The 507,351-nt window shown below is 41.7% G+C and overlaps 4 protein-coding genes across 16 annotated transcripts; 2 read left to right on the forward strand and 2 right to left on the reverse strand.

The window, feature by feature from the left end:
• Positions 1-9,124: 9,124 nt before the first annotated feature.
• Positions 9,125-150,268, forward strand: LOC140205111 (anoctamin-9-like). 12 transcript variants are annotated; one of them, XM_072272305.1, is made up of 24 exons: positions 9,125-9,349; positions 11,210-11,278; positions 17,096-17,209; positions 46,407-46,543; positions 47,673-47,722; positions 48,646-48,704; positions 53,256-53,344; positions 54,779-54,913; positions 55,341-55,437; positions 66,307-66,367; positions 66,830-66,912; positions 69,512-69,616; positions 75,514-75,678; positions 91,455-91,491; positions 103,815-103,926; positions 105,345-105,402; positions 107,219-107,316; positions 112,440-112,576; positions 121,341-121,493; positions 130,787-130,934; positions 141,504-141,623; positions 144,881-144,974; positions 147,524-147,636; positions 148,886-150,268. In XM_072272305.1, exons 1-24 carry the CDS (start codon positions 9,134-9,136, stop codon positions 148,950-148,952), a joined length of 2,517 nt encoding a protein of 838 aa, XP_072128406.1. In that variant the 5' UTR covers positions 9,125-9,133; the 3' UTR covers positions 148,953-150,268. The 12 variants fall into 12 exon arrangements, with proteins under 12 accessions (XP_072128406.1, XP_072128408.1, XP_072128409.1 ...); XM_072272311.1 differs by having other exon boundaries at positions 9,289-9,353; XM_072272307.1 differs by lacking the exon at positions 147,524-147,636.
• A 5,296-nt stretch (positions 150,269-155,564) lies between these two features.
• sigirr (single immunoglobulin and toll-interleukin 1 receptor (TIR) domain) lies at positions 155,565-193,430 on the forward strand. Its single transcript, XM_072272318.1, has 9 exons — positions 155,565-156,238; positions 172,537-172,744; positions 178,450-178,574; positions 179,248-179,394; positions 180,889-181,032; positions 181,665-181,767; positions 186,712-186,862; positions 191,223-191,397; positions 192,501-193,430. Exons 1-9 carry the CDS (start codon positions 156,064-156,066, stop codon positions 192,692-192,694), a joined length of 1,422 nt encoding a protein of 473 aa, XP_072128419.1. The 5' UTR covers positions 155,565-156,063; the 3' UTR covers positions 192,695-193,430.
• A 1,859-nt stretch (positions 193,431-195,289) lies between these two features.
• On the reverse strand, positions 195,290-278,287 carry cd81a (CD81 molecule a). Its single transcript, XM_072272319.1, has 8 exons — positions 278,117-278,287; positions 270,770-270,884; positions 220,801-220,898; positions 208,518-208,592; positions 206,376-206,492; positions 206,150-206,236; positions 198,924-199,010; positions 195,290-197,544 (listed from the first exon to the last, which is right to left on the reverse strand). The coding sequence occupies exons 1-8, from the start codon at positions 278,180-278,182 to the stop codon at positions 197,482-197,484; spliced, it is 708 nt and encodes a 235-aa protein (XP_072128420.1). The 5' UTR covers positions 278,183-278,287; the 3' UTR covers positions 195,290-197,481.
• Positions 278,288-284,098: 5,811 nt separating this feature from the next.
• On the reverse strand, positions 284,099-362,337 carry LOC140205115 (tetraspanin-32-like). Of its 2 annotated transcripts, XM_072272320.1 has the most exons (8): positions 362,145-362,335; positions 358,460-358,574; positions 337,604-337,701; positions 320,907-320,981; positions 310,379-310,480; positions 302,638-302,724; positions 300,138-300,221; positions 284,100-296,075 (listed from the first exon to the last, which is right to left on the reverse strand). In XM_072272320.1, exons 1-8 carry the CDS (start codon positions 362,208-362,210, stop codon positions 295,977-295,979), a joined length of 726 nt encoding a protein of 241 aa, XP_072128421.1. In that variant the 5' UTR covers positions 362,211-362,335; the 3' UTR covers positions 284,100-295,976. The 2 variants fall into 2 exon arrangements, with proteins under 2 accessions (XP_072128423.1, XP_072128421.1); XM_072272322.1 differs by lacking the exon at positions 300,138-300,221 and having other exon boundaries at positions 284,099-296,075; positions 362,145-362,337.
• Positions 362,338-507,351: the final 145,014 nt, after the last annotated feature.

Genomic DNA, 507,351 nt, shown 5'->3' on the forward strand with positions numbered 1-507,351 from the left:
CTTCATTTATCAGTTCTTGGTCATGGGATGCCAAAACCTCTTCAACATCATCTTCATCAACTTCCACAAGCCAAACTCACTTTGTCCTTACTTCATTCACCACGATCGAAACACTGAATTATGTCTAGTTTTATGCTGTGTAACACCCTTACGAGCTCTTCTAGGCTTTTCCGAGACCATAGAACTCATCTTGCTAACGGCTGCTCACAGGCACGTGTTTAAGCAATGCCGGCTAGAATGCAGTTCCGGGGAGGAGCTTGGCTGCTCGGGGCACGCGCTGCCTTTTTTCGTAACAGTGAAAACACCTCCTGTTAGCGAAAACAGGTAACTAATGTGGGTCTTTAGTAACAGCGAGGTTTCGTAAAGCGAACGTTCCAAAAGCGGGGGACACCTGTATATGAAATAAGGCAGATAATCTTGCAGCAATTAGGAATAGCAGGTATGACATTGTGGGCATCACTGAACTGTGGCTGAAGAAGGTTCCAGTTGGGAGCTTAACATCCAAGGATACACATTGTTTTGAAAAGACAGGGTGGTGGACAAAGGAGTAGGGATGGCTATGTTGTTAAAAAAATTAAATCAAATCCATAGAAAGAAGTGGCATAGGATCAGAAGATGTGGAATCTTTATGGGGAAGAGTTGAGAAACTGCAAAGGTAAAGATATCAGACAGCTGGAAAGTGACATTGGAGAGGTAGTAACGGGGAACAAAGGAATGGCAGACAAACTCAATGAGTATTTTGCACCAGTCTTCACTTTGGTAGACACTAGCAGATTGCCAGAAATGTCAGGGGCAGAAGTGAATTATTGCTATTACTAAGGAGAAGGCATTTGAGAAGCTGAAATGTCTGAAAGTAGATAAGTCACTTGGACCAGATGCACAGGGTTCTAAAAGAGGTAGCTGAAGAGATTATGGAGGCATTAGTAGTGATCTCTTATGAATCACTAGATTCTGGAATGGTCCTGAGGACTGCAAAATTGCAAATATCCCTTCATCTTTAAGTAGTAGGAGAGGCAGAAGGCAAGAATTCATAGGCCAGTTAGCCTGACTTCAGTGGTTGTTGGAAAGATGATTAAGAATGAGGTTTTGAGTTCTTGGAGACATATGATAAAATATGCCAAAGTCAGCCTGGTTCCCTTCAGGGGAAATCTTACCTGCTAAATTTGTTGGAATTCTTTAAGGAAGGTACAGCAGGATAGACAAAGGAGAGTCAGTGGATGTTGTTTATTTGGATTTTCAGGGCCTTTGACAAGGTATCACACATCAGGCTGCTAGACAAGAAAGTGATGCTGGAGGTAGTAATAGGGGACAAAGAAATGGCAGATGAACTCAGTAAGTATTTTGCTTTAGTTTTGCAAATGAGGATAAGGGAACATGCGGAGGACAGTTGTTTTTATTTCATTAATTCTCCTTACATACCCCTGATCCTCAGGTACCCTTGGCTGGTCAAGCATCACTCATCTGTGAACTGCGAGGAAGGGAGAATCATCACATGTTCAAGTCTTTGCAGGAGACAATGTTTTTGGTTTGCTGTTCCAACCCCCAGATTCTCCCAAAGCCAGTGGCTGATGAGGAGGCAGACTTTTGCTCGGGGTAACCTGAAGCCTTTGGGAGACCAAATCCCGCCTCGAAGGGCAGACAAGCCTGCTCCAGTCAACAGGACCGTGCGAGTCCCGACCTTGTCTAGTTGGGGGTGCATTGGAATAGGAAAGAACGGGACTCCAGTTCAGGAGAAAGCCAAGAAACCCACCAAAGAGGTGCCTAAGAATTCTGGAGCCCCAGCAGCCAAGCCTAAGGGATCCAGTTGCCAGATCCAGTCTAAGGGAAAGGCACCTAAATGCAGAACCATGGAGTCTCATCCCAAGAGAACAAAGACTATTTGTAGTACCACTTTGCCATTGTCCGAGGATACGAATAAAGATTTAGACTCTGATCTGGACTCTGTTTCGACAAAAGACTCTTGTGAACCGATGGAGAAGACTCTCAGGTCTGCTGAATTATCCCCATGGCCCAAGGAGCTTCAGGAATTGTCCTCAGAGGGAAGTTCAGGGGTAGTTGCAACAGTCAAGCCAGCCGAAATCCCCTCCGTCTTCAGCAAGGGAAATGCCTCGACTCTTCCATTGTACTGACACTACAAGTGTGCAATAGGTCTACTGCCTGGTACTTCTCAACAGGGTTTATTATAGGCGCTCTGAGGCCTGGAGAGAAGTGCTATGGAAGAGGACATAAAGGAAGTTCTTGGAATGGGATTCATTCAACCCTCCGCCTCACAGCCCAGCGCAGGCTTCTTTGTACAGAAAAAGGATGGAAGCCTGTGGCACCACATTGATTATAGAGGGCTGAATTGCGCAACGGCCAAGAATTGTCAACTCCTTCCACTCATGAACACTGCCTTTGAGGTTCTCGAAGGGACAAGAGAACTTCAGCATGTAGAAGTTCAATTTTGTTTCCCAAACTCTTGTTGACTTTGAGCTAAAATTCAACCACAGTGTCCAAACGATCAAAGAAATGTTTAAAGCAGCAGCATTTTGACATTCAACACACTCAGTGTGAAGAAGCAAGTGTTCAAACTCTTCGTCATTACCTTGGCATAACTGATAAAATATTCTGCTATTTAATGGCTGAGCTTTAAAATTGTTGATAGCAGATATTACAACAGTCATGCTTGAAAAAAGTTGCTAGTTGAGGTGTTTGGCTGTGAGATGCTGACAATGAATTACACAATGGATTTCAAACAGACTTTCTTTTTTTATAAATGCCACTAAATCAGCATGGCAACTTGTCATGCTGCTCCTCCTATTGCACAAGAAATCATGCTCCTAATCAGTATACCCTTATCCTCAATATACATTTTGAGCTCGTTGTAGATCGATTTGCCATTGATATTTGTTTTTAACTTTTACAAAAGAGTATCTCTTTAAATTTTTCTATTTTTGATAAACTGTGCATAGGCCACTAGAAATGCCTCATTGTCTTGCAGTTGACTCATCCAGTTGTATTTCAAATTCTGTTTTATATAGCTCTGTGCATAATTTATACTCAATGTCTTCACTTATTTCGTCAATATGATGAGTTATAGAGTTATTATTCAAAGGAACTGATTTTAAAATACTGGTATCCATTTTGCGAACAGTGGTGAGCATTTCTGATACACAAGGCATTATTAATCTTTCACCAATTGAAAGAGATTTTCCCACACTTTGCTAGCATTTTGGAAATATTATAAGTAGCAATGAGACCACTATCAAGGTCATTTTTAGCTTTCTGGGCAAATGACTCAAGTGTGCAACACTTCTCAAATGGTTCTTTTATCTTCTAGAATACTGGAATGGCTAGAGTGGATGCAGAGAGGATATTTTCAATAGTGGGAGAATCGAGGACTAGAGGGCACAGCCTCTGAATACAAGGACATCCCTTTAGAACAGAGATGAGGAGAAATTTCTTTAGCCAAAGGGTGGTGAATCTGTGTAATGCATTGCCATAGATGGCTGTGGAGGCCAAGTCATTGGGTATATTTAAAGCAGAGGCTGGTTGATTCTTGATTGGTAAGAGTGCCAAAGGTTACAGGGAGAAGACAGGAGAATGGGATTGAGAGGGATAAAAGATCAGTCAGGATCAAATGGTGGAGCAAAACCAATTGGCTAAATAGCCTAATTCTGCTCCTATATCTATGTGCCAATGAACTAGCAGGAGTGTTCAAAGACATTTTCAATCTCTCATTGCTACAGTTGGAAGTTCCAACCTGATTCAAAAGGTCAACAATTACACAAGAAGAGCAGGTTGAGCTGCCTTAATGACTATAATCCAGTAACACTCTCATCTATGGTGATGAAATGTTTTGAGAGGTTGGTTATGGCTAGGATCAACTCCTGCCTCAGCACGGATCTGGACCCACTGCAATTTGCCTATGGCACAGTAGGTCTAGGGCGATTGTGATCTCATTGGCTCTCCACACAGCCTTAGATTACCTGAACAATACACATACCCATGTCAGGATGCTGTTTATTAACTATAGCCCAGCTTTAACATCATTATTCCTACAGTTCTGATCGAAAAGCCTCCAGAACCTGGGCCTCTGTACCTCGCTCTGCAACTAGATCTCCGACTTCCTAACCAGAAGACCACAATCTGTGTGGATTGGAAAAAGACACTTTGCATCTTGAGGGGTGGAGCTATGATAGCACTTAACAGCAACTCGTTCAAGCTTATCTGCGGAAACAGCTTAATTTCTACCTCTGATGTCTCTCTTTTTCTTGTTCAGTGTGGATGGGGTTCAGCTGAAGATCCCGACCTGGAGTTGCACTTAGAATTCAGTTCTTTGTGGTGGTGGGACCTGCCCCCAGGGGCTCATGACCAGACACTTTTTGGAACCCCTAGAATGCAGCCTAAAAGACAGATGTGCATTCGGGGTTATGAGGCTTTGGGACCCTGTGGACTAGTTGACTCTATGCTGGTGCTGCCGACTGAAGTGTTGTGGGAGAAAACAGAACATCGGGAACAATGGATCAGCTGTGTAAAACTCTGTATTCAGTGACTATCAACGTCTCCCCCCTCCCTCCCCCTCAGGAGAATTTTGCTAATTCTTGAGTAGGAGAAAGCGACATGACAGATATTATCATCACTAATCAGCAAGTTGCTTTGTTTTGTCTCCCCCTCGCTGTGAAAGGGCGACACCTCTCTTTCCCTTTATTAGGGAGAGAGAGAGAGCCTGTGGTATGTTGAATTGTCTGGAGAACAATTTGTTTTTATTGTACTGCAGATCATGGTCTTCCTTCAGGCTTCGCAATTGCTTGCTTGGTGGGTCGAGAGTGCTGTTGCTTTTTTGCGGAAGTAAGTAGTAGTAGGGGAGGATTGTTGCTTTGCTGCTGCTTGGGCGTGGGAGGGGATCTTTGAGGTTCTAACATTTTTCACTCATTCTTCGGGACACTCTTCTGTTCTTGTGGATGTCTGCGAAAAACCAGAACTTCAGGATGTATATTGCATTCATTTTTTGGACATTAAATGGAACTATTGAAACTATTCAAAACATCTCAAGCTCCCTGACAATCAACACCGGTGCACCTCAAATATGTGCGCTTAGCCCACTGCTCAACTGTCTCTGCACTCACGATTGTGTGGCTAGGCACAGCTCAAATACCATCTATAAATCTAGTGACAATACCACCATTGTTGGCAGAACCTCAGATGGTGACAAGAGGGTGTACTGGAGCGAGATATACCAACTAGCTGAGTAGTTTTGCAGCAACAATCTTGCACTCAGTGCAAGACCAAAGAACTGATTATGGATTTCTGAAAGGGTAAGGCAAGGGAACACACACCAGTCCTGGAAGGGATCAGAAGTGGAAAAAGTGAGCAACTTCAAGTTCCTGGGTGTCAATATCTGTGAGGACCTAACCTGGACCCAACTTTAAAGAAGGCAAAGACGGTGGTTATATTTCATTAGGAGTTTGAGGAGATTTGGTACGTCATCAAACACTCGCAAGTTTCTACAGATGTACTGTGGAGAGCATTCTAACTTGCTGCATCACTGTCTGGTATTGGGTGGGGGGGCGGGCTACAGCACAGGCTCGAAGCTGCAGCAAGTGCAGAGAGTGGCAAAGTTGGTCAGCTCCATCATGGGCACTAGCCTCCATAGTATTCAGAACATCTTCAAGGAGCTGTGCCTCTAAAAGATGGTGCCCATCATTAAGGACGTCCATCACCCAGGGCATGTTGTTTTCTCATTGCTACAATCAAGAAGGAGGTACAAAGGTCTGAAGGCACAAACTCAATGGTCCAGGAACAGCTTCTTCCCCTCTACAATCCATTGAACCCATTAACACTACCTCAGTATCTTATTATTTCTATATTTTTGCACTACTTAATTTCATTACTTAATATATATACTTCCTGTAATTCAGTTTTTTTGTATTGCATTGTACTGCTGTTGCAAAGTTAACAAATTTCACGACATATGTCGGTGACATTAAATCTGATTCTGATTATGGTCTTACCTTCATCGATCTCCTTTATTAGCTCCTTAAAAAACATCAAGTTAGTAAGACATAATGTGCCCTACACAAAACCATGTTGACTGTCCTTAAGTAGGACATGTTTTTCTAATTGCTATTACCAAGAAACCTTTCCAGCCCAGCGTCCCTAACACTGATGTGAGACACACTGGTATTGTTTCCAGAATTATTCGTATTTTCTTTATTGAATGACAGAACAATAATATCTACATGCCAGTCCTCCAGGTCACCAGAGAGGACAAAGATTTTGGCCAAGACCTCAGAATATCTCATCACTCGCCTCTCTCAATAATCTGGGGTGTACTCCATCCATCATGCTCTGGGGACTTATCCACCTTAACATTCTTTAACAGATCCAATATGATCTCTTTATCTCAAAATGCCCTCACATATTAGCATGCTTCACACTGATCTCACAATCCTCCACATTCTTTCCCTTGGTAAATAAGTTCTCATTTAAGACTTTGCCCACATCCTCTGCCTCCAAGCATATGTTTTCTCCTTTATGCTTGACAGGTCCTCTTGCACTTGGTGTATATAGTATATAGAACGTATAGGCATTCTCTTTAGTCCTACTTACCAAGGACTTATCATGGCACCTTCTGTCTATCATAACCTGCAGAGAGAGTAACACTAGCCAGTCCATCACAGGCCCCACATATCCTTCCTTCCAGTCTACCTTCACAGTGCATTACATCAGGAAGCCTACCAGCCTGCCCATTTCCTTTATTCTCTTCTAGTCTCTAGAAGATACAAGAGTTCAAAAGTCCAGTCAAGCAGACTTTTTAAACCACTCAACAGGAATTCTGCAGATGCTGGAAATTCAAGCAACACACATCAAAGTTGCTGGTGAATGCAGCAGGCCAGGCAGCATCTCTAGGAAGAGTTAGTTCTGACAAAGGGTCTCTGCCTGAAACGTCGACTGTACCTCTTCCTAGAGATGCTACCTGGCCTGCTGCGTTCACCAGCAACTTTGATGTGTTTTTTTTAAACCAATCACCTCCTTCACATCCCTTTCCAAGTGGCGCTACCACATTCTTGAAGCCTAATTCTATTTCATTATTGCCATTTCAGTAATCTTTAGCACTACTATACTTTACATCATTCCACTAAATTTGTGCTCATTGCTGTATTTATTCGTTGTATTTATTATTATCATCATATATACTGCTTATTTTGAACACTTTATGCATGACTATAAACCAATCTGAATCTAATCCTGAGCCAGAAGAAAAATATACTATAATACTGGCTGATGTCAAGAACATTAAAAAGTTAAAGTCTGTCCCGAGCCTTGTGGCCCATCAGGCCAGTGCTTGTGCTGGTTTCTGTGGCGTAAAGCAACTGACAGTATGAGACTCCCCCCGCCCCCCGATAGGACGCCAGTCTATCACAAGGTTAACCCCCAGCATTTGCTGGTAGAGGAAAGGAGACATCCTATGGAACGAAGTCATAATTTTTAGATCAGCGAGGTTACTGGAGGTAATTAGAAGTTGATATTCAGTAAAATCAAAATTGCATGTACACTGGACCAACATTGTCTCATCCAAATATAAAAATATCACATGACTGAAATTATTTTAATCTTAAAACAGATAGTAGAAATCAGTTCTCAATCTAATTTTGAAAGATTGGGTGGACTTGAACTGCAACTTCTGGATTACCAGTATTTCATTCTCAGGAATTTACCTTCTGATTTCTATGTAAATAACAGAAAGCAGTGTTATACTATAGCAAAATCCAGGTCATAATCTTTCTCACTTATGTATTTCTACAAATTCTTAGCATTAGGGACTGCCTCGCTGTTGGAGGTAGGCAGCACTGAGGACTCTCACACTAACCCAAACAGAATCATCAGCGCTGCACTCTACTGCTGCTCACACACATCCAGTGACCTCTGGCATTCAAATTTTCTGGATCCGGTGGCATCAACAGTTCCAGGGAGTGCTGGTGTCTGGCTTCAGAAAGTTGCTTTCTTGGAATGAAGGGATAGCTACATGTTGTAACATGCAGCGTTCCTAGATGGTAAGGTGACTGGAGGAAAGTTTAGGGAGGGAGGTGATGTCAGAGGTAGGTGAATGTACACAGAAGAGTGGTGGGTGCCTGGAACATCCTGCAGGGATGGTGCTAGAGGCATACAGTATACCATAGGGACATTTAAGAGACCCCTAGAGGCACATGGATGTAAGGAAAATAGAGGATTATGGGCTGTGTATGAGGAAAGTGTTAGATTAATCAGGGAGTGTAGGTTTATATCGGTCACATAACACTGTGGGTTGAAGGCACTCTACTGTGCTGTGCTGTTTTATGTTATAGAAATAGATTGATTGCTTACATTATACTCAGAGTCATATCCAGCTGTTTCCCTAATTCCAGTCATTCAAAATACTCCAATGAATTGAACCATCCCTTTCAACTGCTAAAATTCTATATGTGCACCATCAGGGGACTGCTTTGATTCCGGATGAAGACATGGTACATTTTGAACCTATGTAGTACACTACAGGTGATATCCAAGGAAAGGCTGATGATCATACCTACCGTCTTCTACCAACAAAAGTGATACCAAAGCACTTGGCCTTCAAACTGCACTGTTGGGATTCAACTGTGGAAAACTGAGTCTTTGTATAATTTTCTCCACGTGGCAAGCCTATTATTTTTCTACTTTTCTTTCACCACCCCTGAATCCCAACTCTCATTCTGCCCCTTTCTATCTTACCTTATCCTATTCTCTCTCCCACATGCATCTCTCACACCCTTTTCTCCTTGTCCCTCTATTTCAGCAATCTAGCCCATATCCACTCCCTTCACCCTCCTCCTCTAAATTCTTCCCATCGCCTCGGCAAATTCTCCATCTAACATCCATCTCATTCCCTCTTTGACATTCCTCTTCTACATCCCACCCACCCCCATCGCATCGGTGTCCTCCCCAAATCCTATTTTATCTCTCTCCTCATCCTCCATCCCCAACTCCGCGTTGCGCGCGCTCCTCCAACCCGTCGGCGTCGGGACTTAAGTTCGCTCCCGCCGCGCCCGAGCGGGGCCGTAAGCAACGCGTGCTCGCCGTGAGCAAGTGACGCGCATGCGCGGCGGGCTGAGGGTGGCGCACGGCAGTCGGGAGGATGCTTTCGGATGAGGGACATTGCCTTGAGGAGGGGTTGGAGCAAAGCTCCCCGGAAAGACCGGGAACCAGTCTTCAGCCAGCACTTCGAACACAGTTCAAGTTCAGAGTTAAGAGGGGGACCGCGGCCGCTTTCAGAAAGGCCAGGAGGCTCAACAAGATAGCTCAGCAGAAGGTGGAGACGATTAAAAGGCGGGCAAAGGAAAAGAACACCGTAGTGTGTATACGGATCAGTTTTGCTATCGTATCAATCCTTACGATTTGTTAAGTATGACCAAAGTTAAAACATGGTGACAGACTTGTCAGCCGAGGAGGAAAAATACAAAGTTGTTTCCTTCAACTACGCGTTAAGTGTTCGCGGATGGCAGCTGGCTGCAAAATTGAATTAGGAGCTCCAAAGTTGAACAGTTGTACTGGGGAAATCTATATTGCCGAGGGAATAATCGTTCGACTTGCCACTCCAATGGAGTGGTGGCTGGATCGACGAATGGTTGCTTCGCTTACCGGCGATGTAGGTCCATTGCCGAGCGGATCGCCATCTCCCCTTATCCACCGCAATTGGGTCTCTTGTCGCCTCAGTCTACGCCGTGAGTTAACGGCGCACTGATTAGGGGTTAGATCATGGGTGGGGTGTGTGTTGGAGAAAATGTCTTTCACGTGAGAGTTACTTGATTTTTTTTGCAATTGCACGAAAACTAATAATAATAGGCGAATACCGTATATTGTTGCAGGTATCTCTAGTAATAAGAGTTTTACCTTTTGGAAACGTTCTCTGTGCTGTTATTTTTTTCTCCGGCTAAGGAAATAATGACTGGTAAAGTTGGAGTTTTCAGTTTTGCTATTTCACTAGAAATTCCATCTTCTTCCTTCATTTTCCATTGCATGAAAGTTGTTCTTTGAAAGTGACGCTTTTCTTAAATTATCTGTTACTTTTTTTTTAAGAGGGAAGTAGGTGAACTATAGAAGAATATTGGCACGTCCTGAATCTTGTTTCCATTTTACAGTAATTCTATTCAATGTTGACAGTGTTGGCTGCGGACCAAATATTTCCCAGTCTCTCCTTGCGTTGAAGCCGCTTAATCTCAGTGGCACAGTGGAGGTATTCTTCGAGAGCTGCGCAGTCCCCTCTTTGACAGTCCTACTCCAGCTTTCCCTATCTTTTAATTTCTTCCATCCAATCAGGTTAATGTGGCACTTCCTCAGCTGGCTCTTGATATTATCCGTGAGCCGCTTTTCTGCTCGGGAGTGCGCTTTGCATCCTTGAGTTGGCCGAACAGGAGTTCTTTGGGGGGGGGGGGGCGGGAGTCAGGTATATGGATGATGCTGAGTCACGATTGTGGCTAGGGAACTCCAAAATGCTGGAGTTAGTACGCCTGTTCTTCCAGCTCTCAGAATCTTTGAGGCACTTTTGATGGTAAGTTTCTAGGGATTTTGTGTGCCTGCTGTATGTTGTCCATGATTCCACTCCATGCAGCAAGGAGAGGAGGACTATAGAATCATAGACCGGAAGCTTTGTTGGTCTTGATATCGCAATGCACTTATCACACAGCACATAAAACAAAATATTACCACAAATGATTTAATAAAACATAATTCAAAATGCACGTTTAGTATGTAGCACAGGCAAACAGTACAGTGAACAGCTCACTGCCCTTAATGATGAGATATAGCGGTGGCTAGTCTCACACCCTGGGGAAGAAGCTGTTAACCAGTCTGGCAGACCTAATCTTGATGCTTATGTATCTCCTTTCTGACAGTGATGGGTCAAAGAGATCGTGAGATTGATAGTAGGGATTTTCAACAATGCTTCAGGCTCTTTCTATATAATGCTACCGGTATATGTCACAAGTGGTATTGTCAATTCACAGTATTAAGTGGACCCCACCAATTAGGTGTTGGCCTCCTTAACAGACAACCTTCAGTTAAAATGTTGCTTGATACAACTTTCTACTTTAATTACCTGCCTGCCCTGTTCTTTTTGGTGGGCTTGCCATTTGTCCATGTGGTTTATCTAAATGGTTTATATGATGGTGTCATTTTTAGAGTATAATGTAACTAATGAATTCCTTTATTACAGAATGTTCACATTTTTCATGTAACTGACAATGAAGAAGATTATCTAATGCCTGAAGATGCAAATGCTCTGGTAATGTCATTTTATTAGTTTGTTCTCTGATTCCACAAATTCTATGGTGGGTTAATCACCCATTTAAAACTTTGTTTTGGGAAAGGTATTTGTTTGAAATTCTGCATTAAGTAATTTCAGGTGTGTATGTTAAAACAGAAAAAAAATGTATGTTCTACATGAGAAGAAAGTCTGTAGATGTGGGAAATCCATTAGATACTTGGTCCTTCTTTGACATCTATCTCCCATTTCTCAATCTGTCTCCATCTCTGGAGACAAGCTGTCAACTGATATCTTTTATAAACCTACTGATTCCCATGGTTATCTTAACTATACCTCTTCCCACTCTCTCTCTTGTATTAAAATGCTATTCCCTTTTCACAGATTCTTTGCCTCCATTGCATCTGTTCCCAGGACACAGCATTCTGTTCCAGGACTCCTCCTTTAAAGAACAGGGTTTCTCCCTCTCTACTGTTGATGCTGCCCTCACCTGTATCTCCTCCATTGTCTATACATCTGCACTCACCCCATTTTCCCTCCACCTTAATAGTGATAGTGTCTCTTGTCCCTGGCTACCACCCCATCAGCCTCTGCAAACAACATGTTATCCTCCACCACATCCCCAAAAGAACCCTACCACTAAACACCTCTTTATCTACCCCCACCACTCTTTTCCACCAGGATCGCTCCATCCACCATTCCCTTGACCATTTGTCTCTCCCTACTAATATCTCTCCAGGCACTTATCCTTGCAAGCAGCGTAAGTGCTACATCGATATCTCCTGATTACCAAATTCTTCTCCCCCACCCCCTCCCCCTCATTCCCCACTCTGACCTTTTGCTTCTTTTAATCTGCCTCTTACTTCCCCAGGGTCCCCCCCCTTCCCTTTCTCCTTTGGTCCGCTATCCTTTCCGATCAGATTCTTTCTTCTCCAGCCCTTGACCTTTCCCACCCATTTTGCTTCACTTATCACCTTCCAGCTTGCCTCTTTCCCTTCCCTCATCTCTTTATTCTGGCATTTTCCCCTTCTTAGTCCAGAAGAAGGGTTTTGCCTGAAATGACAATTGTTTATTCATTTCCATGGATGCTGCCTGACCTGCAGAGTTCCGCCAATGTTTTGTGTGCATGTGCTTCTTCTTGTTTATTTTTAACTAAACTTTTCCAGATTGGGTGTGACTTGGACCAAGCTGAAAACTATCTCTTGTTGCTCTATTCAGTAGAAATAGGGTAAAAGATAGTTCATCAAAGTTGTCATCTGTTTGCAAAAATGTTTGTGATTCCCAAAAGGTATCTACATACGCTGTGGACTTTATTATTATAAATGAATAAAAAATTTGTTATCTAAATAGATTAAACCACTTGTTCCAGATATTATTTTAGTAGAAGTGAATTTCCTCAACTAAAGAACATTGGTGATAGAATGGCAAACGTTTTTTCTTTAATTAGAATGTTTGGTTCCAATGGTTTATTGTGTGATTTTACAATCTTTATTTGTAATTTCTCTGGGTCTTTAAAAACTAATAGTTTGCCTGCGAGTTCTCCAATTGGCTGATTAATTTCTGTAATTTATCAGCTAGTGGAGTTGTATGTGCAGCAAGTTAACAGTTTATAGTACATTATGCAGATGGTATAGCATCTGTTGCCAGCAGGTAAGAGTTGAAAACAGTGAATCATTCTTGCATGCTATTGCTTGTATTGGACCTGAGCACTGGCTGATGGATAAAGTTCATTTTTCTGTGTGATTAAATGGGATGCTGATAGTTGAGGAATAACAGAAATAGGTAAAAGATCACCTCAGAAGGCAAGTAACTGGGCCTGAAAACAGGATGCAAGGATCTTTCCAAAATAAACCTTGATATTAGATAAAAATCCAAAGAAAGTCTCCACTCTCTGTACTGACTATGATGGTATTGACAGATGAAAGTTTTTACTGCTTCAGATATTGTATTTAGTACAGAGGATTGTGTGCATGTGAGCCAGAATATGACATGAAGATCCAAATTCAGGTTTTAATGCTCTTTACAGCGCAATGCATTTCAAATTTTGGTATAGCCTTGAGTCTGCAGAGCTTATCTACTCTCTGGGTTTTGGATTCCTGAGGTACAGATTGTCATTATTGGCATTGCATTGCGGTGAAGGAATGCATGGAATATCCATCCTTCTATGACAATATTAAAAGGCCATACTATGCCTGTGCATGATATGTATTTGTCCTTAATATTCAGGAAGCTTGGACACAAAACCTATTCTAGGCAATTTCTTTAAATTGGATTAGATTAGATGTAGCGCAGTGTAATTTCATAAAGACATGGAAAACCTGCAGCACAATACAGGCCCTTCAGCCCACAATGCTGTGCGGAACATGTACTTTAGAAATTACCTAGGGTTACCCATGGCCCTCTGTTTTTCTAAGCTCCATATACCTATCCAAGAGGCTCTTAAAAGACCCTATTGTATCCACCTCCACCACAGTTGGTGGTAGCCCATTAAATGCATTCACCACACACTGTGTAAACAATAAAAAAACTTACCCCGGCATCAACTCTCATCCTCTGTCGCTCCGAGGAGAAAAGGCCATTCCACCATAAGAGTATAAGGTATTCAGCCCATCGAGTCTGCTCTGCCAATCAATCATGGGCTGATCCAATACTTCCAGTCTTCCCCACTCCCGTGTCTTCACCTCATACCCTTTGATGCCCTGGCTAATCTCTGCCTATCTCTGCCTTAAACCCAATGACGCGGCATCCACAGCCACTCATGGCAACAAACTCCCCAGACTAATGACTAAAGTAATTTCTCTGCACCTCAGTTCTTAATGGACGTCCGTCAATCCAGGCAACATCCTTGTAAATCTCCTCTGCACCCTTTCTATAGTTTCCACATCCTCCCTGTGGTGAGGTAACCAGAACTGAGCACAGTACTCCAAGTGGGGTCTAACCAGGGTTCTATACAGCTGTAATATTACCTTTTGGCTCCGGAACTCAGTCCCAAGTTTGATGAAGGCCAATGAACCATACGCCTTCTTAACCACAGAGTCAACCTGTGCAGCAGCTTTGAGTGTCCTATGGACACAACCCCAAGATCGCTTTGATCCTCCACACTGCCAAGAGTCTTACCATTAATACTATATTCTGCCATCATATTTGACTTACCAAAATGAACCACTTCACACTTTATTGAATTCCATCTGCCACTTCTCAGCGCAGTTTTGCATCAATGTCCCACTGTAACCTCTGACAGCCCTCCACACTGTCCACAACACCTCCAGTCTTCGTGTCATCAGGAAATTTACTAACGCATCCCTCCACTTCCTCATCCAGATCATTTACAAAAATTACGAGGAGAAAAGGTCCCAGAACAGATCCCTGAGGCACACCACTGGTCACTAAACTCCATGCAGAATACAACCACTTTTTGCCTTCTGTGGGCAAGCCAATTCTGGATCCACAAAGCAAGGTCCCCTTGGATCCCATGCCTCCTTACTTTCTCAATAAGCCTCACATGGGGTACCTTATCAAATGCCTTGCTAAAATCCATATACACTACATCTACTGCTCTACCTTCATCAATGTGTTTAGTCACATCCTCAAAAAATCAGGCTTGTAAGGCACGGCGGCCTGCCTTTGATAAACCATGCTGACTATTCCTAATCATATTATGCCTCTCCAAATGTTCATAAATCCTGTCTCTCAGGGTGTTCTCCATCAACTTTCCAACCACTGAAGTAAGACACACAGGTCTATAATTTCCTGGACTATTCCCTTTTTTGCATAAGGGAACAACATCAGCAACTCTCCAATCCTCCGGAACCTCTCCTGTCCCCATTGATGATGCAAAGATCATTGCCAGAGGCTCAATAATCTCCTCCCTTGCCTCCCACAGTAGCCTGGGATATATCTTGTCCAGTCCCAGCAACTTATCCAACTTAATGCTTTCCAATAGCTCCAGCACGTCCTCTTTCTTAATGTCTATTTGCTCAAGCTTTTCAGTCTGCTACAGGTCATCCCTACAATCGCCAAGGTCCTTTTCCGTAGTGAATACTGAAGCAAAGTATTCATTAAGTACCTCCACTATCTCCTCAGGTTCCATATACACGTTTCCACTGTCACACTTGATTGGTCCTATTCTCTCATGTCTTCTTGCTCTTCACATACTTGTAGAATGCTTTGGGGTTTTCCTTAGTCCTGCTCGCCAAGGCCTTCTCATGGCCCCTTCTGGCTGTCCTAATTTCATTCTTAAGCTCCTTCCTGTTAGCCTTATAATTCTAGATCTCTATCATTACCTAGTTTTTTGAACCTTTCATAAGCTTTTCTTCTTGACTAGATTTTCAACAGCCTTTGTACACCATGGTTCCTGTACCCTACCATCCTTTTCCTGTCTCATTGGAATGTACCTATGCAGAACACCACACCAATATCCCCTGAACATTTGCCACATTTCTGCTGTACAATTCCCTGAGAATGTCTGTTCCCAATTTATGCTTCCAAGTTCCTGCCTGATAGCCTCATATTTCACCTTACTCCAATTATATGCTTTCCTAACTTGTCTGTTCCTATCCCCCTCTAATGCTCTGGTAAAGCGATAGAATTGTGATCACTATCTCCAGAATGCTCTCCCACTGAGAGACCTGACACCTGACCAGGTTCATTTCCCAATACCAAATCAAGTATATCCTCTCCTCTTGTAGGCTTATATACATATTGTGTCAGGAAACTTTCCTGAACACACCTAACAAACTCCACCCCATCTAAACCTCTTGCTCTAGGGAGATGCCAATCAATATTAGGGAAATTAAAATCTTCCATCACGACAACCCTGTTATTATTGCATCTTTCCAGAATCTGTCTTCCTATCTGCTCCTCGATGTCCCTGTTACTATTGGGTGGTCTATAAAAAACATCCAGTGGAATTATTGACCCCTTGCTGTTCCTGAATTCCACCCACTGAGACTCAGTAAACAATCTCTCCACGACTTCCTCCTTTTCTGCAGCCGTGACACTATCTCCGATCAGCAGTGCTACGCCCCCACCTCTTTTGCCTCCCTCCCTGTCCTTTCCGAAACATCTAAAGCCTGGCATTCTAAATAGCCATTCCTGCCCCTGAGCCATCCAAGTCTCTGTAATGGCCACAGCATCATAGCTCCAAGTACTGATCCACACTCTAAGCTCATCCACTAAGTGGTTCTGTCAGGTGCTGGACAGGTTAGAAAGAAAGTCATCTGTGTTGTTCAAACTTGCATCAAAAAACAAATATTATTGAAAAATCAGCAGCCCCTGCTGTAGATGTTCTAAAATCAGGTTTGAACAGAAATGATTCTTAAAAACTTTCTCTTTTTTATCAGATCATAAACGAGAAAATCTACAGATGCTGGAAATCCAAGCAACACACACAAAATTCTGGAGGAGGCGAGAGAGAAACACAAGGCAATAGGTGACACCGGGGGGGGGGAGAGATGAAGTAAAGAGCTAGTAAGTTGATTGGTGAAAGAGATACAGGGCTGGAGAAGGGAGAATTTTACAGGAGAGGACAGAAGGCCATGGAAGGAAGAAAAGGGGAGAAGAGCACCAGAGGGAGTTGATGTGCAGACAAGGAGATAAGGTGAGAGAGGGGACAAGGTATGGGGAATGGTGAGTTCCTCCAACATTTTGTGTGTGTTGCTTATTTTTAATCAGATTCTGCTGGGTAATACAGATGTGTCACTAAGTTCTTTCCCATTGTTTCTCCTTACGACACCCAAGGTATATAAGGCTTGTATTAAGGTGAATTTTAGTCCTGCAGGAAGAAATGTTTTATGTTCAATGGACATTCTCCATTTAGTGGATGTCTTTGTCTTTCAGGTTAAAGTTGAATTTGTTTTAGTGACGAGAAAATGTGACGTTGGTATTGGTAAAAGTGAACTGGATAGGAGGCTTTACCTGAATAGGTTGCGAGAGATTGGCCTCAATATAATGGTAAGTAGAATAAGTCAAGTGCCACAAACTGGAACTGAGCTTTTACAAATAGTTACACCATTGTTTGTTAAATATTAATTCACTTGGAATCTTGTTGCTGTAACTCGATTAGCTCCTGACAGATTTTGACAGCTTGTACAATAAAACTCTATCTTTAATCTGTGTGCAGTTATGTTGTATGACATCATGCTTGTGTGTGGTGAGGGGATGCTTTTTGGACATTGCAGAGCAGTCTGTTCACTCTCTTTATTCCTCCCCCCCCCCCCCCCCCAAATCTTGCCAGTTTATTTCCTTCATGAGTGTCCAGTTTCATTTTGAAATAGTCTCTACGTTCACCATCCTTATTGGCAGTAAGTTCCAGCTCATTACTATTTGCTGTTTTTAAAGAGTTAATTTTTGCATCCGTTTTTACTTGCCTAAAAACTTAATATTGTTCCTCATTAGGCAATGTACTACTGGTCAATGGGAACAGTTTTTCTTGGGTTGTTTACTACACTTCTGTGAAACCTCCCCTAATCTTCCTTTGCTTCAGGGGAAATCATTTCAGTTTTTCCAACTTGTAGATAAAGATTGCTCATCCTAAGAACCAATATTTTTCCTGGGCCATTCTGTTAAACCTTCCCTACATCCTGTCAAACAACTTCATATCCTTCGTGAAGTTTGATCAAAATTAGATATAGTACTGTAAGTGCAAACAACAGGAATTCTGCAGATGCTGGAAATTCAAGCAACACACATCAAAGTTGCTGGTGAACGCAGCAGGCCAGGCAGCATCTCTACGAAGGGTCCTGACGAAGAGTCTCGGCCTGAAACGTGGACTGTACCTCTTCCTAGAGATGCTGCCTGGCCTGCTGCGTTCACCAGTAACTTTGATGTGTGTTGATAGTACTGTTAACTCGTTGGTTTTATAACAGTTTAGCAATATTTCCATGTTTTGTGCCTAACTTTATTTACAAAGCTCAGTATCCTCTGTATTGTAACTACTTTCTCAATATGTCCTATCTTCAAAAGAAAACTACACTTTAAAAAAAAAAATGCATTGCCTCACATTTAGACCATAAGATATAGAAGCAGGTTTAGGCCATTCTGCCCATCAAGTCTGTTCTGCCATTTCATCATGGCTGATCCAATTTTCCTATCAACCCCAATTTCCTGCCTTCTCCCCGTATCTCTTGATGCCCTGACCAATCAAGACTCAATCAACTTCTGCCTTGAATATACATAAAGACTTGGCCTCCACAGCTGCCTGTAGCAAAGAATTCCACAGATTCACCACTCTCTGGCTAAAGAAATTACTTTTTTTTAAATTTTATTTTTATTTGGATAAGGAATTCACAAATATCATGTACTTTTTTCACACACATAACCTTTTCCATTTTTTTATATGTATAAAACTACAATTATTTATACATTCTTAAGTACACATTGAGATGATATAAAAGGAAAATAAACATTTAAAAAGATAATTATGTACTGTGGTAAATCTAACCTATTAGGCTAAGTAATGAAATTAGTTGTTAAGAAAAATGGTAATAATAGTTTCCACACAACCCTTCTGGACCATTTCCACTGGTCCAAAATGTTGTATACAAGCCTATATACCAACCATTGCAGGTGTTTATATCCTAATTTGTTCATGCTTGCTCCTGCCCGCAGACATAATTATCCAATCCCTATGTACTTATTTACTTAATTTTTTCATTTTTTTAATCCCTTTCCCAAATCTTTCCCTTTACTTAATTAATTTACTTAATTCTCTATTTTCCAAAAAAAACCCAAACATTTAGACTAGGGGTGCTTACGTTAGCAATATTACTGTGTTGATGAGAAGAGCAATATAAATCATTAGGAGAGTCATCTAAAGTCTGCTCGCATTGGGGTTATATATTCAATCCATTTATTCCAGATTTGATAAAATTTTTCTTTTTGAGTTCTCAGGGAGTAAGTCAACTTTTCCATTTTAAATATTTCCAAGATAATTTCGTACCAATCTTCTAATGTAGGTGGTATTGGATTTAGCCATTTTCTAGTGATTGATTTCTTACTTGCCGCTAAGAGGGCCTGCAGCAACTTTATATCTTCCTTCTGTTCAAGGAACAATACATGCCCCAAATAGAGCATCTCAAAGTTCAGAGGTATCTGGGACCTAAGTACCTTAACTAATGTTCTATGAATACCTTCCCAAAATAGACTTAATTTAGGGCAATCCCAGAAAATATGAAAATGATTTGCCTCCTTGGAGCCGCACCTTCTCCAACACGTCACGTTTGTATCTTTATATTTTTCCTGATATGGGGTCTTGAAGTACCTTATAATGTTTTTCCAACAATGTTCTCTCCAAGTCAAAGAATTAGTCGAGGACCATTGAAAGCTGCAGATTTTCCCCCAAGCCTCCTCTGAAAGTACCAACCCCGCTTCTTTCTCCCACTTCTCTTTAATATACAGTGTATTTACATTTTTAGCATGGGAGAGTGCATTATATAGGCGAGAAACTGATTTACTAGGTATTGAACTGCAAGCCAAATTCAGAATCTTGAAAAATTCTAATTCTACTGTTGATAGGTCTGTATATCTACAACTCTGGTTAACATAGTTTCGTATTTGAAGGTACCTAAAAAAGTTATTATGTTCTAGGCCATGTTTGTCCTGCAGGATTTGGAAACTTTGTAATACTCTTTTATCTATAAATGAGAGGTAGGTTGTAAGACCTTTCTTTATCCATAGCTCAAATCTTTTATCTTCTCTGTTGGGAAGGAATTCGGTATCATATGCACACCATCTAAAGAGTTTTAACATGTTGTTAATTCCACATGAATTAACCACCTTCTGCCATACTTTTAATGTAAGATTTATCCAAGCGTTATTAAATTTTTCCAACTGGGCCATCAATCCTTTGTCAGCTATTGAGGCCTGAAGAGGAAAACTGTCAACTAATCCAAATTCTATTTCCTTCCATCTAGCCTTATATTCCCTATTACACCAATATAACAGAGGGGTTATCTGTGAGGCATAAAAATAATTTCTCAGGCAAGGAAGAACCATACCTCCTCCTTCCTTCCCTAACTGTAAGGTGTTATATCTAATTCTAGGTTTCCTTCCTTGCCAAATGAAGCGGGAAATCCATTTGTCCCATTCCCTGAATTGATTATCATCCACCTCCACCGGTAAAGTACGGAAAAGATACAATAACCGAGGAAGAATATTCATTTTTATAGTATTTATCCTTGAATTTAAACTTAAAAAGGGGATAAGATTCCATCTATGCATATCTGCTTTTATCTCTGAGATTAATGGCCCATAATTTACCTGTGACAGTGTTGAAAGATCCTTCGGCAGGGTTATTCCTAAATATTTTAATGATTTAGCTTCCCACTTAAGATCGTATGTATCCTGCAATTTTTTGGATAGTGTATAATTTAGGGACATAACCTGCGTTTTCTTTACATTTATTTTATAACCTGATATTTTCCCAAAGTCATCCAACAGTGTAAACAATCCTATAAATGATTTTTCTGGTTCACTCAGATAGACCAAAACATCATCTGCGAATAACGCCACTTTCTGTTCAATCCCTGCCACCTTGATACCTTTTACGATTTCGCTCTGGCTTATTAGTTGGGCCAGTGGTTCAATATATAGCGCAAAAAGGAGAGGAGAAATTGGGCATCCCTGTCTAGTGCCTCTCTCTAAGATGAAGGAGTCAGAGAGGTCCCCATTTATCGTAATTCGGGCTGTAGGGCTGTCATATAGAGTCTGAATTACTTTAATAAACTTTTCTTGAAAGCCGAATCTTTCTAACACTCTGTATAGGAATGCCCAATAAACGGAATCAAAAGCTTTCTCAGCGTCCAATCCTACTACCATTGTCTCTGTCTCGTTCTTATTAACCTGTTCTAATATGTGCAGAGTTCTCCTTATGTTGTCCTGTGTTTGTCTTTGTTGAATAAATCCAGTCTGGTCTAAATGGATTAGGCCAGGTAAAAGCTTTTCCAATCTGCGCGCTAATATAGATGTAAATAGTTCGTAATCTAAATTAAGAACACTAATTGGCCGATAATTGCCACATTCTAGTTTATCTTTACCCTCTTTAGGAATAACTGAAATAATCACTTCTCTCCAGGAAGGTGGAGTTTCTCCTCTCTGCAAGATCCAATTAAAGGTGTTAAGTAGTAATGGGGCTAACTGTGTCTTCAGGGACTTGTACCACTCTGATGTAAACCCATCAGAACCCGGGGACTTTCCAGCCTTTAACCTAGAGATGGCCATGTTCAGTTCTTTGACAGTTACTGGTTCTAATAAACTTTAATTTTGTAAATCTGTAAGTTTAGGTAGATCTAAAAAATTCAATACACTGTCTATATAGGGCTCATTGGGGGCCCGGGGTTGGGAGTGCAGCTCTCGATAATATGTTTCAAAACTCTCTTGAATTTTCCCTATTGTACTCTCCACAAGCTTTGTCTTTGGATTCTTTATTTTATGAATTGTATTGTCTGCTTGTTGTTTTCGTAATTTATATGCTAATAATCTAGCTGATTTACCTCCTACTTCATAATTCTTTTGTCTCAGGTAAAGAAAATTTCTTTGAGTTTCCAACGTATAAATATCGTCAATTTCACTTTGCAATTTCCTAATTTCCTGTTTTAAATTTGAATTACTTTTGTTGCTATCTACAACTTGAAGTTGTTTTAATTTTCCTTGAAGGTCTGCTAATTTTTGTGCATTGATTTTTTTCATGTGAGTGGTAATGGAAATAATTTTCCCTCTCAGTACTGCTTTCAATGTATCCCATAAAATCACTGGTGATGTTTCTCCCGTGTCACTAAGGTCTAGATATTCTTTGATTTCTCCCCTTAATCTCTCCATTACTTTCGGGTTATTGAGTATATGTGAGTTTAACCTCCATAGTGTTTTCCTCATTTTCCTTTCCAGGATTAGAGACATAGAGACTGGGCTATGATCCGACAGATCAATTGTTGCAATATTACAGTTCTTTATCCTGAGTCTATCTGTATTAAAGATAAAGAAATAGTCTATCCTTGAATAGGCTGAATGAGGGAAAGAATAATATGTATAATCTTTACTAGTAGGGTGTAATTCCCTCCAGACATCTATAATTCCCAACTCCTCCATCAATGAATTCACTTTCCGAGTCAGAGGTTTATTCTGAGTAACTATTCTTGAAGAATCCAATATAGGATTTAATCTAATATTAAAATCCCCTCCACAAATTACTACCCCTTGAGAACTGACCATTAGGTCAAAAATGTGCCTATAAAATGACAATTCACAACCTGGAGGAGCATAAACATTCAGCAATGTTATTTCTGTACCTTCTATTCTTCCTGTGATTCTTACAAACCGTCCTTCTTTGTCTCTAGTCTCTGAAATATGTTCATAATTAAGAGTACTTGATATTAAAGTAGCTACCCCTCTTTTGTGACTCAATTTATATGATGAATAAAATACATGCTCAAAGCCCATTCTTTTTAATTTTCCATGTTCAGATTGGCTCATATGTGTTTCCTGGAGGAAAGCTATTTGTGCCCTCTCTTTTTTCAATTTAGACATAATCTTATTTCTTTTAATTGGATTCAAAACCCCATTAACATTATAGGAAATTATTTTTACCAATTCAGTTTGCATTTTTCTCTAGTAGAAAAAAAACACACTCCTTTTCTAACCAAACAGTAAGCAATCCCTTCTCAACAGTAAACCAAGACATATAACCACACCCTAGACATTTTTGAACGTGTAACATTTGAAAATTTTTCCCGACTTCCCACAGTGAGGCCTGAGCACTGACCCGCCTCAGTTCAGAGGGATAACCTCTATCTTCACCCTGTGTTAGAGGGCCCTCAGCAGTTTGAATAATCATAGAGAATTTTCTCCTATTTATGTCTCGACCAAATTGCTATCATTGAAGTTATTCCGCCTAGTTTATTTTCAGTTACCAGTTTTCATTTTACTTTTAAGTCCGATTTACTCTTTTCAGTCATTTCTCTTAATTAATCTGTATTCTCTGTACATTCGCGTCTGAATATTTGCAGCTTTTCCTTGTAGTTTGACACTCTGGTTCGAGTGGAGCGTCCTCGCCCCACTAACTGCCACGACTTCTGCCGAATCCTCTCCAGTAGCGACTCCGGTTGGGTGATAACTTTAATAGGTAGTCCCCGGTCCGCCAGGTCCAACGTTGCCTCCTCCACCGTAGCGTAAGTTTTTGTCCCTTCGTCATAAAAGACTCTCAGCCGAGCTGGATACAGGGTCTGGAATCTGATGTTGTTTTCCTTCAGGACTCTTCGTGTTTCCGTATATTCCTTCCGTCTGGCAAGAATCCCCGGTGCGTAGTCGTGGTCTAAACTGATTTTACAGTTGTTCCACATGAAACCTTTATTTTGCCATGCCCTTTTAAGCACCTCTTCCTTCGTTCTGTAGCTGAGAAATCTGACCAGAATCAATCTGGTCTGGGCGCCTGCCAGGGGCTGTGGTGCCAACGCGCGGTGAGCTCTTTCTATCTGTAGGTCTTTTGCGGCCGGTATATCAAGATTCTCTCTAAGCAGCTTCTCCACGAAGGGAATCATCAATCCGGGTTTACCTTCGGTTCCTTCGGGAACTCCGTAAATCCTCACATTTTCCCTTCTCGAGCGGCCTTCTTGATCTATTAGTTTCTACTGGAGCTGGTCTTGTAGCTTCAGCATTTCTGCTATCACCTCCTCTGCGTTTTGTAGCTTCTCTTCAATTCCAACAATCCTCGCTTCGGCTTCATCTATCCGCGAGTTAGTTTTTACTATTTCTCCTTTAATATCTTCCAGCTGTTTGCTGTTATGTTGTCGGAACTCGCGAATCTCTCCGAGAATCAAAGACAGAGTCACCGATTCCCCCTCATTATCTCCGTCCTGGCTTGCCGTGGGGAGCTAGGCCCGTCGCCTTGCTGCATCTCTTTATGTTTATCAGCCTTCGGAGCGGACTTCTTAATCTTGTTCTTAGACATCATCCTTGCCTCTTTTATTAATATAGTTATGCAATATTAAGTATTTGTCTAAATTCGATTTTGGGGCAGTTTACCTTCTTTTTTGTCGAGAGACCTTTTCCTTACGTCGCCATTCCCTTGATGACCCGGAAGTCTCAGAAATTACTTTTCATCTTTGTACTAAAAGAACACCTCTCTATACTAGGGCTGTGTCCTCTGGTCTTGGATTCTGCCACCATAGGAAACATCCTCTCCATATCTATTTTATCAATACCTTTCACGATTCGACAAGTTTCAATGAGGTCACCCCTCATTCTTTTGAATTCTAGTGAATACAGGCCAAGAGCCATCAAACACTGTTCGTATGACAAGCCATTCAATCCTGGAATCATTTCCATGAGCCTCCTTTGAACCCTCTCCAATTTCAGCATGTCCTTTCTAAGATAAGGGGCCCAAACCTGTTCACAATACTCCAAATGAGGCTTTACCAGTGCTTTATAAGTCTCAACATTACATCCTTGCTTTTATATTCTAGCCCTCTTGAAATGAATGGTAACATTGCATTTGCCGTCCTCACTACAGACTCAACCTGCATACTAACTTTTAAGGACTCCCAAAAGTCCCTTTGCACCTCAGTTCTTTGTGTAATTTTTCTCCATTTAGAAAACAGTGAACCCTTTCTTTTCTACAAAAGAACATGACCGTACGCTTACTGACACTGCATTCCATCTGCTATTTCTTTGCCCATTCTCCTAATCATAACTCTTTTCATAGCTTCTCTACTTCCTCAACTACCTGCCCCTCCACGTATCTTCATATCGTATGTAAACTTTGCAACAAACAGCAATGTCATCATTCAAATCATTGACTTATAATGTAAAAAGATTGGTCCCAATACAGACCCCTGTGGAACACCACTAGCCACCAGCAGCCAAGCAAAAAAGGCCCTCTTTATTCCCACTATTTGCCCCCTGCCAATCAGCCACTGATATATCCATGTTAGAATCTCCCCTGTAATACCATGGGCTTGTAGCTTGTAAAGCAGCCTTAAGTTGGCACTTTCTCAAAAGTCCTTCTGAAAATCCAGGTACGCAACATCATCTGATTCTCCTTTGTCTATCCTGCTTGTTATTTCTTCATAGAATTCCAACAGATTTGTTAGGCAAGATCTCCCCTTGATGAAACCATACTGCGGCTTATTTTATCATGTGCCTCCAAGTACCCTGAGACCTCAGACTTTATAATCGACTCCAACATCTTCCCAACCACTGAGGTCAGACTAACTGGCCTGTAGTTTCCTTTCTACTGCCTTGTCCTTGAAGAATGGAATGACATTTGCAATTTTTCCAGTCTTCCGGAACCATTCCAGAATCTAATGATTCTTGAAAGGACATTACTAATTCTTCCTCCATCTCTTCAGAAACTTTTTTAGAACCTTGGGCTGTACACCATCTGGTCAAGGGGACTTATCTACCTTCAGATCTCTGTTTCCCAAGAACCTTCTCTCTAGAACATAGAAATCTACAGCATGTTGTGCTGACCATGTAACCTACTCTAGAAACTGACTGGAATTTTCCTACCACATAGCCCTCTATTTTTCTAAGCTCCACGTACTATATCTAAGAGTCTCTTAAAAGACCCTATTGTATCCGCCTCTATCATTGCTGGCAGTGCATTCCATGCATCCACCACTCTGTGTGGGAAAAGCTTGCCACTGACAATCCCCCCTGTACCTGTTCCCAAGCACCTTAAAACTATACCCCTTTGTGTTAGCCATTTCAACCCTGGGAAGAAGTCTCTCATCATCTTATACACCTCTATCATGTCACCCTTCATCCTCTGTCACTCCAAGGAGAAAAGGCCAAGTTCATTCAACTTATTCTCATAAGACATTCTCTCCAATCCAGGCAACATCCTTGTAAATCTTCTCTGCACTCTCTATGGTATCCACATCCTCTTGTAGTGAGGTGACCAGAACTGAACACAGTCAAGTGTAGGCTAACTAAGGTCTTGTATAGCTGTAACATTACGTCATGGTTCTTGAATTCAATTCATCAGTTGATGAAGGCCAACACACCATATACCTTAACAACACTGTCAACCTGCGCAGCAGCTTTGACTATCCTACGGGCAAGGACCCCAAGATCTTGCTGATCATCCACACTGCCAAGAGTCCTTAACATTGATCTTATATTCTGTCTTCAAATTTGACCTACCGAAATGAACCACCACACCTGTCAGGGTTGAGCTCCATCTGCCACTTCTCAGCCCAGTTTTGCATCCTATCGATGTCACGCTGTAACCTCTGACAACCGTCCAGACTATCCAAAACACCAACTTTTGTGTCATCAGCAAATGTACTAATCCAGCCTTCTACTTCCTCATCCAGATCATTTATAAAAATCACAAAGAGGAGGGGTCCCAGAACAGATTCCTGCAGAACACCACTGGTCAACGTCCTCCATGCAGAATACAAACCATCTACAACCACTCCTTGCCTTCTCTGGGCAAACTAATTCTTGATCCACAAAACAAGGTGTCCTTGGATCCCATGCCTCATTACTTTCTGAATGAGCCTAACTGAAATCCATATACACTACATCTGCTGCACTATCTTCATCAATGTGTTTTGTTACATCCTCAAAGAATTCAATTAGGTTCGTAAGGCATGACCTGCCCTTGACAAAGCCATGCTGACTATCCCGAATCAGATTCTGTCTCTCCAAATGCTCATAAATCCTGCCTCTCAGGATCTTCTCCAAAAACTTGCCCACCACTGAAGTAAGACTCACTGGTCTATAACTCCCTGGTTTATCTCTACTTCCTTTGTTGAACAAGGGAGCAACATTTGCAACCTTCCAATCCTCTGGCACTTCTCCCGTCCCTATTGATGATGCAAAGATTATTGCCAGTAGCTCAGCAATCTCCTCCCTCGATTCCCACAGTAGCCTTGGATATATCTCGCCTGGTCCCAGCAACTTATCTAACTTAATACCTTTCAAAAGCTCCAGCACATCCTCTTTCTTCGTGTCTATACACTCAAGCGTTTCAGTCTGCTGCAAGTCATCCCCACAATTGCTAAGGTCCTTTTCACTGGTGAATACTGAAGCAAAGTATTCATTAAGTACCTCCGCTACCTGCTCCGGCTCCATGCACATATTTCCACTATTGCTCCTGATTGGTCCTGTTCTCACACGGCTCATCCTGTTGCTCTTCACATACTTGTAGAACACCTTCTCATGACCCCTTCTAGCTCTCATAATTTCATTCTTGAGCTTCTTCCTGGCACCCTTGTAATTTTTCAGAGCTCTAACAGTACCTAGTTTCTTGAACCTTTCGTAAGCTTTTCTTCTTTACTAGATTTTCTACATCCTTTGTAGTGTGGTAACTTCACACATTTTATGACCCCCGATGCCTGGAACTTCCACTGTACTGCTAGTGTCTTCCACAGTGAAGATTGACTCAAAATACTTATTCAGTTCATCAGCCATTTCGTTGTACCTCATTACTACCTCTCCAGCTTCATCTTCCAGTGGTCTGATATCCACTCTTTTACACTTTGTATCTGAAGAAATTTTCAGTATTTTTAATATTATTGGCCAGTTTACTTCCATATTCCATCTTTACCTTCATGACTTTTTTGGTTGCTTTCTGTTGGTTTTTAAAAGCTTCCCAATCCTCTAACTTCCACTAACTTTTGCTCTATTATATCCCCTCTCTTTGGCTTTTGTGCTGGCTTTGACTTATCTTGTTAGCCACAGTTGTGTCATCATCCTCTTTAGGATACTGTGCCTTCCAAATTGCTTCCAGAAATTCCAGCCATTGCTGCTCTGCCGTATTCCCTGCCAGTGTTCTCTTTCAGTCAATTTATGGCCAACTCCTCTCTCATGCCTCTGTAATTCACTTTACTCTACTGTAGTACTGATACTTCCGACCTGAGTTTTTAAAATCTCAGGGTGAATTTGATCATATTATGATGACTTTCCCCTAAGGTTCTTTTATCTTAAGCACTCTAATCAATTCTGGTTCATTGCACAACACCCAATCCAGAATAGCTAATCCCCTAGTGGGCTCAACCACGAGCTGCTCTAAAAAGCCATCTCATAGGCACTGTACTCCCACAGATTGATTTGTGCTATCAAATTTCTTTTGCAATTTGTTTGCACATTTTACTTGTCAGTCTGTGTCACTTTGCTGTCGTTTGTCATAATCCTTGCTGTTTGCCACACCTCCAGACCTGGTGTAATCAGCAAACTCCAAAATATTACTTTGTATTGCAATATTTAAATCACATTGGTCCTAACACTTATCATTGGCTAACATCACTGTTGATGTTACCTCATTCTGGAAGAACAACTATTTAGTATGATCTGCTGTTTTACTTTCTAAATCAGGTGATTCTGAAATGGGATCTAAAAATAAATTTTAGATCTTTGTTCACTTGGTAAATCTAGGAGCATATCACAGCAAGGAATTGTATAAGAACTAAATGGTCCTGCTGGAATATAATGTTTATTTTCATCTACTCTGCTCCCACAGATTGATTAACAAGTGAAGACCGATACCATTGACCAAGATTGCAGCGTTTAGACATGATATGTGGCTGCAAGCAATGCTCTGGTGTGCCATAAAACACTTCCCCCATCATGATTTCTTCTTTGAATTTGTTCTTCTCCTCTTTCAATTTCTTCTCACACACTTTCTCACACCACTCATTCCAAGGCATTCTATATTCCTGTCATGGAGAGAGCTACATAAATTGTGACATGCTTCCATGTAGCTGCGCATGAATGAATCAACAGCTGCAAGCTCAGGCAGCAGCATACAAATGCATATATTGATTTCTAACACTAATAAATGCAAAAGGAAATCATAATAGCATTTGATGTGAGGAAGAATGTCCTAATTTAAGCAATTTTTTTTGTTAGATCCACTTCGCAATTAAAGCAAAAAAGTGGACCAAACATGGGTGTGGAGGACTATCTAGGCGAAAGGTTACAAGTGGAATTTGGATTTCAGTTGCCAAGAAAATATACTTTGGCTTTGTGCTTCCTGTGTGATGTAGCTCAGATGGTAGTTCTTTTTCTGTAAGAGTTAGAGAATGACTTTCAAATTCTATCCAAGGGGCTTGACTACAGAACTCAAGGCTGATATTGTGGGAAAGTGTTGCATTGTTGGACCTGCTGTTCCATGGATGAAACATGAAATCAAACCATACATGTCATCTTGGATGGATATAAATGATTTTGAAGAAAAGTAGAGCTGTTTATCCCTAAATCAGCTTCACATGTTATTTGGTTATCACATTCCTGTTTCTAAGAGCTTGTGTTGCATTATTTGCCTGTTGTTGCCTCCTTAGTTTGTTTTATTGGTTATAATCTAAAATCTAAAGCCAGACTTTGAAAAATAACTGGGAAATATGATAGAAATTTGAAACTCATCTTTACAAGTATTGATTTATCAATTAAATCTGAAATTAAATTTTTTTGTTCACTGACATAATGTAAGAATTCAAGTACATAGAGATGAATCACAGATTAATTAAGTTGTCATTGAATGACTGAACAGGCTTAAATGGTTAAATACCTAATCCCTGTTTCTATATTACCATATAATTTAAGATATTCTAAATTGAAGGATGGATATATAAAGTTTCTTCTTGTATTGCTGGAGCAATAAAGAGACAAGAAAGGACTGTTGTCCCTAAGAAGGGGAGGAAGAAACCTGCTCTTTGTACTGAGAAGCATACTTGAGCTGATTAGCATTGAACATAGTATCAAGCTGCTTAATAGAGTAAAAGAAAAAAGTGCCAAAATATGCTACTAAAATGCCTTTCTTATGGAGATACCACTTGTGATTGAGTTACTTTGATGTGCAAGATCACAAGTTCAAAGATCATGGCAGTAGTTACATTTCTTCTGTCAGGGCAAACAAAAAATAATATTCTGAGGACTTGCAAAAGTAGCACCTCTTGGAGGACACCTTGAGTAATTTGTCACCTCCCAGCCAATAGGAATTGGTGTGTCTGTATGGATTGCTGTGAAATCCACCTAGTCCGTGAGCCAGAACCCCAAATTTGGGCCACCGGTACCATCTGGGGGGAATAATTCTTATAGTGATTTCTGGCAAGGTATACACTCCTAGTGCTAGAAAATATGTGATAGCATTGCAGTGGTGGTAGCTTTCTGTGAGAGGGACTGGGAGTTGCACCTCCATGCTATAAGAACCATGATCCCATGGTGCTTTGCCTATAAGATGAATTATGCCAGATACCAGTCCCCTTACTTTGCTCAGATGATGAACCTCCCAGAGAAGAATCCTTCTGTGTATGAGGCCTTCAAGACAGGCCAATTCTCAATGCAGCTGTCAAGTAAAACAACGCCTTTGGGCAGATCCCTGTGGACCAGGCTGTTGAAGCCACAGCGAACAAAGATATACGGACTCCTGGAGGCAAATCATGGTTCAGCCTGAATGCTGGAGCTATCAAGCGTTAGTATATTAACAGCTGAGCACCGCAGTTAAGGGAGATAGTGCAAGGCAACAAATCAGAGCTTTGTCATACGGAGCTACAGCGGCTAAGAATCCAGAAAGATGAGGAAGCAGTTTCAGCAGTGGTTAGCCTCATACATGAATGGGTCAACCCATTTGCAGAGAAACAGGACCTCATTAGCATCTCTACGGCAAAGGCAGCCCCCAAGGACATTGCCTTCGACCTGATGAAGGCATATGAGATTGGTGAGCAATGCTATGCAACCTTGAAGAATGAGAGACTAGAGGAAGACCCAGCAGCAAAGAAATTCCATGACCCAATGAAAACCAACAAGCTGAAAACATTATGACATGTGTAAAGAGAGAAGTGAAATCAAATGGGAGGGCGATCATCTTGAAAGCAGACAGGTCTTTGTTTGGACGCATCATGGTGATGGCACAAGGGCGCAGTCTACATATGGAGGATATCCTTTTTCATCCCCTTGTACCATTGCCCTGGGCCCTGTCCACACCAGAAAGATTGCTGAGAAAGACAAATAAAGCTACTTTAGCCACAACCTTGCAGAAAAATGTTCCAGTAGAAGAGCAACTCCCAGGAAACTCTGCCTCAGTAGTTGATGGAATGAACTTGGTCCAAAGAGTGAAAGGTGATCAAGTTACTTTCAGGGATGTTGCCACAACAATTCTGGCTCTGAGGGAAGGCAGTCAGAGTAGCAGAATAGATGTTGTGTTCCACACATACAAGGAAAACTCTTATCAAGAATAGTGAAAGATCCCTACAGGGTGAAGAGACTGGTCATGAGTTGCAAGGTATCACAGGCACACAGATGGTTAGGCAGTGGAGGAGCTTCCTGACCAAAGTCAGTAACAAAAATAGTCTCATTAGCTTCATAGTCCATGAATGGAGGAAGGCGGAGTACAGAGCAAAGCTACAGGAGAAGATTCTGTATGCAACTGTGAATAACAAATGTTACAGAATCACATCTCAAGACAGTGAGGAGGTGTCAGCTCTTCAGTATCAACAAGAAGAAGCAGATGGCTGCCTACTTCTCCATGCTGCTCATGCCACAAGAGAGGGGTACCAATCAATAGTGATCTGCTCAGAAGACACAGATATCTTTATCATTTTGTGACAAGATTGAGGCCCCATTGTTCCAGAAGTGTGGCACTAGAACCTGTACAAGGCTTGTAGACATCAGGAAGGTTGCTGCCACTGTTGGCATAGAGGTTTGTAGGGCTCTCATCAGGTTGCATACATATACAGGATGTGACTCTGTAAGCGCTTTTGCAGGCATAGGGAAGACAAGTGCCCTAAAACTTCTGATCAGCAACGGGGAAACTCGGGACACATTCTTAGAGTTGGGTCAGGAATGGGACCTCTCCCCAGAACTGATGGACAAATTGGAAGCATTTACATGTCTCCTGTATGCCCCAAAAGCATTGACCACCAAGGTCAATGAGCTCAGGTATCACCTTTTCTGTGCCAAAAAGGGTGAAATCGAAAGTCATCAACTCCAACCATGCAAGGACTGCTTAACAAAACATGCACAGCGAGCCAACTACCAGGCTGGTATATGGAGAAGATGTTTGGAGAAGGACCCACAAGTGCCAAGCCCTGTTGGTAGAGGATAGAAGATGGAGAGATAAGAGGAAGCTGAACAGTTAGTGGTGCACTGGATGGAAGGCCAGCCAGCACCTGATACGGTCCTGGATCTACTGGCCTGTAACTGTCCAAAAAAAATGTTCACTTCTAAGATGTGTTTGTGTTGCAAATGGCCTCAGGTGTACTGACATGTGTAGACTGGCAAACTGTGAGAACCAGGCATCCACCTCAGGGAGTGTGGAAAGTTCAGATGAAGATTTGGAAGACTTGGAAAATTATTATGATTATTAATAGGTTATGAAAGTATGGAAAGCAGTCTTTGATTAAATATATTCATTTTACAACCAAATGGGGCCTAGATTACGGCTGTGTGGAACCCCACATTTGAATTATTGTACTGTAATACTATATGCTATGACAAAAGCTTACAATTGTTTTGATTTGATACAACAATATGAAAAATATGACATTGATAAAGCTCCAGAAATCTCTCCAAATGAGGTTTTTTACCTGGAGGGGGGGTAACATTTTCTGCTGTACTGAGGTTAATATGGGATATATACAAAAAGTGATCACTTATTTGAATTCCTGAATAAATTCTCTACAAATCCATGTGATTATATGTGTCCTAGGGTTTTTATTGACTTTTCCAAAATAAACAACAGACATATTTTTCTAAAAATGAAATGATTCACTGCTTAAATTGGGCACTGTACTGCGAGTGCCATCAATGACATAGTTTTCAATGTAGAATTTTATAACAACATTTGATGAAAAGTGCTTGAACTCAGCTATCATTGTGACAAATTTCAATGTTGAGGGATCGCTGATGACAAAATACCACTAGGTTGAATATATATGTTGTACTTTATATGGGCTACTTTTCAGAAATGCTTATTTTAGGCTAGTGTTATAAAATGCATGATTTAAAAAAAAGCTACCACTGGTGCAATGCTATCACATATTTTCTAACTCTAGAGGTGCATACCTTGCCAAAAATCACTATGAGCATTATTCCCCTCAGATGGTACAACCAATCCTACTGGCTCACAGACTAACTATAACACCTACAAAAGGGCTCTTGATTTCTCTACCAACCACATCAATGCTGGCTGTTAGGTATCCATCAATAATAATCTCATATACCAGTACTTGGTCTGCAGCTCTAGTAATCCAGTTACTCGTGATACTAAGTTGTTGTACCTGAATTAACCTACCTCTGCCACCTCCCTTCAGGCAGAGGTTTCCTGATTCCAGCCACCTGGATGGAATAATTATTCCTTGGATCCCCTCGAAACATCTTGCTCCTTACCCCAAACTCCTGCCCTCTGGTTATAGACATCTCCTCTATGGGGGGAAATCTTTCCTCCTACCTACCTTATCGGTGCACCCTATCTAATTTTGTATATCTTTATATGCTGCAGGGAAAAGAAATCAGGCATGTCCAGCCTCTCATAATGGAAACATACTATCCCAGGCTTCAGCATGGTATATTTCCTTTGCACCTTCTGCAGTGCAGTTGCATCTTACTTATTGTGTGGCAACCAGAACTGGACACTTCAGCCATGGCCCAACCAAGGTTTTGTAAAGTTATACTGTGATTTTCATGTTCTTATATTCTGTGAAAGTATCCCATTAGCCTCTTTCATAACCTTAAATACATCTTAGCCATCTTTAGGGGTCTATGGACTTATACAGTAAGGTCCCACTTCTTGACCCAAAACCTTCACTGTCCATTTTCCTCCATAGTTGATACCTGAACACTTGAGTTCCTCCAGCATCTTGTGGTTTGCTCAGGTTCCCTCCTTTCTTTGGTATTCCCTAGGACCTTTGCATCTTTGAAATCTTGGATCCAGTTTGCTAAGTTCCCTTGGCTCTTAAGGGCTGTGACCTGTCCAACCAGCCATCCATATGCATCTTTGACAAAGCCCATGTAGGCTGCATGAACCTCCCTGCTTTCAGCAGTATATTTTGTAAGTATTTTAAAACAACTTAATCAAATTAGTTGAGCAGAATTATCCATCAATGAGGCCAAGCTGATCATCCTTCATCTTTGCTTTTCAAAATGAGATTAATCCTGCTCCTCAGAATTTTTTGAATACTTTCTTTTCCACTCACATTCTGCAGTGACCAGGTCTCTGTCACTGAGTCTGTCTCTGTGGTACAGAAGGGATGAGGAGGAAAGGTGGTGTGAAGTAGTGAACAGCCGAAAGTCATGGTATATATTGGTACCAACTACAAAGGTCGGAAAAGGGAGGAGGTCCTGAACAAAAAATATAGGGAGTTAGGCTGAAAGCTGAAATGCAGGACTTCCAAATGAACTACACTCCAGGGTTCTGAAAGGCAGTTGAAGAGATTGTGGAGGTATTAGTAATGATCTTTCAAGAATCGCTAGATTAAGAAAATTGCAAATGTCACTCCACTCTTTAAGAAGGGAGAGAGGCAGAAGGAAAACAATTATAGGCCAGTTAGTTCAACTTCACTGGATGGAACGTATTTGAGGTTGAGGTTTCGAGGTACTTGGAGGCAAATGATAAAAAAAAAAGGCCAAAGTCAGCATCATTTTCTAAGGAGAAATATTGCTTGACAAATCTGTTGGAATTCTTTGAGGAAGTAACAAGCAGGATAGACAAAGGAGCGTTGGTGGATTTTGTTTATTTGGATTTTCAGAAGGCCTTTGATAAGGTTCTGCATGTGAGGCTGCTTAACAAAATAAGGAGCACATGGTATTACAGGAAAGGTACTAGAGTGGATAAAAGATTGACTGGCAGGAGACAAAGAATAGGAGCAAAAGGGGGCCTTTTTCTGATTAGCTGCTCGTGACAAATGGTATGTCACGGGGGTCGGTGTTGGGACTGCTTCTTTTCACTTTCTAAGTCAGTGATTTGGATGAAGGAATTGATAGCTTTGTGGCCAAATTTGCAGATGATACAAAGACAGGGCAAGAACAGATAGTGTTGAGGAAGTAGGGTATGTACAGAAGGACATAGATTGGGAGAATGGGTGAAGATGTGGCAGATGGAATATGATGTAGGGAAGTGCATGGTCATGCATTTTGGCAGAAGGAATAAAGATACATATTGTTTAGTAAATGGGAAGAAAATTCAAAAATCGGTGGTGCAGAGGAATTCGAGTCCTCGTGCAGGATTTCCTAAAAGTTAACTTGCAGGTTGAGTGGGTGGTAAGGAAGGCAAATGCAATGTTAGCATTCATTTTGATGTAATGCAAAAGCAAGGACGTAATACTGAGGCTTTGTAAGGCATTAATCAGATCACACTTGGAGTATTGTGAGTAGTTTTGGGCCCCATATCTAAGAAGATATGTGCTGACATTGGAGAGGGTTCACGGAATGATTCTGGGAATGGAAAGCTTAATGTATGAGGAGCGTTTAATAGCTCTGGGTCTGTACTCACTGAAGTTTAAAAGAATGAGGGGGAATCTCATTGAAACATATCGAACATTGAAAGCTATGGATAGAGTGGATGTGGAAAGGCTGTTTTCTATAGTGGGGTAGTCTAGGACCAGAGGCCACAGCCTCTGAATTGAGGGATATACATTTAGAACAGATGAAGAGAAACTTCTTTAGCCAGAGGGTGGCGAGTCCTTGGAATTCATTGCCACAGATAGCTGTACAGGCCAAGTCATTGTGTATATTTAAGACAGAGATTGATATTTTCTTGATTAATCATGGCATCAAAGGTTACAAGGAAAAGGCAGAAGAATGGAGTTGAAAAGGATGATAAATCAGTCACCATAGAATGGCAGAGCAGACTAGATGGTCTAAGTCTGCTCCTAGGTCTTGTGGTCTTATTAGATTTGCTGGCCTGTAATTGTCTGGCTTATCTCTGTTGTTGTATTTGAATAAAGGCACATTTTTTGTCTAAATATCTAGTGTCTTTCTTCCAGCCAATGAAGACTTAAAGATTTTTATGCAGAGAACCGCAGCAATCTCCTTGCTTCCCATAGCAGCTTGAAATACATCTGCCTTTATGCCCACTAAGTCATCCAATTCATCCTTTTTTTTGCTAACATTTATGTATTTATCTGTCAAAAAATCTTTTCTTCCCTCTATCAAACCTTTGATATACCTTGACATCCAGGAGTTCCTGAAACTTCCTTCCTTGCCTTTAACCCTTACAAGACCATGTTGGCCCCGACCTTTCCTTATTTCACGTTCAAAGGGCTCCACTCATCTGACGTAGGCCTACTGTGTACTTGCTACTCTTACCATTTTTGACATTGCCAGCTCCACCATCCTCAACTCAATTCAGGATCTTAATTTCCAGACCAGCCTTATCCCTTTCATTTCTACCATGAATGGTCATTCCCTCCAAATTCTCACATCAGGCACTTGTACTACTTACCAAGTTTCAATGTCTAAGATTGGGTCTTGTACTTATCTTTTGGAAGTAAGACTATTAACATGTTGACTCGAAAAACCTTTACTGGATGCGTTTCAGAAATTCTAGTTCTAGGAACCAACTAGAGAGCAGGCTATTCTGGACTGGGTTTTGAGCAATGAGGAAGGGTTAATTAGCAATCTTGTCGTGAGAGGCCCCTTGGGTAAGAGTGACCATAATATGGTGGAATTCTTCATTAAGATGGAGAGTGACATAGTTAATTCAGAAACAAAGGTTCTGAACTTAAAGAGGGGTAACTTTGAAGGTATGAGATGTGAATTAGCTAAGATAGACTGGCAAATGACACTTAAAGGATTGACGGTGGATATGCAATGGCAAGCATTTAAAGGTTGCATGGATGAACTACAACAATTGTTCATCCCAGTTTGGCAAAAGAATAAATCAAGGAAGGTAGTGCACCCGTGGCTGACAAGAGAAATTAGGGATAGTATCAATTCCAAAGAAGAAGCATACAAATTAGCCAGAGAAAGTGGCTCACCTGAGGACTGGGAGAAATTCAGAGTTCAGCAGAGGAGGACAAAGGGCTTAATTAGGAAGGGAAAAAAAGATTATGAGAGAAAACTGGCAGGAAACATAAAAACAGACTGTAAAAGCTTTTATAGATATGTAAAAAGGAAAAGACTGGTAAAGACAAATGTAGGTCCCCTGCAGACAGAAACAGGTGAATTGATTATGGGGAGCAAGGACATGGCAGACCAATTGAATAATTACTTTGGTTCTGTCTTCACTAAGGAGGACATAAATAATCTTCCAGAAATAGTAGGGGACAGAGGGTCCAGTGAGATGGAGGAACTGAGCGAAATACATGTTAGTAGGGAAGTGGTGTTAGGTAAATTGAAGGGATTGAAGGCAGATAAATCCCCAGGGCCAGATGGTCTGCATCCCAGGGTGCTTAAGGAAGTAGCCCAAGAAATAGTGGATGCATTAGTGATAATTTTTCAAAACTCGTTAGATTCTGGACTAGTTCCTGAAGATTGGAGGGTGGCTAATGTAACTCCACTTTTTAAAAAAGGAGGGAGAGAGAAACCGGGGAATTATAGACCGGTTAGCCTAACGTCGGTGGTGGGGAAACTGCTGGAGTCAGTTATCAAGGATGTGATAACAGCACATTTGGAAAGCGGTGAAATGATCGGACAAAGTCAGCATGGATTTGTGAAAGGAAAATCATGTCTGACGAATCTCATAGAATTTTTTGAGGATGTAACTAGTAGAGTGGATAGGGGAGAACCAGTGGATGTGGTATATTTGGATTTTCAGAAGGCTTTTGACAAGGTCCCACACAGGAGATTAGTGTGCAAACTTAAAGCACATGGTATTGGGGGTAAGGTATTGGTGTGGGTGGAGAGTTGGTTAGCAGACAGGAAGCAAAGAGTGGGAATAAACGGGACCTTTTCAGAATGGCAGGCGGTGACTAGTGGGTTACCGCAAGGCTCAGTGCTGGGACCCCAGTTGTTTACAATATATATTAATGACTTGGATGAGGGAATTAAATGCAGCATCTCCAAGTTTGCAGATGACATGAAGCTGGGTGGCAATGTTAGCTGTGAGGAGGATGCTAAGAGGATGCAGGGTGACTTGGATAGGTTGGGTGAGTGGGCAAATTCATGGCAGATGCAATTTAATGTGGATAAATGTGAAGTTATCCACTTTGGTGGCAAAAATAGGAAAACAGATTATTATCTGAATGGTGTCCGATTAGGAAAAGGGGAGGTGCAACGAGACCTGGGTGTCATTATACACCAGTCATTGAAAGTGGGCATGCAGGTACAGCAGGCGGTGAAAAAGGCGAATGGTATGCTGGCATTTATAGCGAGAGGATTCGAGTACAGGAGCAGGGAGGTACTACTGCAGTTGTACAAGGCCTTGGTGAGGCCACTCCTGGAGTATTGTGTGCAGTTTTGGTCCCCTAACCTGAGGAAAGACATCCTTGCCATAGAGGGAGTACAAAGAAGGTTCACCAGATTGATTCCTGGGATGGCAGGACTTTCATATGAAGAAAGACTGGATGAACTGGGCTTGTACTCGTTGGAATTTAGAAGATTGAGGGGGGATCTGATTGAAACGTATAAGATCCTAAAGGGATTGGACAGGCTAGATGCAGGAAGATTGTTCCCGATGTTGGAGAAGTCCAGAACGAGGGGCCACAGTTTGAGGATAGAGGGGAAGCCTTTTAGGACCGAGATTAGGAAAAACTTCTTCACACAGAGAGTGGTGAATCTGTGGAATTCTCTGCCACAGGAAACAGTTGAGGCCAGTTCATTGGCTATATTTAAGAGGGAGTTAGATATGGCCCTTGTGGCTATGGGGGTCAGGGGGTATGGAGGGAAGGCTGGGGCGGGGTTCTGAGTTGGATGATCAGCCATGATCATAATAAATGGCGGTGCAGGCTCGAAGGGCCGAATGGCCTACTCCTGCACCTATTTTCTATGTTTCTAAACCTTTAACAATGAAACAATCACAGTTAATATTGGGGAAGTAGCTGTCCTCTATTATTACAATCCTATTGCTTTTGCACTTTTTGGGATTGGTTTGATGAGAATGACCAGGAAGGGGGTCTAGGAGCTGGTTAAACTGCTAATGCAAGATGTTACTGAATTTAAAGAATGAGTGTTATTCAGTTAATGAATAATTCTTCAAACATCTAAAAGTCGAGCAAAAACAGGAGGATATCCCACCTGCAAACATGAGGAAATCTGCAGATGCTGGAATTTCAAGCGTCCTGACGAAGGGTCTCAACCTGAAACGTCAACTGTACCTCTTCCTGGAGATGCTGCCTGGCCTGCTGCATTCACCAGCAACTTTTATGTATGTTGGTTGGATATCCCACCCGCGTTGTGCATTCGTGACCAGGTTTCCTTATTTCTGCCGTGGAAAGATGTTATGTGGTTGATTTGTGAATTACTGTTCAAACCCTCAATTTGCCTACCTGCTAAAATTCATCTCTTCCTTGCATCATAGAAAAATACATCATAAATAGTTCCTTACAGCTCAAGAAGTGTTATATTGTGGGCAGAGGATGTTCTCAAAGCATCCCACTGACTGCTGAGAATCTCTGGCATGTTGTGCTCAAAGCAGTGAAAGATTTCAGGATGATATTGAGATATCTTAATATTCTGTATCAGGCATACACTTGCAGAGAAATGGACTAACTCACATATTACCTACTCACTTACCCCATTGATTATCAACCAGTGCATCCATAGAGAGTCTACAGTATTGACCTTGTTAGCTATCTCAGAGCCCAGAAAATCAGAGTGGAAGTAGATCACATTTCGTCCTGTAGAACTTCTAGAGAAGAAGAAAACAGGAAGAGGGAAAAAGTAGAATATATGTAACAATGCTTGAATGCACTTTCAAACTCCCACAACAAATCTGATGAACCCAGTGATCTTATATACTGTACTGCTAATCCTATCATTATGCTTACATGAGACCACTGGGAATATTCATGGAATTGTAGTCTTTTTCAACCAATTAACTATTCAGGCCATTACATCTGTGTTTGTTTTCTGAAAGGTACACCAATGGTTCATTTTCCCTCGTGTTTTCTCATAATTTTTTTTTACATTTGACCACTTACATTTTTAAAGCAGTTATGAATTTACCTCCACTGTTGTTCCTTGTAAGATTTACCATATATTAGCAGTGTTGTCTCAAACATAATGTTTCCTTCGATCCCCTTAGTTAGTTCTGAAACTCAGAGAGACATCTGTATAATCCTTCAGTTTTGCAGCTGTTAATTTTCATTGCTATGGCAATAGTACCTTTAGATGTAAGATTTTGTTTTTCTTAGCCTTTTGGTTGGTCCGTTTAAAAACCCATCTCTGAACATTTCTGATCTTAAAGTCTTTGTGATTATGGTTTTAATTTTTGACTGCATAACGATGCTATGTAAATGTATGTTTTTGTTACTTTATTCTTTGTCAAAATATTTGGTAGTTCCATATAATTTTAACATCATTTGTTATAATTTCCCTCGTATTAAAACTTGTGTGCAGTTTGAACCCCCTTATAAGGGGTAATTCACTACTTTTATTGGATGTAGAGCTTTGGATCATATGAAAAGCATTTTATAAATGCAACACCTATTGTTCTTTTGTCTGGGTTAGGGTATCCAATTAGACTAGTTAATCTTTTAACAATAACTTGGGGAACAGAGCAATGAATAATGAACACATTTTTGTTTAGGATGGTTCTTTGTCTTGAGATGAGTGACCAGTGATGTTCCACTGGGATCACTGTTGGAGTCTCTGTTTTTAGATGGGCTGAGTAATAAGTTTGCAGAAGATGCAAACTTATTACTCAACAAAAAATGGAGTTGTATATACTGAAGAAGTTTGTCAAAGGATACAGATCAGTTGGAGATAGAGGCAAAATCATCTCATGGGCGAAGTGCCAATTCTGGACTAAACTTGAATCAATGAAGGTTGCTCAACTACTGTGGCAGGGTTTGAATGCTATTACCTCTTACAAAATAGAATTAAGTGACATAGGGGGCAACAGGGCTTCACTTCCAGATGAGCCCAATGCCTCCTATGTGCAATTTGACCGTCAAAACATGGAGGATTCTTCACAGACTCCTACAGTTCCCAATGACCCTGTGATTTCAGGCTCTGCGGATGATGTGAAAGCATCTGGAGGGTGAACCCACAGAAAGCATCTGGCCCAGATGTGGTACCTAGTGGAGTACAAGAGACCTGCGCTGATCTGGCTGGAATGATCACCGATATCTTTAACCTCTCGCTTCAGTAGTCTGAGGTACCCACCTGCTTCAAGCAGACCTCAATCATGCTTGTGCCTAAGGAGACCGTGGTGACCTGCCTCAATGACCATCGTCCAGTAGCACCTACATCCACTGTGATGGTGTTTTGGGAGGTTGGTGATGAAATGCATCAACTCCTGCCTGAGGAGTGACTTGGATCCACTCCAATTTACCCACCAGCAAAACAGGTCCAGAGCAAATGCCATTTCGTTAGTTCTTCACTCCTGGAACATCTGGACAGCAAAGATGCATACATCAGGATGCTCTATCGACTACAACTCGGCATTCAATACTACCATACCTCAAAACTAATCAATAAGCTTCAAGACCTTGGCCTCAATACCTTCTTGTGCAATTGGAACCTCACGTTCCTCACTTGCAGACCCCAAACAGTTCAGATTGGCAACAACATATCCATGACCTCCATCAGCACAGGTGCACCATAAGGCTGTGTTCTTAGCCCCCTGCTCTACTTACTTCACACAGAGAACTGTATGACTAATGCCATATTTGAGTTTGTTGATGACACCCCTGTTGTTTGCTGAATCAAAGATGGTGTTGAATCAGCATGTAAGAAGGTGATTGAAAATCTGGCTGAGTGGTGCCACAACACGAACCTCTCACTCAGTGTCAGCAAGATCAAAGATATGATTATTGACTTCAGGAGAAGGAAACCAGAGGTCCATAGCTAGTCCTCATGGGGGATTAAATCCCTCAGTGTTATCATTTAAGAGGGCTTGTCCTGGGCCCAGCATCCAAGTGTAATTACAAAGAAAGTACGACGCCGCCTTTGCTTCCTTAGAAGTTTGTGAAGATTCATCATGACTTTTAATACTTTAGGAAACGTGTGGTGGAGTGTATGTTGACTGGTTGCTTCACAGCCTGGTATGGAAATACCAATGTTCTTGAACAGAAAATCCTACAAAAAAAATAGTGGAAATGACCCTTTTATGCGGCACATTATCGAACGCCTTCTGAAAATCCAAGCAAATAATGTCCATCTGTTTCCCTGTATCCACTGCACTCGTTATAACCTCAAATAATTCCAGAATGTTTGTCAGACAGAACCTGCCTTTACTGAATCCATGCTGCTTCTGCCTGATGGATCCATCTCTTTCCAGATGCCTTGCTGTTTCTTCTTTAATGATAGCCTCAAGCATTTTCCCAACTACAGATGTTAAACTAACTGGTTTATAGTTACCTGTTTTTTTTTGCCTTTTTTGAACAGTGGCCTGACATTTGCCATCTTCCAAACCGCCAGGACCTGCCCAGGGTCCAGAGAATTTTGGTAAATTATCACCAAAATCTCTACTATAACTTTTGCCATTTCTTTCAGTACCCTGGGATGCATTCCATCAGGACCAGGGGACTTAGCTAACTTCAGGTCCACAAGTTTGCTCAGTACTACTTCTTTAATGATAGATATTTTTTAGAGATCCTCACCTCCCATCGCATCTCTCATGACATGTTCCCCCATTACAAACTTATGGGAATTTGTAAAATGCCTACAATATGGCACCTTAGAGCAGCTTGTGATTAAGCCCACTAGGGGAAAGGCAATTCGGATTGGCCTTTGTGTAATGAACCAGATTTAATTAGGGAGCTTAAGGTAAAGAAACCCTTAGAAGGCAGTCGTCATAATATGTTGGAATTCACCCTGCAGTTTCAGAGTGAGAAGATAAAGTCAGATGTATCAGTACTAAAGTGGAGTAAAAGGAGTTACAGAGGTATGAGAGAGGAGTTGGCCAAAGTTGATTGAAAGGGGATACTAGCAGGGATGATGCAGGACTGCAAAGGCTGGAGTTTCTGGTGCACTTCAGAAGGTGCATTATAGATGCATCCCAAAGATGAAGAAGTATTCTAAAGGCAAGATGAGGCATCCATGACTGAAGGGAAGTCAAAGGCAGAAAGCAAAAGAGACAGCATATAATATAGCAAAAATTAGTGGGAGGTTAGACGTTTGGGAAGCTTTTAAAAATCAGCAGAAGGTACCTAAAAATAAACATTGGAGAGAAAAAATGAAATATGAAGGTAAGCTAGCCAATAATATCAATGAGGATACCAGAAGTTCTTTCAGATATATAAAGAATAAAAGAGAGAAGAGAGTGGATATTGGACTGCTGGAAAATGGCACTGGAGGGTAATGGGGGACAAAGAAATGGTGGATAAACAAATATTTTGCCTCAGTCTTATGGAAGGCACTAGCAGTGTGCCAGAAATTCGAGTGTGTCTGGCAGAAGTGAGTGTAGTTGCTCATTACTAAGAAGGTTCTTGGGAAACTGAAAGGTTTGAAGGTAGATAAGTCACATGGACCAGGTGGACAACACCCCAGGGTTTGGAAGGAGGTAGCTGAAGAGATTGTGGAGGCATTAGTAATGATCTTTCAAAAATCACTTGGTCCTGGAGGACGGCAAAGTGATAAATTTCACTCCACTCTTTCTGAAAGGAGGGAAGCAGAAAAACGGAAAGTATAGGCCAGTTAGCCTGACTTCAATGGCTGGGAAGATGTTGGAATCTATTATTAAGGATGAGTTTTGGGGTACTTGGAGGCACATGATAAAACAGGCCAAAGTCAGCATGGTTTCTTTAAGAGGAAATCTTGCCGGACAAACCTATTGAAGTTCTTTGAGGAAATAGCAGGCAGGATAGGCAAAAGAGTTAGTAGAGGCTGTTTACTTTGATTTTCAGAAGGCCTTTGACAAAGTACCGCACATGAGGCTGCTTAACAAGATAAGAGCCTATGCTATTACAGGAAAGCTACTAACATCCAAGATTGGATGACTGGTATAGAGGCAAAGAGCGCAAATAAAGGGCCTATTCCGGTTGGCTGTTGGTGACTAGTGGTGTTCCACAGGGGTCTGTATTGAGACCACTCCTTTTCACGGTCTACATTAAAGATTCAGATGTCGCAGTTGATAGCTTTGTGGTCAAGTTTGCAGATGATACAAGGATACATGCAGGTGCAGGTAGTGTTGAGGAAGCAGGGAGTGCAGAAGCACTTAGACATATTGGAAGAATGGGAAAAGAAGTGCAGATGGAAGTGTATGGTCGTGCACTTAGGTCGAATAAAGGCATGGACTATTTTCTAAGTGGGGAGAAAATGCAAAAATCAAGATGCAAAGGGACTTGAGAGTCTTTGTGCAAGTTTCCCTAAACATTAACTTGCAGGTTGAGTAAGTGGCAGTGAAGACAAATACAATTTCAAAATCATTTCAAGAAGATTAGAATATAATAGTAAAGATGGGATGCTGGGGCCTTATTAGGCACTGGTAAAACAGCACATGGAGTGTTGTGACCAGTTTTGGGCCCCATATCTAAGATAAGATATGCTGGCATTAGAGAGGGTCCAAAGGAGGTTAACAAGAATGATTCCAGAAATGAAAGGGTTGACATATGAGGTGCGTTTGATGGCTCTGGGTCTGTACTTGCTGCAGTTTGAATGAATGTGACAAGATCTCATTGAAACCTATCAAATATTGAAAGGCCTAGATTGTGAGGATCAGGAGAGGATGTTTCTTATAGTGGGTGAGTTTAGGACCAGAGAGCACACCCTCAGAATAAAGGGGCATCCATTTAGAATAGAGATGAGAAGGAATTTCTTTAGCCAGAGAGTGGTAAATCTGGAATTCATTGCCATGAACGGTTGTGGGGGCCAAATCATTGAGTATATTTAAAGTGGAGTTTGATAGGTTCTTGGTTAGACAGGATATCAAAGGTTATGGGGAGAAGGTGGGAGAATGGGACTGAGAGAGATAATAAACCAGCCATGATGGAATGGCAGAGCAGACTTGATGGGCCATGTGGCCTAATTCTGCTCTTATGACTTATTAGCCAGAGCTACACATATAATGAATTTCTGAGGATGAAGTAATATCTATTCTGTACCTTTTGTTACACTCTACTTGTAAATTCAGAACGGATGTATGGCTAAGCAGCAACCACACCAACAAATCTGATTTCCTTACAATGAGCCTAAATAATGCATACTATATTGTATGACTTTTTTCTGCTGTATTGCAGTATCCTCTATTTTGCTAATGCACAAAAGACAATGGGAAATTTGCATAACATGATTAACCACCTATGAACATTATGGTAAGGAAATACAATTGGACAGTTTTCCTGTTAAAGTGAAAGCAAAATGTTTGTGGATTGATAGTTTCATTGTGAGGCATGGAAGTCATCCCTAGAATGCTGGAAATAATTTTACAGTGCAAAACTGTTTATAAACCAATTTATTGAGTATATTTGGTATTATAGAAAGAGAGCCATATAAAATCAATAGAGTGAAAGGCAGCCAGGGAGGATGCACTATTACCAGTCTAAAGCAGCAGAAAAGATGATCAATGATTTGGATTGAATAAAAAAACTAGTGAGAAGAGACATGCATTTGCTACTCAATTGAACTATTTGAGGAACATACAAGGAAAGACTAAAGTTGACATTAGCTGTTAATCTCCTCAAGTCTTCATAGGCTGTCCCCTGGGATCAAAGAGAACTTTCACTCCATTAGCAGATGCAGTACGAGGTATTTGCTGGGCGTGTAATGGTTTGGAGGTTGGGTGCTGTTGCAGTTTCTGCAGTCAGAACCAGCATAAATAGAAAAATATGTTAAAGCTTTTAATGTAACAATGGATGTCTTAAATGGTTTGCTGCAATACTTAAGAATGAGGAAAGATTGATAATGCGGAATGCAGTAATGGTTTCCCCTATGAATGCGTGGGTTTCCTCTGGATGCTCCAGTTTCTCCCCACTATCGAAAGACGTACTGGTCAGTCGGTTACTTGGTCACTAAATTGTCCTGTGATTAGGCTAGGGTTAAATAGCTGGGTTGCCTGGTGGTGCAGCTTGTTGGGCTGGAAGAGCCTGTGCTGTGCTGTATCTAAATAAAATATATAAAATAATTAATTTGAAAACAAAATATCACAAATGAGAGTTGTTTTCTTTTTCCTCAGAAAAAAACTGGCGAGTTTGATATATTCTTTGGAATTCAAGCCCCTGAGAAATTATTTGAAAAATATATACATCTTCTGGATATTTCTGAAAGGACATGCAGCAATACTGGGCTGGATACAGTCTCAAAGTCAACCAGGTATCACTGTTATCCAAGTAGAAAGCATTATTGTGAATGTATATTTGCTAAATTATAAAAAAAATCTCCACACCACCCTTTGATGAGAAGCTAATTAAATTCACTTAGGCATTTTGAATTCAGTGGGCCACAAGAGTCAAAAATGGTAAAAATCTTCATCATCTAAACTTCTATCATCTAAATATGAATTTGAATGTTCATATATTTGAATGCTTCTCCATATATATTATTCATGAGTAAGACTAAAATGGATTGCACCACCAGGAACCTTGGCTGCTTTTGAGAGTCTTATTTACTTAGATCTGTATTTGTTAACATTATCAAAGGGTAATATGGCAGAGTTGCACAAATTAATGGTGCTATTGTATGGATATTCCCACAGTAAGCATGAATTTTCGTACCCTACATGCAAAATAGTGTCTTTGAATAATATCCTCCCCCATGCATCTGTAGAATGGAGAAATGCCTCTTTTCTAATATTTTCATATCCATAATTATCCTGTTAAGTTTCGCAGAGGATCAACTGCAGATGAAAGTGCTGACATAGGATAGCATCTTGATGGCCCCTAAAGATTTGACAAATAGAACTGAGTACAGTCAGACAGATTGGGAACTCTCATTTCCCACAATTCTGCTCTTTTGGTCTTGCTATTACTCTCCTCCCACATTTTCCCACCACCAGACAGAACAGGGATTGAGTTCCCCTTTCCTCATCATTTACCCCACCAGCCTACGAATTTCAGCATATTACATTTTGCAACTTCCACTAGCTCCAATATGATTTTCCCTCCCCCCACCCCCATCTGCCACATCTTCTCCCCACTCCTTTATGCTTTCTTCAGGGATCATTCTGTGACTCACTAGTCCACTTATCCGTCCTCATCCATCTCTCTCCCTCTCCAGGCACTTATCCTTGTTACCATAGCAGGTGCAACACCTGTCCCCACACCACCTTCCCCATCACCATCCAGTGCCTAACAGCTCTTCCAGGTGAGCCAGTCATTAACCTGCAAATCATCCAACCATGTTAGGAGCACTGAATGCATTAAACGTTTCTCCACACACTGTAGAGCAATTAACAATCAACTTAAATGACTGAAGATAATAGATTTTTATTTGCTCATTTCAGAATCCGAATTATAAATTTTATTCTCAGAAACACATCCATCCCAGGCATTGGTAAGGACTGAATTTATACAGTGTATTCTACTTAACAAAATCTGTTTCATTAGTTTTACTGGAATCAAATTTCTGAAGTAAATTACAAGAAGCTTAGGGGAGCAGACAGGAGATTCTATGGACAGTAATGAGATAGGCAGACAATATGTTGCCTGCCAGGTGCCAAGGTCAGGAACATCTCAGATTGAGTCTGTGGCATTCTTCAGAGGGAGCATAAGCAGCCAAAGGTTGTGGTCCATTTCGGTTCCAATGACATAGATCCTGCAAAGTGAATTTAGTGAGTTAGGTGCTGAGTTGAAGGATAGGACACTCAGGATGGCAATCTAAGGGTTTCTACCTGTGTCACATGTTATGGAGGGTAGAAATAGGAAGATATTATTGGTTAATATGTGGCTAAGTAGATGGTGCAGTAGGGAGGGCTTCAGAGTTTTGGATCATTGGGCTATCTTCCAAGTAAAGTGAGATTTGTACAAACAGGATAGTTTGCACCCAAACTAGAGGAGAACCAATATCCTTGCAGGAAGGTTTGCTAGTGCTGCTTTGCTGTTTTAAACTAGAATTACAGGGGGGTGGGAACCAGAGTGCCAGGGCAGTGTGTGGAGTGGTTGTGCGGAAAATAGATGTTACATCTACATGCAAGAATGGGGACTGAAATTGTGAACATGGTGGGACTAATGTTCTGAATTACATCAATTTCAGTGCAAGGACTATTGTATGTAAGGCAGATGAGCTTAAGGCATGAATCAACACTTTGAATTATGATATTATAGTCATTAGTTAGCTTAAATTGCAGGAGGGTTAGGACTGGCTGCACAATGTTCCAGGGTTCTGTTGTTTTAGACATGATAGAGGGGAGGTATTAAAATTAGAATGACATCCATTTGCTTTCATGTACATAATGTTTTTGTACCTTTTTAAAATAGGTGGCCTTCGTGAGTTACTGAGAAACAAGTCGTTTCATTCAGCTTTCCCACTTCATGAGGTAAATTTTACTCCTTAGATTGATTCTTTATTGCTTTTACCAAAATATCTAAAGCACAAAAGCTAAACGCTGAGGTATGGAAAAGAGATATCATTTTGCTACCATTAATATTTCTAATTTCACATTAACAATTTCATACAATCAAAATATCATACTGAAAAAGCAAGTTTTGTAGTAGTCACACAGGTAATTACTGTACCCGATCTGAAATTGAGTTTTTACTCATATCCCATACTGAATATATTAAGTTACTAATGAAAGAGTAAGAATACTTGCGAGAACTTGCAAATTTATCATGAATTTAGGTGCTAAAAGAAATTGTTGGTTGTTCCTTGAGTTTCATTTCAGATGTTTATTTCCTTCAGCTTTGTTGACCTTCTGGCCTTGATTAATAAAATATTCTGTATATCACCTTAACTACTTTTGTCTCTGTCCTGTGGGCTGCCCATATCTGTGGATTTGAATTCTAATGTGTCTCTGTTCCTCTGCATTTCGCAGTATCCTATTATTCATTGTATATTCCCTTTACTTGTTTGACCCCAAATGCATTACAACACATGCCACTAAATTAATTTTCATTTGCTTCTTTTCTGCTAGTCTGCTCAGTCCAGTGATAATTTCCTGATTCTATAGCTTTCTTCCTCCCCGAAGGCTTTTATTTTTGTAACATTTGCAAATATCATAATAGGACTCCTACCTCTATGAAAGTAATTAATATACAAGGCCCTACCTCAAATGCAGGAGAATCTTGAAAACGTCTGAATTGCAAGCAGAATGTACAAACAAAGGAAAATATTCTTGAATTATCAGCAATAATTTACAAAGATCAGTAGACCTCATTTCAGGGGTGAATGATGAGCTAAACAACACTTACAATTTCTTCAAAAATGATTATATATACTAAAATTATATAACATGATGATTCCTGTTGAGAACAAAATATTGCCCTTCATCAGATATCATTCTTCCTTAAAGACAGGGAGTAAGTAGGTAGCACTGATACTTTGGAGTGGGGATGCTGATTCACTTCCTCTTGTACCTGGCCAAGTTACTGGGTATATTTAAGACAGAGTTAATAGACTATTGGTTAGTAAGAGTGTCAAAGTTTACAGGGAAAAGGCAGGAGAAAAGGGTTAAGAGGGAAATAGATCAGCCATGATCGAATGGCAGAGCAGAATCAATGGACCAAATGGCCAAATTCTGCTCTTATGTCTAAGGCATGACTTCAGCACTCAGCCCAATACAGTTCTGGGAACAGATCACTAGCTGGTGAAGTTTCCAGATAAATGGAGACAGATGGACCAAATTGCAAAACACAAAGGATTCTTCAGATGCTGGAAACTCAGAGTAACGCACAAAATAGCGGGGCAAACTCAGTAGGTCAGGCAGCATCTATGGAGAGGAACAAGGAGTTGATGTTTTGGGTTGAGACCCTTCATCAGAAGCCAGAATAAGAAGGTAAGGGGAGGGGAAGTAATAGACACTGGAAGGAGATAAGTGAAGCCAAGACGGGGAAGCTAGGTGAGTGGGGGAGGGGATGAAGTGAGAAACTGGGAGCTAGTAGGTGGAAGAAGATAACCTGATCCAGAAATTTGCAGCGGAAGCCTAATTTGAGGCATCTGTAAGATTATAATTTAGATAGCATTGTATTAATATATATCCTAAAAAAAAACAAGGGACCTCATGCCTGCCTGTAGAATCTCCACCTTACTGCAGCTTAGCTTTGAGTCAGACTTGGATCTAACTTGCCACTTTCTCTTACTCCCCATGAGCATTCACTTTACTGATTAGGCATAAGATAAACTGCTAGAAGAATTTAGCAGCTTAAGCAGCTGGAAGCAAAGGGATGATCATCAATGTTCTGGATTGAGATTGAGAATGTATAGAGAAGATGGCCAATAAATAGAAGTGAGAGGGAGTAGTTATACAGAGGCTGGAATGTGATGGGTGAAACTAGAAAAGGGTGGGAAGATTAACATATAAAATTAGGTGGGAAGGGATAGGAAAGGAGAATTAAGGGAGAAGGGATTCAGATAGATGTGTGGGTGATGAAAAATGGAATGCTGGTGGTGGGGGGGACAGTAGGTTAGAAAAAAGGGAGAGAGATTTTGGATGGACTGATGGGGGTGGGAAAAGAACAAGAAATGTGGGTTATTTGAAACTCAAATTCAATCTTTATACCAACGCACCATATGCCACCCAAGTGGAATATGAGATGATATTCTTCTAATGTGTGCAACACACATCAAAGTTGCTGGTGAACACAGCAGGCCAGGCAGCATCTCTAGGAAGAGGTGCAGTCGACGTTTCAGGCCGAGACCCTTCGTCAGGACTAACTGAAGGAAGAGTGAGGAAGGGATTTGAAAGTTGGGAGGGGGAGGGGGAGATCCAAAATGATAGGAGAAGATAGGAGGGGGAGGGATGGAGCCAAGAGCTGGACAGGTGATTGGCAAAAGGGGATATGAAAGGATCATGGGACAGGAGGTCCGGGAAGAAAGACGGGGGGGGGGGGACCCAGAGGATGGGCAAGAGGTATATTCAGAGGGACAGAGGGAGAAAAAGGAGAGTGAGAGAAAGAATGTGTGCATATAAATAAGTAACAGATGGGGTACGAGGGGGAGGTGGGGCCTAGCGGAAGTTAGAGAAGTCGATGTTCATGCCATCAGGTTGGAGGCTACCCAGACGGAATATAAGGTGTTGTTCCTCCAACCTGAGTGTGGCTTCATCTTTACAGTAGAGGAGGCCGTGGATAGACATGTCAGAATGGGAATGGGATGTGGAATTAAAATGTGTGGCCACTGGGAGATCCTGCTTTCTCTGGCGGACAGAGCGTAGATGTTCAGCAAAGCGGTCTCCCAGTCTGCGTCGGGTCTCGTCAATATATAAGAGGCCACATCGGGAGCACCGGACGCAGTATATCACCCCAGTCGACTCACAGGTGAAGTGTTGCCTCACCTGGAAGGAGTGTTTGGGGCCCTGAATGGTGGTAAGGGAGGAAGTGTAAGGGCATGTGTAGCACTTGTTCCGCTTACACGGATAAGTGCCAGGAGGGAGATCAGTGGGGAGGGATGGGGGGGACGAATGGACAAGGGAGTTGTGTAGGGAGCGATCCCTGTGGAATGCAGAGAGAGGGGTCCTCTCCCATGATCCTCTCGTAACCCCTTTTGCCAATCACCTGTCCAGCTCTTGGCTCCATCCCTCCCCCTCCTGCCTTCTCCTATCATTTTGGATCTCCCCCTCCCCCTCCAACTTTCAAATCCCTTCCTCACTCTTCCTTCAGTTAGTCCTGACGAAGGGTCTCGGCCTGAAACGTCGACTGCACCTCTTCCTAGAGATGCTGCCTGGCCTGCTGCGTTCACCAGCAACTTTGATGTGTGTTGCTTGAATTTCCAGCATCTGCAGAAGTCCTGTTGTTTCTTCTAATGTGTGTTTGGCCTCACTGCAGAATCAGAATCAGGTTTAATATCACTGGCATCTGTTGTGAAATTTGTTGTTTTGTGGCAGCGGTACAGTACATAACAAAAAAACTAAATTACAATAAGAAATATATGTGTATATGTATAAAAACTAAATTAAATAAGTTGTGCAAAAAGAGAGCAAAAAATAGTGAGGTAATGTTCATGGGTTGATTCATTGTCCGTTCTGAAATCTAACAGTGGTGAGGAAGAAGCTGTTCCTAAAGTATTGAGTCTGTGTCTTCAGGTTTCTGTACCTCCTCCCAGATGGTAGCAATGAGAAGAGGGCATATTCTACGTGATGGGAGCCATTCATGATAGTTTCTACCATTTTAAGGCATCACCTTTTGAAGATGTCCTCAATGCTAGGGAGGCTATTGCCCATGATGGAGATGGCTGAATTTGCAACCACCTGCATCTTTTTCAGATCCTCTGCAGTGGCGCCTCGATATCAGACAGTGATGCAATCAGTTAGAATGCACTTCATGGTACATTTGTAGAAACTTGTGAGTGTCTTTAGTGAAAAATGATATCTTTTCAAACTTCTAACGAAATATAGCTGCTGTAGTGCCTTCTTTGTAATTGCATCAATATGTTGGGTCCAGGACAGTTCCTCAGAATTGTTGACACCCAGGAACATGAAACTGCTCACCCTTTCCATTCCTGATTCCTCAATGAGAACTGGTGTGTATTTCCTTGACTTTCCCTTCCTGAAGTCCACAATCATTTCCTTACTCTTACTGTTGTTAAATGCAGCAGTGAAGGCAGACAAATGGGTGGATGGAGGACAACTGCTATGTAAAACAGTTGTCTCCAATATAGAAAATGCCACTGCAAATACTGAATGCAGCAGACCACCATGTCATATGCCTTACACACATCCCTGGAGACATGATGTTACCTCAAGATATTTATTCAAATTAGTTAGGTGTGACCTTCCCATAATAAACCATGCTAACTGTTGTTTTCCAGTCAAACTTTTAGTAACGTATGACAAGTGATCAAAAATGATTTTAAGAAATTAATTTAGTAAAAACTAAACATGCAAGAAAGAATACAAGCAAAGATTTGTTCTATTTCATTTTGTTTCATTTAGGCAAACATTTGGAAGAAAGAACATATACTTCAAAATCAGTGGGCTAATTGGAAAAGCATATTTACCAAACAACCAATCAACCACATAAGGTGACTAATGAACTAATGGATCATTGCTTTCAAATTGCAGCACGTGATTTTTGCTAGAATCTTGAGGATAAGATCAAGTTGAATATCCAAGAACCAAGTTCTTTGAAATGGTAAAGAGAAGTGTTTCTAAAGGCAGGGATCTTCAAACATTTTGTTTCCAAGATGGGGAAAAAGAACTTACAAGAGCCAACCTAGTGAGCCTCTTGAGAAAATAAACTAGTTTTAAGTTGCAGAAAGAATAGTGGAGGGATGGAACGGCCAAGGGAATATTTCTGATAGTGTGAGGCCAGGGTTGCTGCTACGATATGCTGCTTTTGAAGTTATCTGTTTTTTTTAGATTAATAAGAGTAGTCAAAGAAAAAACAAACAAGAACATGTGAATGCCATGAAGTGCAGCTCAGAGTTCTTTCTGGGAACTGAAACTGAAGGATCAGACAGATGCTGGAGAGAGAGAAAAAAAATCAGTGTAACACCCTGGAAAAGGTTTCACTGCTAATGTAATGGTCTTTCTGTAGAAGCAGTGTTTGGGTTATGGTTAGAGATAACGGGTGCTTTGGAACGTGAGCCATCCAATCAGGGGAGCAGGTTTTTGTGTTGTGTGCCTGATACTTGTGTGAGCTGGGGTCCTTTGTTCAGCGGGAGATGAAGAGAGAAGACACTGGAGAGAACTGCTCATAGGATTCAATGCAGTGGGGGACCATGATTCGATGGAGCAAGGTGCCGAAGTCTGTTGAGGATTGGTGAATATGACTTTTGGAAGAGTTAAGCTCCAACTTACGCACATTTAAATGTTTAATTATAATGGGCCCTTTTTGTTTTTTACTTTACTAACCACTTAGTTAAGTTAAGATTCATAAATATAATTCATTTAATCATATACAGTGTGCTGTCTGTTATTTCTTGGCACTGAGTTGTAACAGGGTAGCAAGGTACACAGCATCCACACAAACCAGAGTTTGGGGTGGGAGAGCCATCCCAATCTCATGGGATTGGCAGGACCTGAGTGTGTATTTCCTAGTCTTACACAGCCCAGGGAAACTGGGGGGGGGGGGGTTCATCAGTATTAATATTATAGATGGAATAGAAGTCAGAAAGGAGCTAGCAGAGGCGACAACTATATTTTAAAAATCTATCTTGTAGGAGGTAACTTCTGTCACAATAAAAGAAATAAGCCAGGTAATTAAAGTTAGCATAAGGTCATTTGTGGCAAGCTAGTGAGCTTTTAGAATTGTTTCAGATAAAGACCAGGACAGCATGGATTTTAAATTGACTTAGACTTCAAATGATATGCTTCTGGATTTTTGCTGTGATAAGGCACTATTTCAATACTTATTGCATTAAATGTTTAAAAAATCTAGCATTTGGTAGGGAAAGATCAGTATGTTTAAATCCTTTTGTATTTTGAATAACTTGCATTTTTCCGGTTTTTTATAGGCTCTACTTTGGAGAGCGCCTTGCCTTGTACTATGCCTGGCTTGGTTGGTACACTATGATGCTGATTCCTGCAGCAGTGTGTGGCACTGTCGTCTTTGTGTATGGATTAATCACCTTTGGAAATAATCAAGTGAGGTACTGCTTTTTGGAATATTTATACCATAGATACAATAATTATATAAATGCAATATTATAGATGTAATTGTATTCAATTGAAGCTCATATCCTTGCATTGTAATACTAAATTACGTGAGAATAGTGACTTGAATTTTGGCAATATTTCACAGTGGTGTGGATAATCCATAACATATAAACGGCTGAAGGTCATCAGCAAAGCAAATAGACTTTGCCCAATAACAATGTGAACTATATAGTGTAGTTGAGATGTAGTATATGTAAGAGAAAATAGACAAATAGTGTTATTTCAGTGGCTTAGCATTGAAATATTGATTTGAATTCTGACCTATTGACTCTAATTTCTGAAGATTCTCCATTCTTCAGGAATATTACCTCAGAAATGCAATGAAAAGTTTTATCTGTTTTATCCCCATTGGACCTACAGTAAGGAGATCTGTGATGCCCACACAACTATCATGTGCCCACAGTGTGATCAAAGGTGTTCATTTTGGAGGCTTTCCGATACATGTGCCTATTCAAAGGTAGAGTAAAAAAAAATTTAAAGTAATGAAATTATTTTGTGAAAGCTAAAATAATGTTAATGGGAAATTTTTATTATTAATTTTCTGATATTTTCAAAGGCAATTGGACTGGTGGGTACTTAATGTCATTGTTTTTATGAACAACTGAAAACTAATAGTTAACCCAGGGCAATTATATAGTTTCTCAAAATTGATCCAGGAATTTTGGTCACACCACAGACTAGGCCAGGCTAGTCTTGTGTACAGTATTTCGCAAATAGAGGACTGAGAGATGAATTGATTGAGCTATGAAAGGTCCTCAGGTGGCTGGAATCTTGACAGAATGCAATAGGCATTGGATATTTCCTCTTGTGGGAAAATTTAGAACCAAGGGAGTACTTTTTAAATTAATGAGTCTCCCATTTAAGTTTGTGATCTGGTGAATTTAATTTTCTTACCTTTGGAATCTTCCTGTTAGGATAGTGGAAGTAGAGTCTTTGCTTTTTATTTAGCTGTAGATAGAACCTCGATGAGCAAGTGGCTGAGAGGTTACTGGGAGGCAAGTGACTGAAACAGAGGTTTCATCAGATCTGGCCTGAACAGTCCAGAAACCTGTCTCTGCTCCTAATTTGTATGAATACAGGTTTCCCCCACCATCCGAAGGTAAAGCGTTCCTATGAAACGGTTCGTAAGCCGAAATGTCGTAAAGCGAAGAAGCAATTACCATTTATCTATATAGGAAAATTTTGTGAGCATTCGCAGACCCAAAAATAACCTACCAAATCATGCCAAATAACACATAAAATCTAAAATAACAGTAACATATAGTAAAAGCAGGAATGATATGATTAATGCACAGCCGATATAAAGTAGAAATAATGTATGTACAGTGTAGTATCACTTACTGGAATCAGGAAGACAGCTTGCCGATGGTGTGTTAGACTGAGTCGTCGCAGGTTGGGTGGTGCAGTGGCCCCCACCCTCCAGGCCGCCGACCGATACATTGCCGCGAGGCACGCAGGAGTTCAGCGGTAGCCAGGAGGCACACAGCACATATTTAAGAAAAAAACTGAAATAAACATGCTAATTAATTAGGTGCTGCCCGACACGTAATTGTCGGCTCAGATCAGTGCTGATTGCCGATTGCATCGCCTCTGATCTGAGCCGACATTTACATATGGGGCGGTACCTAATTAATTAGAATGTTTATTTTGGCTTTTTTCTTAAAGATGCGCAGTGTGTCTCCCGGCTACTGCTGCGTTCTCTGCGAATCGGTACTGTATCTGTCCGCGGCCTGGGTGTTGGGGTGGTGGGACACTGGGGTATCATCTCGTCATCTGTTTCCATTAGAGCAGGCAGCTCATCTTCTCCTATGACTGCCCGCCTCGATGTCAGGAGGTCAAGGTTCGTCGTCTGCTGTGGCTGATGTGGAAGGCTTGCTTGACTGCTGAGACTCGTGCATTTTTCTATCATACAGTTCTTTGTAAGCCACTGAAACCATCTTGCAAAATCCCCTAAACCGACGTACCCTTTCAAAATTAAAGTCGTACTTTATCATTGCAGCCAAAATCTCACGCGGTGGCTTCAAGTTCATTTCGCTACTGCATTCGGTTTCGATTGTTATCCTTTCCTCTTGAAATTGCATCAGCTCTTCATCTATCAGTTCTTGGTCATGGGACGCCAAAACCTCTTCAACATCATCTTCGTCAGCTTCCACAAGTCAAACTCACTTTGTCCTTACTTGGTTCACCACGATCAAAACGCTTAATTATGTCTAGTTTTACGCTAAGTGTAACACCCTTACGAGCTCTTTCAGGCTTTTCTGATACCTTAGAACTCATCTTGCAAGTGGCTGCTCAATACAACGTGTTAAAGCAATGTCGTTCCGAATCTGGGGGAGAGCGGCTGCTCGGGGCGCGCGCAGCTTTTTATCGCGCGTTGATTTTTTCACGCGCTGATTTTTTTATCGCATGCTGATTTTTTTCGTAACAGTGAAAACACCTTCTGAAAGCGAAAACAGGGTACTAATGTAGGTCTTTCGTAACAGTGAGGTTTCGTAAAGCGAACGTCCAAAAAGTGAGGGGACACCTGTAGATCTGGATTTATACTCCAATTTGAGATGGTCCTGCGAAAGCCGGCGACAACTTATTGGTGGTTCTCAAACCAAGAATTACAAATGAATAATTTATTAATAATGTTTTTTCTTAAAAAAAATTGTTGTAAACAATCACCCCAAGCAATGAAGAAGTGAGCAAAAGTGAGGCTGAATCGAGGGTTGAGGTGCGAACAAGGTCGAGGCATGTTTGAGAAGAAGTGGTTGGAGCTATGTTGAGGCATGTTCAAGAAGAAGTGGTCAGAGATGGAGTTAGCGTGAGCAGAGAAGTTTTGGAGTCTGTCTACCTAAACTGCTAGCGAGGTTTGATCGATCTAAGTGGTGGGCCGATTTGGAAAGGTTGAGTGTGGGCCGGAATGTGCCGGCGGGGTCCAGGCCCAGAGCATATCGATGTGACAGGACCTAGGTCTTTGGACAAGGAATGAGATCATAAGACCATAAGACAAAGGAGCAGAAGTCGGCCATTAGGCACATCGAGTCTGCTCCGCCATTTTATCATGAGCTGATCCATTCTCCCATTTAGTCCCACACCCCCACCTTCTCACCATAACCTTTGATGCCCTGGCTACTCAGATACCTATCAATCTCTGCCTTAAATACACCCAATGACTTGGCCTCCACTGCTGCCCGTGGCAACAAATTCCATAGATTCACCACACTCTGACTAAAAAAATTTCTTCGCATTTCTGTTCTGAATGGGCACCCTTCAATCCTTAAGTCATGCCCTCTTGTACTAGACTCCCCCATCATGGGAAACAACTTTGCCACATCCACTCTGTCCATGCCTTTCAACATTGGAAATGTTTCTATGAGGTCTCCCCTCATTCTTCTAAACTCCAAGGAATACAGTCTAAGAGCGGACAAGCGTTCTTCATATGTTAACCCTCTCATTCCCGGAATCATTCTAGTGAATCTTCTCTGTACCCTCTCCAACGTCAGCACATCCTTTCTTAAATAAGGAGACCAAAACTGCCCACAGTACTCCAAGTGAGATCTCACCAGCGCCTTATATAGCCTTAACATCACATCCCTGCTCCTATACTCTATTCCTGTAGAAATGAATGCCAACATTGCATTCGCCTTCTTCACTACTGACTCAACCTGGAGGTTAACCTTAAGGGTATCCTGTTCGAGGATTCCCAAGTCCCGTTGCATCTCCGAACTTTGAATTCTCTCCCCATTTAAATAATAGTCTGCCCGTTTATTATTTCTGCCAAAGTGCATAACCATACGCTTTCCAACATTATACTTCATTTGCCACTTCTCTGCCCATTCTTCCAATCTATCCAAGTCTCTCTGCAGACTCTCCGTTTCCTCAGCACTACCGGCCCTTCCACCTATCTTCATATCGTCAGCAAACTTAGCCACAAAGCCATCATGAGAGCAATACAGAGGGACCTGAAAGCCAGGATCAGGGAGGCTAAAGATAGGTACAGGAGGAAGCTTGAGTGGAAACTCCAGCAGAACAACATGAGAGAAGTCTGGAGGGGGATGAGGACCATCACTGGGTTCCGGCAAACTAGCAACAGAGGAGCTGAGGGCAGTGTGGACAGGGCCAACGAACTTAACCTGTCCTTTAACAGATTTGACATTGTGACGCCTGCCCATCCCCCACATGAGCCATCTGTTGTCGGCCCCCAATCATCACATGTTCCACTCTCCCCTCCTGCCCCTCCTCACAGTCCCCCACCTGCTCTCATGACTATACCCCTCCCCCACACAAAACCACCATGGTGGGCTTCACGGCTGAACAGGTGAGAAGACAGCTGAAACGTCTCAACCCAAGCAAGGCTGCAGGACCGGATGTTGTCAGTACCAGGGTGCTCAAAGCCTGTGCCCTTCAGCTATGTGGAGTACTTCGCCATGTATTCAACCTGAGCCTGAGGCTCCGGAGGGTTCCTGTACCGTGGAAAATGTCCTGCCTCGTCCCTGTGCCGAAGATGCCGCGCCCCAGCAGCCTCAATGACTACAGACCGGTGGCATTGACCTCCCACATCATGAAGACCCTGGAGGGACTTGTTCTGGAGCTGCTCCGGCCTATGGTCAGGCCACACTTAGATCCCCTGCAGTTCATCTACCAGCCCCGACTAGGAGTTGAGGATGCCATTGTTTACCTGCTGAATCATGTCTACGCCCACCTGGACAAGTCAGCGAGCACTGTGAGGGTCATGTTTTTTGACTTCTCCAGTGCGTTCAACACCATCTGCCCTGCTCTGCTGGGGGAGGAACTGACAGCGATGCAGGTGGATGCTCCCCTGGTGTCATGGATTCTTGATTACCTGACTGGCAGACCACAGTACATGTGCTTGCAACACTATGTGTCCGACAGAGTGATCAGCAGCACTGGGGCTCCACAGGGGACTGTCTTGTCTCCCTTTCTCTTCACCATTTACACCTCGGACTTCAACTACTGCACAGAGTCTTGTCATTGTCAGAAGTTTTCGGATGACCCTGCCATAGTTGGATGCATCAGCAAGGGAGATGAAGTTGCGTACAGGGCTACTGTAGGAAACTTTGTCACATGGTGTGAGCGGAATTATCTGCAGCTTAATGTGAAAAAGACTAAGAAGCTGGTGGTAGACCTGAGGAGAGCTAAGGTATCGGTGACCCCTGTTTCCATTCAGTGTGGACATGGTGGAGGATTACAAATGCCTGGGGATACGAATTGACAATAAACTGGACTGGTCAAAGAACACTGAGGCTGTCTACAAGAAGGGTCAGAACCGTCTCTACTTCCTGAGGAGACTGAGGTCCTTTAACATCTGCCAGACGATGCTGAGGATGTTCTACAAGTCTGTGGTGGCCAGTGCTATCATGTTTGCTGTTGTATGCTGGAGCAGCAGGCTGAGGGTAGCAGACACCAACAGAATCAACAAACTTATTCGTAAGGCCAGTGATGTTTTGGGGATGGAACTGGACTGTCTCATGGAGGTGTCTGAAAAGAGGATGCTGTCTAAGTTGCATACCATCTTGGTCAATGTCTCTCATCCACTACATAATGTACTAGGTGGGCACAGGAGTACATTCAGCCAGAGATTCATTCCTCCAAGATGCAGCAAAGAGCGTCATAGGATGTCATTCCTGCCTGTGGCCATCAAACTTTACAACTCCTCCCTTGGAGGGTCAGACATCCTGTACCGATAGGCTGGTCCTGGACTTATTTCATAATTTCCTGGCATAATTTACATATTACTATTTAACTATTTATGGTTCTATGACTTTTTATTATTTATGGTGCAACTGTAACGAAAACCAATTTCCCCCGGGATCAATAAAGTATGACTATGACTATAACTATGACTATCTATTCCATAATCCAAATCGTTGATGTACAATGTAAAAAGAAGCGGCCCCAACACGGACCTCTGTGGAACACCACTGGTAACCAGCAGCCAACCAGAATTGGATCCCTTTATTCCCACTCTCTGTTTCCTGCCAATCAGCCAACACTCTATCCACTTATGTAACTTTCCTGTAATTCCATGGGCTCTTATCTTGTTAAGTAGCCTCATGTGTGGCACCTTGTCAAAGGCCTTCTGAAAATCCAAATATACAACATCCACTGCATCTTCCTTGTCTAGCCTACTGGTAATTTCCTCAAAAAATTGTAGTAGGTTTGTCAGGCAGGATTTTCCTTTAAGGAATCCATACTGAGTTCTGCCTATCTTGTCATATGCCTCCAGGTACTCTGTAACCTCATCCTTGACAATCGACTCCAACAACTTCCCAACCACTGATGTCAAGCTAACAGGTCTATAATTTCCTTTTTGCTTCCTTGCCCCCTTCTTAAATAGCGGAGTGACATTTGCAATCTTCCGGTCCTCCAGAACCATGCCAGAAACTGTCGACTTTTGAAAGATCATCACTAATGCCGCCGCAATCTCCACAGCTACTTCCTTCAGAACACGCAGGTGCATTCCATCTGGTCCGGGAGATTTATCTACCTTTAGACTATTCAGCTTCCTGAGTACTTTCTCTGTTGTAATTGTGACTGCGCAGACTTCGCTTCCCTGCCACCCTTGAGTGTCCGGTATACTGCTGATGTCTTCCTCAGTGAAGACTGATGCAAAATACTCGTTCAGTTCCTCTGCCATCTCCTTATCTCCCATTACAATTTCTCCAGCATCATTTTCTATCGGTCCTATATCTACTCTCACCTGTCTTTTACTCTTTATATACTTGAAAAAGCTTTTAGTATCCTCTTTGATATTATTTGCTAGCTTCCTTTCATAGTTAATCTTTTCCCTCTTAATGACTTTCTTGGTTTCCTTTTGTAAGGTTTTAAAAACTTCCCAATCCTCTGTCTTCCCACTAATTTTTGCTTCCTTGTATGCCCTCTCCTTTGCTTTAACTTTGCCTTTGACTTCTCTTGTCAACCACGGTTGCATCCTTTTTCCATTCGAAAATTTCTTCTTTTTTGGAATATACTTGTCTTGCACCTTCCTCACTTCTCGCAAAAACTCCAGCCACTGCTGCTCTGTCGTCTTTCCCGCCAGTGTCCCTTTCCAGTCAACTTTGGCCAGTTCCTCTCTCATGCCACTGTAATTTCCTTCACTGAAATACCGACACATCACATTTCGGCTTCTCTTTTTCAAATTTCACAATGAATTCAATCATGTTATGATCACTGCCTCCTAAGGGTTCCTTCACCTCAATCTTTCTAATCACCTCTGGTTCATTACACAATACCCAATCCAGTACAGCTGATCCCCTAGTGGATCAACAACAACAAGCTGTTCTAAAAAGCCATCTCGCAGACATTCTGCAAATTCTCTCTCTTGAGATCCAGTGCCTACCTGATTTTCCCAATCCTCTCGCATGTTAAAATCCCCCACAATTATCAATACACTGCCCTTCTGACAAGCCTTTTCTATTTCCTGTTGTAATTTGTAGTTCACATCACTACAGCTGTTTGGAGGCCTATAAATAACTGCCATCAGGGTTCTTTTACCCCTGCGATTTCTTAGCTCAATCCATAAAGATTCTGCACCTTCCGATCCTATATCACCTCTTTCTAATGATTTAATATCATTTCTTACCAATAAAGCCTCGCCTCCCCCTCTGTCTACCTTCCTATCCTTCCGATACACCGTGTATCCTTGGACGTTCAGCTCCCAGAGACATGCATCCTTTAGCCAGGTCTCAGTGATGGCCACAATATCATACCTGCCAATCTGTAGCTGTACAACAGGATCATCCACCTTATTTCTTATGCTGCGTGCATTTAAGTATAACACCTTAAGACCAGTATTTGGTACTTTTCGCTTTGACTTCACTGCAACTTTATTGCACTGCAACTCATCCCAATGGCTACAAATTTGCCCCATCACTTGCCTGTCTTTCCTGACATCTTTACTGCTCACTATCTTAGATTTATTACTGTTTTCCCCTTCCTCCGCTCTGTCATTCTGGTTCCCATCCCCCTGCCAAATTAGTTTAAACCCTCCCTAACAGCTCTATTAAACTTTCCTGCCAGGATATTGGTCCCCTTCGGGTTCAAGTGTAACCTGTCCTTTTTGAACAGGTCATACTTCCCCCAGAAGAGATTCTTGTCCAATTATCCAAGAATCTGAAGCCCTGCCCCCTGCACCAGTCTCTCAGCCACGCATTCATCTGCCTGATCCTACTATTCTTGCCCTCGCTAGCACGTGGCACAGGTAGCAATCCTGAGATTACTACCCTGGAGGTCCTGCTTCTCAGTTTCCTTCCTAACTCCCAGAAATCTCTCTTCAGGACCTCCTCCTTTGTCCTATCTATGTCATTGGTACCAACATGTACCAAGACAACTGGCTGCTCATCCTCCCCCTTCAGAATATTCTGGACCCATCCGAGACATCCAGTACTCTGGCACCTGGGAGGCAACACACCATGCGGGTATCTCTATCAGGCTCACAGAATCTCCTGTCCGTTCCCCTGACTATGGGATCCCCTATGACTACCGCATTTCTCTTCTCCCTCCTTCTCTCCTGCACAACAGCGCCAGGCTCAGTGCCAGAGAACCAGTCACCATGGCCGTCCCCTGTCAGGTAATCCCCCTCAACAGCATCCAGAACAAGATATTTATTGCTGAGGGGGACAGCCACAGTTGTGCTCTCCACTATCCGGGCATTTCCCTCCCCTCTCTTGACAGTGACCCAGTTTTCTGACCCCTGTAGCCTAGGGATGACTACCTCCCTGTAGCTCCTGTCTATCACCTCGTCACTTTCCCTGATAAGCAGTAGGTCATCAAGCTGCAGCTCCAGATCCCTAACACGGTCTCTGAGGAGCTGCATCTCGGTGCACCTGGGGCAGATGTGGCCATCAGGGAGGCTGGAGGTCTCCCAGGATTCCCACACTGACACGCTGAACAAAGCACTAACCCTGTAGGCATGCTATCTAATTCTACAGGAATGAAACAGGAAAAGTAAATCTACTCACCCACTTACCTCGCTAAACAGACGAACTTTTTAAACCATTAGCTCGTACTGTTAGCTGTAAGAGCCCTGCTGTTCCTGTCTGTCCGGGCCGATTCGCGAAAGGGAGAATGATCCAATGTTTGAATCGTATAAGCGCTGTGCCAGTTGGATTGAAAAAGCAGGGTGTGAGAACCAGAGGTGAGGGTTGGGCCAGTTCTGCTTGCTGCTCCGCTGTTCGCTGCGCTGAGGCTGTGAGCCTGCTTCGCTGCTTCAGACGTCTTGTCTCTGGGCTCTGTGACGTTTTGCTCTGATGTGTGTTGAACTGTGATAGTGGGCTTGCTTCTGCTGCTCCAGGCTTCATGTCTCTGGATTCACTTTCATTCTGAATCCTATTTGCTTGCTTTTATTGTTTGCACGATTTGTTTTATTTTCTCTCTGCACATTGGGTGTTTGCACTTTTTTAATCGGTTCTTTTGGGTTTCTTGTTTTTTAGCTGCCTGTAAGGAGAGAAATCTCAAGGTTATATAATGTATATGTACTTTGGATCCAACCAACTCTTGGACTTGTCCTTTCCCCTGACAAATACAGAATGGATCTGTACATGGAATATCCCAGGTGTTTGAATTCTAGAAGTGTTGGGGAAGGTGTAATGAGATCCAGGCATGCTTTGACAGAACATATTGCTGGGGATGGAACTTCATCTTATGTAAAATCTGTTGGAGTACTTAACACCCTTAAATATCTCTAAGAATCAAAGTTATTTAAAAACTACTTAAATTCATATAGCAAATTTAAGGAAAGGAAATAATTCTCTAAAAATTAAATTAAAAATATACAGAATCAAATACGTATTGATTAAAACATTGAAGTTAAAATAAAGTGCATATCCTGCAGCTGAGAATCCCCATTCTAATCCTATGCATTATTTAATCTGGTGTAGGAATGGGGAGATAGTTTCCCTAATATGCTGAAGAATCTCAGCAAGGCTCCGTGACTAGACTCCACAGTGATATCTGCTTCTCAGTAAGTCCCAAACTAATTGTGAAGCTGTACAAGTTTAGGATTGACTTCCCTTAGAAACTGTTAATTATAAGGCCATAAGACATAGGAACAGAAGTAGACCATTCAGCCCATCAAGCCCACTTTGCCATTTCAACATGGCTGATCCTGGATCCCATTGAACCCCATACACCTGCCCTTTCACCATATCCCTTGATACCCTGATCAATCAGGAATCTATCAACTTCTGCTTTGAATATACCCACGGAGCTGGCCTCCATTGCAGTCTGTGGCAGATAATTCCACAGATTCACCAACCTTTGGCTAAAAAATTCCTCCTTACTTCTGTTCTTAAAGGTCGCCCCTCAATTTTGCTGTGCTCTCTAGTTCTGGATACACCCACCAGAAGAAGCATCCTCTACACATTCACCTTATCTAGTCCTTTCAACATTCAGTAGGTTTCAATAAGATACCCATGCATTCTTCTAAATTCCAGTGAGTAAAGGCCCAAAGCTGCCAAATGCCTCTCATATGTTAACCCCTTCATTTCCAGAATCATCTCCTCTGGACTGTCTCCAAGAACAATACTTCCTTTCTGAGATATGGGGCCCAAAGGTGTTAAGAATACTCCAATTGCAGCCTGAGTGGTGCCTTATGGCCAGAACAATTTGGTCCTTTATCTTTGCATTACAAACATACTAACTGATTTATTCCCTGCTTATGTCCTAACTCACTTTTAGCAAGTAAAAACAGTTTTAGTTATTGCCAATTCTCTGGCACATTTTTCTTTCCTAATGTAATAATTTTTCTTCCTTTTTAATATGCTGAACTAATGCATCTGGATCATGAATGTTATTGCTTCTCTTTGATTAGTTTCTCATTTATTTCCCCCATTCAGTTTTATATGCTTTAATCGCAAACAACAGGAATTCTGCAGATGCTGGAAATTCAAGCAACACACATCAAAGTTGCTGGTGAACGCAGCAGGCCAGGCAGCATCTTTAATGGCCCTTTCTTCTGCTGTGAACAACAATGAATATTTTTTATGATCCATAATATCTAAGTTGCTTGAATACCTTTGGTAGGCTGGTCAAAGGAGAATTATACTCTTCTAGCACTTCTCTGGATCGATCTTTAGGCAATTAAGTATTCTAGCTTAGATCTGTTGTCATTGAACTAAAATGATAACATCGCCAATTAATTGATTCTCAGTGTGGAAGTTTTGGCGGATGAGCAAATTCAGTTATCATCTCATGTCAATGATGTTACAATAGGTATGTGGTGTTTTAGACTTTTTAAACCAGGTGCAAACAGAAAAATTACAGTTACAATTCAGAATCATGAGTGACCAGTGCTAATAAGCAAATTCTTATTTTTCTACAGATTACAGAACTCTTTGATCAGGAAATAACAATTTTATTTTCAATGTTCATGGGAATCTGGGGTACGTACACTTCCTTTGACATAGCAATGGCTATTTATTTTTCTGTTGGCAAGGCAAAACCAAGCATTGATTTGAGTGATTTCCATGATGACATCACAGTGAACCTGATTCAGTATGTACCAACATCCAGAAATTTAAACATTTAGGTGTGTGCAGGCAACACAAATCATTAGAAAAGCCAAGCTTGATCTTTTTTGGTTTTGAAGCCAAGAATGTCCTTTCTCTTATTAATCCCACAGATGAGATCAAATAACTCAATGTGAGGTTGTAATTTCCTAGTCTGTGATTTGCTCTCACAGCACCTTCCATCCCAGAGATCTATCCATTTTGGTAATAGCAAATTATACCACAAAATATTACCTGTTCCTACATAACGTTTACTCTTACAATGATCTTTTAGTATTATCATAGAATACTGAACATCGGTAACTTCAACAAATATTTTTTTCTCTCAAAATGTAGCCACTATATTTCTGGAGTTGTGGAAACGAGCCAGAGCAAGAGTCATCAGTGACTGGGATTTGTTTCATTGGGATGAGGATGAGGTAATCTGTGCTGATATACCTGCTGATAGCTGTGCACAATTTCACTAAATTGAAGTTGGAAATTATGCATAATTGCTTAATTGAAAGCAAGCTGTTTGGCTCCAAGATTAACCTGTATATTCTTTCTTCCCTTATAAGTATTACATCCCTTTTTCATACATAATCTTTGCACCCACTAATTCCCTCAAAGGAAATCAGAATTGTGCTACAAAGTGTGATTTATCAAAACTTCAGTATCATTCAGCATTGTTTTTCAATTCAAATTCCTCTAGAACTAATATGGTAGTGCATTTCCATCCTTAATAATTTGTAATGTGACTCAGTGATTTGCATATTTATTATTTCCTTTGCTTATTTACCCTTTTTAGATTCATATTTTCCAGGTAAATTATTTTTTCCAAGGTGCTATTTTTAACTCCTTTAAAAATATTTCCCAGTTATATATGCTTTGGTGATTTTGTTTGTAATTTGTCGTAGACTTCCTTAATATTAATATATTCATGAATATGTTCAATGCACAAATTTAGAAATTGATTTTGTTTCCAAATTTAAATCATTATGTACGGATTTCCTTAGTTAACGTTCCCTTAGTTATATCTCTGGATATTAATACAGCCTTCAGAGATTACGGGTTATGCATAATATTGCAGTATCCAAACAGCATGCTCTGCATGAATTTAAAAATACAAAAGAAATTTGATTTTTAATTTTAATTTAAACTGAAAATAGGAATTTCTTACAAATGAGGAGTGCCTTAAAAAGAATTAAATGAAAAACTTTGTAAGTTACAATGCACAATGTTATCTGTATGTAGCTACTGAAAATTATGAATTTCATTTTGCTTGAATTACTTGAATTTCATTTCAAACTGAAAACGAAAGAAAAGAAACTATTAATTTCTTGAGTTTCAGTTTGTTGCATATGTTTGGCCAAATTGACAAGAGTTAAAAACCTGTGCTGATCAACTGGCAGGAGTGTTCACTGAGATCTTTAAGCTCTTGCTTTTGCAGACTGAGGTACTGACCTGCTTAAACTGCCTTCAATTGTACCGGTGCCCAAGAAGAATGTGATGATCTGCCTCAACAATTATTGTCTAGTAGTACTTACAGTGATGAAGTGTTTTGAGATGTTGGTGCTGAAACATATCAAATCCTGCCTAAGAAGCAACTTAGGCAGGATTTGCCTACTGGTGCAACAGGTCCACAGCAGATGCCATTTTATTGGCTCTTCACTCAACCCTGGAACATCTGGACAGCAAAGATGCACACATCAGGATGTTCTTTATCGACTACCGCTCAGTATTCAGTACCATCATCCTTTTAAAACTGATCAATGAGCTCCCAGACCTTGGCCTCAAAACCTTCTTGTGCAATTGGATCCTCCATTTCTTCACTTGCAAAACCGAGTTAGTTCATAATGACAACATCTCCTCCACAATCTCCACCAGCACAGCTGCTCTACAAGGTTGTGTGTTTAGCTCCCTGCTGTACCCACTTTACATTTATGACTGTGTGGCTAAGCAGAACTCCAATGCCGTATACAAGTTTGCCTGTGACACCACTGTCATAGCTGGAATCAAAGATGGTGATGAATCACTGTATAGTAGGGAGATTGAAAATCTGGCTGAGTGGTGCCATAACAACAATCTCTTACTCAATATTAGCAAGACCAAGGAGCTGAGTTTCGACTTCAGGAGTAGGAAATCAGAGGTCGCCGAACCAGTCCTCATCGGAGGATCAGAGAAGGAGTGGGTCAGCAACTTTAAATTCCTCAGTATTATTATTTCGGAGGACCTGTTTCAGGCCCAGCATGAAGGTGCAATTCAGAAGAAAGCACGCCATGCCTCTACTTCTTAAGGAGTTTATGAAGATTTGACACAACATCTAAAACTTTGTCAAACTTCTATTGATGTGTAGTCACGAGTATATTGGAATATATTGACTGGCTACATCACAACCTGGTATGGAAACACTAATACTCTTGAATGGAAAGTCCTACAAAAAGTTGTAGATACAGCCCAGTCCCCACCATTGAGCACATCTACATGAAACGCTGTCACAGGAAAGCAGTATCTATGATCAATGGCCCCCACTACTCAGAACATGGACTCTTCTCGCTGCTGCCATCAGGAAGAAGGTACAGTAGCCTCAGCACTCACACCACTGCGTTCATAAACAGTTACTACTCTTGAACCATCAGACTCTTGAACAAAAGGGGATAACTTCACTTACCCATCATTGAAATGTTACCACAACCGATGGACTCATTTTCAAGGACTCCTTATGCCATGTTCTTGATATTTATTTATCTATCTATTTATTTATTGTATTTGCACAGTTCATTGTCTTTTGGGCAATAGTTGAACAGCCAAGTTGTTGTGATCCTTCATTGATTCTGTTAAGGTTATTATGCTGTGGATTTATTAAATATGCCTGTAAGAAAATTATTCTCAAGGTTGTACATGGTGCCAAATATGTACTGTGATTATAAATTTACTTTGAATTTTTGAACATTGAGCTTTATTTTTTTGAACCTACCTTCTTTAAAACTTTAATGGACTAGAAGAAAAACCCATTATAAAATGATTTATTTTATACAGGAGGAACTTGCTCTTGGGCTAATATACAATCCTGAAGTACCACCGGTAGAATATCACTATTTATTTGTGCAAAAAGCAGTAGTCTTGTTCTTGACATTTGTTCTGGTAAGTGAACACCGTATAATAAATTTCTAAGTTTGCTGACACATATTAAGTCAATTAATGCCATGTTAAGTTTTCTGAAAGTCTGGCTATGTGAAAATGAACCAGTGTTACAATTCACCTTAGAAATTACACCTTCACTCACAGCTCAACTGGAAGCCATTGAGTTGTAACAGTAAAAATATCCTGATGAAAGAGGCTGACCACTATAGACAGAATAGTATACAGCTCTAGACCTTTCTCTTGCTACCTTTGCAAAGAGGTAGCATGAGAATGCAGGAGTCCAACACCATGGATCTTGTCATAACCAGTTAAATATGGTCATTCAACTTCTGTGTGCTAAAATAAGTTGTTGTGCTTCCACCTGAAGACATGCTCATACCTTTACTGTTGCTCCATTAGTTGTATGCTTTTCACCTTACTCACATCTGCAGCTCTTCAACAGGACAGGAAAACACTCACTAACACATTTTTCTCTCTGCCAGGAGAAATAGCTCATAACAGACATTTGCAATAGCAAATTCTCTGCCACTAAACATCCTCTGATTAGTGAAGGATCAGATACCATTGCAGATGATCACGGGCTTATATGCAACTTGTGTTATAATATTCCACCTGTCTTCACTACATGATAATAACATGTTTCACATGCACCACTTTTACCCAGCCTTTGTTTCTGAGGACCAGGCTCAATTCAAAATTATGGGAAGGACAATCTGCTTACTACTTCTGCAAATGTGCTGCTAGATTCAGGCAAGGAAGATGAGGAAAATATATTGCCACGTCATAGGTCATTTCCAAGTATCAGTTCAGATCTTACAACCCACAAAAAGTAGCATACGTTTTACATGGTCAGACAGATACCAGCCTATTCAGGGGAAAATCATCAGACAATCTACTGGATCAACTCAGTAGGCCAAGCAACATCTGCAGGAGGAAATTGTCAGCATTTTAGGTTGAATTCTGCATCAGGGCTTTGGCTTCTACTCCAACTGCAGGGTTTCAACCTGAATGCCAATAATTCTTACCTTCCACAGATGCTGTCCAACCGGCTGATTTTTTTCCAGCAGATTGTTGCTCTAGATTCCAGCATTTGCTATCCTTGTGTCTCCAGGGAAAAGCAGGAGAAATATGGCAATTTCTGGAAAGACAAAATGTCCATCAGCTTTGCTCCAGCTAGCTCATACAAGAACTTTTGGAAGCTAGCCTATTGGAAAAGAATTTTGCACAAGCATATAGAATAATTTGGTGAATTGCCAGGAAGCCTGTAGTAGACATCAAGGAGTACAGAGGAGTTCGGCATTAACCTCTGAATGTTCTTTGAGTGATACCTGGATATCATTTTTCCTATCAGTAGGTCATGACACCTCCTCATAAACAGTGAGGACCCAACCACCGGTCACCAGGGGAAGAGCAACACTCACAACACGCTGGAGGAACTCAACAGGTCGGGCAGCATCCGTGGAAACGATCAGTCAATGTTTCGGGCCGGAACCCTTCGTCAGGACTGTAGAGGGAAGGGGCAGTTGGAGAATTCTATGTTCATACCAAGGGATTGGAGACTACCTAGATGGTATATGAGGTGTTGCTCCTCCAACCTGAGTTTAGCCTCATCATGGCAGTAGAGGAGGCCATGTATGGACATATCTGAATGGGAGTGGGAAGCAGAGTTGAAGTGGGTGGCTACTGGGAGATCTTGTCTGTTGTGGCGGACGGAGCAGAGGTGCTCCAACTTCCGGAAATTCCCTCCCCCTCCCTTCCTCTATCCCTATGTCACTCTGCCCCCTCCCCCAGCTGCCTATCATCTCCGTCATGCTTCCGCCTCCTTCTACTACCCATTGTGTTTTCCCCTATTCCTTCTTCACCTTTCCTGCCTAACACCTCCCGGCTTCCCCTCCCCCACCTTTTTATCTTTCCCCTTACTGGTTTTTCACCTGGAACCTACCATCCTTCTCCTTCCCACCTTCCCCCACCTTCTTTATAGGGCCTCTGCCCCTTCCCTCTACAGTCCTGACGAAGGGTTCTGGCCCGAAACGTTGACTGATCGTTTCCATGGATGCTGCCCGACCTGCTGAGTTCCTCCAGCGTGTTGTGAGTGTTGCTTTGACCCCAGCATCTGCAGATTATTTTGTGTTTACGGTCACCAGGAAGACTGTGATCTCATCTGATTGCAGCAAATATGATTGCCATCCAATGTTACAGTGAAATTTTTCACTGTCCACTGATGATTGCAGACTGCTGTAATCATGAGCAGACTGGACTTCACTTTTGGGGGGACATGGGAAGTTTTAATGGCATTTGTGTAATTCGCTTTCAGCCAATTGCAGGTCATCTGCATTGAAACCTAGTTTCTATGTAATAATAGTGGGTCAAAAGAGTAATGATCTTTCTTAGGTAATGTCATTTGTGCTCCCATCAGTATCTTTTTAGCAGTGCTTTTTAGCAGCCGGATATTGAAATTAGTCCAGACTGTTCCCGTTCATACAAAGATAATGCACTTTCAAGCTGTGCTATTGTAAAGCTGTACGGGGTCACTATTTAATATTAAATCATAGCAAATTTGTACAAAAGCCATTTAGCCCATTGTATCCATAAAGAAAGTAGTCCCAACTCCAGATATTAGGCCAATAATCCTGCAGGTTACAGGAGTTTAATATATACATCCATTTCTACTGTTTGAGTGTGGGGAAAGAATTCCTCTTCCTTCTAATTGCTAAACTCAAACAACTTATACCACTAACTATATTGAATGAGCATACTCAAGTAGAGAAGCTGTGCAGTATTTTAAAGCCTTAGCTTTTGGCTTTTGAACCCTCTGTTAAGAGAAATAGATTTATCCTAATTATCCATCTCCCATATACATCTACATAACACCATTATATATTTCTTCAATGTCCATTTTCCCAAAGAAAGCAATCCTACTTATTCAACCTCGTCATAATTTTCCAGCCTGGTAAAGACTTTTCAAATCTCCTATAAGCCCTATCTAGTGCAATCAATGGTTCACTTAATATCACAGAATGTATACATTCTGAATGCATACAACTAGAAATTCATACTCTTCGCAGACCCCCACAAAACAAGAACCTCATAGAATGAATCAAAGAAACATCGAAGCCCTGATGCCCCTCTCTTCCCTTCACATGAGCAATAGAAAAAGCGTTGACCCCCCCCAATTTGCACTAGCAGAAACACCGAGCCTCCCCCCCCCCCACCTTGCAACCAACAGCAGAAACTTTCCAAAGTGACCTTGATCCTGAGACCCTCAAAACTACAGTCCATAAGCCAGCACTTTGGTATCTCAGACAGGCTTTCTGTGGGGTCGCTCCTGCAACAACGAGAGTGAACACCAGCAACTTGCTGTTTCGATGTTACAATCTCCTGCATTGCTTCTCCAAACCCGTCTTGAGGACTGACAGGCTCTCACTCTCCATCAAGAGAGAGATTGCTCAAGTAGAGAGGCTTATCTCCAACAGCAGCCAGAGATTAGCAAACACACCACCTACTGTCTTAGGGTTCCAGTTTCGATGTTTAAGTTTCCCATGATGCCTCAGTCAGCAAGGAACCAGAGGGCTCCTCCGTGACTTCTGACCTCCCAGTCCTGAGAGCGAACATCTTCCAGGCTGTTCCTGGAGATAGCAAAGTGCTAGGCTGCAGGGTTGGTCCAAAAACTCACTGCTAAGAACCATAGTTCACAGATTATAGATCACAGACTCTGACAGAACCCTAACCACCTTGAAAAGAAAAGAAAGACATAAAAGGAGAAAAATAAGCTGTTTTGTGGACGAACTAGAAGAAAGAGCCTGGATCTACAAAATCCACTGGCACCATCATATCTTGTTTGCAATTGTTGTAACAGAATTGTAGCACTACTTACATCATGGCTTAACTGGCCTAGAAGAGCATACAAGGGCACTTGGAAGATGGATGAATAATGCTAAAATTGTGAAGTTATTGAATTAAGGTTGATTTAGTGAAGTTATTAATCATTTTCTTTTTCACATTTTTGACTTAAGTATTATGATTGCGAGGCGCTTGAGCTGAAGTATAAATTTCAAAATAAGTGTATTGTCGAAGTACGTATAGGTTACTATATAGTACCTTGAGATTCATTTTCTTTCAAGCAATTACAAGAAAAAAAGGAAATACAATAACATTTACAGATAACTATATGTGCAAAAGAAGACAAACTGCAAATAAAGTAACGAGTATAAGTGTTAATCTGGTTCTTGTGACATAATTATAGAATGTGCACCAGTGCATGGAATCACTTTCCAAGTGATGAATTAAGAGAGTTATCCAAGTACTGTTGTATTGATATGCTTGCAGCTACATGCTTAGCAACCCATCAAGAATAACCAAGTGCCCAGCTGAAACAGTTTGAGGCTTACCCAGAAGATGGAAAAAAAACTTCTGCAACCATTTCTCATTCATTTGAAAAGCCTTAGCACACAACATATTCTTTGAAGCAATGGCTACAGAGACTCAAGGGGCTATTTGGCCTTTTGATGGACTATTATCGTGTAGTCTGTATCTGTTGTTGCAGATACACTAGCCTTAGACACCTCTAAGGTCCAGGAAGAAGATGGTGAATTGACCACTCTTGCTCGAAAACGGCTTCTTGTAGTGATATTGAATTACTGAGCTCATTCATCAGAAGATCTGTTCCAAAATTCTCTTCCTTTCTTTCACCTCGACCATTTATTCAACTACATGTGATGCACTCTTCAGTTTCTACTCCCTCGTTCTCCTACGGTCACTGCATTGTCTCCTGAAATCCATCCTCAATATGCCTGTAGCCATCAGTTACTATTAAGCAATTTGTCAATTAAGAGTGAGATACCTTCTCTTCAGTCATGCATATGCACATTTTTGAGTGGTTTCAAAGATCTGTTGCTAATATATTACTTCTTGCAGGAGAAGAATAAAAAAATAGCTTCAAGCAACTGGCTGCTAATCAAAGAAGTAAAGCATGCCTGCACATTATGTTATCTCCTTCACTTTGGCTGCTGAATGCTGATTATGCTCTGGATTATTAGGAAGAGATGACCATTTTGATGGTGAACAGTCAGACAACTTGTCCTTTGCAAACACCTTTTCTGAAATTAGTGCCTTGTACTTCGAAGCCAAATTAGAAATATGAGCTTCACGTGACAAATCACTGGGAGTGTGTAGTAATAGGGGGAGGGGGATAGAATGCTTCAGGTATCAATTTACCAGTGAATGAAATAACATTCTGCTATGGAGAACTTAGAACAAAAATACAGGATTCTGGAGGTTGTTGGGCATTCAAAGAAAAATGGTAGATCTATTAGGCAGCAGTGGTATGACATAACTCTGTAATGGAGAGTACAAATTTGGATATCCCTTCACCTATTGCAAAGCTACAAAGCTCCTCTGTCTCCATATGTTTATTCAATATGCTTTTGGCAATAAGTTGTTTGAGTTATCTAGGCAGCCACCAAAATAATGAAAGGATCATACAACGATTTCTTGCATCTTCATAATTTAAAATATTTATCTTGTGCACTCTGAGAACCTACAGCAAAGCCCAAAGCAGTGCTTGTCTAGCCCAACTGATCATCTCAGCTGCCCATCATATTGTTGCCTCAATGCATCTTATATACCTATAAATATGCACAGTGCAATTGCATTTTAGTTAATTTCATTCCCCTGGATTTTCTACTTAATGGGCTCACTCTGTCTACTCTGCATAATCCTACCTTCCTTACATTTGTCCTCATTTTACATTTTTTTTTGTGTATTGTGTTTAATATTGCAGGAACTGATAAGCTGCTGTATCTATTCAAGTAATACTATATTGGTATTCTATATCCCCGCTGCAACTACCTCAATATTGTTCATGTTTGCTGATAACTCTATCTTCTGTTATTTTACAGATCGTTATTATAACCTGTATTGCGTTTGGCATTGTTGTATTTCGAATTACTGTTACTGTCTCACTATTGAGAGCACCATTGGCTGTAGTGCGTGAAGGTGCTCAATTCTTGGCTGTGATGATTAGTGCTGTTTTGCATTTCATCACAGTTCTAATCATGACCAAGGTAGGATTGAGATAAATTAGTTTGTATTGTCTTGAATTTAATTTTAAGCTTTTGACTATTTCCATCATTAGACTTAAAAAATAGACTTCAATATTCAGTTGGCATCTGAAGGTTTCTGTCAGCAGACACATATGTCTAAATTTGGAATTTTTTTGTGTCTTGAAAGCAAGCTGGAATGGCAAATACAACCATCTGCCATTTGGGGAAGGGTTACTAGTCACCCAGTTATTTAAAATTCCAAAGGCACAATGAAGAAATTTCACAGTAGAAAAGCAATGCCATAATATGTAACCAAAAGACAAAGGAGACCATGTTAACTGAAAATAATACACATTACTAGAAGTAATTATTAGGCATTCGATTGGGATCAAATATCCTGGACCTCATATCCTGCATTTAAAGTTCTAAAGAGAAGCAGATAGTAATCTTTGATTGTAATCTTTCAAAATTCTTTAGATTCTGGAAAAATAACAACAGTGCATGTCAATAATAACAATTGCATGTCAATAAGGAAGGAGAAAATATGTAAGGAACAACAGAACAATTAGCCTGCTGTGAGTTATTGTTATACAGCACAGAACAGGCCCTTTGGCTCAGATTGTCCATGCTTATCAAGCTGCCAACCTAAGCTAGTCTAATTTGCCCGTGTTAGCCTATATCCCTTCAAATCTTCCACAGTCATAGAAAGGTACAGCACAGAAATAGGCCCTTCGGCCTATCTAGTCCATGCCCAAACCATTTGAACTGCCTACTCCTGTCGACCTGCACCCAGATCATAGCGCTCCATACCACTACTATTGGTGAACCTATCCAAATTCTCTTAAACATTAAAGTTGAGCTCACATACACTGCTTATGCTAGCAGCTCATTCTACTCTCAAGACTCTCTGAGTGAAGAAGTTTCCTTCATGTTCGCCTTAAACTTCTTATCCTTCACCCTTAACCCATGATCTCTGGTTGCAATCCCACTCAACCTCAGTGGAAAAAGCCTGCTTGCATTTACCTTATCTATACCCCTCATAATTTTGCATACCTCTTATCAAATCTCCTCTCAATCTTCTAGGTTTCAAGGCCCTAACTTATTCAGTCTTCCCTTATAACTTAGATCCTCCAGACGTGGCAACATCCTTGTAAATTTTCTCTGCACTCTTCCACCTTAAACTAGGCCTCATCAACATCTTATACAACTTCAACATAACATTCCCATTCCCATTCCGATATGTCCATCCATGGCCATATCCATCCTCTACTGTCACAATGAGGCCACACTCAGGTTGGAGGAACAACACCTTTTATTCTGTCTGGGTAACCTCCAACCTGATAGCATGAACATCGATTTCTTGAACTTCCAGTCATGGCCTCCCCTCTTTCACCATTCCCCATTCCCCTTTTCTTTCTCTCTTATCTTCTTGCCTGCCCATCACCTCCTTCTGGTGCTCCTCACCACTTTTCTTTCTTACATGGCCTTCTGTCCTCTCGTATTAGATTCCCCCTTCTCCAGCTCTGTATCTTTTTCACCAATCGACTTAGCAGCTTTTTGTTTCACCTATCACCTTGTGATTCTCCCTCCCCTCAGCTTTTAACTCTACACCTCATCTTTTTTTCTCCAGTCCTGCTGAAGGGTTTTGGCCCAAAGGGTCAGTTGTACTCTTTTCCATAGATGCTGCCTGGCCTGCTGAGTTCCTCCAGCATTTTGTTTGTGTTGCTTGGATTTCCAGCATCTGTAGATTCTCTCTCGTATGCCTTCTCTTGTACTCAATATATTGATTTATGAAGGGCAATGTTCCAAAAGTTTTCTTTACGATCCTATCTACCTGCGACACCACTTTCAATGAATTATGAACCAGCATTCCCAGATCTCTTTGTTCTACCACACTGCTCTGTGCCCTACCATTCACTATGGAATTAAAATGGGCAGCCACTGGAAGACCCCGCTTTTACTGGTGGACAGAGCGTAGGTGCTCAATGAAGTCGTCTCCCAATCTACGTAGGGTCTCATCGATATACAATGTCGCACCATTCTAGAAGTTAATTCAATATCTTCTGTTGGAATACCACTATTGCAGTATATTTCTGTGATAAAAGCCCATTGGCATCGAACATTTAGTACCCTGCTCTGCTGTGCTCCACTCCTCTTGGGGTTTTAAATGCCATTCAATGAGAGTGGACACTTAACTGCTGATGTTTCCCGAATCCATAGTGATGTTTTATGCTCAGTGGAAGCAAGCAGCCTTCTCAGGGCGTTATTGATCACATGTTGGGACAACAGGATCCCTAAGACATTCATCTCTCTGTTAGATAGGATCACTCTGGTACCCTGCCCCCCCATCCCATATTCTCAAAAACCATGAGGCCAAAGTCTCCCCAGCCTTCTGGCTGTACCTATCACCTAAACTCGTTAATTCCTTAGTAGAGAATTCTCTGAACTCTGTTGTGTTGAAGTTGTCCATTATACTATTCCCCACACATTCCTGAGCTTCCTTCCCCTATCCCTCTTGAGAGGAAGAAGCTGCTGGCTGATACCCCTGCACAGTGCGTGTGGGAATGCGTAATCACTGGCCTGGCCTGTGCTGTTTTGGATACACAAAGGAGAGAGTGATCATCTCGTGGATTAAACCGAGACATCCACGCTACTCTCTCTTACTCATTTTCATCATCCAGCCAGATATCCCCATCTCCCAGCACAACAGTAGGATCATCACCCCATCTCAACATAGCTCAAACCTTAATGGGATCAGTAGGCCCTTCGAGCTGCCTTTAAATTCTTTACAGTATTCTCATTAGCCAACAGGCTTTCTGCATATTCATCTCTTCTAACTTTGTAACCCTACTCTGCGCCATCAATAATGATTCACTCAGAAAAATACAGCACTGACTGAGATCTTCCAAGTCATTCTTAAGACTCGCTGTTGTTTTATACCGATGGCTTACAATTGCGTCAAAGAGCCAGAAAACATCCCACGGTTATCTTTTCTTTTGGGAAAACCCAATGATTTAAGTATAGAAACAATCTGAAGTCCTGTTTCAACCCCAGTGAAGTCTAACTGTTTGACCAATCTTCCGGCATCCCATAACCCATCAGTAAGCTAGCAAGACTTCCAAAGCCTGCACTATTATCTGTCCACCCTGGGACTCTGCATCTCTCATACTGATGTTCCTGTCTTTTAAATAATCTCTTAAAAATGCATTTCAGCTCAAAAAGCCATACCCTGCTTGCAGCACCAAATATAATGTTAAATCAGGTTGATGGGTCTGGCAAGTGATACAGAAAACACTCTCAGCGAATAGGTATAATAATCATTTATTTACAAACATTAAAGATATGATTAAACATTCATGTTCCCCAAGTCACAGACACTACAAAGCTGAATATTCAACAGACATACTTAGTTAAAAGTGCACGTAGAGAATACCTTCTCAATCATAATGTGCATCCTTGCCTTAAACAAAGGAAGAAGAGAGCAAGCCCCTTCCATGTGTTATTTTATATACCCAGGATGTTTGAAACTATCTAACCCATCCATCCAATGGGAAAAGCAGCTGTAGTTTCTAAACTAACCAATCACAACTGAAGTGACTTTCGACAATCAGAATAAGGCACGTCCCCACATGACACCATTGTGCTTCTACAGAAGTTTGTCGAAGTTTGTCAAAGTTTTGGCTGACATGTTGAATCTACACAAACTGCTGAGAAAGTTGTCATGCCTTCTTTGTGAAGACACTTGCTTACTGGTCTTAGGGCAGAACCTCTGATGTGTTCACATCGGGGGAATAGATTTAGGATGGAGATGAGGAGGAACTGCTTTTCCCAGAGGGTGGTGAATCTGTGGAATTCTTTGCAGTGAAGCAGTGGAGGTTACCTCAGGGAATTTATTTAAGACAGGGTTGGATAGATTTTTGCATAGTAGGGGAATGCAGGAAAGGCAGGTAGGTTGAGATGAGTCCATGGCCAGATCAGCCATGATCTTATTCAATGGTGAAGCAGGCTCAATGGGCCAGATGGTCTATTTCTACTCCTATTTCTTATGTTAATGCCAAGGAATTTAAAGCTGCTGACAATTTCCACCTCCATTTAGTTGAAGCTACCTTCTGATCCTTGCAGTGGATGAAGCCCTCAAGCTGGAGCACTCTTGTCAGTAGATGGGGAAAACAATGTCTCTGTGAATCAGTGTATAGCAGTCTCTTGTGTCTCTTTAATATAGCAATCTGAGTGAGAGGTCTTCTGTCTTATTTTCTAATGATTGCACATTGGCCAGGAGGATGTTTCTCAAGCCCTGACACTTCAGTCTTACCTGAAGTCTTCCTTAGCATTCATGTTTTTGGGTCAATGGAGTGTTCCCTGATGATTCCAGTTGCTGTTCTCACCTTCTTGGTGGTTTGCTCTGCCAAATCTGAGAGGCCTGTCTTACAACTGTAAGATCACAAATCTTTTTAAATGGCTTAAGACATTGTTCTATACTGCAGATTTCAGTTTTCAAAGCTAAGAGTTGAAATATTGTACCGTGGAAGTTGACCATAAAATGTCACCACTCTTTCTACCTGCGTTGTCCCTTTCAGGTAACTTTGTACTTTTATCCTTGGTCTCACTCTTCAGCAGCACTCCCCAGGGCCATGCCATTTACCATGTATGTCATGCAGTTGTTTAATTTCTAAAAATACATCACTTTGCACTTACCCAAGTTAAATTCTATTTGCCCACTTTCCCATTTGATTAAATCTTTTTATAAGCTAAGGTAACTTCTTTCTGTGTTCACTATACTACCAATTTCATTGTCATTCTCAAACTTACTAATCATGTCAATCTCATTCACAATCAAATCCTCAGTGTATATGATAATTATCAGAAGACTCAGCACCAATCCCTGTGGCATACCACTGTTCACAAAGTTCCAGTCTGAAAGCCAACCCTCCACTACCACTCTCTAACACCTAGTAAGCCAACTTTCTACCTCGTTGGCTAACTTACTCTGAACCCCTGTGATTTAACTTTATGGAGCAGCCTACCATTCAGGAGTTTGTCAAAGGCCTTACTAAAGTCCATAAAGACAACGTCTACTGCCCTGCCATCATCAATCCTCTTGGTCACCTTTCAAAGTAAAAATCAAATTCATGAGGCACCATATCCCACTCACAAAGCCCTGTTGACTATCACTAATTAATCCTTACATTTCCAAATGCAGAGGAAGTCTGTCTCTCAGAATCCCCTCCAATAGCTTTCTTACTACTAGTGATAGGTTCACTGGCCTGTAGGCTCACTGTCTTATTCTTGCAGACCGAATTAAATAAAGGTACAACATAGCCACTGGCTAGTTTTCTGGTTTATCATCCATGAGTATCAAATGTACAAAATTCTCTGCCAGAACTCTGGCATTTTCTACAGTTGTTATCCACATCAACTTAGGATGCACCTTTTATGGAATTCAATACTGTGAACACCTGTCTTGTAACGTTGACATGCTTCAGAAAATTTCTTCCCTGAACATACTAGTTTACCTATCCTTCTCCATAGTAAACACAAAGAAGAGGTATGTTTGAAGACCTCATCCAGCCCCCATGGCTCCAAATATAGTCAATCATACCGATCATTAAGGGGACCTATTCTTAGTTACTTTTTGTTCTTAATATACTTATAGAATCTTTTAGGATTCTCCTTCATCTGCCAGGGATTTCTAGCTGCCTACACTTGATATGAACCTCCTTTTTCTTGATTAGAGCATCAATAACATTGTCAGCTAAGGCAAATCTTCTGCTAGCCTTGCCATTCATCTTTCTGGAAAATTCTCACAATGTTTTTTAAAAGCCTCCCTGACATCTTCTTATCTGCTTACTGCCTTTCCTAATCATTTGTTGCAAGTCCTTATTTAATGCCATCAAAATTTGCTTCTGCTCACTTCCCCCGCCCCCCAATTTAGGATTTTAGTTTGTGGACCATTACTATATCATGAGTATTTTAAAACTAATAGAATTATGGTCAGTGGTCATAAAGTGCTCACCCCCTGACGCATCAGCCACTTGCCCAGCCTCATTACCTGAGGGGAGATCGAGTGTAGTTCCTTCTCTGGTAGGTCCATATATGTGCTACTTCAGAAAGCTTTTCTGATGCACTTGGCAAACTTTGTCCCATTTAAACCCTTACCACCATGGCAGTCCTCATTAATATTACGGAAGTTAAAATCATCTATTTCTACCAATTTCCCTAACTATTTACTCATAAGTTCTGCTGACCCGAGAGTATAATTCCATAAAATGATCATTCCTTCTTATTTCTGGGTTCTACCCATTGACCCTCACTAGAAATTCATCTTATAATATCCTACCATGATATTCATCATGATCAATAATGCAATTCCCTCTTCACTCTAACATCCACCTGCATCGTTCTTTTGGCATCTGTACCCAGAACACTGAGCTGCCAATCTTGCCCATCTCCCAGCCGTGTTTCTGTAATAGTCGGAACCTGCAATCCCATGAAACAAGTTCACCGTCTTACTTGTCAGACTTGTTACATTAAAACAATGCAGATTACCCTCTTAGATCAGCTATTCTTCTCTTTCTGCCTTGCTCCCGCCCATCCTACTTGTAGTACTTGTTTGTTTTATCTTCTATATTTGTTTCGGCTTTCTCATTGTCTATACTACTATTTTGGCTCCTAACCTTTTGCAGCACTAGTTTAACCCGCCCCCCCCCCCCCCCCCCACCACCACCAAGTAGCTAATCTTTCTCTGACAGGATATTGCTCCACTTTCAGTTCAGGTGCAATCCTCTCCTCTTGTACACATTTTGTCTGCCCCAGACAGGATCCTAATGGTCCAAGACCCTGAATTCCTCCTTCCTGTAACAACTCCTAAGCCACACATTAATTTGCCTCCTATTCCTAATCTCACTAGGGTAAGAATAGGAGACAAATGAATGTGAGGTTCATTGTTGTCAGTTTATGGGCAACCTACTATAGGAAAGATATTATTAAACTGGAAAGACTACAGAAAAGATTTACAAGGATATTGCCAGGACTTGAGGGAGAGTTTAGGCCAGGAGTTTATTCCCTGAGGCATAGGACACTGAGAGACTATCTTATGGAGGTGTATAAAACAATGAGTTTGTCACCAAATTCATCAAGACCTGTGTGGATGACTGTGTGCGTTTGAAAACATACCATACTTACCTAAACTAAAAGCCATGGATGAACAGGAGATTCATAGTCTGCTGAGGGCTAGATCTGTGATATTCAAGAACAGTGATTCAGAACTTTACAAGGCTCAGGCAGGACCTACGGAAGGCTGTTTTGATTCCAAGATGGAATCAGGAGCGTGTCAGCTCTGGCAGGCCATTACTTCCTACAATCACCCAAGACATACAGGTGTCCCCCGCTTTTCGAACGTTTGCTTTACGAAACCTCACTGTTATGAAAGACCTACATTAGTACCCTGTTTTCGCTAACAGAAGATGTTTTCACTTTTTTGAAAAAAATCAGCGCGCGATAAAAATTAGCGCGTGCCCCGAGCAACTGCTCTCCCCCAGATTTGGAACGGCATTCTCGCCGGCATTACTTAAACACATGCCTGTGAGCAGCCGTTAGCAAGATGAGTCCTAAGGTAAGAGAAAAGCCTCAAAGAGCTCGTAAGGGTGTTACACTTAGCGTAAAACTAGACATAATTAAGCGTCTCAATCGTGGTGAACGAAGTAAGGACAACGTGAGTTTGGCTTGTGTAAGCTAACAGAGATGATGTTGAAGAGGTTTTGGCATCACATGACCAAGAACTGATAGATGAAGAGCTGATGCAATTGGAAGAGGAAAGGATAACAATCGAAACTGAATGCAGTAGCGTAAGTGAAGCAACTGCGTGAGATTTTCGCTGCAATGATAAAGTACGACTTTAATTTTGAAAGGGTACATAGGTTTAGGGGATAATTGCAGGATGGTTTGAGTGCTTACAAAGAACTGTATGATAGGAAAATGCGCGAGGCTCAGCAGTCAAGCAAGCCTTCCACATCAACCACAGCAGACGACGAACCTCGACCTTTGACATTGAGGCAGGCAGTCATAGGAGAAGATGAGCTGCCTGCTCTAATGGAAACAGATGACACCCCAGTGTCCCACCACCCCAACCCTCAGGCTGCAGACAGATACCGATTTGCAGAGAATGCAGCAGTAGTTGGGAGGCACACAGCACATCTTTAAGAAAAAAGCCGGAATAAACATGCTAATTAATTAGGTGTCGTAATTGCACGTAATTGTCGGCCCAGATCAGAGGTGATGCAATCGGCAATCGCCTCTGATCTGGGCCGACATTTATGTGCCGGGCAGCACCTAATTAATTAGCATGTTTATTTTGGCTTTTTTCTTAAAGATGTGCTGTGCGCCTCCCGGCTACCGCTGTACACCCTGCATGCTTTGCGGACCGGTATCGGGTCGCTGCCCGGAGGGTGGGGGCCAATGCACCACCCAACTTGCGACGACTCAGCCTAACACGCCATCATCAGTGTGCTTGGCGCTGTCCCAATTCCCGTAAGTGATACTACACTGTACATACATTATTTCTACTTTATATAGGCTGTGCATTTTTACGTGTTATTTGGTATGATTTGGCAGCTTCATAGCTTAAAAGTTACTGGAGAAAGTGTTTTTGCCAACAGCGCTTGCGTGAGATTTTCGCTACGGAGATCTGTGCAGACAATCGTTGTAGAGAAGTATTTCTACTTTATATAGACTGTGTATTTATCATATCAGTCCTGCTTTTACTATATGTTACTGTTATTTTAGGTTTTATGTGTTATTTGGCATGATTTGGTAGGTTATTTTTGGGTCTGCGAATGCTCGCAAAATTTTTCCATATAAATAAATGGTAATTGCTTCTTCGCTTTACGACATTCCGGCTTACGAACCGTTTCGTAGGAACGCTGTACCTTTGGATGGCGGGGGAAACCTGTTCATATATATATTTGTAGTGTGGCGCGTAGCCAAGTGGTTAGGGCATTGGACTAGCGATCTGAAGGTCATGGGTTCGAGCCTCGGCCGGGTCACCTTGAGCAAGATACTTAACCACACAATGCTCCAGTCTACCCAGCTGAGAATGGGTACCGGCAAAAAATGCTGGGGGTTAACCTCGCGATGGACTGGCGTCCTGTCCGGAGCACGGGGAGTCTCGTACTCTCAGTCGCTTCACGCCACGGAAACCGGCATAAGCACCGGCCTGATGGGCCACAAGGCTCGTGACAGACTTTAAAAAAAAATATATATATATATATACACACACACATATATATAAGTTAAATTAGTAGTGTAATATATACATATATATAACACATACATATATAATTGTGTGGCATGCAAAAGTTTGGGCACCCCGGTCAAAATTTCTGTTACTGTGAATAGCTAAACAAGTAAAAGATGACTTGATTTCCAAAAGGCATATTTCTTGAATATTTTAAGCAAGATTGCTTTTTTATTTCCATCTTTTACAGTTTCAAAATAACAAAAAAGGAAAAGGGCCGGAAGCAAAAATTTGGGCACTCTGCATGGTCAGTACTTTGTAACACCCCCTTTGGCAAGTATAACAGCTTGTGAACGCTTTCTGTAGCCAGCTAAGAGTCTTCCAATTCTTGTTTGAGGGATTTTCGTCCATTCTTCCTTGCAAAAGGCTTCTAGTTCTGTGAGATTCTTGGGCCGTCTTGCATGCATTGCTCTTTTGAGGTCTATCCACAGATTTTCGATGATGTTTAGGTCGGGGGACCGTGAGGGCCATGGCAAAACCTTCAGCTTGCGCCTTTTGAGGTAGTCCATTGTGGATTTTGAGGTGTGTTTAGGATCATTATCCTGTTGTAGAAGCCATCCTCTTTTCATCTTCAGCTTTTTTACAGACAGTGTGATGTTTGCTTCCAGAATTTGCTGGTATTTAATTGAATTCATTCTTCCCTCTACCAGTGAAATGTTTCCCGTGCCACTGGCTGCAACACAAGCCCAAAGCATGATCGATCCACCCCCGTGCTTAACAGTTGGAGAGGTGGAAATTCTGCACCCTTTTTTCTCCAAACATACCTTTGCTCATTGCGGCCAAAAATTTCTATTTTAACTTCATCAGTCCACAGGACTTGTTTCCAAAATGCATCAGGCTTGTTTAGATGTTCTTTGCAAATTCCTGATGCTGAATTTTGCAGTGAGGACACTGGAAAGGCTTTCTTCTGATGACTCTTCCACGAAGGTCATATTTGTGCTGGTGTTACTGCACAGTAGAACAGTGCACCACCACTCCAGAGTCTGCTAAATCTTCCTGAAGATCTTTTGCAGTCAAACGGGGGTTTTGATTTGCCTTTCTAGCAATCCTATGAGCAGTTCTCTCGGAAAGTTTTCTTGGTCTTCCGGACCTCAACTTGACCTCCACCATTCCTGTTAACTGCCATTTCTTAATTATATTATGAACTGAGGAAACGGCTACCTGAAAATGCTTTGCTATCTTCTTATAGCCTTCTCCTGCTTTGTGGGCATCATTTATTTTAATTTTCAGAGTGCTAGGCAGCTGCTTAGAGGAGCCCATGGCTGCTGATTGTTGGGACAAGGTTTGAGGAGTCAGGGTATTTATAAAGCTTTGAAATTTGCATCACCTGGCCTTTTCTAACGATGACGTGAACAAGCCATAGCCCTAACAAGCTAATTAAGGCCAGAGACCCTGGTAAAAGTTATCTGAGAGCTCAAATCTCTTGGGGTGCCCAAACGTTTGCATGGTCCTTTTTTTTTCACTCTAAAATTGTAAACAAAAATAATACACTAATCTTGCTTAAAATGTTGAAAATAATGTTTCATCTTTAACTTTATGACTTTTGCAGATCAGTTCATCTTCTACTCACTTAACTATTCACAGTAACAGAAATTTTGACTGGGGTGCCCAAACTTTTGCATGCCACTGTATATATATTTTTGTGTGTGTTGTATATGTATTATTGTAATTTATAGTTTTTATGATGTATTGCTATTTACCACTGTCATAGAATCTCCTGTCTGCCCCCTAATGTTTTTTCTCGATTAAAAAAAAACCTATCTCTGACATCTCCCCTAAACTTTCCTCTATTCACTTTAAAAAGGATGTCGTCATCTGGTATTGGCCTCTTAGAAAATCCATAGCTCATTCAGCCTTTCCAAATAAGACATGTTCTCTAATCCAGGCAAATCTTGGTAAACCTCCTCTGCATGCTCTCTAAAGCTTCCACATCCTTCCTATAATGAGGCCATTAGAATTGAACACAGTAATACAAGTATGGTCTAACTAGAGTTTTATGTCGCAGCTCTTGAACTCAGTCCCCCAACAAATGCAGACCAATACACCATCGGCCTTCTTAAACATCATGTCAACTTTCGAAACAACTTTCAGGGATCTATGGACTTGGACCTCAAGATCCTTCTATTCCTCGACACTGCTAAGAATCCTGTCATTAACCTTGTACTCTACCTTCAATCTTTTCCAGATTGAACTCCCTCTGGCGCTTCTCTGCCCAGCTCTGCATCTTGTCTATATCCCATTGTAACCTGCAACAACCTTCTACACTATCCACAACACCACAGGCCTTCGTGCCATCTGAAAACTTACAAACCCACCCTTTCATTTCCTCATCCAAGTCATTTATGAAATTCACACAGTAAGTGTTCCAGAACAAATCCCTGTGGAACACCAATAGTCACTGATTTTGAGACAAGTTACACTACACAAACTGCCACAATCTATCTTCTGTGGGCAAGCCAATTTCAAATCCATGCATCCAAGTTTCCATGAATCCCATGCCTCGTGACTTTCTGGATGAGCCAACTACGGGCAACCTTGTCAAATGCCTTACTAAAATCCATATACATGCTGCTGTACCTTCACCAATTTGTTTTGTCACTTCCTTGAATGACTTAATCAGGCTTCTGAGGCATAACGTGCAGATGCTGGAAATCCAAGCAACACACTTAAAATGCTGGAGGAACTCGGAAAGCCAGGCTGCATCTGGGGAAAAAAGTAAACAGTCAACATTTTAGAGCAAGACCCTTCATCAGGGCTGGCAAAAAAGATGACAAGTTAGAGCAAGAAGGTGGGCAGAGGTGAGGAAGAAGTTAAGGTGGTATGTGATAGGTGAAAACGGTAGAGAGGGAGGGGTGAAGTAAGGAGCTGGGAAGTTGATAAATGAAAGAGAGAAAGGGCTGGAAAAGGGGAAACCTGATAGGAGAGGGGTAGAAAACCAAGGAAGAAAAGGAAGGGGGAAGACACCAGAGGGAGGTGATGGACAAGTAAGGAGATGAAGTGAGAGATGAAATAGGAGGTGGCAATTACTAAAAGATCGAACATTGATTTCACAAACTTCCAGTAATTCCCCTCCCTTCATCTTCCCCATTCCTGTTTTTCTCTCTCACCTTATCTCCTTACCTGCACATCACCTCTCTCTGGTGTTCTTCCCCTTTCCCTTTCTTCCATGGTCTTCTACCCTCTCCTATCAGAATACCCCTTTTCCAACCTTTTATCTCTTTCACCTATCAACTTTCCAGCTCTTTAGTTCACCCCTCCCCTCTCCCAGTTTCACTTTTCACCTTTCACCTATCATCTACCACTTTGTACTACTTCCTCCCTTCCCCCAACTTGCTCTAACTTCTCATCTTTTTTTTTCCAGTCTTGATGAAGGGTCTCGGCATAAAATATCAACTATTTACTCTTTTCCATTGATGCTGCCTGCCCCGCTGAGTTTCTCCAGTATTTTAAGTGTGCTGTTCCCTCACAAAGTCATGCTGACTATCCCTAATCAGGCTACTTCAAATGCTTGTAAGTCCTGTATCAAAGAATCTTTTCTAATTTTTTGGCCACCACTGGCATAAGACTCACTGGTTTATAATTCCCAGGATGATCCCTATTATTTTTCTTGAACAATGGAAAAACCATTTGCCATTCTTCAATCCTCTGGTACTACTTCTGTAACCGTCATCGACAATGCCCCAGCAATTTTGTTTCTCATTTCCCATAGTGGGGTATATCCCATCCAGCCTGGGGACTGATCTAACCTAATATTTTTCAATAGCTCCAACATTGTCTCTTTCTTAACCTCAACATGCACCAGCACATTAGCCTGGGCTATGCTGACCTCACATCAAGGTCCCTCTCACTGATGAACACTGAGGCATAGTATTCATTAATGACTTCCCCTACCTCCTCCACCTCTAGATGTTTCTCCCTTTATCCTTGGTGTCCTTTCCTCACTGTCTTCATCCTCTATTTCTCCACATAGGTGTAAATGGCTTGAGATTTTCATTAGTCCTAATTGTCAAGACTTTCTCATATCCCCTTCTAGTTCTTTTAAGTTCTTCCTTAAGCTCATTCCATTCTACCTTATAACTCTCAAGAGGCCTGTCTGATTTCTGCATCCTAAGTGTGCTTGCTTTTTCCTCTCGACTAAACACATCACATCTCTTGTCAACCATGGTTCCTTCACCTTATCATCCTTTCCCTTTCTCAATGGAACAACCCTATAAAGAATCCCATGCAAGCCTCTCTTTAATCCTCCACATTTCTGCTATGCTTTCACTGAGAACACCTGTTCTCAATTTACGCTCCCTAGTTTTTGCCTAGAACTATCATAATTAGCCCTCCCCCAATTATACTTTTCCATAACATCTGTTCCTATCTTTGTCCATGGCTGTGCTAAAGGTCAGGAAGTGGTGAACACCGTCTTTGAAATGCTTACCCACTAAGAGGTCTGTCAATTGACAAGTTCATTCTCTAATACTAGATCCAATATGACCTCTTCTCTAGTTGGCCTTTGTCAGGAATCTTCTTGGACACACATAACAAATTCTGTCCTAGCTACATGTTTTGCACCTTGTCAAAATGTGCCTACTTCTACTCCTCAGTGTCCCTGTTACTATTGGGGGGGCTATAGATTACTCTTAAAAGAGTGATGCTTCCTTCTTGTTTCTGACTTCCACTCACACTGTCAGTGGATGCTCTGTCCACGGTGTCTTCCCTTTCTGCAGCTGTGATATTATTCTTATTAGCAATGCACTCTCTACCTCCCCCTCTTTTATCTCCCTGTGTATCCTACTTGAAACATCTAAACTCCGTAACATCAAGCAGCCAGACCTGCCCTTGTGATTGCCAAGTCTGAGTAATAAGTAGGATGATATAGTTCAGAGATCAGTGTTCCATAATGGAGGGGGAACCACAGGTTAGGAATAAAGGAAATATACCAAAGGCATATGTTTTGACAATCTCTTCACTTGAACAGATATGAGCAGTTGTAGAGAAACCAGGAGCATAAGAATCCTGGTAGTAAGCACAGTGACAGGTGTACTTGAAATAACCATGGAAGTCATTGGGTTTATAACTGATATTGGTCAGGATCTCCCTGAGAACACTTTGTCTTAGAAGGATTCTATTCTATTTGCCTACTTCTTTTCCTCACTTCCTCTATTTGACAATGTTTTGTGCTCTTGGTAAATAATAAACTTATTAATTTATTATGACATAGGATGTCTTTTAACTCAAAGTGGCTCCCATCAATCCATTTATATTTCACTGTAGTCCTGCAACTTGCGACTGCTTCTCATCTCCATCAAATCCCCCTTGCATTCCCTACCCGACGGGTAGTGAACAGTAACTAACTAATTTAATTGTACATCTTTGGAGTGTGGGAGAAAACCAGAGCACCCATCAAAAACTGAAGTGATCACAGGTAAAATGGACAGAGTCCACACAGATGGCACCCTGGGTCAGGATCAGACCTCAGTCCCTGGAACAGTGTGGCGGTAGAATCAACTGCTATGTGAACTGTACTTTTCTTTCCCTTAATTTGAGTATCTACCTGCACAATATTTAGATGGCTCTTTACTGTATTTTTTCAGCTTCACATTCTACTTCCATATCTGTGATGCATGACAGAATTCTTGACAGTATTTTTGTCCTGTATTCAACCATTCTTCCCCATTTCAGCAATTAGAGAGCAACAGAAGAATATAGAAATTTTGAAAGTTGAAGGTGTAGGTGGTATGTCCCTTTTAGCCAGCTGTACCATTCAGTGTGATCATATTTGATGGTCTTCACTGTACCTTGTTCCTACCTTCTCTCCATATCCCTTGGTCATGTTAACATTTAAGATTATAAGTATATTTTAAGAAGTGGCATTTGCCTTCACAGTAAGTATTTAGCGAAGCCTGTTGCAGAGTGCATAAAACCAGATGGAATATGTAGAATTTATTGGCCATATTTCAGCTCTAATGAAAATTTAAAACATTAAATATTTTTGCTCACAGAAACAGCCTGACATTGAATATTTTCACTTAATTTCTGTTTTGAATCAAAACTGTCATTATTAATAGGGGAATATAGTTTACAAAAAGTAATTTGTTCTACCTTGATCTATGTTACGTATGTTATGAGAGATTTAGTGAAGATTTTCAAAATCACAAGAAGTTTTGAAAGGGTGGAAAAAGAAAAATAATTTTTATTATTAGGAATAGGAATCAAAAGATGCAAATTTATGGTAAGCATTATGTTTCCATTTATTGTCTTGAATAAACATACTGAATGGAGTGGGGATGAATAATTCAAGTGTAACTTTAAAAAAGAGGGAAATGGGTAAGTACTTGGAGAAAAATATAGGATTAGGGACAAAAAATGAGTAAGATTTAGCACATAGGAATACTAAGGAGCTTGAATAAATATGATGACTGAATGTCCACTTTAAATGCTGATTATTCTTTGATTCTATAAAATTTGTATTTTCCTCAAAACCTAAGAAACTGACTGATGGTATTTCATGTTACAGGTCAATTACGTTGTTGCAAGGAAACTTTGCAAATTGGGTACGTAATGTATATTTTAAAATTCATGCATTGTGGTTCCAAAAATCAATGTTACGATATCTTTCATATCTGCCACCTTTGTGTAACTGAGAGATCCTATATTTGTTCAAGATGTTGAATGAAGATCACACTTCTCCTCAGGCTCCTATCCTGGACAAGTAAGAAAATTGATACAAGAATACTATAAAAATTATAGATCTTAATCAGGGACCCTATTGAAACTTCTATCTATACCAGTTGCACCATGGGGCAGCTTTGTTTCCATCATTTGCATTTTGTGGAAGAATAAAAAAATTTTCCTTATACAACTATATTCTAAAACAATGCTACTTTAGGACATGCATTTAATGTGGGGGAATTTAAAGATGTGAAGGACAAGTATTTTGAACATAAAGTGGTAAGTGCCTGGATGAGGCTGCTAGGGATAGTGCTGGAAGCAGCTACAATAGTGGTGTGTACGATCTATGATGGACAGTTGGAAACATTAATTTCTAGGGAATGGGGGTGGGATATGGATCATGAACAGGCAGATGAGATTTAGTTTAATTCACATCGTGTTCAGCGTGGATACTGCAAGCCAAAGAGCCTATTCCTGTGTTGCACTAGTACATCATTCTTTATTCTAGTATATCAAAATCTGGAGTTCTCCTTTAGGTTCTACTGCAGTAAATAGGGCATTCTGAAAGAATCTCAATTTATTTTTGGGAAGACAGGAATCCACCTTTGGTTTAACAGAGAATGCAATACGAGCATATCTCAAAATACATTCTTAAACATTATGACTTCTAAAATAGTATTCTACATTACTGGAAAAATCAATATTTAGTGTGTAAATATGTAAATCTCAGTTACAATGCAACAATTGTGTTCAAGAAATTGAAACATAGAAAACCTACAGCACAATACAGGCCCTTCGGCCCACGAAGCTGTCCCAAACATGTCCCTACCTTAGAAATTACTAGGCTTACCCATAGCCCTCTATTTTTCTAAGCTCCATGTACCCATCAAAAAGTCTCTTAACAGACCCCATCATATCTGCCTCCACCACCGTTGCCGGCAGCCCATTCCACACACTCACCGCTCTCTGCGTAAAAAACTTACTCCTGACATCTCCTCTGTACCTATTCCCCAGCACCTTAAACCTGTGTCCTTTTGTGGCAACCAATTTAGTCCTGGGAAAAAGCCTCTGACTATCCACATGATCAATGCCTCTCATCATCTTATACACCTCTATCAGGTCACCTCTCATCCTCCGTCGCTCCAAGGAGAAAAGGCCGAGTTCACTCAACCTGTTTTCATAAACCATGCTCCCCAATCCAGGCAACATCTTTGTAAGTCTGCTCTGCACCCTTTCAATGGTTTCCACATCCTTCCTGTAGTGCGGCGACCAGAACTGAGCACAGTACTCCAAGTGGGATCTGACCAGAGTCCTATATAGCTGCAACATTACCTCTCAGCTCCTAAATTCAATTCCACGATTGATGAAGGCCAATACACCATATGCCTTCTTAACCACAGAGTCAACCTGCGCAGCTGCTTTGAGCATCTTATGGGCTTGAACCCCAAGATCCCTCTGATCCTGCACACTGCCAAGAGTCTTACCGTTAATACTATATTCTGCTATCATATTTGACCTACCAAAATGAACCACTTCACGCTTATCTGTGTTGAACTCCATCTGCCACTTCTCAGCCCAGTTTTGCATCCTATCAATGTCCCGCTATTACCTCTGACAGCCCTCCACACTATCCACAACATCCCCAACCTTTGTGTCATCAACAAACTTACAAAACCCATCCCTCCACTTCCTCATCCAGGTCATTTATAAAAATCACGGAGAGTAAGGGTCCCAGAACAGATCCCTGAGGCACACCACTAGTCACCAACCTCCATGCAGAGTTGAACTGAATATTTCTTGTGAACTACCATCAATGTTAATCTCAGAGTTGACATTTAGGACAGGTGTAGATTATATTTATTGTGTCACCTTCTTCAGAGCTTAAATTGGGTTGTGTTCATTGTTCCCTCTAAGCTGTGCACGTGCACACACGTTTTTCAACCAGCGCACAAAATAAATTAATGTGCGCACAGAAGGTTAGTTACCTAAAATAATGTAGTAATTAATCATTATACTTACTGAATATAATCTTTTAGCTAACTGTTTCTGTTAACTAGTTAGTCAGTTTTCAAATACCTCAATGCACGGCACTAATTTACGTCACCTCACCTATCCTGTTCCGTTTTGTACAGCTGCATCACAATGGCAGCCATCTTTAGTGGACAGTGTTCATATCGTAAAGTTTACAAAGATCTTTTCAAATCCTGTAGATAGAAAAAAATATTGATTTACTATGTCGAATTCAAAAGAAGCAAAGGGCGTGAAGTGCAAAAGAACTGTAAATTTGTTTAAAGTTGAATGGCTTAACAAAATAGTAGAAACTGCTACACTGAAAGCTCATGAGGTCATGAACATTCAGCTATGAGAAATACTTATGTATGGTTCGGAAAATGGAGTTATGTGTTTATATTGTCGTGATGCGAAAGTTGCTGGAGAATTTGCTAGTGGAAAGAAATGGGATGATATTCGGAAACTTGACTTTTTGAAGCGTAATTTGGCAAGCAATTCGCATTTGGACGGTGTACAAAAGCTCAGGCAACAGAACCCATCATTACCCGTTACAGGAGTGCTACACATGTTATGGTTGAGTGCAGATGAGCGAGAGCGAAAACGATCAAACCCAGAGGAGATCAAAGTTGAGGTACAAGAATGGTCAGCTTTTGATTTCTCTGCAATTGCAGATTGTGACTTCACATTTGGTGATGAACAAGTTAATGCGTTATGTCTAAAATATCATGATTTTCTAGCTGAAAATATTGTAATAGACAGTTTAATGATTTCAAATTTTCCGTGCAAGAAAAAATTAAACCCAAACAGATTTCAAACTTTGCTCAAATAGTGGCATTTGTACTTCAAGATGAACAGTTTTGCAACCTTGCACAGTTGATGCACATTGAGGGAACCTTTCTTGCGTCTACTGCGGACTGTGAGCGAGGTTTTAGCCTAATAAATCAACTCAGAAACAAGTTGAGAAACCGTTTAGGTGACTGTCATTTGGATATGTTAATGAGAATCAAAAGCTATCAATTGGATGGAAGTTCTATTAGTCTAGATAGAGTTTACAAAGAATGGGTAAATGCCAAAGACGGGAGAGAAGAAATAACTGAGTGACTTAAATATGTTAGTTATTTTGTTGTTATTCTGTGCAGCTTTATGTTAAATATTTTGTAAACCTACATAAACTGTGCCGTGCGTGCATTCAGTGCACACTTACTTTTGTCACAGGAAAAAAATTTGCACCACATAATATTTTTGCGCACACTGACTAATAAAAATTAGAGGGAACATTTTTTGTGTTGTTTTCATTGTCCCTCACAGAGAAGCATGTTTTGTAAGGGTTGTTAAAGCTGTGCAATTTGAATTTATAATTTACAACCACTTGTCTGCAGCAAAGCACTTTGGAAAACAGCAGCTTCAAGAGGTTGCCTGAACTTTGAGTAAATTCTATTGCCTATTTTACATTATCTCACTTTGGACAATTCTTCAGTATTCTCACAGGATATGCACAACTAACTTGTAGCTACAGGACAAGTGTGAGTTGCAGATCAGACAAAGTAAAAGGCCGCAAAGGTGAAGTTAAAAAAAAGCTCATGGAAATTTATATAAACTTCAGATGCTAGATTTCTGAAATCAGATCCAGCGGCCTCTGTGGAAGGAGAAATAGGATTAATATTTCAGGTCTAAGACCTGGAAAATAGAGATAACACGTTTATTTTCAATTGTAGAAAAGGTTGAGGAAGAAAAACGAAGCAAACATTTCTGATAGTGAAAGATAGGTGGATTAATGTAGCAGTTAGAAGCAGATTGTCTTTGTCAGTGTAATGTCTTGCTAATGGTTTTGCTGTGGGTTTTTAATGGAGAGTGATAAACTAGGTCAAAATTATGGATTGATGACTGATAGAAACATCCAGTTCTGACTCTGCTTAAATTTAAGTTACCTAAAGTTGGAGAACTTGATATCAAGTTCAGAACTCTGTACTGTGCCCTGACAGGAGATGGGGTGTTGTTCTTCAATTTTAAATGGGCTTGTTATAACAGAGCAGGGAGCCATGGACAGGTAAGTGAGAATGTGTGAATTTAAACAACAGACCACTGGGAGTTCAGAGTCACCCCGGCATGAGCACAAGTGCTCTGCAAAGCATCACCTAATCTGTGCATGGTATCTTCAGTGTAGAAGAAAGCACATTGTGAATATCAGTGAAATGTTTATGAATCGCTGTTCAGAATCAGGTTTATTATCAATGACATACACAGTGGATTCCAGTTAATTGGGACACATCAAGACCAGTACATTTGGCCCAATTAAGCAGCTGTCGCAATTATTTGAAGTTTCATGAAAATAGTTAAAAAGGTATTTAAAAAGAAACAAGCTACCATTTAACTGAGTAGCAAATAATGCATTCAAATGAAATACAGAACAAATTAGAGCACTATCCGACGATGATGAGAATTCTGTGCTGGAAAGTTTTAAAGTGTAAAAGCTATTGCACTAGAACAGTTCCACTCTCTCAACCTTGGAAGCTGGGGTCCATTGCAGTCCAGACCTCACAACTAGGGTCTTCCCTGGTTGCAATGGATGACCATGGTTACTTCTAACCCTCGTCATGCCCTTCTCTCCCCTTGGAGCAGTGCTGAATCGCCTTACTGCCCGGTGGATCTCACTGTGAATCTCATCTACCCAGTCTGTCAGAGCTGACTTCACATGCTAGAACTGCTATGCCCCTATCTCACTGGGATATGAGACCCACCAGCTATCCTCACCTGGTTTAGCCCACCTGTCAAAGGGGTGTATAGGGGTGTGACATGGAAACAGCTACTTGGAGTCACAGGTGAGAGCTGAGTGTCCAGTGGAGACCAAAGGTAAGATTCAAGATGATTGTCGATACCTTTAAATTCCTCATAGTTTGTAACTTGCTGAGGTAGTTAAGTTGTTTCATTTTCACTCATGGCTGTTACTTTTATCTCCATGCCTCAATGCTTGAAACCACAGTGCCACAGTGAGCAAAACACTGCTTTTTGAACACAAACACATGCAACTGATGCTATTTAAAAATTGTTCGCTCTAAACACAGTGTAGCATCATGGCCAAGCAGGTGCATGCGACTGACACTGGTTAGAACCTGTCTGGCAAGTCTCCTGCCCCAATTAAGCAGCATAGTGTTCCAAATAAACAAAAGGAATCCATGCGATTTTCTTAATTTGTTTTTGTTCTTTAAGAGTTGTCCTAAATCGGTGGCTGTCCCAATTAATCGATGGCCCATTAACCGGAATCCAATGTATCATGAAATTTATTATTTTGTAGTACAGTGCCATACATAAAATATACTATTAGTTACAATAAGAAGTAGATTAAAAATCAGGAGCTCAAAAAGAGAACAAAATAGTGAGGTAGTGCTCATGGCTTCATGGGTTATTCTGAAATCTAGCAGGGAGGAAGAAACTTCCTAAAGCATTGACTGTGTGTCATCAGGTTCCTGTACCACCTCCCTGATGGTAGTAATGAGAAGAGGGCATGTCCTGGGTGATCAGGGTCCTTAAAGATGGATATCACCTTCTTGAGGCACCACCTTTTGAAGATGTCATCGATGGTGGGGAGGCTAGTGTTAGAACTGGCTGAGTTTACAATCCTCTGCAGCGTTTCTGATTCTGTGCATTGGTGCCTCCATGCATGATGATGATGCAATCCTGTCCTCAGTACATCTATAGAAAACTGCTAGAGTCATTGACATACCAAATTTCTTCAAACTAAAAATGAAATATAGCCACTGGTGTGCCTCCTTTGTGTTTGCATAATTTAGGGCCCAGGATAGATCTTCTGAGATGTAAATACCCAGGAACTTAAAGCTGATCACTCTTTCCACTGCTGACCCCTCAATGAGGACTGCTGTGCATTCTTATGACCCGCCTCTTCAACTGAAGTCCACAATGAATTCCCAGGTCTTGGTTGCTACAACATCACTCAACCAGCCAACCCATCTCACTCCTGTACACCTCGTTACTATCTGAGATACTGCCAAGAACAGATGTGCTATCAGCAAATTTATAGATGGTGTTTGAACTGTGCCCAGCCATACAGTTATGAGAGTAGAGTATAGGCTAAGAATGCATCTTTGATGTGCACTTGTGTGATTGTCAGCAACACTATGTTATTGCTGATCTGTGGTGACTGTGGTCTCCCGATGAAGAAATCAAGGATCCAGTTACAGATGGAGGTACAGAGTCCAGGTTTTGAAGCTTGTTGATTAGTACTGAGATGATAATGGTGTTGAACGTTGAGCTGTAATCATTAAACAGCTGCCTGACATAAATATTCCTGTCATCCTGGTAGTCTAAGGGCGAATGGAGAGCCAGTGAGATTCCATCCACTGTAGATGCCTTGTGGGTGTAAGCAAATTGCAGCGGGTCCGGACCTTTGCTTAGGCAGGAGTTAATTCTAGCCATGACCAACTTTTCAAAGTATTTCATCACTATAGAGCTGACACTGCTCTTCTTGTGCACCAGATGATTGATGCCCTTTTGAAGAAAGTGGGAACTTCTGACTGCAGCAATGAAAGATTGAAGATCTCCTTTAACACTCCAGCCAGTTGGTTGCCACAGGCTTTCATTGCCCTGCCAGGTGTCAGGGCCTTATGTCTTGTGAGGGTTCAAACTCTTGAAGGATGTTTTGACATTGGCCTGTGAGACAAATTTCACAATGTTGCCAGATGTAGCAGGGATTAGCACAGGTATAATTTTATTCTCCTTTCCCAAGTATGCATAAGAGGATTTCAGCTCATTGGGGAGTGAAGCATCACAGCCATTTATGATGTTAGTTTTTGCCTTGTAGGAAATAATGACTACAAAACCCTGCCATAGCTGATGTGTATCCAATTCCATCTCTGACTTCACTTAGAATTGCCTTTTCACTCTTAAGGTAGCCTTCTGCAGGTCGTATCTGGAGTTCTTGTGGATCTGTTTGAAATAGTAAGACTGCTTGGTCCATTAATGGTGGAAGAGCAGAGGTATCAATTCAGCATCCTGCTGTCCTGAAATCCTGATGATTTGCCTTGTTCTTTTGATGTTGTTATAAAATTTTGTGAAGATGAGACCAAGGTAGATATTGACAGAAAGTAATGAAGAAAAACAGACAGAGAGTTGAGGGAGTATGAGTAGGACTGAAACAAAAACCTTTTCTATGGACTTCTGTCTGCTCCCCCAATTGCCAGAAATGGTGAAATAAAGAAGCTTAATAAAAGGCTCTATGGTAATCCATAGGTGGTGCTGCAGTCATGTGTCCATATGAGTCTGTTGGGGTCATCTACTCTAGCCGGTGGTTCCAGTATGGCCTCCTGTATATAAGCAAGACCCAACGTAAATTGAGAGACCGCTTAGTCGTGCACCTTTGCTCTGTCCGCAACAAAAATCGGGATTTGCCAGTGACCATCCATTTCAGTTCTACTTCCCATTCCCATTCAGACATGTCAGTGCATGGCATCCTCTACTGCCATGATAAGGCCACACTCAGATTAGAGGAGCAACACCTTATATTCCATCTGGGTAGCCTCCAATTTGATGGCATGAACAGGAATTTCCTTGAACTTCCAGTGATTACCCCCCCTTTCTTCACCATTACCCATTCTTTGTTTCCCTCTTGCGCCTTCTCTTCTTACCTGCCTAATGCCACCCTCTGGTGCTCCTCCTCTTTCCCTTTCTTCCATGGTCTTCTGTCCTCTCCTATCAGATTCCCCCTTCTTCAGCCCTTTATCTCTTCCACCAATCATTGTTATTATCCGAGCTTGGGACCACCATGACATAAATATCACAAGGGCAATGATTGACACAGATGACTTCTGGACAGATCCTCAGCTAATCAGCTTCACTTTGTCCAACGGATTCATGAGAAAGAGGAAGGTTGATAAGAAACAGACAAGGCCAAAACTAAAACTTGAGAGCTTGCTTGACACTGCCACTCAACAACACCTTCAGGTCTTGTTTGTAGAAATCCTCCAATGGGAATATCCAGAGGACATCAAATAGCATGTGGATCTGCTTAAATCTACCATTCTCAATACCTGCAAAAACATTCTTGGGTCCAAGTCCAGAAAATGTCATGATGGTAATGGCATGGAGATAGAAGAGCTTATCTCCAAGAATAGGAAAGCCTTTTGTAACTGGCAGAATGACATCGGCAGCAAAGCCAAAAGAGAAGCTTATTCCTGAGCCAAGACAAATGTCCAGCACAGGGTGCAAGAGCTAAAGAATTTTTGCTGGACTGTGAAAGACCTAGAAATCCAGAGATTGGCAGACTCTGACAACACAAGAGGGTTCTTCAGTGCCACCAAAGCAGCCTGTGCTCAAAGGACAGAATGAATTTGCTAAAAGATTGAAAGGATATCATAGATCAATAGAGAGAGCACTTTCAAGAGCTTCTCAACTGTGACAGCACTGCTAAACCAGAGGTTACTAACCAAACCCTCCAATAACCTGTGAGGGAAGACATAGGGGGACCTCCTAGTATGAACAAGGTCCACAATGCCATCAGGAGCCTGAAAAGCAACAAGATCACTGGCTATGATGGGATCCCCACAGAGATCCTCAAGGAAGGTGGACCAGCATTTCTGCACCATGTACATGCCCTGCTTCTGAAGGTCTGGGAGAAGGAACTGCTCTTAGAGCACAGGGATGTTCTAATGGTGAACATATTCAAGAAGGGAGACAAGGAAGGTTGTTACAACTATAGAGGCATCTCCCTCCTGTCCACAATAGGCAAAGTCCTTGCACATATCCTTGTCAACCGATTCATTTCACTATCTGAACAAGTGCTCCCTGAATCACAGTGTGTTTTCTGCCCATATAGGGGTACCACAGTCATGATCTTCACAGCACACCAGTTACAAGGAAAATGCTGTGAATAAAGGCATCCTTGTCCTTGGCTTTCATATATTTGACAAAGGAACTTGATACAGTAGACCACTAAGCCTCTGGTGTATACTATCAAAATATGACTTCTGATAAGTTCTTACAAAAACTGAGGCTACTGCATAATTGCATGTCAGCCACTGTATCAGCAATAATGATGCTGAATCAGAACCCTTCACTATCAAGACAGGAGTCTAGGGCTCAATGATTGTGCCCACCCTATTTGTCATCTTTATTGCTGCCAACTTTCACCTCATTGGCCAAGACCTGCCACAAGGAATCCTAATTGTGTATAGAATGGACAGTAGGCTTTTCAACCTCAACCGGTTCAAGGCCAAGAAAATCAGCACCACCACTATCATGGAGTTTCAATATGCGGATAACAACTTGATGGTGTTATTGGCAGCATGCTCCATTATTTGGCTTAATAAAGTAGATTGGATAATGATTAGTTGTTTTGTATTTGTCGTGCTTTTTATGGACAGGATCACTACATCATTGGATAGATTGCTGTAGCTGTGCTGGTTCCAGAGTGCAATTCATCTATGTACAGCCAGGATATTGTCTTGTTTTGTTGTCTGCTGTATCCCCTGCTCGCAGCAGTTGCTGAGTGTGAACCAAATTGATTAAGGATGCACTGAACTGTATTATTTTTATGGAAGCGGACGTTTTTAGTTTGCTTTCTGTTAATGCACTTAATTGTACACCATTCATGATTAGATGTACTGTGGCAAAGATTTGATTTGTTGATTTTGGAATTATTTAGATCTGTCTATTGAATTCTACTTTTTACTGTTCTGTCCCTATGTTATCCTGTTTACAGCTTCACCATCTTAAACCTGTTTAAACTTCCAGGCACTATTACTGACATGCCCTCCCCCGCCCCCAGTGTCCCCCAGTGTCCCCCATTGAGCCATTTAAAAAATTTTTTCGCTTTTAAAAGCTTTAATGTTTGTGAAACTTGAAACAAATTTGCACATATCTGATTATGACTGTAAAGCAGTTTCCCATGAGCTTCAGAAAGAACAGATGCCAATGCAATGTGAACCAAGTTATAGGGATTTTAATAACAACATTTTTCCTTGTGCAGCAGAATGCATTAATGTCTCATTCAGTTGACATTGTATCATCATTAGTGGCTGGGTTCATGAAGATTTCTCAGCATACAAAGAGAAATCAGTTTTACATTCAAGTGGATTCATTCAGGATTCTTATAGATTATAGTCTGCATACACAAAGGTTAGTGTAGAAATATAAGTATTATTATACTCAGTAGTTATGCCTGGAAGGTTCTCATATTGTGAGTGACTACAACTTCAAAACAGGGCTTGTAACTAAGCAGCCGTAGTTGAGGAGATAAAGGCCTACAGCAGTTAATCCAAAGGAACCTCTTGAGGAACCAGTGAGGTTTGAGATTTAATGCTAATTAGTGACCTCTGAAAATCAGTGTTGCTTCCTGGAACATTGCTACCAAACCATTCTGCAATACGAAGCAGATCATTGCAGATAATGGAAGTGGAAAAGCACTGGACACACTTGTCCATCTTTGTAGTAGAATTGATTATGCAGTATAGTGATTGTAATTAGAAGAATTCTTATCATATTAAACCAATTCTTTATCAACTCTGAAGGGGAATGGAAACATTGCTTAGAAATTGACACAGACACGCATTCAGCAATTCAGTGAACAATAAAGGTTACAGCAAATATGACCATTGCAACTTCATCAAACACTGCATTACCAGTTCTCATATAAGTAGTGATACTCCACTAATTCAAATTAAATTGTTTTTAGATGAAATTATTCAAGCATAATGACAAATACAATTTATATATTGATACTAACTAATAATCTGATGTTTTTCCCATGCATGAGCTTTCCAGCAAGCCTTGTTATGACTATTACTTTCATACATGATTCTACTGGCTGCAGTGGGGCTGACAGAAGGCTGCACTCTTAAATACTCTGCATGTACCTATCCACAATAAGCAGTTAGTCTGAGAGGTTAAGTAGATCAGAGACGAGGATGTGATCTGAGAACTAGGGTTGGTAAAGAAAGGTCGACAGTCTGTGAGAGGACAGAATTTTCACACTTCATAATGCCAAACTGTTCCTTGAACTGTATATATAAACAACTGTGACCCAGATTGTACAGTATTGTAAAGCTTCTTGCCCCATATAAGTGGAGTTGGTCAACTCCCAGATAGTAATTCTGCTCCTTGTTGACAACAACGTGTTCCTGCAAGCCATTTGTCATTTCTTCCAGAACAATATGCTGCCAGGTCACCTGAATATTATGGTCCATTGCTTCCTAAAATTGTGAGTGCCTTTGGCATGAAAGCAGTGGGCTGCTATCTCTTCATGTGCTCCTGTGAGAAGACGAACATGGAATCCTTCATTCTCCTTCTGACAGGCAGACTAAATCTCAAGCATTTTCACTTGCATCCACAACAGCATTTCCAGGTATTCTCCCCTGCAGTGTCCTTCAAACAACTCTGGGGCAGCAGAAATATATACTTATCCTCTCTGTTTTAGGTGGTACACCCAAATTCTTTTATTTCTATCTCAGTACAGCTAAATAGTCCCAGTTACATCTTGGTGCAAAACTAGTTTTTTCTTCCTTTGCATTTCCAGAATCTGAGCTGTTATTTTAAAATCAGCTGCTGTGACATGGCATCACTCTCCTCCATGCTGATTGGTATTCTTACACAGATGGATGCAGTATGGATTTTAACTCTTCAGAATCTTTAATAAGAAAGATAAAAGAGTAATGTGGATGCATTGCATTGACAGGAATGGTAGCTAGCTAGCACACATGTAATATAGGATGTAACTTGCACTAAGGGAATAATGCATAGTGAAGGTGGAAACTTGTATTGTTGGTACTCTTCATATGCTGGTGTTATGGCCCAAGCAACACCAATACTAGTCAAGAAGAAAGTGCTTATTGCCTAGTTTGTTAAGCTTTATTAAGTGGAAGGAACTTTGTTTGATGGCTTTTTATGTGTAGTTTCGCCTGGGCGTATTTTCTCATAGAGTTTCTTCTGTCAGTACTCCAAGATGCGGGATAGCTGATGAGCCACTTTTTCCCCCCCGCCCCCATTCCTTCTCTTCATGTCAGCTCGCAGCTTAGAACTTGATACTATTAAGTGGTATTGCTGGTAAAGGGATAAATGGTATATCAATGCACTGAGCTATTTTGTAAGAGGATACGTTAGTATCTCGCTATTTATAAAGAGGAAAAATGGACTTGAATGAATGTATCTTAAAATTTTAATTTCTTTTCTTGTATAATATTTTTTTCAGAAAATCAACGTACTATGTTAGCTAAAGAAAACAGCTTCACTGTAAAAATGTTCACGTTTCAGTTCTTCAACATATTTGCTTCTATTATTTACACTGCATTTTTTCTTGGAAAGTAAGTACCCATATTTAAACTTCAAAGTAAATTTGTTATCAAAATACATATATGACACCATATACAACCCTGAGATTCATTTTTGCAGGCATACACAGTAAATCCAACAAACACAATAGAATCAATGAAAAGCCGCACCCTCAAGGATGGACAAACCACCAAAAGAGAACAAACTGCAAATGCAAAAGAAAAAAAATAAGCAATAAGTATTGAGAACATGAGATGAAGAGTCCTTGAAAGTGATTTCATAGGTTATGGGCAAATCACAAACAAGAGAAAATCAGCAGATGCTGGAAATCTGAGCAATACACACAAAATGTTGGAGGAACTCAGCAGGTCAGGCAGCATCTGTGGAAAAGAGAACAGTCAACATTTCAGTCTGAAACGTTGACTATGCTTTTTTCCACAGGTGCTGGCTGGCCTGCTGAGTTCCTCCAGCATTTTGTATGTGCTTCATAGGTTGCGGAAACAGTTTGGTGATAGGGCAAGTGAAGTTGAGTGAAGTTAACCCCTCTAGTTCAAGAGCCTGATGGCTGAGGGGTAATAACTGTTCCTGAATCCGGTGGTATGGGTCCTAAGGCTCCTGTACCATATTGCTAATGGCAACAGTGAGATGAGAGCATAACCTAGATGGTGGGGGTCCTTGATGATGGATACTGCTTCAATGCTCTTTATAGACGTGCTCAATGGTGTGGAGGGCTTTACCTGTGATGGACTGAGCCATATCCACTACTTTTTGTGGGATTTTCCATTGAAGGGCACTTGTGTTTCCATATCAGGCCTTGGTGCAACCGTTAATATACTCTCCACCATACATCTATAGAAATTTGTCTAAGTTTTAAATGTCATCCTGAATCTTCACAACTTCTAAGGAAGTAGAGACATTACTGTGTTTTCTTTGTAATGGCACTTATGTGCTGGGCCCAGGACAGTTCCTCTGAATTGATCACCTGAGGAATTTAAAGTTGCTGACGCTCTGATCCCCCATGAGGACTGGGTCATGGACCCCTGATTTCCTCCTCCTGAAGTCAATCATTTCCTTGGTCTAGTTGACATTGAGCGAGAGTTGTTGTTATGGCACCACTCAGCCAGATTTTCAATCACTCTCCGATATACTGATTTGTCACCCCCTTTGATTTGGCCAGTGACAGTGGGAATGACAGTGAATATGGACATTTATTCTTTCACAAAGTAACCCATTCTCTGATTCTTCACAGACTAGTTTAAGGAAACTCTTCTCACATTATAAAACTTTATTTTTCACAATTTATTGGGAAATGTAATCAAAATTGTTGGAAGTCTGCTGTGTTTCTCTTCCTAGTTATCAGAGTGCACAATAGTAGTGTGTCCTGTAATGAATATACTGTGTTACTGTGTTTAATCAATGTAATACCACACCGGATTTCCTTCTTTGATAGAACTAATGGCTATCCAGGTAATTATGTGAGAATAGGGAGGGACTGGCGACTAGAAGAGGTGAGTAAAACTTACTTTATATTTCCTATAGTAAAACATAAATGCATGCAGCACTATACACTACCATTAACACAAATATTGTTTACTGAAATTTTGGAGGTAACGTAACACTTTAGTTTATTTTAAGTTTAATACACATACATGTCCTATTCTTTTATAAAACTAATTACTGTGTTTTTCCCAACTTCCTTTTGTGGAAAAATTATTAAAATAATCAAAAATATCCAGAGATTTAGCTTTTTTTTCCTTAAATGGGTGTGTTTGTAAAGTATTTTGCATCAAATTACCTGTTTGACCTTTTAGTTTTGATTTTTTGACAAACATTTTAGAAATTAATAAGTACAATTAGAGATAAGTAATTGCAAAATTGCAGTGTAATTTTAAATATTTAGAGGGGTAGATAGGCATTGGGTTGCAGTTTCTTCTTGATTTCAAAAGGCTGAGAATAAGGAGCTGGTGCAGTTCAATGAATGTTTATTTCTGAAAAGGATTGCACAGTTTGTTGTTACTTAAGTATGTGGGTGTCTTTTGGAAAATAGAGAATTAACACAAGTAAAGGGAAAGATTTGGGAAAGGGATAAAAAAATGAAAAAATTAAGTAAATAAGTACATAGGGATTGGATAATTATGTCTGTGGGCAGGAGCAAGCATGAACAAATTAGGATATAAACACCTACAATGGTTGATACATAGGCTTATATACAACATTTTGGACCAGTGGAAATGGTCCAGAAGGGTTATATGGAAACTATTATTACCATTTTTCTTAACAACTAATTCCATTACTTAGCCTAATAGGTTAGATTTACCACAGTACATAATTATCTATTTAAATGTTTATTTTCCTTTTATTTCATCTCAATGTGTACTTAAGAATGTATAAATAATTGTAGTTTTATACATATAAAAATGGAAAAGGTTATATATGTGAAAAAAGTACATGATATTTGTGAATTCCTTATCCAAATAAAAATAAAATTAAAAAAAAAGTATGTGGGTGTATAGGTTCCCCAAAATTTTCTTGAATGTGTCATAGCATGCCATAAGCACAACCAGTATTTAAGGACTGGACTAGGTAGAGATTGTGACCTTGGTAGAGATTATGTCATTGATCTTGTGCAAACATGAAAGCAGCTATGAGTTGATAAAATCAAAATATTTGCAGAACTTTTATGCCAAAGCTGTAGGAAAATGGAGATCTTGATAAACAGTAATGCACTAGATTATGTTAAATGACTAAAGATGACATATTAACAGTTTAGGTTTTGCATCAGAGAAGTGTGCCAGTCAGCATATTAGAGAACAGTTTATCTGGTCACTAGCATATTGCTATTTATAGGAACAGACTGAGAGCAAAATAACAGCCTTACTTTCTGCAATACAAAACTGTGGCTACATTTGAAAAGCCTACATTGGCTGCAAAGTTTTCTCAGGTATTCTGAATATGCATGCTATTCTCCTTATTTAAAGGATTCTTCAAAATGCATTATTACCTTTAGTTTATGTTCTCCATTGTTGCAGGTATTGAATATGGACAGTATGAGCAGGTTAAAATTCTGCACTGCTCTTGTATGGGCATGTCTTAATTTTCAAATAGGGATATTCCCTGTATACCTATGTGCACAACAGTGCAATGGATAGTCACTCTCATATTTCCCACTGATTCTTTTTAGGTTACATCTACACATTGGATTTTTTTTTCACGGAGTGTTCATCTAGCTGGTTCCTTCTTCATTTGCAGCTTAAAATGGTACACTATGACTGCACCATTCTTGAACCTGTTTATATTAGTTCATATGGTTCTTTTTCATTCCAGTGTCATCCAAGTGGTTGCATTATGGATCTATTTCTGCAAATGTCTGTTATAATGGTTTTGAAACAAATTCTAGGCACCATCATGGAATATGCTGTCCCGTAAGTTTACCATCCACGTCAATATATTTATTGGTAATCAAGGGCAGAATTTGTTAAATATATTTCCCAAAAGACACTGATGTTGTTTCCGTTACATTCTGATGTATTACATCATTAAGACTTCCAATATACAGAAGGGTATCTTGTGACATCATGTTTCACCTTGCGTACCATTTAAAACACTAGGATTTGATATTATCAGTTATCAATTATAAGGTTATATTATGACAAACTTGACATTGAGAGATGTCATCTAGCAAGTCATATTTTAATATCTCACAATTTTGGATATAAAGTTTTAGTTTGGGACTCTGTCCTCTGCCACTGAACGGCAATCTTTCAATTCTGCATTAATAAATATTGAAACCTGCTTTTTAATTGAGTGAGATATTCGTATTATAACCTGAGAAGTTTCTGTGAAACCCTTATTTGCAGATCAAAAGACAAAACAGTAAAGATTAATTTTGTGGTAAATATATTTGTTCTCAATAACCTGACAAGTAGACCATATCTACACTTAACTTTAAGCTTAACTTCCTCAGTTCTTTAGTAGCAGCAGCCTAGTTGGAAAGACCCTATGCAGTGGGGATCTTCAAACTATAAATGGTTCCCTGTTCTATTATTTACATTATAGAATTACCAGCTGGCAGTGCTGTGGTGAAATCCTCCATCTTGGTTGGTTCTACTGTGATAGCAATTGAATTGAGTGACTGAACACTCCATCGGAGATTGAATAATTTTTCATTTCCTGTGCAATGTTTTGAAATAAGCATGAACAGCACCCTCTGTGCTCTATGATTTCTATGCAATTTCTCTGGTAGGGTGGTACATACATATAGTACTTCCCAGTATAATATGAACTCTCAACAACCATATGTTAGGCAGAAGCTGAGCAGAATTGATTAGGAGCAGCTATTATTGGTAAGTTCACACCCAATATGAGAGACATGATGCCAGAGGTGCTGGAATTTGGAGCAATCCACACGATGCTGGAGGAATATACAAACTTGCTAATCTACCCATCTACATTTTCATCCAAATCAATGATATGTCAAAAAACAGAGGTCCCAGCATTACTCCTCATAGAACACCACAGGTCACAAACCTCCAACCAGAATAACAACTTTCCACCTGTACTCTGTCTTCAGTGGGTAGGCTGGTTCTGCATCCAAACTTGCAATTCACCCAGGATCCTATACATCTTTATTTTCCAAATCAGCCTTCCATGAGGGCCCTTATCAAATGTCTTAACTAAATAATGTCCTATATAAATTACGTCCACTGCCTTACCTTCATCAAGGTTCCTTGAAGACCTCTTCAGAAAACTTGATCAAATTTGTAAGACATATTTGGGAAATGAGTATTGGAGTATTGTGAGCAGGTTTTGGCACCTTTCTTAGAAAGATGCACTGAAACTGGAGAGGGTTCAAAAGAGGTTCACGAAAATGATTCCAGGATTAAATGGCTTGTTATATGAAGAGCGTTTCATGGCTCTGGGGCTGTATTCACTAGAATTCAGAAGAATGAGGTATGACCTCATTGAAAACTACTGAATGGTGAAAGGCCTTGATAGAGTGGATGTGGAGAGGATGTTTCCTATGGTGCGAGAGTCCAAGACTATAGGATACGGCCTCAGAATAGAGTAGCATCCTTTTAGAATGGAGATGAGGAGGAATTTCTTTATCCAGAGAGTGGGTGAATCTGTGGAATTCTTTGCCACAGGCAGCTGTGAAGGCCAAGTCTTAATGTATATTTAAGGCAGAGGTTGATAGATTCATAATTGGTCAGGGCATGAAGAGATACAGGGAGAAGGCAGCAGTTTGGTGCTGAGAGGAAAATTGGATCAGCCATGATGAAATGGCAGAGCAGACTTGATGGGCCAAATGGCCTATTTCTGCTCCTATATCTTAAGGTCTTATCATCCTGTATCCCACCCTACACAAAGCTATGCTGACTGTCGTGAGCAGGTCATGCCTTTCCGGTTGTGCATTTCCTCTCCAACAGCTTCCCTACCACTAACATGAGACTCACGCCCATAACTACCTGGATTATCCCTATTTTCTTTCTGAGACAAAGGCACAACATTTGTTACTTTCTGGTCCTCTAGGATCACCTGTTGCTAGTGAGTAAAACCCCAGCAATCTTCTCACTTGTTTTTTTCAATATACTGGGACATGTGCCATCAGGCCCTGGGGACTTGATCCACTTTAATGCTTTTCAGAAGATCCAGCAGTACCTCCTCCTTAATCTCAATATATTTCAGCAAATTAGTTTGCTCCCCCCCATCTGTCTTCACTGTCCTTTAAATGTTTCTCTTCAGTAAATACTGACACATTTAATACCTCACATTTGCTCTGATACCAAGCACAAATTCCCTTCTTTTTCCTTGAGTGAACCACCTACCTGTTCTTAATTATTCTCTTTTTCTTAATGAAATGCTGTGGAATTCTCCTTGATCCTGCTTGTCAAGGACATTTCATGGACCTACATTGCCTTCTTAATCACTCAGTTGAGCACTTTCTTGCTGTCTTTATTCAACAAAGGCCCAATTTGATTTTAACTACATAAACCTTATGTATGCTTCCTTTTTCTTCCTCTTGGGCCATACCATTCTTGTCCTTATTCCTTACTGGAACATGCTGATTCTGAACTCTGATGAGCTGGTCTTTTAAAAAAACTCCCACATGTCAGACGTAGACTTGAATTATAATCAATACCTGTCAACTCCCATCTTATTGCAGTTTTCATTCCCCAAATTTAGAACTTAGAAAATAGAACGGTACAGCATAGAACCAAGCCCTATGGCCCACACTGTTGTGCTGAACCAGCTAAAAAGTAAATCAAAAAACTAATTCACAAGGTCAGATTTTATATATATAACCATCTTAAGACATAATGCGATGTGGTTACTATTTCCAAAATGTTCAGCTACAATCAGGTCTGTCACCTGGCCTGGTTCCTTTCTCAAAATCAGATCTGCTCTTGGATGCTCCAAAGAAATTCTGCCCCATTTAGGCCTCTGTGTTAAGGAAGCTCCAATCAATACTGGCTATTAACTCTGTGACTCTGTTGTCTCTGGGGTATTGGAAGCCAAAGGGGACCTGATAGAAATCTGTAAAATTATGTGAGGCATACATAGGGTAGATGGTCTTTTTCCAAGATGAAAATATGAAGTACTAGAGGGCATACTTCTAACGTGATAAGTGTAAAGTTTAAAGGAGATTTGCGGCAAGTACTGTTTTTACACAGAGAATGGTAGGTGCTCGGAATGTACTGCCAGAAGTGGTGAAAGCAGATTAGATAGTAATGTTTTAGAGGTATTTTTACCAGCACATGAACGGGTAAGGAATAGAAGAATACAGGCCATGTGCAGACAGATGGGAGTGGGTAAAAGTAGCAAGTTTGGCACAGGCATTGTTGGCTGAAGAGCCTAATTCTGTGTTGTGCTGTTCTTTGTTCTTTGTCTGAAATTCTAATCCTAATAGTGTATATGTGTATCCAGTGCCATAGAATTGGTGAATGGGCTTACTCTTCAATAGTTTATAGTCTTTGATATCCTTTCCTTGTGCTGCAGTTTGAACATACTCATGGTTAACATCACTTAGCACTTGAGATTCACTATTGCACCTTCAGTGGTATTGTGTTCCTTTACCTATACTAGATGAGCTACTTTCATATTCTCAGTAGCTGAAATGAGAGGAGGGGATACAGATTGGCCTGTACACCAGCACCTCGCCTGACACTCAGCATGCATTACCAGAATGAGAGCAGTAATGGAACCAATTCCGAAAGGGGTTATTATACCATCATACATATAGGGATGAGTTATGAACAACTCTTGTGCTGAGAACCTGGTGCAAAGTCCTTTCCTCCATGCTGCGTGAGAGGAACCTCTCATGAATTCAGCAATGAATTGGCCACAGTTTGATGTGAAGTGGCTGTCCAGGAGGGCTGATGGCCTGGGACGAGCGTGCGGCTCCTCAGCATTGAGATGTAGAGTTCATCATCATCACTGTGGGACCAATTGCCCCATGTTCCAGCAGACCACCCATGCCTTCCTGTCTTTCTTGTTCTCATCAATTGTATGTAATGGACACTGCTGCCTTCCCCTTTTTATTTGGCTGCATAATTCTGAGAGTTCTCTGTGTAAAAAGCTTAATGATGGTCTCTGGTCTTTGTGCTTGTCAAACAAGGAGAGCTTCCACCATGTGATAGTTAGGATATAGGATTCAGATTGCCTATTAAAATAGGCAGCAGCTGCTGCATTTTCACAATAGTGTACAGCCATATGCACCACTGGTCACCCCAGCCACCTAATATTAGTTCTTTCAAGCAGCCTGCCCACAACGTCATGTAATTTATTGCTAGATTTGTGCCTGAAGAGGGCAGAAATTTGCCCAGGTCTCTAGCATGCAGCAATGTGAAGGGCAGGGGTTTGCACTAATTTTCTCACAGGGGTAGCTTGAGCAGGTGGATTTAAGTGAGTATGTGAATGTTCTGGCTTTGCTTTAACCAATCAGTGTTCTTGTGACTATGCTGAATGGAATGCTGGTATAGTGAGTACAAGAGTGAAGAAGGGTTCTGGAAACTGTGTCGTGTGTTCTTCTTCATTACAAGTAGCCTTTGGCTTAATTTCTCCTCCCATGCCAGGCAGTAGAATGTCTTCAGGATGTTGTGGGGGGTTTGTGAGATTGGGGATAGGGCTGCCAACATGTTGATCACAGTTATCTTCAACTAAGTGAGATATGTCTTAAAGTATTTGTGAGGTGTTTTTAAAACACGGCTGTAGTGATGGTGGATCTGGTAGTTTGTAAGTGAATGTAGGTTGTAAGTATAAGCTCAAGGACAAATAAGGTTAGAAAAATATGTTGCAATAGGTTTAGACAATTGTTTTGAAGATGGTTATTGTACTGAAGAGGCAGAATTCCACAGCTGAAAATGTTTTAGCAGCATTTTTAGCTTTTAAAATTAGATGATCACAAATTATTTTTCTGGTCTTGTAGCCATGCTCTTCATATTGTCATACACAGCAATCTAGTCCCTTCTTCTCTTATGTAGTCAAAATTACTTATAATTCACTCTCTGAGTTTAAATCAATGCACATATATTTATCTGTTCTACAGATATCTGCAATATAAATGGAAGCATCGGAAAAGATACTTAGATGACAATGTGGAAGATGTACCTAAGCATTGGATCAGAAATTATAACTTAAATGACTTTGACTCCTACTCTGTATTCAACGAGTTTTTAGAAATGAGTAAGCTCTTTAAATTCAAACAACTTCATTTATTATAACGTGTATCTAATATTTTAGTAATATTTGAGTAATCTTGTAAATATGTTGTTGATTAAGCATACTTTGTTTATTTAAGTAATTTATTATGGGTTATATGTAAAAATAAGTGAATTGCATACGTCATGACACTACCACGTAATGTGTATGCACCTCGCTTAAAATATAAAGCTAAGTTAGACTCGCATTCTTGGCTGAGTCTTTTTCTTGCAATTAGATTTATGTGTTGGAATTAAAAAGCGTGACAGTAACAATCAGGTATTTTTAAAACAAACCCAAAATGACTCAGTACCTGTGGAACTGTAGCGAGATATTCAAGTTTTTAAAAAAGTGGCGCACCCCATGTTCTTCAGACAGGAAGGCACGATCGAGTTAATAAAAAGGCAGAAAATTTAAGAATTCATGGGTTCATAAACAGTGAGTACCAGAGGATAATAGTAAAAAAAAAGAAGAAATGGCAGGCTACATTGGAAAGATAGTTAGATTGATTGCTCAGAGGGTTACTGGCTCATGTATACTGAGCTAACTGAACAGCATCTTGAAGCAAATGGAATAGCCAATGAGAAACAAGTACCACTTTTGCTGAGTGCATTGGGTTTGCTTTGAAGCTTGACTGCTACAACTAATCCAGCCAAATTAGCTTTGCTGATATCATGAGAGTACCGCAGGAACATTTAGAATTGAAACCATTGCTGATTGTAGGTGTATGAATTGAAGAGATTGACTAAGCGTTAGCAGTTCAATAATGGACTGGGAGATCAATTGGATTGTGAAATCTTACAAGAAAACAAGAGTTCAAATTGTAAAGAGAGCAATAGAAGGATTAGTAAGAGAATACTCCAGTGAACTAAATGCACCCTCCCACAATCAAGATGCATATAACTAGAAGAAGAAAAAGGAAAAGGAAGTAAGGTGTCTAGAGCTCTCAGAACCACCATGGAGGAGGTCCCAGAACCTGAGATTGTTTTCACAGCCGCAAGTCTCACCTGCCAAGCAATTATCCCACAAGAGTAAGAAATCCTCCACAGTGATTAAATCTTTAGGCCTGAATGGGATAATTTCAAATTTACTATGCTATGGATGTCTGCTTTGAATTGTAGTTTGTATTTGATTTATATCTCATATTGTGTATATAGTTCAGATGCATTCTATATTGAGTTGGAGTTTATAGCTAAGCAGGAAGGAGTGTTGTGTATTTAATATTTCAGTAATATTTGAGTAATCTTGTAATTATGTTGATTAACCATTCTTTGTTTAATTCATAATGGATTATATGTAAAATAAGCAAATTGCATGATGCTACCACATTGTGCTCCTCGCTTAAAGTATAAACCAAGGTTAGATTTGGATTCCCAGTTGCGACTTTATCTTGCAATTAAACGTATGTTTTGAAGTTACAAAACATAACAACTAGTGTGCTTTGGAAATGTATAGAACACTATACAGAATTTGATGTGCAAAACTGTTGCTACAAAGGCGATTGGAGCATCCAAATTGTGCTTATAAAGATCCAACAAACAACTGATGTCAATGGGATAAATGGGAATTGATCATCTTTGGTGTTCGATTGTTCATTAGAACACTGTAAAAAACCTATTGTTTATTTATTATTGCTTTCAGAGTTCTCCAGAACTGTTTGTTTAATAAATTAATTTATAGTACCAATACTAAAATATGAATGCAAATGCAACAGCATCCGGTATATGAATCACAATTGGACAACTAAGCAATTAGGTAATTTCAGTAGAAAGATGTACAGAGTTAATATTTCAGATCTGTAATTTTATGAAATCATATCTTTCTTGATTAGTACCATAAATGTTAATTTTTCCCTTAATTATGGCAGTTTCTTCATTAAATGGATTTAAGAAGGCAGCTCACCTTCAGCTCTGTGACAATTAGTGTCACACAATAAAAGCTGCATTTGCCAGTTATGCAGGATCCTGGAACTGAATATAAAAAGTTAGCTCCCCACAACTAACCACAGAGTCCAGAGGTTTCTGTACGGTAACAAGCTCAACAATGATCAGAGGTGGGCAGTTTACAACATTGGAGCAGCAGTTGCCAGTCCCCAGCTACATCTACACTGATTATAGTGGCTAAGATGTGTCTCTGAGTTACACGTCTTGGCACAGGATGGCTATATGGCTTCCCCCAGCCTCCCAGCACTAGACCTCTAGAGCTGCCTTTACATTTCACCACAGTGATTCTCTCCACACCAACTCATGAGATAATTGTTAGAATTCTGTGGGAACACTGGCAGAAAGTAGGGGTTTCAACTTGATTTACAGCACAACTGCAGGGGATGTATTTTTAAGGATACAAAAGCACATACCAGTAAATGACTACAATAAATGTAATATAATGAGCCCTAGAATGAATCACCATTCTGCAGGGTATTGCAGAGCAGTATCAATGCACTAGGAAATTGAACAATGCAAGGTCAAATGGACCTAGGATAAAGACTGAATATATGTATTATTTATAAGAAACAACACTGAAGTAATTGAGACATTGTTGAGCATTAATTACTGGAATATCATCAAAAAAGAGAAGTTGTGGTAAAAGTTGTAAGGACATTGGAATACATAAAGATGAATTTAAGTGAAGAAAGTAATAAAAGATTATCATGTTAGAAACATATTTGCAGCTTCAAGTGGAGCATAAACTGTTTACCAGTCTATGGTGATGTTTATGTGGTAGTTATTCTATATAACATTCAACACAAATCAGAGCACATCATTTACCTCAGATCACTGATCCAATTACAGCTGGAGTATTCTCACAGTTTTGGATCTCTCCTCATGATATGTGATATAAAGTCATTGAAATTATTTAGAAGAGCATGTGAGAATGATCCCCAGCATAAAGCCCTCATCTGGATGACATTTTAAGGACCCTGACTTAAATAACAGAGCAGATTGGCTGACCTGATGGAGGATACAAGTTAATTAAAGGGTTCTTCCCTTACCTCTTATCAGTAGACTAATGAGCAATAGATAATACTACAGTTTCCAATGCTCCCCACATCCTTGTGCTGTTGAATGTGTAAAAGTTAACATAGTACTGCTTTGGGGTGATAGATTATTTTGAAAATTTATTTACCCAGAATGCTGAAATGAGACTTAAAAGCCACAGTTTTCTACAGCAGAAGCATCTGTACTTCAACTAGATCACTCAATTGGAGACAAAAAGGAAGAGATGAATAGTAAATCTTTCATGTTGCTACCAAGTGTGGGCCTAGAAATTTATATGTGCATTTATGTTGGACGTCTTCATGTAGTTTTAAGAAACTCTAAAAAGATCATGATATTTGATAGCAATATTTGTTTTTAAAAAAGCATCATTTGACTCCTTTGTGTTGCACGCTACAACTAGTAAGGATAGATGACAACACCTCCTCCACAATTGTCCTCAACCAGTGCTTCATGTGTTACATTCCCTGGCTCCTTTGCAACTTTGCAGGTGACACCACTGTAGTGGGCCAGTCCTCAAACAAGATTGAAAGGGAGTACATGAAGAAAGAGACCCTAGCAACATTGGTCAAGATGACCAATCCCTCAATATCAGCAAAACAAAGGAGCTGGTTATTATCTACAGTAAGTAGAGTAGAATACACAACCCCAGTCTGTATCAGTGCTGAGGTGGAGATGGTTGAGAGCTTCAAATTTTTAAGCATAATTTCACCAAAATTATCTTTGTCATGGTCCAGCCATGTTGACAGTAGAGCCAAGAAAGCACACCAGTGCCTCTACTTCCTCAGGAGACTAAGGAAATTTGACTTGTTCCTGATGACATTCATCAATTTTTACAAATGCAATGTGGAAAGCATGCCATTTGAATGCATCACAGATTGATAAAGCAACTGCTCTGCCCAAGAATGCAAGAACTTTCAGAGTTATAAACACAGCCTAATCCATCACACAAACCAGCCTCCCCTTCATTGACTCCATCGACACTTCCTACTGCCTAGGCAAAGTAGAGAATATAATCAATGACCTCTCCCATTGGGTAGAAGATACATAGGCTTGAAAGCACATACCATCAGACTTGAGGACTGCTTACATCCCACTTATATGACTCTTGAAAGGACCTTTCAGATACCAAAGATGAATTACTGTTCCCCCAATCTACCTCATTGTAGTTCTTACACTTTATTTGCCTGCACTGCACATTCCTTAGCTGCAAAACTATATTCTACATTCTGTTTTTACTATTTTGTTGTAATTATCTATAGTATGATATGCCTAAATAACAAGCAAACAAAGCTCTTCACTGTATCTCAGTACACATGGCAATAAAAATCAAGCAGCTTTAGTAAGTGGTATGGAGTCACTGCATGGGAAACTGGTCCTTTGGTCCACAAAGGCCATGCTAATGATTAAACTAATTCCATTTTGTACTCCCACATTTCCTTCAATTCATGAAGAATGGAAAATAAGACCATAAGATATAGGTGCAGAATTCGGTCATTTGTGCCAATGAGTCTGCTATCATGGCTAATTTATTATCCCTGTCAATGCCATTCTACTGCCTTCTCCCCATAACCTTTGACATTATGACTGATAAAGAGTCTATCAACCTCTGCTTAAATATACTCAATGACTTAGTCTCCATAGCCATCTGTGAATCTACAGATTCACCACCCACAAATTTCTCCTGATCTCTGTTCTGAATGGATGTCCCTCTATTCTGAGGCTGTGCCATATAGTCCTAGATTACCCCACTAAGGGAAACATGCTCTCCATGCCCATTCTGTCTAGGCCTTTCACTATTCAATAGGTTTCAATAAGATCCCCACCCCCCATTCTTCTAAACCCCAGTGAGTACAGGCCCAGAGCCATCAAATGCTCCTCACATATTAACTCTTTCATTCCCAGGATCATTCTCGTGAGCCTCTTCTGGACCCTCTCCAGTGACAGCATATCTTTCCTTAGATATTTGGCCCAGAACTGCTCACTATGTTCCCAAGTTCGGTCTGATCAATGCCTTATAAAGTTTCAGTATTACATCCTTGCCTTTATATTCTAGTTCTCTTGAAAAATTTGCCAATACACTCAGGACAATTTTCAGTGGCCAGTTGGCTGGCTGGTGGCGCAATGGCATCAGCGCCAGACTCGAGCGAAGGCTCCCGAGTTTGAATCCAAGTCGGCCCACCCCGGAGCATGCTTTCCATCCATGCCTGGTTGAGCGTCGAGCTAGCCACTCGGCCTCGTAAAAAAAAGGTGTCGAGTTGGGAACATTCATATCGTGACCCGGTTAATCCAAAAGGAGACCAATCCTGACACCACGCGCCAGACAAGAATGGCTGACTGGTGCGACACGCTTTAAAAAAAAATGGCCCTTTAATTTACCACCCTGCACAATCCAGAAGGAAACTGGATCACCCGTTTAAAAAAAATGACAGAGCAAATAGGAAAAATCCACATTGGCAATAATGGAAGTCAAAACTGAACTCAGGTCATTGCACTCTGAGGCAGTAGCTCTAGTGGAAAGCTCTAATCAATTTCTTGCAGATGCTGTTACTTAGACATGTAGCTAGTGACTCATTAATAACCTTAAAGACTCACATATCTAATGTTATCATCACTCTCCAGTCGCTGGAAGATTGCTGTTTATTTGCAAGCAGTAGCGTCAGTGATTTCTGAAGACAGAACTTGAAGGTTGATAAATTGTTTCACCTCCACAACCATATAAGGAATTAGCAACCATCTACTGTCACAACGAGGCATATTAAGCAGGAAGTTACAAAGAGATCTCTGTAAGGATCTATGAAACCTGGAATGCTAAGGTTTTGGATGATTAGCCTCCAATGATTTGTACCCTGTGAATATCTCTTGCCAAACAGCCAAGTTATACATGCTTCCATTCTCCGTAAAGTGGAGGGCTGAATCTAGAATAACAGGCTTTGGAAGGCCATGAAGAAAAAGTGTTGATCCGTACAGAGTAAGCTGTAAGGATGTGGAATTAAGTGCAGCCATTGTCCTTTTAAATGCCAGTATTTTTGAGTCTTAAGTATAAAATGAACATGGAAATCTTTCCCAAGACTGAAATTATATTAGCAATTTTGGCAATGCGCACAAAAATGTGTGTGAAGTTTCATCACTCCACCTTAATGCAATTTGTATGCGCATTCAGGGGATGTGGGCTTTGCGGGCTGAAGCTAGCATTTAATTGCCCTTGTGAAGGTGGTGGTGAGCTGCCCTTTTGAACCCTACAGTCCTTGAGCTGTTGGTATACCCACATTTCTGTCAGAGAGAGGATTCCGGGATTTCAACCCAAATCTGGATGGTTGGTATGTAATTTGAAAACAACATCTAAGTGGTGGTGTACCCAGACTCTTGTTGCTTTTGTCCTTCCAGCTGGTAGAGGTAATGGGTTTGGAAGATATAATTTCTAAGGAGTCTTAGATGCTGCAATGTATTCTGTTAGGTGGTATAAATTGCTTCTACTATGTGTCAGAGATGGAGTGAGTAAATGGTTGTGGACACGGTGCCTTGCAAGTTGGCTGCTTTGTCCTGTGTGGTATAAAGCTTATTGAATGTGACTAAAGTTGCACTCATCCAAGCAAACGGAAAGATTTTCATCACATTCTTTATTTGAATCTTGGATAGGCTTTGGGGAGTTAGGTGAATTACTCACTGTAGGATTAATAGCTTCTGAGCTGCTCTTGTAGCCCCATTGGTTATATGGTTACTCCAGTTCAGTTTCTGGTTAATAGTAACTCTCAGGATATTGCTCATGGGTGATTCAGTAATGATAATGGCATTCAATGTCAGAAGGCAATAAATAAATTTTCTCTTCTTTGATATCATCATTGCCTGGCATTGGTATAGCATAAATGTTATTTGCTATCTTTCAGCCCAAGTCTGGATATCGTCCTGGTCTTCCCTGCATTTGGTGTAGACTGCTATGTTATCTGAGGAACAATGAGTGATGCAGAGTATTGTATAATCATCAATGAACTTCTCTACTTTTAGCATTATGATTGAAGAGAGGTCATTGATGAAATAGCTGAAGATGTCTGGGCCTAGGACACTACACTGAGGAATTCCTCCACTGAGATGAACTACACTGAGATTATTGATCTCCAACCGTCACGGCCATCTTTCTTTGTGTTAAATATGGTCTCAACCTGTGAAGGGGTTTCCTGTTGATTCTCACTGACACCAGTTTAGCCAGGTCTCCTTGATGCCATACTCAGTCAAATGCTGCCTTGGCATCACTTTACATCTGGAGTTTTGCTCTTTTGTCTATGTTTATACTAAAACTGTAATGAGATCTTGAGCTGACTGACTTTGGTAGATCCCAAATTGAGCTTCTTTGAGTAGGTTGTTGCTTTATAAGTGCTACATAATAGCACTATACATCATCCCATCGATCACTTTGCTGATGATCAAGAGTAGACTAATGGGGTGGTAATTGACCAAACTGGATTTGTCCTGTTTCTTGTAGATATGACATCCTTTGGCAATTTTCCACATTGATGGTTAGATACCATTGTTGTAGATATGCTGGAAAGGCTTGGCTAATGATGCAGCAAGTTCTGGAGAGCAAGTCTTGTGTACCTTTGCTAGAAAGTCAACAAAGTGCCCTTAGCCTTTGTTCCTAAGTAATTTCTATTTTAATCACATGAAGTGAATCAAATAAGCTGAGGACGAAGCAGAGATGTCTTCTCCATTAGGCACTTCAATGAAAATTCTTGAAAATACTTGAGCTTTCTCTTTTGCATTGATGTGCTGTGCTCCCCAATCACCGAGTATGTCTGCTGATCCAGGGAGTTGCTAAATTGTCCAACACCATTTACCGCTGGCACGTGGCCAAGTGGTTAAGGTGTTCGTCTAGTGATCAGAAGGTTGCTAGTTCGAGCCTTGGCTGAGGCAGCGTGTTGTTTCCTTGAGCAAGGCACTTAACCACACATTGCCCTGCAGCAACACTGGTGCCAAGCTGTATGGGTCCTAATGCCCTACGCTTGGACAACATTGTGGCGTGGAGAGGGGAGACTTGCAGCATGGGCAACTGCCGGTCTTCCATACAACCTTGCCCAGGCCTGCGCCCTGGAAACCTTCCAAGGGGCAAATCCATGGTCCCATGAGACTAATGGATGCCTATTTATTTTATTTACAGTTGGATGTGGCAGGATTGTAGAGCTTAGATCTGATTCATTAGTTGTGGGAACACTGTTACAATGCTGTATTTTGTTATTGCACTGATAAATTTATGCCCAATAATATTTAAAATAACAATGGCAAGATGGTAGTAACTGGTAAATATAAAGTTGGTTAAAGGATTTGGCAACCTCCTGTTACTTGATTGCCCTGGAGAGAGCATTGTATAGCTAAGTAAGTCCTATTGTGGTGGACACACTGCCAAAGACTGCCTTTTGAGGTGTATCTGAATTACAGATATTACAACTCAACTCTTTAAATTTGTATTTTTAATATCTTCATGAGCTTCAGAGAATTACACTGTAGTATTGTTTGAGTCACTGTCTGTCTGATGCTTTATCTTGCCTGTTGCAAGCAAATTTGTTTGGATACTATATTTGTCCTGCATTCCTCTTGAATACTCGATTGTAATGTCATCAAGTCCAATGTTGGAGCCTGGCTTGCTTGTAGTAGATGGCCTCCAATGCTTTGCCAAACAACTATCATTTATTTGAGCCCTAACAATGAATGATGGCTATTGATTTATAGTTTAGTGACAACTTATTTGTCATTTTTTTCAGCAATTCAGTATGGTTTCACCACAATATTCGTTGCAGCCTTTCCATTGGCTCCATTACTAGCTTTTCTAAATAACATATTTGAAATTCGATTGGATGCCAGAAAGATGATATGGCACTTCAAACGACCAATACCACGGAAAGCAAAAGATATTGGTAAGATTTTGATGATTGCTTTTATTTTATTCAGTGGTATGTAGATAAATTTATTTCTATGTATCCTTGACAAGTTATAATTTGATCTAGAACACGAAACATAGAACATAGAAAATCTACAGCACATTACAGGCCCTTTGGCCCACAATGTTGTGCTGACCATGTAACCTACTCTGGATTTGTTTAGATTATATTAGCTTTTATTGTAGTGCCTGACAAATAATTAGTGCACAATATATTTGGTAGAAGTCCATAATACAGTTGTTGGCCCAACTGTATTTCTTTTGTTCTGTGAGTTTTTGTAGACGGGCAGATTTATCTCTTAATAGTCTTGGCCATTAAGCATTTCTTAGATTTGGATAAGGGGAGAATCATGGATTTGTCTTGTACCTACTTTTATTTTCCACAGAAAGGCCTTCATTCAACTTTACAAATTATTAGTTAGACGACAGCTGGACTATATTGGGCAGTTTTGGTAGGATGGGTGTTATTACACTTAAGAGAGTGTAGAGGAGATTGACTAGGAAGTGGCAGGATCAAAGGTTTCAGTTATGAAGGAAGACTGGAAAGGCTGTGTTTTATTTCAATAGAACAGAGGAAGCTGAAGGGATCCTGAATGAGGCATAAGAAAATAGTGAGGCATAGGTAGTAAGAAACATCTCCAAGGTGCAAACATTTAAGGTGAGGAGTGAAAGATTTAAGGAGGAATCAGAGTAAGAATTCTTACATCCATAGGGTGGTAGCAATCTAGAATGAACTAAGAAGACAGTGGGGACATGTTGTCATGGAGCTCTACAGCACAGGAACAGCCCCTCCGGCCCATCATATGTACTGTATGCCAACCATCGTGTTTCTTAAAACTAATCCCACTACCTTGCTTTAATTCCATATCCTTCTATACCCTGCTCATTCTCCTAATGCTGTTACTGTTCCTGCCTCCATCAAGCAGTCTGCTGTGGTAACTCAACAGCTCAATCAGCCACATTTATGAAGTGTTGGAGGAACTTGGCAGGACAGGCAGCATCTACGGAAAAGAGTACAGTTGACGTCTTGGGCCAAAACCCTTCAGTAAGTCCCTTCAGCTCCATCAGCATCTATAAGGAATTGTCGAAGGTTGAAACCTTGCATGAGGATTGAGAGTGGAGAAACAAGACAGCCAGTATATTGAGCAGTTCCCTGAGAAACATCCTTATACCATCACCACCTGTATCCTACCATCAAGCCAATTCTGTATCCATTTAGCTTATTCACCCTGAATTCCATGCGGTATAACTTCCCATAGCAGCCTATCATTCATGGCCTTGTCAAAGGCTTTCATTGAAGGTTACTACCCTCTTGGTTACTTCTTCAAAAAACTCTGTTCATGAGATGCAGTCTCCCTTTCACAAAGTTGTGCTGACTATCCCTAATCAATCCATCTATCCAGTTGGGTAAATAAGAGGCAGGATTTAAAATTACCTCTTCATCATGATTCCAAAGCCAGAGGAATTGTGTATTTGCCATGCAACCCCTCCCCCATCCTTCCCTTCACCATGGAAAACTGAATTTTATGCAAGGCCAATTTTTTTTTTGAGTTCAAGTATAAGTTACTGATTTAGGTCTTAAGTTCTTCTTCAGGAGATATGCTCCATAAATTAAATTTACACTTTCCAATCCCTAATTAAAATGGTAATTGCAAAAAGTACTCAGATGGTTATGCAGCATCTGTGAGAAAGAAATAAGAGTTAATATTTCAGACCAATTACCATTTTAAATTTTGAAAAGTTAGAGGTGTAAAAAAAATAGGTGGCAGAGGAAGAGAGGACGAGAGGAAGGAGTAGACAAAGCAAAAGGAAAAGTCAATGCTGTATTCAAAGCTCGGAGTGATTGAATGGCAAAAATGGCAGGGGAGCATCTAAAAAAGTGTGGGCATAGGTTGAGTTCTAAATAATAGATCTCAAGTTACTTGAATTTGAGAAAAGAAGACCCTGATCGCTGGAAATGTGAGGGAAAATAAATTGTTGAATTCATTCTTGATCCTAGAAGGTGACCATATACAGTGCCAATGAAAAGTATTTAGCTTCCTTGGAAGTTTTCATGTTTTATTGTTTTACAACATTGAACCACAGTGGAGTCAATTTGGGTTTTTTTGACACTGATCAACAGAAAAAGACTTTCGTGTCAAAGTGAAAACAGATCTAAAGTGATCTAAATGATCTAAGTGATCAAAGTGATCTAAATTAATTACAGATATGAGGGGTGATTAATAAATTCGTGGCCTAAGGTAGAAGGAGCCAATTTTAGAAAACCTAGCACATTTATTTTTCAACATAGTCCCCTCCTACATTTATACACTTAGTCCAGCGGTTGTGGAGCATACAGATCCATTCCTTGTAGAAGTCGGGGTCTTGGACCTCCAGAAGTCGTCCACAGCAGGGGTGATTGATAAGTTTGTGGCCTAAGGTAGAAGGAGATGAGTTATTAACTTCAAACTTTCTGCATAGTCACTGAAAGAGATGAACTACACGTGCATGTAACAAGAGCTGTATAACTCATCTGTCTACCTTAGGCCATGAACTTATCAATCACACCTTTATACCACTTTCTGGAGGTCCAGGATGCCGACTTCTACAAAGAAGGAATCCGTATGCTTCACGACCGCTGGATTAAGTGTGTAAATGTAAGAGAGGACTATGTTGAAAAATTTGTGCTAGGTTTTCTAAAATTGACTCCTTCTACCTTAGTCCACGAACTTATATATAACGATATTGTGGCGACCCACTTTCTAGCCCACACGAACCGGCTCACAAAACAGCGCACGCAGGCAGAGAGGCCGGCGCCAAAAAGGGCGCCAGGCCATCTTCACCAGCAGGGGGAAGATCCCGCGCGCGGAAAGGGTCTGGGAATATGCATTCCCCACAGCAGTCCCGCCCAGGGAGGGCGGGAACAGGAAGGCTTTAAAGTAGGCCACGAAGTTGGAATAAACCTTTTTCATCGTAACTCTAACTCACCGACTACGTGTGGTTGTTTTAGCGCTGTGTGTAGCACACTGCTACAATATAACAATTACAGCATGGAAATAGGCCATCTCAGCCCTTCTAGTCCGTACCGAGCTCTTACTCTCACCTAGTCCCACCGACCTGCACTCAGCCCATAACTCTCCATTCCTTTCCTGTCCATATAGCTGTCCATTTAACTTTAAACAACAACATCGAACCTGCCTCAACCACTTCTGCTGGAAGCTCGTTCTACGCAGCTACCACTCTCTGAGTAAGGAAGTTCCCCCTCATGTTACCCCTAAACTTTTGCCCTTTAATTCTCAACTCATGTCCTCTTGTTTGAATCTCCCCCACTCTCAATGGAAAAAATCTATCCACGTCAACTCTATCTATCCCCTCATAATTTTAAATATCTCTATCAAGTCCCCCCCAACCTTCTATGTTCCAAAGAATAAAGACCCAACTTGTTCAACCTTTCTCTGTAACTTAGGTGATGAAACCCAGGTAACATTCTAGTAAATTTTCTCTGTATTCTCTCTATTTTGTTGACATCTTTCCTATAGTTCGGTGACCAAAATGCTACACAATACTCCAAACTTAGCCTCACCAATGCCTTGTACAATTTCAACATTACATCCCAACTCCTCTACTCAATGCTCTGATTTATAAAGGCCAGCATACCAAAAGCTTTCTTCACCACCCTATCCACATGAGATTCCACCTTCAGGGAACTATGCACCATTATTCCTAGATCCCTCTGTTCTACTGCATTCTTCAATGCCCTACCATTTACCATGTATGTCCTATTTTGATTAGTCCTACCAAAATGTAGCACCTCACATTTATCAGCATTAAACTCCATCTGCCATCTTTCAGCCCACTCTTCTAACTGGCCTAAATCTCTCTGCAAGCTTTGAAAACATACTTCATTATCCACAACTCCACCTATCTTAGTATCATCTGCATACTTACTAATCCAATTTACCACCCCATCATCCAGATCATTAATATATATGACAAATAACATTGGACCTAGTACAGATCCCTGAGACACACCACTAGTCACCGGCCTCCAATCTGACAAACAGTTATCCACCACCACTCTCTGGTGTCTCCCACCCAGCCACTGCTGAATCCATTTTACTACTCCAATATTAATATCTAACGATTGAACCTTCCTAACCAACCTTCCGTGTGGGACCTTGTCAAAGGCCTTACTGAAGTCCATATAAACAACATCCACCGCTTTACCCTCGTCAACTTTCCTAGTAACCGCTTCAAAAAATTCAATAAGATTTGTCAAACATGACCTTCCACGCACAAATCCATGTTGACTGTTCCTAATCAGACCCTGTCAATCCAGATAGTTACATATACCATCTCTAAGAATACTTTCCATCAATTTACCCACCACTGACGTCAAACTCACAGGACAATAGTTGCTAGGTTTACTCTTAGAACCCTTTTTAAACAATGGAACAACATGAGCAATACGCCAATCTTCCGGCACCATCCCCGTTTCTAATGACATCTGAAATATTTCTGTCAGAGCCCCTGATATTTCCACACTAACTTCCCTCAAAGTCCTAGGGAATATCCTGTGTGGACCTGGAGATTTATCCACTTTTATATTCCTTAAAAGCACCAGTACTTCCTCTTCTTCAATCATCATACTTTCCACAACTACCCTTCTTGTTTCCCTTACCTTACACAATTCAGTATCCTTCTGCTTAGTGAATATCGAAGAGAAGAAATTGTTCAGAATCTCCCCCATCCCTTTTGGCTCCACACGTAGCTGTCCACTCTGATTCTCAAAGGGACCAATTTTCTCCCTCACTATCCTTTTGCTATTAATATAACAGTAGAAACCCTTGGGATTTATTTTCACCTTACTTGCCAAAGCGACCTCATATCTTCTTTTAGCTTTTCTAATTTCTTTCTTAAGATTCTTTTTACATTCTTTATATTCCTTGAGCAGCTCATTTACTCCATGCTGCCTATATTTATTGTAGATATCTCTCTTTTCTCGAACCAAGTTTCCAATATCCCTTGAAAACCATGGCTCTCTCAAATTTTTAACCTTTCCTTTCAACCTAATAGGAACATAAAGATTCTGTACTCTCAAAATTTCACCTTTAAATGACCTCCATTTCTCAATTACATTCTTCCCATAAAACAAATTGTCCCAATCCACTCCTTCTATAATCCTTTCGCATATCCTCAAAGTTAGCCTTTCTCCAATCAAAAATCTCAACCCTGGGTCCAGACCTATCCTTCTCCATAATTATATTGAAACTAATAGCATTGTGATCACTGGACCCGAAGTGCTCCCCAACACAAACCTCTGTCACCTGACCTATCTCATTCCCTAACAGGAGATCCAACACTGCCCCCTCTCTAGTTGGTACCTCTGTGTGTTGCTGCAAAAAATTGTCCTGCACACATTTTACAAACTCCAAACCATCCAGCCCTTTTACAGTATGGGCTTCCCAGTCTGTGTGGAGAATTAAAATCTCCCACAATCACAACCTTGTGCTTACTACAATTATCTGCTAACTCCTTAGAAATTTGCTCCTCCAACTCTCGCTCCCCATTTGGTGGTCTATAATACACCCCCATAAGTGTTACTACACCTTTTCCATTCCTCAATTCCACCCAAATAGCCTCCCTAGACGAACCCACTAATCTATCCTGCCAGAGCACCACTGTAATATTTTCTCTGACAAGCAATGCAACACCTCCCTCTCTTGTCTCTCCGATTCTATCACACCTGAAGCAATTAAATCCAGGAATATTTAGTTGCCAATCAACCCCTCCTGTAACCATGTTTCACTAATAGCTACCACACCATGCTTCCAGGTATCAATCCATGCTTTAAGCTCCTCCACCTTTCTTGTAATGCTCCAAGCATTAAAATAAATGCATTTAAGAAATTTTCCACCTCTTACTCTCTGTTTATCACTAACGATGCAAACAACTTCACAATTTTCTTTTTCTTCCTTCTTCCCTACATCTGTTCCTACACTCTGGTTCCCCTCCCCCCCCTCGTACCTAGTTTAAATCCACCGGAGCCTCTCTAGCAAACCTACCTGAAAGAATATTTTTCCCCCTCCAGTTCAGATGTAAACCGTCCCTCCGGAACAGGGTGCACCTTCCCTGGAAAACTGCCCAATTATCTATAAATCTGAAGCCCTCCCTCCTGCACTACGTCTTTAGCCACGTGTTGATCTGTGCTATCTTACTATTTGTAAACCACCCTGCACGTGGCACTGGTAGCAATCACCCCTCGTATAAAACACAAAATAATTGATTGCATAAGTATTCTCCCACTTTAATATGACACACTAAATCATCACTGGTGCAGCCAGGTGGTTTTAGAAGTCACATAATTAGTTAAATGGAGATCTGTTTTTGGAGACCTATATGTAGTCAAGGTGTTTCAATTGATTGTTTCAATTGAATGTGCCTGTATCTGGAAGGTCCAACTACTGGTGAATCAGTATCCTGGCAAAAACTACACCATGATGACAAAAGACCACTCCAAGCAACTCAGCGGAAAGGTTATTGAAAAGCACGAGTCAGGAGATGTATACAAGAAAATTTCCAAGTCACTGAATGTCCCTTGGAGTATAGTTAAGTCAATCATCAAGAAATGGAAAGAGTATGGCACAGCTGTAAATCTGCCTAGAGCCAGGCCATTCTCAAAAACTGAGTGACCAAGCAAGAAGGGGACTAGTGGGAGAGGCCAACAAGAGACTTATGACAACTCTGGAGGAGTTACAAACTTCAGTGGCTGAGATGAGAGAGACTGCGCATACCACTGTTGCAGCTTTATGGGAGAGTGGCAAAGAGAAAGCCACTGTTAAAAAAAACATATGAAATCTTGGTTTGAGTTTGCCAGAAGACGTGGGAGTCTGTGATGTCAGCTGGAAGAAGATTCTATGGTCTGATGAAACCAAAATTTAATTTGTTGGCCATCAGACTAAATGCTATGTTTGGTCTAAGCCATACTGTATACCGCACATCATCAAAACCTGTGAACCATAGAGGTGTCTGCATCATGCTGTGGGGATGCTTCACTGCAGCAGGCCCTGGAAGGCTTGTGAAAATAGAGGGTAAAATGAATGCAGGGAAATCCTAGAGGAAAACCTGATGCAGTCTGCAAGAGAACTGCAACTTGGGAGAAGATTTGTTTTCCAGCAAGACAATGGCCCCAAGCATAAAGCCCAAGCTACACAGCAATGGCTTAAAAACAACAAAATTAATGCCCTGGAGTAGCTAAGTCAGAGTCCAGACCCCAATCCAATTGAGAATTTGTGGCTGGACTTAAAAAGCGCTATTCACTCACGATCCCCTTGCAATCTGACTGGGCTTGACCAGCTTTGTAAAGAAGAATGGGGAAAAATTGCAGTGTCCAGATGTGAAAAGGTGATAGAGACCTATCCACACAGACTCAAGGCTGTAATTGCTGCTAAAGGTGCATCTACTAAATACTGACTTGAGGGGGGTGAGTAATTATGCAATCAATTATTTTGTGTTTAATAATTGTAATAAATTTAGACTAATTTGTAGAGATCTGTTTTCACTTTGACACAAAAAGTCCTTTCTGTTGATCAGTGTCAAAAAAGCCAAATTAAATCCACTGTGATTCAATGTTGTAAAACAGTAAAACATGAAAACTTCCAAGGGTGATGAATACTTTTTATTGATGCTGTACCTCAGAAGAGGGGAAGGTACTGTTCTTTGATTAGTCCAAAAAGTCCAAAACATTTTAGTGCACATGTGGTGCTCATCAAACACAGATAGATGACACTTCTGAGGAACACCTCCATTCAGTCTGCAGGAGTAACTTCAGGTTCCATATACTAGGCATCTTAATTCTCTAACCCACCATTCTGATATATGCATCTTTGATCTCCGGCACTTACAACAAAGCCCTGTATCTCTGATTTGTAGCATTTCTTCCAATCTTGCAGTAATCTTAGATTTAGTTCGTTGTTGTTATTCACTAACATTTACTATTCTATTTCAGCCATTTCTGTCACTACTTCATTTTCTGCTGCCCTTGTCCCACCTCAGATCTCCTCCTCTGATCTAGAGCAACACAGAAGATGCTGGAGAACTCAATGGGTCAGGTAGCATCCATGGAGGGAAATGGATGGTCAATATTATAGTTGAAATCCTTCACTGGGCAGTATAAAATGGTGAAGGGAAGAGGTGGTGAAAGAGCTAGAAAGTGATGGATCTACAGTAAGTGAGAAAGGGTTGATAGGGATATGAGGAGGGGAGAGTGGAAATAATGCCAAAAGCTGTGAGGGATTAGGTGGAAGCAACAAAGAGCTGAAGATGATCAAATCTGATAGAAGAGGATGGTGGTGCATGCAGTCCAGCATCCACGGAGGAAGGTGAGGAGGGCAGATGGGAACAATGGGAAGATTGTGGTTGTTGGGCAGATGGAGTGATTGGAAGGTGAGGAAAGAAATTGGGAGATAGAGACTGGGGTAAGTGTAGGATTAACTGAGTAGATCAGGAGAAAGAAAAGGAATGAGATTGAACTGTACTAGAAGCTAAAAATTTCAAAGTTCATGTCATTAGATTATAGATAGGTTGTAGGCTGCTCAGGCAGAATGAGGTGCAGTTCCACTGGTTTGTGCTTAGCATTACTCTGCCCCAGTGTAGTAGAACAAGAACTGACATGTCACAATAGGAATGGAGAGGAGAATTAAAATGTTGAGCAGGCAGGAGTTAGAGGTGGCTGTGGCAGATGGAATGGATATGCTTGGCGAAGCAGTCACCCAATTTGCGTGTGGTTTCATTGATGCAGAGAAAGCCACATGAGAGTAGTGGATTACATGAAGGAGGCCAACCTCTGAGAATTTAATAATTCTCTTGGAAACCCACTTACATCATTATTGGATTACATCCACCACAATTACCCCCACAGTGAACAGCTAGCCAACAGTCTCAGAGTAGTTTTAAAAAAACATGTTCCCAGCATGGACCCTGAAAAAGCACGAGTGCATATCTCATATTTGGTTGCATCAATTTGAACAGAAAATCATGACAATTTGCACCTTGGAGTATGCAATTCAGTTGTCACTCTTGAATACTAAGAATATGATTCATAATATCTTTCAGTGTCTTGGTGTAAACATGAATTGCAGCTCAGCCAACGTGCAAAATCCATGTCATACCAATGAAACTATTAAGGACTTAAATAATAGATACAGAAAGATACAAAATAAAACTTGCTAAACAGTGTGACAGTAAGAAAATGATGAGTATTATTTCTTTGTGCCCGTAACCTTAATGCAGGAATATGGTTGAAAATTCTGGAAGTAATTGGTGTTCTTGCTGTTATTGGAAATGGATTAGTGATCTCTCTCACGTCAGATTTCATTCCTCGACAAGTGTACCTTTACAAATATGGTCCATGTAAGGATCATAGTCCACATAAAATTGAGTGAGTATATAATTTTAATTGTAAAAATACAAAATGTACAATATAATCTGTTATAGGGAGTACATTTTTGTATGTATCACTGAAATTGAATTACCTATGGGAGGCTATCATAAGGGTGAAACAGCAATTCTGAGTGAAGTTAGAGATGCAGTAGGATGTATATTGGTTGTGGCAGGGATTGCAGACTTTACTTTCAACATGGCAAAACCTAACATCATAAGATGCTTCACTCCCCAATCAGCTCAACAACTTTTATGCATACTTTGAAAGGGAAAATAAAACTATACCCTTTGTGAATCCTGCAGTATCTGGTGACCTTCTGCTATATCTCAGAGGCCAACGTCAAAACATTTTTTCAGAGGATGAACCCTCACAAGGCTTCAGACTCCAATAAAATAACTGGCAGGGCACTGAAAACTTGTGCCAACCAATTAGCTGGACTGTTCAAGGGCATATTCAACCTCTCACTGCTGCAGCTGGAAGTTCCCAACTGCTTCAAAAGGGCATCAATCATGCTAGTGCTCAAAAAGAGCAGGTCAGCTTTCTCAATAACTATCACCCAGTAGCACTCACACCTACTGTGGTGAAGTGCTATGGGAAGTTGGTTTGGGATAACTCATGGCCAAGCAATGACCTGGATCAGAATCAGGTTTAATAACATTGCCATATGTCATGAAATTTGTCATTTTGTGGCAGTAGCACATTGCAATACATAATAATAACAATTATAATGATGAGATGAGGGCATGTACTGGGTGATGAGAGGTCCTTAATAATGGATGCCATCATTAGTCCAAGGAATTGATCATGGACTTCAGGAAAGGGCAATCAGGGGAACACAGACCTGTCCTCATCGAAGGGTCAGCAGTGGGAAGGATAATCAACTTCAAGTTTCAGCATCCTGGGCCCAACATATTAATCGTATCACAAAGAAGGCACGCCAGCGACGATCCTTCTTTGGGAGTTTGAGGAGATTTGGTATGTCATTGAAGATTCTAGCAAATTTCTCCAGATGTACCATGGAGAGCTTCCTGACATGTATCTCTGCCATTTATGGAGGCTCCAATGCACAGGACTGAAAAGGCTGCAGGGGATTGTAGACTCAGCCAGCTCCATCATGGGCACTAGCCTCCTCAGTATTGAAGACATCTTCAAAAGGCACTGCTTCAAGAATGCATTATCCTTCATGAAGGACGTTCACCATCCAGGGCATTCCTCTTCTCATTACCTCCTTCTGGGAGGAGGTACAGGGGACATATACTTAATATTTTAGGAATATCTTTTCCCTCCACCATCAGATTTCTAAACAGTCAATGAACACTACACATTATTTTGCTCTCTTCCTGCACTACGTAGTTTTATATTAAATATTGTATTTTTTTATGTATTGCACTATACTGTTGCCACAAAACAAGAAACTTCATGACATCTGTCAGTGATAACATACCTGATTCTCGTAAGAGAGATAGCATTAGGATGAAACATCTTAACAAGCTTTTGAAATGCATTGTCTCACTATTTCTCACTACCTCTCACTGAAGTCTCAATGAGCAAAGAATATCTAACTTGGACTTTTGGATGGTTTCACACATTAAGCTGTCTTTTGGGCTACAGAAATATCAGATATATCAGAGAAATAATTGAAAGCTCCTTTTGCCCTCCTAGTACAGGAACTTGGTAAACGAACATCAAAATTTGCTTCCAGGTATAGGCAATTGGCACCAGAGTATCTCCAGCTCAGAGTGTGTCTATGAATTTGTCCAGCTTAATGAACATTTTGACACCCGTTTTACATCCTTAAAATGGCCACAGCATCATTGTTTTTGTTATTTTCTCCTAATTGAAGGTGTCATATCTGGAAAGAATCTTCACCCTAATCTTCACCCAAATTATCACAGTCGTGTTTTTTGCCTTTCCATCTGGGGACACAATCACAGCTAAAACAGTGTTTAACTTCTTTCAATGTAGTACATTATATTGGGTGTTTGCAAAGTGGTCTCACTTACATTTGAGAAACTAAACACTGATTGAGTGAGATTTTTAAAAAATGCAGATACTGGAAATCAGAAAAAATAGTAAATGATAGAAACACTCAGCAGATGAGTACATATCTGTGGAAAGAGAGACAATGATACAGTTTCAAGTCAAGTACTCAATCTATCAGAGTGATTGAGTTCTGTTTTTCAAAACACCTCTGTTCATTCCCCAAAAGACCCTGAGCTTTCATTTGCCTCTAAGTTTCATTCTCCATCCAACTTCCACTCTGACCTCTCTATCATTGGCTAATACAAATCCAAATGTAAAGTCATGCAACAGCATCTGATTTTCCAGCAAAGCTTATTACAGCCTGCAAGACTCAACACTGAATTGAACAATGTTTTTATGATCCAGTTTGTATACTCTTTCATAACACTTTAAGCTTATGTGAGTGTTATGAAACACTCACATATCATTATATGTATCATTATGGTAAATCTACACTCTACTCTCTCCATTGTCATTTTATCTTTACAAGAAATGCTCACAGTACTTAACATATGATCTACCTAGGGCTTTATATAGCTGTAACATAACTTCTACCTTCATCAATTCTAAACCTTCAGATAAATAGCAAGAGCAGTACTACGGTGTTTTGATTATTTTCTATACATGCACATAGGATTTTGATAATTTATTTGCAAGGACCCTTAACACTAAGTTTATCATAATTTATCAACTTTGTCCCATTGTACTTTTTGCCTATGAGAAAAAATATTTTATCATTATTTTTAATTTATATTTAATTAAAATGTCACCACTATTATTTTACAAAGGGTGCATTTTGCTGATCATTCACTTCCACATTTTTCTAAAATTTTTGTGATGATTTTGAATTAGCTTACAACTTTCTCTTTATAGTTTCTCATTAGTTTTCTCAGCTTCCATTGCTCTATTACCAGGACCTACTTTTCATTATGGTTTTTTATCAGCTTTTTGTTCCATAAAGTCATAGAAAAGTACAGCACAGAAACAGGCCCTTTGGCCCATCTAATCCATGCTGAACCATTTAAACTACCTACCTCCATCGACCTACACCCAGACTATAGTCCTCCATATTTTTACCATCCACGTACCTCTTAAACATTGAAATCGAGCTTGTATAGGCTATTTGTGCTGGCAGCTTGTTACACATTCTCACGCCCCTCTGAGTGAAGGAGTTTCTCCTCATGTTCCCCTTAAACTTTTCACCTTTCACCCTTAGCCCATGACCTCAGTTGTAGTCCCACCCAACCTCAGTGGAAAATGCTAGTTTGCATTTATCCTATCTATACCTCTCATAATTTTCTATACCTCTATCAAATCTCCTCTCAATCTTCTAAATTCCAAGGAATAATGGCCTAACCTATTCATTTCTTATAACTCAGGTCCTCCAGACCTGGCAACATCCTTGAAAATTTTCTTTACGCTCTTTCAACCTTATTTACATCTTTTGTGTAGGTAGGTCACAAAAACTGCACACAATACTCCAAATTAGGCCTCACTAATGTCTTATAAAACTTCAATATCATTCTCGAGCTACTCCCACAAAGCCAATGTCGAATCCAATTTACTACCTCAACTTGAATACCATGTGACTGAACCTTCTTGACTAACCTCCCATGTGGGACCTTATCAAATGCCTTTCTAAAGTCCATGTAGACAACATCCACTGCCTTGTCTTCATCTACTTTACTGGAAACTTGCTCGAAAAACTTTATAAGGTTGGTTAGACATGACCTACTACCCACAATTCATGCTGACTATCCTTAATCAGTCCATGTCTGACCAAATACTTGTATATCTGGTCCCTTGGAATACCTTCCTATAACTTTCCCACTACTGATGTCAGACTCACCGGCCTATAATTTCCTGGTTTATTTTTAGAGCCTTTCTTAAACACCGGAACAACATTGGCTATCTTCCAATCCTCTGTTACTTCACCCATCACTAAGGATAACTTAAATATCTCTGCTAGGGTCCTGGCAATTTCTATACTTGCTTCCTGTAGGGTCCAAGGGAACACATTGTCAGACCTTGGGGATTTATCCACCCTAATTTGCCTCAGGACAGCAAACACCACCTCCTCTATAATCTGGATAGGGTCCATGAAGTTGATGTGGCTTTTTTCTCGCTTCTATAAACTCTGTGTCCATCTCCTGAGTAAATACAGATACAGAAAAAATTATTTAAGATCTTCTCCATCTCTTTTGGCTCTACACATGGTTTACCATTCTGATCTTCCAGAGGACCAATTTTGTTCCTTGCAATCCTTTTGCTCTTAACGTATCTGTAGAATCCTTTAGGATTCTCCTTCACTTTGTCTGCTAGGGCAACCTCATGCTTTCTTTTAGCCCCTGTGATTACTTTCTTAAGTGTTCTTTTGCATTTATTGTACTCCATAAGCACCTCATTTATTTCTACCTGCCATTACCTGCTCTGCACCTCCTTTTTTTCTCTTAAGCAGGGCCTCAATATCTCTTGAAAACAAAGGTTCCCTACACCTGTTACCTCTATGTTTTATGCTGACAGGTACATACAAGCTTTGTACACTCAAAATGTTGCTTTTGAAGGCCTCCCGCTTACCAAGTACATCTCTGCCAGAAGACAACCTGTCCCAATCTACTCTTGCCAAATCCTTTCTGATACCATCAAAATTGGCCTTTCTCCAATTTAGAATCTCAACCTGCAGACCAGACCTATCTTTTTCCATACTTACTTTGAAACTAATGGTATCATGATCAGTAGATGGAAAAGTGTTCCTCTGCACAATTATTGAGCTGCCAGTCCTGCACCTCCTGCAACCAAGTCTCACTAATGGCTATAATATCATAATTCCAGGTGTTGTTCCAAGCCCTCAACTCATCTGCCTTCCTTACGATACTTCTTACATTGAAATATATGCAGCTCAGGACACTAGTTACACCATGCTTGATCTTTTGATTCCTGACTTTGTCTGAGGTCTTAACAACATCTGTCTCCACAACCACTCCATTAACTGTTATGGCACTCTGATTCCTATTCTTCTGGAACTCTTAATTTAAGGCCCACTGTGCAGCACTAGCAAACCTTCCTAGTAGGATATTAGTCCCCTTCCAGTTCAGGTGCAAACCATTTCTTCTGTACCCTTCCCTGGAAGAGAGCTCAATGATCCAAAAATCTTATGCCCTCCCTCCTACACCAACTCATTGGCCACGTGCTAAACTATGTAATTTTAATATCTCTGACTTCACTAACACATGGCATGGGTAGCAATCCTGAGATCACAACCCCAGGGATCCTGCCCTTTAACTTGGTACCTAACTCCCTGTACTCCCTTTGCAGAACCTCATCACTTGTCCTACCTATGTCATTTGGTCCTACATGGACTACAATCTCTAGCTGTTCACCCTCCCAATTTTTTAGAATCAGCTTTATCAGCTTTCTTGTTTTTAATCAGCATTTTGTTTCTCTTTTATCGTGTTCCTTATTACTTATAATATTCATAAGTGCCTTTGTTTGACAAATTAGCCATGTAAACATCAAGTTTAAAAAAACTTTCCACTGATTGTACTGCTACCTTATTATAAACAGATAAGCCATGGTTCAGCATGTTGTTTAATATGCTGAAAGTCAGTTTTATCTTAATTCAAAATCTTAATGGCTCTTTCACACTTTCTCCTTTAAAACACTTAATCAAACTTGATATTACTATCACTATCATATAAATATTTATGCAGTTTTTAATTACTAAATCTGTTTCATTCCAAAACCAATATGGCTGCTTTAGAAATCTTACATGAACACTCAAGATTTTTAAATGATCTAATCTGTTAATCCCAATCAGTGTGAAAATTGAAATCCCTCAGTAAAACTGTCCTGCCTTTGCTCTATGCATTTATACAGTTTTCTATTTACCAGCTGATATCGGGATTTATTCTACTGGAATCTGAAGTCCTTTATTAACTTGTAAATATCAAGTCTCTGTTGTCTATATACCACTCTGCAACAATATCTTTGATGAACAAAAATATATCTTTTTCAATTTTTTTTGTATTAATTTCTACATAAAGAATACAGAGTACAAGTATATATTATAAGTTAAAAAAAATAAAATAATACCAATACATATTTGAATCACACTTGCAACATTACTCTATATTCATGTAAATTAAATTAAATCACAATATTGAAATATGATAATTTTATTATTATACAGAAAAAAAATCTAAACCCACTACCAAGATCGAAGCTGCTTGGTGAAGAAAGAAAGAAAGAAAAAAATCCTTATCATATAGTGAAATATGTTATTAACCAACATCTGTACTTTAACAACAAACTTGTTAAAAAGAATGGAGGTTTAGCTTTACCCAATTTTAGGTTTTATTACTGGGCAGTCAATATACAAAACTTTACGTTTTGGTCATATTATATTAACCGCGAGAACTGTCTGGTATGGGTCTCTTTAGAAGCTAATTCTGTTAATAAATTTTCTATCATTTCTCTTCTTGGATCCTCACTTCCTTTATCTTTAAGTAAACTAACTGACAATTTGGTAGTTAAACATACTTTGAGGATCTGGGTACAATTTAGAAAGTATTTTGGTTTATTGAGATTTTCTTTCTAGTCCCACTTTTTCTAATTTTTTTTAAACCCTCTATGACCGATCTAGTTTTTAAAGAATGGGATAGATTAGGTATGAACAAAAAATATATCAAGACCATTCAAAGAAGCATTACCAAAGGGAAAGAAATTAAGGTACTACAGATTGCAGATGCTGAAATCTCGACCAATACACTGCTGAAGGGACTCAACATATTGAGCAGCATCTGTGGGAAGAAAGGAATTATCAACTTTCTAGGTTGATAATTCCTGTATCAAAGGAAAAGGAAATTGATAATGATTAGGCCAGATAACCAAAGTTTAAGCAGTGTTTTAAAAGAGGAAATAAAAATAGAGGCATTTAGGGAGGGAATTCCAAAGGTTTTATTTATTTCTTAATTTGTTGGGGTGATTATTGTATTGCTGGCAAGACCATTGGTTATTGATCATCCATAATTGCCCTTGAACTGAGTGTCTTGCAAGGCAATTTCAGAGGGTGTTTAAGCATCAAATTCTTCAGCACATCAATTTCATTGATGTGCCTGAAGTCATTATACGTCAGAATGAGTAAAGTTGGCAAATTTTCTTCCCTGAAAAGCACTAGTAAATGAGATGATTTCTTTTTGCAGAATTACTTAATATTTGTGTAATCCATACTAATTATTATTTTTTAAATTTCAGAGCATAAACTACATTTAAATTCTATGAATGCCATGGTGGAATTTGAAATGGTATATCTGGTCTGAATATAAGATAAATTAACTACTGTAAGCTTAGACACTTAGAAGTTGAAGGCCCTACTCCCAATGGTGGTGTTTTAAATTTGGCAATTATCAAGAGTGTGAAATGCAATAGTGCAGATATATCAACATGTTCTAGAACTTGAGGAGATTGCAGATACAAAGTGGAGTGATAACATGGACAAAATTGAAATCAAGGATAATCATTTATTTCCTCTTATCTCATTGTTTCCAACTGAATCTTAAAGTGGGCATTTGGTGAATAAGTACTGGAGATTTGATGCCACTTGAAATGACTATTAGCAATGGTTTTATCACTTTGCTTATGATTGAGAGTAAACTAGATGATCATTAACTGAAGTGGGTAGTAATTAGCTTTTTGTGGAAAGGCCATATATGTATAATTTTCTGCATTACTGGGTAGTTACCAATTTTGTTATTGTATAGGCACAATTTTGTAAGAGGTGCAACTATTTCTGACAGGTTGCTTTATGATCCCATTGTCTATGCATTTTACAGGGCTGTCAGCTCTTTCTTGATACTATGTGGATTAAACTAAATTGGCTGAGGACTGGCTTCTCTGATGGAAAAAGGAAGCCAAGATATTTGTTCGCTCAGCACCTCTGATAAAGCATTTAATTTATTTCAATGTATTGCATTGAATTGCTGCTGCTAAGTTAACAAATTTCAGGTCAATTTGTTATAATTCTGATTCTGATTCAAAGGTTTGATTTAATATCAGAGAAAGTATACAATATACATCCTGAAATGTTTTTTCTTTGCAAAACATCCACGAAAACAGAGAAATGCCCCAAAGAATGAAAAGTTAAATGTGAGAACCCCAAAGTCCCCCCCAGCTCCCCCTCCCATGCGTAAATGACAGCAAGGCAATGATACCCCCCTCCCCCCCAGCAAAGGAAAAGCAAACCCATTACCAAGCACAGGCGTGAGCTAAGCAATAGCAAAGACACAGACCTTGCAGTTACCCCAAAGACTATCGCATTTCATCCGGCATTTGGCAACCCACAGGTTCTCTCCCTCCCTGGCAAGGGAGAGGGAGATGTCCCCCATTTTCACAGTGAGACATAACAACAACCCGTTTTGTTGCTTTTTTCGAGCTCTGTGCCCAAAGATCGCAAAGATCTTGGATCTTCGGGCCCACAGCAAAAGATTTTCTGATCTCCCCGACGACACACGAGTCTCCTGCCGTGACACTAACCCTCGATCCACCTGTCTCCAGAGCCCCGAGATCTTAGGCTTCCAAACACAAGGCCGCTTCTCAGGCTGAACCCTTGGCATGCCGAACATCGGCTGGTCCTGAAACCCCGAGAACGGGTCCCATTCCCACAAAGAACCGAAGCTTGCATGTAACTCCAGCTCAGAGTCTTCAAAAGAACCCTGAAAGGGAAAAATAAAGATATTAAAGATGGAAGTAGAGCTGTTTTTGAAGATGCAAGCAAAGGAGTCGCTGTTTAGCGCCATCTTAACTCTACCTCCAATCTTCTGATTTGTCTTACCTTTATTGTTCTCAAGTTGGGCGTTGCTATTGCTGAGCTTGAGTATGTGTTTGAAATCTTCTCCAACTGGGAGTTTAAATGTACATACCCATTTCAGGATAGATATGACAGCAGGACAACGGAATTTCAATCTGATTTGTTGATTGTGGCATCACTTAGTTTTGTCTGTTACATGCATGTTTAATATGCAAATAGTATTGCTGCTTCATCAGATGGGCAATTCACTGTTTGCTTCTGTTGAGGTGTCCTTTCAGTGCTTTTCATTAGCTGGTCAGTGGTGGGCACCTGCACTGGACTTCGAGTCGAGTGGTCCTGGGTTTGAATCCGGTTGGCTCCCTTGCACGCTTTCTATCCGGGCTGGGTTGAGCATCGAGCTAATAACTCAGCTTCATTAAACAAAACAGACAAACTGCTAACGAAACAGCAAAGTTGCCGTCCAATGCACCACAAGGTGCGGAGAGGAACAACAACAAATTGAACCCAGTTAATCCCTTGTAATGTTAGAGTAAAGGATTTGCCTGATAATTAAGTTACAAATTGTGATAACACAGATTTCTGGTGTTTTCATTGTTCTACCATGGCTAATGCCCAATTTTGAGTTGCCAGATTTGATGTTTATGCCATTTTTCACCATTTTACTGCAAAATCACAGGATGGAGAAACTATATGTGTAAAAACAATCTGTCTCCATTGGACTAATCAGTGGCCACTTCTGTTAATCTGGTCTTGGGCAAATGCATCAGCAATAAGGTGATTAATGGGGTGAGTGAGGTCAAATTGGTTTACTGGTTGGTTCTTTCAATACCTGTCAGATAGCTGTGTCCTTCAGGTCCTGGATGTCATGGGAAAATCACTTATGGTGTTGTTCACTGAAGTTTCTCTCTTGGATTACTTTCTTAGCTCTTGGTCCTCTCAGCACTTCATCTAAGTATTGATCAACATGGAGTTCATCAACATTGATTCATTAGCAAGGGCAATGAATCATTAGCTGAGGGAAAGCTCTAAATGATGATTAAATGGGGAATATTTCAAATTGTGTGCACACCTCACACAGAAAGCAAATGCTGATTATGCTTAATGTAAGTTTGTGCAGCAGGATGTGACCAGTTGAATTTTTTGAAACCATGATCCAACCCCTCAAACCAAGCAACACGTATAATGAAGGTAAAAAATGAATTGCCCATACGTGTTACTGAAGATAACAAATCATCTGAGTTAGAGGTCAGAGTATGCCAGTTGATATAAGTCTGTCTTGCCGTTTATAGAATCATGGCTGATGTAACTGAAACTTCAAACCTGTGTTCCCCTCTAACCCCACTAATTTTTCACCCTATTGCTTATCAAGCATCTGTACACCTCTGCCTTTAAAATATTTCAAAAATTTCTGCTTCCACAGTCATTTGAGGAAGATTGTTCCAATAACTCATAATCCTCAGAGAAAGAGTTTTATCTTATCTCTGTCTTAAATGGACAACCTCAGGGATTGCTTCCTTCCATAGAAGTCTCTACTTTGTACTTCGTGAAGGGTCCTATGTCTCATCACCATTCTCTTCATAAATTTTTTAAAGTCCATCTAGTCATGATCTAGGATTTTTTCTGTGCTATTCTTTGTTGGTTACTGATCATCTTTGTAAAATAAATGAGCATATTTTGCCACATTAATGGCACTGTCAAAGTGCAAATTCTTCTTTGACCCATATGTATTCCTTTCACAGTTGTATGACTGGTTATGTTAATAACAGTCTCTCTGTTGTCCATATGATGGATTTTGAGAGAACAATTCAACCTTCTGGTGATGCAACAAAATTGTTAGGACATTCAGTAACATACTGTAGGTAAGATATTAGACCCTTTCTTACAGGAGCCTTGGATAATAATTATAATTTGCTGTCTTAAAATACTTTACATCACTTAACCAAAAACATTGAGGTTAATTAAGATTCTTTATTATGATTTGATGAATTCAAACAGGTATGGATTGACCTTTCAGATCTGTGTTTCACTTACAAAATAGGGGTATTTAAAAACTGAGCAGACAAAACATGGCAAGAGGAAGATATTGAATGTTATTAAGGAACAAAGAGAATTTGAAATAGGTCTCCATAGAGGTTACAAGACAGGGCTTTTAGGTGATTGAAAAAGAACATGAGATTCCTTACCTTATAAACCAAGGTGAGAGCAGGTTGGCATGCCAGCGGTTTACTGAGCCCAACCTATGAAACAATTTGTGAGTTAAACTTCAAACTAGAACCAAGTTAAACTTCAGACCAGTGACTAGTGATTGTGATTGCACAACATCAATTGCAGTACTGCGCATGTGTGTGTGTGCGCGCGCGCAAGCTGAGTCCTTTAAAGACTAGAGTTCAGAGGCTGAGGCTGTACAGTGGCTTACTGATAACTCTGAAATTCAGTTAATGTTTTAAACATCTGCAGGCATTCTGACCTCTGCAAGGGACTGGCAGCTGTTGGTGGACCTCGAAGGGCAGCTGAAGTTCCCCAACCATATCGCAGCCACCACCCTGCGACCAGACATTGTCCTAGTGTCTGAGTCTACTAAGCAAGTGGTGCTGCTGGAGCTGACAGTCCCATGGGAAGATAGCTTGGAGGAGGCCTTTGAAAGGAAGCTCTCCAAGTACGCAGGACTGGTCAGCAACTGTCAGCAGGCTGGATGGAGAGCGAGGTGTCTCCCAGTGGAGGTTGGTTGTAGGGGATTCATAGCCCATTCTTTAGTTAGGGCCTTCAGCATTTTGGGCATCGAGGGAGAGAGGAAGAGGAGAGCCATCTGCAGTACCACCGATGCGGCAGAGAGGGCCTCAAGATGGCTGTGGCTCAAAAGAGGGGAGCCATGGAGTCATAAGTAGCTAGCCAGCTGGACACAAGCTGGGGTCTGATCAGCCCCGGCTGGGTCACCTGGAGGAGGTTGTATGATGTTGAAAGACCTGAAACACCCGATGATTCCAGGAACATCACTGAAAATGTGTCCAGAAGCATCAATAGATGTATGTACACAGGGCTGCACCATTTGTCAGAAAAAGGATGCATTTGAGAAAAAAGCATTTACATTGCTGTAATAGGATTATAATTGATCTTCAAATTACTGCTTGCAATTTACAATAAGAACTGGAGACAGATTCTTGCTTAAATTAGTATCTGTTAAGTTCACATAACTCCAGAATACTCCCTAATACTGGGTACTTGGAAGTGAAATAAACAAGATGCAACTATCCGTCTAAAGTTTAATTTGTATCTACCACTCAAATCATGTTTAAGAAACAGTGAATTACCATCTTTAATGAATCCAGCGTGAAACACTTCATCTGGTTCTGTCATTTTAAGATAACGTATTTAACTACTGTATAAATCTCCCCTCGACATGTTATATTGGTACTGGTAGGGAAATTATGGCAACTTCTGTTAGCCTTTCTGATAAGTTCAGCAGCAAATCCTGGTTCATTATAGTTAGTCACTCAAAGTTTGCTCCGAAGATTTTCCTGCCTTCCTGAGAAAATCTACTCATAGCCAATAGAGATAATTTAACATAGCAGGGGCACCATTTAGGTATGCAGAGTATGTATTGAAAATTCTATTGGATCTGACTGTTTAATTCTTAGATTAGTCAGTTTAATTGTTATTTTCCTTGCAGTTTAACAATTAATTATCTGCATGTATTTTATATAATTACTAATATACAAGTAACTGTCCAGTATGCTTCCTAGTGGTCACAAATAAATAAATAAATAAATATTTCTCATTGGTTAACTCTGATCTACAAATTTCAATGAAATTATCCTTTTTTATGGGTATAAAAGGGCTGACCACAAGGTCAGCACTATCTTAAGCCTTCTGCTACTGTTAGTGTTTATTTCAATTTCTCTTTGTTCTATTAGCACTTAATAAAATGATTGTGAAGCAACACATGTTGTGCCTCTTTCCTGACTTCCAAAAAGAATATTGGATTAAAACATCAGGATCCAACAAATCTAACCACCTGCTTTTAAATGGTGCAATCCAGCTATTAATCCAGTATTAATAGAATACTGATTTAATTTGGGCCAAAGTAAATTTGGAGATGTCTATCTTTACTGTTATATTTTATGACTTGTCTACCCAATTTTTTTAAAAATTTCCCCATTCATGTTATTTTAAATGGAAAGATATATGTTGACAAGATCAATTATCTAACTGCTTGATGAACAAAGGGTCCATATTGCTCTTCTCTAACCCCAGCCTATTCAGGATATTTATCTTATAAGGCAGTTGTAAATATGAAACCTAAGAGATAGGATTATGAAGACACGTAGTCCTCTTTTGTTGTCATTTAGTAATGCATGCATTAGGAAATGATATATTATTTCCTCCAGTGTGATATCACAAAACACAGGACAGACCAAGACTGAGAAAACTGACAAAACCACATAATTATAACATATAGTTACAACAGTGCAACAATACCATAACTTGATGAAGAAGTCCGTGAGCACAGTAAAGTTCAAAGTTTCTCAAATGTCCCACATCTCACGCAGACGGGAGAAGGAAGAAAAACTCTCCCTGCCATGCCGACCACAGTCCGACTCTGAGTCATCCGAAAACTTTGAACTCTGATCAACTCTCCAACACTGAGTACTGAGTGCCACCTCTATCCGAACGATTTGACCTCCTTCTTGGTCGCCAAAAGCAGGCAAGGCCGGGGATTTTGAGGCCTACCCTCTGAAAGATTCCCGTCCACACAGTAACGACAGCAGTGAACGGGCATTTCAGAAATTTCTCCAGATGTTCCTCTGTGCTTTCACGTCCATTCTCCATCAAATCAGAATTGTCCACGGCCCCTATTTAACAGATATGATATCATTTTTCACCAGAGGGCTGCGCACATAGAAACTGAATTTTTAACTTCTGTAATTTATTGCTTGTCAAAAAGCTAATTATTTTATAACATGGTTAAAGTATGAACATTACCTTTGTTATTCATTTGTAGTGGTAACTGGAATTACTGAATTACAGATGTTCTTTAACATGTATGCTTATTTGAAACCTTTCACTGAATCAGATACACAAAATTAGATTTTAAGCATACCATCTGTCTCTTGTCCAGGTACCGTGACTACAGAAATGAATATACCCAAGAGCCCACTGTCCAGTATTGGCATATACTTGCTGCTCGTTTGGCATTTTTGGTGTTATTTGAGGTAAATAATATCTACATGGTAAATATATAGAACCTAGCTAGGTATTGGATATATACATATGATTAAATCAAAAGCAGCTGTGTTTATTCATCTCCGAATAAGATAAAAACTTTCTGTCTTTCTCAGTGGTTGTAAAATCATCATTAGAGATTGCTTCTCCAAACTTGATTTACTTAACAAATAAGGTTACTGCACAGTACATTACAGGTCCTTTGGCCCACACTGTTGTGTGACCTTTTAATCTACTCTATGATCAATCTCACATCTCCCTCCTACATTGCCTTATATTTTTCTAATATCCATTTGCCTATCTAAGAGTTTTTTAAGTGCTCCTAATGTATATGCCTCTACCGCCATTCCTGGTAAGGCACTTCATGTACCCACCACCCTCTGATGTCCCCCTATACTTTCCTCCAATCACCTTAAAATTATGCCCCCCATGTATTAGCCATTTGCACCCGGAAAAAAGTTTCTGGCTATCCACTCAGTCTATGCCTCTTATCATCTTGTACACCTTTATCATGGCACCTCTCATCCTCCTTTGCTCCAAACAGAAAAGTCCTAGCTCACTCAATCTTTCTTCATAAGATACGTCCTCTGGTCTAGGCAACACCATGGCAGGTCCCTCGCTAAGGCTTTCATGCCCTTCCTATAGTGAGGTGACCAGAACTGTAGACAATATTCCAGATGTGGTCTATCCACGGTTTTATAGATCCGCAACATTTACTTGGCAGCTCTTGAACTCAGTCTGCTGACTAATGTAGGCCAACACTTCATATTCCTTCTTAACAACCTATCAACTTGCGTGACAACTTTGAGGGATCTTTAGACATGAATCCCAAGATCCACACTGCCAAGAACCCTGCCATTAACCTTGTATTCTGCCTTAAATTCAGCCTTCCGAAATGAATTGCTTCACACTTTTCTGGGCTGAACTCCCATATGCATTCTGTCAATGTCCCACTGCAACCTTCAACAACCCTCCACACTATCCATAACTCCACCAAACTTCATGTCATCTGCAAACATACTAACCCACCCTTGCATTTCCACATCCAAGTCATTTATAAAAATCACAAAGAGCAGGTGCCTTAAAGCATATCCATGTGGAACACCACTAGCTACTGGCTTCCATGCAGAACACGCTCTATATACTACCACCCTCTGCCTTCTATGGGCAAGCCAATTCTTAATCCATACAGCCAAGTTTCCCTGGATTCAATGCTTCCCGATTCTCTGAATGAGCCTACCTTGAGGAACCTTATCAAACTTCTTACTAAATCCCATGTACACCACACCCACTGCTCTACCATCATCAATGTGGTTTGCCCTTCCTCAAAAATTCAGTCAGGCTTGTGAGGCATGACCTACCCCTCTCAAAGCCATGCTGACTATCTTTAATCAAGTTATGGTTCTCCAAATGCTTGTAAATCCTGTCTTTTAAGAATCTTTACCAATAAGTTGCCCACCCACTCCTGAAGTAAGATTCACTGGTCTATAACTGCCAGGGTTATCCCTGCTCCCTTTCTTGAACGAAGGAATAACATCTACCACCCTCCAATCATTTGGTGCTACTCTGGCCAGTGAGCATGCAAAGATCAAGCCAAAGGCATAGCAATCTCTTCCCTCGCTTCCTGTGGTAACGTGGGGTATATTCTGCCTGGCCCAGGGAATTAACTATCCTAAAATATTTTTTCAACAGTTCCAGCACATCCTCTTTCTTAATACAACATGTTCAAGCATATCAGGCTATTTTACGCTGTTTTCTCAAACATCCAGGTCCCTCTCATTGGTGAATATTAAAGCAAGTATTTATTTGGGACCTACCTCATCTCTTCCAGGCACGTTTCCTCTGCTATCCTTGATCAGTCCTACTTTACACTGGCCATCCTCCTGTTTTTCATGTACATGTAGAACATCTTGGGGTTTTCTTTAATCTTACTCACCAAGGCCTTCATATGCCCACCTCTATAACTCTCTTACATTTATTCTTCACCTCCTTCCTGGCTGCTTTGTAACTCTCTGGAGCTTTGTATGATCTTTGCTTTCTACCATTCTGTTCCTACCTCAATTGGACAAACCTATCCAGAACCCCCAGCAAGTGGTACCGAAACAATGTTCACATTTCTGTTGCACATTTCTCTGTGTATATCTGTTCCCAATTTATGCTCCACAGTTCCTGCTGGACACACCTGACAAATTCCATCCCATCTAAACCTTTTGCACTAGGGAGGTTACAATCAATATTAAGATGTATTGATATTAGGTTTATTGATAGCAATGTATTAATATCAAATTTCTTCATGGTCTATTGCTTATCTAGCACAGTAGAGAGAATAGTTCTTGATCTATGCATAATTCATTTCATCCCCTTCATTGTAAATTATAACTCATATCTGAATGCTGCCCAATCTGATTGCAGGGAGCACTTGTAATATGAAGCTTTGTCCTACTGAACATTATATAAGCAATTCTGATATACTAGTAGTATGCATTGATATAAACTTGTTGTGAGGGTTTTAAGACAACATGTTTTGTATTTGTTGTAGAACATTGCAGTTTGTGTCAAATATATTGCAGCTTGGTATATTTCTGATGTCCCAGTTTCAATCCAAAATGAAAATCTACAGAGGACATATGAGCAATTAAAAGAGGAGCTGAAGTAAGTTTTGCTAAACTGATAGTGAGTTCTTTAAAAAAATGATGTTTAAAGGTGCACATAACAATAAACAGTATGAATATACACTCAGTGGTCTCTTTGCTAGGTACCTCTTGTATAATAAAGTGGTCACTGAGTGCATGCTTGAGGTCTTCTGCTGCTGTCGCCCATTCACTTCAAGTTTGATGTGCTGTGTGTTCAGAGGTGCTCCTGCACACCACTGTTGTACACCGTGGCTATTTGAGTTGTTGTCAGCTCAAACCATTTTAGCCGTTCTTCTCTGACCTCTCTCATTAACAAGGTGTTTTTATCCACAAAACTGCCACTCACTGGACCTTTTTCTTGTTCTTTGCACCATTCTCTGTAGACTTTGAAAATTCCAGGAGATCAGCAGTTTCTGAATACTGTACTCAAACCTAGCACCAACAATCATTCCATGATGAAAGTCATTTAGATCACATTTCTTCCCCATTCTGATGTTTGGTCTAATCAGCAATTGAACCTTTTCACCATTCTGCATGCTTTCTTTTCATTGAGTTGCTGCCACATGATTGGCTGATTAGATATTTGAATTAACAAACAGGTGTATATGTGTAATGAATCAAATAGACACTGAGTGTAGTTTGGCTTTTCAGATGGTTTGGGTAGACTCTAAGTGGTAGTGCTGCAATATTAGTTAGTCTTTATCCAGTAAACTTAGTTATGAAAACATACTCTGGCATTACTGTAAATATAGTTTTGATATAACAGTTATGTTTGTGAATTTAAGCAGAGTTCAGGTCTGATAGACCTGGTGTGGAAATGTCATTCAGCTGAATAGCTTATGCCATCACAACTAATAACATTTGGATCTTCACACTATAGAAAAAGAATTGGATGTCATATGCCAGCTTTTATTTAAATTTCTGTACCTCAAGATACAGTTTTATATCAATTTGAAATGCAAACCCAACAACATACATAAATAAAGCTGTTATTTTGCCAAAACCAAATGTTTAAAAAGCTATGAGATGAATGATAATTTAATTTGGTTTTGGGTGGTATTTCTTGGTAGTAAAATATTATCAAGGATAGTCTGAGCAGAACTGTGATATCAAATAAAATATTTTGCAATATGACTCAAAATTACCCCCACTCTCTTGTTCAAAAATTATACCTTCAAAGGAAAGAAAAATGAAAGACATTTCAAAATAAAAAAAAGTTTTTAAAATTTCAAAGTAAAATGTTATGAACTTTTCTATTTTCTTTTTAGGATGATGCCAGTGAAAAGTGCAGAATCTTCAATGGGTCATGTACAATATCACCAAATGATAACTTGATCACTGAACAATGTAAAAATAGAAGTATTGTACACCAAAGCTGTTTACTAGAGAAAACCCAATTACAACTTGTCTGATGACACAGTTTTCTATTATTGTACTAGATTAAAAACACTTTGTCAAGCAAATATGACCTTTAAAATATACACTTCAAATTGTTAAATGCTGTCAGTGAAAAATGTATCATCCAGCTATCAAACTGAGCAAGATCTTCTCCTGTCCAATGCATTCAAGTTGATTAATGTTCACATTTCATTGTACAAGATTAATTCAGATCTGACAAAACAGGAGTCACTACAGCACATTTTAATTGTTCACCCAATCCAACAAATCCAAGATGCTGTGAATACACTTGGGATAATTTTCTTTGAAGTGTATAGTTAACACACTGGAATCCCGGCTATGTTGTGAGCATTTGCATTTGAATATGTTTCCCCTCTACTCTATTTCTGCCAACAGCTCTGCCTTTGGAAATTCAGGGAATTGTATAGAGCTGTAAATCTTTGCAACTGATTGTGCTTACATTAAAGTAGGGAGAAAAAAAGTACGTCTCTCTTCTTGTATGTTTCTACTGATGCTCACCCCTTCTACCTGATTACAATGAAAGATCAGAGTAAAGGAAGGTTAATGGACAATTGTTACTTCATGGGTGCAAATGACCATTCTATGTTAGCATAGAGAGTGGATGTCTGCAGGAAAATTTAATCATGGATCATGTTCTCGCTGATCCTCTCCTGACCTGGAATCCATGCATACACATTCCATTTAGAGTCACTAGGTTGCAATTGATTATAAGAATTCTGGTTAGGTTTTCCTCCACTTCAGTCAGGACACTAAGGCCACGTCCACACTAGACCGGATAATTTTGAAAGCGCCAGCTTCACGTAAAAACGATAGGCGTCCACACCAGGCGTTCTTGAAAATATCTCCGTCCACATTAAAACGGGTATTTGGGTGAATTTTCTCCTACTGGGCATGCGCAGGACACAGGAAACAAGCGAAGAGGAAACGATATACTTGGTGCATGTTTGTCCAGTTACAGACTAGAAACACTGAAAAGGAAATTGCCAAACAAAAGACTTGGTGCACGTTTTTCCAGAAACATTTCCTATAGCCATAGTCTCTTCACCAATGAAAGGGACGACAGCTTCAACTAAATGCAATAAGGCTTGTTACTGGGCAAAGGTGAAATTTGCTGTTACCTCATTTGTTTGCCTTTACTTTTGCCATGTCTTTGTGTATTATTTTGCTGTATTTAACGTGCAATAAAACAAGTTACTGGGCAAAAGTGACAATTGCATCTATTGAATGTTTGCACAAGCAATACATTAATAAAGCACCTTGTTAAATGTATGAATCATGTCTGCATCAGTGATATCTTGTATTTCCATAAGATGTTACATTAGGCTGTTACACATCTATTGTCAGATATTGTTGTTGTGGTGTTGGAGGTTGCGTTCAAGAAAACAATGAAATGCCACGCTGCCACACCATTTGTTCCGGCACGTCATGACAGCGATTTTAAAATTAGCCGGTTACCCTGTATACACTACAACGGCCAACTGGTGTTTTCAGATTTAAACTCTCTGGAGAGTGTTTTAGAAAAGCACTGTTTTCGGGGGAGGAAAACGCCGTTGTGGACGGAAGGTCAAAGCGAAGAGAAAAAGCTTCAGTTACGAATTTATCCGGTCTAGTGTGGACGTAGCCTAAGTCCAATTGTATCTCCCTGGTACTAAACTTGCTGAGATCAGTTAACTTGGTATCAACTGTGCAATCCTGTTTAAATTACTTAGTAATGTATTTGAATAATCCTTGTTCATTGGACCCAAGGTATCTAGTGGGTGATGTGGCTGAAGTTATTGCTAAAGTTCACAGCATACCTGTGAAGAAACACAACTGTTTTGTTTTGATCAGAAGGCTGTTGTTTTGCAGGCTGCACTGACTCTTGTGTTTCACCCTGATAGATGGAAAACACTAATCAGATTAATGTTATAGAAAAAGCATTGGATCAGAAATTCCATTAAACAGTGACCACAAGCAATAATTTTTGTTTACAGCTCACTGTTACAAAACCCGAACTTTAAAGTGATAAAGGCATTTTACATATGCTTGTATGGGTAACAAGTAGGTTGATAAGGAAGAGAGGGAGCATGTTTGGCTCGGGACCTCAAGAGTTGAGTTGGGGCTTGAAGGTAGGAGGAGAGGAGTCACAATTAATTGTTAGTGGGATAGTAAATTACCTCCCCAAGTTGATGAATTTCCAAAGTAATCAACTTAGGGAAGTGGGGATGGGACCCAGAATGGGTATTTGGAAGACTTGAAGGAGAGCAACTTGGCAGCACTATACTCCAAAGAATAGTGGGTCGTCCTTGGGAAGATGCCCAGTAACTAATGCCAAAGTAGGTATCTATTGCTGAGAAGACTGCATAAATGTCTTTCAGAATTTGTGGTCAAACACATCATAGAAATAATGTCCGAAGTTGTTCTGGACACTACTGTGTATAGCACAGTTTAGGTCTGGATAACTTGCAAGGAAAATCATAGACATTGCAATCCACATGGCAGGCCCTTGGTTTTATTGATGCTATGCCACATCGTACAGTTACTGTGCTCTTGCATCTCCTTTTTACCAGAATGAGTGAATAAGTGGTAGCAATAGAAGGCCTGTTAGTTTGTTGATTGTTGCAGCGACTCTAACCATAAAAATTCAAACATTTATCCTTTAAGGCACCACTAGAGGCTTAATTGAAATAACAAACTTCCAGGTTCATCCAACGGGAACCTTTTAAATGATAGTCTTTTTAAATTGCCTCTCTACTCTAGAGAATTTTCCCCACAATCTCTTGATGTTCTTTGATATCAGTGGGCACTAGTTATAAGAGGTTTTGTATTAGGATCTTATCCTATTAAAAGCAAAAAAGCTAATCCGGGAAAATATTCATGGTCAAACTGATCCTCTTCAAAAGGAGGAAAGTCTCATTTTCTCAATGTCTACACAGAAAGAATGGGGAACTGTGCTAAATCCAAGAATAAGCACATTCCCATTGTCCTTGATCCAAAATGAGCTCAATTGAAATGTCATCCTTGATTGAACATGTTGAGAAGGTTTAGTTTTTGAAAATTGTTACAACTTAGATATTAATTTATTGTACATTTTTACTGTTCTCTGCACAATTGTCAATGTTTTGATTTCTAGAATGACAATTCACTTGGCTACTTGGCTTGACGCATTTTGTGGAAATGTTAGCCACACATCTTGGCCCTAATTATTTTTCAACTGGACTTGAATTCTAAGCTTTTGAGACAATTGATTTTAAAATATGCTCAATATGATGATGAGCCTGCAACTATATTAATACTAGAACAATAAATATATAGACATCTACTATGTTTAATAACATATCATGGAGAGTCTGCAGCAGTCTCCGCCACCACCAGAACTCTGATTTTTAAGTTATACAGAGCTCATATTTATACAGCAAGACAAATAACTGCACATGACTTTGTTTAGCATCCCACAGTAAGTACATGATCAATCGTTTAAAAGACATGTCAAATATCTCTCAGCACGAGTCTAACAGTCCTCCTTATTCCCTATTATCAGGACTCATAATTTACCCCCAGACGCATCCTCCCTCCTGGTCCCAGGGGCTTAATATCCTGTTTATTTGAATTCCTGGCACTGCACTTACCATCCAAGGTTATTCTCGATTTACATCAGCAGTCTTAAGTCCAGCTGCTCCAGAATGGTCAAGTAGCTCATCTCACACTAGTTTTAACCATTTCCACCACAATGACAGTAGTATGTTGGTGGAATAGGAGATTAAAGCAGATGGCTACACTACTAGAACCAGTTTTTGATGCTTGGCATAGAGATGGGGAAAGGAAATTGTTGTGAAGATATGAAAAGGAAAAAAGGTTGGAAAAAAGTTCATAGAGGAAATAAATAGAGGTTTACAGATTATAAAGAGATTGTAAAAGGATTGGCGAATAAAGTATGGGAATAAATAAAAGTTAAATTCCCAAAAGCTGATAATTGAAAGTAAACGTGATCTTAATAAATGTGAAGTATCTTGACAGACATCCAAAAGATTTGGGTATGAATGAAAGTTTGAGGTTTTACTAGAGAAAATTGAATGTAAGATTGTTAAGCTACCAGCTGACTAAACCAACAAGTTGCACATGATAGGAAATAGTCAAGTGAAGCAACTGCCCTTATTGGATAAAATTGACTAATATTTATCTACAAATATAAGGATAATAGCATGGAAAAATAAAATGTGAGGTACATAAGATCTGGATTTCTGCAGCTCCATTAATGACATGGAGAACTTTACAAGATGGCTATCTACTTTGAGAAATGCTCCCAGTACTGTTAATCAAATCTTGCGTACTGCAGCGGGACCTTCTGTTAAAGAGATTGTATTTCCAGTGATTATCAGTCAAATGCAAAATATAACCCAATAGGACTTCAATAGCACTTTGGACTTACAACCAGAAGTTGAAGAGAAAATTACATCAAATCATTGGAGAGAAAAGGCTGTAAATACTCAAGCAATTTTCCTATCTTTGGTGAGCATACAGTAGCATTTTCCCCTAAAGTAAAGAGCAAACTGATGGCTTATTTGATGTAATTATCACATAGCTATTATGTAGACAAGAGTTTCAACATTGTTCAGGTGACAGTTTTCAGCCTTTGCAAGAGTTTTTTTTCATTACTCTTTCTGCATTCATCTCAAAAATACATTGCTGGGAGAATGGGATTGCAGCATTTCCTCACTTATCAATTCAGCTGTTTTCTGTGATGCAAGGGATTCCACATCTGGGAAATTAGTGCTTTTTTTTGCAAAACCAGTTTATGTCATGCACATTTAGTTTGTTAGAATATTTTTTCATATCAAACAGTTAACATTTGATATTTTTGTATCTATATACCTGGCACTGATCTGATGTTCTTACTTGATTTTATAATGGCTTACTTTTTTCCATTGATTGTGCATCATCATACAAATCATATAATGAAGAACATATTAATTCGGGCACGTTTAGAGGTCTGCACATATTCAGATGATATTGGACGGTGGTGGGGGGGGGAGAAGCAAACATCCTTAAATAGGAAGATTAGATTTGTACACGATATGCCAGGTGTGGTCTCATTAGGGTTCTATTTTAATAGGAACAAACCATCTTTACCAGAATACCCTTATACAATAAAGACACTTGGATTGCTGTACATATAAAAAAAACTTAGGATATGGGCGTCCTTGTATATGAATCGCTATCTGCCATGTCATTGTTTATTGACTTTCCTTATTTGCAACCCACTGAAGTGTGCTTGTCCTCACAGGCCTGCCACTCATTTTAATAACTACATGCAATCTTCTCAGTCGTCACTATTTCAATTCTAGAGTCCTGCATGTTCCAATTTTCTTCACTAGTGGTACTAACTTTTCAGATGCCTACAACCTAAATTGTAAATTTTCACTTCTCAATGCTCTCCAGATTTCCCTTTATTAAGATGTTCATTAAGATGTGAGTTTTAAATCAATTTTGGATTATTGTACTAATACTTCATTGTGTTAAAAATTTGACTCATAACAGTGAGACTTTTCGACCCCTCACATTGAGGCCTGCTCCAAATATAGGTGAAAAAAAATTCAAGGGAAAGGGACTGAAAATTCAAGGTTATTTAATATCTTTTCCTGTACACAAGTGTAAAGAAGAACGAAATAATTGTTCCTCCAGATCTGATGCAGCACAAAAAAACACAAAAGATAAAGAACACTAATAAAAAAAACAATAGATATAAATACATATGATAGCTTATATACATAGGTTGCAGTATGCTCTTAAAGTTATGCTAGGTTGTACAAGAAATAATAAAGTAGTGGTGGAGTTAATGGATGGAGGTGTTGTTTAGCCTTGGGGAAACTAACTGTTTCTGAGTCTGATAATCCAGGCGTGGATGCTACACATAGCCTTCTCCCTGATGGGACAACCAGTCACAGTCCATGAGCAGAGCGTGTGGGATCCTTCATGTTACTGGGCCGTTCTGTATAAATATGTCGTTGATGGTGGGTAAGCTGCTGTCAGTAATATGTTGGGCAGTTTTAACAATAAGTCGTGGAGCCTTCCTGTCCGCCGCTGTACAATTTCCCTCACCATACAATAATGCACCTTGTTAGGCTGCTCTCTCCTAACGAGTTTCTTCCAAAATTCATACTGTTCGCTTTTATTGACATAAAATAACTATAACACGAATCTCCTCACGCTTTCTGCCGTTGTATTATCTTTATTTGCTATTTATTAAATTGCTGTTTAGCATCTAAAATTGTTGACCCTTTAACCCAGACAAATCGTTTATATATATATATATATAAATCAAGACCCAAATAACTCTATTGTTCCGGTGATAGACATTTATTCTTATTGCCTCCCCCGTAATCCTTCGCCATTGTTCTTGGCCACTCCCTGAGTCTCACCTGGTCTCAGTGTTGTCGTGTCCTCGTACAGTCACGGAACCTGGTCAGGTGCGGGAGTTGTAGTCTCGAACAATCTGTATGCAATAGATTATTGCACGGAGATCAGCATGTTCTGACTGCAAACCCAGAGTGCACAGCGTGGGGGCCGGCGCTTGTGCGCTGAGGTGTGCACCTGCCGCAGTTTGGAAGGGACGGGAGCAGTAAGGAGCCGCAGGAATTAATTCTTTGCCACAAATTCACTGACGAGTGACTCGCATTAAATCTGACGGGACAAGGTTAACAAAGATATAAGTTATCAACCATAAGTTAACTTCAGTCTATGAAGCAAGAACTTATAAATAAAATTTCATTTAGTACCAGGCGGCTATTACAGTATTTGAGCTAAAATTCGGTGAGTTAAGATTTTTAGGGATATATATGCTTGGATTTAAAACGGTGACTCGTTTGGGTTCAGTATGCAGGTAATGCTTGCTCCATTGTTGGGCGCACGAACAACACAAAATGTTTGACATTGCAGTTTCGAAAGCAAGTCAAGAGGACTCTGGATATCGCAGTGAATTTATAATTGTTTTTTATCTTCTGATATTCCTGAACTTATAAACTGATAAAATCGCCTTGTGGTGCATATTATGAGGAGAAAAGCAGTAAAAGCCACCTTTGCAGGACACCGTTCTATTATGTGGAAGAACAAGCACTTTACTTGGGCCAGAGGTTCCTGTTCCCTCCTGACACTCTTTGTGCTGATCAGCAGAGCCAGTATAATTGAAGGAAATAACCTGACGGAAAGTGACATTTCAGAATCAGGTGAGGTTCTCAAAGATGCCTTCATCATTGAAGCTTGTCCGGTGTCAATTTGCTGCCTTTATATATTTTGAAAGACGCAAATTCTGTAGACTATGTGTAAGAAATCATGAATAAGTATTAACGCTACCTTAAACTGAAGTAGAGGGTGCAAACCAAACTCATTAAAAATAAATTGTATGGTGTATTTAATGCCATAAGCCTTTATCAGAAAATAAAATGAAATGCTCAAAGAGGGGGTAGTGCTGGAAAGGTGTTATTCTTACTGGAGGTCTGTGACCACTGGTGTTCTGAAGGCATCAGTGCTGGGACCTCTGATATGAACAAAAATGTGGCTGGGTTAATTAGTATGTTTGCAAACAATACAAAAAGTGGTAGAGTTGTGGATAGTGAGGAAGGATGTCAAATGATTCAGCACAATATAGACCAGCTGGAAATATTGACAAGAGAAATGACAGAGGCAATTTATCCCAGACAAGTGTGAAGCTGCAAAAGAAATATACAGAGTAAATAATGTAAATGTTAGGACTTTTAGGAACACAGATATACAGAAGGAGCTTGAGGAGCAGGATCACAAGCTGGCAACACAGTTAATTAGGATGGTAATGAAAGCATAGGGGCATACTCGCCTTCATCAGTGAGTATGTTAAATGCAAAAGTCGGGAAGTCATGTTATAGCTGCGTAAAACTTTCATCAGACTACATTTGGAATATTGTGCACAGCTCCAAGTTGCTACTTTACAGCAGGAATGTGGAGGCTTTGGAGGAGGTGCAGACGGGGTTCACCAGGATGTTGCTGGATCAGAGAGAATAAGCAATAAGGAGAGTTTAGATAAACTTGGATTGTTTTCTTTTGAGTTTTGGAGGCTGAGCAGCAACTAGTTTAAAGAGGAGGGGCACAGGCAAGAAACATAAATAGTCTTTCACCCAGAATGGAAATGTCAAATACTAGAGGGCATAGCTTTATTGTGCGAGGAGGCAAGTTTAAAGGAAATATACTTGGCAGGCTTTTGACACTGAGTGGTAGGAGCTTGCATGGGAGGTGAAGTAGATGTGACGGCGACGTTTAAGACGCATGAACAGCCAAGGGAGTTGAGAGACATAGACTGTGTGCAGGCAAGTGTGCAGTTTAAATTAACACCATGACTGGCACAGACATCTTAGGCCAAAGGGCTGTTGTTCTACAGTATTGTTCTATTTTCTATTTTAATTTACCGACAATTGGCCTGTAATCTTCACAGCCACAATGAATCAGGTGTGTGCCTACATACCTAAATGTTGTGAGAGTCTCTGCCTTTATCGGTTCTTCATTTCAGTTTCTAACCATATTCTGGGTGAGAAAAGGATTCAGATTCTTACTCAAGCCTATTAACGCTTACCTTAAAAAACCTTCCCTCTGGTTTTACACACCACTACCATGGGAGGGAAAATGCTTCCTACTATTTAGCCTATCTGTGTCCCTCATAACAAATTTCACAACACGAGCTGGAGATATTATATCTGATTCTGATCATTTTGTTGACCTTGTTACAAATCAGCTAGCTACCTTTGATTATTTATGACTATAGCTTTTCCGCCCCTTAACTGATCAACATAATAAAGCAGCTACAGGTGAATAGTGTTGGAAGGATCCAGCAGATCTCGCCACACAAAAATGCTGCTGAAATTCTTTGCCCCAGGTTTTGGATGATGGGATTGGATGCGGTTATTATACCCTTATTGATTGTATCTGAACCCCAGCAACCAGTAAGCCTTCAAGTATAATCTACTGAAGAACTGCTAGAATCTACGTGAACTATATTTCAACAAAGTTGAGCACTTTCAAACGAGGTAAGAAAGCATAAAAGACTGGGATATAAAATTAAGAATGTATATGAATGTCACCTTCCAGCTGTATCTGGACTGACCATGTTGGAGTTAAATACTATCAAACTTAAAACGTGTGTTTCTAAATTAAAAGCAAAATATTATGGACAGTGGAACACGAGGAATTCTGCAGATGCTGGAAATTCAAGGAACACACATCAAAGTTGCTGGTGAATGCAGCAGGCCAGGCAGCATCTCTAGGAAGAGGTACAGTCGACGTTTCAGGCCAAGACCCTTCGTCAGGACTAACTGAAGAAGGAGCTAGTAACAGATTCAAAAGTGGGAGAGGGAGGGGGAGATCCAAAATGATAGGAGAAGGCAGGAGGGGAAGGGATGGAGCCAAGAGCTGGACAGGTGATTGGCAAAGGGGATATGAGAGGATCATGGGACAGGAGATCCGGGAAGAAAGACAAGGGGGGGGGGAACCCAGAAGATGGGCAAGGGGTATAGTCAGAGGGACAGAGGGAGAAAAAGGAGACAGAGAGAAAGAATGTGTGTATATAAATAAATAATGGATGGGATACAAGGGGGAGGTGGGACATTAGCGGAAGTTAGAGAAGTCAATGTTCATGCCATCAGGTTGGAGGCTACCCAGACGGAGTATAAGGTGTTGTTCCTCCAACCTGAGTGTGGCTTCAACCTGATGGCATGAACATTGACTTCTCTAACTTCCGCTAATGCCCCACCTCCCCCTCATACCCCATCCGTTATTTATATACACACATTCTTTCTCTCACTGTCCTTTTTCTCCCTCTATCCCTCTGACTATACCCCTTGCCCATCCTCCGGGCTTTCCCTCCCCTCCCCCTTTTCCTTCTCCCTGGACCTCCTGTCCCATGATCCTCTCATATCCCTTTTGCCAATCAACTGTCCAGCTCTTGGCTCCATCCCTCCCCCTCCTGTCTTCTCCTATCATTTTGGATCTCCCCCTCCCCCTCCCACTTTTAAATCTCTTACTAGCTCTTCCTTCAGTTAGTCCTGACGAAGGGTCTCAGCCTGAAACATCGACTGTACCTCTTCCTAGAGATGCTGCCTGGCCTGCTGCGTTCACCAGCAACTTTGATGGACAGTGGAAACTGGGATAAGAACTGAATGGTGGAAACAATCAGTATGTGGAGAGAGAACAACTGTTAACATGCCAGATGAATGAATCGTCATGTGAATAAAATGCTCAAGTTTTAGTAAGTCAGATCCTAGACTGAGTGAGTGTGAAAGTGGGAATTCCTGGTCATTGCAGCAGCGTGGTGGGAAGTGGGAGCATGAAAGTGCCAGTGGTGTACAGATTGTATTTTTTGGTGCAACTGTTGCCTCATTTAGAACAATATGTTGTTCTTTTATTTTTAAACACTTGTAATTGAATATGACAATTTAAAGCTTTACTGGAAAGAACCAGGATGTTATATTGTGTTGTGTGCAAATTGTCTGTACTGCTCACCTCGATGTTGAGCCATTCCTTCTGAACAAACATGTGGTAATTCAGAAACTCACCAGCACTGGGTCATTCTCTGGACCGCGGGGATCGTGCTAGTGCTCCTAATTATGATCAATCCCTCAGGCAATACTTTATCAGCTATAGTGCTTGATCTTGTCATCTGCTATCCCTGGGAACCTGTCTGAGCTTGAGAAAATACTTGTGGTATGCCATACTAATAATGAGAGTTAAACTTAAGGCACCAGGCTGCATCATGTGAGGGTGACTCACGTACTGGCACATGGGAGAGTGTTTACACAATGCCTGCCAAATACTTATATTCATGCAGTAAGGCTCCAGGGTGAAGTACAAAGTAGCTGTGTACAGAGCTGCTTGGGTATTAAGTTGAATGTATTTTTTCACTTTTTGATTTTTTTTCCTTCCTCCTTAATCCATTGACAGCTATATGTTCAACCCTTAACTACATAGAAGGTTCTAGGCAGAACAATATCCATCTGTAGATGATCACATTGTAGCAGGTATCTTCCCCTTTCAGTCCCTGTTGTGTCCCATCGCACCCAATGGAACACAGGAACCTACGCAAGCTTCTGAAGTGCAGTCTACCTGGAGAAAACTTCCTTTTGCAAAGGATATTTGTGGCAGCAAGTTATTTACTGTATGTAAGCGGTTTGTCGTCAGTGAGTGCATGGGATTGCCACAGTTCGGCGATTTTCCGAATGTGAATACAAAAGTTGCATTTATCAGAAATGACAGCTTCCTGTCTGTGCTGTTGAGCTTTTGGTTTAGACAAGCAATGTAGTACTGTCTTTTTGTGACATATAATAGTGAAGGAAGGGTGAGGCAACAGAGATTATAGAAAAATGAACTTCAAGTAGAAAAGCCAGACTGGATTCCAGGCACCAGAAGTCTATTTAAGTTTGTTGTATTTTTATGATGCTAAATTTTGCATTTTAGCAGGTCAAGTTTAATATATCCTGAATACATTGTGGGTTTTTTGGGATCTGTTTTACTGCAGTGAATGAAAATCAAAATTTTGAAAAATGGCAGGGGTTAATTAACTAAAAAAAAGTGCTGGAAGCACTCAGCATGTCAGGCAACACCTCTGAGAGAAACAGGCAATGTCTTCAGGTCTAAGCTCTGTTCCTCTTTCTGCAGCTGCTCCCTGATTACAGTCTGATGTTGGATTGGAGCTGCACTCTGAGTACTAAATTTGTCAAATTTTCTGTATATTCCTTACTAAATTTTACTCATTGGTAGAGTGGCTTCCAAAAAAAATCTGAACTAATACATGTGAGATTTAAGTATAAATTATGTAATTACTGATTAGCTAGTTTACATAGTTGCCGCAAATTCAGTTTATATGCTAACTGAGCCAACTCAGCTGCTTTTCAACACCCAACATTGCTGAAAGTACCACACAATGCTTTTTACAATGCCATTGGTGCATGATTTGAAAGGGAGAATGAAACTATACCTGTGTGAGTCCCTGAGGCATCTGGTAACCCTGTGATGTCTGTCTCAGCTGCTGATGTCAGAAGGAGTCAGACCCCAAAGGTATACCTGGCAGGGCGCTAAAAATCTGTGCCAACCAACTGGCTGGAGTGTTCAAGGACATCTTCAATCTTATGCTATTTCAGTCAGGGGTTCTCACCTGTTTCAAAATAGTATCAGCTATACTAAGAAGAGCAGGATGAGTTACCTCAGTGTCTATTGCCCAGTAGCACTCATGTCTATCAAGACCATAAGATTTAGGAACAGATTTAGGCCATTTGGCCCATCAAATTCGATTCACCATTTCATCATGGCTGATCCATTTCTTTCTCAGCCCCAATCTCCTGCTTTCTCCCTGTAATCCTTCATGCCCTGACTAATCAAAAATTCCACAGATTCACCACTCTCTGGCTGTAGAAATTCCTCCTCATCTCTGTTCTAAATGGATGTCCCTCTACTGAGGTTGTGTCCTCCAGTCTTAGACTACCCCACCATTAGAAATATTCTCTCCACAGCCACTCTATCCTTTCAACATTCAAATGGTTTCAATGAGATCCCTGCCCCATCGCCCCCCACCATTCTTCTGAATTCCAGTGAGTACAAGCCCAGAGCCAGCACTTCATGTGAAAAGACTTTCAATTCCGGAGTCATATTCATGAACCTCCTTTAAACCCTCTTCAATGTCAGCACATCCTTTCTGAGATAATGGGCCCAAAACTGCTCACAGTACTCCAAATGAGGCCTCACCAGTGCCTTATAAAGTCTTAACATTGCAATTTTTTGCTTTTATATTCTAGTCCTCTCAAAATGAATGCTAAAATTCCATTTGCCTTACTCACCACCGACTCAACCTGCAAATTAACCTTTAGGGAAATCTGAATGAAGACTCCCAAGTCCCTCTGTACCTCAGATTTTTGAATTTTTTCTCCATTTAGAAAATAATCTACACTTTTATTTCTTCTACCAAAGTGCAAGACTGCAGACTTCCTATTACCGTATACATACATATACCTACTGTAATTTAGTTTTTTCCTGTATTTATCACATATTGCATTGTACTGCTGCTGCAAAGTTAACAAATTACACGACAAATGCTAGTGATATTAAACCTGATTCTGATTCTGAATTAACTCCTGTGAAGCAAAGAACTGGACTTCCTGCAGTTTGCCTACCACCACAATGGGTCTACAGGGGATTTCCTGGATGACAGCAATACCTATGTCAGACAGCTTTTTATTGATTAAAGCTCAGCATTCGACACCAGAATCCCCTCAGTACTAATCAACAGCTTCAAAATCTGGACTCTGTACCCCTGATGTTCTGCAACTGGATTGTTCACTTCCTTATCGGGAGCCCATTATCAGTGTAGATTGGAAATAACATCTCCTCCTCACTGGCCATCAACACAGTCAGACCTCAAGAATGTGTGCTTAGCATGACCATGGGTAGGCACAGTTCAAACATCACCCATACATCTGCTGATGCCACCAGTGTTGTTGGCAGAATCTCAGGGGGTCGTACAAGACTGAAATAGATTCACAGGTTGAATGGTGTCACAAGAAACAGCCTTGCAGTCAGTGTCAGTAAGGCCAAGGAATTGTTGGTGGATTTCAGGAAGGGGAAGCTGGGAGAACACACACCAGTCCTCGCCAAGGGGCCAACAGCAGAAAGGGTGAGCAGCTTCAAGTAGCTCGGTGTCAGCATCCCTAGAGATCTGTCCTGGCTCCAACATACTGATGCGATCACGAAGAAGGTGTACCGGCGGCTATATTTCATAAGTGTTTGAGGAGATCTGGAGAACATTCCAACTAGTTGCATCACCATCTGGTATTGGCGGGGGGGGGGGTGTCAATGCACAGGATCGGAGGAAGCTGCAGGAAGTTGTAAACTCAGCTCCATCGTGGGAATGGGCCTCCCCACCAGCGAAGGCATCTTCAAAAGGCAATGCCTCAAGAAGGTGGCATCCATCATCGAGGACAGTCGCCTTCTAGGACATCTTCTCTTTATGACCGTCAGGGAGGCACAGTACAAGAAGCTGAAGACACACAGTCAACAATTTAGGAACAGCTTTTTCTCCTCAAATTTTTGCCATTAAATTTCTGAACAGTCAATGAACTCATGAATATGGCCTCATTTATTTTGCGCTGTTTTTACGCTCCTTATTTTTTAAATTTCCTGTTGTGACTTCTAGTATATCATTGCACTGTACAGCTGCCACAAAACCACACATTTCATGACATATGCTTGTGATAATAAATCCACGGAAAATCAGAAAAAAACTGTGAATGTTCAGTTTTGACAGAGGCTAAAGTGAACTTGGATGTTTCTAGTACTTCTGGATATCTCATGATCTTATGGCCAGAGGAGGTCCTGGTTAAGTGATTATGGTTGCTCATGATATATCGCCCAATGAGTATGGATGGTTTTTTGGAAACTGCAAAGTTTCCTGAGCACTTGACCAAAGGGTTCCAAACAATGTTATTAAACTGTACTGCAGTCCTGTCTCAGGGTAACTTAATTATCATCTGATATAGCAGTATTGCCTCACTAAGGAATTTTCACTTTTTTTTAATCGATTAATACAAACACGGGAAATTTTCCAGCAGTAAAACTCGGGCAATTGGGCTAAAGCTGTGGCACAATTTGTAACACGTGAGTGAAATAGGGTGCCAACCATTTTTATTTTCATTTATTTAGAGACACAGTACAGTAGCAGGCCTTTGTGTCCCAATGATCCGACAGTATCCATTTACACCTATGTAACTAATTAACCTATAACCCATACGTTTTTGGAATGTGGAAGGAAACTGGAACACCCAGAGGAAGCCCGTGCGGTCATGTGGAGAATGTACAAACTTCTTAGAGGCAGCGGCAGAATTGAAGCTGGGTCACTGGTGCCTTAATAGTGTTACTCTAAACGCTATGTACTGTGTGGCGTGTGGCCAAGTGGTTAGGGTGTTGGACTAGCGATCTGAAGGTCGTGGGTTCAAGCCTCGGCCAGGGCAGCAGTTAGGTCCTTGAGCGAGGCACCTAACAACACGATGCTCCGGTCTGCCCAGCTGAGAATGGGGACCGGCAAAAAAAGATGTTGGGGGTTAACCTCGTGGTAGACTGGCATCCTCTCTGGGGGGGGGGGGGGGGAAGTCTCGTACTCTCAGTCGCTTCACGCCACAGAAACCGGCATAAGCACCGGCCTGATGGGCCACAAGGCTCGTGACAGACTTTAATCTTTAAAAAATGCTATGTACCGTGCCACCTATTCTCAGCCCATTACTTATAGATGGAGCAGGAGCTGAGTCACCGCCTTTTTTTTTATTTATTCATTTACGGGATATGGGCATCGCCAGCTAAGCCAGCATTTATTGCCCATCCCTCATTGAGAAGGTGGTGATGAGCTGCCTTCGTGAACCGCTGCAAGTGAGTCCTGTGAATAAAGCACAACCGCAGCTGATATAATCTGCCTCATGGTCCATCGTTGATTGGAGCATCTTCCTTTGAGTATTAAACACATAATTAACACCATCTACTCAAATGGAACTGCATTTCTCACATTCCATGACGTGCACAAAACCAATGTTGGAAATCACCCTTAAGGGATTTAGCTCATCCTGCAGCTCAGATTGAGAAGTGACATAATATCTCAGTGATTTATAAAACAAGCATGTTCAAAGGATGAATTGTGTTTTGCAGAGCCCGATATGTGAAAACCAGGTTGATGGGTAGAGTGAAGCAGTATGGTTTACGTTGAAGGGAATGTGGATGAACATTAGTATGCAGATGGTCAATGAGGCTCACCATGTCTTTGCAGAGAAGGGTGTGCAAGAAAGCATCGGAGAATGATACAAGGGAGCATAAACGTAGAACATAGAATAGTACAGCACAGTACAGGCCCTTCGGCTCACAATGTTGTGCCGACCCTCAAACCCTGCCTCCCATATAAGCCCCCACATTAAATTCCTCCATATACCTGTCTAGTAGCCTCTTAAACTTCACTATTGTATCTGCCTCCACCATTGACTCAGGCAGTGTATTCCACGCACCAACCACTCTCTGAGTAAAAAACCTTCCTCTAATATCCCCCTTGAACTTCCCACCCCTTACCTTAAAGCCATGTCCTCTTGTATTGAGCAGTGGTGCCCTGGGGAAGAGGCGCTGGCTATCCACTCTATCTATTCCTCTTATTATCTTGTACACCTCTATCATGTCTCCTCTCATCCTCCTTCTCTCTGAAGAGTAAAGCCCTAGCTCCCTTAATCTCTGATCATAATGCATACTCTCTAAACCAGGCAGCATCCTGGTAAATCTCCTCTGTACCCTTTTCAATGCTTCCACATCCTTCCTATAGTGAAGTGACCAGAACTGGACACAGTACTCCAAGTGTGGCCTAACTAGAGTTTTATAGAGCTGCATCATTACATCGCGACTCTTAAACCCTATCCCTCAACTTATGAAAGCTAACACCCCATAAGCTTTCTTAACTACCCTATCTACCTGTGAGGCAACTTTCAGGGATCTGTGGACATGTACCCGGAGATCCCTCTGCTCCTGCACGTTACCAAGTATCCTGCCATTTACGTTGTACTCTGCCTTGGAGTTTGGCATTAGTTTGAAGAAGTAGTGGAGGAGGTTGAGGGAAGAATAACAGGCAGAGGGATGTACGGACGAGGATCAATTTGAAGTGATGGTGGAGCAGGGTGGTACAGGAGAGCATTGGGTTGAAGAGTTGGTGAAGGAGGGCGAGGGAAGAATGTTAGTTTTAGATGGGGGGGTGATTGAGAATGCACAGGGTGGATCGGTTTAAAGCAGTAGAAGTATATCCAATGAGGATGAGTAGTTTAAGAATATACAGGATTTTTCTCTTTAAGTGTTTTGAAACATTTTCCTACACAGAAAATGGGTTGTCACAATTTATGTGTTACCATTAAAATATCAGTATTGACTTATTTTGTCAGAATTTTATTTTTTATTTTCATTTTCTCCATACCCAAATTATTATTTCATAGGGAGTTAGATAGAAAGCTTAAAAGCAGGATCTCAAGTGTAGTAATCTCCGGATTGCTGCCTGTGCCACACACCAGTGAGGGTAAGAATAAGTTGATTTGGCTGAGGAATTGGTACAAAGGGCAGGGTTTCAGATTTTTGGATCATTGTGATCTCTACAAAAGGGACATGTTATACCTGAAATCAAAGGAGACCAATATCCTTGCAGCCAGGTTTGCTCAAGATGTTGGAGAGGATTTAAACTAATTTGGCAGAGGGTGGGAACCAGAGTGATAGGGTTGAGGATGGGGTAGTTGGTATTCAAGTGGACACAGTGTGTAGTGATTCTGTGAGGAAGGACAGGCAGATGATAGGGCAACATTGCAGTCAGTGGGATAAGTTAAATGTAACATGGGGTCAAATTCTAAAAGGGTGATAAATACAAGGCTGAAGTTTTTATATTTGAATTCACACAGTATGAGGAATAAGGTAGATGGTCTTGTAGCACAGTTAGCGATTGGCAGATATGACGTTGTGGGCATCAGCAAGTCGCGGCTGAAAGAAAATCATAGTTCGGAGCTTAACATCCAAGGATACACATTGTATCGAAAGGACAGCCAGGAAGGTAGAAGGGGTGGAATGGCTTTATTGGTAAAATAATGAAATCAAATCCTTACAAAGAGGTGATATAGGATTGGAAGATATAGAATCCTTGTGGGTAGAGTTAATAAAGTGCAAGGGTAAAAAGACCCTAATGGGATTTCAACGGGTGATAGAAAATGCATGCAAAAAGGGCAATAATAATAATGTGGGATTTCAGCATGTAGGTAGATTGTAAAACTTGGGTTGATGCTGGCTCCTAAGACAGAGAATTTGTAGAATGCCTATGACATGGCCTTTTTTTAGAGCAGTTTGTGGTTGACCCCACTAGGGAAAACATTTGATTAGAGAGCTTAAGGTAAAAGAATCCATAGGAAGCAGTTATAATATGATAGAATTCACCCAGAAATTTGACAGTCAGAAGCTAAAGTCATTTGTATCAGCAGTGGTGTAAAAAGGGAATTAAAGAAGCATGAGACAGGAACTGGTTAGATTTTAAGAAGGCCTTTGACCTGGATCAACACATGGAATTATGATAGTGTCAGGAGGGGCAGGACTGGCAGCTCAATATTCCATGTTTCTAGACATGATAGAGTGGGAGGGGTGGCACTACTAGTCAGTGAAAATGCCACGGCAGTCAGGACAGACTCAACTCACCTAGTGAGGCTTTATGGGTGGAACTGAGGAATAAGAAAAGTACAGTCATGTTAATGGAACTATATTATTGACCAACCAGCAGTCCACAGGATTTAGCACAGGAACAAATTTGTAGAGACATCGCAAATAATGGAAAGGATGGGCTGGTTCTCAGGTTGAGATTCTAAATTAGATCTGGCAAGTGCAGATTGGGCCAGGCTGTTTCTAGCAAAGGTGTACTTGGTAAGTAAGAAGTCTGCAAAAGTGAAATTTTGAGAGTACAAACTCAAAATATGGCCCTGTCAGAATGAAAGGAAAGTATAATACGTTTTGCGGACCTTTGTTTTCATGAGATATTGAGTCCTTGATTAAAAACAACAAAGAGGTGCATAACAGATATAGGCAGGTAGGAACAAAGGAGGTACTTGAAGAGTACAAGAAATGCAACAGAACACTTAAGAAAAAAATCAGGACGGCTAAAAGAAGGCATGAAGTTGCTCTAGCAGACAAGGTGAAGAAGAATCCTAAGTACTTCTGCAGATATGTTAAGCACAAAAGGATTGCAAGGGACAAAATTGGTCCTCTGGAAGATCAGAATGGTAATCTATTTATGGAACTAAATAAGATGGGGGAGATCTTGAACTGATTTTTTTTGCATCTGTATTTACTCAGGAGACAGACACAGAGTCTATAGAAGTGAGGCAAAGCAGCAGCAAGGTCATGGACCCTATACAGATTACAGAGGAGGAGGTGTTTGCTGTTTTGTAGCAAATCAGGATGGATAAATCCCCAGGGCCTGATAGGGTGTTCCCTTGGATCTTCTGGGAGGCAAGTGTAAAAATTGCAAGGGCAGTAGCAGAGGTAATTAAATCATCCTTAGTGACAGGTGAGGTACAGGAGGATTGGAGGATAGTTAATGGTGTTCCATTCTTTAAGAAAGGCTCTAAGAATAGCTCAGGTAATTATAGGCTGGTGAGCCTGACATGAGTAGAGCAGAAGTTATTGGAAGGTATTCTAAGAGACCAGATATATGAATATTTGGATAGACAGCAATTAATTAGGGATAATCAGCATGGCTTTGTGCTTGGTAGGTTGTGTCTAACCAATATTATAGAGTTTTTCGAGGATGTTACCAGGAAAGTTGACAAGGACAAGGCAGTGATTAGTCTATTGTCTAATAGACTTTAGCAAGGCATTTGACAAGGTTTCACATGGGAGGTTGGTCAGAGAGGTTCAGTTGCTTGGCGTTCAAGATGAGGTAGTAAATTAGATTAGACATTGGCTTTGTTGCAGAAGTCAGTGGATGGTAGTAGATGGTTGCCTCTCTGACTGGAGGCCTGTGACTGATGGAGTGCCACAGGGATCAGTGCTGGATCCATTGTTGTCTGTCATCTATATCAATGATCTGGATGATAATGTGGTTAACTGGATCAGCAAATCTGCAGATGACACCAAGATTTGGGGTGTAGTGGACAGCGAGGAAGATTATCAAAGCTTGCAGTGGGATCTGGACTAGCTGGAAAAATACGCTGAAATATGGCGGATGGAATTTAATGCAGACAAGTGTGAGAAGTTGCACTTTGGGAGGACCATCCAGGGTAGGTCTTATACAGTGAGCGGGAGGGCACTGAGGCGTGTGGAAGAACAAAAGGATCTGGGAATACAGGTCCATAGTTCATTGAAAGTGGCATCACAGGTCTATGGCATTGTTAAAAAAGCTTTTGGCACATTGGCTTTCGTAGATCAAAGTACTGAGTGCAGGAGTTTGGATGTTATATTGAAGTTGTATAAGACGTTGGTGAGGCCTAATTTGGAATATTGTGAGCAGTTTTGGTCACCTACCTACAGGAAGGATGTAAATAAGATTGAATGAGTACAGAGAAAACTTACTGGAATGTTGCTGGGACTGGAGGACCTGAGGTTTAAGGAAAGATCAAATAGGTTAGAACATTATTCCCTAGAATGTAGGAGATTGAGGGGAGATTTGATAGAGGTATACAAAATTATGAAGGTATTAATAAGGTAAATGCAAGAAGGCTTTTTCCACTGAGGTTGGGTGAGACTACAACCAGAGGTCATGGGTTAACAGTCAAAGGTGAAATATTTAAGGGGAACATGAGGGTAAACTTCTTCACACTGAATGGTGAGAGTGTGGGACAAGATGCCGTGATGCCAGTCAAGTAGCGGATGTGATTTTGATTTCAATGTTCCAGAGAAGTTTGGATCGGTACGTGGAAGGGAGGGATATAGAGGGCTATGGTACGGGTGCAGGTCAATGGGACTAGACAGATTAAATGGTTCAGCACAGACTGGATGGGCTGAAGGGCTTCTTTCTGTGTTGTAGTTTCCTATGACTCTATAACTCCAAGGTGCCACACATGAGGCTGCTTTTAACAAGATAAAAGCCAAGGTCTTACAGGAAAGATACTAGCATGGAAGATTTGCTGACTGGCAAGAGGCAAAGAGTGGGATAAAGGGGACATTTTCTCATTGTTTTCCGATGACTAGTGGTGTTCCACAGGGGTCAGTGTTGAGACTACTTTTCATGTTATGTATCAATAATTTTGATAATGGATGTGATGGCTTTGTGCCAAATTTGTGGACGGTACGAAGATAGGTGGAGGAAGAGATAGTGTTGAAGTTTGCAGAAGGACTTAGATTAGGTAGAATATAGTGTAGGGATGTGTATGATCATGGACTTTGGTAGAAGGAATAAAGGTGTAGTCTATTTTCTAAATGAAGAGAAAATTCGAAAATCAGAGGCGCGTGGGGACTTGGTATCCGTATGCAGGATTCCTTAAAGGTTAACTTGTAGGTTGAGTCAGTGGTGAGGAAGACAAATGCAATGTTAACATTTATTTTGAGAGAACTAAAATACAAAAGCAAAGCTGTAATTCTGAGGCTTTATCAGGTATTGATCAGACTGCACTTGGAGTATTGTGAGCAGTTTGGGCTCCTCATCTAAGAAAAGATGTGCTGGCATTGGAGAGGATCCAAAGGGAGGTTAAAAAGAATGATTCTGGGAATGAAAGAGTTTATGTATAAGGAGTATTTAATGGCTCTGGGCCTGTACTTACTGGAGTTTAGAAGAATGAGAGGGGATTTCATTGACAGCTATCGAATATTGAAAGTCCAGGATAGAGTGGATGTGGAGAAGATATTTCCTATAGTGGTTGAGTCTAGGACCCGAGGTCATAGGCTCAGAATAGAGGGACGACCATTTAGAACAGAGATGAGAAGGAATATCTTTAGCCAGAGGGTGGTGAATCTGTGGAATTCATTGCCATGGGGACAGCTGTTGAGGCCAAGTCATTGGGTATATTTAAAGTGGAGGTTGTTAGATTCTTGATTAGTCAGGGTGTCAAAGGTTACAGGGAGGAGGCAGGAGAATGAAGTTGAGAAGGATAGTAAATCAGCCATGCTGGCATGGCAGAGCAGACACGATGGACTGAATGGCCTAATTCTGCTCCTATGTCTTATTGTCTTAGTATTTCTATCTGAAATGATAACTAAATATACGTGTTTATGGGAAAGCTGAACAAACAGCAATTGCTATGAAGAAAACTGAGTGATATTGAAACTACATGCTGTGGTGTCTGAGAGTGCTGGAGCTTTCAAAGGACTCCATTTAAATTCCAGTGTATAAAGTCAGAGTGCTAATGGGAAATTTAGATTTTCTTGTCCAGAGCTTGTTTTCTTGTGTGGGCTCACTTCACACAATTGTCGAAAAACAGTGTCAAGCTACTTAAATCAATGCAGTTTGATTTGGTTTAAGTGGTCCCAGCAACTCTGCTCCAGATTGTCTATAACAACTAGCAAACATTCTACCACCCCTTGGGTTGGTAAATTGGGATCTTTCTGCGCAACATGCAGAAGTTGTCGGAACTCGGCAAGTTGATCAGCACCTATGGAGGGGAACAAACTGTCGATTTTTCGGGCTGAGACCCTTCATGAGGACTGGAAAAGAAGGGGAAAGAGGCCACAATAAGAAAGTGGGGGGAAGGGGAAGGAGAACAAGCTGGCAGGTGATAGGTGAATCCAGGTGAGGAGGAAGGTGGGTGGATGAAGTAACTAGCTGGGAAGTGATAGGTGGAAGAGATGAAGGGCTGAAGAAGAAAGAATTTTATAGAGCGGTGGACCATGGGAGAAAGGAAAGTACTAGGAGCACCAGAGAGAGGTGATTGGCAGTTGAGGAGAAGGAGTAAGAGGAGAGCCAGAATGGGGAATAGAAAAGGACAGAAGGGCGAGAGGGTAAAAGCAACCAGAAGTTAGAGAAATTGACATTCATGCCTTCAGGCTGAAGGCTACCCAGACAGAATATGAGGTGTTGCTCCTCCAGCCTGAGATGAGCCTCATTATGACAGATGAGGCCATGAATGGACATGTATTTCTGTTCTGCTGAGTGGAATGTAAATGTATATCTCCATACAGGGGGAAATTCAACCTGTCTCTGATATCACCACCCAACGTTCCATCTCACTTGTGCTCTCATTTCCAAGCAGCACATTGCTTCCATTCAAATCTGTAAAATCTGCGAATATTCTGCCTGAAAATCTAGATGTGAAATGCAGAAGATAATACTTTTGGATGAGTGGGACAGAACGTTCAATGTTATGGTTCCTGGACAACATCCAGTGATTGAGGAGGATATCAGATGAGGACAGGATTACCCTTAGTATTGATATCTCCGTTTATAGACAGGGGTTCCCCAGACCGAAATGTGAATTGGATATAATTTTGTATTCGTTAGGCAGCAAGGATGAGAATATAATTTTTAATATAGAAACTTCTCATAATTATTCCTTACTTTAGTCTCATCAGACGACATCTTTCTGGTGACACCCCCCCCACCCCCCACCCCCATTGTGCCATTTGGTTAACGGAAATTTGCCCTTACAGTATTCACAAATCGCTACCCAAAAATCTGATATGCAGAATAAAATTTGCTCATTGGAAAGAAACCTGTGCATATAGGATGAGGGTTCTTGCTACAGAAAATCATGATATGGACAGTTTTCTTGGAATAGATCCCTTGTCCTGTTCCCCTCCCCCATCTCTGTAACACAAGGATTGCCTGTATAATTAAAGATGTTTCAGCTTTGGCAATGCCCTTACAGACAGAAATACTTGTTACTCTTTCTGTAAAAGAGATTTTGCAGATTCTATTTTTTTTGCAGGGAAGACTTCTGAATCACTAATAAATATGTTGTGGTTAATAGATCATAGCAATGACCCATTAACCACAATAATAAATGTACTTTAAACTTTAATGTGTATGTGTTTTTGTTTGCTTCAGACGGTTTCTGTAACCATCCACCTGAGTTCCTGGCACCTTCTACAAATGAGACTTACAAACTTTCCTTGGGATCTTGGGTTGTGTTGAATTGTACAGTGAAGATACTCTACGATCACGAGTTCAATTTGTGTGACCCAAGTATCCAGTGGATTAAGGACCAGCAGGTGATCACCAACAGTAGTAAATACATCCAGACTGACAATAACAGGTAATATAATTGATCAAATCTTCAATTCAGTTATTTATTGGTGGACAACAAAATCATGTTAATCTGTCCCTTCAATTAACCAAGCTAATGATCTATTTCAATTTAGACAGGTTTAGACACTGGAGTTGCTTTCTTTTTCCAATCCCTGATCAAGTAGGTCACTAACGAGAACTGTTAATGTTTGTGTTTGAAGAATGTAATTCAGTGACAATAAGGGAGAGAAAATAACAGAATGAACAAAGGAGGCCATTGGCTTATTGTGCCTGAACAGATTTTTCTTAGAACAGTTCCATTCTTTTTATTCAACTTCTTTTTACACGTGCATAATTTTCCTTGAGTATCAATCCAGTTTTTTCTGCATATCACTACTGAGTCTGTTTTCATCACACCTTCATACTCAAGTCAAGTTTATTGTCATTTAACTATATATATGTATATAACGTATATAACCATAAAATGTCTATAGAAACGAGGCAATAGTTCTCTGAAGCAGGGTGTAAAGCACAGTCGTACACATAACACAGACACACTAATTTATGAAGGTAAGGATAAAATCTACAGATGAATCACACATGAATAACAAACTAAAGTGCATTAATATTAAATATAGTAAGATACAGAACACATTAACCAGTGGCACTTCGAATACGAATAGTCATCCAGATCACCACAGAAACATAGTCAAGGATTCCTGGCTACTCAAATGCCTTTTTTCAACTTTATTTTTCTCTAGGAAGAGCAGTAGTTCTAACTGCCCTACAGACTTTCACTTCCTTAATCCTACATTCCCTGCACTGCTTCCTCAATCATTGCTTTTCGACCTGCCAGCCAGACTGCCTATTTACTTCTCTGTGCGCTGGGCTGGGAATGCTTTTGAAAGCATTAGCCTAAAATGAGCTCTGTTACTATCTTTTTATTCGTGATTCAGAAGTACAACTAGCTATCTTAGGCTAATGCGTTCCAGAAATTAGTACTAAAGGGAGAAAGAATCTCTAATGAATTCTAGAACATAGAACATAGAATAGTACAGCACAGTACAGGCCCTTCGGCCCACAATGTTGTGTCGACCCTCAAACCCTGCCTCCCATATAAGCCCCCACCTTAAATTCCTCCATATACCTGTCTAGTAGTCTCTTAAACTTCACCAGTGTATCTGCCTCCACCACTGACTCAGGCAGTGCATTCCACGCACCAGCCACTCCCTGAATAAAATACCTTCCTCTAATATCCCCCTTGAACTTCCCATCCCTTACCTTAAAGCCATATCCTCTTGTATTGAGCAGTGGTGCCCTGGGGAAGAGGTGCTGGCTATCCACTCTATCTATTCCTCTTATTATCTTGTACACCTCTATCCTGTCTCCTCTCATCCTCCTTCTCTCCAAAGAGTAAAGCCCTAGCTCCCTTAATCTCTGATCATAATAGATTATAATTCTGCTGCATGTTCTATCCTCAGAAATACCTGTGAAGTATTTTTGAGTGTGATATGAATATATATAAATCGTGTTTGCCTTTCCGTTCTTTGAGCGTGCTCCCATTCATTATTTTACATTTTGGCCCCATCTGGTGGCAGATTAATGACATTTGAAGCAAAGAATATCAATAGATATTTTTATTCAGGGCACATTTTTCATAACGGGTAACCTTCAAAAACTAATTTCTATTTACTTTGGAACGAAATTGTAATTTGTGCTCATTCAGGTGTAATTTGTGGATTCTTCAAAGTCACCCCTGACTGCAGACTTCCTAGGAATTTCACATCCCAGACCTACAAGGGATACACAACCTTATTTAAACCACACATCTGCATTGTATAAAGAAATCTAGATAGAGCTGTCTGATAGAAACGTGGAAGGCTATGTAGAAGGAAGATTGATCTTAGAGTAAGTAGGCTAACAGTTTGGTACAACATTGTGGGCTGAAGGGCCTGTACTGTGTTGTCATTTTCTGTGTTTGATAATGCAGAAAGCAAATGTGCACTAAAGTACTGAGAACAGATACAGGGCCCAGCATGTACTGAACTACCAGTTTGAAGCACCCTAATTTCTGCCCAGGTCAAAACTGAACTTGATTTGCTGAGCTGGGCCTCCGATTCTGTAAAAATTGGACTTGGAACGAGCTGATCTATGACATCCCTCAATAATCTAAAGATCTGCTAACACAGACATGATGAGGTAATAATTCAATGTCCATTGAACTGTAATCTAGCAAAACTCCTACTTTCCAGAGGAAAGAAAATTGGGAGACAAGATTCAAGGTAACACAAACTGCTGCGAGGCTTTGTCTGATTCCGACTTTGTTTTTCTCAAACTCATTGTGCTACCACATGATTGTAGATTGCATGTTGTGTTACCCCGGTCAAAGTGCCATTTTTTTGTGTTATTGATGTTCAGTAGCTGACAGAATTCATCCCAATTTGTGAACTGGAGCTACATATGAAACATTTATCATTATAGCAATTGGGAACAAGGATCAGAACCTCCTATGAAAATTCCCCTCCCACAACTGCTCAGGGGGCATCAGCCCAATCAGTGTCTACATGGTATTACACCTGCAGTTGGATGATGTTGTGCCCATCAAACATTGAGGTAGTCAGTGTAAACAAACCCACAATCTTTCTAAGATTATAAATTATGGATTTGGGGAAAACAAAATGGAAACTGCTGCCAGGTGCTTATTGGTTCATCCCCACATTTCTTACCTTCCCACTATTTCCAGTATAGCACTTGGAGCTTAATATGTTTATGCAGTGATAGCCTTTGGGAAATAAATAATTATAGAATCTTAGAATGAGGCAGCATGGAAGGAGGCGATTCTGTGTACTCTGTGTTGGCACTAATTACACACAATCACCTGCTGTTTTTCTGTAGTAATTCTCCTTTTAGCATTTGTCCAATTTTTGGGGAAAATACCACTGAATTTATTTATCTTTATAGGTAATGTATACCAGACCATCATAACTTATTGTGGAGCGGGGGTGGAGGGACATAATCTTGTCTTTGTCTTTTGGCCAACTGCTTTATATCAATGTCTTTGGTTATCAATTTCTTTGCCACTAGAAACAGACGCTATTGGTTTATTCTTTTAACTGTTTTCATAATTGTGAACATTCTCTCTTTTAAACGGTTCTAAGCAGAACAGGCGTAATTTCACAAACCTAACTGAAAACTTTCATTGGTAGTACCATTCTGGTAAAACACTTCACCTCTTACACACCCCAGTCTTGTTCCTGAAGTGTGGCATCCAGACTTGGATAATCTGTTCCAGGTGGAAACTTTGATTTATAAAAGTTTAGCCTAAGTTCTTTGCTATTGTACTCCTGGGCTCTATTTATCAAGCTAAAGATCTTCTGTGTGTGTTCTCAAACAGCCTCTTGTCCTGCTACTTGCAAAAATTGCTTTGTATCATTTACTTTATCTTTCTTTATACCAGCACTCAAACCTTAATGCTTCTCTATATTAAATTTAATCTCCGAAAATAGGAAGAAAGTTAGCTACACAAAAAGTTGCTAATACAGAGATGATCAAAAACTTAGTCAAAACAGTAGGTTCTATGGATCATCCTTTGAATGAAGACTGCTGGAGCATGTATGAGAAAACATGCTTTTTCATAATTCTTGCAGTTGTAGATGAAGGACATTAATAGTTTTTGGAGGAAGGATATGGAAAATTACTTCTTGTGCAGAAGAACTTTAAATGGAATCTATTTACAATGCTTTTGTGAAGATGAAGGCCACAATTATTATTATAGAGTCATGGTTATATAGAGTCCCTCAGCCTTCTATGACCAAACTGACCACCAAGTACCCATCTGTACTAATCCCATTTATCAGCACATCTTCCATAGCCTTCTATACCTTGGCAATTCAGCTTTACTACTTTAGATAATCAGAGAGCACCAGGCTGTGCACTTCAGATTTCAGTCACCCTCTGCGTGGAAAAAAAATTCTTCCTCAGATTCCCTCTGGACATACCAATTACCCTAAATGTGTATCCTTAAGTTTCAGATACCTCCGCTGTTGGGAATGTTTTCCTACTATCTCTCATTATAGAAGCAAATAAGACGTTAAAAAAAATTCCAAACATATTGTTGGGTTTATTTCTAGAAGAATAGGAATGAAATTCACCTTTGATTGTTGACATTAGCTGCATGGAAATGTCAACTATTGATGATCCACGGTCTCTTGTCAAACTCAATTCCTGGTTTGGTATTTTTATATTCATTTAGTGCTAATAACCACTAATCTGTTTGCTCCCCATAGTTAAGAAATGGAACAAGGATGTTATCTTTGATTTGGACTGCAGTTCTAATTTTTGCACAGCTATAACACATTAGTTTAATGGCATAGATTTGTTTGGATGAATTACCTTAAGAACAGGTACATGTTTAAAAGGGAGGAAATCATGAAAGTATTTATAGGCAACAGAGCTTTTTGTACCCTCAGGATATTCCGGATAACTTTACAACCAAATAATATTCAAATGTACTCAACTGGCAAAACCCTGATCACCACTACAGTTGAGCAACACTGATCACTTTGCACAAATGGATTTTTTTTCTAATTGCATTTCTTTTTCTTGTAAAAATGTCTATCATTTGTTTCTCTTGTGAATGCTGTTTTTATGATGTTACGTGCCAGTGATGCTGCTGCAAATAAGTCTTTCATTGCACGAGTGCTTGTGCATACAAGTCATTGGCTTTGTATTATTACAGCACAGTTCCATAGAAAGCAGTGATGCAAGTGAGCTGATAATGTTGATGGCAGACTGTTCTTCCTGTCCGTACACAGCGTCAGGAAGGACAGGCTGCAATCAAGATGATCTGTTTGTTTGCATCATTGCTTTCTGTTATTGCTCACCCTTCGGCAGTGCTACATGAGAAAAGTAACTAGGTACGAATGGCTTCCATGGGGTTGTCCCAGTTAAAAAACCTCTCTTTCTTCTCTGTTTATGACTTGTTTGAAGAATTTATCCAGATCTTCGGCATGTTTGTTGTTGCACTTCAACTAATTGCCCAAGTCATGTGTAAAGTTTTAAGAGCCATTTCGTTTGCCAGGTCCATAAAAATGATAGAGACGTAACAGGTGTTCCAGTACTGGTCAGGGAGTTGGGTAATGCAGAAATGCTTCCAATGAGGTATGGACAAAAACAGAGGTAAGTGGTTTTGATAATGAGTTTTGGAGCTTAGTCAAGGTCGAATTAGAGACAGTCTGTCCCGAGCTTAGTTACTGACACTATGTGGGTAAAGAAGTCAGCACTTCCCGCACAATAGATCACAAGGGAAAATAAGGTTTTGTTAAATATAGAGCACCAGGAAAATGTATCTTCTATAAAAGGTCTTCAGTGAAAATTGCCTGCCAAATAGCCTCTTTCTATGCTGCACTTTTACTCCATTCTGAGACATCGTGGAGTAGGAGCTGGTTATTCATCTGGTTCAAGAGTCACCAATGCAGCATTCCCACAAAACAGCACTAAGCATGAAGTCAAAATCTGGTAAAGATCTCAAATCCACAACCTTCTCACTCAAGGGGTGAGAATAGCATTGCATCTGAGGCTTCCTCAAGTGAAGTAATTCTGCATGAGATGATGAAATGTGGAGGGAGAAGTATTATAATGTGGTAACATGTGGACAGGAGCTGCTGCTGGGATTGAGAGGGTCCTGCCCAAGACAGGTACTGGATCTAATGCCACTTTTTCTTTGGTCATCAGGCTTAATGTTTCAGAGAAGATTCTCTCCAGCTTTCTGAATGTCAGCTTGGCAGATGAGGCTGATTATGGGACCTTCACCTGTTTCATAAGAAAAGAATCCATGACCTTCACACTGGAAAAGACAGGTGAGTCAAACATTGTTCGGTTGTGGTTCCTCCAGCAGCAAATGCCAAGGTTTTGTTCTTTTGTCTTTCTCTTTATGTTTTGCTCATCTTGAGGTGTATTGGATCGAAGTAGAACAGATTTGGCTATGTGTTACCAGACTTGAACATGGTTGACATTGCCTTGAGTAGAAATCATATCCTTGCTTCCCAATAATTGCATCCCTTACCTTGATCAGCAAAATAAAAGAGCCATAAAGATATGGTTGGTGCTGTACAATCTCAGTACCATCTCAGTGGATAGCAATGTATTTCATTCTGAGAAGTGAAGATCCCCTCTGCTTTATGGTCCTGCTCTAAAGTTTGTGCTAGGATACTCTATAACCTGTTAGATTCGCAAAAAAAAAACTGCTGATGCTGGTATCTGGAACATCACCAATCTGCTGGAGGAACTCAGCGTGACTAGTAGCACTTGTGGAAGGAAAGAAACTGTTGGCATTTCAGGATGAAACTCTGCCTCAGGACTCTTGCAGCGTTTCAGCACAAAATATCACCAATTTCTGCTCGCCCACCGATGCTGAGTTACTTCAGTAATATTTGTGTTTCTGTAACCTGTTACTTTGGTACCCTGATTAATCAGTGATCCTTTAGAGCAGCCTCGGTGCTTTCTAGGTATTGTTTACTGTCTCTCTCTTAGTCGTAGATGTTGCCAGTCACATCCCAGCAGTACTGGGTGCCCTTTTGGTGCTTGCTGCATTACTTCTGGCTGGATTGCTGTATGTGAAGTGCAGACTGGATTTGCAGCTCTGGTACAGGAACAAATATGGAGAGTTTGAAGTCAATGGTAAGTGATGTTTATTCCTGAAGTTTACTTCAGTTACCAAAATACTAATACAAGATGTCCTGAACCCGCCTGCAATGCTTCACTTGACCTGAAAACATCCTGAATATTCTGTTTTAACCCTAATAAGACAGAACTCAACATGCTGTTTTATTAATTGTAAATAATAAATGCTGGAGTACTGTATGCCTTCTGACTGGGCAACACCTATGGTGAGAGAAACAGAGTTACGAATGCAAGGCAGCTCTATCTAGAAATTCAGTTTACTGCTCTCTTCACAAGTGGTCCTTGAACAACATCTCACGACATACGCCTGTTTCTTCTCAGCTGACCAATCACAAAACCCCCTGGGTTTTCTAAATTCCAGGGAACACAATCCTACATTGGTTAAGACAATGCTGCATCCTCGCCAAGGCAAATTCACTCTTCCTGAGGGATGGTGTGAGAGTTGTTCATATTTCTTCAGCTGTAGTCTGTACAGCAGTAACATAGTGTTTATCCTGCTATGTTCCAGTCCACTAAACACTGTATAAAGGGCTAATATTCTGGTAGCCTTTTTGATTAAAACTATGTAAATACTACACCCCAATGTCACAAACCTTTGTGCTCGGTGGCCCATTTATATTCTGGAGCCGAAGCACGCTGAAATTGTTTGCATTACATGCATATTGAGATATGTATCTTGCATGAAAACTGAAATAGGTCCTAACCAGAGGGTTGATGCATGCTTTGTGTTAATTAAAGAGCCATGCTGTCCGTAGGTCACCTGTGGTGAATTCTAGTGTGTCTGTTACCTCAGGGAGGTGTCTCCTTTCCTTCAGGGCTACTAATCATCCCACCTGCATCCACTGCCGGTCCTCAGCACTTTAGACCAGTCCTCTCACCAGGCAGTGTCACGATCTCACCTTGATCATCTGCCCAATCACAGCCCCTTTCACTAATCTCCCTTGCACTGTGTACCTTAAGATGGTGGTGCAGTCATTCATGCTGCTGCCACACACCCCCATGACCCGGGTTTTAGCCCGACCTTCGGTGCTTTCTGTGAGGAGTTTGCATATTCTCCCTCGACTGTATAAGTTTTCCCCCATGCTCCGATTTCCTCAGACATCCCGAAGTCTTGCTGGTTGGTAAACCTGCAAGTGTAAGTTGTTCCTACTCTGAGTGTGTGGCGGGGTAATTGGAAGATTTGATGAGCAGGTTGCAGTGCATTAATGGACAGAAGAGAATATTTTGAGATCTAGCATCGACTTGATGGGCCAAATAGTCTGCTTCTACATTACAAGAATTTATGAACATACCTGTATATAGTGTTCTTTCTTCACTCACCCTCTTCCCCCTTATGGGATCTGTACACTACTACCAAGTCTGATATTTTCTGCATATGGCAAGGGGTCAGCTAGATGACAATATTGGGACAAGATTCAAAATTTCCATTCTGCAAAATGTGTTGATCAGGAATGCTGGGCTGTTAATTTCTACTTGTGATTTTCCTCCCAGATGGTAAGCTGTATGATGCTTATGTTTCCTACGTACCTGCTGATGATGACCGGAAATTCGTCAACTTCATCCTGAAGCCACATTTGGAGAACCGATATGGCTACAAGCTGCACTTAGATGACAGTGATATCCTGCCGGGGTCAGGTACCTCTCCTAAGCTGTTAATCAGAAGTCTGTTACACTTTCTCTGGTCTGGGCTGCAGGCCCTAGGGAGGAATCTAGATGCCAGGATACATTTCTTTCCAGTGCTGCCAGCTACCAGTCTCACCAAAGTACCTATTCATGATGAGTAACTTAGTGAACATCAGCAGACAACTTGGCAGTGAGCAGTATTGCATTTGGGCTGAATTGTTCATATGCACATGTTCGATCAGGAATCGTTGAATAAAAACCAGGAGCTGAGTTTCATTGTCTCTTTTGCAGGGACATTTAGAGCCTTTACTCTCTCTACCTCGTTCAAGACTGACAAATTGGCTTTGACCTTGAGCTGATTGGTTTGTGAGGCTATAACACGCTCTTAATTTCCATCAGCCTTTAAATCTCCACACAACCAAAGCCTTTTATGATTCAAACTCACCAGGATGTATGAATAAGGAAACTGAGAATCTGTACTGAATCAGTAATGGTATTCATCTGAATCATGAAGTGATTTATAAATTTACTTGAAAAAATATCCTTGTCATAAACTTGTGTGCCTTACATATCTAGTATGATGTAATATCTCCTCAAGCCTCTTTACTAGTTTGCCATTCTATAATGTTTCTCTTTTGATCTAGAGCCCTCTGCAGAGCTAATAATGAACATTAGTCGCTGCCGCCGTCTGATCGTGGTATTGAGCAAGGTGTACCTGGAGCAGGACTGGTGCAAGCTGAACCTCAGGTATTATTTACTCTATTGAGCTGAGAAGTGGCTAGGAGCGAGGCAGTGTGGTATTTACTGTACAGGCTTTTCAAAGAATGTCCACAGGATTTGTGGTTCTCTTACTGATCAATGATCAATTTAACATACTCTTCAACTCTATTGCAGTTCTGAGCAGTAGTGTGTCAGGACTTTCTTTGTTGATTTCAGTGCAGCCTTCAATACCATCATCCCTCAGCTTCTGCAAGAGAAACTCTCCAAACTCGACCAGGTCCCATCTGCAGGTGGATCTCAAACTTCCTCTCTGACAGGAGGCAGTGTGTGAGACTAGGCAAGCACTTCTCCACAACCCACTCGCTCAGCACTGGGGCACTGCAGGGGTGTGTTCTCTCCCCTCTCTTCTCTGAACCAGTGACTGCATTTCAGTGATCCATCTCTTGAACTTATCAAGTTGTGGACTAATCACCGGAGGTGAAGAATCCAATTACCACCAGGAAGTAAACAAGTTAGTATCTGGTGCAATCACAACAACTTGGAGCTGAATGCCCTGAAATTGCATCTCTAACCTCAGGAGGAATGGGTCTGCTCTCTCCGCCCACTTGTCACCAACATCTCTACAGTTAGCACCATTTCAACATTCTGGTCCCTGGGCATCATTATTTCACAGGATCTCCTGTGGGAGAACCATATCTCCTTCATTAACAAAGAGGCTTGGCAGAGGATGCACTGCATGAGCCAGTTGGTAAATTTCTTTCTTCCCCAGAACAAACTGGTGCAAATCTATACTGCCGTCATGGAGAGCGTCCTCACGTCAGCCATTACTGTCTGGTTTGATTCAACGTGCTCTCACAGTATCCAAAATCTACAGCAGGACAATAGAAAAGATTATTGGCCACAGTCTACCATCACTGCAGGGACTTGTATGTGCCCAGGACAAAGAAGTAAGCAGAAAAAAATCACTCTGGACATTAACCACCCAGGAAACTGACTTTTCCAGAAGCTCCCTTCTGTAAAGCACTATAGGTCAATTAGAACAAAAAAATTCATATCATCTTTAAATTTGTCTTTTCCCAGGCAGTTAATCTGATCGACCATTCTAGTTAGCCCCACTCCCCTCTACTGATTACCTCAGTCACTGCACTGCTCTGTGAACACTTTAAACCACTTTTTAGAATGCTGTTTACATTGTAAATATATACTGGTGTTATACACATTTTCCCATATCTGTACTACTAACATTATTTTTATATAATACTTTATTCTGTATAATTGTTGAATGTTGTCATTCTTTGTGCATATGAAGCCAGGTGAGGGAAGCGGAGGGATGGAGTTGGGAGACAGGCATGTAGGTGAGGGGTGGAAGCCAACATGGGTGGAGGGTAGAAGAAAACTCTAGAGGGCCAGATGGAGGTAATTGGGGAGGTGGAGACAAAGGCTGAAGTGTGATGTGATAAGTGGGGGACAAAAATGCAATAAGTGCTGGAATTTGATGAATAAGGAAGGTGATAATGGAATTTAAGAGAGAGGTGAGTAGATGTAACCCAACGGGGAGGAGTTTCGGTGGGTAATGGCAATCAGGGTTACCTGAAATTGGAAACTACAGCATACATACCTTTAGGTTATAGACAATCCAAACAGAATGAGCTGTTCTTTGTCTAGCTTACAGTTGACTTCACCCTGGCAGTAAAGAAGGTCAAGCATAGACAGCTTGGTGTAGGAATGAGAAGTGAAATTGAAGTAATACATAGCCAAAAGTTCAAGACGGATGTTGTAGACAGAACACAGGTGCTCCGCAAACCAGTTGCTTAGTCTCGTTGGTGTAGAAGAGGCCACGTTGGGATGACTGTGCATAGTAGATGAGGTTGGAGGAGATGAATGTGAATCTTTGGCTTAGCCAGAAGGGCTGTTTAGGTACCACTTCTATGCTTTTTAAACTGAATTTGCCAATTGCACTTCAGCGATTAAGATTGTTTGTCATGTCTCAGATTGTATTTAAAGAACTGGCGAACTCTATATTTATTTACAGATGGTATAACTAGATTATTTTTTAAATATAATGAATTACACATTAGTGATATCACTATCTAGGACATACATTGTATCCTTAAACAATGCACCTTTTGACAGTGTTTATAATAGGAGATATAAATACAATCTAATCTAATATGGCCTGTGAGTTTTGTCAATTGAACACATTTCTGCATATTTAATTCATTTGATATCAATAGAGTGTTCAAGAAGGTGGATTCAACTGAGGATTGGGGGCATGGTTAATATTTGTTCTTATTTAACATCAGCAATCAAAAATTACTTTCTCCCTCCTCAGTCTGTAAAATGTATGTAAACATTTTCCAATCTTAGAAAACTGAGAAGAAAAGCAAAAGGATAAATTGTTAGGAGGGAAATTTTACGGATTTCTCAGAAGGCTGAGATTTGCTGTCTCCTGTGTTGTGTGAGCTCAGTGCTGCAGGGGACCTCAGATGACACTTGCTAACACTGCAAATCCTCCTGCTCTGGATAAGATAAACTAATACAAGTCATTAGCTGAATCTGAATGTTCTTATTCAATAGGACTGGTTTCCACATTCAGCCTATTCAGCCACCAAGAAACTTATTTCCAAGAATAAAATAAAGGAGATGGGCAAACATATATTGGAAATAAGAATCTAGTTGTACACTGTAGGTTATCAGTGAGCTAATACTGTGGGGAAACCGATGGACTGGGTATGGCTCAGTCTTGTCTGATATTGCTCGTGGTGGAAGTAGTGTCATTTATATGAAGGTAGTATCTTGTGCAGCCAGTCTTTATAGTAAAGGAATTTTTGAACCTTGCTGAGAGCAGGCGGTAACCCTCAGTCACCGCCTCATGTCTACCCCTTGAAGAGGGCCTCACTCCGACTAATTGGAAAACTGCCTCTGACACCATCACTGACCTCATCAGCTCTAGAGAGCTCCCATCCACTGTCACCAAACTCATAATTCCCTTACCCCATGCTGCTCGCTTCTACCTCCTACCCAAGATCTACAAACCTGACTGTTTGCGTGGCCTATTGTCTCTGCCTGCTCATACCGCACTGCACTTGTGTCCTTGTACCTCAACTCCATTCTATTCCCCTTGGTTCAGTCCCTTCCCACCTACATCCACAACATCCTGTAACTTTCAATTCCCTGGCCCTAACTACCTCATTTTCACTTTGGATGTCCGGTCCCTATATACTTCTATCCCCCATCAAGAAGGCCTTAAAACTTCTTTCTCAATAAAGGACCCAACCAGTTCCCCTCCACCACTACCACCACCACCCCATGTCTGGCAGAATTGGTCCTCAACAATTTTTCCTTCAGCTCCTCCCACTTTCTCCAGACTTAAGAGGAGGCCATAAGTGCCTGCAGGGGCCACAGCTATGTCTGTCTTTTTGTTGGCTACATAGAACAGTCTATGTTCCAAGCCTTCCCCAGTAATGCACCTCACCCTTCTTCCGATACATTGATAATGTTCACCCTTGCTGAGCTCATCAATTTCACCAATCTTGCCTTTAACTTCCACCCAGCCCTTAAATTCACTTGGTCCATTCCTGACACCTCCTTCCCCTTTCTCAATCTCCGGAGATAAACCATCGGCCAGCATTTTTTTCATATGAACCTACCGATTGCCACAGTTGTCTTGACTATATCTCTTCCCACCTGGTCTCCTATAAAAATGCTATTCCCTTTTCTCAGTTCTTTCGCCTCCGCTGCATCTGTTCCCAAGATGTGGCTTTCCTTTCCAGGACATCAGAGATGTTCTCTTCCTTCAAAGAACTTCCTCCACCATTGATGCTGCCCTGCCCTGCATCTCCTCCATTTTTCAAACATCTGCACTCAACACATCTTCACACCACATTAACAGTAATAGAGTTCATTTTGTCCTCACCTATGACACAATGAGCCTCCACAATCAAAGCATCATTCTCCATAACCTCTGCCATCTCCAAAGGGAGGCTACCACCAAATATAGCTCCCCCTCACCCCCCGCTTTCCACAGGGATCACTCCCTCCACGATTCCCTTGTCCATTCATTCCTTTTCTCAAATCTCCAGCCCGGCACTTATCCCTGCAACGGCCAAAGTGCTACATCTGCCTGTTCACCTCTTCCTTAACCTCTATTCATGGTCCCAAACAGTCCTTCCAGGTGAGGCAAGACTTCACTTATGAATCCGCTGGGGTCATCTAATGTGTCCAGTGCTGCCGATGAGACCTCCTCTACACTCGCGAGACCCGTCGTAAATTGGGAGATCGCTTCATCAAGCACCTCTAATCCATCCGCCAAAGCAAAACTTCCTGGTGGCCAAATATTTTAATTCTGATTCCCATTCCCTTTCCAACGTATCAATCCGTGGTGTCCTCTTGTGCCACAATGAGGCCACCCCCAGGTGGAGGAGCAACACCTTATATTCTGTCTGGGTAGCCTCCAACCTGATGGCATGAATATCAATTTCTCTTCTGGTAAGACAAAATTCACTCCCCTCCTATTCCTTACTCTGGCCTCTTACCTCTTACTCATGCCTATCACCTACCCCTGGGTCTCCTCTGCCTTCCCTTTCTCCTATGCTCCACACTCCTCTCCTATTAGATTCTTTCCTCTCCAGCCCTTTACCTTTCCCACCCATCTGGCTTCACCCATCGCCTTTAAGCTATCCCCTCCTCCCACCTTTTTATTCTGTCATCTTGTCCCTTCCTTTCCAGTCATGAAGGAGGACCTTGGCCTGAAGCGCTGACTGTTCGTTCATTTCCAAAGCTGCTGCCTGACCTGAGCCCCTCCAGCATTTTACATTTGTCATTTAGAATGGCTAAAGCCTGAATTGTACAGATTGGTTTATGTCCAACTACAGGTCCTAATATCTAAAGAGTGGTGTAAGACTCAGTATTTGCCATTATGGTTTGATTTGTGTAGTTGGAGTACTTACAGATGTACCTTGCAATCCACAGAGAAGCCCTCTGGAATCTACTGGATCTCTCCAGGAACCCCATCTTTATCATGTTTGAGAACCATTACAGAGAACTGTCTCACCCTGCCGTACAACTCCTTAAAGCGCAGAGGAAAAACATCACTCTCCTGATCTGGACTGCTACATCAATGGTACAGTGTCTTACCTTCAAAGCTAACTGTGAATGAAACACAAATCAAGAACTATTTTAAATATTTTTTGTACATTCACACACAAGAATGCAAGATGACACTTAAAGATTGCATTTCATGATGAAATGATCGAGAAAAAGAATGGGGAAGTGGGAGCCAGTGCTGTATGAGGTCTCATTCTGCATGATGTATCCTTCACTAGTAAACCAGCCCTCACTGAATGGGCATACTGAAGCAAGCATGAAGATGAGGTGCAAACTTCAAAGTTCACTAAATGGTGAGAACATGCAGATCCAGAGCTTAGTATCACTCCAACAGATCAAATTTAAATTCGTCACTGGAATGTTTAGACCACGAGGCGTAGGAGCAGAGTTGGGTCAATCGGCCCAAAGAGTCTGCACCGCCATTTTATCATGGCTGAACCATTTCTCTCTCATCCTATTCTCCTGCCTTCTACCCATAATCTTTCATCGCTGACTAATTGAGAACCTGTCAAGCACCACCTTAAATACACCCAGTGACTCGACTGGGGAACAGACAGGAGCAGGGCTTTGCATTGTTCATTTGTATAAAGGAACTCAGTGACCTACCCTAGGCCCAATATATTGAAGCAATTATAAAACCAAAAGACACAGGAGCATATTAATTGGCTGATCCAATTTTCTCTCAACCCCAATCTCCTGCCTTCTCCCTTCATGCCCTGACTAATGAAAAATCTATCAAGCTGTGCCTTAAATATACATAAAGACTTGACCTCCACAGCCACCTACTGAAACAAATTCACCACACTCTGGCCAAAGAAATTCCTCCACATCCCCATTCAAAATGGATATCCCTGTGTTCTGAGGCTGTGCCCCCGGTCCTAAACTCACTCACCATAGGAAAACTTCTCTCTACATCCACACTACTTAAGCCTTTCAACATTCAATAGGTTTCAATGAGATCCCCCTCATTCTACTAAATTCCAATGAGTAAAGGTCCAAAGCCATGAATTACTCCTCATACAATACCCTTTCAATGCCAGAATCATTCTCGTGAACCTCCTCTAAATACTCTCCAATGTCAACACACCCTTTCTTAAATGAGGGGCTAAAAACTGCACACAGTACTCCAAATGAGGCCTCACTAGTGCCTTATAAAGCCTCAGCATTACATCCTTGCTTTTATATTCTAGTCCTCTCAAAATGAATGCTAACATCGCATTTGCCTTCCTGACCACTAACAACCTGCAAATAGTGTATCCTGTATTAGGACTCCCAAGTCCCTTTGCACCTCAGAGTTTTGAATTTTCTCATTTAGAAAATAGTATTCCTTCTACCAAAGTGTATGACCATACAGTTCCCAAAACTGTACTCCATTTGCCACTTCTTTGCCTATTCACCTAATCCATCCTCGTCTTTTTGCAGACTCTTTGATTCCTCAACACCAGCTGCCCTTCCACCTCTCTTTGTATTGTCTGTAAATTTGGCCACAAAGCCATCAATTCCATCATCCAAATCATTGACATACAATGTAAAAAGAAACGGTCCTAACATTGACCCCTGTGGAATACCACTAACCACCAACAGCCAAGCAGAAAAGGCTCCATTTATTCCCACTTTTTGTCTCCTGCTAATCGCCCAATGCTCAATCCATGCTAGTATCTTTCCTGTAATACCACGGGCTCTTATCCTGTTTAGCAGCCTCGTGCAGCATCTTGTCAAAGGCCTTCTGAAATTCCAAGTACACAACATCCACTGATTCTCCTTTGTCTATCCTGCTTGCTATTTTTTCAAAGAATTCTAACAGATTTGTCAGGCAAGATATTTCCTTGAGGAAACCATGCTGGCTACAGCCTACTTTTATCATGTGCCTCCATGTACCCCAAAACCACATCCTTAACAATCAACTCCAACGTCTTCCTAACCACTCAGGCCAGGCTAACTGGCTGATAGGTTCTTTCCTTCTGCCTTCCACCCTTCTTTATGAGTGGAGTAACATTTGCAATTTTCCAGTCCTCCGGAAGCATTCCAGAATCTAGTGATTATTGAAAGATCATTACCCATACCTTCACAATCTCTTCAGCCACCTCTTTCAGAGCACTGGGGTGTAGTCCATCTGGTCCAGGTGATTTACCTATATTCAGACCTTTCAGTTTCCCAAACATCTTCTCCCCACTAATAGCAACAACACTCATTCTGCTCCTTGATACTCTTGGACTTCCGGCATACTGCTAGTGTCTTTCACATTGAAGACTGATGCAAAATACTCATTCAGTTCGTCCACCATTTCCTTGTCCTCCATTACTACCAGCATCATTTTCCAATGGTCCAGTATCTACTCTCAGCTCTTTTTTCCCCTCTGCAAACACTTGCATATCTTTTTTGAATTTGTTGGCTAGCTTACCTTTATATTTCATCTTTTCCCTGAGAGCTTTTTTATTTGTCTTCTGTTGGATTTTTAAAAGTTTACCAATCCTCTAACTTCCCACGAATCCTTCTCTACTATATGCCCACTCTTTTGCTTTTATTTTGGCTTTGACTTCTCCTATCAGGCACGGCTGCGTCATCCCACCTTTACTACTACTTCTTTGGGATTTATCTAACCTGTGCCTTCTGAATTCCTCCCAGAAACTCCAACTATTGCTGCTTTGCTGTCTTCCCTGCTAGTATTTCCTTCAATCAATTCTGGCCAGCTCCTCCCCCATGCCTCTGTAATTCCCTTTACTCCACTGTAATACTGATACATCTGATTTTAGCTTCTCTCTCTCAAATGATAGGGTGAATTCTGTCATATTATGATTGCTGCTTCCCGAGGGTTCCATTACCTTAAGCTCCCTAACCAAATCCAGTTCATTACACAACACCCAATCCAGAATAGCTGAATCCCTAGTGGGCTCAACCGCAAGTTGCTCTAAAAAGCCATCTTGTAGGTATTCTACAAGTTCTCTCTTAGGATCCAGCCCTAACCTGATTTTTCCAATCTACCTGCATATTGAAATCTCTTCATAACTATCGTAACATTGCCCTTTCGACAGACATTTTCTGTCTCTCATTGTAATTCGTAGCCCACATCCTGGCTACCGTTTGGAGTCCTGTACAAATCCCATCAGGATCTTTTTAGCCTTGCAGTTTCTTAACCCACAAGGATTCTACATCTTCTGATTCTCTGTGACCACTTTCTAAGGATTTGATTTCATTTTTTTTTGCAACAAAGCCACACCACCCCCTCTGCTTACTTGCCAGTCCTTTTGATGCAGTGTGTATCCTTAGATGTTAAGCTCCCAACTGTAATCTTCTTTCAGCCATGACTCAGTCCCACAACATACCTGCCAATCTCTAAGCTACAAGATCATCTACCTTATTCCATAGTATGTATTCATAGTATGTATGTTTCTGTCACCCTTCTTGATTTTGTCCCCCTTTTACACTGCAACTCACCCCACTGATTGCAATTTTGACTCATCATCTATCTGCTGGTCCTTCATGACAGTCTCACTGCACAAGTTCAATTTAATTACTGAACTAGTAATTCAGAATCAATCTGGAAGTAATGTTCAAGTGCCACAGTAACAGCTGGGGAATTTAAATTAAGTAAGCAATCTGAAGTTTAAAAATAATACTAATGACTGAAAGAGTGACCAGGAAGCTCTGATACAGCAATTCATCTTGTTCAGGAAAAAATCTGCTAATTTCATTGAGTCTGAGTAAAATTGCAGACGTGCAATCATACATTTTTTTTAAAACCACTAATCAAAACATTATGCCCAAAGAGCTCCAGTTTTCCAATACTAGATCTTGATATTTGGCTTCTACCACAGCTGAAACCCTCAACAGCACTTCCATGACCTCAGGACCTAGCAGGTTAATTGGCCGTTAAATCTTTTTCATAAATGTTTGCAATGTGTATGTAGCCTGATACAGAAATGGATCTGAGTAAATCACAAAGTGAAAGAGTGTAAGTGGGAAAAAGCATAAAAACTGGTTAATAGAACATGTGGTTTAATTGCTTCCCATTGAGCTAAGATGGATGGGCCAGGTTGACACAACCAGCTGTGAAGAGTGGGTGGAACAATTCAGTATATCAAAAATGTGCAAAGGTAAGCAGTAATTCGATCTGCTTCATGCAGTCTGTGCTTCCTCATTTCAATGTTTTTATAGAAATAGTTTGTGATCCTAGTGAAACTTCTTTAATGAGGAAAAGGATTCTCAACTTGGGTATTTGATTCTTTTCTCGAGTCAGCAGATTCAAAGCTATGGAAAGTATGAATCCCAAGGCACTGTGTGTCTGAACATACAGTATACAATATGACAGGAAAACCTGGAAGATCTGAATTTAGATACGATTCTTACCAAATATCCCTGAACTGCTTCTTTAACAGACCCCGTCCTCTGAATTCTGGAAAGAGTTACGATTGCTTTTGCCTCGGATCATACCTCAGCGAAATACCATGGCTGATCCTCAGACTCGACTCCAGGATGATAAGGACCCTATGCTGATCCTCAATCCAGATTACTTGGACTGCAGATCTGACCCTGACCCTGAAGGAGACCTGGGTGAGTGGATAATTTAAAAATGAGAGAATACCTATCAAATAGTTTGTTGAATAGGATACAAGATGATAAAATCAAGTGATTATGTTGAATTTAAAAGCCTGTTAAGAGGTATTAGGCTACGTTACCAAAAATTATGATCTTTGAATTTGGAGGTTTCAAAGGAGGCAAGAGATAGAAATACATAGGGAATGGAAAGAACTTTTCAAATGGTGAGATTTAGTGGCTGTACTTTCAGCTGCTGTCTTGGTTCCAATGTTCTGTTAATTCTGATCTGCAATGTACTTATTTCCTTTCCTCCAACTGAACTCCTATTTGTTACTCCCCCATATTTTGTTCATTTAGTTTTGCACTCTAGACTTCCGATTTTGTCTCCCTCTTTGACTAGCTCTAGCTGGTTCCATCTTGCTCATTCCTTTCCATCTGGTTGTCCCCACTCCCTGCCTGCACCACAACTCTAGGTCAACATCTATGCAAGTTAATACATTATGGCTATAAGTGATCTAGTTTCTCAGAATCAAACTTTCCTCTCCTAATGACAAATAGGGATCTTTGTATTGGGGCTTGTTACTTTTCACATTTTGTGGCTTCGAAGTGTGTAGTGAAGGTATTAACAACGGTGCAGAAGCAATTCATTGTTATACTCTCTGGATGAGTATTGGGTACAAGAGAGGGCAGGAAAAATCAGCTTCTCCGAAACTTTGGAGGCTAAGGGGAGAATTGATAGATGTTTTCAAAAATTGAGATATGGATAGTGTCAGAAGGCATTAGTTTAGTTTAGGCATTTAATTACTAGTGTAATTAGGGTCTGTTCCTGTGCTACTCTATGCTCACAGATATCTCAGGGTAGAAATTTCAAACACTAGAGGATATAGCTTTAATTTCTAAATGTATTCTATAACTTTACTCCTTCATTAAATAGTCTGCCTGACTTTTGTTTATAAATCCTAACATCTTATATGGATCAGTGTGGACGTTTGGAATTTTTCTCCAATTAAGAGTACGTCCATAACAGTGAGAGTTTGATTACATTTGGGTGTTTGGAGTTTTCCTCCAATTATGAGTATGTTTTTAAGTGACAGTTTGTTTATATCATTTTATCCTAGGAGTCCGGAGTCCAATTTACAAAGGGCCACCTCCACCTGTATCAGCCCTTCTCAGTATGCCAAAGGCAAACCCTAGCATGGAATTTCCTTGTGAAAGTACAGATAGAGATGAAGTAGATATTGCAGATCTGGGATCTCGAAATTATGGAACAAGAACAGATTTCTATTGCCTTGTTTCTGAAGAAGATATTTGACTGTGGGTACTCAGTACATAACAGCAAACTATTCTTTACAACTCCTTAATGATTGTTAAAGCTTGTTACACAAATTTTATCACTCAGTAGTTGATTTATTGATTAAACCTACACATTTTTGAATCTTAAATTGATTTTTAATTTTATCAATTTTCATCTGACATACATTCATTTATATGATCACATACTGATTGTATGCCTGTTCCATCTCAAGTGTTTATAAAGACTGGGATTCTGCCTAGTTAAGACAGATTTTTGATTGCATTGAAACAGTATGAATGTTTATTTGAACGCATCCATTGTCTAATGTAGAAATGCATTCCAATGACTGAAAATTGTATACTGTACTATTAAGAGAATGTCAGACTCAATTTGCTGCACCTTGTTTAGAGATGCCAGAACCATGTATACCAGTTGTGCCTTTTCAAATTGTGGATTTACAGAAACAAGAGTATAATAGTTTAAATTTCTATATTGGGGATTCTTAAGCTAACAGAATGCAAGCATAGACCAGATCAATTGGCAGCTAAAAATCATGGTTGGTGCTGAGGTTGGAACTCTGTAATAGTTACTATTAACTGTTCAGCATTTGTCTATTGAATTTTAATCATTGCTGAATTTTCATAGGCGAGTCATTTTAATTGTGGACAGATAAATTTCAAAGGATAATTTTCTAGGTACTACCAGCACAATTATAAAATAAAGTGATGAACTCCTGCCACAGAAGTGGCCACAATCAGTTTTACTTTACTTTTTCTGTGCAAGAGCTTCATGCATCCCCGCCGGATATTTTTTTTGATTCTCAGTAACCCATTCTTTTCAGGAATCCTCAATGATTTTAAAGTATCTCTGGATTTGTTTTTTTTTTTTTTAAGTGCCCTCCTTGCTTTAGTGTCTGCCATGAACTTATTTTCTTTACTCCCCTTACCTAGCCCTCTGTGCATCTTCTCATGTGGAGCTGGTGGGACAGGGGGTTCTAGACTGGACTGTCCCATCCCATACTCTCCTGTGGGATTATTTCCCCCCACCTCTTAAACCATCATGAATGCAACTCAGGCCCAGAGCAATGAGAAGCATTTAAACAGCTGTTTGATTTGTACTAAATCATCTATCAAAATTTGTGCTTTGTCCTTTTCTGCAGTGATCATAAATAGTAAAAAAACACTAAATCCTAGTAACGGCTCAGTACAGCTAGAAAGACTGGACTTGCTCCTTGGTCAAATACAACTTCAAAACAGCATTTTACTGACTAGATAGTTACATGCAGAGTAAATATATATATACTTTATGCTTTGTCTTTAAATGTAATCCATGTTTAAGAACATTTTGTAGGAAAGTACTGAAAATAGACATCAGCTTGCAAATTATGCCATTTTGTATCACCTCTGCCTGTACAGGAATCCCCATGCCCTCCGCTCAGTAAAACTGAGATGCCAATATGTGCAGCTACTGTCTGACCAACTGCGTCTTACTCCACTTTTTAAAATCAGACTTCCAGCATTTAAAGCTCTGCACATTCCCCTCCCGCACACCCCCCCCCCAGCACCACTGGTAATCAAACTCCTGTCAGTTCCAACCACCTGATTTTGTCAGTACAACCAGGGCTCTGACTTCAATAAACTTATTTCATAGTCACCTGCAGCGCATTTAAATTAGCTGCTCAACAGAACTTCCACAAATACACACAAAATGGAGGAGGAGCTCAGCAGGGCAGGCAGCATCTATGGAAAAGGAGTAAACAGTCGACGGTTTGGGCTGAGACACTTCATCAGGGCTCTTCACTGATGGATAGCATGCAAGAGTATCAACATATGTTTAAGTTCAAGTTAACAATAGCTTCAGCCAATATTTGGCATGCAGGTGCCCAGTAATGTATCATTAACTATTTAGGATCACAAGAACAAACTGCTTCGTATAGCAGATCACAATTTTCTGTGGAACATACAGCAGCCCACAATGTCTGGTGCTAAACTAATCCCTTCGGACTGCACGTGGCCCATTCCCCGAAAATCCGTGTGCCGATCTAAAAGCCACTGAATGGCACTACTATATTGCATCCACTATGCCCCACCGGCCTTAAATTTTAAAAGCTCTGCTCAGCCTTTTGACACTCTGGAGGAAATAATGCAAGTTTGTGCCACACAGCCACACCCTTTAATCCAGGCAGTATCCAAATAAACCTCTCCTGAATCTTCTCCAAAGCCTCCGCATTCTTCCCATGTTTTAGGATCTCGAGTTAACTAACTTAAAGGAGGATATCTAGCACATTAGCTATAACTCGCATCTCAAGATGTACATGCCTTGATCCCACTAATGGTTACAAAGAATCTACATAATTAAACATTCCTACTCTGGGTACAACAATACTCAAACTAGCAGTAAATTTGTACTTGCATTTAATACAAGATGAGAATGAGCAAATGTTACAAGACGTTTGAGGCAGCACGCACAGAACAGGTATGAACACTGTTCAATATTGGTCCTGGGGGCAGAGATGTGGGAGAATGCAACCCCTTCCTCTCAGCTTGCCAGAATTCGCAACAGCCTTCTATTCAACCTTGTAGATCAAAATACAAACATTACTGAAGTCAAAGCTGTGTTAAAGGAAGTGATCTTTATTGTTATGTAGTCACAGAACAGGCACATTGTATACAAACCCTTTGGATGCAGACATGCTAAAAATATGGGACACATTGCATGTAATATAATCAAATGTATATATAATCCAATGTATATAAAGGTTCAATCAATTCTAGACATTATAATCAAAACAGCACAGCCCTTCTAAACATCTCTGTGATAGAAAGGTAATCTGACAAAAATAAATGGGCACTTCATTAGAAACTGGGTGGCAATAGGTCTTCACAGCCAACCATCTCTACAGTTAGCTACACAAAGAAACCTAGGGCTATCAATCATCTCCTAAACCATCCCTTTGTAAACTAACGCCAGTTAGCACTCATTGCATTCTGTGGGCAACCTCATCTCTGACAAGTACACTCTGAACCAGACCTCAGGTACAAAGCATTAACAATGAACAAAGTGTACCTAATTCTTCACAAGTAAATTGCACACATTTTACATGAATGGAAGATACAGGAGAAGGCAGTGGCTGTTCTTCAGATCCAGACCCCTCAATTTGTAAGGAGAGGTCCAGAGAAAATCATTACAGATGATGTTGGTTGACTGATCAATAATCAATCACCTTCCTTCTGAACGCAGGATGCAGCTGCTAAATGCATTGTGGTTGAGGTTTCCCTAGGGTAGCAAATGGACTCACTGATGATCTCAGCTCCCATGCTTCTTCAACCTCCTACCCATTCGGTTAATGGAGGGAAACCGCAATTTACTTTACTTAATTGTCATTGGCTTTGATACAGAGACAAAGGCACTGTTTTGTCAACTTGCAGGAAGCCCTGGCAGGAAGAAATGTTTGATATTCTAGGCACATAATGGAGAAGCTTCAGAGAGAATGGTTCCAGATTCTGTCCCAACACAAACTCTGACAGAAGTCACAGCTCAGTGCCCATGTAGCACCATCAATTCCATGCTTAAGCAGTCAGAATGAGGAAATGGACTCGGAATTACTGCGTTCAGATTTGCTTATTATGGTTCCTTTAAGACTGTTAGAATGACATGGTTGACATCATTTTAAATGGTAAAATGCAAGATTAAAAAAAATAAAGCAGCAACAATCTGAAGCCAAGCATTGGAGATTATACACAAGCAATTTCTCAAAATACTGGTTAATAATGCAGGTCTTTAGGCTGAAGATGTCAAAAAACACTGGTTGGGCTTCAAGCATAAAGACACCAAGGTATGTGAGATTCCAATATAAAAAAAACAAAAATAATCACCTGAAAATACAGGTAGAAGAATCTTTTAGTTTACATCAATACACAAGACTTTAAAATTCAGCAGAAGCAGAGGAGTTGAGCTTTGGGTGGGGGTGGGGTTGGGGTTGGGGTTGAGGGACACAGCCCAGATTCCTTGTCGTTCATGTGGACTATATTTAACTAGAAACAAGAAACAAGCAAATAACCGGCCAAGTACTGTGACCAGCCCCCATCATTATAAGTTACTCACTGCACTGCCTATATTATACATGTATACTTTAAGGTACCCGCAGTACAAATGGGAAAAGAAACTCTGAATCAGTATAATCCCTCAGAAAGTTTGCACAAGCTGAATGCAAACTTTGGGCACAAGACAGTTCACAGCTGGTGCACTTACCTGAAACTCAATTTAGATTATTTTTAAAAACACATACATACACACACACACACGCACGCCCCCAAGGCTTCAGATCAATACAAGCACTAAGCCCCCTCCAGCAGCACACTGAGGGCCCAGTTTTTTTTCATCTTAACATCCTAATTCAAACTTGTGACTTTGCTGCAGCTCTGAAGCACTGACTGATGGAGGATGTGATGTGACGGCTGGAGATCAGATGGGTACATACCAGTTGTTCCATGCACACAAAATTCTCCAGCATAAGCTTCAATTAGCACCAGGGGAGAACTGTCAATACCAGGAGAGATGGTTTCATAATATTAAAACATTTTATATATTACATATAGTTTTTTTATAATATGAAACCACCATTTTATAATATATATATATTTTATAATATATATATATATTTTTTTTTTAAAAACTGAGCATAACAAGTGGCAACAATCACAGAATAGGATTAGTTTGGGCATTTTAATGATATTCCACTACAAAGCTTTTCTGTTTGCTGCGCTCACTGGCAGTCCTGCGAGGTGGCAGCCAGAGGAGGCTTTCTAGTACACGGAGTTGTTTCGGATCCCACAGCACAGTACCATGCTGAAAATCATCTCCAGGATCTGAAAGCAAGAAAAACCCAATTGCTTAAAACAAGTAGTAAAATGATGCAAGATTAGTTTCAAATTAAGGTCACGTATCAGGAGCTCAACAATAAAATAGTGACAGACGGCAACACCACTTGATCTGGTATTAAAGAAGCTCCTCCATTCTTGCTGGGAGTACTTAACACTCCTAGCTTCCTGATAACCACCCTGTGAAGCTTCAGGGAGAGTGCAGGAGCTTTACCAGGATGCTGTCTGGGTTAGAGAGCATGTCCTACAAGGATAGGTTTAAGCACACTAGGACTTTTCTCCTTGGAGTGGAGGATGTTGTGAGGTGACTTGATAGAGGTGTGCAAGATGACAACGGGCATAGGTGGAGTGGACAGCCAACGGTTTCTCCCCCAGGGTGGAAATGGTTAATACGAGGGGGTGTAGTTTTAAGGTGATTGGAGGATAGTACAGGAGAAATCTCAGATGCAAGTTCTGGTAAATGCATGGAACTTCCTGGCAGGGTTGTTGGTCAAGGCAGATGCATTAGGGACAATTAAGACACTATTAGATAGGCACAAGGATGGTGAAAAAATGTTGGACACGTAGGAAGGAAGGGATAGATTGATTGACCTTACAGTAGTTTAAAAGGCTGGCACAACAGTGGGCTGAAGAGCTTGTTCTGTGCTGTAATGTTCTATATTCCAAGTTCAATGCAAGTATGGGAATTGGATCAGGATTGAAATGACTTCCATGACAAATATTCTGGGTGTGGAGGCAGAGATCTTGGTTTTGCATTTAATTCAAGCAGGCAATGAACCTGGCTGGGGCTGAGAGGCACTTCACAGCCATTTATACACCAAGATTTGAGGCTATTAAGGTCCAACCACCTTGAGCTGTTGTACAAACAAGTGATGAAAGCCCTTCTCCGGCTTTCTCCACTTTCAACTATAGATACTTATATTCACTCTGAATGGCCAATCCACAGCTACAATTTCATCTCCAGCGGTTAACTGCTGAAAATGACAGTAAGGTTTCAGTTCTCTCACATGAGGGTATTAGCACAAATCCAGCCACTGGCCTGATGTATCCAAACATTGGTATGGGCAAGAATTCTGATTATGTTTGAACCACCCACTTGATATCTCAGCCACATTTTAAGTGCAAAGACAGTATGAATAGTGTATTCACCAGCACAGGCTACATCTTCCATTATGAATAATTGCTAAGAACTTGTATTCTGAAGCCATAGTAATTACAAATGAAATTAAGTGTACAAACTTTACAGGAGACATGCTAGAATCAAGGGAAAGACTATAAATGATAATTTTGCCCGTGTTTTCTCAGCCTCCCCATAACCAGTGCGGTATTCAGTGTAATCACAATCTGCAATCACAATCCAGTCATACCATGATAACTGCAACGATGACAGCAGCGATCCCAATAATGTACAGCTTCTCCGTAAACAGCTCATTGATCCGTGTACCACAGTCAACCTTCATTTTGAAAAGAAACATTAGTAAAGGGCCTTATCATCACTCACCACAAAATGAATACTTAAGATGCTTTATAAACCAAGTTTAGATGCAATTTCGCTACTGTTTGACCCCAATGGCTACATATTTTATCCTGGCCTTATTCAAATGATATACATTACTACCAACAGTTCATCTTACAACTCCCAAATCTTTATGCAGTTCTTCAACTCTGGGAAAGGAATAAACTTGGATTTTCTCTCTCACACCCCACCCAATGGCTTTGTCAAATTAACTCACCAGGCACTTGAGCAATTTAAGTCCTAGTATGTTTAATGGACCTACTGCTACTCGCTAAACAAAGCTCCAGAACGAGATGCAGCTTCTAATCTGAAGGTGTACTTATAGCAACGCTGGGTATTCACACAACAGAAATTACATATGGTGTGCATTGAGGAAAAAGACCCAATTTCCTAAATCACCGTTTTGATCATTGATTTTAATAACTGTTAAGTCTCTGAATGTGATCGAAGAGCTCCAACCATATATCCATTGCAAACCAAATCTGGTATTTCCAGAGACACAGATTGCTTGAAGAACGGAAGACTGGAAGCCCCTGGTTCTCTGTCACTTGTACAAGGGCAACAAAGGGAGGTCAAGAACTAGCCTGGTTAAGAACTAATCAGACAGGAACAAAAAAACATATCCCAAAATCAAATCAGTTCTCACTAATTTGTACTTGCTGCTGAGCAATTTAACTTGAAAATTTGATTTAAGACACAAGATCTCACTAAGCAAGGCAGCTTAGCCTTGCTGTCCCCTAAAAGTTTCCAGAAAAATGTGGAAGTATAACAATGAATGTTTGGAACACTGAAGTCATTGCAATGGCATTTTTTTTTAATACTTCCACAAGGGGAGGGAAACGGTGGTTAAAATTTAAGACCCTCTTGTAACCTGGGCACAGAAATGGCAACCTTAAAGGCATAAGTGCTTAACTGACAATGTAGCATGTGGTCAATATACTGTAGTGACAGCTCGACCATGTGCTCAAATAACACTATAGACAGAGCTTAACAGCTTCCATTCTATACATTGTTAACTTATACAATAGAAGTGGGCAGATGGGTTCTTTTGTGGAATACAGCTGCCGAGAATTACAGTTTAAACCGCAGGTGCTTTAGGGAGGTGTGGTACTTTAGGGTGGAGGTGGTGGTAGAGAAAAGGAGTAAGGGAGAAATTAAAGTTCTGTGAACAAATGACTAGATCTGAGACCTTCCAATGTTTGTTTCCATCTTTGATTGGGTGTTGCAGCATAACCAGCTGGGCAAAGCTATTCCACAGGTTCTGATTTTGATCTCTCCGCTTAATCAAAGTTCATTTATTATCAAATGTGTACACTGTATACAACCTTGAAATTCATCTCCTTACTGGCAACCACAAAACAAAGAAACCCAATAGAATCCATTATAAAAGACTGCCAAACACCCACTATGCAGAAAACAAATCATGCAAACAATAAAAGTAAGCAAATAGCATTAAGAACTGAAAATTCACAACAGTGAGTCCAGAGCCACGAAGCCAGTCATCACTGCAGCCGATCTAGGAGCCCGTTGGTTGCAGGCTACTGCCTCAGTTCAGCGCAGAGACGAGTAAATAACACAGAGCAGTGAGTTGAACACCACCCCGTCCTTTGCCTCCAGCCCATACACGCTGACCTTCTCAATCCAGCCTGGCTCTTAAATCAGCTAATCAGCAGGCCGCTCGCTCTCAGACCCAGGACCCACCACCTCAATTCAGTGCAACTTGAATCTGTCAAACCTCAGCTTGTTCCTCATTCGAGCCCAGGCCCTGCTGCCTCGACTTGGTTCAGTCTTTTCAAATTGCCTCCAAGTCCACTACAGAGGCCAAACATCGGCTTCTTGTCCACTCCTGTGCCCGGGCACCCCCCCGCCCCTGCAACCATCCTAAGCCTTCGAGACTTTAGCTCACATCGCAAAAATGCCAGCTCGTGCAGGCAACTTAAAAGCTCTGCTACCAAAAGGGAAGTTACTGTCTATTGACTGCAGTGATCGTTTTTGGGAAAAAAGTGTGACTAACAAAGTAATTAATAATTATTGTTGTGGGCAGCAAGTCATCACTGTGCTTCACCAGCACCATTTTAAACCAGAAGCTTAATGTACTGCTCCAGGGATATTAACTCAAGCTACCAGCTTACAAGAGCAATTTTCTTCTAGATTTCAATTTATATCAAGAAATGCAATAATTTGAAAAAAAAACATAGAAGCAAATCGTAACAAACACTTCTGGTCTATTTGTGACTAAATATTACTGCCTGGCAATATTTAATCAGAATAACCAGCACTTTATTCATTTTACTTTGAAGAGGTCATGTTGAATTAACCCTGCAACATTAAAGAATTTATTATACACTCTCTTGATCAATTTCAGAAACTGGCAGCTCTAATTAACTCTGGCTTGGAAACATTGATCAGGAAGCATCAGCACATGAATTGGTGCATTAGACCAAATCCCAAGGTTAACCTCACACAAGATGGCACCAAATGGTAGTTAACAGGGATACACTCAAGGTCTGACCCAGTAAGACTGAAAGCCACTTGAACAGTGGTGGCACAGGAACCTGAAGATTGACACTAGATGTTTCAGGTACAGCTTCTTCCCCTCCATCAGATTTTTAATTGGACAATGAGCCCATGCACAGTACACTACCCCACTTTTTATGCTCTTTGTACACCACTTTTTATAGTTTATTGTAATTTATAATTATGTATTGCATTGTACTGCTGCTGCAAAACTACAAATTTCACAACACATGCCAGTGATATTAAACCTGATTCTGAAAGCAATTGTGATCCTACGAACACTAGGCAGACCTGACAGAATTAGCAGAACAGAAAACCCAAAAGTCAAGCCCAACACTTGGAAACATTGGGGAGATCTCCATTGTGCCAGATAACGTGACCACTGGGGAGGGCTTAAGGTCAGACTGAAGTGTAGGGCCTTAAAATATCATGCATCCTTCTGGCATCCTTCTGGCCAATGCATAGTCGCTGGAGGACTAGATAGAAGACTTAAGAACAAGACTGCTTTATTGGAGTGATACGAGAAATTGCTGTGCACTGTTTTACAGAGACAAGGCTCACTCCCAACAGTACTCTAACTCGAGTTTTACAATCATCACATGAATCAGGTAGAGGAAATGGCAGCAGCATCAAAACACAGAACAGTATAGTTGCAAGAAAAAAAATTGTGAAACCTTTGCAATTACCTGGTTTTCAGCATTAATTACTCATGAAATGCGGTCTGATCTTCATTAAAGTCAATAACAGACAAACACAATCTGCCTAAACTAGTAACACAAACAATTGTACTTTTTGTCAATACTGAGTACACTACTTAAATAATCACAGTGTAGGTTCAAAAAAGCAAGTGAACCTTGGGTAATGCCTTCTATAAAAGCTATTTGAAGTCAGGTGTTCCAATCAATGAGATGAGATTGGAGGTGTGGGTCGTAGAGGTACCCTGCCCTATATAAAAAAAAGACAAAGTCAGGTTACTGACAGGGCCTACTCTTCTTAAGATCTGTTTATTGCATCATGCCCCAAACAAAATACCTTTGAAAGGATCACAGAAGAAGAATTGTAGAGATCCACGATGCTAGAAATTGCTACAAGAGCATTTCTAAAGACCCGAGTGTTCATCAGTCCAGAGTAAGAGAAATTATCTACAAAATGGAGAAAACTCAGTACTGTTGCTATTCTCCCCAGGAATGGGCATCCTGCAAAGATCACACCAAGAGCACTACATGCAATGCTGAAAGAGGTGAAAAAGAACCCATGGGTAACAGCAAAAGACCTGCAGAAATCTCTGGAACTTGTTAAAGCCTCTGTTCATGATCCACTACAAGGAAAACACAGAACAAGAATGGTGCTTATGGAAGGACACCACAGAGGAAACCACTGCTCTCCAAAAAAAAAAACATCGCTGCACGTCTCAAGTTTGCAAAAGACCACCTGGATATTCCACAATGTTTCTGGGACAATGTTCTGTGGACAGATGAGACAAAAGTTGAACCTCTTGGCAGAAATTCACACTGCTATGTTTGGAGAAAAAGGGCACGGCACACCAACACTAAAACCTCATCCCAACTTTGAATCATGGTGGAAGGAGCATCATGGTTTGAGGTTGCTTTGCTATCTCAGGGACTGGACAACCTGCAATCATTCAGGGAACAATGAAATCAAAATTGTATCAAGACATTTTACAGGAGAATGTCTGGGCAGCTCAAAAGAAGTTGGATGATGCAACAAGACAATAATCCAAAACACGAGAGTAAATCAACATATCGTTTAAAAAGAAGAAAATCTACGTTTTTGAATGTCCAAGTCAGAGTCCAGACCTTAACCCAATTAAGATGCTGTGGCATGACCTGAACTGCTGCTGCTAAGTTAACAAAATTCACGACACATGCCTTAGCAGCAGCAGTTCAATGCAATACATAATATAGAAGAAAAAAATAATAAATCAATCAATCACAGTATATGAATGTTGAATAGATTAAAAATCCTGCAAGAACAGAAATTATATTAAAAAAAGTGAGGCAGTATTCACAGGTTCAGTGTCCATCTGGAAATCACATTGCAGAGGGGAAGAAGCTGTTCCTGAATTGCTGTGTTTGTGCCTACAGGCTTCTGTACCTCCTACCCGATGGTAACAGTGAGAAAAGGGCATGTCCTGGGTGCTGGAGGTCCTTAATAATGAACGCTGCCTTCCTGAGACACCGCTCCTTGAAGATGTCCTGTGTACTTTGTAGGCTAGTACCCAAGATGGAGCCGACTAAATTTATAGCTCTCTACAACTTCTTTCGATCCTCTGCAGTAGCGCCCCTCCCCCAATACCAGACAGTGATGCATCCTGTCAGAATGCTCTCCATGGTACAATTAGAGAAGTTTTTAAGTGTATTTGTTGACATACCAAATCTCTTCAAACTCCTAATGAAGTATAGTCGCTGTCTTGCCTTCTTTTTTAAAATAACTGCATCGACATGTTGGGACCAAGTTAGGTCCTCACAGATCTTGACACCCAGGAACCTGAAACCACTCACTCTCTCCACTTCTGATCCCTCTATGAGGATTTGCACGTGTTCCTTCGTCTTACCCTTCCCGAAGTCCACAATCAGTTCTTCCATCTTCCTGACATTGAGTGCCAGGTTGTTGTGCGACATCACTCCACTAGTTGGCATACCTCACTCCTGTACGCCCTTTCATTTCCATCTGAGATTCTACCAACAATGGTTGTATCATAAGCAAATTTATAGATGGTATTTGAGCTGTGCCTGGCCATACAATCATGGGTATAGAGAGAGCAGAGCAGTGGGCTAAGCACACACCCCTAAGGTGCACCAGTGTTGATCGTAAGAGAGGAGGAAATAATATCACCAATCTGCACAGATTGTTGTCTTCCAGGTTAGGAAGTTGAGGATCCAATTGCAGAGGAAAGTACAGAGGCCCAGGTTCTGCAACTGCTCAATCAGGATTGTGGGAATGATGGTGTTAAATGATGAGCTATAGTCGATGAACAGCATCCTGACATAGGTGGTTGTATTGTCCAGGTGGTCTAAGGCCATGTGAAGAGCCATTGAGATTGTGTCTGCCGTTGACCTATTAGGCAAATTGCAGTGGGTCCAGGTCCTTGCTGAGGCAGGAGTTCAGTCTAGTCATGACCAACCTCTCAAAGCATCTCATCACTGTTGATGTGAGTGCTACGGGGTGATAGTCATTAAGGCAGCTCACATTATTCTTCTTAGGCACTGGTATAATTGTTGCCTTTCTGAAGCAAGTGGGAACTTCTGTCCGTAGCAATGAGAGGTTGAAATCAGCCCCTCACTGACCAACAAAGGTGCATCTCAAGGCTGTGTGCTTAGCTCCCTGTTCTACTTGCCATACACATGACTACAGAGTTCCAATGCTATATACAAATTCACCAAGGCCACTGTTGTTGGATGACTCACAGGTGGAGTCAGTATACAGGATTGAGTCATGACACCTAGTCGAGTGCTGCCACAATAGCAATCTCTTAACGTCAGTAAAACTAAAGAACTGATTGTTGACTTCAGGAAGGGTAACGGGAGTCAACATGTACCAGTGTGGACTGGTGACGGAGAGCGTCAGCAGCTTTAAATTCCCGGGAGTTAACATTTTGGGTGACCTGTCCTAGGCCCATCACATAGATACAATCACAAGGTGCACCACCATCTTTACTTTCTTAGAAAAGGTTAAGAGGTTCAGGATGTCACCAAAAACTAACACATTTCTTCAGATGCAAGCATTCTGACTGGTTGTGTCATGGTCTGCTACAACAATTTGAACGCACAGAAATAGAAGCTGCAGACAGCAGCAATTTCAGCCCAATCCATCACAGCGTCTCCCTCTCCACCACTGAAATATATACAAGAGCGGCAATATCCATCAAAGATTCCCATCACCCCGACCATGTCATCTTCTCACAGCTACCATCAGAAGCCTAAAGTCCCACGCTATCAGATTCAATGACATCTACTTCCCTTCAGTCAAAATCTTGCTCTCCATATTGTACTGCCCTGGCTTTGTATATCTAGACAGTTCGGATGCAACATCCAATGTCAACCTTGACCAATGGAGGCCTCACACTTCCCTCCAACCATTTGATTCTTGAAACCCCATGAGTATGACCACTTTGTACTGCAGTGGATTTTTGTTCCAACTTTGTTCTTTCTTGTATAATTCATGTCTGATTTTGATGTGAATGTTGTGTCTCTAACGCCACATGCCTGTAATGTTGCTCCAAGTTTTTCTTTGCATGACTACACGTACGTACTCATGCATGTGACAATAAACTCAACTTTTGCATTCACATCCAGCACTACTTGTCATCAGGAATTCCACCGCTGGTTTGATTTTCCATCCCAGATTCAGTGGCCAATTACTTCACAATTAGCATTGCCTCAACAGAACAGAGATCATGACCATGCCTAGAGCTCGTCCGTATGGTCTGATGCTCAAATGTGCCGCTGTTAAACCAAGCACAAGGTGGTCTTTCTGGAAGTTTCAATAAAAGTAAACTATTAGCCAACAATGAAAGCGGAGGATCAGTTAATGACGTACCGGATTAATAAGACCTATTCCCTTCTGTTTGGGACAGAGCTCTGCAGTCATCATCTTGTTTACAATGTTGCTTCCACAGCAGTCCAGCTAAATGAGAAGGTAGGGAGGGACAGGGAAGAGATAAAAGAGCAAGATTAGAATACTACACATTGAACAAGCGCAAGCTCAGCGTGTTGTGTGTCTGTGGCAAGAATTCATTTGAAGACAAACAATACAACTGTCTCACCGCATTATGCAAGGTCACCAACACAGCTTTAGCCTGATCCTGCTTTTCTCGACTTTGCCCTGGCATCACGTAAGCGGTGTTGGCTTGCTCATAGAACGTCTTAAACTCATTAGCCACCTGTCAAGAGAAGAAAATGGTTAGTTTTTGGAGGTGGGGGGGGAGAGAGGTGGCATTGAGAGGAGTCAAATGAGGAGGGAAGGAAGGGATTAAACATCAGTCATGATTAACAAGCTTTCTACCTCTTTTAGGTAGCATGCGTCACCCGGACAATCTTGGTCATCACCTTAACTCAACCATTCCCTCTGTTCCTTTCACAACTAAAGACAAAAATGGTGCCTCATGATGCTGTTTATCGACTTCACCTTGGAATTTAATGTAATCATTCCTCCCTCAGAAGCTGGTGGGCAAACTATCATTGCTGGGTCTCACCCCTTTGAGTGATTCTTTATAGAAAGACCACAGTTGACAGTAATACCTCTAGTTCCATCACACTGAGCACCAGTGCTCCCCAGTGCTGTGTGCACAGCCTGCTGCTGTATGATTGCCCTGCCAGATCCAGCTCAAACTGAATCCAGTTTGCTGCTGACACAACAGTGGCTCTATTATGGAATTTTTTTTGAGAATGCGTGCAAGAAAATGAATCTCAGGGTTGTATATGGTGACATATGTACTTTGAGCTTTGGTTCGCCTCATCAATGATGACCTCAACGTGACAGCGTACAGATAAGAGAGCCAGCAGATGCTAGAGTGGTGCGCGCACAACAACTTGAGTGAACGGGGACAAGACCAAAGAGATGATTGTGGACTTTAGGAAGGTGCAGCTTGACCACTCCTCACTGCACATAAACGGCTCCTCTGCGGAGAGAGTTAGGGCACTAAGTTTCTGGAAGTACACATAATGGACAATCTCACCTGGCCCCCCCTCAACACCACCTCCTTGATCAAGAAAGCACAGCAGCCTCTCCACTTCCTGAGGCGATTGGGGCTCTTCCCCATTCCCGCCTCCCAACTCAAGCCCAACCACTGTCACTACTTTTTTGCAGGAACACCACTGAGTGTCCCAACAAAGTTGTGTCACTGTCTGGTAAGGGAATTGCAAGGCAGCTGGCCACAAAAGATCCCTGCAAAAGATTGTGATGACTGTTGAGAGGATCATCGGGGTCTCTCTCTCTTCCAGAAGTATTTATCAGGAGCATTGTCAATGATTACTCCCTCCCATCCAACAATCACTTTGACGTCTTACTATCAGGCAGGAAGTATTGTAGCACTAGGGCAGAAATGATAGGGTGGGAAATGGCCTCTTTCCCCAGACCGTAAGACAACTGAACTCCCTGCCATTACCCAGGTCTCATCACACACCCGTAGTGTTATACTGTTTATTTTGTATTTTGTGCCATTATTGCTATTTATTTACTCATGATAATATAACTGTGTTGTGTGTGAGTTATATGTACTGCATTGTGCACCTTGGTCCGGAGGAACATTGTTTCGTTTGGCGGTATACATGTGTACAGCTGAATTACAAACTGAACTTGGCATCTGTTTCTCCCAGAGAATGTCCAAGTATCTACAGCATTTACAGTTTTTAATCTCATTGCAGCCCCGCTGAGGAGACCACCACATTCTTAACATTAACATACCAGTACCTTATAAACCTTTTGTACCAGGGCTTACAAACCCATAGCTGTTCTGAAACTGTAAACTTACCATGTTTTGTCATACTGGATTATTCCCACACTTCCCTCCAGAGTCAAGTTACATTGCAAGTACTGGCTGCTGTTTGGCATCTCATTTAAGCTGCCAGTTAGCACACTAGGCTGGTATTGGAAGCAGTTCTTCTGTCATCTCTTCCCCACCCCCAACCACCCCACGTACAAGTCCAGTAGTCCTGTTCCTCCATTACATACTTGGTATTCCTCATCCTTCCCCACCATGACCTGGTAAATACCTCCCAGTGGTCCTCCCCATCCACAAAGTCATCTTGACTTCTCTCCTTTTTTCCTCAGTGCAAGACCACTTAACCTCCCTCCTGCCCTGGCAAAAGTCTTGAAAGACTTCACCCAACATCCCACTTCCCTTTCAAATCACACCAACTCGTTACTGTGAACATTCAGCAGGCTGGAGGAGTACAACAATACAAACCTCATCTTTATGTACGAATCCCCAGATCCCAGCAGCAACCTCACAAGCGAACAAAACCACCAGACAGACGAAGAACTGAAAAAAGAGAGAGCACCAACTCATTAAAGTAGTTCATCTTTATAATATCCGCACTGATAAAATCCCTCCCCCTTCAGTATAAACCCGCTTGTGTGTAATGAGACAATGAGATACTAAACACACCTAGCCAATAAAGTTGTAAAAGCTATTATCTGTTGTGCGGAAATAGGAACATACCCTGCTTCTGGTGGAACGATCCCAAAAATTGCTGTAAATAAATTTGGTTGTAGGTCTAAATTCAAAACTTTTGATAAAGTTTTAAAGACATCTTTCTAAAAATTATCTATCTTGATACAAGATCAAAACATACCAGTTAAAATAGCCACCTCAATATTACATCTGTCACAAATAGGATGAATATTGGGAAAAATAGACTAATTTGACATATGTGCCTGATGTACCACCTTAACTGTATCAAGGAATGATGGGCAAAAATAGATGAGGTATTTACCAAATGAAAAATTTATCCCATTGATCATCTGAAAGTGACTCTCGAAATTCCAATTCCCACGCATGCTTAATTTTATCGTTAGATACCTTTCACAAATTCAGTAACTATTTATAAATTATAGCTATCAGTCCTTTTTGAAATGGTTTAACCTGAAAAAGAGTATCTATCATATTGGGTGGATAAGCAGAGGGAAAATCTGGAAGTAAACTACGTAAAAAATTCCTAACTTGTAAATACAGGTGTCCCCTGCTTTTCGAACGTTCGCTTTACGAAACCTCACTGTTACGAAAGACCTACATTAGTCCTGACGAAAGGTCTCGGCCCGAAACGTCGACTGTACCTCTTCCTAGAGATGCTGCCTGGCCTGCTGCGTTCACCAGCAACTTTGATGTGTGTTGCTTGAATTTCCAGCATCTGCAGAATTCCTCGTACCTACATTAGTTACCTGTTCTCGCTAACAGAAGGTGTTTTCACTGTTACGAAAAAAGGCAGCACGCCCTGAAAGGCAGTGCGCGTCCCGAGCAGCCAAGCTCCTCCCCTGGATCCGCATTCTCGCCGGCATTGCTTAAACACGTGCATGTGAGCAGCCATTAGCAAGGTAAGCTCTAAGGTATCGGAAAAGTCTAAGAGAGCTTGTAAGGGTGTAACACTTAGCGTAAAACTAGACATAATTAAGCGTTTCGATCGTGGTGAACGAAGTAAGGACAAAGTGAGTTTGGCTTGTGGAAGTTGACGAAGATGATGTTGAAGAGGTTTTGGCATCCCATGACCAAGAACTGATAGATGAAGAGCTGATTCAATTGGAAGAGGAAAGGATAACGATCAAAACCGAATGCAGTAGCGAACGGACCGAAAGCGAAGTCGTCCAGGAACTGAACATGAAGCAACTGCATGAGATTTTCACTGCAATGATTGCAGAAAAGTAGGACTTTAATTTTGAAAGGGTACATCGGTTTAGGGCATATTTGCTTACAAAGAACTGTATGATAGAAAAATGCGCGAGGCTAAGCAGTCGAGCACACTGTCGTTTTTCAAGCCTTCCACATCAGCCACAGCAGACGATGAACCTCGACCTACGACATTGAGGCCGACACAGATGACCAGCCTGCCCTGATGGAAACAGACGACGATGAGATGACACCCCAGTGTCCCACCACCCCAACCAATGGGCCACAGACCGAGACACAGCCGCGGAGAATGCAGCGGTAGCTGGAACGCACCCAGCACATCTTTAAGAAAAAAGCCAAAATAAACAAGTAAATTAATTAGGTGCCACTCAGCACGTAATTAATTAGCTTATTTCGGTTGTTTTTCTTAAAGATGTGCTGGGTGTGTCCCAGCCACCACTGCATTCTCCGCAGATCGGTATCGGTTCGCTGCCCGGAGGTTGGGGACCACTGCACTGCCCCAATGTCTCAGCCTAACACACCATCATGTGTGCTCGGCGCTGTCTTCCTGATTCCGGTAACTGCTACTACACTGTACATACATTAGTTCTACTTTATATAGGCTGTGTATTTTTATGTGTTATTTGGTATGATTTGGCAGCATCATATCTTAAAGGTTACTGGAGAGAGTGTTTCTGCTGAGGGCGCATGCGTGGGATTTTTGCTACAGAGAACAGTGCGGCAATGATTGTAGAGAAGTACTTATACTTTATATAGGCTGTGTATTTATCATATCATTCCTGCTCTTACTATATGTTACTATTATTTTAGGTTTTGTGTTATTTGGCATGATTTGGTACGTTATTTTTTGGGTCTGCGAACACTCACAAATTTTTCCCATATAAATAAATGGTAACTGCTTCTTCACTTTATGACTTTCCGGCTTATGAACCGTTTCATAGGAACACTCTACCTTCAGATGGCAGGGGAAACCTGTATCTTAAAAAGTGTCTAAAAATGGATGATAGCTTTTACAACTCTATTGGCTAGGAGAGCCATTTTGCTTAAATGGAAGGACTCTAATCCATCTGTTTTTTATTGGCTTTCCTCCATTATGTCCTGTCTAAGTTTAGAGAAAATTAAAAGTCAGACATTTGATACATCCTTTAAATTTGAAGAAACCTTGCGACCTTTTATTCAATATTTTCATATGGTTTGATTTATTGCTCTCCCAGTTACTTTCTCGAAATTTTGGATTTGATCACAAAGTTTTTCTTTTTTCTTGCTTTACTCTCAATATGGGCTGCCCAGTCCCCTTTTTCCCCTTTTATTTTTTATTTATTTTTTTTTTCTTATTTTTTGTTTTTGTTTATAGAGAATAGTGGGGTTTTTCTATATATAAAATTATGAAAGTTTCCTTATCTTTTTTCTCTTTTTATGAAATGATAAGAGGAGAATTGAGTATTTTATTTTTTATTATATACTATTAGATTAATTCTGTTTTTAGTGTGCGTGCTCATCTTTCTGTCTGTTAATATGGTCCTCATTTTTTGGAAAGCTTCTTTCACCATTGTTATTCTGTATTTGATATCTGTGTCACACCTGCCATTACTTGTTAGTAGGCTGCCAAGATATTTGAATTTGTTGACTTGTTTAATGTTTGTATTTCCGATCTTGATCACACATTGTGGGGTGTTTGTCTTTCTGGAGATGACCACGTTCTGTCTTCTTGGTGTTGATTGAAAGGCTTCTGCGATTACTTTCTGCTGCCACTATAGTGAGTAGTTCTTGAAGTTTTGTTTCTGAGTCAGCTATTAGTGCGATGTCATCAGCATATCTGATGTTATTTATATTATGGCCTCCAATTGTAAATCCTTTGATGTCTTTGATACTTCTCAAGATATTTTCACTATACAGGTTGAATAAATCTAGCAAAAATAGAATACTGCAGTGTTGCATTTATTCTATCCTGACTTATGGAAGTGAATGCTGGACCATTTCTCCAGCAATGGAAAAGAGACTAGAAGCAGCTGAATTATGGTTCTACAGGAGAATGTTAAAAATATCATGGACCACACACACTCCAAATGAAGAACTTCTCAGAAGAGCCCAAGCAGTTCGATCACTCATACCAACAATAAGAGAAAGACAACTCAGATTCCTAGGACACATCATGTGGAAAGATGAACTGGAAAAACTCATACTCTCTGGAAAGATTGAGGGGAGCAAACCTAGAGGAAGACCTCTACTTATGTACATCAAAAGCATAGCCAGGTGGCTACACATCGAGGAAATAGAAGTCATCCAAAAAACGAAGGGTAGATCTATATGGAAAACCATGGTCACCAAAGTCCACATCGGATATGGTACCTAGACAGACATTAGATTAATACTATGTATAGTCTTGATAATGTTTATTTTACCTTTTATATGTATTGTCATCAATATAGATATCTGAGATAATCCACCTCTTGTTTGTATATATGTACTTTTTTAAAATTAATAAAAAGATTGATAAAGAAAGAGATACTAAACACTGGGTTACAAAACAACTGCAGTATATAAAAGCTCAATGTACTAATTTAAAGTTACTATTTCGCTGGTAGCTGCATCTCCGAGGAACACATTTGAAAGCTGACAGCATCACTTGACCAGTATCAGAACCATAGTCCAGTGAGGCTGATGCCACTTCGCAGGTACCATTTCAAACTTTGTACACCAAAACTAGGTTGCTGTGCAAACAGTTCATACCGTTTTGCTTTCGCTGCAGGACTAAGCCTAGGCACTTTTAAAAATTTGCATTACCTATGAAGAGGTGTCTTCAAGCCAAATCATAAACTAACACCCCATTGAATGTTTGAATTTTTTGAGGATGTGACTAAACACATTGATAAAGGCAGAGCAGTAGACGTAGTGTATATGGATTTCAGCAAGGCATTTGACAAGGTACCCCATGCAAGGCTTATTGAGAAAGTAAGGAGGCATGGGATCCAAGGGGACATTGCTTTGTGGATCCAGAACTGGCTTGTCCGCAGAAGGTAAAGAGTGGTTGTAGACAGGTCCTATTCTGCATGGAGGCCAGTGACCAGTGGTATGCCTTGGGGATCTGTTCTGGGACCGCTACTCTGTGATCTTTATAAATAACCTGGATGAGGAAGTACAGGGATGGGTTAGTAAGTTTGCTGATGACACAAAGGTTGGGGGTGTTGTGGATAGTGTGGAGGGCTGTCAGAAATTACAACGGGATGCAAAACTGGGCTGAGAAGGATGGAGTTGAACCCCGATAAGTGTGAGGTGGTTCGTTCTGGTAGGTCAAATATGACGGCAGAATATAGCATTAATGGTAAGACTCTTGGCAGTGTGGAGGATCAGACGGCCCTTGGTGTCCGAGTCCATAGGACACTCAAAGCTGCTACGCAGGTTGACTCTGTGGTTAAGAAGACATACGGTGTATTGGCTTTCATCAATCATGGGATTGAGTTTAAGAGCCAAGAGATAATGTTGCAGCTATATAGGGCCCTGGTCAGACCCCATTTGAAGTACTGTGTTCAATTCTGGTCACCTCACTATAGGAAGGACGTGGAAACCGTAGAAAGGGTGCAGAGGAAATTTACAAGCGTGTTGCCTGGATTGGGAGTATGCCTTATGAGAATAGGTTGAGTGAACTCGGCCTTTTCTCCTTGGAGCGATGGAGGATGAGAGGTGACCTGGTAGAGGTGTACAAAATAATGAGAGGCATTGATCATGTGGATAGTCAGAGGCTTTTCCCCAAGGCTGAAATGACTAGCACAAGAGGGCATAGTTTTAAGGTGCTTGGAAGTAGGTACAGAGGAGATGTCAGAGGTAAGTTTGTTTGTTTGTTGATGTCGTTGTTGTTTTTTCCCCCACGCAGAGAGTGGTGAGTGTGTGGAATGTGCTGCCGGCAGTGGTGGTGGACGCAGAAACGATAGGGTCTTTTACGAGACTCCTGATGGCTACATGGAGCTTAGAAAAATAGAGGGCTATGGGTAAAGCCTGGGTAGTTCTAAGGTAGGGATATGTTCGGCACAGCTTTGTGGGCCGAAGGGCCTGTATTGTGCTGTATGTGTTCTATGTTTCATTGCTGAGCTGGCCAAGAAACTAGAGTGGCTCTGCATTGTCGGTCCAGGTGAACTTCTTTGCTTTGGTTCAAAGAATACTATCCAACACAAGTGCTGAGTACATGACTAAACTACAGAAAAGATGCAAGATTCTATTCACAGAAGATTGCATCTGCTGATTTCAACCACCCCAACAAAAGCCATGATCTGCATTGCAACAAAAAAAAAGAAATCCGATCACAATGGAGAGTCAGCCGGAATAAATTGGGTTCAGCACAGCTTGGGTATCCGAAAGAGCCCAAAATGTTTTTGTGTAGATGTTTGATGGGAATACTTCACTTTGTATCAGGGAAGGAATTTCCTGCTTTAGACACTGCATCACTTACTTAGCATCGTGTTCCTGTTCCAATATCTGGCGCTGATCGACAGTATGGGCAAGAGTTTCTTTTGCACCTTGGTGCACTGCACAGCTGGCATGGCCACAATCAATGCAAAACTGCAGTTACTGGGCTAGAGGATTTTGTCTTTAGTCTCCTGGCACAGAGACAAAAACCTCAATAAGGTACTTCAGGCCCAAGTATTCAGATTGAAGAAAAGTACAGAATGCAAGAACCTAGAGTATGTGTGTGACAGCACCTATCCGGCACTGTCACAGTGCAAGGCCAAAAGCAACCTTCTTCACTGTCTTGTTAATTGCTTAAATTAACTTGTCCAATGTAGGAGGATCTCTGAAAGCTCTCCATAGTGGTGTACTCAAGAAGGTGGCCAAGTTAAATGGAGCTGGGCTTCAATGAGTGGATTCAAAAGCTGGGAGGGTGATGAAGAAGCAGAAAGTACTTTTGAGCAGCAGAGGTGAAACGGTGGATGATGCAAGGGAGGAAGAGCAAAAGGATACATTCAAGGATCAGAATGGGAGTGGGAGGGTAAAGAGAAGGTGCCAGTGAATTGGGTTGTAAGGCTGCAGAAGATAGGGGGGAAAGTGGCTACATTATTGGCTTGTCATGGCACTAACACCTTATTGTCTCACTGCAATCTGCTTTCTTTGCAACTATAACACTAATTTGCATTCCATTACAGCTTTTCCTTTGTTTTCCCTCAAAGTACCTACATTTTTGAAACAACCTGCTTGCAAAACTAACTTTTTCCACTGTTTGGTACATGTGACAATAAACCAATAGCAGCCTGAGGCAATAAGAACAGTGATCAGCCCCAGCGACAGGGAGATGGGTCTCCATTCTAGATAGGACACAAACATCTGCAAGGACCAGCTCAGAAAATAGAGACAGGACGAACTGTGTTCTAAAAGGACGCCCCTCTATTCTGAGGCTGAGGCTGTGTCCTCTGGTCTTAAGACTTCCCCATGATATGAAACATCCTCTTTACATTCACTATCAAGGCCTTTCACCATTCGACAGGTTTAAATGAGATAATTGCTCATCCTTCCAAATTCTAGTGAATACAGGCCCACAGCCAATAAAACGTTCTTCATATGATAAGCCACTCATTTTCATGAACCTCCTTTGAGCCCTCTCCAGTTTCACCACATCCTTTCTAAGGGGCCCAAAGCTGCTCACAATACTCCAAGTGAGGCCTCACCAATGCTTCATAAATGCTCAACATTATAGCCCTGCTTTTATATTCTAGTCCTCTTGAAATGAATGCTATCGCATTCACCTTCCTCACCACAGATTCAACCTGCAAATTGACTGTTAGGAATCCTGCACAATCACTGACAAGTTCCTTTGCGCCTCAGTTTTTTTCGTATTTTCTCTCCATTCAGAAAATAATTAACCCTTTCACTTCTACCAAAGTGCATGACCATACACTACCCAACACTGCATTCCATCTGCCATTACTTTGCTCATTCTCCTAATCCATCTAAGTCCTTCTGTAGCCGCTCTACTTCCTCAAAACTAACTGTTCCTCCACCCATCTTTATATAGTCTGCAAACCTAGTAACAAAGCCATCAATTCCATCATCTAAATCATTGACATATAATGTAAAAAGGATTGGTGCCAACACAGACCCCTGTGGAATGCCACTATTCACCGGCCGCCAACCAGAAAAGCTTCCTTTTATTCCCACACTTTGCCTCCTGCCAATCAGCCACTGTTTTATCCATGCTGGAATCTTTCCTGTAATACTATGGGCTCTTAATTGTTCAGCAGCCTCGTATGTGGCACATTGTCAAAGGCCTTCTGAAAATCCAAGTATACATCATCAACTGATTCTCCTTTGTCCATCATTATTTCTTGTTTGTTATTTCTTCAAAGAATTCCAAGAGATTTGTCAGGCAAGATTTTCCCTTGAGCAAAACCATACTGACTACGGCCTTTTTTTTTTTATCATATGCCTCCAAGCACTGAGATCTCATCCTTAATAATCGACTCCAACATCTTCCCAACCACTGAGGTCAGACTAACTGGCATATAATTTCCTTTCTTCTGCCTCCCTCCCTTCTTGAAGAGTGGAGTGGCATTTGCAATTTTTCAGTCCTCCAGAACCATTCCAGAATCTAATGATTCTTGAAAGATTATTAATAATGCCTCCACAATCTCTTCAGCCACCTCTTTCAGAATCCTGGGGTGTACACCATCTGGTCCAGGTGACTTAACTACCTTCATACCTTACAGCTTCCCAAGAAGCTTCTCTCTAGTAATGGTAACTTCACCAACTTCATGGCCCCTGACACCTGGACATCATGAAAACATAGAATATAGAATAGTACAGCACAGTACAGGCCCTTCGGCCCACATTGTTGTACCGACCCTCAAACCCTGCCTCCCATATAACCACCCACCTTAAATTCCTCCATATACCTGTCTAGTAGTCTCTTAAATTTCACTAGTGTATCTGCCTCCACCAATGACTCAGGCAGTGTATTCCACGCACCAACCACTCTCTGAGTAGAAAACCTTCCTCTAATATCCCCCTTGAACTTCTCACCCCTTACCTTAAAGCCATGTCCCCTTGTATTGAGCAGTGGTGCCCTGGGGAAGAGGCGCTGGCTTTCCATTCTATCTATTCCTCTTAATATCTTGCATACCTCTATCATGTGTCCTCTCATCCTCCTTCTCTCCAAAGAGTAAAGCCCTAGCTCCCTTAATCTCTGATCATAATGCATACTCTCTAAACCAGGCAGCATCCTGGTAAATCTCCTCTGCAGCACACCAGTGACTCTGGCCAATTAGAAGCATGAGCAGATTTGGTTATGTCTAAGACTCTTGTAAATTTTTATACCTGTATGGAAGAGAGCATTCTGACTGGTTGCATCAGAGCCTGGTATGGAGGCTCCAGTGCACAGAATCACAAGAGGCTGCCCAGCGTCATCATGGGCACAACCTTCTCCACTATTGAGAAGGTTTCGAAGAGATGCTGCCTCAAGGTGGCTTCATCCATCACCAAGGACCTTCACCATCCAGGGCATACGCTTTTCTTCTTACTACCATCAGGGTGGTGGGTACAGAACCCCCGAGGACTCAGAGGACCCACAATCGATGAATTAGGAACAGCTTCTTCCTCTCTACTGTCAGATTTCTGAATGGTCCATGAACACTATCTCATTATTACTTTCTTTTGTACCATTTCTTTTGTAATTTATAGCAACGTTATTTCTTTACACTGTACAGCCACCAAACAAGGAACTCCATGTCAGGTCAGCGATGACAAGACCGATTCCGAAGGAGGAAGACAAAAGGGTCAAACACCGATTCTAGTGACTAAACAGTGATAACCATTAACCTTAGTGGGCAGAGAAGGGCACTGGGAAGTAGGCACTGCAATTAATACAGAAACTAGATTCTGCAGATACTGGAAATCCACAGCAATAAACGTAAATGCTAATACAGAGTTAATACAGAAATGGACCATGCAACAGGCAGCCGGAAGGCAGGAGATCTCCAATACACTACAACAGCAAAGGATCTAATTGGTACACGGTGCTGTGGCAAGGATCAAAATTTAAAAATATGTGATGAAATGCAGCTATTTACAATTCCATCTGGTATTTGGGCATGAAGAGATGATAATAGACATTTTGACGGCACTGAAATCTGAAGAAATACAAGGCTGGTTTCGTGGTCAAGGTGTATCTCGAAAAGGTGGGGTGGGAGGAAGGAGGAAAATACAATGACTAGGAATGGAGGGCTAGGTGGAAGAGAAGAGGATTGTTGCAGAGGAGGCTGAACACAGGATCACCATCTGAGGGACAAAATAGTCAAGAGCTGTAGATGAACACACAGACAGATGTGGTGAATAAAAATAATCTGCTTTCCAGGATAAAGCTCTTCACACACACAAGGGGAGATGACCAAGTACTGTAACTCTGTAAACCTTTGCTTTAAGTCAAACTGAAAAGGAAGACTGAATATTCTGTAGGAAGTAGATCAATCTGTGGTCGTAGTGAGAGTGTTGACTGAGCAAGGTGATAACTCAAGTGAATGGCTGAACTGGAAGCAATTTTGGTGGCAATTGTTCCCCAGGTGGCACTGAAAGGGTCAAAGCAGTAAGGAATACAAGTAACCCTGCCCATTATCAAGTTTATGGTGTTTATTGGAGACAAACTAAGAAAATAAAGGTCAGTGGGTAAACATGGGTGGTAAGTTTACAAAACGGTTGAAGTTTAGAGAAAACTGGCCAGTGGACTGTAAATAATTAGTCGGCCAAAGTAATCAAATTCACCTGACAGACGTTATTCGGTGAACACTAGGATAACACAGGCTTGAGGGAGAAGCTTAATAACGAGAGGTAAAGATCAAGGACTATCGATGGGAGATGAGGTGGAATTTGGCAGACAACCAGACAAGGAGAAGATAGCTAAAAGGATACAAGTGATTGAGGTGGGACTTGGTGAAAAGGAACAGGAAATTGGGAGGATCAGGTGACTATTTTTTAACAGACGTCATCACAAAAATCCCTGTCGTAATCAAGCCCACAATTTAAATCAATGATACATTTGCAGATAACGAACATGTTGATCAGTGAAGTTCCAGGTGTTATCTGTGGCCTCTAAAGAGATAACTGATCAGATGGTATGAATAGCACACTTCACTAGCCGTAGGCGGTGTTGTGTTGGGAGGGATGAGATGGAAAAGAAAATAATTCCCTGAACAAATGATACTTCTGGGAAACTGCATTCAGAAACTCAACCAGATTCAACTGTGATGCCTTCTATGTGTTAAAGACACACTGCACAGTCACTCTATGAGGGGTGATTGATAAGTTCATGGCCTAAGCTAAAAGGGAGTTATACAGCTCTCATTACATGCACACACAGTTCAACACTTTGAGTGATTATGCAGAAAGTTTGAAGTTAATAACTCATCAGGGGTAATTGATAAGTTTGTGGCCCAAGATAGAAGATGTGTTACTAACTTCAAACTTTCTGCATAATCACTCAAACCGTCGAACTACATGTGCATGTAATGAGAGCTGTATATCTCCTTCTACCTTAGGCCATGAACCTATCAATCACCCCTGCTGTGGACACTTTCTGGAGGTCCAAGATTCGTATGCTCCACGACCGCTGGACTAAATGTGTAAATGTAGGAGGGGACACACATAAAAGTTGCTGGTGAACGCAGCAGGCCAGGCAGCATCTCTAGGAAAAGGTACAGTCGACGTTTCCAGCCAAGACCCTTCGTCAGTACTAACTGAAAGAAAAGCTAGCAAGATTTGAAAGTGGGAGGGGGAGGGGGAGATCCAAAATGATAGGAGAAGACAGGAGCGGGAGGGATGGAGCCAAGAGCTGGACAGTTGATTGGCAAAAGGGATATGAGAGGATCATGGGACAGGAGGCCAAGGGAGAAAGAAAGGGGGGGGGGAAAGAAACTAGAGGATGGGCAAGGGGTATAGTGAGGGGGACAGAGGGAGAAAAAGAATGTGTGTATATAAATAAGTAACGGATGGGGTACAAGGGGGAGGTGGGGCATTAGCGGAAGTTTGAGAAGTCAATGTTCATGCCATCAGGTTGAAGGCTACCCAGACGGAATACAAGGTATTATTCGTCCAACCTGAGTGTTGAAAAATAAATGTGCTAGGTTTTCTAAAATTGACTCCTTCTACCGTAGGCCACAAACCTATCAATCACCCTTGCAAAGTAACTACAAAGGCATCAATGCTACAAATCCAGTAACACCAAGTAAACGCAGAGAAGAGTGAGGGAACTAAGACTGCACCGTCCACAAAATGCACACTGCCTACTTCCAAATACTTTTGAAAGTGAGCTTTGAAAGGGCTCATCCACTACTGTGGGTCACTGGCATTGAGAGGAAACATCTCTAGTGAAGGAAGTGCAAGAATTCTGTTCAGCTGCCAGCAGCCACATCCACAGAGGGCAAACGATGAACAGCCAAACCGAAAGGAGCATCAAGATTTAACATCATCGGCATATGCAGCCAAATAGGACAATGCAATACATAGTAACAAAAACTAAGTAGTACTGTATATATTTATATAAAAAAAGATAAGTGCTGCTAAACAAGGGGAAAATACTGAAAAAAAGTGTTCATGGGTTCATTGTCCATTCAGAAATCTGTTGGCTGAGAGGAAGAAGCCTGCGTGGGTGTCTTCAGCCTCCTGTACTCCCTCCGTGATGACAGCAATGAGAAGAGGACATGCCCCGGGTGATGGTGGTCCTTAGTGTTGAATGCCATCTTTTTGAGGCATCACCTTTTGAAGGTATCCTGGATGCTGGGGAGGCTAGTGCCCATGGAGCTGACTGAGTTTACAATCTCCTGCAGCTCCCCCCTCCCGTTCAGTGGCCCCTCCATACCAGAGACTGTCTTACCGTTCCCAGCATGCACTGGGATTCCTGGATGGCACCATAGCAACCTAGAAACCCCACGATCATCATCACAGCTCCAACACCAATCAGGATGTAGACCCCTAGGAGTAAAGAAAGGATTGTGATTAACATGAAAAAAAGCAATGCTCCTCATTGAGATTCACATGGCAAATACACAAAATATTATCCAGAATAACATTTAAATATGGTTCTCTGCTATGCCTAATGTTAGTTTTTTTTCCCCTCCTCTGTTCATGTGTTTTAGGGAAGGCCAATTTTAATACAATTTGTAAAAACTCACTTAAACTATCAAGAGATGGCAGTAAGGAGCCTTTGACTGGCTCCAGCGTGACTGGATTACAATTTAAATTTCTTCTCTTTCACTGCTACACAGTGCCTTCTGCAGGCAGGATTAAGTTTACTGCTGATGGCTCCACACTTGACCAGCTGCCGAAAATCCTGGTTCAGGCTCGAAGAGAGTACAGTAATACAAATACCAACCATTTCAAGCCTACAGTTAGTACATATGGTGGAAAATAATGAGCAAGTTCCTTTAGTTTTCAAATGACAATTCTCATGGCAACAGGATATGCCACGGAAACTAGAAAATATGGAATTTGCCCAGAGCTATAGAGATGACCAGGTGCAGAGCTGATGTAGCTACTTCCCCAGGGAACCTGCAACGCAGGCTCAATCCCCAGCTTTCAGTGCTGCCTGGACTGAGTTTGCATGTGTATCCTGGGAGCTTCACCCCCCCAGATCCGGTAGATATCCAGGTAGGCAAGTTGGTCATTGTAACTTATCCCTAATGAGCAAGTGGGTGGTAGGTTGAAGCAAATGGGTGCTTGGTGCTTTTTTGGTTGTCTTGGTCTTGGAGGGCTGAAGGACCCATTTCCAACCTTTGACTTTGACCAACACGTATCTAACACAGCACCTTCGCTCTGGCCTTAGTCCACCGAAGGTGGCTTGGGAGGAAGATTTAAAAAACAGTAACCCTCTTTCTTTTGGTGAGGAAAATCAAGAGGGGGGCTTCTTAGAATTAGAAGACAGCTATTCAGAAGTGAAATCAGCAGCCTTTTTTCTAAAAAGTAGTGAAGACCAGGATTCAAGCAACACACATTAAAGTTGCTGGTAAACACAGCAGGCCAGGCAGCACCTATTGGAAGAGTTTCAGTCGATGTTTCAGGCTGAGACCCTTCGTCAGGACTAACCAGGGTTATTCACTTAATGATCACTTTGCCACATCACTGACGTTAGTTAAGGGTTATCGAGTGATGTGGATTGAAAAGGTGAAAGAAATATTCAACAGGTCAGATAGCAAGCGTGGAGAAAAAAAACATTTTTCCCGTTAATGATCTTTTGTTACAAAAGGAGTAATTGGAGTTGAGCTGACTTTCCAGAACTTGTTCCTACGTCAAACCAGAGAGCCTATTACAGACATCAAAGATAGTAATCCTCATGCCTGACCGTCCATAGATGATTGATACTGAGTTCTAGCTATTTTTTTTTAACTGAGCTGTAGTTACAGCTCAACACCAACTTGCATCGAACAACAGCAACAAAGCACACACTGCACTTAGAACCATCACAGTAAAAGGAGCAGTCAATGATCCAAACCATGCCACCGATCAGATTGAACTATACATCCGAGTTCTGCAAAACCCTTTGCATCGAGACTCAGACTTCACCAACACAAAGTGGGTGCCAGCTTTCTATGCATCCCTACATGCTAACTGGGCTTGTGGTACACCCTATCACTCAAAATGAAACCTACATCCCCTCAATTAGGATTCAAATTCCAAAACATGTACACCTTCCACAATGTCCAAAGTACATTTCCTATCAAAGCCACATAATATCCATTTAATATCTTTCATCAAGTGTTTAATTAATGTTTTGCATCTGAGAAATCACCTCTTCCTTGGCCACGTGGCCAAGTGGTTAAGGTGTTTGTCTAGTAATCTCAAGGTCGCTAGTTCGAGCCTCAGCTGTGGCAGCGTGTTTGTGCCCTTGAGTAAGGCACTTAATCACACATTGCTCTAGTCTGTGCGAAGAGTGGCACCCCACAGACTTCCAATCTGTGCCTTGTAAGGCATGAAAATGCCCAACACAGGCTTCTCATGGTCTGAGTCAATGTTCCCTCCCCTTGGCCAGAACATTGTGTTCACCTGATCCAATGGAAATGTCAAACAGGGATTTGGGTTGTTAAAACAAGGACAGACCACAAATTCAGTAGTGCAACACTTCAAGCCCCAGCATGGAACCTGAACTCACAGAACTGCTAATATGACAGCACATGCTGTTCTCTATGACTGGAGGTTTTCTTCCCACATCCCAAGGATGTCCTATTAAGTTAAGGGGCCAGTGTAAATTACCTCTAAGTGTGGGTTGATGTCAAAAACCGAAGACATTCGCGGACATGTCAGAGAATACAAAATTGAGTACACTTACTGCCAGCAGAAAGCAGCATCTATCCCCCATCATCCAGGCTACGCTCTCTTCTCTCTACTACCATTAGGCAGGAGGTGCGAGAGCATTAGATCTCAAGGCACCAGGATGCGGAAGAGTTACTGCCCTACAACCATCAGGTTCCTGATTCAGCCTGGACAACACTGAAGTGTTGTGGTAATATATACATACTTTGATAATAAAGCTACACACACCTTTTGCTACTAGTGCACAGAGGAATTTAAACTCCACACAAAAGGTTGCCACCCTCTACCTCGCTGGCATGTTAAGTAGATTTCACGATCATACACAATCACATTTCCTTTTCCGGTTTCTGATGTGGGCAGTGTTGACAATGCGGAGTTTGCGATGATTAGTCTGCAGGTTTTAGAACTGGCTAATTTATACTGTTTTTATTGAAGTTATTGATTCACTATGTCGAATTCCAAAGAAGCAAAAGGTGTGAAGCACAAAAGAATTGCTAATATAAAATTCAGTTAGCATATGTTGATACTGAGCAAAATAATTGTACAGCACACAAGATTTTTGCACACACTAGTCATTACAAATTAGAGGGAACGTTGCCACCAATCCTTCGTATTTGGCCCTGCAACTTGTATCTTTGAAGCTCCAAGTGGTTCGTCAGTTAAATTCTTTCATAAATTCACAATGACTTTGTCTAATCTTATTCATACTTTTAAAGTGCCCTATCATATTCTTTAAAAGCTGCTGCACAGGTTGACTCCATGGTTAAGAAGGCATACACTGCATTGGCATTCATTAACCGTGGGATTGAGTCTAAGAGCCAAGAGGTAATGTTACAGCCTTATAGGACCCTGGTCAGACCCAACTTGGAGTACTGTGCTCAGTTCTGGTCGCCTCACTACAGGAAAGTTGTGGAAACCATAGAGGGTGCAGAGGAGATTTACAAGGATGTTGCCTGGATTGGGGAGTATGCCTTATAAGTATAGGTTGAGTGAACTCAGCCTTTTCTCTTTCGAGCGACAGAGGATGAGAGATAACCTGATAGAGGTATACAGGATGATGAGAGGCATTGATCATGTGGGTAGTCAGAGGCTTTTTCCCAGGGCTGAAATGGTTACCACGAGAGGGCACAGTTTTAAGGTGCTTGGAAGCCAGTACAGGGGAGATGTCAGGAGTAAGTTGGTTTTTTTTGTTACACAGGGAGTGGCGAGTGCGTGGAATGGGCTGCCAGCTACGGTAGTGGAGGTGGATATGATATAGTCTTTTAAGAGACTCCTGGATAGGTACATAGAGCTTAGAAGAACAGAGGGCTATGGATAAGCCTAGGTAATTTCTAAGTACATGTTCAGCACAGCATTGTGGGCTGAAGGGCCTGTATTGTGCTGTAGGTTTTCTATGTTTCTATTTGCCATTTTCCCTGCTCCTAATGTAAACACACCAGTTTGCAGTCATAAGTTTTCTCTCCTTCATTTTTCTCCCTCAAACAGCTGAGTTACATTTGCTAAGTTATACTAATCTGCAAGAACCACAGCTATGTTTGGAAAATGACAACCAATGTATTTTGCTATTCCCATGGCTACTCAAGGCCCAGGCAATCTATTGCCAGTCTCATTAATTTCTCCAGTACATTCTTCTCCAATGCACCATTTAAATTCCTCCTTTTTATTAGATTCCTGGAGCATTTCTCCTAACCTTGGAAAATCAAAGCACTTATTCCATGAGATTAGATTGAACTTAACCTATTGACTACACAGTGAATAAAGGCTGATTTTTACTTCAGTGTAGTAGCCTACGCCATTGTGAGCATTTATACTTTTGCATTGGTGTGTCTGCGTCGCTCTGCAATTCACCGCCAAAACGCTAGTTGGCGGTGGGGTTTCTATGCCACTGTGTTGAGTTTCTTCGTGTAGAAACTCAACATGAAGAAACTCAAACTTCAAACAATGGCTCAAACAAACAATGAAAGTGAAGGAGGGTGAATTTTCTGTGCTTGTTCGGCCACTGAGAGACATGGACGAGGAAATGCATTTCAAATATTTTTGGATGTCGGCAGGTAGATTTGATGATTTGGTTCATCGTCTCCAACCATTTACTTCGAATCAGTGTACACACAGTATACTCGGAGACTGGCAATCACCATTCGAGTTTTAGCTTCATGTGGAAGTCAACAGGCTGTAGCAGCTAGCGACAAACTGGCGTCAAGCACAGGGTCCTCCATAGTTTTGGAGGTCTGTAAAGCTTTATGGAAAGCATTGCAGCCAGAGTTCCTTCCCTGCCCTTCAGTCGCCCAATGGCAAGCTATTGCAGCATAGGAGGAAATGCGATGCTACCAAGTAGACCAATCACAGTTGTTTCTGTCTGTGTCGCCACGACGCGTAGTTACATTTTTGGGGAGGTGCGCATCAGGCTACAGCGGCGATTTGATGCGGAAATATAAATTGGCCCTAAGACGCAGAATTTGCTTTCTGGAGTAAACTGTGTTAGCAAGGACAATTCCAACCATGAAACCAATGTAAAATGCAACTTGTATTATTAAACAGGACCCACTGCCAAACTCTCACATCAGAGCCTAGACATTGCAGAGTCAGGTATAGTGCCTGCCTTCCCAGAGTGGAATCAGTAAACAATCAGTTTGCACTCTTTTCAAGGTGTTACTTGTTCTCACAGGAAGAGTCTGATTATAGAATCAAATTATAATGAAGGATTTCTGAACCAAGTACAAGTTGAAGAATTTCTGAACTAAGTACAAGTTAAAGAATTTCAAAAAGAAAAATCCTGTTCCTGACATAAAAGTAAAGAGCAGTGCTGTTTTTACCCAACTAACAAAACCAACATTCTGAGAAAGGAATCAGAAGTAGAAAACATGGCCATGATACACGTCCAAAAGCACATTGAGCACAAACATATCCTTAGACACGGTCGGGTGACCCCTCGGTCAGGTTCTACTCTACCGTCTTATCCAAGAATCGGCCTCGTAGGTTCAACTTTCACAACTTTGGTATTCAAGTTCAAATAAAAACAGCAAAGGGAAAGTTCCCAAGACATGCCAGCAAGTGCTAAATGTTACGTTGGAAGTTGCTGCTGGCTGCTCATCCAATACACCACTGTGCAACCGGGTGTTAGACTTCCTAATCAACAGACCAAGCACCCACGTATGACATTGTGAAGTTTGTCGATGACATGGCAGTGGTGCAGATCATGACCCTCAATGAAATGGCATACAGAGAAGAGGTGGAAGAGCTCGAGGCCTGGTGCCATGCAAATAACTTCTTCCTCCATGTCAACAAGACAAAGGAGATAGTTATCGACTTCTGAAGAATTTGCACCACTCACACTCCTATTCACATCAATGGCACAGCAGTGGAAACCGAAAGCAGTTTCAAACTCCTGGGAGTGCACATCCAGCACACTTTCTCGCCAACACCTCTACTTTCTGAGGAGGCCAAAGAGAACTGGACTTCGCACATTCATACTCACGTTATTCCACAGATGCACAGTGGAGAGCATCCCAACAAGATGCATCACTGCTTGGTATGGAAACTGCACTGCGGTGGGGAGGAAGGCTCTACAACAGACTGTCCAGACAGTCAAAACTACCCAACACATCACTAGCACCAGCCTACCTGCCATCAAGGACATGTATGCAGAAAGGTGCCGGAAGAGGGCCAGTAACATCCATGAAGGATCCCACTCATGGATTAATTACTCCACTCCCATCAGGAAGGAGGCTACGCTGCATCCAAACCAGGATTACCAGACTCGAAAGTTACCTTCGCCAAGCAGCAAGGCTGATCAACACCTCCACCCAGTAACCCAGCCTTCCACAACCCCAAACACCACTTCTTCATTTCCTGTCAGTCAGCTTATGTAAAGGCACTCCTGTACCTAGCATCACTTTATGGACATACAGCCCATGTAGAGAATATAAGGATTTTCAGTTATTGTGTTTTGTTATTACTGTGTTCTTTATCCTACTATGTTTTTTGTGTGCTGCATCGGATCCGGAGTAACTATTTAATATTCTCCTTTACACCAGTGCACCGGAAATGACATTACGCAATCATGGATCAATTGAGTGACAGCCCAGTGAACAGTAAAACACCAGAAAATATCTATCTGTTCCTAACTCTGTTGGTTGAGGTTTGCAACGAACTTCTCGTGCATTAAATTCATCATTATGCAGCCACCTGATCTCATCACCCGTGACACAAAAGACTGCAGATTCTGTAATCCGGAGCCGGGGGTGGGGAAAACCTGCTGCAGGAATTTAAGTAGGTCAGCAAGCATCTGTAGAGGCAGAGAGATGGTCAGCATTTTGGGCTGACACTCTACCTCAGTCCTGTATTTTTTGTAAATCTTATCACCTTCTGCTAATGCAGACAGTTTGTTCAATTCCAGACAGAAGACAGTTTAAAAGAATATGATTATATACCTTGAACCCTCAACATTAAGTCAAATTTTAACCTCCACATCACAAGGCAGACACGAGAAATATTTTATCAACATGAACAGCAGTCAAGCATTTAATCCCTTGAGCAAATTGTGTCATTTAATTAGATCACAGTCAATCTATACCTCAATACCCTGGCACATTACAGTTATTAATTGCAACCTTGGCAGATGCATTGATGAGCTCTCCAGGAAACATTCAGGATTTCTCCCCTTAGAAAAATTTTCCCACTTTCACTCCTGGATTAAAATGGTAAGGTTCGTCCCTTATAATCTGAATTAGATTTATGGTCACTAACACATGCTGTAAAACTTGTTGTTTGCAGCGGCAATACAGTGCAATACACAAATTACTGTAGGTTACAATAACAAAAATAAAATGCAAAAAGAGCAAATAGTGAGGTAGTATTCATCAAACGAATGGACATACCATCAGGAAGGAGTTTCAGAAGTCTGAAGGCATGCACAGTGATTCAGAAATAGCTTCTTCCCCTCTGCCATCCAATGTTTAAATGGGCATTGATCCCATGAACGCTACCTCACTTTATTATTTCTGTTTCTGTGCTATTATTAATTTACCTATTTAATATCCATATATACTTACTGTAATGCATTTACCTGCCCACCCCGATTATGTACTGCATTGTACAGCTGTTGCTAAATTAACAAATTTCATGACATATGCCGGTGATATTAAACCTGATTCTGAACTGTTCAGAAATCCGATGGCAGAAGGGAAGAAGCAGTTCCAAAAGCACTGAGTGTGCATCTTCAGGCTCCTATATCTTCTTGATGGAGAAGAGGGCATGTCCTGTAAGATGATGGTCCTTACTGATGCGCGCTTGAAGATATCCTCGATGGGGGGGCAGGGGGGGAGAGTCGTGCCCATGATGGAGCTGGGCAGGTCTACAACCCTCTGATCCTCAGCAGTTATTCTGATCCTGTACACTGGAGCCTCCATATCAGGGAGTGATGCGACCAGTCAGAATGTTCTCCATTGTATGCACATACAAACTTGTAGAAATCTGTATAACTTGGGTCTCAAATAAAAACATAAGACTCTCTTTTTACCACCATATCAGTGGCAATTCACAGTGGGCTGTCTGTACATTCTGGGAGGAGGGGAGTGTAGGACAGAGTGCCCACAATTCACAGCCGGCTGTCCGTACTTTCTGGGATAAGGGGAGTGTAGGAGAGGATGCCCACAATTCACAGCGGGCTGTCCATACTTCCTGGGATAAGGGGAGTGTAGGAGAGTGCGCCGAATTGGGATAAGGGGAGTGTAGGAGAGGATGTCCACACTTCACAGCGGGCTGTCCACACTTCCTGGGATAAGGGGAGTGTAGGAGAGGGTGTCAAATTGGAGGCAGAGTTTCCTGTAGCTGGGGGTGGAGACTTTAAAGACAAGTTGCTCTCGTTTCTGCGGAGCGAGGCAAAGGAGTGGTCTGATTTGGGTTTAGTGAGTCCTCTGGGTGAGCATCCTGGGTTGGGATCGGCCCTCACTTCCCTGGCGAATAAACGGCCAAGAGCCCAGATGGAAAGTCTCAGTTATCACCGGCTCAGGATGATCTCGGGGATGACGTCCATCCCCGATAGGGAAGAGGAGAACGAGACCTGGGTGGAGCAACGTCTCAGATGCTGGATGAGTGGCAGTGATCTGATGGCGTGAAAAGACAGCGAGTGGTAAAGAGCTTGAGGGGGCCGGCTGCTGACGTAATGAGATCTTTACAGGTGGAGAACCACCTTGCTACTTCTGTGGGCTACATGCAAGCACTAGAAAATGTGCTTGGCGCGACAGGAAGCCCAATGGAGCTTATGATGGGGTTTCAGAACATGTTTTGGGAGAAGAGGGAGGGGGGAAACCTTCCACCTACATTTTTCAGTTAGAGAGGTAGCCGAGTTGCTTGCAGCGTGGGGGGGGGGGGCATTCAAACAGCTGAAGTGAATCAGTTAAGAATGGACCAAGTGGCGAAAGGTGCACAGTCACAGAACATGATCACTGGGGTCTCCGAATGTTTCGTACGACGTGCCCCTGGCCTCGTCTGTCAAGCTGATCAGAGAAGCGAGAGAGGAGGAGAATGCGATGGAGGCGCCGAGGCCCCCTTTGCTGAAGTGACCCCTGATTGCCCACCCACAGAGGTGGTAAAGGAGCTTGTGGCAGAGTTTAGGATCGAGGTGTCCCGGTTATTATCGACTGGTAGGGCCACTCTGCACGACAAAGCTGACAGGGAGCCGGACCCCGAGGGAAAGGACCAAGCAGAGGGCGGCTAGTGAACAGGGTCCTGCGAGAAGGGGAGCGGCCGGTATTGTTTGCTCTTACTGTGGGGAAGGGGGACAACTCAGGCAGAAGGCCAGGAAAGCCTTTGGAGAGTGGGCCCCTGGGAGACTGTAGGAAACTTAGAAGATGGAAAGGCCTGGTGTCTTGTGGGGGAACACACTCCCAGCAGCATATCAAGAAACACCCTAAAGCAAAAAAACCTATTCCTGAAGGCCTAGTGGGGGCCAAGCTCCAGTGTATTGCTACAGATTTAAGGTATTTATGCTTGAGCCATACTTGACACAGGGTCATAGGTCACTCTGTTGTACTGTTCATTTTACAACCGGTATCTGACGCATTCACCACTAACACAACTCAGTGTTAGAGATCTGGGGTCTCAGCATGGATGACTATCCCCCCCACCCCCCGCTTTCTGCGGGGATCGCTCCCTACGCGACTCCCTTGTCCATTCGTACCTCCCATCCCTCCCCACCAATCTCCCTCCTGGTACTTATCCTTGTAAGCAGAACAAGTGCTACACATGCCCTTACACTTCCTCCCTCACCACCATTCAGGGCCCCAGACAGTCCTTCCAGGTGAGGTGACACTTCACCTGCGAGTCGGCTGGGGTAATATACTGCGTCCGGTGCTCCCGATGTGGCTTTCTATATATTGGCGAGACCCGACGCAGACTGGGAGATCTTTTTGCTGAACACCTACGCTCTGTCCACCAGAGAAAGCAGGATCTCCCAGTGGCCACACATTTTAATTCCACATCCCATTCCTATTCTGATATGTCTATCCACGGCCTCCTCTACTGTAAAGATGAAGCCACACTCAGGTTGGAGGAACAACACCTTATATTCCGTCTGGGTAGCCTCCAACCTGATGGCATGAACAGTGACTTCTCAAACTTCCGCTAATGCCCCACCTCTCCCTTGTACCCCATCCGTGTTTTATTTATATACACACAGTCTTTTTCTCTCTCTCTCCTTTTTCTCCCCTTGTCCCTCTCACTATACCCCTTGCCCATCCTCTGGGTTCCCCCCCCCTTTTCTTTCTCCCTAGGCCTCCTGTCCCATGATCCTCTCATATCCCTTTTGCCAATCACCTGTCCAGCTCTTGGCTCCATCCCTCCCCCTCCTGTCTTCTCCTATCATTTTGGATCTCCCTCTCCCCCTTTCAAATCTCTTACTAGCTCTTCTTTCAGTTAGTCCTGACAAAGGGTCTCCGCCCGAAATGTCGACTGTACCTCTTCCAATAGATGCTGCCTGGCCTGCTGAGTTCACCAGCTACTTTTATGTGTGTTGCCTGACTAACTGTGCGATGGTTACTTGTCATTGAAGCTGGAGTTTTCAGAGGCAAATGTGGTAGTAGCTGAGGTCCTTGATACATCAGTTCAGGTTTGTCCAGACCCTGTAGAGAAGGGCGAAGCTTCAATTCTTGTGGGGACAAATATTCCTATACTGAGGAAGCCAGTGGGAGACTGCAAGGAGATAGTTGGAGAGAGCTTTCTGAAACATTGTCCATTCACCCTGTGTTGCAAGCTGCTTTTGAGGAAGTGCGTGGGCACATTAGACTGGATGATGAGCATAAACAGGAACTATGTGGTACACCCACATTATGGCCTGGGGAAGTAGTTAGAGTGAGGAGAAACCCCAAATTTCGCAGCAGGACTGAGGTCAAGGCCCTCTCGGTGGATGCTCCCGAAAACCACAAAGAGGAGTCATGCTTAACTGCTGGAGTACTGCGGCGGCCCCAACTGCAGAAGTCTTTGGCTGTACAGGTGAACCGGATGACAGCGATTGTCAGGAACACTTTGGAGAGGGAGGTCACCCTCAGGCAGGGGATGACACTGACGCACCTCTTTCCAATGACGGTAATGTCTAGTGTCCCTGTAAGACAAGCCGGGGAGAAATTCTCTCCAAAAAAGGGGAAGTTGACTGCTGAATCATTCAACTTTGGGGCCTCCCTGGTACCTGGAGGTTGGAAGAGGAGGTTGATCGAGAAGTTGTTGAAGCTGGAAGATGTCTTTTCTACTGACAAGCTTGATGTAGGTTGTTCCAAGAGCACTTGCCACAGCATCCGGGTGACAGAGGACACTCCGTTCAGAGAAAGGTTGTGGCGACTGGCCCCTGCAGAGGTGGAAGATGTTTGGCAGCCTCTGCGGAAGCCGAAGGAAGCTAGGATCATCATCGAGTCCAGATGTCCCTATGCGTCTCCAATAGTGATGGCCATGAAGAAGAACGGGAAGGTACGGATGTGTATAGACTATTGGACTCTGAACAGGTGTACAGTCCCGACCAGTATATGGTCCCAAGAATCGAGGCCGCACTGGTTTGTCTGAGTGGTGCAAAGTGGTTCAGTGCAGTGGACTTGAAGAGTGAATATTACCAGATCCCCATGAGTGAGGCTGGCAAAGAGAAGACGGCATTTATATATCCACTGGGATTCTTCCAGTTTGAGAAGGATGCCCTGGGCGTATTGGGAGCCCTGGAAACTTTCCAGCATGTCATGGAGAGAACAGTGGGGGATGTGAACTTGCTTGAGGTGTTGGTGCACCTGGATGATCTCCGTGTTCAGGTCCACCTTGGAGGAACATGAAGCGAGGCTACTGAAGGCACTGGGTCACCTGAAAGCTGAAGGGTTAAAACTTTCCTTGGGCAAGTGCCAGTTCTGCAAGACGTCTGTCAATTATGTTGGGCACATAGTCTCATGGGATGGGAGTAGCTACAGATCTGCCTGATAAAGGCAGTGACCAAGGACAAGGACCCAGACTGAGCACCTTGCGCTTGTTCCTTGGACTCTGTTGGTACTATCAGAGGTTCATGAAGGACTACGCTAAAGTGAGTCACCCTTTAAATCAGCTTCTGTGCAGTGACCCTCCCTTGGGGAAGAAAAGGAGGAGGACAAAAGGAGAGGAGCGTAAAGAGTATCTTAGCTCTTCGGAGCCTTTTGGGCCGAGTTGGGATGCGAAATGTGAAGAGGTCTTTCAGTTGTTGAAGGAGCTGCTAATGAAAGCACCTGTGCTGGCTTTTGCAGATCCCTGATTGCTGATTGTATTGCATATGGATGTCAGCAGAGAGGGGTTGGGGGGCATTCTGTATCAGGATCAGGGTACAGGGTTGAGACCTGTTGCGTTTGTCAGCCGGAGTCTGTCATCCTCTGAGGAAAACTACCCCATGCACAAATTGGAGTTCCCCGGCATTCAGATGGGTTGTGGTGGATAAGCCAAGTGACTATATGGTGCCAAGCTTGAGGTGAGGACAGACAACAACCCATTAACTTATATCCTAACCTTGGCAAAATTGGATGCTCTAGGCCATCAGTGGTTGGCAGCGCTGTCTGCTTATGATTTCAGCCTGAAGTACCGGCCAGGAAGTCGGAATATTGATGCCGATGCATTGTCCCAACGTGCGCATGAAGGGCTGCACAGGGAAGGAGTGTGGGAGAGCATTCCTGCCCCTGGAGTCAAAGACATGTACTTGCTCTCCATCACGGGGAAGGCAGAGGAAAGGCAAGGGCAGGATCGAGCGGTAGATCAACTGGGAGCTTCTGATAGTGCCATTCCACAAGCTTACTACAACCTGACTGCTCTGAACACAAACCAGTTACCGGAATTGAGTTCCCGGGAAATGGCAGCTGCTCAGTGAGATGACCTGTGCCTAGGCACCATTTGGTCAACAGCTGCAGAAGCGGACATGGCCCAAGCAGACACGATGAAACACTTTGGGCTGTATTTGCAATAGAGAGAATGGCCCAGATTGGAGTTGAGGAACCAAATTCTAACCGGGTCACGTTGCCTCCAGACCAGCCTCAGCGTTTCCAGCTGATTCTACCGGAGAAGTTTGGGAGGATTGTGTTAAGGTCACTGCATGATGATTTTGGGGGTTGACAAGATCTATGGATTGCTCAGAGATCTGCTCTACTGGCCCCAAATGAAGCCGGAGGTCAAAGAGAACTACAAGTCACGCTTTCGCTGTATATGGAGGAAGATGCTGCCTATGAGGGCTGCTCCGTTATCCCACTTGCAGAGTGCGGGGCCACTTGATCTGGTGTGTATGGATTTCCTATCAATAAAGCCTGATGCCAGCAACATGGCGATTGTCTTGGTTATTATGGATTATTGCACCTCATCACCCACAGGGTGATAGCCAGCCCAAGAGGTTCAATCGGACCTTGCTAGACATGCTTGTAACCTTGGAGATCAGTAAACAACTGGAATCAACATATTGGACATCTAGGTACTCGCCTTATGTTTGGGCATGAAGCGTGGTTGCCTGTTGACCACTTTTGGGACTGGTGGGGAAGCTCTACAAGGGAAAAAAAAACTTATCTGAAGTACATGTCTGATTTGAGAAGGGAGCTGAACAAGGCTTATGAATTAGCTGAAGTCTTAGCTACCAAGCAGAATCAAAAGTACAAGGAGGTATGATCAAAAAGGTTAGGTTCGGTCAACTCATGCCTAGAGAGAGTCCTCAAAGAATTTGGGGCTACCTGGGAAGCATAAGTAGGCTGACTGCTGAGCAGCTATGCCCTTTGTCATGGAGGGTCAGATGTCAAACCGACCAGTTTTCCAGGTGAAACCAGAGGCTGGAAACAGGCCTGTCAACATGCTCCATTGGAACCAACTTCTTCTTCTGGGACAAGAGGCACGTGTTGACCCAGAGCCTGACCTGGACCCTACACCTAGTAAGAGGACTCTGCAGCAGTGTGGGGGAACTGAAGGACCAGCAGTGGGAAGGATTAGACTGGACCTCACCCCTGAATGTGATATGGATTCGGAGGATGAGGAAATGGGGGTGTGGTATATGCTGCCCTTTGCAAACTCCCCAAGAATTAACGAAGAGATTCCCAACCCTCCTCATGCTGAGGCGGGTGAAATGGTGGTGGTGGGGGGGAACTAGCAGTGGGACAGGCAGGTTTGCAGTTAGAAAATAATGGGAAGCTGGGCATGAAGCTTGGCTAAGTGATGAGGGAACCTGAATAGCCCGGAGGCATGAGTAATGGACAGGCAGGGACCTCCCCAGGTAGACAGGAAAGAACCCAGGGAGTTTCTGAAGCTGAAAAAGTAGTAAACAGGTCCCAAAGAGTCAGGAGACCCCCCCCCCCCCCCCAGACGGACTGACCTACGTCACACCCAGGGAACAGAGTGTGGCACCTATTGCCTTGGTGAGCTATGTCACTGCCATTTACATCCAGGTTGGACTTTGGGCTTTGTATGAAGGGGTGGCAAATTATCTCAATGTCATGAAAACATGACTAATTTTGGTGGGGGGGGGGGAGAAGAGAAGAGTCTAACACCCTGGGAAAGGTTTCACTGATAATGTCATGGTCTTCAGTAGAAGCAGTGATTGTGTGATGATTAGAGGTAACGGGTGCTTTGGAATGTGAGCTGTCTAATGAAGGGAGCGTGTTTTTCATGTTGTGTGCCTGACACCAGTGTCAGCTGGGGCCTTTTGTTCGATGGCTGATGAAGAGAGAAGACGCTGGAGAGAACCAGCTGTGGGATTTGACCCGGTGAGGGACCATGATTCGATGGAGCCAGATGGAGATCGACTGAGGATCGGTGAATATGAATCTTGGGAAGAGTCGAGCTCCAACTTGTGCACATTTGACTGTTTAATTGCAATGGGCCTTTTTTGTTTTTTCTTTACTTACCCTTTAGTTAAGTCAAGATTCATAAATACAATTCCTTTAACCATATACAGTGTGCTGTCTAATACGTCTTGGCACTGAGTTGTGACAGGGTAGCAAATCACACAGCATCCACACAAACCAGGGTTTGGGTTGGGAGAGCCGTCCCAATCTCACAGCTTTGGCGGAACCGGAGTGTGTATTCCCTAGACTCACGCAGCCCAAGGAAACCAACAGGGTTTCACCAATGAGATACTGGACAAAAAAAAACACACACTGGACATACTCAGCAGATTCAATATTTCCAGTGGGTTCGATACCAGAACTGGGTCAATGAAGAAACTTTTAACATTGGTTTCCTGTTTTCCCTGCTTTAATAGTGCCCAGCATCTCTAGCAATCTCCAACTTGCCTGCCCAAGACTTGGAATGTTTTTACTTCAGATTTCCAACACTGCAAGCATTGTGGTTCCACACATTTGCTTACGACAGAGACGTTAATTGGAAATTTCTGAATAATTTTCCATCAACAAGTACAAGTACAAGAAATTTAGATGAGAACCATTTCTTCCTGGCACTATACTTCACAGATACAAGGTGCTTATGTTGAATACTTCAGCAGCAATATTGAAATACTTACCTTAGCTGCCTCACTTAACCGGAAATGGCCTCATTTAAAAATCAATTGGTCAGAAGTCCAAGTTTGATTTTAAATTTGTTAATATGGACTATTCACAAACTAAACTCAGTGTTCGCTACTTCCACTCAATCTTTTCCTGTCATCCTACAGCTTACTCTAAATTTGGATTTCCGATGTCTCAGTTGGACTCAGTACAGGAAAGTGTATTTAAACTGGATATAAGCACACTTTGTTACAATGGCATTACAGGAAAGATACTGGCATGGATAGCAGAATGGGTGACAGGCAGGAGGCAGCGAGTAAGAATAAAGGAGGTCTTTTCTGGTTGGCTGCCAGTGACTACTGGTGTTCCTCAGGGGTCGGTATTGGGACCGGTACTTTTCACATTGCTTGTCAATGATTTGGATAATGGAATTGATGGCTTTGTGGCAAAGTTCACAGATGATACGAAGATAGGTGGTGGGATAGGTAGTGCTAAGGAAGCAGTACGATTGCAGAAGGACTTATGACAAATTGGAATAATGGGCAAAACAGTGGCAGATGGAATAGTGTTGGGAAGTGTACAATAATGCATTTTAGTAAAAGGAACAAAAGTCCAGACTATTATCTTAATGGAGAGAAGATTCAAACATCAGATGTACAAAGCCACTTAGGAGTCCTCCTGCAAGACTCCTGGAAGGTTAATTTACAGGTTGAGTCTATGGTAAAGGCGGCAAATGCAATGTTGGCATTTATTTCAAGGGGATTAGAATACAAAAACAAGGAGATAACGCTGAGGCTTTATAAGACACTAGTCAGGCCGCACTTGGAGTATTGTCAACAGTTTTGGGCCTCATATCTCAGAAAAGATGTGTTGTCATTGAAGGTCCAGAGAAGGTTCACAAGAATGAAGAGGTCAACACGAGGAGTGTTTGGCAGCTTTGGGCCTATACTCACTGGAATTCAGAAGAAGGCAGGGGAATCTCACTGAAGCCTACCGAATGCTGAATGAACCAGATAAGGAGGATGTGGAGATTATGTTTCCTGTGGTGCTGGTGTCCAGAACTAGAGGGCTCAGCCTCAAAATTGAGGGGCAACCCTTTAGAACAGAGGTAAGGAGGATTTTTTTTGCCAGAGAATGGTAAATCTGTGGAATGCTCTGCCACGGACAGCTGTGGAGGCCAGGACCGTGGGTATATTTAAAGTGAAAATTGGTAGTTCCCTAATTGGTCAGGACACCAACAGTTATGGTGAGAAGGCAGGTGTATCCGGTTGAGTGGGATCCAGAATCAGCCATGATGGAATGGTGGAGCACTCGATGGGCTGAATGGCCCAATTCTGTTCTTATGTCTCATGGTCTAATGGGACTGGTGTAGTTAATTAATTGTGTTCTCAATATCTAGGGCCAGAGAATGCTACAACCTGCTTTTGGAATTTATTTTTAGGATCCGAATGACAATACTGCAAAGACACATACAATTCCAGTTTGCTGATTTGAACTGCTGGCTGTAGGCTAGAAGCTGCTCCCCCCACCCGTTCACCAAACTCTGTTCACAGAAATCGTCACCAGACCTAATTAAAATTTCAAACCCCCAGTTTTCTCATCCACAGCAGCATGATCATACTGAAGTAATAGCATAATAATGAACTGACAACTAATTTTACTGCATATCTGATGATTTTTCCTTCATCTTCTGGTCCATTATTTTTGATTGTTCAATTCAGCTTCTAACATACAAGTTTTGATGCACTCAATAGCATCAGGATCCCACTGTTCTAAAACAGACCAATGTGTCATTGAAATGGGCACTGTATGACACCCCTTAGCTTCATTAAGTACTGGGTCATTCCAGTGCAAGATAATCCACACAGCTGAAACCATCATCCCTTTTCCAGTTAAGTGTCAGAAATGAACACAACTTCCTGGATTTGTATTCTGTGTCTATATTTTTCAAAATCCAAGGAAACCACCCAATTGCTTAACTGTTTCCTGCCACATCCTCTTAATGTAGTTTGATAATTTGGCACATCTTCTCCACACTAAACACTGACTGCATGATTGCTTTGTGAACATCTCCGGTCTAGAAGGAGGTACATTCCCAAGTTTCTGCTCAATTGGCATTTTAATTCTCTTCCTTTATACTCCTCTATTATTCATCATTTCCATCATTATTAATCCACTTCCTGTCATTTTTTTAAACTTTGGAATTTCGACTCATTGCATTAACCATTGCTGATCCTAGATAACTCTTTCGCTCACACACACAGTCTATCGCTGAAGGTAACTCTGGAAACGTAATAAACCAATAGAATTTGTGTTGCAACTTGTGAGAGACCATTGCACTGAGGGCAAGAGCAGAACGAGAAGTCATCAATACAAAATTGTCAAGAAAGCCAATACGGAATTCAGAAAAGACTCCTTCAATCAAAGCATGGCAAGAAATGCAACTTGCTTATCACAAGTTGAAGAGAATGACACGGACATGTTTAATGGGAGGCCAGGAAAACACAAGGGAGGAGAGAATGGAGAATTATGAAGACAGATTAAGATAAGGAAAGTGAAGGCTCAAGTGGAACACAAGTTCTAGTGTGGACTAAATGTTCCAGAGTTCTGTTCTACATGTAGAGCCCACACCACTCCAATTTTCATTCCTTTCACCCTTGCCAATTCCTCATGGCATCTAGGTGAGGAGAAAACATCCAAGTAATACTTGTACACAGGAATGAACATGCTAGGGGATCACGAGGCTTGCACGAACTATATGACTACAAATCAGGTTTCCAGAGATCTTCAAGTAGAAAGGACAGGTACCAAATCAGAAAGCTTGTAGCTTGTCCAATATTCAATAAACTGCTGAAGCTGCAAATCAGAAATACAGTTCCAGTTCAAAGGAAGAGCCCATCAATGTGAAACATTTCCACGTACACTGCCAGTATTGCTAACTGCTTCCTGCAATTTCACAAGCTATCAGTTAGAAGGGAAAAGCAGTTCTACCACTCAAAATGTCCTACCTAGCTTTTAATGCAGCTCTGGCTGAAAGAAAGGGGACAAGCCAGAGAAATCCTATCTGGGGAGCTGGATAGAAATGTCATAAAACAAGGGCAAGGCAGTTGGCCAGCTAGAAATAATGAATGGAAAAGCTGAATGGAAAAGCAACTAAGCCAACATTCCTGTTCAGCTAACTCAGTCATCCCGCAAAGGGAGTCATTCAGCTGCTTGCACAACATACACACCATCATGCCAGACAATCACCATGGCGACACATGAAAAGGCCACAAAAACCTTGCTTAGCCATGTTTAACACCAAAGTTGGTTTATAGAGAAGGGTCCTTGAATTTTTTCCATCAGTAAATAAACTGGCAATTTAGAACTCAATCTAACCACCGATGTACAAATATATTTTGTCTGGATTCACGTGGACAACATCGTGACTGATCCCATGAGACCTCTCCACACTGTGCAGCATTCTGCAGGATCTAACGTCCTGTAAAAAGCACTGTAATGCTGCCCCAAACATTTAAACCCCTTCACAAACGGAGGTAATCTGCCACAGATGCTAGAAATACAAAGTGACACACACAAACAAAGGAACTCAGCAGACCAGGCAACATTTATGGAAAAGAGTAAACAGATGACATTTCATGTCAAGACCCTTCATCAGCACTGGAAAGGAAGGAGAGAAGTCAGAATTAGAGGTGGGGGGAGGGGGGAAGTAGCACAAGGAGGCAGGTGATAGGTGAATCCAGGAGAGCTGGAGGGTGTGAAGTAAAGAGCCGGAAAGAGATAAAGATCTAGAGAAGGGGAAATCTGACAAGAGAGGACAGAAGACCATGGAAGAAAGGGAAGGGAAGCAAGTGATGGGTAGGTAAAAAGATAAAGTGAGAGGGGAAAAACAGGAATGGGGAATGGTGAAGTGGGGGCAATTACTGTAAGTTCAAGAAATTGATGTCATGCCATCAGGTTGAAGGCTACCCAGATAGAATACAAGGTGTTGCTCCTCCGACCTGACTGTGGCTTCATAGCAGCAGTAGAGGAGGCCATGGAATGACATTTTGGAATAAGAATATGAAGTAGCAGAGATAGGTGGCTACCAGGTAATCCCACTTTTTGTGGAGGATGGAGTGAAGGTGCTCCACGAAGCAGTCTCCCAATTGATGTCATGCCCCACCAATATACAGTAGGCCATATTAGGAGCACCGGATACAGTAGATGACCCCAACAAACTCACAGATAAAATGCTGCCTCACCAGGAAGGACTGTTTATGGCCCTGAATGGTTGTGAGGGAGTTAGTGTTGGGGCAGGTGAGACACTTGTTTCACTTGCAAGGATAAATACCAGGAGGGAGATTAGTGGGGAGGGACGAGTGGACAAGGAAGTCTCATAGGGAGTGATCCCAGCTGGAAGTGGAAACTTGGAGGAGGGGGTTGGAAAGATATGCTTGGTGGCGGGATCCCATTGGAGATGGTGGAAGTTATGGAGAATTATGTGCTGGATGTGGAGGCTAGTGGATGCTAGGTCTTTTGGGGTCATCTACTCTATCCAATGCTCCCAATGTGGCCTCCTGCATAATCGGTGAGACCGCTTCGTCCAGCACATTTGCACCATCTGCCATAAAAAGCGGGCTCACCCGGTGGCCATCCATTTCAATTCTACTTCCCACTCCGACGTGCCAGTCCATGGCCTCCTTTATTGACACGATGTGGCCACACTCGGGTTGGAGGAGCAACACCATATACCCCGTCTAGGTAGCCTCCAACCTGATGGCATGAACACTGGTTTCTTGAACTTTCGGTGATTGCCCCCCGCTCCATTCCTTCACCATTCCCCTTTCCCATTTCCCTCTCTCACCTGATCTCCTTACCTACCCAATCACCTCCCTCTGGGGTTCCTCCCTCTTCCCTTTCTTCTACCTCTCTCCTATCAAATACTCCCCTCTTCAGCCCTTTATCTCTTTCACCAATCAACTTCCCAGCTCTTTACTTCTTCCTCTCCTCCCTCACATTCTGACTTCTCCCCTTCCTTTACAGTCCTGTGGAATGGTCTCAGCGCAAAATTGGGCTGTCTGTTCCCATCCATAGATGCTGCCTGGCCTGCCAAGTTCCTCCAGCATCTTGTGTGTGATGCTTTAAACTTCTTCAGTTCTTTCAACACTGAGCTATTAGCTGGTGCAGTAATGAAGCTGAAGTCACAGTGTAGCTCACTTCTGATAGACTACAATACAAGCAATTGAACAAGTGATTTGCATCAGGGACGTCACCATAAACAAACCAGATTAACACACCTGGTGTGGGTGAAAACCCAGAAGGAATCATGGGCAAAGTTCCCGGATTTCTTTCTGAAAGCACTGGCTTGTTTCTTTTTTAAACCCTGGTTCAATAGCTCACCTCCAAGCCACTACCTCTGACAGCACAGCACTCCAGCTCTAGCTCACCTGCTGAAATCCCACTGAAAGGCTGGAACAAGAAATGGCAGGAGTAGAGTTGTTTCTTCAATTAAATCTTCCTTAACCTTCAATAGAGCCACACACAATAAAAACATTCAAAGTCAAAATTTATTTGAATAGAATCTGGTCTCCAATTGGACAGCAGGAGCACAAAGACTGACCTCAATTAGATGAGATTTGTGGGAAGTGGAAACTAGCTAGAGCTCCACCTGCTGGCCCCCAGTGGATAGTGGGAAAGGATCTTGGCATGTGATGCTCTTTATAGAGGCACAAATTGAGAAATACTGCTTCGCAAATTTCATGTTTGAGATATTGCAGGACTGGTAGACAATTTAAATCTTGGCAAATATGACAATGTCACACAAGATGCAGAATCAGTTCGTTACAATTTACTGGCCAGGAAAGCACTGAATAGTCAGAACACAAGATAGCAGAGAGAAAAAAAATGGGAATTTTACTTGCAAGTTCAAATAAGAGGAAAATATTAAGTCTTCCTGCTAGAGAGGAAACTGAGGCAGAGACTGTTTGGGATAAAACTGACCAGATCAGCATGACAGAGGGCAGAGGGGAACAGGATCAAAGACGGAAACTGTAATAGCTAGCACGTCAGTTAGCACTTGGAGAAGAAGCAGTGTTAGCACCTAATAATCCAACATCTGCTCCACATTTCAAAAATTCAACAAAACCATTAAGAATGCAACTACAAAGGAATGGGTGGAAGACACACCACCACAGTGTGCTGCCTGAAATGGAATTACAAAAAAGACTGGGTTTGTTTTCAATGGAGTGATGGAAGCCAAAAAGAACCTGATAAAAGACTAAGGACAGAGACAGAAAATGCAGTGGAGGCGTATCAAATCAGAAGGCAGGATTTTATGGAAAAGGACAAGAGGAGGTTTGGAGTTCAAATGCATAAATTTTTCCACCTAATGGCATGGATGAAATTTTGAGCTCAATGATTGAGTGAATGGCGGAGGCAGCCTCTCTCACATCTAAACAATCATTTGAAGCCTCAAAGCCACATTAACCTTTATAGGAGCTAAATTAAACTATTTGGCCCATCAAGTCTGCTCCACCATTTCATCATGGCTGATCCATTCCCCCCTCAACCCCATTCTCCTGCCTTCTCCCTGTAACCTTTCACGCCCTGACTAATCAAGAACCCATCAACATCAGCCTTAAATACACCCAATAACTTGGCCTCCACAGCTATCTGTGGTAAAGAATTCCAGTGATTCACCACCCTCGGGCTAAAGAATTTACCACCTACTTTCTAAATGGATGTCCCTCTATTCTGAGGCTATGCCCTCTGGCCCTAGACTCCTTCACCATAGGAAACATCCTCTCCAACATCCACTCTATCTAGGCCTCTCAACATTCAATAGGTTTCAATGAGATCCCCCCCTCATTCTTCTAAACTCTAGCTAAAGTCCAGCGCCTTCAATCACTTCTCATATGCAAGCCTTTCATCTGCGGAACTACTCGTCAGAGGAGGTTCACACTTTTCTCCAGTGTCAGCACATCCTTTCTTGAATAAGGGGCCAAAAACTGTTCACAATACTCCAAGTAAGGCCTCACTTGTGCCTTACAAAGCCTCAGCATTACATCCTTGCATTTATATTCAAGGTTACAGACATGGTGCTGGTACATGGGATCAGTAATAGATGCTTAATGTCTGCACAAACATGGAGACCTGTAGGGCCCAGTTCATGCTGAAGGACTGATCAAGGCAACTTAGGCTATATGAAAATCAGACTGATAACGTCCAGATATTGATAACCGTGAGATGCAGGGCGGGTTGAGAAAAAAAAAGCAGCAATTTCACATACTCCCAGCACCTTGCAGAATAATCAATTAATGATTTTATGATTTGCAAAAAGGGTTAAAATTAGTCAAACCATTTCCTGTAAGTCATCCATCATAACACTAAGATTCCAAAATGGAAACTTCCACTTTCAATCTATGGTACTTTGAGAGTTTAAAAAGCCTTTACAAATGGCCCGGGCTCCATATTGCCTGCAAGTAAGTCTCAATTACATTTCCCTTACGTTCCCGATAAAGAAGACAGATAAAGGGATGCACTCAGCAGTGATAGGCATGTATTTAAATACTGTATAATAACACTCTTATGCCCACTTCAGTGAAGAACCATGTAACAAATGGACAGGTGAAATCATGCAGTGGGTCATACCTATGGCACAAAGCCCCATACGAGCAGTGGAAGGAATGCAGCAACCCACAAACTGTCCAGCTGCCTGCCCAGTCAGTCAGTCACCTATCCACATGTAGAAGCCCTACAGTTTATCTGCCTCATTAGCCACTTTAGAATCTAGAAGTAGTCAAATTTGATCCCGAGGGTCTGCACAAGGAAGGAGAATGACTGGGGTCACCAGATATGACACCATTTTATATTACAGCCAAAAGAATTATTTAAGAGATAAGTCACTTAACTTGTAGACACCAACACAGGGTTTGTGTGCACTGAAGCAATAACCTTCCCAACACTCTTTCCCCCAGAGTCAACGAGACTATTTGACAACAAATCAGTAAGTCAGTGCCCAGAAAAGCCTACCAACAACAAAGAAGGCCTTGAAAAGGAAGTCAAAAGAGAAGTGATAGTCTCTGGGGATTAAGAATTTCAAATTCTATTTAACTGCTCAGTTATAGTTATTCTATTAGTTAGAAGCACCTTCACTGCTCCTTTCTTCATATTCCAACAGCCACTTATTCCAGACAGCGCTCTGGGAGGACTCAGTCCTTCCCAAAAACTGGCCGCCAAAGTTAGGGAGAGAAAGTTTTCTAAACGTTCCATCAGCATTCCTCACAGATTCTTCCAACCTCTCATCCCCAACCCCTCCCACCCACAACTTTAACTCCATGAAAAATATTGACAGGAAGTTACTTCAAATGGAAAGTATGTGCCAGCATTCAAACAAGGCAGAATCAAAGCTGTTGCCAAGTTCTTCTGGCAAATACGTTGAAAACAGAATGGTTGAACTAGCTAAGATGCTTCCCAATAGTTAGCCTCAAAGTGAAACAAACAGAACCTCTGCTCCAATTATACATCCAGAACTTCAAACAAAAAGACATTTTCTTCATCAAGACAAGTCAACCCTGGGGTTAATGCAGCCATTCAGCAAAAGATAACATTAACCTTATGAGGGCTTGTTAAAAGCTCTGTCACAAAGACTAACTGTATACAGGTAAATAGTTACTAGGAAAATCAACTGCTGAATCACTTGGAGTGGATCAATTTCAAATACAGTGCCTATAAAACGTATTCACCCCCTGTGGAAGTTTTCATGTTTTATTGTTTTACAACATTGAATCACAGTGAATTTAATTTGGCTTTTTTGACACTGATCAACAGAAAAGACTTTCGTGTCAAAGTGAAAACAAATTGGTCTAAATTTATTATAAATATTAAACAAAATAATTGATTGCATAATTACTCACTCACTTCACATCAGTATTTAGTAGATGCACCTTTGGCAGCAATTACAGCCTTGAATCTGTGTGGCTGGGTCCCTATCAGCTTTGCAGAACTGGACACTGCAATATTTCCCCTTTCTTCTTTACAAAACTGCTCAAACTATCAGACTGCATGGGGATTGAGAGTGAACAGTCCTTTTCAAGTCCACCCACAAATTTCAACTGGATTGAGATATGGACTCTGACTTGGCTGCCCCAGGACATTAATTTTGTTGTTTTTAAGCCATTCCTGTTAGGCCTTGGCTTTATGCTTGACGTCATTATCGTCTCCCAAGTCTCAACTCCCTTGCAGACTGCGTCAGATTTTCTTCCAGGATTTTCCTGTATTTTCCTCCAGGATCTTCCAGGGCCTGCTGTAGTGGAGAATCCCCACAGCATGAAGCAGTCACCACCATGCTTTACAGTAGGGAGGACGTGTTTTTCATGATGTATGATGTTTGACTTAGGCCAAACATAGTATTCAGCATGACCACAGAATCTTCTTCCAGCTGACTTCAGAGTCTCCCACGTCTTCTGCCAAATTCTAGCCGAGATTTCCTGTGAGTTTCTCCCCCCCCCCACTCCAAACAGTGGCTTTCTCTTTGCCACTCTCCCATAAAGCTGTGACTAGTGAAGCACCCTGGCAACAGTTATTGTATGCATTGGCTCTCCCATCTAAGCCATTGAAGCATGTAACTCCTCCAGAGCTGTCATAGGTTTCTTGGTGGCCTCCTTCACTAGTCCCCTTCTTACACAGTCACTCAATTTTTGAGAATGGCTTGCTCTAGGCAGATATACAGCTGTGCCATATTCTTTCCATTCTTCATGATTGACTTAACTGTACTCCAAAGGATATTCAGTGACTTGGAAATTTTCTTGTATCCATCTCCTGACTTGTGCTTTTCAATAACCTTTTCATAGAGTTGCTGGGAGTGTTCCTTTGTCTTCAGGGTGTAGTTTTTGCCAGGACTCTCCAGCCATTGGACCTTCCAGATACAGGTGTATTTTTACTACAGTCAAATGAAACACCTTAACTACATACAGGTCTCCAAAAACAGATCTCTCTTTAACTAATTATGTGACCTTTAAAACCAATTAGTTGCACCAGTGATGATTTGGTGAGTCATATTAAAGGGGTGAATATTTATGCAATTTGTTATTTTGTGTTTTATATTTGTAATTAATTTAGATCACATTGCAGAGATCTTTTCTCACTTTGACACAAAAGTATTTTTCTGTCGAGCAGTGTCAAGAAAAGCCAAGTGAAATTAATCTGATTCAAGGTTGCAAAACAACAAAACATGAAAACTTTCAAGGAGGTGTGTTGTGGGGGGGGGGGTAAATAGTAATAGTTTTCATTAGCACTGTAGATTGCTCCAGTAATTTACTCAAAATACATATTCAAATGCCTCTCACCATCTCCTCCTTCCTTTGGCTTCCTGTATTCTCTCACTAGTTAAGCTCACTGCATTGCCCTTCTTTACCAGGGGAGTAAATCTGGAGCACAAGGACTTTTAAAAATGCAGAAGCAGATCAATCAGCCCTTACAGCTCGTGTCACCACTACATTAATTCATGACAAACCCCATCTCACCCTACAAAAAAAAATATAAAAGTCCCATCTCACCCTACAAAACAAAAAAAAAGTCACTGTCTAGCTGACTCTCCATTCTCCTAAACTTCCCTTTGGAAGTTCTTTCTTGTCAATCTGCTGAGGAAGATACCACTAAACCCTTCGAAATCTCTATCCCTGCAAGGTCCTCCTCAAGTCTGTCAGAAATGACTGATGCCCAGTTTTAAAGCAATGCCCCACCCTCAAGTTCCAGGTAACTCCACTAACGGAAAACATCATGTCAATCCTCCTGTGGATCGCGTTTCAAATAAGATCACTCCTCGTTCTTCTAAGCTCCAATGATTATACAGCAACTCTACTCAAATGTCCTTCACATGTCAAATCCTCCAACCAAGCAATTTAGTGAATTTCTTTCTGCACTGCCTCCAATGCAAACAGCAAAGGTAGAGGGCCTGAAGAATGAAGATACTGTACGAAAGCACCAGTTTCCCCATCAGAAATGCTACAATGTTGTTTTCCTTCACAGCACCAATTCTCTTCTCCTGAAATAAGGGATAATATTCTAGCAATTCGAGCCAGGCTGCTCAAGGATGATTAGAATTTAGTGCAGACAAGGTTTGGGGGAAAATCTAGAAATCTCATCCTTAGAATCTGAATTCTCGGCTTGAAAATTTCAAACTTAACTAGATTCTCAAAACTGCAGGACCTTTACCCAACAAAATCCAAGTAGCTGAATTCATAAGACTAGCACAAAAGTTGTCAATGGTCAACTGCTTTCTGCTTCTTTGTAGAAACTAATTTTGTTTTAAAAACAGATGGTGAACATCTGTAATCTACTCAAGTGCTATAACGCTAAACAAGAACTGGCCTATTTCTGAATAGGGAGCGAGGGTGGATGGAGCATGGGAAGAGTTTGCTCAGTGTTTTCTACATCAGTACCGGTAAGTACTTAACATGGACAGCTGTCATAACTGAGGTTATGGATGCACTTGAGATTTTAACCAAAGTCCATTTAACAAGCACTCCATTCTGGAGCTAATTCATGGTTGCTGTTTGTAACTACATTATAAGGCTATAATTTAATAATGATGTGGATTGATTAAGTGGAACTAAAGGCACATGATCATACATCGCTATTCCTAGTGATCAGGGTCAGAAATCTTTGCTGTGATCACAACATTTTGCAAAATTGTTGACATGGTTGTTACAATAGATATAGAACTATTTACAAAGGAAGTTTGTAAACTTATCTCTTAAACTTTATTCCTTAAAACTCCAGTTGGTTGTCTTTAGAGGCAAAATGCACTATCTGGCACTAAGCTAGTACTCTAAACTCAAGTCAGAAGATCAAGGATTCAAAGAGCACTGCATCAAGTCTGAATTCAGTGAGGAAATGTCTTGCTCAACTGCATACACAAATATTGTAAGATTAATATCTCAGCAGAAAATATTACAGAGGTAAAATGTCCTATGACATTCACTTCAGACAGAACTAATGTAAACGGACAAGTATACAAGGAAGACTGCATTAGCTCAAAACAGGAATACAATTCGCTGTCATGCTGCATGATTTCTACCCCTTAAAGGGCCTCTCAACCAAAGCAGAAACCAAAATAAAACTTGGTTAAAAAGGAAACTTAAGTCAGAGGAATAGAAAATATTCCAGAGTGTATGATATAACCCAACTGATACCCGAGACAGCGGTCAACAAGCCCACGCAACCATTTGACAGAAATGCACAAGTCGTTGGTGACCCAGTGCAAATCGGCAACATCAATTTGCAGTGAATTTCAGAAGAAACAGTGAATAAGCCCTTCAATTAAATGTTAACTTTAGAAGATTAATTAAACTTAATAATTTCATAGATAAGACAGGTTAGTCACAAGTCCAAAACAAATGCAACCGCACAAGTATAAAACAGAGTATTGTCTACAAACTGGAGTGATTATGTGGGATGATTGCTGGAGGAAAGTTTAGACCCCACTTGCTTTAATTGCTTAACATGGAAACTGCATCAACCCTACCTACCAGAGCACAGCTCTAGGTTCAGTCCTCTACCAAACTTATAACATTCTTCAACCATTCTGCTTTCAAAACAACCGGCAATCTCTAATCACTACAGTTTAGCAACACTATGACCACTTTAGTCACTGCATTAAAATAGGCTTTATTTGGTTCCAGCTGTGTTAATTCTTATAAAAAAGATGCATCAACATGGAGAAACCATCAGACACTCCCACATCACCAATGATCCTATGACTTCAGTCTCTGAAACTGAAGTGCGAGCAGCATCCAGGAGGGTGAATCCACAAGAAGCAGCCGGCCCAGATGGGGTACCTGGCCACATACTAAAGACCTGTGGCGATCAATTGGTTGGCATGCTCACTGAGATCTTTAACCTCTTACTTCAGCAGCGTGTACTTCATGCAGGCTTCAATTACACCGATGCCTAAAAAAACAGCGTGGTGACCTGCCTCAATGACTATACCCAGTAGCACTCACATCTACAGCGATGGTGTTTTGAGAGGTTGCTGACGAAACATATGACTCTTGTCTGAGACACTACTTGGATCTGCTCCAATTTGCCTACTGGAACAACAATTTCACACACATGCCATCTCACTGGCTCTTCACTCAATCTTGGAACATCTGGACAACAAAGATGCATACTTCAGCTCAGCATTTAATACCATCATCCCTCAAAATTAATCAATATGCTCCGAAACCTTGGCCTCAATCCCTCCTTGTGCAATTGGATCCTGGATTTCCTCACTTGTAGACTCCAGTCAGTTCAGCTTGGCAACATCTCTTCTACGATCTCCTTCAGCCCAGGTACACCACAAAACTGTGTGCTTAGTCCCCTGCTCTACTCACTGAGCGTGAGGCTAAGCACAGCTCCAATGCCATATTCAAGTTTGCTAATGACAACACTGCCGTTGGCCAAATCAAAGGTGGAGATGAATCAGCATATAGGAGGGAGATTGAAAATCTGGCTGAGTCGTGTCATAACAACAACCTCTTAATGTCAACAAGACCAAGGAGCTAATCTTAGATTTCAGGAGCAGGACACCAGAGGTTCATGAGCCAGTATTCATCGAAGGATGAGAGGTGGAGACGGTTAGCGATTGTAAATTCCTAGGTGTTATTATTTCAGAGGGACCGTCCAGGGTCCAGCATGCAAGTACAACTACGAAGAATATACAGCACTGCCTCGACTCCCTTAGGGAGTTTGCGGAAATTCAGTATTACTTTTAAACTTTGACACACTTCTGTAGAGGTGCAGTGGAGAGTATATTGATGCGTTGCATCGCAGTTGCATGGAAATACCAATGCCCTTGAACGAAAAATCCTACAAAAAGTAGTGGATACGGCCCAGTCCATCATGGGCAAATCCTTCCCAACCACTGAGCTTATCTACATGAAATGCTGTAGCAGGAAAGCAGTATCCATCATCAGGGACACCCCCCCCCCCCCACCACCACCACCACCCAAGACATGCTCTCCTCTCACTGCTGCCATCAGCAAGGTGGTACAGGAGCCTCAGGACTCACATCAACAGGTTCAAGAATGGTTATTACCCCTCAACCATCTGACTTTTGAGACAAAGAGGATAACCTCACTTACCCCATCACTGAAATGTTCCACACAACCTATGGACTTACTTTCAAGCAATCTTCATCTCACGTTCTCAATATTTATTGGTTATTTAATGTATTTATTAATTATTATTTCTTTCTGTAATTCAACAGTTTGTCGGCTTCTGCTCTCTGTTGAATACCCTAGTTGGGCAGTCTTTCATTGATTCTGTTAAGAGTTATTATTCTATAGATTTATTGAGTATGCTACTCAACATATGTACTTTGATAAATTTACTTTGAACTTAATTTGTTCTTCTACTGAACGAACTTGTGTTCAGATGAAGTATCAATGTACTTGGGTATCTAATAATAAACCCAACTTTGACTACAATAAGGTGTCAGTGAACACTAGAAAGCACCAGGCTTTGTCTTATTTAATTTCTGGGTCTGACGGTCTACTGGAGCCCATTGCTCTGCCCATATACAAAGCACGTTGACACGGCTATTTAGCACCAGAGTTACAAAGTTGTGCCTGCCATTTTCCAATTCTACACAGGCTCTTCTTAAGTAAGAGTGTAGCCTGGGGAAGACATTTCAAACTGAGGTGTGGAAGGATGTTTTTCCTCAGAGGTAATGAATCTGTAGGATTCCCCACCTTAGACAGATGGTTGTAGTGACCAGATCACTGCAGGATGAACGACTGTTGGACCAGGAAGTTGTGGAAATGGCAGAAGAGTCAGGCCCTGGGCAACAAAAAAAAAGCAAACCAAGTAGTCAAGGAATTATGCAGGTCAAACTGCATCTGTGGGGGAAAGAAGAGGTCAACGACTTTGTCTCTGAACCCTTGCATCAGAACTGTTGAGTGAGGCCTGGTCAGATCAGCCATGATCACATTGAATGGCAGGATAGGCCTCACTCGTTCTCCTATTTTTCTGAGCACATATTATAGATGTGCAATCATCTCATTTTGAAAATAACATTTCCATAACAGAAACAACAGGAATTCTGCAGATGCTGGAAATTCAAGCAACACACATCAAAGTTGCTGGTGAACACAGCAGGCCAGGCAGCACCTCTAGGAAGAGATGCTGCCTGGCCTGCTGCGTTCACCAGCAACTTTGATTTCCATAACAGCTTAGTCCCTTAACTGTACTCCTGTTTACCCAAAATTTAAATCCTCCTGGGGCATAAAATAAACAGATGAAAACCAGCCTCTCACATGCAGATCAGTATGACGTATTCAAGAGAAAAACCAAGCTTCAATGTCTTTGCATCTGACCATCCCAATTGTCAAAGTATAATACCATCTCTGTCATTCTCTGCATTGCTCGATGAGTCATTTAATGGGACATAGAGGGAAGGGCCTGAATTGGCTAGTCAAAAATTATTCCCTCTGACAGTTGGACATTTTACTGCACATTGTTCAAGAAACCTCCCATCACAGCTCTCAGCCAACTCTCAACATCTGCAGAATAGCCGTAACTAGGCACTGCCTTGCAGAATATTCTCCCTTGTGCTTGGCATCTCTGTAAGCAGTTGTGAAACTTTGGGCAATGAGCCCAAAATGGAGACAGGAGTTGATAGCAACCGATAGAGTCATCACAGAATATTTAAAAAAACTGGAGTAAAACAAAGCTTTTTGACATCTCTTGTCTGTTCAACTATTCAAAAAGGTCAAGGCTGATCTTTCACTTCACTGCCATTCGCATTACTGACCTCATACCCCTCAAATCATTTAGCACTTAGCAATTTCTGCCATGCATACCACAACCTCTTATGTGGGTACTGATAACCAGAAGAAACCATCAACCCCACAGATATCTAGTCAAACAATAATTCTACCCCTCCCCATCCCAAGAAGAGATCACCTCTCATTTCCTACACACAAGTTAGAGCCCAGTCTGCAGAAACTCTCCATAAGACAAATGTAGAAACACAGCAGTCAATTTAGAAAGTGTTTGGTGTACTCCTCCACAACAATTATATCCTTCCTGCAGTAGGGAGGCCAGATCTGTACACGATATCCAGGCTTCCTAAGGCTCCTTGCATTTTCAACAAGATGCCTTTACTCTTTTAAACAAATCCTTTTGCCACAAAGGACAACACAACATTTGGTTTCTTAATTACATCGTTATACCACATTATCTTTGTGATTTGTGCACAAGGATGCCATGCCCCTCTGGGTAACGATCTCAAATCTCTCAACACTTATTCACATTTTATATTTTTGGCTTGCATCTCATTTTACAATCTATCCTTGTAATCCATCGCCATTAGCTTAACCAATATACAACACCCTGAACCTTTTGCATTCCCCACACACACAACAATGTTACCTGACACTGTGTAACTGGCAACACTGGAGGCTAAATTGATTCCCTTATTCAAATCAATGATCCACGGTACCCCTTTCATCTTAGCCTCTTAACCCAAAAATAACCCATTTATTCCCCACTTGTTAAATCATCTCCAATCCAATCTAAGTTATATGAATTAATTTAACAATTTATTGTATGGCAATTAATGTAAAGCCCCCTAAACTAAGTCTACTGCTCTGCTCACTAAGGTTTTGCTAACTGGTCCTGCCCTGTTCCGTTAACTACATCACAAGAAAATCAATTTCATTAATCCACAACTACTCTGCTTTTATTATTTTCTGGGAGCCATGTCCTTTATCATATATTTGAGGATTTGTCAGCTCCTATCCGCAGAATGCTTGCTTTTTAGTTGAGACATTGGGTTCAAGAGTCAGGAGGTTATGTTGCTACTTTCTAGAACACTGGTTAGGCCACATCAGGAGGATTACACACAGTTCCAATCACCCCATCCCTCTCCAATAGATGTTGCCTCGACAGGGTGCAAAAGGGTTTTATCAGAATGATATCTGGTTTCGAGGGTCTGAGCTATCATGACAGACAGGACAAACTTGGGCTGTTTTGTCTGGTGCGTCAGAGGCCGAGGTAAGATCTGATAGGGATTTGTAAGATTACAAGAAGCACAGATAGAGTAACAGGAAGCATCTTTTATCCAGGGTAGAAATGTCTAATACCGAGGGCATGCATTGAAGGTGATAGGGGGTAAGTTCAAAGGGGGAAGTGAGTGGTGAGATTTTTACTCAGATTGGTGGATGTCTGGAATACGCTGCTTGGTATGGCGGAAGAGGCAAAAACATTAGAGGCTTTTTAGATAGGCACATAAATGAGGGCGATGGAGGGATCTGGACATTGTGTAGGTAGCAGAAATTAGTTTTTGTAAAGTTGCACCTGTCATACCACACCAGGTAAAGCGGTGGTTAAAGACAGTTTTATATGACCCATCCTTTATCCTTCTCATCTGTACTTAACCTTATGCACCTAGAATTTCCTTGTGCATCACAATATTCTCCTTATTGTTCATCAGGCTGAGCTTGTTACAAATACTCCGACAACGCCATTAATCCACCCTTTGGTAAGAAAGCAAAAGCTGAAGAAACTCAGGTGGTACCCAAACGCTACACAACAGCAAGGAATAATTGAGAGGGAAGAGGGGAACAATTTCCAGATAAAGATGGTTGACGAAGTCTGTTACCCAAACAAAAATGGATGAGCTTAATAATGTGGTATTTTATAAAACAAGCTGGTGGTTAATCACAACATTGGGCTCTTAATAGCAGATTATTAGAATTCTAGACAAGTGGTTCTGCCATGTGTTTGAAATACACCTGGGATCCAAAGATCCAGTCGGGATCCAAACATCAGATAGTGGCAAATCCCTTGTCAGACTTGTTCATTAATCAAACCCTCCGCCTCCCATCCCGCCCCCACGAGCAAGCATTAGTCAGAAAATGCAAATTATCTTTACTCTACAATTTCTGTCTTGGCTTCATTCGCACAATTCGCACTAACAGCACACATCCTGTTAGTGCAAAGATCTCTTGAATGCCATTTATTCATTTGAAGCATCCAGTTTCAGGAAATTGGAAATAAAACTATCGCTTTCACCTCATCACCCACGGAGACAAGTGCCAACATCTGTCTCCTAAAGACTGTACCAGTGGTCTGCCTTTTAAATACAGAAATCTAGTTCGTTCACAGAAAAAGGGGTAAACAGTGGACACTGTCATAGAGGACACCAGAAGCACACGAAGGACAGGGAAAAGAAAAAAAAGTAGCAAATTTAGGGAGGTTTTGCAAGTCCAAAGTCAGACTGACAAAAAAAATGGTTAAATTCAGTAACTTGGAATAGCTGCACTGGGTCTGGCATTTCACTGTCCACAAGTCTCATAAAACAGATGTTTATTGCAAGGTAGGCAAATTATTCCACAGTCTCCCGCAAAGTGCTCATATTTTCCAGTCAACTCTCAGCACATCACCAAAAAAAAATGTATGTAGACAAAAATGGATTGTACATATGCACTCGTGCCACCAGGGTCCACAACCATGTCACCTGACCTACAGAAAGGATATGTCGCAACCCTGGACTTCCCCTCCACCACTCAGCTCAAGCAGGAAACTGAACCATAAACAGTGCACCTCCAATCCCAGAAGCAGCCTACCATTTTCTCAATCTAGACCCTTATAATAGCTGTTGCAGCAAATCCCAGGATTAGATCCCAGGGGAAGAGGGAGGGAAACACTCATTTTATATTACACACGAGAATGAGTGTGAAAAGAGTGAGTGAGATAGAGAGAAAGGGAGCAAAAGAATGAATTATTCAGCGCTATGTTCTCCTTTGCCCTACTAGGGAAAGAAAGGGGGCAGGAAATGATGGAGAAATAAGTACATCCTTGCAAGAAGGCAGGATGCTTTTGCTTTTGAAAAGGATGGAGCCAGTTGTCACTGTCACGCTACACAGAAGAGTTTGCTCTAAACGTCCTGACACAGACAGCAGTCTCTGGGGACAAGAATGAGTCAAAGGCTTAAATCAGCTCTTGAGATTGGCCTCCAATGAGTCAGCAAATCATTTTATTAGATAAATCATTTGCGGATATCCTCTAATTCTTAAATGCATTAATTGTGCTCTCAGCTTCCCACTACACAAAAGCGCAGCTGATTTACATCTTCTTTTAAAATGTAAACAGTCTCACCCTCAGAACCTGCAAAAGCTGCAGAAGGCCTCATCACAAAACAAAATCTCATTTCAAATATCTATCCCTCATGACCTCAAGTAGTATACACAAAGCCTGCTTTTAAATCAACATGGACCAAAGATGACCAGAAATTCTAACCCTATATGCTAAAAAAAACGAGTGGCTACATTCTGAACATTTAGACCAGGATGTAAGTCGACAGGAAATCATGAAGAACGTGTTTACACAAACTTAAAGCCAGTAACGTGGCTGTCACCAACACTTTGCAAGTTAACACATAAATAACAAGATGGTGCTAGCATGGCTGGCAATAATACTTTTGAAAGGGATGAACATCAGAATCATTCATCAACTTTTCAGAAAGCTAATAAACTCAGACATTGTTTTATGTCTGTCCACACATCTGTATTAGACGCTTTATGGTCTTGTGACAAGGCAACAGAAGAGGAAGTCTGCTCAAATGAAATTTTCACTGCAGCTGTGATTGTTGGATTATAAAGAAAGGAGGGTTTCTATGCCTATCTACCTGCCAGGGCAACAGCAGGTCACGTAGTCAACATTTTGGACTGAGGCCCCTCAATAGTACAGGAATGAAAGAGCAGAAGCCAGAACAAAGGTTTTGAGGGGGAATGCGTTTTGGAAGGGGCAAGATCTTTCAGTGGGGGGGGGGGGGAGAGATGGAACCTTGTGCAATTTTATCCTCAATTTCCTCACTTGTAGACCCCAGTCAGTCTGGATTGGCAACATCTCCTCCACAATCTTCATCAGCACAGGTGCACCACAAGGCTGTGTGCTTAGCCCCCTGCTCTACCCGCTTTATACTCATGACTGTGAAGATAGGCACAGCTCCAATGCCATTTTCAAGTTTACTGACGGTTGACCAAATTATAGGTGCTGATGAATCAACATATAAGAGGGAGACTGAAAATCTGGCTGAGTGGTGCTGCAACAACAACCTCTTACTCAATGTCAGCAAGACCAAGCAGCTGATTATTTGCTTCAGGAGGAAATCTAAGGTCATGAACCAGTCCTCATTGGGGGAAATCAGGGGTGGAGAGGATCAGTAACATTAAATTTCCTCGGTGTTATTTCAGAGGATCCATACTGGGCCCACCACCAAGTGCCACTACAAAGAAAGCATGGCAGAACCTCTACTTGCTTAGAAGTTTGTGAAGATTTAGCATGACACCTAAAGCTTTGACAAACTTCAACAGACGTGTGGTGTAGAGTATACTGACCGGCTGAACCACAGCCTGGTATGGAAACAGCAAGTCCCCAGAATGGAAGATCCTACAAAACATAGTGGATACAGCCCAGCCCAACTGGTCCACGTTGCTGCATATTCTCTCTTCTTTCCTCATCTAAATTTATCAGAGTACCCCTTTATCTCCTTCCCCTCATAGACTTGCACAGCCTTACATTACAAATAAATACACTGCTCACCGCAGCTTCTTGTGGTAGTTAGTTTGACCTTTTACTACTCTGTGGGTATAAAAGTTCCCTTTGAATTTCCTGTTGGCTATTTTATATTGATGCCAACTAGTTAAGCTCTTTTCCCACTTGTGGAAATTTATGTACTAGATTAAAAATGTTCATGATTTTGAAGACTTTGCCAAGGTGACCAAATAGATGACCCAGTCTGTTAATTCTTTCCTGGTATGTATTCCCTTATTGCATAAATAAATCTGTTCCATCACCCTCTCCATTATTCTTTCTGTAATATGATAACCACGAATGTATGAAGTTCAATGCACGTTCAGCATAACCTGCGAATTTTCCTCCTCTATCCTTCTTGAAATAATCTCATGAGTTTGTTTCACTTTAATGCCCTCTTTTATGGTAGCGGATTATTTAATAAAGGGGGCAATTTTACTCCACATTTGCTCTGTCCTGAACTAGACCAGCACCTTCTTAGCAATCGACTAGCTCTCTACTTTGCATGAAAATGCAGTAACTGGCCATTCTCTGCATTGAACATCATCTTTCAATTACTTGCCAGATGCGCAAGTTTATAAGAGTGCTTGAATAACCCTCAGTATTGACCAATCCCCCTCACTCTCAAAAAAAAAATCACAAGATGTTTCGCAAAACTAATAGGCTAATTTCAGCCTTGTCCAGAAACCCTGATAGGAGACAACAATTCAGGTTATGTTAACTGCTGTACTTTGTTTAATATTGCTGGTTAGTGAAGAAAGTCAAGAAAAAAAATCTAAGAGTAGAAGGATTTGAAAGATGCTGCAAGGGTCTCATCACTAGAGAGGAAGAGCACTTGGTCCTCCTGGTGTCACTAAGGGAAGGTTATCGGTCAGCTTTACCCGTGTGATGTCCTTATTCAGCTGTGAGTTAACATGCCATGTATGTGATGGGACATTGATTTGCATTTACAAAGGAAGCCTCCGCCAAAGTACAGCTTCTTTTATGTTGATTAAAAATGTTGACCTTCCTGGTCTTTCAGGCAGGATAAATTCCTGAGAAAGTTAAAGAAATACAAGCAGCTTTTATAATTTTAATATAATTTTACAGGGTCAAGCCACTTTCTTGACCAGTAGGAAGAACTACATTAGTTCTTCCATTTGCACAATTTCAAATATGAATTGAAATATGAGTGTCATCTATGACTTTGACAACTTCTGTCGATGTACAATGGAGAGTATCCTGGCTGGCCACATCATAGTCTGGTCTGGAAATTCCAATGCCCAGGAACTGAAAAGTCCACAGAAGGTGATGAAAAGAGCCCTGTCCATCACAGGCAAAGCCCTTCCCACCATTCAGCACATCCACAAGGAAGCAGCATCGATCATCAAGGATCCCCACAACACAGTCCTTGCTCTCTTCTTGCTGCTGCCATCAGGAAGATGGTACAGGAGCTTCAGGACCCCACACCACCAGGCTCATAAACAGTTATTACCCCTCAACCATCAGGCTCTTGAACCAGAGGGGATAACTTCACTCACCCCATCACTGAACTGTTCCCATAACCTATGGCCTCACTACAGACACAAAACTGCAGCATGCTGCTGTGCAGAGGGACTTGGGAGTACTTGTGCACGAATTACAAAAGGTTGGTTTGCAGGTGCAGCAGGCCATCTAGAAGGCGATTGGGCTGTTGGCATTCATTGCTAGAGGCATTGCATTTAAGAGCAGGGAGATTATGCTGCAAATGTACAGGATATTGTTGAGGCTGCACCTGGAGTACTGGATACAGTTCTGGTCTCCTTACTTAAGGATATACTGGGTTTGAAGTTGGTGCAGAGGAGGTTCACCAGATTGACTCCAGAGATGAGGGGGTTAGACTATGAGGAGGGATTGAATCACCTGGGATAGTGCTCGCTGGAATGCAGAAGATCTTATTGAAAGGGGTAGACAAGATAGAGACAGGAAAGCTACTTCCGCTGATAGGTGAGACTAGAACTAGGGGGCATGGCCTCAAGATTTGGGAGGGGTAAATTTAGGACGAAGATGAGGAGGAATTGCTTTTCCCCAGAGGGTGGCGAATCTGTGGAATTCTCTGCCCAATGAAACAGTGGAGGCTACCTCAGTAAACATATTTAAGATAAGGTTGGATAGATTTTTGCATAGTAGGAGAATTAAGGGTTATGGTGAAAAGGCAAGTAGGTGGAGATGAGCCCATGGCCAGATAAGCCATGACCTTACTGAATGGCAGAGCAGACTTCACAGGACAGATGGCCAACTCCTGCTCCTATTTCTTATATTCAAGGACTATCTCATTGCTTGTTTATTTTGTATTTACACAGTTTGTCCTCTTTTGCACATTGTTTGTCTGTCCTGTTGGGTGCCGTCTTTCACTGATTCTATTGTTTCTTGGATTTACTGTGTATGCCTACAAGAAAATAAATCTCAGGGCTGTATACGGTGATATACATGTACTTTGATAACAAGTTTACTTTGAATGTATGTAGTCATCCTTGTCCTTTCTTTTATTCTTCCCCATTATTTTATTTGACTTGTACTCAAGCTCCAATTTAATTGGCATGTAAAACTAGTCAAGGCTCACAGCAGCACAACCCAAACACTCTTATAGTTTATCTTAAATGGGCAAAATTTGCAAATAAAATCCGGCAGTTCATAATGACATCAGATGAGATTAGCAAAGGTTTGATGTTGGTTACATTTTGTGCAAATAAGGCTTTGTATCTTACTTTGCTTTAACCCTGAAATGTAACACACATGTATACAAATCCTCTATAAAGGTAATCAATTTATCAATTTGCAAGACATGAGAGACTGCAGACACTGGAAATTTAGGACATCACATACGAAATGCTGGATGAATGGGTCCTGGGAGAGAGCTCCTTTGTCACAGCAGCTCACCTTCCCACCTTCCCTGTACAGTTGAGGAAGGAACCAAAAGCAGCTTTCTCCCTTTCCAAGGCCATTTGCCCATTATAAACATGAACCGATGATACCCTGTCCAACTTGCTGGCAGCATTCTCAAATAATGTAACCAGATTAATTTGATGTGATATACCCTTCACAAAGCCATCCCAATAAATTAGTCAGACAAATTGACGCTGACTCTGACAATTCTAATCAAACTCTCCACATACATGAACAAATCTGAAATGGTGCAATTTATACCAAGTGATAGCTAAAACAGATCAAGAAAAAGAGACTGTTGAAGTGTTACTGATACATGGAGGAGGCAACTAATGTAACAAAAAATTTCTAGCGTCCTTTAATCTAACCATGTGACGAGATACACAGCCAGTTGAGTGACTGCAGGGCACCAGAGATACAGGTTCAATTCTCACCTCGGATGCTGTCTGTGTGAAGTTTGTAGGTTCATCCAGTGAGTCTCCGTTTCTTCTGGCTGCTGGTTTTCAGGTCAATTGGCTACCAAATTGCCTTTAGTTTATGGGTGGAGGGTAGAATGTAGAATCTGGTTAAGAGGCAGGAAGGGAGCGAGTTAATGAGAACAAGGGGAGTAACAAAAAAATGCAAGGTTAGTACAAATGAATGCCTAATGCTTAGCACGGACTTGGTGGGTACAGGACCTGCATCTGTGTTGATTCTGTTAAATAGGACACCCAGCCACAAATTCTCAGAAGAGGAAAATATTGGAGACAGATATTTAGCAAGGAACTTCAGCTTTGAGCTAAATAGCTGAAAGTCTGTTGCAGGGATGTTGTTTCAAGTGTCACTAGATTACTCTCCCCAACCAAAAGTACACCAACAGTCACAAAAAGTTGCACTTCCTACAAACAGCATAGCAGTGTAGTTGTTACTATGACACTATTACAGCGCTAGCGACCTGGGCTCAATTCTATGGCCGTCTGTAAAGAGTTTGTATGTTCTCTGCATGACCGTGTGTGTTTCCACTAGGTGCTCTGATTTCCCCCCCATTTCAGAGACTGACAGGTTAGTAAGTTAATTGGTCACATTACAGTGTGGGTTCATTGGAATGGAAGGGCCCACTACTGTACCATGATAGATCTTTTAATAAGGCAGCAAGTTTTTGCAACTCTAGTGTCCAGAATTCCCATCAAGTCAGGTCCAACTGAAAAGGGGAAACTATAACAGCAAATTGAAAACACCTTTTATTCAGTCTAGGTAGCCTCCAACCTGATGGCATGAATATTGACTTCTCTAACTTCCATTAATGCCCCACCTCCCCTTCATACCCTATGCGTTATTTATTTATTATTATATATTTTTTTCTCTCTCTTTTTTTCCCCTCTGACTATACTCCTTGCCCATCCTCTGGGCTTCCCCCTTCCCCTTTCTTTCTCCCTAGGCCTCCTGTCCCATGATCCTCTCATATCCCTTTTGCCAATCAACTTTCCAGCTCTTAACTCCATCCCTCCCCTCCTGTTTTTCCCTATAATTTCGGATCTCCCCCTCCCCCTCTCAAATCTCTTACTAGCTCTTCTTTCAGTTAGTCCTCGGCCCGAAACGTTGACTGTTCCTTTTCCTATAGATGCTGCCTGGCCTGCTGCATTCACCAGCAATTTTTTATGTGCGCTGCTTGAAAACTCCTGATATCACCATGCTGTCCCCCCCACCCCCATACCCATCTCCAATTTCTGAAGCCTCACTCGTAAGCTAAAACTTATCCACATTGGTAATTTTTTTGTATTTTCATTTACTAAAATATATTCCACAAACTGCAGATGGGTTTGTGATTAGCATGATAATGAGCAGACCAATTTACTGTAAATATAAATGGCAAGAGTCTTCAGTGTCAATTGGACAGTGGAGGAACGCAAAATAGAGGGCAGAAAATAAAGAAAATCTGCAAATTAATTCAAATAGCATAAAACTCTACAGAAGAATTATATGTCTCAACTTTATATTGATTCAAGATTGATTGTTAGTTACTTTTCATCTGCATGTTTCCCTGAAGCAGCAGCATTTGTTTTCAAGTGCACAATACCATATAAAGAATATTTTAGTAACAAAACTGACCTTTTGATAATACAAAAAAAAACACAGAACATGGGAGTACAAGAATCTCAGCCATATTCTTTCTATTTCTGTAGGCGTTTTCCACTCATTCGTGAACGTATTTACAGTGGCATGCAAAAGTTTGGGCACCCCGGTCAAAATTTCTGTTACTGTGAATAGCTAAGCGAGTAAAAGATGAATGGATTTCCAATAGGCATAAAGTTAAAGATGACACATTTCTTTAATAAGAAAACTTTATTTCTATCTTTTACAGTTTCAAAATAACAAAAAAGCAAAAGGGCCCGAAGCAAAAGTTTGGGCACCCTGCATGGCAATAGTCATAGTCATACTTTATTGATCCCGGGGGAAATTGGTTTTCGTCACAGTTGCACCATAAAGAATTAAATACTAATAAAACCATAAATAATTAAATAGTGATATATGTAAATTATGCCAGGAAATAAGTCCAGGACCAGCCTATTGGCTCAGGGTATCTGACCCTCCAAGGGAGGAGTTGTAAAGTTTGATGGCCACAGGCAGGAATGACTTCCTATGACGCTCTGTGTTGCATCTCGGTGGAATGAGTCTCTGGCTGAATGTACTCCTGTGCCCAACCAGTACATTATGTAGTGGATGGGAGACATTGACCAAGATGGTATGCAACTTGGACAGCATCCTCTTTTCAGACATCACCGTCAGAGAGTCCAGTTCCATCTCCACAACATCACTGGCCTTAAGAATGAGTTTGTTGATTCTGTTGGTGTCTGCTACCCTCGGCCTGCTGCCCCAGCACACAACAGCAAACATGATCGCACTGGCCACCACAGACTCGAAGAACATCCTCAGCATCGTCCGGCAGATGTTAAAGGACCTCCGTCTCCTCAGGAAATAGAGACGGCTCTGATCCTTCTTGTAGACAGCCTCAGTGTTCTTTGACCAGTCCAGTTTATTGTCAATTCGTATCCCCAGGTATATGTAATCCTCCACCATGCCCACACTGACCCCCCGGATGGAAACAGGGGTCACTGGTACCTTAGCTCTCCTCAGGTCTACCACCAGCTCCTTAGACTTTTTCACATTAAGCTGCAGATAATTCTGCTCACACCATGTGACAAAGTTTCCTACCGTAGCCCTGTACTCAGCCTCATCTCCCTTGTTGATGCATCCAACTATGGCAGAGTCATCAGAAAACTTCTGAAGATGACAAGACTCTGTGCAGTAGTTGAAGTCCGAGGTGTAAATGGTGAAGAGAAAGGGAGACAAGACAGTCCCCTGTGGAGCCCCAGTGCTGCTGATCATTCTGTCGGACACACAGTGTTGCAAGCACACGTACTGTGGTCTGCCAGTCAGGTAATCAAGAATCCATGACACCAGGAAAGCATCCACCTGCATTGCTGTCAGCTTCTCCCCAAGTTACAATACTTTGTAACACCCCCTTTGGCAAGTATCACAGCTTGTAAATGCTTTTTGTAGCCAGTTAAGAGTCTTTCAATTCCTTTTTGGAGGATCTTCACCCATTCTTCCTTGCAAAAGGCTTTTAGTTCTGTGAGATTCTTGGGCCGTCTTGCATGCACTGCTCTTTTGAGGTCTATCCACAGATTCTCGATGATGTTTAGGTCAGGGGACTGTGAGGGCCATGGCAAAACCTTCCGCTTGCACCTCTTGAGGTAGTCCATTGTGAATTTTGAGGTGTGTTTAGGATCATTATCCTGTTGTAGAAGCCATCCTTTTATCATCTTCGGCTTTTTTTTTTTTACAGACGGTGTGATGTTTGCTTCCAGAATTTGCTGGTATTTAATTGAATTCATTCTTCCCTCTACCAGTAAATGTTCCCCGTGCCACTGGCTGCAACACAAGCCCAAAGCATGATCGATCCACCCCCATGATTAACAGTTGGAGAGGGGTTCTTCTCATGAAATTCTGCACCCTTTTTTCTCCAAACATACCTTTGCTCATTGTGGCCAAAAAGTTCTATTCAAAAGGTTCAAAGGAACATCTAAACAAGCCTGATGTATTTTGGAAACAAGTCCTGTGGACTGATGAAGTTAAAATAGAACTTTTTGGCTGCAATGAGCAAAGGTATGTTTCAAGAAAAAAGGGTGCAGAATTTCATGAAAAGAACCTCTCTCCAACTGTTAATCACGGAGGTGGATCGATCATGCTTTGGGCTTGTGTTGCAGTCAGTGGCACGGGGAAAATTTACTGGTAGAGGGAAGAATGAATTCAATTAAATACCAGCAAACTCTGGAAGCAAACATCACACCGTCTGTAAAAAAGCCTAAGATGAAAAGGGGATGGTTTCTACAACAGGATAATGATCTTAAACACACCTCAAAATCCACAATGGACTACCTCAAGAGGCACGAGCTGAAGGTTTTGCCATGGCCCTCACAGTCCCCCGACCTAAACATCATCGAGAATCTGTGGATAGACCTCAAAAGAGCAGTGCATGCAAGACGACCCATGAATCTCACAGAACTAAAAGCCTTTTGCAAGGAAGAATGGGCGAAAATCCCCCAAGCAAGAATTGAAAGACTCTTAGCTGGCAACAAAAAGCGTTTACAAGCTGTGATACTTGCCAAAGGGGATGTTACTAAGTACTGCCATGCAGGGTGCCCAAACTTTTGCTTCGGGCCCTTTGCCTTTTTTGTTATTTTGAAACTGTAAAAGATGGAAATAAAAAAGTTCTCTTGCTTAAAATATTAAAGAAATATGTCATCTTTAAATTTATGCCTTTTGGAAATCAGTTCATCTTTTACTCACTTAGCTATTCACAATAACAGAAATTTTGACTGGGGTGCCCAAACTTTTGCATGCTACTGTGCATATATAAAATTAGAGAACACATGAACACCAATTCAGGTTGGGCATCCCTTATACAAAATTCTAAAATCTGAAAACCATAGCTGTTGTTGTGTTTTTTTTCAATCCTTACGAAGTCACAAATGGAAAATTCCACACGGCGCTGGGAAGGTTCCCAGGTGATGCACAGGTCTCTGTGCATTACAGACAGTTCTGAAAAGTGACCTCACATATGTAGATGAACACAAGTTAATGCAAAAAAGAAAACCACAGCATAAAGTGAAAAATGAAGATCTCAATTGTATATTGAAATGGTGGATTCATCACGGAGTGACGATATGCCGCTTAGTATATCGTTGACCATGAAAGGAGCAAAGATCTATCTGAAAAAACTGAAAATTGAAGGTAATAGTTTCATGAACAAAATTATTATATAAAACTACGCCTCCTCCCATCGTAGTTGCTGTGGAACAGATGGCTGTTTGAAATTGATGGTGGATATGGAGCCAATCGTAACCTGGAATCCAGTAATCGAGGCAGTCACTCCACTCTGACAGTTTGTGGAGGACCCACCTCCATCACATCAGACAGTGCTCCAACTGCAAACTGCCCACTCTGAGCTTCACACCAGCTCTACATAAGCTGTATATGTTATAGAAATGGATCTTATCTTTAGACTTGGGCTCCATCCCCCTCAGTATCTTATTATAGAGATGCAATATTCCAAGATCTGAAAAACTCTGTAATCCAAAACGCTTCAGGCCCTTATTTCGGATAAGAGATGCTCATTAGCAGGCGAGTATAATTTAGAATTACAAATAAGCCAACCTTACAGATGGTAGCAAAATATTCAACATGCCCTTTCATTCTGACAGTATCTGTACCTGGACTCCCAAACTTACAAATTAGTGAACAATGGCCAGGTTATTGCTGGCATACTAGTGTACATCACAAACCTATGCCAGACGTGCCCAATCACGAGACACTCTCAGTCATTGCAATGCCAGCCAGATTTTAAATCAGACAAGGCATTAGCTGAGCATTGCATATATTAAACATTCCTGCATCTCAAGACAGGCACAAATCAAAGGATCTTCTCAGTGACCCTTGGTATTTTAACCATTTTAGACAGATTCAGGATCACCTAGTAGCCAACGATGAAATTCACAGAACCTAATAAAACAATTTAACCTAGTCTTCGTAAATTCTCTTTTCTTGCCAGTGATTTATATGGGACTTCTAAATAATTACTCCACATTGGCAACACAACTCTTTTAAGATGGAACAATTCTGAGTATTAAAAAAAATAGCAGTAAAAGTTGCATTTAAGGGTGTGCAAAACATACGATTGGGTGTCAGTTTCAAGCAGATAAAATAATTTATGGAAACATAATTATATTTATTTCAGATGGTCTCAAGGAATGACTATAAACCACATTTGCAGTTTGAGGGGACCAGCTGCCAAAGGGCACAATTTCGAGATCATACAGGCGGGCTACCTTAGTATGGTTCAACACCAAAACTGCAGAGGAAAGCATGTGCATTTTGTGCTGTATTAGTGAAAGTATAATGGAAAATGGATGATTAAAGTACCTCACAAGCCCCCTACTTTACCAGGCACGGTGCACATATACTGCTACTTGCTCAAGAAGAAAGATGCAGTGGGTTACTTGAAGAAAGTGATTTTCACTACACACTTGTCCAAACACATTTGAACTGCTGCTTGTGGTATCTCTAGTAAACCCATGAATTATGTTTGATGGAAAAATGCCAGGTAGTTTTAGTATTTGCATTCACTGACAATACCAAGGCATGCAAGATAAAATCTATACTCTCAGTACTAGAATCAACCTCAATGAAGACCTCAAATGTTGAGCAACTCAAACACCAACTATACAGTGTGAAAGAAAACAGAATGGAGAAGATGAAATACATTACTTACCAATGCTAAGTATACACAATTTTATATTATTTCACAAACAAGAGTGCGCTTCCCATGCAGTCATATAATTCAGTGCAAAACTGTTAACACAATTATAATTATGGATCAAGAACACCAAACCCCAAGGTAGCGACTGAATCTTCTTGACCAGCCTCCCATACGGGACCTTGTCAAATGCACAAAATTTTGACAACATCCACTGCCTTGCCTTCATCCACTTTCCAGGTGGATAGACATAACCTAGCATGCACAAAGCCACGCTGGCTATCCTTAATAGGTCCATGTCTATACAAATACCTATTTATCCTGATCCTTAGAATACCTTCCAATTGATAGACACAAAGGTTGGGGGTATTGTGGATAGTGTGGAGGGCTGTCAGAGGTTACAGTGGGACATTAATAGGATGCAAAACTGGCTGAGAAGTGGCAGATGGAGTTCAACCCAGATAAGTGTGAAGTGGATCATTCTGGTAGATCAAATATGATGGCAGAATATAGTATTAATGGTAAGACTCTTGGCAGTGTGGAGGATCAGAGGGATCTTGGGGTTTGAGTCCATAGGACACTCAAAGCTGCTGTGCAGGTTAAGAAGGCATATGATGTATTAGCCATCATCAATCGTGGGATTGAGTTTAAGAGCCGAGAGGTAATGTCACAGCTATATAGGACCCTGGTCAGACCCCACTTGGAGTACTGTGCTCAGTTCTGGTCGCCTCACTATAGGAAGGATGTGGAAACCATAGAAAGGGTGCAGATGAGACTTACAAGGATGTTGCCTGGATTGGGGAGCATGCCTTATGACAATAGTTTGAGTGAACTCGGCCTTTTCTCCTTGAAGCAATGGAGGATGAGAGGTGACCTGATAGAGATGTATAAGATGATGAGAGGCATTGATGGTGTGGATAATCAGAGGCTTTTTCCCAGGGCTGAAATGGCTAACACAAGAGGGTACAGTTTTAAGGTGCTTGGAAGTAGGTACAGAGGAGATGTTAGGTGTAAGTTTGTTGTTTTGTTTTTACTCAGAGAGTGGTGAGTGCGAGGAATGGGCTGCTAGCGACAATGGTGGAAGGCAGATACGATGAGATCTTTTAAAAGACTCCTGGATAGGTACATGGATCTTAGAAAAATAGAGGGTTATGGGTAACCCGAGGTAATTTCTAAGGTAAGGACATGTTCTGCACAGCTTTGTGGGCCAAAGGGCCTGTATTGTGTTGTAGGTTTTCTGTGTTTCTAAAAGCATTTTTAAATAGAATCAAAAGCAGCTTTTGACCATTGTATGCTGATGCAGGTGAACAATTATCTCCACAGCAAGTCAGGAGGTATTGGCCCAAAATGGAAATGAACAATTATGGATTGTCCAACTTCTTTTTGCAAGCATCCCAGTTATGATCTATCTACATACTGCCACAAAGGCCTTACTGGTCTCCCTGCCTGTATCCAAGACCCTATGCACAAATAATAGTCATCTAAGCCAGATCACTACTACCTCTGATACCAACCTCCTCTCCAGTGAAGAGAAATACAGACTGAATGCAACCATCTGCCAAAACTTGTTAATTTCAGGACAGTAAAGACAACCTCTGGTCATTATTCTGCTGCAAGATTTATTTAACCTCTCTCTCCTCAATCCTTACAAGCAACAAGTGCCAGGGGATTATGGACTTACCAAGACAGATGGAGGTGAATTGATCAGTTGGGTGTGTCACCATCCCCAGCATGCCAAATTTAAGATTCACCCTCCACCACCCACTCAGGCCTAAACCTTGCCCCTGTCTGCTTTATTAGCCATTTGTCCACAACCCATCTCATTTAACATTGCCCATGAAACCTCCCCTGCAGATTCTTGGATTTATTTGGACTAAAGTACCGACTAAATGTTCAAGGTATAAACATGGGCAAATACTGTTAATATTTCTCCCTATCAGAAGGAGAAAACTCTTTAAGCGTGAAATCACCACTATTTTCTTAAAAGAAACCTCCATCCCTGTACAAGACACATTCAAAGTTCTTCTACTGTAGAGTCCAGGAAGACATTGCCAAAACCCATATGTGAGCTCCACCATTACCAGAACTTACTCCAACCCGTCGTTCCAGGTTTCTGATATGCCACTATACCAAAAATATTTTATAAAACTTATTTATTGAGATACAGCTTAAAATAACCCCCTTCCGGTCCTTCGAGCCGCACTGCCCAGCAATCCCCCTGATTTGGGGAAGTGGGGGGGGGGAGGGAGGGAACGTCAACTCAGACCATGAGAGGCCTGCATCGGGCATTCTCATGCCTTACAAGGCGCAGATTGGAAGTCTGTGTGGGGCGTCACTCCTCGCACAGACACTAGAGTAATGTGTGGTTAAGTGCCTTGCTCAAGGACACAAACACGCTGCCACAGCTGAGGCTCAAACTAGCGATCTTCAGATCACTAGACAAACACCTTAACCACTTGGCCACGTGCCCAACACAAATCCCCTGATTTAATCCTAACCTAATCATAGGACAATTTACAATGAGCAATTAACCTACCAAACCGGTACATCTTTTGACCATGGGAGGAAACCAGAGCAGCCAAAGGAAGTCCACACCATCACAGGGAGAATGTAAAAGCCCCTTACAGGCAGCGGTGGGAGTTGAACCTGATTGGTCTGTACTGCAAAGCTTAGTGTTAACCACTGCGCTACCATGCCGTATTAAGTGAAGTCTCAAACTATCCATTATCCGTCCACTATCTTCCAACTTTCCTACTTAACTGCCCAGCTGCTGAGACCACACTGCCCAAATACCTTGCCCACTGAGTCACAAGCACAAATACCAATGACTGTACATCCCCTACAATGTCCTCCAACTGAGTCAGTCAACTCCCATTTTTTTGAATCTATATTCTACATGATGAATGAAAATACATGAGCATCACTGCCAGTCAATTCTAACAACTCTTTCCACCTCTCGATTCACAGTTCCAGATATCAGTTTTCACGCTCTTTGACAGTGCATGTGAAAGGGAGTCAAGATGGTGGTTAACTGGGCACTGTAAATTACCCGCTGCATAGGTGAGTGGTGAGATGCAGGAAGTTGATGGTAATAGATCGGGACAATGTGGTATTAGCACACTTCGTGCTCAATGGTTAACGCTGACCTAGCAGGTCAAAGGATCGGTTTCCCTGCTCCATGACTCATAGCACCAGAAGCACTGAAACCACTGTTATCACTCCCTGCAGCTCTTTCCCAAGCAGCTTCTGAAACTAAATCAACAGTTCACAAATGTGACCTAAAGGTGAACTTTGAATCGTACGGCCACCAATCACATAGACAAAGGCAGCACGTTTCCATCTCCATTCAAGAGCCTCTGCCTCCATAACTACCCAAGCTATTTCCTGACTCTTTGGACACATGCTAAGATTTTTTTTGTGTGTCTTTTACAATACAGAGGTTGAGAAAGCAACATAAAATGTAAATACTACCAAAGGTCTACTGATGAAATGTGTTGCAATTCATGCCTTAAAAGAAAATACTCAATTTTGATCGAATGGGAACCTTAAATTTCAAGCAAGGAATTCTATCAAGCTGCTAGTTCTGTACTTCAAACAAATCTTTATAAAAGTTTTGACCATGTAACATTGTCACACCTATACATGCCGCCTTCCAATGTTTCAAAGTAATGCCTGCTCCTTGCACAAATCTGACTAATGCCTACCGGAAAATTCCTTCAGTTTATCATCCTCATTGCTGATCTCTATATTAATATCACCAGGAACACTGAATCTTCAGTCCAGTGTACATGAGAAACAGGAACAGAACAGGCTGCTGGCTTTTTAAAATCTGCTATAATATTCACCAGATAACAGCTGATCGTTCTCCGTGTCATCTTCCAGTACTTTCCTCCATATCTCTTGATTCACATACATCTGCCAATCTCTATTTTGTAGGAATTCAGAGATTGAACCTCCACAGCTGAATTTCAAAGAAGCATCACCTTTGCTTAAAAAAGCTTCTCACTGTCGGCCAAATGGCCCTGCCCTTATTCTGATAAGCAAGAGATATTCAGGCATAAGGAAACAGAGGCTAATTCAATCACCCCAATTAAATCCAATGGATTTTGGATCCTTTCTTACCACTGTGAGTCAGTATCTCACATTTTTCCAAAACAATGCCAACTCTAACAGAATCTGCTTAAACTAAAAATGAGGTTCCTTTAGATAACAGATGGTTTAGACAGACTGCGTTCATAGTCAGCTCAAACTCTGTTCTTATTCAATCATTTTGATTTCTGTATCATTACACTGCAAGTCTCAGTTCTTACCTATGAAGAAGGTGTTTGGGGCCCACCTATCTTCAAAGTGTGTATTCAGTACTTGAGTTGTCTGAGGATCATGTCTGAGCCAAAGAGCCACACCAAGAACCACTCCTCCTGCAAGCTGAAGTGACAAAACAGATTATTAAACCCCTGATACTTTCACTCACCCTCCAAATTTCCCTAACCTTGATTTCAGAGTAGAAGATTTCAGGTCACTCACCACCCCCCACAGAAATTTGCCACGTCCACTCCCTCCAAAACACTGGGAGAGATTTGAGGCTCTATTCCTTGGAGGCTTATTTGTGATCTATCTAAAGGCATAGTTGGTATACCGTGTGCCCTCCCTTATGTACACTCACTGCCCCTCCCATTCTCTTACAATTAAACATCCTCTATGATCTCCTGAGAGTGAGGTTGCCGTCAAGTGAGCCAAGATCTCATAGATGTCAGGACAAGTACAGGGAAAGCGGCCTATGCTTACCCTTAATTTAAGCATTCTGATTTGATCCAAGTCACAGATGTACACATTGAAATTTGAATTGCTTCACAGAATGATTCAAGGGAAGCAACCGCACAATCCCCAAACATCTATTAGAGAGATTTTAAGTCAAGCAGCACCTTAACCTAATAGATTGATAGAGGTGGTCCAGTTTTGAATCTCCGGGAAATGTTGGATGATCACAAGTCATCTTGTTCTGTATCTGAGTTATGGGATCAATATGTAATAACATACTGATACTGGTCCAATGGCAGTTTTTGGCATAAAACTGTATCCTTAGTTTACTTCTGAGCAGATTAAACACCCAAGGCAGAAGTGTTTTGTTTACTGGAAATTACTCACTCAATCAATCAGAGCTAATGCTATTTATATTAAAAACTTATTTAGAAAACTCACTCACCACCTCCTGATTCATCTTCAATGATATACAATCACCAAACACGTCTTTACCTCCTTCACCTCTCTGCTTTCCACAGGGATCGCATCCTCTGTGACTCCCTTGCCCATCTGTCTCTCCACACTAATCTCTCTCCTGGGACATATCCCTGCAAGTGACAGAAATGCTACACCTGCTCATTCACCTCTCCCCTTACCTACATTCAAGAACCCAAACAATCCTTCCAGGTGACATTCACCTGTGAATCTACTGGAGTCATCTACTGTGCTCCTGATGCAGCCTCCTTTACATTGGTGAAACCCAACATAAATTGGGAGATTGTTTCATTGAGCGCCTCCTCTGCATCTGCCAAAAACGGAATTTCCAAGTGACCAACCATTTTAGTTCCCATCCCCATTCCTGTTGACATGTCAGTCTGTAGCCTCCTCTTCTGCCTTGATGAGGTCATTCTCAGGATGGAGGAGCAACACCTTACATTCTATCTACGAGCGGTGATTGATAAGTTTGTGGCCTAAGGTAGAAGGATCAATTTTAGAAAACCTAGCACATTTATTTTTCCTACATTTATACACACAGTCCAGCGGTCATGGAGCATACGGATCCTTTCTTTGTAGAAGTCGGCGTCTTGGACCACCAGAAGTGATCCACAGCAGAGGTGATTGATAAGTTCGTGGCCTAAAGTAGAAGATGAGAAACTTCAAACTTTCTGCATTTTCACTTGAAGAGCTGAACTGCATGTACATGTAACGAGAGCTGTATAACTCATTCCTTCTACCTTAGGCCACAAACTTATCAATCACCCCTGCTGTGGACCACTTCTACAAAGAAGGGATCCGTATGCTCCATGACCACTGGACTAAGTGTGTACATGTAGGAGGGGATTAAGTTGAAAAATAAATGTGCTAGGTTTTCTAAAATTGACTCCTTCTACCTTAGGCCACGAACTTATCATTCACCCCTCATACGTACTTTCCAACCTGATTCCACAAATAACGAGTTCTCCTTCCAGTAATTTATTTTTCCCTTCCATTTCTCACTCTGGCTCCTTACCTGCCTATCATCTCTCCCTGGTAAACCTCCTTCTTCCCTTTCTCCCATGGTCCACTCTCCTCATCAAATCACTTCGCCAGCCCTTTACCTTTCCCACACACATGGCTTTACCTATCACCTTCTAACCTGTCTTCCTTCCACTCCTCCCACCTTTTTATTCTGGCATCTGAGAAACGTTGTCTGTTTATTCATTTCCATAGATGCTGCCTGACATGCTGAGTACCTCCAGCATTTTATGTGTTGCGCTAGAAAACTAGGATCTGGTTAGGGAAAGCACAGACTAAAATATGCACTGTTTTCTAAATACATACAACCATCTTCCCTCTTCATGGATAAACAGTTAGAAAAAAAACAATGAATTTGCCCTCCACCAAAGACACTTCTCACAAAGCTGCCACTTGGAACTCAGCCAACTGTAATTTCAGGTGCTTGAAATATTCAGGAATGTTCAAATATGAAAACACTATTCTATTTGAACCCACACTACTAAATGTGAGCTATTTTAAAGTGAAATCCTCATAAAATAGGATGATCCCACCAGTGGCAACTATTTGAAGAGATGGGGGTGGGCTTTGGGGTTCTAACATTTAACTCATTCATTCTTTGGGGCACTCCTCTGTTTTCGCGGATGTTTGCGAAGAAAAAGAATTTCAGAATGTATATTCCTATACATTTCTCTGACATTAAATGTATCTATTGAAACCTATTAAGTACAATTTAAAAACGTGGATCACCTTGAAGTGAACTGATTTTGTCCTATCTGAACTGTCCTCCTTCAAAGAACAGTTTTCCTTCCGCTAACATTGATGCTGCCATCACCATTCTCTCCTCCATCTCCTGCACATCTGCCCTCAGCCCATCCTCCTGACTCCACAGCAGGGATAGGGTTTCCCTTGTCCCTACCTACCTCTGTAACCAGTACATCAGTCTTTGTAACTTAATCTCCAATGAGATCCTGCCACAAAGCACACCTCTCCCATCTTCTCATTCTTGGCTTTCTGCAGGAATATCTTCCTGGACGACTCCTTTGTTCCTTCCCACTAATCTCCCTCCCGGCACTTGTGCAAGACAAGTGCTACACCTGCTCCTACAATTCTTCCCTCATCCTGGATCAGGGCACCAAACAGCCCTTCTAGCTGAGGTGACAATCCACCTGTGAGTCTGTCAGGGTCATCTGGTGCTCCCGGTGAAGCTGCCTCTACCTCAGTGAGATCCAAAGTAGATCAGAGTTTGCTTCGATGAGCATCTTCGCTCCAAACACCACAGGAGGCCGGATTTCCACTTCAACTTTCCAATCCCATTCCGCCATGTCTGTCCACGGCCTCCTACATGGACATGAAGAGACCACACCAAGGCTGGAGCAGTAACATCTCATTTTCTCTGGGTACCTTCCAACCTGATGGCATGAATAATTTCTCTGTAATTTACAGTAATTTCTCCCTTGTTTCTTTTTCCCCATCCTGGCTCCCTCTTACCCCTTCTCTTCTATCTGCCCTTCACCTTCCTCTGGTGCCCCTCCCCTCTCTAAGGTTTCAGCTCTTTATCACTTCCACCTATTACCTTACAGCTCCTTACTCATCACTCTCCCCCTCAACTGGTTTCTCCCATCACCTATGAGCCTGTACCATCTACTCCACTACCCCCAAACTTCTTATTCTGACTTCTTCTCCAGACCCGATGAGAGGCGTCAGCCTGAAACACCATTTATTCCTCACTATAGATGCTGCTTGAGCTGCTGAGTTTCTCCAGCATTTTATGTGTGAGAGAGATCCACCATGGAAGAATCTCTTGTTTACAATTTTGTCCTTGTTCACAGATGGGGCAGGGCAGAGTTTGATTGTGGAATGTAGAGCCTGATAAATAAACAGGATTTGTAGCTCAGCTAGACAAGGATTGACTGACATCATCTCCAAACTGAGGTGGAAATCAGTGTCCATACCAAGCGTTCAGATGTCAGGATAACGCAAGGTCAAGGCTATTACTCACTTCAACCCCAATTTCGGAAGAATACTATATTTAATACATGCAAAGTGCCATGATTAAAACCTTACTAGTTCCATCAGCAGAAAGTCTCTGCAAATGAAAGTAACTAAGTCAGGAATCAAAACAGTGAAGAAAAGCATCACCCCATGGGCTTCTCAGTTAAAAAGCATCAAGGAAGATTAGTCACTATAAATCAGTCACATTTCCCTTAAACTATCCACTGTAACGTTCTTACCAGTGGGGCTGGCTGTCAGTGTAACTATTCTCATCTGAGGTAGTACCAAAGCTGGCAATGATCAGTCCCCTCACCTCGGGACAGTCACATAACTTGACAAAATTCACTCAAAAATGTTAAGCTTTTATTTTAAGTTCAGCTCAACACATGTGCACCACCAAATCCCATCCCCCAAAGCAGCTCTCATCACAAAGATCATGATGTTAGTTGGCACGTTGGGTGCTGGCAAGAAATTGGCCCTTTTCTTTACGCAAAGACAATTTTAGATAAAACTAATTCCAAAGAGTTGAACGCAAAATTAAGGGCATTGTTCACTTACAAAAGCCACTTCCAAGTGTGCACCAACTTAGTCTGGAATCATTCAGTCTATTTCATACATTGTGTAAGATGCATTACAAATGCAACACTGTTAGGAGCTCAGAAGGCAGAAACATAGAGAAATAGCGTCTTTGCAAACAACTTCAAAAGGACAAATGTAAACTTTAATTTTGCAGCACCACCATTTGTTTTTTTTTTAAAAAACAAGTTGGAAAGTAAATTACCTCAACCATCTTTGCCTATATTTCCAAAGTAAAGATAGCAACACCCACAAAGTCATTCAAATAAATAATAATTAATGATAATCAAATAATTCTTTCTCTCACTCTCCTTTTTCTCCCTCTGTCCCTCTCACTATACTCCTTGCCCATCCTCTGGGTTCCCCCCCGCCTTGTCTTTCTCCCCGGACCTCCTGTCCCATGATCCTCTCATATCCCCTTTGCCAATCACTTGTCCAGCTCTTGGCTCCATCCCTCCCCCTCCTGTCTTCTCCTATCATTTGGATCTCCCCCTCCCACTTTCAAATCTCTTACTAACTCTTCTTTCAGTTAGTCCTGACGAAGAGTTTCGGCCTGAAATGACGACTGTACCTCTTCCTAGAGATGCTGCCTGGCCTGCTGTGTTCACCAGCAACTTTGATGTGTGTTGCTCAAATAATTAAGTGGGTGAGCAGGAATGCAGGGATTCAACCTTTCCCTGCATCTCATGGCCACCAAAATATAGTCAGCAAGTGTTGTAGCAAGTTCAGTAACTTTCATCACAAACAAGAGAAAATCTGCAGATGCTGGAAATCCAAGCAACGCACAAAATTGCTGGAGGAACTCAGCATCTATGGGATGTTGGGTGCTGGCAAGAACCCATAGATGCTGCCTGGCCTGCTGAGTTCCTCCAGCATTGTGTGTGTTGCTCAGTAACATTCATACCTACTTTCAGAATTGGCAGGGTTATAAACTGAAAAACAAACTGAGTACTGATCTGCAGGATCTCACTAAACATCTCATAGCTAATGAAGCTCACCTACTGTAGAAAAAAAAGAGAGCTAATAATGGGTGCCAATAAACATCCTTACAAATGATTTTAAATACTATGGCTGTTCTGGTTTATAACATCAGCCAATAAAGAGGTTGTACGATGGCCAAAGTGGATGGACGGAAAAGGATTAAGAGGGTCCAAGATGTTAAAGTCGAATCTGAATAAAACTCGGGAGACCAGCTTCTTATAGTTACAACAGTTTATTGCGCACTCTCCTACAGGAGTTTGAAACCCAGTTGTTGAAGGGAAAGCACACAAGTACTGCCACCATCTGACAAGTGGGCCTACTTGGTCAGGTTACAGCCGTATATTTATATATCGTAAGCCCCATACATTACTGCTGCAAGATGTTATTTGAACTGGTACGTCCACCAAGTCTGTTGGTGCAAAACTTGATTACTTAGATAAGAGAGTCCACTAAATCAAGGTTTAATTACAGTTGGATGTACTGTCCAGACGTTATCAGTTATTCCCTTTGCTAGGCCCAGACTTAATTACAGATGGATGTTCATTCCTGTCCTTATCGGTGAGTCCTCCTCCCCTACTCAAACGAGGGTACAATGTTATCAAAACCGCAATGTCTCTCTGCAAACCAAGGGAGAATAGTATAAGATGGCTTTTAGCTAACTGCTGAAGACAGAGTTTACTTCAGTTCAAAAATTCCTATTCAGTCCCAATTATTCTTTTAGCCAGAGGTTACATAGGTTCAAAATGATTTTGTTTATATCCTCAATTCCTTGAAGGCTACTACTATTGCTGAGAAGTTACAGAAGAACATTAACATTGCGCCATCAGTAAACATCCTCAATTTTGATCACCTTGAAGTGATCGAAATACTCAAACAAATTAAAAACATTTTCGGGAACTTGACACAATTTTGGAATAAACTTCCTCTTGGATCCCTAGAGATTCGATTTTAGTAACTAGTCTGTCATGCACGACTTTGCCAAAGCCCTTACCAAAATATATCAAACTTGCTGTCACTCATTTTAGTCGCCTGTGGCGGGTGGGGGGGGGGGGAAGAGAGACCAACATTCCCTTTCGGTTATTTTCTTTAATTATTTGCGCCTTTATAAATGGCAACTGGCAACAGTACTTCGCTTCAATAATTTATCCTTTTGTCCACAGACTAAACTGACTATCCAGCTATTTTAGGATGATAACTAAGAGGCAGAAATCGGACAGTGGTCGTCAGAACTTCTATTTTCTCTAATGTATCAGCCCGGATACATTAATTTTAGATATGAAACATCATTTTCAAAGACACCCACCCGCTGAACGGTTTAGGTTTACCAAATTCAATGTTGTACGCATTTGCTCCTTTAATCGGAGTTTTGTAGACAAACACAAAAAAATATTCGAACGGCCGCACCCACATCTGCCAGCACCATAAATAGCTTGAGCTGAGACCCTCCCTACCCGTTGTCATGCTCTTCATTTGCCCACCCCGCAATTTAGTTCTTCCCCAAAAAAACCTCATCTGCTCTTGTTATACATCCTTCCTGCGGTCTGAGCTTTCCGTTGTCTAGACCGACGAGAGTTGCACAATAACATTTCGAAATCGAACACATCCACCGCACCAGAAAATAACAAATGCGCACGAAAAAGTGGCGCTTCTCATCACCCCGCACTAGGAGGCGGGGAAACCCTGCCGAACAAAGGGGGCGAGTTGCCCGGGCAGAGAGAAGCCATGACCAAGAGCCGGGTGCCGAGCTGCCCGGTCCGCAATAATACAGTGCAGGGTCCGGGCAGGGGGCTCCGCCCAATTTCCGCGCTCCAGTCCGGCCACAGAATCCCCCTCCCCCTCTGACGCCCACGCCGATCCGCACTGCCACTTACCCAGAAAAGGAAATTAAATACGAACAGCAAGTACTTGATGCACTTCATACAACCTTCCACTCCCATGGTTCTGTTAAGCGCTCGCCCGTCAAATCTTCCACCAACAGCAACTCGAAAAGGTTGACTAACCAGGAGCAACCAAGAGCTTCTCAGTCATGTAACCGCCCTCCCGACGCAGCTACCCAATCACAGGCAGGCAGACGCCCAACATTCCGGCCAACCAATCAATCGCGGCGCCAGTGACCCCCCCCCCCCCCTGCCCCCTCCATCCGCGGCGTCGATTTATCAATTCCGACTGCCGTCCTATCGCATCCAAGACCGCATCTAATCAATCCAGTCAAAACCAACCTCAGAGAGACCCTGGCGCAGACCAATTGCAAGCGGGTCCAGTCCTAGCCAATGCCAGCAGGGCTTGGCCAGCCCGATTCCAACGACCAATCCCCAAAGAGGAAAACCCCTTCGTGGAACCCGAACAAACTCGGTCGGGTCAAGCTGTCCGACGTTTCGTGACTTCGGAGCTTAGTGATGCTGAAATGTTTATGTTTATCCGAATAGGTGTTAGTGTTTTGTGTAACTGGAGAGCCAGGCAGTTAGTACCATAAATAGTTCCTAAAACAGTTATGAAGAAATTTTCTAAATAAACCGAGTGTATTTCCATCATAAAAATGATGGTCTTCTGCTGCCGCCTTAGCCTGACGATTTAGACTCAGTGTACTAACGTGAAAATATTATTCCAGAAATAAATATAATCTTTTCCACCCTATAATACTCCAAGATGAAAGTGATCCTCACACTCCAGTCTTTGGTACCCCCAAAGTCAAAAATGGGTTTTATCCCCTTCTGCTTTTCATTATTATGATTGACAGGAGGGAGCGTTTTCCAGCTTTCTTTAAATAAAATGGTCTTGCTGCTCCTACTACTGCAATGTGAAGAAAATAGGATTTACACTCCTTTCCTAACTGCATAATCCATGATCAGATAGTGTTGCATATACTTTATAAAGGATGACTGCAGATACATTTTAATTAAAGTAAAAGAGACTGAGTAATTCACAACATGAATGGAAAGACAAAAATACATTATTCACAAACCAGAAGAACTAAATATTCACATGGTCTTCATCCGGATGCAATCCTCCTGAGAATAATAAGGGAATAGAAAGAGAAAAATAGTACAATTGTAGATGATTATATTCAGAGTTGTATAAACATGGGGAAATTATTAATTAACTCAAGGATATTACTTGTTCTGATGTTGAACAATGATGGGTGAACTTGGTAATTAATGGTTTGTAGCTAGTTGCAGTAGGTAAAAAAATAATTTAGGGTTTATGAATAATCAGTTAAAAGAAAAAACATTTGCAATTTGTGGATAATATTCAGCTTAATAGAATGTATTTCACAAATCTATTAAATTTGAAGGAGTTAATTAAGATAGTGGGTAAAATCACACAAATGTATTGTTGAAAATTGAATGAAGTCTCATGGTAACTTTCTTCTTTCTGGAGCTTGGCCTGGTGGATACAAGGATAATGTTTCTTTTGTGTTTGGTAGTCAGAAATTAAAAGCCACAATCTCAAAACAAGGTATTGGGTATTCCTGACATATAATGTATGAAGAGAAATTCCTTCAATCAGAGAGCTGTAAGTTATAGGGCCTTAGAAGTCAGTCTCTGAATATATTTAAAAAACAATTGATTTTAGATGTTAAAGCATATTGAGTTGGTGTAGGAAAGTGTCGTTGAAGTAAAGAATCAGCCATGACTTCATGGGATGACAGAGCATGACTGAGTGCCTCAGGGGTCCACTCATTCTTTTCGTTCTTATGCTTTATTTATGTACTTTACACAAGGATAAAAATATAAAAAACAGTGGAATTTAAATGAATGGTCTGACAAACTAATAATGAAGAGTGGCAATAAATAAAACAGCTGGAATATTCTGGAACTTCCTCTGTTTTCTCTGAGTGAATGTTATGAAGCGCAGTAGTTTAGAAATTCAATATTGTGGTGCAGTAATTGAACTTACCCATTAGGATGTTTGCAAAACAATCATCAGGCAATAGTACTGATTGCACATAATGCAAATGTGGATCATCAGCTTTAATGCACGGTGCACATAGATTGTGGACAGCTAAAGTCAGCTCCCCTGCAATGCAAGGTGATTCATCAAAATATGAGAGAGGACCACATTCAGTGTGGAAAGCAGGTCAGGAGCAGGGGTTTCCTGAAAGTTGTAAGTTCTGGAAGAGGGTTCTGTCTGCTCTCTGTAGCAAAGGTAGATGACGCATCAGTGCTGACTTTCCAGTGGCACCCAACGCCCTTGTACATAATTAAGAATACAAGGAATACGAGCAAAATATCCCTTTGTTTAGCTTAAAAAGTAACCCTGTATCAAACACGAGGTTGAACGCATTGAGCAGCAGCCTCTGTGGCCTCCTCAGCAGAAATACCCGGAGATTAACTAGCCTCTGACTGAAGAACTATCCAGAGGCGCAGCGCCATGGTAGTTAGCGCATAGCTTTGCAGTGCCAGTTGATCACCAGCTGGGGCGGGGTTCAATTCCCACTGCTGACTGTAAGGAGTTTGTATGTTCTCCCTGTGACCGTGTGGGTTTCCTCCGGGTGCTCAAGTTTTTTCCCACATTCCAAAGATGTACAGTTAGGTTTAATAAGTTGCGGATTTGCTATGTTGGTGTCAGGTGCTTGATGACACTGTGGGCCTGCCCAGTAAATCACTGATTTGATTTGACATAACTGTCTCATTTCACTCTGTGTGTGTGTGTGTGTGTGTGTGTGTGTGTGTGTGTGTGTGTGCGCGCGCGCGTGTGTTTTGATGTTTTGATTTACATGTGACACATAAAGCTGATCTTTCTTCTTTTTTTTTGTCTTTATCCTTCTCGTGAATTGCCAGCTGCTTACATTGTGGCTGTGACTTCTTCTTTTAGACACGCTGGGCAGGGAAAAAAACCCAGCAATTCTGCATCTATGCAGTCAGGCCCTGGTGAGAATCTTTCAATAAGGATGACTTCTTATTACATACTGTAGAGCCAGCCTACTTAATCTCTCGCTTTATGACAAACCCACCATCACATGAGTTAGAGTGATGAAAAATCACTTCATTGCCTCTCACAAGTATTTCCTTCCTTACGTAGGGAGACCAGAGCAGTCATAATGCCCCAGATATTGTCTCAGCAAGGCCCAGTACAATTGAAGTAGGATGTTCCAATTCTTATAACCAAATCTCCTTGCAGTAAAGGCCAAACTAATTGCTTGGTGTACTTCCACTCCAAAAGGGCTGAGTTGCACCTGAAACCAAGGGGAAGGGCAATATCCTTGTGGGCATGTTTGCTAGAGCTATTGGGGAGGGTTTCATCTAATTTGACAGGGGGATGGCGATATGTTTTGTAAAATTATTTGAAAGAAAAACGTGGGAGTCTGGGATGCAGGTACTTAGGTTCAGCTTACTTCTAGTGATGCATCCACATATGACGTGGGGGAGTAAGGACTTATGCCACAGCGTCTTTTACCAATAATCCGTAATGAATAATGGAAACAATAAAAAAGGCTTAATCAAACAATATATTTACAATAATATTGAAATATTAAATACTCAACACTCCTTATTGCTTATCTATAAACTCCAACTCAATTTAGAATGCGCCTCAACTTATATACACTTATACTGTATGTACGATATAATACAACCACTATACAGACATCCACAGCAGAGTAAATTTTAAATCATGCTATTCAGGTCTAAAGATTTAATCGATGTGGAGGATTTCTTACTCTTGTGGGATAACCTCTTTCCTGATGTGGTAGTTACTCTGCTTGGCAGCTCAGACTTGTGGCTATGAAACTATCTCAGGTTCTGGGGCCTTCTCTATGGTGGTTGTAGGAGTTGACTGGAACTGCAGAAAGTGGTTCTGACAGCTTTTTGAAACTCTTCCTTCGGATATGTTGGCATCCTGAACAGTGCATGCATGGCATGTGTTGGCATCCTGAACAGTGCATGCATGGCATGTGTTGGCATCCTGAACAGTGCATGCATGGCATGTGTTGGCATCCTGAACAGTGCATGCATGGCATGTGTTGGCATCCTGAACAGTGCATGCATGGCATGCTGATCTAGCCCAGGTCACCAGATAAATCTCTGAGCGAACACTTTCCCTTTGGCCTCGCCTAGATGACCGGCATGTAACACTTTAGCTCACAGCTTGGATGGTACAACGACTCTCAATCTCCACGTAGGGCAAATCCCGTCAAGGGCAAGTTCATTCCGGCAATGGTAAAAATGGGGAACTGGAATTTCTGTTGCTCATTCCAGCCATTTTGGGTGGAATGAGCACCTGAGACAGTGTGGGGTCTTTTCTAGTTTCCTTTTGGATCATCTCTGCTGTAATAAGGAGACTTACGGTTTACATCAGGGAGAATACATCAAGCAGAGTGTCCTCTTTCAGGTATTTCCTTTTCCAATGGTAAATGTGACAATCCATCAGCATTTCCATGGTTAGATATCCTCTTGAATACAATACTCTAATTGTGTCGTCCAAGATACGGAGCCCATCTCTACAGCTCTGCTGCTGCTGGAACACCCTTTTGTGGATTGAAAATGGACACTAGTGGTTGATAATCAGTAACAAGGGTAAACTCTCTCCCATACAGGTATTTGTTCAAAATGTTTAATGCCCCAAACCAGACTCAAGTCCTCTCTGTCAATCTGGGCATAATTTTTCTCTGCAGCAGTAAGGGACTGTGATACAAAGGGTATAGGGCGCTCACTTCCATCACATACAAGATGTGATACGACTGTGCCTACACCATAAGCCCAGGCAAGATATATTGGACAATCTGGATTATAAGGTGTGAGTACAGTGTCTGACATCACCACTTCCTTGGCCTTTTGAAAAGCTAACCCACTCTGCTTTGCCCATTGCCATTTCTTCCCAATCTATAATATTGAGCTCAGGGGTTGGAGCACAGTAGCCAGGTTTGGCAGGAACCTGTTATAGTAATTGAGTAATCCTAAAAAGGAATGCAATTGTGACATGTCCTTTGGCCTGCCTGAATTTTCTCAACACATTTGCTTAAGCCTTGTGTGTCAATAGTGTGACCGCAGGAAGTGATGCATGGTTTAAAGAATGCACATTTGTTTTCATTGTGGCTCTGCGCCCACAATCTTTTAATCATTTTAACACTGTTTTGAGAATTTGGAGATTTACTTTTTCATCCTTACCAGTAACAATGAGGTCATTCAGGTAACAATGAGTGCCTGGACAATCTGACCTGGTCTATAGCTTTCTACCAGAGTGCAGGTACAAACGCTACTCCATAAATAAACCTATTGTGGCAATAAGGCCCTTTATGTGTGTTTATGGCGAGAAACACTTTGGACTCTCCTCCCATCGCCATTTGTAGAAAGGCCTCATCTAAATTCCCTTTGCTGAAGTGTTCTCCATTTGAAAGGGCAGAGGGTATTGATCTACTTTCAGTATTATATTGATGATGACCTTAAAATCACCACAAACACTAACAGACCCATCAATCTTGGCTACAGGGACCATTGCTGATCTAATGATCATGCAATCTAGCTCACTGGCTACTTTATAACTAACTGGACGGGCTTTGTAAAACTTGAGGTGGTATTTTTGTTTAGCACTTTTATCTGTGATATGTTTGAGTTTTCTAATGCCATCCTTGAACACCGCTGGAACTTTCTTAATTCACTTTCAGTTGACTCTATCGCAGGGAATGTGGCATGCAAATGATAAACAGGTCTCCAATTCAGTTGTAGTTGTCTAGCCAATCATGGCCCAAAAATGCTGGCCCTCCTGTATTTACCACATACAAGCCCAAAGTGGCTTATTGATTGTTGTATTTCACTGCTATAAATATCATTCCTACCAGAGGTATGATTTCTCCAATCTAAGTTCTTTGTTGGATCGTTTCAGGCTTCAGTTCTGTATCTTTGTAATGCCGTTCAAACTCATTTTATGGAATGACTGAAACTGCCAAACCAGTGTCCATTTCCATTTTAATTAATTTTCCATGCACTTCTGGTGTAAGCCATATTGCTTGGCTCTTGTTAGATTTCACATTGTAAATCTTAAGGCTACTCAGTCCTGTGTCATTCTCATTATTACCAGATTTTTCATCAGTAGCATGCAGATTAGTGCTCTTTTTGAAAATGCCTCTTAAGTTTTTATCTTTTTCTCTTCCCTGTGCAGTCCATTTATTTTTGTCTGCCTGACATGCTCTTTGTATATTGCATTTTCTGTAAGTTTTACTATTAAACCTGCATTGGTCTGCTGTATCTGAGCCCCTGTCACAACAGTAACACAATTTGTTCAGCCAGGCAGGTTTCTGTTTAGCTGTTGCAATTTTGTTCATCCTTATCTTCACTCCTGACTGCATCTCGATTGTGTCTCTGGCCGCTACTTTCATTGATATAGCAATTTTGAACTGCTCTTTTAAGTGTGAATTGTGCTTCAGTTAGGAGCTGTTTTTGAATGTTTTCTTGTAAGATTCCATAGGCTAAACGATCTTTCAGTGCATCATTAAGTCCATCACTGAGTGAACAATGTTCAGACAAACTCTTTATTCATCCATTATGCTGACATGGACCCCCCCTTCTTTTCGATTTTGCTTATGAAACCTAAAGCATTCTGCAATTAACAATGGTTTTGGTTCTAAATGTTTCTGCATTACATTCACGACATCAACAAAACTAATTTCTGTTGGTTTAGTTGGAGCAGTTAAACTTCCAAGCCTACTGCTACTCGTTTCTCATTGGCTATTTCATTTGCTTCCAAATACTGCTCAATCCTTCCAAATACTGCTCATTCAGTATCCATCAGTTATCTTTTGTGCAATCAAACATGTACAACGTACAATGTAGCCAGTCGTTTCTGCTTTTTTTATTTATGATTATTATCACCAAGTACTCAATGTTTACGAATCCACGAATTTCATCCATTTATGCCTTTTTTTTTAACTTGACCGTCTTTCTCCCCCTCTTCAGAAGAAAAACCATGCTGCACTTTTCTTAACATGTCTACTCTACCTTTAGTAAGACGCACCCATATGACGTGGTGGTGTGACATTTGCAATTTTCTAGTCCTCTGAACCATGCCGGAATGTATTGATTCTTGAAAGATCATTAATAATGCCTCCACAACCTCTTCAGCTATCTGTTTTAAAACCCTCGGGTGTAGTCCATCAGGTACAGATGACTTATCTACTTTCAGAACTTTCAGCTTTGCAAGCTCCATTTCCCAAGTACACTCAACTCTGCCCCCTGATATTCTTGAACTTCTGGCATCTTCCGCAGTGGAGACTGATGCAAAATTCTTATTCAGTTTGTCTGCCATTTCCTGGACCACGTTACTCCTCTCCAGTATCATTTTACGGATAGATTATGAAGACACATAGCCCTCTTTTATTGTCATTTAGTAATGCATGCATTAAGAAATGATACAATATTTCCTCCGGTGTGATATCACAAAGCACAGGACAGACCAAGGCTGAAAAACTGACAAAACCACATAATTATAACATATAGTTACAACAGTGCAACAATACCATAACGTGATGAAGAAGTCCATGAGCACAGTAAAAGTTCAAAGTCTCTCAAATGTCCCACATCTCACGCAGACAGGAGAAGGAAGAAAAACTCTCCCTGCCATGCCAACCACAGTCCGACTCTGAGTCACCTGAAAACTTCGAGCTCTGATCAGCTCTCCGACACCAAGTACTGAGCGCCATCTCTGTCCGAACGATTCGACCTCAACCTCGGTCGCCAACAGCAGGCAAAGCCGGGGATTTTGAGGCCTACCCTCCGAAAGACCCCCGACCATGTGGTAACAACAGCAGCGAATGAGCGTTTCAGAAATTTCTCCAGATGTTCCTCTGTGCTTTCACGTCCATTCTCCATCAAATCAGAATTGTCCACGGCCCGTATTTAACAGATATGATATCATTTTTCACCGGAGGGCTGCACACGCACAGGCGCGCTGCTCTCTCTCCTCCAACCGTTGTCCCGCAGTGGTCCATTATCTACTCTTGCCACTCTTTTTATATATCTGAAGGAACTTCCGGTTTCATTTTTGATACATTGTATTGGCTAGTTTGCTTTCATATTTCACCTTTTCCCCCTTGTGGATTTTTTAGTTGCTTTCTGTTAGTTTTAAAAAATTTCCCAACCTACTAACTTCCCACTAATTTTTCTCTATTGTATACCCTCTCTTTTGCTTTCATATTGTCTTTGACTTCCCTTGTCAGACACAGTTGCAACGTCTTTCCTTTAGAATCCTTCCTCTTCTTTAGGGTGTAGCTATCCTGCACCTTCCAAATTGCCCCCAGAAACTCTAGCCAATGCTGCTCTGCTGACATCCCAGCTAGTGTTCCCTTCCAATCAACTTTTGCCGGCTTTTTCCACTCAAATTGCAGGGTGCATTGTATAACATCATGATCACTGTTTTCTAAGGTTTGCATTACTTTAAGCTCCCTAATCATACCTGATTCCTTACACAGCACCCAATCCACAACTTCTGATCCCCCTGTGGGCCCAACTACAAGCTGCTTCAAAAAGCCATCTCAAAGGCATTCCACAAATTCTCCCTGTTGGGATCTAGCATCAACTTGGTTGTCCCAATCTATCTGCCCATTGAAATCCCCCATGACTAACCTAACATTGCCTTTTTGACATCCTTTTTCTATCTCCCGCTGTCATTTGTAGACCACGTCCCGGCTACTGTTCAAAGGCCTGTAAATAACTCCCATCAGGGTTTTCTTACCCTTGCAGTTTCTAAACTTTTCCCATGAGGATTCTACATCTTCTGATCCTATGTCACCTCTTTCTCAAGATTTGATTTCATTTTTTAGCCTGCAGAGCCATTCCTCCTCCTCTGCCTACCTGCCTGTCCTTTCAATAGATTGTGTATTCTTGGAAATTAGGCTCCCAGTCATCTTTCAGCCATGACTCTGTGATACCCACAACATCACACCTGCCAATCTCTAACTGCGCTACTGGTTCGTCTACCTTATTTAATATACTGTGTGTATTCAAGTATAAATATCTTCAGTACTGTTCTTGTCACTCTGTTCAATGTTGTCCCCCTTTTACACTGCAACTCATCCCACTGTCTGCAATTTTCCCTATTATATGCCTGTCCTTCTTGACAGTTTGACGATACACCAATTCTACTTGTAAACCAAAATCCTTATTCTCAGCCCTATCACTCCAGTTCCCATCCCCCTGCCAATTTAGTTTAAACCCTTCCCAACAGCTCTAGCAAACCTGCCTGCAAGGATATTGGTCTTCCTCGGGTTCAGGTGTAATCCATCCCTTTTGTACATGTCATACCTTCCCCAGAAAAGATCCTAATGATCCATAAATCTGAAACCCTGTCCCGTGCACGAGTTCCTCAGCCACACATTCATCTGCAAACCATCCTCTTCTTGACCTCATTGGCTTATGACTCAGGCAGCAATCCAAAGATTGTTACCCTGGGCATCCTGCTATTCAGCTTTCTACCTGGCTCTCGAAATTCTCTCTTTAGGACCTCCTCTCCTTTCCTTCCTATGTCATTGGTACCAATATGTACCAAGACATCTGGCTGTTCACCCCACCTCCTTTAGAATATCGCAGGCATAATCCGAGATGTCTCTGACCCTGACACCTGGGAGGCAACATTCCATCTGGGGGTCTCTGTCTTGACCACAGACTCTCCTATCTATTCATCTAACTGTGGAATTTCTTATCACCACTGCAGTCCTCCTCTTCCCTCTTCCCTTCTGAGCCACAGCGCCAGACTCAATGCAAGAGACCTGGTTGCTGCAGCAACCCCCCCCCCCCCAACATACTTGTTATTATGGGGAATGGCCACAGGGGTACTCTGTACTGGTAATCTATTTCTCATCCCTCTCCTGACAGTCACCCATTCACCTGCCTCCTGCAACCCAGGGATGGCTGATTCTCTGTAGCTCCTATCTATCATCTCCTCAATTTGCCCTATGAGCCAAAGGTCATCAAGTTGCAACTCCAGTCTTTAACACGTTCTCTGAGGAGCTACAACGCGATACACCTGGTGCAGATGTGGTATCCGGGAGGCTGGAGGTCTCCCAGATCTCCCACATCTCACACACACAACAAAACACAACCCCTGGAGCCATTCTCACTGCTCTAACTTACAGAAGAAGAATGAACAAGAAATAGCTTACCAGATACTTACCTGTTCGTCGCCCATGTCGGTTATCACCCAAGCCTGTTGAGCCAAAGCCAAAAGTTTCCCCACTCTTAACACTGTCCCACTCCAGCAATGGCTGCCCCACTTGCCTCTGCCTTATTTTATCTGACTTTGCTACTGAATCCCAAACCCTGATAGGCTGCTGTTCAAGTTTTGAAAAAGAAAAGCTACAAAGCACTGATTTTTAAAGCTTTCTCCTCTACCTGGGTGAAGACACTTACTTTTTGCCTCCAAACTTCGATTGGCCACTGTTCGAGCTTTGAAGAAATGGCTACAAAGCACTGATTTTTAAAGTCAAGAGGAAGAAAGGAGCTTACTTAAGGTTTAAGAAGCAAGGATCAGATAGGGCTCTTGAGAGTTACAAGGTAGCCAGGAAGGAGTTTAAAAATTGACTTAGGAAGCCAGAAAGGGACATGAGAAGGCATTGGTGAGTAGGATTAAAGAAACCCCCAAGGTATTCAATACAAACGTTCAGAGCAGGAAGATGTTTAGAGTCAGGGTAGTACCGATCAGGGCTGAAAGAGGAAACGTGCCTGGAGTCGGCTGAAGTTGGGAAAGTCCAATATTCACCAGTGGGAAGAACCTTGATGAACCCTGGCGGTCAGCGTACAGCAGGCTGATATGCAGGAACATGTCAGTGTTAACAAAGAGGATGCACTGGAACTTTCAAAAACCATTAGGATAGATAAATCTCCAGGGTGGGACAGGATTTTCACCCAGTTTACTACGGGAAGCAATGGGAAAGAATGTTGCACTTTTAGTGATGATCGTTGCGTCCTCACTGGCCATAAGAGTCGTGCCAGAGGATAGGAGGGTGACAAACGTTATTCCTCAGTCCAGGAAAGGCAATAGAGATAATCCTGACATTAGTCTTACATCAGTGGTGGGCAAATGTTTAGAGAAGATTTTTAAGAACCAGGACATATAAACATTTGGAGAAATAGAGTCTGATTAGGGCTAGTCAACATGGCTTCACATAGCTTTGTGGTCATGGCTCGTGAGCCTGGTTTCATTCTCTTTTACACTGTGTACAGGAATTGATATTAAACAATCTTGAACTTGATAGAATTTTTTGATGAAGTGACAAAACATATTGATGAAGTCAGAGCAGTGGATGTGGTGTATATAGATTTTAGTAGACCACTTGACAAGGCTCCCCATGGTAGGCTCATTCAGAAAGCCATGAGGCATGGGATCCAGTGAAACTTGGCTATGTGGATTCAGAATTTGCTTCCCCGCAGAAGTCAGAGGGTGGTAGTAGATGGAACTTATTCTGCCTGAGGTTGGTACCAGTGGTGTTCCACAGCAATCTGTTCTGAGAACAGATAAATGACTGGGATTAGGAATTGTGCAGATGACATCAAGGTTGATGGTGTTACGGAGAGTGGAGAAGGCTATCATTGGTTAAAACGAGACATTGGTAGGATGCAAAACTGTGCTGAGAAATGACAGGAGTTCATTCCGGTAAAGTATGAAGTGATTCATTTTGAAAGTTTGAACATGAAGGCAGAATGCAGGGTTTATGGTAGGATTCTTAAAGAGTGGAGGAACAGAGGGATCTTAGCGTTCACACGCATAGATCCTTCAAAGTTGCCATGCAAGTTGATAGGGTGGTTAAGAAGGTGTATTGAGTGTTGGCCTTCAGTAGTTGGGCGATCGTGTTTTAGAGCCATGAAATAATGTTGCAGCTCTACAAATTTTTAGGTTAAACCACAGTTAATTGAATAATTGTGTTCATTTCTGGTCACCTCATTATAAGAAGGATGTGGAAGCTATAGAGAGGGTATAATGGAGATTTACCAGAACCTACCTGGATTACAGAACATGTCAAAACATATCAAGGTTGTTGTGATGCATCTAGTCTGGTAGTGTAGTGGGTAGTGCATGTCTCTCTCACTTTCAGCTTTCACTGCTGGCTAGCAGTCTCACGAAAAGGAGAGCTGAGTGTATAAGTCTCTCCCTGCCAGTACGTAGCCTCTCCAACAGCAAGCTTCATGTAGCGCCTCCTCACTGGCAACACATGGAAACTGAACTCCTTTCAGACTCAAGCTGAACTACAGAGGACGAGAAGAAGGTCTGGCCCATGCACACGTAGCACACAGGCCCACCAGTGTGTGGGCACGTCCTGGCACTCATGAACCAGATCCCCAGATATGGGTAAATAGCCCCACTGCCTCCTGGGCAGCCTTGGAAGAGACAAAGGCTACGGGAACAAACCCAGACAGCAGATCTGGAGTGGAGCCCCTAAGGCGGCTGGACGTCATTGAACATCCTTCCAGCAGCACCTGCAGTTAAGCTGGTGGCAAGCATGTTGCTTCATAGTCTTTCCTTTGGACTACACTGGTGAGGCCAAGATGGGGAGCTTGACAACTGGGCATCTCAGGATCTCCATACCTTCTGCCCAGGCTTGTGATGATGATCATCACCCTTTGTCCTTTGAGACAGACGGATGCCAACCACCAACAGCCACTTATGAAGATAGGTTGAGCGATCAGCGTTGTTCTTTTTGGAGAGAAGGAGGATAAGCGGTGACTTGATAGAAGTGTACACGATGATAAGAGGCACAGACAGAGTGGACAGCCAGAGATATTTTCCCAGTGCGGAAGTTACTAATATGAGGGGCCTAACTTTAAGGCGTTTAGAGGAAAGTGTCAGGAAGATATCAGAGGTAAGTTTTTTACACAGATCATGCTGGTGCATAGAACACACTACCTGGCGTGGGAGTAAAGGCAGAAATACTTGCAACACTTACACGCACGTATGAAGGTAAACTGGAGGGCTGTGTGGGACGGAAAGGTCATATTGATCTTGGAGTAGGTTAAAGATTTGGCACAACACTGTGGGCCAAAGGGGCTGAACTGTAAGATTACCCCGTTCACTGAGGAAAATGGAGTTGTATGTAAATGTTGTGACGCAGTTAAATATTGGTGTTCAAGAGATTTGGGTGTCCATTGTGGGTATAATACACTGAATGGTCTTCTGAGTGAGCACTGTCTTATGAGGAAAGAATGATAGGCATGGTATTGGCAGATTTGCTGACAGAGTTAGACAATAGGTAAAGCAAGAAATTAATAAATTAAGGAGCTAAATTGAATGTTGACTTTTATTACAAAAGAGATGATGTAGGAATATAAGGAAATACTACTATAAATCTTAAATGCTTCAGTGTGCTCACTGTTAGAGTCTAGGAACTGTTTTGATCTCATCACTTACTGAAGGATATACCTATGTTTGAGACAGTGTGAGTGAGGTCCACTAGGTTGAGTCCTAGAATTAGGGATGGGAGTGGAAATTGCCTAATAAGGAAAGAATGAGAGGAATAGGCCTATCATCACTAGCGTTGGATGTGCTTTGTAGTTCCCTACTTCAGAAACATGTCAATGTTGAGTAATTAAGTATGTTCAGATCTGAGATAGAAATTTGAATGACAGGAAAATCAAACATTATGGGCATTGTGCTGAAAAGTGGACCAAGTACGAGAACTGGCATCGGAGGCTGCTCCTCCTGTCTTCATCTGTGGACAACAATTTCTAGCAGGGTGCCTTTATCAGTGATTTTACATCAAAGATAGTTCCAGGGAAAAGACTTAGCTCAGTGGATGTCCAGCATTTTTTTTCACTAATTACACAAAAATCTCACAACCTGCTCATGAAGTAGATATCTTTGGTTAAACACACTATTTAAATTTATGGTCTATACTCTATATTTAATCTAATTAAATTGTTTATTGCTCACATGTATGATGCTTAACATTTATATAGAGTCAGTTACTGCTGTGGTTTATAGTGAAGCTGCATTAAATCTCTGTATCCTGAATCACAACTAAAAATTGCAGTAAAAGTATGCAGAAGTTTATCATATACTACTTGCCAGATGTTCTGTACAGTATTTGTTCCAAGCAGCAGAGTATTTCAGCATTGGAATTTTTTTATAAATGTTATACTTACACTCACATTCCCACACCAACTCAGCCCCATCTTGATTCAGATTCTTACTCTCTTGGCCATTGGGACATCTGTGCCTTCAAACAGCCACTTGGTAAATGAAGAGGAATTTATAGCTTGTGTTGAATGAACTGGGCCTCTTAAACTGAGCTGACTTTCCTCTCTCTGCATTCACACCTTGCAAAACTTCCATTTCAACTGCCACATCAATTCCCTCCCCATATCCTTCCTAACACTGGTCTAACCACTCTACCAAACCACGCACAGAGCCAGACGAGCTCCAGATGTCCAATGCGTGGGGTATCTATGGCTTTAGCATTATAGTCTAAATACACAGGACGTCTGTACTGAGCAGAATAGAATTTCCACGAAACAGGAAACAAGGAGTCCTAGTAAACAGAGGAAGAGAATCTTTATAACACATCTACAATCAAGTCTCTTAATGTTTTCAGCAGATCATTTCTTTCTTTTACTCTTGATTTCATTACAGTTCTAATGACTCAAATATACACCCTGAAACATACCAGGAAAATTGTGTAACAATAAGGACCAGCGTGCACCCATCGCAAATAATTATTTGATGTGCTAGGGACAGCACTATCTATTGCTCCACCCAGAGTAGTTATCATGAGAGAGCCTGATACCTAGTATCTCCACAAAGACAGCACCTACACCTGTGTTCCATTCTGCCCTTGTACACAATGTTATTTGACTTAATCCCCAGCTAGTATATGACTGGCAGTCCAGTGTAATTCAGATCTGTACTGGTCTCTCAGAATGCTCAGCCTTCTGTGCCACTTTATTCGTACTGGAAGGATCGCCTGCTTGTTTAGTTTTGCATTTGTGCTCTCTGCACGGCAGCATTATACAGCCTCACTGCTTGCCGAATGTCATACCTGAATGTTTGGTAGATTTCTGTTGTGTTACAGATTCCTCCTTCCATCATGTTGTTGGATTTCTACCTGCATAATTTTGAGCTCAGCCTTCCTGCCGGTTTGGTGGTGCATTCATAATCTATATTTTGTCATCGAACCCTTGTATTGCTTTGGCTATAGATCACAGGCCTTTTACATTCTTTTTTTTTGTTACTTTTTTTCTGTATGCTGTTTATTCCCACCTTCCAGCGTGTTCAAAGCCATGCTCTGGTTGCCTGCCTGTTTATTTCTGTCTCTCCATTTATTCCTTGGTTGTATAACAATCCTCCAAGAGAACCACAACTTTACCGTAGGGTTTGGTGGCTTGCGGGCATCAATGACCCAGAGAGCTATGTCAGCTAGAGTCAAGGCCTTGTGCTTTGGCTCTTGGCAGGGTCACCCATGCCAAACAGGTCAAGGGATAGAGGCCACTAAGAGTAGTCCAACAGTCCTCCGGGTTCGGTGGGTGGGGGGATGGTTCAGCTCAGGGCTAGCAACCGTGACTAGTCAAAAAATAAATTGTTATGGATACAGGACTGGAAAAACCTTTCTACATCGGTGGGCGATGGGAAGGACAGACAGAGATGGAGAACCTTCGTTGCTGCCCTAAACACCAGCAGTGTAACAGGCAGTAAGTATAACAGTGCTTTGGTATTTTACCAGTCCATGTGATTCTACTCAAGCAGGATTGGGAACGATTTGATATTGCGCTGAATTCAATAAGACCACGTGGACCTTTACATCTCATCAGTTTTTATTCTTCTAACTTATGGAGCACTGAAAAAATGGTTTCCATCATCCTACATTAATTAACATTAACCTCAGCTCACCAGAAGCACGCTTGTCTCTCTCTCAATACGTAAGCTGTACTTAAAGCCTCACACTGCAGGAGGATATGTAATCTAGCTCCACACCAGTGAGCTCTTCAGAGGGCTTCATAGATGACTTCTGAACAGTGTGTTAAATTAATTTCTTTCCTCACTTTAATATTGACCACAGCTTGGATTCTATGAGAATCATGGTCTATATTATACTTTAAATGGACAATATGTATAAATGCACAATTATTATTACTGTTGGCTTGATGTATTTAGTAAGTTGCAGCCCTTAGGTACACGATCTCTCTTTCAGCGGCGATAGAAATTTCCACAGGCAACATGCACCTGTAATTTTTACAAGCACATATGGTGCAGGTGTCATTGGATGACAAGTACATTCAGGAAACTTACACAATTTTAGCTGCGCAAGTGCAGTGAGTTGTGGTCAACAATACCACCACAGCTGTTGTCCTCATCTCTACTCAGCCAACAGTACAAGGCGACAATTAAGTTCAGAAGTTTCGGGGCCTGTGCAGCTCAGTACCACATCAGCTGGATTACTGACCCACTGAGCCATTGCCAACAAGATGGAAGATGTTAGTACCAAGTATTTGAGTGTAACAAACAGACTCTCACTGCAGCAAAGACCATCTGAAGGCACTGAAAACATTGCATAATTCATCCTTTCAATGGTGGAGGCAGCGTTGCACAGAAGCTGTATTGTTTACTAAACATTGGGGCTATTCATCTGTCAATCATGTCATCTCGCTGCCTGTGTGTGAGAGTCACCCAGAGGGTACCAAACAGTGAAACATTTTAATTTTGGAATGGAAAGGATCTAACACTGAGGTCAGGAGTACTGTCAATTTGTAGATTGCTGTGGGGGAGGGAATGGTGTGAAACAAGAGCTCCAATCAATTAGGAGAAGAGGAACATGACTGCTTGGTGTGATGCCCACATCATCTGAGGGCGGCATCTTATTTGTATTTGTATTTTGTTACATCGAAGGAGTACATTTAACCCATTGGATCTATGTCTGCACACAGAACTTTCCAACAATCCCATTCCCCTAGTTATTTTGTGCTTTATTCTCCCTCCCATAACCATGAACCACCTTTTGCATCTCCTGCCGTCCACCAGTAGAAGGAACAATTTATAGCGGCCAATGTGCAGCAACATGGGTGGAAACTGGGGCCCCCGAGTGAAGCATTAAGGAGAGTGTGCAAACGCTACACCTCGTCAGCACCCAAGATTGGGACTGGGCCCTGGACGCTGGAGCTGAGAGGCAGCTGCACTTGCTGCTGGGACTCTGAGCCACCCATATATAGGTTAAATGAGATGGGGTTGGGGGTTGGTATTTGATTAAGGCACTATGATGGGAAGGTCAGTGAGAATGAGAGCAAGGTGGCTTAATGTCAAAATGGAAGTGAACTTAATTTGTTCAGATACCAACCTGAAGAAGCAACAACAGTACAATCCCAGCAGTTATGAAAATCAAACATTCCAGGCTAGCCCTTAAAACAGAACAGTTACTGAAGCAAGTGCTCTTTAAAATAAAGATTCATTGATATATAATAATATTGCTAAAATGTGGTCAGGAATTTGGGGAGTTTTTAAAATTTTAATTTTTGAAGCCATTTCTTTGAAATAGAATGTCAATGAAATTGACTAAATCACAGTATTTCACTTTCAGATTAACAATAGCATGAAGCAATACATTCATTGAAAGTAGAATTTGTAGGCAGAGTACAATAGGGAGGCAGGGGAACCCCACTGGGCTTGCTAGCAACAAATCAGTGTGAAGTAAACACATTGCCTCAGAATAAAATCACAACATGCTCTAGGGTAAAGGGAATCAAGCCCCTGAGAGATAGTATCTTTCACAGTTGTTACCATGATCAATTTACAGGCTCCTATTTTCAGATTCCAGCCCAGTATTCAATGCTTCTTGCATACTCTGTACTTCCCTTTCTTTTTCCAAATCTGGATCAAGCAAGCAGTAAAACAGAAGAAGGCAGTCACGATCATTCCATAAACCTACAGAAAAAGTAAGAATGAGAATTTTAAGATCATAACTTTGGCTGACCAAGTTTGAATATAAGATAGTATTATGACCAATAAAACAAAGTGAAAGTTAGGATGTGGGCGGTGGAGTCTAGATGACCCCAATTTTAGAGAGTACAAGGGAGGTCAGTCATGGGTATAATGGTATAATCAAGTCAACTTCAGTAGCAGTTTTTAGAATTTTTCCATCAGGAAATGCTGTCAATATTTATAACCTGCATGTTTAGCCAACCACTAAGGGTATGCCTATCTGCACCTTAAGGTCTTATGCTTACTTTTAATATGTTTTTCCAAGCTACACATTCTTTTTTTTTTTACTCACTGCCTCAGATTATATCACTTCGAAGTTCTCAACATCAAATTTTATCTGACATGTATCTGAAAGTCTCCGTTCCCTGAAAGTCTTCTATCGGTTTCCTCACAGCTAACCACCTTTTCATGTTTGTGTTACTAGAAAGTGTTGGTAGTTTTTCTGTATCCCAAATAAAATGAGTATATTAGCTGTTTACACTATGGGTAAATTATGAAATGCAATGCCATAAACACTGGTGCCCGGAGGCATCAAAGTTTACATTTCTCTCAGTTTTCTGTCCTCTAGCCAACTTTCTTTCTGCTTTGATGCTAATCCTTTAAAATTTTATTCTCCTGTGTCATTTTATCAAATCTGCTCACCATCATCACCTCATCAGATCTGCTCACTTGATGAAAGAAAACTTTTATGGCATTGCTCTTTTTCCTAATGAAGTGTGCTTTCTAGCCATTACTTCAGCCATAGGAGAATATCTCCCACACATATTCGGAGGTGACTTAACCCCTAAAAAATCTTTTGGGGCTTGGTATGCCCTGAGGTGAAGATCCACCTTTGTCTCAACAGGTCCATGAATCCAGAATGCAGACAATTATCAATGTCATATCTATCTATTTTCTAACAATGTAAAAGGAAGCTATTCAGTCCAGTAAATCTTTGCTGGTTCTTGAATCCCAACAATTTCATTTGTCCATTTTCTTCTCTGCAATTTACTCCTTCTCATGTACCTGTAAGCTACCCTGGTTCTCTTGTCGCTGCCTACAATGGGGTCATTTGCAGTGGCCAATTAGACTACTAATCCATGTATAACTTTGGGATGTGGGAGGAAAACTGGAGCTTCCTGGGGAAAGTCACGTGGCCACTGGGAGAAGGTGCCAAGTGCACGCGAACAACATTGGAGATCAGGAGTGAGCCTGGGTCGGTGGAGCCGTGAGGCAGCAGCTCTCCCATCTGCGCCACCATGTCACCTCCATCCCAGATGAGCAACTGTAGAATTCTGCTAACCATAGTGTTTCTTTGATACTTGCAACTAGAAAACAATTGTAAGAGCCATGTGCAGTGGCAGAAGGACACCAGATTCCACGTACATTTGGCAATGATCACGTTACCTCGCCAGCTAAGGTACAGTCAGTGGGGATTTCGATAGTATAGATGAACCGTCATTGGATGGGTAACTGAGCAACAGAAAGCCAAAGAATCAATGCTTGGAAGCAGAGCTAGATACTGCTGAATGAACACTCTGTAAAGATCAATTCCTGGTTCTAAGGTGAGTGGATGACAAATGTGTGCACTCTGTTGTGAAGCAAATTAATACTTGCACAGCATTTATGAATGCACCATGCATATACTTAGCAGATGTTTGTCAAGTCAGCTGGTAGATCTACTGAATTTATTGTATTGCCATCTTTGTTGCACAACTGAGAATTGCAGCTCTTAATGGACAGATATAGATCTCCAGAATATCTACACTTGTTCCCACTTAACAAAGATACTGTCAAGCCATCTAGCATTAAATTTTGAGAAACTGCAGGTGTGGGTGATAAGCACTGATCTCCACAACGAACTGAACCCTCGAAACTAACACTCTATTTTGAGTTCTGTCATGGGAAGGAGTTACCAGATGGTCGCAAAAATGACTTCGTGTTTTTGAAGTTTCCTTGAAAAAAATTCAACATCCCCACCAACTCATGGGATTGCTGGCCCATGATTCAAATGGAGGGAAAAAAAGGAGCCCTGAGCCCATTTGTTAGGAGAACACATAAGCTCAGTGTAAACAGTGGAAGGAGTCGACCACATCCTGAACCAACCCCGGCCCACCCTCTCAAGAAAATTCTGCCCTATTGGTTGCACATTGTCTTTATCAACCACCACACCACATACAGAACAGGAGTTGAAGGGGTTATCCTTGATCCTGAGAGACTCTGAAGGAATTCTATAATAGAGTAGTAATAGTAGAGAGGTACTTGGAATGTGGGATTGAAGGGTTTTATAATGTGTTTTACCTTGCTCAGAATGACTATTCTCTCTAGTTACAGCTTTTTATGCCTCCCAGTAACAGTCCATGGCATGTACTTAACCAAATAGTATGACCTTAAAGATGTTGTAGTGTCATAAAAAAGTATGGCACTGAAGCAGGCCCTTCAGCCCATCTAGTCCATGCTGAACCATTTAAACTGCCTACTCCCATCGACCTGCACCAGGACCACAGCTCTCCATACCTCTACCATCCATGTACCTATCTAAACTTCTCTTAAATGTTGAAATCGAGCCTGCATGCACCACTTATGTTGGCAGCTCATTCCACACTCTCACAACCCTCTGAGTGAAGAAGTTTCTCCTCAAGTTTTCCTTAAACATTTTACCTTTTACCCTTACGTCATGACTGTTGTGATGGAAATGAGACAGATTCTTTGGGTCTCAAAGGCAAGGATTCTGGACACACAGTTTTAACAATAAGGAGTTTATTTACAAGGGGAGAAGAGCTTGGGGACAACACAAGTGGCTACAATATTCGCACAAGCACGCTTAGAATAGATGAGTGTGAGGAAAGTCCGGTCGGCAGTACAATACATGGGAAAACAGTGTGGGGACAGAGTACAGGCACATATATAAGCAAAGAAAAAGTAACTACGATACCTGCCACCCCTTGACTATGGGCAGGCACGGCTCTCTGCTACAGGGACAACAATAAACGCTCCCAAAACTCTATTCAACGCACAACTCACCAACAGCAGGGTGGTCGCTCGGAGATAGCAAAAAAGAGAGTGAGCCAAGCACATGTAGCACCCTTTATAGGTCAGGGGGCTGGAGGGCCCAGCCCAGGTGATTCACTGGGGGGGGGGCAATGGCTTGGTGCTAGACGGGTTAATCCAATTAAGGTGGCCAATGGTTAAGTGTGCATTGATTAGTTGGGAGGGGTGAAATGTTGACTGGCATGTGGTGTGCCTTCCGACCAGGTAGAGGGCAGTGCTGAGCCATGACAGGCACTGCTCTCTGGATACAATGACCTCTAGTTGTAGTCCCACCCAACCTCAATGGAAAAAGCCTGCTTGCATTTACCCTATTTATACCCCTCATAATTGTGTATACCTTTATCAAACCTCACCTTAATCTTTTACATTCCACCGATTAAAGTCCTAACCTATTCAATCTTTCCTTGTAACTCAGATACACCAGACCTAGCAACATCCTTGTAAATTCTCTCTGTCCTCGTTCAACCTTATTTACATCTTTCCTGTAAGTAGGTGACCAAAACTGCCCACAATATTCCAAATTAGGCCTCACCAATGTCTTAAGCAACTTCAACGTAACATCCCGTCTCCTGTACTTAACATTTTGACATATGAAGGCCAACGTGCCAAAAGCTTTCTTTACGACCCTAGCCACCTGTGACACTACTTTCAATGAATTATGGACCTGTTCTTCCAGATCCCTTTGTTCCACCTCACTCCTCAATGCCCTACCATACACTGTGTAAGTCCCACCCTGGTTGGCCCTACAGGAGTGCAACACCACACACTTGACTGCATTAAATTCCACCTGCCATTTTTCAGCCCATTTTTCCAGATAACGCTACAAGCCATTGATGTCAGCAGTTTCTTCAACTGCAGTCTTCTCAAGTTAATGTTTTCTAGTAAATATTTCTTTTAGATGGACACTTCAAAATGTTCTTAATATGCAAGCAACAGAAATGAGATCTTATGTTGCAGTGTAGATTGACATTTTACCGTAATAATTCCCAGCAAAATATTCAGCACTCCAATGATAGTCATATTGTCGGCGACTGAATACTCTATTGATTGAAGACAATCCTAATGGGTAAAACACATGTTTATTTAAAAGCCTGTCTAGAAAGTCACTGAGATAAGCACAATGCACTTGAGAAACCAAGTTTGTAAGATCTTTCAGTCAACGTATAGCTTTGACACTTTTAGATTGTGGCTCATAAACTGAGCTAGCAGCTTGGCAAATTGGTTGGGCTGGCTGTAGTGTGGTGTCAAGATAAGGTTGGCTGTTAGTGACTGATGGTGGTGGGATGCCAAACCAACAGATCAGTAACCTAGGGGTTGGGGGATTAGTCGATCAGTCGCTGTGAGGGGGTTGGACAGGTAGTAATTCATGGGGTTGTAGCGGTGGGAACTAGTGCTGGAGTGTGACGGCCCTGAAAAGAATCAAATAAGTACATCACCTGTAGTAGTTTTCAAGCACTGGACTCCATTGACTTTTCACTATCACTGAATCAGGATTCACAAGTGCTATGATGGGCTGCGTCTGCCATGTGTGAACAGTAGGTGAAGTGACTCTGCATACTGGGAGAGGCTACAATGGCCAGTGGGGCAGAGGGGAGAGGTGTGGAATATCTGGGCTCCTCCATGGATATATTAACAAACACAAAGAGGATTTGTTAACTTGTAATTTACTGATTACAGGTGATCCAATTTCTAAAAGTATGACCATGTTAGAGATGGTTGTGGACTATAGGAGGAATGGAGACAGGCTAGACCCTTTGACATCAATGGATCTGGGGTTGACAGGGTGAACAGCTTTAAGTTCCTTGGCATAAACATCCGCGAGAATCTCATAAGCTCTGTACATACCAACTGCGTGGTGAAAAAAGCACAACAGCGCCTCTTTCACCTCAGACAGTTGAAGAAGTTTGGTATGGGCCCCCAATTCCTAAGAACTTGCTATAGGGGCACAGTTGAGAGAACCCTGACTGGCTGCATCACTGCATGGAATGAGAGTGGTGCAGACAGCCCAGCACATCTGTAGATGTGAACTTCCCACTATTCAGGACAGTTACAAAGACTGGTGTGTAAAAAGGGCCCGAAGGATCGCTGGGGAACCGAATCATCCCAACCACAAACTGTTCCAACTGCTAACATCTGGGAAACAGTACTGTAGCATAAATACCAGGACCGACAGGCTCTGGGACAGCGTCTTCCACCAGGCCATCAGACTGATTAATTCATGCTGACACATTGTATTTCTATGTTATATTGACTATCCTGTTGTACACAGTATTTATTATAAATTCAAAATATTCTGCAGATGCTGGGGCCTTCTCTTTCCCACCCTCCCCCCCACCTTCTTTATAGGGCCTCTGCCCCTTCCCTCTTCAGTCCTGATGAAGGGTTCCGGCCCGAAACATTGACTGATCGTTTCCACGGATGCTGCCCGACCTGCTGAGTTCCTCCAGCGTGTTGTGAGTATTTATTATAAATTACTATAAATTGCATATTGCACATTTAGATGGAGATGCATCATAAAGATTTTTACTCCTCATGTATGTGAAAGATGTAAGTAATAAAGTCAATTCAATTCAATTCACATGTAACCTTTATGAACCGATTGCTCAGGAAATGCATTGGAATAATAATTTGTTGGAGCATTGCTGATTTCTGATATGGGGATAGGAGGGATTGGGCTTCATGTTAGGAGGCAAAGTGCCATTGGTTTCTTCTTGAGAGATGGGTGTAGGTAGGATGAGATCTTCCTTACTTTCAACCTTCCAGTTTCCTACCCCTCATCGAACTGCAAACAAAATTAGAGATGAGGAAAGTTTGGTGGGATTTAGTTGTTTTGTTCACTGACAGGATAGTTCAAGTTATGGGGATGGTAGTTGTGGAACAAGTTGGACAAAGATCAGGAAAAATACAAACGTTAATTTTTCTTTCGGAGTGTTTAAGCATGATAATATAATCTGCACTGGGGGTTACACCTTCTTTTAGGGTGTTGTTCATCTGAGAAATGCTTGAAATTTCTGTTTTGTAGAGAGTGGTGAATTGCTGAATTCTCCACCCCAGTTGCTAGATCACCAAAAGTACTTAAGATGGAGCTAACAATTTTTTTTTAAGTTCAGGCTATGGAGAACTGGCATAGGAGAGAAGTTATCAACAGCATAGATCTGCTACGATCGTACTGAATGATGGGGCAGACTTGAGAGGCCAGAAGCCAACTCCTGCTTTTATTTTCTTGTGCTCTTGTGTATGGACTGAGTCGACCTGAACTGACAAGAATAGTTACTGGCCATTGGCTGATATGGTCTCTATTGTTGTATGTAATCCCAAATGAAGACCTTACTGCTGACCTGTAATCTTGAATTAGTTGTCCATAATCCCAGACAAAGTCTTTAATAGCCTCTATAATCCTATACATAGCCTCTGTTGTGCCTCTAATGAGAGGCTAAAATATTAAGACTGTAATTAATTCCAATATTTTGTATACCTTTAGAGGTCCACGATCTGGAAAGCACGTTTCATTCTCAACCTTACTGTTGTAGCTGAATGCTGAGATTTTTCCACAGCAAGAAAACTGAAAGACAATAGAAAAAGTGTTGTTTTATTAGCCATACTTTATCACACCACACTGGTTCAGGAAAATGCACTCTGTGTCCCTAGCATTTCTACTGAATACCAGCCAAAAATAAAAACAAAACACTATAAAGTTCATTGGCAAAACTGGAAAATGCTTGTATCCAAATGATTTAATGTCATGTATCTTTCAATTTAAGCACTGAATTTGTTCATATTTTTGGTTTAGAACTGAATTATTTAGAGTCCACTTCCTCATCCCTCAAAATATATTTCCTTGCCTTCACTGTCCCCAGTCTTGAAGGTCCTGGTAACTTGCAGAAGTGGGACTTCATCCAAGTTATTCTTTTCATGTTGTTCATATAGGTAATAAAGCCATGGAGAACCTGAACAGTCAGACATTGTCATTTCCTCTCTGCATGTTCCTTCCCACAGACAGACAGACACACACACACAGTCACACACACCTAGCTCTGATCATGCAGAGCAACTCTAGCTGATTCTTGTCTTTAAAGTCCATGGTACTGACATTAACTTTTTCAGCCTCTCATTAAGGCAGAAAAAAGTGCAGCTACAGAGGGAGCACGGAGTTTCTCAGTTTGAAGGCCCAGCGCTATGGCAACCAATGCATTTTTCAGCCAAGCCATATGAAGGGCAAACATGCAAGGTCTTCCTGGGTTCTTGGACCATTCCATATTTCAAGGTTCTGGATGAGACCCTGGTCCCCACACTGCGGATAATGCGCAGGGCAAAACAGGATTATTTTGCCATAACTTCCTCATGAAGGGTACCATCATACAAGAAAAGTAACTAAGCGATAGGTCAGATTCACTTCCACTCTTGTGAAGCAGCACCGCAAAATCACTAGCATGCAGCATATGTGCCTACCGTGCAATCAAACTGTAGGGAATAGCCTCAGAACATAGCAATAACTCCTGAGGATGAAAGCACTTTTGCATCCCATTTAATTAGTTTACCGCAATTTTCTACAATTGTGTGTGGGACAAACAAGGTCCTACTAATAGGAACTCCTGCGAGGAGTTACAAATGCACTCCTTGACTCAGAGAAAAAAAAGGTGAGGTCCCAGCCAGGCAGCAGATGTTAGTTACAACACCGAAGATGTTGTGAGGCACCCGTCACTATTCATAGATCTCCATTTACAGCCTTGACATTCAAGCTGGTCATGTCAGAGAACACCTGTTTTTGTCACAGCACTATGCCATCTGTTCCAGCCAACTTGCAATGCAGGAGCAGATTCTCCCTTGCATTCAATTAACATTAGTCTTGTGCCTGACCACACATTCATTAGATTCTCTCCTTGTCTCATTGCCCATCACGTCCACATTACTCGGGTGGGCACAAAAGAAGAGATCCTACACCAGTTCATTCAGCTGAAATCGGCAAAGCGGGCAGCTAAAATGGACGAAGAAACTTGTAGGTTTCTTGCTCCCTTTTCACTGTTTTCTGTATTCACTGCTGTTCTTCATAGGAAACCAGAAACACTTTCTGAAGTCTCTAAATGCAGAGTGAAAACCCAATGTTATCATACAGATCTGACTGCTCTTTGATTGGTGGTCAGAGCGGGGAAGTCCTATAGCTTCGGTGCCAGTTGAAGATGATACTTGTGGAAACCACATGAGCAGGACTGCTTGAGTGTGAAACACTTCCAGAACCAATTCCCTGAACCAGCAAGCAATCCACTATCCTTGTCTGGAAACCTCCGACTGTTCAATATCCAGTTGGCCTGGCGCCTCTTCCCATTTAGTGGCAGCCTGGAATTGGGCTTCAAGTTGAGAACTCAGCATGGTTTAACACTTAAGTCTACGCCCACCTCTTCTCACTCACTTTGTGCTCTGGTTAAGATACTAAAATGACCAGGTGGATGGCTGTGAGAATCATTGTCACCGTGGCTGCAGAACTGTTGCAAGACTCCCAAGCACAACTGGATTGTAAGTATAATGATCTGCATTATTATACCCAAAGTATCATGCAGAATATCGCTTCTATAGTCCAACAAAATTCTAGGCAGTCAGTCCAAAAGTGTTGGAAGTAGTCAGTCCCTTTCACATGCTGCATAGGTTATGCAATAAAGAGCAAGTTAATGGGGCCCTCTGTTAAAACAGTAATAAAGGATAAAGAGAAAAAGCAAAGAACCAGAGATAAAATGTAAGAATTTGATGCTGCAGTCACTGGAGAATGACTGCTACCAGTAATGCCCTGATCTGGGATGCAGTTGAATGGAAAGTAGCAGGTTTATCTTTATCCATTTGCTATTGTTTAACTGTAAACTCACACCAGTCCTTGAGCAGCTGGAATTTTAATTTGGCTGTTTATAACGGAGGCAAACTGCACCAAAGAGAAATAAAATGCTTGAATTTGATTGGGTGATGCTTAGTTAATGAAGTGGCTCAGCCGCCTGCGGCCATGCTTTCCTTATCATCAGAAATTCCTTGGAGTAATCCCTGCCCCACTGCTGTAAATGGTGGTGAGAGCTACACATATGTGCATTATTAGAGTTGCAACAGGAATTTTGGCATGATTAGGCTTACAAAGTTGGGGCAGCTGCATGGTGTCCTCATAGCATCTAACCTATTACATGGAAAGTTGACTTTAAGGTCTTTTCACTAGTTGCTTCCTGATCACAAAACCATGAGAAAGCTAATAGAAAATAGCTAATATTGGAATGCACACAAATGATGAAATGACTCAGTCCGAAATGTCGACTGTTTATTCTTTTCCATAGACACTGCCTAGCCTGCTGAGTCTCTCTGGCATTTTGTGTGTATTGCTTTCATTTCCAGCATCTGCAAATTTTCTCTTGTCTGTGATTCAGCTAATAATGGAAGTTCTCCACATGTTCACAGGTGGACTGCATTCCTTGTGGACCACCCTCTGAAGATAAGTAGCTGCCTTTCAATTGGTCTTCTTCATCAATGTATACTGCAGTATACTGTGTTGTGATTGGGCTTGTGTTGGTAACTAGGCAAGGCTGAATATGTGAAGGCCTACATTTAATGGAAACAGCTTACATCTGATGGAAAAAAAACCTCTGACTTCAGGATGGAATGTCATATTCAGAGGTTTATTGCTATATACATTCAGAAAAGTTGTTTCTTTAAGTGACAGAATAAACAAGAATGAAAAAGTGATGGAGAATTTGTGCTGTAAACTCTTGTACTTTCATTGTCTTAGGGTCAAATATTCCCGGTGAGTGTTCTTCTCAAAAATCATTAAGAATATAGTTTGATGTTTTTTTTTGTGGCAGTGGTGTGCAATTTTTTTTGGAATTGTGCAGAATGAATCCAGATGTTGAAATTTGGCAGAGCACCTAGACATTCAGCCATGTGGCAGCCTTTTTTTGTTCTGCTACTGCAAGTAGAATTGTTTACCATTAAAATAACTGGTTGATTATATGAATCTATTGCTGCCTTCACTTAGGCATCATAATAAAACCAAATTTGTGAAAATAATGACCTACATTTGGAGGTATACATGGCGATCCCTCAAAAGACATAGTTTACAGCTTGGAAGAAATCGGTGGCAGCAATAACGAAGAATTGTTGTTCAGAGTTGGATACAGTCATTCCTTTATTTGATTTTGGCTTCAAATCTTTGTTCTGAACTTTGAATATTGAAGACAATTTGGCAAAGGCACAGCTTTCTCATAAAATCGAATGAAGTATGGATTGTGGGTGTCAGAGAAGATGTTGGCAGGCTGTTTCACTCTTTATTTAATTCATTCCATCCATGTTAGAATAATTGAAGAAGAACTTGCTATGAGAGGCGGTTGAAGATTGTTGAATATAATGATCCATATTTTACACTGTGAAATACACATCTGGAACTTCCACAACAGAAACTGAACAATGAAGTACAAGTACAACATAATGCAAGGACTTTTCAATAATTAATTTCGGCCAGACTGTCCTTGTCTGAGAGAATGTGTATTGGATGTGCAGGAATATTTGTGTATATGTTTCATATTTATGTATACGTACTTTCATTTGGAAGGAAATTTGGGACCTAATAATTGTGAACTCAAAGTTCCAATCCCATGCATCTTATTTGTTTAACTAATGATCCAACTTCAGTTCATATCTGGACTGAAAATAGCAGGGAAGATAAGTGCGCAAAACTTAGAGAAAGAGGACCCCCCACACACCACTTATGACCCTCCAGATGAGGTGGTGCTGGCCTACCATTCTTGCTCTTTATTCTCAAATTAAAAGTGTTTTTCATGTCATTTATTTTAAGTAAAATTGATTTCATTTAAAATTATATTAAGGACTATTGTTTAGCTATCGGTAACTTCTGCGGCTGAGTCGAAGTTGTCATGAATATTTTCACTGTTGGGTAACTTTTTCTGAGACTAAACTGAAGTTGGAAAATTGACCCTGAATGCAGTTCCTCTTGTAGGTCCTTGAAAATTATTTGCACTGACTAGGGATTAAATGCAAGATTTCCCTGCTATTTATGGCTCAGCTACTGAATGCCATAAACCCATTGGAATAAAATAAGGAAGTGATTCACATGTTGTCATATTTTTCTTATTGCTTTGGTAGAAATGTTGTGCATCCAAATATGAGAGCACTTGTTAGTGAGGCTAACCACAGCCAGGGAACGACTGATAATAGCATTTCTCAGCAGCTGCACCATTACATCTGGGACTCCTCAGGGCCTAGCTTTGAAGCCTTTTATTTCCCAGCTATGTGCAATCTCTCAGTGGCATTATTGGAAAACACAGAATTAGTTTCATACAAACATTGAAATATGAAATTCAGAAGCAGGAGTAAGCCCCTTTTCGTCTGTTCTGCCATTTAATAAAATTCAGGCTCATGCGACTGTAACTTCAGCTCCATTTTCTATTTTGTCCTCAGGAACTTTTCATCCTCTTGCTTATGAAGAATCCATCTACTTCTCCCTTAAAAATGTTTGAAAACTCTGTTTCCAAGCTTCATGATCCTCAAGAAAAAAAAATTGGCTCACCTCAACCTTAAATGAGAAATCCATTTTTAAAGTGGTGAAATCTGGTTCTAAGTTCTCCCCCAAGAAGAAACATCTGCTTCACATTCAATCAGTCTATACCTTTCAGGATCATTTATGTTTCATTTGTTTCTAAATTCCAGTGGATAAAAGCCCAGCTTGTCCAATCTTTCCTCAAAAGAAAATCCCCCCATTTTAGGCCTCCCCATAAACCCTGATGACTTGCAACATTACCTTATCTCTGTTGACAACTTCAATGTCCTTACATTGACCCTTTGCTCATCCAGTGTTGGAGGAATAGAAACTATGTTCACCTAAATATTGGTAAGACTAAACCCATTTGTGTTACAGTTGACCACAAACTCCATAATCTCAGTACTGATTCCTTCCCTTCACTAATAACTTCCTAAAACTGAAGCAGATGGTTTGCATTTTTGTTGTCATATTTGACAATGAGATGAGCTTCCACCACTTTTCCAAGAGCACTTATATCGATCTTAGTAACGCTCACCTAACTCCATCCTGGTCTTGCCCTTTAGAGCTGTTTACTCAATTTGTCCTGCTCACCATCTTTTGTTTTCCTTATACCTGAAGTAATTCAAAACTTTGCTGTAACATAACACATAACTTTCTGTATAATGTGTCCCTGGCAAAAAGTTTGTCTGTAGTTTTTAATATTCCCATTCTTGTTTTCAAATTGCCATCCCAACCTAGTAACATCTATCAGCCTAACAATGCCCCAAGATTGGTGCATTATTAATTGTCACTTTTTGCATGTCGTTGATTTTTTCATTCCCAGCATTCACTCTATGCTTGCAACTGCCTAGCTCTAACATGTTAGAATTCCCTCCCTAAACCTCTCAGCTTCTAATCAGCTCCCCTCCTACAAATTCTCTTTCAAAGGAACCCATTGGATTTATTGGAGATACATTTAAGGTTATGAAGACACATAGTCCTCTTTTATTGTCATTTAGCATTAAGAAATGATACATTATTTCCTCCGGTGTAATATCACAAAACACAGGACAAACCAAGACTGAAGAAACTGACAAAACCACATAATTATAACATATAGTTACAAACAGTGTAACAATACCATAACTTGATGAAGAAGTCCGTGAGCACAGTAAAGTTCAAAGTTTCTCAAATGTCCCACATCTCACGTAGACGGGAGAAGGAAGAAAAACTCTCCCTGCCAAGCCGACCACAGTCCGACTCTGAGTCATCCGAAAACTTTGAACTCTGATCAGCTTTCCTACACCGAGTACTGAGCGCCATCTCTGTCCGAATGATTCGACCTCCTTCTCGGTCGCCAAAAGCAGGCAAGGCCGGGGATTTTGAGGTCTACCCTCTGAAAGATTCCTGACCGCACAGTAACGACAGCAGCGATTGGGCGTTTCAGAAATTTCTCCAGATGCTCCTCTGTGCTTTCATGTCCATTCTCCATCAAATCAGAATTGTCCACAGCCCTTATTTAACAGATACAATATCATTTTTCACCGGAGGGCTGCGCACATGCAGGCGTGCTGCCAACACTATTTGGTATGTCTGTCTGTCTAGGTACCATATCCAATGCGGACTTTGGTGACCATGGTTTTCCATATAGATCTATCCTTCGTTTTTTGGATGACTTCCATTTCCTCGATATGTAGCCACCTGGCTAGGCTTTTGATGTACATAAGCCGAGGTCTTCCTCTAGGTTTACTCCCCTCAATCTTTCCAGAAAGTATGAGTTTTTCTAGTTCATCTTTCTGCATGATGTGTCCTAGGAATCTGAGTTGTCTTTCTCTTATTGTTGGTATGAGTGATCAGACTGCTTGGGCTCTCCTGAGAACTTCTTCATTTGATGTGTGTGTTGTCTATGATATTTTTAACATTCTCCTGTTGAACCATAATTCAGCTGCTTCTAGTCTCTTTTCCATTGCTGGGGAAATAGTCCAGCATTCACTTCCATAAGTCAGGATAGAATAAATGTAGCACTGCAGTATTCTGTTTTTAGTGTGCGTGCTCATCTTTCTGTCTGTTAATATGGTCTTCATTTTTTGGAAAGCTTCTTTCGCCATTGCTATTCTGTATTTGATATCTGTGTCACACCTGCCATTACTGGTTATTAGGCTGCCAAGATACCTGAATTTGTTGACTTGTTTGATGTTTGTATTTCCAATCTTGATCACACATTGTGGGATGTTTGTCTTTCTGGAGATGACCATGCTTTCTGTCTTCTTGGTGTTGATTGAGAGGGCTCTGCAATTACCTTCTGCTGCCACTATAGTGAGTAGTTCTTGAAGTTTTGTTTCTGAGTCAGCTATTAGTATGATGTCATCAGCATATCTGATGTTATTTATATTATGGCCTCCAATTGTGAATCCTTTGATGTCTTTAATACTTCTCAAGATATTTTCACTATGCAAGTTGAATAAGTTTGGTGAAAAGACACAACCTTGCCTGTCTCCTCTCATGATATTTGGTATAATTCCTTTAAAAAGGCTTGACACACTTCAGTACATCACAGGTATGAAATTAATAGTACTTGGTTTCTATTATTTCATAATGCCCATCTTTCACTTCATAATTCCTACCTTTCACTGCATTTCATAATTTCAGCAATAAACACTATGTACTGCAGCAAAAGTTTCATGCTAAAGTGGAAGTAAATGTGATTACTACTTACAGCGGAGTGAACGTTTATTAAATCCTGTTTTGAAGTATAGGAGATGTTTCTCAAATAATAAGCATATAGAAAGTCGTACACATCCTTTGCTGCATCCTCCACCTGATGAAACATGTTATCCAAAATATTAAAAATTAAGTATGTGCACGGAACATCCTTGTAGCAACAATGTAAACATCTACAAAATAATGATACAGGGTTGTTTTGCTGATTTTCTTCCCTATACAGCCACCTAAGGGAAAACACAGATGGAGAATTACACAAGATCTTAATAATCTCTAATAAGTTTGATCTGCTTCCTCCATTTTGTTGACTACAGATGTGAAGTGCCAACATGGTGGAGGAACAAGACATGTACTGCATTGTACAGGACACCCACTTTAAAAGTAACTTGTGTAATAAGAAAGGCAGAAAGTTACTGAAGAATGCATTTCCCATTATCATGAACATATGATATCATGAACACTGAATTCTACAAAAACACTCAGAAGCAGCTCTCACATTTTATTTAAAGTAAATTTCCAGCCTAGACTGAGGTCAGCTTTTGGAACTTGCCAAAGGAAATGACAGGCAAAGAAAGTGTGCGTGATGAAACAAATGTTGGAGCACAGCAGAGGAACCTGAAGCCCCTTGTTTGATGATCTATCAAAGTGGTAGGTAGGGGGAGGTTCATGTGTCCATCAGGGTAGTGAAAATTAAGTTCAATTTAGTCTTCCAATAGGCCAGGCTCCAGATAACTGCCTTCGAATGAAACCACTGTGACTTATCGACATGATTGATCTGCTGCTTGGGCTGGTGTTTAGCTGCACGTTGAGGAAGTAGAACTCATTTCTTAGTAATGAGGGAAAATGTGTTTGGATAACTAAGAGGATGCATGGGGTTTGTTGATCAATCTTTTGTTTCTGAGAAAGAGGGGTGACAACAATGACATCCGGTTTTACCATCTGATACAAAATAGGTAAAGTTTCTGGTCATAATGAATAAAACACTGTAAACTGTTTAATACTATCCATGGCCTCTGTATCATCTTGGAAGAAGTGACTGTGTCAAAGTACAGAGCTATCAGGAGCTTTCCAGTTTAGGATCATACACTAGGTTATCATTGTCAATCCTAGACTTTGACTGTTCTGCATTATTTCTGGATTTGTACTGATAATGGACCAGTTCTCTTACCAGTAATTCTAGATCTTGAACCTGGACCAGAATCATTATGATCAATACTAGTCCAGGACATGAAGCACAAACTTGAATTAAAGCGCTTCTTTGGAATGTATACTAACTTCACTTATCAGTATGTCATTGCTCTACCTGAATCTACAGCAGGGTTTTGATATTGATCCCAGGCCTACAATCAAACTTTCTTGAAATCCCCACTGATTTCTGGGAACATGCAGATCACGGGGTCTCTCAATGTGAGAAGAACATTTGGAATGCACTGAGGGTCTCGAATCCATGCACCAACAATACAAAGGAGCCCATGTAATGGCAGAAGGAGCCCATACCCGGCAAGCTATTCCTCCTGCTGGGGATCTCCTGCCCCATCTGTGGAAAAGCCTGCAGTCCTCACATTGCCTTCATCTGTGACCTCAGAACCCTCAAAAAGAGCGTTATAAGAAGTCAACCTTGACTACCTAAGAAGGTCTCAGGAATGGGGTTATTAGAAAAGTATGGTGGTTTATAATCTGGGAACCAATATTGCTCATGATCTGGCATTGGGGTAAAGATTAGCAGATGTCTTGATGTTTACTAGAATTTATTATTACAGAATATATTTAGAATTAATGAGGCTTTGTTTAGCTCAGAAAATTTACTTCCCTTTGAAAGCATTAAAATCAGAAAGCTGTAAGTTTCAGTTTTAATTCCTCACTTCAGTATTTTATGGGCTGTTAGATACTACGACAAAATCGAGACCAAGGTTCATTCATGTTCAGTTATATTATACTAAATAGGACATCAAATATACAGTAGGTTAGAAATATCTAATATCAAGGATGGAAGAAGAGCTTGAAAATCTCCAACCCAGGGCCCTGCATTGACCAGATTCTGTTAAGAGGAAGGTCAAATCAGTCGGATGAAACTCAACGGCAGGAAGAAACCCACAGTCCGCAGATTATCAGCACCCTAGGGGATGTGGAAGAAGTTTCAGGCACAAGCAGCAGTCCAAGACCAAGCCAGGAACATCGTAAAGTGGAGAACATGCAAGGACGTAAGCTGTCAGTGAAATGGCCAAACTTTAACGGCAAGGAGTGGGAAACCATCAATGCAGATGTGAGCCTGATCTTAAGTGGCATCAAGGGAACAGCAGAAGAGAAGTTGGAGAGGATGGGTGACCTGATCTACAGCTACGGAAAGGAGAAATTTGGAGCGAAGGAACAAGTCAGCAGGAAAGATATGCCTCCTCCCCCCAAATCCCGTCGTCTCCAGGAAATCCAACAACTTGTTAAAGAAAGAAGAGGCCTGAGGAAGTCGTGGAAAAAAGCAACAGCAGAAGAAAGGGAGGGCATCAACCTCCTTCGAGAAGACCTAAAACAGAAGCTCTTGAAGCTGCGCAGAGAAGAGAATTTAAGGAAACGACGCAAAAAGAAGGAAAAAGCAAGAACAGACTTCTACAAAGATTCCTTTAAATATGTGAAAGTTATTTTCACAAAAGAGAAAAGCGGATCCTTGAAAGTATCAAAAGAAGAGGTTGAAAGACATCTCAGAACCATCCACACTGATGAGCTAAAAGATGAACCGATATTTGTCCATTTTAACAACAGCCCTCCCAAGCTGAAGGAGGTGAAAGAGGCAGTGAAGAAGGCAAGATCGGCATCAGCGCCAGGCCCTAACGGTGTTCCGTATTGTGTCTACAAGAACACCCCGGATGTTCTGAAATTTCTCTGGAGAAACAAGAGGATTGCATGCGAAAAGCCTGGATAAGAGCGGGGTGAGTTCTGATCCCAAAAGAAAAGAATTCGTCCACAATTGAACAGTTTCACCAAATAAACCTTCTGAACATAGAAGCCAAGATCTTTTTCAGCATGTTGGTGCAAAGACTTACAAAGTATCTGAAACAAAACCATTTCATTGATACATCAATCCAAAAGGCTGGCATAGAGGCTTCTCGGGATGCCTTGAACATACCAGCGTCATATGGCATCAAACCAGACGGCTAAGAAAGAAGGAAAGGATCTGCATGTCTTGTTCCTCGACCTGGCCAACACCTGTGGATCAGTTCCTCATTCCCTACTGTGGACTGCCTTTGAATTCTTTCAGGTGCCTACAACAACAACAAATCTGGTAAAACACTACTTCCAGGATCTGCAAGTTTGTCTCACAACATCAGACTTCACCACAGCGTGGCATCCACTGGAAGTAGGCATCATGGCAGGGTGCCCCATCTCCCCATTGGCCTTCACTATGGCCATGGATCTCATTATCAGAGCCTCAAAATGGGTTGTGGGAGGAAAAGGGCTACAGTTTGGTCAACGGTTACCACCGATACGAGCCTATATGGATGATATAACGATACTGACGACAACTGTCCCCTGCACCAAGAGACTTCTGGAAAAGCTTCACCAAAACATCACATGGGTGAAGATGAAGATCAAGCCCAGCAAGTGCAGAAGCATCTCCATTGTCAAAGGTCAAGTTACGGATAAAAGATTTCATATTGACAGAACACCTGTCCCAACTGTTTGAGAAATGCCAGTGAAGAGTTTGGGCCAATGCTATAACGCTAAGCTCAAGGACACCGAGCAGCTTAAACAACTCAAAAAGGATATCATCATGTACATAGCTCGCATCAACAAGGCCTGGCTGCCAGGAAAACTCAAGCTGTGGTGTTTCCAGTTCGGCATACTCCCAAGACTCATATGGCCTTTAACAGTGTATGAAATCCCCATCAGCAAGGTGGAAAAGCTCGAAAGAGTGATCAGCACACATGTGAAATAGTGGCTTCCACGATGCTTAAGTCCTGTTGGACTGTATGGGAACTGCAAATTGGAATTACCAATTGCAAGTCTTGTGGAAGAATTCAAATGCACCAAAGCAAGGTTGGTCATGACCCTCACTGAATCTGAAGATACTGTTATTCGAACAGCGGCCCCCCCGTGTGGTAACGGAGAGGAAGTGGACTCCATCTGAAGCCATTCAGAGTGCTACGTCTGCTCTTCGCTTCAGGGATGTGGTTGGCCAAGTCCAACATGGGAGAGCCGGGCTCGGGCTTGTCCCAAAGGCTCCTCAGTGGCACAAGGCAACATCAGTGCAGAAGAGACGGCTCATAGTGGAGGAGATGAGAAGACAGGAGGAGGCAGAGTGACACGCCAGGGCTGTCTCAATGGCCAAGCAGGACCAATGGACTAACTGGGAGAGCCTGGAAAAGAGGAAACTTAGCTGGCGTGACATCTGGGAGACGGAGGGATCTCGGCTAAGTTTTGTCATCAGAGCCACTTATGCCCTCCTACCCACACCCCAGAACCTGAACCAGTGGTGGGGAGAAGACCCCGCTTGCTCTCTTTGTCAAGCACCTGGATCACTAAAGTACATTCTAACAGGATGCACCACGAGCCTCACCCAGGGGCGGGACACTTGGCGGCATAACCAAGTTCTCAGACATCTGGCATCAATCTTGGAAGAGAGGCGAATCACCACAAATGCTCTCCCACAAACATTGGCAAGAAATGTTCACATCACACGATTTGTACCAGCAGGCCAACCTCCACAGCACCATATAACATCAAAAGATGTAAGCATACTGCAGGTTGCTTGGGATTGGAAAATGGACGTGGACCTGGAAAAAAAGCTTGTGTTTCCCCCAGACATTGCGGCTACAACACTCGGGCCAGACATGGTCCTGTGGTCCACAACAGCCAAGCTGGCATATGTTGTGGAATTGACAGTACCATGGGAAGATGGTGGTGAAGAAGCTTATGAGAGGGAAAAGACCAAGTACTCTGAACTGGCAACTGAAGCTGCCCAGAATGGCTGGAAGACCAAGATTTTCCCTGTAGAAGTGGGATGCAGGGGATTCGTGGCTACTTCTACAACCAGTCTATTGAAGAAGATGGGGGTGAGGGGTTATTCACTCCAACAAGCAATCAAGTCCTTGTCAAATGCAGCAGAAGAAAGCAGCAATTGGATTTGGATCAAAATGAAAGACAACAACTGGGCTGCAAGATGAAGACAGGAGGTTATGGAACTAAGTGGGGTGTATCTGGGACGCCAGGTAGCACCGTTGAGCCCTCTGGAGATGTTGTGGGCTTATCAATGAAATGCCAAAGAAGGAGGGTGCCCACCTGATGACCCGGATGAGGTACCCACCCTCCTTGTCACCACTCCAAGCCCACTACCAACATCGAGAGTGCCGACTTATCATAGGGATTGAAACTTCAATTCCTATTAGCTCTAATGATTAGCTTCTGTGTCTTCTTCTGCCCACTCTAAAGTGAAGAGGACTTTAAAGTGAAGGTTGATTATAGCTAAAAGCTCTGACTGATGACTCTCCCTCAGTGATGTTTTTCATATAGACTTCCATAAGATATTTGAACGTTTGATAGAAGAGGTTTTTAGCTGAAGCTGAAACCCTTGGAACTGAAAGTAAATTATTGACCTCGTTAGGAAACTGGATAAGTGGTAGAAAACATGAGAAAGTGCCTGTATATTGGGATCTCCTGCCCTACCTGTGGAAAAGTCAGCAGCTCCCACGCTAACCACATCCGTGAACCTAGAACCCACAAAAATGGAGTGATAGGAAGTCACCCTTGATCATGTGGAACTACCCAAGAAGACATACATTGATCTCAGTATTATAATATAGTTCAAGGTTAGTGTACGACTCACAATGCCCACAGATACTGTATTTGCCTTGACAGCCGCCTATCAAAGTTTGCCACTAACACCAAGGTACATAACATTGCAAGTAGTGTAGGTGGATGTGTTAAGTTACACAGAGTTATTAATATATAGTGTAAATTGGCTCAACCAGTGATAATATGAGCGATGTCAGTACTCAAATTCATGTGTTAGGCTTAGTTGGATTCAAACAGGAAGTGATGTCTGACTACGAGATACCTTTGGATCTAATCTGGTTATATTAGTACTGAATATTTAACTATTCTGGGTTCAGTGCAGAATCACACACATTAAAGTTGCTGGTGAACGCAGCAGGCCAGGCAGCATCTCTAGGAAGAGGTACAGTCGACGTTTCGGGCTGAGACCCTTCGTCAGGACTAACTGAAGGAAGAGCTAGTAAGAGATTTGAAAGTGGGAGGGGGAGGGGGAGATCCAAAATGATAGGAGAAGACAGGAGGGGGAGGGATGGAGCCAAGAGCTGGACAGGTGATTGGCAAAAGGGATATGAGAGGATCATGGGACAGGAGGCCCAGGGAGAAGGAAAAAGGGAGGGGGGGAAAACCCAGAGGATGGGCAAGGGGTATAGTCAGAGGGACCTGTACCTCTTCCTAGAGATGCTGCCTGGCCTGCTGCGTTCACCAGCAACTTTGATGTATGTTACTTGAATTTCCAGCATCTGCAGAATTCCTCGTGTCAGTACAGAGTCAGGTACTTGGGAGGTCTTTTAAGTATCTTATCAATACGTGGCCTTAGGTGCTGCAAAAACCGGAATTACTGCTGTTCTCTGCCTTCCTCAGAACAAGCTCCGTTGGACTTGGTTGACTTGAGAAATCTCCCTCAGCCTTCAGAAACAAAATTCAATTCAATTTCTGATTATTAATGATAGCCCAGACACCCTAGGGATTTCATTAGCCCGGGCTATTGGCTGAGTTTTCTCATTAGGCTCTGTATGTAATGGATACTGAGTGAAAGCTCTTGGAGTTATGTTGACATAAATCCGAGGCAGTCTGTACAAGACTGATGGCTATTATCTGTGAGTCATATCTACAACTTCAACAGTTCAGCCAACTGTTAACTAAATGCTTAATTAATATCAGTTAATCTGTGGCCCACAGAGAGTCCGGAGTCTGGATAGCAGGTTTGGTTTTTAGCTGGTAATGGAACTTGATTTAATGATTTAAGGCATCTGCCCATATGAAGATGTGGCACACATAAAGGTCCTCTGAAGAATAGTTGTTCAGGAGAGCGTCATTGAATGGCAATTGCTGGTACATTCTCAATTCCTAGGTTCAGTTCAGACCTACAATCCCTCTACACTGCCCCACCCCATTCCAGATAAAAAGGCTATTTGCCAGAAGCAACAGCTTTTATACATACTGCAGTAGGACTGTCTGTGGGATGAGATGGAATGCTGAGCAGCATATATACAGTGAGTGTCAAGAGCCAAGTTTAACCCAGATCTGTTGTGATTTTTAAAGCAAATAACTAATCAATATGCAGAGTGGTTTATATGAGTGGCACATGGTCGCAAGGAACATGGAGGGTTATGGGCTGTGTAGGACTGAAGGGTTAGATTGATTGTGGGGTAGGTTTATGTAAGTTGGCATGATCATCATTATGGGCCAAATAGCCCATCCTATGCAGTACTGTTATCTACTTTATGTTCTATGATCCTCCCTTCTCTCCTCATTCTCTTCCTCTCCAACCTCTCACTCTCTTCCTCTCCCAATGACTAATTCTCCTCCCCAGCTCCTCACCCTCCTCATCTATATTCCTCTCATTCTCCTCCCCCCCCGACATACTGTCTTTTTGTCCATTCCACCCTCTTGCTTACATCCCCAACCCTATCATTCTCCTTATCCCTACCCCTGAGATTATCTTCTTCTCTACAGTGCAGTTCCTGCTCTGCCTCAGGATTTCAGGAGTGTTCAGGTAATGATGATGATGATGATGATCATGATTATCATCATGATCATCATCATCATCATCATCATGTAGAGAGGACTAAATGGCTGGCAAGCATATGAAAAAGACGATTAGTAATTCAATGAACCTCTGAGGGTATTTTGCTCTCTAAGCAGGGATTGGCTCTGATAGGGGTTGATAATTGGCTGCCCTGGAAAAGGCAGGCAATCACGTACAAGACCATTGTATCATTGCGAATTCAGAGAGGAAGAAAGATCAAGAAAGTCCTAATTATGGGGGACACTTAGCTAGGGCAGCAGATGTGAAGTTCTGTAGTTGCAGGAAGGTTCTCAGGATGATTAACTGCCTTCCAGTGCCAGTCAAGAATATTGCTGAATGGCTACAAAGTATCCTGAAGAAAGGAGGGTGAACAGCCAGAGCCTGTAGTCCTGATCAATATCAGCAGAAAAATAGATGATGTCCTATAGGTAGATAATAAGGAGTCAGAGATTAAGAAGCAGGATACGTAATCTCCCAATTATGCCTTGTACTAATGAATACAGAATTCAGAGTATATGAATCTGTGGCTGAGAACATGATGCTGAAGGAAGACTTAAGGATCATGGACTGTTTGGGCTGATTCTGGGGATAGTAACAACTGTATAGTAAAAATGACTTATAACTTAATAGATGGGCACCAATATATTTGAAGATGGTTTTGTTTTGTATGTTGGGCGGGGGGGGGGGGGTTGGTGGGCAGAGAAGAGGTGTTTAAACTGTCCCGATAGGACGTCCCTCTTCTTGACAACAGTCTGTGTTTAAACCATATCCAGGACACAAAAGGTGAAGCCTCAGAAAGATGGCATCTATCATTAAGGACCCCATTACCCAGGACATGCCCTCTCCTCATTGCTACCATCAAGGAGGAGGCACAGGAACCTGAAGACATGCACTCAACATTTCAGGATCAGCTTCTTCCCCTCCAGCATCAGATTTCTGAAGGGACAAGGAACTTACGAACACTACCTCAGTATGTTTTGTTCCTCTCTTTTTGTACTACTTAATTAGGTTAATTTTCATGTTTTATACACACTTCTTATTGTAACTTACAGTTTTTATTATTATGTATTGGAATGAATGGGCGGCAGGGTGGGGATATGTCTCTACTAAAGGAGGCGCAAAGTGCTCCTTCCCTCCACCAGCCTGCAGGTCACCCTTGGGAAAGGTGTAACACCTGCTTAGCTCCCTGATCATGGTCGCATGAAGCCACAGGAGCAAGTGGCAGATGGTCATATGAGCAGCTGGTGCATATCACAGGTCCTGGTTATGTGACCACTGACGCCAGGCAGACAATCTCTGAGGAGTATAGATAATGGTTGGGGTCACCCATCTTGTAAAGACACGGCCCAGAAGAAGGGAACGGCAAACCACTTCTGTAGAAACATTTGCCAAGAATAATCACGGTCATCAAGGCCATGTTCTCTTCTCACTGCTGCCATCAGGAAGAAGGTACAAGAGCCTCAGGACCTACACTACCATATTCAGGAATGGTTATTATCCCTCAGTTATCTGGCTCTTGAATCAGAGGGGGTAACTTCTCTTATCTCAGTACGAAACATTGGCTATTCATTCCTTATATAGCTGCAGCCTAACCTGCTGAGTTTATCTGACATTTAGTGCGTTGCTCTGGATTTCCAACATCTGCAGAATCTCTTGTGTTTATGATTTACTGTGTTTGACCTTGATTGGAGCTCCTTTCTTCGACAGATCAAGCACAGGCACTCGTGACTGACCATCCAAAATAAGGTAATAGTTTTAACCTCAAAAGTGACTAATAAAAGCTGACAACTAATAAAAATTAATAAATTGCCATGGTTGTGAACATTACCACTGGTTAAGTGATTTTATCATTTTATTCTTTACTTTCAGGTCATCTCCATGATCTATCTATTACCTACCTTTGTAAACTCCACCATTCTGACAATTAGCAGAAAAAAAATCACATTTCTAAAATTCCAGACCCTTGAACTTCTCAGATTTCATTCATTTTGCCATTGGCAACATTGCCACCAGCCACCAAGGACTTTTGATCTGGAATGGGCTCCTTTAACTTCTCTAACCTCTACTTTTCTCCTTAATTATGTCCTAAAATCTATACTTTGACCATTTGTGTCACCCTCATAAGGTTTGGCATCAAATTTTGGTTAATACCAACTCAATTTGGTTAATTATCAGATTAAGAGGACTATATAAGTACACTGTTTCTGGCTGTTATTGAACAGAGAATATTTTGAGGAAGTTACTCTTTTAAAACATTTACGAAGTTATCTAACGTATGGGAGTTGTTTGGTTGCCCCCGCCCCCTCCCCCCCACCCGACCTGACTCTGTTAGGCACTGGTCAGGTTCAGCTCTAAGATTTTTTCTATATTTTTGATTTCCACCTTACCCAAACTCACGTCTGTTGGAGCTGAGATTCACTTCAGAATAATATTTTCTATCTATTGCCTCAAGGACTGCAGTACTCCTCCCAATATATAGCAGTGTGGTAATTCATTTTTTGCATCATCTCTTTATTGCAACTGATAATTCATTGTTGACCATCGCCAGATCAAGACCAATTATGGATTGGTAAAAATGTCAGCCAATTAACCCAATGCCCACGTGGTGAGACTACACAGTTCCCAGACGAACATAGTCATTGTAATTAAATACAATGTGTAATATCTGTCAACTCCAGGTATATTAAGATAAATAAATTTTTGTTGTGTCCAGTTTGGGCATGTGACTCACCGCTTGTTTATAGGCATACTTCCAATATGCCAGCTGTACCACTGCACAGAATAGAACAGCAAAACCAATCAGCACCTGTCGATAAAAGAAAGAAAACAAATTGAAAACCAGCATACTTTAGTGCAGTGAACATCTAGAATAGAGACTACTTTGTGAGGAGACTCCCTTCACATACATTGGTGTAAATGCACCTGGGATTGAGGGAGTGTAACCTTGATGTTATCTTACCTATGGACTCTCACAGCTATCTGGACTATTCCTCTACTCACCCTGTCTCTTGCAAAAATGCCATCCCTTTCTTGCAATTCCTCTGTCTCCACCGCATCTGCTTTCAGGATGAGGCTTTTCATTCCAAGACGAAGGAGATGTCCTCCTTTTTTAAAGAAAGGGGCTTCCCTTCCTCCACCATCAACTCTGCTCTCAAACACACCTCTCCCATTTCACGCACATCTGCTCTCACCCCATCCTCCCGCCACCCCACTAGGGATAGGATTCCCCTTGTCCTCACCTACCACCCCACCAGCCTCCAGGTCCAACATATAATTCTCTGTAACTTCCGCCACCTCCAATGGGATCCCACCACTAAGCACATCTTTCCCTCCCCGCCTCTCTGCTTTCCGCAGGGATCGCTCCCTACGCGACTCCCTTGTCCATTCGCGCCCCCCCCCCCCCATCCCTCCCCACTGATCTCCCTCCTGGCACTTATCCTTGTAAGCAGAACAAGCGCTACACATGCCTTTACACTTCCTCCCTCACCACCATTCAGGGCCTCAGACAGTCCTTCCAGGTGAGGCGACACTTCACCTGTGAGTTGGCTGGGGTAATATACTGCGTACGGTGCTCCCGATGTGGCCTTCTATATATTGACGAGACCCGACGCAGGCTGGGAGACCGTTTCGCTGAACACCTATGCTCTGTCCGCCAGAGAAAGCAGGGTCTCCCAGTGGCCACACATTTTAATTCCACGTCCCATTCCCATTCTGATATGTCTATCCACGGCCTCCTCTACTGTAAAGATGAAGCCACACTCAAATTGGAGGAACAACACCTTATATTCCGTCTGGGTAGCCTCCAACCTGATGGCATGAATATTGACTTCTCTAACTTCCGTTAATGCCCCACCTCCCCTTCATACCCCATCTGTTATTTATTTATTTTATATATGTATTTTTTTTTTTCCCCTTTTTCTCTCTCTCCTTTTTCTCCCTCTGTCCCTCTCACTATACTCCTTGACCATGCCCCGGGCTTCCCCCCTCCCCCTTTCTTTCTCCCTAGGCCTCCTGTCCCATGATCCCCTCAATCCCTTTTGTCAATCACCTGTCCAGCTCTTAGATCCACCCCTCCCCCTCCTGTCTTCTATCATTTTGGATCTCCCCTCCCCCTCCCCCTTTCAAATCTCTTACTATCTCTTCTTTCAGTTAGTCCTGACAAAGGGTCTCGGCCTGAAACGTCGACTGTACCTCTTCCTATAGATGCTGTCTGGCCTGCTGCGTTCACAAGCAATTTTTATGTGTGTTGCTTGAAATTCCAGCATCTGCAGATTTCCTCGTGTTAACTTACATGCCACTTTTCATTAGCCTAGTTTATGAAACAGTGATAGGGTGCTTTTGAAATTACTCTTTGCTGGGATGTAGAAATTGGAATAGTCTATTTGCACACAAAAAGACCCCACATGTGACAATGCACTAATTACAAAAATTCTGCTTTAGTAATGCAAAGAGACAAATATCAATCAGAACACTTTCTTTTCAATCCCCAGCCTTTTCCAAAATAGTACAGTGGGCTATTTTTAGTGTGTGAGCAGGCATTCAGAGCTGTGGTTTACTGTCTTATTCAAAAGACACCTCTGCATTAAAGCAATCCTTTAGTACTAAAAGTCTCCAAGGTTGGTGCCCAGCTCATAGTTTATTGGCAAGAAATGTGATCACTGAGTTACAACTGACATCTATTAATAGGATTCTGCATTTTAATGAAAATGATTCATCTGTGGTTTAATTGAGGATTATTAAATGATCTACTTTGCTTTCCAGCAGGAATGGCATTTTGCCTTTGCTCGTATTTCCTTCAGTGGTTTCCTTGAATTGTAAATGTTTGCATCTGCAGATGTTAGAAATCTACAGCACATTACAGGCCTTCAGCCCACAATGTTGTGCCGACCATGTAACCTACTCTAGAAGCTGCCTAGAATTTCCCTACTACATAGCCCTCTATTATTCCAAGCTCCATGTACCTATCTAAGAGTCTCTTAAAAGACCCTATTCTATCCGCCTCTACCACCTTCGCTGGCAGTGCGTTCCACGCACTCACCATTCTCTAGGTGAAAAGTGTACCTCTGACATTCCCTTGTACCTACTTCCAAGTACCTTAAAACTATACCCCCTCATGTTAGCCATTTCAGCCCTGGGAAAAAGCCTTTGGCTATTCACACGACCGATGCCTCTCATCATCTTATACACCTCTATCAGGTCACCGCTCATCTTCCATTGCTCCAAGGAGAAAAGGCCAAGTTCACTCAACCTATTCTCATAAGGCATGCTCTCCAATCCAGGGAACATCCTTGTAAACCTCCCTTGCACTCTCTCTATAGCATCCACATCCTTCCTGTAATGAGGTGACCAGAATGGAACACAGTACTCCAGGTGGGGGTCTAACTAAGGTCTTGTATAGCTGTAACATTACCTCATGGCTCTTGAACTCAATCCCATGGTTGATGAATGCCAATACACCATACGCCTTCTTAACAACACTGTCAACCTGCGCAGTAGCTTTGTGTGTCTTATGGACATGGACCCCAAGATCCCACTGATCCTCCACACTGCCAAGAGTCTTACCATTAATACTATCCATTAATACTATATTCTGTCTTCAAATTTGACTTGTGTTGAACTCCACCTGCCATTCCTCAGCCCAGTTCTGCATTCTATCGATGTCATGCTGTAACCTCCGTCAACCCTCAACTTTGTGTCATCAGCAAACTTATTAACCACCCTTCTACTTCTTCATCCAGGTCATTTATAAAAATCACAAAGAGGAGGGGTTCCAGAACAGATCCCTGCCGAACACCATGCATCACTGTCCTCCAAGCAGAATACAAACCATCTACACCCTTTGCCTTCTGTGGGTAAGCCAATTCTGGATTTGTTAATGACAGATACTACCTGGTGTGGTTTTGAGCTGTACAATAAAACCTCAGCCACAACTGTGTGTCAAAGAAGCTGTTCTCTAGATCAGAGTTTCTTCAGTGCAACAAATCAATATTCATAATCACCTGCGGCCTCTTTTGTCTTCTAGCACGATTTATTCCCTAATATTTTTTCATGCTAATATTTTTCATTACAGAATGCAACAAGGATGTTCCTGTCTGTTCAGGAGGGTGATAAATCTAAGATAATGTTACAAGTGAAGACAGATTGGGATGCTGGTATCCATGAAACAGGGTGTGCCAAGGCAATGATGTCTAGCATAGAGAAATGCCTTAGTCTGAGACTGAATCAGAGCTGAAATACAAAGTAAGGATCTATGGGAAAGTGGATTGCTTCCCAAGGGTATCATCTCCCAGCAACAGCATTCATCAATAATGAAATTCACTTCTAGTGCACTAGCCTTTGACCATCTGAAGAAGAGTGTTCAAAGGTCAACATCTCAGACTAGGCATTATGCTCATGTTGTACTGAGCATCTATAGTGGGCACCTCAAAACATTGGAGAGGTACCACCAACACAAAATCAGAATTCTGGAAGAACTTACAGGGTTGTGCGGTGTCTGTGGAGGCAAAAGGCACAGATCAACATTTCAGGTCAAGACCCTGAGGCAGGATCTCAATGCAAAATATTGCTGTCTATTTTTTGCCTCCACAAATGTTTCTTAACCCTCTGAGTTCTTCCAGTGTCCTTGTTTTTTTTTGATCCAGATTCCAGCATTGGAGTATCTTTTGTGTTCTAACCATCAACACAACCTCTAAATCTATTGGCAACATAAGTGAACTATCAGCATTTTCTCCCATGCCAACATTGCCAGTGCTGAAGGCCACATTGTCCACAAGCTAACCATCCAAACCAGGTGTTCTAGTTCCATTCCACTGGGGTAAGAGATTTCCAGGAGGGTAGAAAAAAGCTGCAAAGTATTCTCAAAGCCATGTAGGAAAGGGTAACATTATGCTTAACTTGTGGGAATCCCTGGCTGAGACAGACCAAAATTTTAAAGCAACATCTGGGAAGTCACCAAGCAACTTGAGTATCCTTGACAAGAAGTTTCTGAGACTGGGGAAAAATAGAAGAAGGAACACAGAACCTCTCAAGCCATAAACACAAGAGATTCTGCAATGCAGGAAATCCAGAGGAACACACACACAACCTAGCGTAACTCCAGTTAGTACTGAGGAAATATTATGCTGTCATGGTTGATAGCTTTCATATGTTAAAGAAGATCCTGTCTCTTCATTCAAAAGAACATTGGAGATGGTCTGGCCAATATTTATCTGTTAATCAATATCACTAAAAAGCAATTTATCTGCTTATTATCACACTGCGCATATATTGGCTGCCTTTTTCCTGACATCATATGGATGACTACACATCAAAAGTACTTCACTGCTGTTAAAATGCTTTGTGATTTTGTGACGTTGTGAAGGTACTGATTAAATGCAAGCCTTTATAGAAACATAGAAAAACTACAGCACAATACAAGCCCTTTGGCCCACAATGCTATGCCGAACATGTACTTACGTTCTTGTAAGCACATGTAATTATTTTATGTAAAATAACTTTCTTAAATTTATTCAGGGAAGCACCTACAATAATGTTGGATAACATATGGTAAGAGATAGAATTCTGGTACAGAAACAGGAAGCAGCACCACCTGCCATGTTGCTCTACAAGATCTTTTATCTCATGGGGATAAAGTTAAAGTCGTCAACTTTAGCTTTAACTGTCAGCAATCTGTCAAAGTTGGACCAAATGAGACACAAGAATAAAATGCATCATCTCAGAACAAGTTTAGAAATAACCAGTGAAACTCTAGTAGGCTTCGAATATGTACGAAAGAATCCTGAAAGTAGTCTTTGGTCCTAATGACATTTAAAAAATATTTTAAAAATCACTGTAGATGATCATGTATCAAAATCCTTTTCATAATAGTGAACATATTTCCAGCTTATAGATTTCTATGATTCTTATGAAAGCTTTTCCTCAGTTCATCTCTTACTGTAACTGTAATTCACATCACCATTATCTCAAGACTTGAATATTATAATGCACTCCTGTCAGCCATCCCTCATTCTACCTGTTATGTTTTGTAACTTCAAAACATTAAACTAATTCTAAGGAAGACACGGGAGTCCGAAATGTGAGTCTAAGTTCATGTTTACTTCAAGCGAGGCACACACCTATCATGTGGTAGCGTGGCGGTGTATGCAATGCATGTATTTATAGGCATAACCTGGATCATTTTGAATTTAATTCTTTTTGCAGTTGATGGTCAAATCTTCATCTGCCATGAGCCTAGCTCTGGGATTCCTGCCCAGAACCTTCCTCTTTTGATAGACTTTTTTAAGATCTGCCACTTTAACCAAGCTTCAATTCATTTCCTTATTTTCTTCCCCCAAGCCATCAGACTCCTCAATACCCAGAGCCTGGACTGACACCAACCTACTGCCCTCTATTGTGCCTATTGTCTTGTTTATTATTTATTGTAATGTCTGCACTGTTTTGTGCACTTTATGGGGTCCTGGGTAGGTCTGTAGTCTAGTGTAGTTTTTGTATTGTTTCATGTACCACTATGGTCCTGAAAAACATTGTCTTATTTTTACTGTGTACTGTACCAGCAGTTATGGTTGAAATGACAATAAAAAGTGACCTGACTTGATAATACTGGCTGGGTCTCCCTTAGTGCCAGGGACTAGGATGGGACAGAATTTGTTAGGGGTACCAGGGAGCAATATTTGAAACAAAATATAAACTGTCCACCTAGGGAAGGAATCATATTAGACTTTGTACTGGAGAGTGAGCCTGGTCAGGTGATCAACATTTCAGTGGGGAAGCATTTAGGGAACAGCAATCAAAATTCTTTTAAGTTTCAACATAGTTATGTGGATAAGAAATTCACAGGGTCTCAGGTGAAATAGCAAAAAGGCTAATTACAACAGTATTAAGCAGGGACTAGGGGAAGTAGATTGGGAGTGGCTCTTTGAGGGTAAATCCACATTAGACATATGGCAATCTTTAAAGGTCAGCTAGTTAGGTTTCAGGACTAGCATGCAGCTGTGAGGATGAAAGATAACATTGGCAAGGGTTGGGAACTTTAGCTGACAAGAGAAATTGTTAGTTCAGTCAGGGAAAAAGGAAACATACTTAAGGTGTAGGAAGCTGAAGTCAGACAAGGTCCTTGAGGAATATGAAGTAAGCAGGAAACAAGACATTAGGAGAGCTAAAAGGGGCCATGAAATGTTCTGAGTGAGTAGGATTAAGAGAATTCCAAGGCATTTCATACATATGTAAAGAATAAGAATGTAGCTAGGGAAAGGGTAGGTCCATTCACAGACAAAGGAGAAAATTTATCTGTGGAGCAAAAGGAAGTGGGTGAGTTTCCAAGCAAATAATTCACATTGGTTTTCATCAACGAGAAGGAAATGGATGATGATGAGGTCATGAAGGGTTATATTGGCGTTTTAAAGCATGTTGATATTAAGGAGGAGGGTGTTAGGTTTCTTGCAAAAATTCAGGTGGAACTTATCCCAGGGTACTAAGGGAGGCAAGGTATCCTCTTTAACATACAAGGTCCCAGAAAACTAGAGAATATTCCAATATTTTTTCTTTCTTTAAGAAGGACAATGGAGATAATCCAGGAAATTATAGGCGCTGGTAAAGATTCTTAAATTTAGTATTTTCTGGCATTTGGTAAAGCTTGGATATTAGGGATAGTCAGCACTGCTTGGTCAGGGAGGTCCTATCTCACAAATTTTGGGGAGACGAAAAAAGTTGATTAATTTGGATAGGACAGCAGATATTATCTACATGGACCTAGGTTAAGGTTAAGAGTGTGGTGTTGCATTCTGGGAGGTCAAATGAAAGAGGGAAGTAAATAGCAGGACCCCTGGGAGCATTGATGTACAGGGGTCTTGGAGTGCGAATCCATTGCTACCTGAAAGTTGCATAGGGTGGTAAAAAAGGCAAATGGCATGGTTCACTTCGTCAATCGTGGCACTGAGCATCATAGTTAGCAAGCCATATTGCTGCTGTAGCAGACCACATTGGTTAGGCCACATTGAGAGTATTGTATGCAGTTCTGCTAATGTGAGTGAGGATGTGGAGGCTTCGAGAGGGAGCAGCTGTTACCTGGATCGGAGTGTGTTAGCTATGAGCAGACACTGGGCGAACTTGGATTTTTTTTTTTCCGGAGTGCTGAAGTCTGAGGGGCAGCTAGACAAATAAGCTAAAGGAGAATTTTTTAAAAGATTCTATAAATATATTAAGAACAAAAGGGAAACTTTGAAGGGTGAGAGGAGATTCACTTGAAGATCAGTGTGGTAATCTATGTGAGGAGCCACAGGAAATGAGTAGGTTGTTTGATGAATAATTCTCCTCTGCACTTACTATAGAGAAGGACATAGAAGCCTGTGAGTTCAGGTAAGAGAACAGTGACATCATGATAAGAAAAGAGGGGTAAAGTTTAAAAGAGTAACATACACAACGTGCTGGAGGAAATCAGCAGATCAGGCAGCATCTACGGAGAGGAATAAGCATCAAAGGAGCTGACATTTTGGGCTGAGACCTTTCACCAGGACATAATCTTAAAAGAGATGATCAAGGCACTTTTTTTTGTACACAGACTGGTAGGGGCCTGGAACAAGCTGTCAGGGTTAACAGTGTAAGTAGGTGCAAAGGCAACATTTAAAAGGCTTGAACAGGCAGGGATTAGGGGGATCTGGACTGCATTCAGGCTGACGGGACTAGTTTAGATTGGCATCGTGGGCAGTGCAGACATGGTGGGTCATCGGGCCTGTCCCTGTGCAGTATTTGCTATGTTTTATTACATGTTTCCTAATTTGTTAACAAAATGCTTTGAAACATTTTATGATTGCTAAAGGATAGGGTTAGTAGGACGAGGAGTCTCAGACTGAAATGCCGATGTTAACTTTTTCCACAGTCCTGCCGATTATTTCCAGAATTTTCTCTTTTTATTGTGGTTAAAAACCCACCTCATTCACTAATTATCCTTCAGGGCAGAAATGGGGCACCATTACTTGGTCTGGCCTACATGTGTCTCCGGAGCCAACAATATGGCCAACTCTTAGCTATGTACGTATTTCGAGTAGAGTTCGATAACCATTTTTTGTACTGTCAGTGACCTCACTGTCACCTGGCAAGAATTATACATTAACACAGAAATCACATACAAGACCAGTTGTGTATTTAATATTTCAGTAATATTTGAAAAATAATGCAAATATGTTATTGAATATGCATTCTTGTTCATTTAAATAACACTGCAGGTTACATGTAAAAATAAGTAAATTGCATATGACATGACACTACAATGTGATATGTGCGTGCCCCTCTTAAAGTAATAGATGAATTAAGACTCTCAACTCTCTAGTGTTCCTTTGAATCAATTTAATGTTTTGAAGTCACAAAGCATAACAGGACCTGGTTTGCATGACTGAATTACACAGTGGCTGTACTTTTACCCAAATGAATTGTTTGAGGAGATTCTCTAAATAGAACACACCTCATCTGGGACAAGCTGGCTAAATCAATTTCAGGAGGAATTCTGTTATCAATCATAGAGTCAAATTTTAGTTCAGGCTGAGAAATCTGTTCCATTAAGGTTCAGTATTGCAGCCTCCTCAGCTTTCTGCTTGACAACAGTAAACCCACAGCCAGGATGACAGTCGAGGTTTTGAAATGATCACTCTCTTCACCCGAGGCAGTGGGAACTGGACTGCAGCTGTTTTGGATACCACTGCTGACTTTCCGATGAATATCGCAAATCAAAAGCATTCATTCTAATTCATCACAGATGGGAATACTAAGGGTGGTAAATCTGGTTGTTTACAAGGTTTCTGGTCCTGGTTTCTATTCGGTGGCTACTGATGCTCCCAATTCCCCTCTTCCTCCTCTTTTATTTTATTTTCCACCCAAACTGGAAAATGTAAAGTTGTACTAACCCCAAAAGTAGGATCAAGTTTTTCTGTAATTGTCAAGTAGAAAACCAATAATTTTGGTTTATTCTGAAACTCTTTTTCAAGGTTTTGACCACAGTCCAGTACTTAGTGATGAATGGTACCATGAGTTTTATTTTTAACCCCTCCTCTCTTCCTCTATACCCCTTTACTACTTCTTACCATTCTATCACCTCCCTCTGGGTCCTCTCCTCCTTCCCTTTCTCCTAAGGTCCACTCTCCTCTACTATCCATTTCCTTCTTTTCCAGCCATTGACTTTTCCCACCCACCTGGTTTCATCTATCGCCTTCCAGCTAGCCTCCTTCCCCCCAGATTTTTATTCTGACATCTTCCCCCTTCCTTTCCAGAACTGAAGAAGGGTCTCAGCCCAAAATGTCAACTATTTATTCACTTCCACAGATGCAGCCTGACCTGCTGAGTTCCTCTAGCATTTTGAATGTGTTGCTCTGGATTTCTAGCACCTGAGGCATTTCTTACATGTTATTTGTATTATTATACTTAGACTTTATTTAATTCTGGTCCAGAAGGTTAAAGTGCAAAGGATCTAAGGTGAATTAGGGAACTAGATCACAGATTTGCTGTGGGAGAGGAGACAGAGGGTAGTGCTGACTGGAAGTCTGTAACAAGTAGTGTATTGCATGGACACTGGTCGAATCTTCTTTTTCTTTTGATGTTTGTATTATACATAAATGACTTGGATGAGAACTGGTGGGTGGGAGATGTGATAAGTAAGTTTGCAGATATAATTAAAAATTAGTGGAGCCATGGATAACAAAGAAATTTGATTAAAAATATATCAGGACATGGATCAGCTGGAATGTTGGTGGAGAGGTAGCAGATGGTATTTAAGCCAGACAAGTGTACTTTGAAAGGTCAAAAACAAAGTAAGTGGCAGGGACCTGAAATTCTGTATTGATTTACAGAGAGACCTTGGGGTGCAGGTCCATAGTTCCCTTAAAGTAGAGACAAAATAGTGACATGGATAGTGGAAGAGGTACTGGTTACACTTGGCTTCATAGCAGAGGCATTGAGTATGAAGTTGGTATGTTATATTGTAGCTGTATAAAACATCGCTTAGGTTGCACATAGGGTATTGTGCACAGTTCTGGTCACCAAGCTACAGGAAGGATGTGGTAACAATAGAGAGAGTGCAGAAGAGATTCACAGTAATGATGCCTGGAATGGCCTCTCAAGGTCCCACCTTATATCCCCGTCACGAGAGGGCAAGGCCGGCTAACAGAGCTCTGGTGAAACTGTATAAGTCAATCCCCTGTACAGTGGATGTAGTGGATGGCAGAGGTGTTGATTAACTCTAACCGTACCATTGATTTCAAAGGGCAAAAAGGACCAGAAGGTCATTGATGGCCTCTGCCCCACTGGGAGCTAAGGGTCCAAGTCAGTCAGAAAGATTTATTCTCACTGGACTGTAGGAGACTATGGAGTGACCTTATAGAGTTTTAGAATAATGAGGAAACAGATAGGGTAGTTAGTCAGCTTGTTTTTGAGACAGGGAAGTCTAAAATGAGAGGGAACAGGTTAAAATGAGAGAGAAATTTACAGTCCAGCTTGAGCATTAGGTTTTTCCACCCAGAGTGTGGTGAATATTTTGAACATGCTGCCATAGGAAGTAGTTGAGGCAGTTACAATGATGATGTTTAAAGGGCATTTGGACAGTACTTGGATAGGAATGGTGTAGAGGCATATGTTCCTAATGTAGGCAATTGGGATTAGTATAGATGGGCTTCACTTTTGGCATGAACGAAGTGGGCCAGAAAGCTGAGTTACTGGGTGGAGGTGCTGATCAGCCTGATGGGTTGAAGGAAGTAACCGGTTTTGAATCTGGTGGTCCTGGTGTGGATGATGTATAGCCTCTTCCCTGATGGGAGTGAGACAAGCAGTCTGTAAGCAGCATTCTGACAATATTTACGTTCCCAGCTGCTGCAGTGGGATTTGAATTTACACATCCAAATTAATGGTGCAGGCCACCAGCTGCTGGTCTGATAACTTACCCGTTAAACTATATGAATAGCTGTGCTTGTCATAACTGCCGTTTGGTCATATTAACAGATGGATAAGTACTTACTGGTAACAGCCACAGCTATTTAAATATAAATACACAAATCCAAATTGGAAATATAAAACTGCTGAAGCCTGCCCTCCTTTGTATATTATTTGGGATTTGGAAAGGAGGAGCGGCAAGATTATAAAAGCTGTGTTTTCACATGAAAACCAATTATACCTGCAAATCTTGCTGAATATAAAATCACATATTTAATTGAATATTAAATGCAATGTACAAGAATATGAAGGCACTAGAAGTAGAGGCAGGACAAGGCCTTTCATGTCGTCAAGCCTGTTCTGCCATTCACCAAGATTGTGATTAAACTTCTGTTTTAAACCACAATTCTAATATCTTCTGGTTCACTCACTCTATATGATAATATAATAGGCATCCGTTACTCTTGTGAGAGCATGGATTTGTGCCTTGGAAGGTTTCCAGGGCGCAGGCCTGGGCAAGGTTGTATGGAAGACCAGCAGTTGCCCATGCTGCAAGTCTCCCCTCTCCACGTCACCAATGTTGTCCAAGGGAAGGGCACTAGGGCCGATACAGCTTGGCACCAGTGTTGTCGCAGAGCAATGTGTAGTTAAGTGCCTTGCTCAAGGACACAACACACTGCCTCAGCTGAGGCTCGAACTAGCGACCTTCAGATCACTAGATCGACACCTTAACCACTTGGCCAGGCGCCAACACCCTATATGAAAAAAATATTAATCAGTTATAATGAACTCAGTGATCAAGCCTCCACACCTCTCCTCGGTAGAGATTTTCACAGAATCACTACCTTCTGAATGAAGAGATTTTTCTTTTCAGTCCTAAACAGCCTACCCCTGATTCTGGATTTGACCCCAGTTTTGGACTTCTTAATCAGGAGAATCAACCACACTGTATCTAGCCTGATAAGCTTGGTAATAATTTTAAGTTTCAATGAGATCTCCTTTGTTTTTTGAAATCTAAGGAATACAAGACAAGACAAGCCTGACTTGATCTCAATTTATTCACCAAACCTACATCCCTGGAACCAGTCTGGTAAGTTGTTACTGCTCTCCCTTTGTGGCAGTGCCTCCTTTCTTCGACAAGAAGACAAAACTGTTAGCAATATTTCAGGCTTTTAACATTACTGCAAGACCTCCTTACTTCCAACTTCAGTTTTCAAATCCTCTCATCACATGTCCAACATATGTTGCCTTTGTTACACCTGCATGTTGTATCTTAGTTACTTGTGTAACTTCCTTTGTATATCTTAGCATTTAAAAATATACACCACTTTTCTGTTTTTTGCATCAAAGTGGATGACCTCATTTTTCCACATTTCTCACCTACTCACCCCTTGAAGCCTCTCAATCTACCCCACTATAATCTTGCATCTTAAATGTCTATCTGCACTGCGCTTTCTCTGTAGCTGTTGCACTTTATTTAACGGTCTGTTCTTGATTTACCTTGTACGACCTCGATGCACCATGTAATGCATTGATCTGTACACACAGTGTGCAACACAAGCTTTTCACTGTATCTCGGTACACGTGACAATAATACGCCAGTTCCCCTTGCTGTGGGAGTACCTTCACTGCATGCACAGCAGTTGCTCATGAAGGCTCATCATTGATTTCGAGAGTGAGAGGGAAAGGATAATAATTACCAGCCTTGCCCCCGCCATCCACACTCCCATGTAAGAATTTTAAAAGAAAACTGTAGCACCAGGTAGCAGTGTTATAGCTTATCATGCAGCATGTTTTTGCATGAAAACACATGACATAATGACTTATTTACTGGGGAAAGTCAGGAAGTTCATGCTGGTCCCCAGTCTTCCTCTTTCTATTCTACTGTGTCCCTGTAAATATTTTCTCTCACATAGCCAACAACTCCCTGTTGATTCTTCTGCCAGTTACCTAGACGAGAGCTAATACGCAGGAGCTAACGAACCTCTCGGCACATCTCTGGGATGTGGCAGTGCACGGGAACACGTGGAGAAACACAGGCGGAGGCAGGGAGAACGTACAGATTCCACACTGGCAACACCCAAAAATCAGGACCAAACCAGGCTCCCCGCAGGGAGATGCACCACTGGGCCATCTTCCAAATAATAATTCTTGCTAGGACTGCCAGGTAAACCTTGTGTAGGGCCAGCCCAGTAATTTGCAAAGCAAAACATCGTGGTGGGGGGGGGGGGGTAACAAGGCATCCAGGGCAGCACAGACCAGCTCAGAAACGTATTCTGCTTCTTGCAGCTAAAGTGTACTTTGTTCTGCAAGCCATGTAAATCATTAAATCTCACACAGCCGTGTCATTTCAGAGGCACAATGCATGTTATAGGTATATTGCTAGTGTGAAAGTACTTGAATAATTGATACTGTCTATACCATTTTTCATAAACAATCTTTTTTTGGCACTCCACATCCTGTAAATGCTCTGTGCTCTCACTCAAATAAAGCATTCTCTCTCCTACTTCTGCACAGCCAGTCTGCATTTTGGCAACGTTTCACCTGTTCGGCATCATTCAGTTTTGCTGTGTCCCCTGAGAGTCTCCCCAAATTGATTTATCCAGCCTTAAATTCAATACAGTAAATAGATAATTTTAATTCTGCATCCCAATATTTTGGCACCTCTCATGGTGCAATCAAAAATTTTGGTTTTGCTAACATGTGGTATCAGTTTATCAAAGCAATATTTTGCTGCATCCCTGATATTTCTGAGTTGAGCTAAGAAATAATTGTGGTGAAGCTCATTTATGTTATGTGTAATCACTAATGAATTTACCACAATATCCAAGTCTCTTTACTGAAACTGTCCAGTCAACTGATTTTAATGACTCAATCATGAATAATTGAAAGTTACTCAAACCATGCAATCCTTGTATTAGTTACATTGACATACAGCTGTTTGTTTCTTGTGAAATTAAAACCAAACCTTGAAAGAATGCACATTGACATCTTTGTGGCTTGTATCACATTCTGCTTTAAATCCAATCGTGCACAATCCCCAATTTGGAGTGGAGATGCATTCAGTACAATGCCTTCACTGCTCTCCAGTGGAATGTAACTGAATTGCAGAATGCGGTGACTACTCAGATTGGTTTTATATATCCTGTCAAAGATAATGTTAGTGTTTTGTACACATTTGGGAAATTTCCACAACTACCAACATTTTAATTTTAGAAAAAAAATTGTTATGATGCCCTCCCTTATTCTTGCAAGCTGCAGCCCGCATGAACCTGTACAAATGGCAAATCAATTTGCTCCCGGATCCTCTGAGTTTACTGAACATAAGCAAAGGAAGGAATTTCATTCTCAAAAGGTGATTTGAAAATGTTTTGAATATCCACTCATCTGCACATATTGGGCTCTTATCTTGCTTTTAAATTCATTTTTCAGACAATTTCCTTTACGCATTGGAGGATCTATTGGTAATTTAGCTTGTATAATTGCTTAGGAAGAAAAGGAGTTTAGTAATAAATAACAGGCAGGATAGACAAAGGAGACCAGTGGATGTTTACTGGATTTTAGAAGGCCTTGGACAAGGTGCTGCACATGAGACTGCTTAACAAAAGCTTATGACAGGCAAGATACTAGCATGGATAGAAAGTTGACTCACGGGCAGGAGGTAAAGAGTGGGAATAAAAGGGCATTTTATGGTTGCGTGCTGGTGACTAGTGGTGCTCCGCAGGGGTCGGTGTTGGGACTGCTTCTTTTCATGTTATATGTCAATAATTTGGTTGATGGAATTGGTGGCTTTGTGGCTGAGTTTGTGGATGATACGAAGGTGGGTGGAGGGGCAGGTATTGCTGAGGAAACAGGGAGTCTGCAGAAGGACTTAGTCAGATTGAGAGAATGGGCAAAGAAAGTGTTAGATGTAATATAGTGTAGGGAATTGTATGGGAATGTACTTCGGTAGATTCATGAGAATGATTGCAGGGATGAAAGGGTTAATGTATGAGGAGTGTTTGATGGCTCTGGGCTTATACTTGCTGAGGTTTAGAAGAATAAATAAGGATCTCATTGAAAACTATCAAATATTGAAAGGCCTAGATAGAATGGATGTGGAAAAGTTGTCTCCTATAGTTGGGGGAGTCTAGGAACAGTGGGCACAGCCTCAGAATAGAGGGATGCCCATTTAAAACAGAGACGAGGACGAATTTCTTTAGCCAGAGGGTACTGAATCTGTGGAATTCATTGTCGCAGACGGCTGTGGAGGCCAAGTCATTGAGTATATTTGAAGCAGAGGTTGATAGGTTCTTGATTAGTAATGGTGTCAAAGGTTATCAGGAAAAGGCAGAAGAATAGGGTTGAGAGGGATAATAAATCAGCCATGATGGAATGGTGGAGCAGACTCGCTGGGCCAAATAGCCTAATTCTGCTCCTGTGTCTTATAGTAATTGTATAATTTCAATTGAATCGATTCAAGAGTTTATTTTGTTAACCATTTGATCATATTAATTAAACTTTCACTTTTGCCTCTTAAGAAATTTACACTCGTCGCCTTAATCTCAAGCTTACTGTTTCCTCCTGGACAGTGTGACTTTGACCTGGTGAATTAGGTGTTGGGAATTTCAGGCTGCTTGATAACCACCTCAAACCACTGGTCAATAAATTCAAGTGACTTGACCTTGTGTTTTTAATTCTCTGTGCACTGAAGTGGAAGAACTGAAAAATAGACGATTTGTGATCAGCTATTCCGTGCATATAGAGCTCAATATGGAATTGAGTTGCTGGCTTCTGTGTACATGACAAGTTGTCACTAGCTATCACAGTGATAATGCTGGTCAGCAAGCCACTGACAGGGGCAATCAGACTGAAGGATAAAACATACACTTTAACTGGAAACCCAGATTTTAATAGATGGTGACAATGTAGCAAACCTGACTTGAAATGCAGTTCAGATGCCTGCCTCTGAAGATGACCACAGAATTTTCTCCACTGAACCAGATATTTCCACAGTGTTCCAGCTAAAGATTTCTGTCTTTTTTTTGGGGAGAGGTAGATAAATCCTCAAATATTTCATAAAAACAAGAGATTCTGTAGATGCTAAAAATCTCAAGCAACACACAAAATGCTGCAAGAACTCAACAAGTCAGACAGCTTCCTCACATTCTTCTCTTGGGTGTCCATGTCTGACACCACAACCTCTGACCAGATGTTGGAGAAGTGGGATTCCCAGTTCTATGTCCACGCAACTAGTTCTGGTCAGATTGGCAGGTTATCCAAAGCAGCAGTTCCTATTAAAAGTGAGTGCTTTAGAAGTTCCTGCCTGTGCAGGAAAATAATGCAGGTACAGCAAGATAGTATTTCCCAGGCAACTCCTAAAACCATATGCAATTCCCATAGTCACAGTTGGTCACCACACCAAAAGTTTAGTAATCAAACTTGTTGCTTGTTGCGGGTTAGGAAATTGGAGCAGCTCAGATGCACAGAGCTATCATAGTGGACATTTCATGTGCCTTATAACTTCCGGTCAAAACTTACCACACTGAGCAAGAGTTCAGATTCCCTCATGATTCCAATCAGGCAGACGATTCCCAGGAGAATGAGAAAGGCGCTGACGGACAATCCACTCTGCACAGCTGTGGGGGGGGGGGGGAGAGAGGGGGGGGGTGGGGAGAGAGAGGGAGGTAAACAAGCACAGGTGCTCTTAATGTGTTGAAAATTAGTTGATTACCTCTCACTATTTTAACAATTCATAATATTACATAGAGCAGGTTAACCACAGGTCTTTAACCTTTTGTGTAGAATTATGGGATGAAACATTTATTGTTTATTTGATAAATGGTACAAGGAAATGAGGTTTAGCAGATGGTAGGAATGCAGACTCTTCTACTCAACATGTTCATACTGACTGTATTGTCCAGCAAGCTGGTCTCATCTGCCCCTGTTTGGCCTGTAATCCTTTAACAGTGTTACTTATTTAACCTTGTACATGTAGCAGAAAATATTCTATTTCTTCAGCACGCATTGTCAACCTCACTTTGAGGGATCCATGGATGTGGACCCCAAGATCCCACTGTTCGGAATCCTGCCATTAACCCTGAATTCTTGCTTCAAATTTGACCTTCTAAAGTGAATCACTTCACACTTTTCTGGATTGAACTCCATCTGCCACCTCTCAGCCCAGCTTTGCAGCCTATTAGTGTCCTGTTGTAACCTATGACAGCCTACTACACTATCCACAATACCACAAATATTGTGTCATCAGCAAACTTACTAACGCACTTCTCAACTTCCTCATCCAAGTCCTTTACAAAAGTGAGAAAGAACAGTATTCCCAAAACAAATCCCTGCAGAACCCCACTAGTTACCAACCTCCAGGCAGAATATGCTCCAACTACTTTCTGTGGGCAAGTCAGTTTTGAAACTATGCAGCCTATTTCCCTTGGATCCCATGCCTCTTAATGTTCAAAATGAACCTACTATGGGAAACCTTGTCAGACACCTTACTAAAATACATCGACTTCTCTACATTCATCAATTTGTTTTGTCACTTCCTTGAAGAATTCAATCAGGCTCATGAGGCACGACTTGCCCCTCACAAAGCCATGCTGATTATCCCTAATCAAACTATGCTTCTCCAAATGCTTGTACATCCTGTCTCTATGAAACTCCAATAGTTTGCCCACCATAGATGTGATACTCCGTGACCTCTAATTCTCATGATGATCTGTTATCTTTCTTGAACAAAGCAGTAACATTTGCCACCCTCCGATCTTCTGGTACTACTCCTGTGGCCAGTGAGGATGCAAAGATCATTGCGAAAGGCACAGCAGTCTCTTCCTTTGCTTCCCTAGTAACTTGGGTTATATCTCATCCGGTACATCCTCTTTGTTAACATTGACACATTCCAGCATATTAGCCTGTTCTACACTGTCCTCACTGGTGAATGCTTAAGTGAAGTGTTCATTAAGGACCTCCCCTTACTCTACTGTCTTGAGCCACGTTTCCTCTTTTATCCATGATTGGACCTACTCGCACTTTACTCATTCTCCTGTTCTTCACATACACATAGAACACCTTGGTATTTTCCTTCTTGCTTGCCAAGGCCTTCTCATGTCCTCTTCTAGCTCTCTTAATTCCCTTCTTAAGTTCCTTCCAGACTCGAGTCCTGTCTGATCCTTGCTTCCTAAACCTTAAGTAAGCTTCTATCTTCCTCCTGACTAGATGTTCCTACTGCCATCAGATAGACATACCTTCTACCTGACGGCAGCAGTGAGAAAAGAGCATGACCTGGGTGGTGAGGATTTCTGATGATGGATGCTGCTTTTCATGTAGATGCGCTCAATGGTTGGGAGGGCTTTACCCGTGGGGTACTGGGCCAAATCCACTACCTTATGTAGAATTTCCTGTTAAAAGGCATTGGTGTTTCCATACCAGGCTGTGATGCAGTCAGTCAATACACTCTCCTCTACACATCTATAGAAGTTTGGCAAAGTTTTAGGTGTCATGCCGAATCTTCACAGTATCCTAAGGAAGTAGAGATGCTGTCATGTTTTCTTCACAATTGTATTTCCGTGCTGGGCCCAGGACAGGTCCTCTGAAATAGTAACACCCAGGAATTTAAAGTTGCTCACCCTCTTCACCTCTGATTCTCCGATGAGGATTGGCTCATGGACCTCCAGTCTTCCTCTCCTGAAGTCTATAATCAGTCCCTTAGTCTTGCTGACATTGAATAAGGTGTTCCTATAATGACACCACTCAGCCAAACTTTCACTCTCCCTCCTGTATCCTGATTCATCACCACCTTTGACTTGGCCTCCGACAGTGGTGTCATCAGCAACATGGTCTTCACAAAACATCTATACATGAGGGCTTCACAGCTGGAGTTGTTGCATGGAAGTTAGGAGCTGTTTCTCCCTTTAGTATCTAACGGAGATGAAAGCTCAGTCCAGAAGGGTTTTTGACCTTAAATGTTGACCTTTTCCCTCCACAGATGCTGCATGACCCACCGTTCCTCCAGCAGCTTGCCTTTTGCATTTGTTACTGTAACGCTGTTGAGTTAACCTCCAGAATCTCTGAATACCTTCTCCACAAGATCTACAGCAATTCAGGAAAGGTGCTCCCCAAAACAGCCAAAAACAGTAATTAAGAAGGGACAAAAAAAAAATTGCAGGCCTTTTGTTGTCATATATCCAAGCCCTGAATGAAAAGAACATGCATATCCCTCCCACTACAGGGAGGAACACTGCTCTGTTCATTCGGGATTGTTATATCTTAAATAAAAATAAGGTTGAGCTTTATGATTTTGAGATGTGTCTGCCAACTGTAGCCTTCAGAGAGAAAATTGGTGTCTGCCAAAGATCAGCACTATCAAGATACTATCCAACAAACATGACATCCCCTACCTCCCACTAGTTCAGAAGAGAACTATCAATCAGATTTTATGGCAGAGATAGGAGTAAACAACTTAAACTACACTAACTCTCTCAACTCTGCTCAAAATTCACAGGGACCACTGTCACAAAGAAAAATAACCAGCATAATCCTTGTTGTGGGGCTGCCAGAGCCTGATAATGGAAGTAGTACTTACCATGGAAACAGAGATAAGAGAGGGAGGGAGGCTCCTCAGATAACACATTCAACCCTCTTCACTGCATTATTTAACCCTGTCAGGAAACCAAACTAGAAGTGTTGGACAAATCTATTTTACAGCTGGTGTATGCACTGCAGAGAGAACATCAGAATAGCTGGAGTATATTATAGTGTTAGATAAAAAGTATTATGTGGCACAAATGTATTCAGAATAAAATGATGCATCGGATGGAAAGTGTTATGTACAGTAAGTGTGATACAGAGAGGAAAATACGGGGGCCTTGAAGTTTGTTTCTAGTGGAAATTATACATCAGAAATAAGATGCATTGAAGTCCATAAGACCATTTGATATAGGAGCAGAATTAGGCCATTTGGCCCATCGAGTCTGCTCCGCCATTTCATCATGGCTGATCCAATTTACCTCTTAGCCCCAATCTCCTGCCTTCACCCCCAATGCCCTGACCAATCAAGAATCTGTCAATCTCTGCCTTAAATATAGATAAAGACTTGGCCTCCGCAGCTGTCTGTGGCAACAAATTCCACAGATTCACCACCCTCTGGCTAAAGAAGTTCCTCCTCATCTCCATTCAAAAAGGATGCCCCTCTATTTTAAGGCTATAGAGAGATAGATACTTTATTGATCCCAAAGGAAATTACAATGTCACAGTAGCATTACAGGTGCATAGATATATAAATATTAGAAGAAAAGTAAGAGAGAATGAAAAATAAGTTACCTCAACAGTCTAACCGGGGGGAGGGTGCAGTCATCACTTCCCTGGCAATAAATTGACTCATTATAGAGCCTAATGGCCGAGGGTAAGAATGACCTCATCTAAAACTCTTTGGATCAGAACAATTGCCTTAGTCTATTACTAAAAGTGCTCCTCTGTTCAGCCAAGGTGGTATGCAGAGGGTGAGAAACATTGTCCAGAGTTGCCAGGATTTTCCATAGGGTCCTTTGATCTACCACAGCCTCCAGTGTGTCCAGTTTGACTCCTATAAGAGTGACAGCCTTTCTACTCAGTTTATTGGGCCTATTGGCATCACCCGTGATTATGCCATTGCCCCAGCACACCACTGCATAGAAGATTGTATTGACAACAACAGAATGGTAGAACATGTGAAGGAGAGGTCTGCATACTCCAAAAGACCTCAGTCTCCTCAGGAAGTAGAGGCAACTCTGGCCCTTCTTGTACACAGCCTCTGTGTTAGTGCTCCACTCAAGTCTGTCATCCAGGTGCACCCCCAGGTACTTGTAGGTGCTCACCACATCCACGTCCTCACCATCAATGGTAACAAGGAGCAGTGCAGGCTTAGTCTTCCTAAAGTCCATCACCATCTCCTTGTCTTACTGATGTTAAGCTGCAGATGATTCAGCTTGCACCATCTGGCAAAGTCCTCCACCAGGGCCCTGTATTCATCCTCCCATCCTCTCTTTAAACATCCAACTATTGCTGAGTCATCAGAGCATTTCTGTAGATGACATGACTCAGTGTTGAATCTAAAATCTGAGGTATACTGGGTAAACAGGAAGGGAGCCAATACAGTCTCCTGTGGGGCCCCAGTTCTGTTTATATCCATGTCTGACACACAGCTCTAAAGCCACACAAACTGTTGGTCCTAGACTCTCCCACCATCGGAAATATCCTCTCCACATCCACTCTATCAAGGCCTTTCACCATTTGATAGATTTCAATTAGGTCACCTCTCATTCTTCTGAATTATATAGTGAATACAGGTCCAAAGCCGTCAAATATTTTTCATGTGACAAGCTATTCAATGCTGGAATCATTTTTGTGAACCTTTGAACCCTCTCCAGTTTTAGAATGTCCTATCTAAGATAAGGGGCTCAAAACTGATCACAACACTCCAAGTGAGGCCTCGCCAGTGCTTTAAAAAGTCAACATTACATCCTTGCTTTTATATTCTAGTCTTCTTGAAATGAATGCTAACATTGCATTTGCCTTCCTCACCACAGACTCAACCTGCAAATTAACCTTTAGGGAATCCTGCACAAGGACTCCCAAGTCCCTTTGCACCTCAGTTTTTTGTATTCTCTCTCCATTTAGAAAATAGTCTACACTTTCATATCTACTACCAAAGTTCATGACCATACACTTCTCAACTCTGTATTCCATCTGCCACTTCTTTGCCCATTCTCCTAATCAGTCGAAGTCCTTTGCTAAATTGACATAATGCAGCCCATAGCTTAAACTTGTGCATCCACCTCTTTAAAATGATTGCAAAACCAATTATACTGGTCAGTTTGTAAGCATTTTCAGGAGCTCTTTACGCTGGTTGAACCTTGATGGTGCTGATTGAAGGTGTGTCCACGGCTCTAATCATGGCTGAAATTCATTGCACAGTTTGGCAAAGGTAAATTTCAAGGAACAGCAAACCAAGCAAGGGAGTAGGGATCTGGTGGAGGGCGGTGATGTGTTAGGGCAGGGGTAAGGCCAACTTGCAGCATTGGCACGTCTGTCTGAGTGCCAGTTGAAATATCAGTGTTATGGGGGAGACCAGCTCCAAGCTGCAGCCCATCCTTTCTAGCCTGGAGTCACAGTCATACCCTGGCGTCTGATGAGTGACATTTGAACTTCATTTAATTTCGGCAGAAGCCACCCCATGTCAGAGTGCTGCTGTCATGGTTTTACGTTCTGTGATCAAAGAGGATTTGAGAATTTTGCAACACTCCAGTAACCAATCCTTCATCAAATGACTAGCTTTAGTCAGGCATGCCCTGGCAAGGTGGCCTGGGCTCCATCCAGCAGGAAACATGGCATCATAACTCAAGGTCACAACATTTCTCCTCAGACCATTACTACTCCACCAGCTCCTTCTCTGTTGCTCATAAACCAGTTGCCAGCCCAGGCTGCTGCTAATCACAGAAATCTGAGCGGTCAGTCTAGAACTGGGTCTACAGTTGCCCTGCGTCCTTCATCAAGATCGGTTGCAGCCCCCGTGTTAGAGGAAAGTTGTTTTCAACCAGCCTGGCTTCATAAAAGTGATAAAGGGCAATGACAATGGAAAACAACAAGGGCAGTTAGTCATTGACAGCTACTCCAAGGGTGTCCCTTGTGATCAGAGGCCAATGACAACCACAGTGGAGGACAGGACTGGTGTGTGACTTTGGATGGTATTGTATCCAAGCAACTGCTTTCCTCATCATTCTGTGAGTTACAGATTGCACCTTTTCATGGTGCCCAGCGAAGCCTCAGTGAGCTCCACCAATCCTACTGAGATGCACACTATACTATCGTGCTTCCTCGGAGCTATTGGCGGGGCACACGCTGAGGCAAATGGAATATCTTCAGTGGAACTGCATTGTTATCCAAGCCATTGTTCAAATTGGCATAGGTTTGAATGGAAGAGAGAGATAAATTATGGCTTGATGAATGGTGAACAGGAAAACAAGTTGATTCACTGGGCACTGGCACTAGTCGTGAGGGAAGAGAGCTATTCCATTGGTTTAGGCTCCAGTTCAGTTAGGCTTGGTGCAGTGTCTTGGCAAAACGGGTAATGAAAATGGTTGTGAGGGTTTTAGTCCTATAAAGGGTGCAGAAGAAGGGTTCAAGTGAGGGAATGATTACAATTTCAAAGGGAAAAAATGAGGCAATAGATTAAGCAGATTAATAATACAGAAAGTTGAAGAAAAAATAAATTTGAATGATAATGTAGTGTATCATTAAACAGCCAGTTGAAGGAAACAGTTAACGGCAAATATTGAATTCATAACAAAAACTTACAGCATCTACAGAAGCAAATGATTTTGACATAATTAAATATTCTACGTTATTTTATCTTTTGGAAGGAGGAACAAAATGAAAAATGGGTTGTGGGAGGTGAGGGTCTGGGGCAGGGGGTGGGAGTGTTGATAGTAAGTGATGACCAAGAGGCTGCAGTGAGAAAGCACGCAAACACGAGGAAATCTGCAGTTGCTGGAATTTCAAGCAACACACATAAAAGTTGCTGGTGAACGCAGCAGGCCAGGCAGCATCTGTATGAAGAGGTACAGTCGACGTTTTGGGCCGAGACCTTTCATCAGGACTAACTGAAGGAAGAGTTAGTAAGAGATTGGAAAGTGGGAGGGGGACAGGGAGATCCAAAATGATAGGAGAAGACAGGAGGGGGAGGGATGGAGCCAACAGCTGGACAGGTGATTGGCAAAAGGGATATGAGAGGATCATGGGACGGGAGGCCTAGGGAGAAGGAAAGGGGGAGGGGGAAGCCCAGAGGATGGGCAAGGAGTATAGTGAGGGGGACAGAGGGAGAAAAAGGAGAGAAAGAAAAAGAATACATATATAATAAATAAATAACGGATGGGGTACGAAGGGGAGGTGGGGCATTAACGGAAGTTAGAGGAGTCAATGTTCATGCCATCAGGTGTATGTGACTCTCTTGTCCATTCATTCCCCCCCCCCCCATCCCTCCCCACCTATCTCCCTCCCGGCACTTATCCTTATAAGCGGAACAAGTGCTACACATGTCCTTACACTTCCTCCCTTACCACCATTCAGGGCCCCAGACAGTCCTTCCAGGTGAGGCGACACTTCACCTGTGAGTCGGCTGGGGTGATATACTGCGTCCAGTGCTCCCGATGTGGCCTTCTATATATTGGCGAGACCCAATGCAGACTGGGAGACCGCTTCGCTGAACACCTACACTCTGTCTGCCAGAGAAAGCAGGATCTCCCAGTGGCCACACATCTTAATTCCATGTCCCATTCCCATTCTGATATGTCTATCCATGGCTTCCTCTACTGTAAAGATGAAGCCACACTCAGGTTGGAGGAACAACACCTTGTATTCTGTCTGGGTAGCCTTCAACCTGATGGCATGAACACTGACTTCTCTAACTTCCGTTAATGCCCCACCTCCCCCTTGTACCCCATCCATTATTTATTTATTATGTATGTATTCTTTTTCTCTCTCTCCTTTTTCTCCCTCTGTCCCTTTCACTATACCCTTTGCCCATCCTCTGGGCTTCCCCCCCCTCCCCTTTTCTTTCTCTCTAGGCCTCCTGTCCCATGATCATCTCATATCCCTTTTGCCAATTAACTGTCCATCTCTCCCCCTCCTGTCTTCTCCTATCATTTTGGATCTCCCCCTCCCCCTTTCAAATCTCTTACTAGCTCTTCTTTCAGTTAGTCCTGACGAAGGGTCTCAGCCCAAAACGTCGACTGTACCTCTTCCTAGAGATGCTGCCTGGCCTGCTGCGTTCACCAGCAAGTTTTATGTCTGTTGCGGCGAGGAAGTGTTTTGTTCCAAAAGAAAAGGAAATAATACCAATGAGGGTGACGATAAGAGGTAACAAATGATTAAAAAAAAAATTTTTAAAAAAACAGCAGTTGGAGTGACTTACTGGCTTGCTAACAATTTCATAGAGAGAGAGAGAGAGAGAGAGAGAGAAAGAATCAGGAAATAAGAAAAACATGTTAACCATTAACATAATCCAATTTTCAAGTACAGTCGGTACATTGGCTAAACTAGAAAGGAAATTAGAAATAATTAGTTTTCCAGTGCATAACAACATCAAAAATCTCAACAAGTGTAGATTTCACTGAGTTATAACTCCTTGAGTAAAGTAATCTCAGGCTAACTTTGGAGGTTCAGGATGGTAATAAAAATGGGCAAAGAGGCATATAGAGTTGCTAGGAGTAACAGTAAAACTGAGACAAATTGAAAGAGTTTTTGGAAACAGTAACGAACTAAAATTGACAAAGGGAAGATAATTAATAAGAAATTAAAAACTGAGGTTGTAAGAACATGTGTAGCTATATAAAGAGGACTGAGAATCCCATAGTGACAAGAGGGGAGAAATTATAATGGGGAATTAACAACTGAATGAAACATTAAACAAATATGTTGTACCGGTAGTCAAGGCAAAATATATCAAAAATGTAACAAAGCAACATACACAAAATGTCAGAGGAATTGATGTGTGGCTTTATATTTCCAGCATCTGCAGACTGTGTTTATAAATATAACAATGCAGGGGAAGCCAAAGGCGTAGTGACAATAAGAGACAAATTCAGTAACAGAGAAAGAGAAAATGCTGGAGAAACTAAAGAAATTATAACAGGACAGATCTTCCTGACCTGACAGCCTGGACCCCACAGATCTAAGAGGATAGACAGGAGAAAAGGCTGGTACGTAAGTGCATTCTTCTAAAGTTCCCTGGATTTAGGAACAGTCACATCAAAATGGACAATGGCAAAATTAACAAGTTTATTTTTTTAAATGACTAAGAGAAAATAAGGAACAGTAGATCAATTAGTCTGCCATCTGTTTGACAGCAATATGCTAAACCAATTGAGTAAAAATGCAGTAATAGGACTTACAAGATTATAACATTATTAAATCCACACAATATCTTCATTAATAAAAATTGATATATATATATGATAGTTTTGTGAAGATACAGCTAGCAGGGAGGAGAAAGTGGAACTAAGTAGACATGGCATATCTGGGACATCCAAAGGCATCTGATAAAGCATCACAAAAAAGGTTAAAACTTAAATTGAGAGTTCATGCAATTAGGAGTAGTTTGCCAGAAAAGAGAAAGGTTAGATCAAAGCATACTGTACTATTGAATGGGTCATTTTTAGATTGTCAGACTGTTATTGTTGGGAGTCTCAGGAGTCAGCCTTGGGCCCTCAGTTAATCAGAATTTATATTAATGACACGTGAAATGTCAGAGGAAAGAATCCAAGTTTGTTAATGACAGGTTAACAAAGTTTGTTAATTGCAGCTTCAGGACACAAGAGTTTGCTGAGCTATTCTTCCTGTCTTGCCTGGCCATCACATTATTAGTCCTAGGGTATTTGGCCAGCTTTTCCTCCACTTCTTATCACTGTCAGTGTAAACTGTGGGAAGTGTACTTATCCCTGGCACCCTCTTACATGAGAAACAGAAACAGTGATAAGGCATACAGCCCATCGAGCCTCTTCTGCCATATTAAACCACCGATGATCTTCTACCTCAATGCCAATTTCCTGCAAAATTCCAAGATCCCTTTATTCCTTTTATATTGAGAATCTATCACTCTGTTTTGAATGAAGACAATAACAGGGATCCAAAGTTGAGAATTTTATAGATTTGCCACTCTCCAAGTGCAGAAGTTTCTCCTCACTTCTGTTTTATATAAACTACCTGTAAATGTAAGCCTTGGTCCAGACTTAGTTGATGGGGAAAACATTCTCCCAGTATCTACTCTATTGTAAATTTCAAAGAGATTTCCTCCTGCTGTTCTAAACCTCTGGGGAATACAGGCCTTGAATACTCAACCTCTCCTTGTACAGCAAACCTACACCCTGAATGAAGGGTCTCAGCTGGAAACATCAATTGTTTACTCTTTTCTGTAGATAGTTCCTGGCCTGCTGAGTTCCTCCAGCATTTTGCATGTGTTGCCACACCCCTGGAACTAGTCTAGTAAATCTTCACTGCATTCTATGCTAAGCACATCCTTTCTTCGGTAAGGAGCATTAGATGGTGGTCTATAAGACATAGGAGCAGAATTAGGCCATTTGGCCCACCAAGTGTGCTCTGCTATCCCATCACAGCTGACCTATCATCCCTCTAAACCCCATTCTCCTAGCTCCTACCCATTACCACACTATCCAAGAACTAGCAACCTCTGCTTTAAATACATCCAATGACTTGTCCTCCACAGCGATCTGAGGTAATGCCATAGTAAGTAGACCGAAAGGTACGCAGTATTCCAAGTCTAACCCAGGCCTTATGCAAATGCAGAAACACTTCCTTATTCCTAGGTTCAAATCCTCTCATAATATAGATCAAAATATCATATGTCTCTAAATGATTATTGACCTTGCGCATTGGGTTTCTGTGGCATGTGCACAAACACACTTAGATCACTTTGAAAATCTACACCGCCTAATCCCTTCCCATTTACATTTATAAATACTATTCCCTTCTGTTCTGTACAGCAAAGTAAATTTCCATTTTATCCTCCATCACCATGTTTTCACCCACTTACTTGGCTTGTCAATTTCCTCTTGAAACCTCCTTAAGTTTTCCTTCCTGCTTATAATCCTACATCCTTTAGTATTCTTATCAATTTGGAACTACAATATTTGTTTCCCTTAATACCCTGACTTCTCAGTGCCTGGCCCAGGAGAAGCCATGAGCGGTAACTTGAAAGAGACAGTGAGCAGCGATCGGACACACAGTCTGGGTGAGGCTATGAGCAGTAGTCAGACACATGGCCTGCAAGAGGCTGCGCGAAAAGGTTTAGTTATTTGTTGTGTTCGGTACAAGTAGCATGTATAATATATAAACCACAGTTGCATGTTTCTGCGCCTCAGTTTGGTCTAAGAAATTATTCTATAAATTAGTATGGTACTTCACTGAGGAGAAGTTTTTCACCTAGCTAAGTCCAGCATTATCAGTATCATTATGTCCTCATTGTCCACAGGAATGGTACCGGAGGACTGGAGGGAGGCGAATGAAAATCCCTTACTCACTCTTCCTTCAGTTAGTTCTGATGAAGGGTCTCAGCCTGAAACGTCGACTGCACCTCTTCCTACAGATGCTGCTTGGCCTGCTGCGTTCACCAGCAACTTTGATGTGTGTTGCTTGAATTTCCAGCATCTGCAGAATTCCTGTTGGAGGCGAATGTTGTTCCCTTGTTTGAAAAAGGTAGTAGGAATAGTCCGGATAATTATAGACCAGTGAGCCTTACATCTGTGGTGGGAAAGCTGTTGGAAAAAATTCTTAGAAATAGGATAATGGGCATTTAGAGAATCATGGTCTGATCAGGGACAGTCAGCAAGGCTTTGTGAAGGTCAGATCGTGTCTAACAAGCCTGATAGAGTTCTTTGAGGAGGTGACCAGGCATATAGATCATGGTAGTGTAGTAGATGTGATCTACATAGATTTTAGTAAGGCATTTGACAAGGTTCCACACGGTAGGCTTATTCAGAAAGTCAGAAGGCATGGGATCCAGCGAAGTTTGGCCAGGTGGATTCAGGATTGGCTTGCCTGCAGAAGGCAGAGGGTCATGCTGGAGGGAGTACATTCGGATTGGAGGGTTGTGACTAGTGGTGTCCCACAGGGATTGGTTCTGGGACCTCTACTTTTTGTGATTTTTATTAACGACCTGGATGTGGGGGTAGAAGGGTGGGTTGGCAAGTTTGCAGACAACACAAAGGTTGGTGGTGTTGTAGATAGTGTAGAGGATTGTCGAAGATTGTAGAGAGACGTTGATAGGATGCAGAAGTGGCCTGAAGTGACCCACTGCTTATTGGGGAAAGTGAAGAGGTGATAGACAGGAGCTACAGGGAGCTAGTCATCCCTAGGCTACAGAGGTCAGAAAACTGGGTCACTGTCAAGAGAGGGGAGGGAAATGCCCGGATAGCGGAGAGCACACCTGTGGCTGTCCCCCTCAGCAATAACTTGTTCTGGATGCTGTTGAGGGGGTTGACCTGACAGGGGACGCCCACGGTGACCGGGTCTCTGGCACTGAGCCTGGCGCTGTTGTGCAGGAGAGAAGGAGGGAGAAGAGAAATGCGGTAGTCGTAGGGGATTCCATAGTCAGGGGAACGGGCAGGAGATTCTGTGAGCCTGGTAGAGATACCCACATGGTGTGTTGCCTCTCAGGTGCCAGGGTACAGAGTGTCTCGGATCGGGTCCAGAATATTCTGAAGGGGGAGGGTGAGCAGCCAGTTGTCTTGGTACATGTTGGTACCAATGACATAGATAGGACAAAAGAGGAGATCCTGAAGAGAGATTTCCAGGAGTTAGGAAGGAAGCTGAGAAGCAGGACCTCCAGGGTAGTAATCTCAGGATTGTTACCTGTGCCACCTGCTAGCGAGGGCAAGAATAGTAGGATCAGGCAGATGAATGCGTGGCTGAGAGACTGATGTAGGGGGCAGGGCTTCAGATTTTTGGATAATTGGGATCCCTTCTGGGGGAAGTATGACCTGTTCAAAAAGAACAGGTTACACCTGAACCCGAAGGGGACCAATATCCTGGTGGGAAAGTTTAATAGAGCTGTTAGGGAGGGTTTAAACTAATTTGGCAGGGGGATGGGAACCAGAATGACAGAGCGGAGGAAGGGGAAAACAGAAATAAATCTAAGATAGTGAGCAGTAAAGATGTCAGGAAAGACAGGCAGGTGATGGGGCAAATTTGTAGCCATTGGGATGAGTTGCAGTGAAATCAAAGCGAAAAGTATCAAATACTGGTCTTAAGATGTTGTACTTAATGCACGCAGCATAACGAATAAGGTGGATGATCTTGTTGTACAGCTACAGATTGGCAGGTATGATATTGTGGCCATCACTGAGACCTGGCTAAAGGATGCATGTCTCTGGGAGCTGAACGTCCAAGGATACACGGTGTATCGGAAGGATAGGAAGGTAGGCAGAGGGGAAGGCATGGCTTTATTGGTAAGAAATGATATTAAATCATTAGAAAGAGGTGATATACCTCTTTATGGGTTGAGCTAAGAAATAGCCAGGGTAAAAGGACCCTGATGGCAGTTATTTATAGGCCTCCAAACAGCTGCAGGGATGTGGACTACAAATTACAACTGGAAATAGAAAAGGCTTGTCAGAAGGGCAATGTTATGATAATTGTGGGGGATTTTAACATGCGAGTGGATTGGGAAAATCAGGTCAGCACTGGATCTCAAGAGAGAGAATTTGTATAATGTCTGCGAGATGGCTTTTTAGAACAGCTTGTTGTGGAGCCCACTAGGGGATCGGCTGTACTGGATTGGGTATTGTGTAATGAACCGGAGGTGATTAGAGAGATTGAGGCCAAGGAACCCTTAGGAGACAGTGATCATAACATGATTGATTTCACTGTGAAATCAGAAAAAGAGAAGCCGAAATCTGATGTGTCGGTATTTCAGTGGAGTAAAGGAAATTACAGTGGCACGAGAGAGGAACTGGCCAAAGTTGACTGGAAAGGGACACTGGCGGGAAAGACAGCAGAGCAGCAGTGGCTGGAGTTTTTGCGAGAAGTGAGGAAGGTGCAAGATGGGTATATTCCAAAAAAGAAGAAATTTTCGAGTGGAAAAAGGATGCAACCGTGGTTGACAAGAGAAGTCAAAGCCAAAGTTAAAGCAAAGGAGAGGGCATACAAGGAAGCAAAAATTAGTGGGAAGACAGAGGATTGGGAAGTTTTTAAAACCTTACAAAAGGAAACCAAGAAGGTCATTAAGAGGGAAAAGATTAACTATGAAAGCAAGCTAGCAAATAATATCAAAGAGGATACTAAAAGCTTTTTCAAGTATATAAAGAGTAAAAGACAGGTGAGAGTAGATATTGGACCGATAGAAAATGATGCTGGAGAAATTGTAATGGGAGATAAGGAGATGGCAGAGGAACTGAACGAGTATTTTGCATCAGTCTTCACTGAGGAAGACATCAGCAGTATACCAGACACTCAAGGGTGGCAAGGAAGAGAAGTGTGCGCAGTCACAATTACGACAGAGAAAGTACTCAGGAAGCTGAATAGTCTAAAGGTAGATAAATCTCCCGGACCAGATGGAATGCACCTGCGTGTTCTGAAGGAAGTAGCTGTGGAGATTGTGGAGGCATTAGCGCTGATCTTTCAAAAGTTGATAGATTCTGGCATGGTTCCGGCTGACTGGAAGATTGCAAATGTCACTCTGCTATTTAAGAAGGGGGCAAGGAAGCAAAAAGGAAATTATAGACCTGTTAGCTTGACATCGGTGGTTGGGAAGTTGTTGGAGTCGATTGTCAAGGATGAGGTTACAGAGTACCTGGAGGCATATGACAAGATAGGCAGAACTCAGCATGGGTTCCTTAAAGGAAAATCCTGCCTGACAAACCTATTACAATTTTTTGAGGAAATTACCAGTAGGCTAGACAAGGGAGATGCAGTGGATGTTGTATATTTGGATTTTCAGAAGGCCTCTGACAAGGTGCTGCACATGACGCTACTTAACAAGATAAGAGCCCGTGGAATTACGGGAAAGTTACATACGTGGATAGAGCGTTGGCTGATTGGCAGGAAACAGAGTGGGAATAAAGGGATCCTATTCTGGTTGGCTGCCGGTCACCAGTTGAGGCTCTATAAGGCGCTGGTGAGACCTCACTTGGAGTACTGTGGACAGTTTTGGTCTCCTTATTCAAGAAAGGATGTGCTGACGTTGGAGAGGGTACAGAGAAGATTCACTAGAATGATTCCGGGAATGAGAGGGTTAACATATGAGGAACGTTTGTCCACTCTTGGACTATATTCCTTGGAGTTTAGAAGAATGAGGGGGGACCTCATAGAAACATTTCGAATGTTGAAAGGCGTGGACAGTGTGGATGTGGCAAAGTTGTTTCCCATGATGGGGGAGTCTAGTACAAGAGAGCATGACTTAAGGATTGAAGGGTGCCCATTCAGAACAGAAATGTGAAGAAATTTTTTTAGTCAGAGGGTGGTGAATCTATGGAATTTGTTGCCACGGGAGGCAGTGGAGGCCAGGTCATTGGGTGTATCTAAGGCAGAGACTGATAGGTATCTGAGTAGCCAGGGCATCAAAGGTTATGGTGAGAAGGTGGGGGAGTGGGACTACATGGGAGAATGGATCAGCTCATGATAAAATGGCGGAGCAGACTCAATGGGCCGAATGGCTGACTTCTGCTCCCTTGTCTTATGGTCTTATGGAGAAGTGGCAGATGGAGTTCAACCCGGAGAAGTGTGATGTGGTACACTTTGGAAGGACAAACTCCAAGGCAGAGTACAAAGTAAATGGCAGGATACTTGGGTAGTGTGGAGGAGCAGAGGGATCTGGGGGTACATGTCCACAGATCCCTGAAAGTTGCCTCACAGGTAGGGTCATTAAGAAAGCTTATGGGGTGTTAGCTTTCATAAGTCGAGGGACAGAGTTTAAGAGTCGCGAGGTAATGATGCAGCTCTATAAAACTCTGGTTAGGCCACATTTGGAGTACTGTGTCCATTTTTGGTCGCCTCACTATAGGAAGGATGTGGGAGCATTGGAAAGGGTACAGAGGAGATTTACCAGGATGCTGCCTGGTTTAGAGAGTATGCATTATGATCAGAGATTAAGGGAGCTAGGGCTTTACTCTTTAGAGAGAAGGAGGATGAAAGGAGACATGATAGAGGTATACAGGATATTAAGAGGAATAGATAGAGTGGATAGCCAGCGTCTCTTCCCCAGGGCACCACTGCTCAATACAAGAGGACATGGCTTTAATGTAAGGGGCAGGAACTTCAAGGGGAATATTAGAGAAAAGTTTTTTACTCAGAAAGTGGTTGGTGCCTGGAATACACTGCCCGAGTCAGTGGTGGAGGCAGATACACTAGTGAAATTTAAGAGACTACTAGACAGGTATATGGAGGAATTTAAGGTGGGAGTTATGTGGGAGGCAGGGTTTGAGAGTCGGCCCAACATTGTGGGCCAAATGGCCTGTACTGTGCTGTACTATTCTATGTTTTATTACAAAGTACAAAGGATGCACCTTCCATCGTTTTTACTGTATCTGGGAATACTTCTCTGACTGATTCAACATTAAAGTGTAAATACAATTGAGCTGGAAGCAGTTTGTTTGATTTTCCCAAGTTACTTTCATTGAGTGTAACTGATTCAATGGTTTGGTGTTATGATGAACAGAAAAAAATCACATCAGTTCTGTGGTGTGATGATGGGCACTTTCACTAAATTATACTAAGGCTGCTAACATGGGTAGCAGGTACCTCTCAGTTTGTCTGCAATGCAGCAATTTTATTTCATGTGCTACAGCCAAACAAAATTTATACCCAAAAACTACATTAAACAACAAAATTCATCTCTGGAACTTTTCTGGCCAGACCCATTCCACTGTCACTTCATTACAACCATATGAAGAACTTAAATTACCAAGGCAATTGGTATAAAATAATATGTTTTCCATTTCAGGTACTTTCAAAATCAAACACTGCAGAGCAGCAATGTAGCAAAATACAGAGTACAGCTCCATTAGCCACACCATACATTAGTCACAGAATATACTGCTCCCTCATCTCCTACTCCCTGAGAGATGTAATAAAATTAAATGCAAAACTTTCCCGAACAAGTCATCACAACTTCAATCTTTGAATACACATCCTCATTGCATGCTGGTAATAAATTATCATTTCCAACAAATCCATCCAGATATCTTTCTGAGTAAATCATACCTTTCATTTATACAATACTTTTTAAACACACAAATATGGAAAAATAACTTACCCTGATGTATCATCCTTACTTTTACTACCAAAGTTTACGATCTTAACTTATCAGTATTGTTTCTTACTTGACAAGACAATGACCAATTACAAATCTTTTGATATCTTCCTGTACTTTTTCAGCTCCCTTCTACATTAGCAGCATGCCCCAATTTAGTATCTCCAAAAAAAATTTTGAAATTTTGAAACTTCCAATTTTCAGGTCCAAATCATTGGTGAATAGAAGTGATCAGATCCTTGTAGGACATACAACCCACGATGAGGCAGTCTGTCATTAAAAACACAAGACAGCCTGCAGAGATGCTGGAGATACAAAGCGACATACACACACACACACACACACACACACACACACACACACACACACACACACACACACAGTGCTGGAGGAACTCAGCAGGTCAGGCAGCATCCACAGAAAAGAGTAAACAGTTGATGTTTCAGGCTGAGACCCTTCACCAGAAATTCTGTTCTGTGTTCTGTTTTGTGCAAGTTAGCTTTTCATGCTCTATCTTGCCTCTTATACCCTACATTCTGATAATCATTGTTTTATTATCCAATAACATTATAGAAGGCCTTGGACATCTCTGCGTATTATAGATGGAAATCCCAGTCACAATGCAAGTTTTTGATATTGTAAATATCCCAAATTAGCTAGTAAGATTATCTTCAAAAATAGGGAGGAGCAGCAACACCAAGTGATAGGATGGGGAGCAACATGGAGGGGAGAATTTGGGATCTGTGTATACTGATGTAGGAAAGCTGAGATCCATGATCTGAGTTCTACATTCCTCCAGTTCAAGTTTCTTGTACATACACCACAGTCCTTATCCATCACTTTCATGATTATGCAAACACGAGGAAATCTTCAGATGCTGGAATTTCAAGCAACACACATAAAAGTTGCTGGTGAATGCAGCAGGCCAGGCAGCATCTCTAGGAAGAGGTACAGTCGACGTTTTGGGCCAAGACCCTTCGTCAGGACTAACTGAAAGAAGAGCTAGTAAGAGATTTGAAAGTTGGAGGGGGAGGGGGAGATCCAAAATGATAGTAGAAGATAGGAGAGGGAGGGATGGAGCCAGGAGCTGGACAGTTGATTGGCAAAAGGGATAGAGAGCCTCTCGTCCCATGATTCTCTCATATCCCTTTTGCCAATCAACTGTCCAGCTCTTGGCTCCATCCCTCCCCCTCCTGTCTTCTATCATTTTGGATCTCCCCCTCCCCCTCCCACTTTCTAATCTCTTACTACCTCTTCTCTCAATTAGTCCTGACGAAGGGTCTCGGCCTGAAACGTCGACTGTACCTCTTCATACAGATGCTGCCTGGCCTGCTGCGTTCACCAGCAACTTTTATGTGTGTTACTTCCATGATTATATTCACATTTCTCTGTTCCTTCACAACTGTCCTTTAAATCATATTACTTTAATCAAACTTTTACTTGCCTTCCTGGTATTTCCATCCTTTTATCAGTGTTGATTTTTTTTTCCCCATTTGGCAGTGTATAACCTATCTGGGGTGGTATTTGTGTTAAAGCTCTTCAAAAAACACAAGTTATTGATATGTCAAACTGTTAACGCCAGAGGCAGAAGTTTTTCATTCTAGCTAGATATGGGATACAGTTAAGTGACGGTTCAGTTAGCAAACTAGCAGTCAGTCAGTGTTCTAGATTATCAATCCAGAGACAGGAGTTTGAATCCCATCAGGCTAGGGATTTTAAATATAATGAAGTAAAATCTGAGTTAATATGGTCCACGGTAGCCATGAAGCAACTTATTTATTGCAAAAATCCATTTAACCCATTAATATACTTCAGCAAATGAAATATTATTAAGGATGAGGTTTCAGGGTACTTGCAGACATGATAAAATAGGTCGAAGTCAGCATGGTTTCCTTAAGGGGAAATCTGGCCAGACAAATCTGTCGGAATTCTTTGAGGAAACAACAGTCAAGAGAGACAGGAGACTCGGTGGATGTTGTTTACTTGGATTTTCAGAAAACCCTTGATAAGGTGTTGCACATGAGGTTGCTTAGCAAGAGCCCATGGTATTACAGGAAAGGTACCACCATGGATAGAAGATTGGCTGATTGGGAGGAGGCAAAGAAGGGGGGGATAAAGGGTGCCTGTTCTTATTGGCTGCTGGTGACTACTGGCGTTCCACAGGGGTCGCTGTTGGGACCGCCTCCTTTCACATTATATGTCAATAATTTGGACAATTGAATTGATGGCTTTGTGGTCAAATTTGCGGGCGATACAAAGATAGGTGGAGGGGCAGGTAGTGTTGAGGAAGCAGGGAGTCTGCAGAAGGACAGAGTGATTAGGAGAATGAGCAAGGAAGTGGCAGATGGAATACAGTGTTGGAAAGAATATGGTTATGCATTTTGGTAGAAGGAATAAAGCATAGATTATTATTTAAATTCTGAAATCAGAGGTGCAAAGTGACTTGGGAGTTCTCATGCAAGTTTCCCTAAAAGTTAACTTGCAGGTTGAATTGGTGGGAAGGAAGGCAAATACAGTGTTAGCAATAATTTCGAGGACTGGAATATAAAGCAAGGATGTAATGTTGAGGCTTTATAAGGCATTAGGCATACCATACTTGGAGTATTGTGAGTAGTTTTGGCCTCCGTATCTAAGAAAAGATGTGCTGGCATTGGAGAGGGTCCAGAGGAGGCTGACATGAATGATCCCAGGAATGAAAAGGTTAATGTATGAGGAGTGTTTGATGGCTCTGGACCTGTACTTGCTGGAGCTTAGAAGAATGAGGGGGAATTCCATTGAAACCTATCAAATATTTGAAAGGCCAGGATAGTGTGGACATGCAGATATTTCCTATAGTGGAGGAGTGCAAGGCCAGAGAGCATAGCCTCAGAATACCAAGATGTCCTTTTAACACAGAGATTAGGAGGAATTTCTTTAGCCAGAGGGTGGTGAATCTGTGGAATTCATTGCCACAGACAGCTGCCATTGGGTATATTTAAAGCAGAGACTTATAGGTTCTTGATTAATAAGGGTGTCAAAGATCTGGGGAGAAGGTAGGAGAATGGGGCTGAGTGGTATAATAAATCAGCCATGATGGAATGGCAGAGCAGACTCAATGGGCCAAGTGGCTAATTCTGCTTCTGTGTCTTATCGTCTTATGATCTATGCTACCTTTGCATACCCTGGTCTAAATCTGGGCCTGGGCGATTTAGAATGGGGAATGCATGCCAGATTTGCCTGAAATTTCTATATTCCATGAATAAATAAATGTAAACAATGTAACTTTCTAAAGACAGTATCTGTTCCTATCCAGTGTAATCCAATATACGTTGTACCAAATCAAAGTCAATATCCATAGTGATTCATATCACAATTCACACTGGACCTTCAACTCAATTCTCATTTTAGGTATAATTTAACTTCTATCGAGAATGAATAATTAAATAGATTAAATAATAAAGTTGTTGCAATCACATTATTTTAATAATATTCTGTTATATAAGAGTCCTGTCAGAAAACTATGCTACATTAGCAGGACATGTATTCAATAGGACTGAAGAAAGGTCTTTTTTCAGTATATCAATTTCTCACCTGTCTGCATGCAAACTTACCTAGATCATGCATTTTAGCATATTGGTTTGATTCAATTGTGACATTGCGGATAACATAAAGTTTGTCATTGAAGCAGGTCCATAAGGTAACTGCAGCAACTGCAACTCCAAAGAGCTGGTACAAAACACAACAGGGAAAGTAATCAGATGCAAGGGTGTAGACTGAGCAAAACTGTTCATTACAAGACAGGAATGATGATAAAGTAAACATTTTATTGAATCTTTGTTTCACTCCACTCCAATGCTTCTCCCCATCGAATTTCCAGATCACTAAACTATTCCTTTATCTGCTGCCATAAAAATTGGTGCTTTCTCCTCCAGATTTTTTTTTCTTGCTACATTTTCTGACAACTATTTGGTCTTCTTTTCACTTAATCGTCAACAAATCAGCTACAAGTCTGACTCTGGCTTAAATGTGAACTACTGAAAATAACTTGGACCAAGAAATTATGGCAAATGAAACTGTAATCTTCAAGTTGCCCAAAGAGAATCAAAGTTAACTGGTACAGAGTCTTATGCCACTGTGTCCATGTTGTCCATCAAGTACCCATCTCCACTAGTCCCAGTTAAAGAAAAAGAAAGCAACACACATAAAAGTTGCTGGTGAACGCAGCAGGCCAGGCAGCATCTCTAGGAAGAGGTGCAGTCAACGTTTCAGGCCGAGACCCTTCGTCAGGACAAACTGAAGGAAGGGTGAGTAAGGGATTTGAAAGTTGGAGGGGGAGGGGGAGATCCAAAATGATAGGAGAAGACAGGAGGGGGAGGGATAGAGCCAAGAGCTGGACAGGTGATTGGCAAAAGAGATAAGAGAGGATCATGGGACAGGAGGTCTGGGAAGAAAGAGAGGGGGGGGACCCAGAGGATGGGCAAGGGGTATATTCAGAGGGACAGAGGGAGAAAAAGGAGAGTGAGAGAAAGAATGTGTGTATAAAAATAAGTAACAGATGGGGTACGAGGGGGAGGTGGGGCATTAGTGGAAGTTAGAGAAGTCGATGTTCATGCCATCAGGTTGGAGGCTACCCAGACGGAATATAAGGTGTTGTTCCTCCAACCTGAGTGTGGCTTCATCTTTACAGTAGAGGAGGCCATGGATAGACATGTCAGAATGGGAAAAAAAAAAGAAAAAGAAAGATTAGTTTTATTCATCTCACGTACATTGAAACGTGTTATTTGGGTCTGAAAATGTACTGGGGTAGCCCACAAGTGTTGCCATGCTTCTGGCACTAACATACCATGCCCGTAACTTACTGACCCTAACCTGTACATCTTTGGAATGTGGGAGGAATCCTGAGCACCCAGAGGAAATCAATGTGGTTAGAGGAAGAATGTACAAAGCCCTCGCGAACAGCGTCAGGAATTAAACCACGATAAGGCACTGCGCTAAACACTACACTACCGTACCACTTGGCCCATAACCTCCTATACTTTGGCAGTTCAAGTGCTTGTCCAGGTGCTGCTTAAATGTTGCAAGAGCCTCTGCTTCAGGCAGTGTGTTCCAGAATCCAACCACACTCTGAATGAAAAAATTCCTAAGGAGCAGTCCTTGTCGGAAAGGTGGGATTTTGGTGCAATGTGTGTGGACTTGGATGCAACAACACTCAGCCTGCTTTTGTGGGAATTTTGAGATATTCTTGGCAAGGGTTGGGCTGTTTAATCCATTTTCATTTTCATGACATTGAAAGATAAGCTAAGTGGACAGAATAGTAATGGAATTTGTCTGATAACAAAGAGAAATTTGTAGGCTGGGCTCTTGTTCCCAGTTGGTTAACAGCTACTGAAAGGGATCTTTCCAAAAAGTATAATTCTGCAGGTTGGTCAGCAAGAACTTCCATTTCCAATGAACAGACAGCAAGCAACAATGAGTAAGTACAGATTGTGGTTGTAATTAACTATTGATAATTCTGGATGCAATATTAAAATATTTCAATTCTACTCTTATTAGGCAAGGGGCCAGGAACATAAAGCAATCTGATACTAAACTGAAGGTCTATTGAAGAGACCAAGATAGATTTTGTCCATACTGTTGATTACTCCCATCTACACGAATCCCATTTGCTTGAATTAGTTCCATATCTTTTTATATCTTGCTTATTAAATGCCTATTTGTCTGTCTAAGTAGCTCTTAAATGTTATGATTTTATCTGATCCCAGCATCTCTTCTGGCTGTTTGTTCCAGATATGAACCAGTCCTTCTTTTTACCTTTGCCCCCTTGTTTTTGATATCCTGATCATGAGAAAAAGACGAGCATGATATACCTTATCTGTGCTTCTAAGAGTCTTATACAAATCCATTGGGACATCCTTCCAGTCTTTGTTCCATGGAAAGCAAGCCCAGCCTGTCCAATTTTTCCCCATATCTTAAATCCTCCAACTCAGGCAACATCCTGATGAATCGCCTCTGAATTCTCTCCATTATAATCACATCCTTCCTATAGTGCAGAGACCAGAACTCCACACAATACTCCAAGAACTGCTGAAGGAGTGCTTAATTAAGTTGTAAAGTAACAAATTAACATGAATGTATTATGTTCCTATCTGTGAAAACAAGCATGTCATTTGCCTTCTTCACCATCCTATCAACCTGCGTTGCGACTTTCAGGGAATAATAGACTTGGTTGCCTTGGCCGCACATATCATCAACTTGACTCTGAGACTCTAAATTGTATTAGACATCAAAGAAAGCAATCTAACCAAGGAAGTACTTAAATGTGGAGATTAGATTGAGTGGCTTGGTCAGTATAATGTGTTGCTTTTATAGTAAGTATGTGGCATGTGTTTGGCAATCTAGACCAAACAAGAGAAAAAAGAACAGTGAGAGAGGTGACAGAATGGCAAGTTCTGTTACAAACAAAAATAATGCTACCTACATTTGAGGAATTCAGCTGGTATTGAGTTTGAGAGAATACAGTGAGTCTGGGATGAAGATAAGGTGTTGTTCTCAAGCTTGGATTGGGTTCTTTATAGCAGTGCCGAAAGCTATAAATAGTCTGGTCAAAGAGGAACTAGGTTGGTGAATTATAGTAACAGGCTCAGTCAGGGTCAATCCTGTCAACTGAAGGCAAGTTTTTTTTTTCTAAAGACTAGGTGGGTTGCAATGGAGTAGAGGCTTTAATCTTCTTCCTGGTAGTGTGTTGCCCAAAATTAAAAGTAACCCTTCTTTCATCTGGTGAGTTCATAAATGGGGAACAAGCTGACATTACTGTCATGTTCCCCCTCAGTTTAAGGACGAGTAGGCACCAGGAAGTGATTGCCACCAATGGCGCTACTCACGGTCAAAGAACCCTTGTATTCACAAACTCCCACTGGTAACACCCTAAGGGGAGGGTCCGAGGGGATGATGTGGGGAGTGGGGAGGTCGAAGGTCTTAAAAAACGGTAAGAATCTGAACCTTGTGCACAGACTTAACCCAACTTTTAAAAGCGTTTTAAAAACGATGCACATCACGAGTGTCCGTTTACTATTCCAGGACTTGCAGTATTCGCTAAGGAAATTGTCTGTACGTAAAAATAAACTAAATGTTAGTTTTTAAACTAAACATTATTTAAAGTAAAATAACGAACTTCAATATTAGTTGCTTTAGTCTCCCGCAGAAGGTTTTAAAAACATGAACCAGCATAGCACGAATGCGCTACTTCAGAATTAACCGGTTATTATTAATACTACCATTAATGATTTTGAAATTTACCATAACGATGAAGCTGATGCCCAGCAGCTGGTATGTTGTGGTTCTGATCAGGCACCTGATCCCCATGTTTGTAACTATGTTCACTTTTCAAGTTACAAAAAGACGCGGGCTGTTCTTCGGCATCGTCAGTCAGCGACAATTCAACCTGATACAGATCAGCTCGCTTCGGGCGCTCGGCACGGCTTTGCGTCTCTGTTTTTGGGCGTGACTTTTATGCCGATAGTCAACTGAGAGCAACTATAAATGTAATTACGAATATTTATCTGCTTAACCATCTGTTGAAAGCTCTAGACGCGGTAATCCACATAAATGGGATCATCAAATGATAAATCGCATTTGTAAAATGTGGTCCTCAAATTGGCAAATTTAATAATCTCGTCAGATGTACGATGAACTACGGAAAAACACTGTTTTGGCACGGGGGATCCGTGTTGTTCTTGAACAAAGAGGTGGGAAATAGCTTGCAGTTGCATCAAATAATTTTGGGCTTCACTGAAAACAAAGGCAGGACGCATATAGAAACACGAACACAAGTCAGACGCAGTGTAGTAAGAAAAGGTTGGATGTACTGCTTTGTACTTTAGACCATAAGATACAGGAGCAGAATTAGGCCATTTGGCCCATTGAGTCTGCTCCACCATTTCATCATGACTGATCCATTTTACCTCTCAGCCCCACTCTTCTGCCTTCTCCCTGCATTCTGTCATGCCCTGACTAATCAAGAATATATTAACCTCTGCCCTAAATGTACCCAATGACTTGGCCTCCATGGCCACCTGTTTCACAGATTCACCACTCTCTGGCTCATGAAATTCCTCCCCATCGCCATTATAAAAGATTACCCCTCTATTCTGAGGCTGTGTCCTCTGGTTCTAGACTCCCCCTTCATGGGGACCATTGTCTCCACATCACTTTACCGAGGTCTTTCGACATTCATTAAGTTTCAATAAGGTCACCCCTCATTTTTTTCTGAGTTCCACTGTGTAGAAGCCCAGAGCTATTAAACACTCCCAATATGACAAACCCTTCAATCCCAAAATCATTTCCATGAACCTACCTTGAACCCTCTCCAATGTCAGCATATCCTTTCTTAGATAATGGACCCAAAACTGCTCACAGTACTCCAAGTGAGGCCTCATCAGTGTTTTATAAAGCCTCGACATTACATCCTTGCTTTTATATGCTAGTCCTTTTGAAATCAGTGCTAACATCGTATTTGCCTTCCTCAATTTGTAAATCAACCCTTAGGGAATCCTGCACGAGGACTCCCAAGTCTCTTTGCGCCTCAGATTTTTGAAAGTGTAAAGAGCTGGAAACAAATGAACAGCTAGCAGGAAAGGTAGTTTAAACAAAACACTTCTTTAGGGGATGTAAAGCAGAGAGAAGGTGGAGCAAAGTCAAGATGGTGCTAAACAGCAACTCCTTTGCTTGTACCTTCGGAAGCAGCTCTATTTCTATCTTTGAAATCTCTTTTTTTCCCTTTCAAGGTTCTTTTGAAGGCCCTGACCTGGAGTTACACTCTGATATCGGTTCTTTGTGGGAATGGGATCTGCTCTCAGGGCCTCACAACAGGCCACTTTTCGATATCCCAAGGTCGCGGCCTGGAAGACTAGCTCATCTTCAGGGTGCCGGGTTTTTGTGGCTCCAGAGACAGGTTGATTCAGGCCGGTGCCCCTGACCGAGGCGTCGTGGGAGAACACGGAACATCAGGAGCAGCAGGTTAGCTGCCGTGGGCTGTGTGTCCAGAGAGCTGAGCCCTGGGGCCGATTCTCTGGGTGCAGAGCTCGGAAAAAGCGATGCAACAGACTTTTAATATCATAAATCAGTGAGCCTCTCCTCTCGCTGTGAAACAGGGACACCTCTTTTTCCCTTATTAGCGTGAGAGAGTACATCAGATGAACGATTAGTCTTTGGGGTACTGCAAGTCTGTGTCTTTATTGATGCTTTGCTGCACGCTTGAGTGCTTGGTGGAGGGCGCCAATACTCTTTTGCTGGTGGGGGTCGTTGCCTTGCTGCTGCTTGTGCGTGGAAGGGGGGAGCTGGGGTGACAGCTTCCAGGTTCTAACGTTTTAACTGTTGTTCATACTTTGGGGGTACTCCTCTGTTTTCGTGGATGCTTGCGAAGAAAAAGAATTTCAGGATGTATATTGTATACATTTCTCTGACATTAAATGTACCTATTGAACCTATTGTTATTTGAAATAATTGATTCATTACAGGCTTTAGAGGCAACTGCCTCAACTCCAGCTCCTGGCTGTGTCAGGTTGAGAGTTTCGAGCCCCTGTGTGTAAATATCAGCAATAGGTCCTGGGTCAGTGATATGACTGTTATGATCCAAAAAAGCACACTGATACCTCCACTTCCCCAGCAGGCTCAGTATGTTCCTGATGACTCGTACCAGTTATTACAGGTGCACTAGAAAGCATTCCACTTGCTCTAGCCAATACCACCAAAAAATTGCAGAGTCCTTTATACAGCCCAGGTCATCACACAAATCACCTTCCCCTCCGTAGACTCTGTCCACTCTTCCTGCTGCCTTTGGAAAGCAGCAAACATAATGAAGAACCCCTCCCCTCCCCTCTCCCGTTATTCTCTGTTCTTCCCTTTCCCATCAAGCAGTAGATGCAAAATCTTGACAGCATGTATCACCAGACTCAGGGACAGCTTCTATCACACGGTTAATCGAACTCTTGAATAGACCTAAAGGGTGGTAAAGAATGACTCTTGATCTCTCCAGCTACCATACCTCATCGTAGCCAATGCACTTTATTTATCTATCAATAATGTATTTTTTTTGTAATTGTAACACTATATTCTGCAATCTGTTTTCCTTTTTAATATTTCTCTGTACTTACAGTGCCTATAAAAAACATTCACCCTCCTTGGCAGTTTTCGTGTTTTATTGTTTTACAACACTGAATCACAGTGGATTTAATTTGGCTTTTTTGACACTGATCAACAGAAAAAAAGAGATCTGTTTTTGGAGACCTGTGTTCAGTCAAGGTGTTTCAACTGATTGTAGTAAAATATACTGATGTAGTAAAGGTCCATCTGCTGGTGAGTCAGAATCCTGGCAAAACCTACACCATGAAGACAAAAGAAAACTCTAAGCAACTCCATGAAAAAGTTATTGAAAAGCACAAGTCAGGAGATGGATTCAAGAAAGTTTCCAAGTCACTGAATATTCCTTGGAGTATACTTATCAATCATGAGGAATGGAAAGAATATGGCACAGCTGTAAATCTGCCTAGAGCAGGGTGTCCTCAAAAACTGAGTGACCGTGCAAGAAGGGGACTAGTGAGGGAGGCCACCAAGAGACCCATGACAACTCTGGAGGAGTTACAAGCTTCAGTGGCTGAGATGGGAGAGACTGTATATAGAACAACTGTTGCCCAGGTTCTTCACCAGTCGCAGCTTTATGGGAGAGTGACAAAGAGAAAGACACCGTTGAAAAAACTCACATGAAATCTTAGCTGAGGTTTGCTAGAATATGTGTGGGAGACTCTGAAATCAGCTGGAAGAAAGTTCAATGATCTGATGAAACCAAAAATCAAAAACACACCATCCCTACAGTGAAGCATGGTGGTAGCTACATTATGCTGTGGGGATGCTTCACTACAGCAGGCCCTGGAAGGCTTGTGAAGGTAGAAGGTAAAATAAAAACACAAAATTCTCTGCAGATGCTGGGGTCAAAGTAACATGCACAACACGCTGGAGGAACTCAGCAGGTCGGGCAGCATCCATGGAAACGAACAGTCAACGTTTCGGGCTGTGACCCTTTGTCAGGACTGAAGAGGGAAGGGGCAGAGGCCCTGTAAAGAAGGTGGGGGGATGGTGGGAAGGAGAAGGCTGGTAGGTTCCAGGTGAAAAACCAGTAAGGGGAAAGATCAAGGGGTGGGGGAGGGGAAGCAGGGAGGGGATAGGCAGGAAAGGTGAAGAAGGAATAGGGGAAAATACAATGGGTAGTAGAAGGAGACGGAACCATGCAGGAGGTGATAGGCAGCTGGAGGAGGGGGCAGAATGAAACTGGGCTGGGGGAAAGCAGGGGCAGGGAATTACCGGATGTTGGAGAATTCAACATTCATGCCCAGGGGCTGGAGACTACCCAGGCGGTATATGAGGTGTTGCTCCTCCAACCTGAGTTTGGCCCCATCATGGCAGTAGAGGAGGCCATGTATGGACATATCTGAATGGGAATATGAAGCAGAGTTGAAATGGGTGGCAACCGGGAGATCCTGTCTGTTGTGGCAGATGGAGCGGAGGTGCTCGACGAAGCAGTCCCCCAATTTGCGTCGGGTTTCACCAATGTAGAGGAGGCCGCACCGGGAGCACCGGATGCAATAGATGACCCCAACAAACTCACAAGTGAAATGTTGCCTCACCTGGAAGGACTGTTTGGGGCCCTGAATGATGGTGAGAGAGGAGGTGTAGGGACAGGTGTAGCACTTACGCTTACAGGGATAAGTGCCGGGTGGGAGATCCATGGGGAGGGACGTGTGGAACAGGGAGTCACAGAGGGAACGATCCCTGCGGAAAGCGGAGAGGGATAGAGAGGGAAAGATGTGCCTAGTGGTGGGGTCTTATTGAAGGTGGCGGAAGTTGCAAAGGATAATGTGCTGGATCCGGAGGCTGGTGGGGTGGTAGGTGAGGACAAGGGGAACTCTGTCCCTGTTGTAGTGACGGGAGGATGGGATGAGGGCTGAAGTGTGGGAAATGGAGGAGATGCGGGTGAGGGCATCATTGATGACGGCAGAAGGGAAACCACGATCCTTAAAGAAAGAGGACATTTGAGATGTCCGCAGGATAAGGCTTTCTGTAAATCCATTCTGACTCGGACCTATCCAGTTACTGCTATCCAAGTGTGTCGTAATTTCATCTTTTATAATTGACTCCAGCATCTTTCCCACCACTAACGTCAGGCTAACCGGTCTATAATTCCCTGTTTTCTCTCTCCCTCCTTTCTTGAAAAGTGGGACAACATTAGCCACCCTCCAATCCACAGGAACTGATGCTGAATCTATAGAACATTGGAAAATGATTACCAATGCGTCCACGATTTCTAAAGCCACCTCCTTAAATACCCTGGGATGCAGACCATCAGGTCCCGGGGACTTATCAGCCTTCAGACCCTACAGTCTATCCAACACCATTTCCTGCCTAATGTAGATTACCTTCAGTTCATCCATTACCCTAGGTCCTTTGGCCACTATTATATCTGGGAGATTGTTTGTGTCTTCCCTAGTGAAGACAGATCCAAAGCACCTGTTCAACTCATCTGCCATTTCCTTGTTCCCCATAATAAATTCCCCCATTTCTGTCTTCAAGGGCACAATTTTGGTCTTAACTATTTTTTTCCTTTTCACATACCTAAAGAAGCTTTTACTATCCTCCTTTATATTCTTGGCTAGTTTACCTTCATACCTCATTTTTTCTCCGTGTATTACCTTTTTAGTTATCTTCTGTTGCTCTTTAAAAGTTTTCCAATCCTCCGGCTTCCCACTCATCTTTGCTATGTTATACTTCTTCTCTTTTATATTTATACTGTCCTTTACTTCCTTTGTCAGCCACGGCCTCCCCTTACTCCCCTTAGGATCTTTCTTCCTCTTTGGAATGAACTGATCCTGCACCTTCCGCATTAATCCCAGAAACACTTGCCATTGCTGTTCCACTGTCATCCCTGCTAGGGTATTGTTCCATTGAACTTTGGCCAGCTTCTCCCTCATAGCACCATAGTTCCCTTTGTTCAACTGTAATACTGACACTTCCGAGTTTCCCTTCTCCCCCTCAAATTGTAGATTAAAACTTATCATATTATGGTCACTACCTCCTAATGGCTCCTTTATCCTCGAGGTCCCTGATCAAATCCGGTTCATTGCACAACACTAAATCTAGAATTGCCTTCTCTCTGGTAGGCTCCAGTACAAGCTGTTCTAAGAATCCATCTCGGATGGACTCCACAAACTCCCTTTCTTGGGGTCCAGTGCCAACCTGATTCTTCCAGTCTATCTGCATGTTGAAATCCCCCATAACAACTGTAGCATTACCTTTGCGACATGCCAATTTTAACTCTTGATTCAACTTACACCCTACATCCAGACTACTGTTTGGGGGCCTGTAGATAACTCCCATTAGGGTCTTTCTAAGAATTTCTCAGTTCTATCCATACTGACTCTACGTCTCCTGATTCTATGTCCCCCCTCGCAAGGGACTGAATATCATTCCTCACCAACAGAGCCACCCCACCCCCTCTGCTCACCTGTCTGTCCTTTCGATAGGACATATACCTTTGAATATTCATTTCCCAGGCCCTGTCCACTTGAAGCCATGTCTCTGTTATTCACACAACATCATACTTACCAATTTCCAACTGTGCCTCAAGCTCATCCACTTTATTTCTTATACTCCGTGCATCCATATACAATACTTTTAATTCATTACTCCCCTCACCTCCTGTATCAGTTCCTATTTCACTTGGCCATACTGTACGATCCCTTCTTGAGCTTTCTGCTCTGTTGACTTTCTTAACTTTTCTTATTCTCACTTTCCCTTTAACTCCATCCTTATGTTTCCAGTTCACCTCCTCCCCTCCCCCCCACAACTTAGTTTAAACACACCCGTGTTGCAGTGGCAAACCTGCCTGCCAGAATGCTGGTGCCCCGCTTATTAAGGTGCAACCTGTCCCTTTTGTACAATTCATCCTTACCACAAAACATACCCCAGTGGTCCAAGAATGTAAATCCTTGCTTCCTGCACCATTTCCTCAGCCACACATTCAGATCCATTAAATCCCTGTTCCTGCCCTCTCCAGCACGAGGAACTGGAAGCAAACCGGAGATAACCACCCTAGAAGTCCTGCCTTTCAGCCTTCTTCCGAGTTCTCTGAATTCATTCTGTAGAATGTCTTTCCTCTTCTTCCCCACGTCATTTGTGCCGACATGTACCACCACCTCCGGACATTCACCTTCACTCTTGAGGATTCCCTGCACCCGATCCATGACGTCCTGGATCCTGGCACCAGGGAGGCAACGCACCATCCTTAAATCTCGCCTGTTGCCGCAGAAACCCTTTTCTGTACCTCTCACTATGGAGTCCCCTACTACCACGGCTCTGCCTGATGTCTGTCTCCTCAGCTTTGCTTCAGAGCCAATTGTTGACTCGCAGACCTGTCCGCCTCTCAGACAGGCAGTGTAATCTGTCCCGACAGCTTCCAAGAGGGTGAACCTGTTTACAAGAGGTACATCCCCCGGGGTCTCCGGTACTTCAAGCATTCTTTCCTTCCTCATTGTCACCCCCTTCTCTCTTCAGGTATCCTCGGTGTAAAGACCTCGCTGTAGGTCCTGTCCAGAAAACTCTCGTTTTCTCGGATGAACCTGAGGTCATCCAGTTGCTTCTCCAGTGCTGCAACATGGTCCTTCAGAAGCTGAATCTGGACACATTTTCCACAGTTGTAGGAGCCAGAGGCACCATCAGTGTCCCTGACCTCCCATATCATGCACGCAGCACACTGAATCAGCCACTTCTTCACAGTTTCTCCCCCTCTCCAACTGTGGCCAACTGCCAAAACTGCTAGAATCTCTCAAGTCAAAGCCTCAAAGCTCCACTCCTTCACTGGCCCACTCACTCACTGGCCGCTTTCCTGAAGTGAGGACGTGGAATAGTACAGTAGGCATTCTTGATGATGGTGTAACAATGGTCCAGTGTGTTGTTTCCTCTGGTATGGTGAGTGATCTGTTGGTGTTAGTTGCTCAGTGATTTTTTTCAGACTGGCCTAGTTAAAATCTCCCAAAACGATGGTGAAGGCATTAGGATGCGCTGTTTCATGCATGTTGATCCCATTGCTCAGATCGTCTAAAGCCTGAGTGATATTGGCCTGAGGTGGAATGTATACTGCTACCAAAATGACCCCAGAGTACTCCCACGGTAGGTAAAATGGATGGCACTTTACTGCTAGATATTCCAGGTCTGGTGAGCAGAATTGGGGCAGCACTGATATATTTGTGCACCAAGAAGAGTTGATCATGAAGCATACTCCTCCACCTCTGCTTTTGAGAGACTCTATAGATCTATCCTGATGGTGTATAGTAAACCTGTTGATCTGACTCGCTGCATCCGGTACAGAAGGGATTAACCAGGATTCCGTGAAACAAAGGAAGGACACACGTGGTCCTAATGTCCCTCTGATTCAGAACCCTAGCTCTGAGATCATCAATTTTATTCTCCAAAGACATTTATATTACATAATTTAATATTGCCAATTATGTGTGTCAACATAAGTATACTTCATAAAGCTGACAGTTTCCATATACCCGACGTAAGTGCATTTCAATCAGCTGGTCACCAAATAATTTCTCTTGACCCCCCCGACAGGCCACTGAAGGTGTAATGAGGGCACACGGTAGCATAGTGGTTAGCTCAATTCTAATACAGCTCAGGGCATCAGAGTTTGAAGTTCAATTCCAACGCTGTCTATAAGAAGTTTCTATATCCTTCCCGTGAAATGTGTGTGTTTCCTCAGAATGCTCCGTTTCCTCCCACAGTCCAAAGGTTGGTAGGTTAATTGGTCACAGTAAAATGTCCTGTGACTAGGCTAGGGTTAAATCGGGGCTTGCTGGGCAACACAGCTCAAAGGGCCAGAAAGGCCTACTCCACACTGTACCTCAATAAATTAGATTCGCTAGATTATGAGGACACACAGTCCTCTTTTATTGTCATTTAGTAATGCATGCATTAAGAAATGATACAATGTTCCTCCAGAAAGATATCACAGAAACACAAGACAGACCAAGACTGAAAAACTGACAAAAACCACATAATTATAACATATAGTTACAACAGTGCAAGCAATACCGTAACTTGATGAAGAACAGGCCATGGACACGGTAAAAAAAGTTCGAAGTCTCTCGAAAGTCCCATCATATCACGCAGATGGTTGAAGGAAGAAAACTCTCCCTGCCAGGAGCTTCCAGCGCCGCAAACTTGCCGATGCAGCATCCTGGAAGCACCCGACCACAGTCGACTCTGAGTCATCTGAAAACTTCAAGCCTCCGACCAGCCCTCCGACATCAAGCACCGAGAACCATCTCTGCCGAGCGCTTCGACCCCAGCCCCGGCCGCCAGTAACAGGCAAAGCCGAGGATTTGGGGCCAACCCTCCGGAGATTCTGGATCGCACAGTACCAGCAGCAGTGAACCGGGCATTTCAGAAGTTTCTCCAGATGTTCCTCCGTGCTTCTCAACGTCTGTCTCCATCAAATCAGAATTGTGCACGGCCCCTATTTAACAAATACGACATCATTTCACCAGAGAGGCCGCGCGTGCCTTCATCTTCTCCTCCTGCCAATAAAACTTTTAAAAACACCTAGAAAAGCTTTTAATTGCATGTCATCCAGATAGATCAATCCATGCATACAGTGTCTATAAAAAGTATTTACCACCTTGGAAGTTTTCATATTTTATTGTTTTACAACATTGAATCACACTGGATTTAATTTGAGTTTTTTGACACTGGTCAACAGAAAAAAGTCTGTTTTGTGTCAAAGTGAAAAAAGATCTCTACAAATGATCTAAATTAATTACAAATATGCAACACAAAACAATTGATTGCATAAGTATTCACCCCCTTCAACTCAGTATTTAGTAGATTCACCATTGCCAGCAATTACAGCCTTGAGTCTGTGTTGATAAGTCTCTAACAGCTTTGTATGTCTGGACACTGCAATTTTTCCCCATTCTTCTTTACAAAACTGCTCAACCTCAGTCAGATTGCATAAGGATTGTGAGTGAACAGCCCTTTTCAAGTCCAGCCAGTATTCTGCTGTGTACATACATCTATTGATGCTTCTGGACACATCTTCAGTGATGTTCCTGGAATCATCGGGTGTTTCGGGTCTTTCAACATCATACAACCTCCTCCAGGTGACCCAGCCGGGGCTGATCAGACCCCAGCTTGTGTCCAGGTGGCTAGCTACTTATGACTCCATGGCTCCCCTCTTTTGAGCCACAGCCATCTTGAGGTCCTCTCTGCCGCATCGGTAGTACTGCGGATGGCTCTCTCCTCTTCCTCTCTCCCTCGATGCCCAAAATGCTGAAGGCTCTAGCTGAAGAATGGGCTTCGAATCCCCTACAACCAACCTCTACTGGGAGACACCTCGCTCTCCATCCAGCCTGCTGACAGTTGCTGACCAGTCCTGCGTACTTGGAGAGCTTCCTTTCAAAGGCCTCTTCCAAGCTATCTTCCCATGGGACTGTCAGCTCCAGCAGCACCACTTGCTAAGTCGACTCAGACACTAGGACAATGTCTGGTCGCAGGGTGGTGGCTGCGATATGGTTGGGGAACTTCAGCTGCCCTTCAAGGTCCACCAACAGCTGCCAGTCCCTTGCAGAGGTCAGAATGCCTGCAGATGTTCTTTTGGTGGGTATTGGCTGCTCCCCAGCTCTGACAAAGGCAATGGTCTGCTTGGAGGGTCTAGATCGCTTCGCCCACTCAACTCCTGCGCTGACAGCTTCAGCGATGGTCTTCAGGACCTGATCATGCCTCCACCTGTACCGTCCCTCACCAAGTGCCCTTGCACAGCCGCTGAGGATGTGCACCAGGGTTCCTCGCTTGGAGCACAGTGGGCACGCAGAAATTGGATTGAGGTCTGGACTCAGACTTGGCCTCTCCAGGACATTAACTTTGCTGTTTTTAAGCCATTCCTGTGTAGCTGTGGCTTTATGCTTGGGGTCATTGTCTTGCTGGAAAAGAAAGTCTTCTCCCAAGTCGCAGTTCTCTTGCAGACTGCGTCAGGTTTTCCTCCCTGTACTTTGCTGCATTTATTTTACCTTCATGCACAACACGCTGGAGGAACTCAGCAGGTCAGGCAGCATCCATGGAAACGAACAGTCAACGTTTCGGGCCAAGACCCTTCGTCAGGACTGAAGAGGGAGGGGGCAGGGGCCTATAAAGAAGGTGGGGGGAGGGTGGGAAGGAGAAGGCTGGTAGATGCCAGGTGAAAAACCAGTAAGGGGAAAGATAAAGGGGTGGAGGAGGGGAAGCAGGGAGGGGATAGGCAGGAAAGGTGAAGAAGGAATAGGGGAAAACACAATGGGTAGTAGAAGGAGGCGGAACCATGAGGGAGGTGATAGGCAGCTGGGGGAGGGGCAGAGTGAATCGTGCTTGACTAATCTTCTGGAATTTTTTGAGGGTGTAACTATGAAAATGGACAAGGGAGAGCCAGTGGATGTAGTGTACCTGGACTTTCAGAAAGCCTTTGATAAAGTCCCACATAGGAGATTAGTGGGCAAAATTAGGGCACATGGTATTGGGGACAGAGTACTGACATGGATTGAAAATTGGCTGGCTGACGGGAAACAAAGAGTAGCAATTAACGGGTCCCTTTCGGAATGGCAGGTGGTGACCATTGGGGTACCGCAGGGTTCAGTGCTGGGACTGCAGCTGTTTACAATATACATTAATGATTTAGATGAAGGGATTAAAAGTAACATTAGCAAATTTGCAGGTGACACAAAGCTGGGTGGCAGTGTGAAATGTGAGGAGGATGTTATGAGAATGCAGGGTGAATTGGATAGGTTGGGTGAGTGGGCGGATGCATGACAGATGCAGTTTAATGAGGATAAATGTGAGGATATCCACTTTGGTGGTAAGAACAAGAAGGCAGATTATATCTAAATGGAGTCAAGTTAGGAAAAGGGGAAGCACAACAAGATCTAGGTGTTCTTGTACATCAGTCACCGAAAACAAGCATGCAGGTACAGCAGGCAGTGAAGAAAGCTAATGGCATGCTGGCCTTCATAACAAGAGGAATTGAGTATAGGAGCAAAGAGGTCCTTCTGCAGCTGTTCAGCGCCCTGGTGAGACCACACCTGGAGCACTGTGTGCAGTTTTGTTCTCCAAATTTGAGGAAGGACATTCTTGCTATTGAGGGAGTGCAGCATAGGTTCACAAGGTTAATTCCTGGGATGACGGGACTGTCATATGTTGAAAGATTGGAGCGACTGGGCTTGTATACACTGGAATTTAGAAGGATGAGAGGGGATCTGATTGAAACATATAAGATTATTAAGGGATTGGACACGCTGGAGGCAGAAAGCATGTTCCCGCTGAGGGGTGAGTCCAAAACCAGAGGCCACAGTTTAAGAATAAGGGGTAGACCATTTAGAACGGAGTTGAGGAAAAACTTTTTCACCCAGAGAGTGGTGGATATGTGGAATGCTCTGCCTCAGAAAACAGTGGAGGCCAAGTCTCTGGATGTTTTCAAGAAAGGGATGGATAGAGCTCTTAAAGATAGCGGAATCAAAGGTTATGGGGATAAGGCAGGAACTGGATTCTGATTGTGGATGATCAGCCATGATCACAGTGAATGGCGGTGCTGGCTCGAAGGGCTGAATGGCCTACTGCTGAACCTATTGTCTATTGTCTATTGAAGTCTGATCACCTAGCTGTACTTCTACTCCCTGAGTAAAGGCAGAGACTGAAGACTGCAGCACCAGCAGTGAGGACCAAGAAGATTTGGACAAAGGAAGCACAGGAGCACCTACAAGACTGCCTTGAATCGGTGGACTGGATTGTAATCAGGGATTCATCTTCGAACCTGCATGAGTATGCTGCAGTTGTACCAACTTCATTAAAACCTGTGTGGATGAGTGTGTGCCCACAAAGACGTACTGTACATTCCCAAACCAAAAACCGCGGATGAACCAGGAGGTACGTCATCTGCTGAAGGCTAGATCTGTGGCATTCAAGTCTGGCGACCCAGACCTGTATCAGAAAACCAGGTATGATTTGTGGAGGACTATTTCAAGAGCAAAGAGACAATTTCAAATGAGGTTGGAGGCAACATCGGATGCATGACAACTCTGGCAGGGTTTGCAAGCCATTACTTCCTACAAAGCGAAACTCAATAGCATGAATGGCAGTGATGCTTCACTACCAGATGAACGCAACGCCTTCTATGCCTGCTTTGAAAGGGAGAGCATAACTACAGCTGTGAAGATCCTTGCTTCACCTGATGACTCTGTGATCTCCATCTCAGAGGCCGATGTTAGGCTGTCTTTAAAGAGAGTGAACAAGGTGGAAGGTCCTGATGGGGTACCTGGTAAGGCTCTGAAAACCTGTGCATACCAACTAGCGGGAGTATTCAAGGACATTTTCAACCTCTCACTGCTACGGGCGGACGTTCCCATTTGCTTCAAGAATACCAGTGCCTAAGAAGAATAATGTGGGCTGCCTTTTCTTTTTTTTTCTTTTTTAAATCTTTTTATTGAATTAGTACACAAAAGGTAAACCATATAGGCACTGATACACAGTTGCAATATAACTTACAAGAAATATTAATACACAAAAAAAGTTAGTACAAACAGTGCAGTTTAGATATAAAATAACCAGGTAATATAATAGTATACGAATTTTCAAACATGTCAATAAGGAAAAGGAAAAAGAAAACCCAAAAAACCCCCCAAAAAAACCCAATGTACAACTAATATAAAAAGCAAAGCAAAGCAATGGGCTAACTAGGTATCAAGTAGAGTTAAACAACTTAAAACAATCACGTCCTCAAACCCGACCTCCATTGAAAACAGTTAAAAAGCAAGAAGGGAATGTAGATATGGCCAGAGAAAGAAAAAAAGTTACATTAAATGACAATGTTGAATAAAAGATCTCCAGGTCTGTTCAAATTTAGCTGAAGAATCATAAAGATTACTTATAATTTTCTCCAGATTTAAACATAGTATCGTATGGGAAAACTAAAAGAATGTAGTTGGAGCATTAATCTCCTTCCAATGTTGTAAAATACATCTTTTTGCCATTAAAATAAGAAATGCAATCAATCTACGGGCTGAAGGGGAAAGATTACTGGAAATTTTAGGTAATCCAAAGATAGAAGTAATAGGATGGGGAGATATATCTATATTCAATACCTTTGAAATAATATTAAAAATATCTTTCCAAAAAGTTTCCAAAGTAGGACAGGCCCAAAAGATATGAGTTAAGGAAGCTATCTCTCTATGACATCTGTCACACAAAGGGTTAATATGAGAATAAAAACGAGTTAATTTATCTTTAGACATATGTGCTCTATGGACAACTTTAAATTGAATTAGGGAGTGTTTAGAACAGACAGAGGAAGTATTGACTAGTTGTAAAATATGCGCCCAGTCATCCACCGGAATAATAAGACCCAATTCCTTTTCCCAATCTGACCTAATCTTATCAAATGGAGCTTTCCTAAGTTTCATAATAGTATTATAAATAATAGCCGTTACACCTTTCTGACATGGATTAAGGTTAATTATAGCATCTAAAATATATGTAGGAGGTAGCGTCGGAAAGGAAGAGAGTATAGTACTTAGGAAATTTCTAACTTAGAGATATCTAAAAAAATGTATTCTTGGTAAGTTATATTTGTTAGATAATTGCTCAAAAGACATAAGGGAACCATCTAAAAATAAATCCAAAAACTGTGAAGTACCATTAGTCTTCCAAATTTGAAAGGCACGGTCAGTGGAAGAAGGAGGGAAGAATATGTTACCTAAAATAGGAATCGCAAGCCCAAATTGATTAAGATCGAAAAATTTTCGGAATTGAAACCAAATATATAAGGTATATTTAACTAACGGGTTATAAACCAGTTTACAGCGTTTCAAATCAAAAGGAAGAGAAGAACCTAAAATGGAGCCAAGTGCATAACCTTGAGCAGATTGTAATTCCAGTACTACCCATTTAGGAATGGATAGTGTATCTTGATCGTAACCAAAATTTCATATGTCAAATATTAATTGCCCAATAATAGAATCTAAAGTTAGGTAATGCAAAACCTCCATCTCTCTTAGCTTTCTGTAGATGTATTTTACCCAATCTCGGGTTTTTATTTTACCAAATAAATGAAGAAATTTTAGATTCAACTTTATCAAAAAAGGATTTAGGAACAAAAATCGGTAGTGCCTGAAATACATATAAAAATTTTGGAAGGATAAACATCTTAACAGCATTAATACGACCAATCAAAGTTAAATAAAATGGAGACCATTTAAATGAGAGTTGAGTAAAGTGATCGATTAAGGGTAGGAAATTAGTCTTAAATAAATCTTTATGTTTACAGGTAATTTTAATCCCAAGATATGAAAAATGATTATTAACCAATTTAAGTGGAAGATTCTGATATAAGGGAACTTGCTTATTAATCAGAAAAAGTTCACTCTTACCGAGATTTAATTTATAACCTGAAAAAAGACTAAATTGTGCTAATAAATCTAAAGCAGCAGGGATAGATTTTTGAGGATTAGAAATATATAAAAGTAAGTCATCAGCATAGAGTGATACTTTATGGGACTTTAAACCCCGAGTTATCCCAATAATGTTTGGAGATTCTCGAATGGCAATTGCAAGAGGTTCTAATGCAATATCAAATAATAAAGGACTAAGAGGACAACCTTGTCTGGTACCTCGAAAAAGAGGGAAAAAAGGTTCCTTTTCCGGGTGCGTGGGTCGACCCTATTGTCAATTTTCCTCTTTTTGCGGGTTGATTTTAGGGTTTATGGAGTCTACTATTAATTTTGTCTCTTGGAATACTAACGGTCTTAATCGTCCAATGAAAAGGAAAAAAGTGTTTAAAGTATTCCGGAGACTTAAAGCACATGTTCTATTTTTACAAGAGACCCATGTGCGGAGGGGGGATAGATTACGTTTTTTCAAATTCTGGAAGGATCAACAATTTCATTCGAATTCCAATGCTAAGATTCGAGGTTTCTATTTTTATAGATCCCTCAATTACTTTTGTACAACACGATATTATTTCTGATCCGAATGGCAGATTTCTATTGGTTAGTGGTTTACTCTTTAATAAAAAGGTAGTTTTGGTTAATGTTTACGCTCCCAAAATGGACTGTCTGGAATTTTATAAATCATTATTTAATTTGTTCCCGAATTTGAATGAGTTTTCACTAATTTGGGGCAGGGATTTTAATACTCGTTTATCTCCATCTTTGGATCGTTCGGCTCCTTTACGGACCTTACCCAATAAATCTGCAACCTTGATTAACTCATTCCTTTCAGATTCCGGGTCGACAGACATTTGGCGATTTTTGCATCCTCAGGAAAAAGATTTTTCTTTTTTTTCAAATGTTCATCATTCCTATTCAAGAATTGATTATTTTTTTATTGACTCTCGTCTTATTTCTTCAGTGGTCAAATGTGAATATGACTATAACCATTTCGGATCATGCTCCACTTAAGCTTTCTATTAAAATATTGGCCAACACACAAAATAATAGACAATGGCGTTTTAATTCGCTGTTACTTCAGGACTCGGATTTTGTTAACTTTATGAATGAACAGATCGATCTCTTTTTTACAATTAACTATACAGAAGATATTTCTATGAACATCCTTTGGGACACTTTTAAAGCTTATATTCGTGGTCAGATCATCTCGTATTCTGCTGCTTTGAGGAAGAGGTTGAAGGATGAGGAGCTGGTTATTGTAGACAAGCTTAAGGAAATTGATAGGATATATGCTACAGCTTCCTCTGAGAAGTTGTATAAACAAAGAACTGAACTTCAAATGGAACATAGTTTATTACTTTCATCCTCAATTGCAAATCAATTAATGAAAACAAGAAGTGAATTTTATATACATAGTGACAAAGTTGGTAAACTGTTGGCCAACCAGTTGAAGACTAACTATTCCAAATTTCAAATTAATCAGATTTATAATCAAAATGATCAACTGATATCTGATCAAGCTGAGATTAATGAATTTTTTTTGATTTTTATTCCTCCTTATATCAATCAGAGTTTCCACGAGACTCTAAATATATGTACGACTTTTTAGATAACCTAGATTTCCCTAAGATTTCACATGATATATCTTCTATGCTTGACACTTCCTTTACTACTGATGAGATTAAGAATGTTATTTTCTCTATGTGTCCGGGGAAAGCTCCTGGTCCTGATGGGTTTACCGTGGAATTTTATAAATGTTTTGCATCTTCATTAATCCCTTGGTTATTCAGGGTTCTGGAGGCCTCATTAAAACTTGGTAAACTTCCTGAATCCTTCTATAGAGCATCGATCTCTTTAATATTAAAGAAGGATAAAGATCCTGCTCAATGCGCATCTTATAGACCAATATTCTTATTAAATGTTGATTCTAAAATCTTTTCTAAATTATTAGCAAACAGATTAGAAAAAGCACTTCCTTATATTATTTCGGAAGACCAAACGGGTTTTATTAAAGGTCGTTACTCTTTTTATAACATTCGCACACTGTTAAACATTGTTTATGCCCCCTCACAAAATGATCCTGAGTGCATCATTTCCTTAGACGCTGAAAAAGCCTTCAACAGAGTCGAATGGCCTTACTTATTTAAGGTGCTTGAAATGTTCAATTTCAGCCCGAAATTTATATCCTGGATCAAATTGTTATATCATTCTCCTATGGCCTCAGTCCGTACTAACTCTTTAAGCTCACCTTTTTTTCCTCTTTTTCGTGGGCTGCTTAATGGCTATCTCTGATAGCACTCACATCGACAGTGATGAAATGCTTTGAGAGATTGGTCATGACTCCTGCCTCAGCAAGGACCTGGACCCATTGATATTTGCCTATTGCCACAATAGGTCAACAGCAGACACAATCTCAATGGCTCTCCACACGACTTTAGACCACCTGGAGAACACAAACACCTACGTCAGGATGGTATTCACTGACTATAGCTCAGCATTTAATACCATCATTCTCACAATCCTGATTGAGAAGTTGCAGAACCTGGGCCTCAGTACCTCCCTCTGCAATTGGATCCTCGACATCCTAACTGGAAGACCACAATCTGTGAGGATGGGTGATAACATATTCTCCATGCTGACGATCAACACTGGAGCACCTCAGCGGTATGTGTTTAGCCCATTGCTCAACTCCCTATATACACATGACTGTGTGGCTAGGCATAGATCAAATACCATCTATAAATTTGCTGATGATACAACAATTGTACAGGAGTGAGATATGCCAACTACTGGAGTGGTGTCGCAGCAACAACCTGGCACTCAATGTCAGTAAGACAAAAGAGCTGATTGTGGACTTCAAGGAGGGTAAGACGAAGAAGCACATGCCAATCCTCACAGAGGGATCAGAAGTGGAGAGAGTGAGCAGTTTCAAGTTCCTGGGTGTCAAGATCTCTGAGGATCTAACCTGGTCCCAGCATATCGATGTAGTTATAAAGAAGACAAGACATGGCTATACTTTATTAGGAGTTTGAAAAGATTTGGCATGTCAACAAACACACTCAAAAACTTCTATAGTTGTACCGTGGGGAACATTCTGACAGGCTGCATCACTGTCTGGTACGGAGGAGCCAGTGTACAGGTCCGAAAAAAGCTGCAGAAGGTTGTAAATCTAGTCAGCTCTATCTTGGGTACTAGCCTACAAAGTACCCTGGACATCTTCAGGGAGTGGTGTCTCAGAAAGGCAGCGTCCATTATTAAGGACCTCCAGCACCCAGAGCATGCGCTTTTCTCACTGTTACTATCAGGTAGGAGATACAGAAGCCTAAAGGCACACACTCAGCGATTCAGGAACAGCTTCTTCCCCTCTGCCATACGATTCCTAAATGGACTTTGAAGCTTTGGACGCTACCTCACTTTTTTCTTATAATACAGTATTTCTGTTTTTGCACATTTTTTAATCTATTCAATATATGTATACTGTAATTGATTTACTTGTTTATTTATTATTATTATTTTTATTTTATTTATTATTTTTTTCTCTGCTAGATTATGTATTGCATTGTACTGCTGCTGCTAAGTTAACACATTTCACGTCACAGGCCGGTGATAATAAACCCGATTCTAATTCTAATTCTGATTCTATTTCTTTGCAGATAGATAGATTCACTCTTGAATGCGCCGTCAGCAGGTGGTGCTGTTTTCCTCTAATCTCATTATTGTTTTTCACTAACTACTGACAAGGCGGCTCCATTAAAATGCTGAATACTGGTTAGTAATTTTCCCTTCTAATGCACTGTTGCAAATGCACTGTTCTTTCATTCTGTTTTACTCCTTATTCCCAATATTCTCCCAGATATGCTGGCTCTTTTCCCTCCCTCAACTGATCATAATTTACATGGAAACATTGAGAGCAAGGTCATCACAGTCAATATACTTCCAAAATGAGATCTATCATGCACACTTTTCAAGTATAACCTTTGCGGGCAGTCCACCTTCTCTAACTTGCCAGGAAAACTAAGGCCAACTCTAACACTCCCACTGTTGTACATGTCACACTGCATCGAATCAACAAGCTCTGAGAACTGAATTGAAGACTCTCAGGTCTCTTAAGTTATGCAACATATTGATTAACTGCACCTCCTAGGAGCAATGAGACTCAAATCAATTAGATGAAATAATTAATCAAGTGGAATACCAAAGGCAATTGAACCTTCCAAACAGTATTTAGCAAAGGCACTCTCCCTACGTTCATTGTGGCTGACACCAATGACCACATTAATCTGATAATAATGAAGATGATTGTCCTCTACTTTGAATTTTGCATTCAGAAGTAATGGTGTTGTTTGCCCTATGGAAATATAGGTCATGTTGTGCACTCAGCTGTACCGGTGTAATTTCTCCTAAATACAATATATACTTATAACTACGCTGATAAAGTTGAACTCAGATTCACAAAGCAATTATATCATACATCTATATATTACCAAACACTACTCCATCTAAGCAAATATATTGATGTAAATGGCTTAACAAAGATCAATATACAGTGGCATGCAGAAGTTTGGGCACCCCGGTCAAAATTTCTGTTACTGTGAACAGCTAAGCGAGTAAAAGATGAACTGATTTCCAAAAGGCATAAAGTTAAAGATGACACATTTTTTTAATATCTTAAGCAAGAGAGCTTTTTTTATTTTCATCTTTTACAGTTTTGAAATAACAAAAAATGAAAAGGGCCTGAAGCAAAAGTTTGGGCACCCTGCATGGCAGTACTTAGTAAAACCCCCTTTGGCAAGTATCACAGCTTGGAAACGCTTTTTGTAGCCAGCTCAGAGTCTTTCAATTCTTGTTTGGGGGATTTCCACCATTCTTCCTTGCAAAAGGCTTCTAGTTCTGTGAAATTCTTGGGCCGTCTTGCATGCATTGCTCTTTTGAGGTCTATCCACAGATTCTCGATGATGTTTAGGTCAGGGGACTGTGAGGGCCATGGCAAAACTTTCAGCTTGTGCCTCTTGAGGTAGTCCATTGTGGATTTTGAGGTGCGTTTAGGATCATTATCCTGTTGTAGAAGCCATCCTCTTTTCATCTTCAGCTTTTTTACGGACGGTGTGATGTTTGCTTCCAGAATTTGCTGGAATTTAATTGAATTCATTCTTCCCTCTACCAGTAAATGTTCCCCATGCCACTGGCTGCGACACAGGCCCAAAGCATGATCAATCCACCCCCGTGCTTAACAGTTGGAGAGCAGTTATTTTCATGAAATTCTGCACCCTTTTTTCTCCAAACATACCTTTGCTCATTGCAGCCAAAAGGTTCTATTTTAACTTCATCAGTCCACAAGACTTGTTTCCAAAATGCATCAGGCTTGTTTAGATGTTCCTTTGAACCTTTTGAATAGAACTTTTTGGCTGCAAAATTTTGCCCAAACTTTTGCATGCCACTGTAATATTTGCTACAGCTCACTTCACTGTATCACTGCCATATTTCTATGGCTGTATACAAGACATTCAAAGTTCATGGGAATTACATTACAGTGCCACCTACTGTTTATGCAAAGGTTCCAAGGCTGCATGATATATGTATATAGCTAATCCATATATATTACCTAAATTCCTGTAGGGTTTTTACGTGAAGCGGGGTTAGATAAGGATACTGTATAAATGGATGGGATTTCTTTGCACAATGTTTTTCACTCAGTTTGTGAGATAACAATTCCTGGTAGGCTGCTATCATTAATATCTGTAAATACACTGGATCAAAACAAAATGTTGCCTAGTTTGAATGAGTAACCGCTGAAGCTGATCGGATGAAAGTCTTTGGTTCAGACTTCAAAGCAAGCTATTTAAACAATTACAGCATAGTTCCAACTTTGTGCAAACCCACATCACAACATGACAAGAAGTTCAGTGCAAATTGTTACTGGTTTAAGATAAAGCGGATTCTGATATTGTAAGAATGAAATGCAGCATTCTGAATCAGTGTTTTAAATACCCACAGTCATTGGCCTTGGGCCAACAAAAAAAAAGAGGAATGACAGTTTTTAATCACAGTGAACTAATGTTACTTGCTATTCATTCTTGGGATGTGGGAGTCGCTGATGGGCGAATAGTTAATATCCATCTCTAGTTGGCCTTGAGAGGGCAGCAATGAGCTGCTTTCTTTCATAGCTGCATTTTTTAATGTCGTGAAGGCACTATCACAGTACTATTAGGTAAAATGTTCCTGGATTATGACCCAGTGACAATGAAGAAAAGGTGAGCTATTTCCAGGTCAGGGTGATGTGTGATACGCAGCGCTTGCAGATGGCGGAGTTCACCTTTACCTGTTGCCTATGACTTTCTTGGTAGGCGTTGAAAAAGCCTTGGCAAGATATTGCTGTGAATCGTACACACTGGTCTGCTGACAGTGAATTTCATATGGAGCCAGGCATGCTTCTTTATCCTAGAATGCTGTTGGAGCTGTGACCTTCCAGTCAAATGGAGAATATTCCATCTCAGTTTTGTTTTGTGCTTTGAAGATGTCAGAAAGATTTAGGGGGAAGGAGCTGAATCGATCGCTGCTGGTTTCCCTGAACTTAAGGTGCTCTTGTAACTACAATATTTGGATCTACTTGAGTGCCAGCTTGGTATTCTAGACACCTTTGGGTCTAGTTGTAGGCACTCCTACAATGTATTGGGACTGAGGTGATTGACCTCTAACAGGTAGGGTTTTTCTTTGATGCCTATTGATTTTAATTTTATTCACGATCTGTGGTGGAACAATACAATAAATAATCTCTTGCTGTAAAATTTCAAGCACTTCACCTTAATATATTAGTTCTTTTAATGTTTGGAGCAAAGCTATTATGCAGAATGGAGCATTATGTGCTTGGCAAATCAGGAAGCAAGTTTTTCATTTGTGGCTGTTGGTAACACTATCGATTTGTTTCTGCTGATGATTGAGAGTAGTGTAATTGTGATTAGTTTGATTGGATTTGTTTGGTTTTTTTTAGAACATACTGGGGAATTTTTAATATTGTAAGATGGAATCCACCCTGGAACACCTTGGTTAGAGTTGCAGCAGATAGTGAAGCACACATCACTACTTGCCCAGCTGTCGGGCTTCTCTAATCAGAGTTCTTAGATGCTTTGTGATAATATGTGGAATGAGTTGCACTGGTTATGTCTGGCTTCTGTCACATTAAGGCCTCAGGAAAAAGACTGAGATAACTCAGTAGTTACTATTGTATAGTTACAAACACATGTGCGGTGATCTGTCATAGTTGAAGTTGTTCATGAAATCTGCTCTTCATTTGCTCTTAGTTGCTGTCACTAGGCTGAATTGGAGAGCAGTGCTATAATTGACTTTGATTCATTGAGTGAAACTAAGCTGCGTTCCCACTCTAAATACACAAATAAAGCCCTGGCTAAGAAGACAGATACATGCCTCTTGCAGAAACAGATCCAAACATGATGCTGGCTATAGCTGAGTCACCTGTTTTACTAAGCATAATGAAGAATGGCCACTTTATTAAATTACTGAGGGCACCTGGATCCTATATGCTCCAGAAACTGATGAATTATCTCCATGATAGAAGAGACAATAGCACATCACTCATGTTGGTTATTAGTTTTCATTTCAAATGCTAGGAGATGATAACCATCTTCACAGTAAGGAGATGCAAATATAAGCCATGTCATTCAATTAATTGCTAAAAATAGAACCTGAATATATTTGGTGCTAATGAAGAGCCCAGTCATACTCTGTATAGAGTGGGAGGTGACTGAATTTTGATCAAAGGCAGGCGCATTTGCTCTAGCACACAGTGACAGGAGCAACAAAAGAGAGAGGATATGAGAATCTAACAACAGCTGGCACACATAACTCTCGGGAATTAGCAGCACAATGTACCTGTGCTGCGATAAATGGCAAAGCAAGAGAATGGAAGATGGAGAGCCAAAGGTTAAGTGGACCGTATGGAATGAAATGGACTTTGTAAATGACACAAATCCGCAAGCGTTAAAATTTCCGACTGATTTCTTTCTTATTGATAGTTGTTTATTGATCAGCTGAAACTCTCACTCCATCCAATGTTTTACATGACAATTAGAAATCAAGCCCCTCATTCAACCAATCGGATGGATGACTGATATGCAAGGATTGTTGGTCCCATCGCTTAATCTTGACCAACTGATCTTCCATCTATTGAATGGCTGATAAACCAGCAACACTGTGACCGGTTATTGACTGACTTATTAATTCAGCAATCAAAATTCAAATGGCTACCTGCTGTCAAGTGATTGATGCCCTTTCCTGGATCTCACAATGCTAGGTCTTTCAAGCCAATTTGCAGATTTTCAGATCCTTAACTCTGGATTAGTTCCATCAGACACAGCCTGGGAGTGGATGAAATAACTAAACAGGCTTTGATAAATTTGGCATGAAGTGGATAGATTTTCTGAAAGTTATTATGTCTAGCAGCTCAGCACATTGTTTGAGAAAGTTTTAGTTTCAACTTGCCATTCATTCTAAATCTGATAGAATCAATTTGCAAACTTTCATAAGCAACAGTGTGATAACGGGCCATGTTTTTAGTGATGTGAATTGAAGGATAAACATTGGCCAGGCTTCCACCCTTGTTCGCCTGTAAAGTAGTGATACAGAACCTTTCCTCGGAGAATAGAAGGTAACTCAGTTAATATCTGACAGAAAAGGCAGTATGTATGATGCTGTAACACTTTCTCTGCACTACACTGTATGCTGGATTTTTGTGCTTGAGGCCTCGGAGTAGGATTTTAGCCTAGAATTCAAGGAGGGGGTGGTGCTGTCAACAGAACCGCAGTCCACTTTGTGCCTAGTTCCTGGCTCTAGTGACTTCATTTTCTGATATTAAAGTTAGGGCCTGTGGATTGGCCTCTGAGTAAAATGCTGGGAAGGCTGCCAGAGCCCTTGAAGCAGATTATGTTAATTTAAGAGAAGAGTAAAAATTAAGAAAGTAATCTCAAAGGCACAAAACGTTGGCATGGAAACTTCAACAATCTATAGTACTGAACATTCCTACTGTGTCAATGGAACTATAATAGAAATGTAATTAAATAATTTATAGGTGCTAAATGCTGTGGAATTCTATTTCAGCTACTACATGTCTTAAGAGCAAAAATAATTTAGTGTCAGTTAAAACATAAATCATATTTAAGAAATGATTACTTACCGAAAGTCTGACTCAAATTATGTTATGCTGTCACCATTCAGATGAAAGAGTAATATTTATTGTTCTTCATTCTTTCAAGTTGTCTATGCACACACATGACCATATCCCCCCATGAGACAAAGCTCCTTTTAAACAATTACAACAAAGAGCAGTTGATCTTGCCCTACACTTTTTAACATAGTCTTAGGGTGGGTCAGGCTTTAAATGCTATAAACAAAGTCACCAGGCCTGGAAAGGGAGTCCCAGGGCTTTGAATCAGCTCTCAGAGGCAGTCCAGTATTTTGTCTTGAGTAATCATTAACGTTGAATGGGATTGGTAAACTAGAGACTTCAGGAGCTTATAGGGAGTCCAGCACAGTGCATTTGATATATTTCATTGAATTGACTTTATTACTTACATCCTTCACATACATGAGAAGTAAAAATCTTTACGTTACATCTCTGTTTAAATGAGCACAATGCAAATTATTTATGTAAACATGAGGAATTCTGCAGATGCTGGAAATTCAAGCAACACACATCAAAGTTGCTGGTGAACGCAGCAGGCCAGGCAGCATCTCTAGGAAGAGGTACAGTCGATGTTTCTTTTACTAGCTCTTTCTTCAGTTAGTCCTGACGAAGGGTCTCAGCCCGAAACGTCGACTGTACCTCTTCCTAGAGATGCTGCCTGGCCTGCTGTGTTCTCCAGCAACTTTGATGTGTGTTACAGTGCAAATTATAGTGATTTATAATAAATATTATGCACAACAGAATAGTCAATATAATATAGAAATACAGTTTGTCAGCATGAATTAAGCAGTCTGATGGCCTGGTGGAAGAAGCTGTCCCAGAGCCTGTTTGTCCTGGCTTTTATGCTGCAGTATTGTTTCCCAGATGGTAGCAGCTGGAACAGTTTGTGGTTGAGATGACTCAGGTCTCCAATGATCCTTCGGGCCCTTTTTACACACCTGCCCTAGTAAATGTCCTGAATAGTGGGAAGTTCACATCTACAGACGTGCTGGGCTGTTCGCACTACTCTCTGCAGAGTCCTGTGATTGAGGGAAGTACAGTTTCCATACCAGGCAGTGATGCAGCCAGTCAGGATGCTCTCAATTGTGCCCCTATCGAAAGTTCTTAGGATTTGGGGACCCATACCAAACTTCTTCAACTGTCTGAGGTGAAAGAGGCGCAGTTGTGCCTTTTTCACCACACAGCCGGTTATGTACAGACCACATGAGATCCCCGATGATGTTTATGCCAAGGAACTTAAAGCTGTTCATCCTCTCAATCCTCTCAATGTCACCAGCACAGTAACAGGTGACATTGGCTCACAAACATAAGAATATGTGAAGGTGCTGGAAGTCCAAGGATACACGCTCAAAATGCCAGTGGAACTCAGTAGGTCAGGCAGCATCTACAGCCTGAGGGGGGAGAAGATGGCGGCGCGACAACAGCGCGTGCGGCCTCTCTGGTGATGAATATCTGTTATTTGTCAAGTAGGGGATCGTGCACAATCCTGATTTGATGGAGACAGAAGTGAGAGCACAGCGGAACATCTGGAAAACTTCTGAAATGCCTGCTTTGCTACCACTACTGCTGTGTGGTGACCGGAATCTCTGGAGCTGAAGGCCCCGAAATCCTTGGCTTTGCGTGTTTCAGCAGCCGGGGAGAGGTTGAACATGCTCGGCAGAGGATGGCGCTTGGGAGGCTGTATCGGAGAGGCTGCTTGGAAGCTCGGAGTTTTTGGACGGATGGACTCAGGGTCGGCTGGGGTCGGCTGCTTCTAAGGTATCGGCAAGTTGACGGTGCCTGGAGGTTTATGGCAGGGAGTTTCTCCCTTTTGCCGCCTGTTATCAGGGACTCGGGAGTTGAGAACTTTTTTTTACTGTGCCCATGGTCTGTTCTTCATCAAATTATGGTATTGCTTTGCACTGCTGTAACTATATGTTATAATGATGTGGTTTTGTCAGTGTTAGTCTTTGGTCTGTCTTGTTTTCTGTGATATAATACCGGACAAGCATTGTATCATTTCTTAATGCATGTATGCATTTCTAGATGACAATAAAAGAGGACTGAGTGTTCTCATAATCTAAAAAAAAGGAAATGAATAAACTGTCAACATTTCAGGTTCAGACCCTTCATCAGTCCCGGTTTATTCATTTCCTCTTTCTTTTTCAATCTTTTTATTAAATTTCAGATTAATGTACATAACAATACTAATGATACAAAGAGATCAGTATAACATTGATACTGGTTAACATACACAAGCATAATTCGAGTAAAATATATAATTCAACCCTCCCAATCTCTGAGTAATTGAACATGAAAAAGAGTTTTATAAAGAACCCCCTGAACTAAAAAAAATCAAAATAAAGACTGGGCTGTCCTATTCCCTCCGATAAGAATATTATTTGTCATTAACTCCGCTCCGCTATAGATAAACAGAAGATTATTTTAAAAAAAGGGTTCTGAAAAGGACAACTTTCGTTTTATTCATTTCCATAGAGGTCGCTGCACCTGCTGAGTTCCTCTGGCATTTTGTGTGTGTTGCCCAGTAAACGTGCTCAGTAGCAACCTAATCACTCACGTCAGGTACATAAACAATACATTTTTACTGCTTCACAGCACTGATCGGCCACATGTGTAGATAGTCACTACTTGTGCCAACAGATGAACAAATGTGGTGTTAGCTGTGGGCCGATAAGTAGAAAATAGGATCTGACCCGTGTGAGTTCCAGGCAACAGGCATCTCCAACTGGAGGCAGTCTTCCGACCGCCACCTGTTGGCAATATTGAGTCCACCACCCCAGGTATAGGGGTGGTCATCACTACTTAATGGACCAGCCACATAAACATTGCGGCTACAAAACAAGTCAGAGACTGTATTCCACAGGACACAAATCAGGATTTTGGTAAAATACTCACTGTTTGCCTAAACTGCAGAAACATTTGTGAAGCTTTGGGACAAAGTAAGCTGTTTGATTTGTACCTGCCCCACCACCATGAGCTTTTCCTTCTTCCACCACTGATATTCTGTGGCTGCAAGATGCAGTATCTACAGGATACTGATGGGTATTTAATATTTCAGTAATATTTGAGTAATATTGTAAACCTATTGTTTGATTAAGCATTCTTTGTTGATAATATAATTCATCACGGGTTATACGTATGAAGTATGTGAATGGCATACATCATTATCCCACCACAATGTATGTAAGTACCTCAGTAAGATGTGTTATCCCTGGCTCCGTGTTTTCCTTTTGATTAGTTTTATGTTTTGGAGTTACAAAACATAACAGATACCCCTCAACAACTTACTAAGGCTTCTCTTAAACACACTTCCTAAGCACACAGCCTTGATAGCTGGACCAGTTTGTAAACATATTATTATGGCCTTGTTGCTGGGTTAAAGTCCTAGGCCGTTCTTTCTCGAATCACTGCAGAGGATTGTTGCATCATGAGGACTGTAGCAGTCAGGGGTTCACTTCCATCTTCTCAATGTATGTTGGATTCTGGCCTTGTCAAAAATCCCTGAGTCCCACATCCTAATCAAAATGCTTTTCACATTCTACATTTTGCATTTGTGCACAGTGTAAGACTGAACATAAAACTAACTCTGTTCACAGAACCTTGTCTGATTTCTTCTCCTTATGTCTTTACCACACTGATGCAATATTTTCTCTATTAGAAGTCACATTACTTGACCTAGTTTTTCTACTGCATGGTTTGAATGCTTAAGGCATGCTAATCTGGTACTGCAGGGAGCAGTTGCACTGCATGAAACTCAAGACTTACAGTTCGTTGTGCATCTCACATACACAATGTGATTAACTCCGAATGTGCCTGGAATACAGTTCAGATCCCCTCACCACCAAACTGATTTGCAAAGGTTGCTTATGATGACCTATAAGAACACTGATTACATTGCAGAAGTTTCCTCCTGGAGAAATCAAAATCATTTAATTACCTTTATCAAAACAAACTTATACCAATGAGCTCTTCCCTACTGAAAGGTAGCATTGATGAGAGGCATTTTAGATCAATTGACTGATCGCTAACTGAGAAACACTGCACAAGGATTTACTTACATAAGTTAGGCAGATTTACAAGGGGTTAAATTTTGACTGCCTCTAAGAACAAATGCAGAGACTGCCATGAAGCAGCTCCAATAGTTTGCAATATAAGCAGCACGTTGTTTGTTGTTTTTTTTATGATTTCAGTTTCCAACCAAGACAAACTAGGCTGTTAATTGGCTGTTAGCATCAGCGGGAGGCAGATCTCATAAGAGCTCGGCTTTAGTTAAAGCCATCCTCAATCTTTTAAGGGTAAGAACATTGTGGGGGGGGGGAGCAGGTACTGTTATTACTGAGCAGAGAAACACAACCACGTAGCAATAAAGGAGAGCCTAGTGTCTGAAGGTGTTTGACAGGAAGCCTTTGTGAATGAGGTTCATAGTAAAAGACATGTTCTGACTCTGTAAAAGATCCCGAGGCTCTCCAGGCACAAGCTCAGGGGGAGATAGGAACAGATAAATACAGAGGTCAGCAATAGGTATCATGTCTGAGGATATGACTCTGCTGTTATTAGAAATCCCATGACTTGTGTAAGTGTTCAGGTTCAATGAATTCATCTCCAAATGCCACCTCCTGCCAGTTGTAAAGTCCCAGTTCACTACATCAGCATCACAGATCTGCCAACAATTTTTATATGAGTCCTAACGTTTATATGCACCACCACGTCCTTGGCATTGCTGCATGCAACACAGTCACATCTCACAAGGTCAAACTTGAACTACAATGCCCAAATCGATTGCAGAATGTTTGCTAGAGCTGCTGCGGAGGGTTTAAACTAAGTTGGCAGGGGGATGGGAACTGGAGCGATCGGGCTGAGGGTGGGGCAGCTGGTTTACAAGTAGATGCAGTGTGTAGTGAGACTCTGAGGAAGAACAGGTAGATGGTAATGCAATCAGTGGGATGAGTTGAAGTGTAACATGGGGGCAGAATCGAAAAGAGTGATGAATACAAGACTGAAAGTGATAAACTTGAATGCCCGCAGCATGTGGAAGAAGGTAGATGACCTTGTAGCACAGATAGAGGTTGGCAGGTATGATGTTGTGGGCATCGCTGAGTTGTGTCTGGAAGAAGATCATATTTGGGAGCTTAACATCCAGGGTGAACATTATACCAAAAGGACAGGCAGGTAGGCAGAGGAGGGCGGAAGTGGCTCTGTTGGTAAAACGTTAAATCAAGTCCTTAGAAAGAGGTGACCTAGGATTGGAAAATGTAGAATCCTTGTGGGTGGAGTTAAGAAACTGCAAGGGTAAAAAGACCCTGATGGGAGTTATGTACAGGCTCCCGTACAGTAGCCAGGATGCAGGATATAAATTTCAATGGGAAATAGAAAAGGCACATAGTAGGGGCAATGTTATAATAGTTATGGGGATTTCAATATGTAGGTAGATTTGGAAAATTAGGTTGTGTCTGGATCCCAAGAGAGGAAATTTGCAGAATGTCTTTGAGATGACCTTTTAGAGCAGCTTATTGTGGAGCCCACCAGTGAAAAGGCAATTCTGGATTGGGCTTCGTGTAATGAACAAGATTTAATTAGGGAACTTAACATAAAGGAACCTTTAGGAGGCAGTGATCATAGAGTCGTAGAAAAGTACAGCAAAGCCTTCCTTGGGGTTCACTATGTCCCCAATCTTGGTGTCATTCGCAAATTTGTTGACCAGTTAACCACATTATCAATCGAGGTTGTTAATAGAGATGACAAACAACAACAGACCCAGCACTGATCCCTGTGGCATTCCACTAATCACAGGCCTCCAGTCAGAGGGGCAGCCATCTACTACTAATCTATGGCCTTTCCCACAAAGCCAATGTCTAATCCAAATTACTACCTCAGCTTGAATGCCAAGCGACTGAACTTTCTTGATCTACCTCGCACGCAGTAACTTGTCAAATGTCTTGCTGAAGTCTATGTAGACAACATCCACTGCTTTACCTTCATCAACTCTCCTGGTAACTTCATTGAAGAACTCTAAGAATGGTTAGACATGAATGACCATGCACAAGGCCATGCTGACTATCCCTAACCAGCTCCTGTCTAACCAAATACTCATATATCCGGCCCCATAGAATACATTCCAATAACTTTCCCACTACTGATGTCAGATTCACCAGCCTATAATTTCCTGGTTTATATTTAGAGCTTTTCTTAAACAGTGCAACAACAATGGCTATCCTCCATTCCTCTGCTATCTCTCCTGTTGCTAAGGACGATTTGAATATCTTTGCTGGGGCATATTATAATAGAATTCACCCTGCTGTTTGAGAGGGAGAAGGTAAAGTGAGATGTATCAAGATTACGGTGGAGTAAAGGGAATTACAGAGGCATAAGAAAGGAGCTGGCCAAAGTTGATTGGAAGGGGACATTATCAGGGATGACGGGCAGAGCAGCAATGACTGGAGTTTCTGGGGCTATTTGGAGCCACAGGATAGATACATCACAAAGGTTAAAAAGTGTTCTAAAGGGAGGATGACAAAGTAACTGTGGCTGACAAGGGAAGTCAAAGACAGCATAAAAGCAAAAGTGAGGGCATATAATATAGCAAAAAATAGTGGGAAGTTGAAGTATTGGGAAGCTTTTAAAAGCACAGAAGGAAGTTTTTAAAAAAAGGAGAGAAAAGATGAAAAATGAAGGTAAGATAGTCAATGATGTCAAAGAGGATACCAGAAGCTTTTTCAGATATATAAGGAGTAAAAGAAAGGTGAGAGTAGATATTGGACTGCTGGAAAATGATGCTGGAGAGCTAGTAATAGGGGAAAATTGGCAGATGAATTAATGTATTTTGTGTCAGTCTTCACTGTGGAAGGCACTAGCAGTATGCCAGAAATTCAAGAGTGCCAGGGGGCAGAAGTGAGTGTAGTTGCTATTACTAAGGAGAAGGTGCTTGGGAAGCTGAAAGGTCTGAAGGTAGATAATTCACCTGGATGAATTGACTGGTATTTCAAAGGAAATGAGATAGATGGTGAAGAATGAGTTCCAGTACTGCTGAGTGCAACGGATGGAAAAAACATACAGTTGCTGAGGAGTTTAACTGCTCCAACCAAACTAGTCGAAATGAGCTTTGCTGATATCGTGAATATAATGCAGGAACACTTGGAACCAAAACCATTGTTGATTGCAGAACGCTTAGGTTTCATAAGCGGATTCAAAAGGAAGGGGAATCCATTTCAGCATACGTGGCCGAATTGAAGAAATTGTCCAAACATTCTCTGTTCAGTGATGGGCTTAATGTTGCACTTTCATATCATGTAGATTGTGGAATCTTCCAAGAAATAGTCAAAAACAGCTCCTAACTGAAGCACAACTCACATTTAAAAGAGCAGTTGAAATTGCTGGAAATAGAAAAAGCAGCCAGAGACAGAATTGAGTTATGGTCAGGAATGAAAGAAAGCATGAACAACATTGCAGCATCTAAACAGAAACCTGCCTGGCCGAACCAATTGTGTTACCATTGTGGCAGGGACTCACATACACCTGACCAAAGCAGATTTAAAGGTGCAACAAAATAGGACACATACAAAGAGCATGTCAGGCAGACAAAAATAAATGGACTGCACGGGAAAGAGAAAAAGATTAAAAAAAAAAGTCAATTGGCAGTTTCAAAACAAACACTAACCTGCATGTTATTGGTGAAAAATCTGATAATGATCAGAGTGACATTTGGACTGGGTAGCCCGAAGATTTATAATGAGAAAACTAACAGGAGACAACCAAACAACAGGAATTCTACAGATGCTGGAAATACAAGCAACACACATCAAAGTTGCTGGTGAACGCAGCAGGCCAGGCAGCATCTGTAGGAAGAGGTGCAGTCGACATTTCAGGCCGAGACCCTTCGTCAGGACTAACTGAAGGAAGAGTGAGTAAGGGATTTGAAAGTTGGAGGGGGAGGGGGAGATCCAAAATGATAGGAGAAGACAGGAGGGGGAGGGATGGAGCCAAGAGCTGGACAGGTGATTGGCAAAAGGGGATACGAGAGGATCATGGGACAGGAGGTCCAGGAAGAAAGACGGTGGGGGGGGGGGACCCAGAGGATGGGCAAGAGGTATATTCAGAGGGACAGAGGGAGAAAAAGGAGAGTGAGAGAAAGAATGTGTGCATAAAAATGAGTAACAGATGGGATACGAGGGGGAGGTGGGGCCTTAGCGGAAGTTAGAGAAGTCGATGTTCATGCCATCAAGTTGGAGGCTACCCAGACGGAATATAAGGTGTTGTTCCTCCAACCTGAGTGTGGCTTCATCTTTACAGTAGAGGAGGCCGTGGATAGACATGTCAGAATGGGAATGGGATGTGGAATTAAAATGTGTGGCCACTGGGAGATCCTGCTTTCTCTGGCGGACAGAGCGTAGATGTTCAGCAAAGCGGTCTCCCAGTCTGCGTCGGGTCTCGCCAATATATAAAAGGCCACATCGGGAGCACTGGACGCAGTATATCACCCCAGTCGACTCACAGGTGAAGTGACAACCAATATGGATGAAATGGCAAATTAATTGAAATGGAATTGGACACTGGCTTGGCTATTTCAGTCATTCCATAAAAAAGTGCCAGTGCAAAGATACTGAACTGAAGCCTCAGCAATCTAACTGAGAACTTATACTGGAGAAAAGATAAATCCTGTAGGAATGACATTACAGTGAAATACAACAACCTACAGCCACATTGGGCTTGTATTTGCTCAAAACAGGAGGACCAGCATGGTGGGGCCATGATTCACTTGGGACAACAGCAGCTTGTTTGGCAATCCATCCACTATTTACTGTACTTGTCAAATCCCCTGCAACAGAGTCAACTGAAAGCGAGTTGAGAAAGTACTGAGTATGCCACAGCAGTGTTCAAATATGGCACTGGAAAACTCAAACATATCAAAGATAAAATAGTGTTAAATGAAAATGCGACACCCAAGCTTTGCAATGCCCATCCAGTTTTTTATACTATCTGTGATAAAGTAGCAAGTGAGCTAGATCACATGGAAGCTGAAGGAACTCTTTTCAAGGTTGAGTGAAGCCCATGGGCAATGGCAGTGGTCCCAGTCGCCAAGGAGGGGTCTGTTAGGATTTGTGGTGATCTTAAGGTCACCATCAACCCAGTCCTGAAAGTAGATCAATACCCTAAGCCTAGGATAAAGAATATGTTTGCAAACTTTTCTGGAAGGAAACATGTCAGCACAATGGATTTAGCTGAGGTGTACCTACAGACAGAGATAGAAGAAGAGTCCAATGAGTTTCTGACTATAAACATTCACAAAGATTTTTATCGCTATAACAGGTTTATATTTGGAGTAGCACCTGCACTCTGGCAGAAAGCTATGGACCAGGTGCTGAAAGGCTGCTCTGTGTTACCTGGATGACATCATTGTTACTGGTGATGATGGCAAGGAATATCTCCAAAATCTCAGGACGGTGTTAAAAAGATCAGAAGATTATGGGCTCAGAGCACAATGTGACAAGTGTGAATTCCTTAAGCCGAGCATCACTTCCTGTGGTCACACCATTGACGCGCAAGATTTACACAAGTGTGCTGTAAAAATTGAAGCAGTGGTGGATGCCTTGATGCCAAAGAGTATGTCACATTCGTGGTCCATTTTAGAATTTGTCAATTACTATAACATGCCAAACCTGGCTACAGTGCTCCACCCCTTGAACTCATTTCACCACATCAGGAAGAAATGGCAATGGACAAAGCAGTGTGAGCTGGCTTTCCCCAAAGGCAAGGGAAATGATGACATCAGACACTGATTATATTATGATCCACATTGTTCAGTGAAGCTTGCCTCTGATGTTTTGCCTTATAGTTTACTATAGGAGTAGTCATGTCACATGTTCTGAGTGACGGAAGTGGTTGCCCCATACCCTTGGCACGTTCCCCTACCGCTGCAGAGCAAAAAAAAAATGCGCAGATTGGCAGAGAGGCCTTGAGTCTGGCTTGGGGTGTAAAACGTTTCAACCAGTACTTGTATGGGGGAGAGTTTACCCTCATTACTGATCACTAGCTACTGGTGTCCATTTTCTCTCCACAGAGGGTGTCCACTGACAGCAACAGCATGAATGCAGGGATGGGCTCTGTTTCTTGGAGAGCACAGTCACAAGACTAAATTCAAGAGGACAACGAATCATGGAAACGCTGATGGATTGTCCCATTTATCCTTGGAAAAGAAAATACCTGAAAACAAACAAAAGACGACACCTCTCTTGACGCAATCTTCCTGATTCAAATTGAAAGTCTTCTTATTACGGGATGACGATCCAAAGTAAAACGAGAAAAAAGACCTCACATTGTCTCAGGTCTACATGGCAACTCAAAGTTGCTGGAATGTGCAGCAGAAATTCTAGTTCCCCTATTTTTACCAGCATCAAGATGAACTGCCCCTGACAGGGGTTGCCTTATGTGGGGATTGAAAGCTGTTTTACCATCCAAGCAGAGAGCTAAAGTGTTGGAGGTCCTACCTGCCGGTCAGCATTAGCTTGAGACTTTGTCTGGTGCCTACAACCACCACAAAGGAAGCCCCAGAATCTGAGATTGTTTCACAGCCACAAGTTCTCACCTGCCCAGCAGAGTGATCTCTCCTGTTAGGAAAGACGTTACCCTGGTAGTGTAAGAAATCCTCCACAGCTTTTAAAGTTTTAGGCTTAGTGAGAGAATTTAACATGTTCAATGCTGTGGATGCCTGGGTAGTAGTTGTAATATATATATATACACACATACACACATACAGTATATGTCTCTGTGTGTCACACAGAGACAGCCCTGCAGCGTATAACATCTTGTTTCTCAGAGGCTGTCGAGCTCTTTGGACTGGAAGTCAGCTTGAAGAAGACAGAGGTTATCCATCAGCCCGCACCTCAGGAAGATTACCACCCTCCCCACATCACCATCGGTGAGGTAGAGCTGAAGACAGTCCTCCAGTTCAACTACCTGGGGTGTACCATCTTGTCAGATGCCAAGATCAACAAAGAGATTGACAACAGACTAGCAAAGACAAACAGTGCATTCGGCAGGCCGTACAAAAGAGTCTGGAACAACAAGCATTTGAAAAAAGGCACAAAGATCAGCATGTAGAGAGCCATTGTACTGACCACCGTCCTGTACGGCTCCGAGTCGTGGGTCACCTACCGTCACCATCTACAACTCCTTGAGCGTTTACACCAGCGCTACCTCCGCACCATCCTCAGCATCCACTGGAGTGACTTTGTCACCAACATCAAAGTCCTCGAACAGGCGGAGGTCACCAACATCGAGGCCATGCTATTGAAGACGCAGCTGCACTGGGCAGGGCATGTCTCCAGGATAGAGGATCATTGCCTGCCCAAGATTGTGCTGTATGGTGAACTCTCCACTGGCCACCATGACAGAGGGGCACCGAAGAAGAGGTACAAGGACTCTCTGAAGAAATCCCTTGGTGCCTGTCACATTGACCATTGCCAGTGGTCTAATCTAGCCTCCGATCACAAGACCTGGCAACACACCATTCACCAGTCTGTCTCCTCCTTCGAGAACGCACGCAGGGCTGGCATTGAGGACAAAAGGAGAAGGAGGAAGAACCGTGACACAGCAGCACCAAGCCCAGAACAGAATTTCCTTTGCAGCCGCTGTGGCCGGGCCTGCCTGTCCCATATTGGCCTTGTCAGCCACCGGCAAGCCTACAGCAGACGTGGGCAGCCCCCTTCCTAAATCTTCGTTCATGAAACCAAGCCATGATGATGATATATATGATGACTAGAGAGCACTACGTTACATATTTAAGTTGAGATGCATTCTACATTGAGTTGGAGTTTATAGCTAAGCAGGGAGGAGTGTAGTGTATTTAATATTTCAGTAATATTTGAGTGATACTGTAAACATATTGTTTGATAAAATATTCTTTGTTTACATAATTCATGAGGGGTTATATGTAAGAAATATGTGAATGACATACGTCATTACACCACCACGTCATATGTGAACGCCTCACTGAAAGAAGAGCTAAGTAGGCAAACATCCTGGCTCTTGTGTTTTTCTTTCAATTAGTTTCTGGAGTTACAAAGCATAACACTATGGTCTTGTCTTTCATACACCCTTCACTCTTGTGGGACTAAGTGTATAACTAGAGACAACAGTGGCTAAATAAAAAAAAAAGCGTGGATGCTGGAAATGAAAAAGCAAAAGCAGCAAATGCCAGCACGAGGAAATGCCAGAAACACTGAGCAGATCAGGCAGTATCCGTGGAACACAAAATAGAGTTAACTTTTTGCTTCATTCACCTTCATGAGATGCTAATCAGAAGGAGATAGGTGTTCCTGCAAGACTTAGTCCCATAGAAGAGATGGTGTTAGACATTATTATGACAGCCAGTGCTATTTTCCATGTCCTAATCCTCCTCCTTAAACTGCATCATATTGTGGCCTCCTCTGTTTTACAAGCTGAAGATGCTGTAAAGGAGCGTCGTTTACTTATTCTTCCCAGCAATCCAACCTTGCCAGCTTTTCCCTGAACAGCTGAGAGCTATAACCAGGTCTGACAGTCCTGGAGCAACAAGTCAATAAACAGGGAGAAGCCACACTGTCAATCATTTCTAAACCCTCAGTCAGCCACTCGGATACTGATGGTCCACATAATTTAAAAGGCAGCTTAAATTTAGGATTATGGGTGTTGAGACACTGGTGCCATCTCAAGGACACATTAGCCCTCTACTCTATTCTTCCTACAATCATGACTGTGTGGCTAAACACATCTCAAATGTCATCTATAACTTCACTAATGACACCACTGTTGGCAAAATCTCAGATGGCAACGAGGCGGAATTCAGAAGTGAGATAGATTGGCTGGATGAGTGGTGTCACAGAAAAACAAAACGCACTGAATGTCAGCAACACTAAGGATTTGTTGTAGACTTCAAGAAAGGAAAGTTGGGAGAACACACAGCAGACCTCGGTCAACAGTGGAAAGGGTGAGCAGCTTCAAATTATTGGATGTCAGCATCTCAGAGGATCTAACCTGGACCTAACACAAAGAAGGCAATTTCTAAAAAGGCATTCCAGCAGCTCTACTCCTTTAGGATTTTGAGGAGGTTTGGTATGTCACCAAAGACTTTTAAAGATTTTAATAGACGGTTGGTGAAGATCATTCTGACTAGATGTATCAGAGCCTGCTACGAAAGCTCCAATTACAGGATTGCAAGAGGCTGCTGAGGGGAGTAGAGTCAATCAGCACCAACATGGACACAGCCCTCCCTACCATCGAGGAGATCTTCAAGAGGTGGCGCCCCAGGAGGGCAACACCCTCACACTGAGGACCCTCACCATCTAGGACGTGCCTCTTTGCGTTACTAGCATCAGGGAGGGAGTACAGGAGCCTGAAGGCACACACTCAGTGTTTCAGGAAGAGCTTCTTCACATCTGCCATCAGATTTCCGAACAGTGCATGAACCCTTGAATGCTACCTCATTATTCCTTTTCTTTGCACTATTTATTTATTTTGTAATTTATAGTTACTACGTGTCTTTGCACTGTAATACTGCTCAAAGCAACGCACGTCACGTCGTATAAGGCAATGATAATAAACCTGATTCTGATTCCTCCTGGGTACAAACTGCTGATCTTTCTCAGGAAGGTTGCATTTGACCTTCCATGCAGGAAGTCGACACCTGAATTTGCTGAAGCCTTGTGAACTAGCTGGATAACTAGAAGATCTTCCGGTTCTTGATAGGTAATGAGACGGTAACTGAATGCAAAAGCGTGATTAGAAAATTTATATTTTCAATGCGGCGTATATAATTGGATGCTTGTTTTGTGGTGTCTTCCTGTACCATGACCAGGTAGATAATGTTCACCTCAGCGACAGAGGTCTGTGAATGGAGAATTGATGTTGATACATTACGCTGATAAATTCTTCAGTGGTAATCCAGCCATAAGTAAGCTGTCCACATTGTTTCATGCTTTCCTGTTCCTGCTCCCCCACTGTTTGCTGGAAAGCTTGTGCTGTTCACCTGATGATTGTACAAACCTTGATGTCATAAATCTTGATTGAATCAGAAAATAATATTAGTATGAAACACAAAACTCTGGAGAAAGTGATCAAAGGTGTCAATTGAAGCTGGCTTATGGAAATGCCTGCAGTCCTGACACAGCTCCCTGCTTTCTGTGCTGTTTGGCAGCGACAAGACAGAATACTGTGTAGTTAACTTTCTTTCAGTGGAGGGCACTAGTGATATTGAAAGGGCAATGTGACCATTATCTCATAAGCTTTTAGTCAAATTCTAACCCGAACCTGTCACTCCTGCTACCTATCATTTAGTGAGTACATTCCTACAGTATCAAAGGAAACTTGGATTGCTTCTCGTGTTTTAATTCCACGGGTTCTTGAGATATTTGTTGACAATATGGTCACATGTGAAGATTATACCTATCCAGGAGGATAACTGATTCAGGGGAAGCAGTATATAAATAACAGAATGAGTTGCACAAAATGTGTGAACAAAATGAACGAATATTTTAGAATTTTTCTTGATTACCTGTAGGGGTCAGGGAGTACTTACGCAGATTCTTTTTCCTTGAGGTTAATGGCTGAAGCAAATCTATTATGATGTAAATCATACAAGATCTGTGATAGAGGCATTTTGACCTTTTTTTTTGTAAGATGTTTGTCTTACTGTAAATAATTTCAGTGTGACGTTCCTATTTTCCACAGTGGTGATGCTGTAATCTCTGATGACTTGGAACTGCAGTGCAGGCACAGCAAGGTTTCAGCACTGCATTGTGTCCCCAGTCTGCCCTAATGCAGACATACAACACTGGCTCCCAAATACCTTTTTCAATGTTTTACCTTAGTGACTTCCCACGGTGAATAGATTTCCCAGTGTGGGAGTGATTACCTGGTAAAATGTGATAAACCCTGGGATTTTGTATATCCTGGCCTCAGAAAGGTCCATGAAGGAGAAAGTTTCACACATAGGGCTGATATTAAAAGAAGTTCAGTGTAAAGCTTGGGTTTGGTTAAGAAATTAACTGGATGGTAAACGGCCATCTCATAATCCACAAAGAAGTGGTGTGGAAGCAACCCCAAGGGACTGCCATCTCTTAAACACAAGAGATTCTGCAGATGCTGGAAATACGGACAAAATGCTGGAGGAGCTCAGCAGGTCAGGCAGCATCTACAAAGAGGAATAAACATTGGACATTTTGGGCTGAGACCCTATATTAGGACTGGAAAGGAAGGGGGAAGAAGCCAGAATAAAAAGGTGGGGTGAAGGGAAGGAGTACAAGCTGGAAGGTGATAGGTGAAGCTATCCCATAAATATAGGCTCAATTGATGTGGTTGTGGGCTGGGGGGAGGGGTGAGGAGTGGGTAGCTGAACTTCGGATCAACTGTTGTTTTTAACTTTCAGTAATAGATTGGATTCAGAAGTTCAGTGCAGTTAGTGGAAATACAAAAAATTGCCCATGCTGGAAATCTGGAGTAAAGTGCCACAGTAACTCAGCAGGTCAAGCAGCATCTATGGAGAAGCAACACAAAGTGCCGCAGTAACTCAGCAGGTCAAGCAGCATCTATGGAGAAGCAACACTCACAACACGCTGGAGGAACTCAGCAGGTCGGGCAGCATCTGTGGAAAAGATCAATCGACTTTTCGGGCCGGAACCCTTCGTCAGGATCTGGCCCGAAACATCGATCGATCTTTTCCACGGATGCTGCCCGACCTGCTGAGTTCCTCCAGCGTGTTGTGAGTGTTGCTTTGACCCCAGCATCTGCAGATTATTTTGTGTTTAGCATCTATGGAGAGAGTGCCAGTGGGTGTAAAACATGAGAAAATAATGTCCAACTTCTCCAAAGATAATGTTCAAATGTCTGTGTATATAAGAGAGGATAAGAAAGGATGATGTATATAATAAAGAATAATGTTCAAATGTCCAGGTATGTAAGAGAGAAAAGTTGGAATTGGTGGACTCAGCATGTTGAACTATGCAGGCAAATCAATAAAAATACAATTTCCACAAAGTTAGATAAAGTTGCAGAATAGTCTTGTCAGATCGTATCCTTGTATCCAGTTTACAAGGAGATATTCAAACATTGGAATAGTGCAAAGAATAACCTTGAGGCTATCTACAGATTCTGACATGCAGAAATCTTGATATATTTAAGAGGAGATATTATAGCTAAGCAGGATTGTATGGGGGGGGGGGAATGAAGATTAAAGTTCAAGATAGAAGCACGAGCAAGACCCTTGAGTTTGTTACACTATTCATGTTATTATTGATCAGTTTTCCATCATCATGAATCCACTTTATCCTGAGATTTATTAGTACCTTTGTCTTCAAAAATCTACTGATCTCAAATTTACAATTAACAGTTGGCCCAATGCTTCTGTCACTCCTGGAAGAGAACTCCAAATTTGTGTTATCCTCTCTGTAGAAATGTTTCCTAACTTCACTCCTTAAACATCCAGTTTTTATTTTTATAAACTATTCCACACAATACTCAGCCTCCCTAACCACCTGTGGTATTTTCTCTACATCTATTCTATCAATTCTCCTTATCTTGAAAATTTCCATCTAATCACCATTTAGGCTTTCAAAGTCCATTTAGAACAATCCTAATTAGTGTGTGCTCTCCTCAGAATTGAACTTCTAGTTTGGTTTCATTCTGGTAGGTCTCTGCTGATTTCCTTGCAGCCTAGTATAATCCTTGCAAAGATGTGGTGCCCCAAAATAGTATTTATCGGGCAGTCTAACTGGTGATTTGTACAGCTGTACTAACTTCTAACTCCTTGAATCTTCAGTAGTTGTAAAGTAATAAAAGGCAAACATTCTAGCAGACTTTTTCATTACTTTCTGCATTTGTCTGAGATACTTCAATGAATTATGTACTCTTAAGTCTTTCTACATCTCCAGTTCTTCTGGCTTTTTTTCCCACTAAGAATGTACTCTTCTGTACTCCCTTTTCACCTATGACTGTGTTCCTGTACGTAGTTCTAACTCCATAATCAAGTTCGCAAATGACACCATGGTGGTTGGTCTGATCAGAGGGGATGACGAGACAGCCTACAGGGATGAGGTCCAGCACCTGGCTGCGTGGTGTGCTGACAACAATCTGGCCCTTGACACCCAGAAGACCAAGGAGATCATTGTGGACTCTAGGCATGCCAGGAGCCACACTCACATCCCCATCTATATCAATGGAACTGTAGTGGAGCATGTATCAAGCTTCAAATTCCTTGGTGTCCACATTTCTGAGGATCTCACCTGGTCCCTGAACTCCTCCATCCTGATCAAAAAGGCGCAACAGCGCCTTTATTTCCTGCGGAGCATGAAGAAAGCTCACCTCTGTCCCAGGATACTGACGGACTTTTACCGCTGTACCATTAAGAGCATACTCACCAACTGCATCTCAGTGTGGTATGGCAATTGTCCCGTATTGGACTGCAAAGCACTCCAGCGTGTGGTGAAAACTGCCCAGCGGATTATGAGCACCCAATTGCCCACCGTTGAGAACATCTTCCTAAATGCTGCCTGGGCAGGGCGAAAAGCATTATCAGGGATGCATCTCACCCTAACCATGGACTTTTTACTCTCCTCCCATCTGCCAGGTGCTACAGGAGCCTCTGCTCCCACACCAGCAGGCACAGGAAGAGCTTCTTCCCTGAGGCTGTGACCCTGCTGAACCTCCCATCACAGCACTAAGTAGTATTGCATCCACATTGTATTGTCTCAGTACTTTCATATTTGTGTGCTGTAGCACTTTTTTTATTCACAGTTATTTTGTAGATAACACTATTCTTTGCATTTCTGATCAGATGGTAAATACATTTCATTAACTTTGTATCTGTACTTGGCACAATGACAATAAAGTTGAATCTAATCTAATCTAATCTAATTTTTAACTCCAAAGAATACAGTATATATTAAAAAAAACATTTGCACAACTTTGTCCATTTCCCCAGTCCAGTTATTTATTTCTCTCTCAACTTAATTCTTCCATCTACACTGCTTTTAATGCCACTGATCTTGTCATTGTCCACTGCTAAATCTACATTCAGATTTCCACGAAAGCAAAGAGGTGCTGTGATCAACAACACGATCAGACCAATCAGCCAGTTTATGTTGACACATCCTGGCAGTCCAGTGCCTAGTTTCTTCTTGCATTTGCCATAGATGGCTTCATGTGTGTTCTGTGTGTTACAGTATGGTGTGGGTGGAGTGAACAGAATTGTAGGGTTCCACCATAGCTGTGGAGATCTGTTTAGCTGGGTAGATGGAGTATTCCAGCCTACATTTCTTGGTATAGTCCACAGAGGGCCATTCCATCAGCAGACCCATACCACCACCAAAGCTATGAAACACTAGGAAGCTTTGAAGATCATGGATAGCTGTGACCCCAAACAAATGATTCCACTGGTCATAATCTGTCAGTTTGAACTGGTGTCCCTTGTCTCTGCCGCACAACCAATTGATAAGCAAGATAAATGACTTGCCATCAATTCCAGGAGGTTTAATGTCAGACAGAGGGGGACCATATTCAATATCTTCTAAAAGTTTAGCTATACCCCCCCCCAAAAAGAAGGCACATTTATTAGGCATTGGGCAAGGGTGTTAGGTGATTACCCCTCATATATCCATGGCAGCTCTCTCTGATCAACAGATTAAAGAGGTTCAGTTACTCTGTGTTCAAATATAGATTCTAGTAATTTAATTATCAAATAAAGGCTAGGGAAACTGCTTCATTATACCTGATCTCCTTTTTCACCTTTCTTACATAATAAAGTGACTTGCAATATTTTCTGTTGAAATGAGTCTCGGAATTGAGAGGTCTTTGGAAAATTATAATTAAGCCAGAGAAGTGGCAGATGGAGTTCAATCCGGATGTGTGTGGGGGTGTTGCATTTTTGGAGAACAGATGAAATGAGACAATAAACAGTTAATCCTCAACCACTGAATAACATTGAGGTACAGTGGGATCTTGGGGTTCAAGTCCATAGTTCACTGAAGTGACTATGCAGGCAGATATGGTGGTAAAGAAAGCTTATGACATGCTTGCCTTCATCGGTTGGGGTGTTGAATAGAAGGGTGAGGAAATTATGCAGCAGCTATATAAATCTTTAGTCAGACCTCAGATGGATTATTGTGTGTTGGTCTGGGCACCCCATTATAGCAAAGACTTGGAGACTGTGAAAAGGGTACAAAAGAGATGCTGCCTGGATTAGAGGATGTGAGCTATAGGAGAAGTTGGACGAACTTTTGTTGTTCTCCTGAGAGTGCTGGAGGCGGAGATGAAATCTGATCGATGCTTTTACAATTATGAGAAGCATAGATAGGGTAGATAGACAGAATTTTTTCCCAGGGGTAGAAATGTCAGAGAAGGAAACACACTTTTAAGGTTAGAGGAGGGATTATTAAAGATGACATGAGAGGAAAGTTTTTTTGTATAGAGAGTGGTAGGTGCATGGAATATGTTACTAGGGTTAGTAGTGGAAGGAGGCAGTTTTGTGGAGTTTAAAAGGCTTTTAGATAGACACATGAACATGAAGAGAGAGGAGAGATATCGATAATGCACAGTAAGAGGGCATTTAGTATAAATTCATATCAAGATTAGCACTACAATATGGGCTGAATGGCCTTTACTGTGTTGTACTGTTCTACGTTCTATGTTCTGTTCTTCAATTGACCCCTAAATTTTTTTCGAACTGTTATTAATACCTCAGTTATCACCTGAGCTTTTTATCTCTGCAAGCCCAACCATTAACTAATTTAAAGTCCTTGTGACTTATAGTCTTACCAAGTTCACAGTGTCACATTCTGTGTGTACGTTCTTCCAGGAAAAAAGGACTCACAGATTGACATTAATGGAAGCAAATTCTGAGTTGGTATTAATTTTGTTTTTCTCCGTAGCGAGCAGCACATAGTGAGGATTAGATAGAGTAATAAAGAAATATGAAACCCTGAAATCATGTAAATAGGTAATGGAGAAAAAAAATAACTCATTAAATAGTTAAGAAATGTTGCAATGTTGCAATGGAGGATTTTTAAGGTGACTGCAAACAAGAAGTTTAAAATGGACTGATATTCGTAACTCATTCCTGATTATCCATTGCAATAGAGTTTAGCAGTGCAGTGAGTAAACGAGATTCTGGATGAAAGTAACAGAGCATGGAAAGCTTGTGTGTGAGAGAGATATAGAGGGAACGACGTGTCAGAGCCTGAGCTTCCAGTCACCTTGTCTTTACGCAGTGTCTGACAGCCTTGCTCTGCTGATTTCAGTACCGCACTGTCTTTGACCTTTAGGAATAGACTTATTGTCCTCTGATGCACACTTCTTCCCACTGTGTATACTGATTAATGAGTACACTGTGGGGCGCTGTGTGCATCAAAGGACAGCAAGATCCTGCCTAGTAGTCTGATCACTGTCGTGTCCTTCCTGGCTTCCTTGCTGTTGAGATTAGTTATGAAATGGTGGTGGTGCGCAGTGCACTAATACAACACAGAAAGACAACGGGGAAGATGCCTCATTCAGAATCCAGTTTTCATCAACCCTTTCATTACCTGCCATGTGCATTCTGTTAAACGATAGCTGTAAGGTCTTCATTTGTGAGTTAAATGAGCTATAGCTTGCAGTGGTATCATAACAAACATCACTTCTATTAACATTATGTGGATTTGAATAGAATTGCATAGGTTATATAGTCCCAAAGCAGGCTATTCAACCCAACTGGTCCATTCTGGTGCATAGTCGTCTTCCTTTCTTCATCTAAATTTATCAGAGTACCCTTCTATCTCCTTCCCCTCATATGCTTGTCCAGTCTTGCATTATAATTAAATACACTGTTTGCCGCAATGTCTTGTGATAGATAGTTTGACCTTTGGCTACTCTTTGTGTATAAAAGTTCCTTTTGAGTTCCCAGTTGACTATTTTATATCTTTATTTTATTGATGCCTTCTAGTTAAGTTCTAGTTAAGTTTTATATTGATGCCTTCTAGTTAAGGTCTTCTCCACAAATGGAAAAAAAATATGCATTAGATTAAAATTTTTCATGATTGTAAAGACTTCTATTTGGTCACCCTGGAGAAGACCAATCTGTTAATTGTTTCCTGATATGTATTCCCTTGTACTTCCATTGTTGCATAAGTAAATCTGATCATCACCCTCTCCATTGCTCTTTATTCTTTCAACGGTTCCATTTAATATACACAATATACAACCTGAAATTCTTACTCACTGCAGACATCCTTGAAACAGAAGAAAAACCTCAAAGAATGAATGACAGAAAAAAATGTAAGAACTCCAAGCCCCCGTCCCCCTTCCATGCACAAGCGGCAGCAGGCTGCATCAACCCTTCCCCCCTTCCCCCACTTATTCTAGTAGAAAGCATTCCCACCACCCACCATTCTAGCAACAGCAAATTCCCCAAAGAGAGACCATGGCCTACAGTACATCAAAAACCAACTGTTTACTCCAACGATTCGACACCTACCTCTCTCACTAAAAGAGAGAATCAGATATCACTCCTTCCAAAGTGAGAGAGAAGATGAACAGACACTGTTTCAATGTTATAGTCACAGTCTGAAGAGTCTGTAATACGACAATCACAAATGACTATGTGTAGTTTAACCAAGGTTCAATATATTTTTAGCAAAACCTGCCAACTTTCCTCTTCCATCCTTCTTGAAATTATCTCATATGTTTGTTTCACTTTTTTAATGGCCTTTTAATGGTGGTGGATTATCTAGTAAAGGAAGTAATTTTACTCCACATTTGCTCTCTTCCAAACTAGACCAGCACCTTCTCAGCAATCAACCACCTCTCTACTTCGCATGAAAATGCAGTGCCTGACATTAATTTGCATCAAATGTCATATTTCAAATACTTGTCAGATAGGCAAGTTTATAAGAGTGTTTGAATCACCCTCAGTATCATTCCCACCACCCCCATAAAAAAAAATCACAAGATATTTCACAAAACTAATATCAAATGCAATTCAATGCCAGGGCACAGGAGACAGATACCTGGCTCATAACTAAAAGAGTTTGGATCTAAGGAATGTATTAAAGGGTCAGAGAAATCTGAAAAATATTAGGAAGAGAATTCCAGAGGTTAAGGTCTTGGCAGCTGAAGGCACAGTTGCCAATGATGGAGTGAATCCATTTGGCGATGATGAGATCCCATCAATACATAAGTGTATTTATCTCAGAGCTGTTCAAGCAACAAACACAGGATAGAGTGCAATCTCTATTTTTCCATAAGAGGAAGCAAAGGACACCAGTGAAGTGGTACTAGTTCAGCATTCCTGGCACCATATGCTATTAAATATATAATCTTTCTAATTTATGGGGTGTAAAATTTTAATTCAACTATGAATGCCAATCTATTACTTGCAAAAGCTGACACAGCTCAAAAACTCTCTCAATATAGGCCTTGTGATGTATATAAATCAGGCAGCAGATTAAAAGTCCAATGAGACATGGACACTCTTAAACTAAAGTCAGACGTAACACTCACTTTATTATCTAGGAGAAAGTTATACCATATAAAGTTTGAAAGTTAACAAACTTTAACTTGATATATGTGGGAGGGAAGGAATTGTCAATGCTTCATGTTGAAGTCCTGCAGGAGCATCAGAAGTTGGGTTGCAACCCAGCATCACTCCTGATGCAGAACTGCAGCTCAAACCATTGGCAGTTCCTTGCCTCCCACAGATGTTGCTTGACTCAGTGAGTTCCTCCAGCAGATCGTTTGTTACCCCAGATTCTAGCATCTGCAATACCTTGTGTTGCTAAAGTTTGGAAAGTGTTGTACTTAGAAACTTTTGGCAGGGCAACGAAGGGCAAAAGGCATGCAGTTAATTTTTGAATGGAGTCTAGAAACGTTTCAATAGCAGAAAATGTAGCTGTATCATAATTGCCGGGCTAATTTTAGCTGTTGTCCAGAAGCCCTGGTAGAGGACAGCAAATCAGGTTTTTTTTAAACTGCTGTACTTCATTTAATATTGCTAGTTAGTGAAGAAAGACTTAAGAGAAAATTGGGAATAGCAGGAAAGAAAATCTAAGAGTGTAAGGATTTGAAGGGTGTTGCAAATGTCTCATCATTGGAGAGGAGGGAGCCTAGTCCTTCTAGTGTCACTGAGGGAAGGTTATCGGTCAGCTTTACCCGTGTGATGTCCTTATTCAGCTGTGAGTTAACATGCCATGTATGTGATGGGACATTGATCTGCATTTACAAATGAGGCCTCTGCCAAAGTACAGTTTCCTTACTGCAAATTAAAAAAAATAAAATTTGACCTTTCTGGCCTCTAAGGCAGAATAAATTCCTGAAAACGTTAGATGTTATATATAAAGAAATACAACCAGCTTTTGTAATTTTAATTTAATTTGACAGGGTCAAACCACTTTTTGGACCAGCAACAGGAAAAACTACATTAGTTCTTCCAGTTGCATAATTTCAAATGTGAGTTGAAATATGAGTATCATCTAAAACTTTGACGAACTTCTGCAGATGTATCGTGACCAGTTTTATATTTGGTCAATTTGTCTTTGCATATTGCTGGTTTGTCAGTTTTGTTTATGTATAGCTTTTCATAAATTCTATTGTATTTCTTTATTTTCCTGTAAATACCTGCAAGAAAATGAATATTAAGGTAGTATATGGTAACATATATAGTACTTTGATAATAAATTTACATTGACTTGGACTTTGAAACTATTAACAACACCCATCTATAATTTATTCATACAGTAGTGCTTTTACAATTGTATCCCAAACTCCAAAGCAACAAATGTCTACAATAAGGATTAAGTGCATGAATCTAGCAAATTTTACTGTCTAGCAGATTTTTTTTTTAGTTTTTTTAATTAGTTTTACATGATTTAGGGTAAGACAATGCCAAGGAACAATATTTGGCTAAGTTCTAATGAATGGCCATATCCAAACTTTCTTTAAATGCTTATGAATTCTATTTCAAATATTTTTATTATTAAATCCTTAAAATGATAGAAATTTCTAATGGCAAGAGATAAAGATAAATTTTGCTCCTTTCTTTGTGAACACTTTTGCATATACTGCTCTATCTATTATTTCAATCATACGTTAACCTACAAATTAATTTTTAAGTTCAATATGAAAATAAGAATATTATATCAAAATTTAATAATTTGTCTTGCACTTGTATCAAACTCTGCTGTAGATTCTCGTCCAAATTGTTCTTTTGACATTGTCAGAAAGTTTATTAATGTGCTAATTATACTGGATAATTATTAGAAGGAAAATTAGTATGCTGAAAAATGAACAGGAAGAGACATGAAGAGATGAACATCGTCTCTTTCAGAGCTCCTGACTGATCTCTGGGGTGTAGTGATTATTAAATTCACCTCTCACATTTCACCATAGAAACTAACTCATTTTATTTAGTGGACTCCCTTATTTGTGAAGGGGTTTAATGTAGATAATTTTTACCCTTTCTTTCTTTTCACTCTACAATACCAAGGGCAAACTGAATTGTTTTCACATGTAAACGAGTCCTGGACAAAAAGCCAGTTGTCAGCATTTTACTTCACAGTAACGCACAATAACTTATATACTGTATATATAAGTTATTATATATAAGTGGACGTTCTTCTAATGACTGTGGGGCGTAGGTGGGCTGTAGGAGAACCAGGCTGAATCGATGGGCATATGGGAGAGAAATGACAGCAGAAAAATAACTAGGGGAATGCAGTAGATGGGAAAACTCCAAAAACCAGCATAGACTCAATGGGCTGAAAGGCTTCCTATATCATAGAAGAATATATTATATTTATATAAAAAGAATATATAAGATAGCCTAAAAATTATGAAGTGCATTAATAGGAAAGCCCACTTAAAAACAATGAGCACGTTTGTATTAAGGACATTACCTGTATCAAAAACGTAAGAAAATCTGAAGATAATTCTTGACTAAAGGAATAGCTAAGTGTGATAGAGAAAGTTACTCTATAGCAAAAAGACTTTATTAAAACCTTTATTTTAGTATAATGTTTGGTCTCTTTAATTTTTTTGGAGATGAATTTCCACTCAGGCATATTTCAGCAAGGTTCTTTGATGGGATTATGAAGTTAGATGTCAGTAGATATACTGTAAGGGACTTAGATACAAGTGCATTGGATATATGTGTGTTAGGTATAAATTAGTGGCAAATCATTGCTATCATCTCATGTCATATTTACAACTACATGTTACTTTAGCTTGTAACTTTTGTGACATATGCAGAATTCCTTCCTGCTTGTTGCCATGGCACCTTTTGAACCCGCTGAAGGTTATAGAACATGTAAGGTATCTCAGGCAAAATATACTGGAATATATTCTGAGAATCCTAGGATTCGTACAGATGGGACAATCACTTACTAACTCCATTTGGGAAATTCTTTACCTGGAAAATAGTAAGAATACGGAATATTCTATTATAAGAAATAATTAAGTCAAATGGAACAGATGCATTCAGGGGAAGGCTAGAAAACCACAGGAGCGAGAAAGGAACAGAAGGATGTCTTGATATAGTTAAATGAAAAAGGGGTTGTTGATTTCCAAAAGGAGCACAAATATTGGCAGAAACAAGGTAAACCTTGACAGGACCACCAAACCTTTCTTCATGCAACACACACAAAATGCTGGAGGAACTCAGCAGGACAGGCAGTATCTATGGAAAAGAATATAGTTGACATTTCAGGTCAAGACCCTTCATCAGGACTGGAGAAAAAAGGATGAGGAGTCAGAAGGTGGAGGGAGGGGAGGCCGAAACACAAGGTGATAGGTGAAACCAGGAGTGGGGGACGGATGAAGTAAAGAGCTAGGAAGTTAATTGGTGAAAGAGATATAGGGCTGGGGAAGGGGGAATCTGATAGGAGAGGACAGAAGGCCATGGAAGAAGGCAAAGGGGGGAGGAGCACCAGAAGAAGGCAAGAGGCGGGCAAGAAAATAAGATGAGAGAGGGAAAAGAGGATGGGGAATGGTGAGCAGGGTGGTATTATCGGAAGTGTGAGAAATCAATGTTCATGACATCAGGTTGGAGGCTACCCAGATGGAATACAAGGTGTTGCTCCTCCAACCTGAGTATGGCCACTGGAGGCCGTGGACTTAGATATTGGAATGGGAATGGAAAGAGGAATTAAAATGGATGGCCACAGGGAGATCCCACTTTTTCTGGTGGATAGAACATAGGTGCTTGGCGAAGCGGTCTCCCAACCTACGTCGGGTCTAACCGATATACAGAAGGTCACACTGGGAGCACCGAATACGGTAAGTGACCCCAACAGACTCACAGGTGAAGTGTTGCCTCACCTGGAAAGACTGTTTGGGACCCTGAATGGTAATGAGGAAGGAGGTGTGGCATTTGATGCTTCACTGAGCACCTATGCTCCGTTCCCCAGAAAAAGCAGGACCTCCCTGTGGACACCCATTTTAATTCCACTTCCCATTCCCATTCCGATATGTAAGTCCACAGCCTCTAGTACTGTCGTGATGGGATCACACTCTGGTTGGAGGAACAACACACTTTATTCCATCTGGGTAGCCTCCAACCTGATGGCATGAACATCAATTTCTCAAATTTCCCGTAATGCCCCCTCCTCCTTCACCATTCCCCATTCCCCTTTTCCCTCTCTCACCTTATCTCCTTACTTGCCCATCATCTCCCTCTGGTGCTCCTCTCTCTTTTCTTTCTTCCATGGCCTTCTGTGCTCTCCTATCAGAACTTCCCCCCCCACCCAGCCCTGTATCTCTTTCACCAATCAACTTCCCAGCTCGTCACTTCACCCCTCCTGGTTTCACCTATCACCTTGTGTTTCTTCCTCCCTCCCCCCACCTTCTAACTCTGAGTCCTCATCCTTTTTTTTTCCAGTCCTGATGAAGGGTCTCGGCCAGAAACGTCGACTGTCCACTCTTTTTCATAGGTGCTGCCTGGCCTGCTGAGTTCCTCCAGCATTTTGTGGGTGATGATTGGATTTCCAGCATCTGCAGATTTTCTCTTGTTTGAGATTGAACCTTTCTTCATGAGCAGGTTTGACCAAATAGTTATTTTGATAATTCTTGCAGCTTCTGGTTTAACCTGTTTGCAGGTTTAATTTTGCTTGATTGAAAACCAAGCAAATGAGTGGAAAGTGTAGGAGATCTTTATCTCCACACGGCTTCCTCAACTCTGCCCTGCCACCATACACCCATATACCTGCCCCCAGAATCAGGAGTCAGACCATACCCACCACTTACAGTAGCATGCAACTAACCTATGACTCATTCTCTCCTGGAGTTCTTTGTCCCATGGATTAAAAATTAAGTCCATCACTGAGAGTGACCTCCAAATGTAGATGCTGTCAAAGGAAAGCTTTGCATACTGTTCAGCCAATCAGAATCTACAAAGTTTCCTAACAAAAATTCTGCTCCACAAACCATTCACTCTCCTATGTGTCCCCCACACAGTCTGTTCAATTATGGCTCTGGGATCTTCTGTAGATTATTGCTAAATAGGAATTCCCTTGGCTTTGTTCAAAAGCATTTCTGATTTGCTTTGTTTTGTACTGGCAGAGGTAACACTGCAGAATAGAATCTTTTTCACCTTGTGGCAGGGCTGCTGACACCTTCCTTCCAGGTCAGCTGCGGATGAGATCAAATTCGCTGCTTCGATGTTTGGGTCTTCTTCTGTATCAGCCTAACACTTCATGCATTTCCCAAATAAGTAATGCTGATGTCCCCGAGGACGTGGAACAGTTAACCTAAATCTGGCGGAGAGGAGGACATGATCACATGGACTAATATGTCAAAGTCACTTCAGACAGGATTCCTCTTAGAAGCGGAAAGAAAAGTGATGCTGATGCCATTATTCTTGGCTAGAAATGAGTCCAAAACTCAGTGGCCAATTTCTGAGTTATCAAATAGCTCCGTACCTCTAAATATCCTTTCTCAGCGGTTATTCTTCCACTTCTCTTGTTAAAATGTTTTATCTGACTCCCTTTTTCGAGACAACCCTTCAACGCTGAGCGAAAGAAGCTAGTTTTTCAGGTATCTAACCTTGTTTGCATTCATGACTTCAGGTCACATGCTCCTGACCTTTTACATTATTTGCTCAGGTCATTTTATTTGCAGTGATGGATTGACATATATAATCAATGAACAGTAATTAATACCTGCACACTTAAAAAAAAGATTCTACATGTGACATCAGAAATTAGAAACTGTTCCAATTTCTTGGCTCTATTGTCAAACAATCTAAAAAAAAAATTGAGGAAGCCAGAAAAATAAAACAATTAGATTGAAAACCAACTGTGTGAGAGTTTTAGACAAATCTTTTTGAGTATTGTAGCAGTGCTCAATGGAACCCTCTGCATTGAGTTTTATTCTGCATTTGACCTGTGTTGCACCTGATCTACAAATTCTTTATTGGGAAATTAGGCAGGATGTTTTTGTCTTTTTCCTGTTTTCCTGTCAATAATATTGCCTTTGTGTCACAATGATTTTGTGGATTGCAAAATCTGATGAAGCAAGTAGAACAGAAAAAAATACCCTGCCAGAGTTTTCAGCAATTCTACAAATTAAAGAAATGTATTTCATGACACCATTCACAAGTGCCAGGCGATGATGGGATCCAATTTGAGAAAATCTAGCTATCGGCCCCTGATATTCAATGGCATTGCCATCTGAATCCCCTCTTATCAAAATCCTGGGGGGTTACCATTTACCAGAAACTGAACTAGCAGAGTCATATTTATATATACAGTGTGGCAACAAGAGCAGATCAGAGGCCAGGAATACTGTGGTGAGTGACTCATTTTCTTAACTACCCTATGCCTGTCCACCATCTACTAGACTCAAATCGGGAGTGTATTCCCCACTTCACAGCTTAACAACACCCAAGAAGTTCAACACCATATAGCCCATTGCAACAGTGTTGATAGGCACCCCACACACGTTCACTAATCAGATTAGTAGAAGTTTGTACCATCTACAGTTTACACTGAAGCAATTCACTAAGACTCCTGAGACAACATCTTCCAAACCCGTGGCCTCTTCCAGCTAGAAAGACAAGGATTGCAACAGCATGGATACCACTACGTAGAATTTCCCCTCCAAACCACACACACACCAACCTGGCTTGGTTATGTATCACCATTAATTCACCGTCACTGGGTGAAAATCCTGGAACTCTCTTACAAACAGCATTCTGGGTTTACCCAGACCTCAGGTACTGCAGGGGTTTAAAAAGGCCACTCACCATCACTTTCTCTGGGGATATTAAGGTTGGTTAATTAAATGCAGGCTTGGCCTGCAAAGCATAAATCCTTTAAATGAATAAAAAATGGTCATGTATGACCATTGCCTGAACTCAGGTTGGGGCCAGTATAGACTGCAGGAGCTGTCTAGGTTCCCAAATTAAGTTGTGTGGATGCTATATTGATATGACCAATAGTGTGCCCATGGAATAGAGGAGGAAATGCAAATTGTGACATTAATCTTTATAAGAGCCTGGTTTTAAGATATTTGCCATAGGAGCTCAATACACCACCCTTTCTTAAACACATAAGTCTGAACACATATTCAGTTGCAGGGCCTCCACCCATCATTGCTAATGACAAGTATCAAACACCAACGGATGAATTGTTGATTGATTTCTTCTTCCCATACCTGCAAGTCTGCTATACTTAATTCTGCATCCAGCACCGATTACATGCATGTTCATATGTTTTTTTCCCCGGATTCCCGATTAGGTCTACTCGTCATTCACTATATTTCTGCTTCTGCAGAGTTTCAGCATCTATAGTCATAACCAATGGTTTGTATTGATTTTACTGGCTTTGCTGATTGACAGAGAGTTTCATTAACACACCAATGAATTTCTAAGAGAAAGTTCTGAGGGAACCAGCTGAGGAACTCTTTCCTTTTCCTGCTCTTGCTTGCTGTCTAAATCCAAAACCTGAAGTCTAGAATGATTTGTTTCATCTTCTCTCATAGACAATTTTATTATCTTCTTGGTAACCTGTGGTTTGAAGCTTGGTATTCCTCCATCAATTTCCCCAGGTTTTCTGAAAGAAAAAGAATGAATCCTTTATTTTCTTCTTGCTTTTATGCATTGGACAAGGGTGACTATTTCTACAGTATTTCCAGGGGAATTAGCACAAAGAAGGCCAAAAATACACTGTCAGTCTGTCATCCAGAATAGAGCATTGCAGAGGAGGCAAAGGCAGAGGCTGACAGCTGCCAACTTTATTCTCGCTATTTCCTTCACACCATCTGGCCCCGGGCTATCATCACACCCTCTACTCTGCTTAAAGAGCTTCATTTATAAGGCACTTATCATTTTAGTGACCTGCACAATGAGCATTCCAATTTACTGGAGGAGGCAGATATCATTACTGACTAATCCAAACACAATGTCAAAATAAATTAAGAGAAAATAAGATAATTTTTTTCTCCTTTTGATTTCAAGTTTACTGAGTTTTGATCCTGCTGTGAGTCAGTCTTGTGGTAACTAAGAAATGCTGTGGCCTCATTGCAATGTTGCAAGCTTTGAATAAAACTGTGCACATTTGGGATCTAGAGAATAGCAATGAATTTAATTAGACACTTTAAAGAGCAATAGATAGGTACAATGTGCAAAATAAAGACTGGAGTTGGAACTAAAAGTGTGATTTATATGAAAATGGCTTACTGACTTCGGGAGGGTATCACTGCTGAATTGGGGAAATAGGTGACATTTAACATAGGAAATCATGAGGTAGAATAAGGAGGCAAGATGTGCGTTACATGAATAAGGATTCAGAGTTTGATAATTAGTTTTATAAACCTATGATGATGCACATTTAGGGTGATTCTCCTGGCTTCAATGTGGACCAGAAAAGTCCAACAGGAAGTGATTTTCTAGGTACTTTTCTTAGTTTCCAAAATGTTTACAGAAGGTTCTATCTTTTATTTACTCCTGTAAATACCAGACAGGGATGCCAGGGGTCTTAACCAAGGTTAGGGACCTACGCATATCTAAGGAAAACAGACATTGCTAACGTTTTTTTCAGAGGAGCTGGTTTGTTGGAAAGGGAACACTTTTGAAAAGTTTTAAGTTTTAACTTTTAAGTTTCTCAAACAACATGTCACACAGGCACTCTTAGTAATGTAGCTCACTGATACGGTGCCAATCTTGTAGTGAATATCTATTGTAATTTCATGACTTATTTTTCTACCTTCTGAATTGAAATTCAAGGGAATAAAATCATGGTATGCTTATCCTGCATTAATATATCTGATGTTTGAGTACAGTGATGAATGTGACACTGTTCTGAGTCACTTCACTGTCAAGAACAAATCTCCAGGGACATGTGTATTGGAAGAGAAGGGGTTGGTTCGTAGGCCACTAATTTGTCATTAAGCACATTATGGTTATATACTCTTGTGCATATATATATATGTAATAGGCATTACTAACATGTACCCCTTTAAAAGCAGTCATATTAAAATTATTGTCCCTAAAGCTCTCTGATATCACCCTGAATCCTGCCAGTGACTTCAGACTGTGAAGTACATACAGTGTGGCAAGTGTCAATCTCAGCAGTTTGACATGAATACAACTTAAAAGCTGCTCTTTTGTGGGTTTCTGAGTCAAATGCAAATAAGTGAGGACATAAGTGAGCAAATCTGAATTGTCTGCGTGTATTCAAGAAAAAAGACTATTTATTATCGTTCAACCAACACACATCAAAGTTGCTGGTGAACGCAGCAGGCCAGGCAGCATCTCTAGGAAGAGGTGCAGTCGACGTTTCAGGCCGAGACCCTTCGTCAGGACAAAGGGTCTCGGCCTGAAACGTCGACTGCACCTCTTCCTAGAGATGCTGCCTGGCCTGCTGCATTCACCAGCAACTTTGATATGTGTTGCTTGAATTTCCAGCATCTGCAGAATTCCTGTTGTTTGTGTTTATTATCGTTCTTCGGTACACAAGTGCAAAGGGGAAAAAAATGATTGTTACTCCAGATTCGAGGCAGCATTAAGAACCCGATAAAAACACAATAAATACAAGTAACTCTTTGTGTGTGGCCACATATAGGTAAGATTAGCTTATACACATGGACTGATTGTACGTTCATAAAGTGACACTAGGTAACTTCTAGACAGCAGCAGGGCATATGAAAACAACAGAACACTGACTGTGTCAGTGTAGGTATCAGGTGTGGAGTGTAAGCATAAAGTGACAGTGCATGGGAGGGGGGGTGAAAGGAGTGGCTGATATGCATGTAGTGTAGTTGTACCCTATGTCACTATATAGTACAACTCTGAGATTCACATCCTTGCTGGTCTACACAGTAAGCCTCACCCAACAGTATAGGCAAACAACTAACAGGAAAAAGACAACAAAGCAAATACAAACAAAAAAGAAGAAATAAATATCAAGAACATGAGATGAAGAGTCTTTGAAAATGGGTAGGTTGACGGGTGGAGGTACGGATCAGCCTGACAGGTTGGGGGAAGTAACTGTTTGAGTCTAGTGGTCCCGGCGTAGCCTCCTCCCTGATGGGAGCGGGACAAGCAGTCCATAAGCAGGGTGGGTGTGATCCTTTATAATACTTCTGGCCTTTTCCCGGCACCTTTCTGTATATACATCCTTGATAGCGGGTTGGATAGTGCCAGTGATGCATTGGTCAGCGTTAACTACTCGTTGTAGAGCCCTCTTGTCTACCATACCACTCAGTTATGCAGTGTGTTAGGATGCTCCCAGCTACACATCAGTAAAAGGTCGTGAGTATTGATGTGCATAGTCCAGCTCTTTTCAGCCTCCTCAGAAAGTAGAGGCATTGGTGAGATTTCTTGATCGTGTAGGACATGTTCTGGGACTATGAGAGATTGGATGAGACGTCCGCTTCCAGGAGTTTGAAACTGCTCACTGTTTCCACTGCTGAGCCTTCGATGTGTAGAGGGGTTTGAGTGGTGCGGGGTTTTCCTGAATTGGTAATCATTTCCTTTGTCTTGTTGACATTGTATGTGTGCGTGAGTGAGTCCATTTGGTAGAGTTTCTTAGCTCAGACTACTTGGCAAAAGTCCTCTTGCAAGTGGATTATATGGATCTCATTCCAAGCAATTTGTGGCCACGCAAGAATAGTGGCACATGGTTTGAGGCTGACAGCAAAAACAAAAAGATTCTAATACTCAGACTTTCTATGTCCTTTTCATTAAAAGCAGGCCAACCAGAGCATCATTAAGTACTTGGCACAGTTCCAAAGAGCAAAGATTAAAATGAAGCTATGTGAAGACATGGTGGAATTATGTGCAGATATCGTCGTGGCTATCCCTCAACGTCGAGGATGATGGTCTTTGTTCTGAAGTGGCCCACAGAGTGAAGACGCCTGTGCATGTATTTGTTTAACGTGTCCTTGATGTTGCACTCCAAGAAGCACACAATACTTCACAAATCAACCAACTGATTCCAGTGGCATGGAAACCACGACGATTGGAGCTGATGGATTTGTTGCAGCCTTCATCCGCCTTCACAGCTGTTGAGCTCGAAGTAACTTCGTTCGCCTGTTCTACCGTTGAGGTCTTGGTTGGATTGTTGTTTGTCAGGGACCTCACCCTCGACCTTACTGCCATAGGTGACCCTACCAGGAGCATAGCTCCAGATGGCATCGCTCTCGGGATCTCAGAACCACACTAGCCTCTCCACCGTGACAAGATGACAATCCACAGAGAAGATGTGCAGGTATATGAATTATTGAAAACTGTCACTGTGGTTTCTATTGGCGAAGTTAACCTTATGCAATTACAAAAATGAAACTTATAATGAATCCATGTTCCTTCTAAGCCATGCTAAATAATATATTTCCAGCATTTGAAATAATTACATTCGCAAAACCCAGGAGCCATCATGTTCCACAAGTACCTGGATTTCAGCATCATTTGTTAACTTTCAGCTTCCAGGTTTTGGATCTTTGAACTTCATTACAGGTGAATTATGCATCCACATTATATGATCTCAACTCACCTAAAATATACAACTGGAATTTAAGTATTTAGTGTGTAAGCACCTAGAGCAAAGGCAGCTTGCAGATTTAACAAGACATGAATAAAACTATGACTGTCACTACGTGAGCTACAGAAGTGTTATTTACAAGGCTTAGACTGATTGTAGAAAATAATTTACTGACTTACCCTAATCAATAAAAGTGATTGGATTGAGCTTTCTAATTACCAGTGCTCTGTGGCTGCATATCTTTGGGGTTGCATTCTTTCTTCCATTGTGCACCCAAATGCAGCCTCCAGGATGAGGCCAGTTCATCGCCGATCAGTGAGGCCCAGCATGATGCAGGTCTTTACATCTTTACATGCTGGCTGAGATGGCCAGTGAAGCCCCAGCTGTTTGGTAAACTGTATTTAAAGATGGGGCATTCACACAGTCTGTTTACAGAGACGGAGCTCAATCGTCCTTTTTAATAGGAGGATATGGTTTGAGTTTCAGCACTGCTTGCTTCACCTGCACATCAAATCTCGCACTAACAACATACTCAGTATGATCGAGCAGGAGGATGAATTGACAGGGACCGCATTTTGTTTGCAACAGTTTAACTCTCATTGAGCTAAATGCTTACAGTCTTAGCAAAGTTAACTTGAAAGAAATTTACTAGTTCTAGACTTAACATAAATTGTCTTGGTGTAAATGAAGGTAGATTTTGAGGAGCCACTGAAGGGAAATGTGGGCAAAAAGGAAATTGCCAACACACTCTGTGGTGAGTCTGCAGGTGGAAGAGTTAGATAGATACTTTATTGATCCCAAAGAAAATTACAGTGTCACAGTAGCATTACAAGTGCACAGATATAAATATTAGAAGAGAAGATGGCGGTACAACACAGCTCACAGCGGTCACTTCAGTGGTGATGTCTGTTATTTGTCAAGTAGGGTGCCGTGCACAATCCTGATTTGATGGAGACGGACGGGAGAGCACAGAGGAACATCTAGTGAAACTTCTGAAATGCCTGCTTCACTGCTGCTGCTACTGTGTGGTCCAGAATCTCCGGAGGAGAAGGGCCTGAGTCCTCGGCTTTGCTTGTTGCTTGGCGGCCGGGGCGGGGTTGAAGTGCTTGGCAGAGGATGGTGCTCGGAGAGGCTGTGTCAGAGGGGCTGGTCAGAGGCTTGAAGTTTTCAGATGGACTCAGAGTCCACTGCGGTCAGGTGCTTCCAATGGTGCTGCATCGGCAAGTTGGCGGCACTTGGAGGTTCATGGCAGGGACAGTTTCTCCCTTCTATCATCTGCGTGAGATGATGAGGTTACCGAGACTTTGAGACTTTTTTTTACTGTGCCCCTGGTCTGCTCTTTATCAAATTATGGTATTTCTTTGCACTGTTGTAACTATATGTTATAATTATGTGGTTTTGTCAGTTTTAGTCTTGGTTTGTCCTGTGTTTTCTTGTGATATCATTCTGGAGGTACATTGTATCATTTCTTAATGCATGCATTTCTAAATGCCAATAAACGAGGACGGAGTGTCCTCATAATTTTAAAAAGAAGTAGAAAGAATAAAAAATAAGGTATCACAAACAGTCTAACGGTGGGGGGGGGAGGGGTCATCACTTCCCCGGCTATCAGCTGACTCTTTATACCTAATGGTCGAGGGTAAGAATAACCTCATAAAGCACAGTTATTTTAGTCTATTACTAAAAGTGCTCCTCTGTTCAGCCAAGGTGGCATACAGAGGGTGAAAAACTTTGTCCAGATTTGCCAGGATTTTCTGTAGGGTCCTTTGTTCTACCACAGCCTCGGGTGTGTCCAGTTTGACTCCTAGAACAGAGCCAGCCTTTCTAATCAGAAACATTTAGCTACATTAGCCTTTCTAATTAGTTACATTTAGTGGCACCTGAAGGGACAGAAACAATCTGCGTTATGAGTGGGAAAACGAAAGCAACGTACAACAAGCCAAAATTATACTTGTCTAAATCTATAGTTGACATCATAGCAGGGGCTGACCGCAGAAAGGTCTATCGCTAATCATTTTGGTGTCAACTGTACGTTGAGACTGCGAAGTATCAAATCAGGACGATTAGACTTTGAATTCCAGCTGCACAGTTTGAGTGCTTGGGTGAAGACTTCAACACAGTCACCACTCTTTCAAACACTGAGACATTCACTGTTCTGCAGTCCCAACCCTTCCTTTAAATCATAGCTCTGAGACCCCACCGGAGAATTAGTATCCGTGAGGATTTATCTTAACTGTTGTTGGAGCGTTTTATGTAAAGCACAAAACACCAGTACAGCTCAAAGCTAGGGTATTGTTAAACTGCCCTCACATACTGCAGCAAAGCAGAGAGACGCCACCAGTGTTGGGCCTGATTCCATTCATCAAATCTGCATCTCATGTCACCGCTCACTGCTGGAGCATGTCCATAGCGATTCACATCTTCCTTAGGCACATTGCCGATTACAATTTCTCCCCGTCTTAAGCTGTATGGATGGCTCCAGGTGCCCACTTCTAGCTGTCTGTCAATCTCCCAACTGTGCCAGGGAAGCTTCCTCAGTCGCAGAGCCTTGATAGGGAGTCAGTGGGTCGGAAGGGTGTCCCAGCCAATGTATATGTGAATGATTCAGACAGCACACAGGGTTGGTGCATGTAGTCTGGTAACTGGCAGGAGACATGCTGTATCTGTGCATTTTCAAGCCTCACATGAATTAATGCAGGTGCTGAAAATGATTAATAATCAAATTGCGTAAGTGTGACGATTGAACCTCTTTTACCATTGTGTCCAAATGCTCTGGAGTTTGACTCCTGGCATTGAATAGCAGGGCAATTCTCTCTATAGAAACATGACATGATAGTATAGAAAGAAAAAAGTAAGTAAGTAAACCAATTACAGTAAGTATATATATATGTGTATATTGAATAGTTAGATCAAAAATAGTGCAAAACAGAAATAATATATATAAAGAAGTGATGTAGTGAACATGGGTTCAATGTCCATTTAGGAATCAGATGGCAGAGGGGAAGAAGCTGTTCCTGAGTCACTGAGTGTGTGCTTCAGGCTTCTGTACCTCCTTCCTGATGGTAACAGTGAGATGAGGGCATGTCCTGGGTGATGAGGTCCTTAATAATGGACACTGCCTTTCTGAGGTACCACTCCTTGAAGACTTTTCTCAAGGTGAAGAAGCTTGATCAATCTAGTCAATAATTTTAATTCACATAAAATCGGAAAGGTAAGTGGGGTTTGCTGCCTGTCCTCATGGCTGAGAAATGTGTCAGCCTTGCAAATACCTTCTGACCAGCTGTTCAGAGAAACCTCTGAATGAAAGCAACCTTGACATGACCAGCGAGGCCTTGCTTAGCAGCAGAATTTCACTGAACGCTGTGCAGGGTTTTGAGGGTAGACCTTAAATGTTAGGCTGCACATGGAGTCTCTTCCCAGTCTCCACCCAGCTAACAGGCGTCACATGCCACTCATTTCCAAACCATCACCTGCAGCCTATTTAAACCCAGCTCGCATCTACAATCCTTGTTCACTCACATGAACCAGCCAGCCTCAGCCAGTTGCTCCTAGCCTTCAGTTACCTTGTTGCCTGTGAGTTTAGTATCTAGTCTCCCTTGTTTTGTAACCCACACGGCTTGTTATATTTGCAGTTTATTATTAAAGTTATTGTTATTGCCGAATCATCTCTGCCACTATGCTTTTAGGTCAAACCTCCTCTACATTTCCAGACATCAACAGGCCCTGTCTAAGCAAACTTCTGATGATGGAATCCAAACCCTAGATACATGAGATTTTGTAGCTACTAGGAATCTTGAGCAACAAACTCAAAACGCTGCAGGAACTCGGGAGGTCAGGCAGCATCCATGGTGGAGAATTAACAGTTGATGTTTCAGGCCAAAATAATGAACGGTGTTGGCTCGATACATCTACTGTATTTCACCCCTCTCATAGATGATGTCTGAGAGTTCCTCCAGCATTTTATATGTACTGAAAAACAAAGCCTACAGCTTTGAACACTAACAAGCTTTTCCAATATCGCTGAATATCCCTGACTTTCAACATATAATCCCTTAAAAAAAGAAGTAAGCAAAAAAATTGGTTTTGTAAAATATCATAAACCAGTTAAGAAACATAAAATGAATTTAAATAATTGAAAACATTCCATCAAACCCAAGTGACTATAAAAGTAATTGTGCTTATTTTTACCTTTCTCTCTTGAAGCCACTCTCCAGTCATGTGAAAGTACCTGGGATCCTGTCCCAGTCTAACCTGACACTAAGTCTGCAGGCAGATGCCCAACTTAGGTGCCAGGAGAATTCCAGCATCCTGTTGTTCTGCCACAAGACTCCAGTAGTGGAGTATTGCTAAGTTCACAAACAGGGATCTCTTGGCAAGTTTGGGACTGAACTGTGTGGAAGTTGTGAATCTGCTAATAGCTGTGCTGGTGATGCTGCAGTCTGCTATTGAACTGCTGGTACTTACCAGCTGGATACAGGCCTCACAGTATGTTGTCTTCTTTTCCTCATCCCACCAATCTTCAATTATCCACCACCAACAACTATCTTGGACATCCTTATGTAACTTAATTCAGAGCTTTCCAGTATTTTAACTACAAAAGAGCAGATGCCAAGCTTAGTCAGGTGTGCTGTTTTTATCTTTGAACTAAATCCTTATTCGTTGGAATACTGCTGTGCCCTGCACTGTACCCTGGTAAGTAGGACAATGGCCCCCCAAAGGGGAGACGTAGAACTACAAAGCATTGCAGCAGTGCATTGCCCAATAGGGGAATTAAATGGTGTGTAGCGCTCTCCTTTCATGTGTGAGTGAAGCACATGCACAAGCTGGCAACAAGTCACTTTGCTATGAATTAGCTGCTGGTGATCAGAGGCGGAAAAAGCTTTGAAATTTAGGGAAGGAGGCTTTTGATAAGCAAACTTTTGCATTCACTGATAGAAAAGGACACCCAGTTCAAAACCCGCAGGAGGCAAGATACCGGTAGATTCAGTAAAATTCTTTATAAATGCATACAGCCTCGCTCTCATTAACAGTCTATCTTTTGATCCTATCAGGAACAAGTCAAGCAGCATTCAACTCGTGCTGTAACCATGGTAACACCACAGTTAGCAGTGCTCGTTGCTAACAAGAAAGGAGAGTACTATACCAAAACATGCAGAAAGTAGAACTCCAGTGCTCATCTACTTCATAAAATATACACTATGCAAATAATCCAGTTATTAAACTGATATAAGATATAAGAATATATGTAAAAATGACTAACGCTAAAGAGCATATTAATTGGTCCTTACATTTATACACAGCATATGGTCTGGGATGGGGAAGGGGGATAAAGGGGTCGCATGACCAGGCTGGGATTACACTGGGGGATTGCAGAGTGGCATGGCTCAAAGGGCCTGTTCCACATTGTATGTCAATAAATAAATAAATAAAGGGGATTTAGTTAGTGTAGTAGTTTCCAATTCCACTCCAGTCATATTGCAGGATACAGGAATCATTGCTACCTTAAAACAATCTACCCTTCTGCCTACTTTTCTCCTTCTCCAGTGAGAAAAATGTCCCATTATTATTGGGATTTGCCAGAAATTGATGGAGATCTTAGTGAAAACCTTTGATAGATTTTAGGTGTAGTTTTCCTTTTCAGTGATCTGCAGCAGTGCCTTATATAGAGTGTGTTTCCTACTGCCTCCTGTGAAGAGTGTGAAGCTGCTGACTGTAGTCCAGCTGTTATTTTTAGCAAGGACTCAATGCTACAGTTAACAGGCCATGTCATTTTTAACCAGGTTTGGGTTTGGTAAAGTTGCACCCCCAATAACAGGAGTCATGAGCTCTGATTTCGGACATAGGAGTTCAATTCCAATGTCATCTGTACGTCCTCCCTGTGGAAAGAGTAGATTTCCTCCCACAGTCCAAAGACGTACTCGTTAGTAGGCTAATTGGTCATTGTAAATCATCCTGTGATTAGGCTGGGGTTAAATAGGGGTTTGCTGGGTGGCGCTGCTTGAAAGGCCGGAAGGGCTTATTATTGCGCTTTATCTCAATAAATAACCAAATAAGGAAACTACAGCCTTGCCATCCTTTAGCCAGGATGCTAAACATCTCAGGAAAAGACAAAAGATTCCACGTTACCATTTCAAATGAGAGCAGAGGTTCTACCCTCACTTGTCCAGGTTTGTCAGGAATTAAATTGTGAGGTGCTGTTTACTTCAAAGGCAGATATACCAAAAAGTACTTCTCCCAGAAAGAGATGCAGTAACAAGCATTTCTGTGCAACGCACAGAAAATACCGGAGGAACTCAGCAGGCCAGGCATCATCTATGGAAAAGAGTGAACAGGCGACGTTTCGGGCCGAGACCCTCCATCACAAGTTGTGGTGGTAGGGGATTTTAATTTTCCATACATTGATTGGGACTTCCATACTGCTAGGGGTCTAGATGGTTTAGAGTTTGTAAAATGTGTTCAGGAAAGTTTTCTAAATCAGTATATAGAGGGACCAACTAGAGGGGATGCAATATTGGATCTCCTGTTAGGAAACGAATTAGGGCAAGTGACAGAAGTCTGTGTAGGGGAGCACTTTGGTTCCAGTGATCATAACACCATTAGTTTCAATTTGATCATGGACAAGGATAGATCTGGTCCTAGGGTTGAGGTTCTGAACTGGAAGAAGGCCAAATTTGAAGAAATGAGAAAGGATCTAAAAAGCGTGGATTGGGACAGGTTGTTCTCTGGCAAAGATGTGATTGGTAGGTGGGAAGCCTTCAAAGGGGAAATTTTGAGAGTGCAGAGTTTGTATGTTCCTGTCAGGATTAAAGGCAAATTGAATAGGAATAAGGAACCTTGGTTCTCAAGGGGTATTGCAACTGTGATAAAGAAGAAGAGGGAGTTGTATGAAATGTATAGGAAACAGGGGGTAAATCAGGTGCTTGAGGAGTATAAGAAGTGCAAGAAAATACTTAAAAAAGAAATCAGGAGGGCAAAAAGAAGACATGAGGTTGCCTTGGCAGTCAAAGTGAAGGATAATCCAAAGAGCTTTTACAAGTATATTAAGAGCAAAAGGATTGTAAGGGATAAAATTGGTCCTCTTGAAGATCAGAGTGGTCGGCTTTGTGCGGAACCAAAGGAAATGGGGGAGATCTTAAATAGGTTTTTTGCGTCTGTATTTACTAAGGAAGCTGGCATGAAATCTATGGAATTGAGGGAATCAAGTAGTGAGACCATGGAAACTGTACAGATTGAAAAGGAGGAGGTGCTTGCTGTCCTGAGGAAAATTAAAGTGGATAAATCCCCAGGACCTGACAGAGTGTTCCCTCGGACCTTGAAGGAGACTAGTGTTGAAATTGCGGGGGCCCTGGCAGAAATATTTAAAATGTCGCTGTCTACAGGTGAAGTGCCGGAGGATTGGAGAGTGGCTCATGTTGTTCCGTTGTTTAAAAAAGGATCGAAAAGTAATCCAGGAAATTATAGGCCAGTGAGTTTAACGTCAGTAGTAGGTAAGTTATTGGAGGGAGTACTAAGAGACAGAATCTACAAGCATTTGGATAGACAGGGGCTTATTAGGGAGAGTCAACATGGCTTTGTGCATGGTAGGTCATGTTTGACCAATCTGTTGGAGTTTTTCGAGGAGGTTACCAGGAAAGTGGATGAAGGGAAGGCAGTGGATATTGTCTACATGGACTTCAGTAAGGCCTTTGACGAGGTCCCGCATGAGAGGTTAGTTAGAAAAATTCAGTCGCTAGGTATACATGGAGAGGTGGTAAATTGGATTATACATTGGCTCGATAGAAGAAGCCAGAGAGTGGTGGTAGAGAATTGCTTCTCTGAGTGGAGGCCTGTGACTAGTGGTGTGCCACAGGGATCAGTGCTGGGTCCATTGTTATTTGTCATCTATATCAATGATCTGGATGATAATGTGGTAAATTGGATCAGCAAGTTTGCTGATGATACAAAGATTGGAGGCGTAGTAGACAGTGAGGAAGATTTTCAGAGCCTGCAGAGGGACTTGGACCAGCTGGAAAAATGGGCTGAAAAATGGCAGATGGAGTTTAATACTGACAAGTGTGAGGTATTGCACGTTGGAAGGACAAACCAAGGAGTGCAGCGGAGGAGTGCAGTGAACAGAGGGATCTGGGAATGAGGAGTGCAGTGGAACAGAGGGATCTGGGAATACAGATACAAAATTCCCTAAAAGTGTCGTCACAGGTAGATAGGGTCGTAAAGAGAGCTTTTGGTACATTGGTCTTTATTAATCGAAGCATTGGTGAGGCCGAATCTGGAGTATTGTGTTCAGTTTTGGTCACCAAATTACAGGAAGGATATTAATAAGGTTGAAAGAGTGCAGAGAAGGTTTACAAGGATGTTGCGGGACTTGAGAAACTCAGTTACAGAGAAAGGTTGAATAGGTTAGGACTTTATTCCCTGGAGCGTAGAAGAATGAGGGGAGATTTGATAGAGGTATATAAAATTATGATGGGTATAGATAGAGTGAATGCAAGCAGGCTTTTTCCACTGAGGCAAGGGGAGAAAGAAACCAGGGGACATGGGTTAAGGATGAGGGGGGAAAAGTTTAAAGGGAACATTAGTGGGGGCTTCTTCACACAGAGAGTGGTGGGAGTATGGAATGAGCTGCCAGACGAGGTGGTAAACGCGGGTTCTTTTTTAACATTTAAGAATAAATTGGACAGATACATGGATGGGAGGTGTATGGAGGGATATGGTCTGTGTGCAGGTCAGTGGGGCTAGGCAGAAAATGGTTTGGCACAGCCAAGAAGGGCCAAAGGGCCTGTTTCTGTGCTGTAGTTTCTATGGTTCTATGGTTCTATCAGGGCTGAGGAAAGAAAGATGAGGAGTCAGTGTTAGGAGGTGGGGGGAGGCGAGGAAGAAACACAAGGTGATAGGTGAAACGGCGGCGGGGGGAGCGTGAAGTAAAGAGCTGGGAAGTTGATTGGTGAACGAGATACAGGGTGGGAGAAGGGGGAATCTAATAGGAGAGGATGGAAGGAAGAAAAGGGGGAAGAGCACCAGAGGGAGGTGATGGACAGGTAAGGATTTCTGTGTCAGACACACATCAATTATTATCAATTAATCTGCTACATTCCTTTGGACTGCACTGCGGGAAAATTAAATCACACTGTTCCAAAAACCTCCAATGTCATTTTCTCCCAGTACAATTAGCTTTTAGTAATAGTGCACGGAAGTGGATTCCTCCAGGTAAGCCCATTATCTATCCTCTATTCTTATCAACATGACTCTCCCCGCCCCAACCCACCACCAAACCATCACTACTACTGCCACCAAACAACCTCTCCACCCACCATTTCAACGGCACAACTTCTCTTGGACCAGACACTAAATCATGGGGCACCCCAGTAGCACTTGATCTTATCCGTCACTTCCCCCAGAGGCCTTGACAGTCCAGTTCCCATTTGGCACCCATTTCCTACCTTTGAGACCAATGAGCTGATTATCGACTACAGGAGAAAGAATTAGGAGATCGCATGTGGAGAGGATCAGTAGCTTTAAATTCCTTGGTGTTACCATATCACAAGGTCTATCCTGGGACCAGTATGTAAGTGCTCTCACAAAGAAGGCATAACATTGCCTCTACTTTCTTAGAGGTTTGTGTAGATTTGGCATTTTGACTAACTTCTATAGATGCACAGTGGAGAGCATCCTAACTGGTTGCATTGTGGCTTGGAAGGGAAACACCAATGCCCAGGAATGGAAAAGACTACAGAAGGTGGTGGATACAGCCCAGTCCACCACAGGCAAGTACCTCTCTACCATTGAGCATCTTCACAAAGAGCACTGCCACATCATCAAGGACACCACTGTCCAAGCCTTGCTCCCTTCTTGCTACTACCATCATGAAGTACAGGAGCTTCAGGTCCCACACTACCCAGGTCAGGAACAGTTATTACCCTGCAACCATCAGGCTCCTGAACCAGCATGGATAACTTCATTTACTTCAACTCTGAACTGAATCCACAACCTACAGACTCAATTTCAATGACTCTACCACTCATGTTCTTCGTATTAACTTCTTTTTCTTGTTCACATTGGTGCTTTGTCAGTCTGTATATACGTAGTTTTTTTCATAAATTCTCTTGTATTTCTTTATTTTTCTGTAAATGCCTGCAAAAAATTAATCACAAGGTAGTATTTGGTGACGTATATGTATTTAATAATAAATTAACTTTGACTCTGATCAGTGCTCAGTCTCCATTACTCCTCACCACATGAGCTGGACATCCACCACAATCAACCATCTAACAGTTCTGCTGAACTCAGCAAATCAAACGGCTGCTGAGTTCCTCAGCAAACTGTAGTTGATCCCGATCCCAGCATCTGCCGTTTCTTGTGTCTCAGCAATCAGCCATCTATACTGAATCTTTCCTCTACTCCTAAGCCTCAGTCTGGTCTCTAATTGCCTGCCCCTGCTCCTCATCTCCACACCTGGACCCTGGTTTCAAGCTCAGCTAGGACACTCTCCTTTGGGTGCTCTGCAACATCAGAAAGAAATGGGGTCATATCAATTCACTGTCACCTAAAGCCCAAGGCTTCAGCAGGCCACGCAGTCATCAAGTCATACACACTTAAACGTAGTCTTAAATTCCTGGTGCATTTTCCGGATATTATCTGTAGTTCAGTGTAAGCTGGGGTCAGAGATTCCCTTTGTTACAATAAACAGAGCACATTACTTTTCTGCAACCTGCTTGGGACATTTTGAGGCTATGAGATGCTCTCAGGATCAGCAATTCTTTACTTTATTGTAATAGAGTATGATAGTTTTGAGTGGTCAATTGGAGTAGATGATTTCTGAGTTCATTCTGTACATCTACCTACGATAACCCAAGTACAGTTGTCCCTGTATAACAGGTTAGATTCAGGCCTACTGTTCTAGTTATGCATAGCTTCCATTTCTCATGAATGAACTCATGAATGAGTGGTTTTGCAAATCTGAGCCTGCTTGTTCCTGAATAATGGAAAGTGTAAAGAGCATCCAAGTTGTATAGAACTCACCATCAATCTGTGGATAATGTTGTAATTTCTAAAGAAATACTCCTACTTTTTAATGAAGGGTCCTTACGAAGGGTCTCAATCCAAAACGTTGACTGTTTGCTCTTTTCTATAAATATGGCCTGGCCTGCTGAGTTCCTCCAGTATGTTGTTGTGTTACTTCTTAACATGTAGATTTAACATTGCCTAAAAAATAAAGAAAACAACAGAGTTTATGGCAACCGAGATAATCCAAATGGCATCAATCATTTTGCTCAGTCTTTACCTCAGATAGGTTTCTTCAAGTGGGATGTAGCTATTACTATGTAAGATCCTGAGGGTTTTACAGGATAGATGTGTGGTGGCTGTTGTCTCCTGTGGAAGAATTCAGAAATAAGGGTTACGCTTTGAAAAGGAGGTAAGGTTTGTGAGTTGCAGAGTCTTCAGATATGTTTTGATAAGCAGAGGAGTGAAAGGTTATCAAGGGTAGACGGTAATGCAGAGTGCAGGTTTGCCACAATCTCAAACAGGTTTGAGCGGCTGAGAGCACCACTTTGAATGTTGAATACATTGCAGTGTGCATCATTTCCACTCTGTTCTGGATGTCAGAATTCCTTTATACTTCACCTAGTGATGACATTTCCAGGCAGTGTATCATCTCATCAGACCTCTTGCTAAATTGAAGTTTAGATGAATTAAGCAGCTTTATTTCGCCCTGCCAAGCTGAAGGGAGCCCATGGGATCACAATCCTATAAAATAATTGATTCTGATCTGTACTTTGTGATGAGAGCACAGAGGCACAATTGGATTCGCTCCCAGCACTCCCAGTATCTGGTTTCCATTGCTCAAATTCAACCAAGCTGTATCTTCAATAGCTGTCCCAATGAACAAAATTAAGATTTATCCTGGTTACCTTGAATGTAGTCATCCCGACAAGATGCCACTTTTTAGGATCAAGCAAAACTGGTCAAATAAGTTAATTAATGAGGTGCCACATCCAAAGTACGATATTGCCCAGACAACTAGCTGATCATGCATTCCAATGATCCCAAACATAAAACAAACTGAGCTATGAGCCACTTATTTATGTTGGTCCCATTGGAAGAGGGAATTGAGACACAGGGGGTCCATTGCGTCCTTTACTGCAATTTCTTTTTGAGTCTGAATGTTGTGAATTGAATTGCATTCCAAAATGTGCACGCATCATCTAGGCTGACACTATGCTGAAACACACTGTCAGATATTTATCCTTTCAATGAAATATTAAAGTAATACCTTCTTCACTTGACTTGCTCAGATATATTTTAAAGCTGGCATAACAAAGCATTTTCTGCTAATATTCTTCCTTAACTAACACTGTGAAAATCACTTCCACGTTATCAAATTTTGCAAAAGAAAAAATTACTATAAAGATAAGAATTGCACGTGAACCTTTTTGAGACATTTCCAAGTAATTTAATCAGGCGCTCTACAACCAAAGTCTTTCTTCCATAGGCACATTGTGGAATCAGTAATACACGTGTTTGCTGCAATTGTAAAGTGGTGCTCATTTCTATGATTATAATCACTCAAAGTTAGCATTTGTCAAAGTCCACCACACTGCTCAATGACAACGTGCTGTCTCTAAATGATGAGGGATGTGGCTTGAACGTTCCTTATCTGGTTTTCTTACAAGTTTATTCTGTAAGAGGTCATACTTATCAAGCTCGTATTATCTATTCAATTATCGCACTTTTATGAAAGTCTCAGGGGATGTGGAGCTCCAGATGGTGAATGTACCATGGCATCACCCATCTCTGTACCTTCCTACAGGCTATCAAGATCAAAGAAGTCCTCCAATTCTGCAAATTTGTACACTCCTGGTGTTAAACTCATCAAGCCTTCTACTTAAACCCGGGCTTATTCCTCAAGCTTATTCTTTAAACCTCCAACTCTCTAAATCTCCCCATCTTTAAAACACTTTTCTTTGACCAAGCTTTTGACAACCTGTCCCGATATCTTTTTTCTAATATAGAAAATATTAGAAATAATCATCAGGTCAGGCAGGACCTGTAGAAGAAGGAACAGTTAATGTTTCAGGTCTGAGGCCCTTAGTTAGGATCTGGAACTTGAAACTTTCACTGTTTCTCTTTCCACTGTTGCTGCTTGACCTATTGAGCACTTCCAGCATATTCTGTTTTATCTAAGATTTTACTGCATCCTCTTTGATTCCAGTATCTCCTTATTTGGCATTTTTTGTCTGCATAACTTCATAACCTAATGTTGCAAGGGACATTAGTGTCAGCCTGAGAGATGACTGTGCAATTACCTTCTAGGTTATAGGCATAATGCCGAACAAAGAAGAGGAAGTACAAAAATAAAGTCAAGCAGATCCATGTGGTTGAGATATTTGGCACTGGCAGGAAGGCTAAATTTGTTAACCACTACTGGTTGTGTTGAGAAGATGATGATGAGATGCTTTCTTAAACCACTGTATTCTTGCAGTGATGGTGTTCCTTTGATGATAACTTCTGATCCAGTGAAAAGACTGATACCTTTAATCAAGTCAGGGCAACTTATGACTCAAAGTATAATGTTGTGTGAGAATAGAGCACTGAAAACTTCTAATTCCTGGGATGCCTTATTATGAGTTAATTAGAATTATTAGTTTTTTTTTCTGGAGAGTGGGCTCTGATGAGCATTATTGTTAGTGACCCTGAATGCAGCATCTGATCTATTTCTCCTTATGGTATGAATTAAAACACTTCTTTTTAAGAAAAAAAGCTGCTAGAAATCTAAAAGGAGAGCAAAAAAAAGTTGGATTCGTAAGGCTTTTCCTGTAACTTGTTGGTGTTCTCTTCAAGTAACAGTCAATATCCAAGCTTTTGTATCCTTCAGTTTGGCTGTGAAAAGAAGAGGAAGACCATGTCTTAGTCAGTCAGAACCAGCATCACTCTAACAACTGCAATCCTGACCAGTTGATTCATAACTTGAGAAGGATAAATCAGCAGCACTACTTTTCCACTGGAAATTGTGGAAATCTGTGGTATATACGTACGTAAATGGCTCGCATATTATAGCAAAGAGTATTTGTAGCCCAGCCTGATTGATGAAACGTCCATTTTTAAAACAGTGTATCAACATCAGTTGGCAATATTCGCTAAATGCTGACAGTAGTTACGTATAAGTACATTTGGAGACTGAATTTAAGAAATTATACACTCTTTCGTTGATGGGCCTTACTCTAAACATTTGCTCGTTTCAAGTCAAGTTAAGTCAAGTCACGTTTTATTGTCATTTCAACCATAACTGCTGGTACTGTACACAGTAAAAATGAGACAACGTTTTTCAGGACCATGGTGCTACATGAAACAATACAGAAACTACACTGAACTACGTAAAAACAACACAAAAACTACACTAGACTACAGACCTACCCAGGACTGCATAAAGTGCACATAACAGTGCAGACATTACAATAAATAATAAACAAGACAATAGGCACAGTAGAGGGCAGTAGGTTGGTGTCAGTCCAGGCTCTGGGTATTGAGGAGTCTGATGGCTTGGGGGAAGAAACTGTTACATAGTCTGGTCGTGAGAGCCCGAATGCTTCGGTGCCTTTTGCCAGATGGTAAGAGGGAGAAGAGTTTATATGAGGGGTGCGTGGGGTCCTTCATAATGCAGTTAGCTTTATGGATGCAACGTGTGGTGTGAATGTCTGTAATGGCGGGAAGAGAGACCCCAGTAATCTTCTCAGCTGACCTCACTATCCGCTGCAGGGTCTTGCGATCTGAGATGGTGCAATTTCCGAACTAGGCAGTGATGCAGCTGCTCAGGATGCTCTCAATACAACCTCTGTAGAATGTGGTGAGGATGGGGGGTGGGAGATGGACTTTTCTCAGCCTTCGCAGAAAGTAGAGACGCTGCTGGGCCTTCTTTGCCATGGAGATGGTGTTGAGGGACCAGGTGAGATTCTCCACCAGATGAACACCAAGAAATTTGGTGCTCTTAACGATCTCTACAGAGGAGTCGTCGATGTTCAGCAGAGAGTGCAGATATGCAAAGCCATTGCAGTATTTACATTTCCAGAGTACTGAAGTAAGCAGAGAATAATTGTACCATCCCCCAGCTTGTCATCTATGACTAATAATATTTTAATTGGGTCAACTATGGTTGTGAATAAAAAATGAAAATCCTGGGCAATCATATGAGTCAAGCTGGAGAAAATCCACAGGGGGCCTTTCTTTGCCTTTTTTCATCTTGTCCAGACTCACAAAAATATCAAGGCTGGTTTGCCCAGAATACCTTGTCAGCTTGTTCAGCTGAAGCAGTGGAAATGGTTCAAGTGTCGTCACTGAGTGCTGATAATTGTGGGTTTTGTAGCCACCCCTATTGGTAGTTTGTATAGCTCATGAAATATGACAAGTTACGTCTATGATTAGAGAACAAGGTCCAGCTGGATGTCACTTTTTCCCAAATAAAGTAGAATATAGAGCAGAGGACACTTTAGTACATGGTCACTACCTTCACAATGCTTTTGACGACCATTATGCCAATTTAAACTGCGTATCTGCTTGAAGCTGGTCTATACCCTTCCATCTCCTGCCTGTTCATGTGTCTGTCTAAATGCCTTGTCGATGCTGCTATCATATATGGTTGGTGGTATTGACAACCACATTGCCCTGTTTAGCCTTTTTATCTGCTTACGTTGACTGACTTCACAGGCGAAGGAAAGGTAAACCCTTTTAAGAAGTTTAATTTTATAAGTGCGATTTGTTAGTGTGCGGGAGTACAATATTGGTAAGTCACATGTGCCAATCGCTTATATTGTCACTGTTGTATCTGAAACTACCTGTGTGTAGTTCTTGACTGTGTATGCAATATCACACCTGTCCTGTGCTGACTGTCTGCCGTTGACTTCAGCTAGCAGCGAGGGAAGGGTGCGCATGTGCCAACCTGCCAGTGCTCACCGCTGCTCCAGGCAAAGGGGAATATGGCATCGCGAAGACCTTCGACTGTGGTATCGCCTGTGAGCTGCTCTCCTGAGGCTGATCAGTAGCATTTGTTGATGAACAAATATTCCAGAGGGCCTGTGTAATTTATGTGAATGGGAAGATCCCAGTGAGCCTAACTGTGATCAGTGTACCTCACCCAATTTCATAAGCACAAGAGATTCTGCAGATGCTGGAAATCTAGAGTAACACACACACATAAAATGCTGGAGAAACACAGCAAGTCAGAGAGAATCTATGGAAAAGAATGAAGAGTTGGCAGTTTATGCCACAATTTAATGCCATTGTTAAATTTAAAATTTTTAAATGCAAATTCAGCAAAGTCATGATGTAATGAAATTCCTTTAAATCTTTGATAATTATCCAGTTATAATAGGACATGGCTTCTTTTCTCACAGGAATGCACAGATCTCCACGTCATGCCTTGGCATTTTGAATTTACAGCTGGCAATTATACAGGCTCATTCTATCTGCTCTACAGCAGCTCTGAGCACAATGCTTTCACTTTCTCACTGCCATAAGGGCTCAGCTTGTTTAGCCAATAAGTGGGACCCATCTCATGCTACTGTTTCTTGCTCCATTTGATATGCTAGTTGAGCCACCTCTATTCTTCTCACTCTACAATAAACTGAAAACAGAGAAATTAGAAAATAATCAACAAGCTTCAAGACATAGGCCTCAATACCTCCTTGTGCAATTGCATCTTCGATTTCCTCACATGCAGACCCCAAGTCAGTTCGGATTGGCAACACCATCTTCTCCACAATCTCTCTCAGCACAGGTGAACCACAAGGCTATGTGCTGAGCCCCCTGCTTTACTAGCTTTATACCTGTGACTGTGAGGGTGAGCACAGTTCCAATGCCCTATTTAAGTTTGCTGACAACACCACTGTCATTGGCTGAACCAAAGATGGTGACAAATCAGCATATAGGAGGAGATTGAAAATCTGGCTGAATGGTGCCACAACAACAACCTCTCACTCAGTGTCAGCAGAACTAAAGACCTGATTATTGACAACAGGCTGAGGAAACCAGAGATCCATGTGAAAGTCCGCATCAGGTGATCAGAGCGGAGAGGGTCAGCAACTCTAAATTCCTCAGCATTATCATTTCAGTGGAACTATCCTGGGCTGGGTCCGGCACAAATATGCAATTGCAAAGGAAGCACAGCAGTGCTTCAACTTCCTTAGAAGTTTGCAGAGATTTGGCATGACATCTAAAACTTTGGCAAACTTTTATAGATGCGTGGTGGACAGTATACCGACTAGTTGTATCATGGCCTGGTATGGAAACACCAATTCGCTTGAATTGAAAATCCTGCTAAACGTAGTGGAAATGGCCCAGTCCATCATGAGTAAAGCCCTCCCTCTACTGAGCACATCTACACAGAGTGCTGTCGAGGGAAAGCAGCATCCATCTTCAGGGACCCCTACCACCCAGGGCATGCTCTATTCTCACTGCCGCCATCAGGAAGAAGAAACAGGAGCCTCAGGACCCACATTACCAGGTTCAGGAACATTTATTACCCCTCAATCATCGGGCTCTTGAACCAGTGGAAATAACTTCACTCAACCTCACTCGCCCCTTCACTGAACAGTTCCTGCAACCTATGGACTCACTTTCAAGGAGTCATCATCTCATGTTCTTGATATTTATTGCTTGCTTGCTTATTTATTCATTAATTAATTAATTCATTCATTTATTTATTTATTTGTTTGTTTATTTATTTATTACTTCTTTGTTTCTTGCAGTCTGTTGTCTTTTACACATTGCTTGTTTGTCTGTCCTTAGGTGTGGTCTTCCATTGATTCCATTATGTTACTTGGATTTATTGAGTATGCCTGCAAGAAACCAAATCTCACGGTTATATGCGGTGGCATATATAAGACAATAAGACCATAAAACATAGGAGCAGAATTAGGCCATATCGCCCATCGAGTCTGCTCCGTCGTTTCATCATAGCTGATCCTTTTTACACTTTGTCTGCCTCATTCCTTGGCTTCCTCCTCGTAACCTTCGATGCTATGTCCAATTAAGAACCTATTAATCTCTGCCTTAAATACACCTAACAACCTGGCCTCCACATCTGCCTGTGGTAACAAGTTCCACAAATTCACCACCCTTTGGCTAAAGAAATTTCTCTGCATCTCTGTTTTGAATGGATGACCCATATCCTGAGGCTATGCCCTCTTGTCCTAGACTCTCCTACCACGGGAAACATCCCTTCCACACCTACTCTGTCTAGGCCTTTCAACATTCAAAAAGTTTCAATGAGATTCCCCCCGCTCATCTTCTAAATCCTAGCTAGTACAGACCCAGAGCCATCAAAGGTTCCTCTTATGATATCCCTTTCATTCCTAGAATCATCCTTGTGAACCTCCTTTGAACCTTCTCCAATCTTAGCACAACTTTTCTTAAATAAAGAGCCAATGGTTTGATATCCTGCTGAATCCTTTGGCAACGTTCCTTCCTATCTAGAATTCCACCAATTGTTGTGTCATCTACAAACTTACTTATCAACCCACCTACAGTTATGTCCAAATCATTTACTCATTTCACAAGCTACAGAGGTCCCAATACTGATCCCTGTGGCCACAGGTCTCCAATAAGAATGTTATCCCTCTGTCTGCTATAGCCAAGCCATTTTTGAATGCAAGTTTCTATGAATCCCATGTGCTAAAACCTCCTTGATTAGCCTGCCATAATGGAATTTGTCAAAAAAAAGCTTTACTAAAGGTCATGTATACAACATCCTCTGCCCTACCCTCATCAATCATCTTTGTCACATCATCAAAGTATTCAATGAGGTTTGGAATACATGACCTCTCCCTCACAAAGCCATTCTGACTATTCTTAAAAACTCAATGCTTTTCCAGACGCAAGTAGATCCTATCACTTAGAATATCCTCCAAAAATTTCCATGGATCCACTGGCCTTTAGTTTTCTGGTTTGTCTCTACAGCCTTTCTTAATCAGAGGAATAAAATTTGCTATTCTCCAGTCCGCTGTGACCTTGCCAGTGACTCCAGAGAAAATGAAGATCATTGTCAAGGCCCCAGCAATCTTCTTTCTTCAATCTCTAATAATCTGGAATAGGTCTCATCAGGCCCTGGGGACTTACTCATGTTAATATTTTCCTACAGCCATAACTTTTTGTCCTCTTAATAATTATATGCCCTTGAATATTAGTATACAATTCTCTAATCTATCCTTCACATGTTTCTCCTTGCTGAATACAGATGCTAAGTAGACATTTAGTACCTTGCCCATTTCCTCTCATTTTCAGCCTAAATTCCCTCCTTTGTCACTGAGTGGTCCCATCCTCTCCTTAGTTGTCCTTATGTTTTAATTTATGTTTAAAATGCCTTGAGATTCTCTTTAATTCTACTTCCAAAGATATTTTATGGCCTACTTTGGTCTCCCGAATACCCTATTTAAATTCATTCTCACTTCCTTCAAGTTCTTGGTCCAATTTCAGCTTCCTAAACCTTAAACATGCCTCCTTTCCCTTTTGACTAAATTTGCAACATCGCTCATCATCCCAGGTTCCTGAACTTGCCATCCTTGTCTTTCTTCCTCATAGGACTATGTTGGATGGTATTGATAAAAGTTCTGTCAGCATGAGAAGGTGCAAGTTTGAGGTCTTATGAGTGTGTGATGCTACACGGCCTGTGAGATTGAGAATACAAATGTACTGTGTGAATAAATGAGGACACTAGCATTTGAGTATGTGACTGTGAGAACATATAAGCATGGGAATTTCCAAGCATATGATTTTTTAAGAGTTCATGGACTTAAAGGTGTATCCAAGGATATAAATCAGAAAATGCATGTATTTGTTTTTACAGAGACATACAGTAAATGTATGCGATAAAATCAAAATAACTGCAAATGCTGGAAATGTAATATAAGATCATGAGACCAACAGACATAGGAACAAAATTCGGCTATTCAGCCCATCGATCCTGCTCTGTCGTTCCATCATGACTCATTCTCGTGCCTGCTCCCTATAACCTTTGAAGCCTTTACTAATCAAGAACCTATCAATCTCCGCTTTAAATGTACCCAGTGATTTGGCCTCCACAGCCATCTGTAGCAATGAATTCCACAGATTCACCACCCTCTGGCTAAATAAATTCCTCCTGCCCTCCTCTCTAAAGGGACGTCCTTCTACTCTGAGGCTTTGCCCTCTGGACCTATAGTCCTCCACTATAGAAAATATCCTCTCCACATCCAATCTATCTACGCCTTTCAATACTTGATAGGTTTCAGTGAAATTCCCCTCATTCTTCTAAACTCCAGTGAGAACAGGCCTGGAGCCATCAAACGCTCCTCATATGTTAACTCTTTCATTCCCAGTATCATTCTTGTGAAACCGCCACTGGACACTCTCAAATGCTAGCACATCCTTTCTTAGATAAGATGCCCAAAACTAATCATAATATTCCAAGTGCAGCCTACCCAATGCCATATAAAGCTTCAGATTGCATCCTCTTGAAATGGATTACATTGCATTTGCCTTCTGTTGTGTATTTGATATTTCAGTAATATTTGAGTGATGTTGTAAATGTATTGTTTGATTAAGCATTCTTTGTCTGTTTACATAATTCATTACGGGTTATATGTAAGAGTACGTGAATGGCATACGTCATCATGCCACCATGTCAAAAGTGTGTGCCTCCATAAAAAGTAAAAAAAAGTTTTCATGCATCTCTCAGGCTCCCTTATTTTTTTTCAATTAGCTTTTTGTTTTGCAGTTACCAAATATAACAGTGGTGATGAGGAAGCTTTAAATGAGCCCGAGACAACTACCTACCTATTGGAGTGCTGTGAGAAGTTTGAGTTAAAACAAAAGCACAGAAAAATGTTTGAATTTTTTAAAATGTGCAGCATTTGCTTTTTCGGGAAGGAACAGAAATGGTTGAGTTTAAAAAATGGCAGAAAATGAGCTCATAAACAGTTAGTTCCAGGTGATAATAATCATAAATGAAAAAGAAGCTGAAATGGCTGGGTACATTGGAAAAATAGACACATTCGATTGGACATAGACATAACTGGAATACATATAGTGAGCAAATTGAGCAGTATTTTGAAACAAATGAAACAGCCAATGAAAAGTGAAAGCTAGTTTTGCTGAGTGCATTGGATTTAAAGGTATGCGGTTTGCTTAGGAGGTTTAACTACTCTAACTAAACTAGCCAAACTGAACTTTGCTGATGTCCTGAAAGCAATGCCCAAACACTTAGAACTGAAACCATTGTTGGTTGCAGATCACTTTAGGTTTCATAAGCAGAATCAAAAGGAAGGGGAGTCCATTTCAGCGTATGTGACTGAATTGAGCATGGGCTTAACAATGCACTGAGAGATTGTTTAGTTTGTGGAATCTACAAGAAAGCATTCAAAATTGGCTCCAAACTGAAGCACAACTCACATTTAAAAGAGCAGTTCAAATCGTTGAATCAGTTGAAACGGCAGTCAGAGATGCAATTGAGTACCAGTCAGGAATGAAAGTTAGCATGAACAAAATTACAATGTCTAAACAAAAACCAGCCTAGTCAAACAAATTGTGTTATCGTTGTGGCAGGGCAACACATAGACCAATCTAATGCAGGTTTAAAAGTGAAACTTGCAGAAAATGCAACAAAGTAGGACATATACATAGTCAGGCAGACTAAAAAAAAATGGACTGAACAGGGAAGAGATAAAGATAAAAGGCAAGTTGCAGTTTCAAAAAGAGCACTAATCTGCATGCTGTTGATGAAAAATCTGTTAATGATGAGAGTGACACAAATTGTGTGGCCTTGAGATTTACAGTATGAAAATTAACAGTAGACAAGCAATATGGCTTACACCAGAAGTGAACAGAAAGTTAACTAAAATGGAATTGAACCACTGGCTTGGCTGTTTCAGTCATTCCACAATAAGAGTTTGAACAGCATTTCAAAGATGCTAAACTGAAGGCTGCAGATATCTAGCTAAGAACTTTTACTGGAGAAAAGATAACTCTAGTGGGAATGACATTTGTAACAGTGAAATACAGCAACCACCAAGACACATTGGGCTTCTATGTGGTAAAAACAGGAGGGCCAGCATTGTGAGGACATGATTGGCTGAGACAATTACAATTTGATTGGAAATCCATCCACCATTTACTGTACTTCTCAAATTCCCGACAATAGAGTCAACTGAATGCGAATTAGGAAAGGTAATGGCCAAGGCTACAGCAGTGTTCAAAGATGGCATTAGAAAATTCAAACATATCAAGGGTAAAATAGTGTTAAATGAAATGTCCGACCCAAGTTTTACAAAACCCCTTCCAGTTTCTTATACCATCCGTGATAAATTAGCCAGTGAGCTAGATCACATAGAAGCTGAAGGAATTTTTTTCAAAGTTGAGTGGGACCCATGGTTAACGCCAGTGGTCCCAGTAGCAAAGAAGAATGGGTCTGTCAGGATCTGTGGTGATTTTAAGGTCAGTACTAAAAGTACATCAATACACTCTGCCCAGGATAGAGGATATCTTTGGAAATTTTTCTGGAGGAAAACACTTCAGCAAAGTGGACTTAACAGATGTAGATAGGAGAAGAACCCAATGTGTTCTCACCATAAACACTTACAAAGGGGTTTGTCCCTGTCATAGGAGTAGCTTCTGCAGCTGCACTCTGGCAGAAAGCTATGGACCCAGGTGATGCAAGACTACCCAGGCACTCTGTGTTACCTTGATGAAATCATTGTTACCGGTAATGATGACAAAGTAATCTCCAACATCTCAAGACAGTGTTAAAAAAAAAATTAGAAGATTATGGGCTGAGAGCACAATGCAACAGGTATGAATTCTATAAACCAAGCATCACTTACTGTTGTCACACCATTTATGCACAGGGAATTACACAAGTGTCTTGAGAAAGTTCAAGCAGTGGTGGATGCCCCAAGGCCAAATGACGTGCCACAGGTGTGGTGCTTTTCAGGATTTATAAATTGCTGTAACTAGTTCATGTCAAACTTGGCGACTGTGCTCCATCCCTGGAACTCATTACTACAGTTCAGGAAGAAATGGCAAAGGACAAAGCAGTGTGAGGTGGCGTCCAAAAGGTAAAGGAATTGGCAACGTCAGACACTGTACTCACACATTATGATCTGCATCATCCAGTGAAACATGCCTGTGACATCTCACTTTATGGAATAGGTGCAGTCATTTCAAATGCTGTGAGTGATGGAAGTGAATGCCCTGAAGAGTTTGCATCACGTTCTCTTATCGCTCAGATTGACAGAGAGGCCTTAAGCCTAGTTTAGGGTATAAAACCTTTCCACCAGTACTTGTATTGGAGAGAGTTTACCCTCATTACTGATCATCAGCCACTAGTGTCCATTTTCAATCTATGGAAGGGTGTTCACTAACTGCAGCAGCATAAGTGCAGAGGTGGGCTCTGCTTCTTGGGATGACACAATTACAAGATTGAATTCAAGAGGACAACTAATCATGGAAATGCTGATGTATTGTCCCATTTCCCTTTGGAAAAGGTAATATCTGAAACATACAAAAAAGGACAGTCCTCTTGACATATTCTCCCTAATACACCTAACTGCACTTGACAGGGGTTGCCTTATGTAGGGATTGAGAGTTGTACCATTCAAGCTAAGAGCAAAATTATAGAAAGGAGCTACATGCCAGTCACCTAGGCCAGGTCAAAATAAAGTCATTGGAACCTGAGTCCTGCTGAAGAGCCTCGGCCTGAAACATCAACTGTACTCTTTTCCATAGATGCTGCCTGGCCTGCTGAATTCCTCTAGCATTTTGTGTATGTTGCTGGGACAACTTAAAATTTACTATGCTGTGGATGTGTATTTTGTAGTTGTATTGTATAGTAAACATATATGTGTATATATGAGCTGCATTCTATATTGAGTTGGAGTTTATAACTAAGCAGGGAGGTGTGTTGTGTATTTAATGTTTCAGTAATATTTGACTACTATTGTAAATATATTGTTTGAATAAGCATTCTTTGCTTGCTTAAATAATTCATTACAGATTATATGTAAAAGTATGTGAATGCCATTCACCATCACGTCATATGTGTGCACCTCCCTAAAAGGTAAAAACAAAGTTTACATGTCTTCTCTCGGGGCCCTTATTTTTATTTCAATATGTTTTGTAACTCTAAAACATATAACTAAACACCTTTCATCCCACTGACTCAACCTACAAGTTAACCTTTAGGGAGTCCTATGTGAGGACTCCCAAGTCCTCTTGCACCTCTGATTTCTGAAATTTCTCCTCATTTAGAAAATAATATATACCTTTATTTCCTTCTACTAGACTGCATGACCGTACACTTTCCTACATGACATTCTATCTGAACTTCTTTGCCCATTCTCCTAATCTGCAGACTCCCTGCTTCCTCAACACAAACTGCCCCTCCACCTATCTTTGTATCGTCTACAGACTTGACCACAAAGCTATTAATTCCATCATCTAAGTTGTTGACATATAACGTGAAAAGAGGCGGTCCCCATACTGACCCCTGTGAAACATCACTAGTCCCTGGCAGCCAACCAGAACAGGGCCCCTTTATTCTGGTTCTTTGTCTCCTGCTAGTCAACCAATCTTTCATCTGTGCTGGTATCTTTCCCATGATGCCAAGGGCTCTTATCTTGTTAAGCAGCCTCATGTATAGCACCTTGTCAAGGACCTTCTGAAAATCCAAGCAAACAATATCCACTGACTCTCCTTTGTCTATCCTGCCTATTATTTCCTCTAGGAGTTCCAACAGATTTGTCAGGCAAGATTTCTCCTTAAAGAAATCATGCTGACTTTGGCCTATTTTATCATCTGCTTCCAAGTATCCTGAAACTTTATCCTTAAAAATGGATTCCAACATCTTTCCAACCCACTGAATTGGACTAACTGGCCTATAATTTTCTGTTTTAGAGAGTGGACTGATTTTTGCAATTTTCCAGTCCTCCAAAACTATCCAGAATCTAGTGATTCTTGAAGGATCATTACTAATGCCCTCACAATCTCTTCAGCTACCTCTTTCAGAACCCTGGGGTGTAGTCCTTCTGGTCCAGGTGACTTACCTACCTTGCAGCTTGCCAAGCACCTTCTCCTTAGTAATAGCAATTGCACTCACGTCTGCCCCCTGACACTCTTAAATTTCTGGCATACTGCTTGATATCTTCAACAGTGAAAACTGACGGAAAATACTTATTAAGTTTATCTGCCATTACTACCTCTCCAGTGTCAATTCCAATGAAAGGTCCGTAATCTGAAGTGTTAACAGTTTCTCTCTCCAAAGATACTGCCTGAATCACAGTGAGTGTATTTTATAACAGATGCTACAGCATGTGTGAAATTAAGGATTTCAATACAGTAAGAAATTAAAGCAGTTTACAGAGTAAGGGTTTTTTTCCCATTTTAAATCAGTACTACTTGTAGAATTGTGTATAATATCTTGCTTATGGTTTACGGTGATTATATTTTATCGGATTTTCTTTATCCTCTGAGATTTAATGGGAAATAATCCAGACATGCCTTGTTTTGTGCCATCCACATCCTCTATGAGGCAGAAGATCTGAAAGCTGGATATGAATGCCTGGATCACAAAGCCTCCATGTACGGCAGGAGAGTGATGTAGTGTAAAGGGTTACTCTGTCTTAACACACACTTTGTAGTTGTAATTCTGACAGAGTGTTGACTGCGGGCAACCTGGCTTGAAGAGCTGGCATAGGCACTCAAGCAGCACAATTCAATTTGTAACAATGACCCGAGCAAGGCTATTTTTGGCGGAGAAGTAGGTCAGGACAAGCAATTGGAAGGTTGATGAATAAACAGCTTCTGCAGTTGGCCCTTTTGCAGCAGTGGCACCCGTTAGCTTGTTACATGAGCAATGGCTACATAACAGGCCTTGTCTCAGTGGCCAGCAAATCCCAGCGAAAATCATTCTGTTCTGTGATGGATTTCACACCCGTGAAACTCCAGGCTGAAAGTCGGTTACTCAGTCTGGGAGAAAACCACATAGAAGTGACAGTTTGCTGTCAACCATCACCACCTGTTGACTTACCAATTACCTGAGGCTCAGGTAATTCAACACCAATAATTAAATCAGGAAGAATGGCACAAAGGGAATGAAATTTCTCCTGGATGATAAACACAAAATGATTGATAGAAAGTTGTCAATTTAATTTAAAACCTGTTTATCTTCTTTCGCTCTTAACAGCTGCTGTAGTACAGGAAACTGCTGTCAGCAATTTAGAACATTTTATGGCCCCATAGAAAATCTATGTTGAGTAACGTCAGTGAAGGATAAATATTGACTGGAACAATGGGAGATATCCCACGGCCTTTTATGTTCACATGAGAACACAGTGTGCGGTTTGTTTTAATGTCCCATCCAAAAGAAAGCACCCATCACAGTGCACATTCCCTCTCAGCTGCATTAAATTGTTCATCTGGGTTTCTGGAATCATGCTTGCACAGAGAGGAGAAAGTGCAAAAGCTGGCCATGATGGATCACCTCTGATGCAATGAATGGTTTCATCTAATTTACTGAGTTCTGTTATCCTCCTCATCATCTAGTTGTTGGAAACGTAGTTCATCTCATCTTACAGAACACACTATGGTGATACCAACAATCTCAAAGAAAATAAGAACAGAAGCATTTGGACACAACCCCAGCTTGGAGGATCTCTCCATAAGGCAACCTGCTGAACAAATACAAATACATTTGGACACAACCCCAGCTTGGAGGATCTCTCCATAAGGCAACCTGCTGAACAAATACAAAGAGAGTTAACCCCTTACTTTGTAGAGTCATAGAGTCATAGAAAAGCACAGCAAAGAAACAGCCCCTTGGTCCATCTAGTCTGTGCCAAAACCATTTAAACTGCCTACTCCCATCGTCCTGCACTGGGACCATAGCCCCCCATACCCCTACCATCCATGTACCTATCCAAACTTCTCTCAAACATTAAAATCAAGCATGCATGCACCACTTGTGCTGGCAGCTCATTCCACACTCTCACGACCCTCTGAAAGAAGAAGTTTCTTCTCATCTTCCCCTTAAACTGCTCACCTTTCACCCCTAACCCATGACCTCTGGTTGTAGTCGCACCCAACCAAAGTGGAAAAATCCTGCCTGCATTTACCCTATCTATACTCCTCATATTTTTATATACTTCTATCAGATTTCATCACAATCTTCTGGGTTCCAAAGAATAAAGTTCTCACCTATTCAATCTTTTCGTATAACTCAGACCCGGCAACATCCTTGTAAAATTTCTCATTACTCTTCCTACCAATGTCATTGCTACTACATGGACTACAACCTTTGGCTGTTCCCTGTTCCATTTAAGAATGCTGAGGACTCAAATCTGAGATGTCTGTCAGACCCTGACACCCAGACGGCAACATACAATCCGGGAATTCCTTTCTCATCCCCAGAACCTCCTTTCTGTTCCCCTAACCAACAAATCCCCTATCACTACAGCTCTCCTCTTCTTCCCCCTTCCCTTCTGAATCACAGAGTCAGATTCTGTGCCAGAGACCTGACTGCTGTGACTTTCCTCTGCAGATTCCTGTGTAATCTGCGACTGCATGAAAACAGTAGCATTTAACAGAAGACAAACTCATTGTCAGGTGGTATCTTTGGGGAGAGTAGCAGTTAACATTTCAGATCATGATTCTGCATCAAAATTATTTTACATTTTCAGAATCTGCGGTAATCTGCTTTTTGTTAATACCTTTACTGCACAGAGAGGGAATCAGAATTAGCTTTAATATCACCATCATATGCCATAAAATTGTTCTCTTTGCAGCAGCAGTACAATACAGTGCATAATAATGAAAAAGATGTGAATTACAGTACATATATATATATATATTGAATAGTTAAATAAGTAGAGCAAAAAAATAGAAATAAAAGAGATGTGAAGAAGTGCTCATAGATTCACTGTCCATTCAGAAATCGGATGGCAGAGGGGAAGAAGCTGTTTCTGAATCATTGAGTGTGTGCCTTCAAGCTTCAGTACCTCCTTCCTGATAGTAGCAATGAGACAAGGCATGACCTGGGTGATGGGGCCCTTAATGATGGATGCCACCTTTTTGAGGCTCCTTGAAGATGTCCTAGATACTATGGAGGGTAGTCGTGCCCATAATGGAACTGACTAAGTTTACAACGCTCTGCAGCTTATTTCAATCCTGTGCAGTAGCCCCACCCTCATACCAGATGGTGATGCAGTCAGTTAGAATGCTTTCCAGAGTGTATCTGTAGAAATTTGCAAGTATTTTTGGTAACATACCAAATCTCCTCAAACTCCTAATGAAATATAGCCACTGTCTTGTCTTCTTTATAGCTGCATCGATATGTTGGGTCCAGGATAGGTCCTCAGAGATATTGACACTCAGGAACTTAAAATTGCTCACTCTTTCCACTTCTGATCACTCTGCAAGGACTGGTGTGTGTTCCTACATCTTACCCTTTCTGAAATCCACAATCAGTTCTTTGGTCTTACTGACGCTGAGTGCAAGGTTAGACAAATTTGTAAAATACTGCATGCCTAGAAATTGCTTGGCTGTTGTTTTTATGGGAAACTCAATCTTACTTACTGCATTAGTGCCTGTTTCGGGGTGAAACTGGGTCTGGTGTTTCACCATACTCTCCATGTTAGTACAGCTGACCTTTCTCTGTTGCAGACAAAACACTAGATTATGTCATTATTTCTGCCATGCTGACATGTTGGAACCCAAACTATGAGTCACTGAACAGACTCAGTTAACTTGGAGCATATTATGCTAGTCTGTTACTCTTTCGCTATTTAAAGGGATACTCAGATGGCTTTTGGGTGATCTGAAAATAGAACCTCAGTCTACTCAGACATCTTCTAAAACTTGCTACACTAATAGTGAGTGTTTTTATTTTCAGTATTTGGCCATTAAGTTTCTCACCATTTGCTTGCCCGGGTAGTAAACATACTGGCAGCACTTTTATTTTTGGACATGCTGCCATAGACATATCTGGTCATTAAGGGTTGGTCACGGGCCCCAAGCCATGAGGCATAGAAATGAACACAAGAACACGGGAATATCGGAGCAGGATTAGGCCATCTGCCCCTCCAGCCTCCCTACCATTCCATATGATCATAGCTGATCTATTCTATGCTTGCCGCTCTTCTGCCATTTCTCCATTTTCCTCTGTTGCTGGATCTGTGAAATATTTATCGACCTCCACTTTGAATACTTACTATTAATTAATTCACCACCCACCAGGGCAGAAAATTCTAGAACTTCACCACCCTTTGTGAGAAGAAATTTCTACATACCTCCATTTTAAATAACTGGCTCCTTTTCTTGTAATTATGATCTCTTGTTGAGACTCTTCCACTTACGAAAACTTCTCAGTATCCATTCTGCTGAGTCCTCTTAGGATCTTTTATGTTTGAATAACAGCACCCCTCATTCTTCAAAACTCCAAGGAAGAAAGGCCAACTATTAAGTCATTCTGTGTAGGACATCTCCCTCAACCCAGGAATTAGCTTGGTGACACAAACAAAATGCTGGTGGAATGCAGCAGGCCAGGCAGCATCTGTAGGAAGATGTGTTCCACCAGCATTTTGTGTGTGTTGCTGAATTTCCAACATCTGCAGGTTTCCTCGAATTAGCTTGGTGAATCTCTTTTGTACAGCCTGCAATGTTACTATACCTTTTTTTAAGTAAGGGAAACAAAACTATATGCAGTTTTCAAAGTCAAAGTTGAATTTATTGTTGTGCACACAAATACATGAATGCACAGGTGCAAAGAAAACTTACCTGTGGCAGCATCACAGGTACAGAGCATCATATAAGCAGCATTCACAAGAAAAACATCAACGTAAATGGTACTTAAATTCTACAAGAAAGAAGACAATTAGAACAATCTATTTTTATGCAAAGTGGTCAAAATGGCCATAGTGTTGCTAAACTGTAGAGATCAGGATTTTTGCCAGTTGATTCAAGAACTAAATGGTTGAAGGGAAGTAGCTGTTCTTGAACTCGTGCCATGGAACTAAAATCTTTAGTATGTCCTCCCCAATGTTAGCTGCAAAAAGAAGGCATTGTCTGATAATAGATGTAGTCTTCTTAAGGCAGAGCTTCCTGTAGATACTACATGTGGTGGGGTGGGATTTTCCCCATGATGTATTGGGCAGGGTCTATGACCCTGTGCAGTTTCTTAGGTTCATACACATTCACGTTGCCAAGATGCAACTATTTGTGGTACTTTCAACAGTACACTGCTAGAAGTTTGTTATAGCGTTTGATGACAACCCACATCTCCATAAAATAAAAGTAAAGATGCTGGCATACTTTCCTTGTAATTGCTGGGCTCAGGACAGGCCGTCTGCTATGTTATGGCTAGGAATTTAACACTGCTGTCTCTCTCCACTAACGATTCTCCAATGGAAACTAGGACATGTTCGCCCACTTCCTGAAGTCAACAATCAACCCTTTAGGTTTGCTGACATTAAGTGAGAGATTGTTTATATGGCACCACTAACCCAGGTTATCTACCTCGTTTCGGTAGGCTTACTCATCAGCACCTGTGATTCGTCCAACAGCAGTGGTGCCATTAGCAAATTTTAAGATGTTGCGGAGCTTTAATTCGCCATACAGTTGTGTATGTATAGGAAGTATAGCAGGGAGCTAAGAACACAGCCTTGAGGCGCACCAATGTCAACACTCAGCAATATGGAGATGTTACAAATTCTCACTTGTGGGGTTTGCCAATGAGGACGTTCAATATCCAGTTGCAGAGGAAGATGCAGAGGCCCACATCTGGAAACTTGATGATGAGTTTGGATGGGACGATTCTGTTGAATGCCAAGCTGTAGTATATGAACAGCAGCCTATTGTCCGGATGGCCCAGAGGAGAATTAAAAGCCAGAGAAATCATATCTGTTGTTGACCTTTTGTGGCGGTAGGCATATTGGACCAGTTCCAGGTCCCCAAGGCAGAAGTTGATTTAGACCATAACCAACCATAACCAATCTCTCAAAGCACTTCTTTATGGTTGATGTAAGTGTAAGGGGGTTTCGTCTTTTATGTTACTCCGTAGGCTAGTTAAAATGGCTTCTTTGTTATGTTATACTTGAGAATGCTTCTTTGTTATGTTAAATGCTGAGAAAGTTCTTGCGCTAGCAGCTTGTTTTGGGTTAGAGTGTGATAAGAATATGTTATGAACCAATTGGGATAGTTAACAACAGGAATTCTGCAGATGCTGGAAATACAAGCAACACACATCAAAGTTGCTGGTGAACGCAGCAGGCCAGGCAGCATCTCTAGGAAGAGGTAGAGTCGACGTTTCAGGCCGAGACCCTTTGTCAGGACGGACGAAGCGTCTCGGCCTGAAACGTCGACTGTACTTCTTCCTAGAGATGCTGCCTGGCCTGCTGTGTTCACCAGCAACTTTGATGAATTGGGGTAGTTGTTATGTTTTTGGTGTATCTGAAGATATTGTATGCGCGGGGTTTTGGGGCAGAAGGCAGGAGAGAGAGACAGAGGATGGACCAGGTGCTGTGATGTCCACTAACAGGGTCGGACCCCGAACGGGGCATTTGGCCAGGAGAGGAGACGGAGACGGACTCGTGTGGAGCGTCTGGTCGACCACCATTGTTGGTCCCAGGCAGCTGGTCGAGGTGGTCCGAGGGGTTGTGGGGTGAAGAAGAAGGGTCCTGAGCTCCAACTGTTTGTGCGTGAAGAGATTGAACTTTGATAAGTGTGGCGCCTTTTATTTTCATTTTATATTTTATTCTCTATTAATTATATAGTTCCAGTGATATCTATAAACTGTAAATCATTTAATCGCATCTGGTGTATTGTCTGTTATTTGGGCGGGGTGGGGTACATTACACAGCATCCACACAAACTAATTACCCAGTTTGGCGGGGCCAAGGGCTGCTTCCCTAGACGGCAACGAGCCAAGTGACCCTGAGGGTAGGCAGGGGGTCTACATTGTGTGGGCTTTTGTCCGGGATTGGATCTGCTGGTATGCTGTGTAGGTGCCCTGTTTAAATCAGTAATGTGTGTCGCTGTGGGTTATTTGCTGGTTATTGCTGCATGCATGGTGTGGTGCGGTCTTTGTTCGAGTGCAGACTAGCATTGACGAGTTGGAGGTGGCACTAGGGGTTGTCCATGTGGTTGGGAGAGAGAGGAAAGAGTGGTCTGATTTGGAGGTAGTGTCTGCGGATAAATGTTCTAGCTCTGGCAGGCTCCACCTGGCGCTTGGGATAGTGTCCACCCCAAGAGGGGCGGAGGCGTGCGAGACGTGGGCGGAGCGGATCTCTCAGTTGTTAGATGAGTGGCAGTGCTCGGATGAGGGAGAGCGACAGGGATTGGTTGAAGGTTTAAGTAGGCAGGCTGGTGTTAGAGCTGTCAGGCTCACTTACACCGTAGTGACAGCTGTCAGTTATTTGAAAGAGGGGGGAAAGTTTTCAGTGTGTCTTCTCTGACGAGGAGGGCGGCTAAATTGCTTGCAGTGCCAGGGGGATCAATTCAGGGGATCAGCCCCTCCTTCAGTTGTTCAGCTGATCAGAGAGGTGTCGGGAAACTTAGTGGAGGCCCAGTGGGGGAATGGCTTGGGGTCTCTAGGGAAGCACATTCCCAGCAATGTACCGATGTACTTCCGAAAGGAAAAGACCCTATTCCTGAAGGCTTAGAGGGACCACGCCCCAGGGTGTCGTTATGAATAGAGGGAAGCGATGCTAAAGCTATCCTTGACTCCGGGGCATAGATCAAGTTGTTGTACAGTTCGTTTTACAACCGGTGTCTGAAGCATTTATCCTTGACAACCGCAAGGGCACCGGAGATTTTGGGTACCAGTGGCAGTAATTATCCAGAAGACGATGATTGGTTAATGACCCTGGAGTTCTTGGGGGCATTGTCTGGACACCCAGCGTGTTGAGTTGCTTCTGAAGACATGTGTAGCAGCCTTGAGCTGGTACCGAATTTAAGCGAGACCCAGTGTTGGTACGGCCTGGGGAAAGTAGCTGAGGGTGAGACCCTCTTAGTAGACACTCCGAACTACCACGAGGGAGGGGAGTTGACCACTGAAGATACCTCAGGGAGAGAGAGGTCGTGGCAACTGGACCCTGGCGCCGTGGAAGATGGAGGCAGTGTGTGTGTGGATTATGCGATGTGGTTTAATGTGCTGGATCTGAGGAGTGGATGTTGTCAGATCCTGAGGAGTGCGGCTGTCGAGCTGAAGATGGCCGTTATTAGTTCCCTAGGATTCTTCCGATCCGAAAAGATGCCCAAGGGCATACCCGGAGCCTCTGCATCCTTCCCGCGGGGCATGAGGAAGACCATGGGGGAAGTGAAGGTGTGTGGAGTTTTGGCGTATGTGGATGACCGCCTAGAGCTTGGATTCGCCTGGGGGGACTATGAGGCAAGGCGAGTGGCTGAGCCCAGGCGACAGAAACAAAGTGTCAAATGTGGAGAAGTTTTTGGGCGGAGGAGTTTGGTGCAATGTGAGAAAAATGACCCGACATACCAGTTGAACTTCCTGGTGTTGGAACAGATGGTGGTGGACCTGGGGATGGAAACCCAGGCCGTCAGTCTGAATGAGATACAGGGGAGAGAGGGGATTTGCACCACTGAACTGAATGCTCAGAAATGCCAGCCGGAGACTGAGTGCCGCACTTGTGGGACGACCATTGCAGACTTGGAATTCACGCTCGTCAACGTGGAGAAGGAGCAACGGAATTCCGAGCCGACACTGCGATCACGTACTGATGAATTAATCCAGCGAGAAGAAACAATGACCCACCTTCGAAGGGATCAGCAGAAACTCAAGACGTCGATTCAGAAAAGATTGGAAGACTTATAAGTTGGGGAAGATCAAGGAAGTGTTCTGACTAAGGCCAACAAAAAACCGAGAGCCCAGGGAGGGGAGGTTGACTACACTCCCGAGGAGGTGAAGAAATGGAGGACAGATCTCGGAAAAGGGAGGCAGATGCTTGAAAGGAACCTGAAGATGACTATCGACAGTTTAAATGAAGTGGAAAAACTGAAAGCTGACCTGGAAGACGTCATCAGGAAGAGAAAACTGGAGGCTGAACATCCTTTAACTGCTGCTTTTCAGGTCAGGGTGGAAGAAGCTGGTGGGGTAACTGCGTCCCAGATTGAGATGGCCAAGAACCGTGAGTCAGAACTACTGAGGCTGTGGCGAGAGTTGAAGGAGTCCCCAAAGAAGCTGACATCTCAACTTCAGGAGGCTGAAGGGGTAGCCCTGGCTAAATGTTTCAGTTTGGAGAAACTTAAACAGCAGCTAACGATCGAGGGAATGAGGAAGAATACGGATTCGAAGGATGATGTGCTGGACATGTGGTACTTGCTGCCTTTCGCTAACTTCCCCGTGATTGAGGAAGAGACCTTTGGCCCTTCTCCCACTGAGTCAGGTGTGGGGGGAAGGGCTAGCTGTGGGCAGTCTTAGTTACGTCAGGACCAGGAAGGAAAAGAAGTGGGGCCCCGGACACGGGACAGGAGACTCCGAGTTGTAATGGTGGCCTGAGTGAGAGAGGAGTTGGCAGGCAGGCCTGAGGTATCCCTAGTAGTGTCTGAGCCTTTAGGGTTTAGGTGAGGGGGTACGGAGGTCTCAGAGGATTAGGAAGCTCCCAGATAGGTTGGCCTATGTAGCGCCCGTGGGACGGTCGTAAGGTCCACTGTTTGGGGAGCATTGTCACTGTGTGTATCTGTGTATGCGTGTGTTGTGTGTCTGCAGGACTGGTTGGCGAGTTATTTCGAAGTCATGAAGACATGACTTTGTTTGGCATGGGGAGAGTGTAAGCGGGTTTCGTCTTTTATGTTACTGCGTAGGCTAATTAAAATGGCTTCTTTGTTATGTTATACTTGGGAATGCTTCTTTGTTATGTTAAACGCTGAGAAAGTTCTTGCGCTAGCAGATTGTTTTGGGTTAGAGTGTGATAAGAATATGTTACGAACCAATTGGGATAGTTGTTATGTTTTTGGTGTATCTGAAGATAATGTATGCGCGGGGTTTTGGGGCAGAAGGCAGGAGAGAGAGACAGAGGATGGACCAGGTGCTGTGATGTCCGCTAATGGGCTCGGACCCCGAGCGGGGCCTTCAGCGAGGAGAGGAGAAGGAGACGGACTCATGTGGAGCGTCTGGTCGAGCACCATTGTTGGTCCCAGGCGGCCGGTCGAGGTGGTCCGAGGGGATCGCAGGGTGAAGAAGGAGGGTCCTGAGCTCCAACTGTTTGTGCGCGAAGAGATTGAACTTTGATAAGTGTGGCGCCTTTTATTTTCCTTTTATATTTTATTCTCTATTAATTATATAGTTCCAGTAATATCTATAAACTGTAAATCATTTAATCGCATCTGGTGTATTGTCTGTTATTTGGGCGGGGTGGGGTACATCACACAGCATCCACACAAACTAATTACCCAGTTTGGCGGGGCCAAAGACTGTTTCCCTAGATGGCAGCGAGCTGAGCGACCCTGAGGGTAGCCAGTGGGGCTACATAAGTGCCACAGATTCAAGTCATTGAGGCTCTTTTAAGGCACCGATACAATAGATGCCTTTTTGAAGCAGGTGGGAACCTCACATCCCAGACATGAGAGGCTGAATATGTTCATAAATACTCCAACCAGTAGGTCCACACTGATCTTTGTTACTCAGTTCAGTGGCAGAATGAGTGGCTTTAATAGAGGCACTATGCTAGAGCAAGCGGAGGGCACAGCGGGTATGCTTTTGGGGTGGTACACGATTACCTGATGGCGTGGGCACGGAGGAAGTTCATAACCTCAACAGGCGCTGGTATTCAGGATGGGCACCAAATACAAGAGCTGCTGGAAGCAGTGAAGTTGCCTGTAGAGGTAGCAGTGATTAAAGTAAAGGCTCACCAGAGAGGGGAAAGTAAAGAGCAGAAAGGGAATAAGTGGGCAGACCTCAGAGCAAAAAGAGTACAAGCCAACAGAAATTGCCAGCAAAGAAGGAAAGCCAAATGAAGTCCATATAACTATATAACAATTACAGCACGGAAACAGGCCATCTCGGCCCTTCTAGTCCGTACCGAGCTCTTACTCTCACCTAGTCCCACCGACCTGCACTCAACCCATAACCCTCCATTCCTTTCCTGTCCATATAGCTGTCCATTTAACTTTAAGTGACAACATCGAACCTGCTTCAACCACTTCTGCTGGAAGCTCGTTCCACACAGCTACCACTCTCTGAGTATAGAAGTTCCCCCTCGTGTTACGCCTAAACTTTTGCCCTTTAACTCTCAACTCATGTCCTCTTGTTTGAATCTTCCCCACTCTCAATGGGAAAAGCCTATCCATGTCAACTCTATCTATCCCCCTCATAATTTTAAATACCTCTATCAAGTCCCCTCTCAGCCTTCTACGCTCCAAAGAATAAAGACCTAACTTGTTCAACCTTTCTCTGTAACTTAGGAGATGAAACCCAGGCAACATTTTAGTAAATCTCCTCTGTACTCTCTCAATTTTATTGACATCTTTCCTATAATTCAGTGACCAGAACTCTACACAATACTCAAATTTGGCCTCACCAATGCCTTATACAATTTCAACATTACATCCTAACTCCTATACTCAATGCTCTGATTTATAAAGGCCAGCAAACCGAAAGCTTTCTTCACCACCCTACCCACATGAGATTCCACCTTCAGGGAACTATGCACCATTATTCCTAGATCCCTCTGTTCTACTGCATTCTCCAATACTAGTCAATCTAGTAAAAGTATATGGGACATAGAGGCAGAGGAAGTGGAGAAGAGGAGGAGCAAAGGAGGGATTAGATGACAGCTAGGTGCAAGGAGAAGGAGTAGCTGTTACCTCATCATCTATGTGTAACATGCTGTCAGTTTCACTGATAATGTAATGGTTTCTCTGTAGCAGCAATATTTGGGTTATGACTAGAGATAACAAGGTTTGGAATGCTGTTGTTCTTTCTTGTGAGTCTGGAAGAGAGATTTTCAGGGTCTTTGGTCGGCAAGAGGAGAAGAAGGAAGACACGTGTGGAGAGAGCTGGAAGACCACCAGACGGACTGGACCGGGAGCGAGGGTCCGAAGGTCGGTGACACTCGGAGGAGATCGATGGCTGATGAATGGCCGTAGCAGTGAGCTCCAATGTGCACTTTTGACTTTTCTCTTAAAACGGGCCCCTTTTCTTTTTATTTTCTTTACTGACCCTATATACAGATTAAGACTTATAAAGTTCAATCAGTTAATTGCACATGCCGTACTGTCTGATATTTTGCGGTACGGATTTGTAACCACGCAACACATCACGCAGCATCCACACAAACGAGATTTCTCAGTTTGGTGGGGCCAGAAGTTGTCTTCTCCGAGATTCCCACGTGCTGGTCGAGCCTGAGGGTCACATATGAGACAGACATGACTAAATTTATATCATGGGGTGCTGCACCAGGGATGATACAATATGATCACAAACCTCCAGCCATCTTGGTGGTGGCCAGGGCTGGGCAGGGATGTTGAGAAATTTTGTTGGACGTGTATCATTTGTGCCCAATATAACACCGGTGGGGAATAAAGGTGCGGCTAGCAAACCAGCCGCCACTGAGTGGGGTCCAGGTAAACATCCGATGGACTTCATGAGGGGAAAACTACCGTCTGGTGACCATGGATCGATCTATCCGATGGCTAGTGTCTCCCAGCGAGAGATTGCACTGCCAGCACAGCAGCATGTATTTTAGCTCAGGAAATCCTCCCCAGGTGGACTCTGATCAGGGAGCACTGTTGACAGGGAAAGCAATGATGGAAATGTGCAAACTGTTAAGGATTCGACAACGATTCCACATACCCTACAACCCTCAGAGCTCAGGAATGGTAGAAAGGGTGAACCGAGCAATCAATACTGTCTTATCTAACTCCATAACAGAGACGTGAAAGACATGGGTTGATGTATTACCAGGAATCCTGATGAGATTGAAAGTTTCAGCAAACCACATGCTGGATCTTAGCCCCTGTGAATTACTGACGAGGCAAGCAATGCGACTCCCTTAAGGGGTGATTATGGGTTGCTGTGAGCCTGGACCTTAGAGGGATAAAATGACCCAGAATGTAAAGGATCTCTGTACTCAACTTAAAGTGTTTAAGCACCAAGCAAAATAACAGCAGCACATTACTGATCAGAGAGAGCTAGAGCGAGCTTTTCCTCCCATAGCCAGGAGACACGTCATTGGAAGGGAGCTGCCTGAAAAGGCAAGGTTTGCCTCCAGGTAGATAGGACCACAGGTAGTGCTTCTGACAGATGGCACCTATATTTGTGTACAGACCCGGCGAGGCAGCCAGTGGAAACACTGGTCTCAGGTTAAACCATATCACTCACCTTCTTGTCACCCTCAGAGACAGAACAAGGTATCGAGTCCATCCATTAACAGCGTCATTACAGAGAATCTAAGTGATGGGAACCAGTTTGCTGTGCCGCATCTGACCAAAGCTGACACAAGTAGGCCCACAGATGAAAGAGAACGGAAACTCGAATGCAGAAGAGGGAGGGAGGGAGGGAGGGAGGGAGGGGGAGAGAGAGAGAGAGAGAGAGAGAGAGAGAGAGAAAGACAGACAGAGACAGAGAGAGAGAGTCAGCGAACTGTGAATAGAGTTTAAAGTAACAGTAACTATATGTTGTAATGAAGGCTTATTCTGTGAGGTAGATGATCAGTTATATAGATCAGAATAGAAAGATAGTGAGAAAATAGATGGAAAGGGATCTGAGTTATGACAGCAACATATCCCTCAATGGCACAACAGACCGAGAAAGAGAGGAGAAATTGCACATACCGTCTGAAGGCAGAATGGGGAGTGAACACAAATGGGCTCTTGCAGTGGTAGGGCTAACAATCAAAAGAACAGTCCTGGAAGGGGTGTCACCACAGTGAGGTCCTTGCACCTATTCGAATGGTTTGTTGTTCCTTTCCACATCCTGTGGCGCATCGGGCAGCATTTGGCTGTTTTTTATTAGGCAGAGTTGCTAGCTCAATGCTCAACTCAGCATGGATGGAGGCAGCTGGATTCGAACTGATGCCACTAAACCATCAGCCGGCCTGCTATTCAAATGGAGACCACCTCAAACCCTCCTGTAGATTGATTAAGGGACTTGTTGCCAGATTATTCTGATAATCTTCTGTCATGATATGAAATGTGAACTGTTGGCTGTGAAGCTAAAACAAATTTACCTTGCCAAAAATTTACCAGGAGAGGGGTATGTTAGGAGGTATTCTCCAATGATGTGAACATAGCAGATATTAGTTCAAATAAGAACCAATCTTCATTTCTTAATGCAAATTGTAAATTGCAAGCAATACATTGAAGTTAAGAGCACACATTTGCAAATAAATTCTGTCATAAACAATACTGTCTATAAGAGATATGGTTTTGCAAAATGGTGAATATGGTACATTTGCATATGCATCAGCCAAATGTTAAGGCAAAGGGGTTGTATTAACTAGCCTGCATGAATCCAGGTAACTATGGATTTCATCTGGCTCGTAGTCATCAGAAGTTTTTAGAATATCTGTGCTAACTATATGTTATAATTATATGGTTCTGTCAGAGTTAGTCTTTGGTTTTTCCTGTTTTCTGTACTATCACTCTGGGGGAACATTTTATCATTTCTTAATGCATGTATGCATTTCTAAATGACAATAAAAGAGGACTGAGTGTTTTCATAATCCAATCTATTACCTTCTCCCAACAAAAACATTTGAACCTATGGAGGTGTCTTATCAATTACGATAGGTCTCCACTGTAACTATGTACCTCAAAGGAGTCATTTGTCAACCCAAAGTATTGAAGAAAGCCATGCCCTTGTAACTATTGAAATTGTATTGAATCATCTACTGTTAACTTTGATCTTAAGGGTATAAAAATGTGATGTACTTTTGGGTTTGTGAGCCTCTACCCAGAATATCTGCTGTTTGAATATCTGCCAACTTGCAGAAAGTCTTCAGAGAGACTCTTTCCTCCTTAGACGTCTCTGGTGAACAGTTTATTTGCAGGCTCAGGTGTTCCAAGTCCGTCTTCACTAAAGTATGTGACATCCTGTGAGAAGATCCTTACTTGTAGTTTGTACTTGGACAGCTCACTCAATGGAGGTGAACATCACAGTGACTCTTAGCTTACATAATCACAATTTTTCAAATTGTCGCAGTAGATCTCTGCCCATTTGCTGCTTCCTGCAGCGTCAGTGAGGTCACCAAGATATTCCATTCATAAATTAATGATTTCAGTAAGAAGCACGTGGTACCCTGGAAAATGGGTGTTCTAGAGCATGTGTAGTTGTTGACTGTGATCACAAGGGATTCTATCAAGAACACAAACATTTTCATCAATGGGAAAAGTTTTCACTCTCACATTGTGTAGTTTGTTGTGGATCTTAAGTGTTTTTCCTCATGGTGAATGCCGTCTAAGAAAGTCATGTGAGTCCTTTGCTCTGAGTGACACATTCAGCCATCTGGAGAGGTGAGTCTTGTAGAGAGACTCACTTTTTTTTTAAATTTCAGAATTAAACTTTATTCATAACAAGATATATGCCCAAAACAAAGCAATTGCAAAGTTCTCCTCCTTGCTGACCGTCAACATAGATGCAGCTCAAGGATTACGCTGAACCCACTGCTCTGCTCTCTATATGTGGCTAGACACAGTTCAAAACTCCCTATAAATCCTTCAATGACTGCACCGTTGCTGGCAGAATCTTAGATGATGACAGCGAGGGATACAGAGCAAAGTAGATTGGCCAGCTGAGTAGTGTCACATCAACAACCTCAGTGTAGAGTTGATTGTGGACTTCAGGAAGGGAAATGTAGGACACCACACAGCAGTCCTCATTGAGGGACCAGCTGTGGAAAAGGTGGGCAGTTTCAAGTTCTTGAGTGTCAACATCTTAGAGGATCTGTCTTGGGCTCAACACGCTGATGCAATCATGAAGAAAGCATGCCAGCGGCCCTACTTCATTCGGACTTTGAAGAGATTTTGTATATCACCAATGACTCACGCAAAATTTCTACAGAAATACAGTGGAAAACATTCTCACTGGTTGCGTGACTCTCTGGAATGGAGGCTGTATTGCGCAGGATAAAAGAAGCTGCAGAAAATTGTAGACTCGACTAACTCTATCACTGGCACAACACTCCGTACCTTTGATGGCATCTTCAAGAGGTAGTACCTCAAGAATGCTTCATCTATCATTAAAACGCTCACCATCCGGAAAATGCCTCTTCACATTATTACTACTACCAGATGGTACAGGATCCTGAAACCCATGCCCAATGCTTTAGGAACAGCTTCTTCCCCTCTGCTTCTTCCCTTCTCTCATATCCTGCTTTGTAGATCCACCTTCAATGGTTGTAACACAGAACTGAGTGAATTGTTACTTGATTTACTCAAATAGTTTGCTCAAACATTTTAGTTTCTCAATGAGTGGCACCTCGTTTGGAGCACTCTTTCTGGTGCTATCTATTTATTTTTGTAACTTATAATGATTTTTGTGTCTTACACTGTACTGCTACCACAAAGCAGGTTTCATGACATATATCAGTGATAATGATTCTGATTCTGACATTCTTACTGTCATTTAGTCAATACATTCATTAGTGTTGATACGCAATTGACACACATGTAGCTCATAAGGGCAATTCATCCTTCTGTTGTTTGAGGGGCTTGCCCATTAGCCTCATCCCCTCCATGTCTAGTAGCAGAAGGACCCTACACTTAACCTCCTAAGGAGCCTGTAAAATTGCTCTTATGCAAGCCAGATGAGTCTTTTCATATTCCAATTACTACTACACAGATGGTAATCACATAGTAGATGGCGAGTCCCAATTATACATGAAAAGCTCTCAAATCTTGCTTTGTAGATCTACCTTCAATGGTTGTAACACAGAATTGGATGAATTGTTACTTAATTTACTTAAATAGCTTGCTGAAACATTTTACTTTCCCAATGAGTGGCACCTCATTTAGAGCACTCTGGGTTCAACGTAAAATATCTTCCTCTGCTAGAACTTCCATTCTGGAAGTGTAAACAGTAGTGTGTGAATCACCATGATGTATCTTGTAGGAACATAAGCTTTCTTTTTGCATTGTTAGACTCTGTAGAGATTCCAACTCCTGCAGTTACCTCCTGGCAGCTATTTCTAAAGATATACCTGGCAAGTCTCTGTGCCCAGGCACACAGGCAGCCCCTCCTGGTGTACATTGCATTCACCATGATTCGCATGTCCACAAGCATGAGAATCGTCTTTCTATCGCCTGCAGCTTCTACACACCAGATATACTCTCTTTTGCTCTCTCCCATTGGGCAAAAGGTACAAAAACCTGAAAGAATGTTCCACAAGGCTCAAGTATAGCTTCTAGCCTGCCATTATAAGACTATCAAATGGTTTCCTAGCAAGATTAGACAGAATCGTGACCTCACAGTCTACTTCATTATGATCGTGCACCTTACTATTTACCTGCACTGTACTTTCTATGTAGCTGTTGCCCTTAATTCTGCATTCTGTTATTTGTTTTACATTGTACTACCTCAATGCACTGTGTAATGATTTGATCTGTATGAACAGTATGCAAGACAAGCAATTCACATTACCTTGGTACATGTGACAAGAATAAACTAATTCCAATTCCAATTCTCGTGCCTGGCAGCCATAACTCATTGCTATCACGACATGCTGGGAAGCTTGCCATCAAAGGTGGCTACCCTTCTCTGGTTGCTGTGCAACAAAGTGTCAAGAATGACACCAAAGTGAGCAACGTTCCCTCAAAAGGACACAAGTCCTGCTTAAGCCATTATTTGTGTGTGTAAATGACACCAATTTCAAAGTGTTTTTGCAAAGGACCCAAATCAACATTAATGCTAAATACATGCTTGGGCACTCCAATAATGAATGAAATCCAATTTCTTGTCAAACAGTTCAAAATATCATTAGTTCTATGAAAAATCAGGATAATTGTTTTTCTTCCCACCCACCCATGAATAAATTAGATTGCAAAGTTAGGAAGATATTCTTCAATTTCTTTGCACTAACTTTGAAGATATAAACATATGAAAATAAAAGACATGAAAAGATCTGCTGAGTTATTGAGCTCTTTTCCATACAGACTTGATGTTTTATGCATTAGTAAAAAGGCTATGTGCCCACTATTGTCATTTACCTCCCAGAGACTAAGACAAAAATAAACTAAAACAAAGTTCAGTTGAGGTAAAGTGTTTGAAAGTGATTTCCTCAACAACAATGAACAGTAAAACAAAAATACCAGGAGATCATAATGTGCTTACCTTGCGCGCCACAATTTCTACCCAGCCAGAAACGAAATTCGGCCCAGTTCTTCCATCATGGATCTTGAAAACATTACCCTTGATAGAATGTTTTCTCATTCAAACTTTGGGGAGAGTAGAGGAACTCTGACAGCAAGTCCAGAGAGGACTTCCCTTCACCACTATCACCATGTCCTTGCTCTGCCTCCTTATGTCTCTGTTAATGCCAAGTGGAGTTCTAAGGCTGAGCTCTCATTATTGCCAGAAGCTGGAGGGTAGGAGATGGCATGACACAAGGCCCTCTCCAGAGAGGGTCAGAAAATCAGATGATATGTCCCTTTATGACAAGATAGCCCCAACTCCCCCTTGAGATCCAGTGTTCTGGTGTTGAAATCATATAAATAAGGAGGCAGTACGACATGATACTTTTAGTATTGTATGGAGTCCAAGGCACCCACTCTACAGGAAGAATGTGATTGTTCTGGAGAGAGTATACATTCAGCTGATAGAAACATAAAAATTTATAAGAGGCATAGATAGGTTAGGGGTATCAAGAATGAGCGAGCATAGGTGAGAAGATGAAGTTTTAAAGGGAATTTGAGGGAAATAACTTTTTACCCAGAGAACGGTTGATATTCTGAATGTACTTCCAGATGTGGTGATGGAGTTAGACACAATTACTATATTTAAGCGGCACTTAGACAGACATTTCAATAGGGAAGGCGTAAAAGGGCAGGCTCCTAATTCAGGCAAATGAGATTAGTATGATAGTAGAAGTTAGCATGGATGTGGCGGGCCAAAGGGCCTGTTCCTGTGCTGTATGTATTCTATGACTCAATGACGTTGGTGGAACAGTCTGTGTTCCCAACTGCATGGCTTTGATTGCAATTCTGAGAGTCCACACAGGAGGAAGGAGTTGTGAGATACCTTGTTTGCCAAAGGTAAGGGAGAGACTGTGATCAAAGAGGTATTTTGCCCAGGAAGGTCCTATTGTGGATGAACTGATGCCTATGATATCCCCAGATATGGGATACTTGACTGAAAACTTGACAGTGGGTGGACGGTATTCATACTCTCTATGGCCTTCAATCTAAAGATGGAATTGGGTGACTTTCAGTCTTTGTCCACACTTTCTGCTTTCTCAGGGAAATAAAAGCCACTTGTTTGTCCAGTGTGACGGCAGAAGATGATGAGCACAACTCCCTGCCTCATGAATCATGACTGCTGTGTGTGTGTGTGTGTGTGCGTGCATGCGCGCGCATTAGATTGAGGAGTTAGTGGCAAAATTCTTCTAGTTTCTCCTTTGGTCTGCATAGTTTGAAAGCAGACTTACGTGTTGCAAGAAACAAACATTAATATGCAATTTTTAACTGGGCCAAAATTAAGTATAAATTAAAATCTGTCATCCTTAATACACATATAATCAAATATTCGCTCAACATACTAAGATTTACAATAATAAAGTATTGCCTAGAGTCTTAACACAAAAAATTAGGAATAATTTACTCAACACTTATTGCAAAAGGTAACCAGGAAAAGCTTCTAACTCTGATCTTTGTACATGTAAGGGGTTTCTTCTTTTATGTTACTGCTAAGGCTAATAAAATGGCTTCTTTGTTATGTTAAACATAAGATGGCTTCCCTATGATGTTAACTGCTAAGACAGTGGTTCTCTCTCTAGTAGCTTGTTTGGGTTATATTACTGATAACGAGAATTGTATTCATTTGCTAACCAACTGGGATAGATGTTATTCTTTCTTATGTGTCTGTAAGCTATTGGTTCATGGGTTTTGGGGCAGATGACGCGATGGGGACAGAGAGAGGAGATGTGATGCTGTAAGCTGGGTGACGGAACGGACCCCAAGCGGGAGTCTGAGGCCCAGGGTCTTTGGTAAGGAGAGGAGACGAGTACAGACTCATGTGGAGCATCTGGTCGACCACCGCGGTTGGTCCCAGGCGGCGGGTCGAGGAGGTCAGAGAGGATCGAATGGTGGAAAGAAGACTCCGTTAATTGGGCTCCAACGGTTGTGCATGAAGTGGTCGAACTTTGATAAGTCTGGCGCCTTTTACTTTCCTTTTATATTGTATCTCTATTAATTACATAGTTCCAGTAACATCTATAAAGCATAATCATTTAATTGCATATGGTGCACTGTTTGTTATTTAGCGAGGTGGGGTACATCACACAGCATCCACACAAACTCGATTACAGAGTTTGGCGGATCCTAAGGCTGCTCCCCCTAGACGAAAGCGAGCTGAGCGAGCCTGAGGCTTACCAGGGGGCTACATTGTGGGGTTACTCATCCGGGATACGGATTTTCGTAGGAAGCTGTGTGATCGCCCTCTTTAAATTATGCATGCTGTGGGGACGGAAAGCTGGTGTGCCTCTGTAGGATTGCTGGTTGTTACTGCATGCGTGTTGGGCGGGGTGGCTGTTGGTACCCCGGAGGTCTTTGTTCGAGTTCAGACTAGAGCTGACGAGTTGGTGGTGGGACTGCCACTGTCTATTGGTGCCCCAGGTGAGGCGGGGCCATGGGCTGTCCATACTGTTAGGAGAGAGAGGAAAGAGTGGTCTGATTCGGAGGTAGTGTCTGCGGATAAATATTCCAGTTATGACAGCTGCCAGTTATCTGAAAGTGGGGGGAAATGCGTTTGGTTCAACCGGAAGTAAAATGCAGCACCTGGGGGGCTTTCCATACCTGTGTCAGGAGATTGGGGAGATTGGATTCAGTGTATCTTCTCTGGCTAAGAGGGCAGCTAAATTGCTTGCAGTGCCAGGGGGATCACTCATGGGAATCAGCCCCTCCCTCAGTTTTTCAGCTGATCAGAGAGGGGTCAGGAAACTTAGTGGAAGCCCAGTAGGGGAACGGCTTGGGGTCTCTGGGGGAGCACGTTCCCAGCAATGTACCAAGGAACTCCCGAAAGGAAAAGACTCTATTTCTGAAGGCTTAGAGGGACCACGCCCTTGGGTGTCATTACGGATGGAGGGAAGCTATACTAAGGCCATCCTCGACACTGGGGCGCAGGTCAAGTTGTTGTACAGTTCATTTTACAACCAGTATTTGAAGCATTTACCCTTGACAACATTAAGGGCACTGGAGATTTGGGGTACCAATGCCGGTGATTATCCAGACGATGGTTATTGGTCAGTGAAACTGGAGTTCTTGGAGGCCAATGTGTGGGTGTCAAAGGGCCGTGAATCGTTAATGCTGATGTGTCCGGACACTGGTGTGACGGGCAGTGTTTCGATTATGGAGGGGACCAACACCCCGCTGATGAGGAGACGCATGGGGGCCTGCCAGGAGGAGGCAGGTGAGAGCAGTTTGGGGACGTTGTCTGTGCACCCAGTGTTCCGAGCTGCTTGTGAGGACATGTGTAGCAGCATTGGGCCAGTACCGAATTTAAACAAGAGCCGATGGTGGTACGGCCTGGAGGAAGTATCTGAGGGTGGGACCCTCTTAGTAGACGCTCCGAAATACTACGAGGGAGGGGAGTTGACCGCTGAAGACACTTCGGTGGGAGAGATGTCGCAGCGACTGGTCCCTGCAGCCGCGGAAGACGTAGGCAGCATGTGTGTGGATTATAGGACTCTGAACAGGCGCACTGTCATTGACCAGTATACGGCCTTGAGGGCCGAAGACGGACTGGTCTGTCTGAGTGGTGTGACATGGTTTAATGTGCTGGATCTGAGGAGTGGATGTTGCCAGATCCCGATGAGTGAGGCCCACAAGGAGAAGACGGCCATTATAGGTCCCCTAGGATTCTTCCAGTCCGAAAAGATGCCACAGGGCATATCCGAAGCCCCTGCGACCTTCCTGCGGGGCATGGGGAAGACCATGGGGGATGTGGAGGTGTTTGGAGTTTTGGCGTATGTGGATGATCACTTAGGGTTTGGATTCGCCTTGAGGGACAATGATGAAAGGCGACTGCCGGAGCCCGGGCGACAAAGAATTAACGAAGTAAAACTTTCTTTGGACGAGTGCCAGGTCTGGAGAAGGACGTAGATCCTAAGTGTTTGGTTGAGAGAGGAGATCTGCACTGCTGAACTGAATGCTCAGAAATGCAGGCTGGAGAGGGAGTGCTGCAATTTTGGGACAACCATCGAAGAACTGGAGTCCACGCTTGTCAAAGTGGAGACGGGGAAACGGAATTCCGAGCCGAAACGGCAGTCATTTACTGATGAATTAATCCAGAGAGACGAAACAATGACCAACCTTCGAAAGGATCAGCAGAAACTCAAGAAGTCGATCCGGAACAGATTGGAAGAAGCTGGTGATAAAATTGCGTCCCAGGTGGAGATGAACACGAAGCGTGAGTCAGAACTGCTGCGACTGCGGCTGGAGGCAGAGGAGTCAGAGAAGAAGCTGACGTCTCGATTGCAGGAGGCTGCAGAGGCTGCAGAGGAAGCCCAGGCCAAGTGCTCCAGTTGGGAGAAAATCAAACAGCAGCTACCAATCGAGGAAATGGGGAAGAATACGGATTCGAAGGATGATGTGCTGGATGTGTGGTACATGCTGCCTTTCACTAACTTCCCCTTGATTGAGGAAGAGACTTTTGGCCCTTCTCCCAATGAGTCAGGTGTAATGGGGAGGGCTAGCTGTGGGCAGCCTGGGTTACTGCAGGAACCTGAAGGAAAAGAAGCTGGGCCCAGGACATGGGACAAGGGGCTCTGAGTTGCAGTGGGAGCATGAGTGAAAGATTGAGAGAGGAGTTGGCAAGCAGACCCGAGGTACCCCCAGTAGTGTCCGAGCCTTAAGGGTTTAGGTGAGGGGGTACGGAGGTGTCGGAGGATTAGGAAACTCCCAGATAGATTGGCCTGTGTAGCGCCTGAGGAACAGGGCATAAGGTCCACTGTTTGGGGAGCGATGTCACTGTTTGTATCTGGATTGGGATTTTGTGTCTGCAGGAATGGTTGGCGAGTTATTTAGAAGTCATGAGGACATGACTAAATTTGGTGGGGGGAGAGTGTAAGAGGTTTCTTCTTTTATGTTACTGCTAAGGCTAATAAAATGGCTTCTTTGTTATGTTAAAAATAAAATAGCTTCTCTGTGATGTTAACTGCTGAGACAGTGGTTCTCTCTCCAGCAACCTGTTTGGGTCATATTACTGATATCAGCACTATATTCATTTGCTAACCAATTGGGATAGATGTTATTCTTTCTTGTGTGTCTGTAAGCTATTGTTTTCGTGGGCTATAGAGTAGAAGGCACGATGGGAACAGAGAGAGGAGATGCGATGCTGTAAGCTGGGCGACGGAACAGACCCCGAGTGGGAGTCCGAGGCCTGGGGTCTTCGGCGAGGAGAGAAGACGAGGACAGACTCGTGTGGAGCGTCTGGTCGACAACTGTGGTTGGTCTCAGGCGACGGGTCGAGGAGGTCAGAGGGGATCGAATGGTGGAAAGAAGACTCCGTTAATTGAGCTCCAATGGTTGTGCACAAAGTGGTTGAACTTTGATTAGTCTGGTGCCTTTTACTTTCCTTTTATATTGTATCTCTATTAATTACATAGTTCCAGTAAGATCTATAAAGCATAATCATTTAATCGCATATGGTGCACTGTTTGTTATTTGGTATGGTGGGGTACATCACACAGCATCCACACAAACTTGATTACAGAGTTTGGCGGGGCTGAAGGCTGCTCCCCCTAGACGAAAGCGAGCTGAGCGAGCCTGAGGCTTACCAGGGGGCTATATACAATATTGCAGCCTCCAAGCAGGTTCAAATCTATGCCTTTAGCCTTCTGTGCAGGACATCGAATCAGTTCTCAATCCACTACTAAATGGGACTAATTCCACTAAATTTTAACATGTAGAACAATGTTTCATAAAGTGTCTTCTCTAAAGCTTTCTGAAAGTTTGCTGAATTACCCACAGGGTTATTCTTTCCTACTAAAATTATGAGCTCAAGAAATTCATGATACAATCTTCTTTTCTCAAAATAGCTTTACTTAAAAAGCTGACAAAGCTTTCCCTATCAAAATGATTATTTAGGGCATCACTGACAATTCCATTGAGTATTATTGAAGTTGAGCTAATGGAAGCACAATAACCTAGCACTGGCTTTTGAAAAGTTGGAATTATATTGATATCCATCTTGTCTGAAGGAATGCCTGAAATTCCAGCAATCTGATAAACGGACAAGGGCCATTTTCCGTATTTCTTTCGGGTTTCTGGGTACCTATCATTCAGGGAGACTGCCCAATCTAATTTTGGTGTCCTATTCTATCTGAATTGATGTGTTGATCCATTTTACTACTAAAACAATTGACCTGCTCGCTGCACCACGTTATGCTGTCAGACGAATGTTACTCTCCTGCATAAAAACCTGTCTAGCAGCTCCAACACATAATCAGTTTTTTCTAACCTTTTCTCAAGCATCTTGTAAGGTCTTTGATTATTCTGTAGTTCATAATATAGCTGAAAAAGCCTTTCCAAAGCCATCATAGTTGTCCACTGTTTCTATACAACCTCAGTTTACTTGAACAGTTCACAATGTACACATCTTTTTTTCTATATTACTTTGATCAAAAAAAAAGCAAAATTTGTTTTTTTTTTATCTGTAATTGTGTAGCTAGTCAACTCTTTATTCCTACAAAGCTTTTATTTTGTTGGCATGATCATCTTTTAATCACGAAGTTGCTTTCAAAAACATGGCATTTTTAGCTTGCAGCTATTGCATCCCATTGAGAAAACAATGAGCCTTTTTGAAATCTGGAATTATTTATCGTTTCAACATCCTTAGCAATTTGCAGCCTAGCATGGAGACCTAACAGACCTTTTCAGATTGCTCTGCATTCTGACTGGTCTCATCACCGCTTCGTATGGAGACTCCAATGGACATGATCGAAAAATCCTTCTTAGAGCTGTAAACTCAGTCATCTGCATCAAGACCATAAGCCTCCCCGTCACTGAGGACATCTTCAAATGGTGGTGTCTTCAGAAGGTGGTATCCATCATTAAGGGCCCTCGCTATCCAGGATATGACCTTGTTTCATTACTACCTTTAGGGAGGAAGTTCAGGAGTCTTAGGAACAGCTTCTTCCCCTCCACCATCAGATTTTAGGATGTCCAATAACCCATGAACACTATCTCACTAGTTTGCTCTCTTGTTGCACTGTTTAGTTTTTTAAATATTTCTTATTGTAAATTAGTAATTTTTATGCATTGCATTGTACTGCTACCACAAAGCAAATGACAGTGATTAAACCCGGTTCTGATTCACTTCCATCCATGAACCAGATTACATCTCCTGTTCTCATGTCTGTTCTCTCCTTTTTCAAGGTGGCTGGGGTCTTGTCGGAGTCCATGATCTACAACTACTCTCAAACTGCATTCTCCCTGGACGGTGGGCTCCAGCTCTTTGGAACTTGCCGGGCAGTCTGTGTTTCGGGATCTCCATGACCAGCTTGGAAGACGTGCACCTTCGGAGTGTGGCCTTGCGAGGCGACGACCTGATTTCCTCACCGATGTCACCCGCTGAAGCTTCGTGGGAGATCGGAACATTGAGACAACAGGTGCAGCAGTCAGAGGCCTCTGCACTCGAATAATCTCTCTCTCTCTCTCTCTCTCTCTCTCTCTCAATGTTGAGGAGAGTTTGCTGTTGATTCTTCAATCACAAGAACTCAAAATAAGCAACGCTGCAGAATGTAATGTCGAAACAGCGAGCTGTTGGCCTCCCCTCTCACTACTGCAAGAACCAGATCTCTCTCTCCCTTTTTAGTGACAAAGTGGGCCTGTAGGCTGTCGAGGTGCTGGGTTGGACAGTAGTTTTTCATGGACCATAGATCATGGTCTTTGGGGGGCTTGCTATTGCTTGCATGGTGGGTGGGGGGATGGGGTGATGTTTTTTGCTGGAACACGAGGGGGGAGGGGAAGGGTGAATGTTGATGCCTTGCTGCTGATTGTGCTTGGGAGGGGGAGGGAAGTGCCTTGAGGTTCTAATGTTTTTCTGTCATTCATTCTTTGTTTTTTTCTGTTTTGTGGATATTTGTGAAGAGTAAGGATTTCAGGTTGCATAACTGAATACATTCTCTGACATTAAATTGAAACATTGAACTTAGTATGTCAAAAGGGAAACTAGAAGAACCTTGCTACTAATCATTAAAGTTAATGTTTTGTAATGAACCAACTGGGTCTTAGGTCTCTGTATGTACTAAATCTACAATTCTTGGATGAGAATCCCTGATGAAACAGATTATAATTGCTAGATTATGAATCCCGGAATTCTGAACAATTTGATAATCCACTATCTGATTGTTTGGAATACTTGGATTCATTATCCAGCCCACACCATGCTCTCCCTTTAAACTCACTAAGGCCTTGTTTAGCATGTTTGCTTTGAGTTTACAGAAATCACTGGAACATTTCTTATACTCCAATGCAATATGTTTAAAAAATGAAATAATGCATTCAATTATTAATATGATTAACATTTAGTGTAGGAATAAGATCCAGTATTCCAGTACGGACTAACAGGAAGATGTTCAAGGAGACCATCACAAGTGGAGAAGACACAGACCTCGGGGAACATAGCTCATGTCACTGGCTACATCTGTAAGTATGTAGATGATGTTAAAACTTCAGGGATGGTCATCCCATGGCTCAACAAGAAGTCCTGGCTGAATGCAGAGGTGGCACTCCTCACTAAAAGTCCAGGACTTTGCCTTCATATCTGGGGACAGAACAGCTCTCAGAGCATACTGAAGAAATGTCAACTTTGGTATCAAGAGGGCAAGGGCAACCTAGGCACAGGAAAACCAGGAATAACTGTCTGATAACAATCCCTGGAGTACATGACTAGGCATCAAGGGCTTTTCTGACCACACAAGGAAAACAGTATTGACTATGGCACCGACACCTCCCTCACTGACACTGTAAACAAATTTTATGCACCCTTCGAGGCATGCAACACAACACTAATCACAAAAAGCTACTCCCCTCCCAGATGGGCAGCCACTATTTGTAACAGCAGCAGGCATGAGAAGGACCCTGCAGATAATCAGTCCCCATAAGGAGGCTGAGCCAGAAGACATCCCAGGCTGAGTATCCAAGGAGTGTGCACACCAGTCCACTGACATCTTCAACACTTCACTCATCCAGGTTGCTAAGACAGACACCATTATCCCTGTACAAAAAAACTCTACACCCTCAGAACTAAAGGACTACTGCCCGGAGGCATTGACGCCAATCATAATGAAGTGCTTTGAATGGCTGGTATTGGGACAGATCAAAAACGCCATTCCTGCAACACTAGACATCACCAGCATGCTTACCAATGGAACCACTCTACAACAAGTGCCATAGCATCTGTTATGCACCTGGCCCTGACACACCTAGAAAATGACACTTATGTCAGAAACAAGAGAAATCCTGCAGATTCTGGAACTCCAGAGCAACACACACAAAATGTTGGAGGAAGTCAGCAGGCCAGGCAGCATCTATGGAAGAGTATGCAGTCAGCATTTCAGGCCGACACCCTTCATCAGATTACTGTTTCTGGGTTTCAGTTCAGCATTCAACACTATTGTCCTACAGACCTTGGTGAGTAAACGCTGACTCCATAGTCTATGGATGCCATTGTGCAACTTCCTAACCAATAAACCTTAGATAATCAGGGTGCACAGCCACTCCTCTCTGCCCGTCCTCCTCAGCGTGGGTGCCCCCCAGGGTTTTGTGCTGAGCCCATTGCTCGGCACTCCTCACACGCGTGACTGCATGGCCAATTACCCATGTAGTCACATTGTCAAGTTCACTCATGACACAACCCCTGGGACTGCTCATCACGCATAATCTCTCGTGGTCCCAGAGCGCAGCCTACACAATCAGGAAAGCTCATCAACACCTCAACTTTCTGAGGAGGCTAAAGAGAGCTGGCGTATGCACATCTGTATCCATGTCCTTCTGCAGATGCGCAGTACAGAACCCAAACGTGCTGCGTCACCGTGTTGTACAGAAAGCACTGCGGCAGACTGGAAGGCTCTACAATGCAGCATCAACACCTGCCTACCCTTCATCAAGGACATAGAAACAGAAAGGTGCCAAAGAAGGGCTAGTAACATCATGGAGGGCCCCATCCACCCTGCTCATGGACTGTTTGTCCCACTCCCATCAAGGAGAAGGCCAGGTAACATCCACACCATACTCAAAAACAGTTACTTACCCCATGCAGTAAGGCTGATCAACACCTCCACCCACTAACCCACCCCTCCACACCTCCCCACCACCACTACTTTATCATTTCCTGTCAGGGTCACCTGATGTATAGACACTCCTGTGCCTAGCATCAATTTATGGACATACAATCAATCTATGGACAGTATATAGGCTATCTTATGTATTTATATTTATTGTGCTTTTGTTAATTATTGTGTTTTTTTTTAATCTTTTTGTGTTTCTTTCTGTGCTGCCTCAGATCCAGAGTAACAATATTTTGTTCTCCTTTACAATTGTGTACTGGAAATGACATTAAACAATCTTGAATATTAACAGGAATAGTATCAAGAAAATCTACTAGTCCAGTTTCTGGATGAACTGAGTTTTATTGCACACACCTGGGGAGCAAAGGCATTGTCTTTTTTTAATCAATAGGCATTTCCTGATTTTCCAACCACTAAGGTCTTACAAAGAATCTTTTGTAATTCTGTGCCTGTGATAAACTGTTTTGCACATATGTTTCTGATCAAACCTCCATGCGTTTGGCTGGCAAATACTGTGTAGCTGGCCATAGCACAGCAAGCCTGCACCAGGTTGCCAGAATTATTTACCAGCAAAGCATTGGACCTTCTGCTGTATGTTCATTGAGGGGTTTTCTTTGAGCAGAACAACATTGCGAGATTTCAAAGCTGCAAAAATATCCAGGAAGATTTATTAAAGGAAACATAGGTGTAGTGGTGAATCGGAAGAAATCCAGCAAGGAAGTCCGAGGTTATCCATTTAAAATGATAATAATGGATTCACATCTCGAGTCTTCACAATTACCTGTAATTTAATGGGTATAGCCAGGAGCAAGTTACACAGCAGCCCCGGCCACCACACCTCAGTGTCAACATGCCTTGACAATTGACCCTACCAGTCCCTTTCCACTACCACCCTCCTCCATCTGGCAGAACTGGTCAACACCCTCAACAGGAGTAAAATTCCTTTTTCCCTCACCTACCACGCCATGAGCTTCCACATCCAACACAACATTCTCCACAACTTCTGCCAAATTCAACGGGACCTTACCACCAAACACATCTTTACCTCCCCCCACTCTGCTTCATGCAGGGATTGCTCACTCCGTGATTTCCTTGATTCTCTTGTCCATTCATCCCTCCCCACTAATTTCCCTCCTGGGACTTATCCCTGCAAGTGACAGAAGAGCTATGCCTGCCCATTCACCTCCTCCCTCACCTCCATTCAGGGCCCCTTCTAGGTGAGGCAACTTGTGAATCTGCTGGGGTCATCAACTGTATCCAGTGCTCCTGATGCGGCCTCATCTAACATAGATGAGATGTAACATAGATTGGGGGACCACCTTGTTGAACACCCCTGCCCCAACCACAAAAAGCAGAATTGCCCAATGGCCAACCATTTAAAAATTCCTTTCCCCATTCCCATTCCGACATGTCAGTCCATGGCCTCCTCTTCTGCCCCGATGAGGCCGCTCTCAGGTTAGAAGAGCAACACTTATATTCCATCTAGGTAGCCTCTGACCTGATGGAATGATCATCAATTCCTCCAACTTCTGGTAATTACCCCCTTCCCTATTCTTCAATTCCTCACTCTGATCTCTTATGTCTTCTCCTCACCTGTCTATCACCTCTCCCTCCTTCTTCCCTTTCTCCTATGGTCCTCTCTCCTCTCCTATTAGATTCCTTCTTCTCCAGACTTTTACCTTTTCCCACCTCTCACCTTCTAACTTGCCCTCCTTCTTCTCCCATCAGCTTTTTATTCTGACATCTTCCTCCTTTCCTTTCCAGTCTTGATGAAGGGTCTCAGCCTGAAACATCAACTGTTTTTCTTTCATTTCGATAGATGCTGCTTGACCTGCTGAGTTCCTCCAGCATTTTCTGTGTGATGCAGGAGAAGACAGTTGGACTCTAACTTAGACCCTTTAATTTACTTTTGACTACTTTTGAACATGATGTAAATTAGAACACATAGTGTGGCAGGTGATTCAGAATACACAGGACTCTGAAACTGCAACAGAGCTCCTTGATTCAATTCTGTCAAACAACCTGGAACTCTGTGTGTGTAATTTAAAAACTAAGTGAAGGGTTTGACTCCATGGTGACATCGCTGGACAGGTGTCCATAACATAAACACGGTCAGATATTCTCATTTTGTTCAATAGTATTTCAGTTCATAAACCCCAAGCAAAGTAAAAGAATAGCCTTTTCTGGTAGCCTTCCATATATTAAACTTCAGGATTGGGGATTGCTAATTCAGAAGATTGTGTAGTAGAAATATGCACTAAAATGGTGCTAAGTGAGGGGCCATTTCAGCTTCAAACAAGGCCTCAGGGGCGTGACTTTCCAGCACCCAGAAAAGAATGCTAGTGTGTTAGCAGAACGTCTGTCACAAACTAGACATAAATATGTGGTATTGTGCACAAAGTGGGAACTTGCCTGCAATGTGTCCCTTCACAGCTGAGGATCTTAAAACAGCAGCTAGAAGTGGTGCATCATAAACACAAGTGATTCTGTAGATATGGAAATTTTGAGTAACACACACAAAATGCTGGAGGATCTCCAGAAGTCCTGCACCATGTATGGAGGGGAATCGACAGGTGGCATTTCTGGCCGAGACCCTTCAATGCAATGGATGAAGGTAACCTGATGTCAGGGCAGATGGGAGAAACCAGAAAATGGACACTCCATTCCTCAGTACTGGACTGGACCCCACAAGGCAGAAGATTATGTAACATGTTAACACAACATTATTACAGATTGGGATGTCGGAGTGCAGAATTCGATTCTAATGTCACACATAGGAGATTTGTAGGTCTTTTCCATGGGTTTTCTCTGGGTGTTCCAGCTTCCTCCTACATTCCAAAGCTGTACCAGTTAATAAGTTACTTGGTCATTGTAAATTGTCCTGTGATTAGGCCAGGGTTAAATAAATGGGTTGCTGGGTGGAGTGGCTCATTGGGCCAAGAGGGCCTATTCTGCGCTGTCTCAATGTTCAATGTTCAATGTTCAAAGTACATACATGCTACCATATTAGATTAATATTCTTGCAAGTAATCACAGTACAGGATGGACAATAACCAATGTGCAAAAAAATAAACAACAAACTCTGCAAATGCAAAAAGAAAGAGAATAAATGAATGAATGAATGAATGAATAAATCTCGAGGGTATGAGATGAAAAGTCCTTGGAAATGAGTCCATAGGTTGTGGGAATAGTTCAGCGATGGGATGAGTGAAGTGAAGTTATCCCCTCTGGTTCAAGAGCCTGATGGTTGAGGAGTAGTAACTGTTCCTGAAACCATTGGTGTGGGTCTTGAGGCTCCTGTACCTTCTTCCTGATGGCAGCAGAGAGAAGGGAGCATGACCTGCGTGGTGGGGGTTCTTGATAATGGATGCAGCTTTCCTTCAACAGCATTCCATACAGATGTGCTCAATGGTGGGGAGGGCTTTACCCATGATGGACTGGGCTGTATCCACTACTTTCTGTAGGATTTTCCATACGAGGGCATTGGTGTTTCCATACCAGGCCATGATGCAACCAATCAGTATACTCTCCACCACATACCTCTAGAAGTTTGTCAGAGTTTTAGATGTCATGCTGAATCTGCACAACTTCTAAAAAGGTAGAGGTTTGCCGTACTTTCTTTGCAATGGCACTGACATACTGGGTCCAGGACTGTTCCTCTGAAATGATAAAACCGAGGAATTTAAAGTTGCTAGTCCTCTCCCCTGATCTCCTAAAGAGGACAGGCTCATGGTTCCCTCCTCCTGAAGTCAGTAATCATCTCTTTGGTCTTGCTGACATTGAGTAAGAGGTTGTTGTTGTGGAACCACTCAGCCAGACTTACCTCCGATATGCTGATTCATCACCACCTTTGATTTGGCTAACAACAGTGGTGTTGTTAGCAAACTTGAATGTGGCATTGGAACTGTCCTTATCCTCACATTCTTAAGTATAAAGCAAGTAAAGCAGCGGGTTAAGCACACAGCGTTGTGGTGCTCCTATGCCAAGGGAGATTGCGAAGGAGATGTTGTTGCCAATCTGAGCTGACTGGGGTCTGCAAGTGAAGAGATTGAGGATCCAGTTGCACAAGGAGGTATTGAGGCCAAGGACTTGAAACATATTGATTAGTTTGAGGGGATGATAGTATTTAATGCAGAGCTGTAGTCAATAAAGAGCATCCTGATGTATGCATCTTTTCTGTCCAGATGTTCCAGGGTTAAGTGAAGAGCCAGTGAGAAGGCATCTGCTGTGAGCCTGTTGCTCTGGTAGGCAAAATAAAATGGATTCAAGTCACCTCTCAGGCAGGAGTTGATATGTTTCATCACCAAACTCTCAAAATACTTCATCACAGTGATAGCCATTGAGGCAGGTTTCCACATTCCTCTCAGGCACCGGTATAACCGACACTTGCTTGAAGCAGTTATGTACCTCAGACTGCTGAAATGAGAGTTCAATATTGGCAAACACTTCAGTCAGTTGATCAGCACAGGTCTTTAATGCTTGACTAGGTACCTCGCCTGGGCTTTCTGTCGGTTCACCCTCATGAAGGATACTCTCATGTCAGCCTCAGAGACTAAAATCACAGGGTCATTTTGGGGTTGTGGTAGTTCATGAAAGTACCTCCCTGTTTTGATGTTCAAAGCGAGCATAAAAGACATTGAGCTCATCTGAGAATGAAGCCTTGTTGTCATTTATGTTGCTTGGTTTCATTTTTTAGGTGGTGATAGCATTCACGCTCTAGCACAGCGGTCGAGCATTCTTCAGTGATTCAAGTTTGGTCTGGAATTGCCACTTTGCATATGAGATCGTACCTGGACCGTTTGTATTTAACTTGGTCACCAGACCTGAATACCACTGATCTGGCCCTCAGCAAATTGCGGATCTTATGGTTCATCCAGGGCTTCTGGTTGGGTAAGACTCTGAATGATTTTGTGGGGACAGACTCACCTATGACTGTTTTTATAAAGTCTGCAACAACTGTAGTATATTCGTTCAGATCTTCTGAGGAGTGTTTGAACATGGCCCAGTCTATCAACTCGAAGCAATCCCGTAGCCACTCCTCAACCTCCCACGCCCACCTCTTTGTTGTCCTGTCTCTGGAACCTTGCTCTTCAGCTTCTGCCTATGTGCAGGTAGGATGCGGACAGCTAAGTGATCAGATTTCCTGAAATGCAGTCTAGCCACAGAACAGTAGGCATTCCTAATCACAGTGTATCAGTGGTCAAGTGTGTTGAGACCCCTGGTGCTGCAGGTGATATGTTGATGATAATCAGGAAGAGATTCTTTCAAGCAAGCCTGATTGAAGTTTTTGGCAATGATTTGAAAAGCATCAAGGTAGGCTGTTTCATGTTTGCTAATCAGGGCATGCAATACATTGAGTGCTTGCTTAACATCTGCCTTTGATGGTATGTAAACTGCGGTCAGGATCATGGAGGAGAACTCTTTTGGTAAGTAGAATGGTCGACACTAAATCATCAGATGTTCCAGGTTAGGGGAACGAGAGTGTGACTGGACTGCTGCATACAAGCAACAGAAAAGGTTTATCATGAAACAAAGAGCCCCCAGCTTCTGCCTTCTCCAAATCAGCAGTCCAGTCCATTCAGTGTATTGAGAATTAAATCCGATGTTTCTCTAAAGAAATACATAAATAATTAAATCAGAACAGGTTGGGGGACAGCCTCCAAGAATTATGGAGAGCTTCACTTGTAACATGTGACACCCTGTCGCATCGGATCTGAACTTGAAATTAGTGGACTCCTCACCTTCTGTCTCTTTAAGGAGAACTCAGCTCAGCTTGCTTCTCTTTATTGTATTAGGGCTCTTTACTGTCATTTGCTCACACTGTTCTAATACTGCAGCTGCACCATCATGTGCCTCGAACACTGATTGATATCACTGCATTAAACACACAGAGTTCATCTTGTGCATGGAAGCATGTGATTGAAGGTTGCTTTATGTGCATAGGAGCTGATGTATTTCAGGATTGATTTTGCACCCCAAAGCAACTGCAACCATATGCTAAGGCCAGTGCCTATTCAATACAGGGGAGACTTAGTACTAGACTAAATATAAACTAACATGGTTCATGTTTATTTATAGCTAATCCTGACATTTTTCCAGTCTCTTCATCTTCTTTATGACACCTTTCCCTTCCTCTACTTTCCTCTGTCTATCTAGTAAAGATCTTAGATTGAATTATATAATCTAGTTAGGCCTACTGACATATATGAATTGTTGTTATGGTCAAGAAAAATGTAGAGCCCAAAGTGACTCAGCAGAAACACAAGTACTCATGGAATGTATTTTCTACATGTTGGTAATTGGAAATAAAATTGCATTATAGACTCACCAAGACAGTGAAAATGCCTTTAAGTGTGCTTATTAGAGCAGTCACCTGCTCTTTCCCCAGTTATCTGCAAATTACTTTTCCTCGTGATTATCGAGTTTCCCTTTGAAAGCCCAAATCATTTCTGCTTTCTCTATCCTTATGTAAAGAACTAACCTATGTATAAACGTAGGTTATACACACACAAAAAATGCTGGTGAATGCAGCAGGCCAGGCAGCATCTCTAGGAAGAAGCACAGTCGACGTTTCAGTCCGAGAACCTTTCTCAGGACTAACTGGAAGAAGAGAAGAGAAATGTAAAGTTTTGCTTTTCTCTCTTTGACTCTTTCCATTCTTTTGCCATGGGACTTCCTCTTTTCCATTTTTGTTCCAGCTTTATCTTTCAGGACTATCCCTTTTTGTATTCACTCTATTCCACCTACTCATCAAATTTCTTTATAGTCCTTTCCCTCACCTTGCACCCACTCCAAAATCAATATTTTTCTTTCCTTTCTCTACTTATGTCATCAGCATCATGAGCCGTGCTGTATGACGTAGGTGATCATGGTCTTTGGCCATGATTGTTTTTCGCAAATTTTTCTAAAATTATTATCAGAGTACATAATTGTCACCACACACAACTCTGAGGTTCTTTTGTTGCAGGCATATTTACAAATCTATAGAACAGTGACTGTAAACATCAGGAACTATAAACTGTAAAAAAAAATGTGCAAATGCAGATATAAATAAATAGCAATAAATAACAAGCATGAGATAACAATATACAGAGTCCTTAAATGCCCTTAAATGAGTGTAGTTATCTCCTTTTGTTCAAGAGCCTGATGGTTGAGGGGTAGTAACTGTTCTTGAAGCTGGAGGTGCGAGTCCTAAGGCACCTGATGGCAGCAGTAAGAAAAGAGCATGGCCTGGGTGGTGAAGATCTATGATAATTGATGCTGTAAAAAGGAAAAGACTGGTAAAGACAAATGTAGGTTCCCTACAGACAGAAACAGGTGAATTGATTATGGGGAGCAAATACATGGCAGACCAATTGAATAATTACTTTGGTTCTGTCTTCACTAAGGAGGACATAAATAATCTTCCAGAAATAGTAGGGGACAGAGGGTCCAGTGAGATGGAGGAACTGAGCGAAATACATGTTAGTAGGGAAGTGGTGTTAAGTAAATTGAAGGGATTAAAGGCAGATAAATCCCCAGGGCCAGATGGTCTGCATCCCAGAGTGCTTAAGGAAGTAGCCCAAGAAATAGTGGATGCATTAGTGATAATTTTTCAAAACTCGTTAGATTCTGGACTAGTTCTTGAGGATTGGAGGGTGGCTAATGTAACCCCACTTTTTAAAAAAGGAGGGAGAGAGAAACCGGGGAATTATAGACCGGTTAGCCTAACGTCGGTGGTGGGGAAACTGCTGGAGTCAGTTATCAAGGATGTGATAACAGCACATTTGGAAAGCGGTGAAATCATCGGACAAAGTCAGCATGGATTTGTGAAAGGAAAATCATGTCTGACGAATCTCATAGAATTTTTTGAGGATGTAACTAGTAGAGTGGATAGGGGAGAACCAGTGGATGTGGTATATTTGGATGTTCAAAAGGCTTTTGACAAGGTCCCACACAGGAGATTAGTGTGCAAACTTAAAGCACACGGTATTGGGGGTAAGGTATTGATGTGGATAGAGAATTGGTTAGCAGACAGGAAGCAAAGAGTGGGAATAAACGGGACCTTTTCAGAATGGCAGGCAGTGACTAGTGGGGTACCGCAAGGCTCTGTGCTGGGACCCCAGTTGTTTACAATATATATTAATGACTTGGATGAGGGAATTAAATGCAGCATCTCCAAGTTTGCGGATGACACAAAGCTGGACGGCAGTGTTAGCTGTGAGGAGGATGCTAAGAGGATGCAGGGTGACTTGGATAGGTTAGGTGAGTGGGCAAATTCATGGCAGATGCAATTTAATGTGGATAAATGTGAAGTTATCCACTTTGGTGGCAAAAATAGGAAAACAGATTATTATCTGAATGGTGGCTGATTAGGAAAAGGGGAGGTGCAACGAGACCTGGGTGTCATTATACACCAGTCATTGAAAGTGGGCATGCAGGTACAGCAGGCGGTGAAAAAGGCGAATGGTATGCTGGCATTTATAGCAAGAGGATTTGAGTACAGGAGCAGGGAGGTACTACTGCAGTTGTACAAGGCCTTGGTGAGACCACACCTGGAGTATTGTGTGCAGTTTTGGTCCCTTAATCTGAGGAAAGACATCCTTGCCATAGAGGGAGTACAAAGAAGGTTCACCAGATTGATTCCTGGGATGGCAGGACTTTCATATGAAGAAAGACTGGATGAACTAGGCTTGTACTCATTGGAATTTAGAAGATTGAGGGGGGGATCTGATTGAAACGTATAAAATCCTAAAGAGATTGGACAGGCTAGATGCAGGGGGATTGTTCCCGATGTTGGGGAAGTCCAGAACGAGGGGTCACAGTTTGAGGATAAGGGGGAAGCCTTTTAGGACTGAGATTAGGAAAAATTTCTTCACACAGAGAGTGGTGAATCTGTGGAATTCTCTGCCACAGGAAACAGTTGAGGCCAGTTCATTGGCTATATTTAAGAGGGAGTTAGATATGGCCCTTGTGGCTACTGGGATCAGGGGGTATGGAGGGAAGGCTGGTGCAGGGTTCTGAGTTGGATGATCAGCCATGATCATAATAAATGGCGGTGCGGGCTCGAAGGGCCGAATGGCCTACTTCTGCACCTATTTTCTATGTTTCTATGTTTCTATGTTTTCTTCTACGGCAATGTTTCATGTAGATGTGCTCAATGGTTGGGAAGGTTTTACCCATGATATACTGAGCCACTACCTTTTGTAGGATTTTCAATAGGCAATAGACAATAGGTGCAGGAGTAGGCCATTCGGCCCTTTGAGCCAGCACCGCCATTCACTGTGATCATGGCTGATCATCCACAATCAGTATCCATTTCCTGCCTTATCCCCATAACCTTTGATTCCACTATCTTTAAGAGCTTTATCCATCTCTTTTTTGAGAGTTGGCCTCCACGCCTTCTGGGACAGAGCATTCCATATATCCACCACTCTCTGGGTGAAAAAGTTTTTCCTCAACTCCGTTCTAAATGGCCTACCACTAATTCTTAAACTGTGGCCTCTGGTTCTGGACTCACCCATCAGCGGGAACATGCTTCCTGCCTGCAGCGTGTCAAATCCCTTAATAATCTTATATGTTTCAATAAGATCCCTTCTCAGCCTTCTAAATTCCAGAGTATACAAGCCCATTCGCTCCAATCTTTCAACATATGACAGTCCCGCCATCCCAGGAATTAACCTTGTGAACCTACGCTGCACTCCCTCAATAGCAAGAATGTCCTTCTTCAAATTTGGAGACCAAAACTGCACACAGTACTCCAGGTGTGCTCTCACCAGGGCCCTGTACAACTGCAGAAGGACCTCTTCGCTCTTATACTCAATTCCCCTTGTTATGAAGCCAGCATGCCATTAGCCTTTTTTCACTGCCTGCTGTACTTGCATGCTTGTTTTCAGTGACTGATGTACAAGAACACCTGGATCTCGTTGTGCTTCCCCTTTTCCTAACTTGACTCCATTTAGATAATAATCTGCCTTCCCGTTCTTACCTCCAAAGTGGATAACCTCACATTTATCTACATTAGACTGCATCGGTCATGCATCTGCCCACTCACCCAGCCTGTCCAAGTCACCCTGCATTCTCATAACATCCTCCTCACATTTCACACTGCCACCCAGCTTTGTGTCATCTGCAAATTTGCTAATGTTACTTTTAATTCCCTCATCTAAATCATTAATATATCTTGTAAACAGCTGCGGTCCCAGCACTAAACCCTGCGGTACCCCACTGGTCACCGCCTGCATTCCGAAAGGGACCCGTTAATCACTACTCTTTGTTTTCTGTCAGCCAGCCAATTTTCAATCCATGTCAGTACTCTGCCCCCAATACCATGTGCCCTAATTTTGCCCACTAATCTCCTATGTGGGACTTTATCAAAGGCTTTCTGAAAGTCCAGGTACACTACATCCACTGGCTCTCCCTTGTCCATTTTCATAGTTACATCCTCAAAAAATTCCAGAAGATTAGTCAAGCACGATTTCCCCTTCGTAGATCCATGCTGACTCGGACCAATCCTGTACTACTATCCAGATGTGTCGTAATTTCATATTTTATAATTGACTCCAGCATCTTTCGCACCACCGACGTCAGGCTAACTGCTCTATAGTTCCCTGTTTTCTCTCTTCCTCCCTTCTTGAAGAGAGGGACAACATTAGCCACCCTCCATTCCACAGGAACTGATCCTGAATCTATAGAACATTGGAAAATGATTACCAATGTGTCCACGATTTCTAAAGCCACCTCCTTAAGTACCCTGGGATGCAGACCATCAGGTCCCAGGGAATTATCAGCCTTTAGACCCAACAGCCTATCCAACATCATTTCCTGCCTAATATAAATTCCCTTCAATTCATCCATTACCCTAGGTCTTTTGGCCACTATTACATCTGGGAGATTGTTTGTGTCTTCCCTAGTGAAGACAGATCCAAAGTACCTGTTCAACTTGTCTGCCATTTCCTTGTTCCCCATAATAAATTCACCTGCTTCTGTCTTCAAGGGCCCAGTTTTGGTTTTAACTATTTTTTCCCTTTTCACATACCTAAAGAAGCTTTTACTATCCTCCTTTATGTTCTTGGCTAGTTTACCTTCGTACCTCATTTTTTCTCCACGTATTGCCTTTTTAGTTACCTTCTGTTGCTCTTTAAAAGTTTCCCCATCCTTCGGCTTCCCACTCATCTTTGCAATGTTATACTTCTTCTCTTTTATTTTTATACTGTCCATTACTTCCCTTGTCAGCCACGGCCTCCTCTTACTCCCCTTAGGATCTTTCTTCCTCTTTGGAATGAACTGATCCTGCACCTTCTGCATTATTCCCAGAAACACTTGCCATTGCTGTTCCACTGTTATCCCTGCTAGGGTATTGTTCCATTGAACTTTGGCCAGCTCCTCCCTCATAGCACCATAGTTCCCTTTGTTCAACTGTAATACTGACACTTCCGAGTTTCCCTTCTCCCCCTCAAATTGTAGATTAAAACTTATCATATTATGGTCACTACCTCCTAATGGCTCCTTTACCTCGAGGTCCCTGATCAAATCCGGTTCTACTCAATCTTTCCTGCTCAAAAGCACTGGTGTTCCCATACCAGGCTGTAATGCAGCCAGTCAGCACACTTTCCACCACACAGCTATAGAAGTTCGATGACATGCCAAACCTCCACAGACTCCTGAAGATGTAGAGGCACCGTCATGTTTCCTTTGAAATAATATTTATATGATGGTCCAGGACAGGTCCTCTGAGATAGTGACACTGAGGAATTTAAAGTTACTGACCCTCTCCACCTCTGATCCTCCGGTAAGTACTGGCTCATGGACCTCTGGTTTTCCTCTCCTGAAGTCTACAATCAGTTCCTTTGTCTTGCTGATATTGAGTGAGAGGTTGTTATTATGACACCACTCAGCCAGATTTTCAAGCTCCCTCCTGTATGCTGATTCATCACCATCTTTGATACAATCCACAACAGTGGTGTCATCAGCAAACTTGTATATGTACGTAACTGTACTTAACCAGACCAAAGTGATTTGCCATTGCTATCTTTTGGGCAGTGCCAGTCTTACAAGTTTGGTGAACCCAGGCATTATCAATAATCTTCAGAGATTGTCTGCCTGGCATCAGTGGTCACATAACCAGGACCTGTGAAATGCACCACCTGCTCCCATGGCTTCATGTCACCCTGATCAGGGGACTAAGCAGGCACTACACCTTGCCCAAGGGTGCCCTGCAGGCTAGCGGAGGCAAAGAACACCTTACACCTCCTTTGGTAAAGGTGCATCTCCACACCGCCACCCAACTATTTATATACCCATACATTTTATTTCTTCATGCCCTTCTCCTTCATTCTCAACATCTTCCTGTCCTACTTCCTGTTTCTATCTTCAAAAATTAATCTAAAAATGGATACGTCATTGGATGGGTCTACGGTTAAAAACTATTCACTTCCCAATCCAAGCCTTCACCTCTGCATTTCCAAACTCCTTTACACAAATCTGTTCATTCTTGCCTTTCTTTTGCCTTTGAGTTGGTCCATGTCTTTCCCTATCCCTCCATCATTGTCCCCACACCATATTCTTCTCCCACTTTCTGTCCAAGACCACCCCTCCCTCCCATGTTTTGAGTTCTTTCACTCCCTCCCTTTTCCTTTTCTTTTAACCCTTTCACCCTCCAGTGCTTGGCTTTACCAACTGCTTTCTGCTTCCCTCTTCTCTTTCACCCCCTGCCTTTGCCTCTCCAGTGCACAGTCTGAGCTCCACAGGCAGTGTGGCTATGGAAATGAGATTAGGAAGTGGCAGATCACTTTCATTCTCCTGACAATTCATGCTTACCCTTGCCAAGCATTACTGCTACAGTGAGTAAATATAGTAACAGGAGTCGGTTTAGTTTGCTACAGCTACAGCAAGGCTGTTTACGGGCAGCATCTTTGATTTTTTAACAATCTCCTCAACAAACAGCTTCAGTTCAGCTGCTATAGCATTAGATTTCCATTAGTAGAGAAAGAAAGGAGTTAAAAGGCAATGTGAATATCATGCAGGAAGAGAAGAGGTGAGGAGCAAGGTAACACAGTGGAACAGTTTTTTAGAGCCAGTGGCCTTGCAGCTTCAGACAGCTGGGCTCAGTCCTAATCTCTAGTGCTGTCTTTGTGGAGTTTGCACGTTATCCCTGTGATAGTATAGGCTTCCCCAGAATGTTCAGGTTTCCTCCCATGTCCCAAACTAACAATGGTTGGTAGATTAACTGGTTGAAGTATACTACTCCTGGAGTAGGTCACAGAGTCATAGAAATGTTCAGCACAGACAAAAGTCCTTCAGCCCATCTAATCAATGCCAAACCATTTAAAATGCCTAGTCACTTCGACCAGCACCCAGACCATAACCCACCATACTCCTGCCATCCATGTATCCAAACCTCTCTTAAATGCTGAAATCGACCTTGCATGCACTACTTGCACTGGCTGCTCCTTCCACTCTCTTACAACCCTCCGAGTGAAGACGTTTTCTCTCATTTTCCCCTCAAACTTCTCACCTTTCACCCTTAACCCATGCCTCTGGTTATAGACTCACCCAACCTCAGTGGAAAAACCCTGCGTGCATTTACTCTATGTATACCCTCCTAATTTTGTATACCTCTGTCAAATTGCCCCTCAATCTTTTATGTTCCAAGGAATAAAGTCCAAACCTATTCAATCTTATCTTATAAATCAGGTCCTCCAGTCACGGCAACACCCTTGTAGATTTTCTCTGTACTCTTTCAACCTTATTTACCTCTTTCCTGTAGGTAGGTGACCAACCTGCTCACATACTCCAAATCAGGCTTCATCACCGACTTATACAAATTGTTATTCAACATAACATCCCATCTCCTGTACTCAGTACTTTGATTTATCAAGGCCAATGTGCCAAAAGCATTCTTTATGACCCTGTCCACCCGCACCCTTTCAATGAACGATGCGCCTGTCTTCCCAGATCCCTTTGTTCTACCACACTTCTCAGTGCCCTGCTGTTCACTGTGTAAGACCTACCCTGCCTGGTCCCACCAAAGTGCAACACCTCACACTTGTCTGCATTAAGTTCCATCTGCCATTTTTCAGCCCATTTTATCATCCAGGTCATAGATATCGATGATAAACAACAACTGACCCAGCAATGACCCCTGCGGCACTCCACTAGTCACAGGCCTTCAGTCAGAGAGGAAACCATCTACTACCACTCTCTGGCTTCTCCCACAAAGCTAATGTCCAATCCAATTTACTACTTCATCTTGAACGCTGAGCAACTGAAACTTCTTGACCAACCTCCCATGAGGGACCTTGCCAAATGCCTTGCTAAAGTCCATGTAGGCAACATCCACTGCCTTGTCTTCATCAACTTTTCCTGATAACTTTCTCGAAAAACCCTTCAAGAATGGTTAGACATGACCTACCACGCACAAAGCCAAGTTGACAACCCTAATCAGTCCCTGTCTATCCAAATACCCATATATCCAGTCCCTTAGAATACCTTCCAATAACTATCTCACTCCTGATGTCAGGCTTACTGGCCTATAATTTCTTGTTTATTCTTAAAACGTGGAACGGCATTAATTATCCTCCAATCTCGCGGTACCTCACCTGTCACTAAGTATGGGATAAATATCTCTGCTATGGCCCCGGCAATTTCTGCACTTGTCCACCCCCCCCCCCCCACCACAGGGTTTGAGGGAACACCATGTCAGGCCCCGGAGATTTTTCCACCTTAATTTGCCTCAAGACAGCAAACACCTCCTCCCCTGTAATCTATATAGGGCCCACGACCTCGCTGTGCGTTCCCTCACTTCTATAAATTCTGTGTCCATTTCCTGAGTAAATACAGATGCAAAAAAAATCCATTTAAAATCGCCCCCATCTCTTTTGGCTCCACACATAGATTACCATTCTGATCTTCCAGAGGACCAATTTTACTCTTAACACATCTGTAGGTGCCTTCAGGGTTCTGCTTCACCTTGTCCTCTAGAACAGCCTCATGCCTTCTTTTAGCCCTCATGATTTCTTTCTTGTGTACTTTTGCATTTCTGATACTCCAAAAGTACCTTATTTGTTTCTACCTGCCTATACCTACTCTGCACCCTTTTTTTCCCTTAACCAGAGTCTCAATATCTCTTGAAAATCAAAGTTCCCTAAACCTGATATTGTTACCTTTCATCCTGACAGGCACAAACAAGCTTTGTACCATCAAAATTTCACTTTTGAAGGGCTCTCATTTATCAAGTACACCTTTGCCAGAAAACAGCCTGTCCCAATTCCCACTTGACAGATCCTTTCTGATACCACCAAAATTGGCCTTTCTCCAATTTAAAATCTCAACCTACAGACTGGACCTATCTTTTTACATATTTACTTTGAAACTAATGGCATTATGATCACTAGATGCATAATGTTCCCCTACACAAACTTTTGTCACCTGCCCCGTCTCATTCCCTAATGGCAGATCAAGTATCACAGACTCTTCCATCGGGACTTCTATGTACTGATTAAGGAAATTTTCCTTAACACATTTGACAGACTCTATCCCACCTAGTCCTTTTACAGTATGGAAGTCCCGGTAATATGTGGAAAGTTAAAATCTCCATCTATAACAACCTTATGTTTTTTGCAACAGTCTGTGATCTCTCCACAAATCTGTTCCTCTAAATCCCATGGACTGTTGGGTGGTCTATAATTTAGCCCTATTAATGTGATTATACCTTTCTTATTTCTCAGTTCCACACTTAATGCCTCAGTAAACAAGTTCTCCTCTCTGTCCTGAATGAGTACTGCCGTGACATTTTCCCTGACTAGTAAAGCAGCCCCTCCCTCTTTAATCCCTCCCGCTCTGTCACGTCTAAAACAACGGAACCCTAGAACATTGAACTGCCAGTCTTGCCCCTCCTGCAAACAAGTCTCACCTATGGCTACAATATCATAATTCCATGTGTTGATCCATGCCCTGAGCTCATCTGTCTTTCCTACAGTACTTCTTGCATTGAAATATATGAATCTCAGAACATTAGTGGCAACATGCTCAATATTTTGACTCTTGACTTTGTCTGGGATTTTTACAACATCTGTCTCCATAATCACTCCATAACCTGTCCTGGGCCTCTGGTTCCCAACCACCTGCAACTCTAGTTTAACTCCCCCACCCCCCATACAACACTAGCAAACCTTCTTGCTCGGACATTAGTCTCCCTCCTGTTCAGGTGGAAACTGCCTCTTCTGTACAGGTCCACCTTCCCTGGAAAAGAGCCCAATGATCTATAAATCTGACACCCTTCCTCCTATTCCAACCCCTTAGTCAAATATTAAACTGTATGATCTTCCTATTTCTGGCCTCGCTAGTACATGGCATGGGTAGCTATCCTGAGATCACAATCTCGGAGGTCCTGCCTGTTAACTTAGCACCCAATTCCCTGAATTCACATTGCAGACCCTCATCACTCTTCCTACCCATTTCATTGGTATCTACATGCAGCACGAGCTCTGGCTGCTCACCTGCCCACTTATGAATGATAAGGACTTGATCTGGGATGTCCCAAACACTGGCACTTCCGGAGGCAACTTACCAGTCGGGAATCTCGTTCTCATCCACAGAGCCTCATTTCTCTTCCCCTAACTAATGAATCCCCTATCACCACAGCTGGCCTCTTCCCCCCTTCCCATCTGAATCACAGAGCTAGACACAGTGTCAAAGCCCTGACTACTGTGACTTTCATTTACCCCACCCCCAACAGTATCCAAAGTGATATACCTGTTGCTGAGGGTGATGGCCACAGGATACTCTGCACTGGCTGTCTAACCCACTTCCCCTTCTTGACTGTCACCCAGTTTCCTGTGTCCTGCACCTTGAGTGTAACTATCTCTCTATATGTTCTACCTATCACCCCACAACCTCCCAAATGATCCCGAGTTCATCCAATTCCAGTTTCAACTCCTTAACATGGATTGTTAGAAGCTGTAGCTGGATGCACTTCTTGTAGGGACACTGGAGGTCTCCCTGCCTTCCCACATCCCTCAAGAGGAGCATTCAACTATCCTGACTGGCATCCTTACTGTTCTTACTGTGCAAGTATAAAGAAGAAAAACAATAAATAAACTGGGGGGAAGAAATCTACCTTCAGCTTTTCGCCTTCTCCCACTCACGATACCCCTTAGCCTCAAAGAGCTTAAGCCTCAAGTAACCACTCTAACACTGTCCACTCCAACAAAAGCCACTCCAACTATGACTCATAGAAGAGACCAGAGGTGAGTGTGGGGTCATGAACAACTCCAACTCGAAGCAGTGAGGAAGATTGAAGCACCGAGGTGAATGTGGAGGGGGTCAGAGATGACTCCCAACAAAGACGGTCAGCAGCCAAATAGGTGCGTTCAGCCTCTAAATCAGCACAAACAGCCCTAATCAGAGGCGTTTGGACCTGGGTCAGCAGTCACTCTTTATTCTTTTCCATTGATGTTGCCTGGCCTGCTGAGTTCCTCCAGCATTTTATGTGTTTAGCTTGGGTTTTCAGCATCTGCAGACTTCAACGTGTTTTCAGTTACAATTTCTTACAGATGTTCTTGTTCCCCGTAGGAGTAGTCCATTCATCCCCTTAAACCTGTTCTGAAAATAAATTAATATTAGAGAGATGGAGCCATGCAGCATGGAAAACAAGCCCTTTGACCAAACTCATCCATGCCAACCAAGTTACCTTAATGGTAGGTACAAGATCATAAATTATTGCCCATCACTACTTAACCTTCAATCTGAGATAATAGCTAAATATCCAGATTTAAGAGACCATTTTAGAGTCACTTACATGGAGGCCAGTCTGGTTAAGTCTAACTGAATTAATTTTCTAAAGCACCAGGCAAGTTTTTATAATAATCAGGTAACTCCATGGTCACCATTTCTAATACCAGCTTTTTAGTTTTGGAATCGTATCTAATCAACTAAATTTGAATTCCTTAACAGCTGTAGTTGGATTCAAACTCCCATTCTCAGATTATTAATCCATAATGTTGCTGTACTCCTAAGTTTATAGTGTTAGGCTGTAAGGTTCCTCAGATTGACTATTTCACAATGGTAAGATCACCATTATCACTATTCATGATTATTCTGATGCATTTATGGGTAGATAGGTTTCTTGGGTCTCCTGGAACTTGCCAGCAAAATCAAAATCAAAAAGCAATTGACAGATTCAAACACGACAGAGTTAATGTGTTGGTTGATGAAGAGATATTACGGCTGTTTTCTTGATTATTTGCATGAACGGCTTTGTTCAAAGTACTCATGCTAAGTTAGCAACTACGGAAAAGACTTGCGAACTTGAAGTTAATTTGACATCTTTAAAGGATTGTAGATACACAATAGCTTTTGGCTTAGAGCTCTGTGCAGAGAGATTCATCCCGGATTGCTTTCGCTGATCTTGTGTGTGGGAATCTGCATCAGACCAGCCACCTTTACAGCTGGAGTGGGTCAGCAGTGAGTGTGCTGGCAGAAGTTCTCCACAAGGGTGCACAGACAGAGAATCAACTTCTTCAACATTTCCAAAACACCAGCACCCCAGCCGATTCGGGCTTCTGCATTAAGTCAAGGCTTACCTTTGCAAACTGGTGCTGCCGTTTTCTTGGGCATTATTAAAGCCTTCACTGATGTCAGCTCCCTTAGTTGTGGATCCTCCCTGAGCTGTGAAGGAGATGCTTGCAGGGACTCACAATCAGCAGGCCACAAATGCTTCATGCTAGCATGAAGACTTCTTTGCCAGGCTAGGTAAATGCATCCATATTTTTCACAACTCTGTGTCCGGACTGCTTCCCCGCGATTGGTGGATGTCATAGACGGCATGTAATTGGCAATTAATTGCAGGTGGCAATTAAGGTGTTTGAAATCACCCAAGAGGATTCAATGACTCAAGGGCATCCATCATCTTCGTGAATGTGCAGCTAAGGTCCAAGCACAAAGAGATGATTTTGTTTTGCAGCAGTGCAAGTACTACCCAATCAATTTGAAACAGACTTACCAGTTGGGTTTTAATATTTTGTGACAAGACCAAGAACACCCAGTAAATGAGGCATTTTTCAGCGTGACTCTCTAAGCCCACTATGATTTCGTCTAGCTTTAAACCCGCTCTCTAATTTCCCGTATCTGATGAAAATTGGATATCAAATCAGAAGCAGCCAAGCAAATTATAACTTGACACACCTATATATGGTTGCTTGAAATTATGCGCTCCTTCATCAGTAAAACTAAAGCAATTAATTCAAATAGTAGAACTATTTTTAAAAAAAATATGAACATGAACTTTGGACTAAGTAAGTGCAGAAGATTAAACATAAAGAAAGGTGCAACAGAACTAGTAGAATGTAAAACAGAGTAGCAGGATACAATACAACCAATGGATGAATATGAAACAAATAAGTATTCGGGATATCAACATGCAAAGAAAATGGATTATGCTGTGATAAAAGGAAAACTTTTGACAGAATTTACTTCAAGGCTTAAGAAAACCTGTCAAACAGCTCTATAGTAAAAATAAACACTTTCACTATACCCATATTAACGTATTGTTTTTGTTCCTTTTTGCGCCTTGTGGTTTTTGCTGTTTCCTTAGCACGTGACTGTTTTTACAAGATAAGCTGCGAGCTCAATGCTCAACCCAGCGTGGATGGAAAGTGTGCAAGGAGCTGGGCAGAATCAAACCCAGCACCGTTAGCCTCGAAGTCCAGTGCTGATGCCACTGCACCACCGGCCAGCTTATTAATGTATTCTTTTGGCATGATATCTTAGTTTGAATGCAATCTAGAAAATTTACTAAGAAAAATAAGAACTGAAATGACAAATATTAGGAAACACTATGTACAGTTGAATGCACTAAGATTAACACCATCTCAGACAAAAGGAGGAAGGGGAATAACAGATATAAAAAATGTGCACAACAATCAGACAAAGCTTCTAAGGATATATTTTCATTAACAAAAACAGGATTAAGCACTCCATGCAAGCATATGCAATTCTAATAAGATGTACACACCACTAACCTGAAATTAAAGCACAATCCAGAAACATGAATAAATTATCACTATAGAAAATCTGAGCTGACTAGATGTTGCCAAGGAAGTGTTGAACGCATGACTTTGAGTTGGAGAACTCTTCTCAGAAACAGAGGGGTTTCTTGTGGTAATATCAGGACCAGATGGTTAATACAAAATATTATCAAAATTACTCAATAAAAGACCAACAAATTCAAGATGATAAATGCTGAAAGTGCCAAGAGAAACTAGAAACAATCCAACACATTACAGGATCCTGCAGCAGTTTAACTCAATCTGATTACTTACACACGCACAATCACGTGGCAAATATCATTCACCAAAATCTTGCCTTGAAATACGAACTCAGAAAAGGCATCATTCCTTATGATAAGTACAAGCCTGATCCAGTTTTAGAATCAGAGTCATACAAATTATATCATGACTGATCCATTATAACAGATAGGACAATCCATAGTAACCATCTAAATACAGAATAAACAAGCAAGAACGTACATAAAAGATATAGCCATTCCAAACACACATAACATACAGAAATCAACTGAATTAAAAGAGGAAATTGAAAGACTATGGAACATGAATGGGGTATACATTGTCCTAATAGTAATATCTACATCTGGTCTCATCCCAAAGTCACTACACAATAGCATTAAAGAATAGCAATATGTATATAAATCTCCAGAAAGTCACGATACTAAACACAACAAGAATAGCCTGAAGGTTCCTAGCAATTGAGAAATGAGTGTGCTTGGCTACATCTGCACCTTAAATTTTATCAGCTTGAGCTGAGGAAAAAATGAAAATACAATAATAGCAATAATATTTAATAAATAAGTAAATAAATACAACTGACAACATGAGTTTTAGAGTCTTTAAGGTGAGTCTATAGCTTATAGAATCAGTCCAGAGTTGAGGTGAGTGTGGTTGTCGAACTACAACCACACGTTGTCACCACAAATCAGCTAAGTATCTCAGCAGTCAGTTGGACTTCCCTTTCATGGCTCCCCCCCCCCCCCCACCTGCCATCAATTCAGCATCAGACTTGTACATTGAGAGATAACGTGGTACTATGAGGAGGGGCATCTGACTAAAGTTAACAAATTATTGTGGATCATGGAACATGGGACATAGAACAGTACAGCACAGGGACAGGCCATTCAGCCCACAGAATTGTGCTGACCCAGCTAAAAAACAAATCAAAAACACCCAAACACTAATCCCTCCTACCTACACCGTGCCCATATCTCTCCACCTTTCCCACATCCATGTATCCAAACATCTCTTAAAAGCCTCTAATGTATTTGCCACTTCCAGCAAACCGGACAGCACATTCTAGGCATCCACGACTCTCTGAGTAAAAAAACTTGCCCTTCACCTTCCCCTTAAACCTACCCCCTCTCACTTTCAATGCATGCCCTCTATTACTAGACATTTCAACTCTGGGAAACAGATACTCTCTGTCCACCATGTCTATGCCACTCATAATTTTGTAAACTTCTACCCAATCTCCCCTCAGCCTCCGGCACTCCAGGGAAAGCAACCTAAGTTTATCCAGCCTCTCGTGATAACACATACCCTCCAAATTAGGCAGCATCCTGGTAAACCTCTTCTGCACCCCTCTACAAAGCCACAACACCCTTCCTTTAGTGGGGTGACCAGACTGTATGCAATACTCCAGATGTGGCCTAACCAGAGTTTTATAAATTGCAACATAACCTCCCGACTTTTGAACTCAGTGCCGCAGCTAATAAAAGCAAGCATTCTATAAGCCTTCTTAACCACCTTATCGACTTGTGTCACCGCTTTCAAGGAGCTATGAACTTGGATCCCAAGATCCCTCTCCATAGTCTCCATAATGTGGCCTTCTCTTTACTGGAGAAACCAACCATGAATGGTTTGCAAACGCGAGGAATTCTGCAGCCTTTCTTCGGTTAGTCCTGACGAAGGGTCTCGGCCTGAAACGTCGACTGTACCTCTTCCTAGAGATGCTGCCTGGCCTGCTGCGTTCACCAGCAACTTTGACGTGTGTTGTATGAATGGTTTGACTGTTTTGCACAACACCTGGTGTCTCACAATAACAGCAATTTCCAGCTTTCAGCTGCACCTCATTTTACCTCTCCTTCCCAATGTCACACTGATGTACGTCCTTGCCTTCTCCATTGCTTTGTTACGGAGGGCCAAATGGAAATTGGAAGAACAACATTGCATATTCAACTAGGGTAGCTTACAATTGAATGGTATGAAAATTGAATTTTCCAGTTTCATATAATCTACACTCCCCACGTTCTCCACACACACACACATGCAACAGTCCATCTAGTTTTCTTCTACCCTTGTTTGCCTTCCTCTCCCACTCCCCCTCCCTCAGCTGGTTATAGTCCATCTTCACCTTCTCCCACTCTCATCTGGTTCTAACTATCACGCTTGCACTGCTATATAATGACAATCGTTCATCTTCCCTCACAGCCCTGATGTAGGGTCTGAGATGCTGCTTGACTCCTTCCATCATTCTGGGTGTATACTTTATAAAGTATACTGAAAAAGATTTATTTATTTATTTATTTGTTTGTTTGTTTATTTATTATTTTTTCTTCTATTTTATGTATTGCATTGAACTACTGCTGCTAAGTTAACAAATTTCACGTCACATGCCGGTGATAATAAACCCGATTTCGATTCTGATTTATTCCAGACTCCAGCATCTGCAGTCTCTTTTTTTCTCTTTCCCCCTTCAATATTGTTCCTGTGGTGACCCATCCACACTCCCCTGCTAGCAGGGAAATGATGAACACTCCACTGTGCATCCCCGGGGTGTTGAATAGCAAAATCTGAGGATAAAGTGAGGTTCACAGCATGCAAGCCATTGCTGAGGGCCTGTAGACGTTTGTCTCATTGCTGCTTCTAATGGTCCAAGCTGGTAGCTACTCTTCTAAGGACAAAGTCAACATCACAAATGTCTGCAGAACCGCGTCACTCATTCTGGAAGAGCACTCTACAAGTTGGGACAGTAACTCAAAGTGCAGCAAGTACATTCTACGTTCCTTATTCCTACTTCAGAATTACCTGTCCATTGACTGCAGCAAAGGTACAGTCCCTACATCTAGGTGAGCAGAGCTTGGACAGCCATGCACCCTCTTACTTGGTCCCTCCACTGCCATCTCTGTCTCTGTTACCTACGCATATGCAGGTAATATATGCGTCACCACTGAAAAACACACAATCATCGGTCTTGGCAACACACACACAAAACGCTGGAGGAACTCAGCAGGCCAGGCAGCAGCTATGGAAAAAAAGTAAACAGTCGCTGTTTTGGGCCAAGACCCTTCATCAGAACTTCTTTGTGATCATCTGTCTTGCTAGCCTTATCCCAGTGCAAGTGTCTGAGCTATTGAGTGGTCTGTCCAAATCCCTGAATTATCATTATCCTATTGGACCAGCTCTTGTGGGATTCTAGAAATCCATTTGGAACATTAAGAGCGTTAATTGGAACCATCCAGGTAAGAATTATTGACCTAGTCATTATGCACCTGATGTTGTTTCAGCTGCCACTTACATCAATCAGTGCATCCCATATGAGCAGACGATGTCCGATTCCTTCACCACATATTTCTGCATCCCAGATGGCCAATGATTTAGACTTCCTTACATCTCCAAAGCTGAAAATTGCAAGGTTGTTGGGAGCTCCCTCTGTTTCCCTTCTTCCTCCTACTGTTCTACACGTTCTTCTGCAGGGACGGAAGGAAGGCATCTAGGAACAAAAAGTAATATATGAGAATAGATTTTCTGCAGATCACTGAGGGAAATGAGTGATACTGCACAAAGGTAATGGCGGAAGAGAGGGATGGATGCAAGTTGGAGGAGTGATGATGTTCTGAAACTTCACATTATAAAGCCATTTTTGATTACCAACTAGTGGTCAGCAAACAAGTATGATTGTGCAGATATCTTTTTAGAGCAGGTTTGGGCTTGGTTCTTAACAATTCCTCATTCAAATGAACTGATACTCACGGCCTGTATTGAATTATATATATGTATTTACCACAAATGTTTCCATTTCTGGTATTTGTGCCACCTCTGACCAGGAATCACAATGCCACCAGTGATCTACCTTCAATCCCACTAACATTTGACCCTGTACAATCTGCTCTAGATCTTAAGCTTAACAAAAAGACAATCTTTGCCCTTAAGCGGTACACTATGCCCCCAACAGGGTGTTCCACCCCCTTGCCCATACTATCAATTTCACCTCAGACTTAGAAAGCTCCACTCTGGACACCACTCCATCAGCTTCACCTTGTGTCCCACACCTCCACATATCCTGGACTAACAATGTCGTCAGAAACAAGCACTGCCAGTTCACCCTCAGACCACACACTGTCTACAATGTTAGATTCATCCTGTGCTCCAAACTGTGGCTTCACTCTGTCCTTCTCACTTTTAGTCCAGTACAGCGCTCCACACTGTCAATTCCAACCTGTCATCTGTGTATTGTGTTTACACTAATGCATCAGTGAAAGAGCAACAGTATATTTTATCTCTAACTTATGCTTCCTATTCCTGGCTATGTTCCTTACTGGAAAGAAGAACAACATTACTCCTGCATTATCTGCTGTAATACAAGATTATTCTTGATTTTGTGCTCTTTAATTTTCACTGATCAGTAAAAATAATAATGGCAGTATCGCTCAATGGGGATTAAGAGTCTAGAAGTGGCTGAAAGCTAGGTCACCATAGCAACACTACACATTACTTCTCAAGAGAAAGCCGGCTCTCATGCTATGTCGTTTTTTTTTGCTGTTAGTGTTTAAAATTAGGTCAGAGCACAGCTAATATTTAATAGAATTCATCTTCCAGTTAATCCATAACACTGATGAGAGCTCAAGTTTCTCTCTTGGACAGGCTCATTTCAGCATTAATCAGTGTGGCAGTCAAGGGTAGAAAAAGATGGATGGGACATTCATTCAAAATGATTGCATTGCATTGTGAACAGTGATTCCTTCTTTGTGTTTGATCAATTAAAGAAATATTCTGCATTTTTCTTTTGTGAGTGGTTTGCTGGGTAAAAGCATTGTCCAGTGCTGTCCACCCAAACCAGGGTCCCTAGTGTAACTTGTAATTCACTTTTCTCATCCAGAACAACAGTTGGGACTCATAGATCCTGCTAATAGTGGAATAATCAGCCACTGGCTTCTGGCCAGTGACCTACAGGAAAGACTACAAGTGTTCATTATATCCTCTGTCCATATATCATCACTTCTATATTACTAATAACTTTATTTATGCAGTATCTGTCATACATTAAGATACAGACTCAAAGTGCTTTACATATTGTCGATTGTAAGGAAATCAATACAGTAATTAAGATACAAAACATAAGTAAAGACGAACATTATACAGTATAGAATAAAATGTAATCGAATATGCCAAATTACGTAATGCAATCGACATCAACAGGCATTAAGTAATCCTATAAGCAGGCCAAATTAAGAAAGCAGATTTGAAACATTCCACAGTACTAGACTAGTGTATCTCAGTCAGTAGAATATTTAAGATTTTTGATGCATAAGAGCAAAAGGCCTCATCACCAGCTCTTACACTGCCTATAAAAAGTATTCACACACCTTAGAAGTTCACATGTTTTATTGTTTTACAACATTGAATCACAGTGGATTTAATTTGGTTTTTTTGACACTGATCAACAGAAAAAGACTGTTTCGTGTCAAAAGGAAAACAGGTTTTTTAAAATTTATTCATTTACGGGATGTGGGCATCGCCAGCTAAGCCAGCATTTATTGCCCATCCCTAGTTGCCCTTGAGAAGGTGGTGATGAGCTGCCTTTGTGAACAGCTGCAGTCCCTGGGGTGTAGATCTTGTTGAGATCTTAACAAAGAGATCTAAATTAATTACAAATATGAAACACAAAATAATTGATTGCATAAATACTCACTCCCTTCATCAGTATTTAGTAGATGCACCTTTGGCAGTAATTACAGCCTTGAGTCTCTAGCAGCTTTGCACATCTGGACATTACAATTTTTCCCCTTTCTTCTTTACAAAACCGCTTAAACTCTGTCAGATTGCATGAGGATCAGAAGTAAACAGTCCTTTTCAAGTCCAGCCACAAATTCTCAATTAGATTGAGGTCTGAACTCTGACTTGGCCACTCCAAGACATTAACTTTGTTGTTTTTAAGCCATTCCTGTGTAGCTATGGTTTTATACTTGGGGTCATTGTCTTGCTGGGAAAAAAGTCGCAGTTCTCTTGCAGACTGCATTAGGTTTTCCTCCAGGATTTTCCTGTATTTTGCTGCATTCATTTTACCCTCTATTTTCACGAGCCTTCCAGGGCCTGCTTCAGTGAAGCACCTCCACAGTATGATGCAGCCATCATCGTTCCTCATGGTAGGGATGGTGTGGTTTTCATGATGTGCGGTGTTTGTCTTATGCCAAACATAATGGTTAGTAAGATAGCCAAATAGCTCAACTTTTGTTTTATCAGACCATAAAACCTTTTTCCAGCTGACTTCAGAGTCTCCCAGATGCCTTCTTGCAAGCTCTAGCTGACATTTCATGTGAGCTTTTTTCAAACAGTGGCTTTCTCTTTGCCACTCTCCCATAAAGCTGTGACTGGGAAAGCACTCGGGCAACAGTTGTATGTGCAGTCTCTCCCATCTCAGCCACTGAAAACTGAAACTCCTCCAGAGCTGTCACAGGTCTCTTGGTGGCCTCCCTCACTAGTCCCCTTCTTGCACGGTCACTCAGTATTTGAGGATTGCCTGCTCTATGCAGATTTACAGCTGTGCCAGATTCTTTCCATTCCTTGATGATTGACTTAACTGATATTTCACTCATTAAGACATTTGTTTATTCATTGATTGCACCTCCATATTCATAATATTAGTTTTCTGCATTTTGTCACCATCCCAACAGCAGTAAAACTTGCTATTAACTTCATCACACATCTTGTTCTTTAATCATTCAGAATTTAGGCATTGGTGGTGCAGTAGAAACTTCCTGTTTGCCTTCGCTTACCTTGACATAATGCAACTGAAGTGAATTTTCACAATTACTGCCATGAACGTTTGTATAATCTGTGAGAGGTGTGTTGATTCCAGTTGATTGGTACATGGGTATTAATTCACTTTGCCGTGTTTTCTAGCTATCTAGTTTTGTAGATAAACATGATCACTTCTCTAAGACTTGACTGAAATGTTTTCATCAGCTCGAAGTTATTGTGAAAGCAGAGCTTTATTTAATTAGGAGTTCAAGGTCACTATAACCTCTGGGAACAGAGAATTAAAAGGCCAATTTTCAGATCTTAATGGGTGCATTCTGCTTTAGGAAATAGTTGTCAGGTGATTGAATGAGATAATGGTGCAAGTTTCTGAAGCCAACATTGGAATTAGCATAACCTGGTACTCCAATTCACTGGCATCAGAAATGGGGCTTGCTATTTAATAATGCCCATCCAACTCCTTTCTCCAGAACTTGTAAGGCCACAAAAGACATTTGTTGATGTTGAAACGCCCCCTAGCAAATGCCCTGTTTATGAATGTTCTGCAGGAGGAGCACTAACTGGAGGGCATTGCCATCTGTTAGTGAAGTTTCAATGTGAAAATTGAGATGTCAATCACAGATGGCATCCGCTAGTGCTAATTTAGGTGCAGGGTTATCAGTAGGATCCATTACATCATGTTTTCTATTATAAATAATTTAAACTACAAAATCTCCTGAGAATTCTTTCAGGTTGGATCAGGTTTTAAGTGGTGGTTTGATTGTTGCTTGCATAGATTAATACTGTCCCAATATTGAATTGAATTGACTTCATTACTTACATCTTTCATATACATGAGGAGTAAAAATCTTTACGTTACGTCTCTGTCTAATTGTGCAATGTGCAATTTATAGTAATTTGTAATAAATAGTATGTAAAACATAGAAATGCAATTGTATCAGGATGAATTAATCAGACTGATGGCCTGGTGGAAGAAGCTGTCCCCGAGCCTGTTGATCCTGGCTTTTATGCTGCGGTACCGTTTCCCAGATGGTAGCAGCTGGAACAGTTTGTGGTTGGGGTGGTTCAGGTCCCCAATGATCCTTCAGGCCCTTTTTACAAACTTGTCTTTGTAATTGTCCTGAATACCAGGAAGTTCACATCCATATGAGATCCTCAATGACGTGTATGCCGAGGGACTTAAAGCTGTTCACCCTCTAAACCCCAGACCCATTGATGTCAATAGGGGTTAGCCTGCCTCCATTCCTCCTGTAGTCCACAACCAGCTCTTTGTTTTTGCAACATTGAGGGAGAGGTTGTTTTCTTGACACAACTGTGTCAGAGTGATGACTTCTTCTCTGTAGGTTGCCTCATTATTATTTGAGATTAGACCAATCAATGTAGTATCGTCAGCAAATTTAATTAGCAGATTGGAGCTGTAGGTGACCACATAGTCATGGGTATACAGAGAGTAAAGGAGGGGGTATAAGACACAGCCCTGAGGGGCACCTGATTGATTTTGTTCAGTAAAGTTTTACTGTCTAGAATGACCAGGGAAAAGGACATTCTGAATTAATGCCTTGTTAATAAGCCTTCACTTGCTCTGAGAACACGCTGTTTTCTTAAGAGAGAAATCATGAGTGTTTGAACTCTAAAATGTTCTTTTATCACCATTATAATAGCTCAGTGGTTAAAAGCACTGCATGATCACATAGGTTGCAGGTTCATACTGTGCAGAATTAGATGTCAGTGAAGGTGGGAACAGTAGTATTGTATCTAATTTCAGTGCCTTTGGACTGGCTTTTAGGCAGCCTCCCAGGAGCCACAAGGACTTGCTTCCATTCCAACTGTTTGGGTTCTGAGGTCTCTGAATATGCTGATTCAGAAGCCACAGACTCTTTCACAGATGGAGCTGTGCCGATGGGGCAGGCAGGTGGACAGGTTGTAAGGCAACCAGTTTATTCATCCAACTATGCAAGGTGTCTTTATGCCGCTAATGGATAACTTCAAAGACTCAATGCTAAACTCAATGCTCCTCCATTTTGAGGAACCATAGGGCAAAGGTTCCCAGGAGTCAGTGTCTTGGAGATCCTCTGTGAAAATTCCTCTCAGACCTGCTGATGTGTTTTCAAGAAACCAAGGTTGACAGATGTTGCTGGGGTGACTGGGATACTGGACTCTATTGTTAATCATGGTGTCAATCCTGGTGCCATGATATAACTGTGCAGTTGATGATAATTCTGGCCCTCTGGGTAATTCAACTTGGAGAAATTGAATAAGTATACACATCTGGAAAGTGCAGTCAAGATGCATTGTCTGTTCGACTTGCTGAGTTTTTACAAACTCACCTTTGGTGCCAGGAGCAAGTGGTTCCCCAGGAATGACTGATTAATGTACTTCTTGGGGATCAGTCAATTCATATTTCTTGTATTATGCCAAATATTTAGAGATCACTAACATTCTTAGAATTGTTATGGTACAGTGTGTGTTTTATTGGTTTTAGCTGTGATATACTTTATATCGTCTCGACCTTTGTAATAAATTTTCCTATTCCATTATAAACTTCAACACATCAAATGATGTATAACAACATAGTCTTGGCCCTGGAGACATAAGAGATATTGCAGATGCTGGAAATCTGGAGCAAAGCACAAAGTGCCGTTGGAACTCAATGGATCAGGCAGCAGCTGTGGAGGGAACTGTATTTGAGTAATATTGTAAATATATTATTTGATCAAACATTCTTGCTTGTTTAAATAATTCACTATGGGCTATATATAAAAATTAGAAAATTGCATACATCATAACACGTGAGCACCTCACTTAAAGTAAAACACGAGATTAGATTTGTATTCCTGGTCCCGTGTCCCTGATTAATTAGTTTAATGTTTTGGGAGTTACTAATCATAGTAAAATGGACAGTTGACATTTTGAGTCGAGAACCTTTACCAGGACTGCATGAAGGGTCTCAACCTGAAACCTGGACTGTCCATTTCCCTCCATAGATGCTGCTTGACCTGCTAAGTTCCTGTGACATTTTGTGTGTTGGCCTTAATCCTGGTTCTGTTCCCTGTGAGTGACTTCCCGACTGATACTGTGATTTTTTTTTGAATGTATTATTTTCCTTCCTCCCTCCCTTAGAACCTTATTTTACTGTTTCCATTGGTTGTCATACAGATAATTCATGTAGAAGTGCTGGACATAAGCGTGAAAGAGTTACCAGTGTCACCACTATACTTAATACAACAGAGGTACTCAGGGCATGTCCTTGAATCTTTTCCTTTGTCCACTCAGTAATCCCTTCCCGTAGCTCGGAATAGAGTGTCTGTTTTGGGAATTTGCTGATGGGCATGTGAATGATGTGCCCACATAATGAAGCCAACTGAAGGTCATTAGGCCCCCCTATGCTAGGGTTGTGTGCCCAGGAGAGGCATTGATGATGGTTCATTTATCCGTTCAGTGTATTTGGAGGATCTTGCAGAGGTGGTGCTGGTTGTATTTTTCCTGTGCCTTGAGATACCTGTTATAGATGGTGCTGATTTCACAAGTATACAGGAGGACGAGGATCACTGCTACCACACAGGCAAGTAATTCTATACCAGGTCTCGGGTGTTGATCTTCAAATACACGTTTGCTCAATTGACCCAAGGCTGTGGAGCTGTAACTTCTCTGATTTTCTACACTCCCTGGAACTCCCCTCTTTGCCAATTGCTTATAGATTCGTGACCAGCTGCCTGGGACTGAACATGTGGCCCTTCAGCCAACACTTAATTTAAGGCAGTCTATAATTCCTCAACTAAAAATCTGCAAACCTCTGTAGCCTCTAAAATCTAGACAGTAACCACACATCAAACTAAGCAACCCCATTCTCATTACTAGTTTATGAGGACAAAGCATTTATTGATATTTTTCAATGAGATTGGTTTGGTTGTTTCTATTGCCATGGCACTTGTATGGGTGAATTTCAAGAAGCCTGAAAAGCTGTGAGCCTGGATAAAGTTGAAAAAATGGTAGAAAAATTCTTTTTAATATGCTGCAAATAGGATTGGCTAATTGCCAACCTCCCATCCCCCCTCAAACTTCAAGCCCAATATGTTGCAGTGAAACAGAGAAGCTGGTAGGTTGTAATCACTTCCTGACGCACCGTGAGTTTCCCAGTTATTATCACCAGTAACACCAGCTCCAATGCCAACACAGTGTGATCTCAGGTGAATTTAACCCATAATATCTTAAAAGAGCAAGTTCATGGTACAATGAGGACACTTTCTCCCCGTAACTTACAAATGCATGGGATTGCAGTATTTCTATGTGAACGGGCTACTACAGAATATGAAAATTTGGGTCCAAGTTCTGCTGAATGAGAAAAATACGGTATATTGTTAATATGATGTCACTAAAGTGTTATTACTAATTCCACAAGACTGTAGTGAAGGTTAATATCACAGTGTGATCTCAGGTTAATTAGGATATTTTGCTTGGAAATTTTAACATAAAAGAAAAATCAGTTTTGCGTCATTTAGAATAACTGATTCAAATTTGAACCCCAAAATACCGAGCTGTGTGGGAGGTGGCTGAGGAGTGCCACGGCTGTAGAAGGTAAAACCGCTGCCAAAAAGATTCTGGGTAGTGTTTCCAGTTCAGTCTAGCTGTCTGCCCTCCAACAGATTCTAAATATTCATTAGGACTGCCCCAGTGGAGTGGCAGTGACTCACTGGGGCTTATAATGGATGACAGTAGTTGTAGTCGTATCCTACTACATGGTCAATCTCCCTATAAAACCAGTCAATCTCCTTATAAACCACTCAGATCAGATGAGCCTGACTAGTTTATAAGGTGTGGCGGATATAACAATCGGCTACAGTTTCACATTAGGCCTTGTAGGCCTAGAGGAAGGCAAGGCCATCTAGAAGAGTAAGTCAGCAGCAGGACAGATGAAGCCATGATAAAGGCAAATGGTAAGGGAAAGCACCAATGTGTTTGGTGTTGCATGGTTTTTGACGGGCTGCCTCCAGATGATGGTTTGTATTGACATTTATTCAATCATCTATAGGGCAGATGGGAAGGTGATCTGCAGTAGAGAGAAGGTTGTAGTGGAATGAGTAATTGGAATCCTCTTTACTAAAATTCCAACCTGACAAGCTGCTCTCCATCTGCTCAACTAATAAGGATCTTGGCATTGTTGCCTCTTTCTTTCCTCCTGCTTCCCCATAGCCACTAATAAGTGTTGAGCCCACACTTTAATCATCTTGAGGAGGTAACAGCAGGTTGGCACAAATGTAGAGAATTCCAGAACAGTTCAGGACTTCAGTGGTCCACTCAACCAAACTGTGGTTGATAGCATGGCTGTCAGACCAGGAACGTTGTTGGCGTATGTTTGGGCCTCAGGTTAGAGGCAAAAGCCAACTGATGAGATTCCTGGCCTAGATTCTGTTTTGCTCTTCAATACCATTTAAAATAAAAACAAAGAAAAAAAAAACAAATGTAGAGATTATTTGGTCTTGATGTGAAGGCCAGAGTGTCCATGATTTTCCTTCTGGGGCCTGTATACATTTACACACAGATGTGCTCTGACATGCACAGCGATGTCCAAAAGCATGCAACTTCTGGCTGGAAATTATGAAGTGATTACTCTTTTTGTGTGCATGACCAATAGAAGTTCCAAGCACTCTTTCAGTGACAAGCCTTGACAACACATGAAGCGTCTGTCAGCATGGTTTCGATGGGATCCACAACTGTTCTTCCCAGACAACGAATCTGACACTAAGAACCTACCTCAGGTCACCTTTGACTAGTACGTTTACACCTAATGATGGATTTCTCTTGGGTCCCTTCCCTCTGTTTACAAACTCCCTCTCCTTCCAGCCTTACACTCTAGCCTAATTCTTGTCTCCTCCCCCCGTATTAATGGTCCAGCTTTGGCAGTCGTTCAATCACTAATTGATCCCCAATTCCCTCAAAGATCTAACAATGCCAAAGCCCGTATGATTCTAGCTGATACACTCCCTTTAATCTCATTGGATACTGCCTCCTCTGCTCCCTTTAAACTGACTCGAGGCCCATTTCGTACATTTCCTTTGAACTTACCAGCTTCACTGAGGGATTGAACAGAACACGTGAGGAGCATCTAATTCCTGGCTCATGGCACAGCTGTATTTGCCAAGGCATTCCTTTAAATTGTATTGCAAGTTGATCGGGTTGAAAGCCTTCTCAAGCCAAATAAGCTTCCATGTCCCTCTAAGCCCTTCCTATCCAAATTTCCCAACTGTTACAATTGAAGCTGCATCTATCGCTTTTGTTGGCAACTTGTTCTATACCACGCCTCAACCTCGGATTTCTCTTAAGTAGTTCACCTTTCACC

This window comes from Mobula birostris, chromosome 11 (assembly GCF_030028105.1).
Source record: "Mobula birostris isolate sMobBir1 chromosome 11, sMobBir1.hap1, whole genome shotgun sequence".
NCBI classification, from domain to species: domain Eukaryota; kingdom Metazoa; phylum Chordata; class Chondrichthyes; order Myliobatiformes; family Myliobatidae; genus Mobula; species Mobula birostris.

Coding starts and splice junctions, on each gene's coding strand:
- LOC140205111 (XM_072272305.1), top strand. CDS start 9,134: ATGCTTTCGGATGAGGGACATTGCCTTGAGGAGGGGTTGGAGCAAAGC. Junction 47,723..48,645: donor CACATCCATCCCAGGCATTG/GTAAGGACTGAA, acceptor TTTTTAAAATAG/GTGGCCTTCGTGAGTTACTG. Junction 75,679..91,454: donor CAGTTCTAATCATGACCAAG/GTAGGATTGAGA, acceptor TTCATGTTACAG/GTCAATTACGTTGTTGCAAG.
- sigirr (XM_072272318.1), top strand. CDS start 156,064: ATGAGGAGAAAAGCAGTAAAAGCCACCTTTGCAGGACACCGTTCTATT. Junction 178,575..179,247: donor CTTCACACTGGAAAAGACAG/GTGAGTCAAACA, acceptor TCTCTCTCTTAG/TCGTAGATGTTGCCAGTCAC. Junction 181,768..186,711: donor TGGTGCAAGCTGAACCTCAG/GTATTATTTACT, acceptor TGCAATCCACAG/AGAAGCCCTCTGGAATCTAC.
- cd81a (XM_072272319.1), bottom strand. CDS start 278,182: ATGGGAGTGGAAGGTTGTATGAAGTGCATCAAGTACTTGCTGTTCGTA. Junction 208,593..220,800: donor CCCAGTGCATGCTGGGAACG/GTAAGACAGTCT, acceptor CTCTTTTTTCAG/TTCTTCGTCTGTCTGGTGGT. Junction 197,545..198,923: donor TCATCGTTGCAGTTATCATG/GTATGACTGGAT, acceptor TCTTGCTTTCAG/ATCCTGGAGATGATTTTCAG.
- LOC140205115 (XM_072272320.1), bottom strand. CDS start 362,210: ATGGGGATCAGGTGCCTGATCAGAACCACAACATACCAGCTGCTGGGC. Junction 320,982..337,603: donor CTGAACTCTTGCTCAGTGTG/GTAAGTTTTGAC, acceptor TTTTATCGACAG/GTGCTGATTGGTTTTGCTGT. Junction 300,222..302,637: donor CAGATCGTGGACCTCTAAAG/GTATACAAAATA, acceptor TTTACCCATTAG/GATTGTCTTCAATCAATAGA.